Genomic DNA, 576,716 nt, shown 5'->3' on the forward strand with positions numbered 1-576,716 from the left:
GGTCACACCAGGTACTGCATTATTATCCCTGTGATCGAGAGCGGATGATTGCGAGTTGCTGAGACACGCCACTTGGTGTTTGGCAGCCCCTCACTGTATGGGTTGTCACTTTGGACTCAATGAACCAGCATGCCCCTGTTCTCGAAAACAACACGGGAGGCATCACAGCCAATAGCAGAGGCGGGGAGTAACAACTTGAAAGGGAGTGACCTGAGATCGCCACAAGACCTTGAAATAATCCCCAGGTGTGAGGCTCTTTTGGGAAATGAGAACCGGCACTGAAGAAAGCACAAAGACTCGCTGAAACGCGTCTGCCTGGGTTTCCTAATACTTTGCTTTTAATTTTTGCAGAATAAATCCTGGATTGTGTGCCAGCATATGTCGGGCTCATTCTTTGGAGAGTGGGCATTGGTTTCTGATATTATGCCAGTATGCTGAGCACTGGCTAAGCGGCATGCCCTCCCGATCTGGTGTGACGCGCAAAAATCAGCACTTTTGGATTTTTGTATAGAACTACAGCGCGTCACCCCCCCAAGTGGTTGTAACAGCACGGACTGAGATGTACTACACGGGGAGAGAGGCCGCAGCATTTACAGCGGGGGTCACACCAGGTACTGCATTATTATCCCTGTGATCGAGAGCGGATGATTGCGAGTTGCTGAGACACGCCACTTGGTGTTTGGCAGCCCCTCACTGTATGGGTTGTCACTTTGGACTCAATGAACCAGCATGCCCCTGTTCTCGAAAACAACACGGGAGGCATCACAGCCAATAGCAGAGGCGGGGAGTAACAACTTGAAAGGGAGTGACCTGAGATCGCCACAAGACCTTTAAATAATCCCCAGGTGTGAGGCTCTTTTGGGAAACGAGAACCGGCACTGAAGAAAGCACAAAGACTCGCTGAGACGCGTCTGCCTGGGTTTCCTAATACTTTGCTTTTCATTTTTGCAGAATAAATCCTGGATTGTGTGCCAGCATATGTCGGGCTCATTCTTTGGAGAGTGGGCATTGGTTTCTGATATATATATATATATATATATATAAAAAAATTAAAGAGTGGCAGTATCCACTCTGTAGTTATAGGTAAGTTTTTTTTTTTACTCTTAGTAACTTTTTTTTTTAAAACAGACTGTTATTGAACTTTGGGCATACAGTCGTACATTTTTTAACAGCTGTTGACATTGTTACAATACACATACACATAAATATAGGTTTTCATGTTCAGCAGGAATTGCAGTTACAAATCCTAATGAAGTCTCTCTCCGTGCTTAAGCTTGGGGGATGAAGTCCACTTTACTCCTGAGGGACTTTGGGGGCCAAGAAGCCCTCCTGGTACCTCCTGTAAGTCCTACGCAGCGGAATTCCTGAGCACTGGGTGGAGGCCCAGCCCCCTTTCTCCACCACTCTGCAAACGTGACTACCAGTTGAAGAAGTATTTGCAATGTAATAAGTTTCGCTTTTGCGAGAGTTAGAGCTACTGGCGTTGTAACAAAAGTGTTTTATTAATGGTTCTTGGAGTGGAGTGGATGTAGGTTGTGTGTAGTTGAATTATGTGGTATGTTGTGCAGCGAAATTATGTGGATAGAAAGTATGTGGTATTTAGTGTATAGGAATTATGTAGAGTGGGATTATGTGTTATGGAGAGTAATTGTTTGGGATGATAGTCTGTGTTGTGGAGTTGTAACCTCAGGTTTAGTCTTCCTCGTTTCCATAGAAGCTAAACTATAAACTCAATGAGACCAAAAAAAGAAGGAACCCCTGAGGAGCACTTCTGAACCTAGTCAGAGGTATGAGCAGGGTCACTGGAATTATGCGACTGTTTGGATGCACCGACTTTTGCACAATTATACATTTTCCGCATTTGCCACATAATCCATCATCTGCTGCATAATCTGCAGATTTGAACAAAAAACATCTTGTTTCTAGCTCAAACGGCTCAAACATGACCAAAAATGCAGCGACAAGTGTTACAGCATGGTGGAAGGCTCTTTGCAAACCTAGAATGGTCACCTGTTACTTATTGCTAAATGTGGGTATTAAATTGGTACTAATGGTGTTTAAACCACATTTGCTTCTTTATGCGCCTCTCTTGCCTCTTTCTGCATTTCTGTTGCTTCTTTCTGCACCTTTCTTTCTTTTTCTGCACTTCTTTTGCCTCGTTCTGCTCATCTCTTGCACTTTCTGCACCACTGTTGCTTCTTTCTGCACTTCTGTTGCCTCTTTCTGCACCCCTCTTGCCTTTTTCTGCACCTGTTGCTTCTTTCTGTACTTCTCTTGCATCTTTCTGCACCTGTTACTTCTTTGTGCACCCCTCTTGCCTCTTTCTGCACCCTTCTTCCCTCTGTGTGCAACTCTCTTGCCCCTTTCTACACCTCTCTTCCCTCTTTCTGTACCCCTCTTGCTTCTTGGTGCACCTCTGTTCCTTCTTTCTGCACGTCTCTTGCCTGTTTCTGCAATTCTGTTGGTTCTTTTGCACTGCTCTTCCTTCTTTCTGCACCTCTCTTGTAAATTTCTGCAACCCCTTGCGTTTTTTTGCACCCCTCTTTCCACTTTCTTCACCTCTCTTGCCTCTTTCTGCACCCCTCTTGCCTCTTTCTGCACCTGTTGCTTCTTTCTGTACTTCTCTTGCATCTTTCTGCACCTGTTACTTCTTTGTGCACCCCTCTTGCCTCTTTCTGCACCCTTCTTCCCTCTGTGTGCAACTCTCTTGCCCCTTTCCACACCTCTCTTCCCTCTTTCTGCACCCCTCTTGCCTCTTGGTGCACCTCTGTTCCTTCTTTCTGCACGTCTCTTGCCTGTTTCTGCAATTCTGTTGGTTCTTTTGCACTGCTCTTCCTTCTTTCTGCACCTCTCTTGTAAATTTCTGCACCCCCTTGTGTTTTTTGCACCCCTCTTTCCACTTTCTGCACCTCTCTTGCCTCTGTCCGCACCCGTTACCTCTTTCTGCACCTCATTTGCCTGTTTCTGCAACTTTCTTGCCTCTTTCTGCAGTTCTCTTGCCTCCTTCTGCACCGCTGTTTGTTTCTGCACTTCTTTTGCATCTTTCTGCTACTCTCTTGATCCTTTCTGCACTTCTCTTGCCTCTATCTGCACCCCTCTTCCGTCTTTCTGCACCTCTGTTGGTTCTTTCTGTACTTCTGTTGCTTCTTTCTGCACCTCTTTTGCTTCTTTCTGCACCTCTCTTGCCTCTTTCTGCACCTCTCTTGCCTATTTCTGAACCTCTCTTGCCTATTTCTGAACCTCTCTTGCCTCTTTCTGCACATACAGGGATACTTTTAGCTGACCTCAAGCTCAGCAGTGCACACATGCAAGTGCAGAAAAGGGCGTCTGGCCTCTAAACTGCCATGCCCTATTATATGCTAGGGACGTAGAGGTAGTTTTAATCCCCCTGCCCTATTATGTACTAGGGCCTTACAGGGGAGGTCATGCCGTTCACAGGGGTACCCCAACCCATAGTGTACCCTAGTGTATGTAGGTGTTTTCACTGTATTTTAAGTGTCTTTCAGCATAGCACTGGCTCCGGGCCAGGTTAGGCAGAGCCCAGGGTCAGTCAGAGTCAGTTACCACCAGTAGCAATCAGCAAAAAGTTGGGGGATGCCCAGGGCACAGTATGACTTTGCAACAAGGCCTCTTTCTGCACCTCTGTTGGTTCTTTCTGCATATCTGTTGGTTCTTTCTGCATATCTCTTGCTTCTTTCTGCACCTTTCTTCCTCTTTCTGGACTTCTGTTGCCTCTTTCTGCATTACTTTTGCTTCTTTCTGTGCCTTTCGTCCTCTTTCTGCACATGTGCTACCTCTGTAGGCAAAGTTAGAAATTAGCATTTAAAAAACCTTAGAAATTCCCTGAAAACAACATAGCTTTTAGGGATGTTATAGTTAGAAATTAGCATATAAAAAACCTTAGAAATTCACTAAAAAAAACATAGATTTCAGGGACGTTATAGTTAGAAATTAACATTTAAAAAAACGTCAAAATTCCCTGAAAAAAACACAGGTTTCAGGGATGTTATAGTTAGTTGGATATTTCACTCGTACAAAACCAGAGAAATTCGGCTGTTATAGTTAGTTGAGCGAACTATAACAAGGAGGATGTGACCTTCTTCGCAGTAGATATAGACAAGGCCTTTGACAGTCTTGAATGGTCTTATCTCTTCCGAATGATGAGAAAGTTTGGATTGGGTCCTAAATTTGTGGGGTTGACGGTTCGATTGTATCCGTAATCTACGGCTAGAGTTAAAACCGGCAAGCTCATCTCTGATGTCTGTCGAGTGGAGCAAGGGACATGACAGGGGTGCCCCTTATTGCCCCTGCTGTTTGCTTTAGCCATGGAACCGCTAGCAGCCAGAGCTAGGAAAGGGTGTTACCAAGGGGTAGAAGCAACTGGGCAAATACATCATATTGCATTATACGCAGATGATCTATTGTTGTTCTTGGCCAATGCGGGAGAGGAACTCCAGGGAACTTCTAACAAGGCTAGTGAGGGGAGAGGGTGGCAGGCCGCTGGGTGAACTGGTCAAAATCATGCCTCTTTCCTGCCAAGGAGGGCAGAGAGAGACCCCAGGAGACCGAGGGAGTTCAGTGGGAGAACCTGTTTAACGTACTTAGGAACTCAGATATAGGAAGGTGGGAAGAAGACCTAGGGGGACCAATAGCTGAGAAAGCATGGGGAGAACTAGCGGAAAGAGCATAGAAGAGTACCAGAAATGCCAGATTTCAACTTGTGCATTTCTATGTTCTGCATTAGGCATACCTTATCCTGGGTTAAATTAATACATATTTTAACACACAAACAGCGGTGTGCCCACGTCGCAATAAGGAGGAAGTGGAATTCCTTCACATGTTTTGGAATTGCCCGGAATTGGGAGACTTCTGGGGGGGGGGAAGTGACTACAAACCTAGTGGAAGTGATAGAAAAAGCAGTGTCAACAACACCAGGTTACTGTCTGCTGCACTGGGTCCCCCATACGGCTAAAAATAAGGTAACATGTAAGTTCCAGGACCTAGGCCTGGGGCTGGCAAAGTGAGATATCACTAGCCACTGGAAATCACGGAGAGGCCCTAATACAGTCAGATGGAAAAAGGAATTCATAAAATGGGCAGAATGTGAGGGGGCAGTAAGGCTACCTATAGCTAAGAAAATGGATAGCGAACATATTCTGGAGGCAGCTAGAGCATGGGCAGCTATGGTAGAATCATTGAAGAACACAACCAAGAACACAACCAAAGAGGCAGAAGGGGATCTATTAGAGGAAGCCCAAGCAAGTGAAAGCTGAGGCCCCTAGCCTACGCATCAAAAGACAAGAAGCTGAGGAGAAGATGCACATTGATGGAAACCCTCCTGACTGGATAGACACAAGGCCTGAGTCCATAGAGGTAGATAGAGGAGAAATCGGACATGCATCTCCCCATTAGTAGAATAAGATGATACCCATACACGACACACCTGGGGGGAGGCAATTGAATGGTTTTGTTGTGATGGGATTCTTAGTTGTTTGGTCTAACTAGAACGGGCTCCCCTCCCATGGCCGATTTTGGCCTTGGGGACCCCATCCCCTGGGGCATTGCCACATATTTTTTTTAAACGTATTCTTAAGGAGGGAGGCTGCGCGGTCCCCCTCCTGAGGCCATTATTGGCCCCGGGAACCCCATTTCCTGGGGCTTTACCTCGTTCTTTTAAAAAATATATATATATTTAGGGAGGGGGCCGCATGGCCTTCCTTCCCTGGGTCACTATTTGCCCCGGGGACCCCATCCCCAGAGCCTGGCCACACATTGGGGACAGCGTGGGAGCCCCAATGCCCCACCGGTCCCAGCTGGCTCCCCGCCTCCTGCGCGAGCCAGCATAGCTTTTGGGCTAGGGGAGCTGCTAAAATGCAGTTCCCGGGGCATAGTAGGGGGGAGGAGCCCCTTCCACACATTATTTTCACAAATAAGCCCCGGGGAAGTGGCGGTCCCCCGGGCTGCGGGGGCCCCCGCAAATTTATTGGACATTGCCCCTGGGATCGACCGGCTTTGCGCACTTAGCACGAATTCAGCCGATTTATTTTAAAAAATATATATATATTTTATTGGCCCTGGGGGTCCTTGTGGGACCCCCTGAGCAGGCCTAGGAGGTGAGGGTGTTTCTGCATGGAGAACATGGCCACCCCATTAGCCCCTGGCTGGGGGGCGTCCCGACCAACCACAACAGTGCTTGCAGCATTGTGATTGGCTTAGGGGAGGGGGCCTGGCTGCCTGCTTCCTATCGGAGAAGATGCGGGACCCAGCGTGGCGGAAAGGTACATTTAATTTAAAACATTTCCCCACAACACCCCCGCCAATCCCCCTCCTGATCGCCCCCCCACCTGCCAGCACTGTCAGCCTCTACTGCAAGAGGGAGAAGAAAAATAAGAGTGGTGTAGGCCTAACCGCAGCTGGTGGAGGACTAAAAGACTTGCACTGGTACTGCAGCACTGCATGGTACCTACCCCTTCTGCTATCTTCACCACCAAGTGGACTACAGCTGCTGCACCTCTGACTATCAAGGTAACCACAAATATTAAAGGGCACTGTGCTTGTGACAAATATGTCGCTCTGGAGGCCTCTTGCTTTTAAAATGGAGGGGACCAATCACATCATCGAGCCGGAAATAAGTGCCACCCAGCTAATTCTTATCCTTTTTTCATGCCATTTAGGTAGAGACAAGGCTGATGGCATTGACAGACATGAAGTGAAGAAAACAAATACCTTGGTATGGGGAGGTGAAGGGGTCCATGAGGAATCTGCAGGTAGAGCATCCACCCAAAAACTCATTACTGATGGTAAGGAAATTGTCTTCTGCGGGATACTTTTTCCTGCAGATTCCTCGTCTCTGTAATCACTACCACAGCAGTACTCCCAAGGATGGGGGTGTGAGGAACTGATTAAACCATGAAGTCTTTCAACACAGAATGGGCATCTCTGAATACCTCAGCACTGAGACAATAGCGTGTGAAGGTGTGAACTGAAGCCCATTTGCAGCCTCACAGATATCTGAAAGAGACTATTAGTTATAGATTCCTTACCTTAGAATTACCCCCAGGCGTCAGACTGGATCCGGAGAATTTTTTCTCTAGCAATACCCCTGTGTGTGGAAAGGTGGCGTTGTTGTGGTCACCGGGAGGATGTCGCAGTGTTTACTTAGACACCGCCCCTGCACGCTGACGTCAGTTCTTTCTTTTTCCGCGCCAGCCTAGCACAGATTCGGAGAGAGTTTACCCCTTTAGTCATTTTTTGACTAAGCCTTTTTCGACTTTTGTTGACTTCTTTTTTCGAGTCACCGACTCCTGGTGTGCGAGGGATGGTGCATCGTCAGACCGATTTCAAGCCCTGTGAGGTCTGTCACAAACTGATGACTGTAATGGACCCGCACCTCCTGTGCCTCTGGTGTCTGGAGCGCGAACGCGACCACAACCTGAAGTCGTGCTCCAACTGCCGGTCCATGAATCCGAAGTCTTTGCGGGAGTGGTCCCAAAAGCTTTTGAAGGCACGCCAGTCGGCTCGGCGTCGCTCCTGGTCTCACTCAAGGGGAAGGTCTCGAGACCTTCGCGGAGCCACCACACCTCTCCAAGCCTTCACACTCCTCAGGTAAGTCGGAGCACAAGAAGAAGGTGAAGAAGCACCGTCGCTCTTCACCTTCTCGCAGTCGGTCTGCTGATGCAACGCGGGAACCGGAGCATCGTCACTCTAAGGCTCCATCCCCCGTATGTTCTACGAAGGCCTTCACTGTATCTTTGGGCAGCCTGACTGTGCTGGCACACCTTCGGGCCCCGCAGAGTCGATCGGGGCCCTGGGCCTTCGACGGGGCAGCTCCGGCCCTGGTGCCGGAGGGTCCCCGTAGATCCAGGTCTGGATCCGGATCGATGCCAGTCAACCTTACTCGACCTTCCTTGGTGCCCATGCCCCCGGCGTCAGCCGTACCCCGGCCGACGTCGTCCCCATTATAATCTCCGAGATGGACGCAGAGCTGGACCGACGACAGAAGACGTTGAATCTGACGCCTGAGGGTACTTTTGTTCCCTTGTTCATCCCAGGTGTTCCCTACCACCCTGAAGGTGGTGATGAGGACTGGGAGGGGTCCCTGGACCCTTTGGCTGACCAGCTGGGAGAACTGGACTGGAGAAAGGACCTGGGTGATGCCAGTGGCTGGACACCTCTCCAGACCTTGGCATGCTTTCTCCCCCTACCATGGCTACAGAGGAGGGAGCGTTATACACTGTGGTGGTGCGTAGGACAGCCGAGGCCTTGGGCCTGGAGCTCCCTACAGTGGCAGTCAGGGCTAATCTCCTGACGGAGGTGCTTTAACCTGCGGCAACTTCTTCAGAACCCCTCTTGCCCTTTAACGAAGCCCTCACTGACGTCCTTCTGGGCACTTGGTCCAAGCCCAGCACAGGGGCTCCGGTGGAACAGACGATTGCCTGACTGCTGCCTCCGGGCGACCCAGTTTTCCACACCCAACACCCTTCACCCGAGAGCTTGGTGGTCCAAGCCTCTTCTTCTAAGGGTGCATTCCCTTCTGGTCCCCCAGACAGGGAATCCAAGAAGCTGGATCATCTTGGGAGGCGCATGTTCTCTTCCTCCAGCTTGGCACTGCGGTCCGTGAATACTGCATGCCTCTTGGGCCAATACTCCCATACCATCTGGGATACAGTCACGCAGGTGCTGCCTCAGTGCCTGTAGGAGGCCTGGGCCGTTCTCTACCAGGCAGTGGCGGATGAGAGAGACGCAGACAAATTCACAATACAATGTGGACTGGGTATCACCGAACCACTAGGCAGAACGATTGCCACATCGGTAGCCCTTCGGCGTTACGTCTGGTTGAGGACGTCTGGCATTCAGGCGATGTCCAGTCAACCTTGCTGGACATGCCCTTTGATGGCCGTCACCTTTTTGGCGACAAAGCAGACTTTACGCTGGAGCGCTTTAAGTATTCTCAAGCTACAGCCAGATTCCTGGGCATTGCAGTGTCGTCTTGTCCACCTCAGTCTGCTTTTCGTCCCTTTTGTGGCTACGGAAGGCACTCCCCACCATGTCCGGCCCAATCCAGCCACCGGTTCACAGAAGCTACCCAGCCTCTGCGTGGCCGCGGACGAGGGACCCAGGGACAAGGGTCTGGGAGCCAGTGGGCGGGCCAGTCCACCCTTTACCCCCTTCAGCAGCCTCCAAGCCTTCCTAGTCTGACTTTTCAGGGTCACCAACAACCAGTGAGCGGCAGGATTCACCATCACCTCCCCCACTGGAAAACCATCAAGTCGGACAGGTGGGTTTTGCAAATAGTCCAAAAGAGCTACTCCCTCCCCTTCAAGACTACCCCTCCTCCTTCCATGCCACTGTCTTTCGATCTCATGTCGGAGGATCATTTGGCGCTTCTCCGTCAGGAAGTTTTAGCTCTCTTGGCCAAGGGAGCTATCGAGAGGGTTCCTACACCAGAAGTAGGTCGTGGTTGTTATTCATGCTATTTTCTGGTGGCTAAGAAGGACAAAGGCCTGCGTCTTATCTTAGACCTCAGGGCCCTCAATCGCTTCCTCCAGAAGGAGAAGTTCAAAATGCTAACATTGGCTCAGGTCCTATCTGCCCTCGACCCTGGAGACTGGATGGTGGCGTTGGACTTGCAGGACGCCTATTTTCACATTCCTGTCCTGCCAGCCCACAGGCGCTACCTGCAGTTCACAGTAGGCCAAGAGCATTTTCAGTTCACTGTGCTCCCCTTTGGCCTTACCATTGTTCACGAAAGTGATGGCGGTGGTCGCAACTCATCTACGCAGATCAGGGGTTCCAGTCTCCCCCCTATCTCAAGAACTGGTTGTTGAAGGTGGGCTCGCCCCAGGCTGTTGTCTCCCACCTCCAGATTACGGCGGATGTCCTGCACTCGCTGGGGTTCACTATCAACGTGCCAAAGTCACACTTTATTCCCTCTCAGATGCACCCTTTTATCTGAGCTGTTCTGGACACAGTGCAGTTTCGGGCCTATCCTCACGAGCAGCGAGTTCGGGATATTCGGGCTATGCTACCTATGTTTCAGCCTCTATCCCGCATTTCGGTGAGAATGACCCCGAGGCTGCTGGGCCTCATGGCCTCCTGCATCCTGCTGGTGGATCATGCCAGTTCACCATGCTCCCTTTTGGCCTTACCAGCGCCCCTCAGGTGTTCACGAAAGTGATGGTGGTGGTCACAGCTCATCTGCGCAGATTGGGGGTTTCAGTCTTCCCCTATCTCGACGACTGGATTTTGAAGGCGGGCTCGCCCCAGGTAGTAATCTCCCACCTCCAGACTACGGCTGACCTCCTGCATTTGCTGGGGTTCTCCATCAACGTGCCGAAGTCGCACCTGATTCCCTCTCAGAAGCTCCTCCTTATCGGAGCGGTGCTGGACACGGCGCAGTTTCGGGTTTATCCTCCCAAACAGCGAGTCCGGGACATTCGGGCTTTGATTCCAAACTTTCGGCCTTGTCCTGGGTTTCGGTCAGGATGACCTTGAGGCTACTGGGCCTCAAGGCCTCCTGCATCCTGCTGATCAATCATGCCAGATGGCATATGCGGGCTCTGCAGTGGGACCTGAAGTTCCAGTGGGTGCAGCATATGGGGAATCTTTCCGACTATAACCAGATATCGTAGGGATCTGCGCAACAACTGCAGTGGCCGCTTAAGAACCATGCTTGGGCCAGAGGCAGATCCCTCTCACTTCCCCAACCCCATGTCACAGTACTCCTGGAATGGGGCGGCCACATGGGAGAGGCAGAGATCAGAGGAGTCTGGTCTACGGCGGAGTCTGGGCTCCATATCAACCTTCTGGAGCTCTGGGCGATCCGCATGGCACTAAAGGCATTCCTTGCATCTCTAAAGGGGAAGGTAGTGCAGGTGTTCATTGACAACACCACTGCCATGTGGTATTGCAACAAACAGGGCGGGGCTGGGGTCATGGACCTTATGTCAAGAGGCTCTTCGTCTCTGGACATGGCTGGAACATTAGGGCATGACCCTGGTGGTTCAACACTTGGCAGGTTCTCCGAATGCCAGGGCGGACAAACTCAGCCACAGGTACCTGGTGGATCACAAATGGCGTCTTCACTCAGAGGTGGGGCAAGGTCTCTTTCAGCAGTGGGGAGAGCCTTGGTTAGATCTGTTAGCCACCGAAGAAAATGTGCAATGTCAGCAATTCAGTGCGTTGGAATTTCCAAGGCGGCACTCGCTCTGCTATTCTTTTCGTCATGAGTGGAACTGCGGCCTTCTGTATGCCCTTCCGTCTGTACTACTTCTGTCCCGAGTGCTGAAGAAGATCAAGTGCGACCGGGCCCAAGTTATTCTTGTGGCTCCGGACTGGGCACGAAGAGTCAGGTACCCAGAGCTCCTGAGCATGGTTAATAATCCTCCACTCAGACTGCCTCTTCGGGAGGATCTTCTGTCGCAGCAGCAGGGGAGGGTTCTTCACTTGAACCTGTCTAGCCTCCACCTGATTGCGTGGAGGATGAGCAGCGGCAGTTGACCGCTTTTGATCGTCCGCCCGAAGTCTGATGTCATCTTGGCAGCCAAGCATCCTTCCATGAAAACTGTATATGCCTGTCGATAGAATAAGTCTGTGGCATGGTGCACAGCAAAGGCTGTAGATCACTTTTCTGCTCCTCTTTCAGAGGTCCTTTTGTATTTACTTTCGTTAGCCCAACTGGGCTCTGCCCTGGGCACTCTTGAAGGCTATCTTGCAGCCATCTCTGCATTCCTTCAGCTACCAGATCATCCATCTTTGTTCAAGTCACCTATTGTAAATAGGTTCTTTAAGGGCATTACTCATCTCTTTCCTCCATCTCCCTTCATAATGCCCCAGTGGGACTTGAACCTTGTCTTGACTTATCTTATGTGCGCTCCCTTTGAGCCTCTTATCAACTTTCCTCTCAGGCTCCTCACTCTGAAGACAGTTTTCGATGTTGCCATCACCTCTGCTCGCAGAGTGAGTGAGCTTCAAGCTCTTTCTTCTAAGCCCCCTTTCTTCTCTGTGCATCTGGACAAAGTGGTGCTTATGACGAGACCATTGTTTCTTCCAAATGTGGTTACACCTTTTCACATTGGACAAACCATTACTTTGCACACCTTTTTCTCACCTCCGCACCCTTCCAAGGAGGAGGAGAGACTCCACCATCTGGACCCTAAACGTGTGCTGGCCTTCTACCTTGACCGCACAAAAGAGTTCCGGGTGCATTCCGGGTGCAAGATCAACTCTTTGTTGGCTAAGTGGGTGCCAAGAATGGTCGGGCTGTCCAAAAGCGTACCATCTCAAGATGAGTTGTCCTTTGTATAAATATTTGTTACGCTTTAGCAAAAAAAGAACCTCCAGTGGGGCTGCTGACTCATTCCACTAGAGCTACGGCAGCAACTACTGCTTTGTCAAGTGGAGTCCCACTTAGTGACATCTGCCAGGCGGCCACGTGGGCATCTAAGCACACGTTCACCAGGCATTACTTTGCCCATTCTGTCTTCCAGGACTTTCTGGTGCAAACTTGGTTCACAAGCCCTCCTCCGGGGTTGGTATTGCAGGGGTATCTACTTTAAGGTAATGAATCTATAACCGTTTCTTTCAGATGAACAAGTTACTTATCTTCGGTAACTATGTATCTGTAAGAGACATAAATTAGTGATGGATACCTTACTGCCCCACCCATCCTCCTCTCTCTGTGAACTGACTTCTTGGGATAGGGACTCCCTTGCAGTGCCCTCGTTGTGGTGCACCAGTGGTCAGTGTCTTTCATGGCTCTGCGCTTCTGGCTTGGAAAGTCGTGTCAGAACGGACGTCAGCGTGCAGGGGCGGCGTCTAAGTAGACATCGCGATGTCATCCCGGCGACCCGCCGCCGGACATGGAGTCGACCGACGCCACCTGTCGACGCGCAGGGGTACTGCTAGAGAAACAATACTCCGGACCCAGTCGGACGCCTGGGGTTAATTCTAAGGTAAGGAATTTATAACTAGTATATGTCTCTTACCGAAGGTAAGTAACTTGTTCATCAGGAACATCCCTGGATAATGAAGACAAAAGTAATCTTCATCCTGGTGCAATGGTCCCCGATTCCTTTATGGGGCTCCTTGTTGGCAAGGGTGTTGCAGATCTTGATGCAGAAGGAGATCCGGCGGGAAAATGTCCACTTCGAGTGCCTTGCCTTACTCAGAAGGGGTGAATTCCCCTCAGGTGCAGTTGCTGGAAGTATTTTGCTTCGAACCTTATTTGCCGTGGCAGGGCGTTGATTTGTGCACTAATAGGTAATTTGTAGGATCTGTCAGCTTTTCTTTGATTGCTTGATCAGCTGTCTTTGTGTCATCTATGTTGTGATTCTTTTCTTGAAAGGGGTTGTCTTTGCTATGCTTCAGTGGACCTAAATCTGATGCTCATCTTTCAAGTCCATGCACCATTGCAAGACTCCACCCATTAAAGGCTGTATTTCTAAATGCTATCACCTCTGCTCATCATGTAAGAGAGTATCAGGCCTGATCTGTGCAGCCACCTTTTACTATATGCTTCCCAGATGGGATGGTACTTTGTACGAGGGCTTCCTTACTTCTGAATGTGATTTCTCTATTCCATGTTGGCCAATCTATTAACTGACCACCATTCTATCCATCTCCGCATTCTACTAAAGAGGAAGAGAGACTACACCATCTGGATCCTCTCAGTGCTGTTTCCACTTTGCCAGGACTTGAGTACATGACTTCAATTATCAGCTGTTCTTTGATTACACTGGTTCCTTGGCATGCGAAGAAATAAAACGTGACCATCAACCAGAGTCCATAGATTAGATTGAGGGACAGCTGCCACCAAGATAAAATCGATCACATCCATGAGCAAATCAATGGCACTCAGATTGCACTACTTAATCTCCAGACACGAAAATGGAGGCTCTGGAGATTTGGATGAAGTTTATAACCCTCCCTCTGTGAGAGGAGGTCCACCATAGGTGGAAGAGGAGAGGCAGAGGCTTAGCAGATCTAAAACCAACACCATAACTGTGCTGGTTCATTGCGATCAAGATAATCTGTACAGCCCTGATGCAGGTTACTGGGAACATGAGGAGATAAGAGTAATGGGCGGGAACATGTATTGAAGATGGAATTCCCACCTCAAGCAGAACATCTCCCAGAGCCCCTCACAGTGGAAAATGTAGGGTGTTGAACAGTGGGCAGCAAGTGTGTTCCTGAGAGGCAAAGAAGGAGCGAATCACCTCCTGATGATAATGCCACTCATTGTTACATTAAGGGAGCAAGCCAAATGGCTGAAGGACAATCAGTAATTGTGAGCCTGGGTGCAACAAGATAGCCTCAATGCCTCCAAAGCACAAGAGAGTCGTGCCCACATCGTCATGCTTGTTGGCATACCACATCATGGTCATGTTGTCCATGAGAACGGACTGACTGTGACAAGAGCTCGAGAATGTTCACATGGTGTCTCTGCAACACAGTTAACCACAGACTTTTGAACTTCATGGAATCATGAACGCCGCAAAAGAGGAAGAAGGCTTCGGTCACAAATCTGACCACTGCCAGATAAAGGTAAAAGGGCTTTCTGCAAATTAGATGCTCCGGCACCAGCCACCTCCATAGATCCTGAGCTGGGTCTGGGGAGATCTGAATGGCTTCAGTCATGCTAAGCCCGCTGAAAATAGAGTCATCATTGGAGAGCGGTTTTCTGCCAATGAGCACAGAGAAGCAGCAGGATAAATGAGATGAGCAGCCCCAAAAGCTGCAGGACTGTTAGGGACCAGAAGATGAGCTCCTTCCTGAAACATCTGAAACATAACCTGAATGTCTAGGGCTCTCTAAAGAAGCAGAGCAGCTTTGACAACAAAGTGTCCGTCTCAGCACCTATAAAATGCGGCAATGCCTCAGCCGTAGTTGAGAATTGAGGTGGATGATTGAGAAAAAGAAGATGAAGAGCAGAAAGATCATGCTCTGAAAATAGTCTGAAACCGGCTGAAGCAAACCAGCCTTTATCAGCTAGTCATCAAGGTATGGGAATACATGTATCTTCGACCAGCAAAGATGCAGCATCACGATGGACAGGAGCTTAGTGAAAATTTGAGGTGCTGATGCTATACCAAAAGGTAGGTCTACAGACAGCGAGTGAGTGAAGTCCACCGCAGGACAGTCTGTGCAATTGCAGAACTGGTATATAGAAAAAAATGGCGTGCAGGTTGATAGATACCATACAGCCTCAGAACTCTTGGGCGAGAGGACCTCAGCAATGGACATTATCTCAAGTTCCCTTGGCGAGTGAACAAATTTTGGACTTGAAAATCCAGAATAGGAAAATGGTCCCTATACTCTTCGGGAACCAAACAGTAACAGGAGTAACATCAATGCCCGATCTCGTACTCTGCAACAAGGTCTATCAACCCATTGCTTAGAAGGGAGAGAACCTCTTGGCAGAGAATGTAGGCATGATCCACAGAGGATGAGCTGGACCGGGGGAAAGGAGGAAGCAATTTCTAAAAATGAATGATGTTTACAGCTTCTATAATTTGAAGGACTCAACAGTCCCAATTAATGGACTGCTCGTATGTCAGAAAGTGCAACACCCTTCCTCCGATAAGATGCACCTGCTCCCTCGGGGTGAACTAAACTGACTTGAAGCGTTGCTGCCAGGGAGGAAGAAGACTGATGCTCTTGGTGTCCTTTGAAACAGCTAGGCCCTCTATAGACAGGAACAAACTGGTTAGGATGTTGGATAGGCAGAAAGGGCTTGCGCTGCCTCTAAGGCTTTACCTAGGAGTAGGCCCCAAATTTTCTCAGTTGTTGGTGGAAGTGGGGAGCAGATTAAGCCAAGCCCCATGAACGAGCAGTTGCACAGCCCTGCTCGAGTCTCACCAGAGTCAAGCTGGCCTTTTTACCAAACAGGTTGAAGCCTAAACATCCCAGGAAAGCCAGTGGAAAATATACAGGCTTGTCTGCTTATTGCCACTGTGGAGGCCAGGGACTTGGCCACCGAGACCACAATGTCAAGCGAATGGTGATGCTGACTAAGCAACCTGCCCAAAGAATGGAAAACACACTAATATATACAAAAAAAACGTGATGGATGGAATGCTTGAATTAATTTCAGCCTCTGGTAATTACTGAGGGCCACTTCCTTGTCCATCGTTGTTTTGCACACCATGCCAACACCGTTCGGGCACAACTAGTAGTAATTTACTTTATTCGGTTATTACAACCATCAAAGTTTACAGCGAAACAAACAAAACATTAAAATATCAGTACACAGAACATAAATCATATTATTGCCAAATACACCATAATCAATCGGGGTTAAAGGCTGTAACTATTTGCAAATCAGTCTTGGCCCTGCTCCAGTGGGAACAGTCTATCCCAAACTGCCAGATCAGTTCTTCCCTGAACCGGAATACAAGCAACTTAGGATCGGTTTTGCCCTGATTAGGGCTCATCAGCCGGGTATAGCTTGGTTCCAGTGACACAGTGTGTATGGGACCCACGTCTGGGCATACTCGTCCTACTTAGGGTGACACACTAAAGTATACAAAGAATGGGAATGGCAGCAAGGGAGGGAGTAAGTCCCTTGCAGTGTTTCTTGCTGATAGACTTCTGTCAGGAAAGCCTGCTTTGAAGAATTACCTGCTAGGGATGAGAATCAGGACAGAGACATGAGGAGGTAACAACCCCAAAATGTGTCATTCTTCTCAAAGGCTTTGGAGTTATTCGTGTGCCTCAGGAAAAAGAGACAGGTGTAGTGGGGGTCTGAACAGACATCTGTATGTGGCAGGTGTCATTTCATACAGCCTAACAAATTTGGAGGTGGAATAAATACTAGAGCACTGAAATGGAAATATTTACTTATCCTGTAATTAACCATTCGTGGCATGTAGTGTTGTTGATTCACATGCTGTGCAAATTCCCATCATCAAGTGTTGGGCCCGGATGGGTGCCAGTTGTTTTTCTTTGAAGACGTGTATTCGAGTTATGAGGTATAGCGACTCCGCCTACAGAGGGTAATGCGCATGGACTTCACTGTTAGATTGTTTTCCGCATGACGGTTGAGTGCGAAAATGGAACGTAGCGATAGATAGAAGACCATGCAGAAAAAAGTAAAGAATAAAGGACATCTGCAACAACGAAAGATTTCCAGGGAGTAGGGTGGGTACATGTTAATCTACAGCACTACATGCCATAAACAGATGCTTACAGGGTAATTGATATGTTCATGGCATGTGTAGCTGTAGATTCAAATGCTGTGCATTCCTCCCCCATCTAGTTTTGGATTCAGACCTGTACAACTTGTTTTTCTTCGAATTAGGTCTTTTCAAGTCACAGGACCTAGTGACTCCACCTATTAGTGGTATTGTGCATGGGCATCGGCTTATATTGTTTTTTCCGCTGTCAGGTTCAGACGTGTCGTTGTGAGCTCCGGTTTGACGAAGTGTGGTGTTTTTGCCAGACCCTCAGATCCATCCCTCATCGGTTCTACAAAACAACAACTGCTTCTTGACGGTTTTCAACCCTCGTGTTCCATTCAAGTCTGTGTTGGCTTCATACCTCATGACTTCTACCGTCCAGGACGTGAATGTGTCCATGATGGAAAGGACTCCATTTTGATTCTGCCCTACTTGCCATGCCAATTACCAAGGTCCGACTTCCACAAAGTCTGCAATCTATGTTTGTTTCCAGACCACCGAGAGGACTCCTGTTCGGTGTGTCTTGTGTTCCGTAACAAAAAGACTGTACAGAACACACATGCTTGTCACCTCATCTCGGCTGCCATGGCACACGGATGAGAGGTGGAAGACACTGCAGACATCGTTGGTCAGTGTGAGGAGTTGGATACTGAAAAGATGGATGCTCCAGGCATCCAAATGCAAACAGCCTTCTCACCAGAAAGTGTTGACTCCACGGCAGATATCGAGTAAGAACAACCTTCGCCTGCCCAGCAGTATCAAAAGACTGCGGTGAGTACTGATGTTTCCCTAACTTACCACCTTGAGGCACCAACCTCAAGATCCCTGCCCATAAGTCCTCCGGTGCACCACTGCCTTCTAGCAATGGTCAACACCGACATTCCGAGATGGACACGATGCCCGTTTCACACATGATGCTGAAGTCTTCCTCGAAGCATAGAGCCTCGTCTGCCGCCTCAGGTGGGATCCGGAAGTACACCCTTGAACACCCTCTGACTCGAAATGGGTGGTACCAAAAATTTCAGAGACGAGGCATCTTGCAACGAAACACTCAGGGCCGAAGGTAAGTTTGGCGCACCGATACCTCCGGGTCTAGCCAACGCTATATAAAACTCAATAAATAAATAAATGTGAATCTACCGCACTACATGCCACAAACAGATGCTTGCAGAGTAACCTTTTCCTTTCTGCTCGAGGCATATGAGACTGTGGATACATATGTTGTGCATTGACTGTAAAGTAGTCCTAACCTAAGCGGTGGCTAGCCAGAGGATGTTGCAGAGGTTGGGAAAAGTGTACAAAGTACAGCTTGGCCAACATTAGCCTGTTAGCGTGCTAGTACATCCACAACAACAGTGCTTGGTGAAAGTGGGTGTGGTGTTGACCAGGTAGCTGCTTTGCGGATATCAGCTTTAGGGATATTTTGTAGGAAGGCCATACAGGCCCATTTTTTTAAACTGACAGAATGGGTGCTGGGAGAGATAGGCAAAGGTCTCTTGGCTTTAGCGAATCTTCTTTGAATGCATTTAACTATCTTGCTACACACGATTTGGAAAACTCTGCTCCTTGTGTTGCTTTGCGAAGGCAATAAAGAGCTGTTGAGTCTTGCAAGAGGGTTTTGCATTTCACATATTTATTTTATTTATTTATTGAGTTTTATATAGCGCTGGCTAGACCCAGAGGTATCAGAGCGCTTTACATGAGGTTACACATTTGTAAAAAAGTTACATCAGTTATAAGTTACACATTGTTACAAACGTTACATCCGTTACAAGTTACCTCTGTTGGTTAATGGCGTATAGAATGGAAGGGGGCAATGTAAAAGGGTAACGAGGAGGGAGATATGGCGGAGAGGTGAAGGAAAGTCTGTCCAATGTCCGGCTGGGTAGGTGAGGGCCAAGGGGGAAAGCCACAGCACATCTCTATAGCTAACAAGGTAGCTCCACCGGGCATCGGTCAGAATTCTAGATCTCCACTGTAGGTGGCAAGAGTAACAGATTCAGTGTCATGATGGGTGAGCCAGATAGGGGTGGGGGAAATGCACAGGGTCTGATAAATGTCCACTCCGGGTGTTGTCGTATTCATATGCACTGTACGGCATGGCCATCGCTACCTGCAACTGGAGACTCACGACCTCTTGGGGTACGGCCTTATCAATTTGTTGGGCTTGAGTTAATACTGTACCAGGAGCCATCTTAGGGTCAGGCAGGCTAGGGCACTCCCTACAGCCTTTTCTGCAGTGAAAGTCGGCTTCCAAAGAGGTTAAACCACCCCTTGTCCCGCTGGTGTAGACTTAATGGGCCAGAACATGGAGCCTAGGGAAGTGAATAAATGGCCTTCCCTAGGGGGAACTCTGAAGGGTCCAAAAAGTTGTGGGCATTAGAAAACGTAACATGAGGCCATCCTGGGGGGGTTCGAATTCCTCACCAGCCAATTGTGGTGTTGTGCGGGAGGAATGGGAGAAAAAACACGGAATGGTCGGAGGGCGACAGAGAGAATAAACCACTCATCCAGGTCTCAATATGGGATCGCATCGTTCTCGTCGTACGCCATCTTGAAGATAGAAGACTGGCGGATCATCGCCATTTTAGGGACCCGACTGATTGTGGAAAATTGTCAGATCGAGAGACATCCTTAGGACCCGTTGCTCGGGCGTCAGCACAGCAGGAGTAGGAGGCAGCTCATTGTAAAAGTAAAGAAGCGGCAGCCAAATCACCAGAGACAACAGGACAGAGGTAACAAAGGTGGAGGGACCCGGGATTAGTCCTGCCGGTGACTGTTGAGAGGCAGGGCCCAGAACAATTCCCAGTGCTCCGGCGGCTGACACGTTGCAGAGACGAGGGAGGCACGTCTACTAGTCAGCCAGAGTATGCGGTGGGGGGCGCGGTTCTGGATCCAGAGCTCCGGAGGCTGCTCAGGAACCAGTACACATAGTACATACAGACTCGCTTAACATCTAGAGTAGAGGGAGCACGTTCTGCAACCAAATCAGGATCGGGAAAGAAAATTGGTAGATCTCTGCATTGGGTAAAGGAAAAGATAAACCACCTTAAGAAGGAACTTAGGGTTAGTACAGAAGACAAAGCTATCTCTATTAACCAGAAGAACGGTTCTTTCAAGCTTAACACCTGGAGCTCACTGACACATCTGAGAGAGGTGATGGAGACTAGGAAGGCCACTTTCAAGGGAAGGAACTGAAGGGGGCAAGAATGAAGAGGTTCAAAGGGAGGACCCAGGAGTCTAGTGAGAACCAGGTCCAGATTCTGTACAGGGGCTGGGCGCACCCGTGGAGGAATTACTCTTTAGACCTTCCATAAAAGGTTTTATAACAGGCATCCTGAAAAGGGATATGTGTTCCCTATTTTTAAGGTAGACAACAACTGCAGTTAAGTGGATCCAAATGGAAGTGTAGGTCAGGCCACAGGTCTGTAAGTGTAAAAGATGGCAGACAATGTCCTGGGCAGTTGCTGCCAAAGGGTTAATGTATGGCATAATAGGTGGTAGTAGACTGTTTCCACTTAGTTGCATAGCAGGCAAAGGTAGTGGGCCTACGTGCTTCCTTAAGAATGTCCATACATTCCAAAGGAAGGTTCAGAAAACCAAACTTTAGGACCTCAAGAGCCAAATCGTAAGAGGGAACATCTTGGTGGGGTTGTCTGATTTCTCCATGGCTCTGCATGAGAAATTCTGGGCTGCCAGGGAGCCTTCCATGCAGCACCACCAAATGTTTGAGGAGGGTGGTGAACCAGGGTTTTCTGGTCCATTTGGGAGCCACCAGGATCATGGTGAGGAACGTCTGTTGAAGCCTCTGACCCACAAACAGAAGAAGAGGGAGGGACGGAAAAGCGTAGGCAAATATCCTTGAACTGTTTATCCATAGTACGTTGCCCATGGAATCTGGATGTGGGCACATGGGGTCGAAGCTTGGGCATTTTGCATTTTTGCCAGTGGCAAAAACATCCATGTCGGAAAATCTCTATCGACGAAAGTATTAAAGAAGGACTAGTGAGTGGAGTGCCCACTTATAGACTTGTTGCTGCAACTTGCTGAGGAGGTCTGCAATATTGTTGTCCACACCCATAAGGTACTTCACCAGCAGATGGGTTATCTGGAGGAGCGCCCACCACCAAAGCTCTGGAAGAACACCGACAAGTGAAGAGTGTGTGGGCTGCCTTGCTTCTGTAGAGAGTACATAGCGGTCATGTTGTCTGTGCGAATGAGAACCACCTTGTCCACTATGTGACAATTAAGGGATTTCAGTGTTAGCTGAACAGCCAACAGCTCTAGGTAACTGATGTGGCGACCCTGGTGCTTGGGTGCCTACTGACATTGGACAGTGAGGTCCCATTAGTATGTCTCCAATTCGGTATGGGAAGCATCTGTTGTGTTGGTGATCTGCCGAAATTTGATGGGAAAGGGCCACCCCTGCAACAGATTGTTGGTGTTCTGCCACTGCAGAGAGTGATAAGAGCGGCACCCATTCAACACTAGATCTTCGCAATGACCCTCCACTTGAAACTATTGCTGTGCTAAGTACTCTTGCAATGGGTGCATGTGTAACCTGGCGTGAGGGACTATGACAATGCAGGAGGGCCATCATTCCAAGGCGGCTCTTGACTGTTCAGACTGTAACCTGGTGATCTTGCTGAAAAAGAGGGAGAAATGCCTGGAAGGCCTGCATCCTTGCAGGACTGGGATGTGGGAGGGACTGATGATGGGACTTGGTGGCGTTGATGATAAAGCCCAGGTCAGAGGTTTATGGTAGGCTGCGTGTGCAAGAGGCACTGCTGGGGAGTTGCCCTCTTGATCAGCCAGTTGTCCAGGTAAGGGAACACATGGATGCCCTTACGCCGCAGGTGTGCGGCCACCACTGCTAAACATTTTGCAAACACACTGAGGGCAGTGGTGGCCCCGAACAGCAACACCTTGAACTGATGTTTGCCATATATCACAAACCGGAAGTAGCGCTGGTGATCTGGATGAACTGGGATGTGGAACTAAGGGCCTATTAGGATGGCGGGCAGACTTTCGTCTGCCCGCCACCCTAGCGGTGCCGGGACCGGCCGCCAGTGGTACGGCGGTCGCGCACCAGCAATTAGGATACCACCGCCACCGTGGCGGTGGCATCCCCCATCCACAACATTGTGGCGGGCGGTGCACCTTGTGCAGTTGCATGCACAACGTGGCAGGCACGCGTGGTACCTGCCACGTTGTGCCTGCAAATGCAGGGGAGTACCATAAATACCCCCATGTGCACCCCCCACACCCTGGAGGCCCGCAACTGGCCCCCCCCAGTCAGGCAATGCCGCCATGGAAAGGCACTTTCCCGCCTGCATTGTAATATGGATGGACCATATACTGCCCCTTTTCCGCCCGCTTGACTCGTCGACCGGTGGAAAACCGGCAGACGGTCTTTCTGTCTGCCGGGGTCCACCCACCATCGGAATATGGCAGGGGGAAATGTGATGCGGGCGGTGGGAAATGTCGGGCGGATCGCCACCGCCATGCGGGCCGTGGCGATCCGCCCGACATACTAATAGACCCCTTAGTGTCTTTGAGATCGAAGGTAGTCACGAAGTCACCTTGTTGTAGTAGAGGTATAACTTCCTGTAGAGTGACCGTGGGGAATTGTTACTACGCGATGTACTAATTGAAGGGCCTGACTTCTAGTATAGGCCTGAGGGTCCTGTCCTTCTTGGAAATTAGAAACTAGAGGGAGTATACCCCTGTGCCTTGTAGGTGTGATGGCACTGGCTTTATGACGCCCTTATGTTGGTGAGCCTCTACTTCTTCCCGAAGCAGATGTTGGTGTTGTGGGGAGAGTATGTGTCTGCGGGACGGGATGCTGGGAGGGGTGGAAGTGAGCTCCAAACAGTAACCATGGCTTATGATCTCTAGCACCCACTAGTCTAATGTGATCTGCTGCCATGTTGGGAAGAACCCTTAGAGTAGACCCCCAACAGGTGTCCTGTTGTTGGGGAGAAGGAGAGGCAAGTCACTGTTTGGCAGGGTCAGCTACCTTGGGGAAACAACCCTTAACTCTTCCTTTGGATTTGTTACCTCTATAGGAGCCACAAAAATAACACCTTCTGGAGGGATGTTGAGGCTGCCGACGTTGGAAATAGATGGAAGTGGCCTTAAACTGCCTCGGTAGGCAGACGCCAAAGGGACCCGCGATGGGAGGGCGTTTGGAGGGTGCCCATGGCTTTGGCAGTCTCCATGATCTTCTCCAGCATTTGACTAGCCTGCAGCTCAAAGAGGTGCTCCCCGTCAGAGGGCAGGTTGAGGGGATGCTGTTGAACGCCTAGCTTGAAGCAGGCGCATAGAGCCAGGTGTGCCTACGGATGAGGACGCTGAAATTAATGCAGCGAGTCACAGTGTTCGCAGCATCTAGGGCACAGTGCAAAGTGGTATTCTGTTTTGTTTTTTTATTGGCATTTTGTTATTGTATACAGATAATAGTATTGCATGAGGTAATCAGGTAGCAGAATATTCCCAACTGTCATATGTTGAAAGGACATTCAAGTTCGTCTATTGTCAGACAACTGTGCTAGGCCTCAAGGCTTTTGAAGATGGGGTGTTTCCTGGCGTTTCTTCAGCCTTGTGTGTTACGAAATGTATATTCATTTAGAGGAGGTAGTGCAATATTCAGAGAAATGGGGCCAGGAATAACAAAGGAGTATGGAGATCCCCTGTTCCGCTCAGTGTTTAGTTGTAGTAACTAAAGTATACAAAGTCACCAATAACTTCACACATAAGAAAAAAGGCAATGGAGATAGGAGAGCTAGTATAGGAAGGAGGAGCTGTGGGCGCACTGAAGGTATGGGGGCTGTATGTTGGTATTCGAGATGAGTTTGCCTTCAGAGACAGACTCTTGGTCCACTTTGTGGCATTCATCTGGGAGCTGCTGGAGAAGCCATACCAATTAGACCTGTCATACCTGGAAAGTAATCTGATTGAATTAGCTATGCACCAGTGGCTGCCAGATTGCGCATTGATGCGTTTGCAACCAGCATCAATTTATTTTTTGTTTCCTTATCCGACGGCAGTGCATCACTTGTGCCCTATGCATTGGCCTGTTTGCACGCAGTGTGGGCTACTAAAGAGTTAGGGGGGAGTTGGCCTTTAATGCACACCGGGACTGAAGGGGGGGCCTTATATTTATAGTCCACTCTAGGGGTGAAAATATCATAAGTCGGTTTCAGCATCTCCTTGAACATAGCAAGTATTGCATGAAACGCCGGGAGGAAGAAAGGGTTCCCAATAGGAAATCCTCCTCAATGGCATCCTTATGCATTTCTACTTTCTAGAAAGAGGCTTCCCTGCCTAAGACCTCGCGATAAGAGGTGGTGTCATCGGGTGGGGAAGGACAGGCCGGATAAAGGTCGGAGTTCGTGTCCCCCAGAGGATCCACATCATGAAGATACCAGGGATCATCCTGCAGTTCATGAGGGCCCCCTGGACTATGGTCCCAAACTGTGATTGGGTTGGCCTCTGAAGAATGAAGGAAAATAGGTCAGCAGGCGGAGGTGTGGTTGAGGGAAGGTGGGAAGAGGAAAGGTAAGTGGTGGGAGAGTCAATGGCAGAGGGCTGGTTACCTTGTTATGTCTCCTCTGGCCCTTAGGAGTTGGTGGTAGGTCAAGCACTTCCTTGAAGTTGAGCTTGCACTTGGAGCCAGCCTTGGTTGATGCCAGTGGCTGGGCGAGGATGGGTCCAGTGTGAGGATGAATGAGGATATGACACTGATGGGCATAGAGTTGTCCCTGCAGCTGCTGTAGAACAGGTTTGGCGGAGCCAGCGGAACAAACGGTCCTCAACGGAGAGTGATTGTGCTTACGTGTGGGTCCTCAACACTCAGCAAGGCTTCGATGTTGAACGTTTCAGCTACGGAGGGAGCTTTAAAGCAGCTGTCGGCGCCAAGGGAGTGGTCAGCGACAAGTGTGTTGGCTTCAGGATCTTCTTCGGTACTGAGCAAAGGCTGGACCCTTCTCCTTCAGTGGCCTTACTCAAGAGGCAAGATTGAATCAGGGAGGGTGAAAGTGCATAATGCACCATGTTGCCTCTGGTGCTGGACAACATACTTAGTAAAATTCAACGGTCACGATCCAAGGAAGAGGCACCAGCCACTCAAGAGCTACAGGTTTTTGGGACTAAACGCTCTTCATCCAGTCCTGAAACTACAGAGTAGTTTTTTGGGGAACTTACATCCCCTTGTTTGAATGTAGAGGTCACATATTTCCATTGTCAAGTGTAAATGAGCCAGATTCTTCTGGGATGCAGTTAATGTTCTGAATTGAAAGGTCGAGTTAGTGTGCCTCTTGCCTGGAACCAGACTGTTTGCTCGGGTAGTACCAGAGAACAGAACCTAGTTCCTGTGGAGGGCACCCTCTGCTGCAGTCCATTTTGTGATTTTTAATCCTTTTCTGCCCTGTTGTCAAGATCAGTTGCTGATCATTGCAGAAGGTTCCTGAAAGGAAGGCGGGCATGCAGTCAATAAGCGAATGGTATATTCACATCGAAAGAGGCCTACCTCACTTTGTGCTCAGGGGCAATTTCACCAGACCTTACAGAAGTCATTTATTTAGTTAGATGCCTAAAATGTCTTGCTGAGAGATCTGAAAGGGCGATGCAACAGATCCAAAAGTATGTGACACTGTGATCCTCTCTACCAAATCTGATTCTGCAGGGTCAAAGGTTTACACCAGTTTCTGTAATTTAGTTCAAAGGCAGTCATAGCAAGGACCAAAGTTTCATCACTTCGGGGTACCCCACTGCCTGTTCCTTCTCTGTAAATGTGGCATCCGTGGGAGGCAGGATCTGCACCAAGGCAGTTTAGATCCTGGATAGCTGAACTTGGATCCAACTGCCCACCTCCTTTGCAATCAAACTTCAGTAGTTAGCAATAGCCAGTTTTCCATCATGGGTTAAGACTAAATTCTGACTAATTTGACCACCAGCATAAAGGTGAGGTTGTTTCATCTGCCTTATAAATGGCTGCTCCTCACAACTGTGGCAGTATCGGTACAGCTTCCATGCCCTTCTGTGCATCCAGAGTGTCACCAGTCCACATGCACTACTGTCTCTTAACGCACTGAATGCACCTTCCCAGTCGTCTCTTCTAGGCCTGCTCTCAGATATTGCAACAGGACCACTGGGGACAGGTGAGGATTCGGATGATCCTTCTTGAAAGGGCTACTCTCGATTGTGCAGGACATGGACTTCGATGTGTGTACCAGGGAGCACAATGAATCGCAACCATTCAAGCAATACATGTTGCTCATAAAGAGCGTAGAGGCTCTCCACCGGAAGAGGTTGTCAATGTACTGGTGGCAGCCTTGTCAAACACACACCAAACCCAACAGTATTTACCCAGTGCCAAATCCAGCAAACTCAAGAGGCATGGAACGGGCCACCTTCTACGATGACCTAATCAAACTTGCTGGACAACAAATGCCTGCACTGGCATTCCTATTATCGCCTCAAGGAACTTCCATGGTCAGTCTACTGTAGTGACAGCATCTTCCTCAAAAGTAAAGCGTCATCATCCTTCAAGAACAAGGAGGCAAGATACCTGGATTCATTGGGCAAAAAAAATATAGCATTTCAAAGGTCTCCGCTGAAGCAGGCTAACATGAACGCCAATAAGGCAAGATAAAGGATGCACCTGCGACATGAGTTTGGTACACTTCCTTATGCCCAGAATACGCCCGGCAGTTACATTGTAGAATTATATTATCACTACTGCCACAACCATGAAGAGCGGTCTTCCCATATGTAGGCAGTTGTGGCTTAATTCTTTGCTGTGTACCATGCAAGTGAGATCAACTCTTTCCTGGCCCCAAAATGCAATTTAAAAAATGTTCAACGTTGGGCCACTTCGCACAGTTACATGCTTTTTTCAGGTTTAACAATCACTCTAGCATTAATCTCAAGCAATAATCTTAGTCATTAAGTCCAAATTTTTGAATAAATATCTGGAAATGTTTGTGGAAAATTCTGAGTCTCCGAATATCCTATTTTAAAATATATTAAGTTTTATTAATTAAGTTAAATTACTAAAGAGACCCCAAACAGTCCGTTTTACACCTTGTAACCCTTACCTTAATTTTTTTATAAATATAATTTTTATTTAAGAGGATTCTACTTGTACGCTCTATTATCTGATTTTTGTTAAGCGTAATCTCTAAATTTAAGTTTTGCCCTTTCTGTTTCTTTAACCCCTAATATTTACCTTAACACTTCCAGTTGTTTTTGTTTCCAATGTTTTATTTTTCTCAGTCTCTTTTTGCATAGCCACCTCCATTTTTGATTACAGGTATTACTGATTTTGAACTATGGACACTGGGGTACTGCTGACCAGTCCCTGGTGTATGTATGCTCTGACCACTAGAACAAGGTAACATTTACTTCTCCCTAATTGGCACGTTTACCTTTCTAGTAAGGCCATAGAGTAAATGAGTACAAATATCTGTGTGTCCATTTTGAAGACAAAGCATCTTTCTTATCCGTAAGCAGGAGTTACAACGAAATGGCAGTGCCTTGAAAGTTGCTTTTCAAACTTTAATGAGAACTATGGCTGGGCCAAGCTTTGACCCACTGGTAAAAGTTGTTGCGCCTAAACTACTACCAACTCTAACATACGGCAGCAAAGCCCTTCGCGGGCGGGATGCAGCAGTTCTTGACGCACAAGTTACTTACTTGTGTAACGATATATCTGTAAGAGACATTAGTTAGTGATAGATTCCTTACCTTAGAATATCCCCAGGCGCCAGACTGGATCCGGAAAGTTTTCGTCAGCACTACCCTTGCGTGTCGGTAGAGCATCACAAAAGGAATAGGAGGGAAAAGGTGAGTAATGCCTTTGAGAAATCTATTGACAACAGGGGACTTGAAAAGAGAGGGCTGATCAGGCAGCCTGAGAAAGGCTGAAAGAGCAGAGAGGTAGCCCTTGATAGTGCCCAGAGCAGAGCCCTGCTGGGCCAAAGCGAGAAGGAACAATAGGACCTCAGAAAGAGGGGAAGCAAGAGGATCTACAGCTTTTGCTGTGCACCATGCCACAAAGTTTTTCCACCGTCAGGCGTATACAGTTTTAGTCGAGGGACACCTGGCTGCCAGAATCACATTACAGACTTCAAATGGCAAGTCCAATGGAATCAACTGTCGCCGCTCATTCTCCATGCAAGGAGGTGGAGGCTGGACAGGTTCGGGTGGAGGACCGTCCCCTGATGCTGTGACAGGAGATCCTCCTGAAGAGGCAGTCAGATTGGGGGATCCACGCTCATACAGAGTAGCTCGGGATACCAACCTCTTTGAGCCCAGTCCGGTGCCACAAGAATGACTTGGGCCCGGTCGCATCTGATCTTCTTCGGCACTCTGTGTAGAAGTGATCCAACATGCACCTACGGCTGAGTTCGTCCGCCCTGGCGTTCAGAGAACCTGCCAAGTGTTGAACTACCAAGGAAATGCCTTGACGTTCCAGCCATGTCCAGAGACGCAGAGCCTTCTTACATAGGGTCCATGACCCCACCCCGCCTGGCTTGTTGCAGTACCACATGGCGGTGGTGTTGTCCGTGAACACCTGCACTACTCTCCCCTTGACAGAGGGAAGTAATGCTTTCAGTGCAAGTAGGATCGCCCTGAGCTCCAAAAGGTTGATATGGAGCTTGGACTCTGCCGGAGACCAGAGGCCTCTGATTTACGCCTCTCCCATGTGGCCACCCCATCCCAGGAGGGACGCATCCGTCACCACTGTGTGCTCCGGTTGGGGAAGGGAGAGGGGTCCATGAGCCACCACTGCAAGTCCTGTGCAGTGCCCTCCGAGATCTGGACGTAGTCGGACAGGTTTCCCTGATGCTGTGTCCACTGGAACTTCAGGTCCCACTGCAGAGCCCGCATATGCCACCTGGCATGATTGATCAGCAGGATGCAGGAGGCCATGAGGCCCAGCAGTCTCAGGGGCTTCCTGTCCAAAACCCAGGACCAGGGCTGAAAGATAGGAATCATAGCCCGTATGTCCCGGACTCGCTGTTCGGGAGGATAAACCCGAAATTGCGCCCTACCCAGAACCGCTCTGATGAAAAGGAGCTTCTGAGAGGGATTAAATGCGACTTCAGCACGTTGATGGAAAACCCCAGTGAATTCAGGAGGTCGGCCGTAGTCTGGAGGTGGGAGACGACTGCCTGGGGCGAGCCCGCCTTCAACAGCCAGTCGTCGAGATAGGGGAAGACTGAAACCCCTAATCTGCGCAGATGAGCTGCGACCACCGCTATCACTTTCGTGAACACCCGAGGGGTGCTGGTAAGGCCGAAAGGGAGCACAGTGAACTGAAAGTGCTCGTGGCCCACCATGAACGCAGGTAATGCCGATGGACCGGCAGGATGGGGATATGAAAATAAGCATCCTACAAATCCAACGCTACCATCCAGTCTTGTGGGTCTAGGACAGACCAGATCTGAGCAAGCGTGAGCATCTTGAACTTCTCCTTCCGAAGGAAGCGATTGATGTTCCGGAGGTCTAAGATACGATGCAGGCCCTTGTCCTTCTTTGGAATCAAGAAGTAGTGGGAATAACAACCACGACCTACTTCTGACTTCGGATCGCGCTCGTTTGCCCCCTAGGCCAAGAGGGCCGCAACTTCCTGCTGGAGAAGTGCCAAGTGATCCCCCGACATGCGGTGGTACTGAGGCGGCATGGCTGGAGGGGCAGTCTTGAAGGGGAGGGAGTAGCCACGTCGGACTATCTGCAGAACCCACCTGTCCGAAGTGATGGTGCGCCAGTGGGGGAGGGGATGGCAAATCCTGCTTTCCAATGGCATCTGGTGGGCCTGAAACACCAGACTAGGAAGGTTTTGAGGCAGCGGCGGCAGGGGCGGTGGTGGACTGACCCACCCGCTAGCCCCATGACCCACCTCGGCGCGCACCCAGACCCAACCTGCGCTGAGACTGCAGCTGCGCAGGCCGGCGGCTCTGAAAGGAACGCATTTGGGTGCCTCGACCCTGACCTCGAAAGGAGCGAAAAGCAGACCCCAAGGGAGCGCACGTGGTGGCAAGACCCAAGGACTGGCCTGTAGCCCGGGAGTCCTTAAAACACTCCAAAGTGCATTCCGCATTGTCACCAAAGAGGCGTGTGCCATCAAAGGGCATGTCCAACAAAGTGTTCTCGGGAGTCGGTTGTGTCAAGACCACAACGGATAGTGAATTTCGCAGCATCTCTCCCTTCGGTAATGGCTTTGGAGAGCACCGCCCGAGCCTCCACTGGACACTGAGGCAGCACCTGTGCGACTGCGTCCCACTCAGAGTGGCAATAGCGGCCCAACAGGCACGCAGTATTCACCGCCCGTAACCCGGAACTGGCAGAGGTGAAAATCTTTTTCCCAAACTGCTCCAGTTTTTTAGATTCCTTGTCCGGAGGTGTGGAAGGGAACACGCTCGGAGAGGCAGATCCCTGGACAACCAGACTCTCAGGCGTTGGGTGTGGCGTGAGAAAACTGAGGTCGCCTGGGGCCGGGCGATGACGTCGCGCCGCACTCTTATCCACAGGAATCCCTGTGTTAGGCTTGGTCCGGGTGCTTAACAGAATGCCTGTAAGCATGTCATTAAAGGGCAGTAGCTGCTCCGCAGAGGTGGTCGCTGGCTGCAGCACCTCGGTCAGGATATTGGTCCTGATGGGCACAGATGGGAGCTCGAGGTTAAGAGCCTCAGCCGCCCTGCGCAACACCACCGAAAAAGTCCCAACCTCTTCCGTAGCTACGGAAGCAGGGGACAGTGTACCAGGGTGCGGAGAGAATCGAGATCGCCTGGACCTTCCACATCACCTTCCCACTCCGGTTCATCCTCGCATTGAGCTGCGAGAGGGTCTTCAGACCCCTCCTAGTACTCCCCTTTGTCCACCGGCCATGTAAGAGGCCGGTAAGGACGAGGTGTGAGAAAGTGGCTCTGTATATACTGTTCCCTAATAGGTACAGGGTGTACAGAGTCCACAGTCCCCCAGAGGCTGATAGAGGTCAAAGTTAGGTATGACCTTACTCTCAAAAGTGGTAGCTTGGTCGAGCAGTAAGGCAGTACCAGAGGACAGTGTAAAGCATTTATTGTACACACTCAGTCAGCAAATGGTTTCACACACTCAATAACTGAACTCTAGGCCAATGATTTGTATATATAAAATATATGCTTGTTTTATTTTTAGAACCACAAAGGGGGTAAAAATATACTTTCTCAGAATGAGAGGTTGAATATAAATACTTTTGTTTCAAGCAATAAATTTGTGTAAACAGTCACAGTTGGTTGCAATAAACAATCCTATTTCCTAAACATAACAATGCATTGAGCTCAATGGTAAATTCAGGTTATTTGTAATAAATTACTTTTCAGATTACTTTTGGAATTCCAGGTCTGGATCCTAGAACCAGCCTGGGGTCAGTATTCAGAATCAAGTGATGAAAGTCGACTTAATAACTGTAATGATTTTTAAATAATATTTAGCTATTTCAAAAGTTAGCACTTAGAAAATATTTCACAGAAAACATTCAATGGATCTCTATGGCAAGAAATTCAAATTGCAGGTAGAGTACTTTATCGTTACTTTAGTAATCCAGGACTGGGTGCCTAGACCCAGGACTGGGGTCCTTATCAAAAACAGGTAAGTAATTTCGTTTGCAGAAATGGTACGATTTTAAAAGAATATTTCAAATTTGCAAAAATAGACACTTAGAAGAAATTTCACAGAAAAGCAGACAATGGTTTCCTATGGGAGAAAAATGAGTTAGAGGTAAGTATAGTTGTGAGTACTTTTCAGGGTCAGGGCTGGGCACCAAGATCCAGCACTGGGAGCTAACCCAGGAACAGGTGAGTAAATTCGTTTTTGTCACTTGGCTGATTTTTGGTGAATTTTTACAGTTTTGAAAAGTTCACACTTAGAAGATTTTTGAAGAAAAAGCCAGTCAATGTTACCCTATGAGGAAAATGAAGTTAGCGGTTTAAGGGTAAGTACTCGACTGGCAGAGTTGAAATTCCGGGCATAGACTCAGGGGTCCCCCAGTGTCAGGTAGGTACAGTTGGTTCACCCTCAGCGGTTTCAGGACGGCCGGGTGCAGAGTGAGTTAGGCCCAATGTTATCCTATGAGGGATAGGGGGGCCTTAGTTGGTGGCTGCTGTCTGGCAAGCCACGCGTCTGTGGGAGCTGGGCTCCTGGTCACTTACTCAGGGCAAGTGGGGAAGTAAGTTAGTGTAGAGAGTGCACTGCCAGGGCCACTCGGGCGGCTGGGTGCAGGGTGCTTTTGAGCCTTCGGGCGCTCAATGGAAATCAATGGGAATGTTCCGGTTTGGAAAAAGGCTGCAGGCTCGGGGACGAGGATGTTTCCGGTGCCACCACCACTTCGAGGGGTAAGTTGGGTAGTTGTAGGTTAGGTGGGTACCCCGGGATTGGGCACAGGGGGCCGCAGGGCGCCGGGTGCAGGGGTGCCTTTTGACGTCGGGAATCTTACCCTCTGGTTGATCGCGGCTGGGGTGGCACTCGGTTCTGAGGCTGCAGGCTTCGTCCAGGATGTCGAGGGGGGTCCTTGGGTGCCGGACTCGGGGTCACAGTCGCCGTGGGGTCGTCCTCAGGGTCTTTGTCCACTCCGGCACTGGCCAGGCTTGGCTGGTGCAGAGTGTGTTGGGTCCGCGGTTCCGGGCTGCTGCCAGGAGTTAGGAATAGGTTTCTCGAGTAGAGCCTCTACTCATGGGAGTCCCAGGGAATCAGAGGTCAAAGGTAGCCAGGTCCTCCGGGGTTTTTGAGGTTGCTGGCCACAAGAGATGCCGCGCTGGAGCAGGAGCAGGTTCGAGGGTCGACAGGCCGGTAGGGCTGGGGCCAAAGCAGTTGGTGTCTTCCTCTTTTTAGCAGCTGCAGGGCAGGTCTTTTTTCTTCTTGCTCTTCTTGTAGGTTTCTATCTGGAATCTGGGGAAGGAAGGTTCAGGGGGCCCCTAAATACTAGATTTAGGGGCGTTACAGGTAGGTGAAGGCCAGGGACCAATGGGTCCTTGTCCTGGGGTGGGTACACCCCCTATCCTGCCTCTCTCCTGTGGGAGGAGGGCAGTAGCCTAATCCTGATAGGGTAGGGCCTCCCATCTTCAAGATGGCGAGAGCCCAGAGATGTGCTTCACCTCGCCTCCCCCACCTGAGGGGTGGGGTGGGCAGGCTGGCACATCCCCTGTCCTTGTATGGGGTTTCCGGCCAAGCTTCCTGCCAGAGTGGGGGGTTGCAGTGGCCTGGGGAAACTCCAACTGGCGGCATGCCTTTGAAGCTTCCCTTTGCTCATCCTGGGGGAGGAGATTTCTCACCTCACCCAGGATGTGCATTGTTGCAGGCCCGGGAGAGCAGGGGCTCTCCCACCCAGGGGTCCAGCAACGTGTCTGCTGTGTGGCAGCCTGGGCAGCCTCAGAGCAGACGTGGATTGTAGGTTAGCTGTAAGGGGGCATCTCTAAGATGCCCTCTGGGGTGCTTAGTACATTAAATCCCACACTGGCATCAGTGTGGGTTTAATGTGCTGAGAAGTTTGATACCAAACTTCCCAGTCTTCAGTGTTGCCATTATGGTGCTGTGGAGTTCGTGTTTGACGAGCTCTCAGCCCCATGTACTTGTAAAAGGCAGCACTGTACTTACAGTGCCCAGGAATGGACCTGGGTACTGTAGGGGCACAGGGCTCCTGCTCCTGTGCCCACACCATAGGCATAAGGCACCCAGCCAGAGGGGTGGCTGACATATGCCTTGGCAGTATAGGTAATGGGCATGGCACACAGAGATGTGTGCCATGTCGACTCTTTGTTTTGTCCTGCACCCAGACACTCAGCCTGCAAAGGCAGTGTGTGTGTGTAAGGGTACAGGGCCTCTAAGGGTGGCACAAGGAGTGCTGCAGCCCTTAGAGGCCTTCCCTGGTCACAAGGCCCTGGGTACCTAGGGTACCATTTACCAGGGGCTGACATGTGGCCAGGGTTTGCCAATTGGGAGTTTGTGTGTTTTAAGGAAGGAACATAGGCCCTGGGCACCTGATTGGCAGGAGCCCAGGGCACAACAAGGAAAAGTGCATCAGCTATTAGGCAAAAAAAAAAAGGGGGGGTTACTGCAACAGAAACCCACTTTCTCACACAAGCCCCCCCCAGCCCAAAGGCCAGGAGACTTCTGCCAAAGCTGGGAGAGTCTACCTAGTCTTTCAGGCGAGGAAGAGTTGGGGAAGTGGTTTGAAAGTTGCAGGGCCTACTCTGCCTTACATCCTTCTGCCTAGGTCAATCCCTTTGGGGAGCTGGCCTGTCTTATTAGTTTCAGGACCTAACTCCCAAGGCTCCTCTCCTTGTCTTTTACTGTCCTGGTCCCATCTTTCTATTTTGGGTTTAGAGGTGTATACCTCGGTAGTTTCTAACTTAGCCAGGGCTAGGCCCAGCTTACCCACAGAGGCTACCCACAGCTTGAGCAACCCCACCATGACCAATAAGGTCAGGGGGCCTGACTTGCTATTTGGCAGGGGGTTAGGCCACCATGCCAAGGATAGGGCTGCCATGAAGGCTAACACCCAGCAGAGGCTGCTGACAGCTGTCAGTGCCCAGTACCATACCTTTAGCTCCTGACTGGCAAGTGAGGGGGCTATTTTATAGTTCTCTTTGGGTCCTGGCTGTTGGTCTGTTTGAGGATAGGGGGTCCCTACTCTTGGTAGGGAACACCCCTCCTCTACCCCTTGTTCTGCCACCTGAGGAGCCACTAATTCAGGCTGGACAGTTGCCTGACTAGTCAGGTCTTGCTGTTGGCTAGGGGGGGCTTTACCAGTGCCATTGTGGGAGTTTTCCCTTACTGGGATAGCATCTCCCTGGCTCTCTGGAACTGTGGCTAACAGTTGCCCACCTTTCCTACCCTGTTTCTTCTCATTCTTTTGGGACTCAGCTGCACTGACTGCAGGTTGAGCCCCCACAGGTTCTTTGGGCGAGGCCTGGCATTGGGCCAGCACCTCTCTTTGGCTCAGTTCCACATCTAAGTGATCATTCCCCAAGAGACAATCAAGGGGGAGGTTTTTACTGACTATCACTTTCCTCCATCTAAGGGACCCAGCTGTGGCTAGGGGCACTATAGCCACAGGCCTAACAGTGACTCCCCCTGGGACAGTTCTTACCCTTCTTGTTTCCCCTGAGACATATTGGTGTGGGAATACCAACCTGTCATGTACCACAGTGTGACTGGCACAGGTATCTCTCAGGGCAGTGGCTGGGATTCCATTCACCAGTAGGTGGTGGAAGTGTCTACTTCCTTCTGGGATCTCCAGCTTGCTTCTTGGGCCCATTCCCCAGTTGAAAGCTAGGAGGACTTCCTTATCTGAGGACCCTCCCTCCCAAGCTACACTGGCAACCCCTGGGGCTACACTAGTCACCCCTGGAGCTGTACTAGGAACCTTATTTTTAGGACAGCTAGAGTCCTGGGTGTGGTGTCCAGCCTTCTGACAGTTGAAACACCATATTCTGTTGGGATCCCAATTCTTACCTTGGTACCCTGGTTTAGTTTGTGAGGTGTCTTTGGGCCCACCCTCCTGGTCAGGTTTTTGGGGGGCTACCTGGGACTCCTTTCTTTTATCCACAAGGGGTTCACTCTCTTTCTTCTGGGGAGGTTTTGGGACCCCTTGGTTCTGGTCCCTCCCAGTGAACGTCCTAGTCACCCTAGTCTTGACCCAGTGGTCTGCTCTTTTTCCCAATTCTTGGGGGGATTTTAGACCTAGGTCTACCAAATGCTGATGCAACTTTTCATTTGTGCAGTTACTCAAAATATGTTCCTTCATGAATAAATTGTACAATCCAGTAAAATCCTGCACACCATGTCCAGCTAACCAACCATCCAGTGTCTTCACTGAGAAATCTACAAAATCAATCCAGGACTGGGTCTGGGTTTTGTGAGCCCCCCTGAATCTAATTCTATACTCCTCAGTGGTGAATCCAAATCCCTCAATCAGAGCTTTCTTCATGAGGTCATAGGATCCTGCTTCTGGCCCAGAGAGAGTCAGAAGCCTGTCCCTGCAGTTACCAGAGAACAGTTCCCACAGGAGTGCCCCCCAGAGAGGTTTCTTTACTTTCCTGATATCACAAGCCCTCTCAAAGGCTGTGAACCATTTGGTGATATCATCACCTTCCTCAAATTTAGGGACAATCCCTTTGGGGATTTTAAGGTCAGAAGTTTCCTCCCTATCCTTGTTTTTATTATTGCTGCCACCATTGATGGGTGCTAAACCCATCTCTCTCCTTTCCTTTTCTAGAGCCAGGAGCCTGGACTCTAGATCTATTCTTTTGGCCAGCCTCATAAGGCTGTCCTCTTCACTGGGGGGACCCCCAGTGTTGTCTCTGGGACCAGAGCCACCTGTGTGGTCTCTAGGTGCCCAGATGCTATGTCTTGAGTTGGAGGGTATGGGTGCCATCTCCTCCCTAGGGAATAGTATGGGGAGGTTGCTGTCCTCCTCCCCTGTTTCCCTTTCCTCATCTGACTGGCCATCACCATGTTCAGATGGGTGGTCTTTAGCATACTCAGCCAGGAGCTCCTGGAGCCCTTGTTTGGTTGGATGCTGACCCATTTGTAAATTTTTGAGTTTACATAAGGACCTCAATTCCTTGAAAGACAAGTGTAAGTAAGGTGTGAGGTCGAGCTCCTCCACCAGGTCCATGTTATTATTATCACTAATAGCTGGGTTTGTTTGAGACATTCTAACCTGACAGTTCTAACCCTCTACCCTGACTATAGTGACTTTTATTTTTCTAAAATTCTAATGGGACTTAAGCAAGGCCCTAGCAAGACTTTTAGTAATTTTGGAAAAACCAATCAGAATTCTAAAGGCAATTTTTAAGAGTTCTGTCGTGTGATCAGATGGTAACCAAGTAGTCCAACAAATGCAAGTTTGTATCCCACCGCTGATCCACCAATGTGAGAAAGTGGCTCTGTATATACTGTTCCCTAATAGGTACAGGGTGTACAGAGTCCACAGTCCCCCAGAGGCTGATAGAGGTCAAAGTTAGGTATGACCTTACTCTCAAAAGTGGTAGCTTGGTCGAGCAGTAAGGCAGTACCAGAGGACAGTGTAAAGCATTTATTGTACACACTCAGTCAGCAAATGGTTTCACACACTCAATAACTGAACTCTAGGCCAATGATTTGTATATATAAAATATATGCTTGTTTTATTTTTAGAACCACAAAGGGGGTAAAAATATACTTTCTCAGAATGAGAGGTTGAATATAAATACTTTTGTTTCAAGCAATAAATTTGTGTAAACAGTCACAGTTGGTTGCAATAAACAATCCTATTTCCTAAACATAACAATGCATTGAGCTCAATGGTAAATTCAGGTTATTTGTAATAAATTACTTTTCAGATTACTTTTGGAATTCCAGGTCTGGATCCTAGAACCAGCCTGGGGTCAGTATTCAGAATCAAGTGATGAAAGTCGACTTAATAACTGTAATGATTTTTAAATAATATTTAGCTATTTCAAAAGTTAGCACTTAGAAAATATTTCACAGAAAACATTCAATGGATCTCTATGGCAAGAAATTCAAATTGCAGGTAAAGTACTTTATCGTTACTTTAGTAATCCAGGACTGGGTGCCTAGACCCAGGACTGGGGTCCTTATCAAAAACAGGTAAGTAATTTCGTTTGCAGAAATGGTACGATTTTAAAAGAATATTTCAAATTTGCAAAAATAGACACTTAGAAGAAATTTCACAGAAAAGCAGACAATGGTTTCCTATGGGAGAAAAATGAGTTAGAGGTAAGTATAGTTGTGAGTACTTTTCAGGGTCAGGGCTGGGCACCAAGATCCAGCACTGGGAGCTAACCCAGGAACAGGTGAGTAAATTCGTTTTTGTCACTTGGCTGATTTTTGGTGAATTTTTACAGTTTTGAAAAGTTCACACTTAGAAGATTTTTGAAGAAAAAGCCAGTCAATGTTACCCTATGAGGAAAATGAAGTTAGCGGTTTAAGGGTAAGTACTCGACTGGCAGAGTTGAAATTCCGGGCATAGACTCAGGGGTCCCCCAGTGTCAGGTAGGTACAGCTGGTTCACCCTCAGCGGTTTCAGGACGGCCGGGTGCAGAGTGAGTTAGGCCCAATGTTATCCTATGAGGGATAGGGGGGCCTTAGTTGGTGGCTGCTGTCTGGCAAGCCACGCGTCTGTGGGAGCTGGGCTCCTGGTCACTTACTCAGGGCAAGTGGGGAAGTAAGTTAGTGTAGAGAGTGCACTGCCAGGGCCACTCGGGCGGCTGGGTGCAGGGTGCTTTTGAGCCTTCGGGCGCTCAATGGAAATCAATGGGAATGTTCCGGTTTGGAAAAAGGCTGCAGGCTCGGGGACGAGGATGTTTCCGGTGCCACCACCACTTCGAGGGGTAAGTTGGGTAGTTGTAGGTTAGGTGGGTACCCCGGGATTGGGCACAGGGGGCCGCAGGGCGCCGGGTGCAGGGGTGCCTTTTGACGTCGGGAATCTTACCCTCTGGTTGATCGCGGCTGGGGTGGCACTCGGTTCTGAGGCTGCAGGCTTCGTCCAGGATGTCGAGGGGGGTCCTTGGGTGCCGGACTCGGGGTCACAGTCGCCGTGGGGTCGTCCTCAGGGTCTTTGTCCACTCCGGCACTGGCCAGGCTTGGCTGGTGCAGAGTGTGTTGGGTCCGCGGTTCCGGGCTGCTGCCAGGAGTTAGGAATAGGTTTCTCGAGTAGAGCCTCTACTCATGGGAGTCCCAGGGAATCAGAGGTCAAAGGTAGCCAGGTCCTCCGGGGTTTTTGAGGTTGCTGGCCACAAGAGATGCCGCGCTGGAGCAGGAGCAGGTTCGAGGGTCGACAGGCCGGTAGGGCTGGGGCCAAAGCAGTTGGTGTCTTCCTCTTTTTAGCAGCTGCAGGGCAGGTCTTTTTTCTTCTTGCTCTTCTTGTAGGTTTCTATCTGGAATCTGGGGAAGGAAGGTTCAGGGGGCCCCTAAATACTAGATTTAGGGGCGTTACAGGTAGGTGAAGGCCAGGGACCAATGGGTCCTTGTCCTGGGGTGGGTACACCCCCTATCCTGCCTCTCTCCTGTGGGAGGAGGGCAGTAGCCTAATCCTGATAGGGTAGGGCCTCCCATCTTCAAGATGGCGAGAGCCCGGAGATGTGCTTCACCTCGCCTCCCCCACCTGAGGGGTGGGGTGGGCAGGCTGGCACATCCCCTGTCCTTGTATGGGGTTTCCGGCCAAGCTTCCTGCCAGAGTGGGGGGTTGCAGTGGCCTGGGGAAACTCCAACTGGCGGCATGCCTTTGAAGCTTCCCTTTGCTCATCCTGGGGGAGGAGATTTCTCACCTCACCCAGGATGTGCATTGTTGCAGGCCCGGGAGAGCAGGGGCTCTCCCACCCAGGGGTCCAGCAACGTGTCTGCTGTGTGGCAGCCTGGGCAGCCTCAGAGCAGACGTGGATTGTAGGTTAGCTGTAAGGGGGCATCTCTAAGATGCCCTCTGGGGTGCTTAGTACATTAAATCCCACACTGGCATCAGTGTGGGTTTAATGTGCTGAGAAGTTTGATACCAAACTTCCCAGTCTTCAGTGTTGCCATTATGGTGCTGTGGAGTTCGTGTTTGACGAGCTCTCAGCCCCATGTACTTGTAAAAGGCAGCACTGTACTTACAGTGCCCAGGAATGGACCTGGGTACTGTAGGGGCACAGGGCTCCTGCTCCTGTGCCCACACCATAGGCATAAGGCACCCAGCCAGAGGGGTGGCTGACATATGCCTTGGCAGTATAGGTAATGGGCATGGCACACAGAGATGTGTGCCATGTCGACTCTTTGTTTTGTCCTGCACCCAGACACTCAGCCTGCAAAGGCAGTGTGTGTGTGTAAGGGTACAGGGCCTCTAAGGGTGGCACAAGGAGTGCTGCAGCCCTTAGAGGCCTTCCCTGGTCACAAGGCCCTGGGTACCTAGGGTACCATTTACCAGGGGCTGACATGTGGCCAGGGTTTGCCAATTGGGAGTTTGTGTGTTTTAAGGAAGGAACATAGGCCCTGGGCACCTGATTGGCAGGAGCCCAGGGCACAACAAGGAAAAGTGCATCAGCTATTAGGCAAAAAAAAAAAGGGGGGGTTACTGCAACAGAAACCCACTTTCTCACACGAGGGTCCCGGGGAAAGGGAATAAACTCACCACCTGGAATTGGAATCGGAGGATAGTAGACAAATCCAGGGTTGATGTAGTCCGGCCCCGTAGGCAACGGCGTCGTGTCCGAGGCAGCGCCACCACGTATCTTGCCAGCATAGCCAGGGCTTAAGGCGGCGGCATGGGAGCAGAACCACCCCACGGATCCACGGGGCCCAAAGGCGCTCCGGAGGGATCCAATGTAGGAAACAAACGGCGCATGGCCGACAGGAATACCTGTATTTCTTCCGAAGTCGCCTGCGGGCCCGGGAAAGGCGGGTAGGCCGCAGGCAACAAGGGAGGCTCCACCGGAGCCGCGGGGGAGTGATGACCTGCCCCCTCCACCGCGTCCCGCAACCGGTGAGGGGTAGACAAAGAGCGATGTCGCTTCTTCGACTTCTTATGGCTCCTTGACTTACCTGTCCCCGATTCCGACGAACGATGGTGTCGACCCCGTGACCTGTCCCTTGACCTCCCACGGGAGCTGGACCTTGAGCTGTGCAGAGCCGATTGCCGGGCCTCCAACAACTTTAGGGAACGCTCCCTCAAAGCCTTCGGCGCCATGGCCCGACAATCGGGGCACGCCTTGGGGTCATGGGCGTGCCCCAAGCAGAAGAGACACACGTCATGCGGGTCTGCCACCGACATGGTCCGACGGCAGTCCCTACAGGACTTAAACCCAGGCATCCCTACTGCACCAGGAGTCGAGTACTCGACAAAACAAGAGAAACAAGTCTCAAAAACCAAGTTAAAAGATTAACTATGAGTACCGCTCTCTCTCGGATCTGCGCTTGCTGGAGTGGAAAAAGAAAGAACTGACGTCAGCGTGCGTGGGCGCGTCTAAGTAACTTCGACGACGTCATCATCTCGGCGACTACGACGCCTACCGACGCGCAAGGGTACTGCTGGCGAAAACTTTCCGGATCCAGTCTGACGCCTGGGGATATTCTAAGGTAAGGAATCTATCACTAACGTGCCTCTTTCAGATACAGTCATCTCAAAAACCTACAGGTGACTTTTTAGTCTACTCAGCAATGCATCCCCCGATCAAATTCAGCTGGAGTTCGGGCTGATAAAGCAATCAATCATTAGGAAGGGGGCTCACCTCAAAACAAGACAGAAACTGAAGACGTCAGCCAACAAATCTAAAAAAAAAAAACAATTCTTTGATTAGAAATATCAAGAACCCAGAACACTCCAGCTAGGCTATATTTAGAATCTGCCATCAATACCTTGGCAGCACGGTCACTATGGGATGGGACCTTCATGTCTATCCTGCAGTCTTCAATAAGACATTTAACTGCTCAATGAGGAAGCTCTCTGCAACTGAAAACAAGGCTGCACTGGCGAAAAGATCCCACAGGTGGATGATACTAAACGACTACAAAAGTTTCAAGCCACAGCATTATTTGATTGCAGGTTGGGATCCACTCTTAAAGAGGAAATTTATGGAGATTTCCATCGGTCACTTATGCTCTTTCGCTCATATTTTGTCCTGGCTATGATTCTAAGCTCCAAATTCCTGCCGTTTATGTAGAGCGGGAGTGGAAATCAAGGTTCACTTATTGTGTATTTGCCCTGAACTCCTAAATGAAAGGAGAGCCCTCTTATTTTATTTTTTGGGGGAAGTTTTATATAGCGTGAACTAGACCCGATAAATCGGGTATCAGAGCGCTTTACATAGCACCAGTTTTGTTACACAAGGATACATTCATTTTTTTCTTAGGCACGGGGAGATTAAGTGATTTGCCCAGAATCACAGGATGTTGAGCGTCGTAGCCGAGACTCGAACCTGGTTCCCCAGCTTTGACGTCGACCGCTCTAGCCGCAAGGCTACATCCTCTCCCCTCTTAAGAGGGCTCTTCAATAATATGGGCATTCTATTGTGTAGACAGACTGTCATCGCCTGTTTTAACTCTTAGGACACGCTTTTAAACTAACAACTTACTACATTTTTAACAAAAGCGGACCAAATGCTCAAGGCATCGGATGTGCATCCTACCACTTGATCAATTTCAGTGTTCTACTGAAATCACCTTTTACATTTTGTACAATGTTTCCAACTTCAAACTGATCCTTTGTCTTGATATTTGACATCACTACTTTATTGTATTTAGCATTAATCATGGAAAAACGGTTCCCTCTTTTATGCAATGAATTTAATTAAGCATAACAATAAAATCAAGCAACCAGTAAGGCCGTAGTGCATAGTGCATGAAGTAGACCAATGGCATGGAAGTTAAATGCCACCTGTACAACAAAGCACATAATATGCTATCCACTAGGCTGACAAGGAGAACATGACTCCAGGCCTACATGTGTAGTGTGAATGCCGCAGCTTTGAAACCTGCAGGCAAACATGTCAAATTAACCCTTTTGGACAGTAAGGAACCATCTTTTAAAAACAAAACAAATCACCACTAAGTTACTGGGTTTGCAACTAGCGTAGCCTGCTTTCTAGGATTCCTTGTCGGGAGGCAGCGTGTGGAGTCTAAAGCATAATTTACCAGAACTCAGAGGTCAGCCATCACTGGAGTTGTGGCAGGTAGGACTTTGCCGGCCTGAACGGTGGAGCTGCAGTGCAGCGTTGCGCATGCACAAGCAGTGAAGTGTAGTTCTTCTGGCATCTGGGGCTGTGAATGCGCCATGTTGGATTTTAGATTTACAATTTAAATCCAAGAGGGTGCCTCCATGTGCAGTTATTTTGCTTCCTACTACCCCCCCCCCCCCCCTCCTCATGCTTCCTCTTCCTGGTCACATTTAGGTATTAAGGAGTGGCAGCCCAGCAGGAGGATGCATTGCAATGGTTCTCTCTCTTCCGGTAGACACTCCTGTTACTGCCTCAGTTGTTTCACTATTTTTCCATGTTTTTACCACCCTATTAAGTTCATTTCTGCCGGGATCCAGTCTGTCCTCATTCCAAGTCCATCTCCTTTCGGTCACCTGGAAATTTTTTGTGCCACCTGATTTTTCCTCCACCACAAGTGATTTTCTTTTGAGGACACTTGCTGACTGTAGTTCTTCCACCGCCATGTGGTACAGTGTCTACAGAAAGGAATCGCCCTTTCTTCTGGATCAAGATCCCCCGGATTAAGGTACATCAGGCAACACAGGCTAGTGACATAGGGTGCAGAGTGTTTAAGAGTGGAACATGTAAGATTTTAGAGTTAGCGTGTTCCTACAGTGACTAGCACCCAAAATCTATTTTCACTGTCTAGAGCTGTAGCTGTTCCTAAGAAAAAACTAAAGTACAATTGAAATACTATTTTTTCAACCTTGGTTTGAAATAAATACTGTTCTGGACCCAAAACCAGTTTGGTATAGTTGGACAGGAGGGGACTGCTCATCTCCCGAGACAAACCCACAGGTTGGGCCACCAGCCTCCTCTAGGAGCAGAAAGGCACTGCTAACTTGACGGTCACTGAAAATGGTGAATTGTAAGACAGTTTGCAGGATAAGTTGCAAAAGTGAGAAGGTATGCCTTTGGTTAGGGAGTGTACAGAAGTTCCCCCACCAACTGGCTAGCAATTTCTGCCAATGTGGCACCCCTCTCCTCCCCATCTCACCATCCCCAACCATCACCCCCACCCGTCTTAGAACACATCGGATGAAAAGATGAGGATTTTACCTGCTTTGTGGGGCCGGTGTGAAAACCCTCCTCCCCAGCACTGACAAGTACTGGCTGACCTCTTGGGTGACTCCAAAAACATCAGAAGCTGCAAGAGGCCTTTTCCTGGAGTGGCCTGCTGAACAATTACAACTGAACTCTGACTTGGCCCTGCTGGTTGTTTCTGCTGAAGTCCTGCCCCCAAATGCTTTTCTTGAGGTCCTATAAGATTCCCCCCCCCCCACCCCCACCCCCCCATTGACTTTGAGAGGACTTTGCCAGGCATTCTTCGACCATGCTCCACTGCAGGTTTTCAACTTCCCTAAAAAGAGAATACGTCAGAAGGTAACAACTTTAACAGAGACAACCCACTTGATGTATCCGGCCTACGCTCCATCTCGGTTGGCCAAAAATCACACATAGGTCCCAAGCAAATGCAAACAGTGACTTCTGATATGTACTTTACCTCTTCTTGAACCTTGTTTCTGTAAATCTTTAATAATCCATATCACCAGTAACTAACCCCAAATGGATTTTAATCATTTCTGTGTTATTTTTCTGGTTAAAATGCTCTTGAATTTTAGTATCTAGTAGTGGGGTTTTATTGTGTCGAGATTTTAATTTTTAATTGTTTTGGGTTGCAAAATCCTTTACACATATTTCCCAAGTGAAGCCTGTCTGTTCTGTGCCTTGGATACCAGAGGTTGCACTCGGGCTTAAATGATTGAAACTGTATGTTTAACCACCCATGATTTTGTACCTATTACTTTGGAAGGACTTCCATAATCCCCAGCTAGTTATCCACTTGCATTAGAAAGATACAAACGATGGAGAACTACAGTTATAGGTAACTAGGTAGCTTCTTCTCTAAAATTCTATCTTCCATGGATTTGGATGCTTTTGAAATAGATGAGTCAGGCAGTGTTACTTTGGGAGGTAGCGAAGTGAGGTTTCGTCCTCAATAGAACAGTGACTCAAAAAGGTCCTGCCTCATGGCCAACCAAGGTTTCACTTCCATTCATTTTCAGGTCCAACAGTATAGGTGCTTGCAATGGGGCTCAAGGCATTGCTGACAGCAATGTTCTGGTTGACAAGGAGGTCTGTATTAGTCTAGCTAACATCGAAGTGAATACGCTGATGCTAAGCTTATCTACATCGAAGGCCACATCGTGAAGGGAAAGGATTAGATGGGGGCCTCCTTTTATGTTTAACAAGAGAGCCTTGGGGAGAGAGGACCTTGAAAAAGAGACATCATATCTTTAGCCACTCTGCCTGAAGAGATAAGAGTTTCTTGCTCACAAAACAGTCTTCTAGCCCACAATGTGTGTGTCCAGCTGGACAGTGCGTGTTCATGTGGATTTCTCCCGGAAAACATACTCACCTTGCCAGGGCCTGGAAAGTTAAAGAGGCTGGGTATTTTGCCTTCATGCACACTGATTAATTGACAAAATAAGCGTCTCTCAAGCACAAGCTGAAATTCCACTAAACTCAGTTTTCAGCACATAAAGGGAATACAACTGTTCTAGTGAGCAGGTCTATCATAAACCAATTGTTTATGTGGCAGTGAAAGTAACTTCTTTTTCACCCTTTCAAAAGCACAGAGAAGGATCTACTGATGTGCAGTAAAAACTCTGGGAGGCTCCTTAGGGTCGGAGCTCACTGACAGCTCAAATAAAGAGGTGGGTGGGATTCCATATTGAATGGAAGTATTTTCAGGTGCTGAGGATTCTCAGTCTGATGATGGAATAGCACAGAAGAATGTGAAACCATAAAAGATGTATTACTTGAGAAGAGCCCCATGGCTGTCTCCAAGGTACTGGCCTCAAAATTATTAAATTAATAGCAACATGTTGAAATGGGAGCAAACCTAGAGGCTAGGGAATGCCACCAGAATTGTAATTCATCAACCATTGATTTGTCACAACTATAAAACACCACTTCCTGTGTTTACAAGTAAACAAATCAACATTCCTTTGTCAAGCAGAGGGCAAAGTAAAACACTAGTCAAGGTCTTCGGTGAAAAGCGGATGCTCTGCAATAAGGAAAATGATACTTACCCAGTATGCATCTGTTCTTGGCATGTAGAGCTGTAGAATCTCATACTTTGCATAAGATTACCATCTAGTGTTGGGTCTGGATGTTTGCACTTTGCTTTTCTGGAAGAAGTTTTCCCTAGTCATGAGGTAGGGGACTCCTCCCTTAGGTGATATTGCGCATAGTTATCGGCTCCATCTTCAGTTTATTTTCCACCGAGGGTAAGAGAATGGAGTAGTAGTAAAGAACGGAGATGTCCATGCGTAAGTATGTGTAGTAAAACAGAGAACTATAGCAGTTACAGGTACCCGGGGAGGTGGGTGGCCACATGAGATTCTACAGCTCTACATGCCAAGAACAGATGCATACTGGGTAAGTAGCATTTTCCGTTCGAGGCATGTGAGCTGTAGATCACATACTTTGCATAGACTATACAGCAGTCTCCCCGAAGCGATGACTATCCTGTTAACTGTTGGAGTTGTCCAAAATAACGTTTTAAGTACTGCTTGACCCACATTAGCTTGTTGTCTTGCTAACACATCTACACAATAGTGTTTGGTGAATGTGTGTGGTGTAGACCGTGTTGCAGCTTTGCAGATATCAGTAATAGGGATATTCCATAAGAAAGCCATAATAGCCCCAAGCTTGCGAGTGGAATGTGCTCTGGGGGTACTGTGAGAGTCCTTTTGGCTTTTTGATAACAAATCTGAATACACTTGACAATCCACCTAGCGATTCCTGATTTGGGGATAGGATTGCCTTTGTGAGGTGGCGCAAAAGCTACAAAGAGTTGTTTGGTTTCACGAAATGATTTTGTTCTTTCAGTGTAATACAAAAGAGCTCTTCTGACATCTAAGGTATGTAAAGCTCATTCTGCAACAGAGTCAGGTTGAGGGAAGAATACAGGTAATTCAACCGACTGATTGATGTGAAATGCAGATACTACCTTAGGTAGGACTTTAGGGTTGGTACGAAGAACCACTTTATCTTTATGTAACGGGAAAAAGGGTTCTTCTATGGTTAGTGCCTGTAGTTCACCCACTCTCCTTAATGAAGTGATTGCAATGAGGAAAACTGTTTTCCAAGTAAGAAACTGTAGTTCACATTTGTGCATGAGTTCAAATGGCGCACCCATTAACCTTGTGAGGACTATATTAAGATTCCATACTGGGGCAGGTGGGAGTCTTTGTGGTATTACCCTTTTTAGGCCTCCCATGAATGCTTTGATGACACATACTCGAAATAGCGTTAAGTGCTGCCTATTTTGAAGGTAAGCTGCTATGGCAGCGAGATGCAGTCTGAAGGGTGTACAGGCCAATGCTGACTGCTGCAAGTGTAATAGGTAGCACAGTATGTTCTGTATGGAAGCATCAAGGGGGTTGATCTGATTTTTATTGCAATAGAGGACATAACGCTTCCATTTGGCTGCGTAGCAGGCCCTTGTGTTAGGCTTTCTGGCCTCTCTAATAATATTCGTATAGTCTGGTGGAAGGTTGAGATAACCAAACTCCATGACTTCAGGAGCCAGATCGCAAGGTTCAACTGTTTGGGATCTGGGTGTTTGATTTCTCCATGGCTCTGTGTGAGGAGACTGGGAGTCAAATGTAAATTTTGGTGTGGTACCAGAGAGAGTTCCAACAGGGTTGTGAACCATGGTTGACGTGCCCATGTTGGCACTACTAGTATTAGGGTGAGTGATGTTTGCCCGAGTTTCCGAACCACTGATGGAATGAGTGGGAGAGGCGGAAAAGCGGAAGCAAATATCCCTGACCAGTTGATCCATAGAGCATTGCCTTTAGACAAAGGGTGTGGATACCTGGAGGCGAAGCTTTGGCATTTTGCGTTTTTGGGTGTTGCGTACAGGTCCATGTGAGGGACTCCCCAAGTATGGAAGTATGGTTGGAGAACTTGAGGGTGAAGTTCCCACTTGTGTATTTGATACCTCTGCCTGCTGCGGAGGTACGCAATCTGAATGACTCCTGGGAGGTATTCCGCTAGGAGATAAATGTTGTTGTGAATAGCCCACTTCCAGATGTCCTGGGTTAAGTGGGACAGTTGGAGAGAGTGTGTGTCCCCCCCCCCCCCTGTTTTTGTATGCAATACATTGCTGTCATGTTGTCGGTTCGGACTAACACAGCTTTGCCAGATAGGTGATCTTGAAAGGCTTTGAGAGCTAGAAAGATTGCCAAGTGATTGATGTGGAGCATATTTTGCTGGCGACCCTACAGTCCTTGCACTGTGTGTTGTTGAAGATGAGCTCCCCAGCCAGTGAGAGATGCGTCCACTGTTAACACGGTCTGTGGAACCAGGTCTATGAACGGCTGCGGTTTTGTGTGTTCCACCACTGCAGAGAGCGATGAGTACGGCCGCTTACCAACACTAGATCGGTTGATAGACCTTGAGCCTGGTTCCACTGACTGGCTAAACACCCTTGAAGTGGACGCATGTTTAGCCTGGCATGGGAAACGATCATGATGCCGGATTCCATCATTCCCGGCAGCTGCATAAACACTCGAGCCGGAAGTGACCGAGTGGGTTGAAATTTGAGAATGAGTGCCTGAATGTTTTGAATTCTGGCTGCATTGGGATACGCTAGAGCCTTCTGAGTATTTAGGTAACCCTGAACTTTGTTTGACTGTAGATGTGATTTTAACACATTGACTGAGAACCCCAGCTGTTGAAGCAGCTGAATGGTTAGTGAAGTGTGGTTAGTGAAGTGTGCTTGCAACATTGCTGATTTGTGCTGGCTTTGATAAGCCAGTTGTCCAAATAGGGAAAGACATGTATGCTTTTTCTTCTGAGATGCTCAGTTACTACCGCCATACATTTTGTGAAGACTCTGGAGGCAGTGGTGACTCCAAATGGGAGCACTTTGAATTGGTAGTGTTGACCTGCTACCACAAACCTGAGAAATTTGCGGTGAGTCTGATGGATTGGAATATGAAAGTAGGCGTTCTTAAATCTAGAGTAGAAAGAAAATCACCCTTTTGCAAAAGAGGTAGTATTTGTTGCAGTGTTACCATGTGGAAGTGATCTGACTGTATGTAAATATTGAGTTCTCAGAGTTCCAGTATGGTTCTGAGAGAGCCGTTTTTTTTTTGGAATTAGAAAGTAAAAGAAGCACACGCCCGACCCTTGGTGTTGCGGTGGTACAGGCTCTATGGCTTGTTTTAGTAGCAGGGATTGTACTTCCCGTTTGAGAAGGTCTAGGTGATCTGGTAAAAGTCTACGCGGCTTTGGGGTAATGTTTGGAGGAGTGTTGATGAACTCCAGGCAGTAACCAGAATGGATAATTTGGAGAACCCATTTGTCTGTTATTGACTGCCACTTTGGTAGAAATAGTGACAGTCATCCCCCCACAGATGTTAAGTGGTCGGGGGAACTATGGTCAAGTCACTGTTTTGTATTGGATGGCGAGGTACGGGTGTTGGAACCTCTACCTCTGCCTTTGCCGTTGTTTCCTCTGTAAGTGCCTCGGAAGAAACCCTTGGAACCTGCGGGCTGGTTATTGCCCCTGTGGGTGGACGCAGTGTCTGAGGAAGTAGTTTTGGATCCTGCTCGATATAAGTAGCGACGAAAGGAACCACGCCCTTGTGGAGACTGAAGTGCTCCCATGGATTTAGCCACTTCAATATCCTTCTTCATTTTATCCAATGAAGTGTCTGTCACCAGCCCAAAAAGGTGTTCCTTGTCAAAGGGAGTGTTTAGTATGGAAGTTTGAACTTCCGGTTTAAATCCCGATATGCGCAGCCAGGCGTGCCTTCTTAAAAGAACACTAGTGTTTACCGCTCTGACAGATGTATCAGCAGCATCTAGGGAGCATCTAGTTTGGTTATTAGAAATTAACTGCCCCTCACAAACCAGGTCTTGCGCTTTTGATTTGTGCTCTTGAGGGAGAAACTGGATGAGGTGTTCCATTTCATCCCAGTGTGCGCGGTCATAGCGTGCTAGCAACACTTGTGTATTGGAAACACACCAGAAGTTAGCAGCCTGGGAGGCTATCCTTTTTCCTAACGCATCAAGAAGTTTAGACTCTATCTGGTGGTGGTGCGTCTCCAGTAGTTTGGGAGTTTGCCCTTTTACGTGCATTAGAAACTACTAGTGAATCTAATGGTAGTTGACCTTGTATGTAAACTGGATCTGATGGGGCAGGCTTGTATTTTTTATCTACCCTCGGGGTAAGGATTCATGCTCTAACAGGATCCTTAAAAATGTTGTCTACATGTCTGGTCATGCCTTTCAACATGGACAACGTGTGTAGACTTTTGTGTGTTTTGCAGAGTCTCGAAAAGAAAGTCCTCTACAAGGGATTCTTTGTGTAATGGGACTCCATGGTAAGTAGCAGCCCTACTTAACAACTTGACAAATCCTACACTGTCATCTGGTGGAGAGGGTTAGGTAGGATATATGTCTGGGTCGTTATCAGTGGGAGAATCAGTATTATAGTCAACCCACTCGTCTCCAGGCTGATCGTCATCATTATTATCCCCATCCCCATCACCCTGATTGTCAGGTGTGTGTGGTGGTGAGTGCTCAGGTGAAGTTGGCACAGGTATAGTCTCGGGTAAAGAAGGTGAAGGAAGAGGAGGAGGAGGAGGGGAAGGATTTGTCCCGACAGTTCTCTTCTTCAATGGTATGTGGTATTCCTCTTCTGTAGTAGCACCTCTTTTTAAAGTCACTTTAGTGGTTATATGTCCAGTCTTGGGGTGTATAACCAGGATTTTTTGTTTTGGATCCGGTTTGTCGAGCGGATCACTGAAAACATGTTTTTTAGGGTGACTTTGGCATCTCCGTGTGTTTCGGCTCTGAATGTTTTGGCACCAATGGTTTCTTGGCCGGAGTGTTCGGATCCAAAGTTTGTTTTGGTGCCGACGGAGGATGTTCGGGGCCAGACTTTTTCTTCGGCTCTGAAGTCTTTGGCTTGGTGCCCGATTTGGTATGGGGCTTCTCATAGCCAGAAGGTTTTTTACTATGCTTCGGTGCCGACCCCGAAGGCAGGGCTTCGGAAGCTTGTTCTCGGCGCCTACCGGGGCCCGAGGGTGCAGGTTGGTGCGGAGCCTTTTTCTTCGATGGATGAGGAAGGTGGGGCGAGGTAGGGGCTGTTCTCACGGTACGTTGTCCCTGCGGGATGTCTTCATCCTCATCGGAGCTATCTTCAGAAACGAAGATGTCTTCCTGTTCCTCATCGGCTCCAATGAGCTTGTTGCCTTCCTCCTCGTCCGATTGAGGTCCGAAGAGGTCCGGAATGGAACCTGCTTGTTGTCTCTGCATGTCGTGTCGCCAGGCCCGACGATCGCGAAGAGTCTTTTTGGAGCGGAAAGCTTGGCACACGCCGCAGTGGTCTTCTCTGTGGGCGGGTGACAAACACAGATTGCACACCTCGTGTGAGTCGGCGTGCAGGTATTTTGCGTGGCACCAAGGACAGACCTTGAAAGGAGTTCGTTCCATCGACTGCGAGTCGAACAAGGGGCTAGGCCCGAGGGCCTACCATGAGCTCTCTGATCGAAATTTTCATTAGGAATCATGATCCGCGAAGAAAGGTGAACACGAACGGAAACAATACCGTCGAGTGTGAATGTGATACGCGCCGAGAAGGACCAAAGGATCAACGTCGAACCAGAGTGCAGCGAGGTACATCCGAACCCGATGGCGGAAAAAGCCAATCTGAAGATGGAGCCGATGACCATGCGCAAAATCACCTAAGGGAGGAGTCCCCTACCTCGTGACTAGGGAAAACTTCTTCCAGAAAAACAAATAGCAAACATACGGACCCAACACTAGATGGCGATCTTATGCAAAGCATGTGATCTACAGCTCACATGCCTTGAACTGTTATTTACACACACACACAAACAAACAAACAAGATTCAATGGGCCCCAAGTTTGGTTCAGCAAGAATTATTGCATCTGGCCCTCCGACTTCCTCCCAAGCTGATATCTACTGCAGAAGAGGTTCTCTGCCTCAAACTGCCTGTCCTGAACCAATTTTTAAAAACTGCACTACGACCACATCAACAATGAGCACTCAGTACAAGTTATATCAAAGTAATGAAATGAGTCTTAGGCGGAGGCCAGAGTTCCATAGATTTCTGATATTCGAGAATCTGTACAGTATCAGGAAGCAGCTTACAGTAGCCTCAGAATAAAAGGATTTACAAGTAAAAAGGCATCAGTTCAATACATAACATGATCAAAGAGAATAAATACAATACATCTGCCTGCAACATGGGGCAGAATGAGACAAGCTCAGGCACAAGTCGATCCCTTCCTAATTTCAGGCTGTAGTAATTCCTCAAAGGGACTCCTGGGGCATCCGGCGCCCCCTACATTAGAAACAAAGCCCATGGCCCCTATTATTCCTCCAGCCTGAAAGATAAGAACTACTAGCGCCGCTGGATTCCTGTTCTTACTTCCCTATGTGAGGCAATTTGGCTGAGCATAGAAATCATGTGCAATCCCTTTTCTGCCCATGTACAGCTCTTCTTTGATAGTGTGAGGAATAAGCCCTGAAAGCAAGGGCCAATGCTAGGTGTCATGACCACCAGAGCAGAGAGGTTGGGTAGTTGGGGCAATAATAGGGGAAGAACCACCCATAAGTAAGATAGGAACTGAAGCACAACAAGCACTTTTTCATTCAGTTTAGTGTTAAAATATACTCTTTGTTTGGTTGATATTATAAGCCCCATGTTTCTTGCTCCCAAGGAACAGGTTTTCCGATATGAAAGTAACTTGGCAATCTGGGGACTACAGTAAGGCAGCATGGGAGTGAGGCTAGGGTCTTTGGCAACAGCTTCTGCGATGAGAGTGGGAAGGACTCAGCCTTTTATAATAAGTAGGCTAGGAGCCCACCCACCTAAAGCTTGGGGTTTTAGTCTTGACAAACAGTATCACATTTGGCACTTGAGAGTACCCCTGGCATGGAACCAGAGATGAAGAGAATAGAGAAGAGATGCAAATTCAAGAGACCCCACCACAGGCAGTCATATTAGGCATATATCCTTCTAAACCTAAAAGGAGGTACTCCCTGCGTCTATGTCTTTTTCCAGAATTCCCAGTCCCCAACACCGCACTCCCTCACATAAAACAATTGGTCCCAAGAACACAAGATACAATTTACAATATCTTCTCGGTAGCTGGGTCTACAGCTCTCAAACATTTACATTACATGTATAAAATCACTTACTTACACAAAATACATTAAAAACCTTCAATGTTGGTCTGAACAACCTCCTTCTGTTTAAGGGCAATTAGGGTCCAGGTAAAGCGTTCCTGAACCTTTGTGCAAAATTGTCATCTTTGGTCACAGCACAGAAAGTCCTAAGGCAAAAGAAAAGAAGGGTGTGGAAACCTTTCTCTACAGCAATAAAATTAAAAAAAATGTGAAAATGTTAAAAATAAAAGTGGCAAGGATGAGCCTTGAAAGGTATGGAACTTTGGCCCCAAAAACTGGTCTGCATCCACAGAAGAGACATGTAATGTAGTGGTGTGTGGGGCGCTGGTGGCATACGACTGATGCTATTATGAGTTGCACACTCTCTGCCCATGGTCAGTTGCCCCAGCCCAAAAAAAAAAAAAACTTTATTCCAGATGCTTTCCTGAGACCAGCTAGTAGATGGTAAAATAACGCAAACCTGTGAATCTGGAATAAGATCAGGCTGCAAAAAGAAGTAGCTTGAAGTCTCCAAACAGTGGTAAGTGGTAAATAGTGAATTCCATAGTCCATCCACAGGTGGCCAGTAACTGCTAGTCTTGACAGAGTCATATGATCATAGCAGCTAATACCGACCCAACACAGGAAATTAGTGACTACAAATCTCAATTGAAAGGTGTGTGGACTACTGCCAGCACACATCCCTGTTCCCTTACGGTGGCTTTGTTGGCGGGAGGGACAACTGTGCGTGTTCAAATGGAAACATCCTTCCGATTTCTCCTGGATGCAGAGAGATGTCAGGTCAGATTTTAAGTCATAAGTAAAAAGGTGAATTGCGATGCAGTCCGTTAAAGTACAGTTCTCACTGGGCAGGGGCTGGTAGCACCGCTTCTTCCCAACTGCCGGGAGCGTCTACATATTAACAAATACTTACACGTTTACAGTTAAAAACAATAAAATACAGCATTCTTAAATAATAAGAGCAAGAGTTCAGTAACACTGGTTTTAAGGCACTTCTTGGGATGCTTGGCAGGAGGTCTCCGTTCCCTTTTTAAAGTTAGTCTCATATGCAGACGCGTCCACTCTGGAAGGTCCATAATACTGTGGGATTGGGTGTGGGGGCATGGCAGTGTTCCCTAGAACAGGGCAAATGTTCCCAGATAGGAGACCTTCCCTTCCCGGTCAGAGCCGCCTCCAGGCGTTCCTGATCACCGCATCAGCTCGTCTGTATGGCTGGCTCCGAAGATCTGGAGAGAGAAATTGTCAGAATTACAGAGGCGCCAACTGAGGAGTAGCAGCGGAGAAGCATTCGAGTAGCACTGAAGCAGCTACAAGAATCTCTCAAGCACATACCCGTCTGATGTACAATAACTCCCTTGCATAAGGCTCGACAACAACCACACCCGCCAATGGAAGGTAGGGTCTTCCTTTGAAACGGGTATCTAGAAGAGGAGGATCATAAATTCTGCTACAACTCAACTTGTAGGCTAACAGCATCAGCTTAGACAAGAAGAAAATTCCTGCTGCAACATAAGTAACATTCATAGCATAGGTAAGCAGAGCCTGAACTCCTGAAACACAAGTTTCTGCCTAGATCAGCTGAGGAATCTGAACTCAGAAACACAGGCAACAGCCTAGACAAGCAAATCTATAAATTCCAGAAACAACACAGGTACAATCACCATTCTTAAATAGTTGGTGGAGTAATCCACTGAGGCAAATTGTACAAATAACACCAGCTCAGACAAGGCCACGGTTTGAACTCCGGAGACAACACATGTATCAATATAACCAGCATAGATAAGGCATCGGTCTGAACTCTTGCAACATCACAACAGAATAAACAAAGCATGGCTCTGAAGTTCTTGGTTAGGAGTACCAAGCACAAGCGTGTTGCACAAGTGCTCCAAACTGATATCAAGTATAAGCAACAACCACATAATTTATGCACACCCCAACTGAAAGGAAACTGGGAAAGGGGGCATGCCTACAACCGAAGAAAGAAAAGATGTATGACTTAAGTAATGGCAAGAGTGAGAAAGGATCATAAATGAAGATGTACATCCTTGAGAATGCAATCAAAGGAAGATAAAAAAAAAGCCTCAAAAGCTGTGAAGAGAGGAGAAGACTGTCATTTTGGAAAGAGGCAAGATCTAAGCATTCGGAAAGAGTGGAGTCCAGCTGGAGATATTGGAGAGTGTGTGAGCCATTTTAGAAGGAAGTGGTGGAAGGAGGAGGACCTGGAAGGTGTAAGCAGCCCAAGTAGACTACTCAACATGTTGTATCCTCTGGCATCAGACTAGATCTAGCTCTCCAGTACTGTTGGTGGGCTGACTATCTCAGCACTAGAAGTAATGCTTTAGTGATGTAACTGGAACCATAAAGAGTCCATCCTGCACACCGACATTTGTTCCCTGTCCATTTTCCATGCCCCTGGAGGCACGGATGAGGAAATTACATCCAAAGCTAGAGTGTAGTGCAACAATCTAAACTGGAACCTTTCTAATGTGGCCAATGACCATACTTCAAACTGGGTAAGTAGGCGAGATCAGCGAGGAATATACTAGTAGATAGAGCACCCACCAGAAAGATCTTTACCAAATTTAAGGCACTTTTTCTTCTGTTGGATCCTTCTACCTTCAGATTCCTCACAATTCAAATAGATTCTGAAGTAGAACCTCCCTAGATGCCAGATCTGAAGGAAGTCAAACAAGGAAATTCTGCAGCATGAAAAATGGCTGTCCCTTCTCAACTTTGGACCCAGACAGTGTTTGGCAAAGGTGTGAAAGAAAGCCCAGGAAACTGGTCGACAGATCTCAGCCATAGGAACATCCCTGGCCAAAGCAGAAGAGGAGTCTTTGGCGTTGTGGAATGGGGGTCAGATTCCCTTGGATGGTTCCTTCTTGGCAAGAGTGTCGCACATCTTGATACACAGAATTATCGATCTGGAGAATGTGCTTTTCTTTTAGACTGCTTTGGCCTGCTTGCTGCCAGTGTACCCCACAAAGAGCTGGTCATCAGACCAGGTCTACTTGGTATGGTCAATGTAGAAACTGTTCTCAATTCTGGGGTCTCCTTCTCCTTGGCGGGTTTGAGTGGAGGGTATAAAGTGGGGAGAGTAACAGATCGCCCCTTGGAAAGAAAGCTGCTTAGTTCACAGGACCAACTTGTCCAGAAAGAAACATGTATATGGCGGATGGGTGCTCAATGCCTGCAGTTAACTTGCGTGGCTCTTGGAGGAAATGGCCACAAGGAACTCGTTTTTAAATGCCAACAACCTAAAGAGAAAGCTAGGAAGGGGCTAAATGGAACACCTATCAAACAACTTGATACAAGATTCAAATTCCATTGGGGCATGATAAATTGAGTAGGATGAAATAAATGTGTCAGTCCCTGCAAAAACTTCATCATGAATTCAGGATCTGCATAGGGATGGCTGGTCTGATCGACAGAGAAAAGCCGACAGGGTTGATATATATCACTTGAAAGGGCCCATCGCACAACCCCGCAGTGCCAAAAAGAGTGAAAGCTTAAGGATCTCAGATCGGCGAGTTGTCAAGGAATTCACCTTCAGCACCGCACACCAAGCAACACATTTATTTCACCTTCCAAAGCAGACTATTTTGGTGGAGGGGCAAAAAGCAGACAGTGTCACATCACCTCAGGTGGCAGCTGGAAGGAACTCTGGTGCTCCTGCTCAATCTCCAGTCATGGTGGTTGAGGTTCTGGAGGCAATCATGCAGAACGTATTCCTCCGAATGGTGGAGAATTGAGGGCAGCTGACATTGATGTGTGCACCAAAAAGGTTCACCCAAGGAGTGTCCATAGGGCAAAAACATACTATACCACCTCTGATTGAGATGCCACTCATGGTCAGCAAGGTGACCCTCGACTCCGGCAGTAGACTTTAGTGTTCAGAAAACCAAATAGATTCCATGCTGATGAGCCATGAGCAGACCTGCAGCGCTTCTCTACGGAGAAGGTGAGACCCCACTCATGCCTACTTGCCGACATGCCACATCACTGTTGTATTGTTTGTTAAGATTTGAATCGACCGACTACAATGGGGACGGAGGGTGGCTTTGAGTGCCAGACAAAATGCCCTCATTTCGAACAGAATGATACACAGAATCTGTTCCTGTGGAAACTGGAGACCTCTGATCTCCAGCTCCTATGGATGCGCACCTCAACCAATGGTGGATACATCAGTTACCTTGGTAGCCACATCTGTTAGAGGGTAGAAGAAGATCACTTTAGACAGGTGTTCCTCTGTTGAGTACCAAGTCACATAAGCCCCAGTGTCAGAGATCACAATGGAGATGGCCAGGTCTCCCCAGAGCTGGAACCACTGCTTCTGGAGGCACCACTGGATAGCCTTCATGTGCCAGCATGCGTACTTGATCAGGAGGATGCTTAAAGCCAGCAGATCAAGCAGGCAGAGATCTACCAGGACTGGAATCAGAACTGCCTCTCAAAACATCAGAATCATATCTCAATAACTTGGAACCTTTGGGGAGGAAGGATGTTTCGAAGTAAATGTGTCCAGTACTGCTCTTGGAACAGAAGGTACTGAGAGGGCGTTAGGTGAGATTTTGACATCTTGATGAAAAAGCCCATATGGAACCACAGGGATGCTTGCTGCCTGTAGGTGATACAATACCATCTGTGGCAAACGGTCTATAATCCGCCAGTCATCCAGGTACAGAAATACAGACATTTCTGACCTCCTGAGATGGGCTGCAACCACCGTCATCACCTTTGTGAAAAGTTAAGGTGCTGGTGTTAGCTCGAACAGGCATACCACAAACTGGTAGTGAGTGGACCCTACCACAAAGAACAGGTACCTCCTGTGCAACTGCAGGATCTTATGTGAAAATACATATCCTACAAGCCAAGAGACACCACTTAGTCTTCAGCTTTCCACGTTAGAAGAACCTGAGCAAGGGACCATTTCTAGAACTTTAATTTACTAAGGAACAACTTCAAGCGCCTGAGGTCTAGGACCGGGCAAAAACCACTGACCTTTTTGTGAGCCAGGAAGTATCAAGAGAAGCACCCCTTCCCAGTTTCCTGGTCTACTAGATACTCAACATCACCTTTCTGCAGCAGGGCTGCCACCTCCTGTAGCATGATTCAAAGTAGTCTTGTGACTGAAGGTCCTTCGGGGGAGGAGAGAGGGTGAGGGGAGGGGTATATTGGAACCAATGGGTGAACCTAGTTCTACAATCTAAAGGACCCATTTATCCAATGTTATTGACTTCCTGGTCTGCAGAAAGTGGAGGATGCCAATTCTCCCACAGGCTGCAAGTGCTTTTTCAATAGAAAGCTAAAGTGGCTTTCAAGATGGCATGGGTGACGTAGATAAAGAGGGTTGCCGACTCTGATGGCCCCTGCCCTTACCTCTGTACACCTGGGGAGCTGGTTCTATTGATAGGAAGGCTGATAGAGCTGGTACTGGCAAAACTGAAGCCTTTTGAGAACTTTTGAAATGTGGGAATTTGATAGTCTTTCGCTGGGAATTGTAGGCCCAAGATTAGTCATTCGCCCGCCTGCCTTAAACCTTTCTAGCCCAGTATCTATTTTGTCCCTTAAAAGTCTTGCCCAGTCAAAGGGAATGTCTAAGGCAATATGGGCATCTCTGGGAAAGCTAGTTAACCAGAGCCAAGCATGACTTATAGGGACCACAGAGGATCCCATAGCTCTGGCTACTGGATCAACCATATCCAGACCGGTTTTAATTACCTTCTTAAAGGTACTCTGCCCATCCTGCACCACCTCTGCAAAGTGGTCTCCAAGATGGTTGGATAAGTGTGGTATTACCGTCTGTGCCATATTCCAAAAGATGTGGGTATAACTACCCAACAAACAAGCACCATTCAGAGAGAAGAGTGACAAACGAAAATATTTATTTGACTCTCTGCCCAGAGGGGCCACTGGAAAAGAGGCTGGTCTGTAGCGCCTCACGATCAAGTGATTTACTCATGGGCAGATGTGAGCTTCTCCCATGCAGCTGTCATCAGGTCCATAATCGCCTCTTTGAATGGTAGTAAGAGTTCAGAGGTGATGGCTGAAGGCTGCTGGACCTCTGTAAAGATGTTGGACTTGGCTTCCACAGAATGCTTGCGGAGTTCAGGGACATAAGGAGCCTTTCTCAGCCCTGAATAAAAGTAAGTCTCCTGAGGTGGAGCTGGCCCTGGAGCACAATTCAATTCTATCCCTGGGGAAGCATCGAATCAACTAACATGCTGCAAGACTAAGATCTGCGGCATCAGAAGTGGGTGATGAGAGCAGATTGGCTGCATCGCTACTATCATGAGTATCATGTCAGAATGGATCAGGCATTTAAATTTGGTCTGAATACAAGCCAAATATTGTGTGCATTGTGTGGCGGTAGCCCTGGCAGGAATTGTAAAGTTATTCCTCCCTGTATCTAACTTCTTCAATAATTGTTTAGCTTCCCTTCTGGATCTCTGCAGAGCTGCCTTGGTTTCACAAGCTGCTCAATAGAAGAGACCAGTGGTGTTTTCAACGCAGAGAGTAGGTTCAGAAATCTGCTCCTGCGTCCGAGGTCAGTGCTGGAGGGAGATCAGCCAGCAAAGGTTTTGGGGCCGGAAAATTCCCAGATAGCATCGGAGGCATTTCATGCGCAACAGAGGAGCAGCGAGGGTGGACCCGCCATGTGGCCCGCAGGAGCTCCAGGGAGAACCGATGCATGCTTAAACATTTCCATCATGGCATGTATAAAAAAAGCCAGTTGGCAAACCAGGAATTCAGGCTAGGCTGAGGCAGTGTTAGGAAAGGTGCTGGTTGCTGAGAAAACTGAGAGGTCTTTGGGCTTGCACCAGCAGTTCCGCTGGCAGAGGCACCACAGACTGAATTCCCTGGCTCTGAAGACACTCCATGAAGGGCGCAGAGTTGAGGTGACATAACCTATGACTAAGAATGGCACTTTGGTCAAGGATCTCCATGCCTCTTCTTTTTCATGTATTTGTGTTTTTTTTCCCAGAAGACTTAGACGAAGAAGACTATCTGGATGGAACAGATATTGACCTGGAAGGCAAATGGCGCTGAGACAGATGCTTGTTGCAGGCCATAAAATGTTTGACCTTCTCTACTTTTATTGCCTTGGAATGTATGAGACGACACCCACCACACGACCTTGAGTAGTGCCTCAACCCCAAGCACCACAGCCAAACTTCATGCGGGTCTGAAATGCACATTTATCCATTCCAGTCCAAACAGGGCTTGAACCATGACATTTTAAGAGACATCCCTAGCACTGCACCCGAATTGAAACATTTTTGAGAGAAATTTGAATAGTGCGGACTACAGAAGGAGAGAGATCATTAAATCTGCACTGAAGGGTGCAGAAGAAAAGGAACTTGTGTGAATATACCCATATGGGCACTTTATGGCTTCTGTGACATCACCATGGTGTTGTGTTTATCGCGGAGATGGACAGCCCTTTTTGGCCAAGGCATAACACAGTTTAAAGCAAAGGACAATCTTTTGGTATAAGTCTATAAGGTCTATTTCTGAACCACCCTCCCTTTCTTCGCACTGGCGAATCCAATGAATAATTTATCATCCACCTGTTACTTCTTGCTCCTACCAATGTAGGAACAAGGGGCCGCCGTGGATCCAAACAATGTAACCTCTCCTCTGACGAGGGATGCGATGGGGAGAAAAACACAGGAAAAAAAATGGACTGGTTCACATAGAAGGGTGACACCACTTTCCGAAGAAAGAATGCCCAAGTCCTAAGAACCAGCTAATCCTGTGGTCTTCAAACTGGGGGGCGCAGAGGCCTCAGAAGGGGGGTGCAAGTCCACAGACCCCCAATGTTGTGCTAGTTCTACAAGAGTGAAACTCAGGTTTTCTACTGTGGATTTTGTGTACCAAATTGTCGTTATGTGTTTTTTGGTTTATTGTTTAAGGGCAGTTGGGCTTCTATCATAGTTTGCTTGTTATCTATGTGTGCAGTGCTTATTAGAAAAACAAAACCAAGGTGGGTAGATGCACTGTGCTGAGAAAGCACTTAGCATTTCTTTTGATAAGTGCCTGCAGACGTTTTTTCATCTGATTTGCGGTAAAAATATGAAATACTGTGATATTTGTGGTATTATGCCAATGTGTGTGCAGAGAGCTGAAGTATGGATGGGGCTTGAAGGGAGGTACAGTTTTGATATGGATGGAGTTTCCACCTATTCGAAGGTAAAATACCAGCCATATGATCATATTTTAGAATACTGTGAAGGCCTGGATATGAAACTTCAAAAGAATTAAACATTTCAATCACCTGTATTTAGTTTCATAAAGGCTTTTCTTCCTTACTTTATTAATCTGTCAGGTATCATTAAGGGACTTCTATAACACACTTTGATGTGCTTTCTTTTTATATTTACTGATAAAAATAAGTACCGATAGGGACGAAATACCAGCTTTTGGGAATTTTGCTAATTTCTGTACTGGCTGGGACATTAAAATACTGTTCAGGAGGGTAAAAAAATGTCCAAGTGGCAACACTAGATGTTTCTACTGGGGTTCTGTGGAATCTTGAAGCGAAGGGAATGGACTAGCTAGGACTTAGAGCGGGAGGCGACGGTCAGAATTTCACAAATGAATTTCAGTGTTGTCGGTGATTGAACTAGAAATAGAGTAACTGTTCATTACGTAGCAGTCTTGGTTATCTCCTGTTAGTAACATTGCACCACTGTTGAGAACTGCTGGTATTTTTTCCTTGAAATTAAAGAAGTCAATCAAGTCAATTTCTGATAGTCTGAAGATAGGAGCTGGTTATGGTTCCAAAGAAGGCACATCAGTGGGGAGTTTTATTTTGAGCTTTTCGTGGGAGATGTAGATCTGGGTTTTGAAGATGGGCCTCAAACTGTATGTTGTAGAGTGGTGTCTAAATGTGCTTTGTAGAAGGCGGCTTGGGTAGGGCTTTGTATATTGAGTTTGGATAGAAATTCACTGTGTTCAGGATACAACTTTGTAGAGAAAGGTCAGGACAATGATTTTCAAAGGAGGAATAAATATGGCTTTGAGGACCCAAATATGACTTTTGGCCCAGTGGAATTCCCAATGTGCTGATGATTTAATAATTCTTGCCCACTGACTCCACCTAAAAGTTTGAGGTGGGCCCTAACCCCAAAACATTGTGTTGGCAGGGCAGTATTTAAAAGTTTGAAGATCAAAAACCTAGTCAGAGGAGAAGGTAAGGGACGGGATGGATTGACAATGCCTGCAGCTGGAGGATGTGGCACGCAAAAGTGATAGCACTGAGGAAAGTGATCTTAGTATGAAGAGGCTCGAAAGGAGCACACATCAAGAACATCATAACTAAATTGTGGTTCCACAGCAGAACAATGGAGGGGGAATTGGGAAGCATGTAAGACTCCTTGTAAGAAGCACACCACAACAGATCTCAGTATAAAGAGCTAATCAAGCATACCAAAACAAAAGGTAAAGTCTAGTAACCTTTAACAGTGCTCACAGTAAAGCTTTGCCAGGCCAGAGACAGCATACACTAAACAAAATCAGACACTCTAGTTTGCAGAGGGTCCACCTGCCTTTTCCTCTCACCAGGTGATGAACTTGGATCGAAGGCAAGTAAATGGATTCTGTGGAAGGGCAGTGAGCGCCCAAAACGATATCCACCATGTCCAGAAGGCAGATCAAAATCTCTCTGCTGGTTCCGCTCAATCGCCACACATGGAACACCATGTTGGGACACCAGATTCTCCTGAAGATAAAGTAGAAAGGGCAGGCAGATGCGGAGGGTCAGCAATTATGAGTCTCAGACCCACCTGGTCCAGTCCAGGGCCACTATACTTAGTAAAGCTGGATTGCCACAATATTCTTTAGGACCCATGGGATTATCGACAGAAGCAGAAATGCATATAGGCCAGATCCCCAAGGTGGAAGGTGTACCTCAGAGACCCTCGAGGAGGAACCCCTAGGGCGCAAAGGGCAAGATGTTCAGTGTTTTCAGAGGTAGGGTAGATCTACCAGGGGCACGCCCCACTGAGTGAAGATACCCTGCACCACCTCTGGGTGCAGACGCCACTCTCGATATGCAAGAGGGTACCTGCTAAGTGTGTTTGTTCTGATATTTAGGGACACGGCTCGGTGACTCACTGCCAAAGATCCAACTGCTGCCACCACCTCAGAGTACGGAACCCCATCCACTCGGCTTGTTGCAGTACCACATGGTGGTCATATGGGTTGTGAATATCTTGATCTACCTGCCCTTGAAGGAAGAATGAAATGCTTTGAGGGCTAGTCGAATGGTGCATAGCTCCAAAAGACTGATGTGATGGTGCTGATCCATCGGAGGTCAGATTTTTCAGTACTACCAGTGAACCTCAAAATGGACTCCCCTTTTTCTTCAAAGCCAACTGCTTACTTGCCCAGTAGTCAATATCTCACTCTTTCCTAACTGTGGTCATAAGCGTTGCCAGAAGGGTTGGAGTTTAGGTATCAAACATGTTCATCCAGAGCTTTCACAAAAATAAGGCAGCATGAATGTGAGCCAAAAACAAACATTTGGCTGAAGTGAAACACTCATGCAAGAATATAGGGGAGAGAAAAGTTAATGTTAATAGTTTCATAAAGTGCCATCTCACCCAGATGAGGGTATGCTGGTGCTAAGTGGAGGCAACTAAAAACTAGAACTGAAAAACGTGAACAGAAAGTCAGGTCTAAAAAGTCAAAGTATAAACAAGCAAAACACCTTTAGGGTCTTCCAAAAGGCCAAACGATTATAGATTAAACGTAGATAGAGATGAAGGTCATTCCAGGCTCTTGACACAAAGAAAGGAAAAACAGTGACTGCCTGAAAGACTGCAGTGAGTCTTGGTAACCATAAGAAGTTCCTTGCATTTGAGCAGTTACAGCTATAGACCCCATTTAAGAGGCAAAATGATGGTGTGTGAAAAGAAATATAGGACCAAAAATCCTGAAATGCAAAGAGGAGCTTCTTCATGGACAAAATATGAACCAAGAGGAGACTCTGAATAATCAGTGTCCTCTTGTGATCACACTGGAGAATGTTCCTTCCTCATAAAAACAGGCGCTCTGCACTCAAGAAGTTTGGACACAAAAACATGAAGCATAGGTAGCAGCTAGACCATGCACCATTCTCATCCCAAGGATGACAACACAGATATTTGTGATGTCTCTTCTAAAGTAAGGAAATAGGGCCTTTCATATCGGTCTACAAAGGGTACAATCAGAAAGGTGACAGAGGGGTTGGCAGACGGGAATATCTCTGAATAAACATCTCATTGATTTCAAGAAATAACATGAACGGCTGATGTGAGTTAGATTTCTGGTGAAATTACCCTACACAAGTGCACCCCAAGTATGCCCGGCAACCACTTAACATTAACAGATATTGTTAAATGTGAACATAATCTGACTGGCATCCTTCGGCAACAGTGTGAAATGGTGCAGGGCAAAGGGTGTCAAACATGCGTGTGTGGCAAGAAACTCAAACAGTCCTCACAATGGTACTCAAGTGCCAGTGTATATATTATAAATAAGTAAACAAACTATGTTCAGTCCTAATTTCCCGGGAAGTTTCATTTGAGAAGGTTCTCCTGCACCACAATAGAGAGGTAGGTGGCTTTTTCGGGGCAGGTAAGGAATAAGTGCATAAAGTGGGGGTGCAAGCTGTCTAACGCAGTGGATAGGCAGCGTGAGATGAAAGTGTGAATGTTGTGGATTGTATGCAAGTGGACACTGTGAGAAAGAATGGTGGGCAAGTCTGAAAAGCGAAGGATGCTAAAGTGCAAGTAGACTGTATGGGGTCAAGTCATGGTCTAGGTGCTAAAAACAAAAAATTGGCGGTGGAGGGCCCTGGGGTATGAAGAAGGTGACAAGGTTGGAAGCCCGCCATATCTGGTAGTGAGAGCACCACCGAAGGGAGCAGTCATGGCTCCTGCTACAGGGCTGGCAGACTGAGGGCAGCACAAAGTTGAGTGCTCGACAGCACTGTGAAGGTGGGGAATGCTTGGCTGCACATCCTTGCACGGTGGTAGAAATACCAAAGCATGGCACTTTTAAAGAGCTTCCAGTTTAAACTTTAGCGCGACAAACTCCCATGTGGTCACAAGTAATTCCCTAAGAAGGTCCGGCAGGTCAATCGTAATCTTACATCTTTACCAGAAATCAACAAAAAATCCTAAAACCCATTCCTAGGTTCCCTACTAAAACCTTCTCAGACTGATCAGGAGTCTTGGCCACAATAAAGCTCAATCTTACTGTTTCCACAAGGAGCGCAGCGGTGCAAGCGGTTTCCAAAGCAGACCTCTATTGCATGTTTGCATAAGCAAAAGCAGCTCCAGTGCAGCAGCAGTTAAATGTGGCTGGGCTGGGGTTAGTGGCAGTGTCTTACCCTCTGCTGAGAAGGGAAACTAGATGAATCTTCGAGCATGCTACAGGAGGATAAAATAGAACAAGACAGTGAAAAGAGAGCATGCAAAGAGCTGGCAGATGCTTTTCTAGTCCAGGAACCAGCACTTAAACTCCCCTCTGCATTAAGAACACACGCAGGAAGTCACCCATATTTGCAGTACGGCCGTAGCCAGGACACCTTCAGGAAGAGCACAGCTGTGACAAAACCTACCTCTGTATCCCACCCCCCACCAGCCAGAACATGGTCTCCACTCTGCAATAAGAGCAGTGTAAGGACATGAACTACTGGATTCTACATTAAGCGTACAAACAAGGCCAGACTCTCTGCAGAAAGGGCTCTGGGAGGGCACAAACTGCTCTCTGCCGTGGAAGTAGAAAAGCCTGGGCCGCTTTCTAAGAATCAGGCCACACAGCGCCCGGAGTAAGAGCAGAGGCGGCACCTGAACTCTCTGCAGTGACAGCACAGCTCTTCTAAACTAAGAGCACACGGAGGGCCTGGATCACCCACTACAGGGAACGCACATTCTGGGCGCCAGGAATTGAGTAGAACATGGCCTACTACTCTGTAATAAGAGCCCTGGTGAATCTACACTCCTGCTGCAGTAATGGCACTGTCAAGGTGAGAACACCATCCGCAGAAAATGCTCAGGTGAGGCATGATTTACCCCTCCAGTAAGGGCACAAGCTTGGTATGGACTCCCCCTATCCCCCCCCCCCCCCAACAGTAAAAGCACATGAAGAGTAAGATCATCCACAGGGTCTGCACTGCCCTCTTCAGTAGGAGCACAGACGTGGCCTAGGCTCCTCTCTGCAGTAAGAGCTTAGCTGGGGCCTGGAATCCCCACAGGCCGGGTCTGGATTCTCCTTCATCTGTAGTAAGAGCACAGGTGGGGTCTGGACTCCAAGGGTACTGCAGTAACAGTAAAATATCACAAATAAGTGTTGGAGGAGGTTTAAAGAACTTCAAGGGTTGACGCCACTATTTAATATGTCAAAACACAAAAAAAGAACCCTTGGCTCTATCCACGTTAACCTAACTGGGAAAGACAAATCATATTCGCGTTGTGTACAAAACCATCCTGTAATCCAATGAAACGTCAGAGGGTGAAGGATTCACTGGCAGTAGCCTGGTGTAGTCTGGTGTCACGCCTCAACTCACCTTGGCATGGGGCTTGAAAGGGGGGGCTCTGCACTGTTACCAGAGAGCTGGCAAGCCGCTCGCCAAGCCAAGGATATTGCGAATATGATTTATGTCTTTTTGATTTGAGCACTTTTGAGCAGCAGCATTTCTAGGTCCTGAAGAAAGCCTCAACACCTTCTGGGTCATAGGCTGAAACATGTCGACCTTTGTGTGACACACAAGCGGATTTAATTATTTCCCGCAGTGCCACATTGCTTTTAATTCTAGCCCAGGGTCACCCTAACAACGTTTTTTGCAAACCCTGTAGTTAGTTTAAACATCACTTTCACTTGCTCTGCTGCCCTCACCACCAAGAGCTCCACAATTGAGTATTTAGTATACCGCTCTCGGTACGAAAACATTCCTGAGCTCCTCCCTCTCAGTGAGGGGGTTGTAGCAATATCATGACTAGGCATCACAATACGAGGAGGTTCCTAATGATGAACCATGCCATCTATGGTCAATGAGGGAAACCATCCTATAAAGGGACACTCCACGATGGTTATGGTTCCAAGCTAGGAGACTACTGTGCATAGACCCAAGGGTTCTTTTTTGTGTTTTGACTTCAGTAACAGTACCCATGAGGTCTAGACTCCCCTCTGCAGTAACAGAGAGCATTCCGGTCTGTGCCAGGACAACACGTTACAGAAAAGCACAGAGGGGGCATGAATCCAACTCTACACTAAGAGCGCAAGTTGGCCTGGTCTGTACTGTGCAGCAGGAGCACATAAGGGGCTAGAGTCTCCACGCTGCAGTGAGAGCACGCACTGGAATGGACTCCGCTCTACAATCAAAGCATGGCATGATCTTGCGATAAGACCACCAACATGTGCTGTGATACCTGAAATAACAATAGATGCGAGTGCTTGAACTGACCACTGGAGAAGGACAGACAGCTAGGTTTGTGGGAACCCTAAACACCTAACTCAGAGGTTCTCCTACCTGGTAGTAGAACTACCTGACCTGGTTCACATGTACTACCCGTTCTGGCATATGCACTAAGTAGTTTGGCTCAGTACCTCACCTCTAATTAGCATGCAGACATGCAGGATTCCCATTACACAGATGAGACTATCAACCATGCACAGTTTGGCTACATGTATTCTTTTTCAGAAAGTGGGAGCCTACAAAGGTTTTATACGGTGAGAGGTGCAGATACGCAGCAATGGAGGCCTGGGCTTGACAGAGCATGGGAAATGCAGAGTACTGGGACATGCAGTGGGACATACTTGGTCATGCAGTAAAGGTGCAGTGTAGCACCACAAGACAATTCTATGGGAGCTGATGATTAGATTCAGACATGCAGAACCTCCTCATTTCCAGCAGACGGAACAATGCTGCATGACACATGCAAAGGTATAAACAGCACATATACCTCTCTGTGCATTTACAGTGCAATAGGGCTAGGAGTAAGGCTCGTCGGAGAGGGGTGCATCACAGAAGAACCGAGAGCCACGCTTGGCGGTTCGGGCTGTGAAGGGAACACTCTTCAGCACTGCAACCATTCAGGGAAAAGGTAGAGAGACAGAGACACAGATGAAAACTGGACATATAAGAATACACAATTGCTAAAAACTTGGCACTGGACTAGCATTTCACTTAGAAAGAAAAAGAATCATGAACACTAAGGCAAAAAAAAGAAAACACATTTCCAGGCCTTGAAAGTGGAGTTCCTCAATAAACACCGTTTTTATGTGCTTATAAAAAAAAAATCTTATTGACCCAGAAAGAGTGGCACTCACCTGTGATGATATCCTCAATAGTGCCATCCTTCCCTTCATAGACTGGCCGGTGGTCTTTGGCCTGTCGCCGACGCAGCTCAGCGATGAGCTCGTGTTGCTGCTGCCGCTTGTTCCTCTGTGATGGGGCCTGTAGGGGAGAGATGCACACAAGGATGTTTGTGGGGACAATGAACTATGCTCAGCTAATTTCTCACCTGTGCCTCAACTATACTCCAACTGGGTTTCCATCATCAAAGGACTGAGGGAAATGAGATTCCCCCAACAAGCTTGCTCACAAGCAGCATCACTCTAATGCATCCAGCTGCAGTGATGTATGCCCTCAGACACTCACAACTAAGGACAGTAACCTTACCACCCCACTGGGAGCCTGCTGCTTGGGGCATTTGTTTCAAGATGAGGCACCTCATCAACCAAACTCTGAAATTTCACATTTTCATCAAGCCAGGAGCCAATTCGGCCACGTAGAGAAAGGCTCGCTGTACCAGTTATTTACCCACTAGAAAAACCCATTGTTTGCATCCAGACATGATCTTGAATCACTACACTAGTACCCACAGCACAGTCCACACACAGGGGCGGCTCCTCCACTAGGGTGGAGGAGCGTCGCCCCACTGCTTTATCGCAGTGCGAGAAAGCCAAAAAATAAAATGGTAATAACTAGGAGTTATTACCATTTTAAGTTCCCTTTGCGCATTGCGGGCAGCGGAGGGGCTGCTCTGCTCTTTGAGCAGGGCAGGGGAGAAGTGGTTAGCCCATTCCTGAGTGCGCAAAGACTGTTTGGTCGTCACTCTTGGGCTGCCCTAAACAGTCATGCGCACCCTGCCATTCCCATAGCAGGCTGCGTAGCAGACTGCATGGAGAACATAGCCCCCCTATTAGCCCCTGGCTGGGCCGCGTCCCGACCAATCACAAAGCACAAGTTACTTACCTTCGGTAACGATATATCTGTAAGAGACATTAGTTAGTGATAGATTTCTTTCCTTGGAATTACCCCCAGGCGTCAGACTGGATCCGGAAAGTTTTCGTCAGCAGTACCTCTGCGTGTCGGAAGGTGGCGTCGTGTGGCTCCGTGTCCGTCATAGGTGTCATGATCGCCGGGATGACGTCGCGGCGGCTACTTAGACGCCACCCTTGTGCGCTGACGTCAGTTCTGTACACGACTTTCCGCGCCAGGAACGCAGAGCCATGTAAGATACTGACCACTGGTGCACTGAAACTAGGGCCCTGAAAGGGATGACCTTAACCCTAGAAATCAGTTTGCAGAACGGGGAGGATGGGTGGGGCGGTAAGGAATCTATCACTAATTAATGTCTCTTACAGATATATCGTTACCGAAGGTAAGTAACTTGTGCATCTGAAAGAGACACGTTAGTGATAGATTCCTTACCTTAGAATAGATACCCCAGCAATACCAACCCCGGTGGTGGGTCTGCGAACCAAGATCACACCAGAAAGTCACGGAGATCCGAACGGCCAAAGAAGCCGTCCCTCCGAACTTGACTGTCAAGGCAATAATGCTTAGTGAAAGTATGCAACGAGGCCCACATGGCTGCCTGACAGATGTCTTGAAGGGGGACACCACGTCCCAATGCAGTAGTAGCTGCTGTCGCCTTGGTAGAATGGGCACGCAACCCCACCGGAGGTTCCTTTTTAGCCAGAGAATAACCGGCTTTGATACACAAGACGACCCAGTGGGAGATAGTCCTCTTGTGTACAACCCGGCCTTTCTTGTCGCCTACGTAGCCAACAAAGGGCTGGTCATCCACCCGGAACTGTTGTGTGCGAAACAGGTAAAATGGGAGGGTACGTTTTGGGTCCAGATGGTGGAGCCTCTCTTCCTCTCTGGAAGGGTGCGGAGGCGGAAATGAAGTGGGCAAGGTGATAGTTTGTTCGATGTGGAAGGCAGTAACACCTTTGGCAAGAAGGAAGGACGAGTGCGAAGCACAACCTTGTCCGGATGAACAGACAGAAAAGGAGGTTTACAGGAAAGAGCCTGGAGCTCACTTACGCGCCTAGCAGAGGTGATGGCCACCAAGAAAGCAGTCTTTAAAGTCAGTAAACGAAGAGGACAGTTCAAAAGGAGTACACATCAAATAAGTAAGAACCAGATTTAAGTCCCACTGTGGCATCACAAACGGAATAGGAGCGAAAAGGTCAGTAATGCCTTTGAGAAATCTATTTACAACAGGGGACTTGAAAAGAGAGGGCTGATCAGGGAGCCTGAGAGAGGCTAAAATTGCAGAAAGGTAGCCCTTAATAGTGCCCAGAGCAGAGCCCTGCTGGGCAAAGAGAGAAGGAACAAAAGGACTTCTGAAAGAGGGGCAGAGAGGGGATCCACAGCCTTTGCTGTGCACCATGCCACAAATTTGTTCCACCTGCAGGCGAATACCGATTTAGTGGAGGGACGCCTGGCTGCCAGAATGATATCACAGACTTCAGGAGGCAAGTCAAATGGAATCAACGGTCACCGCTCAATCTCCACGCAAGGAGGTGGAGGCTGGACAGGTTTGAGTGGAGGACCGTCCCCTGCTGCTGCGACAGAAGATCCTCCCGAAGAGGCAGTCGGATCGGGGGATCCACACTCATACAGAGAATCTCGGGATACCAAACTCTTCGAGTCCAGTCCGGAGCCACAAGAATGACTTGGGCCCGGTCGCACCTGATCTTCTTCAGCACTCTGGACTGAAGTGGTATAGGCAGAAAGGCATACAACAGACCGCATCTCCACTCGCGACGAAAAGCGTCTCCGAGAGAGTGCCGCCTTGGAAACTCCAACACGCAGAACTGCTGACATTGCGCGTTCTCTTCGGTGGTGAATAGATCTAACCAAGGCTCTCCCCACTGTTGAAAGAAACCTTGCGCCACCTCCGAGTGAAGACGCCATTCGTGATCCATCATGCACCTGCGGCTGAGTTCTTCTGCCCTGGCGTTCAAAGAACCTGCCAAGTGTTGAACCACCAAGGAAATGCCTTGACGTTCCAGCCATGTCCAGAGACGCAGAGCTTCCTGACATAGGGTCCACGACCCCACCCCGCCTTGCTTGTTGCAGTACCACATGGCGGTGGTGTTGTCAGTGAACACCTGGACTACTCTCCCCTTGACAGAGGGAAGGAATGCCTTCAGTGTAAGTAGGATCACCCGGAGCTCCAGAAGGTTGATATGGAGTCTGGACTCCGCCGGAGACCAGAGGCCTCTGATCTCCGCCTCTCCCATGTGGCCGCCCCATCCCAGAAGAGACGCATCCATTACCACTGTGTGCTCCGGGTTGGGGAATGGAGTATGATCTGCCGCTGACCCAATGCTGGTTTGTGAGCCACCACTGCCACTGTTGTGCAGTGCCCTCAGAGATCTGGACGTACTCGGACAGGTCCCCTTGATGCTGCGCCCACTGGAACTTCAGGTCCCACTGCAGAGCATGCATATGCCATCTGGCATGATTGGTCAGCAGGATGCAGGAGGCCATGAGGCCCAGCAGCCTCAGGGTCATCCTGACCAAAACCCAGGACAAGGGCCGAAAAATCTGAATCATAGCCCGAATGTCCCGGACTCGCTGTTCGGGAGGATAAACCCGAAACTGCGCCGTGTCCAGAACCGCTCCAATAAGGATGAGCTTCTGTGAGGGAATCAGGTGCGACTTCGGCACGTTGATGGAGAACCCCAGCAAATGCAAGAGGTCAGCCGTAGTCTGGAGGTGGGAGATGACTGCCTGGGGCAAGCCCGCCTTCAACAACCAGTCGTCGAGATAGGGAAAGACTGAAACCCCCGATCTGCGCCGATGAGCTGTGACCACCGCCATCACATTCGTGAACACCTGAGGGGTGCTGGTAAGGCCAAAAGGGAGCACGGTGAACTGAAAGTGCTTGTGGCCTACCGTGAAACGCAGGTAACGCCGGTGGGCCGGCAGGACGGGGATATGAAAATAAGCGTCCTGAAAGTCCAATGCTACCATCCAGTCTTGCGGGTCTTGGGCAGACAAGACCTGAGCAAGTGTGAGCATCTTGAACTTCCCCTTCCAAAGGAAGCGATTGACGTTCCGAAGGTCTAAGATAGGACGCAGGCCCTTGTCCTTCTTTGGAACCAAGAAGCAGTGGAAGTAACAACCACGACCTACTTCTGGCATCGGAACGCGCTCGATGGCCCCCTTTGCCACGAGGGCTGCAACTTTCTGCGGAGAAGTGCCAAGTGATCCCCCGACATGCTGTGGTACTGAGGTGGCATGGCTGGAGGGGTAGACTCAGAGGGGAGGGAGTAGCCCCTTCGGACTATCTGTAAAACCCACTGGTCCGAAGTGATGTTGCACCAGTGGGGGAGGTGATGGCGAATCCTGTCATCCACTGGCGTTTGGTGGGCCTGAAACACCGGACTAGGATGGTTTGGAGGCAGTGGTGGCAGGGGAGGTGGTGGACTGACCTGCCCGCTGGCCCCGTGACCCACATCGGCGGGTCCCACGTCCGCGGCTGCGCTGAGACTGTTGCTGCGCAGGTCTGTGGCTTTGAAACAAACGTGTTTGGGTGCCCCTTCCTTGGCCACGAAAGGAGTGAAAAGCAGAAGCCGAAGGAGTGCACGTGGCCGAAAGGCTCAAGGACTTGGCCGTAGCCCGCGAGTCCTTAAAACGCTCCAACGTACTGCCTTGTCTCCAAAAAGGCGAGTGCCAACAAAAGGCATGTCCATCAGAGTATTTTGGACATCCCCAGAAAAGCCAGTTGTCCTCAGCCAGTCGTGACGGCGTAGCGCCACTGTCGTGGAAACTGTCTGCCCAGCAAGTCGGCAGTGTCAAGGCCACAACGAATCGTGAACTTGACCGTCCCTCCCCTCAGCAATAGCTTGGGAAAGCACCGTCTAGGTCTCCTCCGGACACTAAGGCAGCACTTGCGCCACCATATCCCACACAGAGTGGGAATTACGGCCCAAGAGGCATGCGGTGTTCACAGACCGCAACCCTGAACTGGCAGAAGAGAAAATCTTCTTCCCAAACTACGCCAGTTTCTTGGATTCCCTATCCGGAGGTGCAGAAAGGAATGTGCTCGGGGATGCAGAGACTTGGACAACCAAGCTCTCAGGGGTAGGGTGTTGGGAGAGGAAAACGGGGTCGCCCAGGGCCAAGCGATGGCGTCGGGCCATATTCTTATCCACAGGAGCCCCTGTGTTGGGTCTGGACCAGGTGCCCAAAAGAACACCTGAAAGTGCGTCATTGAAGGGCAGCAGCGGCTCCTCAGAGGAAGCCGTCGGCCGAAGCACTTCTGTCAGGAGGTTAGTCCTGACGGCCACTGTAGGAAGCTCGAGGTGGAGAGCCTCAGCTGCCCCAGGCAACACCACTGAATAAGTACCACCCTCCTCCGTAGCCACGGTAGAAGGAGACAGTTTGCCAGGTTCTGGAGAAAAATACAGTCCACCTGCGTCCTCCAAATCCTCTTCCCAGTCCGGGACTAACTCACATTGGGCTGCAAAAGGGTCTTCAGACCCCTCCCAGTCCTCCCCGTCCTCCGTAACCTGCTGGGCAGGCGGAAAAGAAGGAGGAGGATGGAGAAAGGGATAGATATCCCCAATCGGCGTCGATAGACACCGGTCCGGCACCGTCTCCATGTCGGGGTGGAAGCCGGGACGGCATCGGTCGGGGAGCCGGCCGACGCCAGCGGCGATGTTGTAGACGTCGGTGGAGATCGTACGAGGGCAACCGACATCGGCTGGGATCCATGCATAGATCCATGGGGGTCTCGCAACGCCGAGGCCGGAGCCGTCTGGGCCGGCTCCAGCGACGAAGAAGGGCGAAAACCTCCAGTCGGTCCTGCGGGGCCCCAAGGCGCGCCAGCAGGGCCTGACGGGCCAAAGAGGCAGGTCATGGCTGACAGAAATTCCTGCAGCTGGCCGGAGTCAACGACAGACCCGAGAAGGGCAAGTAGGCCGTCGGCAACTGCGTAGGCTCCGCCAGAGCCACGGGGGTGGCACCACCCACACCCTCAGCCGTGTCACACGACAGGCTAGGGGAAGGCGAAGAGCGATGCCGCTTCTTCGACTTCTTGTGCTTCGAGCAGCACTTACCATGGTTTTGACCATGATGCTGTCGAGGTTTCTGTAATCCTTTATTAAAAGGTACCAAATGCTCAGAAGTGAAATGGCCAGGTTGCTACATTTCTATAAGCAAATTTGCTTTGGTTTCCACAGTTGGCCATTGTAACTCCAACACCTCTAGAGCTCTACAGACCCCCACTGCAAAGGAGGAGAGGGCGTGTGTGTGTGTGTGTGGGGGTGGGGTGAGTTCCACTGGGGAATCCCATTACATCTCTGATTTGGTATCGAGGCCACTAGCATTCTGTCTATATAATGAGGGGGTAGCAAATTATCAGCTACTTTCTCATCATCCTAGTCAGGTAGAGCAATCTGAAGGCCTGAACCAAACAAGACCTCAAGGCACTGACAATTCTGATGCTGAGGAAAGGTTACTGCCGTAGAACCCTCCCACACCAAGGAAAGAGCCTTAGCAATCCCGTAACGAGACATTGGCTGAGCTCTAGCCAAACTCTTCTCCAGCGCTGCGTCAAAGTTGGATCCAGAACCAGCAACTCTGGAGCCATGGCCTGGGCAGAATGATCCACGACCTAATGGTGCTGTGGCCTGATGCCAGCAGTGACCTAGGAGGATGCCAGAAGGGATCAGTCGGTGTGGGAGGGCCCCACCAGTTGAATTCTGATCACAAACCCTGCATAGCTGCCAAGGTTTCAGATTGCTATGTGTGACATTTTCATAATTTCAGTGTAATTATGAGTGAAATTGAACGACTATGAGTGATACTTTCTCGTGAGTAAAATCAAGCAATTAAGACGAGGGAAACATATTAATATCAGAAATTACACCCATTTGAGCAACAAGAAACTCTAAGGTCTTTAAACTGCTGCAAAGCACCACAAATGGAAGGGCAATAACTTAGTGTAGCCGCCATCTAACGCAGGACTTTATCTTCACTCCCAAAAGTCATCGTATTATGCGGTAAAAGTAATGAGTATACCATATTCTGAGATATGAGGTTTGCTTAGGAAAGTAAGCACGCTTTTATTTATGTGCATTAGAAAACCTCAGGGATTTTGTGGCTTTCTACTTTCACAATGTACCCCAGCCTGAGCCAAAGTATCACTAGTTAAAATGATATCATATTTTCAACATGCACTCAGGGAAAGGAATAGTACTTTCAAGTTAAAATAATTTAATTTGCAGCACTTTGTCACCCAAAGATTTATTGGGGTGCTGCCGAACCGCACTCACCCCTACTTTCAAAACCATTACTGGGGCTTTGTAGATAGTCTCTCTGGGTTAGGGTGTGTATGATCTCCACATCTGATTAAGTCTTCAGGAGATTGGAGAGAGGCAATGTTTTAGCTATATACCGAAAAAGCTTCCATAGGGTGGAGTCGGCTAGTGAGCATTCACTGTCAGATCGCGCGGCGCGCTCAATTAGAAATGTGTTATTTACTACACACTGACACAAACTCAGTGGGTGGCTGGTAAACAACAGCTACTACTTGTTCTCATTGATCTTCAGCCAGGCAGTGCTGCATCGGCGACTCAAGGCAGCTGGCAGCTCAGGCCGCAACAAGCGAATCCAACTCACCCTGAGGCAATCCGCCCTAAACGGTCCAGGCAGTTGCCGGCTGTGTGTGTCCTCAGTGAGTCCGGGCAGCAGCTGCAACCGTAACGCCGGTCAGTCATGATTCGATCACTTGACGACGCGTTTCACTGCACTCTCGCTCGGCCAGCCATGAATAAAATTATAATTAATTCACTGTCAGGCAGCCATTAAGTCCACAGCTACAACAGGGACAGAGCAGGCGGCCCGCCGGGCTGGTGCAAGCAGCACAGCTGCAGACGAGAGCCATTTGTGGTTGGCGCGGACTGCAAACCAGTGAGCTGCCAGCCGTAGTTCCTCACACAAAAACCCCGTGCAAAGGGACATTATGTATGCCTGTGGCACCACGCAGGCCACACTTGTGTCTCACACAACCTGACTGAGCCCCTAGCTGTCTCAGTCATAGATATTGAGCACTACCTGGGCTGTGGGGTCGGTCCGGCAGGCTGCCTGACAGACTCCGCCGTGGGCCCCGCGGTAATCCTTGATGAAGAGATACATTGTAGCTACCTGGGCCTGCAGGTCTTAGCTCAACTGGGAGCGCCCCAAGCCCACTGGAGCAGCAACGCAGCACAGGCAGGCCAAAGGATGCCACACACACACTTTGCAACACTTCTGTCACAGTGACAACTGAAACACTATGCATTATGCGTGAATGCATTTCAGAGCGATGATGCAGAAGACCACACAGAAATTCGTTAGTCTTACGCTGATGCGTTGTACTTGGCAGGACTGACCTGGCAGAACTATGGGCCATGAAGGCACACAAGGAGGACCCGTAATTCTGCTGTGGAGTGGAGGAAGGCCAGGAAAAGGCAGAGCACATTGGCTCCAGCTGTGGGATAGAAGTTGTAGTCAAATGAGTCACTTTTTTCGAATGTCGACTGCATGCTCCCTCAGGAGCGATGGGGGAGAGGATTCCAATTTGGGTTTGTCACTGGACTTTGTCACAGACTTACCCAAGATAGAGGCCAGAACTGGGGCTTAAAATGGTAACAGGCCAATAAACAGGAACGTGACCTACCTTGTGTCCTGTGCTCGCACCTGGCACTGCCTGGCAGCTGTCATATGCCTAGCTGAGCCTCTGTTGCAGGACTCTGAATCATCCTTGGACCCGAGAAAATGAAGACTCCAAAGACAGACGTTATGCAGGTCCGTAACGGGCATCTGCAGCCTATCAGAGGTGCGGCACAGCTCATAGCCTGTAGTCTTCTGGGAGACATATACCTAGCACATTGTCTAGAATAAGCATTTTGGAGGTCACTGAAGAGCCAATACAAGCTTGAGGGCGGTGGCTCAATCCACACATAGAAGAGCCTCGGAAAAAGAACCTGCCATGGAGTCACGCGCCACAGGAATTGCCGAAATGTTTCCAGGTCCTGGCAGTAGCGGCTGCTCCCGTGAATTGGTAGGGGGGCAGCAAAGAGGGAGGGGGTGTGTTAATAAAAATAGGATCCCTTACCGGTCGGCCGGCTTGCTGGCCAGCCCCCTCCATCCTCTTTTGCTGGTTTATCTATTAGCAGGACGCACTCAGGCTCCCAAAGCCAATCACAATGCTGTAGTATTGTGATTGGTTTGAGCACCATGGCTTTGCGCTCAGACAGGGAATGGGAGCCTGGGCATGTTCTTCACCCAGACTGTAATGCAGCCTGGGTGGAGAACATGCAAAGTGCGCATGAATGTTTGGCCGGCCCCAGATGGCCATCAAACATTCATGCACACTTGCAAAATGTGCTCACCACTCCCCAAGCTCCTGTTGTGAGAGCAGCCTCGCCCCATGCACCCCCACAAAACTGGCTCAGCACGGAAAAATAAAATGTTAATAACCTTGCATTATTATTATTTTTGCAGTCCTTAAGGGCAGTGGGGCAACGCTCCTCCGCCTTAGCGGTGGAGCTGCCCCTCGCACCCAGGGTGGCTCTTGCGTGAATTCAAACACTGAGGATTCTGCGGTTAGAAGGATCCCCTAGAAATGGCCAGGTAGCGCATTCCGGTACACTGGTCTCCTCATAGCTGACTGAACCTGTATACAGAGGTCTTCAAACTTTTTGCTGCCGAGACCCCCTTGTCAAACATTTTTAAACGTAATTACCCCCTTCTGACAAAAATTTCTAGAACCTGGCACTCCTCATCATAGACAACTATCGACAACCATAAACGCCCCCAATTCCCACAGTAAATAATTTTTACGGTAGGGAAATAATATTAAACAGTGTTTAGCAAACCAAAGGTCATGGAGCGTGGGTAATTGGTCAAAGGTGAAGCTAAAAAAAGAGCCTCATTTATAAGGAATTGGTGTAGCGCAGCGCCGCAAGCCTTCTTGTTTCGCTGCCCTACGCCAATGTGAAAGGCAGGAATGCACAGTATTTATGAAATACTGTGCATTCATGTCGTTTTCCTTTGCGTTGCCGCATAAATTGCTGCCTAGCACCAACATAGACAGGATTGCTTTTGTACAGGAAGGAGCACCTTCCTTCAAAAAAAACAATCCAGAGATGCGTTTTCCTCTTTTGATGTGAGCTGCAGAACGTAGTCCACATGGAAACAGGAAAAGACAAGGAGAAATTAAAACATTTCTCCTCATTACGCCTCCACTGGGGAGGCGTCCGTTTTTGGAGCTGCCCCAGGTTTACGTGATTTTGTAAATATGGGGCAGCATCAAAATCCACGGGTGTTGCATGGGAACCCCACGCAAAGCCCATGGAACACCTCCTTGACGCAGAGTAAGGCAACGCAGTGACTTGCGCTGCTATGTCTTATTCCATATCTATGAGGCCATGCAAACCCATGCAGGGTGACTTTGCACCGCCTCATAGGTATGGTTGAGACGCTTGAGCTGCTTGAGCTTCAAAAAAAGTAATGCTCTAGCGATGAAAGCCTCTCATAAATAAGCCCCAAAATATTCTGTACTTTTTTTAGGTATATTTTTTTAAACAGATCATTTATCATTTTAGTACATTATAGCAATAGAAACATAAGTACTCATTTATACCACAGCATTCAACTATCTTGCGTATTGATATTGACCAAATAGTAGGCAATGTATTGAAAGTCCGGTAGTATGGAGAACATAATATAGTCAATAAATGCAGTCCCAGCGGAATGTTCAATGCCCTGTGGAAAGTAAGCATGTTGCCCCCAATACAATTCCCCGCCCTCTCATCGAGCAAAAGCAGTGATCAGCCAATGAAGTAAATCAAGACAGTCAATCTTAAGAAATGCATTTCAACATTTAAAATCAAGTTATCGTGTTGTATACGCCCCTCATCCCACCCCGGTGGGGACTATGCCAAGGTCGAGTGGCGAGGCGGCAGTATGACGAGCGGACCTGGCATAAGCCTCGAATGGTCCCCAGATGTCTTTGGGGCACGAAGAGCGTGGCAATGAGGTGGAGTAAATTTCGCTGTTGGTATTGCAGTAGGCTAGGCTGTCAAGCCAGTTTTGTAGCTTGGGAACTGTTTTGGGGCCCCAATGTAATGTGATTTCACTTTTGGCTAACAGCAAACTAAGGGAGGCAAATCTCCATATTACTTTAGGGAAGTTTACTACATAGCCTAGGAGTGCGATCTCGGATGTGGGCACTAGTGTCAATTTTGTCATATCCCCCAGTGTACCGCTTCCCAATATGATTGTATCTTAGGACACGTCCATGTGAGATACGTTGTTTAGGTATTTCATTATCCGGTATCTACATATAAAATAATGGGCAGCGTAAATGAAAAAGAAATTTTAAAAGTTGTTACTCAGTGGGAAATGCACTGTAGTACATTAAGAAACCTCTATTAGTTAATGAACTGCACAGGTCTGTGTGTAACCAGAGAGCCACAAAATGTAATCTTGATTGGTGCAGTGGAGAGTAGTGACGTTTATTTTTAGTGCTACAAGGTCACAGCCTATAACAGAAAGAACTGTAATTATGTAAGTCATTACTTTATACTTGCATTACACACAGTATAAGATAGAGTGCTGCAAAACGTGCAAATAGTTTTACAATAAAGTGGTGCTTCCAAAATGTAGATTTTAGTAAAACCAGAGCATGTAATGCAATTTTATTTTTAACGTAACTGTCCATCCAACACACCTTTAGGGGTACTAAGGGCTGTGTTGATGCAGTTAAAATTAAAGGCACTCACTGCTCAGCTCAGTTGTTAACTCTTTGCACTACCACCCAAAAAAACAAATCTTTGTCATCATGAAGCTTGGAGTGATTTGATATATTAAAGCCAGAACCAGCTCCGAGCACCAATTACACTAGCAGATTAACAGATAGGCACATTTGCATTTCACTCAGGCAAGCCAGCACCCTGGCATGAAAACTTTTCACAGCACAAGAGACTCAATTGATGGAACTTCAGATGATAACGATCTAAATAAGCCATCCATGGACTGCTGTCTTTATCCAAAACCAAAAGAAACATTTTGGATTGCAGGCACAAGTGAAGCTTGTGAATGAGCGACCCCCTTCCCAGGCCTCCGCGGTCACCCTGGGGGTCGCGCCCCACAGGTTGAATACATTTTTCGTATTAGACGGGTACGATTTTTCCCACAGGCGGCAGAGGGCAGCAGAGACTCGTAGCTGTTATTTATAGACATTTTGAGTGGAAGACAAGTGCAGTGCTCCCCAGAGGCAGCAGATGGCGGAAGACACGCACACACTGTCGCAAGAGTAGATGGGTGTGTCTGCTCCCATGCTCTCTGAACCCAAATCACTTCCATCTGTTTCTCTTCCAGCAGGCCTTTTTTTTGTTTTTTTAAGCTATTTAGGGATTGTAAGAAATTCCGATACATTTAACGTTTTCCAAACCCTCTCAGCGTGTGTAAATTATTTGAAAAAATGCTAGAGAGTCTCATAAACAGTTTCTATAAGTTAAGTCTCTCAGCTACACGCATGAACCAAAAAAAAAAACAGTCTGAAGCACACAAAGGCCGGGGTCTTAGGTTTCACGCGCATACTCACTCGCCGCGTGGCTAACTTTTGAATGGACCAAAAACCAATGTCTGCACACTGAACCATTTCGCACTTCTGTTCAGTGACTAATGGGAGGGGCGGGTGCTTTTCAAAGTGCGCGCGACTTAGGTAAGGAGTGTTTGTTGGCACCTTTTATGTTCCCTCTCTCTGCCCTTTGTGCGCCTGTGTGTCCATGTATGTTTACAGCGAGTCAGTGTCTGGGTGCAGGCCAGGAGAGGAGCTCCGGGGGTCCCTTCCAGGAGAGCAGGAGACAGTTAGAGACGGTGCCCGACTGCTCTGTTTTCACAGCCTAAGTAGGGGCTTCCGTGTAGGAAGTGTTAGACTTTTTACAGGGTATTCTATCATACGTGCAAACGCATAGAAATGAGCGTTATGCTTACGGACACGTGGTACGTTTGTAAGACATGCACGTTTGAAAGACTCCACAGACAGGTGCACACAAGGCTTCAAGGACACGTGTTTGGCCACAGAATCACGTGAACAGACCTTGCGAAAGTGCACAAGACAATGGCACGTGTATGTGTGTACATGTACACAAGGCTGAAGAGAGATGTATGTGCGGACCTCTGGTACGAGCAGGGCTTTAAGTGGGATGAAAACACTGTAGGGTCTCTCAAAGGGGCGTGGCTTAAAACACTTAAGCTAAAAATCTGTGCTTAGCACAGAGTGCCGCCCGTCTTGTATTTTGCTGCTTCTGTCATTGCATCCATATATACGATACAACAAGTAACATCATACCTACAAGTCAGGACTATTGACTTTGTCAATGGTTGTTAGTTGCATAAGATGAATAAGCAGCAAGTATGGCTTGTATATAACATTGAAAAGTTTCCACTTAAATCCCTGGTGACACCATAACAGTGTTGCTGCTCCTGAGTCTCAAAAAGAGAAGGGAAATGATTTTTTAAAGATTCCTCTTCCCCTACAACGCTCACCTGGCATGACGTCATGCCGTAACTTCTCCACTAGTGAGAAGTGAGCAGTGTGAGCACGTGCACACCGATGTGCCTGCTGTCACCGCAGTCAGGAAAAAAACGGACCGCCTGTGCCAGGGCACAAAACAGGGCCCGATTGAGACCCATTTCGAGCCCTCCTTTAAAAAATTGCCAGTAATCAGCACCGGTGAGACCCGGCCCACTTAAAGCCCAGGGTACGAGTACTACTTTAAGGCTCTATGGTACCTGTGCACAGGTATGGCTGCACGACATGTCTCAGATGGCACTAAACAGACACATGGACGGTTTTAGCTACAGGTGTGGGATTAAAGCATAATGACGAGGAGAGAGAGAGAGAGGGACCCTTACAGGTTCTATGCACCAATGCGTGTAAGCCGGTGACGTGTACGTGTGTGCAACTTTTTTGCATAGGACTATACTTTAAGGTGCAACACGGGTTCAAAGAAGGCTGTGTGTAAGGCCATCGGGGCCCATGCCTGTAAGGCCAACATGCGCCCCTCACCGGTGCTTTAAATGGGAAAAAATAAGTGCAGGTACTCATTAAAATGAACTACTGGTGTAGTGAGGGGGCGGGGCTAGGGGCGTGGTTAAGGGAAGACATGATGATACTTAACTTTTATATTAGTTGCAGCACATACCAAAACACATGAGAAGTACGAGTTACTTACCTTCGGTAACGATGTATCTGGTAGAGACTATTCTAGCCGCAGATTCCTTCACGTAGAATTACACCCAGGCGTGAGACTGGATCCGGAAACTTTTTTGCCACAGCATCCCTGTGCGCCGGGGGCGGGGCGACATCACGCGACTCCGCCCAGGCGTCTTCCGCGCACGTGACGTCAGCGAGGTCACATAAGACCCGGCGCGCCTACGTCAGTTTTCTTCGGAGAACTTTTCCGCACCACAACATGGAACCACCAGATAAAAAACTGTGGAGATATGGGAACAGTGTGCGAAGAGCAGAAAAATTGGAAAGAAACGGTGACTAACAACACCACCATAGTAGTGCCAATACCGCAGAACCCAAGGGCAGGGAAAGAAGAAAGAAGAAGAACAAGCAGAAACCTGCGCAGTCACCCTGCCAGCACATAGACAACCTCCCATCCCTGTGCCCCGGAGGCAAGAACATGCCAAAAAGTCATGGCACACATAGGAAACCAGCCCCCCATCCTGAGCAAGGAATGGAACCAGTCCCAAGACAGACAGGGACAACAAACCTCCAAGCCACCCCAACCTAGAGGGCAACCACCCACAAGGGACAAGGGCAAGACAATGCCAGATGACCCTTAAGCAGAGGATAGCAATGGAAGGAAGGGAGGGGAGGGAGGACAGGGATAGAAAGTAATCCCCCCCAAACCTGGAGTAGCCAGAGCAGCAGGGCACTGGAGCACTGGAACCCCATCCTCCAAAGGAGGAATGAACCGCCCCCAGACGGAGCCACCCGTCAAGAACAAGGAAGGCACTCACAGGAGACACAGCCCCCCACCGGGAGGCGAGTACCGAAGACCAACTCAAGGGTCCTCGCAGAATAGGGGAGGAAGGGCGGGCCATGAAGGAATCTGCGGCTAGAATCGTCTCTACCAGATACACCGTTACCAAAGGTAAGTAACTTGTACATCTGATAGAGACTACTAGCTGCACATTCCTTCACGTAGAATGGATACCCTAGCAGTACCCCCTGGGAAGGAAGGTCTGCGAAAGGACCCCACCAGCCAAAGCAGAACAGAGGGCCCCACAGGGGACCAGAACTGTGGACCACAAGCAGAACCCCACCGACCCCAAGGGGATGTAGGAGGGAAAGAAGGCTGAAGAGGGCCGTACACTCACAGCAGAGGAAACAAGGGCAAGGACTGAGAGGCCGAAGCACCCCACTCCCCCACAAGGCAACATAGCTTCCGCCCAATGCCAAGACAGGAAGGCAGAAGAAGAAGCCTAGAGGGCCCAAGGAAATTAGGGAAAAGAAGGCGAACCCACTCCAGATGGAGAGCAGCCTGCCAGCCAGAACAACGCCGGCCGTCAAACCCAGAAGCAAGAAGTACAGCCCGAGGCCCCAGGAAGGCAGAGTAGGCGACGCACGGCAAGGGAGACACAGGATCATCCCAGACCGCAGGACAGGAGCAGGGAGAGGAGATCCCCGGGACACCACTACGAGTGGCCACGCACACGACCACAGGAAGCAAAAGCAACCTACTGAAACGCCATGGAGAACAGGCACCCGAAGGCGACCCGAACCCTCTAGCAGAGCGCAAGCCATATGACAGCTACCACTACCCCACATAGGGTACGTTAAGTCCCAAGATAAGGGAACCCTCTTTGGAAGAACTTCCGCAGCAAATGAAAAAACAAAAGAGCAACGGGGAAAAAAACTCCCCCGCGGAAGGCTTGACAAGCAGCCCAAGCAAAGCAGAAGGCCCAATCTCAAGGCCAAGCCTGCGCAACAACTCCTGCAGAACCACACACAATCAACACAAGGGCCGTCCAGCAGCCAACAATGCCAAAGTCCCAAGGAAGGACGTAAACGGCCAGAAAACACACTGCACAGCCAGAACAGCCATCTTAAGAAGGCCCAGAATCAACCCAACTCAGAAGTCACTGAGGAGAGGACGGAGGAGGAGGAGGTTAAAGCGGACGAGGAGGAGGCGGAGGACAGAGCCCTGCCAAGAGCCTTTGGATGGCGGTGTCAGCCGGGGCATGGAACATCATGCTGCCATCAAACGGAAGGTCGATGAGTCGCTCCCGAATATTCTCAGGGAATACTCCATCCCGAAGCTAAGCATGGCGACGGAGAGCGACTGAGGAAGCCATGGCCCGGCCCAGAACCTCTGAGATGTCCAGAGCGGAGCGGAGAATAAACGCTGCAAGCTCCCGGCCATCCAATGCATGATGCCGTAAGTCCACCAGGCCAGACTCCTGGGACGTTGCAGATCCCAGAGACTCAGCCGAGTCCCACAAACAGGAGGAGGCCCTAGCCAGCGCACACAAGGTGTTAAAGGCTCGCAGGGCCTCACTGGTTGAGGCGAACATGTTGCGTCCCCAAGAGTCCAGCCAGCAGGTCTCTCGGGACGGCGGAGTCAACAGTGGCGACGGGGAGGAAAAAGCGGTCCGCAAAAGGGGACTGGCAGCTGAGGGGTGAAGGGAAAGGCACGCCGGGTCATGCGGTGCCAGGAGGTGCCGGCGCAGAAGATGCTGAGGCACCGGGTCCCCTGAGGCAGGACGCCTCCCAGCCCCCATCAAGGAAGAAAGGAGCAAACCTTCAAAGGGAAATAAGATTTCCCTCCCACCAGAGCCCTGGTGGAGGACCTCCAATAGATGGTCCGCCGGAAAGTGAGCCACCGGGTCACCCATGCGCAGAATGCCCACAGGGAGTTTGCGGCGAGGCAGAGACGCCGTGGCCTGAAGGAGGTGCCCCGGAGGAGCCGCACCCCAACTGTACCACATCCTCCAAGCCTGGATCCGAACCAGTCGGCGCCGGGGCCGGAGCCACCTGCGGCGCCGCAGAGGGCCCTGCGCAGAGCGAGGGATCCGCCGACGCCCCAGGAAAGGGAAGGGAAGGAGGAGGAGACGCCAGCGAGGCCTGCAAAGCTGCTGCGTATGTCTCCATTTGGACTCTCGACGCCTCATCACTGGGAAACAGTGGATAGGACGACACGCGGGGCCGCATCACCCGCGGAAAGTCCACGCCCCCGGTAGGCCGGAAACCAGCCCCCGGGGACAAACTGCGACACTTACCCACCGGGGAGTGACGCTCACGTGACTTCGGAGAAACCGGCAGTATCTGAAGCCGTCCGTCAAAGCAGACCGAGGTGAGGACGTTGACCTGCAGAGACGCGCCAAGAGAAGTATCATCCGGTGCTCCCGCCGCAACTTTGGCTTCAACTGTTGGCACTGCGTACAATCTGTGGTGCCATGATCCTCCCCCAAACACCACATACAAATGAGGTGAGGGTCCGTCGCCGACATATGATGCCCACAAGACGTGCAAGTCTTAAAGCCCGAAGGCATTCGCACACTGTTCCACTAAGAAAATGGAAGAAAAAGGGGGGCCCTAACAGGCCCGTAGCAAGGATCGGATCCGCGTTGCACGCGGAAAAGGAAAAAACTGACGTAGGCGCGCCAGGGCGGGTCTTATGTGACCTCGCTGACGTCACGTGCGCGGACTACGCCTGGGCAGAGTCGTGTGATATCGCCCCGCCCCCGGCGCGCAGGGATGCTGTGGCAAAAAAGTTTCCGGATCCAGTCTCACGCCTGGGGATAATTCTACGTGTGCAATCTGCGGCTAGTAGTCTCTATCAGATGTGTTTATATAAACAAAGCAGGTTAACTCATTACACAAAATGAAAAAGAGAAATGCGATATGTTAACATTTCCTTTTTTTTGCAATAGTTGCACCTACTTAATGCCATACTGTTAATTGCTGTTTGACAGAATACTATATATTTTTGAGCACGTCAGACGCAGGCGTGACGTCAGCGAGGTCACATAAGCCCCACCGCAGGTCCTCGCAGAACGGGGAGGAAGGGCAGATCTTGAAGGAATCTGCGGCTAGAATCATCTCTACCAGATACATCGTTAACGAAGGTAAGTAACTTGTACATCTGATAGAGACTACTAGCCGCAGATTCCTTAACGTAGAATAGATATCCTAGCCATACCCAGACGGGATGAGGGCCTGCGAGAGAGCCTCCCCACCAGAAGAGACCAGGGCCCCAGTAGGGGACATGGCACAAGAACAAGAAGGAAAAGGCCAGGATATCCTAAGCCCAACCAAGGGAGAGCACCCAACACCCCGCAGGGGCAGACAGAGCTCTAAAAACCTCAAGGAACACAAGGGCCACCTCGAACCCAGTGAGAAGAGGTAGACCAGAGGCAGGGCCCACCTTAAGAAACACATGCACAGAGAGAGAGAAGGGCTGAATACACCTTGGCCACAAGCAGCGGGAACAGCTCCACCGCCAACAGCACAGGTGGAAGAAGAAAGCACCAGCGCACAAAGCCCCAGCGGAACCAGAGGCAGGGGCGCAAGGCAACACATCAAGATTACAACGGTGGAGTAGAACAAGAAGCCCTGCACGGGCATGCGCTGCCAGCAACAGGCAACACTACGGAACCGCGCACCCAGGACAAGGCAGACGCCTGCCGAAGGCAGAGGCCAGGGAGGGCCAGGTCACACCCCAAGGGAGGGGCCGGGCCAGGAACACACACACACATTGACCCACGAAGAAGTGGAGGAACCAGCAGAGGTGAAAGAGACGAGGACGGGCCCAAGCCGGCCACCAAAACACAGAGGCCAAGAAAACGAAACCCTCTGGAGCAGCAAACAGAGGACCAGGCCAAAACACAGGACAAAAGTGAAGAACCGCCACAACACAATGCCGCAGACAGCAGGCCAGACCGGCCGAGCGACATAGCGGCAAGGAGAAGATCGGATCCAGCACATGCTGCTCCAAGACAATTGGCAAGAAGATCATACCTGCGACATACCGTGATGCCACGGAGAGCAAGGAGTCCAAAACGGGTGACCACACCTCCCCAGCACATGACAGAGCTATGCAATAGCTACAAGTACCCCACATAGGGTAGGTTACGTCCCAAGAACCAGGGGAACACCTCTTAGGAAACAATTTCCACAGCAGAGGACAAAACAGAAAGACCTGCAGAAAAATCCGCAGACGGCTTACCAAGCAGCCAAGAAAGGAGACACGGAAGGCCTAATCTCAGGCCCTACCGGGCTTACCAACAGCCAAAACCACAAGTCAAAAAAGGGCCGGACCAGCAGCCAACAGCACCAAGGTCCCAACAAAAGGACCCTAAGACACATCAACCACACAGAACAATTAACCGGGGATACTCGTTACAAGGCCCCGGGAAAACAACGGTAGAACACCTCCCAAAACACGGACCGACATACAGGTCACTGAGGGGGAGGGGGAGGAGGAGGAGGAGGAGGAGGAGGAGGAGGAGGAGGAGGAGGAGGGCAAAGCCCCGCAAGAAAACTCTGAATAGCAGAATCCGCAGGGGCGTGGAACAAAAGAGCGCAATCAAAGAAAAGGTAAACCAGCCGTTCTCTAACGTTCTCAGGGAATACACTACCCCGTAGCCAGCCATGGTAACGAAAGGCCACCGAAGAAGCATGGTACGATCAAGCACCTCTGAAACATCCAGAGCCGAGCAAAGAATAAACGCCGCCAGCTCCCACCATCCAACACATGGTGCCGCAGATCAACACAAGCACCCTACTGAGAAGCGGAAGACATAAGGGACTCCGCCGAATCCCATAAGCAAGAAGTGGCTCTAGCCAATACACAGGGCCCGCAAAGCAGCACTGGAGGAGGCGAAGATATTGCGCCCCCAGAAATCTAACCAGCGGGCCTCCCGTAACGGTGGAGACAACACCGATGGCAGGGAGGGAAAGGCAGTCTGTAAAAGAGGGCCCCTGGTAGAGGGGTGGAGGGAAAGACAGACAGGATCATACGGGGCAGGACGGTGCCGGTGCAGAAGTGACTGGGGCACCAGTTCCCCCGTGGCAGGACGTCCCCAAGTCCCCAAAAGTGAACTGTGGAGCGAAGCCTCGAAGGGAAGAAGCAGCTCCCGACCACCAGAGCCCTGATGGAGAACCTCCAGCAGATGATCTGTGGGGAAATGGGCAGCTGGAACGCCCATGTGCAAGATTCCCGCAGCCGTGGAAACAGCCAGAGCGAAGGCAGCATTCGCCTCTGTAGGGCCCCGCAGCGGGGAAAGCAGTTCCTCCGTGGGCGACGGCTGCAAGCTAAGGCAGCCGTCCCCCAGCCCAACCGGAGGAAGTAAAGGCCAAGCCCGGAAAGGGGGAGGGTGGACCGATGAATGGGGAAACTGAGGTGCCTCCGGCGAAGACTGCGGGCGCGGTGAGGGCGAAGAGCCGTCCTTGGAAGATGCCGGGGAAAAAGCCACGACGCAGCGACCCGTCCCCGGAGAAGATGAAACAAACAGCTGCCGAACCTCTGGAGAAGAGGGGCGACAGAAGACAATTCAACGACCAGACGCCAGCACGGCGCCGTCGAGTCCGCCACCGGCATCAGGTCAACGTCGACCGGCGCCGAAGGGGACGCCGGAACGACCTCCGCCACAAAGCGCGGTGCGGGAGACCAGGGCTGGGTCGGAGCCGGGACGGCTAAGGAACGGCGGCGAAAAGGCGTCGACTCAACCTCCAATGAGGCAGCCGCCTGCGTGGAGGGACGAGGGGGGCCTGGGGACACGCCCCGACCCCTAGCCGGCCCCCTCGACACCGTCAGAACCAGCTCCCGCCGGCGCCTGAGCGGCATCATCTCGGCCTCGGACAAGGCCGCCGTCTGCCCACGGGACCGAGGAGGACACACCCCGAGCCCCGGCAACCCCCCGCGACACCACATGGACCCCCGCGGAGGTTTGCAGCATGGCAGAGGTGCCGTGGTCCAAAGGAGGGAACCCCGAAGGGCCGCACCCCGACGGCACCACATCTTCAGAACCTGGAGCCGAACCTGTCGGCACCGCAGCCACCAGCAAGGGATGCGCAGATGTCCCAGGAAGAGAAGGAGAAGAGGGCAGAGCCAAAGAGGCCTGCAAGGCCGTCGCATAGGCCTCCATCTGGGCTCTGGTCAGCCCTGCGCCGGGGGAACGGCAGATAGGGTGGCGATGAGCGGGGCCGCACCACCCACGGAGAACCCGCACCCCCAACAGGCCAGGGACCGGGCCTCGGGGACAAACTGCGACACTTACCAACAGGTGAGTGACGCCCTTGCGGCCTGGGAGAGGGACGATGTCGGAGACGGAAGCGGCGGTTCTTGAAACCTTCCGCGGGGGACGGGCACAGCGCCGACGCCGACCTGGACATGCGTGCGGAAAGGAGTTTCATCCGGCCCTCCCGCCATTACTTCAGCTTCATTTGCTGACACGCCTCGCAGTCCGTGGAGTCATGATGCTCCCCCAAACACCACATACAGATGGGGTGAGGATCCATCGCCGACATCTGGCGCGTGCAAGACGAGCACGTCTTGAAACCCGAAGGCATTCGCACACTGTTCTCAAGAAAACGCTTAAAGCGGAAAAAGAAGGCCTGAAACAGGCTAGGAACATGATCCAGATCCACGTTGCAAGCGGAAAAGAAGAAAACTGACGTCAGCGCGCCGGGGTGGGGCTTATGTGACCTCGCTGATGTCACGCCCACGGAGGACGTCGGGACGGAGTCGCGAGGTGCCGCCCCCGGCACGCAGAGATGCTGGGCAAGAAAGCTTTCCAGGTCCAGTCTCACGCCTGGGGATAATTCTACGTTAAGCAATCTGTGGCTAGTAGTCTCTATCAGATGTCCACCATTTAACCTTTGCACTCTATCCTCTATTCAGTCTTTTATCATTTATTCAGTTTTTCACCATTCCGTCTATCCACCCTTAATATTCAAACCTATCCATCCATCCTTTCACTCATCCATCTCTTTATCCACCCGTTCCCTCATCCAATCGTTTCGCTCATCCATCAACCCTTGCACTCCTTTATTCAATCCACCCTTTCACTCAATCCCTCCTTTCACTCATCCATCATTCACCCTTTCATCCATCCTCCCTACCTTTCATTCATCCATCAATCTTTCACTTATCCACCCATCATCTGCCCTTTTATCCAATCATCCACCCTCCTTCAATCGTGCAGGCTTTCACTCATTCATCCATCTATACATCCACCCTTGCTCACTCATCCATCCACTCACTCACTCACTCACCCACCCACCCTCCCTTTTACGTTATTTATGAATCTTTGTCGCCGAGCAGAGATGTACAAAGTAACACCCATTTTCTTTAAAATACCTCCTGAGAGTGTCTGGATTCTCTCTCTCTTTCTCTCACTTTTTTCTTACTAAAAACAGGCATACACAAAAACATAGCAGACACACAAAAGACTAAGGTACGATAAAAGCCATCTTTTCTCTTCACCTACCATGGCTTTTTTAATTGCCACCAGGGGCGGACTGGCCGTAGCCTGGTAGTGCCAGGGCACTGACATGATTCCTGTGCTTGCAGGAATGCACAGGATAGTGTAAATGTGATTGACAGCACAGGGCCAGAATGGACCCTGCTCTGTCAAGCACAGCGTGATGGGGAGCACACAGACATTATTGAAATGAGCACACGGACATTATTCAAATGAGCCCTGCTGAATAGCTCAGCTGGGACTCAAATCTGGCGATGCAGAAGCGGCGCCTTGGCTGCCAGAGACAGGTTCCACTCCTGCTCACTAGCACAGCTAATGAGCCTACCTTTTCATGAGTACCGGTACCCTCCACGGCAGTAGAGCAGTGCTGGTACTCAGAGTGATAAATCGAAGAAGTGCCGGTACTCAGTACCGGTGAGCACCGGCACATTTAAATCACTGCCCCTCACTGAGGTCACCGGTGCATTTATGTTCACGCACATACCTGTGAGTGAGTGAGTGTGTCTTTGCACATACATTCATGGGTGATTGTGTGCCTTAGCTCGTATTCTGACCTTGGGGTCCAGTTTCTTGGCCTCCTGCGCGAGCATCTTTTCCCTCAGTGCCTCCTCCTGCCGCTTCCGCATCTCGTTTTCCTCTTCGGCTTCCTGCGGGTGGAAAGAGAGAAGAGAACAGATCAGAGAGCAGTGACCGGACATGCGCAACCGGAACTAGACTAGGAGGGGGAGGACATCGGTCCAAGCTGGGCAGAGGCTGAGCTCGAGCCCAGGTCTGAGGATAGATAGACTGGGCAAACAAGGATTGTGACAGGAGGGGTCAGAAATGCCTCCCCTCCCGCAAGTCAGGCCTCGAAACACACCATAGCAAACACGCCCTCCCTTAAACTCATCTGGTCAAGGAATGCCCTCACTGTGGATACAAGACTTGCTCCCACGCTCCCAATCTTTAAATCAAAACGTTAACGACCTTCACGTGATCTGGCCTCCTCATTATTATATACATTTCTTTATACTGACGCACCTATGCACACATTTGCAGATGACCTGTTTTCTTGACCAGTTTCACCCTACTAAGTAGATGTCGTTTTCTCGTGTCCTCGATTCCACTAAGCGAATCACGGACTACTCCGCACCCTGCTGCGACGCTCGCAGGGCCGAGCAGAGCTATCAAAAGCAGTACAAACAGATGTTAATAACGACAGCAGGGGTCTGGAGGGCAGGTTTGAATTGTAAATCCCACACTTAGAACAAGCACTGGAAAAGCCAAAAGGTCTCAGCTTTGGGACCAAATGTAAGCATGCGGCACAACATCCCCGATGCTGCAGATGATGGCTAAAGATTTAGGGGAAAAAACAAGTTCTGACAACCTCTTGAGGGCCTGGAGGCTATTAACCAGGAGAGTAACTGGGCAGGATGGTCCTAGAGTTCAAATTCAGAAAAGAAAGGATCTAGCCAGCAGAGGACTCCGGCAATAGGGGTCTAGAGGAAAAGGGTCAGATAGCAGAGGATCCAGGCAGGAGAGGACTGGGCTAGCTAAATCATAGAGAGCAGGGGTCTGGTAGAAAGGTTCACACTGAAGAGAGTTTGGTTGAAAGGTTCAGATAAAAGTAGTGTGAAGTGGACTGAACAGAGGAAAGCCCTCATGGGAGAAGGCCATAAGAGGGGCTCCCATGAAGGAGGGCTCGGGCCGCAAAGTGGTCACGAAACTGAGGTATGGAAGACAACTTTGGACGGGAGAGAATTTGGATAAAACAGTGTGAGAAAGTGGCTCTGTATATACTGTTCCCAAATAGGTACAGGGTGTACAGAGTCCACAGTCCCCAGAGGTTTGGCAGAGGCTAAAGTTAGATAGAACCTTACTCTCTAAAGTGGTAGCTTGGTCGAGCAGTAAGGCAGTATCAGAGGACAGTGTAAAGCATTTTGATGTACACACTCAGTCAGCAAATGGTTTCACACACTCAATAACTGAACTCTAGGCCAATGGTTTATATATAAAAAAGATATGCTTGTTTTATTTTAGAGCCAACAATAGGTATGTATTTTTATATACTTTCTCAGAATGAGATGCTGTAGGTAATTACTTTTGCAATATGCAATTGACTTTTGTAAATAGTTACAAGTTGTTGCAATGGGCAACACAATTGTAAACACAATAATGCATTGAGTTCAATGGAAGTTTCAAGTTATTGGCAGTAGATTACTTTTTGGATTACTTTTGGGAATTCCAGGACTGGATCCTAGACTCAGTCCTGGGGCAGTACTTAGAAATAAGTGATAAAAGTCGACTTAATCACCGTGATGATTTTTAGACAATATTTTGCTATTTTAAAACTTGACACTTAGAAAATATTTCATAAAAAACAGTCAATCATTCCCTATGGCAGAAAATTCAAGTTGCAGGTATAGTATATTCTCGTTACTTTTGTAATCCAGTACTGGGTGCCTAGACTCAGTACGGGGACCTTTATCCAAAACAGGTATGTAATTACGTTTTCAGAAATTATACGATTTTTAAAGAATATTTAAAGTTTGCAGAAATTGATAGAAGAAATTTCACAGAAAAACAGTCAATGATTTCCTATGGGAGAAAATTGGGTTACTGGTAAGTACAGTTGTAAGTATTTTTCAGAGTCAGTGCTGGGCACCAAGATCCAGCACTGGAAGCTCACCTAATGGCAGGTGAGTATTTTCGTTTTCGTTACTCGGCTGATTTTTGGTGAATATTTTAAGTTTTGAAAAGTCCACACTTAGAAGAAATTTCCGGAAAAGCCAGTCAATGTTACCCTATGGAGAAAATAGAGTTATCGGTTTAAAGGTAAGTACTCGACTGGCAGAGTTAATGATCTGGGCATAGACTCAGGGGTCTCCCAGGGTCAGGTAGGTACAGTTGGTTCACCCTCACCGGCGCAAGGGCGGCCGGGTGCAGAGAGAGTTAGGCCCAATGTTATCCTATGAGAGGTAGGGGGGCCTTGGTTGGTGGCTGCTGACTAGCAGGCCACGCGGCTGTGGGAGCTGGGCTCCTGGTCACTTACTCAGGGCAAGTGGGGAAGTAGATAGGTGCAGAGGTTACACTGCCAGGGCCACTCGGGCGGCTGGGTGCAGGGTGCTTTTGAGCCTTCGGGCGCTCAATTGATTTCAGTGGGAAATCTCCGGTTTAGAAAAAGACTGCAAGCTCGGGGACGAAGATTCTTCAGGTGCCACCACCACTTCGAGAGGTAAGTTGGGTAGTTGGAGCATAGGTAGGTACCCCGGGATTGGGCACAGGGGGCCGTGGGGCGCCGGGTGCAGGGGTGCCTTTTGGTGTCGGAAAATCTTACCCTCTGTTGATCGCGGTTGGGAAGGGGCACCTGGTTCTGAGGCTGCAGGCTTCTTACGGAGTGTCGAGGGAGGTCCTTTGGTGCGGGACTCGGGGTCACAGTCGCCGTGGGGTCGTCCTCGTGGTCTTTGTTCACTCCGGCACAGGCCAGGCTTGGCGGGTGCAGAGTGTGCTGGGTTCGCGGTTCAGGGCTGCTGCCAGGGATTAGAAGTAGATTTTGAGTAGAGCCTCTACTCATGGGAGTCCCAGTGGGCTTAGAGTCAAAAGGTAGCCAGGTCCTCCGGGGTTTGTGAGGTTGCTGGCCACAAGAGATGCCGGGTTGGAGCAGGAGTAGGTTCGAGGGTCGACAGGCCGGTAGGGCTGGGGCCAAAGCAGTTGATGTCTTCCTCTTCTTAGCAGCTACAGGGCAGGTCTTCTTTCTTCTAGCTCTTCTTTGGATTTTGGAATCTGGAATCTGGGGAAGGAAGGTTCAGGGTGCCCCTAAATACTAGATTTAGGGGTGTTACAGGTAGGTGAAGGGCAGGGACCAATGGGTCCCTGTCCTGGGGTGGGTACACCCCCTATCCTGCCTCTCTCCTGTGGGAGGGGGGCAGTAGCCTAATCCTGATTGGGCAGGGCTTCCCATCTTCGAGATGGCGAGAGCCCAGAGATGTGCTTCACCTTGCCTCCCCCACCTGAGGGGTGGGGTTGGCAGGCTGGCACATACCCTTGTGCTTATTTGGGGTTTCCGGACAAGCTTCCCGCCAGAGTAGGGGGTTGCAGTGGCCTGGGGAAGCTCACAGAGGCGGCATGCCTTTGAAGCTTCCCCCTGCCCATCCTGGGGGAGGAGGTTTAGCACCTCGCCCAGGATGTGCATTGTTGCAGGCCCAGGAGAGCAGGGGCTCTCCTACCCAGTGGTCCAGCAACATGTCTGCTGTGTGGCAGCCTAGGCAGTCTCAGAACAGACGTGGATTGAAGGTTAGGTTTTAGGGGGCATCTCTAAGATGCCCTCTGGGGTGCTTGGTATATTAAATCCCACACTGGCATCAGTGCGGGTTTAATGTGCTGAGAAGTTTGATACCAAACTTCTCAGTCTTCAGTGTTGCCATTATGGTGCTGTGGAGTTCGTGTTTGACGAGCTCTCAGCACCATGTGCTGTTAAATGGCAGCACTGCACTTACAGTGCCCAGGAATGGACCTGGGTACTGTAGGGGCACAGGGCTCCTGCTCCTGTGCCCACACCACTAGCATAGGGCACCCAGCTAGAGGGGTTGCTGACGTATGCCATGGCAGTGTAGGTGGTGGGCATGGCACACAGGGATGTGTGCCATGTCGACTCTTTGTTTTGTCTTGTACCCAGACACCCAGCCTGCAAGGGCAGTGTGTGTGTGTGTAAGGGTACAGGGCCTCTAAGGGTGGCACAATGTGTGCTGCAGCCCTTAGTGGCCTTCCCTGGTTACAAGGCCCTGGGTACCTAGGGTACCATTTACCAGGGGCTGACATGTGGCCAGGGTTTGCCAATTTGTGTTTTAGGGAAGGAACTTAGGCCCTGGGCACCCGATTGGCAGGAGTCCAGGGCAAACTTAGTCAAAGTACATTCAGCAAAAAGTGGGGGCATACCATGCAAGAAAGATGGCACTTTCTCACAAACAGGGTCTGGACAATTAAGGGCCCAGCCACAAGAGGACATGGGCAGCGGAACACCAGCTAGGGGGTCAGTCAAGGAGAATGGTGTGACCTAGAGAGGGCCTGCCAGCAAAGTTCACTCGGCGAGAGTGTTGTGGGAAACAGGCTAGATTCAGATAGAAGAACAGAGGTCAAGAAATGGAGTCCAAGCAGATCAACACAGGAGAAAGCTTTGGGCCCTGGCAGAAGCGGTGTCACTGAGCGCTGGCCCACACACGCAGCTTCGGTTATGTCTCCTCCACATGCAGGTGGCCCCACCAGCGAGTGAGCAGCACTTCCTGCTTGAACAATTCCAGGAAGGGCTGCTTCTCGGGACACTGAGAATGGGAGCTGGGAGGACACAGGGACGGCGGACAGACAGGCAGCATCAACCCCGCCACAGAAACAAGGGGCTGCAGCAGGCAGCACACAAGAGCAAGACCAACCATCTGCCTGTCAGAGACAACATGAGAGCGCTGCTTCAGATCAACAGCCCCAAGGTATAGGAGAGAAAACTAATCCGCACTGGCAGTGTAAAGAGAAAGATGTGAATGCCAAAGATACAAACAGAGAGATGAAAACATTATTTCCAAAGTTTGGAAAAAAGGCGAGAATTCCAAAGAGAAAAACAAAAAGCAAGGAAGTAATGTGAAAAAAGGAAAGTAAGTATATAAGAGTGAAAAGGGGATTAGTGAAACAGAAAAACTAGGGTTATGGCATGGTTTAGTGTGCAGGGTAGGATCAGAACTAAGGTTAGAGTTAGTATTATGGTCTGCTTGAGAAAGAGTCAGATAGGTTTATGGTTAGGGTTTAGGCAGGGTTACCTATAGGAATACCACTAGTTTACAGCATGCATGGGATCAGATTGGGGTATTGATTTGGTTAGGGCTAGAGTTTGGAAAGAGGGTAAACAAACCCCTTTAAACTGGAGGTTCCTGGGTAAAAAATAGGTGTAGGCTTATGCCTAGGGCCAGGACTTGGAATTCTCCATTTATAAATCAATGGAAAGACATGTAGTAACAGTACATATTAGAGGTTAGATTTTACAATTTAATTGAAAAACGATAGGCATGCTTACATGATTAATAAATTGCCACCAAATGTTTTATCACTCACCATAATTCTCATTTAAATTAGTGAATGAGAGCAGAAGAAATAAAAATAGAATGGAGAGATGAGGAACGGAAAAAAAAGAAGTAGGGAGAAAATGATGGAAGAGAAATGTTGAACTGAAAAAATAGCGCGAGATCAAAAGAGCAAGATAGAAAACTAAGAAAAAATAACAGGAAAAAGAGAAAAAGAAAAAACGAGAAAAACAGAAAAACGAAGAAATAAGAAAGTAAAATAGAGATAGTAACAGAAGCAAAGAGGAGAAGATTTGCTACATACTGATAGTACACCAAGATAGCTTAGCAGAGAGAGAAAAAGAAAGAAGAAAAGAGAAAGGAAGAAACAAACAAAGGTAAAGTGAGAAAAGAAAGCAAGAGAGAAAATGTTGGAGAAACAAAAATGGACAGAGGAAAAGAGGCAGAAAAAGCTGGAAACAAAGATAAATATAAAACACACAAACGAAAAGAAAGAGATGGAGAGTTGCTAGACAGGCTGCAGACTGAGACAGCATCGTTGTTTTGCTAGAATCCCTGCAAACGCTGACAGGCTTGGAGAACAAGAGCAGTTCATGTGTAGAGATGCCGAGAGAAAAAAGACATAAGATACAGAGGGAGACAGAGGGAGACAAAGAGGGAGAGAGAGCGGCAGAGAGCAGATGCAGAGGGAGACTGCGTCCAAGTAGGTAAAGCGTGGCATGGCCTGTGGCTAATGTAGATGAATGACCCCACAGAGGCAATGTGGCAAGTAGAGAGCAGCAGCGTGTGGGGTAGTAATCCAAGCGGGTGCAGTGCCACTTTGGAGGGACCATGCACTGACATCCATTGAATCATAAAAAGCATTCCTAATAATGAGCAGAAAAAAAACACAAAAAACTATGAGATCTCCCAAGAAAACATCTACCATGTGCATCTCTCTCTGTATTTAAAGTATGGACATTGGGGAAAACAAAGTGTTTTCTGTACAAATGGAAACGCTTTTAGTAAAAGGCCTCTTCCCAGGAAGAGCACTGACGGTGATTGGCAATACTTCCTGTCCATGCCACAGCATCAAGGTCTCAAGCAACGCAAGGAAAGGAGGCTGGCACATGTACCACCCCTGGGCAGGCGCGGGCACACACCATCTGCAAAAACAGGGCAGGGGAAGCAAGTGCAAGCCTGAAGCAGGTCGGCAGCTTACCTTGTACGATTTGATGAAGCGTGCAAACACAGGAAAAAAGACAGAGGGCGGCGTGGTCTTGGGACTCTCCCCAAAGTACAGCACTACAGTATTATACGTTTCCTGGGAAAGGGAGCACAAGAACGAGAAAGGCATTTAGGCTCGGTGCACCCATATGACCCCCCCCCCCTTTCATCGTTCCTCAACACGTCACCCCAGTAATGAACACCCCCAGTTCCGCTCACCACAGACCAGTGCTTTGGGCAGGCTGGTATTGTCAGGTTCTCACAAAGGGGCACTTGTGTCTCCACACGAGTGCCCACTCCTGGGATCCTTTCTATCCTCTTCCTCACTGCTCTCGGTGCAAGAGACACTTCTTCAGGGCGCTAGCCCAGGCCACATTCCAGCCTGCTCACTACCATGGTCCCCCTAAAGACTAGTGCCCTCGCCTGCTCCCTCCCTGCGGCCATGCCTCAGGCCATTCCACACATGTCCTCGCTGCTGCTCGTCGCTCTGCGTCGTCACTTCCGCCCGTCTCCAGGGCGCTATCCTGTCTGCGGACAGCGGTCAGTCCCCAGGCAGGGTACATTCCGGCCTTCTCTGGGCGAGCCCTTCCACGCACACTTGGGACCACATTCCTACACCCTGACTACTGCCAGCCTGAGACACTTCCACAGAGAGCATGCAGTCAGTCCCAGGGCACCTCAGCACCCTGAGATCCTGCCCCCGTGCCCACTCTTCGTGGCTCGGCCCCTTCTCCCCTCGGTCTGCGCACTGCAGTGCTGTGGCTACTCACTTCCGAAGTCCTGGAGTCCTTCTGAAGCTTGTCCAGCTTCCCCTCGCTGGCGCTCAGGAAGCCGCGCAGGGTGCTGTTGTCGTGCAGGCTGCACTCCCGCCGGATGAGGTCCATGCTCCGGCCCAGCTCCTTGATGTCCAGCAGCACGTTCTCCAGGGAGACTGAGGAGGCAGGAAGTGCGAGTCAGTGTCAGCTATGGATGTTGTGATACAACAGGGGAAGGGAGGGTGAGAGGGGGGAATCCGGGCCCAGAGCCTGGCACACACTGCACACAGCTCAGCACTAAGACAAGGTTAAAGAACATGAGACGGCGTCCAGGGGGTCACATCGGATCATCTTGCAGGGTCTAACAAGGCACTCACAGAGACCGCTCACTAAGAGCTGTTGAAGCATTCTCAAGGCCCCTCCTATATTGCCATTGTACAAATGGACTTTGCTGAAAGCTAGGTACTGGCAACTGTGAGCCCTGGGACATTCGGATATTGCCTTTGGCACTCCACGCTTTTCTTCTGGCTCTAAATGGCCAAATTTGACATTCTTGCCATCCACCAGAAATGCTGCTTGGGAATGGTTATTAATCTTGACTGCTTGTTTTTATAATGTGCTTTTACATTTGAATCCCTGTTTTATTTAAGTATCAATGCGATGTTTGTATGTTACGGTTTTAATGAACTGTATAATAAAGAAGAAGAACAGCCTGGTACAGCGCTTGGGACCTCCACAGGCAGCCATCCACTGAAACATCCTTTGTCCGCCGGCCTCCAGAATAGGCCAAATATAAAATCAATTTACTTTCACTGGGACACAGATTACTGCGCCATGGATACAGTGACGACCCCCCACTTAAGCTGCCAAATCGGGGGGTTCCCTACGCCACTACTCCAGGTTACCCCAAAACTTTTAATTACTCTTGCAAACTTTTTTCGGATACCTTAGTACAAAAGCCACGCCCTTCAACACACACTTCACAAACGTGAAAAACGTTTCTTACCAGTCACCAACGTTTTCCTGCATTGATATCTTTCATTGAGTCACACGGTTTTCAAATATTTTTGTCATGCTGGGAATTCTCAGTGCATCAATACAACATTCATAAACAGACTTCAATGGCCGGTCAACCTCATTATTTGGGCGGCTTAGCTCTAAGCACTGACACTAGCAAAGGTTTCAAAAGTTCTCCCCCAGGGTACCTCCTTAAATGGACAAAAGGTGGGCAGCCCAGATCTCGGACAGCCGCAAGGCGTGGAGGCTGTGAATCTTTGAACCAGGTCTACTGTGGTCAACTTTAGTGAAATGGAAGTAACAGATCTTTCATTGATTCACAAGGGTAGAAAATGGGATACCAACTGGGAATATGGAACAGTGCGGCTGGAGACATGCCTCAAAACTCCCCGGCACTCCTGCATAGTCACCATGGTGTCCATATTCACACAGGTGTTCTACACACCGGGATCTTGCACGTTTCATAAAGCAGTGCACTGGCTCAAAGTCATCACACTTCTAGTGAAGCGAGTGGTTATTCGGACAAGCAGAGGACTGTTCACTTCTAGATCACACTTCAGCGCACATCACTATCCGCCGTGTGATTCATTGATCCGACACGGACTGTTCTTCTCACCTGACTGCAGCCTTATCACTGTTAGATTTTATAGGCGGCCCCCATCCATAGTTTCTGAGGGGTGAAAAGCATCTCTCCAGCCTGTTGCTGTATCTTCTGATTACTTGTCCAGAGGTCCTTGCAAAGCAACTTTTTTTTTTTTATTGTGAGTGCAGGATAAATCACTCACGGCGGGAGGCCAAAGCGAAAGCTCCCAAAGAGGGAATCGTCTGACCACAGTGGTCTCGGTCTTGTGAGTTCAGTTTTAAAAAACTACTCTCCATCCATGAATTCATTAATATACAGCATCAAAGCCGCGGTTACGGTGGGAGGGCATATCTGGTGAAGTGTTTTTCTTGGTGAAGGATAAGTTAGATATCACCTGTCTCGGACAGGATTTGGACTGAAAAGACCGATGACAGTCCCGAAGAGCTGCAAGTAAGAGTTAAATAGAGGGAGAATCCCTGGGGAACGGCCCAGGTGACGCAACGTCAAGTACACTGAAAAGGAGAATGAATTCAGCCAAATAGAAATGAGAAAAACAACTAAAGAGCTATTCATCCGCAAATTCCCACCACAGCTAATCAATCCATCAGGATGATGTGATGGTGCCCAATGCCGCAGAGAGAGAGTGCATGGCAAGCGTGGCAGTGCCGCCATAGTCTTGAATAATCATAAGGGCATGAGGCAAACCAGCCTGAGAGGGGCCAAGAAACAGAATATTTCAAAAAAGGTCCGAGAGACATCTGGCCAGGCGCTTCTCAGCGACTTTCACAAGGCAGGACGGACACTATTCAGGGGGGTGACTTGTGGAGTTTTAAGAATTTTTTTTTTTTTTAGTGTATTGTTACACCTTCCACCTTTACAGCATGAGGAACTACGGCTAAAACAAACGAAAAGTTGAAGATAATGGGGATAGTGGTGAACCAATAATGGTGCAAGAGCTAGAGGAATGGACACAAGCACTGGTCACACTACAATAGGTGAAAGAATTTTTAATAGTCATATGATGTTTGAGTGGACTGAATCAAGGCCTTCACAAAGGCGGTGGAAGAGAAGTTCTTGCGATTGACACTCGTTTTCGACACCAGTTCTTTGCTGACAAAAGTTTGGAAACCATAAACTCATACTTTGCTAACAGAAGGCAGACTTTCTATCTATTAAACAGACTCTCTAATCAGTTTTGTAATCAGTATTTAAAATATAGGGGGGCCCAATATTAGCGGTGGAATCTGGGCTAATGAGCGGCCGTAGCATCAACAGAAGATGTGCACCATATGTGAAGATTCTCCATAATCAGGGTTTTGGTAAACTGTCGGTTTTAGCACATTGATTCCCCAACAGAGTATGCAGAAAACAGGGCCTATAACTTCAATATTGAAGACAGGTAGACGGTCAGAGCCAAGCAGATATGAGAAACATCCTCCACACACCGCCTCCGTGCACCCATGTACAAATATCCTGTCCAAGCACACACAATTCTGAAATAGTCATGTACGACATAGAGATGCCCATTTATATGAATCCTTCTGGAGATCACAGAGAGACAAAATTGAATTAACTATGCTCTCAGCTCACATGCACAAAGCTGCAGTCAACAAGAATTTCTGTGGTAGTGCTTTTCAAGACAAAAGCCTTTTCTAAAGCATAGGCCCCCCCTTTCCCGACGCCCCAGAAATGATGCGCAAACCCACCTTTTCAGAACACTGTACAGTACTAATGTGCACAGCCCCTGGGAAAGGTTTTGCACCAGGGTCCCATATGGCCCCACCAAACCGGTCACACTGCGGAAAACCTCTGATCTGAGGCACATACTACCAGGTTAAAAGCAAACACACTCAGCAGAGATCTTGCTCATCACCTGAGCTTCCTGTGCCTATTGCAGCTGCTCAAACGAAAAGGGCGGGAAAGAGTTTGTTCTGTCAAGGAACCTTTGTTGGACATTCTGACGTTAGGTCACAGCATAGGAAATCATTTGACAGATATAGAACAGATACTTTCTCCTCACAAACTCCACATTAAGAGTGCACAGTTCAGACAAAAAACACAATTTCTGATTTGCAGGATGAAATCAGTGGCATCAGAAGAAATTAGCAGTATGGCATCACGGGTGCTACTCGCCTGCAGCTGCTTTTTCAACATAATGAAGCTCCGTCCAGAAGGTGGAAAGCTCTGGGTACTTCTCCTTCACGACCAGCGCAATATAGTGCAACAGTGTCAGCTTCCTGTCCGTCGACTTGGTGTCCGCAAGCTTAAAAATCCAACGAAGCAGAGTGAATCTATGATCGCACAAGATGCATCAGGCAGCAATCACAGATGAACACACACCTGAGCACGGGCACACCAACAAGCGCACTGGTATGCAAGCGGCTTATCCTGTACTCAGAAATGCACAGGCAAATCCCTGATTGATTGATTGACTGATTCAGGCTATCCTATTTGTCAATTTATGCTGAGCCAGAACCAATACTTAATGCGTGCATCAACTTTGACCACATACCAAGACACACTTGTAGGTTGTGTTAACACAAACATTGGCCTCAATCTCATTGGAAGATTCACTTTGCTCGCTTAAGGCTTAATTCAAACACGATCCAAGGACACATCTCCATACTTCAGAGACGGATCCCTCAGAGATGTGGGTCTCTTCTCTACGATGGCGGGGTCCTCCCAGATAGAGCACCCACACCATCTGAACTTATTCAGATCCGAGACAGAGCTGGGAACAAGGCATGTGCTTTCTAAGGAAACACCCACACATTCAGAGGACATTCTCAAAGAAGATGTTCATGCTCATTTAGGTCACACAAGGCCTCACCAGGTCCAGGCTTTGAAGTTTGAAGCCGTACACAGATCCCCGTCTGCTGCTGTTCATGTAATTCCCTAGAGCTAAAATAATCTGGGACGAAAATCATTAAACAGGAGTTAGGCTCAAGGGTCTGACTATAAACACACAATAGTTGATAATCATGTCCCGCCCAGCCTTGTGACAACAGATCTCCTTAGATCTTTCACCCAGTGTGCAACAGTTTGGCTCTTTGTTATCCTGCTCCCTTAATGCCACTCTTAGCCCTCAGTGGCTCTGTCTGCCCCCCACCCAGCCTATCAGGGCTGGTCTCCAACCCTTAGCGCCTCTTTCTATCCCACCAGCCTCAGTGTTAACTCCTTAGTGCACTCACCTCCAGCATTCGCTTCAGTTTCGGAGAGGACTTGATGGACGCCGAGGCTGCAATCACTGCATTGACTTGCTGCAAAACAAAGGTACTGAATTACACAAATATGATGCCACCAAATGAACATGTCCGTCTTTCCTCTGTGGTGGTGAAGGGTAGGAAGGCAGAGCTGGAAGAGGTCAATTTACCCCTCACCACTGAAATACTATTCAACATTATTTTAAACTTTTAACATTGCTCAGTGCCGGGTGAGAAGGGGTATTTGCTGTTCAACAAAAAATGGAACTGAGAGGTCTGAAATTAGAAAGAAGGAAATAAGGACAGGCCAAGGACTTGCTCTGCAGATTGACCAGATCAAACGGGCATGCTAGTTCAAGCGGTGTGAGGACCAGAAGACCAGGGAAAAGAGAGAGAGAACCTCACTGAATGACTTGAACCATTGCAAGCACTCGTGCTTTTTGGAAAGGAGCTCCGAGAGGATTTTTCAGGTCTGACCTTCAGAGTTTAGCAACTGAAGTAGATTAAAACACCAGTGTTCTAGACACGAGTGGAACGGCAAAAAAATCAGCCCAGTGTTCGAAGTCTTAAACAGAGCCCTTCACATGTCACTCCAACGTACTCTCAAATGTTCTTTGCAAAAATACAATTACCAAAATATCTTTAGCCTGGCTTTAGCAATCTTTGCATGTAACAATTAGGTGGTCCAATTAGCAAACCTTTGGCTGAGCATCCTTGGCTACTTTTACACACCCCAGAGATGTATTTCTTCAACTACAACTTGGGCTGTGATGAGAAGGTTTCTTACCTTCGGTAACTATATTTCTGGTTGATACTCTATCTAACTGCGGATTAATCACCTTGTTAATAATCTTAAATCATTAGGCGGGATCCAGAAGCTTTTAGAGCAGTTCTGCATGCCGATAGGAGGCGTTGTGCAGCTTCGCGCAAACGTTGTTCCGGTCCAGAAGTGAGGGCATCTGACACTACTGTGTGATCTGGTTGGGGAAGGGAGAGGGGTCTGCCTCTGATTCAATCGCAATTGGCCAGCCACCACTGCAGATCCTGTGCAGTTCTCGCCGATATCTGTACCATGTTGGAGAGATTTCCCAGATGCTGCACCCACTAGAATTTCAGACCCACTGCAGAGCCTGCATATGCCATCTGGCATGTGTCACTAGCAGGATGCAGGAGGCCAAGCAGACTACAAGTCAGTCTCACAGAAATCCAGGATAGCCGCTGAAACATCGGTACCATGGCCTGAATATCCTGGACTCGCCTCTTGGGAGGATAGGCCCAAAACCGCTCTGTGTCCAGTACAGCTCAGATGAAAGGGAGTGTCTGAGAGGGAGTCAGGTGTGACTTCGGCATGTTGATAGTGAACCCCAGAGAAAGCAGGAGATTCGCCATCATCTGGAGATGGGAGAGGACAGTCTGGGGTGAGCTCGCCTTCAAGAGCCAGTCAGTGATAAGGGAAGACCGGCACCCCTGATCTGCGCAGATGAGCTACGACCACTGCCACCACCTTAGTGAACACCTGAGGGGCACTAGTAAGGTCAAAGGGGAGCACTGTGAACTGAAAGTTCTCATGGCCTACCATGAGCCACAGGTAGCGCAAATGGGCAGGCAGCATGGGAATCTGAAAAAAGGCATCCTGCAAGCCCAATGCTACTATCCAGTCTACGGGGTCTAGGGCAGACAAGATCTGAGCCAGAGTGAGCACTTTGAACTTTTCCTTTTTGACAAAGTAGTTGAGGGCTCGCAGATCTAGAATGGGACGAAGGCCCTTGTCCTTTTTTGGGACCAGAAAGTAGCAGGAATAGTAAACAAAGCCTACTTCTGGCGCCGGAACTCTCTCTATGACTCTCTTGGCCAAGAGAGTCCTGACTTCCTCCTGAAGCAAGTTCAGGTGGTCCTCCATCAGCTGGTCCTAAGTTAGAGGCACGGAGGGAGGGGTAACCTCGAAGTGGAGGGAGTAGCCCTTTCAGACTATCCGAAGAACCCACTTGCCCGATGTGATGTTTTGCAATTGGTGGAGGTGATGGCTGATCCTGCCACCAACCGGCCGCCCATTAACTTGCAGGGCCGGCCTGACTAAGGTTTAGAGGCTGCAGTAGGAGTGGACTGATAGGACCTCTGGCCGTCTGACCCACAGGGTTGAAAGGAGCCGCGCCCACGGTCATGCAGAGGTTGCTGAACTTGCGCAGTCTTGTAGATTGGATATGGCTGGCGCGGCTGAAAGCCCCTTCCGTGACCACAAAAGGGGCGGAAAGCAGATGGGGGATAGGTGGTCGCCGAAAGGCCCAAGGACTTGGCCGTAGCCCGCGAGTCCTTAAAGCGCTCCAGGTCCATGTCTGCATGGTCTCCTGAAGAGACGGTGCTATCAAAGGGCATGTCCATAAATGAAGCCTGGACATCACCGGAAAAGCAAGAAGTTCTCAGCCAGGAATGCGTCAAACAGTTAGCATCAATGACAGTGCTCTTCCCAGCGAGTTGGTGGTGTCAAACCTACAACGAATGGCAAACCTTGCTGCATCTCTCCTGTCTTATACCACTTGGGAGAATAGCCTGGGCCTCCTCTAGGACCTGTGGCAGAACTTGCGCAACCGTTTCCCACAAGGAGTGGGCGCAACGGCCCAATAGGCATGCAGCATTTACTGACTGCAAAGCACGGCAAGAAGATTGTGTACCAACTAAGATGGCTGACCGAGAAGGAGCAGCCTTGGGTGCTCCTGGGGCAAGGGATCGCTTCTGGTATGGGTCCCTGTGATGCCCTGCCACCATGCCTCTGCTCGAGCTTGCGGAAGCTTGGGATGGAGGGTACTGGACGGAGGGTGTTACAGAGTGTGCTCCCCACAGGACTGGGAACTACAGCTGAGCCTTGCAACCTGAGGCCCCGTCTCGACAACGACTGCAGCAGCAGGGGGCGACCAAGGTCCTCAAGGGGATTGCTGTGACCGAGGAGGTATCGAGCTCTCTCCAAGTCCACTGTGCTCATGAGATGGCACAGACGTTTCCAGTGGTGGGTGCGCCACCCCACTCTTCTCCTGCCTGGGTGACGCCACCGATCTCCTCCCTCGCTCTGACCTCTGCCCCGAGTACAGAACCAACCAACCTTCAGGGAAGGCTCTGCACACCGCTTCATTGCCCCTAGCGTGTCCAGGAACTCTGCATTGCTACTCTGAGAGGGCTTCCTGGATTGAGTCACGGCAGTATCGCCATGCTGGGATCCTCTTGATCAGGAGTTGATCCCCCGCCCAGCTGCACTGAGCTGGGGCTAAATCGGCGAATCCCCCTGCCTTCATTTAGCTCCAGGAGGCGGTGGAATGCTGGTCCAGACTGCAGTGGTATTCAAGGCCCCCGGTCAGACCCTTGGCTGACATGGAGCTCAGTGACACCGGACACCTCTGCCTCTGTGTTGATGCTGATGGCTCTAGGGGTCAGCCAGAGACGCCCCTGCACAAAGGTACCTTCGCCACTCTGGCGCCACTAGGGTGGGGGGGGAGGGGGGCTTCGGCCCCCTACACCGTTTACCGGAGATCTTGCTACAGCTGACAACAAAAACAGACTGCAACACTGGATGGCATAGGCCATCTTTGTCCACACAGTCTTTCCCTCTCCCTGGCCACTCCAGCTTGAACATACCCCAACTAGGAGCAACTGGGGTAGGACTACGCACCATCTATCAAACAACAGACAGCCCTTTTGGAGGCTCTCCCTTCCAGTAAGGGCACAAAAACTGATGAAGGTCTACTCTTTCTCGAGGATCTATCGTAATGTGTGTCTGACGTAACCCAAATTATGTAGGTGTGCGAGGTACAGTCTCCGATGGTTGTAGACAAAAGGACTGCTATGTATGTAGGTCCACAGTCTGTTTGATAATGGTTCATCGTATACTTCCATCGCATATCATATGATATACTTTCCATAGTCTACTCTCTGTATATACTGTTATCTTTTCATATGATAATACTATGCTATATAATATCATTAAGCTATTTCTATATTCTTTGCGTTCACTCCCTGCCACTACTCTTGTGCTCACTTCCAGCCAATATGACAGATAATATCTATTTTTTTTGTGTTTAGACACATGTATCTGTTTTGCATTTTGTATGTAATTCCTGTACTCTGATGTCCTTATGTAATGTAACTGGTTCTCTTGTAAAGCACTCTGACACCTTCCGGTTAAGTACACGCTATATAAAAATGCATAAATAAGGTTAGCCAAAGAGAAACTCTTCTTGCCCCAACTATCCAGTCTCTTGGATGCCCTGTCCGGGGGTGTGGAAGGGAATGCACCTTGTGAAGTAGAGGCCTGGACCACCAAGCTCTTGGGAGTAGGGTGGTTAGCGAGGAATTTTGGGTCACCTGGTGCAGGGCAATGGAGGCAGGCAGCTGCCCTAGTCACAGGAGCCTCTGTGTTGGGTTTGGATCAGGTACCCAGAAGGACATCAGTCAAGGGCTCGTTGAAAGGCAGGAGGGGTTTCCAGGAGGAGAAACCCGGCTACAGGAACTCCATCAAGATGTTTGCCTTGACCTCCACTGAAGGGAGCTGAAGGTCCAGGACCTCGGCTGGCCTTCTCACCACCATAGCATGTGAAGCTCCCTCCTCCGTAGTCCACTGGCCTCACCCAATTCCTAATACCAGTCCATTTCATGCTCAGGCTCGTCTTGTAAAGGGTCCAGAGACCCCTCCCAAACTTCCTACATTCCTAGCCCCTCAAAATAAGGCTGAGGAACCGACCTAAGACCCAAGGGTGCCGTCAGCATCGGCATCAATCCGACTGAGTAGTTGGGGATAAGAATGGGGCTGGTGCAGGCAGCGTCAGGAGTCTCTGTGCGGGGAAGGTCGCAGAGGCATGACCGGCACCGGTTTTGATCCACCACCAGATCCATATGTGGGCATCAGTGCCAGGGCCAGAGCTGCCGGTGTGGAACCCCTATGGAGCCCCCTCTGAGTCTCCAGGGCCTGAAGGCATGCCTGGGAGGGTCAGGTCCCCCAAATAAGGGGCACATGGCATCACAGAATTCTTTAAGCTGGGCGGGGGTCTCTTCGCCTCCTGGAAAGGCAGGGAAACGCGAAGCAGACCAAGATGCAGGTGCAGTAGAACGAGGTCTAGAGCTTTGATACTCCTCCGCCACGTCGAAGGATGGATGGGGATAAGTTAAAGCGCACTTTGACTCTTTGTGTTTCTCATTCCTATTACCTGACCAACCCGATGACTGAGTGGGAGGATGAGGACTTAGGACCGCCAGAGCGGGGCCCAGATCTTCCTCATGACCAGGAATGAGACCTCCAGTGGGAGCGGCGTCGAGTCGAACACTGGGCCACAAGGAGCTTTAGGGACTGCTTCCTTAAAGCCTTCTGAGGCATGGCCCGGCAGTCGGAGTACGACTTCAAGTCGTAGTCACGTTCCAGGCACCAGAGATAAATTAAGTGTGGATCTGTCACCGACATGGTGCGACAGCAGGCGCCACACAATTTGAACCCAGAAGTCTTCTTCGACATTGAGGAAAATCCCTGAACACCAAAAAGTAGAAAAAGGCCTGCCAAAAAGTGACAGAGGGTAGCTTTTTTCACGGATCAGCGTTAGCTGACGTGGAAAGAAAAGAACTGACATCAGCATGCCAAGTGGTGCCTATATAGGTGACGCGGACGTTCCTCCTGGCACGGATGATGCCAACGGACACCACCTACTGGCACGCAAGGATACTGCGTTAGCAAAAGTCTTCCAGATCCAGCCCGACGCCTGGGATATTCTAAGGTAAGGATCTGTGGCTAGATGTTTCTATTAGATCTGTACCGTATCCTGAATGGCTCAGATGAAAGGAAGAATCTGTGAAGGAGTCAAGGTGTGACTGTCACTGTGATAGTGAATCCCAATGATGTGAAGAGGTTTGTTGTCTTCTGAAGGTAGTTGACGACTACTTGGGGTGAACCTGCCTTCATCTACCAGTCGTCAAGGTAGAGAAAAACTGGTAGCCACAACCTCCAAATTCGTGCAGCAACCACTACCATAACTTTTGCTAACACCTGAAGGGCCCTAGTAAAGCCAAAGGGGAACCACAGGTAGTGCCTGCAGGACAAGGGTGTGAAAACAAGTGCCCTGCAGGTCCAATAGCACCATCCAGCCTCCAGTGTCTAGGGCAGACAGGGTCTGGGCTAGTGTGAGCATCTTGAATATCTCTGTCCACAGGAAGGCATTGAGAGTGCAAAGATCTAAAATAGGATCAAGGCCTCCATCCTTCTTTGGCACAAGTAAATAGTGAGAGTAAAACTCCAGTCCTACTTTCGAGGCCAGAACCCGCTCTATGGCCTCTTTGTCCAGAAAACCCTGCACTTCATGCCATAAGATGGACAGATGGTCCTCCGGCAGCTACCCTGAAGGTGGTGGAAGGTGTAGCGATGTAGAAAGTAATGAAGGGCAAAGTCCTGGTGGATAATTTGGCAAACCCACTTGTTTGTTGTGATGGCCTGCCACCCATGATGGAAATAATCAGATCCTGCCTTGAACTAGGTGGAGGCAAGGGCATGCTAAAGAGGTCTTGCTGTTGCTGCACCTAAAGGGGCATGGGAATGACCTGTGCCTTGGCCTTGTCCCTACACTTCTCACTGTCTCCGAGAGCTGCGGCCTCTGCCAAAGAAGCGCTGAAGAGCCAGTAGAGCTGGATGAAGAATCTGGCGTTGACAGCTGAGAATAACTGTAGCGTAACCACAGAGGGGCTAAAAATGTTGGTGGAGCAGAAAGACCCAAATAATCTGCTGTGACTGTGCTCTCCTTGAAAGTTTCAAAGTCAGACTTCGCTTTGTTACCAAAAAGGCAAGAACCACCAAAAGGTATATCCATTAAGGATGCCTATATATCCCCGGAAAAGCCCGTAGACCTCATTAAGTCATGCCCAGTTTTGATCTTGTCACAAATTTAGTCGTCGCATCACAGCATTAATGAATAACCTGAATAAGGGACACCAGAAGGTCGTCCGGAAAAGCCAAAAACGTAGACACCGATCCCAAAGGACATGGGAGTAACAGCCGAGGAGACAGCTGGCATTTACAAATATCAGAGCAAGGCTTGTGGAGGAGAAAATTCTCTTGCCATATGCCTCTATTCTTTTAGACTCACGATCAGGGAGGGCATTGGGATGACCATACATCGGAACCTTGCACCATTAGACTTTCCTGGGTTGGGAGATATGTTAGGAATGCAGGATTGCCAGGTGTAGGGCAACGGTCAGTAAATGCCTCACTGAATGGGAACATTAGCTCTGCGGAAGCCTGGCCATGTTGCAAAACATTTGTCAATATGTTAGTTTTCACTTTCATGGTTAGCTATTGTGAATCTAACACTTCAGCTGCCCTCTGCATCACAATAGTGAAATAGGTGTTTTCCTCTGTAGCACAAACTGGAGGAGACACAAGGGCAGTGTCACATGAAGTGTCAAGCTCACTGGCATTCTGAAACGTTTCACACTAGCTGTTCTCACTATATTGGGGAACATAACCATCCCCTTTATCATAGTTGTCGTTATCTGAAACCGTGACAATAAAGATTGTGCAAAGTCTGGCCCCTGCTATGTGATAAAGTGAAGGTATCAGAGTAAGCAGGATTACCATCAGGTTGTGTGTTTAACAAGAGTTTGGTCAAGGCCGTGGCAGATTCAGCTGGGAGTCAGAAAGAACTATTATGTGGACAAGTTTATCTAGCATCAACAGCATCTATGTGAACAGGACCGGTGAAGGGGATGGCGCCAGAGCAGGCACCGGAGTTTGGTGCTAAACCAGATATGGGTCCAAGAGGCATAGAAGAAGTCCAGTTGGACAGCCCTGCTGATCCTTGGGGCAGTAAGGCGTTCCAGGAGGAGCTGGTAAAGTGCCACAAATACGTAGCATGGCAACCCTGAAGGTTTCTACTAGCTGTGATGTCACTGATGTACCTGGAAACTAAGTGGGCGCTAGAAAAAGACTTTGAATCGGCACAGCTGGAGAGCAGGAGCGAGACCAGAAGGCACGGTGGTGCCCTTGCATCCTCTCTGGAGTTCGAGGATGGTGGGATAAACTGTTTCTGGCTTGGAATTTGTGTTTTTTCTGTGATCCACCCAAAGATTTTGACCGCGACAACAATCTGCTGAGGGAACTGGACCTTCCTTTTGACTTTGATCAGTCATGGCGCAGAATCTTCTTGCTATTGGGAATGGAGAGTTTTACTTCACGGTCACGTATATCCTTGAGTTCATCAGCAAACAGTCACCGCAGGCCTTGGAATTGTGGACCAAAAAGCAGGTCCCACAAACACACTGTTAGGGTCCGTTATATACACCTGTTTGCGACAGTCCCTGCATGGTTCACACGCTATGGCTTTAGGGTGACACATTTTCCTTGCGCACAGAGGAGACATTTCTGCAAAACGTCTTGTTAAAGACTAGGGAAAATTCCGGATTCATTTCTGAAGGTGCAGAAAGAAAAAAAACTGACATCAGCAGGCAAGGGTGGCGCTTATATGCGGCTCCACTTGTCACTTTCAGAGCAGAAGAATGTTGCCACAGAGTAGTAACATGCCACCTACTGCCACACAGGAGAACTGCTCGAAAAGTTTCCAAATCCAGTTTGATACCTGGGAATTATTCCCAAAGTGAGAAATCTTAGGTTAGAAATATCCATCAGAAATAATCAGAAAATGTGCTTTCCTAAAGAAGTTTCTTTCGAACAAGATTGTTCCTGAAACACAGCTCTATATCTTTGCAGATACAAGACTGTTTCTGTGCTTTTCTAAAACTGGCAATTCTGAGATGTGTGGACCTGTGCATCCATACAACTAGCAAATCCAAGGTTTCCTGAGCAGTTTGGGTGGCTAGAAACTCCTCAATTCCTGTGCCATGCTGAACACTTTTTTTTGCCTCTTTCATACGCAAGCAAGGCAATTTCTGATTCTGCACATGTGCTACGCCAGCTGGGAGCAGCCTGTGTACACTGCCAGCTGGGCATTTCTCTCTAGCCTCTTCCCTTAATCTTGATCTATTTCCAGCTCTATGTTTGGACTACATTAGTAACAAAAAACTTCTGTATCCTCTCAGGCAGCTCTTGGATTCTGTTACCCTGAGACACAGTCCCATCCTTTCTTCACCTTTAAAGCCGCAATAGCACCCTCCTATTTTCGTTGTGTTTTATTTTGATTGCACCAATTCATTTGCTTGTCTATCCTTCTCCAAACTTTTTGCATGCACTCCAGATTTTGGACTGTTAATGTGGCACTGCAGCAAACACTTGCATCAGTTTCTGATATTTCTGTGGGCAACATTTCTGGGTTTCTTTTTTAGAAATATTGCTACTTGTTTTGTGTTTGTGTAAGATATCACTGTCACGAGATCCACTTTACTCTTTTTCCCTAAAGTACAATTTGGGTTCTATTTGTAATGTCAGCAACCATCAATAACAATACACTTTACTTTCAGGATGATTATTTTCTACTCTAGATGCCACAGTACTTCCATGTATGTCACAAGAGTTATCTAATACTGTTGTAAGTCTTTCTTCTGTTTCTGACAGTAGGAGTGTGATACTGCCCTCCATCTTCTGTCACTTACAGTCCTTAAACCAAATTTCCCTGCCACACTATCATTCCACTCTCTGTGTCTATCACTTCTGAGGAGAGTTCCTGTGGTAATAGACAATAAATGTGCCTTTTGGTATTCCTCACAAAATGTACATTTTTAACCTGGCTTTCCAGTAGGAATGCGAGCAGGCTACTACCATGGGGTGTGTACGAATAATGACAAAAATTAGACTTTTCTGGTTAAACCATAGTAATAGTAGCAACTGCCAGCTCTGCAAGGTGTACAGGTGGAATAGAGGAGAACTTAGACTTGGGTGTACCAGTGCGAGCATCCTTAAAAGTGAGTAAAGAGGAGGCTATAATCTCTGCAGAGGGGGATAAGAAGGGATAGGCTCTACTGGTGAGATCTTGTCTAAAGGACACAGAAGAAGAAAATGAAGAAGCTGGCCATACCGGAGTGAGCATCTGCAGGTTCTCGTTGAAGTTCCCCAGGAACGTCATGATAGACATCCTCTGCGCGAGACGCTCCACCTTGCTGAAGTGCATCATGAAGCGATCTTCATCAGACAGGTCTTCTAGTGGTTTGCGCTCCCGCTCGTACTGCCGGAGAAGCTTCACCTCTGCCTCCGTGGGCTGGAATCTCACAAGGCACTCCACAAAGTCTACCGGCAGCGTCTTAAGGTCAAACCTGCAACAGGTATTGAGAAAAGATAGAAAGGTCATATATGGAGATGCTGACGCGCAGCTACAACATCAAACAAGAGCTTTGTGCTGCTCTTGCAATGCAGCTAAAGTGGATAATGGACTATACCAACTTGCAAATCTTTATTTCAGGCTTAACAGTACAGTACTCACCCATTGAAGTTGAGCAAAGGGGCTCAAGGGGATTGAGCAAAGAGCTTCCCATTACTGTGCCTGAATATTACACATATCATAAAAAAGAATGGTACAGCACCCCCTACATGCAAGTCCTAAATTCCAAACAACCCTCCCCAATGAGTGAGCATATTACATTCTTGCATTTAGTACTTATATAGACCTCAGTGGATAGTGCTCCTTCATCATAATAGTTATTTACTAATCTGTGCAACAGCTTCAGAGTTTCTGTGTTGTTCCCAGGATTACACTGCTCTTGTAATTCAGTGTTTTGGAAGTTATTATCTTGTGCAATTTTTTTTTATTGTGTCACAGAGAGGGTGAAGCTATGTGCATTCTATTAGAGCAATGGGAGTTGCAAGATCAATGGAGTTCCTTGGAGCACAAGGAGCCAGTCTCACATACACATCACACTGTGCTGGACGTTGGGTTGTTACTCTGCTCTTTACTTTAAGACCCCATTTGAGGTTTTTGCACTCGAGTCATGAGGGCGAGCAGTTACAGGTTTTTAGAGAGGTAGCAGTGGAGGGACAAGATCAGAATTTCTGAACTTCTGCACCAAAGCGCAAGACTACGGACCGCAGTCTGCGCCTTCAGGACCACAGGTGTGAAGCAATACACTCGGGAGGTTGTCTCCCTGCTGTTATGCTGCTGTTCATGTTGATGCACATTAATGTATTTTGATTACATGGCACTATTACCAACTTCCAAAGGATAACTGCACATCACCGTCCTTAAAACAGGTGCTGTGGCTACACTCAAACTAACCGGTTTGCTTCTCATTTTCATATTAGTAATGTTTCCACAGAGAGTATAGACAAGCTATCTAAAAATCATATCATGTCCGGTATTTTGGTTCCTGTAGTCTCCAATACACATGTATGCAGTTCAAAGGGCAGTGCCAAAGCTACCACTACAAGGGCGCACATTCTCCACTGCAAACCAGCAAGGCCCTAGACAGGCATTACATTTATACAGAAAGGGTTGTCTGACTACGACAAAATCATCTTGTTTCCCCTTATTAATGGTCCTCTTGCACAGTGGTAACGATTGTACTTGCCATCCGAGCACTAAGTGACTTAGTATCAAAATGTCAAATGTGACAGAAATCAAATACGGCAACACCTGCCTAGCCACACTAGGACACCAAACTAAAACCAGAAGCTCATTTATAAAATTTCTCCAACACCTCTTTTTTTAGCTGCATCTACCGGTCACCTGATGCATATTGTGAGTTTCATCACCATTCATCGCTTTAGCGTTCAAGTCTGTGAAACGATGGGCAGGACATGTTTTAGGCAATAGTTTTTCAAGGTTGTGATGAACTAATATTCATCTTTTGCTCAGACACTGATTAGGCCTTACGTATAGATGGCTTTGCAGATCTCCTCAGTGCTGCGGGCAGCCTTGCGCAGGGTTATGGCCAGATTCTTCGCACGGTTGGCCTCCAACAGCATCACTTTGCTGGCTGCCTTCTGAGAGGATCGATTCTTGGGGCCACTCAGGTCCATGACAGCTCCTTGAGCTTTTGTCTTAAAGAGTTCTTCAAACTTGTCCAAATCCAAATCCTAAATGGAAGGAAATAGTTAGTCTTGTAAGTTCCATGCGGTCCCTTCTCCACACAACCCAGTGTGATACTGAATCACACCCTGCACACAGCCCTGTGGCATTTAGTACTAAACCCACCAGACAATCTTGTGGCACACACAATTGTATCGTCCATGAAACCCTGTGCCGTACAGTAAAGTTGCAAACAGAAATCCTTGCCACTCAATACAGAAACCTCCATGAAAACAAAGGATAAACAATACACCGTCATGCAAGAACTCGTTGTCGCACACTGTAGTATTCTCAAGTACAAACCTGTGCAACAGAGGCACATCTATGGAACCAAGTGTCACAGTGCAGCCCCTAAGCACAATCCCAAGACACTCAAATAGCCTCCACACAATTCCATGCCATATAGTAAAGCACCCTCTCAAAGCAACGTAGTTTCAAACAGTAAGGCACACTGCAAGTAACCAATGTAACTCAGTATAGTTCATTCAATTAAATTCAGTGTACTATTCACCATGTAAAATGGAGTAACAATGTTACACCCTCCATGCAACAGACAAAATCCTGTGCAATTCAGTGGAGAACACTCCTTGTAACGGTGTCACCGAGTAACACCCTTTACACAACAGCCAATCAGCTCATACAGCCACATACATGCAATCCAGCGTCACTTGGCCCAGCACCTCCCTACATAAACTTGTACCAATAAGTATAGAGCTTGCCACACAACTTTCTGTCGTTAAGGCACACTCCACACCACCCACAGTTCTTTAGGCAAGCACCTTCAACACAATCTTGTAAAGCAGCCATACACCTTGCACACAAAGTATATCTCTTAGTGCAGTGCCCACCACATGGCCCAGTGTTACTAAGGGCAAACCCACTCAGTACAGGCTAGCCCACGCAAATCCATCCATCAGCCAAGCAACATCCCCATTACTCTGTGGACAGATACCACTTGCCATAAGCTTCTCCAAGCAAAGCCATCAAACTTGTGAGCCTGCGTCAGTTAGTACATCCCTCCATGAGGGAAGAGGTGTGGCGCAGCAGCCAGGGCGATTGACGCCGGACGCTGGGGATCACTGTTCGATCCCCGGCACCAGGTCAGCCCAGCACCATGTGACTCTGGACAATAGCTCGCTTAATCTTCCCGACGGCCCCCAGCGCCGGGATGCCTACGGGTAGCTGTGCGCTTTACAAATACTGGATTTTTTTTCTTTTTACAACTCTGTCACTTAATACTTAATCTTCCTAACTATTCTGTCTTTCAATACAGCCCCATCCACATATCTGTGAAACTGAGGATAAACACATCCACTACTGTCCACTCCAGGTCAGAAAGGGCTCCTCTACTCTCTACAGTTCAACTCTGAACAATGGTCCAGGCGAAACCCAGAGAAGAGGTTTCCACTCCACAGGGTCCCCTCAGTGCTGTAGGCTACCACTAGGGTATGCCTCCCCTGTCAGCTATCTTTCAGTGGTATAGGACCCCTTCCTGATCAATGTTCACAGGATCTTGCCAGTGCTGCAGGGCCCCGAGAGTTGGATATCACTTGCAGTAAATATTTGTGTGCTATTCAGCCTTTCTCTGTTGGCGTTACAGGAAATCAGCAGAGATAACTACCTCCGCCAGTGCACTGGCAGAGGTACAGGACCCAAGCAATGTGAGCTCCCTTCAAAAGCATCACATAAGCTTCAAAGGACTTCACCAGTGTGTGTTTCAAGCAGCAACCTGTGAGTGATGTCAGCCTACCCAGCACAGCTTTGTCGACACTCTGATATCCCAGCTCTGTGAGCATCCTCCTGCGGTGTACAACTAGTGCTCTAGCACAATAACTTTGCATTGTCCCTGATGTTTGCCACTTGTGCCCTCAGATATCAGAAATGCAAGCTTCCTCTGGCAATTCCTTGTGAATGGTACTTTGCCTAAGCGATGCAAGCTTCCTCCAGCACACACTCGTCAATTCTGCAGGAACCAAACAGTGACAGCTTCCCCGCCCTGGAAGAATAGGATTAGTAATATAGGCGATTTAGGATCTTCGACACTAATGTTCCTACTCAAAGTGGTAGCAGCACCCTCCAACACAGACCCAGATCTGACACACTGCACGTGGAGCCTCACCCCCAGGATCCGCTCATCATCGAGCTCGCTGAAAACGGTTCCGCTGATTTGATTTGGTTTCAGTGCAGTCCAGTTAAATACAGGCAAGCGGAACTTGGTTTTAATCGGCTTTTTGATACGGATGGCTAGGAAGGGAAAAAAAAAATTCAATGTGAAATTCAATAAAAACAGTTTACATTCCAATTGCAGCATGCTCCTTTGCTCACCACGCTTACTTCACTCTGTAAAGGCCAAAGGGGAGCACAAACTGGCTGTCCCTTTCCCGAATTATCATTAAGGGCCAATGTTACCACCTATAGAGCCGCTTACCCGAGAGTCCAAAGGTGAGGATCATAGACGGTGATGTTCCTGGGAGGGGGGGTGGAGGAGGGCACCGATCTATAGGAGAAAATGGAAAGCTAAAACCTCATTTTGGAACAGCCTTATGTGTAGCAGTTTGTACCGGCGATTGATATTGAGAATACAGAGTTCTATGTTTTCGCAGGCATGAACAAAGCCCAGGGAATATACCAATACATCACAGCAGGAATTCAAACAGTGACAGTACAAGATATATCAGGTCAGGTAGTGGATCAACAGAGTGGGAGACAGATGAACTAAACATCTGAAAGGGAAAGCTTAAGGGATGTGTTCATGGGTAGCATCAGGTGGACCACTTTTGAATGCAAATGCTTTTAGATGCTGAATTTAGTGCACACGAGAAAAGGTAACGATAAAGGATGAGAACTCAGGAGAAAAAAAGAGATTAAGAAAAAAAGCAGAGACATGAAGACTGCTCTGTAGAGTGTTCTGATCGCTTCAAGAGCGCAACGCAAGGATTTGCTAGCACACAACATGAATGTGAACACGATTCATGGCATTTGCATGGCTTGTGGTAGAGAAAGAGTCAAAATCTAGTTGCAGCTTCAGATTCCTCTACACTATGCTCCTATGTTTCCCTCAAAGCAATGCTTCATTTGCAAAAGGAATATGCTACTTACCAGTATGCATCTGTTCTTGGCATGTAGAGCTGCAGAGTCACACACTGAGGATAAGATCGCCATCTGGTGTTGGGCTCGGATGATTGCAGGTTGTTGTTGTCTTCGGAAGAAGCCTTTGGTCACGAGGTTGGTGACTCCTCCCCTGGACAACAGTGCGCATGGGCATCCACTCCATCGTCAGATTGTTTTTCGCCATGATGGGAAAAGATGGAGTGTATAGAAATGAAAGAAAGGATGTCCATGTGCAATGTCTAAGTAAGACGGATGCTGGAACAGATACAGGTCCCGGGGAGGCGGGCGGGCGTGTGTGACTCTGCAGCTCTACATGCCAAGAACAGATGCATACTGGTAAGTAGCATATTCCGTTCGAGGCATATGAGCTGCAGATCACACACTGAGGATAGATTATACAGCAGTGCTTCCCCTTAGCGGTGGTCGCCTGTATCCGTTGCAGCAGCTTGAAATAAAGTTTTTAGGACAGCCTGGCCCACGGAGGCCTGTTGTTTGGCCTGCACATCAACACAATAGTGTTTAGTGAAGGTATGCGTGGTAGACCATGTGGCTGCCTTGCAAATGTCTTCTAAGGGAATGTTACCTAAGAAGGCCATAGAAGCCCCTATTTTACGCGTGGAGTGCGCCCTAGGGGGAACTGTAAGTGTACGTTTAGCCTTGAGGTAGCATATTTGGATGCATTTAACTATCCACCGGGCTATACCTGATTTGGAGATTGGGTTGCCTTTATGTGGTGGTGCGAAAGCAACAAAGAGTTGTTTTGTCTTTCGAAAGGGTTTTGTCCTGTCGATGTAATAAAGCAAGGCTCTTTTGACATCTAAGGTATGTAGGGCCCTTTCAGCTACGGAGTCTGGGTTTGGGAAAAAGACCGGTAGCTCTACTGATTGGTTAAGGTGGAAAGGGGAAATCACTTTTGGAAGAAATTTAGGGTTTGTCCTAAGAACCACTTTGTTACGGTGTAGTTGTAAGAAAGGTTCCTCTAGTGTAAGGGCTTGTATTTCACTTACTCTGCGTAGGGAAGTGATTGCGATAAGGAAAGCTACCTTCCATGTTAGGAATTGTAATTCACATTTGTGCATAGGTTCAAATGGGGGACCCATGAGTCTTGTTAGAACCACATTGAGATTCCACACTGGTGCAGGTGGCAATCTTGGGGGAAGGATTCTTTTGAGACCTTCCATAAACGCTTTGATGGCTGGTACCTTAAAAAGGGACAGGTGTTGCCTATTTTGCAAGTAGGCTGCCAAGGCTGCTAGGTGTAAACGTATAGAGGAATACGCTAGATTGCATCTTTGCAAGTGTAGTAGATAGCAAATGATGTTTTGGATGGAAGCGTCCAATGGATGTATGTAATTATTAGCGCAGTAGATGGCAAATCGTTTCCATTTAGCGGCATAACACGCTCTAGTAGTAGGGCGTCTGGCTTCCTTTATGATATTCATACAGTCTCAGGAGCCAGATCGCTAGGTTCAGTGTTTGAGGATCTGGGTGTCTGATTTCTCCATGGTTCTGGGTTAATAGATCCGGGGAGAGGCGTAGCCTTTGATGTGGAACTAAGGATAGTTCTAGAAGCGTGGTGAACCACGGTTGACGTGCCCAAGTGGGAGCCACTAGTATTAGTGTTAGTGACTGTTGTTTCAGTTTGCGTACCACAAATAGAAACTAGTGGGAGAGGCGGAAAGGCGTACGCAAATCTGCCTGACCAGTTCATCCATAGGGCATTGCCCTTGGACTGTGGGTGTGGAAACCTGGCGGCGAAGGTTGGGCATTTTGTGTTTTCGGGAGTGGCGAACAGGTCTATGTCTGGTTGTCCCCACTTTTGGAAGAAGGGGAGTAGAACCTTGGGGTGTAGTTCCCATTCGTGGATCTGCTGTGTGTGGCGACTTAGGAGGTCGGCCACTTGATTGTGGATCCCTGGGAGATGTTCTGCTAACAGATAGATGTTTTGGGGAATTGCCCATCTCCAGATTTGCTGTGCCAGTTGGGACAGTTGGGGAGAGTGTGTTCCTCCCTGTTTCTGTATATAATACATTGTCGTCATGTTGTCTGTGCGTATGAGGACAGTTTTGTTCTTTAGGTGAACTTGAAAGGATTTTAGTGCTAGGAACACTGCTAAGAGTTCCAGGTGGTTGATGTGGAGCAGTTTTTGTTGACTGGTCCATCTGCCCTGAGTGGTATGGTGAAGGAGGTGGGCTCCCCACCCCGTGAGAGATGCGTCGGTAGTTAGCACAACTTGTGGAAGAGGCTCTAAGAACGGTCGCCCTTTGGACAGGTTGATGGTGTTCCACCATTTCAGTGAGCGAAGTGAGCGACTGTCCACCAACACCAGATCGGTAAGTTGTCCGTGAGCTTGGTTCCACTGTTGTGCTAGACATTCCTGTAAGGGACGCATTTGAAGTCGTGCGTGTGGGACTATGGAGATGCATGACGCCATCATGCCTAGGAGCTGCATGAACACTCTTGCTGGAAGAGATGGATGAGTTTGAAATTGAGAGATGAGATTTTGTATACTGGCTATCCTGGCAGTGCTGGGATAAGCAATGGCCTTGGATGTATCTATGGTTGCTCCTAGATACTGATGTAAGTGGGAAGGTTGTAGGTGGGATTTGGGGTAGTTGATAGTGAATCCCAAATCGTGGAGAGTTTGAATCGTGCGGTGAGTGTGGAGAACGCATTTTTGGTATGTATTGGCTTTTATGAGCCAATCGTCCAGATAGGGGAAGACATGGATCTGTTGTCTTCTGAGGTGCGCTGCCACGACTGCTAAGCACTTGGTGAACACTCTGGGTGCTGTTGTTACTCCGAATGGGAGAACTGTAAATTGATAGTGTTGCCCATCTACCACAAATCGTAGATATTTTCTGTGAGCGGGATGCATAGGGATGTGAAAGTATGCGTCCTTGAGGTCTAATGTGGCAAGGAAGTCTACCTGTTGTAAAAGTGGGAGGACTTGTTGGAGAGTGGTCATATGAAAATGATCCGAATGTATATACTGGTTTAGTAGTCTGAGATCCAGTATGGGCCTTAGTGTTTTGTCCTTTTTGGGAATGAGGAAGTATAGAGAATATACCCCTTTTCCCTGATGTTGAAGGGGGACTGGTTCTATCGCATGTTTTTGTAACAGGGATTGAACTTCTTGTTTGAGGAGAGAGAGATGATGTGAGGACATTGGGCGTTGTTTGGGCGGTATGTTTGGGGGGGATTGTATGAGTTCGAGGCAGTAGCCAGACTGGATAATTTGTCTTACCCATCTGTCTGTGGTGATGGAAGTCCAGACAGGTAGGAATTGTTGGAGTCGCCCCCCGACCGGAGTGGAATGGTCTGGGGGGGAGTGGTGGCAAGTCACTGTTTGGTGGCTGGGGAGGTGCGGGTGTTGTTGTTGTTGCCCCGCCCTCGGCCTTTGTTATTGTTTCCCCTATAACCTCCCCGGAAATAACCTCTGTTAGGGGATGTTTGTCCAGAATTTTTAAAGGTGGACGTGGTCTCAGTTGATGTGTTTTTGGAGCCTCCTCTATAAAAGGAGCGACGAAAGGAACCCCGGTTTTGAGGAGACTGCAGTGCTCCCATAGACTTGGCAGTTTCATTATCTTTCTTCATTTTTTCTAGTGCAGTATCCACTGCAGGGCCAAATAACTGCTCTTGGTTGAAAGGTTGAGCCAGAATTGCGGTTTGAACCTCCGGTTTAAAACCGGAAATACGGAGCCAGGCATGTCGTCTGAGTAAGACGCTAGTATTGACCGCCCTAGAAGCAGTGTCTGCCGCATCTAAGGCGCATTTAATGGAGGCATTAGATATTAATTTGCCTTCTTGAATGAGGTCAGTGGCCTGGGACTTAAAGGGTTCAGGCAGATGTTGCATAAGGTCCTCAAGTTGGTCATAATGTGCCCTGTCATACCGAGCTAACAGGGCCTGGGTATTGGCAATACGCCAGTGGTTCGCCGCCTGTGCGGCGACTCGTTTGCCTGAGGCCTCTAAAAGCTTAGACTCCTTGTCTGGGGGGGGCGTTTCTCCAGTTGTCTGTGAGTTAACGCGCTTCCTGGCATTTGATACGACCAAGGAGTCTAAAGGGAGCTGGGCTTTAATGTATGCAGGGTCCTGCGGGGCTGGTCGGTACTTTTTTTCGATGCGGGGGTTGAGAACCCTCGCTCGAACAGGGTCTTTAAAGACGTCAGTGGCATGCTTTATAACCCCTTTAATCATGGGAAGTATATGAACAGTTTTTTGTGACTGCTCAAAGGTATCGAGGAGAAAATCCTCCTCAAGGGGGTCCGTGTGCATAGTGACACCATGGAACGTTGCTGCCCTATTTATTAGTTGGCCAAACCCTAGGTGGTCATCAGGAGGGGAGGGCTTGGAGGGGTAGGTAGTGGGGTCAGGCATGTCAGGCATTGGATAAGACCAGTCATCTACCGGTGCTGTGTCTGGAAAAGTAAACGGGTCGGTTGGATCAACAGGATCATTAAATAAATCAGGGTCCGCCCCTCCCCCTAAGTCATCATTATCATCCTGTGGAGGAGGTGAATGATAGGGAGGTGGTAAAGGTAAAGGTAAAGGAGAAACAGGAGGAGGAGGGGGGGACGGGTTAGAAGGTAAAACAGGAGAGGAAGGACGAAGTGGTGAAGTGGCACAGTCCTTTTTCCGTATGGGAGCTGGGGGAGGTGTAGTGTCCAGCTTCCGTTTTTTATATGGGATGGCAGTCACATGTCCAGTGTTAGGATTGATGTAGATCCGCTTTTGAGTAGGATCTAGTCGAAAAAGTTCATCTGGCTCCGAAGGTGGTGGCGGCGACGTCCGCTTCGGGTCTTTATGAGCTGTTTTCGGTGTGGACGTAGTTTTCGGTGCCGATGATGTTTTCGGTGCCGAAGGATGTTTCAGGTCCAATGGATTTTTCGGAGCCGATGGAGTTTTCGGTGCCGATGTATGTTTCGGTGCCGATGTATGTTTCGGTGCCGAGGGACTTTTAGGCATCGATGTCGAAGAACGTTTCGGCGCCGGTGGAGACTTCGGTGCCAAGGAACGTTTCGGTGCCGATGGAGATTTCGGTCTTGAAGCCTGTTTCGGTGCCGATAGTGGTTTTTTCGGTGCTGAGGGTGTTAAAGGCACAATCAGATGAGGTTTGCTCGAGCCCGAGCCACCTACAGGCTTAGATGTCTTCGGAGCCGGGCCCGAGGGCGGGGCTTCTGAAGAGGATTTCCGGTCGCGACTGGGCCCAGCTGGCGGAGTCTTGACCAATGCTTTTTTGGATGGGGCAGGGGCAGGGGGGGTGGTACTCACACGCTGCCCTGGAGTGATGAGGTCATCGGAATCGTCGGCCTCGGACACGATCTCGAGATCTTCGGTGTCGTCTTCGGGAACATCTTGAGCAAAGATGTCCTCCGGTTCTGGAGCTGGTTTGGCCATAATATGGCGTCGAGCTCTTCGGTCCCGGAGGGTCTTCTTCGAACGGAAAGCGGCACAAGCTGGACAGGTGGACTCGTTGTGTTCCGGCGACAGGCAGAGGTTACAAACCTCGTGGTGGTCACTGTGGGGGAACTTCGCTCCACACTGGGGGCATTTTTTGAAGGGTGTCCTGTCCATCAGCCGCTTCCGGAACCGGTCCGAGTTGATTTCGAAGTCGATGGAATGAAGATTAAGGAGTTAAATTGATTGCTAGAAGTTTTCTGCTGGAGCGGAAAAAAGTTCATCCGAACCCAATGGCGGAAAAAAACAATCTGACGATGGAGTGGATGCCCATGCGCACTGTTGTCCAGGGGAGGAGTCACCAACCTCGTGACCAAAGGCTTCTTCCGAAGACAACAACAACCTGCAATCATCCGAGCCCAACACCAGATGGCGATCTTATCCTCAGTGTGTGATCTGCAGCTCATATGCCTCGAACATATAAGTGCCAGGGCCCAAGGTATTGCACTGCAGCCAGCACCACCTGCAGCTTCTGTCACAGATGCTAAATTTAAAAAGCGCCAGAATTACTTACTAGCCATCATGCTTAAACAAGTGTGACATTTTAGACTACTGCAGGTCACCCAAAAATGTAGCGATAGCCTGGAATTGCGAGCTGTACCATTTTTTAATACTTTGCATTGCAGAAGACCTGAGCTGTTCTCAGAAATAGCCTGAGAGCGCCACCATGTGGTGTACTCTCAAAGAAGTGATGGTGTTTAAAAGGTGAAATGCTGAGCGCTGCCAAACCCCGCTACAAATTAAGTACTATCCTAAGGGCGATAGTACCTGGTAGAGGGGGTGGCGGTGGGGGCGGTGGTGGTGGTGGTGGAGGTGGAGGCGGAGAAGGCTCCCTAGGTGGTATCGCTGCTGGAAGGATGTGTGACTCAGTTGAAACTAGTCCTTGTAGGCCAGGAATGCCCAATGGTGGCTGAGCTTTGTCCCCCGTGCTCTGCTTGTTTGGCTGGATGCTGCCAGCCTGCTCCAGTTGACATAGGTGCTGGAAGGCAGCCTCCTTCTCACGGATGATCTTACGCAAGGTGTGCACCTGGTTGCTGGCGCTTTCGTATGTTTCCTAATGTGCAAGAAACAGACAGGAGTTTGTAAACGGTAACCATATTTAACTTTTCACCAACAAGTTCTTTGTTCTCAAACTTCACCCCCACATTTGCTCATACTTGAAGTATTCCCTACACTCAACTTACCTTTGACCTCCTTAACAATCATGTCTCTCTCTTCCTGATGCATCCATTGAACCTATCAACAAAAAGTGAATCCTCCCCCCTTCTTCACAACTCCCTCAATTTGTTACTCAATAAGTCTTTTTCCACCCTTCCCCACATGTGATTTAGTCACTTCCCTGACAGGTCTGTCCACACCTCACCCAACATTGACTTTGACCTTCTCCTCCCCACAATATTTCCCTCTATCTTCACCCCCACCCTCCTTCCCCCAGACCTTCATAATTTCCAGCTCCTTCTCTCGCTGTAACAAGGTCTTCTCCAGCTCTGCCACCCGCATCATGTTCTCATTCTCCAGATCCATCAGCTTCTCCGTCACCTGAAAGAAGAAACATCGTAAAGCAGGCCACCCAAGTACAGTCGCACCCCAAAATACTGCTCGAGTGTTCCCATCCTCACAGTACTTTCCACCGTTTATGACTCCGTTCCAAGATCAAAGCCACCCTTAAAACAGACGCCCATCTACTCCACTGCCAACAGGAATCCCTACGACTGCACGACATGCTGTAACTCCTTAGGCCTCTCACTAAATTCCCAAGTAGATGTAAAATGTAAACCTTAAAATTCTGTGCACATCTTTCCTAATGCAGTACAGACCCCCTCCAAAACTGCAGGATTCCTGTGCAAACTTTCACAGACTGTACTACTGACACTCAGGACTCACTCCGTGCTTGTATATATGGACAATAATACTGCACACATAAACCTTCAGATGGACTGCGCCCCATGTCAGCATGCTTCTAGAATGATTATGTCACACTTTTCATGACTCTCATGATCACACGAACATGAGTTCCTCCCTCCTTCCTCCCACCTTACATCTGAATGAGATGAGAAAGTCATACGTGTGATAAGTGATCTTCCAGCTCCTCCACCTTCTCCAGCGCAACATTCTTGGTCTCAGCATCTTCCAGTAGGCCACCTACGTCAAACACATTGTCCAGGTAGGCCTGGATCTGCACCAGGAGCTTCTCACTTTCTGTACGCTTGGATTTCTGTCAACAACAACAGGGTCTTAAAAAAAGGATTGGGTAGTGTTTGACTCCCACCAAAGTCAGCCAAAGGAAAACCACCCTTAACTTCGAAAATGCAGCAATGGTTCTCGACGCATGTATAAACAACACAGTGTGCTCGAGGAGCACAGGAGCCTTGGGACCCCAGAGATCTGATATTTATACGTTGCTCACTTCCTGCACAAGAGTCTCGCTCAGTGTGAACGAGCCCTGCAATGTAAAGAACTATTTCAATGCCACTGGAAATCTCAACAGAGGGAGGTGCCTCGCCATCAAAGTTGGAGTTGTCTGAGCCGAGAAACTGGGTTTCAAGCTAAATATCTCCTTTAAAATCTCATATAAAAACATAAATGGTCACCATACTGTGGTGACATCAATGGATAACTGTTTGGATTGTGGTAAAAATACCCAGATCTCAAACCTCTGGATCCAGAAGATGAAATGTGTGGTGAAATTCCCCCCCCCCCCCCCCCCCCAGCCTCAAATTTCATTCAAGGCATCCCTACTGGTGGCTTGACTCATTTTAAGATATTAAGCAGCGTGGAAGCAAACCCTCAGCAATGGACTCTGGTAATAACATTTTTCCTTCATGACAGCATTGTCGCTAAAGAACTAGACAGTATCATCACATCATGGTAGTTCTCTCAAGTTAATCTTCTATCTTCAATCTTGCAAAGTACAGAAAACACGGGGCACCCGATTCAAACCCCATTTTTGTCTGTTTAACTCCCATCGAATCCTTAATGGTAGAAGCAAGGTACTTCAGGATTATGTAGTTGAAGGGCCACCCATGACAACAAAAACAAATAGATGCAACTCTTCAACTGGCATGCGCGTACTTCTGGAGATGGACTTGCTACACAGTTGCTGCTACAGCTTTATTAGACATTTGTAGACTTTAGTAGAAGCTGTGCATGGACACAAACTATTTACGAAGGCTGCAAATGTAGTCATTCTTGCAATGAGAGAGGTGTTCAATGGCGCTTGAGCGAGGCGTCATGTATGGCTTCCACTTTTGAGCTTGAACCCTGGTGCTTAGAGAAGGATTCTGAATTCAGCTTTAAGTGAATAACTATTTTTTGCTCTGACACGAACAGGGTTGAAATAGATAGAGGCAGTGCTGGAGCAGGTAGATGAGGTATAATCTTGGTCAAGGTGCAGAGCATACATTGACTACCATCCTTATCAAAGGATTCCTAGCCTAGGATCTGCAATGCGAGTGCATTCTAGCAGCATCCGACACAGCAGAAGAAACATTTCCATAGTCTGGAAAATCTGGCGACATCGGAGCCCATCAGAAGCCCCTTGTTCACAATCAATAACTCCTTAACAAACACCCTATCAAACTCTAGCGGAGCGGAAATTGAGAGCCCTTTCCAAAAGCGAACAAAATATATGTAAAAAGTGTTGTCCAACAACCCCTACTGGGCATTAGGTACATCTTCTGAAAAGTACTACAGATATCCAACTGATCAGGTGCTTTATATCTCTAGCAGATGTGCTTGTTGGGACACTTCACCAACCTTTTACGCAGAAGGTAAAAGGTCTGGTACGGAAATCCATCATGGGTCTGAGAAAGGATCAATTTAAGAGCACAAGTAGCTCTCCAGGATGGAGATTTTGGGATCAAGGTAAACGGTTAATATGCACACTTTGACATCTGTGTAATGACACAACATGCCTCTGGGGTCTCATTACAGGGCTTAACATTACAAATAATAAAATCTCTTGTTGGGGTTCCTATCTGCCTCACCAAATGCCTTTATGAAGAGTGCTGACAGACTCTAGAACTACACGTCTACAGCATCTAGCGTCTGCAGCTATATTGATACGGGAGGCATTGCAGATCACAGAAGCCCTATACCAACATTCATATTTTTCAGTTCATTCAAAGAAAGTCAACATCCCCCTTCAACACAAACTTTTCTAATTTGGGACAGTAGAAGACATGAGCGTGTTTTCTTCAGAGTGAATGTACCTGGTGAGGAGTAAGATTCAAGCCACTCCTAATATCAGTGAGTGTGATGATCTTCTATTAAATAATGCTTAAGTGTTGGGGTCTCAAGTGTGAATGGAAACCACATGAGGAGGAAATAAAACACAGAAATATATTGTCTGCACTCCACGGGAAAGAGACCATTTTCTTAAGACTAGTGGACAAAGGACACCCTACTAGGAATTGCACACTGATTATGGGTCTTGATTGAAGAGAGAACTTTACCACATATACGTCCTAGAATTCAGCACACCAAAACAGTGGTTAAATGTTTTCTTTCTATCAACCAAACCCCATTCTCATCAAAGTAGACTAAGTAAGCCTTTACGTGGCTTTTTAGTAAGAAGGGCTATATTTGTTCTCTGAACTCAAGTGAAGCCCAGCGACCGGAGAGATGGGCTCTTTCTTACAAGATGCACATCACGGTTAGTCTTAATGCATGGGCAGAGCAGGCTAAAGAAATGCACATCAGACAAGCACAAATGGGAAATTCATCTTGAGACCTATGAACATTTATGTGCTACTTTAACGTTAGCTCAACATAGATCTGTTTGCCGCAATGGAAAAATAAAAGCTACTTGTCCTCGGACCTTTGCGTTTTGGCTGCCACAACAGGTGTCTCTAGTGAATACAGAATGTGGGTCATTCAAGACTCAAAGATTGCGAGTTTAATAGGAAAACATTGTTTTTAAACACCCCTACATCGGTCTTCTGCGAATTACGATTAAGTTACAGAAAAGGCCAGAGCGTCTGGCAATGACAAGAGAACATATCAGTTACCACATAAGTATATCATAAAGCTTTGGAGTCTGATTCTGGAGATATTAAATTCTCGCTTAGCTGAACTGCATGCAAGTGAACCTGGAGCTTTATTTAAATCAAGATAGCAACCTAACTTACAAATCTTTTGTCTCGAGTAGAGCAAGCATCACATTTGATGCTGTCAAGAATCCTTTTATTAACTTTCCTCGGTCAGATTTATGCCAGGTGGTCAAATGGAAATCTACTCCTACCTTTTTGCAAACACTGCTGACTGGATGAAAACATTGCTGTTTGGATAGTGTACAACGACACGAAAACAGCTGAAACAAACACACTGATCTAATAAATGAGAGAAAGCAGTGAAATAGCTAGCAGCTGGAAATGCAGCTAGACCAGGATTTTATGAGTTTTAGACAAACTAAAAACACTTCACTTCGCGGAGCCTGTCCAGTAATATGATCCTTGACTTTTTTCATAGGCTGAACATTTGGATATCTAAAGACTCTAGTGCTATACAACTAGGAACGCAAACTAATTTCGAAGCCAGTTTTGTTTTCTTTTTTAGGATGAACTGTTTGGGAATACAATGAAGCGAGAAGTCTGGGATGAGGAAACTGGGAGACCAAAAGCGCAATGGGAAACAGTGATATGGAGAAAGGTGAAATTGTGTTATCCACAAACAAAAGCAAAGCAAGCAACACAAACTGGATATGGACATGGAAAGTATGTGTGGGTGTCTCATGTGCAAATGGAAACAACGCGATGACGAAATAATAAAAAAGAAAATCAACAAAAAAGACCAAATAAAGAAGAGAAACAAGAGGAATGTCGTTTATGGATTTAATGCCTTCCAATCACAATGCTAACATAGAGCTATTTGGATCTTGATGCAAAAACGAATTCCAAGGTGGAATAAGTGTTGTTGAAAAACTCCAGCTGAACAAGTGATAGTTCTCTTTCTTCGAGGTGCGGGATACTGTCAGCTAGTCTAGTGAAAGCCTATAAATCAGGGTTGGATCTGCTGCTGCAACAGAAAAAGTTACTTACCTGTAACAGTAGATCCCCAGCAAGAGTTATTGTCCACTCTAAGAGTAATAATTTCATTGTGGCCGCTGCAAATAAAGGTAGAAGGCTGCCTGGATGTCTGGCATATTGAATTCACCTCACAATTGTGCGGAACACACATAGAGAAGAGTAAATTTTTTAATTGTTTGTCTCTGGGATGTTTAAGAAAAAGAAAAAAAAATATATATATATATATATATATATATATATATATATATATTATCTACTGGCGGTCGCCAGTAGATAGTTATAGTTAGGACCCTGTTTCCATAGGAAATCTGAAAATTCTATTTTGAATAACTTTGGCGCCGGTTGACGAATCCTCGCGAAATGTTCAAAACTAATGGGGCGCTCCGCTCAGCTCCTACCCTGAAAGTCTCTGGGTGATTCGTCAAGCGGGGGCTGAGAAAAAAGGGGGGTCCCAAAACGCGTTTTCCCCTTGCATTTTCCCATAGGACCTTTAGTCGAAAGTACAGCCCAAACGGCTGAACAGAATTACTTGAAATTTGGCAAAGAGGTAGTCCTCAGGTCAGGCATGTGCCTTTTGCATATATAGTGTCAATCTGTTCAGTAGTTCCTGAGAAAATTGCATTTAAAAGCACATAAATATCTATAAGCGCGCACGGTGCGCGCACCATAACGTGCACGAGCGTAATTCTGATTGGTGGTTACATGTCAGTCAACATTCGAATCGGTCGAAATCAGGAAGTGTCGGCCACCATTTTGTGTGTTTTGTGTGTGACAGTGAAAAAGAAAGGTGGAGAACTTGAAAAGGGGGCAGGGTAGAGAGTTCTTGACCCCCTAGCCTTTGTCAGGGGGTCCGTGAAGGACCCAGAAGGGTGAAAAAAACATTTTATTTTTTTTTCAAAAAATTGCGGGGTGCACGCACGATGAAAAACCTTTAAAAAAAAAAACATTTTAAACGAGCCATTCCATATTACAGGATACAGTCAATCTATAACTATATACATAGGTAGCTTATTGTAAAATAAATATATAAAAAATATAATAAAACATACATAACTTAGCATTTAAAAAACCTTACAAATTCACTTAAAAAACCATAGGTTTCACACACGTTATAGTTAGGAATTAGCATTTAAAAAAACCTTGCAAATACACTTAAAAAACCATAGGTTTCACACATGTTATAGTTAGCTGGACATTTCACTCGTAAAAAACCATTGAAATTCCCCCGTTATAGTTAGTTCAGATAACTATAACTCGCGCGACCGCCACTCTATCACAAGGATTATGTCATCAGTGATGTCATGAGTGATGCCACTGACCATGTCATGAGTGATGTAATATGTGACGTCATCAGCAGTGGATTGCGGGCGCGCGAGTTATAGTTATCTGTATAACGGGGGAATTTCAATGGTTTTTTACGAGTGAAATGTCCAGCTAACTACATCATGTGTGAAACCTATGGTTTTTTAAGTGAATTTGCAAGGTTTTTAAAATGCTAATTCCTAACTATAACGTGTGTGAAACCTATGTTTTTTTTAAGTGAATATATATATATATATATATATATATATATATATATATATATATATATATATATATATATATATATATATATATATATATATATATATAGATACACACATACACACACATATATATGTTTATATGTTGCTGTTTTTTTTTTTTTAAAGGGAGGTCTTCCTGGGTTTTGGCTGGCGCTGTAGAAGAACTTCAAAGACCATGAATCTAAAGAAGATACAGTAGCTGGCAGAACTTCTGTTGCAGCCAACCATTCATTTGTGATTCTCAAATCTTGAGAGGCAGGGCATGAGGCATTTGTACTCTCCACATATTCTAATGACTGTGTGTGAATGGCACATATTCTTTGATACTTTGAATATCCTTAAACATTCTTTATAGCCTTCACATAAATGCAATGAACCCCAGCAGGTAGCAGTCACTTCTTGTACCCCACCTGAAATACCTCATCTAGAAGGCAAGCACACTTGATTGATCTGAGATTCTTTTGAGCCTTCAGAAAACGTACCAAAAGGGAATATTTTTGATCTTTTGATAATGAACGTGGACTACTGATGATATTTTCAGCAGATTCTTATTTCAATACAACCAACCTGAATGCCTAAGGCAAGGCTTGATCATCCGCCTCTACAGTCTCCCACAAAAGGTTTTCCGATCTCAAAGCCTGGGATTGGAAAGGGCCAGACGACTCTTCTATATATTTTGCTTTCATGTTCATAGGAGCTTCCGTTATCTCTGGATTAAACACCCGGGTGAAGCACCTGGTGGTGCCATGACATTATGCTGGCCACTCTGTCTAAAACTGGAGAATCCAAGAGCTTTGTCTAATCAGAGAGGCCCAGGATGATGGGTTGATTTGAACTGTAAACTCTGTACTGTGAAGGTTTGCTTGGAGACCATACTTTAGGTTCGCTACTCAGCATGAAGCCTCAAACGTATCTTTTTTATGAATGCGGCGCCATCCACCCATCCCTCCCTGCGCTGAATGGCTGATGAGTAACAGGACTATGGTTTACAGATGCATTTCTGCTCAAGGCACAGAAGAAAAAGCTTCCAGACTCCTGCTGTCAGTTGGGCTTACCTCCAGGAATTCTTCCAGTCCTAACTTGGTGAACTCGTACTGCAGGTGGACTCGGAAATTCATATCCTCGACAGAGTGGACCACGATGTTTATAAACTGCATACACGCCACCTAGGTAGGGAGGAAAAATCACGACAGTCGTGTGAGAAAGAAGAGTGGAATCAGCAATCAGAACACACAAGCACAAATATCAAGATTGAACCAGAGAAGCTGGGAAATAAGACAAATATAAAAAGAGGGAGTAACGAGGCAGGTTTGTACAATCAAATAAGTTACTTACCTTCGGTAACGCCTGATCTGGTAAAGACCAGATCTAGTCGCAGATTCCTTACCTTTGAATTAGCCCCAGGCGCCAGACTGGATCCGAAAAGTTTTCTACAGCAGTACCTCTGTGCGTCGGTAGAGGGCGCCTGGCGACTCCGTAAAGATGTCGTCCACCGGATGTGTTATCAATAGAGTCCATATAAGCCCTCCCCTGATGCGCTGACGTCAGTTCGTTCTGCGACTACTTGCTGCGCTAAAACACGGAGCCACGTATAGAAACGGCTATGGAAACAGTGTGCCCAAAATGAATCTTCTTTTTGAAAATCTTTATATATATATTTTTTATTTATTGCAATTAATATGTTTTGAAACCAATGAAAGGCAAGAGAGTGCATGTAAAGGATTTGGAAAGAAAGGCAGAATCAGTTCACAGAGCAGGGAGGATGGGTGGGTCAGTAAGGAATCTGTGGCTAGAGCTTGTCTCTACCAGATTAGGCATTACTGAAGCTTAGTAACTTGTTCATCTGATAGAGACGTCTGGCCACAGATTCCTTACCTTTGAATGAGATACCAAAGCAATACCATCCCCCCCGAGAAGGGTTTGCAAACCGATCCCACAAAATAGCCCTGACTAGGCTATCCGGTCTCTTATAAGAAAAAGAGAGAGAGACCAGCTTCCAGGAAGGAAGGTGAGGAAGAAGACATCCCACCAGAAACATCGTGGAGAACCCCATATGGAACTGAAATCCACAATTTCTGCAAAACATGGGAAAAGACACCATGGTGGAAGAATAAAGACGAGTTGGAAAGAACACTCTATATAAACATAATACTACATTGCTCCCCTAATGTCAACTGGGCCAAGAGAACGGGGCGGAAGGCGAATGACAATAGCTAAAACTACTGAGCCGGAGCTCATAGCCATAGAAGCCAGTAATGCAGCGAGCACTATGATGATGATGATGATGATGATGATGATGATGCAGCGAGCACCGACCAATATTTTAAGATAAGCATTGCGAGCAATAACAACAATTATAGCCAAAGACCACATGTGGTCAGAGGAAACACTGTGAGAGGGAAGGGAGCTCCTTGGGACTATCCAACGTAGAACCCTCAGGGGGATGGGGGGCATAGCGGATGCATGGCTTGTGCAAGCAACAAACATGCGGAGGTCTCCCTAGGACATGAGGAATGGCGCAAAGATGTACGCAAGAACACACTTCTCCCTAAGAGAGGCAGGAGAACATGACTTACTTTAGAGAAGTTGGGATATGGGCCCATATAAAAAGAATAGAGGTGATGGAAATCACACACCACAAAAAACAAAGTAAGCAGACAGAAAACAACACTACCGACTGAACGGTTACAATCAGACGGCCAAGAGACAGTTGAAAAGAAAGCAGCAGGGGAGAAACAACCCCGCTAGTATAGAAAAATAAAGACTTCTATGGAGACTGTAAAAAGTGGTTGAGTTGAACAAGGCCAACACAGGGGAGACCTATTCAGATAACTAGTCTCCATCTTAAAAGAAAGAATAGAAGATGGAGAAGGAACCTGGCTGAAACCGCAGACAAAAACAGAGGAAATAGTATGGAAAGACCAACGCTACAAGGAAAGGTCCAACCCAAAGAACCAGTGTAAAGAACTGATGTAACAGATAGAGAGGCAGTGCCAGAAGCAAAAAGAAAGTTCCAGTTTGCACTGGATGACCTGTGCCCAGACAACAAGCCATGTAACCTCATATGAGAGGATCCTGGCGTCACCCAGGATCGTATGTGGAATGCTCACTAATTTAAAGGAGAACAAACCCCCCCATGGGGTGGGAACTGTATCCGTGCTTGCGAGAAGTGGAAGAAATTCGCAGGAAAAGGGATCACTAACCTCTGTACGAACCAACCCAAAATGGGTGGGCAAGGAACCCATGTTCGAGGAGAAACGGAAGATGAAAAATAACCATAAACCCCAAAAAGGGGTAGTAGGCACATCTGAAGAACAGCCAGGTCAGTAGCAAAACATTGGGGTTGGTATCAGACGTGTCATGGGAATGTCTCCAAAAAACACAAAACATTGTAAAAAATGAAAAGATACAGCAGCTTCACACAGGGCAGAAGCAGTTTTAAGAGGGCCATGCAAAGGCATAGAAGAGAAAGGGTTGGCAGGGGAGGCCACCCATGCCAAGATACAAACAAGTATGTCCGCAAGGAACTTAAAGAGAGAAAGAGGGGGGGCGTGGCTAGCCGAGCAGCGAGATGGCCGCTCTCTGAGCGAGCTCCGCCGGCTGCACACTAATTAATCCTACATAATCCTACGCGACGCTGCTGAGGGGCCTGGATTCTGCCGGAGACTGAGGCGGCAACCCGGAGGCACGACCGAGTAAATCCTGGCCGCTCGCGGACGGCTGCGCGCGGTGACCTGGCGACCGCGACTGAGGCCGGCCCGCCGGCTGGAGCCCGCCTGACGCTACGGAGCCCGAGGCGGCTGTGTAACCTGACCTGACCCCGGGGATTCCTCGGCCCGCGGAGATCGGAGGTGAGGAGACCGCGCTGCCGCCCTTGCTGCGGAGCTGGGGACCACCGGCTAACACTGGGGGGTGCTGCCTGTGCGTGGAGTGTGGAGCGGAGAGGTCGTCCACCGGGGATAGCTGATCGGGAAGGATCGGGGCTGCAGCTGAGGAGCGACGCCGCCATTTTGTACTGTGGCTGGGGCGACCGGGCAGAAGCTGTGCTCCCGCTGCGCTGCATGGCCCACACTGTATTTGCCCCTCGATTGCTGCACCCTGATCGCCGCTGGATGCACGGGTGCTGAACGCGCCCTGACACCAGGACTCTGCTCCCGGGCATAGATCGACGTGCTGGCGGCTTGGGCCTGCTCCCGCCGGAACCTCCCGCGCTCTGTATCCTCACCCAGGAGACCGCAGACCACACTTGGAGGGGTCGCCATCTGACACTGGGCAGCCCATTGGTCCTGGGGCTCCTGTCCCCCTGCTCCCCCTTACAGCGCCTCGGGCTGAGTCGGCTGGTGCTGTGGGCCCACGCGGCGCGCCGGTGAGCGCTCCCTGCCGCGGACTGCGCTTCGCGCCCAGCGCGGGTCGAAGATGGGGGGCACAAAGGACGCAAAGCAGACCAAATTGACTTTCGACCAGAAACAGAGGGCCCGGCAGCAGGCGGTGGACACGGGGGCCACGTCGTCACCCCCGAAGAGCCCCGCAGCCGAAGTTGATTTTGGCGCTTTGATGTTGGAGGTCCGCTCAAGCCTAAAGAGCATAGACGCAAAGCTGGATGCCATGGCTGTACAACTGGAGGCGGTAAAATCCAAAGTGGACGTGCACGAAACGCGGCTAGACTGCCTAGAAAGCAAACATACCGAATGCGCCGAGTTTCAGCAGCAGGCGAAAAACCACATCACAAATATTGAGCGAGAACTGGAGGCCATGCGGGCTAAGGCGGACGACCTGGAGGCGCGTTCCCGGAGGTCCAATATCCGGATTACGGGCATTCCGGAGACGGACAACACCGGTAAGACGGAGGTCTTTGTGTCTGATTTGCTACACGAGCTGTTCGATCCGGACCTGTCCCAGGTATTCACGGTGGAGAGGGCTCACAGAACACTGGGCAAGAGACCGCCACCAGGCGCCACCCCGCGTCCTATCTTGGCCAAGCTGCTCAACTTCCAGGATAGGGACCGCATCCTGCAGTTGGCCCGGGAAAAAGGCAAGATCATCCATAAAGGGAACCACATCTCGTTTTACCCTGATTTCACCCCTCTTGTCCAAGCAGCCAGAAAGGAGTTCATACCTGCGAAGAAACTCCTGATGCAGGCCGGAGTCCAATACTCCTTGCTCTACCCAGCAAAACTGAAAATCTTTCATGAGCGAACTGCCCACTTCTTCACCGACGCCAAGGAGGCCTTGAAGTTCGCTAAACACGTCGGAGGCCCTGGTGCCAGACGCAAATCGCCGAGGCTGGAGGAGGACGTGGCCCGCATGAGCGACAACGACTGAGGTACAGGGAGTGCAGTCATTTGGGTCTGTCCCTTCCACTACAGTTGGCACTTGCTGAACTGTTTGGTCCCCACTGGATGTGCACTGGGGCCGCTGCAGGACCTGTTGGAGCTGGCCCGCTCGTGCCGGGTGGGTCTTGGTTACTGATTGAGTTGCAGGTCTAGGGCGCACTGGACGGCAGACTACTCCGGTGCTGTGTGTTCCATACCGCTGGGCGCCCCTCGGGGGTCGCGTGGGTTCATCAGTGTGCGGCCACCCTGTGCATTCAGGGGTGTCAGCTCGGAGCTCCTCGCCCCATGGGGAATCTCCTGTTGTTTTTGTTCTTGGTTGACTTAAGTGCGTTTCAGCGCACGTATGGGATTCTAGCGCAACCTGTTTGGGGGGTTGGCGTGGGTGGGGGTTGGGAGGGTCTTTTGTTTGTTTGTTTGTCGGTGCTGGTGCAATGCAATGCAATTTATTATTACATGACCGAGCTGCTCGGGGGCAAGAGGTGGTCCGGGCCTGTTGGGGCGGGGTGGGGGGGCGGGGAGGCGGCCTGGTCGCCTTGGCTGTGCCGTCAACATGGGGGGAGTTAAACTGTGGACTTGGAACATTCGTGGCCTTGGGGACTATAAAAAAGCTAGGTTGATGCATACTATGTTGACTAGACACAATGTTGACATTTGCTTGTTACAGGAAACTCACATCAATTCTGCCCCATCGCCCAGGCTAAAACACCACAGGTGGTCGAATGTATATTCCGCTATATACTCTAACTATGCCCGGGGGGTGGCTGTCCTCGTGCGGAGGGGGCTGGACTGGAGAGAGCATCATTGTGTACTGGATAAGGAGGGTCGATATGTACTGGTTCACGGCTCATTGCAGGGTAGGCAACTGGTTTTAGCCGCTGTATATGGCCCCAATGTGGATGACCCTGAATTTTTCCGCAATGTCTGGGCGCAAATTGTGCTGCTTGACTGTGACCTGATAGTGGTGGGGGGTGATTTTAATGTGGTGTTGGATGATGAACTGGACAGAAGGGGCGCTAGCAGGCCTACACACACGAAGGCGAGACAGGCGTTGCTGGATGTGATTGAGGAGGGGAGACTGACTGATGTGTGGAGACTCCGACACCCCGGAGAGAAAATGGGGACCTGCATCACGTGCCACCACGATGCTTGGTCCCGGCTAGACTTTTGGCTGTTGTCCCCTGAGGTGGCTACCTGGGTGGGGGAGGTGGAGATTCAGGCTAGGTCGCTTTCGGACCACGCTCCCTGCATGCTAGAACTGCGTATACCCAACGTGGCCCCTAGGGCGTTTTCGTGGAGACTGCCGCCCCACGCTCTTACGGATCAGGTGTTCACGGAAGAAATTAGGGAGGACATTGTTAAGTACTTCGAGGACAATGAGGGTTCAGCGTCCTCTGAGGCGGTGGTGTGGGACGCCTTTAAGGCGGTCATACGGGGCCAGTGCATAGCTCGGCGAGCGGGGGTGCTACACTCCATACGCCGGACACTGGCTAAGTTAGAGCAAGAACTTAGAGAGCTGGACTCGGCCTTCTGCCGGGATCCGACGTTGGCCAATGCAGGTAGTTTCAAAACAAAACTATTGGAATACAATGAGGAGGCGCAGAGGGAGGTGAAGTTCTTGGGGAAGCAGGCGGAGGCTCGTAGATACGGGGAGGGTGATAGACCGAGCAGAACACTGGCTAGGCTGATTGCTCCCCAGGCTCAGGCGTACTATATACACACCGTCATGTCCAGCGAGGGGACGCAGGTCACGGGCCCGGAGGCGGTGCTGAAGGCCTTCGCTGACTTTTATGCCTCTCTCTACACGTCCAAACACTCGTCTGCCCCGACTTCCCTGGACGATTTCCTTGACTCTATAGCCCTTGTTTGGTTCAATGACAATCATAGGCAATACATGGACCTGCCTGTCTCTGCTCAGGATATAGCTCAGGTCATTAAAAGCATGCCGGCTAATAAGGCTCCCGGCCCGGATGGTCTTACCACACTTTTTTATAAGACATATGCTGAAGAACTAGCTCCAAAATTGCACTCTGTCTTCGTGGAGGCGCTAGAGCTGAATGCCCTCCCAGACTCCATGCGCGAGGCACTCATTGTCACTCTCCTAAAGCCCGACAAAGACGAGTTGCACCTGGACTCCTATCGTCCCCTCTCTCTCATAAATGTAGACGCCAAAATCTTTGCCAAGGTCATAGCGGACAAACTACAGCCGCTGCTGCCGATCATTGCTCTCCCAGACCAGTCGGGGTTTATCCCTGGCCGTGCTACCTCGCACAACCTCAGAACACTATTCTCCGTCCTACATTATCTTCACCCCTCCGTCCAGGCCGCGGTCGTGTTCTTAGACGCGACTAAGGCCTTTGATTCGTTAGAATGGCCGTACCTCTTTCGTATCTTGAGCAAGATGGGATTCAGTCGTAACTTTATTAATCTCATACAATTGCTATATGACAGACCCCGTGCGCGGGTGCGTGTAAATGGCCTGGTGTCCGAACCCTTTCCCATCTCCAGGGGGACTAGACAGGGGTGCCCTTTGTCGCCCCTCCTCTTCGCTATTGCGATGGAACCATTGGCGGCAAGAATGCGCCAGCACCACACGGCGAGAGGGATAGGCTTCAGTTCTCGCAGCCTGCTGATTTCGCTTTATGCGGACGACGTTACTCTGTATGTCTCCAACCCCGCAGAGAATTTGAATCCCCTGCTACGAGAATTTGTACGTTTCGAGGGGCTGGCGGGCGTGTCTATAAACTGGTCCAAGTCAGTTGCATTCCCTCTCACTGACGAGACAGCTCCACCTCCCTCAGACTACCCCCTCCGTTGGGAGGCTGATGCGGTCAAATACTTGGGTATTTGGATTAGTTGGGACACGCAGGAACTATGGTCTCTAAACTTAGGCAGAGCGGTCGACTGGCTGGAGCGGAGGGTGGAGGCCTGGAACAAACTTCCCCTGTCCCTGGTGGCGAGGGTGGCGCTGGCGAAGATGGTAGTTCTCCCGAAATTCCTTTATCTGTTCGTTAATCTCCCGTTGCCCATGACTGCATGCTTTCACGCTCGAGTCCGCTCCCTACTTGTGTCTCTGGTGTGGGCTGGGCGGCAGGCGCGGACCTCTTGGGCTTTGCTCACGCTCCCGCTGAGGCAGGGGGGCCTTGGAGCGCCTGACCTTAAGCTTTACTCGCTGTGCGCTCAGGCTCAGTTTCTGCACTTCTGGGCGTTCCCCACCCCCTACCAACCGCACGTGGCGGTGGAATTGGCTGCGGTTGCCCCGCTGCCGCTCCGGGTGGCGTTGTATGGCAGGGTTTCCCGCCCCTCGAAGGAGGTGGACACCGTTGAGATGATCCGCTGGTCCTGGAGGGAGCTGCGCCGGAGGGCGGGCCTTCCCTTGCTCTATGCGCCGGCCATACCGCTGCGAAGCAATCCGATGCTGCCTTGCCTCGGCGCTAGGGGAGATACTCTTACTCTCCAGGGGAGACGGGTGGCCACTTTCGCTGACCTTTACCCTGATGGGACGTTTGGTGAGTTGGGTGCCCGCTCGGACGGTCAGCCAACCTCGTTCTCAGACGAGCTCCTGTATCACTCTCTCCGGGAGTCCTGCAAAAAGATGTGGCCTCAATTCCCTGAGGAACCCCCGCAACTGGATGCCCTCCAAAACTTACTGTCACGACCCTCCCCCGCGAAGCTGGTGTCCAGACTTTACAACTGCATGCAGGAGCAGGCACCGCTCACCGTGCCTAGAGCCAAACAGGCTTGGGCCACAGATCTGGACGACGCCCTGTCTGATGCCATATGGGAATATTGCTGTGCGCAACTGACGGAGCTGTCGCCGAACTATAGACTCCGACTGGTCCATTTTAAATTCTTGCACCGGTACTACCGCACACCGGTGCTGCTGCATCGCATGGGGATCCGCACGGACGCTTCCTGTTGGAAGTGTTGCGGAGCTGACGCGTCCTTCATTCATGTGGCGTGGAGCTGCCCTAAGCTAGTTGGTTACTGGTCGAGCATCTTTGAGGCCATCAACCACATTTTAAACAGGACTGATGAGCCCTCTCCGCTTTTGGGGCTCATGGGATATGTTAAGGACACCGTACCCGCTGACAGGAAACTGCACGCGCTGCTGCTACTTTACGCTAAACGTCAGGTGGCGATACACTGGGGCCGTGGAGCCTTGCCTACGTTCGCCGCATGGGTCCGTGACGTTGCGTATGGTCAGACGCAGCTCACGACCTACTGGGAGTCGATGCCCACCGCATCTAGGCCCAATGACATCTGGGAACCCTTCCTGCAGTGGACAAGAGAGCGGGCGAGTTCGGTTGCATCTGTGGATTCCCCCGGGACGGGCGTTTCGGATGACATGGGGTAGACCTTTCAGCCCTGCCCACATCGTGATGTGTGGATGGATGCCTGCTTGGTGGGAGCGCCTGGGGGTAGCGGAGTGCGTCGCATTTGCCGGTCCCCGTGCCTGTTGCATGCCTGTTGGATTTGTCGTGTTGCCTCCCCTCCCCGATCGGGAGACCTGCTGCTTTGTCCCGCTGCGTCCCCCCCCCCCCTGCCCTATGGCTGCTGTCCTGGGCTCCTCCTGCAGCCCCCGATGATACTCGTGGCCGTCCCTCCAGGACGGACGGGTTCTAGTACGTTAGCCCCCGTATGAGCAAGCTGCCACGTTTGTTGGTTTAATGCATTAGTTCAGCACCGTAAGTTTTCTGTTTCCCTCCGATTGTTGCGGGGGGGTTGGGAGAAAAGGTGGCTGTGGATGATCTTTCTATACATTGCCTTTTACATGGGCAGTGGTCCCAGAACTCGCTGGAGCGATTGGACGGGACTGGGCGCCTAGGATTTGTTTTTAGTCCACGTAGCCCACAAATGCAAGACCTTCTACTCTTCACTGACTACGTCATGATACCGCTCATTAATGGCATTGGTGTGTATATCCCTGTATGTAACGATGTTGATATTTCTTATGACTTCTGCCATGGTGCGCCTTCACTGGATAAACTTGCTGATATAGCGGCCTGCCTCCGGGTTGTTGGCGAGACGCAGTGTAACGGTTACTTTGCTCAATAAAGGTCTTTCAAAAAAAAAAAAAAAAAAAAAAAAGAGAGAAAGAGAAAGGGCAGGAGCCATCTTCCCCATGTATAGCAAGAACTAGCACAAGAAGCCCTAACGCCTGAAGAGAGTAAAGAAGGAACACCGCCTGGGTCAGGACCAGACAATGGATCCTAGGCCATGAACCATGCACCTTCCCATGCATCTGCTAGGAAAGAAGAGCACCAGAGAGAGAGTGGAAGGAAAGAACCCCCTGGTTAGTGTGGAAAAACACTCAACAAAACAGAGGGGGGGGCAGGAGCAAGAAGAGCCCCCGACATGACTGTCACACCAAAGAAAGACATGTGGAGCACCCTATAAGGGGGTACCATTGTGCCAGACACATATGGAGGAATAGCTGTAAGGCATACAGACAAACAGGGAACAAGGCAACAGTGCATCAGTGCAACATCAGTGCATCCGCACAATACCACGAAAATACCCTAATCAGGACTTGGGTAAAAAACACAAGAACACCATGCAGCCAAAGGCGTAGAAACTAAACAGGGTCAAAAAATAAGATGTGGCCCAAAAAACAACCAGGGACCACGACCTGTCATCGACAGGATAAGAATGCAAGAGAAGAAAATACCTACTGGGGTGGCAGCGCAACACAGGATGCCACTCGAAGGAGACGAATGAAAAGAAGAAGCCAACAGGCACAGCTCTAGAACGGCTCACACAGAAAATAAATTAAGGAGATCATCCCCGGATAGACTGAGTACGGGATGATAGAAGAAGACAGTATAGCAAACAGGGCTCAATATCCCGCTCCACCCAGACTGTCCTGAAAACTGTGTAAAGTGGAATCAGCGTGAGCGCCAAACAGATGGTGACTATCAAAATGCATGTCCATCAAGTTGGAATGAACAGCTTTTGAGAAACCAGAGGTGTGTAGCCAGGCACACCAGCGAAGTGCTACGGACAGAGCCATGGCACAACCAACAGAATCCACATTGAATCAGCAATTTAGCTGCCTGTCGGCCATCCTGGAGTAACTGGGTAAGGGCGGCCCTGGCCTCATCCGGGAGCAAGGGGAGAAGGCACAAGACCGTGAGAAAAATGGCCCAGGGCACAAGCGGTATTAAGTGAGCGCAAAACAGAACTGGTGGCAGAAAACATATACCGACTATGGAGACTACTCAAGTCCCTGTCTGGAGGGAAGTCTGCCCATGCCAGGGGAGGCTGTAGCAGCCTGAGCCAGGTAGCTGTGCAGAGTAGGCTGCCTAAAGAGGCAGACCGGGCTCCAGGGGCTGGACGGTGCCTATGAGCTATAGACCGGTCCACTGGTGCCCCCGAAACTGACTTAGCCACAGAGCCCAGCAAAAAATCAAATAGGGACTCAGTAAAGAGAAGCATAGGCACTGCCTCCACCTGGCCCTGATGAAGCACCCCAACTAAGGGACCAATGGCAAGCTCCACAGAAGGGAGCTGCAGCTCCAGAACCACATTTCTCCTCGAAAGCAGAGCAAGTCTCAGTAGCTAGGGTAGGAGCAGAAAACAATCTCGGGGGGCAGGAGGGGAGGAAGACTCAAGGACACTAGCCACACCAAGTTCAGACACCCAATGAAATACCAAAGGAAGCTGAGCAACGTCGCTTATGTCATCATTGACTCCACCAAAACACTGTTCTCCCTAAGTGAAAACAGCTGGGGGCTCCTCTGAAGAAAGTAGCCCAGGGTGACCCGCTCTGTCAACGCCGTTCCGGACATCGTCCAGCGTTGATGTGGTGACACATTGAAGTCAGGTAAGAGAGCTACAGTAGCGGTGAATCACGCTGGCGACTTCGACTTCCGAGCAGACTGAACAGACACTGGCATCACAGGTGGGAACCCAAAGGGGCTGTGCACCGGAGCCAAGACTGATATGACTACGGATCCAGAAGGCCTCACTGAAGGCAGGGGAGACCCCGCTGGCGTGAATTCAGTCTAGCTCCTCTGGCCTCTCTGGGGCGGAGACGCACACCAGAAGGAGACAGATAACCAAATATAGCATGAAGAGAGAGATAACATTTTCTCAACTGATCAGAGTGGTCCAATCACTGGGTAGTACCGGAAGGCGTGGGGTAGACTCTCGCTCCGATTCCTGAACCCGAGGACATCGAGGGGTGTCAGATGCCACGTGTATGCGGCAAAGGCTGCGACTTTGACTGCTTATGGCGTGACTTACCAGTCGACATCGAGGATGAAGAATGCTCACGAAAAGGATTCCTGGAGCAGGGCCTTGAGCAGTCCTTGGAACAAGAAGTAGACCGCAACCGACATGGGGCCTGCGACCACCTCGTCGCCAGGAGAGTCATGCAGTTCTCCTGCAATGCTAATGGCCAAAGCTGAAGACAGGAGCTACACTCTTTGGAGTCATGGGGAAAACCCAGGCACCAAATACAAATACTGCGAGGGTCTAGGCTGACATGGTCATCCACAGGACCCTGAGGACACCAGAAAAAAGCACACTGTGTCGTTGACAAAACATCGAGAGAGTCCAAGAATGGCCAGAGGAACCGCTCTCCGGATTTGTGTAGAAATGCAGAAAGGAAGAAACTGACGTCATCGCATGAAGGGAGGGCTTATATGGACTCTGCCGACGTCACATCCAGTGGACAACGTTGATACAGAGTCGCTCAACACCCTCTACCAACGCGCAGACGTACTGCTGTAGAAAACATTCTGGATCTAGTCTGTTGACTGGGAATAATTCAAAGGTAACAAATATGCAGCTAGACGTCTCAATCAGATACAACTGTAAAGAATTACCAGAATGACAGTCCCTTTTGGGCATTGCAGAAGCTCCACACCTCATGCTTACCCCACACCATGTTCCCCGGAGGGACTGCATGCCCAGATTGGCAATCTTAGGGCATGGTTCCACAGGCCAAAAGTACATACCAGAAAATCAATATTGCTGTCTTCATTTCGAAAATACTCCATGAGCTTCTCAAACCGATGCTTCTCCTTGCACACCTAAAATTTCAAAAACAGGTTAATGGCAGCGTCTAAGGTCCAAATCATCATGAAAATAAGTCTAGAGTTTATAGTCCACATTGAATAACGACCTCCAGGAAATTCACGAATGCTATTTATTAAGAAATCAAAGCAAACACAATAAGATGATGGCCGGAGCGCTGAAAGTTTTCTGACACTCACCCCCAGTCACTATTAGATCTGGGTTGAATCCATCATCATTCTTTTGCTCATTTCGACATCCCAGTTCAGACCCAGCCATATGCAAATGAGTCTTGACCCTGTTCCTCATGACAACAGTCCAGCCCAAACTGCCAAGCCAGATCTTACCTGGACTGGAAATAAGCATCCTGGGACCGGTTTCAGGGCATCACCCCTCATCAGCCAGGTTAGCTTGAATCCAGTAGCAAAGTGAGCAAGGGACCGAAGTCAGGGCATACCCTGCCAACTTATGGCAAACAAAGCAAACACAGTAAGATGATGGACGGAGCGCTGAAGGTTTTCAGACACTCACCCTCAATCACTATTTGACCTGGGTTAAATCCATCTTCGTTCTTTAGCTCACTTCGCCAACCCCAGTTCAGACCCAGCCATATGCAAAGCAGTCTCGTCTTATTGTGTTTGCTATTTATTAAGAAAAAACATAGGCCACTCCCAATACACGCAAACTTTAATTTTAAAGAGTGCTGTCACTCCTAAAAAGTAAAACTTTCAAGCCCAAAACAGTTACCCCAAAAGGCTTCCATGACTACACCAGAGAACTAGCACCCCAAACCACAGCTCTGTTACAATACAAATAAAGTGTTAACCCAAAACAGAGCTGCGCCGGAACGCAAAACCAAACAGACCTGTTAAATCACCAAATCACTTGCTAATGCAGAGCTATGTTAGTGAAGAAGAGTACTGTCCGTCCAAAAACAAGACTCAGTAAGGATAAAAGAACAAGGACCTCCCAAAACAGAGCTGAGTTAGAAGACAAGAGCACCATAAACCACAAACAGTCCTTTTTGTAGGACACAAGACTCCTCTCTAGCCCCTAAACAGAACTCAGTTAGTGTACAAATACACAGTTATCAACAAAGGAATGCTTTGGAAGGATACAAGATGAGCCACTCCCATAACAAAACCAAAGATCACACTCAAAACAGAGCTGACAACCTAAAATAGCACAGTTGCCTATAAACGAAGTACTAGCAGGACAGAAGAGAGCAGGCTCACTAAGGATACAAGATTATTCATCTGAAAAGAAGGCTCTGTAACCATACACGAACACCTTCACCCCCAAAACAGGGCTCAGCAAGGCTACATTAACATTATTACTTTGACCACAGGCTCTGTAAGGATACAAGAGCACTGTTACCTCGAAGAAAACACTCTATACGGATACAGCAGAGTTCCACCAAGAAGAGTGTCAACTCTCAAAACATAAAAGAGCACGGTCACCTCAATGCAGGGTTGTCTAAAGGCACAAGGGCAGTCACCCAATGAAAAGTTTCAGCAAAGTTACAAGAACACTACTACACCAGGAACAGGTCTCTAAAGTGTGTGGCTTGTACAACCTAGTCAAAAGGCAGCAGGGCGCGCTACAGGATCAGTGGGGTTATCCCATAGAAACAAAAACCAAGGAAGAATTACTGGTTAAAGATTACTACTAAAACCAAACACCAGGAGACAGCAATACTGTGCTCCAAGCTGTAACTATAACCAGCTGGATAAAAGCATGCTGATCCCTGCACAACGTAACTCAGTTAAGTCACCAGTGCACTCAACCCAAAATAGAACTCTGCCATGATACAAGTGTACAGTCCCTCACAAAAGAAAATTATGTTAGGATGTAAGAGAACATTAAGTCATAATACAACCCAGTATGATTTAAATGTTAAAACTCAATAAACCAATTAAACAAAAAATACAACCCAATAAGAACACAGAAAGGTTAAACTCTAAAAATAGCTGTGTCGAGATAAGAATAAGATCTGTTAGGACACAAATGCAGTTAAAAAGAGAGCATTATTAGGTCACAAGGACATGTGCGCAGCAAACTCAGAGCTTCTCTAGGATGCATTAACATCATTACCCCAAAACAAACTGTTATAACACAACAGTACTCACTTAGAACCGGAGTGATGCCCAGCCGAAAGAGGCCCACTTAAGAATAAAAAGAACAGTAACTGAAATAGGAACCAAACCATTTCGGACAAAACCACCAGAAAACAAACACCTTGTTAATACTTAAGAATATGGTCATCCTCCCTAGAGAGTAAGGGGAATCATCGGTAGATGCTCGAGGGTAGGACTTGTAACAGGGCTAAATCTCTCCACAAACATGTGTGCTCCTTGCACTGCCCGTCCACACGACATAAGCCTGTCTCCTTCTTAGCACCTAAGTGGTATGAGGGCCTAAGAAGGCTACACAATGTGACACCTGAGGAGAAGAAAGGAGCATCAGTGATCCCTTCCCTGCTTCTCTCTCAAAAACGGACAAATGAATCCACCTCCCCTTCGCTCAACCACATACCAACAATTATTATTCTCCCTCAGACAACCTAATTTCACCTCTTTTTACTCAACTACACACCAACAATTCTTAACACTCCCTCAAATAACACAATTCTCCTTCCTTTCACCCTACTACAAGCTAACAGTTAACTCCCTGGCAATCAGGAACACCAACTACATCTCTTCCCTCACTCTATCACACATCAACACTTATTAATTCCCCCCTCATTCACTGACACATTACCCTTGCCTTTCAGTCCCTCTATCACACCAGCTCGTCTCTCCGCAGTTACTTTCTGACCAATCCCATTTTATCATTTAAGGCCTGTACAATGTTAATGTGTTACCTCTTTAAAGTGATCAAAGGCTGCTAAGATGATTTCATGTCCTCCCCTCACCAGGCAGACTGCAGCCAGCAGCTCCAGCACCAGGGCCTTTGTCCTGTGGAGAAACAAATGCAACAAAACTGCTGGGTTATAAACCAATGCTTAACGAAGATGTTAGGCAAAGAGCAGCACCCATGCAGCAACTGATCCAGGCATCTTTACAGGATAGAGAGACCGAGAATAAAGGTGAAGACCCTCAAAACTTGGATAACAAACAAGTAAGACCAGGTAGGACAAAGAGGAAAAGCTGGTGGGGAAGGAATGGCAGATAAATCAAGTAGTGCTCATTGAAAAGCCAGAAGGGCAGCAGGACAGGTGGGTTCACCTGGAAACTCAGGGAAGAAATCAGGAAAGAAATTATATAAACACAAAAATAGGGAACAAAAGTGGGAAAATGGAACCAACAGGCTGGGGTGGGGGAGGAGGGGAAAAAGAGAACATTAGGACGAACAGTTGGGGAAATGAAGTGGTATGAGTTGCAAAACGGAAAGGGTAAGTGTGAAAACCAACAGGCAACCTGATAAACCAGGTAGAGACGTGGCAAAACCAATGGGAAACAAGACAGGACAGATGGAAAACAAGGAAGGAGATCTGACAAACCAGAAATGACAGGTAGAAAAACATAATGACAGGTGGGGAAACGAAGGGCAACTGGGGAAACCAGGAAGGTCAGATAGGAAAACAAGGATGTACAAGGGGATGAAAAAGGAAGCAAATGTGTTAAAATCAGGAAGGAAATGATGAACACCATTCAGTAAAGCTGTAAAAAAAAAACGGATTTGATGAGGGTTTTGTTCAACTGTTTTGAAAGAAATAACACGGACAGTAGAAGCAAGAAATGTTCAACCTACACTCAGGTGCACGGAGCTACCGACCAGGCGAGTAACTGTCCTAACTTTATTGAGTGAGGGACCCAAAAGGTGAGAAAGGTTGATGATTTCATATGTCCTGAACCATTCAAAAGCTGAGGAGGGCTCACCCTGGTAGTGACAGTGAGTCATGCACATGGAGAGCAACTTCCAGTACCAAGAGATGGTTCGCACTCATGAGGTGAGGCACTATCCTCCAGTCAGTGATGCTATGGCACCTATCAGTTGAGGAAGGGTCCTTGTCTCACTGATACTTAGGCACTCCAGGAAAAAGTAGGCTCCTGTTTTCAGCAGTGCTGAAGCACCCCATAAAGTAAGGACATTTCCTCTCCTCAGTAATCCTGGGGTATGGAGAAGTTAAGAAAGACCCTTCTCTTCTATGGTGGTCTTCAAACCACAAGGAGAGGGCCATGAGGTGAGGCAGCCACCTTACCTTGACAAAGGTGAAGCACCACAAGGCGAGGAAAGCGCCTCTTCTCAGCAATAGAGAAGAACCCTTGACTTCAGGAATACTCTTCTCCTTGGTGAATGTGAGGCACATATAACAGGAGGTGAAGCACCCACATGGGGTAGACTCCCCTCAGCGATGAGGGAGAACCCTGAAGATGAAAGAATGAGCTTATCCTCGAAGACTGCGCGGCACCCGTGACTTGAGGACGGTACCTCTGCTCAGTAACAGATGAGTTGTGGAAGGTTCTTCCCCCTCAGCAGCTCTGAGGCACCAGAAGTTGAAGAAGGCACCTCCTCTTTGTGATGCTGTGGCACCCACAATTAAAATTCAATCTTTTTATTGTCAACATCCCCAGTACATAAGTCTGGGTAAGTAACATCCACAAATATCTATGAATCCTCACCAGGACGGACAATGAATCTCTAGTGGGTCTTCATGAACCCATTCTTCGAGGTAGAGCTGATCTACGAACTCATCATGGTATGCAATTAAATGAATGTATGCTTGTGACCAAGGAAAACAATGGGCCTATGAAAATGTTTAATATTGCACCAGTCCCGTAAGAGAGACAAAATCAGCTGCCCTTACAGAAGGTTCTCAGTGGATGATGGACACAAGGCTACTTATCCTTCAATTGTTTCAAAATTATTCTTTCATTACAACATTATACTTTAGGGCACAGTGGTGACACCAATAGACTGTTCCCAGGTGAATGCCACCCTTTCTCCTATAGTCTGGAACACACCATAGAAGTAAAGATGATCTCAGCGCCTCCAAGTAGAAGAACTTTGAGTGCATAATAGACTCCCCTTCGAAGGAGTAGTCAGGAAAAGAGAACCGATGTTTTGCATGTTGGGATAATACCCGATCTTGATAATCCTAGGACCTCATACACTGAATCACATGAAGAGAAGCATAGATACGAAGATATCGTCTGGGGCTCATACATATGATTTTACACAGTTTAGTATGACATACGGGGATAGATTATTCAAATTAAGATGGAATGACTGCTGAATTTCTCAGGAACCATTCCGTACCAACTGTGACCCCTCTCCTTTATCTGACGAGTCTACGACTGCAAAACAAAAATCTTTTAAACATTATTATTTTGTGATTGTTACTTTTGTGCAGGACTTGTGGATCGTATGGATTGGCACAGTTCCAGCTTGTAAGAACATTCAATTTCCATAGATTTTTATTTTGATATGTTATCCAGTATTGGGGTATCTTTCATAGATTCACATGCTTGAATCATTCCCCGTCGCCGAGGCGGGAGTCCCCGGTAAATAAAAAAGCCGTGCCAAAATGTTAGTAGTAGTAGTAGGCCCAAGAAAAGGCCCCAAGCCTATATCTTAGTAGCCTATCCACCTCATTATGCAAAAGAAACCAAGAATTTGGTAACAACCAATGAGACACCAGCACCCTTCTAGAACCCTCTCAGCAGAGCCAGTTCTCCTCAGATTTTCACCGCACGTCGTGTGGAAGGGAGTCTCCCTGAGTGCCTCTCAGTTTTTCAACTTGCTACAGCATGTCTGACAAGAAGGCTTTGTTTAAATCCTGCAGGACCTGCGCCAAGAAGAGGGTCCATGTTGATGACCAACATTTGGACTGCATCTACTGCCTCTACCCTAAACATGAGGCAAGAGATTGCAAGATTTGCTGCACCTTCCCTACCAAAACTCTTAGGGATAGGGAGGCGAGAGTGCTTTTGTGGCTGAAATCCTCTTCGGCTGAGGAGGATGACGGAGCCTCTACTTCTAGCAAGAGAGCTAGATCACAGGACAGCTCTTCCACTGAGGGGAAGAAGCGCCAGAAAACTCACCATTCTATTTCTGGTTCTGTTCAGAGGAATCCCAAAATTTCCTCTGAATCAGCGCACTCTCCTCAGGATTCTACGGTCAAGGCTAGGACACAAACTGTGAGTAAAAGCCTTTCAAAATCTCTGGCTTTCTCTCCATCTACGATTTCGGACACCTCGTCTGCTCCTTCATTGACGGATACCATCTCGACGACGGCCATTACTTCTCCTATTCTGTCAACGAGGATTACTATCCTCTCAAAAAATCCCGTCGTCGAGGTGTCGTCGACGAAGTCCTCGTCGACGAAGCCAGCATCAACGATACCATCGAAAAGAGACGCGTCGACGAAGATCTCGTCGTTGAAAGTCCTGTCAACGACGATCCCGTCTACGAAGACCTTGTCGACGACGATCCCGTCGACGAAGAGCTCGTCGACGAAGACCCCGTCGACGTCGAGCTCGTCGACGAAGACCCCGTCGACGTCGAGCTCGTCGACGTCGAGCCCGTCGACGACGACAATCCCGTCGACGACGACAATCCCGTCGACGACGACAATCCCGTCGACGACGACAATCCCGTCGACGACGACAATCCCGTCGACGACGACAATCCCGTCGACGACGACAAGTCCGTCGACGACAAGTCCGTCGACGATAGCCCCGTCGACGACGACCTCGTCGACGATGGACAAGAAAAACCTATTAACAACAACTACAACTCCGACACTTGCTATGGCGCCCGCTCATTCCACTCCTATTTCCACCAGGAGTTTCCAGCTAAAGACTTTTCAAAGACAGGAATGTAGCGACATATCACCGCTTATTCCCTCACATCTCTTAGAAACATATGTGCAGGGTGAGGATGATGATTAGGAGGATGACGAGGACGAAGGGCCCTTTGGGATTGCTCGCCATCCTTCTGAACTGCACATCAAATGTCAAGATGACGATGATGAGGAGGAGGAGGACAATTATCAAGGACATTACTATCAGGAAGACATAGTCGTTCCGCATCATAGACCTTGCTACAGACAACCTCGTCAGAGCGAGATGTCACATCTGCCTCCGACTTTAATTCAAGACCTGCAAGCCATGCTTGCAGATTATAAGCAGCGTTTTCCACCGCAGCCAGTCATTCCACAGGTTCCGCGGACTGCGCCGCAGCCGGACCCATTGCCTTTGCCTGAAGATCCAGCCCCAGCGCCTCAACTGCCTGATCCTCCACCGGACCCGCGTCAAGGTCAAGATTCAACCTCGGAGGAGGAATTCGAAGAGGGTGAGCTACCAGACCCAGCAGACCCTTGGGATTCTTATATAATCCCTATGCCTTCACCACCCACCCCTCTTTCATCTGCTTCGCCCCCAGAAGATATAGGGGGGTTCCATAACCTTATGCAGCGCGCTGCAACCAGGTTCCACTTGCCGGTTACCATTGAGCAGTCTGACTGTTTTCTTCATGACTTTAAAGAGGAGTCAAGAAAGGTTACAAGAGCTATCCCTATCATTGACTACATTTGGAAGGAAGGGATTAAAATTATGAAAAACCCAGCATCAGTGCCAGCGGTGCTTCCACGGATTGACAAAAAATACTGTGCTCCTGCCAACAGTCCTTCCTGTCTCATCGGCCAACGTCGGCCAGACTCGGTTATCTCTCAGGCAGCCCAACAAAAATCTAAGAATCCGGCAGCACCTGTCACTACACCACCGGATAGGGAAGGACGACGCCTGGATTTAATTGGGAAAAAAATTTCAACAATGGCAGCTGCATCCATCAGGGCAGCCAACTCGCTGGCGATAATAGGGCGTTATGACCGCCAAATGTGGTCAGAAATGGCAAGCTTTATCGACAAGACGCTCGGAAGATTTTGTTGGAGGGTGAGCGTGCAGCATCGGAGACTATCGACTGTGCTCTGGATATTGTAAATACTAATTTTTGCCAGTTGGCTGGGGCAGCGGTTCTCAGGCGCCAGGGCTGGCTTAAGGCCACCACGTTCAGACCAGAAGTCCAGACAAAAATATTGGACATGGCCTATGATGGCGAATCATTGTTTGGAAAGCATATAGATGACGCACTCCAAGCAATATAGACCGATACAGATACCGCAAGATCATTGGGCTCCTTGCAGTACAAGCGAGGTACCTTCAGAGGAGCAAGAGGCCGTGGATTTTCATCCAGAGGGGGTTATCACACCCAACAGAATAGGTACCAGCCTCAGTATTGACAATCATATCAATTCTCCTACAGACAAACCAACTGTAGGAAGGTGGATATCTGACTATGGTTACCCCCAACTTTTTGCCTAGTGTCTAGCTGGTTTTTCGACTTAGTTGGCCTGAGATCCTGCCATTCAGGGTCTCAGGCTGTCTGCTCTCTCTTTAAAATGGATTCCATGTACCCTAGGTACATTCCCAATTGGTAAGGATCACCTTATTGGACCCTGTACAGTGTACCCTAGGTACCCAGGGCATAGGTGTACCCTAGGCCTCCCAGGGGCTGCAGCATGTATTATGCCACCCCTGGTCTGGCCTTCCAATCAGACACAACTGGCTGATCACTCAGCTGGGGCAAGGTCGTGTAATCACCCCTTGCTTAGGTGTAGTATTCCTATACCTACCTTATATATAGACACATGTGTACCTATCAGTCACTCCTATGGCAGGCCTTAACAATCCTGGAGGCAGAGTGCTTGGTAACATGTGAGATGGTGCTCTAGCATGAGCTGAGCCTGTCTGCAGCTTTCGGAACCATGTCCTTATAGCTGTTCTATGATATAGCCTACCATATACTCTTAAAGTGCCTTATAATCTTAAACGGTTATGGTAACTATGGTTGGGCTGTATCAAAACATGTCGTGTAAGGTGTCTAACACTTTGGAATAATACCCCCATACCATTTCTGGTGATGAGGATATTATTCCTCCCTTCTAGAGGGAGAGACATGTTAAAATCATACTTTGCTGTGTAACCTCTGACCAAGGCCTCAGCATCACAAAATGGATGCTGCTGCCACGACACAAGTCTGACCTCCTGCAGCTGGGAGTGATCCCAGCCAGGGAGGCCTGGACAATAGGTTTCCTGCTTGGGGAGGTGCTAGCACCTCCCCAGACAGCCTTTAGTGTATTGGGGCAGGGTGGGCTGAAAGGAATGAGACATGCCTGGGGCACACAAGGTGTTCCTTGCATAGTCCAGTTCAAACCGGCGCTGGGGCACTCCAGCCCCAGCTCTGGCGCGAAACTGGACAAAGGGAAGTGGGTGTAACCACCCCCTCCCAGGTCCCACCCATAAGGCGTGACCTAGCAGGTATCCCAGCCCCCCAGATTAGTATAAGAGTGGGAGTTGGGCCTCAAGACTTTAGATTATCCTGAACCTGCAAAACTGAACAGAAACTCTGGACCTTCGACATTCGACGAAAGAAGAAGACTGAAGAATCTCCCTTGTAGCCAAGGAGTGGCTACCCTGTGCAAACAGGCACCATCAAGTGACTACCCTTTGCTTTGTGAAACGTTCGACGAGGAACCGACTGCAGAGCCCGACCAGAGCCTTGATTTCCAGACTTCTCCGACCCTCATCCACATCTGCAGCAGAGCTGAGATCCGTGGAGGCGACGAGCGACGTGGGACCGGCTACCTGGGAAAAGTGGCTAGTAACTTACAGCGCAGCTTCTGAGGTACCCTCGAAGTTGTGCACCGGGGATTGAGAAGCCCCAACCCCAAGCACCATCTGCACCGAAGACCAGCCCCCCACACTCCACGAGTCCTGCGTGGGGCCCTTCAGCATTTTCCTGCTTGCCGCGTCTGTCCGGTTGCTTGCCCGCTGGCTAGTGGCCTTTGTGACGACGCTCCCTAAAATCTTCTGCGCTGGTTTGGCTCCTCCAGACTGGCTCCCGCTTCTCTGCAAAGAAGAAGCACCCCAGACCTTCCTGGTCTGCACCAGAAGCAAGTCCCTTGTTCTTCGTGGGTTCCGCTTGCCAAGGCTTGGTGAGTCCTAGTCCAACTTCGACGCCGCCGACAGCAAGAGCCTTCGTGGGACAGCTCGCCTCCTGGTCCTGGTCGTCCTCGACGCTTCCTGGTCCTCCTGGCTCCAGCGACAAGCTTCACCTTCCCCTGCAACTCTTCACGACATCGCCTGGTTCCTTCCTGGTTCCACGTGGTCACTGGCTAGTGACCTTGACTCTGTCCCCTCTGCTTGCAGGTTTCTTCTCTTCTTGATCCCAGGCTTGGGATCCACCGGACACTCTCCCCTGACTGCCTGTCAGCATCTTTCTTCAGGCATCCATAGGAGTCGACGACGAAAACGACGCATCTTCACCCCTATGCACCCGCAGCCTGTGGGCTAGGTAACTTGGGTACTCCGGTGCTCATCAGGATAGTGACTATCCTAGTGTCTAGTTTTCAAGTCTCAACTTCCTAGCTACTCCGGAAGTGTCCTAAATCTATCTATTTCTAAACTGTAACATTGCTATCGACTGTTACGCATTACGCGTGAGTGTTTCCACTCTGCACACGAATCCCGTGGGCCTCCCACTCCCTAACTAACGCTAGTGTAGTGTAGCCCCAGCGATTCCCTAGGCCTAGGCCTATTCTATTTCCGTGACAGTGGTTCTTATACCACTTATTTAGTATATGGTTTGCGTGGCCCCTAGGGCCTAACTGTATTACTTACCTGTGTGACTTACTGTATGCATTAATAAGACTGTGTTGTACTTACCTCTAAACTCATAAAGAGTGCTGAGGGTTTGTTTAGAATAAATACACTTTATTTTATACATATATCTGTTGTGGTGTCCTTTCATTTGGTATTCAAGGGATTATATATGGTATCACAGCTGGCTTCACATGCCATTCAGAGTTTAGCCTAAGACTGCTCTTGTCCATGCTACCACTAGGATAGCTGGTCTATAAGGTTGACTTTACAACCAATCACCATAAGGGTATTTGGACTGATATAAGGTGTACACTATAACTAGTGACATCATACATCAGGCCAACTTCTCACATTGGTGAGCAGCGGTTGGGATCTGAGCTTGCTGTTGTAATACCATTGTAATCTTGAGATACTAAATTGAAAGATCACACAGATATTGTCTAGGTACATATAACATAGATTATTATACTTAAGTCCTACTGGACTTTGTAGTTGTAGGTTGAAGGGAATAACACACCCTGACTACAACTACTAGAAAGGTTTAGTAGATACAACTAGTGTAGGTAGGTGCACACACCACACCCTCACTAGAATCATGCCCCTGGATGGAGATCACACTGATGCTCCCTCAGGAGAGGAGAATCCTAGACAGGTTCCCTCTAGGTATGATGCATTCACATTCCAGGAGATGAGACAATTGTGTACCTCCAGAGGAATAAAACAGGGTGCAAACCCTACCCTTAGACAGCTAGTGGAGCTTCTGGAGGCCTATGATGCTGAAAGAGCTGCCAGGGATGGTGCCATAGCTGTAGATAAGGGTCTACCCACCACAGATGAGTCAGATGGGACTTCAGAGGAAGAGGTAGACAGCCAGGGCCAAGTAGGAAGACTTAGCCAGGCTAACTTAAGTTTACATGGGAGTTTGCATGGGGTCCCCCCATACAGACCCACAAGTAGGCATTCACAGAGAAGCAGGAGGGACAGATCCCCTTCAAGGGAATCCATCCACTCCCATGTTTCTAGCATCTCTAATGCTTCCTCTCACAGAGGAATGACTTCACCTGAGAGAAAGGAGCATAAAGCCAGAATGAGGGAAGCTAATCTGAGGATTCAGAGGGAAGAAATTGCCCTTGCCAAAGAGAAGCTTGCTCTGGCTAGAGAGCAAAAATTGTGTGGGTCAGAACCCACTGGTGGCAGCAACATTCCTAGAGATAGGGATAGGTCTTATGACCATAGAAACCTAAGCAAGATAGTCCCCCCATATCAGAATGGGGATGACATCCACAAATGGATGACTGCTTTGGAGAGGGCCTGCAAAGTACAGCAGGTACCCCAAAGTCAGTGGGCAGCTATCTTGTGGCTCTCCTTTTCTGACAAAGGTAGAGACAAGCTCCTCACAGTCAGTGATGAGGATGCAAACAATTACAAAGTCCTGAAGAGTGCTCTGATAGATGGGTTTGGCTTAACCACTGAGCAATATAGGTTGTTGTTCAGAGACACCCAGAAGACACAGACACAGGACTGGTCTGATTTTGTGGATTGTGCCACTAAGGCTTTGGAAGGTTGGTTAAATGGCAGCAAGGTGCAGGACTATACAGGATTGTACAACTTGATTATGAGGGAGCAGATCCTTAGTAATTGTCAGAACCAGCTTCTCCATCAACACCTGGTAGACTCAGATTTGACCTCTCCCCAAGAATTGGGAAAGAGGGCAGATAAATGGGTCAGGACCAGGATTAGGCCTAAAAATCAGGGTGGTGACCAAAAGAAAGATACCACCAAGCCTCAAGAGAAGGGTGGGGATAAAGCAAAAGAGAAATCTTCCTCAGGGCCCCAAAACTCCACACAGGGTGGTGGGTCCCAAGCTCCCTCCTCTACCACAGTTAAAAAGCCTTACTGCCATGTGTGTAAAACACCTGGGCATTGGAAAACTGACAGCAGTTGTCCACAGGCTAAAAACAAAACTGTTCCTCCAACTACTCCTGTCACACCACCTATTACTGTCAGCAGTAATCCCCCAGGTGGTGGGAGTGCCCCCAAAAATTTGGTTGGGTTTTCTTGGGGAACACAGGGGGATCCTGGCTTAGCCAATTCCCCTACAGCAGCTACTCTTGTCTGTGATGGTGGCATGGGGTTTGCCAACTTCACTGCCTGTCCCAACACTTTGGGTAGGTACAGACAGGAACCCTACATCAATGGTAGAAAAGCTGAGGCCTACAGAGACACTGGAGCTAGCATCACTATGGTGGCCCATAGGCTAGTTCCCTCTGAGCAGCTTTTGCCTGGTTTCTCATACCAGGTAACTAACATTGATGGCAAGCAGAACAGTCATCCCATGGCAGAGGTATGTCTCAGCTGGGGAGGTGTCACTGGCCCTAAAAGGGTGGCAGTGTCTCCAACCTTGCCTGTGGACTGCTTACTGGGGAATGACTTAGAACTCTCAGCTTGGGCTGGAGTTGAACAAGACACCCATTCTAAAATGGTAGGCCTTCCCAAAAAGGGTAGTGGGGTTGTGCCAGTCACAACCCCTGTCCAAGTAGCTTTCCTCCCTGAAAAGGTTGGAAGGGCAGTGGTAGCCACAGCCCAGGCACAGACAGACTCCCCTGTAGCAATTGGCAGAGCTGTGACAGTCACAGCTCAAACACAAACTGAGTGCCTTCCTGAAAAGGTTGGCAAGGCTGTAATGGTCTCAGCCCATACTCAGACTGATATAGGTGTAGTGAAGCCTGAAACTATGGATCACTCCACACAAACAGAGAGTAGTGGGGAGGAAGAAAAGTCTCCCTCTCCCCAGACATTAGGAAAAGGTCAGCCTCCTCAGGGATCTGACCTCACCCCTTGTGAAGGAACTGCCCCAGAGGTAGCCAGGCCTGGCCTGGCAGAGCCTCTGATGTCAGTGGCCCCTTCCAAGGTGGGACCCAGTCTGGTGCAGGTAGCCTGCCTCTCTCTACCCTGCCTCAGTCAGCCCAGGGCTGCAGAGGTCAGGGAGGCCAGTGGACCCCAAGAGGGCCCCTGTCCACAAGAACCCCCCCTTCAAAAGAATGAGGATTGCCTGGTTAGTTGCCCTAGCCAGTTGATGGGTGAAAACATTCCTGAGGGATCCCCTTCACAGGTAGTTAGGGACCTCCCCCAGAGGGATTCTGTTGGGCACAGGCAAACCTGGGACCTTAGGGCCCCAAACCTGACCTGTCCCTCCAGTAAGCCCACAAAAGGGACCCAGCCTCCAGCTTTAGGTAGCCAGAGGCTGACCCTGAGAGCACAGTGCAACTCAGTTAGAGAAAGAAAGGCATCCATGGTGGAGGATGATTGGAGGAAGCTGAGGCCTCACTTTGAGGACACTCACTTCAGTACTCCATCTCAACACCAGCCTTTTTCTTTGCAAAGACACACCAAAGGTAGAGATTCCCTATGGTGGAGACCCTATGATATCTTTAGGATGAGGGATTGCTTAGTGGACCATGAGACAGGGGGTAACCATGCCAGTGCTGGTTCTTCCTTATATGGCCACTCAGGCAATAGAGGCTTACCTTGTAAAGGCCAGCCTTATCTCCTTTCGTTTGGGGGGGGGTTGTGTAGGAAGGTGGATATCTGACTATGGTTACCCCCAACTTTTTGCCTAGTGTCTAGCTGGTTTTTCGACTTAGTTGGCCTGAGATCCTGCCATTCAGGGTCTCAGGCTGTCTGCTCTCTCTTTAAAATGGATTCCATGTACCCTAGGTACATTCCCAATTGGTAAGGATCACCTTATTGGACCCTGTACAGTGTACCCTAGGTACCCAGGGCATAGGTGTACCCTAGGCCTCCCAGGGGCTGCAGCATGTATTATGCCACCCCTGGTCTGGCCTTCCAATCAGACACAACTGGCTGATCACTCAGCTGGGGCAAGGTCGTGTAATCACCCCTTGCTTAGGTGTAGTATTCCTATACCTACCTTATATATAGACACATGTGTACCTATCAGTCACTCCTATGGCAGGCCTTAACAATCCTGGAGGCAGAGTGCTTGGTAACATGTGAGATGGTGCTCTAGCATGAGCTGAGCCTGTCTGCAGCTTTCGGAACCATGTCCTTATAGCTGTTCTATGATATAGCCTACCATATACTCTTAAAGTGCCTTATAATCTTAAACGGTTATGGTAACTATGGTTGGGCTGTATCAAAACATGTCGTGTAAGGTGTCTAACACTTTGGAATAATACCCCCATACCATTTCTGGTGATGAGGATATTATTCCTCCCTTCTAGAGGGAGAGACATGTTAAAATCATACTTTGCTGTGTAACCTCTGACCAAGGCCTCAGCATCACAAAATGGATGCTGCTGCCACGACACAAGTCTGACCTCCTGCAGCTGGGAGTGATCCCAGCCAGGGAGGCCTGGACAATAGGTTTCCTGCTTGGGGAGGTGCTAGCACCTCCCCAGACAGCCTTTAGTGTATTGGGGCAGGGTGGGCTGAAAGGAATGAGACATGCCTGGGGCACACAAGGTGTTCCTTGCATAGTCCAGTTCAAACCGGCGCTGGGGCACTCCAGCCCCAGCTCTGGCGCGAAACTGGACAAAGGGAAGTGGGTGTAACCACCCCCTCCCAGGTCCCACCCATAAGGCGTGACCTAGCAGGTATCCCAGCCCCCCAGATTAGTATAAGAGTGGGAGTTGGGCCTCAAGACTTTAGATTATCCTGAACCTGCAAAACTGAACAGAAACTCTGGACCTTCGACATTCGACGAAAGAAGAAGACTGAAGAATCTCCCTTGTAGCCAAGGAGTGGCTACCCTGTGCAAACAGGCACCATCAAGTGACTACCCTTTGCTTTGTGAAACGTTCGACGAGGAACCGACTGCAGAGCCCGACCAGAGCCTTGATTTCCAGACTTCTCCGACCCTCATCCACATCTGCAGCAGAGCTGAGATCCGTGGAGGCGACGAGCGACGTGGGACCGGCTACCTGGGAAAAGTGGCTAGTAACTTACAGCGCAGCTTCTGAGGTACCCTCGAAGTTGTGCACCGGGGATTGAGAAGCCCCAACCCCAAGCACCATCTGCACCGAAGACCAGCCCCCCACACTCCACGAGTCCTGCGTGGGGCCCTTCAGCATTTTCCTGCTTGCCGCGTCTGTCCGGTTGCTTGCCCGCTGGCTAGTGGCCTTTGTGACGACGCTCCCTAAAATCTTCTGCGCTGGTTTGGCTCCTCCAGACTGGCTCCCGCTTCTCTGCAAAGAAGAAGCACCCCAGACCTTCCTGGTCTGCACCAGAAGCAAGTCCCTTGTTCTTCGTGGGTTCCGCTTGCCAAGGCTTGGTGAGTCCTAGTCCAACTTCGACGCCGCCGACAGCAAGAGCCTTCGTGGGACAGCTCGCCTCCTGGTCCTGGTCGTCCTCGACGCTTCCTGGTCCTCCTGGCTCCAGCGACAAGCTTCACCTTCCCCTGCAACTCTTCACGACATCGCCTGGTTCCTTCCTGGTTCCACGTGGTCACTGGCTAGTGACCTTGACTCTGTCCCCTCTGCTTGCAGGTTTCTTCTCTTCTTGATCCCAGGCTTGGGATCCACCGGACACTCTCCCCTGACTGCCTGTCAGCATCTTTCTTCAGGCATCCATAGGAGTCGACGACGAAAACGACGCATCTTCACCCCTATGCACCCGCAGCCTGTGGGCTAGGTAACTTGGGTACTCCGGTGCTCATCAGGATAGTGACTATCCTAGTGTCTAGTTTTCAAGTCTCAACTTCCTAGCTACTCCGGAAGTGTCCTAAATCTATCTATTTCTAAACTGTAACATTGCTATCGACTGTTACGCATTACGCGTGAGTGTTTCCACTCTGCACACGAATCCCGTGGGCCTCCCACTCCCTAACTAACGCTAGTGTAGTGTAGCCCCAGCGATTCCCTAGGCCTAGGCCTATTCTATTTCCGTGACAGTGGTTCTTATACCACTTATTTAGTATATGGTTTGCGTGGCCCCTAGGGCCTAACTGTATTACTTACCTGTGTGACTTACTGTATGCATTAATAAGACTGTGTTGTACTTACCTCTAAACTCATAAAGAGTGCTGAGGGTTTGTTTAGAATAAATACACTTTATTTTATACATATATCTGTTGTGGTGTCCTTTCATTTGGTATTCAAGGGATTATATATGGTATCACAGCTGGCTTCACATGCCATTCAGAGTTTAGCCTAAGACTGCTCTTGTCCATGCTACCACTAGGATAGCTGGTCTATAAGGTTGACTTTACAACCAATCACCATAAGGGTATTTGGACTGATATAAGGTGTACACTATAACTAGTGACATCATACATCAGGCCAACTTCTCACACCAACACGTCTGGTTTCTCTCGTCAGGGCAGACGAAAAAGATCGCAGAATCAGGGAAGAGACACCACAAGGAAGCAATGATTTCTGCAGGGCGCCTTCCACTCTTTCCCCCCTCCCCCCCCCCCCCCCCTGTGGGTGCGAAGATTTCAACTTTTGTGAGCAAGTGGCAAGAAATTACGTCGGACCAGTGGGTTCTGGACCTGGTTCTCAACGGTCATACCTTAGAGTTTGTCACCAAGCCACCCAATACACCACCCACGAGACCCCCTCCCCCTCGTCTTCACTTATTATTCAAAGAAGCTTTAACAATGCTCCTCAAGAACGCAATCGGGAAGGTTCCTGCACTTCAAAAGGGGACGGGTTTCTATTCCCGCTTTTTTCTCATCAAGAAGAAATCAGGGGAGTGGCGTCCAATCTTAGACCTTCGCAATCTGAACAGATTCCTCAAGAAGCAGGGATTTCGCATGGTCACTCTGGCAGAAATTCTAAGTTGCCTCAACGAGGGAGATTTTCTAGCTTCTTTAGATATGGAAGACGCTTACTTTCACATCCCAATACATCTGAAGCATCGCAAGTATCTTCGCTTCACAGTGGCTGGCGCCCATTACCAGTTCAAAGTGCTCCCGTTTGGGTTAAAATCTTACCCACGGATATTTACGAAGTGTCTAGCTCCAGTGACAGCAGCGTTACGATCCCAAGGAATCTAAGTCTTCCCGTATTTAGACGACTGGTTGATAAAAGGTCCTTCGGAAAGCTCAGTCAAGACTGCCGTGACAACATCTCTTCGTCTGTTCCACTCTTTGGGGCTTACGATCAACAGGAGCAAATCTCAATTACACCCAAGGCAGATCCTTCCTTTTCTGGGAGCTCTGCTAGATACCGTCCGCTGCAAGGCATTCTTATCTCACGAACGGCAGGTTCGTCTTCAAAAGTTAGCAATCCTGATTTCCGAAAGAAAGTCCGTTTCTGTCCGGATGTTCACGTCGCTCCTAGGGATGTGCTCCTCTGCAATACACCTCGTCCCTCTGGCACGGCTCCGGATGCGACCCTTGCAGGAGGAGTTACACCTCCAGTGGCAGCAGGCGATGGGTTCTTTCGACGACATCCTCAGAGTCACTTCAGGCATAAAGAGCGCTCTATGTTGGTGGTCCCACATACCCAACTTAGCAGAAGGGCTCACTTTCATACAAAAGATTCCAGACTTTGTCCTCACTACGGATGCTTCCATGGAAGGATGGGGAGGTAATCTCCAAGACTTACAGATACAGGGGAAGTGGTCTCCAGAGTACAAGAACAAACACATCAACAGTCTGGAATTGCGAGCAATTTTCCTGTCTCTGCAAGCTTTCCTTCCAAGGATTGCAGGTTCTTCGGTTCTGGTTCGGACAGACAATACCACCAGCATGTTTTACGTGAACAAGCAAGGAGGGAAAAGATCAGCAACTCTGTCCACAGACGCTCAGGAGTTGTGGGAATGGGTCACACTCCACACCATAACCCTTAGAGCAGAACATGTCAGAGGTCTCTGCAATACATTAGCGGACACGCTCAGCAGATCCTAATCAGATTGCCACGAATGGGAGCTAGAGCAAGCTCAAGTGCTCAGAGTATTCAGAGCTTAGGGGACACCGCCACTAGATTTGTTCACCACAAAGGAGAACAAGAAATGCCGCTTTTATGCCAGCAGATACCCTCAACAGGGGTCAAGGGGGAATGCCCTGTCCATGCGATGGTCAGGGATTTGTGCTTACGCTTTTCCCCCGATACCTCTAATACCGAGGGTCATACGCAAGATGAAGTTGGAGGGCTGTCGTCTCATCTTGATTGCACCCATATGGCCACGCCAATACTGGTTTCAGGAGCTCCTATTACTATCACAGGACCAGCCGATCCGTCTTCACCCGACGCCCACAATGCTGTCAAGGAACAGAGGTCAGGTTCTCCACCCAGACCCTCAGTCCCTACATTTACACGCATGGCTCCTGACTTCTTAGAGTTTAAGGACCTGGATATCCCTCAAGACTGTAGGGATATATTAACGAAATCACGAGCCCACAGCATGATAAAACTTACCGTCTGAAATGGAAAAGGTTTTGCTGTTGGTGTGAAGCAAACCAGGTGCACCCGGTGGACGCTCCTGTAGAACAGATCCTCCCTTATTTGTTACACCTGGCAAGATCTGGACTTTCTTTCCCTGCAGTCAAAGTCCACTTAGCTGCACTTTCCAGATTCAGAAAGGGTGCTCATGGCCCTTCCCTTTGTTCATCCTCTTTAATTAAGCAGTTTATGAAAGGACTTTTCCGGGAGTTTCCTCCGGTCAGACTTCCACCACCGGAATGGGAACTCAACACAGTCTTAATGCAATTAATGAAGCATCCATTCGAACCTATCCACAAGGCTGACCTCAAATTCCTTACCTGGAAGGTTGCTTTACTTCTGGCTTTAACATCAGCTCGACGAGTGAGTGAAATTCAGGCATTTACTATAAAGGAACCTTTTCTACACTTCACTCAAGACTTCGTGCACCTCCGAACTAATCCAACATTTATCCCAAAGGTGCCGTCACAATTTCATCTTAATGAACTAGTGACGTTAAAAACTTTCTTTCCTAACCCAGCTACTCCAGTGGAACGAGCCTTACATTCTCTCGATATCAAGAGATGTCTTAAATTCTATCTTCAAAAAACAAAGAACCTTAGAAAGTCCGACCAATTGTTCGTGGCTTATGGCCAGACTACCCAGGGAAGGGCGGTGACAAAATCCACCATTGCCAGATGGATAGCATCTACAATCCTTTTCTGCCATGACAAAGCTCACAGGCCATTGTTACGGAAACCCAAGGCCCATTCCACGAGAACAGTAGCAGCGTCTACAGCATTGTTTGCTGGTGTGACTCTAGAAAATATCTGCCGTGCTGCGACATGGAAAAATGTCCACACTTTTACGAGACATTACTGCCTCCAATCTACGCATCGAGATGATGCAGCAGTTGGACAAGCTGTCCTGCGACATCTGTTTCTTTGAGATATTTCAGGTACCTTTTTTCATGCTTTTAACATGTAATATGTGGATATCTTTTGGTATGACAATGCAATGTTTTACTATAATGATTTGCTTTCATTTTAATGTCATTGCTTTACATGCTGTTTTCTCTTTATAGATTGCATGTTTCTAATTTTAAGTTTTTTTTCTTATACCTCTTGTTAACAAGCTGTGGATGCAACTAGGGAGTATCAGCACTAGTCTCCCGCCATCCGCAAACGACTGTATACTTGGTATACTGCTCGCTATTCTGATTCAGGCATGCGAATCTATGAAAGATACCCCAATACTGGATAAGAAAACAAGTTACTTACCTGTAACTACAGTTATCCAGTATTGGTATCTTTCATAGATTCACATGCACCCACCCGCCTCCCCGTAGAGTCAGTTCTATATATTTTGGGACGTTTACTTCCTACTTGTGCTACGAAAATCTGAGGAGAACTGGCTCTGCTGAGAGGGTTCTAGAAGGGTGCTGGTGTCTGATTGGTTGTTAGCAAATTCTTGGTTTCTTTTGCATAATGAGGTGGATAGGCTACTAAGATATAGGCTTTGGGCCTTTTCTTGGGCCTACTACTACTACTAACATTTTGGCACTGGTTTTTTATTTACCGGGGACTCCCGCCTCGGCGACGGGGAATGATTCAGGCATGTGAATCTATGAAAGATACCAATACTGGATAACTGTAGTTACAGGTAAGTAACTTGTTTTCTTATCTAGCATTTGTACATGACACACCTACTAGTAATGTGGCATTGCAGCTTTCAGAGATCACATTGGTCATGTTAATTTTGCTACTAGATCAATGTATGTGGTTGAAAATCCAAATAATATTTGGGGTTTCAAAAAAGGGGGTTTCTGTCCGTGAGCCATTAAAAAAACACCCAACAGCCAATGATGGTTATGCACCAAATGTAAGAAATGCCCGGTGAATTCTCCAAGTTGAGCAAAGACGTTTCTGCATCACAATTGGCACAATGTAGCTTGGGTACACAAACACAAGACTCCAAGAGTAGAAGCCTGGAAAAACAAAGTGAATATGACTCTTTCAAAGGAGGAGTAAGTAAGGACAGAGCAGGACAGAAAGATAAGTATTTGTCCGAAGGGACATCCAAAAAGTTGAAGAGGACAGCTCTTCAAGGAAGAGGTAGAGTCGAGCTCACCTCAAATTCTTATTGTTTAGGCTGAGCGCTATTTCGTTGACAGCATGAGGATGAGACATGACCAAGTTGAATCCATACTGAAGGAGTGAGAAAACCAGAAAGTGAAAATTATGACCTATGTTTTTCGTTTAGATTTTTCTAAAAATTCACTACTACAGCCAATCAACTAAACCTCATTTAAAAGATACCCAAAACCAACCGTTTAACAGTGAAGTACAATCAACAAGTACTTTTAATATTATGATGTCAAACCATGATTTAACATTGACATTCCATCAATAATTTAACAATGAAATCCAATCAACCAACATTTCACCAACACCAAGTCAACCAGATTTTAACATGCGCCTCCAAACAAGCATTTACATTTAAAACAAGCACTGGTAAAGCCAAGAGGTCTCGCCTTTTAATAGAGTTCCCTGACCTTTTGGTTTTGCCAATGCTTTTTGCCTATTCTGTTACGGATCTGCAAAAGGAAAATAATGAGTGTTGGCCAAACCAGAGAAGCATCAGCAATATAAATACAAAAGAAAAAGCTCCAGCAATGTGTTACCTCGTTCGCACTTGCTCTTTTTTGAGTGCATTTTATTTACTGTTCCAAGGTGTTGGACGCCAATGTTAGAGCTGTACATTTTAAGAAAACATGCTAGAAAGTGCATAAAGCAAGATAAGCACATCTGTAGAAAAATACATCTGGCAGCAGCTTCAAAAAATTAATGACATTTAAAAAAACACAACAGAATGGGATAGGGAGTAACAGGGGAACTGGTTAAGAAGAAGTCACTGCCACCAAGCGGCAGAAGCAACAGGGGTCAGCCTGGACAGCAACAGAGGAGCTGGGGGTGAGGAGGAGGTTAAATAATTTTAAAAAAATTAAAAAGCTAGCAAAAGAAAGCCGGGAGGGGTGGAGGAAGCAACAGAAACGCTAGAGGGTGCAAGGGAGGAAACACAGAAAGCAGGGAGTAGAGTAGAGATTTGAGGCAGTTAAGTGACACATTAGGAAGACAGAAAGAAAGCATATACATTCTCATGGAGTCCTAATAGAAAAAGGGCATATGTGGTGATATGAACAGAGGCAGTGGAAGGACACAAGTCATCTAATCGTAGGGATGGTAAAGGAATTAGGCCACAGACATGGACTACTGCAGGGAGTGAAAGGAAAGCCATTGAATAAGAAGCATGCAATTGAGTTTGACAAAAAAGCCAACCAATGGTAAGCAATGGGCTAACCCAAAGCCACTGTAAGTATTAATATTGTCCATAATTGGTCTATGACAACATACACGTGTCTTTAGGCAAGGAATTCAAATGTGCACTCAGCCATCAGTTAAAATCCACCCAACCACTACTTGGTATTTTCATCCAATAAACCACTATTTGACACTGACATCCAATCAATAAGATTTTATAGTGCAACAAAACAAAATTTAAAATGTACACCCAACGAAAGAGCATTTACAACAAGCCAACCACCAATAAGAAACCACCTAAGTAGAATTTAACAATTTCCAAACAATCAATGACAAACCCCAACTAATATTTATCAATGTGATTCAACTTGCATTGAAGACATCGAACCATCAAGAATATAAAGACAATGCCAAACCAACAAGCATCTAACACTGTCAACCAACCAGCATTTAATACTAACATTCAATCAACAAGATTTTAAAATTTAGGAAGCCACTATTTCTGATTGATATCCAACCAAACATGCGTCAAACATCACCATTCAATATCCAAGCATTTAACACACAATCAATCTGTATTTAATATCTACATTCAACCAGACAGCATTTAATACTGGCAGCCAACCAACCAGAATTTAATATCCATACCCACTCAACAGGATTTTAAAAAGGACTCAAACCAACCAGCATTTAAATCTAGCAATCAAGTATTTCACATTGGTGCCTAACCCAACCGCACTGATCACCAACTTTCAACAAACCATAATTTAAAGCAGCACCAACCTGCATTTAATATCTACATTCAACCAGCATTTTAAATATAACTGAATAGCATTTTTTATCGAGATCCAGCCAACCAACCAACATAACCCCATCACAGAGAGCAGACAGCCATAAAAGTACTGATGCCCTTCCATATTATCTTGCTATACTCATTTAGCAGGGCACAATGTGGCATCTGTGGCAGTCTTGGCTATGAGCTGTGTACAATCCACATCTGATACAGTAACATTGGGACCCCACCACCACATACACGCATAATCTAAACACCAAAACGTACCTGATAGTTCATGATGGCTCTTAAGCACATGATGCAGACATGCACATCATCCTTCTGGCTCACCAATCGCGAATTCTTCAGTGCCTTCCTGTCCGGCAGCGTGTTGTAGCTGCTGTGCGGGTAAGAAAGAACATAGTGTAGTTAGTTACTGCTGGATAAAGAGTAAGGGAGAGTGATCATTCTGTGTGCTTCTTGCTAAATGAGGACTATGAAAGACCCAGAGAAAAAGAGAACAATACATTAAAAAGCCAAAGAACAGACAACACAAACGTTGGTCCCAGTTATTGTCTTTTTACTGTAAAGTAGCGCCCAGCAAGAACAAGGCACTACTTGGCAGTAAAAATACAATAACTGGGACCAAAACCCTATTCCCTGCAGGAATAACGGAAAGAAACACGGATTTTAAAAATAGTTAACTTTTAACTTCACTGCACCCATTAATGCAACTGAACTTGTGAAGGTAGGTGATGTCAAATGAACAGGCAGTTTCCTCTGCAGCGGAGAACAAGAATTCATATTATAAGTGACTGCCCATCAGAGACCCGAATCCTGAAAAGATTTTCATGTTACCGACTTTAACACAGGGCAAGAAAATACTCCGATTTCAAGAAATGGTGATAACCAAACATTCTGCAAGAATTAACGGATCTTTTTTCGGCCGACAAAAACTTTGTATTAATGTGCTTCTCCCAAGGCCCACCTAAAACCTGGAGTTCCTCAAAGAGCCGTGCTGATAGATTTCCCGAACGAAGCACTTCAAGAACAGGCATTATGTGAAAATGAAGAAACAATAACAAAGAAATATGAAACAAAAATGAATACATGCCAGAATGAAGAAGGGTAAAAAAAAAAAAAAAAATAAGACCAAAGGAACTCAAAAACAATTTTTTTTTCTAAGTGGAAGAAAAATGTACACTTAATAAGAAAGGGTTGATCTGATATTAAGATTAGGGATGGCTAAGGGAAAGAACAAATTTCAGATAAGGGTGATGGTAGTGGTAAAGATTTGTACTAGGGTTACCTTTGATATGTTATTTGCATATGTGTAGCGCTCACCTCCATTGTTTTAGCATCATAGTGCATTCTTGAGCAAGGCACCTTCTTGTGTGGATCCTGGAATGTCATCAATTGGATTGAAACATGCTTGCTTCATTGTGACTATTGTTTTGTTGTTGTTTGATTGCAGGTGGTTAGGAGAGAGTCTGTAAAGTGTTTGAAATGATTTACCTTGAGTTATGCTGACTGCTGTGTGCAGATGTGTGTACCAAAGGACTCTGTTTTCTTCTGATTGGATAGGGGATCAATTGCCCATTGCTCAGTCCATTCTTATACATGTATCACAACTCAGGTCAGTATCTTATGAAGCAATATTGTGTGTGGGTGTTAGGATTATGCAAACATCTGTGGGATTTTAGGGTGTATGTCTGTGTGAAGTGCGAAAGTGCAGCTGATTTAGCAAAGATGTACACAGGATGCTGACAGGACTCTGCCTAGTGTGTGCTGTTGAATATATTCCCATTTCTAGATGGCAATGGAACAGTGGTGGCTGGTGTTAGTGGTAAGTGTGAAATGCTGTTGGATATAAGATCTAAGTCCCAATGCAGACCATTGGAAGTGTGCTGGTTGAGTTCGATACCGCTTGCCTGTAATGCATTGATTGCGGGTTGTGTCAGTTTTGGGTTTGGACTTAGATAGTAGTAGGAGAAAACCTAGTCATTCTTATAAAGAAGTTGTTCTTACACATTAATGAAGCTAAGTGAAAGGGTCAACGGCAAGCTTGCAGTAAGGATAGGGCTTACTTGGGGTCCACATTTCTCCATAGACTAATTCTGGATTATGAATTTTTTATTACAGTCAACCATTAACAATGAAATATGTATCAATATGGATTAATGATCCTGTGGTATTCTTCAGTATGGCACGATTCTTTTTCACATAGTTCCCAGGAACAAACTTGAAACACTCCACTTCAGGAAATATCCAGCAAATAAAACCAGGCTGCACAGTGAACGTACTACTGGTCGTATCCATGAGACCAGCGATCTTCAATGCAAGCACTGGCATAGACTTTGCTGTGGCAGCGTTGTTTTCTAAGAACACGTAGGCTTACCAAGGCTTCATGGCACGGCGCGGCAGACGTAAAACAGCTGCTATCCCATGCTAAATTCAGACAGTACTGTCTGAATAACCTCAATACCATCTCATGGAAAGATGGTATTACCTCAACACTTCTAAAAAGCATCACACTACTCGGTTACACTTAAAAAAAGGAACAGATCTCAAAGGGTTTGTTTCCAATATATAGGGTTAATGGTTTGGCATATAGGATTGTGGGATTAGCTTTAGGAGAACAGCTTATGGGGGCCAAAGTACACAATTAGAGTGAAGTGGTTAAGATAAAAAGTTTAAGGGTTGGGTATAGGATTAGAGATTTGGGGTATAGTAGGGTTAAGGATTAAATGTTTGGGGTTTAAAGGTAAGGACATGGGGTTAGGGACTGGGGTAGGATAAGGTTAAAAGTACTGGGTTAAGTAACACTGGGTTAACTAAAAAGGGTTAATAGTTTGGGCGTAGAATTGAGCTACAGGTTTAGGGTATAGGAGCTGAGGGGTTATGGGTTAAGCATTATGCGTGTGAGGCAGGGCCACTGGAGGGAGGTATGCGTCTCAGTGGCATTTTCTGCGTGGTTATGGATTTACGCATCTGCCAAATAACCCATCATCTAATGCAAAATTCGCAGATTTTAACCCCAAAAAAGTTTCTAGACCAAAAGTTCCAAAAAGACTGCAAAAACGTGTGCTGCTGCACAGTGTTAGGCCCTTCCCAAGGGTTGACTGGTCTTCTTTCAGTTGCTTATTTCTGTATTTTGCTGCAACTCTGATACTAATGACGTGAAACCTTTGCCCAGATAGTGTTGACGTGGAAAAAAGTGAAATAATGAAGAAACACTATCACAAAATGTACTACATTATTCCACACAATCTGACTTTTCTTGCCGCATAATTTACTCAATCCTGACACATAATTAGGTCCTCCCAGTAGAATAGTTTCAGCGACCATGCTGTAAGGTTAAGGATTTTGGGCACAGCAGCTAAGACTATTGGGTCATGGGATAGAAGTTAAAGGTACAGTATATAAGGTATAGGACAAGGACTTGAGGTATAAGGTTATGGGTTTGCAAATAGGTTTAAGAGTTTTTGTTGGGGTAGAGGGTTTATGGATATTAGAAATTGCCTATGGTTTCACATGAATAGTGTCACTTTCGGAAATATGTTTAATTTAGGGTGCGTCAATAAGTGTTTCAGATCTTTTAGTCCAACTGCACTAGTAAAAGCAAAACAAGTATTGCTTCTCAGAGTAACAGTGAACTTTATTAAAACGAAAAACTTCGATCACGAAATGATCGAATTATAAGTGTGATGAACTGATATTATTTCTCAGTAAAATATTCTATTTAACAAGGTGCAAACCAAAAGATAAGGAAATACTCCATTTCTGAAGAGGAAAAATAAAGATTCAAAGCCAGCAGTGTGAACGGCAGGGGCTGTCTTCAGCTGAAAACACGGCTGCTGGGAGGAACACATATTGTTTGAAGCTCAGCCAAGAAAGGTGATGTGAATTCCATAAAAAATGTATACACCATGCTAATACATTCAACTTTAAGCCGGTACAAGCTGGAAGGCACTGAACGTGGGCCTGCTCCAGCTGGCACCCACACATTGCTGCATTTTACAGCCACTGAAAAGGATTTAAGATATATTGATGTGGTGGGAGGCCCGGTGTCGACCACTAAAATAACCAGGACTGTGAGAGAAAATTGATACAATATCATACTCTCACATTTGAGTATTCTGAGTTGATGTCAGCAGGATTTTTCAGCTTCTCCAATCAGAGTTCTTAGTGGTAAAATTCATAATTTACGGGATTGGCCCTGATTCTGACCAAAGAGATAGGGTCATGGTGCCGGCATAAAACATCCGGACAGAAATCAGGCTCCAGGGTTTCTTGTCACCGCTCCTCCAGTTTGCTACTATTTCAGCTGCTGAGTAAGATGGGATTTACAACTGTGACAAATGCTGCCGACAGATCTAAAAGAATATAATTATGGACAACGTTGTCTTCTGCCATGGATGCAGTTCACCCATTTGTGCCAAAATGGACGATTCTGTTCCCTTCCTGGTCTGCATCTTCCATGGATGGGGGCTGAGCAGACCATTGTCCTCAAGATAGCTATGAGGTTGCAGGCAATCAATTCTATGAGTTTGGCTGGATTAAGGAAATTGGACATTGGACAAAAGCTGTTGGAAGCTGTTGACTGGCTGATTTGGTTTCAGCCTTGAAGCACAGAGGAAAAAGAAGAGTGATGGGTCAATTCAGCCAGAGGCGGACGTACCAACCGGCAGCAAAAGTGGAGACTGTATAACGTTTAAGACAGTGAAAACCTGGATGGCATGTAAACCATCATTAGGCAAGTCAATGAGGTCCAAATTTTCAGGGCCTCTTTAAGAAATGAATGAAGATGGCAAAAACCTGCACTATACAATCTTCTTCTGAGTTCCAGAAACGGAGCCAAAAGCACCTCCTGAGTGTCTGACTTCTGAATATAACAGAGTATGGGTAAGCAAAAGTACTAATGCCTTCCTGATCAATATACTTTAAAACGGGAGCTATGAGCGTATCAGTATCAATTTGTTTCACAGAAGGGTGGAATGCATCGACCCTTTGAAGAATATGGAAGTTGTCCTCATTGGCCAAGATCAACTTATGTATCAGGAGGCGAGTCAGATGCGATAATTTGTTTCTCCTACCAGGACAGAATGAGCAAGAAGGTCAAAAGGCCTTGTACACCTGAGCAACTCGACACTGATAATTTCTGAGCCTTTCTAAATAAAGGGCAGCAAACAAATAGAGGGCTTCTTACTTTAAAAATAGATGTCAAACACAACTCAACTATTTAACATTCATAGATTCTTAGAACTTGGGAGTGAAGGGGGGGAAGGTATATATGACTTCTGGTTCACCATGCAGCAAACTGAATTTAATCCCACTTTAGAATGCTTGTAATTAACCACACTCTACCTGCACGAACACCTTGAGGTGCTACCCCTCCCATACTACAAAGTCCTGTTATCTTTAAACCACTGTGTGATGCAGTAACAGGTCAGTGTAAGCGAGTCCACTTACGGTTAAACTGCTGGTATGCAAAGAAGGAATAGTGTGGCCTTGAAGAACAAGTTACTTACTTCTAGAATGCCTTTTCCGCTACAGACACTATCAAATGCCAGATGCCTCACCTAGTGAATAGCCTCAAGCACCAGACTAGATAGGGAGAATGTTTTTAAACAATTCCTTTGCTCTTCGGTAGGTGGCATGCGACTCTGCATCATATCCATCCCCGATGTGATCTCAAGGCCACTATTTATGTGCCACATTCGCACACAAATGTTAGTTTCTTTTTGGTTTCTGTCCATGCAGTCCAACGCAGAGTTCCGTAGAAACCAGAATATGCCTATGTGCAGCTCTCTTGATTGGAATGTTCCTAAGGGACTGTATGACACCGTTCCACAGAACAGGGAGGATCGTCGGTCGGTGAGGAATCTCCAGTTAGACAGGGTCTCTAGCAGAAAGGGCATTACCAAAGGAAAGTAAGTTATTCTTCTGAAAGAGACTTCTAATCACAGATTCCTCACCCTGTGAATAGATAACAAAGCAGTACTTCCCTAGGTGGTGAGTCTATGGAATGTCTCAGACCAGGAAATCTTGCAGGACAAATCGGGCATTATGCATGCTACGCCGGTTCTGGCCATCCAAGCAGTAGTGCTTGATGAACATGTGGAAGGACGCCCATGTTGCAGCTTTGCAGACGTCAAGGACTGGAACACTGCAAACAAATGTATCAGTAGCAGACTCTGCTGTGGTAGAACGTGCAAGCCTTTTGGTAGCCGGTTCCTGGATAGCCAATGGCAGGTTTTATTGCATAAAACAATCTATCTGGAAACGTTTCTTTTCTGCACCGCTTAGCCATTTTTTTGCTGCAAAAAAGCCTACAAAAAGTTGATCATCCAATCGATGTAAAAGCTGAGGGCCCTTCAGGGTCAAGGCAGTGGAGCCTTTCCTCCTCTCTAGAGGGGTGAGGTGGAGCATAAAAAGCTGGCAAGGTGATGGAATGCCCTATGTGAAAGGGTATGATTACCTTCCACAGTAATACAGCTTTTGTTTGAAAGACTAACTTGTCCTAGAAGAAGGATGTGTATGGTGGTTGCAAGGACAAATCCTGGAGTCTGTGGACTCACCAGGCAAAAGATATGGCGATGAGAAACACAGGTTTTATGGTCTGCAGGTGGAGAGAGCAGCTGCGCATTGTTTCAAAGGGTGTGCACAGCAAGTATCTGAGAACCAATTGAGCGCCCACTGCTCAGTCACAAAGTGTATTGGCGGGAACATGGGGGGCAATCCTTTCAAGAAAGCATCACAAAAGGTAATTTGGGCAAGGATGGCTGAACTGGCAACTGTATGAAGCCAAAATGGTCAAACATTAACCCTTAACTGTTGCCACAGCAAGACCTAGTTTAGCTAAAGAAAGACAAAACATTAGGATTTCAGAAATCTTGGCTTGTAAGAGTTGAATTTTACGCAAGCGATACCAGACAACAAACCTCTCTCAGCGTCCTGCATATACCGCTTTGGTGGAGTGATGCCTGGCTACCAAAATTACACCAACCACTACGGGAGGAACATTGAAATCCATCAACTGTCCCTGTTCAATCTGCATGCATGGCATTGTAGGTGGGGCAGGCTCTGGTGTAGAACTTGGTGCTGCGACAGGAGGTCCTCCCGAAGGAGCACCCGGATTGGAGGGCAAATGCACATGGGCAGAAATTTCGGGTACTACACACCCCTCACTCAGTCCAGCACCACTTGGGGGATCCCACACCGGGCTTGTTTCTTGCAAGTACCACATGGCAGTCATGTTTTCTGTAGGAGCTTGCACCCACTCCTCCCTGGTAGACAGAAGGAAAGCCTTCAATGCCAAAAGAATAGCTTGCAACTCTGGCGAATTGATGTGGAAGCTAGTCTCCGCTAGAGACTAGTCGCATGATCTACACCTCTCCAAGATATCCTTCCCAAACTAGAAATGATGCATCCATCATGACCGTTAGTTCTAGGTAGGTTATGGAAAGGGGTCTGCCTCCACAGATTTTGCAGTCTCCTTCGACACCTGGATGACGTCTGCCAGGTTCCACTGTGGCTTAACCCACTGAGACTTCAGACCCACTGCTGAACTTGTATGTGCCACCTGAAGTGGTCCACAAGCAAGACACAGGAGACCAAAGAGCCTCTGAACCACTCTTACTGAGACCCAGGTCAAGGGATAAAGCAAAGTAATTATAGCCTGAATGTCCCAGACTCGTGAGGTGGGGGAAAGGCTTGAAAGACCACTGTAGCCAGGATGGTTCAGAAGAAGTTGTGAAGGAGTCAGGTGTGACTTCAGCACCTTCATGGAAAAGCCAAACAATGATAACAAGTCGCCCATTGTCTAAAGGTGGCTCACGACTGTTGGAGGAGAGCCTGCCTTTATCAACCAGTCGTCGAGGTATGGGAAAACTAGAATTTCCAACCTCTGAAGACGGGCTGCAACCATCATCTTTGTCAACACCAGAGGTGTACTGGTAGATCGAAAGGGGAGCACCTAGAACTGAAAATGCTCTTGACTTAACTGAAACTGCAGGTAACGTCTGTGAGATTGCAGGACGGGGATATGAAAATGATAATTCTGCAGGCAGAATTTGAGCTATTGTAAGCATTTTTAACTTGTCTTTCCAGAGGAATAAGCTCAGAGGGCTCGGATTGAGAGTAGGACGGAAGCCTTGGTCTTTTTTCAGCAACAGGAAATACCAGAAGTAACAACCCTGTCCCGATATCTGATGTTGGCACCCTCTCTTTGGCTCCCTTATGCAAGAGAGCCTTGTACTTCCCCTTGGGGCATGGACAAGTGGTCATCCGAAAGGTGCTGCTGTGTGGATGGCATACGCATTGATGTGACAGGAAAGGCAGAGAGTAACCGCGTTCCACAATCTGGAGCACATATTGGTCAGATGTGATGCTGCGCCACCCAAGGAGGCACAAAGGGATGCGGCCTTCTACAGGATGATTGTGAGCTGCTGAGGGTGGAATGAAGTGGCTTTGCGGGAGCTGCAACAGGAGGGCTGGGCTTTGGGTAGTAAGTTGGGGCCTGGACGATGTTGGCCTGGTTCTGTCCGTCCCTTGAAAGGACTGAGAGACTGTTGTTTTTGAGGTACGTTCTGATGTTGCCTCCAATGGTCTCCCCGGCCAAAGCCTCAAAAGGAGCAAAAATGCTGGAGGAACTTCTGAACAGGCAGAACTAGGCCTAGAAAGCGTGCAGTGGCTTTGCTGCTATTAAATCTTTCCAAGGCAGAGTCTGCTTTTGCTCCAAATCGCCTAGAGCAATCAAATGGCCTGTCCCTCAAAGCTTGCTGAACATCGTTTGAGAATCCTTTAGAGGAAATGCAGATGTGGTGCTGAAGCACCACACTGGTGCCAACTGCCCGGACCAAAGAGTTGGTTGTGTCCAGACCCGAGCGCATGCAGCACTTTGCTGCAGCCTGGCTGTCTTTAATGAGGTGTTGTAGCTGCTAAGATGTTTGCGATCCTTTCACATATTGCATGCAAGTACTTCTCCAGGAGGCATCTGGTGTTGACAGATCTGAGGGCAAGACTGGCAGAAGAAAACATACGCTTGGCGAATGTCTCCATGTGCTTCAATTACCTGTCTGGCCGTGTGGCTTGGAATGCATTGGGATTGAGCCTATTCGTTGATGGATGTAGCACCAGGCTCTCCAGGGTAGGATATTAGGTCATAAAATCCAGGTCCCCAGGTGCAGGTCTATGCTGCCTTGAGATCCATCTGCTGACAGAAGGGCGAGGTTCCAGGTGCCCACAAGTACATCAGAAAGTATCTCATTAAAAGAAAGAAGAGGATTCTGGTTAGTCTGTCCCGGGTGCAGAACCTCTGTTGAAACACTAGTCTAGTCCACAGTAGTAGGCAGAGTGAGGCCCAACACTTCTGCTCTCCTGATTACCATGGCAAAGGAGGCAGAGTCTTCAGTTGCTGTGGCAGGATTGAGCTAGGAAAGGCCAATGTCCAGAGAAGTGTCCAGACCACTGGCATCTTACAAATCCTAAGGTAAGTTTTCATCATCATAAGGGATCACATCGCCAGCATTGTCATCATCATGGTGTTTGGTTTATGGGTCCAAATAATAAAATGATGGCCAGTTGGGGGAGGTTTGCTAATATGTTTTGGAAATCGATAAAACTATTGGCTCCACTTCTGATGTCGGTGAAGACGTTGGGACTGGCTAATGGCAATGGCCGTGGCACCGAATGCTGCACCAGAGCCGATGGAGTCAAGTTCAAACAAAGAGACAGTATTGTATTGCTATTAAGGGGCACAGGCTGGGATGAACTGGGATCCTTGGAGCCAGAAGGAGTGCCAGAGGGGGGAGTACTAAATTTTTTGTCAAGGGACATTTTCAGTTCTATAAGCAGTTGCAGCATTGCCTATGACTCAGGGAAGTCGGGGCACATTGGGAGAGGTGTGGGAATCGGTTCCAAAAATCGGGAAATTACACCATGACCTGGAGGTATTCGCATCACACGACTCCAAATGGTGAGAGTGGCAGTATTAAGGGGAGTCATGCTTTGACTTCTTATGGTTTGGGGACTTTTATTTCTACATGCCCAAGCTTTGCGACTTCGATGATGATCTGCCACGAAATCGGCCTCAAGAGCAGGCATGCGTCCACACCCTTCACTTCGACTGAGACTGGATGTTTTTTAATGTCTTCCAAGTTACACGACTGAGTTGGGATTTGCGGTCGCAGATGGCCTTGTGGTTCATCTTTGAACAGCAGTCACACCACACCAAGTCTTGTTTGGAGCAGATACATCGGAGATAGACATCAGGGTTATCTGTAACTGACATCTGGTGGTAGCTGTCTCAACCTGGATTAATCCTGCAGTTTTTGGAGGGGACATGTCAATTGCACACTGGTAAAATGTAGTTGGTTCAACAAATCTTGCTGAACCCTTTTGGGGAGAAGGGGCATCTGGAAGAGACACGCTTTGGCCTTCTTTGTGTGTTGTGATCATAGTGATGTACCCATCTCACTAGATGGACTTTCAGACTCCACAATTTCAACAGAATACAGGTAGGAATGCTGAGGAGCCATGTTGATATTCTCCAGACTTCAACCCAACACTGCAATATTATTGAATTGCTGTGCCAATGATGCAGAGCTATATTTTAGAGTATCATAGGGTAAAAGCTTACTCTCAAAGATTATTTTGTGCCATAACCCAGGGATTTTGTATAATAACAAACAGGAAACTATTCAGGAATAGGTCCAGAATTTTTAGAATCCCCAGCGACAAAGCTCTGTAGCCTACGCTGGACGAGACAGCAGGAAAAAATGATAACGATTGAATCCACGAAGCCCTGCAACACCAAGTGATTATATTTAGTAAACATCACCTCATCCCTGTGTTAACATTAGGAGTGGGAAGAGGAAGGAGGAGCTTGCAGCCCACACAGCAACTTTATATAGACAAACTGGGTCAGTGTGTCTGACTGAATCACTGAGGGCAAATGTGAAGGATCAGACTGCATGGAAATAACACACAGCACATACATAATAGTAAAACTGGAAATTGAAAACCTTTCAAGAAGAGATTTACCCTCGGGACATGCATTGAAGAACCAACATAGCATGCAAATATATACAAAAAACTCCAACTTAACCTATATTTCTTTTGAGTAGGCTGACAGCAGATCTACTGGGCTATCCATGTACACACTTACAACATCTTTATCTTTCGAATTTTTTTCCATATAAATTTATTTTTGGTTATTCAGAATCATTTTTTCACTTATTTGTATCAAAATAGAACAGGCAGCGAGAGCAGCTACGTGTTTTCAGAGTTTTACATAACGCAAACTTGAGCCGAAGGTATCGGGTATCAGAGCGCTTTATACGAGCAGCGGTTGCGTTACATGAGGACACATTCATTTTTGTTTGGCACAGGGAGATTAAGTGATTTGCCCAGAATTGCAGGATGTCCAGTGTCATTGCCAAGACTCGAACCCGGTTCCCCAGATTTGAGGTCGACAGCCCTAGCCGTTAGGCCAACTCCTCTCCATGTCGCTGTCTGTGGGACCTTTACACTAAGTGAAGCCCTCTCATATCTGACAATTTTTGGATGTGTTTTAAACAGATCTGAACATGCCAATGAAGTCTCGGACTTTATGATTACAACGAACCTCAAAGTCTCGGTTTGTTGCAGAATGAAAAGAATATGGGCTAAATACTCTTGATTTGAGTATTATACCGGGAACACATGAATCTGGGTCTTCAGTCGGGCAAGCCCTTGAAGAGTCTAGCAACTAATTCCATATCTTTACATTATTACCCCCACTACTTGCCTTGATATTCTTCTATACCATTGGTCCTGAAGAAGGTGGTCTGAAAGTGATTATGACCATCGAAATGTGCGTTGACCTGGATGATTTATACCCAGCCCACAACACTGTCAAAGAGACTGCTATGTTATCTGTCTTCTCTATGACATTTGTAGTTTATGTGATCTTGGGAGAGTACAGAATGTTTGGATGAGAAAGTGGGAATGGGAGTTGGTGTGATAGTTAGCATGTACGTGTGGGGATGTGTTAGTACAATGAAATGCTTTTGTTCATTACAAAAAATCATATCCATGTGGACTTTGTACAATAGATGAAAATGTTGGAGTTGATTACAAAAAAAATTTTTTTTTCGCTTTTAACTGAAAAAAAATGTGTAAATTCTAAAAAAACTTTTTTATAAATTGTTGATTTTTTCTATTTTGATACGAATAAGTAAAAAAAATGATTCTGAATAACCCAAAATGTATTTATATGGAAAAGAATTCGAAAGATAAAGATGTAAGTGTGTTATGATGTTATCATGGCTAGCCCAGTAGAGCTGTTGTCAGCCTACACAAAAGAAAAATAGGTTAAGTGGGAGTTTTTTGTATATATTTGTTATTGTTCCCCTCTTTCTCCCAGACCTAAAAGCAACTTATAGGGGGCACTCTGTTTTGATGTTGTCCCACATAGCATGCATACAACACCAACAAACCCATTTAACAACAGGTAGATGACATCATATCCAGAAAATAGTACATGGGGCCTAATCACACAGTAAATAATAAAGCATAGGTGCATATCTACCACCCCACAGTTCCTATGTACCAAGGAGTTACATTTCAATGCAAGTAAAGTCCATAACATGGAGCTGACAGACCAGGCACCAACAGGAAGATGAGCAGGTTACCAGCAGCCAAGCGCTTACATACCGTAACACAGATTGCCGAGCAGAGCGAGCGAGGCTGATGCTGAGAGAAGCTGGCAGGACACTGGGGTTCTGCAGATCCTCGATGGATCTGCTCCAGAGTTTCGATTTGTCTACTGTTCCTTCCTCCATGTTTTCCAGGCCCTCAAAATCAAACCTGAATCACAAGAGGACACACAACAAGCTTCATCTGCAAGCAGCCTGGAGCAGAGTCATCCTCCCCCACATGAGGGTCGATGCTACATGCAACGCCATAAACAGAGCTAGTGAGGCATGCAATGGAGCACAGACAGCACAGGAGAGCAGGTGAAATGTGTTTGACCATGGCCTACACAAGAGAGTATACAGACATGCTAGCGGCAAAGACGGATCAAGGTAGCACACGCAACTTACAATGGACCAGGAAAGCAAACGTCACAGTTGACAGAAAACCTTACAGGAGCAGAGAGAGTAGTGAACTTGCTAAACAAAAACATGCATTATAAGGCAGAAAGCATATCACATTGCAAGGCACGTGAAAGCAGAAAATAAGAAATTGTGTATATAAAGCAATAAAAGGCCTTACAAGATATTGCGACAGTCAACCATGGAAATCCTGCAAAAGAAGCACACGTGCAACAAAGCAATAAGGGGGGAAAAAAATCACATGATTGCAAACATTCTAGAGCATGCATCAGAAGACGGGAGCAATCGCACCATGCAAAGGAGTGCACTACACCTCCTCCCCCAATTGAAAAGCCTGTGTGCAACATGCAAAGACGCACATCTTTTCTAAGGGGAGAGTAGGTGTGCAACATACAGAGAAAACATGCGAAGGAGCACAAGCCACCCAAGAAAAAAAGTCATGCGGCCAATAAAAGAGTCATTGAAATTTGAAGAGAGGTGTGAGATGTGTGCTCTGCGTGGATCCCGAACACCGGGTGAAAATCCGTGTTCCCACTGGTTAAGACACATTTGAATGGAAATAAAAATGAAAAGCTTGCCGCAGCTGCTTACATGACCGCACACTGCGCGAACGACAGGTACTCCACCAGGACATCCAGACCTTTGTTGTCATTGTTTAGGAATTCACGGACCCACCTGAAATAGAAGAGAGTATGGATATTGTTTCCTGGGCGGTCCCTGTTGAGAGCCCCCTCCCACCCCCAATTCAATGTTACAAAGAACAATCTGACCAGGAGACCAAGCCAGTCTAGATAAACGGTCACATCAATAAGAACCAATGCCCATCTTCCAAACATCAACCTCACCATGAGCCAGTATCTGTTCATCCACCATCAACCTCACCAGGAGGCAATGCCTGTCCAGATAAAGGGTGACATCAATAAGAACCAATGCCCATCCTCCAAATATCAACCTCACCAGGAGTCAATACCTGTCCATTCAAACACGGACCTCACCAAGAAGCAACATCTGTCCAGTCAAACAATGGATTGGTCTTACCTGTAGATGTCAGACCAGGCAGCCATCAACCTCAACCTTGAAAATGCTACCCAATGAAGGGACCAATGTCTGCCTCATGCGCACCAAGAAACAATATGCAGCCATTTCAAACATTAACTTCAGCAGGAGGAAGTTTTCAGCCAGCCGAACATCAGCCTCACCATGAGACAATGCGTAGCCATTTTGGATCACAATCTTGGCAGGAGATAACATCCAGGTGGGATGCACATCATCAAATTAATTGTTCTATGGTTATAATTTTCCACAGGAACACAAGGGCACCACTTTCCGATCCCCATCAAGCTGCACAGCCAATCACCAACGAATCCAATGAATTAAATTCATTATTGTTACTCCTCAATTTTGTCCAAAAATATATTCATCCTTCTTTCTCTTTGTTATTCAATTCATTTTACTCATTTTCGTTTTCGTTCATTCACTGTTCAAATAAACGCAGGAGAAAAGATGTTTCCACATGCCACGCTTTATTCAAAATAACCCAATGCATTTCGGGAAAAAATCCCTTCTTCCGGGGTTTCTAAAATACAAACATAATCATCATCAGTTCCATCATGATGTTTATAGTGCAATAAATAAGCCAAACGCAACCAAATTTCCAAAATATTTCAGCTTTGCAATTATACTGTTTTCAATCCTTATATGTCATTGAGTTCTGCTGTCATGACTCTAAACACTAATCCATCTAAACTGTCCATGGCCACACACCTCAAAAGTATGAGAATCTAAGCGTGCACAATGCTTAAATGTTAATGACCTTCTATTCACCCCTGGCGCCTGCTTTTAATCTTATTTACCACTAGTGCTCTACTGCGCGCTTACCGTGACAAGTGAAGAATAAACCTCAAAATACGAAGCTTTACTGAATGTCCTCTCATTTTCTGCTTTCATTCATTTCAAAACGCGGGAAATCCTGCGCACTGCTCCAACACGTCTTTACACCAAACACTGTGTTCAACTGCTGAAAGTTCGCGCTTCCCTTAATCACCCCAGCTGCCCTGGGCTACACTGTCACGTGCCATGGAGCACGCACTAAACTGCGTACTGGATTACAGGATGACTAAAACTCATTCTAATTAAAACTCAAATACCCATTATGCATGAATTTTCCGTCCTACCTCGTGAGATAGCACCCATGGGAGAGATGAACAGTTTAATATGTTTAAGGACTGGACATGATTACAGTGTCAGGAACATCGACAACGCAGGAGTTATGTTTCCTTATGAACATGCACAAATGGTTTTCATCATGACAGTGAATTCAAAATGAAATTTGCACTAAACAATGTTAAAAATATGTCACAAATGTAACCTTTGATGAATGGTTTAACTTCGTTTTTATAAAGATAAAGTTTGCATACTGTTGGGTCCAGAGTATTAGCAGGATACAGCCGCTTAGATTCTCATACTTTTGAGGTGTGTGGCCATGGACAGTTTAGATGGATTAGTGTTTAGAGTCATGACAGCAGAACTCAATGACATATAAGGATTGAAAACAGTATAATTGCAAAGCTGAAATATTTTGGAAATTTGGTTGCGTTTGGCTTATTTATTGCACTATAAACATCATGATGGAACTGATGATGATTATGTTTGTATTTTAGAAACCCCGGAAGAAGGGATTTTTTCCCGAAATGCATTGGGTTATTTTGAATAAAGCGTGGCATGTGGAAACATCTTTTCTCCTGCGTTTATTTGAACAGTGAATGAACGAAAACGAAAATGAGTAAAATGAATTGAATAACAAAGAGAAAGAAGGATGAATATATTTTTGGACAAAATTGAGGAGTAACAATAATGAATTTAATTCATTGGATTCGTTGGTGATTGGCTGTGCAGCTTGATGGGGATCGGAAAGTGGTGCCCTTGTGTTCCTATTATGTTGCAGCGCACGTGGACGGAGCGCAGAGCAAGCGAGCACGCCTACATGGTTGAAATTGGAGAGTACATCACAAGGAATATTTGAAATAATTGAAGTAAAGAGGTGTGCATCTCACTACCAATCATTTTTCATAGTATAATTTTCCACAACCATATATGCCACTGAGTTAATGACCAGGTAGTGCGGGTGGTGGGTCAGTGTTCTTCCACAAAACAAAAATTATTTTGCAGTTTGGCTGCCAAAGCTCAAGCAGCGTCCTCCAGGTTCACATGAGATGTGGGTAACTTGAGACTTCTCTCCAGGAGGAGTATTATTTAGGAAAATCCCACCATGTACAATCGGGGGTTCCCTTTACACAACATGCTCTTCAACACTCCAAGGAGGCACTGGAGTACATTTGGTCTATTTGAGGGGTTTGTAATACCAATCACACTGCAGTGTTTCATATACACATCGAGCATTTATTCACATCACCCCTCCTCAGGACTAATTGTTCTTTTTAAATATTTATCCCAACGGTTCATATTCATCCGGCATGGGTTGGAGCATGACGTCATCAGTATGTTAAACACCTTAGAGATTATGTACTTGGATTCTCTAATTGTGGACAACACTTTCTCAAAGGTGTTTTTTTCTGGTGGCTGCTTCCTTTAGAAGAGGCCCGATATTTCACCTGTGCGCATCTTAAGCATTCAGTTTCATTTAAACATAATCTAATCATAGTTGCTATGCCTGTACTAACTAGCCTGTTGACTGAAGCCTGGTAGTTGTGAAGCCTAATTGGGTCTCTCGATGACTTATCTACCACTGCATGGTCTATATTTGCCCAAACCTTCTTAGTCTCCAATTTAGACCATTTAAGCTCCATTCTTAATTGCGGTATCTGATAAAGTCCAGCGCACCAGTCCCCGGTAAGAGCTGCTTTTCTTCAGTTGTCTCACTAGAATCCGGAGTCGTGCATTCTGCCATAAAAAATGGGACACAATTCGCTGCAGTGCAGATATATTGGCATCTTTTTTATTTGGGGGGACTTGGAACAGATATAATCCAGTTGGTAATAGGGTAATTCTGATAGCCTCAATCCAACCCACATAGGAGACATACAAGGGCATTCAACAGATCAAATCCCTAAATAGGTTTGTGAGCAATGGCGGATAATTAGCTCTACAAAGAGCTGAAAGTTTATGGACAATTTTAACCCCCAAATACATGATGGGAGCAGGCGCCGACTTAAATGAGAATATTTCTCTCATTTGTGTTGCTTTGCTGGGGACTAGCGTTAGGTTTAATATTTCTGATATGCACATATTAATTTGCTACCCAGTACGGATCTGAAGATGATGCATCAGGTTGGGGAGTGAGGTTTCTGGGTCTCACAATGACAGGATTATATCGCCAAAAGCAATTTTATGTTCATTTAGATCAAACCTTCCGCCTTTATGTCACCTGCCTGACTAATGTGGCAGACCAGTGGCTGAATACCCTAACCTCTCTGATGCTAAAATGGACAGCATCTATATCTGTTTAGGTGTGTCATATTTGTATGGTTCTGTAAATTATGGTAATTAACCATTACCAGAGTTTGATACAGTCAGCCTAATCCTATCTTTTGATGAACTTTTCTCTAAGAAGGCCAATCATTAGGTCAAACACCTTCGCCATATCCAACAAAGCCAAAACTGCCGGGACACCTTTTTTCTTAACATTCTCGGCTGAATGGACTTGCCGTCTTATATGATCATGAGTCTGCCTTTCTTTGATATACCTCACCTGGACTGGGTAGATTAGGCTCTGAAGAACATCTTCTAATCGGCAAGAACGTTGAAATTATCCTAACAGTTCCGGCCAGACAATGTAATTCGCCCCACCTCTGCAAAGTGATTGTAGAGTTTCAGACGTTTAGGGGAAAGAAGAGGCATGTGGGCTTTATAAAAATCCTTCGTAAAGCCATCAGGTCCTGGTGCTCTATTAGACTACGGCGCCTGGATGGCTAACCCTACTTCGTCTCCTAATAAGGGCAGACTTTATAGTCTCTATTTGCACTCTTGTTAATTTGAACAGAGTAGCTCCCGATATATAATCAGTCTATTCTCCTTAAGGAGAGGACACAAACAAGAGGCTTTACAATCTCCTAAATTATTCTTTTCTGAATCTCTGACTCTTCAACTGGAGGGCATATCTTCTTTACATGTGCTTTTCCCTCTTATCTCTCAAATGGTGAACGGTGTATCCACTTTATTAATAAACTAATAGGATAATCTGTTAAACAAAAGCATGAATATCGCTGCTCTGTTAGTAAGTACTGTTTTCAATTGGCATTTGATTATCACTGATTTCCTTAAAAGCTTATGTGTGGGTGTTCACCTGAATTCTTTTTCAATTTCTCTCAGTTCTTTTTCTAATTTCTGGGTTTCTAGAGTTCCCAACCTTTGGAGTTTTTTCACCAGTACTATACGTTTACTTCATATAAGCACTTTCAAAATGTCCCATACTATTGATGAGACATCTCCCTCTTTGATCATATCAAAATAGTATTTCACTTGTTTTATGAAGTGAAAACAACAAGTATAAGGTTTCCTCTGTTTGCACCCGAGGTCTAACTACATATATGGTGGTGTGATTGAAGGCTGCTATCAAGCCTATCCCTATGTCTCATACTACAGGTGCTACTCCAGCCCTCAGGAGAATGAACTATGAGCATGGAAAAAGTAGGTACAATCTTGTACATCCAAGTTCCTCTTTCACTATGTCTCTATGGTCTGCGTCTGTCCTCGTGTTTTAGCTTCCTAGAAAATGCGTTTGAGAATTCCTTCCATTACCAGATCTATCTAGTATTTCTTCCCACTCCACACTGAATCCCCCAGAAAAGATAACATTGTCTTTAGCAAACTGTGTCAGGGTTGCCACTAAATGAAGAGATTTTAGGCAGAGTTAAGTGAATATATGAGAATACAGTTATCGTCCTACCCTCAAGAATTCCTGCTGATAACAAATATCTTCGTGCCCTATCTAGTTTACCGTCTTCAACATGGAACTGGAGTCACCTTGCATGAATATTGCCACCATATTTTTAGTGACAGATAAGGACTAAAACCCATTTGGGTATAATTTATGTCAAAGAGTGGGGAGTCTCACTCCCCATCTTGAAGTACCTCAAAGAAACACAGCACAAAGGGTTTCCAGGTCTCCCAATGCACCAAATTGTTCACCTTGGGCAGCCCCTGGCAGAGGGAGCAGTGCCTCTACATACAGATCTTGCCAGCACATTTCCAAATCCCCTGGTCTCCATTCACGTGGCCTTACGGTCAGCAGGAAATGGGTCTAAGGGCCTTGTCGTCACTGGACTCAAACAGGGCACAGATAGAGGGCGTCCACTCAGTTTGGCACCAAGCCACAGCCTACTTGCTCAGAGTTGCTTTCTTGATTGCTAAACAGAAGGATGACTCCTCCCCGTAGTCACAGTGCTACGTGTCACAGAATAGTATGTGTGTAAGGTGACACGTGTCTTCTTTAGAAGGTGTCAGCGAACGAAAAAAGACAACACAAAGGGTAAAGAATCTCCCTTAGCAATACTTATAGTCCTTGATCCAAGGTGAAGATTAATACTAAAGTGATTAACAATGGCTCAAAACTAATATGCAAAAGTAAACCCCCTTCCTGAGGTTCTGGCTTAAAATGGTGCCATTTAAAGAAGTGGCAAACTAATGTGAGACTATAACAAAGTGGATTATTTAGAGTGGGTGGTTGCCCACCGCAAGGAATAACAACACTAACTAGTCAGGATGAACCCCAAAGTAACTAAATTAAGCTGAGCTGAACCCCCTATTGACTATGGGACAGATCAGATAAGCTTAATTTCGAGAAATATGTAGTACCAAAAGCGTAATAAAATAAAAACACCAAACAATAAAAATCTCAAAATGTATTAGAAAATCAAAATAAAATTGAATAAACAAAATGACACAAATGACAAAAATCCATTAAAAAGAAATAGCAATATATATTTTTTTTAAGTTTTAAGTAGAAACGGATTGTCTATTGAAGTGGTAGACTGGGACATAGGCACAATTTCAGACAGAATATGATGAAACACAGGTGAAGGATATCCTGTCTGCCGAAATATAAATCCCATAGGATATATTAGGATTTATATTTCAGCGGACGGGATATCCGTCACCGTTGTGACGTAGTAACCCATCTGCAAAGATCTAAATCAGCCCTTGGTCTTTTTAAGGAGCTCAAAATCCTCCAGTGGGGCAAGTTTGAAGCTGTATCTGAGAAAGGTGCATCGGAATTTGACACCTTTACCCTAAAGTCTCCCTAATGGCTAGGCAGGTCTTGGAAGTAAAATAATTTTGGAAGTACCAACTTTTTAGGGTTTCTGGATCAGCACTACTGGGCCATTTGTAAGGCTTCCAGGACCTCCAGGACTGCACTGAGGAGCTAGGACTCACTTCAGTAGACCACCAAGGTCCAATCCAGGTTCAGTTGGTACTGATCAACTGGTCACTTCAAGAAAAAGGCCTCTTGCAGCTTGTGGTGTCTCATTAGCCACACAAGTCAGCCAACTGACCCATGGAGTTCACTTCTTTGCCCTATGTACAAGAGGGAGCAGGTCTAGTCCTCAGGGCCCCTCTCAGTTTACAGAAAGCAGTGCACAATTCTCTTCTGATCTTCCATAGGTCCAGGAAGTGATCTAAGGAGGGTGCCTTGGGTTGCCAAACTTTTGGCTAGCATTAGCTAGAGAGTGTTGGTGACTTGAGGCTCCTCCTTAACCTATGGGGTAAATGCTCCCAGGGGTGACGGTACCCACCTTTTCAGCTGTTCGTTACCCTAAAGCAAACAAATCCCACAGTGCTACTTACGCCCAAAATCCAAGATGAGGAAAGCTTGTTCTCCCCTTGTACAGAGCCTGTGTGAACCACCCCCCTCCCCCGAGATGTGCCCAGTGAAATGAGTAGCCACCTCCTTTGTGGTCACTAAGAACTGGTTCTGGGAAAAGCTTCCCTTCGACTGGGTTCGGAGACAGCCTGGCTGAGGGGAACATGGATTTCCGTCCCCAAGTCTCATCTTACATTCAGTACTGAAAGGGCAGACCCTTTACAATTAAATGATCCTGGGCCCATTCTAGTTGGTCTTCTTGCAAGGGGAAGAAAAATGTCTCACCACACCAATTGTGGGGTCATTGTTTCTACTCTAGAAGCAGTTTTCATACCGCATTAAGTTCAAGCAATGGGAGACGAGTTGTAAGTAGACTAATGCTAATTAACCTACTGTAGGTACACGTAGGTAAAAGGTAACTTTCTCTTAATATCTATTAAAATATGACTTTATCATTTAATAGGATTCCTTTGACTGGCAGCGTTTGCCGCTAGTCAAAATAGTTATTTTGACAGGCTGGACAGCAGATTTGTAGACTGCTGTAGTCAAGCTACACATAGTAGGCCTGAAGTCATGGCTTACAGAATTACCCTGTGAATGGCACAATAGGTGCTGCAGTCTAAGTGTGGCATTTATCTGCCAGGTCAAGGGTGCATGTACACCATATGCTATGAACATGTAGGCAAGTTAAATAATTTAATTTGGGTAAATCAAATTTAATCATGTTTAAAGGGGGGCACAGGCTCTTTACTTCTTTCGCAAAAATAGGTTCCAGAAAAAGGCTAAAACTATGACGTGACCTTGCAGAAAAGGTAGATTTACTACAGGAAGCTTGAACTAAAGAAAAATATTTTCAACATTCCACACTAGAAGGATAATCATTCCAGTGACTCAAAATTGAATCTGACCTCCAAAAATCTGAGAATCACAAATGTCTTACACCTCATATTCTGATCATTCTTTCCCGTAACTGTCAGAGATTCTGACGGAAGCCAATGATAAAGATAGAGAGCATTAATGTCTTTGCTGGATGAATGAAAAACAGACTGAATCTTCAAAGTACGAGAGAATTTCAATCGAAATGCCACAGGATTGATATGATAAGTTATCACAAATGAAACAGAGTAAAAACAATTGTAAAAATTAATCTGGTAGTATAGATAGAAAGAAACAAGAAGACAATCCGACTTGGTCATAAGGAGCCCCAGAAGCAGAAATTTAACTTGATTTGTCAGTATATTGCTTCATTTTGACTATAGAATTGTTTAGCTGTGTGAAGCAAGTTCTCTGTGCTTCTCTAACTGATTCAAATAATCAGTAGCTGCGGGAACTAAAAAAAGTAATACAAGAAAACATGGAAAACCTCTTAGATGAAATCCTGCCAAATACAAGAAAGCGGAAACTTTGCTGGACTTCTTGGCTGCATTATTATAACAACATTTTGCAACTGGCTAACAGGAAGCCAAATTGTCTTAAGCTATCTTGAGTGTAGTTTCTGGTAAGCTCTGGTTCCTGCTTGCGGCACAAATGGAATATGAGAAAACAGAGTCTAAACCAGACAAACACTGGCCTTTCCAAGGAAGAATACAGGGTCAGACAGTCATCAAAAGCAGCTAAAGAAGACACACATCACCTCAAAAAAGCCTCCTCAGAATGAGGCAATGTCTGTCCATCCAAAATGTAGCACCATTGATTTTGCTCGAAACTTTGATTAGTTCACTCCGTTTGCCCATTGGGCTGGGGATGATATCCAGAAGAAAGAACTTGTTCGACTACCAACGCTTTATGGACAGCTCTCCAAAAAACATGAAAGGTTTTGAGTATCTCTATCAGAAATGATAATATGAGGCAGTCCACGAAGATGAAAAATAAAAGAGAAAAAACCTTGAGCCATTTTTTTCAACTGTTGGTAACGCCTCTATGAACATACTGGTTGAGTTATGACGCATTTTTATAATGACCAATCAAGTCAGTTCACTAAACTAGAGACTTCTTTAGATGAAGATCATTATTACTTTGGATCCATCTGTTTTTGAGCCCACTTTGCCATGCCAAAAAAAAAAAAGATAGAACTATTCCTGTCACACGCTGTCAGGAATGATTGGCTAACCAGAAGTAGGCAATGGCTCGTGATAACTGCAGCACAGGGCATCTGCCATTGCATTCTTTGAACCAGGAATGCAAGCGATGGAAAGAGGGATAATAAAATCCTACTACACAAAGAAAAATGCCTGTGAAGATTAGCAGCAAGCTGGCCCGGACATAAGGAAGGAGAAACAAACCAAGTAAGATATCCGGACCTATGATCCAGTAGAACTTCCAATTGCTATAAGTTAAAATCAGGGAAAACAATAGTACCAAGGCAGAGAAGAATGCAATGATAAATCGGGGAATAAATGTGTTGCGATGCATCCAACACTTTGAATCATATAAAACAAGACCTTTCCAACAGGAACTGACATCACAAGAACAGACTTTACTTTCTCTTGGAATAAGAACCTCAGATAACATCCTATGGACATATCACCATCTTAGAAAAGGCAGTTTAATATGGTTTGTCGAAGCACCTTTCCAGTAACTCATGGGATTCATTTGGCAAACAAAGAAGAAACCCAGGAGTGACATTCTACCCCCAGTGTTGAATTTCGCAGTTCCACTGCCCTTTATGTCTGAGGCTCCAGGTGGCTGACAGAACACCCTGCCTCCCCTGTGCTCTCGTCCAGTTGAGCACAAATTCAGAGATCAAAACAATCCAGACATGAAGGTTCGCAGCCATGCACCAAGAAGAGTATCTGACAACATGATGTTGGTAAGTGTGTGGCTTGTTCTTTTATCCTCTGAATGCATGCCATTGCTGATAAGCTCTAGTAACTGCTCTGGGTACTGCTCTTGCCTTAAAGGCTTCACCATTATGCACAGGGTAAACATCAGATCATGCAACTAGCAACCTCAGCAAAAGACAATATCCAGCCACTAAATAAGATACCCCCTGAGGAGACACTGGCCATCCATACACCATACATAAACCATACAAGCATATGAAGATCATTAATTTAAACATCCATTTCAATGTTCAGCAAAATAAACATCAAACACCCGGAGACTCTGCCGCTCTATCCAACCTGAAACTCAGCAACAGAAAATATATATCCATTTCAAACATCAACCTCATTAGTAGACAATATCCAGGCTGTCGAACATAAAATTCACTAAAAGAAATGGCAGTCCACTCTAATCAATACATTTAGCATGAGACAAGCCATACTAGCCAAACCTCAACGCTACCAAGGAGACAATATCTAGCCAGCCAATCATCAAACGTACCCAGAGGCAATGAATATTGATCCAAATTCAACATCTCCAAGAGACAATGTCTAAAGACCTAAAACATTGCCCCTCGCAAGGGAGCAATGTTAAGCAACGTAAACATTGCCTTAACCCAGAGGGCATGCACAACCCTCCAAACATAAATGCATAATAGCATTTAGACTACATGTTTCTCTCTGTTTAATCTTTTATAAAAAATACTTAGCAGAACTTATCTTTAGGGTGTGTTATTTGAAAAGCAGGTGGATCTCAGCTATGATTCTTGTAACTATGTATATAAACAATATAGGTCGCACCCAGAAATAAAATGCACTCCAGTTCACATGTCAAGCACATGCCATATTTTCATTATACTTTTCCCTTCATACACAAGCCAACAAGGCTTTCAGATTTGTGTGAAACTTTAAGGCTGTTAAAATTAAGAATAGTACAACATTTTCTGAGGTAATAATTTTATATAGATCTTATCATTGGTAGTCAAAGTAGGGCTGTTTCAAAGGATTTATTTTTGAATGATTTAAAACATAGTGCAGCAAATTAAAACAACTTTTGATCCATTATTTAGTTTATACATACTTCCGATTTCAAATAGGAACCTCAGCAGGGGGCATTGTCAGTCTATTTAAATAGCAGCCACACCATGAGACATTACACCTAGCCAAATATCGGCTTTGCTAGAAGACAACTGCCCATAAAAACACAAACCTCGGCAGCAGACCACATGCAGGCAGTTAAACAAAAGCCTCTGCAGTAAATGATGAGTAGATGTTGGAACAGGTATGTCCCCTGTATAGCAAACCTGTGTCTACCTCTGCTCTGAGTGCCCAACAGCATGCAAATTTGCTATCCTGACTTTTTGTTTGGCCCCAGCATATAAATCTAGCATGTGTGCAGAGGCCCTATCCTGTCCCACGTAATGCAAGTTTCAGAACCTGTTCTGTGACTTGGAAAAAGGCGCGAAAAGTGCCCTCATAACTAGCACAGGAATACTTTCCACACATAAAGCGTTTGTGGCAGCATTTAGAGTTTTTTTTTTTTAATAATTAGTGTAACCATATCTTTTTCTATGTGTCAAGGAAAGTGTGGTCTACTGAGCCCTCATGTAAAGTTCTGCTATTAGGTGAACCCCATATGCATGTGCTGTTATTCAGTATGTGTGCCGAGTGCATGTTTGTGCACTGAGTGTGTAACACATGTATGTTAGTACAACTGTGCGTGGTGAGTGTCTGAGTACTGCGGCTAGTAGAATTCATTTTGGATAGCCTGCACTTTAGCATGGCACAAGATGGGGGGGGGGGGGCGGGTACAGAACCCTCAAGCAGAGGAGTATATTGACTGCATTCCTGTGACTGGAGAGTGGAGACCTAGACACTGAAGTGAAGGAGGATGGAGAAAGGGCTACCCTTAGATATTCAATGAGGTCATTGCCCTCTACGGGATGGTGAACACTGCTAGTTGGTAGAACATAGGGATGAAGGGTAGGACTGAAGTTTCTGTTGTACAAGGTGAGGACGTTTCTAGACAAGACCAGCTGCTTTATCTGTCCCAGTTTGCCTTTTCGAAAAGGTGGATGGCAAGATGGTGCAGAAATCGCACTTTTTTGTGCCCTTGTTTTGGATACTTCTGCCTGGAATCAGCACCATTGTCACCGGTTGCGAGAGCCATCATCTTGCACAAGGTAACATCTGAGGAACAGCCAGAAATTGGAAACTGAGACCAAACCATATCTGGTTCTGAAACCTTAGACAGTGGATCCACATCCTTTGTCTTGCAAATATAAATAAAAGTGGACCTTAAACCACCCCGGTTCATTATAGTCTCAAGTCCTTCATAACCAAGGAAGGAGCACTCTGCCATGTAGTAGCGGGACTACTGTGTAACCAAGGAGGGGGTCTCCATGCCAGCTAGCCAACAAGAAGTGAGCGGCCAGAACCTGAAAGTCTGCTGTTTCTGCTGGAGAAGCTGAAGGTCAGCATAGAGCCTAGAAGCCTGCCTACACACTGAAAGAGGGAAGGGTGAGCCTGAACCTGAGGGGAAGGATACTGTACAGAAGGAGAAGTACACCATGTTTCCAGCAAGGGAGCAACCAGAGAAAGCGAGTGACTATGAGGGAGATAAGCCAGGAGCAACAAATGTATGGAGAGCTTCCCTGGTCTTTCCGAGCGGTTCTTACTGTGAACCTGGTCAAGACTTTTGAAATGATCATTCAATTTGAGTGAGTGCTGTACGCTGTGTGACCAAGAGACTTGTGCTGCTGCTGCCAATGTCTGATTTAGAATTTGCCAACGCTGCAGAGTAGGGAGCTTGATCAGCCTGGAGGCCACAAATGCTGAAGTCATGCATCTGATTAGGATTGGCCTCGGGCCTGTACCTTCCATGCGAGCACCCAGTTTGCACCAGGCCTATGGAAGCTGCTACTGACCAAGATAGGTGCAGCCCTGTGGGCCACCACGCAGATCTCTCACAACCAAGTTGAGAGTGAGGCCATAGCTAGCCAAGGCCCCTGCACTCTATGAGCCACAGCTGTGGAAGTGGGACTGCAACACCCGCCCATCCATCCATCACCACTCGAACAGCAAAAAAATAATGCATGCATTGGCAGGGCCTAAACTAGTCTAATGGAACAAAAGATTAATGAATCAGACAGTTCTGCTATACAAACCTAGGACTTTTATTGTCTGAACTTAAAGTGGTAAAAACCAACTGAACTGCTATGCTCATCTACCTTTGTACGTAGTTTGAGTGAACGTCACCTGTGACTAATCAGTGACTTGACCTGTGTTAAACACTAGGAACTGTAGATGATGGGGGAACTCCATTAACCAATGCAGGGAGTGGATTACTGAAAGGGTATGGCGCCGTACCTAAAATCGCGCTGAGGATTACAACACTGCGCCTGAATTCCCTAATTGCACTGCAAAGTATTCTGATATGCTAGGTGATTAAAGTACTTTCGTCTTACCAACAAAGAAAGCACTTGGCTGAACACTATATTATTTTATCTGTTAGTGGACTGTTGAATCCTGAGCTGTTGATGTCGCACTATCTCCCTGAAAAGCCTCTGACTGGTCGTGCTCACTAACTTGATTGTCAAATAGAGAAAGGGTCTACTTGGCCCACTTTAAATGAGCCATAGTAGGACAGACTCAAGCACACCAGTAGCGCAATGGTTGGGCCACAACAGTCCGTCTGCCGTCTCCTACTGAACAGGTATGCCACCAGCCATCACAACACCAATCAATATCAAAGGACAAGATTCTTCAATCAAAACACTTAAATAGTAAGTCTTCCACATGATTACTGACCAACAGGATCAGAGTCAGCAGTTCACAACAACTACCACTATTAGAGGACAGTGTTGAGCCACATGGAACATGAAGGTAAGAATAGTTTGCCAAAGAAAGGTCGTTAAAACTAAGCACAGACAGTCTTCCCCACTTATTTGTGGTAGCAGTTGAAAACAACTTCAGAAGACAAAAAAAGCCACTGAATTGCCATTAAGTTTGGTTTACTACTCAAAGTGCCTCTTCAGTCACGGATGAGTTTAAGCACTCAATATCACAGCATACGTGCACTCTGTCACTCGTCCTTGCACTCCTACATCCATTCATCCACCCACTGACACATTTTTGCATTCCCCTACTCACCCATATACAATAAAACACACATACAACAAACAAAAGCATGATAATTAAAAGAATATAAGTAGGAAAAAGAAAGAAAACTAAATGAAAGTTATGGGTATGAATTTGCAATGAAAAATAAGTAAAAAACATTAAACATAGCAGAGAGTTTCCAACGTGAAATGGTATTGAAGATCACTGCTGTACTGATCTAAAATGAATGAATGAAAAGAAATGTGTAACGCGCGGACAATCGCTGGTACATAGAGAACATGGAGGATACACAGACTTTTTGAAGTACGTACGGGGCGTTCCTATTGGAGAGTTGGGGTGATGCGAGAGGACTGCACCGTCCAAATACAATGACAAATTCAAGCCGCCATCTTGGATGCTGCAGCAAAATTGATGACATCTCATCTCCGCTGAGTATGACCTATTCAACCAGCAATGGGTAATCACAAACGTAGTCAATAATTCAAATAGCATTCAGCTCCAAGAGCGGTATGGATCCTTAAGTCTCCTCTCACAAACAACCATGCTCTTGTCTCCATTGAAATCTGTTGTTGCCCCCACCATTTGTTTTAATAGGGCATAGACACTCATTCCTGCCTGCCCAATCCAGCTATTTACATGTTCCCGCGGCATAATTCATCATAACGAGATTGGCCCTAATCTCAGACGCAAATACATCCTAGTCAATACATAGTTTCCATGTGTCCCCCTCTGAATGCGGAGGCTCTGGCAGGCTGCCAAACTCATTCTACAAATCCGAGTTGCACCTCACGGACCCTTTGGATAACTTCTCAAAGTGTGGTGGTTCTGGCAGTAATCCCAATACTTGTGTTCCTCATAGTCCATCAAATGCTGCTGAACTACCTGGACGGTCAGTCCTCTCATATCGCCCCAACTCTCCAAAAGGAACACCCCGTGGGTACTTTCAAAGGTCTGTGTATCCTCCATGATCTCTGTGTACCAGCGATTGATAAAGGCATCAAGCCACATCTAATTGCTCTAAAGCAAGAGGGGTATGATGGTAAAGACACTGCTTGTTGCCCGTTTGTTAAAAATGATTTTATCCACTGCCAGGATTTTTCCACAATGCCCCCTTTCTCTGTTGAAAATCCAGTCCTGTTCGTTTGAATGGGACAAGAAAGTGGTTCGATCAAATTAACAGACAAGGGTCAATGTATTTCTAAATAAAGGGACCATCTTGGATTATTAAAATAATTCTACACTGTGGACAATGGAACTCCTAGTTTGTTGTCCGGTTTAGAAGCTGCGTATGATGCGATGCACTGCAGATAATATGTGCTTGAGCGAATGGCACGTGTTCACAAATTTTATTTCTTTCAGTAATCTTTTTATTTACTCTTCCAAGACTGAGAACATTCCTCAAAGAGAAGAATGGAAAAAAAGATCATTTAAATGTGCACAAAAGTGTGTTTTTAAAATGAGCTTGAGGCAGAGAGGAGTAAAAAGGAACACAAAAAAAAAGCAAACAGGGACAGGGTGGGGAAGCTATGGATGGGGAAGGAGCAAAACGGAGCGCACACTTGGGGGGGCAACACAGGAGGGCAAGAGCAAGAAAACACACTCTGTGACTGCGGACAGAAAAAAATATTGTTCCCTGAATGTGAGCAGTGGAAGCATACAAGCCATCCAATGACATGGATGGTAAAGAAGCTACGCTTCAAAGGAGGGGTGAACACAAGAAGAGGAAGAAAAGTAATTGAAAAAGTAGTAGGCAAAGAGGATGGTACTTCCGAGACTCTTACATGCCTTGCACAACACTCCCAATCCAGTCCCTGACACTTATTTTGTCAAGATAGAAGCGGAAATCTGCAGGTTAAGAAGCCCCCACGAATAGCCTCTCGCAAACTGGTCAGGGGGTGGTATGATGGCGGATATCCGCATATATTACTGAGGCAGTCAACCTGCAGTAATCAATCAATGGATCCACGGCTCTCAATATAACTCCGCCTATCACATGGATAGAATGCTGAAGGGCCCTAGAGGTCATAATCAGGCATTGTATATGAACCCACTGAAGCAAAGACTCACCGGCCCTACATACCAAACGGTGGTATTATGGCACAAAGTAACTAGGAAATTGGGGTGGCTAAATAAGATAACTCACGCCACACCGCTGTGGGATGCGGAGTGTCTCAGGGGTTTAACCCGTTACCCCGGGTTTGATAAATGGGACATGATCGGCGTCTCAAGGGTTGGGGACCTGTGGTTAAAGAGCAATGTGAAACCTTTTGCCAAATTACAAGAGGACTTCAAGATGGCGGACTCAGAGACATTCAGATACCTCCGAATCAGTCATGCTCTAAAATCAGCCATCCCACAGGGTACGGTCCTACCAGAGGCAACACCATTGGAAGATAGGCTGCTAAAGCACAAGTTACTACTTGTGTAACGATATATCTGTAAGAGACATTAGTTAGTGATAGATTCCTTACCTTAGAATATCCCTAGGCGTCAGACTGGATCAGGGCGACCGGGCCAAAGTCATTCTTGTGGCTCCGGATTGGGCACGAAGATACTGGTATCCCGAGCTACTCAGCATGGCGATCGATCCCCCTATCCGACTGCCTCTTCGGGAGGATCTTCTGTCGCAGCAGCAGGGGACGGTCCTCCACCCGAACCTGTCCAGCCTCCACCTCCATGCGTGGAGATTGAGCGGCGACAGTTGACAGCTTTTGATCTTCCTCCCGACGTCTGTGATGTCATTCTGCCAGCGAGGTGTTCCTCCATTAAAACGTATACGCCTGCAGGTGGAACAAGTTTGTGGCATGGTGCACAGCTAAGGCTGTGGATCCCCTCTCTGCCCCTCTTTCTGAAGCCCTTCTGTTCCTTCTTTCTTTGGTCCAGCAGGGCTTTGCTCTGGGCAAAGGTTATTTTTCGGCCAGCTCCACCTTTTTACAGCTTCCAGATTAAGCCCACGGTTGTAAGCCATTTCCTAAAAGGCATTACGCACACATTCCTTCCCGTGCCATTCATAATGCCTCAATGGGACTTAAACCTTGTCTTGACATATCTGATGTGCGCTCCCTTCGAGCCCCTTCATACCTGTCCTTTGCGTCTTCTCCCTCTCAAGACGGCTTTCCTGGTAGCTATCACCTCTGCCAGAAGAGTGAGTGAGCTCCAGGCTCTTTCTTCCAAACCTCCTTTCCTTTCTGTTCATCCGGACAAGTTGGTTTTAAGGACCCGTCCTTCTTTTTTGCCAAAGGTTGTCACGCCCTTCCACATCGGGCAGACCATCACTTTGCCCACCTTGTTTCCGCCTCCGCATCCTTCGAAAGAGGAAGAGAGGCTCCACCGTCTGGACCCAAAACGTGCGCTCTCGTTCTATCTGAAGCGCCCAAAGCAGTTCCAGGTGGATACCAGCTCTTTGTTGGCTACGTGGGCACCAAAAGAGGTCTTGCTGTGCACAAGCGGGCCATCTGTCGGTGGGTTGTTCTGTGCATCAAAGCATATTACTCGTTGGATAAGAAGGAGCCTCCTGTGGGGCTGCGTGCCCATTCTACCAGGGTGACGGCAGCAACAAATATGTACATGGTAACAATTATCAAAATCATGTACATCCCCTTCTAAATAGTCTTCAACAGATTCTCACAGTTCAAATTCCATCCAGAGGGTTTGCCAGGGGGGAATAACAGTCATCAGTACACTTGCCTTCTGTGGTAAGCTTGAGATTCCATTCAAGAAAACCCCTATCAACAGGTTTTATCAAAGTGTTATAACAACCCACCTGTAAGAAGGACTATTAGAGCTCAAATATACTTTTCACAAGAAAAAAACTCAGGCCTACTGCTTTGTCATAATATTTCAAAATAAACGAGTCAGACACATGGCATTGTACATAACATTTCCCAATGGATGGGCCACATTACAAATCGTCTGCTCCCAGGGTTTGTCAGGGGGTAACCAACAGCAAAATCCTTGCCTTCTACGGTAATCTGAGATTCCATGTAACAATGCCTCTGTGTACAGTAGTGAAATAATCAACCTTTGAAACCCTATTCACTTTAACATATGCTTTTCCCAATAAATATGTACAGTACACTGCATTTTTCATAACTTTTCATAATAAAGGGATTAAGCCTAACATGGCACGCAGAAGTAATTGCAATAGGAAAGGCCATCTTGATAATTAGTAAACTGCGGATGGGGTGAAATGGAATGCACACTAAGAACAGAAGGACCAAACTAAGGTCCCATTGAGGTATAATGAAGAGCAGAGGAGAAAATAAGCATGTGAGACCCTTTAAAAAAAACATCAACGACTTGCAACTTGAATAACAAAGGTTGATAAGCGCGTGCCGCATGATGTTGTAAAGCCTACTGTTTTTTAAACTTCTGCTTTTATATATGCTATAACTTGCACTTTGCACATTGTTGATTTTACTGGCCTGCCTTCACGATCCCCGGTCCGTCACGGCTTTGTTGTGCCGATTGCACGGAGGGACGTGACTCCTCCCCCAACTACCCCACTTCCTGCCTTAGGCTTATTTAAATGTGGATGGGGGCCCGGCCCGCACAAAGACAAGCCCGTCTGCGCCCGTATGCGACCCGAACGCGGCCAGCGCCAGCCATTGTGCCGGCCGCTACAGGGAGGAGAAGGTTATATGTTGGTTTCGAGACGAACTGCTGTCCCGCAGAAACGAAGCTTGCCCCGAGCTACACCTGATCGATCTTACCGTGACTCCTCTGCCAGCCAGTTGTCATTCCTGTAGTCAAGTGCTAAACCATAAGGCAGGGATGCAAAAAGAGATCTATTCTGGGGTAACTAGCTCACAGGGCACATTGCCGAAGCACACTGATACAATTAGGGCGTGTCTAGTCAACTGTAGATCCCTCCCAAAACATGCTGAAGATATTTGGCTGGCCCTAACTGAGTCCTCTTGGGACGCCATGTTCTTAACAGAACCCTGGCTTAATGCGGACACAGTGGCAGCTATCACCCTTGCCATCCCGCCTGGTTTCAAAATGTGCTATGCTAACAGAGAGGGCAACAAAAGAGGGGGTGGGGTGGCTATTATTTTTAATGAGTCATGGGAATTGGTCTCCTATGGCCCACTCGATCTACAAGGCATTGAAGGCCTCAACTTCTGCTTCCAGATTAATCCATCTTCATCCTTAGCGGGCACCCGTATTTATAGACCACCTGACTGTGTAGCAAACATTTGTCATGATCTTTGCAACCATATTGCCCAAAAATCACTAGCGTATACCAACTACATGGCCCTTGGTGATTTTAATTTCCATGTGAACGACCCCAACTGCTCTCAAGCAGTCCAGTTGATCTCTTCCTTGGCAGTCGCCAATCTATTGCAAATGGTATCTGCTCCCACGCACAAAGCAGGCCATACTTTAGATCTAGTCTTCTCGAACATCTCTTCAATGGTTATGGAGACACCCTGCCCTCTGGTTTGATCGGATCACTATCGGATTCCTTTTTCAGTTAAGCTGACTAATTCCGGCCAGGTCAGGGGCAAGCGACCCACCATAAAAAGAAACTGGAAAAATCTGACTGCAGCAACGTTAGGTCCTATTTTACAGAACAACCTCCGCTCTCTTTCCTCAGACCCCAATGTAGATGCCCTTATAATTAATCAGTGTATCTCCTCGGCTGTGGAGGCAGCTGCCCCAGCCAGAATGATGATATCTCGTGGACTATCCCCATTGGCTCCATCGTTCATTGATTTACTCAAAGAAGAAAAAAGGAGATGCAAAAGACTAGAACGCCTGTGGAGAATAAACTACTGTGACCTGGCTAAAGCAATTGATAAAAACGCTCTGAAAAATGTACATAAGTCGTTAAAAACTGCCAGGAGAAATTACATTGTCTCCTGTATCCACAAGGCAGATCACTCCAGTAAAGAAGTGTTTAAGGTAGTTCAGACCTTCTTCAAGCCAAAAGCAATAGGGACTGAAGTGCTACCTTCTCCAGCTCTGTGTGAAGACATTTCTAGCATTTTTGATAATAAAATCCTAAAGGTCTATGACTCCTTTTCAGTATCCAAGGCAACAGAGAAACCACACTCATCTTTGAGAGATGTGGAGGCTCCTCAGTTTACAAATTTCCTACCAATTTCGCATCAGGACGCAATGGCGGAAATTCAAAAATGTAGATCAGGTACTCCAGATGACCCATGCCCCCCTAAACTCTGGAATATACTATCCCATTCACTTACCGATACGCTAACTCTTGTCTGGAATACATCCCTTGATACTGGCGTCTTTCCCGACAAGTGGAAGCATGCCACTCTCCTCCCTTTGAGAAAGAAACCTACCGGTGACCCAGGAGACCTCAACAATCTTAGGCCAATCTCTCTACTGCCCGCTCCAGGTAAAATGCTTGAGAAGTTGGTCCAGCGTCAACTGACCAACTTCACTGAGTGTAATGCTGCTCTGCATGAGGCTCAGTCTGGCTTCCGGGCGGGCTTCAGCACGGAGACAGCCCTCCTGGAAGTAGTAGAATAAGTGAGATGGGCGCTAGATTCAGGGGCATCAACATTGCTGGTGCTCCTGGATATTTCTGCAGCTTTCGACACTGTTGACCATGCTCGGCTGGTTCAGAGATTGAAGGATACAGGCTTTGGGGGGGAAGGTGCTGACCTGGTTGGAATCTTACCTCAGTGGTCGTACTCAAAGAGTTGCCCTACGCCCATTTGCATCAAAACCCAAACCGCTCTGGTGTGGCGTCCCTCCGGGCTCTGCGCTGAGCCCCTTACTTTTTAATGTGTATTTAGCTCCACTCTTCTCTTTGATTGCCAACTGGGGTGTGAAGGCGGTTTCTTACGCTGACGACACCCAGCTGGTTTTCTCTAATCAAGAGCAGACGGCTGAGACTTTTGAGAATTTTAAAGGGTGTTTGCGCGACATAGCCCTGTGGATGAACATAAATAAACTAAAACTTATTGCTGGAAAAACAGAGGTGCTGTTTTTTGGAAAGGGACCAGTGCCTGCTCCAGATCTGTGGTGGCCTTCAGAAATGGGCCCTCTGCCCTCTCCCAGCTCTAGTATCAAAATCTGGGGGTGAGATGGGAGACCGACCTCTCCTTCTCGGCCCAAATTCAACAAGTTTCCGCAGGGTGCTTTAGCAAATTGAAAAACCTCAGCAGATTCTTACATTTGTTGCCAGAAGACTGCCGGAAATCCGTAGTCCACGCCACTGTAACATCCAGGCTGGACTACACGAACGGCTTATATCTCGGCCTGCCTAAATATTCGATTAGACGTCTGCAGATGGTGCAGAATGCGGCTGCGAGGCTGATCAGACTTATTCCCTTTCAGCATCATGTCTCTCTGCACCTACAGGAGCTACACTGGCTCCCAGTAGCTAAAAGAATAGAATTTAAGGCCCTGACTCTGGGTCATTTTCCCTTGAGTGCACGATAACCCAACTATCTCAAACTAAGACTCTGCGGCTATAAGCAGAATCGTTCGCTGCGATCTAACTCTCGGAATCTGCTCTGTGTTCCCCGCTTTGCGAAAGCCCATCTGGGAGGTAGGGCATTCTCCGCAAGAACAGCTAAAATGCGGAATGCCTTGCCTGGGTACCTCCGCCATGCAAACACAGAGACCTGTTTCAGGAAAGCACTGGAGACATGGCTTTTTAGCAATAACGAGGTCTGCCCCTAGCTCCCGATATTGCCCTGCATGCGTTACTTGCTACTAGAGCGCTGGGACACCTCTGTCTTTGAGGTAGCTGTTGCGCTATATAAACTTCAGTATTATTATTTATTATTATAAAGAAAATGTAGAAAGGGCAGACAAATAACCTTTAACAGTATCCACTGCAAAGCCTTTCTGGGCCAGAGACAGAATAATAGAAAGAAGAAAAAAAAAACTGCTGACATTTTGTCCTACAGAGGGTGAACTTGAAAGCCTCTGCAGCAAGCCACAAACTTTGTCCAACAACCAGAATCAAAAGATTTAGTAGATGGATACCTAGCCATAGTACTTCAGGTAAATCAAATCAGCTCAGTTAGTGACGCCCAATCTCCACGCATGGAGGTGTACGTTGTGAGATTTGGGTTAAGGACCCTACCCGGTTGCTGACAGGGGAAATCCTCCGGAAGTAGCTTGAAAAGGTTTAGAGGAGGGGTTGCAAATGCTCAGACTCAATGGATCGGGGTACCACACTCTCCTAGCCCAATCCGTAGATATTGGGATGACCCAAACCCAGTCCCTTTTGATCTTCTTCAGAATGTGACACAGCAGAAGCCGAAGTGGGAAGGCATACAGGAGGCCTGCATGCCACTGGACGCAGAATGTGTTCCATTGGAACCGCTTGGCGGAAACTCCAGTGCAAGATAAGTCACAGAGAACGTTCTCAGGGGAGGTGAAAAGACCCAACCAAGGAACGCACCACTGGTTGAAGATGCATTGTACTATCTGTGGATGAAAATGCAATTTGTGGTTTGCAAGCTGATATCAGCTGCGCTCACAAACCCTGACATTCGGAGAGCCTGTGAAATGATTTTATGTTACAGAGATCCTTTAAAGGTCCAGCCATTTCCAGAGACAAAGTGCCTCTTGGCAATGGATCCATGACCTCCCACAGCCCTGCTTGTTGCAGTACCACACGGTAGTCATGGTTTCTGTTAAGACCTGAACCGGTTTCCCATGATGGATGGAGGAAGGCCTTTAGAGCCAACTGAGTGGTACAAAGCTCCAGCAGGGTAATGTGGTGCCTCTGCTCCATCTGGGATGAAGGCCCCTGATCTCCACAGTCCCCGAACCTGAAACTATGCATTGGTCACTACAGTAGGGTCTGGGTGGGATCGAGACAGTGGTCTGAAGTAGGGCAGATTGGCGTCCAACATCTTGCACTGAAGGTCCTGGGCTGCCTTCTCCAAATATGGATGCTGTCCAAAAAGCTATCCCAGTGCTAACCCAACTGCAGGTGGACGTTTCACAGCATGGTCTGCAAGTGCCAAGGACCAGCAGAATGTATGCACCCAAGTGGCCAATCAGCCTCTGAATGGTGCACACCAGAACATGAATGAGTCTGAAATGTGTGGATTATAACCTAAACGTCCCGGACTCATTCCAGGGGGTGGAAAAGCCGTATTTGCTCCTGTGTAGAAGAAGGCTCATATAAAGGAAATTCTCTGCACATGCTGCAAGTGAGATTTCGGCTCATCGATGGAAAGCTGAAGGGATGCCAGAAGGGGGGAGTGTTGTGTCTAGATGGTTCAAGACTTACTGCAGCAAGCCCATCTTCCGCAGCTAGGCAACAAGATACAGAAATGCATGTACCCCTGACCTGCGAAGATGGGCTACGGCAACTGCCATTACCTTTGTAAACACCTGAGGGGCAGAGGTGAGGCAGAGGGGCAGAATGGCAACTTGGAAATCCTCGGATCCCACCACTTTCTGGGGAAGTATCTAGGACAATGCCATTCAGAAGATCCAAGTATAGGCCAGCATTGGTAGAATGAAGGGGGCAGGAAGGGGCACATTTTCCACTTCCTCATCATCGTGGAGTACAACATTTTGGGGCCCTTCAGAATTTGATCTGAACATGGCTTCGACATTAAAATAATGGCATCAAGGGAGAGGCTGGGGCTCATCCAAAGCAAGCTGGGGCCCACACAATGTTAATCTCATAGCAAGACATGGGTCTGGCATGGAAGTCTGATCTAATGCAGGTGTTACTGGAATCAGTCCATCACCTGCGATGTCTGAACTGACAAGGCCTCCAATAGAAATGGAGGCATGGGACGGTATTGGCAGGCATCCAGGGAGAGGCCAACATGATCAGTTAGCGCCAGACCCACAGATGTGAGACCTGAGACACTGAAGGTGCTAAAGAACGAGCCCTATGAAGATGCAGCATGGCCTCCCTACAGACCTCTATCCATTACAGAGTTGAAGATTGACCACGGAACATGGGGCACGTTGGGACCAGCCTCGGACAGGCTTGGAGTCAGACAATAGAAGTGGAATAGGCTTCTTGGGAGCGTAGACAGCTCAACTTCTCCCTAGAGCAGGAGTGATGGGACAGGGATGACTCCAGCATGAAATTCTTGTGCTTGAGGTTCGACTTGTCTCCTCAATTTTCTAGCATTTGGCAACCTTGAGTGGGATAAGAACCTAGATCAGAAGTAGCCCCACGAATTGAAGAGGGAACAGATCCACTGTTTGGGGCACGACATGCCTTGCTTTTGTGTTCAGAGGCCTGTAGCTTCACCTCCAGCTCCCTGATCACCTTTGGGTGTCCTCACAGAGCTCTGTCACTTTACTTCACGCGGTGTCCAGACCCTAGACACCACAGGTATGCAATGCATGGATCTATGACAGACATCTGCTTCCAGTCATCTTGGCAAAGCTTGAATGAAGCCTGTGGTTTTGGATGGGGGACTTACCTATCAAACTGCCTCTCTGTGAAAAAGTGCAATTTTATATAGTACCTATACTATCACTGACTTGTTATTAACTACAATTCAAGCACACTGTACTAAGCATATGTTTTCCAACATGTCATAAGGTGCAACACAAGCAATCTTTTTCTACGGAGGCGCACCTTTTCTGCACAATCAGATGCTTTCCTTGAGAAAGTCAATGTGTAGGCTGAGCCTACCCCCTCTCTCAGTAATGACTTCTAAAGCTCTATTTCTGTTGATGGCATAAGGTCTTAGACGGCTGCGTTATCAAGCCATACCCAACTAGGTCGCATCCTTAATGTGTTGGAAAAAAATAGCTGCTTAGCCAAAAGAACTTGAATGCCACTAACTTTGCATGTGGTAAAAAGGCCACCAAAAGTGCTTCTTTCTAGGACTTGTAAGCACAGTACCTATTTGGAACAGGGTCTGTGGATGAATTGAAACCAGAAAGTCTTGCAAGACCTGGCAGGCAAAATTTACCTCTTGGCAAACCTGACTATACATACAATAGTGCTTCGTGAACGTATGGAAGGACGCCCACTTAACCACTTGGCAAATGTCTCGGACAGTGACTCCGAGTGCTAATGTAGTGGAAGCAGCTTTGGCACAGGTAGAATGAGCAAGCAGTCCTTTCGTAGGCTGCTTTTTAGCCAATGTAAACCAGATCTTAATGCAGAGCACAAACCACCAGGAGATGGTTCTCTTTTGCAAGCCTTCCTTTTCTTCACTCCAGTGAACCCCCCTAAAGAGCGGATCGTCCACTCAGTGTTCTTTGGTACTATCTACATAGAAGCTCAGCGCTTTCTGGGTTCCAAGTGACGGAGACTCTCCTCCATAAAGGGATGAGGTGGAGCATAGAACGCTGGCAAGGTGATGCTCTGACCGAAGTGAAACATCGTCACAAATTTAGGCAATAGAAATGCCTGGGTCCGCAGAACCAGTTGACTGAGTAGAAGGTAGTGCACATCCGGTTGACACAAACACCTTGAAGCTCACCCACCTAGTGCTGATGTGATTACCACAAGGAACAATGTCTTGAGAGTGAGGAGCTGCAAGGAACAGTTACGAAGCGGCTCAAATGGAAGGCACATTAGAAATGAGAGGACCAAGTTAAGGTCCCACTGTAGTATGACAAAGGGAGACGGATGAAGCAAATGTTGTGGACCTTTCAAAAAGTGAACAACAACTGGAGACTTAATCAAAGATGGTTGATCCAGCAACCTAAAAACACAGAAAGAACCAAAAGATACCCTTTAATTGCACCTAGAGCAAGGACTTGCCAAGCTAAGATAAAAACAAGCAACACAACGTCAGACAACTTTGCATGGAGAGATCTATCTGTCAAGTAACACACAAAGCCTTAAATAAGTCCCAACGACAGGCGTATACAGTTTTTTTTGTGGGAGGGGGAGGGGGGGGACACTTGCCTGCCAAGATGACATCAGTTACCTCCAAGATGACATCAGTTACCTCCAGAGGAAGGTTAAAGGTGTTCATCTGTTGCCACTTAATCGCCATGCATGAAGGTGGAGATTGTGAAGGCCGGAGTGCAGAACATTGCACTTTTGCTGTAACAGCAGATCCACCCAGGCGGGCAGCCTGAACAGAGGACAGATGCTCAAGCCTAGTCGTTCCTGATGCAGTCCTCTCCGTGGCCAGTCTGGGGCCACTAGGATGACTTGCACCAGACCAGTCCTGATCTTCTTGAGAAATCAGGGCAGTAGTGGTATCAGCAGGAAAGCATACAGGAGTCCAGAGTTCCACTTGCAGCAGAACGAGTCTCTGAGCAAAGCGATGCCTTGAAAACTCCAATGCGCAGAAGTGCTGCCCTGCATGTTCTCAGTGGTGGCAAACAGATCAAGCCAAGGTTCTCCATATTCAAGGAAGAGGCATTGCACCACTATGGGTGCAACAGCACTTGTGATCCACGAAGCCCTGATGGCTAAGCTTGTGCTTCCTGGCATTCAATTATCCTGCCAGGTGGTTCACCACAAGGAAGATCCCTTGGTGGTCCAACCATTTCCAAAGATGCAAGGCGTCCTGGCACTGGGTCTGTGGCCCTACCCTGCACTGTTTGTTGCAGTACTACATGGCAGCAGCATGGTCTGTGAGAACCTGTAGCAGCCTGTACCTTAGCTTCAGAAGATTAATATGGAGCCAGGACTCTGATCTCCACTTCTCCCAGATGGTTACCTTAACCCAGAAGTGATGCATTGGTCAGCACTGTCAGTTCTGGTTGAGGAAGGGAGAGAGGTCTGCTGCTGACCCAATCATAGTCCTATAAGAACTGCAGATCTTTTGGAGTTTCCTCTGAAATCCGAAAGTGGGGAGAGAGGTCACCTTAATGTGTGGCGCACTTAGACTTCACACACACCACATGGCATGCTCGAGCAGCAGAATGTGGGAGGCCATCAGCCCCAGCAGCCTCAAGTCAACGTCACTGGAATTCAAGACAGATGCTGAAAGATCTGGTTCATAGCCTGAAAGTCCAGTCCTCTCTTTACTGGGGAAGGCACAAAACCAAACTGTGTCCAGAATAGCTCCAATGAAGAGGAGCCTCTGAGAATGAGTCAGGTGCAACTTTGGCACGTTGAACCCAAAGGATGACAGGAGGTTCGCAGTAGTCTGGAGGCGGCTGACGACTGCCTGGGGTAAGCCCACCTTCAACAGCCAGTCATTAAGGTAGGGAAAGACTGGCACTCCTGACTACTGAAGATGTGCTGCTACCTCCCCAATCAATTTCGTGGACACCTGAGAGGCATTAGTGAGACCAAAGGGGAGCACAGCAAACTGAAAATGCTCCTGTCGCACCACATACTGCAGGTACACCAATGAGCCGGCAGGACAGGTTTATGGAAACAGGCATTCTGCCGATCCAAAGACACCAACCAGTCTCCACAGTCGTGGGCAGACAAGACCTGGGCCAGTGTGAGCATTTTTTATTTCGGAGGAAGACGTTTAGAGTGCACAGGTCTAAAATACGCTGAAGGCCTCTGTCCTTCTTGGGCACCAGAAAGAAGCAGGAATAGCAACCAAGTCCTACTGGATTGGCTGACAGTATGGGGTATCTCTGCCGAAGCAACGAAAGGAACAGTGGATCTGATGCGGCTCATGTTGTGGGGCAGAAACGCCCAGGAAGCATATCATAGCCCTACTGTCCTTGAACCGCTCCCGAGCAGAGTCTGGCTTGTCCCTAAACAGGAGAGTCCCATCGAACAGCATGTCCATCAGGGACTGGACATCGCCTGAAAAACAAGTGGACCGCAGCCAATCATGGTGGCAAATGACAACACTGTTGAAAATGGCCCACTCAATGGTTTCGGTGGCGTCTAAGCCACGATGAATTGTTAACCTGGACACGTCATGACTGCCCGGAATGGCGCGAGCAAGGACCGATCGGAGATCTGGACTCCTAGGGGAGCTTGAGTCACCAAGTCCCAAAGGGCAAAAGAACAGCGCCGCAGCAGGCAGATGGCATTCACTGATCTGAGTGACAAGCTGGAGGATGAAATGACTCTTTCCAATCTTCTCCAACCATTTGACTCCCTATTGGGTAGGAGTAGTCAGAAAGGTGTTGGTATTGGTTTTGCTGGCAGAACCCTGCACCCCCAATCTTTCAGGCAAGGGGTGCTGAGATAAAAATGCAGGGTCACCTGGGGGCAAAGTGTTGGCGTCGAGCAATTTGACGGTTGACATGGGGGCCAGAGCAAGGTTTGGCCCACACCCTCAACAAGGTATCCGTAAAAGCCTCATTAAATGGAAAGTAGGGCTCAGTAGATATCTGCCCCAGCTGAAGAGTCTCTGAGAGAGGGATGCGTGAAAGAAATCGAGGAGGCCGAATGTGCTTTTCTATTTTGGAGTTTATTCTCTCCTTTTGGGTGAACAGTTAATCAGAAAAATAAATTACAGTCTTATGATGGCGCTTTGGCTTTATATTCTTCTTCTTCTTCCACTGATGATCCTCTTCATAGTATTTTTCTTTGCAGGTTTGGGCTTCCCTGGTGCGTCGTCCCCAGTATACCAAGGAAAACAAAACACAGGGAAAGGAAGGTGAGTAACAAGGGTCTGGTGTATTTGGTATTTTAGGAGGGATAGAGACCTTCATCACACCCAGGGGTGTTAGGGAAATACCTCTTCCTGACGTGGATGGCAAGTTGTCTCCCCTTCCTCTCCCTCCCTCCCTTTTTTTTTTTTTTTATCAGGCGGTCTCGTGGTTCTCAGGTCGGACCTTCTGGTTTGTATCCTGGGTCTTTGGGAAAGGGTAGTGCACAAATTGATCAGGTGAATGTGTACTCTGTCTATTGCTATTACCTTCCCTTTTTGGTTTAAATTGCAGATTGGGTTTTCCTTTGAACCCAGTTCTCATCAATATGGTCCCCTCTGCATAGTAGAAGTGAACATTACAATAAAGCAACCCAAATAAAAAAAACAATTTTTTTAAAAAGGAACCACCCAAGAGAGAAAGAAGGAAAAGAATAACCCATAAACAATTGATTCCACCGAGATACAGGCCAGGCCCGACCGCTTATCTGGGCACTGAAGTTCTCGTTTTCTTTTTATGGCAGGCTCTCCCTCTGGCTGCCTCTGGCTCCCACCTTTCTCTTTTCATTTTGACCATTCCCTACGTCTCCCACCCCCCTTCCCTTCTTACACACGTACCTGGCGAGCCGCAACTCTCCGGAGTTGCGGCAGGGGAGTCACGCGTCCCAGGGCGACCACCACTCTTCACTCCAGGATTTTGGGGGCTCGTCTTCTTCGGGAGCAGGTCTTCCTTCTTCGGTTCCGTACACGACACCTCCGACGGCTCAGATGGAACTGGTTTCGCACTCCTTTCCGCGAACGCGGATGAGCTCCGCGTTGTTCCTCTCCGCGTCTTCCGGGTTTTCCCTCTTCAATCCGCTTGTCCTCTTGACTCCCTGCCCTCCTCTCTGATTCGTCTTTGACCTCCGCAGTCCCGCCTCCTTCCATCATCATAGTTTCCTGGCTGATAACGTTAACCCTTTCTTCTTTTTTCTTCCAGGGACGGAGTTGCTGGAGCCCTTCGTCCTGCTGAGACGGAAGAAGTAAGTGAGGGGCGTTTTGGGGTATAAGGTTGGGGCCGATATGGGGTGATGGGTTATTTTCAGGGAGTAGGCCCCGTCTATCTCACAGCCTCCATATGTACATTGGTCTTGACCTCCAAGGTGTGGAGCTCGAGGTCCTAGTCTTAGGCCGCCCTACACATAACCATGGCGTAGGAACTGCTCTCCTCAATGACAGGGCCAGGGGTGAGAGGAGTCAGGACTTGCGCTTTCTCAGGAGAGTGTGTGTGGCAGGAAGGGGCCGAGTCCCACTTAGCTGTGTGTTTTTTCTTTGATTAATCCAAAGATTTAAATTGAGAGGAAGAGCGACCCTGGAATGATTCTGGTGATTTCTGGATCTCGAACGGGATTGGGACCAAACTTTTGACTTGGACAGGTCTCTGCATGGAGTCTTCCGGTACTTGGCAATGTAGAGTTTTTGCCTTGTGAGCCCGTATGGTTTTCAGGTTCCTTGACACAGTTGTGGCTTGACCCCATGCAGCACAGGTAAATTTGGTGAGGATCCGTCACAACTGATTTACATTTAGCTGGGTCCAAACTGAGGTGGCATAGTGAGGAAAAGAACCATGGATTGGAGTGCTATCCTGAGCTATTGCCAATGGTTAGACTTATTGCAAGCAGCTTCCCATCACCTTTTGTGTGTTTTATGTACCACCCTAATCGGCATGGGTATGCCCAGACATTGGGCCCATGCTTGCTGTGTCACTGGAACCAAGCTGTACTTGGATGCTGAGCCCGTAACTAGGGCGAAACTGGTGCTGGATTGCTTGTGTTCCAGGTCTGGGAGAACTTGCTTTGCAGTTTGGGTTCGAGTGTTCGTTCCCATTAGAGCAAAGTCAAGGCAGATTTGCATATAGATAGGTCTAAACTGAGGTAGCATGATGAGCAAAAGAACGATGGGTTGGAGCGCTAACCCAAGCTATTGCCAGTGGTTAGACTTATTGCAAGCAGCCTACCATCACGTTTTGTTTCGAGAATCCGTCACAGACATTAATTTGCAACAACCCTTAAAGGGCATAAACCCTGTTTGGGGAGGTGGCATGTCCCTTGAACACAATAGAACAATTTTTTGATCAAGATTCGGGTCTCAAAGAGATGAGAGGTAGCTGCAGATCCACGTCTGGTGGTGTGGAAAGAAACTGACGTCAGCGGGCAGGAGTGGCGCCTATATAGGCTTTGCATGTAATTTCCACAGCAGAACCGCGCCAGTGCGGCGCCACATGGCGCCACCTACCAGCACGCAAAGGTACTTGTGAAAAATCCTAGATGCAGTCTGACGCCTGGGGAATATTCAAAAGATGAGGAATCTACTGCTACAAGTTTCTATCAGAAGATAAGATTTCAAACCAGAGGTTTTTGTAAACTTTTCTCAGACCATAGGTCATGTTACTCAGATCTGATCAGACCTTTGACGTAGATTCAGGTCGGTTTGGAGGGGTGGGTGAGGAAAGAGGATAGACAAGGTGGCTATGTGAGCTCCTCGCTGATTATGCAATTTCAGGCTCAGGTTTCCATGAGCTGGTCACTGATGATGTTATTTTAAGTTGGGGTTTCAGTACAGTACATTGGTCAATGATCAGATTTCAGGCTAGGGTTTTTTTGAGCTGGTCAATGATGATGTGATGTCAGGCAGGGTTTTTTTTGTAATCTTTTGGTCACTGATGCGACTTCAGGCTTCCAATTTCTGTAAGCTGGTCATCAATACGATTTCAGGTTGGTAGCTGCAGCAAGATGGTCTCAGGTTTTTATGATGGGGATTTATGTAAGCTGTTCGCAGGAAAAGTAAATCCTACCAGGTGTTCTGTGAAATATTCACTGATGATAGAATTTCAGGGGGGGTGGGGGGTGGTCATGAAGGTGGTTGCTAGTCTATTTCAGGCTGAAATGAATGCAAGCAGTTTTCAGGTTAAGTCATTTCAAGCCTCTGTTTCTGTGAGCTGATTTCAGGTGAATGTTTCTGAAGCTGGTCACTGATAATTTGGTTTCATGCAGGACATTCTGTAAATTGACCTCAGATTAAGTGACTTCCGGTTGAGGGCTGGGGCGGAGGGCTGTAAAATTGTCAATGATTATGAGATTTCAGGCGGGAAGGTGGTCGCTGCTGAAGTGATTTACATCTCACACGGTGTTTCATTTGGTGAAAATAAATAAAACAACAGCAGCAAGGACCCTATGTTTTTCTTAGAAGCCCATTGCCAGTGCTGCTGAAGGTAGAGCTGCCAAATACCAATCCTGCCTATTCTCGATTCTACCTCACGCCTTTTGTTTCCACCACCCTAGTTTTCGTCGGTTTCTCAATCTTGCAGGTTCTTTTTTAATCCCTGCGTTCTCCTTTTGTCAAGGTGTTCCAATCTTTATTTTCCTCCTTTCTCCCTTTTTCTGCTTTTTTTCTCTCCTGCTCCGAGTCAAAGTCTGATTAACAAAAATAAGTCCGGGGCCAAATCACCAATTAGGCAGTGACCGCGGTGGTGGTGTCCGAGTGAGGCTACTTACTGGTCACACATGAAGTGATTTCAGTCTCAGGGAAGAGGGGTGTAAATATGGCCTCACGTGAAGCGATTTAAGGCTGAGGGTTTCAGCAAACCTGTCACTTGTGTGAGTGATTACATGCTGGGGGGTGGTGGGGGTTTTGTATCCTGGTCTCACTTGGTTTGGGGCTGTGGGTTTCTGTAAACGGGTAAATGATTATTTAAGACTCTGCGCTTCTCTGAGCTCGTCACCGGCGTGTGTGTTTGGGGCTTCTGTGAACTGATCTCACGTGAAGTGATTTGGAAGCTGGGGGTTTCTGTTAAGCTAGTCGCGAGTGTGATTGCAGACAGGGGGTTTCTGGAAGCTGGTCACGGTTGATGCGATTCCACACATGACTCAATCTCTGCAGAAACACTGGGCAGAGCTTTGTTTCCCTCTGGAGGCAGAGAGCGGCTCATTTCCTGTCTGCTCCCCGACTCCCGCCCCTCTCCCTTTCCTGTCTCAGAGCTGCTGCTATTTTTGGGGTTTCGATACATTAGGAGCTCAGATTCAGGACGGTGAAGGGGCGCCATCGCGAGGGGGTGCAGGAGGCGGCAGAGGAACCGCAGTAGCACTGTAAAGAGGCAGAGTCCGCAAAAGAGCCCGACCCCCATTTGCAACATGTTGAAGTCATACAACTGGATTATTCTTAACCAGCACACAAAGCAGCGAGTTAAGAGATTCCCTCATATAGGAGAGGGGAAGAGGATGCAGCCTAACGGCTAGAGCTGCCTACTTTGGAGCTGGGGAACAGGATTCGAGCCTCGGCGTTGGCTCAGCATCCTGTGATTCTGGGCAAATTACTCCCCGCGCCTACTAAAAACGAATGTGTCCTTGCCTAAGGTAACTGGTGCCCCAATACCTTCGGGTCGAGTTAGCGCTATATAAATCTTTAAAAAAACCAAATTATAAAGGGTGCAGAGGAGAGGACAAGGCACCCCCCAAGAAGCAGAAGAGTGGACGGGAACTCGTAAAACTGGGCCGAGACAAGAGTCACAGTGAACGTCTAATGCGGCTGCCCTGGCGCCCGCAAGGCGCCCTAGAAGGGCGGGCCTCTAGTGCCAGCTAGGCACCAGCCCACCCCCTTTCTGCTAGGGGACCCCTCGGGGAGGAGTCCCCCCACTCTTAGCAGCCAGTGGCTGCGGCACGCAGGGCGCGTCACTTCCGGGGCGCGAGGAACGAGGGCGGTATGGAATATGCTACTTACCAGTATGCATCTGTTCTTGGCATGTAGAGTTGCAGAGCCACACACTAAGGATAAGATCGCCATCTGGTGTTGGACTCGGATGATTGCAGGTTGTTGTTGTCTTCGGAAGAAGTCTTTGGTCACGAGATAGGTGACTCCTCCTCTGGACAACAGTGCGCATGGGCATCCACTACATCCTCAGATTGTTTTTCGCCATGATGGGGAATGATGGAGTGTATAAGAAATAAAGAGAAAGGATGTCCATGTGTAGTGTCTAATTAAGACAATGCTGGAACAGATACAGGTCCCAGGGAGGCGGGTGGGTGTGTGTGGCTCTGCAGCTCTACATGCCAAGAACAGATGCATACTGGTAAGTAGCATATTCCGTTTGAGGCATATGAGCTGCAGATCACACACTAAGGATAGACTATATAGCAGTGTCTCCCCTAGCGGTGGTCACCTGTATCCGTTGCAGCAGTTTGGAATAGAGTTTTTAGGACAGCTTGGCCTACTGAAGCTTGTTGTTTGGATTGCACATCGACACAGTAGTGCTTTGTGAAGGTGTGTGTAGTAGACCATGTGGCTGCTTTGCAAATATCTTCTAAGGGGATGTTCCCTAAGAATGCCATAGACGCCCCTATTTTACGCGTGGAGTGCGCCCTAGGGGGAACTGTAAGAGTACGTTTAGCTTTTTGGTAACATATTTGGATACATTTAACTATCCACCTGGCTATACCGGATTTGGAAATAGGGTTGCCTTTATGTGGATGAGCGAAAGCAACAAAGAGTTTCTTAGTTTTTTTAAAAGGTTTGGTTCTATCTATGTAATAAAGCAAGGCTCTTTTAACATCTAAGGTATGAAGTGCCCTCTCAGCTACTGAGTCTGGATTAGGGAAGAAGACTGGCAGTTCGACTGACTGGTTTAGATGGAAAGGGGAGATGACTTTAGGGAGGAATTTTGGGTTTGTCCTAAGAACCACTTTGTTACGATGTAGTCGTAGGAAGGGTTCTTCAAGAGTTAAGGCTTGTATTTCACTTACTCTTCGCAGGGATGTGATTGCGACAAGGAAAGCCACTTTCCATGTTAGGAACTGCAGTTCGCATTTGTGCATTGGTTCAAATGGGGGACCCATGAGCCTTGTTAGAACAATATTAAGGTTCCACACTGGGGAAGGTGGTAATCTTGGAGGAATAATTCTTTTAAGACCTTCCATAAATGCTTTAATGGCTGGTATCTTAAAGAGGGACAGGTGTTGTCTATTTTGCAAGTAGGCTGCTAATGCTGCTAGATGTAGACGTATAGAGGAATACGCCAAAATGCATCTTTGCAAGTGTAGTAAATAGCAAATGATGTTTTGGATGGAAGCATCCAGTGGACGTATGTCATTGTTAGTGCAGTAAATGGCAAATATTTTCCATTTTGCCGCATAACACGCCCTAGTAGTAGGTCTTCTGGCTTCTTTTATGATATTCATACAGTCTGGAGGAAGGTTGAGGTACCCGAACTCTAAGACTTCAGGAGCCAGATTGCCAAGTTCAGTGTTTGAGAATCTGGGTGTCTGATTTCTCCATGGTTCTGGGTTAATAGAGCCGGGGAGAGACGCAATTTTTTATGTGGAACTAGAGATAGTTCCAGAAGTGTGGTGAACCAGGGTTGACGTGCCCAAGTGGGAGCTACTGGGATGAGTGTTAGCGGCTGTTGTTTCAGTTTGCGTACCACAAATGGAATGAGTGGAAGAGGCGGAAAAGCGTACGCAAATCTGCCTGACCAGTTCATCCATATCACATTGCCCTTTGACTGTGGGTGTGGAAACCTGGCGGCGAAGGTTGGGCATTTTGCGTTTTCTTGTGTGGCGAACAGGTCTATGTCTGGTTGTCCCCACTTTTGGAAGAATGGGAGTAGGACTTTGGGGTGTAATTCCCATTCGTGTATTTGCTGTGTGTGGCGACTTAGGAGGTCGGCCACCTGGTTCTGAACCCCTGGGAGGTGTTCTGCTAGCAGGTAGATGTTTTGGGGAATTGCCCATCTCCAGATTTGTTGTGCAAGTTGGGACAGTTGTAGAGAATGTGTCCCCCCCTGCTTCTGTATGTAATACATTGTGGTCATGTTGTCCGTGCGGATGAGGACAGTTCTGTTTTTTAGATGCACTTGGAAGGATTTGAGTGCTAGGAACACCGCCAGAAGTTCTAGGTGATTGATGTGGAGCTGTTTTTGTTGAGTGGTCCACCTGCCCTGAGTGGTGTGTTGAAGGAGGTGGGCTCCCCACCCTGTGAGAGATGCGTCGGTGGTCAGCACAATTTGTGGAAGAGGCTCTAAGAACGGCCGCCCTTTGGACAGGTTGATGGTGTTCCACCACTTCAGTGAACGAAGTGAGCGGCTGTCCACCAACACCAGATCGGTAAGTTGTCCGTGGGCCTGGTTCCACTGTTGTGCTAGACATTCCTGTAAGGGACGCATTTGAAGGCGTGTGTGGGGTACTATGGAGATGCATGACGCCATCATGCCTAAGAGTTGCATAAACACTCTTGCTGGAAGAGAGTGTTGCGTTTGAAATTTTGAGATGAGATTTTGTATGTTGGCTATCCTGGCTGTGCTGGGATAAGCTATGGCCATGAATGTATCTATGGTGGCTCCCAGGTATTGAAGTACGTGGGAGGGTTGCAGTTGAGATTTGGGATAGTTGATGGTAAATCCCAAGTTGTGTAGGGTTTGAATAGTGCGGTGAGTGTGGAGAACGCATTTGTCGAGAGTATTGGCTTTTATGAGCCAATCGTCCAGATAGGGGAAGACATGGATTTGTTGTCTCCTGAGATATGCTGCCACAACTGCCAAGCATTTGGTGAATACCCTGGGTGCGGTTGTTACTCCGAATGGGAGAACTGTAAACTGATAGTGCTGACCGTCTACCACGAATCGTAGATACTTCCTGTGCGCGGGATGCATAGGGATGTGAAAATATGCGTCCTTGAGGTCTAATGTGGCAAGGAAGTCGCCTTGTTGAAGTAATGGAAGGACCTGCTGGAGAGTGATCATGTGGAAGTGATCTGATTGTATATACTGGTTTAGTAGTCTGAGGTCTAGTGTGGGTCTTAAGGTCTTGTCCTTTTTGGGAATGAGGAAGTATAGAGAATATACTCCTGTGCCCTGATGTTGAAGTGGAACTGGTTCTATTGCGTATTTTTGAAGCAAAGACTGAATTTCCTGTTTGAGGAGCGTGAGGTGGTGAGACGACATGGGACGGTGTTTGGGTGGTATGTTTGGGGGGGTGTTTATGAGTTCGAGGCAGTAGCCAGACTGTATAATTTGTCTTACCCACCTGTCTGTTGTGATGGAATTCCAGACAGGTAGGAACTGTTGAAGTCTTCCCCCGACCGGAGTGGAATGGTCTGGGGGGAGTGGTGGCAAGTCACTGTTTAGTGGCTGGAGAGGTGCGGGTGTTGGTGTTGCCCCGCCCTCGGCCCTTGGTATTGTTTTCTCTGTAACCTCCTCTAAAATATCCTCTGTTAGGGGATGTTTGACCTGATGTTTTGAAGGTGGAAGAGGTGTCTGTTCCCACATTTTTGGAGGCCCCTCTATAAAAGGAGCGACGAAAGGAGCCTCTGGCTTGAGGAGACTGTAATGCTCCCATTGATTTGGCAATTTCATTATCCTTCTTCATTTTTTCTAATGCAGGGTCTACTGCGGGTCCGAATAGTTGCTCTTGATTAAAGGGTTGAGCAAGAATGGTTGTTTGTACTTCCGGCTTAAAGCCGGAAATTCGGAGCCATGCGTGGCGTCTAAGTAATACTCTTGTGTTGACTGCCCTAGAGGCGGTGGCCGCTGCGTCTAATGCACATTTGATTGAGGCATTTGATATTAGTTTGCCCTCTTGGATGAGGTCATGGCCTGGGATTTGTATTGATCAGGCAGGTGTTGCAAAAGGTCCTCTAGTTGATCATAATGAGCCCTATCATAGCGAGCCAATAGGGCTTGTGTATTGGCAATACGCCAGTGGTTAGCAGCTTGTGCGGCAACCCTTTTGCCGGAAGCCTCCAAGAGCTTAGACTCTTTGTCTGGGGGCGGTGTGTCTCCAGTTGTTTGGGAGTTCGCCCGCTTTCTGGCATTTGACACGACTAAAGAGTCTAAGGGGAGTTGCGCTTTGATGTACGCAGGATCCTGTGGGGCCGGTCTGTATTTTTTTTTTCGATCCGGAGGTTAAGAACCCTGGCCCTAACAGGGTCTTTAAAAACCTCAGTTGCGTGCTTTATCACTCCTTTAATCATGGGCAGTATGTGAACGGTTTTTTGCGACTGCTCAAAGGTGTCGAGGAGAAAGTCTTCTTCAGGTGTGTCTGTGTGCATGGTGACGCCATGGAACAGTGCCGCCCTGTTTATGAGCTGACCAAACCCTAAATGGTCATCAGGAGGGGAGGGCTTTGAGGGGTATGGAGTGGGATCAGGCATGTCAGGCATAGGGTAAGCCCAGTCATCTATGGGTGCCGTGTCCGGGAGTGTAAAGGGATCATTAGGATCAGTAGGATCATTAAGGAAATCCGGGTCTCCCCCTCCCCCTAAATCATCATCATCCTGTGGAGGTGGTGTGTGAGAAGGAGATGGTAGAGGAGAAGGAGGTGGGGGTGGGGGGGATGGGATAGGAGGTAATATAGGAGAGGAAGGACGTATGGGTGAAGTGGCACAGTCCTTCTTCTTTAGAGGAGCTGGAGGAGGTGTTGTGTCCAGCTTCCTTTTCTTGTATGGCACAGCTGTGACATGTCCGGTTTTAGGATTGATGTAAATTCGTTTTTGCGTTGGATCTGGGCGAAAAAGTTCCTCAGTGTCCGAAGGTGGCTTTGGCGCCGACTTTTTGGGTTCCGATCTGGATTTTGTGAGATCGGCAGATTCTTTGTGGACTTTTTTCGGCACCAAGAATGTTTTTGGTGCCGAAGAACTTTTCGGTGCCGGTGGAGACTTCGGTGCCGAAGAACGTTTCGGTGCCGGTGGAGACTGCGGTGCCGAGTGACGTTTCGGTGCCGATGGAGATTTCGGCCTCGGAGCCTGCTTCGGTGCCGAAGGTATTGTAGGCACAATAATATGAGGTTTGCTCGAGCCCGAGCCACCTGCAGGCTTATTTTTCTTCGGAGCCGGGCCCGGGGGCGGGGCTTCTGAAGATGATTTTGGGTCGCGACTGGGCCCAGCTGGCAGAGTCTTGACCAATGTCTTTTTTGGTGGGGTTGGGGGTAGGGGAGCTGGTACTCACACGCTGCCCCGGATCAGAATCGTCGGCCTCGGACACGATCTGGAGGTCTTCGGAATCGTCGTCAGGGACATCCTGGGCAAAGATGTCGTCTGGTTCTGGAGCCGGTTTGGCCATGATATGGCGTCGAGCTCTTCAGTCCCGGATGGTTTTCTTCTAACGGAATGCGGCGCAGGCTGGACAGCTGGATTCGTTGTGGTCCGGCGAGAGGCACAGATTACAGACCTCGTGGTGATCACTGTGGGGGAACTTTGCTCCACATTGGGGGCATTTTTTAAAGGGTGTCCTTACATCAGCCGCGTCCGGAGCCGGTCCGATGGGATTTCGACGTCGAGTTGTACATTTTAGAGAGTTGTTGTGATTGCTAGAAGTTTTCTGCTGGAGCGGAGAAAGGTTCATCCGAACCCAATGGTGGAAAAAAACAGTCTGAGGATGGAGTGGATGCCCATGCGCACTGTTGTCCAGAGGAGGAGTCACCTATCTTGTGACCAAAGACTTCTTCCGAAGACAACAACAACCTGCAATCATCCGAGCCCAACACCAGATGGCGATCTTATCCTTAGTGTGTGATCTGCAGCTCATATGCCTCGAATATAGGCCTCCCCCACCATCTGACCTTCCTCTTTTCGCGCCCTGGACACGCCGACATAGGTGCCTCGCGGGACACGGCATCTTGCTGCCAGGTGTTCCCCTGTCCTCCAGGAGCGGTACCCGGTGAGTGCTTTACCCCTTCATCCCCCCCCCCCAATTCCTTAGGCAGGGCTGCTTAGCCCGGCCATTGCCTAGGCGGCGGCCCGCCATGGGGGGGCGTCGGCCAGCTCCTGGGGGGCACAGGTAGTCAGGAGGCGCTGTGGCTTAGTTGGAAAGTGCCTGTTTAGTAAACAGGAGATCGGCAGTTCGTCGGGTCCAGTGGCTTAGTGCACTGATGCGTCAAGTGTAGGGGCCCCTGTTTCACACAGGTTCACATCCCGGCGGTGGTTCTGAAGTCGGTACTTAGGTAAATACTTTCAAACGCATTCATGATTGCAAGCATTTTCATCCTGGCCAGATCCCTGCCACGCCGCTCGGCGCTGGCCGGCCCCGGTGTGTGCCTGAAGGGGAGCCAGCGAGGGCAGCGAGGCGCCCCTCAGCTCGGTGATGCGGGGACATGGGGGGGGATGAGCAGTGAGGGCCCCCACCCTTCCCCCCTTCAGCTGTTTAATAGGATGCGGTCCGTCAGCCAGAATGCGTTTCCAGCGGGATTGTAGCTCCATGGGAGAGCGCATGCGTCGCTTGGTTGAGGCCCCGGTTTCAACCCTCGGGATCGCGTCCACATCCTGGGGCTAATCGCAATCTCCCCACATCCGGCCTATGCAGCCCACCCTTCCCCCCTCCCCAGGGGAGCGCTATCCCCCCTGCCCATCACCGGGCCGTTTTCGGGTGAAGTCGGAGCAGCAGCTCAGTGGGATACTCCACTGCTGGAATCCAGAATTCCACCCAGGGGCAGCTCAGCTTTTCTAGAAATGATGCCGGTTTCAGGCGACATCGCCAGGGTTGCGGGTTTGACCCGGGCAGGCCTCAAAGTGTTGCGGTGAGGCAATGTGACGGCAGATGGGTGTTAATTTTCGGAAAAACAGGGCCTGCAATAGGCTGGCACAGCAACGGAGTGCATGATGCGCAGTTGCAGGGTAACTCCGGTAGAGCTCCTTCCCACGTTACTGCGGCCCGGGTTCGCCCCGGGTAACACTGTTTGGCGGCTGCTAGTGGTGCTCGAGGCTAAAGTGCCAAGGGCCCCATTGCCTGATTGTCAGGTACGGCAAGGAAGTCCATTTAGGCAATAGAGGAGTCAACGCGTGGGCACAACTATATTGGTTTGAGTGGTTGGACTTCGCACCTCAGCAGGGGTTAGGACCCGATTTTCTGGTGGCCGATGTCTGTCCTGCCAGGCACCGCATGCGCCACGACAGATTGGATGTGAGGAGGGTGGGGCACGCATTGAGGTAGAGTGCCAAGGGGGGTTGCAGGCTCTGCCCCCATGGGATGGCCGCTGCCGGGAAGATTAGCTGTTCATTTCCACGAGGCTGTGGTATAGGGTCTTGGGCCATACATTTAGACACGTTTTGTGTGGGGCACCATGTCACGCACATAGCAGATGCACTTTTGGGAGGGCGGGCAGACACTGTCGCATCAGTGGCTCGCCCTGCTCTCCTTTGCGGTATTCCGGGTGAGTCGGACCTGGGCCTCCCCGGGACCTGGGCTCCTACCTCTTGGTGCGGTCCGCATTGGGAAAGGGCTTCCCCTGTCTCCAGGAAGCCTTGCATCGGCATGGAGTGGAGGCGGCCTCGGGAGGTGTTCCTCTTACGGGGGGGACTAGACAGCAAAGGGTGTGCGCCCTGTGGAATGTCTGACGTTGGGAGGAGTCATGGGAGGGGGGGGTGAGTATCAGGGTCAGTCTCAGCTGCGGTGGTACAGACTGTTCTTATCAGGAAAAGAATCACACACAGGGCATGGTGTGAACAAAGGTTTTGGCACAAGCGACGACACATGATTATTTATCTCACGGAACTAATGACCATTGACAAAGCCAACGGTCCTGACTTGTTGTAGGTATGATGTTACTTGTGATATCATATAGCGGGACGCAGTGTACGAAACAGCCATAGACAAGTCGGGCGGCACACCACAGCTAAGCCAGATTCTTATCTTACATGTTTTATGTCACGCCCTCAAGTACATTGGCCACGCCCCCTTACGAACACCCCCCGTGTTTTCATCCCACTTAAACCCGGGGCTGCACACAATATATACATCGACATCGAGAGAGAGCATTTTATCTGGTGTCCCACAGCAGGGAGGGATCTATCCTCCCCCCCCCCCCGCAGAGGAACCTTCCATAGTCAATGTAAGGCCGGTCTGTGGATTCCCCTCTCTGTTTGAAACTCAGGAGCAGCAACATTGTCATGGTGAAAGCATTTCAACATTATATACAAAGTATTGTGCTGCCTATTTACCTTAGGCTAACAACCTGTACAAAGCCAAGAACCCTGACATGTTGCTGGTATGATGTTCTGACAGTATCATATACCTGGAAGGCAGGTGCAGAAACAGCAACTTACCAGCCGGGCGACTCACCATGCTACGCAAAGAACTTTGCTGGCACAGGTTAGCCACCCCCACATCCCTCAGACAGAGGAGTGTAGGCCTTGCGGTTACTGCCATCCGAGGGGCTTTTGACGTTTAGATATCGTACCCCAGCACTGTGCAGGGGTGTTTTTAGACACACTTTTTCTGCTACCAGCGTATTTCAGGGTAGTAGTGCATTGCTGCCTACCAGCAACCTTGGCCCATGTAGAGTGCTCCAACATATGCGGCTTGGCTATATACGGGTCCCTCGCTGTCCGGTGTATGAGCAGTGTCGGTGTTTCTGCGGTGAGCCTGGGAAAATTTGCACAGTGCAGGTATCCCCGAGTAACTGGTGAATAGGGCTGCCCATTGTCATAAAGCTGTAACATGACCGGAAGCCAATATTTGTTGGTGGGAAGTTAATTACCGCTGCTTTGTGCAGCGCTCTACCAGACACTCACCGCCTGTGCTGCCGGCAAGATGTCTGTATCGGGCGTATGGCGGCGTCCACAGCGTATTTCATCCGTAGGTGTATATATGTTATAAACAATGTGCCAGTGCCTATAGTAGTGCTATTTTGTAAACTCCCGTTATGTCTAGGTCTGCACGCATCCAATAGAAGGGGGGCCCCTATAGGTAAAATGGGTAGGCAGAGGGACTGACAACTAGAACCAAATGTAAAGAAGAAAGCCGACTGCCTACACAAAAGTGATATGTGTTAGCCCAAATGAGGGTCTAGGATGCAAAGAAAACCACAGGCCAAAGCTGACTCAGGGAGGCAAAGGAACGAAGGAGAGAAAGTTATCAACACATAATTTATTTAAATAACAAAGGTTAGGATCATAATCTTTACACAGAAGATACACAAAAGATGATGGGTTCCAAAATACAAATATATGGACGTCCCACACTCTACAGTCATACATACAATCATTCACACAACATACGCATTTATTCAACAAAAGGCATACTAACACAAAGCCACATTATTTTACAATTGGATTAAAAATAATTAACATCAAAAGAATATACAATTTGGCACAATAAAGATTGCACAGGACTCGTGCACTCCCAGATTTTAAGGACAGGCGGAGTCTTCAGGTAGGCACGAAAAAGTGAGAGCCAACGCACGTTTCGGTGTTTGCCTACACAGGGCTACACCTTCATCAGGGCAACGACGATGGTAAACGTGTGGGACACACAAAGGAAACCTTTAAGCCAGGTATATATTTAGAGACAGCTCTTCTTAGTAATGTTCAAAAAACGCAGTCCGTGAATCTTAAAGACTTCCGCGCATTTTTGGGGTTGCGATGCTAGACGGGGGGATGGGTTCTTGTAAGACATCGTCCTGTTAGGCCCACCCCACTTGCCAGTTCCTCCTGGCTTGCTTTACTTTCGACCACGCAGAGGATTACCAGCGATAGGGCAACAAGGGGCTCGAGTAGGTGCACCCTAGTGCCTGCATGAAGCCAAGCCAGGAGTTCGATTAAGTGGGTGTTACACACAGCAAGGGACAGGGGTCTCATAGTCTTCTGATTATTACACTGTGACACAGACCCTTTCACCTTGACGCCTACCCTCTTGGCCCAAGCAGCGCATAGTGAAGCTTTGCAGATAGGCATTCCGGGATCGTTAATCGGAGCGCTGAGGGTCGGTAGTGTGACCGCTATATTAGTTTTGCTCCCACAGGTTGGGAAGAAGAAAAAGAAACTAGTTCTTGGTTGGCGCCAATTTGATAAGGGACTGTGTTCCTTGCAAGCACTCAGAGTTGGCTAACCTGTGGGTGGATAACAGATAATCAAGGGACCATTCAGAAATGTGGCCAATTCAAAAGGTGGTCAAAGCATCCTTATGCATCATAGGTTTAAAGCATTCAAGAAGGCTATTAAGGGATCATTTACAACATGCTCTGGTACCCCTAAAGGTGGCGATTGTCTCATGTCTTCAGCTTTGCAAGTATAAACTCCTCGAGGAGACACAGGTTTAGGGTACGCGATTGAAGCGAACACTGTGTAATTTGACCAAGTGGGTACTGGTGCACTGCACGTGACGCAATTGGTCACTGGTGCTTGGGACAGTCGGCCATGAGTTGGCGATGTCTGTCTATTGTAGAGATGACCCTATAGGCATGGTTTAACGCAATTGGCATTAAATCACTGTTGCCAGCTTCCCAAGCCATCCTTTTAGTTGTGAGGGCATGTAATAGGCGGGATGTTCACGTTTGCACGAGTTCCTAGGTTAGTAGTTGTGGTGTTACTATGATTGGCAGCACGGCAGGAACATGGTGTGGTGCAAAAGGAAGTCGCCGCCTGACAGGAGTCCTAGCTTATATTGGCACAATTGTTAGGTGTTCCTTAGAACTGCCTTGGGTTATGTAGCGCGCGCACGTATGCAGATTCTAGTTTTGCGCAACACTGGGGGTCACCATGTATGGGTCTCCACGAGCAGCCCAAGGTCAGAAAATGTGTTTTGCTCTGCCTTCAGTGGCATTGCAGTACGTCTGCCTTGGTGGTTACCGGACAGGGTGCCCTAGGTGGGGAAAATTAGTATATCAGTTTGGGGTTAATTAGTGGTGCTCTACACCTATTTGTACTGCCAGGGTGCCACTAAGGGGGACGACTACTGGGGGGGCAGTCTCCCACAATTTGGCTGTCCATGAATGAATAATGTCTTCATTCACCAATTCCGATAGCTGGCATCGCCCCTTCCTTCCCAGCAAGGTAGACCTAAGCGGGTAGTTATGTAGTTATGTCCTTTGACTTTGAGGAGCGATCCTTTCGATGCTTTTCTCCATAGAAGTATTATCGCCAACTTTGTTTCAGTTTTGGACGGTGCCTTTGTCCCAAATCCATCAATACTTAACTGACTATCAGGTGACTCGCGGTCCACTGCTCCTTGTTCAAGACCGGCTCATGGCACACAAGCTATTCGTCGACCATGTAGATTTCAATTGTTTCAATATCAGTTTTGTCTGAGCAATCGACCCAATCGGTGTACCGAGTGTCCACCCAGCTGGTCATTGTTTCCCTGCCCTATACTAGCTCTCGTGCAGGTCAGTGGGGACAGGGTGGGGCGCTCCAGTGATGTCCACCTTCTCTTTAGTTTGGTTGGTTTTGAAGTAGGCAGGAACTGTACTTCTCCCCTCAAGGGGCTTAGCACCATAGCGGGCTCTTCTTGGATGTTGCACGGCTGTGTCCGGCTATCAGTTTTTTGGTATTATACCAAGGTGGTGTTCTAATGTAGTATTATGCCCGGGTGACAAGGATGGAATTTGCACATTATTTCACCTTTAAAGAGTCGCCTGTTTGCCGCCCCCGGGGTATGTCAGGATTGCGGTATCATGGGGGTCACTGGTTTGTGGCCGATTTTTGGGGAAGTGGCCTTTGGGCCAGTCCATGCATGATGCAGACTTCACGGGGCTCTGGTCACACCAAAGTGGGCCAAGATCACACAAAGCTCAGGCTGAGAGTGCGGTGTCAGCCATACATGGCGAGTTATGAGAAATATGCCAGAGTTAGCGAAGAGAACATCTCAGACTTGGTCAGTGATAATATCATGGTTCATCTTTTGTCCCTATTTAGGCGACAGATTCGGACAGGCTCTGTTTTGCTAAGAATAGTTATTTTGTCTCCGCATGTGCCCCTCTTGCAGTACAACAAGGCAAATTTTGTCTCCAACCCTAGCATTGTGCGTCGCTTTTCCGTTTCCATAGAGCTCCCGCTTTCGGTACCTGGCTCACGGGCTGGTGACCTGCCTGGCTGTTGCGGAAGTTGATTAGTGGAATGGCCCCAATTGCAGGTAAGCTCACTACTCATCGTAGGGAGACATTTCATACTTGTTCAACACGTTTAGGTGACAGTCCCACCAGTTCTGAATGGAGGTATGTTCAATATGCTACGCAGCGATGCCGGAATTGTGGCTTCAGTTACCTCATGCAACTAACAAGCATTGTTAAAGCCAATGGTACTGGCGTGTTGTAGGTGTACTGTGGTTCTGTAGTAGTTACACAGCGGCAATGCCAGAAACCACAATATAACAGTCTGCTTTTGCCTCCGGTTCCCTGCCCAATGGTGGGAAATTATAATTTCCACTTATTCAGTAAATTTCAACGCATAGAGAGGCACTTACAAAATAATGACTGCATTGTGCAATTGGCTATGAGGGGGCCTTCATGGGGCACACCTGCGAGTACCATATAGAACCAGATACCAAGTACACTGGGTGGGCAGTCCCCTGCAAGCCAAGGGCCGGTATCTGGCAGCTCCAGTAGGCATATTCGCCCGCGCGTCAACAAGGGAAGCGGCTGGTGGTAGTTATCAGCTAACAAGTGTGCTGTGGCGCGGAAAGGTTTGGTAAACTCTGCGTTCGTGCCAATTGGCGACAGGGTATTTTCGAACTTTTGGCGTCCCAAAACTCAGGAAAGGGCAGGTAATTGCACTCACCTCTCCCCCCTGGTTCCGCAGACTTGTCTGCCCCCCCTCCGGGTTAGCCTTCTGCGAGCTAGAACCAGCCAATAGAAGGGGCATCTCTTGGGTTTGGAGTCCCTATCACAGTGCGAGTCGAGCGCTGGGGTAGATGTACCATGTAAGACCGGGTCACCGCTGGGGTTGTCCCCAAGTTCGGGGCTGTTTTGAAGTTCGGGGGGTCAAAGTGGGTTGGAGCATTAGTCTTCAGTCCAGGGGTAGCATCAAGCATCTCTTCAACCCAAGTAAGGCCAGTTAGGATAGATAAGTATCAGCGAGTGGGTACATACACTGGCTAGCAGCATCATCGTGCCCTGTGAGCATGCGCGCTTTACTATTACACTAAGCTGCAACAAGAAGAACAGGACCGGACTGGCCGTAGCGGGCACCGGGCAATCCCCTGGTGCGCCACACGGGTGTGGGCCGGTTTTGGGCCCCTGGGGGCCGATTTTGTTACAGGGCCGTTTTTGAAGCATAGCAGCAAAATCGGCCCTGTAACAAAATTGGCAGAAAACCGGCCCTGGCAAAGAGCTCGGTGGCACCCCCAACCCCCGGGGAAGGGGCGGGCTGCCGAGCACTTTGCCAGGGCCGGTTTTGGTTCCCAGTCCGGCCCTGAAGAAGGGTGCCAAGTGCATAACGAGTTAAGAGGTTTAAGAGGTGTGTCTCTGACGTTACAGCTGAGTGGAGCCAGTCCCACTTTAAAGGTACGCCCGGGGGTTATGGTGTGCTCCTTTAGATCCCCATGACCTAGGCGGTGGGTGGCATCTACCTCAGCTAAGGTTAGGCACTGGATCACAGACAGTGCACTCAGTATCGAAGCAGCAGATTCTCTAAGCGGGTATGCCTAGGGGACCTCCCAGTGGGAACTAGCTGTCGAATTTCCTATAAAGAATAGGGGATGCAGGGCTGCGCTGGGGTGCAGCCGTGTGCAGTGTTCATACGCCGTTAGGGACCTCCATGTGCGCATTGATTTAGCGAGTAAAGGGACGGTGCCTAGGTTAAATATAATCCTTCCCGCCCTAATAGCCTAGCTGGCTACTGCGGTAGGAACGGTCCCTTAACAAGTGAGTGCTGTCCCAGAGATCGGAGACACGTGTGTCCAGCCACACACGGTGCCAGAAGGGCGGCATCCAGTGTGATCAGCAAATAGGTGGGCATCATGAGCCAGGGTGCCTGAAACTGTCCTGCCCTGTGTTGGACGGGGCTGAGGCAGGTGATGCAGTCGAACTTTGCGGCGTGGGGTGATTAGTGCTTGGCACAACTTCACAGGCATAGGGCGTTTGTTGCATCAGACGCTAGCTGACCCAAGCGAACGGCTAGGGCTATTGGGAGATAGATGGGGCATCGATATCCTGGAGGGAGGTCCTTTCATCTAGATTTGCAGGAGGCCCTAGACAGACGATCTAGCGGGCAAGACTATAGCTAATTTGGTGGGGGGCCCTGGCGGCGACGGTGGCCGCCTCCAGAGCTGTGGCAGAGTTACAGGGCGATCTGGAAGCAAATGGGTACCGAAGGGTACCTCTGCGCGGCACCATAGGGGGTGCCAGAGCCCAGGAGCCTCATCGGAGGTTCCTGGAAAACTGTGTCGGCGCCCCGTCCGTCCTTCGGGCGGTTGTGGGCCTGAACAACCGGGGGCTTGCCTTGCTACACTCCGCCCTGAAAGGGGCGTGAGTAATAAGGGACCGTGATCCGGGAAGAGGATCACCGAATGGGCAGCACAGACGGGGTTCGCCCCAGTGCTGCTTGGCTCATCAGGCGGACAGGCGGCCCAGTTGGTTGCCTGCCCTTGGATCGCCCGTAAGATAACCCACCATATTACATAACGGTGTATGTAATAAACCTGCAGCAGTTTCTTACCCAAACAAAAATTTGTGTGGTGTTTTATTTATGTGTAAGAACATGCATGCTATTGTGGGGGGTGGGGACTGTTGCCTCCTGCTGGCGCTATGCAGCTGCCCTGGTGCCCGCAGGGCGCCCTAGAAGGGCGGGCCTCTAGTGCCAGCTAGGCACCAGCCCACCCCCCTTCTGCTAGGGGACCCCTCGGGGAGGAGTCGCCCCACTCTTAGCAGCCAGTGGCTGCGGCGCGCATGGCGTGTCACTTCCGGGGCGCGAGGAACGAGGGGGGGTATATAGGCCTCCCCCCACCCTCTGACCTTCCTCTTTTCGCACCCTGGACACACCGTCTCCCACCCTACCGCTTACCCGGCGTGGAAGCAGTGGGGGAGGCATAGAATGTTGTAATGTTGTTCTTTTTTCGTTGCAAGCAGAGTTACAGGGCGATCTGGAAGCAAATGGGTACCGAAGGGTACCTCTGCGCGGCACCATAGGGGGTGCCAGACCCCAGGAGCCTCATGGGAGGTTCCTGGAAAACCATGTCGACGCCCCGTCAGTCCTTCGGGTGGTTGTGGGCCTGAACAACTGGGGGCTTGGCTTGCTACGCTCCACCCTGAAAGGGGCATGAGTAATAAGGGACCGTGATCCGGGAAGAGGATCACCGAATGGGCAGCACAGACGGGGTTCTCTCCAGTGCTGCTTGGCTCATCAGGCGGGCAGGCGGCCCAGTTGGTTGCCTGCCCTTGGATCGCCCGTAAGATAACCCACCATATTACATAACGGTGTATGTAATAAACCTGTAGCAGTTTCTTACCCAAACAAAAATTTGTGTGGTGTTTAATTTATGTGTAAGAACATGCATGCTATTGTGGGGGGGTGGAGACTGTTGCCTCCTGCTGGCGCTATACGGGGCAGAGAGGCACCCAATGCAGGGCAGAGAGGCACCCCTGTACACACACGTAGGGCGGTGTGTGCGCGACACGCATAACATTACTCTCCACACACAAGGTTCAGTTATCATTGGAGGTCTCAACTTCCCTTAAATACAAGCAAAGTATCACCCACAGAGCTCGGTGAGATCACCCGCCGTGAAAATTGTTCTCGCCCTCTAACAAATATTAATCTCTGCTGAATCCAAAGAGAACACCCTGCGCTCAATTTCACCCTCCTTGCAGACCCAAAAGGATGAAAGGTAGGATCACTGGGCACCCCAGATACAGGGCGGACTGGCACCTGTAACCCGAATTAGGACCGAAGAGAGCCCATAACACAGAGAGGAGGGTCTCTGAGTAACTGCTTGAGGGCTGGGGCACCACACCACAGTCCCAGACTACACTGACCCAGGCGGGGATTACTGTCACAGAAACAGTCTCCTAGGCCGTGGGGCCTGTCAAGAGCTCAGGTTAGCAGGCAGGCTGCGAAGCACTCTCTTTAAACAGGACGCAGAAAGTGCAGCCAGGGCCGGACGCAGCGAGAAAGGAAGCGTCGCAGTTCCTGTTGCCGCCATTTCCTGGTCCCAGGGCAGGTGCACACCGTGGGAGTCTAAGACGCCCTCGAATACAGCACTGGCGCACAACTCCCAGCCGCCTTTCCGTCCCTTCCTAAAGCCATGCGCATTGCTCAGCAGACACCCTCACTTCACATGAGCCCCCTAAAGTCAGCAGAAAAGCACCGGGTGCTTCCAGTATGCAACCGGTGGGGCTGGCTGATGGCCACCAAGCATGTATGCCAACTCTAGACCAATCACTGGCTCAGATGTACAGTTTCTGATTCTAACTCGGAGAAAAGAAAGCAGAAGAGATGTGGTCTCACAAAAGCTTAAACTACCCACACCTTCCCAATTTCACCCCTATAGACAGAATGGGCCAAATTTGTTGAAAGGTGCCAGCTCGGCAAAAAAATAAAACATTTATGCATTTACCAAATAAAATTGCTAGTAACTTTGAGATGAAGTTGCATACCTCAGAAGATAAAATAAAAAGAATCCAGAACTCAATCTGGAAATTGATTCAAGATTCACAGGCTGAGTCGCTGCTAGAAGTTTGATGACATTGCAACCAGCTAGTGTTTGAAGCTTTTCACAACCCAGGGTCCAGTATCATTCCTGAATCCCCTATCTGTTGCGTGTCATTGTGGGAGGGGATTGCTTCACTAGCAGCTGCTGGAGACAAGTAAATTGTGTACATGTATGAACTCTCTCAAACGATATAAGCGAAAAGGAAGTGAACGAAAGAAGAGATACACAAACACCACCCAACACTCCAGTCAGACCAGTTTTCCCAATACGGCTGCAGAAATTGATTCGTTTAAAGGCAGAGCAAAGAAAAAAGGATCACTTGACATATTAGGCATATTTACAGAAAGTGGTCCTTGCTCCATTACATTTATCTAGCATGGACTGATGGGCAAATGGAATCCGCAAGAGCAATGCCTTACAGGCGGCTAATCCTGGAAATCAAGCCAGAGGGCCGAGTCATGGATCGGACGAGCACTGCAAGGCATTAAAGCTGCAGTCAGCACGAGGCAGAAAATAGGATTTTCAAAGAGCGAGGCACCAGAAAGGGTCACTTCCCCGTTATGCTCTGCCTACATTGGTGACACCAAGCAATTGCCTTCCTAAATCAGAAATCTACACACACCACATTCCAAGGAATCACTCGCCTCCCACAATCTTCATAGGAAAGTAACACCAAGAGATCAAGCCACTGTCTATCATTTGTGTACATCCAATTCATAAACATTCAAAAACCTATGTATGCTTCAAGCGCACTAAAGATGAAACAACCTTGTTTACTACATGAACAACAATCATCACAAAGAAAAGCTTCAATTTCTACAATATGCATACATCAGACACCGCCTGAGATCATTCCCCCTTTTGTAATGTACTTACACCAGACACCCCAAAGCATCACCCCTTATTTCTACAACTGACTCACATTATCATCCCAGAATCTATTGTGTCATATAAAGTGCTTAGCATGTGGAAGGACATGTTTCAAAGTGCTTTATAGTAGCTGGAGCTAAAGGGAACAGTGTGTGGGGTGGAGGGAAGAATGGAATATATAGAAGAGGGGAGAGACAGAGTTGAAGGGTTCAGAGACAGGAGGATGGGCTCTGAAGGAGAGAGAAAGAGGGAGCGCAAACTGAGCAGAGTGAAAAATGCAAGAGGAAGATATAGAACTAAAAAGAATGAGGAAAAGAGGGTGACATAGAAAGAGACAGCGAATAACAGTCTGGATGCAAAGACAGGAGAAACTGAGCACATGAGCTAAAAGTTGCAATTGATTAAGAGAAAGCTGGATAGAGAACAAGCAAAAGAGAAAGAGCAGGCTTATCGGTTGGAAAAACAGATCAAGGGTGGTTTGCTCAGTAAATCACAGGTTGGTCATTACAAGGTGTAAACTGAGCGACAAGGAAGGCAAAGACAGGAACGGGTAGGCACTCACCCAATGTGATTGGTCCGCAATGAGATTTCCAATTCCCTGAGCACTTTTGTAGATTCCTGTACTCTTCGCCGAAATTTCTGTTAACAATTAAAAGATTCTATCAGGATCCTGACCAGATTTCTGTGATCAGTTAAAGGAAGACTTCAGCTTAAAGACTTTGGTAGTTAATCGAAACCATCCCATCAACCCCAACACAGTGCTATACAGAAATGCTGCCCTAGGAATCAATGCAAAGTCAAATTAAAGTGACCTTGGGAACTGCTTAAAGGTTATCGCTTCCACAGGCAAACATTTGTTTTTGCCTGCGGTGTTCTCCTCATTAACAAAACTTTATTTACGGCTCTCAACTCTAAAATGGCACTTTTTGCTTCTCACTTCTGGGGGCAACAGAAGACCTAACCTCACCTGATGGAGACATCGGCCCCCAAGGACTTTGCCAGACCCTCTCTGACAGACACTCAATTCTGGGTACTCTCATCTTCACTGTACACTTTTCTTCATCTTTAATAAAGCAATAAATAGAAGACTTAACTCAGACAAGCCTTACACAGGTCTGTGCAGGTCCATCTGCCGCATGATTTATTTTCCTAAGCACAAGTTAAAGTCAATGAATTCTTAGCAGTATACCATCTCTCAAAATAACCTAGCGTCATAGCAGCTCCAATTGCTCTATGGAAGTCTGAAAATCCTCCATGAATACAGTGCCAAGTTCTAGTACACTTTGCCCAAGTACAGATGGTCTTGCAGGCACAATGTTTTATAGAATTCGACCATGGGACTCCAGCTGGCAGATCCAGCACCCCAATTCAGCTCCCGGTTCTCGCAGACTCACCGTTCTCGCTGCCTTAAACCATGGGTCTGTACTCTGCCGGGACAGGACACACATTCTGCTATCACAAATCACAGACTCACTGTGCTCTTGACCTTCAGCTCGAGACTCCTAAGAGGTACAGGGCAGATTATCTGACTCCTTCGTAGAGCGTGTCATTTCTCTGGCTCTACCCTGAAGTTCTACCATGCACTTGTGCATAACTGAGATATTGCACACAAGAGCCACTAATCCCATGGGTCACTAATGGAAGGCCAGAGATTGCAACTACTTTGAAGAATACAACAAAGTTTTATTTTGGGGTCTGTCTAAACCACTTATAATGGAACACCACTAATTTCTTTGAAACTCAAACTTCTACGAACTGGTGTGAAAAAGTTCTTCACAAAATAATGAGGGTTTGGAAGAGCTGCAGGAACAAGTCATCAAGGAGATTATTTTTTGGCCAGGAGCAGAAATCCACCTACTGATCATATTCCCAGCAGGAGTGATAATCTGAAGATCGTCAAAATGCCTTTCAGAGAGCGGGGCACCACTGTGGTAATGTTTCTACCTATACTTCTTGTTTTCATTGTGGGCAGCTTCATCAGTAATGGACATTAGAGTATTCCTGTGAGTTCAGTAAACTGTCAACATTTTGGAAATAATATTTTAAACCAAAATAGGATTTAAATTAAAAAGCATTTTTTTTATTAACAAGAACCTTCAAGCAAAGGCAACAGAGGTAATTTGGAGGTGACCCTTAAGGCCATCAAGTTACCTGCAATAACAACCACATGAACCAGCCCAGCTACTCACTTTTAAGTCAAGCTCCCTCCTTGACAGACCATTATATCTCAGATACAGGGCAACTGGGCTGATCGCTTATGGTTGATGAAGATACCCATGATGGAGAGCTTCAACTACAGTGAAGAAACTGTACTTTCTCCATATTGGGAAAATCACGAAAATCATGACAATAAGAAGGAGTAACAAGCAGTACCCTTTAGGGAAAAAGCCGCGGCCAATGTAAAAGAGCGAATGGTCTAACTGAACTCATTCCTGGGTGCGGCCTACCATACCTGACAATATGCTTTGGCATCAGAGTCTATGCAGCAGTGTAAAAGGAAATTGTAAACTGATCTACGAGCAATACAACAGATTTTCAAACAGAACTTTCTAGGACAGAGACGGAGTTGCCGTTTGCCCGTGGAATGAGAGTTTTAGGTTTTGCCTGGAGGTGGAAGTTAGTATTCTAATTTTTAAAAAAATCAAATCCAAAACTATCCATTTGGCTATGATCTCTTTAAACACAGGAGCCCCAAAGTGGCTTAAGACTCGGAGTTGTTTTAAAGGCATTGCATCTATGGTTTTGTTAAAATAACATCTTAACATCTTCATAACATCCACAGTAAGCAAGGGTGGTTCTGGTGGGCCTGTCAGATTAGCAACAGCTAAAGGTGAAGGAGCAGCATTTTTGAACAGATATCTAAAATGACTTTAGGGAGGTAAGAGAGAAGAGAGCCCTATGAATAACTAACTCAAAGGGTCCTCAATATAGAAAAGCTGAATTTTGCTAACCCTCCATACTAAGGTTAAAGCTACATAAATGGCTACTTTCCACAACATGTGTTAGAAGTCTGAAATGTGTTTGAATTTTAAGGCACGCACGTTAATTTTGCAACAACAACATTAAAGGGCCTATTCACCAATAAAGCTGTAAAAAGTAGGGGCAGAGATCTGCACCTGTATGCTTTTTCTGACTTTATGGATTCACTGATCTTTCCAAGCATACACCCGGAAAGCTGCACTAGGTACAGGTTTCCAAGAGTACACTTGAAAATGTCAGGAATAGGGTTTCCCCAGTGCAAAAGCACTTTTAAAAAAATATTTATCTGCATGGACAATATTTTTTGCCATGGGGAAACCCCCTTCTCCTAAACCCCCCGGAAATATGGGAATTATTCACTTCCGTTTTTAAACTGAAAAGGGGTTTAGATGGACCAAATATCCTACATTTCCATGGTAGAAAGGAGAATAGGAGGTGTTTGTGAATGCACTTAGACGTACATGCCTGTGTGCACTAACAAACTTCCAAGGCTAGCCATGCTTTGAAACTCTAGTTTTCCCACCCCTTGAGTGGAATTTATGGGTGCGGAGACATCCATACTTGGTGTGAAGACCTGCACACACAACAAATGGGCTCAAAGTGCTGGGATGCCCTCGGGTAACCATGCACTCTACAAGTGTTTTTTCATTCATTCATTCACACCTGCCAGGAATCTCTTTGTGAAATCCTGGTAGGCTCTGTTAACATAGCCCTGAGTTGTCAAGAAGGCGCTGGTCGCCTAACTAGGTATGATATTATAAAGACTTTAAAAAAAATGGATGGGACCTTTTTTGTAGTCGTAAAAGGAAACACTAACAAAGATGAATATAGGACGTCTAATGTTGAAACACTCCACATGCAATTATTCTGGAAATCCCGATGCAAAGTCGAAACTGTGGAGAACAAATTGATTTAAAAAAACATTTCTTGTAGATAGCATTGGCAGGGTGCAAATTAAAAAAATACAAGGATTCTTCCTGAAACCAACCTACTAAGCATCTCCTGTGGTGTTCCGTTCTTACGGGAGGTAAATAAGAGAAGACAGCAATGCACGATTTAGAGCCTAGCACCTTCGTATCTGTACTTTACAAGAAGGGGGGAAGCAATCTTGACCCCATTGTGTTATGATGCAACACATCATACCTCCTTTAGTACATATTTGATAGCCTATTTACAGGAATGATGTAAGAGTAGGATAGACTGTGGCAAGTCAAATAAACCGCGATGATATCTTCGCTGCTGGTGAGCAGCCCTCTTGTACAGTCATCTCGGGCAGAAGGGGTCCTCTCTATGTCGGGATGTAAAGGAGGTGATGGTTACACCCTCAGATACGGTCAGCTTAAGAAAGCTTCAGCTTGGGACCCAATGACTCTCACTCGCATCCAGGCACTCTGGGGACGGTAGGGATCAGAGCGCGAGCCACGGCAGGGCAGGAGCCACATGTATAACGGAAAGGGGGGGGGGCAAATGGTGGAGATATGCAGGCATATTAATACCCCCCCCCGTTCCTCCCACACCCTCCCCTCTCCATTCCTATCCCGCATAATGTTTGCAGTGTATGGTTGTTATACGTAGGAACTAAACATCAACCCTATGGAATCACATCCAATGTTGTATCGGGGTGGCGATGATCATGTGAACATAACCATTTCTGGTGTACGTACAATCCTACCTGGTCTTTATGCTTGTTTGTTTGAGCATTCAATAAAGAATTACAACACAAAAAAAGCTTCAGCTTTGTGTTAGTATAACCCTGTTCTCACAGTCCACCGAGGTTCAATTCTACTGACTGAAGAAGCCTTTATTGTGTGGCTTTCGGTAGAGTCTGGCAGGAGGTATCAGAAATATGCAGTAATCATAGCTTCCAGGTCCAGCTTAGACAGCCGTCAAGAGCACGACCCCTTCACCAAAGCAGGTTCTCTCTAGAAGGACTCCCAAGAATAACAGACTCACGGATGGGGTCAGAGAACTCGTTTTAAATTCACAGCTTTATTCAAATTCGAACAACTGTAGAGTGCTGCAAGGACAACAAAGACGTCACGTTTTCTGAAGTGAGCAGCTACTACTGCCATGCTGATGGGGAGGACGCTCGAGGTGGCTTAAGGCTCGATTGTAGGCCTTTGTACTGATAAGTCAGAGAGTCACCGGACACTTCAGGGGTTTAAAATGAGAAGGCCAGGCTGTCACATCAACATACCCATCCTGGAAGTCTAATGTTCAGAGTCTTTCATCTTTATTGATGGAGCTGAAGACCCACAATTGTACATTTTATCGCTAGTCATTTACATTTATTTCAAATCCAAGTGCACTTAGTGCATTTGCTTCCCTTCCCTTGTTATTTAGTGTCAGTGCTGCTAAAACTACTGATAAAGGTGTCTTTTTTTTACTTGCGGGAAGTTTAGTTGAAGTCTGCTTCTTCCCTGCAGCCCACAAACCAGAGGCCATCAGACTCAGTCGTCATACAAGTCATCCTTTCATACGCTTGCACTCCAATTAGTGCATTACCTGAAAAAGACGGGTCAGTGACAATCTGCTGCCCTTCTGGTTTGGATCCTGTCGAATAGTTTGGGAATCTCTCCACAATGACACCAGGCATCTCATCAGTGGCTGCAAGGTTTAGCACCGCTGACCCCTTCACACACAATTTCAGAGCTTTCATGCACCGGAGATAGTGTTTGGGGAGACCCGCGGGCTAGTTCAGAGATACATATCACACTTTTCAAAGAGGGCAGATAAACTTACTGCTCTCATGGCTTAAGCGTTGGGCAAATACATTTTTCACAATGCAGCACATCCATTTAGAATTTTTATCCAGGGCACTAATGGCGGTATTTTGGGTGTGTAAGACGGTACTCATCTTGTGATAAAAATCACATTAGTCAGCAGAATGCTGATCCCTAAACAAGAGAGGGTCTTCAGGAGCAGATTTATATTCTGTTCCTGTCTCTGCAGACACACATACAGGTAGAAAGTGGCATCATCAGAGACATAATATACTTAGGTGTTTGGTAGGTTCCACAGTATCGAGTATTACGGAGACAGAGACTGGAATTGATGAAACTGGAATATTGAGCAGCTGCACGGAATTCCTGGTCATCCCTGCTAATTAAGTGTCACTGACAGATGGAAAAGGATTTGACGGCCAGTATCCTACATCAGCGAATTTAAAAGGGAGAGACCCTCCCAATCTGATTCCAATGATAAATTGACACTTGTGCGCAAGAAATGCCCAGAATAAGTGGGCATCCTGGGGAGAGATGTTAGAGGCAGCTGGAGCACCTACATTTCAGTATGGTTCTAAGGGGCAATGGAAACGCCATACGTGAATGTCTATGATAAGAAGCCTACCTGTGGGGAGAACCTCTGTACGGAGTCCTTTGTCTCTTTCTGGAATCTTAAATATTACTGTATTTCAGGATATACTAGAGCTGGTAGAGTGAGACCAGACACTGGAGCAGGTGAAGCGAGGTTAGGCAGTGGGGCAGGCAGCATAACGTAAGGCACTGAGAAAGGTGATGATGTCAGACACTACAGCATGAGTCCCTGGTGCTTATTGACAGACTAACAGATGCATTAGTATCTATGGTCATCCCATCACTCCATTCTTTTTGGAGCTCAAGTAGCGCTTCGGGTCGGAATCGAATTTTGCATGGCCTCAGCAGTGAGTGAAATAGGGAATCCATGGATTGGTACCCTTATTCATAAGGAGATAATGCAGCCCGCTACGAAGGTAATGAGGTAGTTATTTGCCATGGACACAGATAGTGCTGTCGAAAGTGCCAAATATTACACAAAATCAATTCCTGAAAAGACTGAAAGATGCTTATATATCCTGAATGCCCTACATTACAAGCATCAACAAGATAAGAAAATTACTACTCCCTTCAGCACTCACCTTCCTTGTGACTCCTGGGTCCAAGAAGCTCTGCAGTTTCTGAATATACGTGTGTGGAGGATTCTTTGCCTGAAATCGTTCCTGACAGAGAAAACAAACAAATACTGTAAAATCTAGCAGGCATGGGACCAGGCGAGCAGAGCATTTCAGAATGCTTTTCTCCCCAAAGACCGGCCCAAACAATAACTTCCAAGGAAGGAATACCCGATGGAGAGAGAGAGGACTAATCACCAAAAACGGTACATCTCCTTCGCTGCTTTGAGCTTCATCTCTATATCAAACTCTTCCACGACTATGACTTCTTAACCCGGAGTCCACCACCCACCTGTTCCAGAATCTGTGTGATAAAGCCCAAACTTGTATCAACCACCTTTCTCAATAAGTGCACTGTATAATCTTGCTCCGTTACCAATCACATATGCCATGACCTGTGCTCTATAAACTCGGACAATTACCAACCGCCCAAGCCATAGCCTGGGCAATATAACACTGGCATTTATCAACCACACTTTCAAGAGCCTGGTTGTATACCACCACAACCTCCAACAATCACCTCTTAGTGTTCACATTCCTTCCGATTGCTGCCAATTGCTTATTCCAGTGATACTTTCTCTCTTGTCTTTATCAAGCATTAATTCCAGTTCTTTTGTACTATAACCTCTGAAATATTACAAGTGACCACCCCAGGACCTCCATCCGGCCTCTACCAAATCACCTCCACCAATCAACCCACTGTGTTTCTATAATCCCAGACCACCAACAATGGGTGGCCACAGTGTTCATGCAATCCCTAACCTCTACCAGTTCCCACTCGTAGAGTCCCTACACCTTATTATCACCATTTGACAGCCATATTGTTACTATAACCTAGACACCCTGTTCCTATGAACGTGTTCCTATAATATCTGTTCTCATCTAGTCGGTAGCCTCGGGGCTCTTGACTATGTCCTTTTCTGGTAGTCTACCCACTTGTTTCAATAACCTCCAATCTTTTCCACTTGTCTGCTCTGTCCTTTAATAGCCAATACCTCTACTACTAATAGAGTAAATGAAAAGGGATGTCGGGCTTCTACCAGGCCTTTGAGGCTCCTATCCAAAGTTTCATTAGAATGTACCTGATCGCATATCAAGTCCCACTTCTTCTCATTGTCGTATTGTCGAAGCAGCCTGGCCTTGTCAGGAGGAAGATTCATTGAACTCTAAGGAAAGAAAGAAAGAAAGAAGTAAGACTAAATGAGGTCATTGTTCCTCACTTCAAGCTCTGAATGTCCCTTACACAAGGCTCCTCCAGGACACATTACTGTAAAACTAAGTTCAACACACCACAGGCTCCCACTGATATACCGGGCTGTTTCTTAGATACCTAGACAGGGCCGGACTGGCCGTAGTGGGCACCGGGCAATCCCCCGGTGCGCCGCACGGGTGGGGGCCGTTTTTGTTACAGGGCCGTTTAAAATCGGCCCTGTAACAAAATCAGCCGAAAACCGGCCCTGGCAAAGAGCTCCCCCCCCCCCCGGGGAGCGCCGAGCACTTTGCCAGGGCCGGTTGTGGTTCCCAGTCCGGCCCTGTACCTAGATCCTCTTTTCACCCATACTGCAGGTTCACCCTTATACACACACACACTTCCTCTCCCCCACATAAATAAAGAAGAAGATAAAATTAAATCTCAAGCCCCAAGATACAGTCTGGGTCAAAGCGCTCTGGGCCCGAGGTGCTCAGATAGGCCTAGAATCCGCAAAGTAAGGAAGCAATACACCATTCTGTAATTCGGTCTTCCCTCCTGCTAGAAAAAGTATTAACGGCCCTAGAATCTCTTAAACCCCTAGGATCACAAAAACAATTGAAGATCTGTCTACAGCACTTCGACCCCTAACCTAGGGAGATGAGGCGAGAGTTAATAGTTTAACAGCTAAAATTTACTACTCATCTGTTAGCACAGGGAATCCCAAAGACGAACACAAGGCACTCCGCACACTTCACAACCTTAAGAAATTGAGACACACTCAAAAACCTGCTAACAAAAGTATTTATTAGAAGTCGAAGTACCGGAATGGGATGGATATTGAACAAAGAAGCAACTCCCAAAGACTTGCCAGGAGGTGAGGTACAGGGAGCCTGGCTTGAGGGACATCATCTTCCTTTACATGTGCCAGCAGTTTCTCCAAGAGAAAATCACTCCGAGTTCTGCTGCTTTAGAACAGATTTCTGTTTGGAAGGGGAGGGGGGCACATTTACATATTTTTGCAGGTACTTCTGAGAGTGAAGGATGTACCAGGGAAGTACCAAAGAGCTGAATCTTCTCCCGTGTGCTAGAGCCGCTTGTCTTTCAAGGTTCATCTCATGCCAGTTTTCCTCCACACACACCTGACAGATGCACGCTGCTCATCAGTTGCATCAGTGATGTGTATGCATTATGGATGAGCCCTGAGGCCCATTGAAGGAATTTGATTGTACTACAATGTACTGCATAATTCTTGATATAGCACTTTCCACACCCAGTGTAAGGCCTACAGGGCTTTTCAGGGTGCCCGGTTGAATTGTTTATTTAGTATTTCATACCTCTAGCGAGGTCACAAATAGCTCCGATTTACATCAGGGTGCTGGGCGCCCGCTGGACTAGATGAATGAAAAGAGTTGTTTAGGGAATGTCCTTGTGGGATCTGCAGAGTGCACTGCATGAGATATAACCGTGTGATAGGTGCTCAATGCATTGAACTCTTCAGTGGATAAGCATGGGCGTTGCAGAAAAGTGTGAGAATGGAGGCGGCTACGCATGCAGGTACTTATCTTATTTTGAGTGGACAGTATCCTAGTTTGAAAACCACCACTGATATTCATTAGGAGCAATAAATGAATTCTTACCCAGAATTGGCAGATGTGCAACCTAACACGGCACTGTAAGATCAGTAAGGACATTAGGGACTCTACCCGGATCGACGGTTGAGCCGTCCTTTGGTAGTAAGGATAAGCTACAAAGCCGCGTTAAACATGGAGTCTAATCAAGAGCAGGATGTAAGCAGCACACTAGCTTTACATGAGACAAAGATTTAGATAACAATCCACCCTCAGCCTTTACCCCCCATATTACTACACAACCGGCCCAAACAGGACCATCGGGGAAGAAAGGGTAGAGTAGAGAGACAACATTGGAAAAATGAAGAAATATCGTCACACAGTTAAACACATTCAACCTGCTAAACAACCCCCTAGCCCTCATCAGAGGGAATCCCCGGTCGATAGATAGGCCTCCGCCCACCCGAATTGGCAAATATAATCTCAGTAAAAGAATCTCATCAACTACAGTGTAGAACCACCCAGAATCCTCTAAGGCCAAGTAGTTAAAAGATGCCCTATGTGAGAAGTTGGCCTGGCATATGCTGTCCACTAGTTCTAGGGGACACCTTGCACCAGTCCAATTCGACTCTTAAGGTGAAAGGTTTAAGACAACCTTTAAAGAAAGCTATCCTAGTGGTAGCTGTGGAGAGCAGCCTTCAGGCTAAGTCTTGAAGGAGTGTTAAGCTTATTGTTTTACCATGGATAACCTCTTGAATGACCAAATGAAAGAGTAGCCCACACAGGTATATATATAAAATATATGTATTTATTCTAAGAACAAATCCCACTAGTCTCTTGAGAGGCTGGAGGTAAAGATACAGTTCAATAAAGCATTTCTAATCACAATAAATAGCACTGGAATCACAGGGCCCCAGGGGGGGACCAAACCATATATTAAACAAGCATTGGCATAGCCAATAGGTCTCGCCTTTGGGACCTTATAAGTGTTTAGCCATGCAACAGTTGCATAACTAAATACTTGTAAGGTCCCAAAAGCGAGACCTATTGGCTATGCAAAGCGGCCATGCGGCCGCGAAAGTGAAAGTGATCGCGATCGTGATCACAATCAAACATCAAAGCGGCTGTGCAGCCGCGAACGTGAAAGTAATCACGGTAAAGCGCGGCGCGCGCGCCCGCGCACATGCACTGTAGCTCCAGGCTGGCCTGGTAGCACTTTTTGGAGCCCTCTCAATAAGTCTCGCCAGACCAGCGCATGCGCTGGGTCAGGCGAGACCTAAAAAGTGGTACAAGAACCACGAAAGTTCTGCAGACAGTGCCTAGGGCACTTAGGATCGCTGGCCCCTTATGAAACCACCCAAGGTAGTGAGGAAGGGGACCCACGGGAAGCGTGTGCAGTGTTGAAACTACAGTCGGGATCCCTATTAAACCCTATGGGAAATGTCGCGGTTGGAAAATACAAGAATCTAGTCGCTTCTAGCAGGAGTTCAAGTTCAGGAGTTTTAAGTTAAGCTCTTGGAGGGCCCACACCCACGATAGTACCGAAGTACCACTGTTACCTGCCCCAGGGAAGCCGTGTGCATAGGTCGTTTTCGGTGTCGGGTCGATGTCTCGTTTTCAATGGAAAAACGTGAAGCACTGCTGCTGGCGAGAAGCGTCGTCGATGTCGTGCAGATTGAAGATGTAGATCTTGAAGGAAAGGACCTGAAAGCAGAGGGGCCAGAGTCTGGGTCACTAGCCAGTGACCAGGGGCCTTAGGAGAAAGAGCCCTTCAATGTCGGGTGCTACCAGGTTGAAGACGGGTAGCTTGGATCAGCAGCCACGGGGTCCAGGAGGCGTCAAGGAAGGCCAGCTGCTGGAGGGCGACTGTCCCACAAAGGATGAAGGCCGCTGTGCTGTTAGTGTCCGGATTGGATCCACTAAGCCTTGGCAACCGCAACCTACGCAAGGATCAAGAAATGGCTACGGTGCAGACCCACGAGAACTGAGCGAGGTCTCCAGCAAGGAGACTGTAGAGCAGGCCTGGAGCAACCAGGGGAGCCCTTGAAAGTGAAGATTGACATCCGCCAGGGCCCACCAGTCGAGAGACAAGGGACCGCAGGAGGCAGCAATTTGGAGTGCGTAAAGATGTGCCCACGGGTCACCGGAGTGGGCTGGGGCGTCGATCTTTGGCACAGATGATGCTGAGAGGTTGGCTCAATGATGGGCCAAAGCACAACTTCCCCACTCGTCGGGATCGTGTGCTGGGCAAGAGGTGGCCGGTGTCCTGGGGTATTGGGTATCTCGGCACCCACGGGGTCCACGGTGCTCAGCTTTGCTGTGCACACTCACTGGCCTCTGGGATGCTTGGGAACCCACCTCAGAGTAGGCAGAAGTCTTTGTTGTCCATAGGAGCAGCGGAGTTCCAACCGGGTCACTTGCAGTGTTTCAGGTGCCTTCCAAGCAGGGGGGCAACTCCTTTACCCCAAGGGAGATTTCTTAATTCAGCTGAGCGGCAGCTCATCGAAGTTTCAAGTCTTTGAAGCAAAGTTCTCGTCCAAGATTAATCTGAGGCTCTGGGGACCCTGCACCCACCTTTATCCAGGGATTAGGGGAGTGTCTAAATCAGAGCCCACCAATGGGAGTTCAGGCGGGAAAGGGTGGCTACACCCTCTCCCCTTTGTGTGTTTCCCGCCTGGGCAGGGGACAGGATGCCCCTGAACCGGTTTGAGGCGGTGTATGCAGAAGTAGGCACTGGAGAAGCCTACGTGCAAGTTTGAAAGGCATCCTATGGTGCACCCACCCAGTTCCAATCCATATAGTCTGTCTGGGGAGGTTGGGACACCTCCCTGCAAAAAGATCCCTATTGTCCAGCTGCCGTGGCTGTAGTTCTGCCCAGCAACAGACAGCCAGAGTCGTGTGGGTGGCGGGTAGCATCCATTTTGTACTACGTGTGCTCTTTTAAATTGGTGTCTAAAATCTGCCGCTTTTACCATATCACCCCTCTAGCAAGGGGGAATCATGCCCTCTCTCCCAGGATGGGATTGGGGGTATGATTCCAAGATGTTTGACACCAAACATGACATGGTTCTGTGCAGCCATTCTCAAGTTATCACCCTATCGTGATTGATTCTAATGCGCTTAAGAGTATATGGTATGGCTGCACTACAAACAACCTCGTATTCGTTTTAACGACAGTTACAGAGGGGCCCTACTCATGTAGGGGTTCCCCCTCACACATCTCAGCACCCTGCCTTGTAGGAATAGCAAGTCCTGCCTTAGGGGTGACTTATGAGGATATATGTGTTGTATTTAAGTGGGATAGAGGGTACCTATATCCCTGTAAGGGGTGCAAGCACCACCTTACCCAGGCTACAGTAGTGGCCTGGTGGTGTCAGTTTGTATGGCTGTCCCAGGGGGGGCACAATGAGTGCTTCAGCCCCTGGTAGGCCTCTGAGGGACCCATGCCCTGGGTACCATCTACAAGGGGCTCATAGGGTGCCCTCAGTATCTATTTGGTATGTACTTAGGGTACTCGCAAAAAGTTGGGGGCAACTATGCAGTCGATGCCAATCTCCTACACCCTAGCTAGGTGCAGCTGTATTAACCCATGTTTTCGCATTTATAGTCCACTCAGTTTCGCCGCAAAGCCTAATAAGACTAAAACGTTCTTCTCTAGTAGCCCTCTCCTTACTTCCATGAGGCCCTTCTTCCTCAATTGTGTCTCCGTGCTCCAATCAGAAAGAGTAGGAGTCTGTCCTCCTGCTATAACACAGTGGCTTTCTTCATAGTCAACTACAGTCACTTCTTCCTCCAGTCAGAAGTCTTCAGGGTCACCATTGTTGCCACTTCTTGATCTCTGCCGTAAGCGAAGTGCATCACATACAACTTGCCACACTTCCTGAGTATCCAGGGCCAGCAAGTTGGCCAGTATTCTTTATGTCCTCAGTAGGGATTAAGTTGGTATTTGCACCAAGATATCAAACATTGTACTATTCGCCCCTCGACGTATGTTCAAGGCGTTTGAGGTTGGTCTCCGCCAGTGTGGAGCTCTGTATCACAATGGACATAAAGGATCTCAAGTCCTGTACTTCCCAATTGGTTTCCTTAACCTGGACTTCAAACAACGGACTCATCTTCACAGACTTAACTGACTCTCTCATCATACTTGTCAATTTAGACAGTAGCGCCCTCTAGTTTTTATTCAATAGTGCGGGCTCTCTCAATTGTGAGTTTTTTTTACAGCCAAGTTAATTTTCACCTCGGATACAGAAAGTGGCAGGACTGGCTTCCCCACCATTAATGCCTCACCATGTGGAGGGTCCGTGGACGGCTCCTGTTTGTTCTTACACACTGCCCCCTCTTTGCAAAATGTTTTGGCCTTTTCTCACCCACAACTTCGGTTGTTGAATCGCTGATTTGTGGGACTGGATGGGAGCGGGGCCGGGAGCTACCTGGGGGGTCCGGGTCCTATATCCCTCACCTTAATCTGACTCTCACTTTCACCCAAACCACAAACTTAACTGTTGTCCTACTTCAAACACTGACTTACCTTTCTTCAAACCTCGTTTGCTTTTCTTTCCCTTTAGTTGTTTTTCAAACCATTTGGTCAGAACTATGTGTACTATAAAACCAAATGATTTGGACTCGTGGAGAATTACCTCTGAAAATTATAAGAACCCCTCCACTTTTACAAAATATAAAAGCAAGCAGCTACAATGCCTTAATGTTCTTCGGCTGTGCTGTGAGCTGTTAAACATGTTTTATCAAAATACAAAAACAGTTCAAAACAGGGGGGGGTCTAAGGGAATCACTATACCTCTGACATTGTACTATAACATCACAGATGAATTGTTGATTATTCTGTGGTTGTGTTTATTTTTACATTTATAGGTAATATTTCCTAGAAGAACAGACAGCTGATTTTGGTTCCTGTTCTCGTATCCTTTTTGTGTTTACATCACTTATATATTGATGCAGCAGCATTATCAGAGGTCCTGATGAAAGCTTTGCCCACGACTGGGCTGTAAGCTGAAACATGTCGACCACTTTTTCTCATTCTACTTAAGCGGTTTAAATCTATACTGCTTATGCACTGATCTTTTACGCTGGCAGAGGATGTACTAGAATAAAGCATATGATGTACATTCTATAGCCAATTTTTAAATGCACTTGTTGTTTTTTGTTTTGCGCTGCGCTTGCTCTCACATCACCATTGCTCTACATTTGTGGATTTAGTTGTTTCCACCTATATTTGAAAACATCCCTGAGCTCCTTCCTCGTAGAGAGGAAGTTGTAGCCCCCAAAGGAACTAGGTTTTTCCTTTGGGAGGAGATTCCCAAATGATGAAGCATGTCACCTCTGGTGAGTGAGGGATTTCATCCTTTAAAGGGATATGCCCACACTTTTTCTGCTGTAAGGCATAGTTATTGGTCTGGTGTGGTGCATCTTATCGAATATTATTAGTGCCAAAGCACACTTTTCTAAAAACATTTCTTTAGACCCCAAGATTTCATGCTGTTTTTCGAAACATGTTTTATCACCTTTCACAACAGCCCACAAGGATTCTAGTGTCTTTGTCATGGTTTTATGTTGGTTCTATGGCACTAAAGTCATAATAAACTAGGTTCATGTTATTAACAACGCAATACGCCATAGAAACAACACTTGTGCCATGCCCATGTTCTTCATTCATGCCTGCGCAGGCACTACACTTCTGGTAGGCTAGGTGAAAAGTGGTGACCTTCAGCAATCACATGAGGTCAAAGGAAAGGCTATAATCGGCTGCTAAAACATGTTGGTAGGCAGCACACACATGGCGTAATGCTCCTGGGTGTGCACACTTTAAGCACAAATTTAGTAACCCAACCAAACACATTAAAAAATATATATATTTTGGCGTCTAGAACATGGCCCGCAGCAGGCTTCAGATATAGGATTGATTTGGTTACGGTGTGTGGTGCAGTATACCCTAAGGCAATATACCAGTTTTTGTTCTCCACCCAACAAAAAGGAACGGAGGATTTAGATAAACTGTGTTTAGCTCTCCAATCATAATACAGGTTGACCTGGTGAGAGCAAAATCCATGACAAGGAGGGACATTTCCACAGCTTGACATGTCCACACATCATATGATTCAGGATCCCCACAGATCTACTTCAACTATTGATGTGTGTTTCCAACAGAAGTAAGACGGATTATACGGTGGACCCAATCGCAGCTTTTTGAAGTGAGGTTTCTACTCTCAAGACCGCATTACTGAAGGGCCCTCGTCACAAGCGTAACCGAGTAGTAAATTAATGTTGGCCTATTTATATCAATCCACCCGTTGCATCGAACAGTGACATTTGTCGATGATGGAATCTGGTTAATGGCGAGGGAAGACGGCTTCTGTAGTGCAGGTAAGAGCCAACTACAAGGTCATATTGTGTGAATGGAGAATTGTCTTTGCTCTGTGGACTAATTTTGAAGCGAGGGCCAACCAGAAGCATCTGCCTTCCATTATGCAGTGACCGCATATATGGAAGCAATGACGCAGATAAGTGTGGAGTGGTCACACGATACCTGCACTTGAAAATAAGAGTTCATGTTGAACTCAATCCCTCTTTTACTGGAACCAGTGCAGGAACTTCCTGACCAAGGTAATACGTCTCGGCTTATGAAGGCCCAAAAGCCATGCCGACGGCGGCCGTCTGGGCAAGTTGTAGGCGATGAGTGAGATCACTTGGCAAGCTTGCACACAATGTGCTACAGTCATCTGGCCGGGAGTCCATGCTCGCACCAGGGATCACTGAACGGACAGTCCCCATTACCATGGCTGCACACGTCTCAGTTGACGTATTTTTTTGGGGGGGGAAACGTTTTTACAACAACTCTAACTTGAGGGACAGACGACCTCCAAAATGACCTCCAAATGTTTTCTTTATTCGACGTGTAAAAATGTTGGTAGAAATCACGCACACCTGGAACGCGGCACTGTCAGTGAAGGGGACGCCTGTTGTAGAGGCCCTTTTGGTTAGTTTTTAAAGCTCTCTCGCTGCCACATTCTTGTGGCAGTGCTGTATACAACAGGTTTCCTGTTACTCAAGTCAATGGTGCTTATTATATCGACCCAGCCGCGATGAAAGACCAACTAAACTCGTGGAACTGAAGCCGGCAGCTGGCAGGCCGGGCACAGAAAAGACTTTAGAGCCCTGAGGTATATTGTGCCTTTTCCAAACTGCATAAACGCCACTGGTGAACTCCCTTCCCCCGCATTATCCTTTTTGGCCAGGGGAAGAGCACCAAAATGTCTGATCCGGATTAAGAAAAATATGATCGGGTCACACGTGTGCACGAAATACTGTTGAGCCGGCCTTTTATCCGAAATGCTGCAGCTACTGTAATCTGCAACCAGGAATGCAAAATGTCACTGCTGGATTTAACAAATTAACTCTGTCAACCGGTGCCAAGCAACTGAATGTCAGACAGCCCAGATTAAACTAAATCCACCAGAAAGACCCGGTTCCCTGACATAACACAGTACTGGGTGTCTGCACGTATTTCCAAGGAAGGAGGCAAACTAAAGTTTAGAGCCGATTGGTACAAATGTGAAAGGTCACCCGTGTTAAATAACGGCCATCATTGCACTGGTGGTTTACATGCCTCTAAGTGGACTGAATGTCTGTGGATCATACAGTCCATGCACAACAAAGCTGTTTATTGCCTCTTGAGATTATTCTGGAGCAGGTGTCTGGTGGAAACCCCTGGGCCCATGTGTTCCGATTATTATAAAATGTGCAGAGCTCTCAACTTTTGCCCTGTTTGTAAAACTCCCCTTTATACCGTGGTCTGTGGAGGGTCGGGTGGCTTCTATATAAAGCGCCTAATCCGGAATTTAAGAAAGACAATAAGAGTTGTTGAAGAATCGCCTGTTGCATCGGCATTGCATGTGGGCAATCTGGAGTATGTTATTAGAAATAAAAATCCCAGTCTTTCTAGAACGTTCCATTTTCTGCTAATCATCAGCCATTTTACATTAAAATAAACGAAGATCCAGGTTAAAGGACTGTGCGCTACTTTTTATATTTCACATATTTACAGGTTGTTGATTACCTTGGATGATTAAAATTAAAAACAAATTTAGGAACTACAATCGAGAAAGTGTAATGTTCAAACTTAGTCCTCACACAGCATATAGAAGAGCGTTGATGGCTTTATTGCTCGGTTCACAGAAGCAGTTGCTGGTAGCAGATTCCCAACAGACCACATTTTAGGGCCCTCCTAGAGTTTGTCAGGCGGGATAATCCATCACAAACATGGTGGATGTCCCATCCACCCCAATACACAAGCATTATAGCCTAGGACACTTAATTCGGCGGACAGGATATCTTTGTTTGGAATATTCCATCCACCAAACTCCAAATCAGGCCCCGGGCATGATTAAGAGCATGGCGCACAGGGTACTCCATCGCAAGGGCGGAGCATCCCGTCTCCCAAACTCCCTATCCGCCCTCCTTATTTTGAGTTAGATGGACCGTCAGCTTGACACCAACAGGGTAAAATTTACTCTGTCAGGGCACATGTTCCTTCAACTTTGACGGCCCGAAGGAGAACAGGCTGTCGGAAGTAAGCCATCCGACTGTCCGCCTTATTTAAAGTCAGTGTCAGATTTTCTTTTTTTTTTACTGTGTGACTGTGTCATAGGCAGGAATATCCTGGCAGTAAGGGACACTAAAAAATGTTTTTAAATTACCCCCAGACTAAGGGAGAAGACTCCCGTTGTATTGGGAATATTATTTTGTTCTTTTTTAACCCCTTCGCCGCGGCAGGAATTCCGCCGCGGCGCTGGGGGGGGGTTTGGGGGCAGCGCGGTGGCGCTGTGCTCGTGACGGAACCACTCCGTCACGAGCCACGGTTGAGCTGTGCTCATGACGGAGTGGTTCCGTCACGTCTCCGCCCACTGCGCTAATCGCCCGCACAGGCGGGGAATTAGCGCCGCGTGGGCGGAGCGGCCGCCAACGGCCACAGCATGACGGAACCACTCCGTCATGAGCACAGCGCAACCGTGGCTCATGACGGAGTGGTTCCGTCATGAGCGGGGAAGGGGTTAACAACAAACACCTGCTTTGAGACTTTGTTTTTGCAAAGGAAAAACGTCTACAAGTTTGGTGTAAATGTCCGCCACCAATAAAGGGTGCACGCCAAACTTTTAAATGGCTTTGTATAAACCACCTTGGCAGCAGTTCATACAAACACAAAATCCACTGCCCAAAACAATAAAAGGTTTGCTTTCTTTGTGAATCGAAAATTCTGTACCTTAAAGTCAGCATAGTGAACCCAAATGATATGCACTATTTCAATTTAGAAGAACCCCCTGGAAAGTAAATGCAATTAAGAATATGGAAGCAATTCCTCAAACTCAAATTTCATACTATGATTTAAAACTCAACAGTCTGGTTTGATGCGGCAGGTAGAGCAAAATTACATGTAAAATATCAGACAGAGTAGATTTCTAATTTTCTCCATGAGTCTGATAATTTTTTTCCCACTGGTTATGGCTTGGGCGCAAGTTCCTATTCACGACTGCTGTTAGGACTTGAACTGGTGGGAAGATAAACTTATGGAGTTGGGACACCATGGCGCCCAGTCAAGGGTGAAATGCTGCTGAAACAGGAGTTGGCAGTGCTTGCAGGCAGACATACCCACCAACCATGCTCCAGCTGATGTGCTGGAAGATGGCTGTGGACAGATCGAAGCATTCTAGCCAGCAGGAGGGAGCCGACACCGCTTGAAATAAAGGATCCTCCTTAGCAGTACCTCTGGGGGCCAGAAACTACTGGTGATAGTGGGTCCCATTTCAACAGTAATGGTGAAAGTCAGGATAAATGCCATGCCCACGCCTATAAGGCATAATACCAGCAAAGGTTTCAGCCAATCTCCAAGAGATTGTTGTTGAATCTGCAAGCATGAGATTGTGAATGCAGGACCGCCATCTTATGAGCCTCTATGTAAACAGGTCACTTTGGCATTTGTGCTTTACAATTGCTCTGGGCTGTAAGGTCTTGTTCCTGATCGTTCGGGGCCTGGAGCTTTGTTTGCAGACTCGTATAAGTGAGAGTATTGTTCTTCTCTTTTGCATAAGAGTTTTTCAGTAAACTTGAAAGAAATGACTTTTTCCTTTGGCTTTAGGAAATTTTGTAACATTTAATTACGTGTGGGGACATTTTTGCTGGTCTCAGGCTTCCTTTTGGAACTTTCGGGTCAGGTTAGTTTTGGGAATCTTGCGGTGGTGAGACTGGGCTAGATTTTTAGCAGAGCTCTACGTTTCTCAACTATGGTCAGCATTACCGTTCTGCAATATACTTGCTCTTTGTGTTCCATATTCCCATTACTTCTGGGCTTGCCTGAGGCTCTGTTAAGGCAAAATGTTCTTTTCAGTGAGCCCTGGTGGTAGGAATTCTGCAATTAGTCACCCACTTCGTTTTCTTCCTTCACAGCTTGAGGTTATGGTGGTTGACTATCTTGCTCTTTCTGCAAATCTTCCACCTCCCTTTTGGTCACTCTTTGAGGGTGCGGTCGCTGGAGAAAGTGGGACTCACATGAAGTACAACTATTACATTTTGGAAAGTCCATGTTCATTGCTCTGCCGACTAGACGTAGAGTGGCCGTAGGAGGTGCTGGCACGGCTGATGCAAGCCTCACAGTACGGAATCGAGCTGGCAGACTATGGGATAATCCATGGGGTGGTCGAAATCTTGTTGCGACTGAGCTATGCTATGGTCTGAAGAAATCCATGTCCTTGAAACCCCTTTGTTAGCATAAACTGAGCATCAATGTAAACCTTCTGAGAATTCACATTCTCAGAAGGTTTACATTGATGCTCAGATATTGTGAAAAGCAAACACAATCAAACAATAATAGTTACCAAAATAAAGTGCATGAGAGTCCAACACTGCATTGAAAATATTTAAAAAATACAACAAAAACAATATCGAAGAAAAATGCACAAAGATTAAGAAAATCAGTCCCGTTGTCCAGGAGATATTGAAGTTAAGAAAAAAAATCCCACTACGGAACTCAATCGCTTGATGTTATTTAATGGGAAAAGGTAAAATTCTCAAAGAAATGACTTCTGCAGGATACAGGTAAGCACAGATGTTTGTGCTTGGGCAGGTCCAGGGATGCACCTACAGACAGAGCTCTCTGAGGAAGAATCTGTCAAGCCAGTCAGAAAGGGAGGTGGTGTCTGATATAGCGAGCCTGAAATGTAATCTACACAATAAGGGCTTCACGGTCACCTTTGCAGGCCTCGTCAAGAAGAAAAGAACCAGCCAGGTAGAGGTGCCTTTTGAAAGCTGAGGGTTGCGACAAGACAGCATGGGTTCAAGTCTGCTCCCTGTTATTTCTCCTTTAAGGAAGAACCTGGATCTTTCATGGGTTGATCAGGCACAGCCAATGAACTTTGACACCGTTCTGGCGACATAAGGTTACAAGACTGCTGTCATAGAGGCTGATGCTGGCTATTTTTAGTGGCGATGGAAAAGCTCCGACTAGGACAAGATACTCGGGCGCAATCACGTTTACTAAATAGGTCCTGCTGGGCTCTCCGGGTCTTCCAGACAAAGTCTGCACCAGACTACAATTTAACCAGAGCAGTAGATGAACAGCTCAACTTTAAAAAGGTAAATACAGAAAGACTGTTCCCGTGTTACTCTTAAGAACTGGTCCTTTCAAACCCAGGTAAGTTAAAGAAAGCTGTAGGTGAGCCCCCACAAGCTGGGCAAGAGTGGTCTAAACCAAAATCGTAAATGCCTCTCCTGTAGAGTTAGACCTCTCCTGGACACCAATCCAACTCCATGCACGTCAAAGGGATTCCACACATCCATGAAGAAGAAGCCTCAATGACTCCGGTAATTCATGAGAAAATACTGTGTCACAGCGCCCAATGGATAAAAAAGAAAGGAAAGTGTTAGTATTGGCCCATACCTTGTCAACCGGTTTCTGATAAGTCTCAGGAATTCTCTTCCCATTGATTTTTTTTTTTTTTTACAGTACACCTTCGATGGGGAATAAGAAAGGTAAGTCAGGAGTAGCTTTCTACATAAACCACACCTTTTACACAGAAGAGGCTCAGATTAACTATTATAGTTTCATAACTTTTCCCCCAAATGAGAGCATTAATATAAGACATGAGACTAGGCAGTTTTGACCCAAAACCTATAAACAATCCGGTTTGCATATTACCAACTACCAGTAACCCAGAGATCCTACTCTACTGGGCATCATTTCACTATTGAAGAGGAGCAGCTACAGGAATGTATTTTGCATCAATTTATGTGGCACAACCGACAACATGAGACATTTTTGGCTATAGTCCGGGCCACTGGAATTATGAGGCGGGGAGGACTAAATTATACAGCAGTGTCGACTAAATTATGCAGCAAGAAAAATGATGTGGAGTAATGCGGCACAATTTGTGATCATATTTCATTATTTTATCATTTTTGCACTTGTTAGCACTGTCTGGTCCGAGACTTCACCTCGTTATTACCAGTTTAACCCTCAGACATAGCAATAAGCAATGGAACGGTGACCAGTCACCCTTTGCAAAGGGATTTCCACTTTGAAGCAATACGCGTTGTAATGTTGTTTAGTTAATGTTGAGCCCTTTCACCTAGAAACTGTTTTTTTTTCAAGTCTGCAGGATATGCAGCAGACGATGGATTATGTGGCACTTGCAACAAATCCATCCTCATGCAGCCGCAAAATTGCATAATTCCAGTGGCCCTCCCTATGGGGAAATAAACAATATTCACCATCCCCATAAGCCAAGTTACACATCTGGCCAGACCAGGACACACGGTGTACTGCAGTCAATTTAGAATGTACAAGTTGTTAAAATGTGACAATTCGTGTCAGCAGTGACCATCAACAACTGTTAACGAGGGCTGCACTGCGTTGTGTATGTAACATCAGTTTAAACAAGCGCGGGGAGGTTGTGGCTTGTTCTGTGACAAAGGTGTGAGTTACGCAGTTCCCACCACAGAGCCCAGGATAGTCGCTCAGCAGAAAATTCTGGCACCCTGTTTTGTGATTCATTTCAGGCGGTTCGAGGGGGAACAGTGGGAGGGACTGAGGCAACCAGAGGAAACGTGGGATGGAGTGATGGAACAAAACAGGGAGGGGATACTTAGGAGGGACTGACGCAGCACAAAGTAACAAGCATTGGCAACGAATATGTACAGCACAGCAAGCCAGGGATAAGGAGACAGGGGAACTGTAAATGAATTAAAGAAAGTGGAGGCAAGGATGAGGGTAAACAATAAGAGAGCAGTAAGAAGGGGGTGAACTGGAGGAAAGGGAAAGGGGTGAACAAGAGGAGAAAGAATGCAATGGCGGGAAAAAATCAGGCAGCTAAAAGAGGAGAGAAAAGAAAAAGACTGATTCGGGGAAGTACGAGCAATGGCCCTGCATGAGCCATCAGGTCAGCGCAGGCTGTTCTTGTGACTACCACGGTTCCTCTTTATGGGGAAAATAATAGTCTCTGGGGAAACCCGAGGGTTTCAGAATAATGTGCACTGAATCCGAGTTCTCAATGTGTAGGAAGGCAGCAATGAGGGTCATGGGAACTTTCCGATTCCGAGCCCGGGCTGAGCACGTGTCAGGGAGTTCCCCTCGCACAGAATCAGCGGAGGCAGCCTGGCAACCGGTGGGTACTGGGGGGAGAACGAGGCTCCTGGCACCAAAAATGAAACCAAGATCCACACGCACAAACACAGATGCGCCGCCCACCGTATCCTCATCACGGCTCCCCCCGCGCTCGACATTCACTAGACGGAGGAGGCGAATTTACAGTTTACAAATAAAATATAACGTGGACAATTGACATAGCTGACGCCAGTGACCGCCTTCCAACTTCGCTATTAGAGTTTCTCTCTCAGAGGTAGTTGATCGTGAGCAAAAAAAAGCATTTTTCACAATGTACAGTCTAAGGAAAGTGTACCCCATCGCACCAGGGCCACTGATGAGTAAGACAATACTCGGTACCTGATGGGGAGCATAAGTAGCATCTACGGGGCCAAGAGCCCACCCCGGCTCGTGAGGTGCAAGCAGCAGGAAGAATGAATCGGCTGTGCCAATGGGGGTGCAGATCCCTGGGCCTAGTAGTCCCCCCCCCCTCCCCCCCCCATCAAGTGCAATGAGGCAGCCGAGGTTTATTAAGGTATGTAGTCCCAATATGGGGTGTGGAATGCATGCCGCTACTCTAATACAGGCCTACAGTCCTTCACTAGGTAAGCACACCCCATGGTTGTCATGGGTGATGCTACTAAGGGGAAAAACTCCACCCATTATAGAAATTCATTTTCTCCTCACTGGTTCCATTAAAGAACACACGCATGGATTTCTATTTCCTAAACCTTGTTGTCCTATCCTGCAGGCGTCATTAAAATGTTTATCAGGTTCTACCACCCACCATCCAGATGACCCGATACTATAATCACCCCGCATGCCATCAATGATGTAGCTTGCATCGCCTCTGTTCTCCTTCCTGCCTAATCTGACCTGCCCGCCTACTGTGGTCCAGCTTCCTTCCCATCAATGAATACACTAGCCTAACCTTCTACTGACTTCCAGTGGTTTACTTCCACCAGTTTAATATCGCAATCCTGCTAGAGGCGGGCACCAAGGCCCATCACCCTCTTTCACCTGAAACATCGCAAACCTGTGTCAGCAGCCGGGCTTCTGAGATCCCAGCAGCCGTGGCCTTGACTGAATGCCTCCCTTCAGTCGCCGTTTCTTATTTGAAGGGGGTGGAGGGGGTGCCTATAGACCATCCTCCATTCTTATTCAACTTCTCAGCCAGTGTCGGAATACCTAGCTACGGTCTGGCCTTGCCACAACCTGTGATGTCACCTGAAGTGGCGAGCACCATGAATCACCATTTGTTAACAAACTTGGCAAATGGCAAAGCTCCAGCAGTGGAGTGTGAGAGAACACTATTATTCATGCGGAAGAGGAGGTTATGTATTATCTGGCCCACCTCACTTCCTACTGCAATTAAACAACCTGCTTCCATATTGTAGTAATGGATTGTAACTGCGATGCTCTGTACAGAACACTTCAATTGGAACACCACTTGTTCAACTGTGCTGTGTTGCACAAGTGAGCTATATACTTTCTGTAATGCTCTTTCTGGTTGATACTCTAACCAAAGATTCCTCGCTTTTATACTTGCAGGCACTAGACTGGATCTGGGGAATGTTTTTCTGCAATGCTCCTGTGTGCCATTAGGTGGTACCGTGTGTCTCCGCGGAGACTATGTACTGCCCTGGAAGTGACTGAGCTGAGACACTTAGAAGCACCCCTCCCCCACATGCATACCTCAGTTTCTTAATCTTTCTCCTCCTGTGCCATTGCCATAGACACGGAGCAATCGTGTTAGTGACAATGTGCTGATCTCTAACTTGGGACCTCATTAAGGTGTTAAGGAGTCCACTCCACAAAACGGGGAGGCGCGAAGGCAATTCAGACCTGTGGTAGCTAGTGTAGCCACCAAAAAGAGCATTACCAGATAGATCGCCTTTAGATTAAGTACCACAGCCGTACCTCTCAACAGGTGAAGGGTCTGGGTAGTGAATTCAGGCCAAAAAGTCTTACAGGACTGGACTGTCAAAAGTGGCCTTCTCGCCAGACCAGACTATCAAGGCAGTCAATACTGTTCTAACTCAGACAAAATTAGTATCCACTAATTATATGCACAAATTATTGCATTTCCAATTTTTGAACAAACTGTACTGCTCGCCCTAATTTTTTTTTAAACGAGATCGATTCTGAAAAGCCGTCCTGCTGTGAGAAGTGTACGAGTGGCTGGGCCAGGTTTTTCCATTTGGCGTTGGAGTGTTAACCGATTCATGAGTACTGGGAAGGCGTGGCACAGATTATTATGAGCATTGTAGATATGCTGGTAGTGTGTTTACCATTGTACATGCTGCTAGGCTATGTGAGTAAATTTGCAGAAGTAGCAGAGGGATTAGTTGTAGTATTGTTGCTTCTAGCCAAACATAGATTAGGTTACTGTGCTCCTGGATAGAGGCTTCACTCCGCCGAAGATAGAAGCCTGGCTGAAGGACGCTGCCGTCAGTGAAATACATGCAACAGAATATGCGGCGTTGCAGATCACACAAGCACGACCACAACACATATGGAGTCCTCTTAGGAGCTATTTGGCATTGTGTGCTCTTAGTGGTCAAGATGGGTAAAAGAGCTGTTTATACTGACGTGGAAGGATGGACTTTTTGAAAGGAACAGAGCGTTAAATTAGGACGTAGTTATCCCACTACAAACTGTAACTTATGAAAAGACACTTGTACTCCCTAAGAGTCTTGACATGGTAATGAAAGTAAATGAACCATCCTGGCTTCCTGAGTCCACACAGAATTGATATGATCGTATATGTATACCCATAATGCAAGATAAAACCAGTTAAATGTACAGCACGATGCAGAGTGAAATATTGCCTGCGTTAACCATGTTTTGTTATGTGTTAAAAGAAAAAAAACCTAAAAAAAATAAAAAAAAAAAGAATAGAAGAGTATTAAAGCAATAGTGTACATCATGTGCTTCGACGTTCATATGTCTAGAACCGGCACCCTTCTTGCAGACGCTGCGCTAGGGGCCTTGGTCCTGGTGGAATAGGCCTGCCGGTCTTCAGGGGATTGCTTCTTGGCCAATGCAGAGCAGAGTTTGACACAGAGCGCTGTCCGCCTTGGCAGGGTCCGTGTTTGCACAGCCGTCCCCTTCTTTCCTCCAGAGAATCCTACAAAGTGCTGGTCCTCCACACAATGCCTTTTGTGAGGTCAATTTGGAAGTTCAAAATCGTTTTTGTGTTTAAGTCGATATATTTTCTTCTTATAGTCTAAGGAGGAGCAAAATAAAATTAGTAGAGTCATAGACTGCCCACCATGAAAAGGTGTCACAATTTTTGGTAACTTTTTGTAAGAAGGTCACCCAAACCCTGAACAATTATTTCGCCAGGGAAAAGGTGGTGTAGGTCAACATTACCAAAATACCCTGTAGTTCAATCATACGGCTCGATGAGGTGACGGTAATTAGAAAAACTTTTTGCCCATCATAAGTCACAATGAGCAACTGTGCATTGGCTTAAAGGGAGTGAATTTGAGAAATGTCAGAACTAAAGTTAAGTCCCATTGTGGCATGACAAATGGCTTCAGGGGAAACACATTAGTCAAACTTTTTGAAAAACACATCCCAGCTGACGATTTGAATATGCAGGGTTGGTCAGGTAAGCATGGAAAGGCCAAAAGGACCAACAGATATCCCTTAACTGTGCCCACTGCAAGACCTTGCTGGCCTGACGAAAGAACAAAAAATAACACATCCAAAGGTTTGGCCTGCAGAAGGCCAGCATGTTGAGCACCACATTTCTTACAGTGCACCACATATATGGACTTGATCAAAGGGCATCTGGTCGCAAACATGACACTCAATACCTCAACCGGCACTATGAACACATTTATCTGCCGCTGCTTAATCTCCCCGCATGGGAGTGTAGGCTGTGGAGACTTCAGTGCAAGGAACCTACCCAGTTGCTGAGATAGGAGGTCCTAATGAAGTGGTAGCCGGATTGGAAGGTAAATGCTCAGGAGCTATGGGCACCATTCTCTCCTGGCCAAGTCCAGGGAAATTAAGATAACTTGAGCCAGATCTGTACTGATTTCCCACAGAACGGAGGCAGGAGAGGTACTATTGCAAAGGAGTACAGGAGCCCTTTGTCCCACCGCAGACAGAAATTGTCTCCTAGTACGGACCATGAAGGAAATACCAACATGCAATAGTTTTGACACTGCACATTCTCAATGGTGGGGAACCGATCAGGCCGGGAAGTAACTCACTGATTAAAAATAGTCTTCACCAGCGGGACAGAGAAGCCACCTGTGGTCCACTAGCTGACTTCTGCTCAGCTCATCGGCTCTGACATTCAACGAGTCACCAGATGGTGGGCAACCAGAAACATATTCTGCTTCTCCCGCAACCTGCACAGATGTAGGGCCTCCTAGCACAGGATTAAGGTCCCCACTCCACCCGCTTGTTCCAGTTCCACATGTCGGATGAGTTTTCTGGGAGGACCCACACTAGCCTCTCGTTGATGTATGGGAGAAAGACTTTTAGAGCCAGGCAGATCGCTCAAAGCTCCAAAAGATGATGTGGAGCTGGTTCTCCACTATAGACCAGAGGCATCTGATCGCCACATCTTCCAGCTGACCCTCCTCCTCTAACCCTAAACCCAGCAGTGACACATCTGTCACAACTGTAAACACAGGGTGCGGGAAGGAAGCGTGGCCTGCCGCAGGTCAGGTTGAAGCTTGTCAGGCATCAAGAAGTTTCTGAGCAATCTCTTGAGAGATCAGAACGAGTTGGGAAAGGGAGAACTGATGCTGGGCCCAATGGAATCTGAGATTCCAGGCAGAGCCTACATATGCCACTTTGCATTTTGGGAGAGGCGGATGCACAAAGCCAGTAGTAAGCTTTACAGTCATCTTCACTGTGATCCAGGACAGAGCCTGAAACAATGGAATCACTTTTGGTGGACGAAAGGCCTTTAACGCCAAAGTGTCCAGGAGAGCACCAATAAAGGGAATCCTGTACATGGAGCTCAGGTACAACTGCGGTTCATTGATGGAAATCCCCAAAGAATAAAGGAGTTTGGATGTCATCCAGAGGTGGTCTAGGAATGGCTGGTGTGGGCTTCCCTTCAGCAAGCAGTCGAAGAGTTATGAGGAAACCGGTATAGTTTGGGCCACCGAGGTGCTATGGTCTTTCAGGACACCAAGATCTTGCTAGCTATGTCCCATAAACTATGGCTATACATACCCCAAACGGACAGTGCGTTTAGAGATCTGAGGGCCAACATGCGAGATGAAAACCTTTTTTCCATCTGAATGCGTCAATCAGTTTTGGCTCTCGCAGGAGGGGCTGGTCGTAAAAAAAACCAAAAAATGCAGTTTAACCTTCTTTGTTGATGCCTCCACTACCAGGCTTTTAGGAATATGATGATTAGTCGAAAAATCTTGATCACCAGAGACTGGTCTAAGATGTCTGGCCACAGGTCCCCTTATAGGAGGGCCCGAACAAGGCATCAGTAAGGGCATCATTCAGTGACCACAGCAGTTCAGATGAAGCTGTGCCTGGTTGGAGAATTTCAGATACTAAATTTGCTTTGGTTTCAACAGTGGGCATTTGGAATTTCAAGATATCAGCTGCCCTTCACATCACTACAGAGAAAGATGCAATTTCTCCTATTGGTGGCCCAGGTGCTGAGTCTAGCGCTGCCTCAGGGATGCGTCTAGGCCACTGGCATTTTGTTAAGTCCAAATATAAGCCATCGTCATTGTAACGAGGTGAGAATAAATTATCCACTTCCTCGGCAATGTCAGTATAATGAGGACATTAGCATTATTTATGTCCTGAACGGTGTCAGAACTGAATCCATTGAGGGTTTCTGTTAGTACCGTCATTGCGCACAGGGCAAGGTTTGGTGTTGGGTAGCATTATGACCGATTGCGCCTTTATTATTTCGTAGTGTGACATAGGCCTAGAGCTGGTTCACACTGATTCGGGGATCGGAGACTGTCTTCAGAATTGATCATGGACTAGTAATAGCACAGCTGTAAGGGGATGGCAGGGACTACGGTAGTGGTATGGAAATCTGGACAGGTGTCGGTACCTGCCCAGTACGTGTCTCGAGGGGTCAGTGGGAGGTGGACTTACCAGGTGAAGTTAGAACAAGGCCCCTGCAACTCCATGGGGCCTGAAGGTACCCCAGAGACAGCCAGGAGCACTTTAAAAATGTTCTTTGAAAGCTGTTATTTGCTGTCGAATCGACAACGGCCCAAGAAATTCAGGGCACACTAGAACCATTTGCAGGTTTGGGTCGGTACCAGATATTTCGGAAGAGGTAAGATCTTTGGCCTGAAGTCCTAGCGCATTCTCACCATACTTTGAGTGGTGGCATGGGATCAGGTATGGCAAAGCCTGCTTGGCTTTCCTGAGCTTCTAGCGCATCTCTGACTTCGAGTTATCAGAGAACTTTGAAAGGGATCTGGACTTTTTGTGGTAACGTCCTTAAGGCTGCAAGCAGCCTGGCAACTTGGAACAGGAGGAGGACTTGTGCTTTGACCAGGTCTTCTTCTTATGTTCAGCAACATATACCTTGGCCTCCCGTTCCTGGATCACTTTTGGGTGCATTTTTCATACAACTTCGAGTTGTGAGGGGAGGCCAAGCCCCAAAAAAACACATCATGCGGATCAGTGACCGACATCTGCTTTCTGCAGTCTTGGCAAGGTTAAATACTGTTGCCTTTGGAAGATACATTTTCTCCTAAGCACACTGTCAACGTGTAGAAATGCTGTCTGGGAAGACAGTAAGTTTAGAGCGGAGCTCCAGATCCGCACAGAAAGAAAAGAACTAACCTCAGCGACCAGGGATGGCATTTATTTGTGGCTCCGCTGTCACTTCTGGGGCAGTATGGAGCCACAGTAAGCTTCCTACTTGTGCAGCATTATTAGGAAAAGTTCTCCATATCCAGTCTGGTGCCTGGAAATAGTCTAAACTGGAGTAATCTGCGGTTAGAAATATCCATAAGAAATTGAATATGGTAGGACATCACCGAGCACACAAAAATTCCTCTCGCTCACTATGGTAAGCCCATTTTTATCTGAACGAGGACTTTCTGGGGCATACCACCCGAATAGATAGGAGCACTGCCCAATGCTACGAGATTTTCTAATTAGCAGCGCAGCCTGCCCACTTCAGGAAAACATAAAAGGAATTACCTTTTAAGCTGTTGGCTGTGACGGAGTCACACAGTGTTGCTTTTCTTTGTGGACTGCGTCTATGGCCTGGCCATCTGCTTTGAGGCTGCCAAAGTGGCGCAGTCCCGCTGGCTTCGCCTTGGGAGTTGGACTGAACTTTCGGTAATAGGTAATTCTAGTTTCGCCTGTATTTCCCAGCTCTTGCAGGACCTGAAGCCCAATCTTTTCAGCTCACTTACGCCTTGTTATCTGAAACCCTTCTAGTGGTAATTGCATGCCCACCAGTCAATAAATCATGTCAAGACAGGGAATCTCAGAGCCATCTGCACCCAAGTTAGGTCGGTCTCCCCTCTCTCTCTCCCTCTCTCTCCCCTCTCTCAACCCCTCTCTCTCCTCTCTCTCATCTCTCTCTCTCCTCCTCTCTTCTCCTCTCTCCTCTCTCTCCTCTCTCTCCTCTCTCCTCTCTCCTCTCTCCTCTCTCTCCCTCTCTCTCCCCTCTCTCTCTCCTCCTCTCTCCTCCTCTCTTCTCCTCTCTTCTCTTCTCTTCTCTTCTCTCTTCTCTTCTCTCTCCTCTCTCTTCTCCTCTCTCCTCTCCTCTCTCCTCTCTCTCATCTCTCTCCTCTCTCTCTCCTCTCTCTCTCCTCTCTCTCTCTTCTCCTCTCCTCTCTCTCTCCTCTCTCTTCTCCTCTCTCTTCTCCTCTCTCTTCTCCTCTCTCCCCTCTCTCTCTCCTCCTCTCTCCTCTCTCTCTCCTCCTCTCTCCTCTCTCTCTCCTCCTCTCTTCTCTCTCTTCTCCTCTCTCCTCTCTCCTCTCTCTCCTCTCTCTCTCCTCTCTCTCCTCTCTCTCCTCTCTCTTCTCTCTCTCTCCTCTCTCCTCTCTCTTCTCCTCTCTCTTCTCCTCTCTCTTCTCCTCTCTCTTCTCCTCTCTCTTCTCCTCTCTCCTCTCTCTCTCCTCCGCTCTCCTCTCTCTCTCCTCCTCTCTCCTCTCTCTCTCCTCCTCTCTTCTCTCTCTTCTCCTCTCTCCTCTCTCTCCTCTCTCTCTCCTCTCTCTCCTCTCTCTCTCCTCTCTCTTCTCTCTCTCTCCTCTCTCCTCTCTCTTCTCCTCTCTCTTCTCCTCTCTCTTCTCCTCTCTTCTCCTCTCTTCTCCTCTCTTCTCCTCTCTCCCCTCTCCTCTCTCTCTTCTCTCTCTTCTCTCTCTTCTCTCTCTTCTCTCTCTTCTCTCTCTTCTCTCTCTTCTCTCTCTTCTCTCTCTTCTCTCTTCTCTCTCTCCTCTCTTCTCCTCTCTTCTCCTCTCTTCTCCTCTCTTCTCTTCTCCTCTCTTCTCTTCTCCTCTCTTCTCCTCTCCTCTCTCCTCCTCTCTCCTCTCTCCTCCTCTCTCCTCCTCTCTCCTCCTCTCTCCTCCTCTCTCCTCCTCTCTCTCCTCTCTCTCCTCTCTCTCCTCTCTCCTCTCCCCTCTCCTCTCCTCTCTCTCCCCTCTCCTCTCCTCTCTCTCCCCTCTCTCTCTCTCTCTCTCTCATTGTCTCTCTCTCTCATTCTCTTTCTCTCTCTCTCTCATTCTCTCTCTCTCTCATTCTCTCTCTCTCTCATTCTCTCTCTCTCTCATTCTCTCTCTCTCTCATTCTCTCTCTCTCTCATTCTCTCTCTCTCTCTCATTCTCAAGCAGGGTCAGGGATGGGTCCTAACGATTTAAAAGGTATGAGCAAATGAGCAGTGCAACATCCAAGCTGTTTCCAGTGTGAGCTGTGCAAAGAAGCTGCACAGGCATGTGAAGAAGGTAAAAGTGTGTGTACATGTGTGCGCGCTGTAAGGTTGGAGCCTGGCTCAGGCCAAATTTCCTGCTCTTCCCTTCCATTGCATCTCAACTCTTTCTTTAGAACAGAAAACGCCAGTAATTTTAGCATTTCACTTACTGTAGTTACCGCTTTGCTCTCCCTTACACTTAAAAAGAAAATAAGAGACTAAATATACCAGATTCATTTAACACAAGGGTATCTTAACATAGCTCATGGAAGCCAGGATACAGTTTCCTGAAAATCTGCCATAGATTCATCAGCCCTTTTGGATCTACGTTATACACCACTGATCGAACATGTGATCACTGTATTTATTTAACACGAGCTACTATTTATTTCCTGATCAAATTAACCAAATGCAGAGGTGTTAAACAGAATTCAAAGGAAGATATCAATCCAGTGGCTACCCTGTTTCAATCCCAGCTTCCCCACTTGTGTAATCTTAGTCAAACTACTTTACTTCACTTTTCCTCAATTATCGTGATCACATTGACAGCACTTTCAGGACATTCACAGGGAGTGCCCTGTTCAAAAATCTTTCTTGCTTATGGTATAATAGACTATAATGTTGTTTCATCAAAATACACAATATTTGCCATATTTAAAGGGGGCATACTTTCTCAGTTCACTCTCGCCATCCTGGTCAGGGGGGGCTTTATGAACGTTTAGAAAGTTTTACTGAATGGCACTCAAGTTAGCACAGTATATTCCTGCATTGAAACACTTCCAAATGTTAAAGATGTTAAACTGTTCTGGAATTTTAAGGATCATATTTTCGTATGTTTGTTGACGTCATTTACATACAAAATTATGGCTCGGCTTGGGCTTCTGTAAAGAAACATAAGAGGGCCCTGAAAGAGATTAATAGGGAGAGCAGGGGAAATACAATAGCGAACAACAAGAACAGCCTCCCTATGTGTAACTTTCAAAAGGGTAGTATATCCTTAGATTCACATGTCCCAAAGACAAGTCGTTTTTTTTTCAATATATAAAGTTTATTACATTTTCTAATACATATGAGACATTAATTTAAGTAACACGTAAGGATCACATAAAGAGTGGAAATTATCAAAAGCCACAATGGTGGACATCAATAGTTATGGAGCCCCATAATCATGATCAGTAGACCAATGGACAATGTGCAATTACAAACTTCAAAACAGTACACAAACGTAACACAACAAGTCGGGTACATACAAAAACCACAAAGCAAAAATAATATCATACACAAAATATACAATACAAGTGTTTACAAGAACACTGGAAATGCGCCGACGCACGTTTCGGAGGTGAGAATATTTTTTTAGCCAATTCCTTCATCAGTGCGCTGAGAAACCAAGTAGGGTGGTGGCCAACAGCCATCCTGGATTCAAGCACTATTCCTCAATGAGCCATAAGAGGGGCTTAATAAAAATACATACTACATATGTCTGTAGGGACAACAAGAGATAAGATAGTTATGCTAAAACAACATCACTAGGATATAATATAACGGAGCATGCTAGAGAAAACTGTAGAGGTAAAGATAAGAAAAAGTACACCTAAGTGTATGGTGAGGAGCAACAGCCATGATTTAAATTCAGCCCCATACCTGTGTAGAACAAACTAAGAATAGTGCTAGTATAGAGTAGCCAGAATAAATAATTAAGTTCCCAAAAACAATAAAAAAACAAGCATTGGCATAGCCAATGGTGCTCGCCTTTGGGACCTTTTAAGTGTTTAGTTATCCAGCACAATATCCTTGGTGCAACAACATCAAGTGTTGCATGACTAAACACTTATAAGGTCCCAAAGGCGAGACCTATTGGCTATGCCAATGCTTGTTTTGAGTGAATGGCTCATGCAGGTATGCCACTGTGAGGTAGAGATGCTGCAAGTGCTTTTACAGGAGCCCCTGTGACATTGCGCCTCTTCAAAATGTATCTTGGATCTGGTGAAATACTTCTAGCCCCTATTCCCATCTTCTCGCACCCAATGCATCCTTAAATGTCCCATGTGCAGCCGGGGTTGACACTCCTATTACCCCTGCCCTCCAGTGACACTTTACCGGTCACGGGTGGTGGTGGTGGTGGGCGTGGTGGTGGTGGTGGGCGTGGTGGTGGTGGACGTGGTTTTGGACGTGGTGGTGGACGTGGACGTGGTGGTGGTGGTGGTGGATGTGGTGGTGGACTTGGTGGTGGAGGTGATGGACGTGGTGGTGGTGGACGTGGTGGTGGTGGACGTGATGGTGGTGACGTGATGGTGGTGGACGTGATGGTGGTGGTGGACGTGATGGTGGTGGTGGACGTGATGGTGGTGGTGGACGTGATGGTGGTGGTGGACGTGATGGTGGACGTGATGGTGGACGTGATGGTGGTGGAGGACGTGGTGGAGGACGTGGTGGTGGACGTGGTGGAGGACGTGGTGGTGGACGTGGTGGACGTGGTGGTGGTGGACGTGGTGGTGGTGGACGTGGTGGTGGTGGACGTGGTGGTGGTGGACGTGGTGGATGTGGTGGTGGATGTGGTGGTGGTGGACCTGGTGGTGGTGGGCATGGTGGTGGGCATGGTGGTGGATGTGGTGGTGACCGTGGTGGTGGTGGACGTGGTGGTGGTGGTGGACGTGGTGGTGGTGGGCATGGTGGTGGACGTGGTGGTGGTGGTGTACGTGGACGTCGTGGTGGTGGTGGACATGCTGGTGGTGGACGTCGTGGTGGTGGTGGCAGTGGACATGGTGGTGGTGGACGATGTCGTGGTGGTGGTGGTGGACGTGGTGGTGGTGAACGTCGACGAGCCCTGGTAATTTCTCAGTGGTTGGCTCTATTGTATCTTTCCTCCATAAATGGAAGCAATTGTTGATTGTTATTTTGAAATCATAGCAGATAAAGTACTGCCACTACTTGAGTTATTCAAGCATTTTAGGCCCCGCAGCCGGTAGTAGGAAAGTGACATGCAAACATAATGCTATGCAGTAAAATGGAATGTGATGGGATACTTTGGAGAGAGAGTCGTGCACGAGTAAAAACTTATAATGTGATATTTTATAGCTCAGTAGTGTCTGCCTTATATTGAGGCTATTGTTAATTGTCGTTACAAAGAACATTGTAAGACGAATTGCTGTCTCTGTGCGACATGCGACCTGCAAAAATAAAGTGAGAGAGCGAAAGAGACAGTGCGAGAGAAAGAGAAAGAGAGTGAGGGGAGAATGAAGAAGAAAAAAAAAAGCACGGCCCGCGCTGTGTTTAATCACTGTGAATTACTAATGCTGGAACGCAAACAAGCAGCAGCTGTTTTAAAGCACACTCGTGCTTGTGCTGGCTTCCGTCTTGCGGGAGCGAGCAGCAGCGGCGCCAAAGCCATAGGTTTTCAATTAGAACGCGTGCCGCTTCTCACTCCCGCAAGGTGGATGCCAGCATAAGCACGAGTGTGCTTGAAAAGGAGCAGACCGATGGCTAAAGACCCTCCTAGAGCAGCGCAAGCGCTGCCTAGGCGAGACCAAAAGAGGGTGGAAAAGATAATGATTGAACCACACACTTAATGATAGTGATGTCAGCTGCTAACAGAAAATGATGAAACTGTTACAGCTCGGTGACGATGGAACCTCTCCCCACGTAACGGAGTACTTAGATTAGCTATGCTGGTAAACCCCCAAAATGCACAGGAATTGCCATGAATGAAGCAGCAAAGTAAGAGAGGACCTGTCCTTTATAAAGAGATCGATAACTATGGCAGCAACGTGACTAATAAAAGGTTCCCTCTCCAAGTAGGACGATGTTCCAAACGTAGCACATCATATGTATAAAGGAATATCAACATATTGCCCAATGACTAAGGGAACGCTTGCCTTTAGAAAAGAAGAAGTGGACCACTTGGATAGGGATCCACGGCTAGAGGTACCGATAATGAAAGCCAGAATAGCAAAAATCTAAAGAGGCAGAATAAAAAAAAGCGATGGTAAAAAACAGAGCAGGTACCGTGTAACCTACTAAAAATAAATGATTTCCCAAAGCTGACTTACTAGAATGGCGCAGTGCGAGCTACACCACGGGGAGGGCTGGGTGCCAATAGAAAGTAAGGCAACTCGTCTGTCCAGGAATAACGAGCTGATCAACATATAATGGGGAGTTCTCGAATTAATACAAATATACAGCAAGTATTAAAGAGCTGCCAGCTCTGACGAGAACGGAGCACATGGGGGGACAGGACTCAAAAGTGCTACTCCTACGCTTACCAGTGAAGTCTGCTCCTCCTCCCAACGGATAGAACTGGGCAGTGAGCGATGCTGTTCTCACGGCAAAGTGTGACCAAACAGGTTCCCAGGGTCAAATATATGCAATGCCACCAACCACGCATTAACGGTTGCGTCAGGAATGAGCAGCAATTGGCCTCCTAAGCCAAGAGCGTTCAAGGGCCACCGCGTGGAGAAGAACGGGCACCATGTTGTATTAGAACATCGGTCAACTACAGCTGCCATATTAGAGTCAGTCTTGGCACAGCAACAAAGGGAAATTTAAGAGCATGATGACGAAACCAGATCTATTTAACCAATACTCTAAACTAGGTGATAAAACTGGTAAAGCAGGAGCAAAGGAGAAAGAACTCCAGAATAAAAATATAATAAAGAAAGACTGAATACTCTGTTGAAAAGGGAGAGCGCCATGATGAATTAGAAGAACGGTCGACTACGGGCGCCATATTAGAGTCAGTATCGGCCCGCAGTAGTGGAGAAAACTCCAATGCACGGTAAAGAGCATGAAAGGACCAGATATATAAGGCTGATACCCTAACTATGTGATAATACTGGTGAACAAAGGGCAAGGGAGTAAGAACTCCTGTAACAAAAATATCAAAAAGGAATAAATAAATAAATACACTGTAGAAATGGGAGACACTGGGAATAGCGCACATATCTGTAAGAGTATTAATAAGTACTCACTAAAAGAGCAGGAATGGCAAGGGTCGGTAGAAAAAACAGGGTGGGTTGAAAAAAGCCCATAGCAGAAGAGGGAGGGATTTACAGTAAAGCATTCTCCCATGGTAAGTGTTCGTTAAGGCCTTTGACTGCCGTCTGAAGTGTATAAATCCAGAACACTTCTCTTTTACGTCTGAGGCCATTAGAGTTGCCATCCTTGGGATGATGGATCTTCTCCAAGATCATCCATTTAAGATCCTTTTCAGAGTGATCAGATTCGTACCAATGCGCAACCAGAGGAGCACCTGTCCGTTTGTTTTTGATAGCGGATTTGTGCTCACTGAACCTGGTTCTGAATTCTCTGCTTGTTTCACCGACATATCCCTGCTTGCAGGGACACAGAATGAGGAATGTGACATTAGAGGATCTACAGTTGGTCATTTCTTTGAATTGGAACTTTTGCTTCCCCCATTCCAGTTCTGCCGTAACTATAGCAAAGTTGCACGCATGGCAGTTGCCACATTTATGTGTACCACAAATAGGGTTCTTACCAGTGATGGACCTTTGCACAAATTGTCTTTTTTCACAAAATGTAGATTTCACTAGAGAGTTTCTTAGGTTCTTATTTCTGCAAAATTCAAAAGTGGGTTTCGTTAGGGGATTCTCCTGCTTGTTGGAGTTCAAGATATGCCACTGGGAGTTAATGATTTGGCGAATCCTATTGTCACAATTGGAGTGTCACGTGACACAAACCAATTTGGCATCATCAGATTTATGTTCATTTTGGAAGAGAGCCTCCCTGTTATATTTAGCCCTCTTATAGGCATCCCTGATAACTCTATGTGGATGACCTCGATTGAGGAGTTTGTTTTTGAGTTGTTCAGCATGCAGATCAAAATTACTGATGTTGGTACAATTTCTGCATAACTGCAGGAACTGACTGAAGGGTATGCTATCTTTATAATTGAGAGGATGATAACTTTCATATTGGGGAAGAGTATTTCTCGCCGTAGGCTTGGTATATAATGAGACCTCTATAGTGTGGCCAATGGCCTGACTCCAGATGTCCAGAAATTCAATCTTTTCTTTGCTGATGTTGGGGTTCAATTTGAGATGGGGGTCGCACAGATTAATCCATAGGATTAAGTCAGTGAGTTGTTCTTCTGGACCACTCCATATAAAGAAAATGTTGTCAATAAAACGGTGCCAGTGTTGGATGTTTTCATGAAATGGGGCGATTTCATTAAAGATAAACCGATCTTCGAACATTCCCATGTATAAATTGGCTACATTAGGGATGCAGGTCGCGCCCATACGGACGCCCTGAATTTGTTTGTAGATCGTGTTGTTGAATTCAAAGAAATTCTCCTGCAATATAATGGCCAGACATTGTAAGATAAACAAGTTATCATTATGACCATCACTTTTTTCAAGGGCACTTTTGGCTGCTTCTAACGCTCCTATTTGGGGGACATTAGTATATAGCGCCTCGATGTCTATGGAAACTAGTATATCGGTATTGGGGTTAAAGTTGATCCCTTCTATTTTACCAATAAGGTGGTCCGTGTCTCTGATGTAACCCGGAAGGCCAGCTACCAGGGGTTTTAGAAAAACATCCACATATTTTGACAGTGGTTCGGAAAGGGACCCAATAGTAGATACAATGGGTCTGTAAGGAGGACTGGCTGTGTTTTTATGAGTTTTGGGAACTCCATAAAGAACCAGAATTCTATTGAAGGGTTTAATGAGGTATTCAAATTCTTGAATGCAAATAGAGCCACTGTCAAGAGCTCTCCGAGTGATCTGAAGTATCTCAGTTTGAATTCTCTGCTCAGGATATGTGTTAACTTCAACATAATGTTCAGGAACATTCAACATCGTCTGGATCTGTTTTTATATTCAGTACTATCCAAGACTACAATGCCACCACCCTTATCACTAGGTTTAATGGTGACCTCCCAATTAGATGACAAACTTTTGAGGGCATTATATTCCTCAAAGTTCAAGTTGTAAGGGGGTTTGGCAACGTGTTGCATCATGGTTTGGATTTTGGCATACACAATATTCTCAAAACTGCCCACCTCGGGTCCTACCTCCTCAAGGGTGGGTGTGAACGTGGAGTTAGGGCGGAGACCCGTCTTGTTGACGTCTCCCATAGGATTTCTATGTGTAAAGAATGTATTGAGTCTGATCTTCCTAAAGAATGACTGAATATCTCGGGTCAATTCAAATTTATTAAGAAACGTGCTGGGGACAAAAGATAACCCCCGTGAGAGAAGTTTAAGGGAGTGTTCATCTAATGCAGTTTTGGACAAATTAAAGATGGGAATGGGATCAATATGAGAGGGTTAAATATTGATTCCGTCTTGGGATTTTGTTCTTGGGGCCATTCCAGACCCCTGGCTTGCCTACCTCTGAAGATAGGGTAAGTCTGCTCTCGAATAACCTATGCAGGATAGGAGCCGAGCAACCCTAGCAACAGACAAAAGCTATACACTATCAGCTGGGGGAATGGCATGCAGTGAAGGAGGAGAAGCCGTGCACAAGTGAGCTGTGCAGAATATGAGCAAGGTGTGCGGTTTGGATGAGTTGTACATGACAGGAGTTTGAGCTTTGCATTCCTGCAATGGGCTGTTCGAGCAGAAACACTTGTGCCAAGAGCGAGTAGTACAAGAATCTGAGCTGTGCAAGGGGTTGGAGACGATAACAGCGTGCTGCAGGGGCTGTGCAGGGCAGGCACTGGCTATGAGTTGTGTATCAATCAGAGATATGACCTGCTGATCAGATGCATGGCTGGTGTGTAAGCAAAGTAATATTCAGCAGCGAATGAGGAGGGTCACTGGGGAAGCATTCAGTCAAGCAGATGAGATTGGTTGTCCGAGTCATCTTACGATTCCACATGAAAATGTAGCACTTGCACCATTTCTGCTGTGCTCACTGCTCAGTTGTGAGCATTGGAACCGTTGAGGCGGTTAAGCGCTCTGTGAACCTCATGTTGGCCTTCAATGAGTTTAATTGTCAATGATGAGAACATGCAGTAATTGAAAGATACTCAAATCCAAGGATAGCCACTCAACATCCATCCTTCCAAAAACCGCAGTAAATCACGCTCGGCATTGGTTAACAATAACACCTGCTTACAGAGCGCCTTGAAAGCAGCAGATCCAACAGGGAGCCAGGTACCTGCAGAGGCGTAGCTAGAGCTTGTGGCGCCCGGGGCTATCCCTCAGATTGCCGCCCCGGGGGGGGGGGGGGGGGGGGAGTTGCTGGGGAAAAAGGACGGCAAGCACTTGAAAGAGGACCAAGAGACACGTAGTATCGCCGCTAATAGTTACCTCGATCATGCAAGTTACATGCACATACATGACACGGTCCAAGGCTACACAGTTGAATACACCAGTGACTAGCAGTACAAAAGAGAACACACAGACTGCATGATCTATCTGGGGACTCAGAAAAACCGCATGTGACATCCATCAGAGAGCTGCGTGAATAATTACCTGGTAATCCCCTCAGCACAATGCAAACATGCACATACATGACACTGTTCAGGGATCCATCATCTACAGCTGACATTAAATGACCATTCATCATGGTCCCCCCATTAAAGCAGTGCACTTTGTGATCTGCATGGTACCTGCTCTTTGCAGCAGGCACATTAACCCTCTGTGCTACCTTTCCAGGAGTCAACCTTTCCACTAGACAAAACTGGGATCTCTCTCTAGGAAGAACATTAATCACCGAAGTTATCATGACATTTTTATTGTTTCTGAAAATTGCTGGAGGCCAGGAAGGAGGCAGCAAGTTTTTTTAAACCATAATATTCTTGCAAACACTACGCACCCACCCGAAATAGGTACCCAGTGCGGTCATACCGTTCGCACCGCCCTAACCTGCTCAAGGTTCATGTGACCTCAGTGACAGAGTCACAGTGACTGGATCACTGTTGCTCTAGGGTGTGCTGCTTCGTAGGCCTGCCCGCAAGACTGGAGATGAACTTCAGTACGGATTGTGGTGGACAGGCCTTCAAGGTTAACTCACAATTGACACCACTAGGGTACACCTGCTTGTGCTAAGACATCAAGCCTTCTAAGGTCTAGCATGGGACTATGCTCCCTCAGTAGAGTGGTCTGGTGGACTGGTCATGCAGGCTGATCCCAGTTCCCCAGTTCCAAATTCGACAGCTCTGGCCATAGTGCCACATACTCTCCCCCACTGAACACCATACTTGCCCACTGAGAGAAACTCTCATTGCCTTCAGCTACAACCTAATTGTGCCCGCTATAAACACTTGGATGTGGCTCAATTCAAATTATGCACTTGATAAGAGTAATATGCTGCCTAAAAAATAAAAGTAAAAGCAAACACTCACAGGGAATGCAAGATTAAGTAACGCATGTGAAATGTAAGCAGAAACTACATGGTTACCTTAACGATCTCTCACTCACTATTCAGAAATCAGCGAGTGGTTTTTACCTGAAAAGTTAAGGACATGACTAGAGGGCCCTGAAGGGAACCGTTTCAATGTCCATTGCTTATATCCTTAATAAACGTAAGCAGTATCGTTTAAAATGACCACATCCATAAACAGAGCCATGGTACGCATTTTGTTTTTCAATCCACCCATCAACCAGGTATTGCAGTACCTCCAGGAATGGTGCACTTCCCCACCTGGGGACAACAATGCTGTTCAAAGAAAGACGAGAAAACAAAAGTAGCGCTTCACTGCAAACTCTGTAAAGTGAGGCTGATGTGTTTGGATGTGAATAAAACCAATTTGGCCACTTTGCAGCCACTCTGTCTTGCTTTATTTAGTTATGTATTTATTTTTCATATTTAAAACCTTCTATTTGTCTCCACCCCGCTGCACTTTGGAATAGAAAAATGGCAGAAAAAGGGCATTTCCCGCAAGAGTGTTTTTCTTTTTTGGATCCATTTCACAGGGAAGCAACTAAATGAAAGAAGGAAAGAGAGGTTGTGAACCATTTCTTCAAGTCACGGTTTTCAGTAAGTGAGAAGCAAGACAGAAAGAGAGGGAATAATAGGAAGAGAGGGGGGACAGCTGCCACCACAAAAAAGAAGAGGACATTGCCCGAGTCCTATTCCTTCTCTGCCCGTCCCCGAACGTCCACGAAAGCAAGCCGAGCCGTATCTGAATGCCTTTGTCCGCCACCAAAATAGTGCCGCCTGGGGCGGACCGCCCCCACCGCCCCACCCTAGCTACGCCACTGGGTACCTGAATCTTTGCCCTGAGGTGTTATTTCACAGCCCATGTTTGAGGTTTGTGCTGCTGGTGTCCTATCAAGTCTTCATCACACCTGACACACACGGGTCATTTCTCACGGCGGTACACTAGTGACCAATTCAGGTTTTCTGCTTGGTAGCGCCATGGTGCCCACAGATTTTAGGGCTGGCTACCTAATGTAACAACAAAACTGTGACCATATCGTGGGTCGAGAGTAGTATAGAGAGGTCGAGGAAATCATTCGCGTCACTAGACCTGCGGGTCTACCAACCTGTTCAACATTTTTCAAGGCCCGAACTTCAGGTGCAACACAAAAACATCACTGTAGATACATCACACACAAACACACACTTTCAACACAGCAGGGAGGCCAGACAGTTGAGTATCGCCGTGCTCACAACAGCATGAGCCACCAAGACACACCACGAATTACTCTACAATAAATATACAACTGGGTTAATTCTAAAATTAATACAGAACTCTGAACCAGGGTCGGACTGGCCGTAGCGGGCACCGGGCAATCCCCCGGTGCGCCGCAAGGATGGGGGCCGGTTTGTTACAGGGCCGATATGCTTCAAAATCGGCCCTGTAACAAAATCGGCCGGAAACCGGCCCTTGCAAAGAGCTCGGCCACACCCCCAACCCCAGCAGGAAGGAGGGGGGGGTGGGGGGGGATGCAGCCGAGAACTTTGCCAGGGCCGGTTTTGGTTCCCAGTCCGGCCCTGCTCTGAACATACATCCAACACTGCCAGAATAGTTATTACTAACTATTAAAGCCCTGAACTGCACCTGCATTCACCAGTCAACTACCACACATTCACATCTGGTGAGCCACGGGCTGGCGTACCGACCAGGGAGATTCATAGACTATTTTGGCACTGCCCAATGGCCTCACCCATTAAACAACAATATCAGCAATGGCTGCGAGGCCATAGTAATGGGCATTTGGCAATACACAAATGGTAAATAACCATAAGAGGACATGGTAAGCTATATATTAGTAAGATATGGTGTACCAGGTTTTAAGTTAACGATATGGCTTGGCATACAATGTTAGGGCATGGTATGCTACGAAAATGTATGGCGTGGTGTAGCATACTGTTATAGAATAGTATGGTAAGCCATATTATACTGTTACAACATGGCATGATGTTACAGGAGAGCATGTTCAGGTATGTTTAACTATGGTAAAGAAAGGGGTGTTATATGGTACAGTGTTGCATGCCATGTCACAACATGGACTAACATGGTATGTTATACTATGGTGAGGTATGCTGCATGGAATTTCGTGGTGTGTAGTATTATACCATGTTGAAGGGTAGGTTAGGCAATACAGTAAAATAAACCATATTATATTATGGCATGGTTAGGGTGGGGAGGTGCACAGTTACATCCGGTGTGATAGGCTGGTATATTCTATGTTATGTACTACACATCTGTGATATTCCATGATTTAACTCTGTGGCATTCCATGATTTAATTTAGGATATGGAAAACTCTGTCAATAGTCGGATAGGTTATGCTATGGCATGCTATGCTAGGTTGTTATAGTGCACTATTTTATGATATGGGTTGCATATCTCATTATACCAAGTTGTTGTACGATGCAATAGGCTTTGGAATATGAAGATGTTTTATGCTATTTCATAATATGGTACACGGTCTGGTACTTCTGCCCAGTCATTTCATGTTACCGTGTGGTGTGGGAATCAGCACAGCATGGTGTGATGTATTATTCCACATTATTTTATATGACAGCACTACATGGCGGTGTGTGCTTCTTATGGTATAGTGTATGGTATAGTGCAGTATGCCGCGGTGGTGGGGTACGCTAGGTCACAGTGTGGTGCAACACACTGTTATGCCTTCTTGAGGCAGCACTAAAGGAGAGACTAGAAGAGAGGAAAGAAGAGAAAGAGAGTGAGAGAGAGGGAGAGAGAGAGAATGAGTGTTGAACACTAGTATTTCACAGGGCGTGGCGAGGACCTGACCCTGGGCGTCTGAACGCCAGGTAGAGGAGGGTGGAGGGAAGGTGAAGGAAAAGGGTGCAAAGGAGTAAGGTGAAGGGAAATAGAACTCCTGGAGCGTGGAGGAGATAAGAGGTGACTGTGAAAGAAACCAGATCCTGGGAATTCAGAAATTCATGGCTGCTTGTTAAAGAGGCACTGGTGCAAGCCAGGGAGAGCTCCTAAGTAGGAGGCTGCCCCCTCAGCTTCTTTTCTCCCCGCCCCACTTTTAACACTCATGCCAATACCTGTATGCGGAGGCCCATAGCAGGAGATGGAGGTCGAAGGAAGCCGAGGCTACCTTTCTAGGTGCACAGACTTCCCGGAGGACAGAGGCATCAGAGTTCAAGGGGGCATTGGACCTGGGAGGGAGCACAACATTTGAGCGACTGGGTATGGGGTCAGCAGAGAGTGCACGAGGGGAGGCAGTGGGAGGTAACACGGCGTGTGAGCCTACGGGTCTGGCTTGGGGGGGTCAGCAAAGAGTGCACGAAAAGCAGGAGATGGAAAACAGTCAGCGTCGGATTGGTAACGCAGGCAATAACCGAGGGGCCGGTGCCAAGTTCCAACTGTGGGCTGCTTTTTGGAGCAGTCTGGGGGCAGATTTGGGCGGTGTCGCTGTTGTTCGGCTACAGCCAGCGGCCCAGTGGGTGTCCGAGTGGCCTTTCTGGAGGCAGATGGGCGCTCATTACCTCACGTTCAGCAACAGGCAGAGGTGTCACTTTCTTTCTCTCGCAGGGCCGGCCCATCAATGTATGCATAACTAGCGGGGCTGGGGGCCTGAGCAGAAGTGGCCTCACTTGTTTTCAGTCACCAGTGTAAACAAATCCATGCATTTATTGTGTATCCCCCCCCCCCCCCCTTTTTTAGTGTGCCTGGGCCGATTTAGAATCCCAATCCTACCCTGAAAACAGCCAACAGGGTAATGGTAGATGTGGAGGCCTGCAGAGAATGTGACAGGGAGGAGATGGACGGTGGCTGGGGGTGCGTGGCTGGTATGGTGGTTATGCAAAGAGTGGAAGGGCGATTAGTGGTAACTCGAAGAACATGAGCGGATGGAATGGGGCCTTCCTGGGCAGTGGGAACAGGAAGGAGGACAAGCCTGAACAGAGACAAGGCACAGGAGTTGTTGGTGGTGGCCATGAACGGCGTTACTGCGATTGGGGTAATGAGAGGGGACCTGAGCGATGGCTGCATAAGAGAGTGCAAAGTTGCAAACATTTTATATGTTTTCTTATTCGCAAAGGTTGCCGTTTCTCTTTTTCACTGCCACGTGCAATGTATGATGTTGCTGCACTTTATTTTGCACATTTCCATTTGAACGGTCACAAAATGGTTCTCCATAAGATGAACTCTGGAGGTATATACATTGCCCTGTCACTAAGCACAAAAAGCGCGCAGCTAAAGTTAAACTTTCCGGAAAAAATCCTGCATGGGGGAGTGGGTGATGCGATCGCCCTATATTGAATATTGAAATGCCCATAGGCAGGTGTATTTCGCTTCCCGAGACGTAATGTGATGGAGCGGTTGTATGTTGCTTGGCCTGACAAGGCCTCAAGGCGCTCTCTTTTTCATCCTTCGTTGGAAATATTTTATTCGCACATTGTGAGTGGTGTTTGCGGTGCATAAGGTTCAAAGACCTGCTCCAAAAATGGTGCAATATGTGGCAGGTCGCTTGTTATTGAAGTGCTGCAGAGACTGTGAGAGAACAGGAGGAGTCACTTTTACCCGTTTACCCACTATACTCCTCACAGCCAGCGCCTTGTGTTTACAGTGAGAAGGTGAGCCATGCGTTTAGTGCCTTCAGGAATTGGAGGTGGTTGTCAATTCTCCTTAATTGTGCTGGGATTTAATTTCACATTTTGGCGGCACCGAGGCATATCCACTGTTTCTGGTGTTTTTGAATGGCAGGTAAATAGTGGGGCACATCTTTAGTGCAGAGCTCTTAACTGTTGATCGGTCTGGAGTTTTTGTTGAAGGAAGAGCTGTGTAGTTTCATGGATTGATCGGTGAGTTATACACGTCGTTTTCAAGGTGATCCTTATGACCATAGGCGGCCAGTGTAGAGCCAAGATGTTTTATCTAGCTATCGTTCGAGCAGTTGTCTGACTGGCACATCTTTGGATTCTTTGTAGCTTCCACAGTAATGACATGGGTGTTCCAAGAAAGAGTCTGTTGACATGTTCGAGGTTGAAGAGTACTATTGTGAGTGTAGCTTGGATCGTGGGAACCAGAGGTAGGGGAACATCAATAAAGACTTCACATCATGTAGAAGCTTTGTTGGTTTAGGAGTAATTTCAATACCATTAGCACCCTTAAATTCAGGTTTCAGGAGAATATAAATGTGGGGGTCCTAGTTATGTGGCCAAAGCAACTGTGATAAAGACACGACAGCGAAATATCTGGTCCCTCACTAACCACACTAGCGACGAAGCTGAAGGAAAAATAAAGTCAATATAAGGAAAAGAACACCCTTAAGCTAATGAGAAAGGTGAGAGGCTTGAATAGTGATATGGACCCTGTGGAACAGGAAGGTCCCATGCTTGGAGACGCACCTGCACCACTGTCCTGAGTGCCTCCTTGGCATGGATATCTGGAACCCGTGCGAATAAGATTATACATGTGCACCATGACCTAAGCCTATGGCATATTAATGAGGTCTTGTTAGACAGGTGGAAGCGCACCAAGCGTTACTCTCATGACAGTGGAGGGCCACTGCCCTTAAGAGGAATGAAGTGACATGAATACAGTTGTGGCAGCATAGTAGTTTTGTGTTCAGTAGTGTGAACCTTTTTACCTGTGTCACTGGAGTAGGGACTATTGGCCCAGTCTAAAGTTCTGCGTACTTAACTCACCCGTGGCCTGCATGGATTGTCTGTATCACCGGAGAGTGCATGATACTTGCATATGTGTGCTGGGATTCATGTGTGTGCCTGTGGATGGTACATGACAGAGGCCTGTGAGTTCCATTTTGGAAACAGAGGAAACATGGCCTGGAGAGACAAGTGGAGGTGAGGACTGCAATCCCAGACAGGCGATGTGGATTATTGGCATTCCTAGGGTTGGGAGCACACGCACACTGAAGGAAGAGGAGCAGAGCATTCTCTGTGCACACCAGGGGTCTCTGATGCCAGGAATTGTTACTGGTTGGTGGGGCTTGGTCTCAGTGTCAGGGTGATGGTGAGGATGAGGCGGATGGCACTGTGGGCCAGGGCATCTTGATAGAGAGAAAGGCTTAGGCCTTTGTCAGTCTTCACAGAAATATACCTCAATGTTTCAATCAGGTGTGATCCCCGGTTATTCCTTTACCTGTGTTGTGGGTCAATCAGAACTGGAGGCACTCCTGCTGTAGCAGACTGCGCCTTTGACATATAGCAGAGTAGAAAATAGATCACTTCAAAGGAGTGGACACACATAACCCGAATTTCAAGGGATCAGACATTAAATCACAATTATATCTGGACTATAAAGGTGGGAGCATGAGTCTAACACTTTGTTCAACAGCACTGTTCATTCAGAGGAGAAGATCACCAAGACTTCTAGTTGCTGGAACCAGGACCACGGTCTGCTAGTCTCCCTGCTGGTGAACGGCCGTCATCTGGAAGTCACGACCACTTGCCTGACCCTGGAGCACCAGCCCTCTGCCAGCCTGCCAAGACCAATGGATCCCGTGATAAGGAAGAGAGCGACTTGAGGGAGCACAGCCCTGTGGGGATCCTGCAGAGTGGACCCCAGTGAGAAAAGTGTGAGATGCCAGGTCAGGACCGTTGCTTCAAAGCCAGTCAGAGACCCCCCCATATGTCAGGTAGAAGCCACCATGAAGTAAGGGCTGCCGCCCTTGTGAAGCACCAGTTAGCGACCTCAGTAAGTCACTGTGAAGTGAGGGCCTTCGCCGGTATGCAGAGCCCACCAGCAACTCCTATGCACAAGCAGGGGGCCGCCTTGGAAGCAGGAATATTGCCCAAGCCGCTCTGAGGAACACATACCGACAGCGAGGAGCCATGGAGGAGGAGGCGCGACACAGACACAGGCCATCCGGAGACTGAAGGAGGCCAGACGCGTCATCAGTAAAAGACTGTAAAAGGTTGTAAAAGGTTGCAGACCATCAGCGCCAGGAGACGTGCCCCGGCCCACCCACACTTGCCTACAGAGGACTTTCTCAAACTTAGCATGTGTGATGTTAAAGTTCACTTTTAAGGCCAAACTGAGGTGGTGTAGTGTAGGGACTACACTGGGCCGCATCGGGGAGTCGCCTCCAGTATTGAATGGCTAAATACCCAGCCTCCTTAGACAGGGATGGAGGGACTCAGGAATACAGTCCAAGACCACGCTAGTGTGTCGACCTTAAGAGACTGTGGATATTATTTAGTGTGTTGCCTCCGAGTTCTGTGAGCTCGCATTAGAATACTTGTTTTTTCATAAAAGCAAGTATTTTGGCTGGACATTCATCTTATTATTGCTACTGTGTATACTTCAATTTTTTCGCCTGTTTATGCCTCACAGCTACCTCTCCCTCAAACTCTTGGACTACACGGCACGAGCTACCACTGAGAGTCAAGTGCTGAAAGGGGTAATACTAGACTCTGTTATTCAGGAACTATAGTAGTTTGGGCAAAGGGTCATCAGCAGTAAAAGACCTCAGCCCTCACGGTTAGACCCAGTAACCTCTGCTTGTCTACTGGCAGTCTGAAACAAACTCTGGTAGACCGGTTTTGACTGAATGCTCACAGAGGACAATACTGCAACCAAAACAACGTACTAGCACAAAAGTGCTCCATGTCCAGGACGAAAGAAGAAAAAAATATATATTTCAAGCATTTTACAGAGATCAGTATAGCAATCAGAGCCCTGATGAAGAGACCATCTTAGAATTCCTAGAATCTATACGCCTCCACATTCTCTCAAAACTGTAAAAGACAAGCTGGAGAAAGAGATCCCTATATATCTAGAGAGATGAGCTAAAAATCAGTCATTAAAAAATCTCCGGCCCAATAAAGCACCAGGCCCAGATGGATTCACAAATGCGTTCTACAAGTGATCAGACCTCTATTGGCTGCCCAGTTAGGGATCTTCTTTAATTCTTTCTGCGAGCAGACTTACAGATACAATGGGGGCAGCAGATATAACATTAAGACATAAGACAGGGAAAAATAAGTAGAGATGCTTGTCCGACAGACCTATACCATGGCTTCTTTAAAATCTTTATCAATGTACTAACCAACAGATTAGAGGGATGTATACCCTATCTTGTGGACCTTGATCAGTCCGGTTTTATCCAGAATTGGCAGACGTTCAATAATATCTGCTGTATTATGCACCCAACTAAAAAGTCTCACAGAAGGTCCTTGCCAATACCCATCCTGGTGATTGGCACAAAAAAAGCGTTTGACTGTGCTGATTTGGCATTTCTGCAACAGGTCCTTGGGAGGGTCAGAGCAGGCCACTACATCCATAAGTATATCCAGTCATGTTATGCAACCCTTCGGCATGAGTATTAGTGAACGGTGAGAGATCGATAGCTTCCACCTCACCGAGTCACTTGTCAAGGGTGCCCACACTCACCATTCCAAGGTGATCTTTCATGCAAACTCCTAGGTCAACTAATAAAGACACACTCCAGAGGTTAGGGACACTGATTTTGGCGGGGCAGCATGTAAGATCATCTATTAGTGGATGACATCCTCTTAACACTGACGAATCCTGGGACTTCAACCCCTGCTGTCATACACGCCATTCAACGTTTTGAGGGGGTGTCAGACTTCCTTGTTAACTTTACTAAAACTGAAATGATGGGCATCCACACCATCCAAGCAATCAAGACCAGTAGTGGCTCTCTCTCCCAATTTAAATTGGGCTAAGGGAATTAATAAATATTTGGGAACATGAATGATACCCATATTACAAGAGCTTTAGAAAGCCAACTTTCTGAATATCTCCCAAGAGACATTAAAAGTGACCTACGTAAATGGGGCTCCTTTTTTATCTCGTGGATGGGTAGAGTAGTAGCTCTAAAAATAGACGTTGTCCGGTGATTATTTTATTTTTTCAGGCACTTCCAGGGGTCATCACCACGCATGTCCTAACAAGTTCAAGTCACCTGTAACAAATGTATCTATGGAAAAATTGCAAAAAAACACATTTCTTGGAGGGTAATTCAGAGAAGGTCAAAGTCAGAAGACATGGGTCTTCTGGACATCGAGAAGTATTACATGGCAGAACAGCTATGAGTAGCCTTCCAGTGTTCTTTGATGAAGACGGTGAAGCACTGGGCTTGCATGGAATGGAGAGTCTTGCGGAGGCACCCATGAGAGGTATTGTGGCTACCAGTCGGCTGAGACCACCGGTCGCATACATTTCAAATGTGATTAGGCAGACTAACTAGGTGTGGGACACTGATGCGAAAAAGGAAACTCACCACTTTTACTTCCCCATTCACTTGGCTACATAGTAACTCAGATTTTTCTCTGCTCTTATATAAAAAACAATTTGCTAATTGCCGTAGAGGGGACTGGACTGCACGATGTTGAAGACATGTTCCACCAAGAAAAAGTCAGACCATTCACACAGTGTTAGAAGAGGAAAGGCAGAGGAACTTCCAGCTTCGACAGCGAGTACTGGCCACCCAGAATGAGTCAGCAGGTACCATAGATCCCACAGCCTTTAAGAAACGTTATGCACTATGAATCCCCTTAGGGCTTGTTGTCATCCACATATTCTACCCTCACCACCACATCCACTGACTATAAATGACCATACATGCACCAATGGGAGAGAGCGGGGAAAACCTACCATAAGAGGAATGGGAGATGGCTCATAGTGTCACAGGCTGAAAAACGTGGTATAAAATCATGTTCAATAGGAACCGCGCCCCAGTAAACTCAAACGAATGTTCTCAAACACAGATGGGGTGTGCTAGAGGGTATGGGGTATGGAAGGGACATGAATACATGCGTGTAGATCATGTCCTTAGATTAAAACATATTGGAAAGAAGTGTTGAGCCAAAGCTCCTGATCACGATCCGCGGCCTTCGTCCTCAAATTGGAAGGACCTTCCATTACACATGTGTACACAGGTATCGCACAGATGCTTCTTGCAGCTAAACCAGCTCTTGTCTCTTCTGGCTATGGAGATGATTACACATGACCTATGAGGCATGAGGAAAAGATATAAAAATAAGGGTAAGACCCCAAAGGATAATTTCCAGTCAGACTTTCTGGCTATGTCTTACCCACGCATCTAAAGAGCACGGAGACAGAACTGGAGTTCAGAAACAGCCTAGGAGATGGGGAGGGTGGAGAGGAGAGGTAGGGTCTACCAGCAAGACTTACAATATTCTAGTATTGAGCAGCATTATTACAGACGGTACGACAGAAGTGTGATATGTTATGTTATGTTACTGTGACTTGTAGAGCGCTACAGCTGCCCCAGCAAAGGGGCGTCCAGGCGCTAAAACCAAAAAAGAATATCACTAGAATTTAGAGGGAGATGGTCGGGAAAACCATGTTTGATTATAGAAAATGCAATAAAAATATATATTTTTAAATCCTGTAATTTCCATTTGGCATAAGAAAGCTTTGCTAAACCTGCAGAGCAAAATTCTGAATCTATTTTCTAGGTTTGCTGGGTCTGATTAGAGTTTAGTGTTCCTGCAGTCCGTCGCAAATTCGTATCAACTCACAGAAAAGCATGCAGGAACACTAAACGGGCCCTTATCAAGGGGGCCCACGCAACGGACGCAGTCCAAAGATCGACACACTTAGTCTTCATTTCAGACCACGGTCCGAACCAGATTCAGCCCCAAGAACCACTTTGAAACGAGCGCAATACTCGCCATTACTCGCTAATTATTACGCTTGCCCTGACGAAGTTCAACCATTGAACGAAACGCGTTGGCTGATGCTTTGCGCAAATCCCATAGATTGTTTGAAATAAAGACCTATATTTTTGCAACGAAGACACTGATCAAGCTTCTTTATTGACATAATACTCACTTGGGAGTGCACCGCTCCAGTGATGTCAAAGTACTGTATATCTGCTTGGCAGTTGGCATCCCACAACGGCGGGTGAAGGAGCTGATTGTGCACACCCACTCTTATCATATAACTAAGCTACTACTTGGGGAACTCACCGAGGAGGTGCGGCCACTGGAGTCCGCCGTTGGTTCTCTATTTTTCACTAGTGTAGAATTAGTTAGCAGCCCTTAGCAGAAAGCAGCGTCGGATGGGTAACGCGGGGACTCGGGCAATTCCTGAGGGGCCGGTATCTGAATCCGAGCTGTGGGCTGCTTTTTTTTTTTTTAGCAGCCTGGGGGCCCCGATTTGGGCGGTTTTTGCGTTGTTCGATGCCGCCAGCGGCCCAGTGGGTGCCCGAGTGGTCTTTCTGGAGGTAGATGGGTGTCCGTTATTTCCCTTTTATCAACGGCAGAGGTGTCACTCCCTTTCTCTCGCTGGGCCGGCCCTTTAATACAAAAGTGGCCTCACTTGTTTTCAGGTGTTTCACCAATGTAAACTAATCTGTGCATTTTTTTTTAAACCTCCCCCCCCCCCCCCCTTTTTTTTAAATAAAATTTCGCCGAAGCAGTGTTTTGCGGAAGGCAGTATAGTATGCAAATGTGGGCCACTTTTGTTTTAGCGTGCCCGGGCCGATTTTGAATCCCAATCCAACCCTGGCAGAAAGCAATTTGGTTAACACGGTCACTGAAGTTACTTAAGGGTTGTAAAAGTCGTAATTATCTCATTGTTTAAGTTTTCTATATTGGTGAGCGCTGCCTGCCACTTTAGTAATTCTGTGCCTCTCTGTCGATGGAAAAGTGCAGTACTACTTTTAAGTTTGTGGAATGTAACGGTTTTTGTTTTTCAAAGTCTGGACAGTGTAAGGCAGAAAAGCGCTGCTAAAGTAAATATGTAGAAATATTAACTATCAGTCTGTCGAGCAAGAGGATTTCAGTTTCTAGGCTATTCTGAAGACCACGTTTTAGGTACTGTGGGTATTGACGTATTTTGCTGTCTGGACCCTTGGGTTTCTGGCAATTCTAGTATGATGGACGCTTTTCTTCAGTTTTACTAGCTAAGACTTCCTTTTTCTTGGCAAATATGTGGAGTGGCGTCCCGAATGCGTCTTAGCTTAGAAATGTAAGGAAAAGTGTCCCAGTCTGTACTTCTGCAAGTCACACTGCACATTCTATCCTCACTCCCGGAGCCCCCTCCTGCCGCCCACCCTCACCTCTCCCTCCCCACCCCCAGCCCTTGCTCCTGGTCTCAGATTGCAGATTCCTGCCTTCACCTCCAGCCCCCCAGTACCCGTCTGCAGTAGCAGCTCCAGACAATGGGTGTTATTGCAGTCAGAGCTTAACGGGAGCCAGCTGGCCGGCCCGGGCGGGAGCTATTCTAGGGCGAGCCATCGGAAGCAGGCAGGCCCTCGCTGTCTGTGCGGCCGCCTTCCTCCCCATCAAAACTCGGGCTTTTTCCCTCGCTGAAGACACGCGCCCTATGCAGTCCAGGCGAGGGGCCGCCTGCGCACCCAGCGCTCGGTGAGACCCAGGCAAGGAGCCTGGCAGACACTGGTCCTGTGCCGGCCAGGCGTGGGAGGCATAGGCCCCGGCGCAGGTCAGGCGTGGGAGAACCTACAGACCAAGCGCCTCGGAGGGGCGGAGAGAGACCCAGGGCCAAGAGGCGGCCGCGTGGGGCACCTGGAGGCACGGCGCCCGATGGTAGCCGAGTGTGGAAGAACCTAGACCCCTCGTAGGCGCTCTTTGGAGGCCCGATAGGGGGTATCCTGGAGACCCAGTACTGTCTACAGGCCGGGCATTGGTCTGTTGCACAAACAGTAGCGTCAAGGGGCAGGGCTGCTGCAGACCTAGCGCCAGTCATGCCTGGGGGGTGGGGGGCACCCTGCAGATAGTACGCCATGTGAATGCCCGTCTGTGCGCCATCACTGCAGACTCTGCAAGAGGCACACGGACACCCCTCCAGCCACCTACCCGGTGGGATGCCCAGGCCTAGAGTAACCTGAAGATGCAGGCATGGGATACCATGGCAAGCCAGACCTAGGGCATCTTGCAGACGCCTAGCGTGCCAGGCATGGGGCCTCCTGCAGACCCAGCGCTGCCCAGCCGTGGGGCTTTGCAGCCATGTACCGACCAGGAGTGGAGCGGGACATTCTGCTGTGAAAGACCCTCCGGTGCAGGCCAGGGACAGGGCATTCTTCACATGAAGCAGGGCACTCTGCTGTCCCATTTCCTGATTGAAGCCAGGCAGCGCCTGGTGCATGGCAGGCATCGAACACCCCCCATGCCCCGAACACCCCCCATGCCCAGTGCCGGGTGTGGGAGACCATGTAGGGCGCCCTGGAGATCAAGCTTGGGCCCGTGTCAATCTGGCACCGTTGCTGACCATGGCTTGAATTCCCCTGTGCAGACCAAGCAAGGGGCATCAGAAGACACAGCATCCTGAGAAGGCCAAGCGATGTGGAAAGAAGGGACAAAACCCTGCTGGCACAGCGTCCTGTGCATGATAAGTGTGGGACACCCTGCCAGACCAAGAACAGGCCAGAGAAGGAAAACCCTGCAGACCAGGTGTGATACATTCTCCAGTGTTAGCATCCGGAGTGGGAAAGCTTGGTGCCCTATGCAGACCAGACAAGGGACCCCTTATGGGGGTAGCCATGATGGAGGGAGGTGTAGGACATGGTTAGGGGGCAGCAACGATGGGGTGTGGAACACATTCGGCTGTGACAGTGATGGAGGGAGACCTAGACACACTGGGATTGGGAGCCAGCAGCAGTGAAGGAGAGGGGCATATGACACATTAAACACATTCAAGCTGTCAACCCTAATGAACTTCTTTAAAAACTAACTGACTGGATGAGCTCCTTCTTCCTCAAGAAGAATCCATCTAAGAAAGAACTCCACCTTCGCTACTTCAACGATTATTCTCCTTCCAGTACCAACATAGCTTGAAATACTACCCTAAATCCAAATAGCTCCTTCAGTGATCCAAACGCCAAACGGCTAGGGTTCATCACCGATCGGAAACTATGATTTCCAGACATTTCAAACTGAAAACTATGTCCTTACAACTACGTTTGCAAAATAAATTTAAATCATCAATCCCTGGCACTTCCAAGCAGCAATACAAGCATTAGCGCTTGTGCAAAGTATCTCTAGCCAGCCTTTAATAAATCTATGGTGGCTCGCCACAAGGTCTTCCGATGGTGAACAGCTCACCTTGCGACAACAGCCCAAGAAATCACACTACATAACCACCCCTCGATTCGAAAAAAAACTTAATTGGCGAAGTGGAAGCAGGGATTAGCTTTAAAGAGGCCTGTATCACGCACACAGCACCGCACATCTAACAATCCATATCACTCAAGGAGAAACTTCGAATTATATTGAAATGAAATACGAGAGGAAGATACCGACTTCCCTAAAAAATATTGCAAACCAGAAGAGCTTACCAAAACAAGATGACACTACCCCAAGCTGCAACCCTTTTGAAAAGAGCATCATAAGCACCTCTTCAGTCTCCCCCTTAAATGATGTTTCTCCGTTCTTCAGCTCTAGGAATTGTGATTCTTGTTACTAGCGTTCACGTCTACGTGCTACACAAATACCTTTAATTTAAACAGATACAAATTCACGGAAAAGCACCAACAGAGCGATTTGAGACCTTAACAGGGAAGCAGTGCTGGGGAGGTGAACAACATAGTCTGGGTAACACAATACGGGTGAATGACACATTCCAGGGATAGCAGTGCTTGGGGGGCAGTAGTGAGCGATGAGTATGACACATTTGTGAAGCAGCATTGAGCAGTAATGTAGGCGGTTGTGGGCCATGTAGGTAACTAATTCTTTGTATAGTATACCAAAAATAGGTTGGCTGTCTAAGGAGCCCAGGTATCCATTATAAGTGGACAGGGGCTTGCTTTAACAATACCAAGGTGCTCTATTTGTGGTAGTGTGGTCAAGCAGCCTTAGGCTTATCAAAGGGGAGTGTTAGGCATTTGTTGCATACAGAGTTAATAAATGATACACACACTCAAGGAGGAGATCCACATGAATGTATAAAACTAGCACATATTTTTATACATTAAAACACAGAGAACTTTGGAACCGGGTAAGTACTTTTCAAGTTATCACTTTTACAGTTTTTAGAATGTTAGCAAACAGTGCGTTTTTATGCGGCAATGCTTTCCTATGGAGAGAACATTTATTGTATACAGGTATTTGCAATAAGGTTTTTAGGGTCCCTTTTAGATGGTGAGGTGTTAGGGGGCCAAGGTCCTAAGTTCTACCAGCAGTTCGGTTTTACCTGCCCTGGTGTGTCTGAGTGCAGAGTTGCTGGACAGGTTGATAGCCTTGCACGCTACACTGTAGGCAATGAGGGGCGCTACCTAGAAAAAGGCTGCAAAGGGGGACTTGGGGACAACTCCCAACGAGGTGCTCAGTTTGTGAGGGTCCTGGGAGCAAAGGGGAGCAGTCTCTGTTTGTGGACACGGGCCTTGGAGCTTGGGTGCAGAGGGTATTGGTCGACTGGCTCTCGTGCGTTGTAGGAAGTCACAGTTCTAGGTCTGGACCTGCAAAGGGGGACCAAACAGGACAGCAGGCTACTCTCAAAGCTGACCTTGGCAGAGCAGGTGTCCCTCGTTGGCTGGCCGGTCTTCAGATTGTTTGAGTCCAGAATGGACTCTAAACAAGCATTGGACACTGAAAGGGGTTTACCCCAGGTATTGGTGCAGGTAGGCTCATAGGGGTCCTGGCATCTCCAGACTTGGTAAGGAGATGGATCCGACCTCTTTAAATATGCTGACCACCTCCTGGGCATCTACTGCATCGGTGGACCCAGTGGTCAGCAGCTTCTTGGAACCAGAAGATGCGTTCAGTGGCTGTAGGATGCAGAGAAGTAGCCCCTCCACTCTAAGGGAGATGCTGGCTGGTTTTTGAAGTACTGGAAACCCTCCAAGGCTTTAGGAGGGTGCACAGCTGCAGGATGAGTCGGGTCTTTGCAATTGTCGAGTCTGGAGCAGGCAAGGTTTGGCATCAAAAGTCCACAGCAGCCTTCAGTGCTCGTGTTGTTCGGCTCTTTAGTGTTCTTTTCTTCTGTAGTCCAGTGAATCTGATATTCTGGTGTAAGGTGGCCACTTAAATACTCAAATTAGGGGTGTTTGCGAAGTGTAAAGTAGTAGCCAAAAGGCTACTTACCCTTGGGGTCCCTATGCCCCCTAAAATGCTCACTTCCTGTGGGAAGTGGGCAGAACCCTGTCCCAGTGTTTCTAATTCTGCCATCACCAAGATGACGGAATTTTCCTTGAGTGGAGCACATCAGGCAGCTCAACCTAGGGGTGTGTCGGACCTGGTTGTGCTCCGCACCTCCTCGCATAACTAATAAGGGGTGGCATCTCTCAGGTCTTGGGGATGCCAGGGTCACATATTAAAGATAGCAGAGGCTTTGAAGCCTCTGGTCTTGGTATGCTGATTTACTAATCATCCTGCTGGAGGAGGTGTACACCACTTCTGCCAGAGCAGGCATTGTTCCCGAGCATTGACTTTCACCTCCTAGGGGGGCCAGAAGCGCATCTGTGGTGGCAAGCTGGACTGTACCAGTCAGCCAGCACACTAGTGAACTAGTAAGGTTCAGGGGGTACCTCTAAGGTACCCTCTGGGTGCAAGTATTAATATATCCATCACTAGAATCACTGTGGGTTTATTAATATGAGGTGTTTGATACCAAACACCTTTGGTTTCAGTGAAGCCATCATGTAGCTGGGGAACTCTTAATCACCAGTGCACAAGCACATATACTCAAGATGGCTTCCCTGGTCACTTGCAATGTCCAAGAATCAACTTAGACATCACAGGGGCATATCTGCTCATGCAGCTATGTCCACACATGAAATACAATGCTCCCTGTCTTACGGCTGGAAGGCCTGGGTACGGGTGATTTACATATATTGCAAGCAGTGTTTGCTGGCATGAAACACAGGAGGTGTGCCTTGTCATATTTTCACTTTTGTCTGCATTATTTCACGCAGTCTGCAATGGCAGTCTGCATGACTGTCATGAGGGGTCCCTCAGGCTGGCACAATACATGCTGCAGCCCTTAGAGACCCTCTTTAATACCCATGTCCTAGGGGTACTGTTTACTAGGGACTTACAGGGGTGCTTAAGGTCTTGCCAATTGGGGAACAATTGTAGAGTTTTAGGGGAAAAGGGCACTGGGGAACTTTTTAGCTGCAACTCAGTGCACCTCTGTCAAAATTGCATCAGATGCCAGGCAAAACATGGAGGTGACCATGTAAAAATAAAAAAAGGCCCCTTTCCTACAGGCCACCCTGAGTAATAATGGTGGGGTGAGACAGAAATATTAAACGGGCAGTGCTGAAAAGCAATGGCGTGGGTGAGACACACCCAGATGCAGTACCTAACAGTGATGGAGGAATGTCTGAGGCACATTTGGGTGTAACAGTAAGTTTTAAGGGTGGGGGGGTTAGAATAGTCTAGGAGGGTGCAAGGACGGAGCAGAGTGGATATGTAATGGCTGGTGGAGGACGTACTCCTAGTATTTCAGTGATCGGGAGGGTGTGAGACATGACGTACTCATGGAGGTTGGTTCAGTTAAAGGAGAGAGTGAGGCACTCGCAGCATATTTCAGTGATAGAGGAGGGTGTGACGCGCATTCATGACGTACTCATGGAGGATAGTTCAGCGATAGAGGAAGACGGTCTGGGAGCCCCACAAACAGCTGGCAGGCTGGAAGCAGGGAGCCGGAGGCCTTTCATCTCCTCTTTCACAGCCCAGTCTTTGCAAAGCATGGATTCACATTTCATAAACCGCACACCCCACCCCGAGTCCTCCTCCTCTCCTCAGCGCCCTGCCCGCTCCCTGTGAAGCGCGGCTGATCTGAGGGCGGGGAGGGGCACCGGGAGTGGACATGCCCCGGGCTCCATCAGAGGGGCCTGGCTAAGCACAAACACAGACCGCGTTGCTGAAGAGGGGGCTCAAGCTTCCGAAACTGGTGCAGTGGTCCCGGAAAGATGATTTGTTCCCTGGCTCCAGCAGCCCTCACCGGCCCCTGAAGTGCAGGCACTGCAATCTGCGACAGGACTGGCCTGGGCGCAGGCCCCACAAAACTGAAGTACAAGAGGCACGCGTGGCAACGAGTGGTAGCCACCGTCTACCTGAACTCGTGGCAGCGTCTTCCATACCAATCTGGGAGCCCCGCTGCAGGGACAGAGGCCGAGCACCCTGCAGTCCGAGCTTTGAAAACGTCAATAGGCCTGGCTTGCACTTAGAGTTCTGACTAAATAGTTCAAAGTAAGCCTGCTGCAACGATAAGAAACCAAACCAAGTATTTTCAGTAAAAAATGCACCCATCAAAAAAAGCATGTAATGTGTCACGGATCAGTGTATACGTGAAATAGCCCTTCATGCATTTCAATGCAAGCCTTCCAAGGAAGGTTTGAAGATGCACCAAAGAACCAAATACAAGAGGTGAGAGAATGACATCTCTGGGCGAGGTCAAAGCCCACGCGGTGTAGATTTTAAAGACTTGATCATGCAGACAGATGCGCTGAGCGACCAGCACAAAATCCCCACAGAAGACTTTTAGAGTAGTCTCATGATAAACTTAAAGGATGGCTTAAGAATCGGAACAAGATAGCATATCAAATAACCAATTCTTCGCAAAGCTTTTCGAAAATACACCAGTCTCAACTTACCAAGCAATGATGACAAAACTCAACAACAAGTCAGGAAGCTTTGCTTCCCAAACCTCGTTCAAGAATCGAAGGAGAATACCACAGGAACTTCCATTATGTGACTCGCTCTGGACATGCATGGGTCTCAACCTACCAAGAACTGAGGACAAATGTCAAAACACGGTTGAGGTCTACTCACCAGCCCTTGCTTGTGAATATCGATGAGAATCAAAAGGCCCTCCATCAAACAATACTTCTACTGGCTCTCAACGCGCCTCAACTAGGATACTCAACCAACAATCTACTGTCAGAGTGCAGCCTAAACTCCACATGGACTCAGCAGAAAATTACAAAAGTATCATCTGTTGTTCAAGCATTTGATTTCTAAAAAACCCCCGAAAAAACTAGAAAAGTTCCACTGGAGAAACTGACATTTCATGCAACAATTAAAAAAGGAACTGGGAAGTGAGCAGAGGCATTTCCAGTTTCAACTGGACTGTTTGAATCGTCGCACGTTGTGTGTGGTTTTTCCACACAACTATTTGGAAATACGCAGCTTTGACTGCAGAGCTGGCGATGGAACACTCACGGTGGCATGTGAGCATGAGGAGCAATGGCTCATTCGGCCTCGAGGGGTGAATTCCCATTTATGACTGGAAGACTTGAAAACAGTCACAAGGGTGTCCCCCAATCAGTGTTCGAAGTGTGTGTGTGTGTGGGGGGGGGGGGGTGTTTGGGCGTCTGAGAGGCAAAACGTGCTAATACTTTTTTCATTTTAGAGAAAACAGTTCCCCTACTTTTTTTGCAAAAAGATGACCGTCCCAGGACGGTTAGTTCAGACACTTGAAATGATTTAGCTGGAGTTTAAAGTGGGAGTCTCTTGTGCTGTGAAACCAAGGGCGGGGCAGACGGGTAAACAAGCCTTCTTGTCAGGGTGCCTACTTGCCAGAAAGAAATGTAAATGTGTGCAACCAGTCAAACTCCAAATGTAAAACGTGCTTGGAAGCCAGTATTGGCTTTAATTGATGTAATCACTTGAAGCTTCCTGAGGACAAACACTTTTATTCTTTTTGAAATGTACTGTAAGGGAAGTACCAGCTAACCTGTAAAGTGTATACTTTTTAATGACAGTTGTAAAAAAAAAAAATGCACTATGTACAGTCTGGGTATTACTAGAATCGATATTTTGTAAGCACCTATCTTTAAACTTTTCAAATTTTGTATTAGCCTATCTTATACTGTGAGTAATGAAAGTTTAAATGAATTACTTACACGTTCAAAGTGCTTTTTGTCGCAAACTGGGCCCTCGTAGCATTGAATACATACATGTGATAATTCTCCACTGCACCAACCAGGATTCAGCTCTGTGGCTCACTAGTGCAATGCATTACACAATAGAGGTTTCATAATGTATGATAGTGCATATCCCACTGATTAACATAACTTGATTTCATTTAAGCTGTGCTTTCTTTTATATGTAAAAGACACACAATTGATGGACGGGATGCAGAACAAATCAAAACATTCACCCCTAGTCAAGAGATCTGGGTTTAATCCATAATTCTTTTGCTCCCCATGCTACTCCAGTTTAGACCTGACCATATGCAAATCAGTCTTGACCCTGTGCCTCATGGGAACAGTCCAGCCCGAACTGCCAAGCCTGGTCCTAAGTGCACCGGGTATGCCCAAATGTGGATCCCGGGCTCACTGTGCCACTGGATTCAAGCTATACTGGCTGATGAGGGTGAAACCTCAAAACCAGTCCTAGGATGCTAGTTTCCAGGACAGGTAATGCAGTCTTTACAGTCGTAAGTTAGACTTGGACATAGGTTGGTACATGCCGTATGATTTGATTTACTGCCCGTGGCCGGTGATGTGACCTGAGTAGCTGTTCTCGGCAGCGACTGCCCCATGTGTGCACCACATTGTGAAATGTTGTCCTCTTTAAGGTTTGGGATGGGAAGGTTCTAGAAATGCTGTGTTTGCTGGGGGTATGCACAGCGTGAGAAGTACGAGGGGTGCAATCACAGTTCTTATCCTTGTGTGTTTGGGTGGGGTTACTCTCATATGCCAGGGCATGACCGGTTATAGTACTATTACAGCAAAAAACTAAGATGTTGCGATAGGAGAGTGTGAGATTGAAAATCATGAGGAGGGCGGGACAGAGTTGCATTGTCTCACATGGAATGCGTAAGGATTGAACGACCACAAGAAACTGCAAAAGGTAATTGCGTAAGACACAAAGTAGATGTGGCTATACTATGAGACACACTTGACGCCGGGCAGCAGAATGCTCACAAATTGGCGCTTGCAGGGGGCCTTCTGCGTCTCTGGTTTTACCTCACAAGCCCGGTGAGTGCTTTAATGGGTGCGTGTGGGCTCGGGTGTTCCGATGCAAGAGTTGTGTGCCGATTCGGGCAGCAGATAAGTGATAGCACAATGCACTAAGGATGATCTTACGGTACTGCTGGTGTGGGTGTGCGGGCCCAATCATGATGACCCAGAATTTTAAAGATAGCTACACTCCAGGGTGACGCAATGGGGCGATATACCAAAACTCCGGGGTGGAGACTTCAACTGTGTGGATTATTGGCTGCAGTCACGGCAACTATTACCCCGCATCATGGCATGTGAGCCCCTCCCTGGCACTTATTCCGATCATTCCTTAGTGCTGCTGGGTTTGAAATTGCACCCAACTAGGCCACCGGCGTTCTGATGGCGCTTTCCGCTGTATTAGCTCCAGGATGCGGTCTTTCGGGAAGAACTAATACAGGCTATAGGAGAGTTCTTCACTGCCAATGTAGGATCAGCAGCTAAGTTTGCAACAGTGTGGGAGGAATTTAAGGTGTACATTAGAGGTGTTGCTATGTCCAAACATTACAGCATGTTGAGATTTATCCGGGGTCACCTAGCTCTGGAGAGAGAGCTGACAGATTTAACACACCTTTATGGTGTTTCTGGGGACCAAAAATATCTGGGTATGCTAAGGGCTAAACTTGACGAATATCAGGAGATGGCGCAGAGTGAGCCGATTCACCACGGGAAATATGCAGATCCAAACTTTTCACTCCTGAGAACCCCCATAGGGTCACTATTGGAAGCCGGGGACCCCCAAGCAATTTGTATAATTTAAATGTCAAACATTAAAACTGTAATTCGAAAGAATAAACACACACGTGTGTACATCAAACAAAGACTAGACTTGAATTCCTAACGTTTTTTTTTTTATATTTAAACTATTTGCAAAAATCGAAAAACCTTAATGGGAAGGTTGGTGCTGCATCTTGCGACTAACTTATGATTGTTTGGTTTTATTTCGCTGCCCGAGGCTCCTGCTCCTGCCAATGGCTGGACTGGAAACCTAAAGCTGCTCTGGCAAATGTTGTCACACCAGTCACTGCACAGAGCACACCAAGTGCAGCGAGTGAGCCTGACCACTACAAACTGGGCTTTGGTGGGCTCTCCCCCAAGAAAATTTGGGAGAAAATGGTGCATTTTACAACACATTTGTCACTATATATTGAATTGTATTAGCTTTTAAAGAATAGTAAATAATGAGCTGAGTATGCACCAGAATACAACAATCTTTTGACACTACTCGATGATTCCCTCACTACTACCCTCCAACAGTGCCTCTCATCTTCTCACCGTCTGAGCTATGCATACTGCTTTTTTAAAATGCATTGTAGACGTTCTTCACAACAGGCATATTAACCATCTGCGCTTCTTTAGATTAGTCAAAGCTGCCACTGGACAAAATCCCCATCTCTCTCCAGCAGGTACATTAATCACCGGAGTTATCTTGACACTTTTATTGCTGCCCAAAAACTGATGATTATACAAGGAACTTTGCAGTGCTTTTAAAACTGCTGCCTGCAGACCCCCTGGGACTGTGTCACGGACCCCTGGGGGTCCACGGACCCCAGTGCGGGAACCACTGGGCTAGATCAAATTGTGAGGGGGAGCCCCCAGGTGTAATCTTGGCAGCGTTGTTGCGACCCCGGCAGGCCGATGATGAAATACTGGAGGTATTAGATGAACACGATCATGCCCTCCGTCCTACCGCGGCACTTTAGGATCGCTTCTGTAGATACTACACAACACTGTATGAACACCGGCGGGGAGAAGATGCGGATGCAATAGCGGACTATCCAACTCACATAGAGATACAACGGCTTACCAATGAGAACAGGGAACGCACCCTTGACCCCTCGAGACATCAGAGCGGCACTTGGAGATGTCCTCTGGCAAGCCGCCGGGCACCGACGGTGTGACTGTGACCTTTTATTAGTCATTTTAGGATCAACTCATACCGCATTTGATCACTCTTTATGAGGAAATGGTGACAGATGGGATCATGCCCCCGGCTATGCATGAGGCCCTTTTGGTGACGCTGTTCAAACCGAATAAGCCGGTGACCCAATGTTCCTCCTACCGACCCCTATCGCTTTTAAATGTCAACACCAAAATGTATGCAAACACATCGGCTAATAGGCTCCTTCCCACCGTAGTAGCCCCGGAGCAGGCAGGCTTCATTCCGGGCGGTGGTCTAGCACTTCATGTAAGAGCTCTCTTCGGTGCAGTGCAGCGGGTAGACCCTGATGTACATGCTACTGCGAGTTTTCTTGATGCCGAGAAAGTGTACAATTCGGTCAAATGGGATTTCTTGATGGCAGTGCTCCAATTTCTCAAATTAGTCCACGTACCTGTAAAATAAGCCCTCAGCCTGTATCAGAGTCAATGGGTTTTTGCTCTGCCCCTATTGCTATTTCGCGCAGCACCAGTCAGGGTCGCCCTCTTGTCTCCTCTACAGTATGCCCTAGTGGCGGAGCCACTGGCGTGTGCTCTGAGGGAATACTGCGCTTTTCATAGCCTACAATTCCCAAACTACAAATGAATTATTTCAACTCATGCCGATGAGACACTTTTACACATAAGGGATCCAGATCGTAATTCGCCCCTGTATTGCATGTAGCAGTACAGTCCCGGAAGATTTTGGGGCTGCCCATAAACTGGGATGAATCTATTATATTCCCCAAAACCCCCACCACGATACAAATGCAATCTCCGTACCCACTATAATGGGTCACGGATTCTGTTCACTTCCTCAGGTGCAGGTACACCCAGACCCAACATATAGTGATGAGGGACAATTACGGTAAAGCTATACAAACATTGACAGAAGCTATTTACTTGTGGATCAAGATGCCATTATCGCTGACGGGACGCATCACCATTATGAAAAAGGTGGTGCTGCCCAGATTTTTGTTCATTTTCACAAATCTACTGATGTTACTCCCACAAGCATTTTTTGTGCAACTGCAAACGTTTTTAATCTGTTTTGCCTGTGTGGGTAAACAACCCCAAGTGCAGTGGGAGACCCTCACACTACTGTACAACCGGGGTGGCTTGGACGCTCCGGAATCAGCAAATTACCGTGCATCCCAGTGTGCATTTGCCCATTACTGGATCCATGGCCCCTCAAACCTCCCACACCATTGAAGGAAAATAGATGCTGGTGCCCGGCTGACCTTACCGCAAGTGTTGTTTCACAAACCAACTCAACGTCACAGCGTGTTTGACTCCCTAAATACAATGGTTTGTGCATGGAGGAGACTCCTGGAGTAGCAAGCGAGGTCACAGTTCTAATCCCCTCTAATACCACTCCCACAGTGCATGTGTTTGCCACTTGGGAAGGAAAAAGGCATGATCCACGCTCTGGATGCGCTGAACATATGAGTGATGGGGGAATTTTTTAGTGTGGGTTTCATGCTCACTTGGGTGGGTGACAGGGTGAGGTTTAACGAGCCCATTGCTTTGAAACAATTTCAGTACTACAGAGCGCATTGTACACTGCGGGACTTGTTGGGCGACGACATTCAGGAACCTCCAGAGATGCCTGCCATAGCAGCTCTTTCGCAACCCACTACATCCTTTCGTTTAGTATCCTGATTATATGTGTGTGCCCTGGATGCCCGCATATCAGGGATGCATTGGGGCAGGCAGGGCTGGCAGAGGGAACTCGGACTCGCTTTTAGTGACTAACAATGTAAATATTGCTGCCTAATGACAAAAAAGATCTCATTGAATAGTAGACATAGACTAATACATTTTAAATACCTAAAAAGAGTACATTACACTCCGGAGCACCTTCGTCGCTATGGCCTACGTGATCGCAGTCTTTGCTGAACTCATGACGATTACTGGAGAGGCATTGATGCTTGGCCCGCTGCCGGCACTATTGGGATTAATCAGCGAAGTGTCAAAGACGGTGTAGCGACTGGTTTTATTGGGTTTATTGCTGGCAAAGCGTTGGATAGCCATGAGGTGGGCAGTGGCCCCCTCCCTACGCTAGCTGACTGGAACAGGAACATGTTATATTGTCACATACAGTCAGACACATACCGTGAATTAGTGCCACTATGCAGCCGCCCTAAAGATATTTGGCGACCTTACCAAGCATACTTGTCATCTGCAAGTGTCCTACTGATGGCGATGTCTCAGATACGTAGTTGCATTAAGTGTAATAATACCCTTTCCAGTTGGTTTGCATTGGGGCACATTCTAGTATTTTTAAGAGAAATCTCGGGCTCATGGGGTAATCAATGTACTGCTCAAGGGTCGTGAAAATGTTGCATGTAGGGATGTGTTTTAACCAGCAGCAGGGGACTATGGTCATGAACCTGTATGCATCTCCATAGGATAATACGGCCTGTGATTATTATGGCTCCCACCGCTCCAGTTCATCAGTGTATGCTATTATACGACAAGTTTAGCTCATGTCTCTGTATCGTACCGATGACATACATGCCTGTAAAAGTGTTACTGAAATGTAAAAGGAAATAAAGATTGTAAAAAAGATACTTTTCACCTACACCAACTCTGTTTCTAATTTTTATTTATAAAAACATATAAATTGTGGGGTCTCCTCGATTGGCATGGACGAAGTGGCAGCTTCCCTCCTCTTCTGGGCAGTGGTATTCAGCTTCACGGATGCCAGGGTGGAAGTGCTCCCCCACTAGTGTTATTGGGGCTTCCTGGGAAACACAGGCGAGCAGTAGCCAGGGTAGCCGATTGTGTCCAGACATGCCCTGCAGTTTCAATATGGCAGGTCACTGTACACCACCCAACCAATTTGAGATCAGTTTCTACCTTACCTAATAATACCAATCCAAGATGGCTGCACTTATCATTATGATTTAAGGCATTAAACCAAGCCATGATGGCTGTTTAATTCATGTACTCTCTGTCCGTTCCTATTCCACAGGATAAAAGGTGCTCAGAACACACGATCACAGCTTCACAATGCTGTTGAGGTATGTTTCAGGGTGTCCACCATTCCTTCTGTTGCCTTTTTGACCTTTTGTACCGCACAATTTTTTTTCTAGCTTAAGTGCACTTGGGCATCTTTCAGCTCAATTTCTTCAGAGATGCTGCACCGGATCTATCTCCGGGGCCAACATTCTTCTTCCTTAGATTCCATCTTTCTCTGGAGTTTATCTGCCTGGCTGACGTTTTCTCCCGGTTTTGTGGCCTTTCTCTGCAGACACCTGTCCTATACTAACGTGTAGATTACTTTCTGTAAAGGTACAGCGGTCATCGAAAGGCGTAACCCTTGTATGAGGCAAGTGAAACCGAAGGTAACGTGTCCGTGGTGCGTCCAATTATTAGCACCTGTACCAACTGCGGAGGTCTTCTTGGCAGCGCATCCCAAAGATCTGCCCAGAGCCCCTATACAAGCACACCACCGTGCCCTTCTAAGATTTGCGCCCTTGAACCAGTTTCTTCGAAATTTGGTTAGTTTTGCTCTGACACACATTTACTCGTCTACAAAAATTACATGTGGCATTCTGGAAAATGGCTTACTGTCCCTCCATCCTTGAAAAATGGTTTCTTCTCATACAGAGATGCAATGGTTGGCGAAGGACTTCATTCAAAAGAACTTGTTAAAGGCTGACCGGTCCAGGAAGGCACAGATGGTGGCAGTTAAATCTGCAGCTGTGCATCATTTTTTATTTTAAGTCTTAAGATGCAAGGTTTGTATATTCCCTAATATTTATTGGTCATAGCAATTTTACAGATGCAGAACTGAAGTACAGGGAGCAAAAAGTAATTTTTCCAGGAGCACACAATGTGGAAAAGCTAGTGTTAAAACCGGGGCCTTTGTTTTACATCAGAACCCCTCACCATTAGGTCGCCACCCCTTACACTGGATATTAACAGTCCGTGGGAATTCAGGATATGCCTTGCCCAGGATCACACAATGCAGTCAAGTTTGAAATCTCAGAATAGGTTTTTGCATTCACATTACATGCCTTACTCTATGGGCCACCATTCCTCCCAATAGACAGTAAAGCGAGTCACATCCGGCAGTGCTACCTCGGGGATAGGTGAAACTTGGGCTAGAATTGGTGACTTATGTAAGGTAACGCAGGGAGTTTATTTAAAAAATAGCCATGGGCCAGAATCCCATCTCATGAGCTATCATGTCAGTTTCAGGGCCTGGGTTCAGAGAGTTCCAGAGCTGGAGTGCAGGGGCTCTGGCAACCTGTTTACTAAATCTATTCAAAAGACAACACTTGGAATTTCCTCCAGCAGAAAAAAATGCCTTTAAAATTAGAGAAAGAGCCGAGCCCGATGAAGAGGAAACAGGAAATCCATTATATTCTGGCAGCGGGGCTCCGAGCTGGGTGTTGGCCGGCGGCCGCCTCCTTCCTAGACCGAGATACCAAGAGCCACTGCAATCACAGCAGACTGAGCGGAGGGATGGGGTCCCGGGGGACGAGGAGGCCTGAGAGGACCTCTCGGCAGCGGAGCAGAGCGGGATGTGCAGCGACAGAGCCAGGGCGGGCGACAGCAGGAGCGACCAGGAGCTTGGAGCGGAACGAAGACCTCCAGGCTTGGTCAGACCTTTCCTTGGCCGGTGCTGAGGCTAGAAGCAGTTCTGAGATCCCTACACCACAGGGCCACCAACTTCCTACTGGCTCAGGCTCTGGGGATAGCATAGCAGAGGTTATGAGGGTACTGCTGAGACTTGGGCTCGGGAGATCCAGAGGTTACATATAGTCATTTGAGGCCACCAGTCCTGGCCAGACCCGGCACCAGCTCCGAGGGCTTTACGGAGGCTGGCGAGAACCTGAGGCACCCAGTCACACCAAGACCTGCCTTAGAACGGCTGGGTAAGATGGCAGCATGCAAGCTTCGAGTGCAGTTCTGGATTACCAAATAGGCAAAGTTGGCACCTGCCTAAGGGCCCCATTCCTTTTAGGGGCCGGCAAAAACAATAAAAAATACAACTTAAAGTACATAAACCAGAGACATGAGCTTCACATAACCGTTTGTCTCTTAAAAACGCATCTTCTGGCAGCGGTCAGTTTGTAAATAAAAATCCGGGGCATTGGATATTAGGAGATAATTTGCGAGGGGGCCTCCGAAATGTCGACTGCTTATGGCCCTCCACAGGGTTTAATACGGCACTGTCTGAGTGTTCATGAGGCTGGTGGGCACACATGGGATCTCCATGGCACTGGCTAACGTGGCAGCTCTGAGTGTTTGTGAGGTCTCTAGGTATGCCTTAGAAAACCTAGCAGGGTCAAGACTGATTTGCATATGGCTGGGTTCAAACTGGAATAACATGGGGAGCAAGAAAACGATGGATTTAGGCCCAGGTCTCTGTACTGGGGTGAATGTTTGACATTGTTCAACATTCTGTCCATCAATTGTTCTTGATGCATTAGAAATCCTGGCACACGCCCAGCGGAAAGCGTGGAGGTTATGAACAGCAATAAGGCCCTTATGTATGCTATGGTACAGAATATGAGAAAGCGCTACGAGGTTCTTCTTGACAGAATACTGGACTTGTCTACAGGGAAGCCTCATCGCCTTCGATACAGAGGTCAGTCAAATGTAAGGTTCGATATAAAAACAGAGGAGCAAAGAACTCCCAGCAGGAGGCGGGCAGCAACAGCAAGTGCCCAGATGGCATAGGAACTGCTATGGAGCAACTGCACTTCGGAATATCACTTGTCTTCAAGAGAATTCTTAGGAAAAGCCATTAACAGTTACAAGGAAAGGCTCTGGAGGAGTAGCACTGTTCTGAAAGAAAAAATAAATGAAGCTGGGGGAAACAAGTCCAGTGAGAACTCAGTGGCCGAATCAACAAGGTGTATACATGTCAGAGCTTAATGATGCATTGCCACGTTTGTTATGAGGGAAAAAAACTATTTTGAATTGTATTTATTTTTTTATATACCGTATACAATAATCAATACTGTTGCAAAGTTCACCCCAGCTAGCATAAATCGTTAGTACAATGCTGTATACATGGTTCCCTTCTTGCCCGTTAGATTTTGATATAGAAGGAGATGTAAGGAGGAAAGGACAGAAAAGTTAGAGATGAAAGAGAGAAAGGGGATAGGACAGGCAAATAGAGAGGTATACATTCTTGGCTTAGCATTAGCGACCAATAAATCAACTTCATTTCGTTTATCTCAACTAGAGGATCTTGAGTTCATCTTCGAGTTTCCCCAGTTACAAACTTGTGCTGTGTCTTGTGCCGTGGGTCGTTACAGTAGACGTTAGGATCAGTTGGCTATGTAGCTTGTATATTTGCGAGACTTGGTGTCCTAGTTTGTTGATGTTTGCTACGGAAGATCGAGGGTTGGGTGCTGGCTAGTTTTGTCTTTGACAAGGCTGCTTCTATCTTTAGGAATCTGTATAGGTCTATGTCTTCTAGCAGGTGGGTTGCTTTCAGGGCGGAGAATGCAATGGGGGCTACCCCCTTCTCGAGTTGGTGTGGGTAGCATATACCTTTTTCTATCAAGGTCTCGTAGGTGAGACTTTTCCCCTTATATTTGATCCTGCTGTTTGCCCACAATGATTCTGAATTGGACCTTTTGATGCTAACCTTCATTTTCCTGTCGACTTTTAGCAGTGCTATTTTAGTGTTTTTACAGATCAGTTTAGATGTGTGTGGGTATGTGTTTGCCGTTAGTAGGGCTAGTGGGCTCAGGTTGTGCAGAATGGCTTTCTCTACCTGTACCCATACCGGTGAATAATATTGTAATGTATCATTGTTATAGGGCTCCATATCCCGTTCTGGGACGCCAAAGTGGATTTTCAAACTGGTAGCGCACTACTCTGTGATGGGGTACGAGGATCGCAGATGGTTGTATTTGGTGTATCATATTTGAGAAGCGTTTTGGTGTTTTGGGTGATTTCCTGGAGAGGTATTCTTATCCTGTCTTGGAGCTCAGCTCCTATTGGTCTAATACAGGAGAAGGTGTGAGAGATCGGCGCACGACACAACTGTAATTTGCCGGAGGTTATAATCTACAGGTCCTGTGTTAGGTTTCATGGTTTCTAGTATGATAGAGCCAGGGATCTACCTCAATGATCTGTGTTGTTGGCAGTCGAGTTGGGGGGCATGACGACAATAAACATAGCAGCTGCACACCTCCAACCTAACCAGAGCAACAGTGTGTGTACGCCAAACTAAGAGGGTACTTAGAGAAGGCCTACTAACCCTTTTGGAAAAATGTGCAAGGCAGAGATGCTGTCAAATTAATAAAATGACGCCAAATGGGCGAAAATAGGAGTTGGCGACATTAGCAGTAACCATGCACTTTTGTAAAAGACAGGAATATTGCATACTGCCTTACAAACACACTTCACAAGAGAGGAACGAAGTGGAAAAGCAATCAAAGTAACCTAAGAAACTGCTCGATCCTTAAGCAGGGGTTCACACCCAAAGACTCTCTCCTGCTCCAGAAGGCTCCCAAAGGCAAGCAAGCCCCAGTCGATTCATGGCTCACACCACAGCCAGACCGGCAACCTGCAAAGTGCTTGGAAACTGCTGCACTGACAGGGTATAAATCAACCTTCCCGTGTTACCCTTCTGTCACCATCACTTCATTTGAGCCCAAAACTTTTTTAGGTCTGGGTTTTGACAGCACATCTATCAAACAGATTTACTACTAACAATATGGGCTTTAGACCCACCCCTTTTTAACCACTGGCTTTTATCCACTAGTCTGTTCCACCTGTTGGTCTGAGACTTTGTCAATCACATCTTAGCTCAGCCCAGTAATGATTTCTTCTACCAAGCATGCTATTGGCTGGTTGGCAGTATCCTTCCATCTCCCACGAGTGCTTGCATTTAACTTCAGATGGGACTATTTTAAAATTGAAACTCTCCGTCTTCTGTTGGCTTCCTCCAGTGTAGTGGTCTATAGTGCTAAAGCTTCATGTGTTAAACATTAAACCCAGACCTATGGGCTTTGCCAATGCATGCCTTAGATCCCAGAGACTCTTACTCGTTTTAGAATTTTCTCTCAGGCAGCTTTCACTTTCAATAGCAGCAGGAAAGGCCATTTCAGGCTAAAAAAGATAATGTAGTAAAAGGAGACTTATGGTGCTGGGTGGAGGAGCAGGATAGGAGGAGTAGTAGAGGTGGAGCGAGAGGAAAGGTGGGGTGGAATCAGCAGTATAGATGGGAAAAGATCACACCTGACAAAGGAAACCAACACACACAGAGGAAACGAGCACTGACCAGATCTGGCCAACCAATCTGGCACTGGCTACCAACCGTTTGGCTTTGTCAATATTTGTTTTGTCATAGTTTTGTAAAACATAGTTGTTAAGGGAGCTGCTGGTCCCTTATCAATACAAATACAAAAATTGCTAAAAACAAAAATGTTTTTGGGTCCGTCTAAAAAAAAACATATACACTGCCATAGTAATCCCTGCACTGAAAGGAACTACTTTGTGTGCAGATGTGCCCTTTGTGAAGGAGAGAAGAATGCCATCACTCACAGTGAAGTTAGCCAAAGTGGTCTAACCTCTTGCCCAACGGTGTAGTGAGCAAAACAATGACAACAGACCAATGGATGAAGAGGGCTGACTGAAAGTCCCTTTAAGTATATGTTTGTATGTGTGTGTGTGTGTATATATATATATATATACATATACATACACATACAAACACATATATATATATATATATATACACACACATATATACACACACTCATACATATATGTACACACATACGTACACACATACAAATATACACACTCATACATATATACACACTCATACATATATACACACTCATACATATATATATATATATATATATATGACATACACGCACACATATACACACATTTACACACACACACACATATATATTTACACACACTCATACATACATATTTTTTGTAAACTCAAAAGGTCATGCCCAATGCCAGACATAATGGCAAACAAATTGAGCGGCAGTCCCTTACAGTGGTCTTCTAGCAGCTTAAGCAAAAGAGTACTTTGAGTGGTCGCCTTTATACAGTGTTTCGCATCTCACGGTAGGTCGCCAGAGCTCATTTTCTGACAGGTAGCACGCTACCCTGTGGGGAGGGGATAGGTTTTGTACCCGCTGTGTTGCTTTGTGGAAAGCATTTTGGTTTTGTGCATGAGTGGCCAGAGAGGTGCCCTGATCTCGTCTCGGGGCACAGCACCTGTCGGTGTAATGGAGAAGGAGTTGCGAGAGACAGACACGTACAATACTATAGGAATTACCTGGTGGTTATAATGTAATCTGCAGATCTTGCTTTGGATTTCAAGGTTTGTATTGAGCTACAGGGAGATATCACAGGAGACCTCTCGGTAAGAGGCAGAGACCGGCATCAGTTCAGATTTGTAGTGTTTGTTGCTCAGCCGATCATGCGGCGCTCAAACCTTTTCCCCCCAAAATGGCTGCCGCAACCACTGCCAAGGGAGTCTAGCTTTCTCGGAACGAGGAAGAAATACACCACAGACCTGCAGGAAAACCCATTCTAAAAATGGTAGTTTAGGAGATCAAAGCTCTTCCAGGCCACAGTGACGGGAAACTGAAGGTTTAGAATAAAAACGCCCTTTGCACTACTGAATATAGCCCGTCACTGATGCACAGGAGGCTTTAATTATCCTGCTTATGTCCTGCTTGCAAACCATAATGGTGGTGAGAAAGCGTGTGTGGGCCGCAGGCACTGGGAAGGTATTGTGTGTAAGGGCAAAGATGAAGATAAAAACACTCTTTGGAGCTCGAAATAAGAAAATGAGCCTAGAAGCCTTTACCCGCTAGACGCATTCACGGTTCTCTGCAGCTGTGGCACCCTGGTATCACCAGCACCTTTCCTGAAATATCTATCCCATGTGAAAAAGAAAACGGAAGGAAACTCGATGCCTGGAGAAAGTGATGCAAGGTGCAGTGAGAAGGACAACAGGATATCTATTTAAGTTTGGAGCAGGCAAGAGGCTCTGGCAAAAAATAAAGGTAGGGGGGGAAAGACAAGAAAGTAAACTGGATAAACAACTATGTGGGCAGGCCTTCTGTCAAAGCAAATAATTGAGGCTAGATTTCCAAACCATCCATTACTATTTAAAATTACAAGACAGAAAAATGACAGAGCAGGGGAACCTGTGGCTTTACGCATGATGGGATTCCAAGCGTAAGTAGCCATCAGCTAGTTACTTAAGGCACAGCCACCGTTGTGCAAGTAAGATACTAAGGAAAGGTACTTTTATTTTGCAACAATCCCACACCACACACAATCAGACCCTTCTGGTTCAATTCAAGGAAAATAAACCTGATTTCTAGAGGTTCTATATTGATTTGTTTAGCTTATTTACTGGTAAAAGTTTTTGGGGGAAAAACATAAAATAAAAACACCAGTAACAGTCTACGACTACAAACATAATTGTCAGAGGGTCTCAACAAGGCATCAGAAGTCAAATGCGCGAGAATGTCCACAAAGATGGGGAGTTATTCCCTATTTGAGGGTGCCCACTGGCTTTCAGAGTTCAGAAGCCTCACCATAGTGCCACGGTTTTTCTTTTCCCAGAGTTACCTGCAAGGGTGGACAATGCCATATCCTCTCCCGCGGTGCCATTGAGGGCATTGTGCTTTTCCTATGCCAGATCTTTGGCCCCAGGCACCACACAACCTCTCGGAAATGTGCCTAAGAACCTGCTAACCGTGTTCATGGCAAAGCTGCACTGCGTGCCATGCCATGTCATCAGGTGAAGGATTCTACCCCCACCTCTATGCCTGGCACCCAAAAACTGCTTCCAGGCTGCTTCTACTTCCGCCGAGTAAGCTTCTTCTCAAACATCTTAAGAGCAAGGATTGCATTATCAGAAGACCAGGCTGAAAATTGGATGGCAATAGTAACAGGGAGCTGTTCTGACTGTACAGCAAGGATTCGATGAGAAAGAAGTGCCGAGCTAAACACCAGGAAAGTGAAAGAAAAGGTGGAAAGAGCCTGGTTTAGCATGAATACACAAAACTCATCATAACAAAGATTCCTAAAGAGAGTTAAAAACAACAATATACAATTTCATAAAAGGTTGTTAAAAAGCTACGAATCATCCTTGTGTGTTAAAAAAAATGGAAGAGGAAGCATTAAAACATTGTTAAAAGGTTAGATACCACATAACATCGGTGCACAGTCAGCTACCGTATAAAGAGCATTTAGTAAGCAGGGAGCCGCGTCCCCATTCCGTACCCTTCCATCGATTTCCTGCACCGTAGAGACATCTTGAGGAAGCCACACAGGCGGAAACATATTTCAATTCTATTTAACAGCTGAAGGTACGTTAAGTCCTCTTTGCATTTCTTAAATGTAAACTACTTTAAAATATGCTTGCTACACAATTGCAAGAAGAAACGGTAACATTTACAAAAAAACAAAATGTAACATCGACTGCTCAGCCAGCCCATCACAAGGACATGCAGAGAGATCACTGTCCAACACCGAAGCCCCCATAGTAAACCACAAAAGTCGCCACACAGTACCAGACCCGAATCTAAATAAAAGGGACCTCTCCCACCGTGATAGCTCCACAGTTGGGTAAAAAGCCAGATCTCCCATAGCTAATGTAATAAAATAAATACGAACAGAGTGCTTACTGAGAGCCTCCTCCGTCCTTTGGGAGAAAGTACACTCTACATGGTGAGACTTTACCAACCTTTTATCCAGTTCGCATAATGTATCATGGATGGTAAACATTTCGGGGAGACCAATAACGCTAAAGGATTTGCTAACAAACTTCAACCAGGGAATAGCATGCGTCGAAGACCATCAAGAATGACATCTCTGTTAAAACTTTCCACGGGATGCGACCACAAACTCACCCAAAGCAAGAGAGGTGCCAATTTGATTCTATACGAAACATAGTCAAGGTTAAGTTCAGAGTGTAAGATCAAATGGCGGCTGACTGGTGGGAGACTCAGGATTAGTCTACAGAACCTATTTACTTCCACTTGTAAAGAGGAGACATTATGATACCCCCAAATCCCAGCTCCGTATGTGGCTGTCGGAGTACACTGCAAATTGAAAATCTTAATAGAATCTTAATAGGGGAGAGGAGTTGGCCTAACGGCTAGGGCGGTCGTCCTCGGATCTGGGGAACTGGGTTTGAGTCTTGGCAATGACGCTGAACATCCTGTGATTCGGGGCATATCACTTAAATCTCCCTGTGCCTAACAAAAATGAATGTGTCCTCATGTAATGCAACTGGTGCTATGTAAAGCGCTCTAATACCCAAGTCCGTGCTATATGCAACGCTGTAAAAAAATAAAAAATAAATAGGAGAAATGGTACCTCTGCCTTCCCTCCAAATCAGAGTAAGAAGAGAGCCGGTCGCCCTTCCTAATTTCATGCAAGCTGAATTCACATGAGATTCAAAAGAGTTGGCGGGGTCAAAGGTAATGCGCAAGTAGCAAAAGTTATGTACAGAACTCAAGGACTGGCCTTGCTACTTCAAAGAAGATAAAGGACTCGGACCTGGCCCACACGCTATTATGTGCGATTTTCCATAGTTCATTAACATATCCAAGTTACTCATATAGGAAACAAAGATTTCTACCAAGGTATGCAAAACTCTAGGCGTCCGAGCCATTAAAATGGCATCATTGGCGTATAATAATGCCAGGACAAATGTGTTGGCAATTTTCGGTACGTTGTTGGTAGAACGACAGATGCATGCATAATTCATTAATATAAATATTGAAAGGCAGAGGTGCCAACATGCAACTCTGTCGCAACCCACTGGCCAAGGGGAATATATTGGAAAGTTCTCCATCACGGCGAAATAGAACTCTGGCCCCTACATTTTCATGGAGAGAGTACAAGAAATTTACCAGAGGAACTTCTACACCCAAATTAATAAGGATTAACCAGAGCTTGGCCCTATTCACGCAGTCAAAGGTGGAGGATAGATCCATAAAGGTCAGGTACAACGGACTGCGCCTGTAGATGGTATATTTACTCACAATCAAGTGTAGATTCAGGCACTGCTCCACTGTGCCATGCCATTGAGGAAAAAACATATTGCCACGGGGACACAATGTTATTGTCACTGACCCAAGACAGCAAGCAAATGAAGAATACCCTCCCAGTGATTTTCACCAAACTATCAATAGGGGATATTGCCGATAACATTTAGGGGATCTTCGACCTTCCTGCTTGAAAATGAGGACTATTGTAGAGAGGGACCTTATCGCACAAAGAATTGTTAAACAAGTTAGTAAGGAGAGGTCCCCCCGGAGATTTAAATTACATTTAATTAGGTCCATTGGAGTCCCATCAGGGCCCGGAGCCTTACCAATTCGGCTCTGAGCAATGGCTTCCTCCACTTCCACAGTGAGAACTGAAGGGGGGACAAATAATTATCAAAGTGCCACAGCAACCTATCAACACCTACCTTATCTGTAGACAGCTGGTAAATGGATGTAAAATGCTTAACCCATTCCTCGCCAGAGATGTTGCAGACCAACAAAAGGTTAAGAGGGGTATCTCGCTGACGAAACCTGCTAACCACCTTCCAGAATACTTTATTACTGTTGTGGCCTGCTGCAAATTACAACGCTTCCCACCCCTTCTGCTTAAAAAAAAAAAAGCTTCCTATTCCTGAGCGACTGCTTATAATACCACCTAGCCCCTCGAACCTCCCTAAGAACTCTTGGGCACACCGCCAAAGCCACCCTCAAACGGCGGTTAGCCGCACAGAAGCTGGCATCAAACCAGTGAGTGTGCTCTGGGGCAGAGTGATCTGATTTCGGCAGATGATTAGTAATTCGGTAGTAAAGGTGTTGATAACAAGCAGAGAAGGCTTCCTCTGTATCCTTTGCTAAACACCCCCAAAACACCTCCAAGTCTTTAAGAAGTCGACCAAGAACAGTGCTAGGATCTTTGAGTTGCCAGACTAATTTGCGCCCATCACTGAAATGTTGGTAATTTTCAGCGCCCACTGTCAGTGTCTTATCTCTACCCAGGGAATGGACCCCTTGAATTGAAAAAGCCCCATACAGTTTCAATGACACAACTATTAACGCACCACTGCAGAAAATGCCTAGAAACAAATATATAATCAATAACCGATAAACACCCACCCACCCCCCCCCCCCCTCCCCAATTAGGTGGGTATGCTATGGCCCTTGCCCTGGAAATGACTGATCACTTCCACAAGATCGTAGGAGGCAACATAGTTCATCAACTCCTTCCCTCTAAAGTCCAATGGGGCAAATTCAGCTACTCTGCCTAAATCTGCAGGTGGGCCCCCAAGTTTGGCATTGAAATCGCCACACAACAGAAATCAGGGTTGAGGCGTGGCACAGCTCCCCAGTGACTTCAGACTCATAATGAAACAGAAAAGAAGACAAAAGGAATTGGCAAAATGATTATTAAAAAAATGTATCAAGTAGAAACAAGACGAATCACGGTTATCTTGGAAGAAGAACCAGAAAAGCAGAGTTAGCTGTATTAATGACTGAGACTACTGTCCTAAGATTAAGTTTCAGCCATATGGCGAGCTCTCCCATGAGATGAGGCTATGGCAGGACAAGAGTTAACAGGCAAAACCCCTGCATGAGAACAGTGAAATAGCTTAGGTCTCCTGCATAACAACAAATTCAAATTTGTCAATTAAGGCCAGCCAATCCAGGATTTACGATTTTGTCTTTTAATCCTGCCACATTCCAACTCATGAGAGAGATGGAATGTCCAGGCCTCGCCAGCTTTACACCAGGCCCCTTTACCAAGGTTTCCGCACCCCTAGCAGTATAGGTTAATAGACTGCCCAGAAAGAGAGAAAGGGTAGTCAGTCCACTACTGATAATACATCATATCGGTTCCCAACTGGTACAATAAAACAAACAATAGAACGGGCACTTGGAGCTGCAGTGAAACTGGACGGTGCGGTGACTAGACCCAATCCTGAAGGGGCATCATTCGGACCTCCACCTATAACCAGAGGCTGTAAATGCTGGGGATACACAGAAGCAGCATGTGGTTTATAGAAAAACCTTGCTGAAACAGTACTACTTATTTTCCAGCCCAAAATAGTCCGGGCCACGAACGGGGGATCTAAAATTAATGAAGAAACATTACCCTGGGATAGTAATAGGGCCTGAGCCTATCTAGCCAATCCTCCTGGCAATAAGGATTTCGCTAGAAAGAGCTACAGGAAAATCCCTGTGCCAAACTAGCCAATCCAAACCCTTGTTACGCAGACCCCCATAAGTCTCCACACAATGCTTACGTAAAGTGGGTATGCCATTTAAAACCATCACATAGTGACATATAGCGGGGGGGGGAGGGGGGGGGAGATCTAAAATGGTCTAGTTGGGGGACAAGTCAGAATTCACTCCATTGCGCTTAAAAGTCCCAACCTTCGGATTATACGCCAAAATGAAGCCTGGGTGACACAGGAAGAGGGAGGGGCAAAGGGTGAGCAGAGTGGCCAGCACCACTTGATGAATGGGGGCCCCAGCCGACATTGCCGACTGCTTGTTATAAAGGTTTTGCTGCGGAGCTGAATCAATACTGCTGGGCACAATTTCATTAGAGGAGAAATACGGATGCGATGCTTGTTGAGTCAAAAAGGATGAGAGTAGAGTTTCAAGAGCACCCAAGCGTGGAATAATAGGGGAAAGCTCAGTCTGTAACAACGCCTTAATTTTAGCAAACCAAATGTCAAGGAATAGCTCTTTCTGTCCAGGATCCAATAAAGGGATGGGTACACCAATCCCTGAAAGCTCCGCTGACTCTGCTACAGAATCCCCTTGTATCATCACTAAAGTGTCCCCTAACTGAAAATCTGTTTGGGTGGCTGCTTTCCTTTTCACCATAGTGGAGGATAACAACACAGTAACAGCAGGAAACCAGCACACTTTAAATCCCCAATAATTAATGGAGGGTAGCAGGAACAAGCAAGTGAGCAAAAACTGTACAATGTCAGGCAAAAGAAGACTATCTCCTTTTAGTGTTTCTCATGTAGGTCATTGAGCCAAGGAGCCGGCACAATTTCAAACGGCCCGGTTTTAGAGTCCCATGTTGGGATAGATATCCATTCCAGAAGTCAGTGCAAACGCCACCCACACTGGGCTCTAATGGAGCTGGAGCAACCAAACAAGGTACCCAGATGCAATAAAAGGAAACCAAGAGATCCAAGAAACGCCTCGCCGCAGGGCCAAGGGGGGGTGGCCCTGCCTCTTCCTGGTGCTGTCGGGCACAGGATGGGTACACGCTTAGCCCAGCTTTACCTGGGCGCATTCTGCGCTGCAGGAGTTCTCAACACCCTACAAGTGCTGGGGGTAAAGGAGCTCCTCACTCCTGCTGGTAACAATTGCCTCTGGACAGCAAATCATCCTAGGACTTCAAGTCCCTCCAGAAATAATTCCGCGCTGCAGGAGTTCTCAACACGCTATAAGTGCTGAGGGGTAAAGGTGCTCCTCCTCCCTGCTGGTAACAAGCGCCTCCAGGCAGTAAAGCGTCCTGGGACTTCAAGTCCCTCCAGAAATCATCCCTATGGAGAGAAATGCAATGCTGCAGTCATGTGGAGCGGGTTGAAATGTGGGAATGGTGCTTATATCATTTTCACAGAGCACAATCACGTACAGAAGGTGATGATCAGGGAGAAAGGGGTGTGCACGTGGGAAGAAAACCAAAGAGCTTGAAGCAGAGGCTGGTGAAAACGTATACGTTTTTTGGGTCACTCTTAAGCGCAGTTTGAGAAGGGCAAACTGAAGGCTTTCCCCAGGACACCAAAAAATTAATAGGACCTACTCAGAAGAACAGTTAATAGATTTTTCCAGACTTTTATATGGAATTTAAAATTCAACAATAAATCTTATCAGTACCAATATCTTCTGAGCATATTTTCCCACAACATCCAATGACTGGGACCAGGCTCTTCTTTGAACTTGGATTACAAGTTTCTGTACATATTGATATAGAGTCCTCAAGAAAGAGGCTACCATGCTTTTAGTTAATGAATATAGTAAACACACCCATCCAGTAGGACTCAGCATTATGTATATAATCACGGATTATACCCAATGCTTCAGCCCCAAAGTTATATGCATTGTGCCAATTACGATGAATATCATGATTATGAAAACAACAAAACGAAAGGCCACTCTATTTCAGTGCAAATTCAGTATATTATACATAAAATCAATAAACAGAATCTAGACGCAGTGCTCTTTGTGGTGTGGTGTTTATTGGGTTATTATACGGCACCATATAAACATCTAGTGTTCCTTTACTATCAGGTTGAGACAAGTGAAATACATTGGCAGTAGTCAGTGATACATTCCTATGAATGAATCCTACTGGACATATGTGTTTAACTTAATCTATTTATCCTAGTCCAGTTGGGTACACAAGGTTGTCCATGTTTACTTATACTTTCTTTAATGAAGAGCTGCATGAAAGCCTTGCAGGGCTCTGCACTGAAGGTTTCAACAAACGTTTTTGACTGACCTCTTAATGTAGACCATTATACACACTACTTGAGTTGGTCTCCAAATGTTCCTTATGCTTTATTTTCTTGAAGGACTTGAGCAGGATGGCCTCCTCAGATTGAAAAGGCCCCTCAGTCATTCAGATACAGTCTCTTCCCAGTTCCCAATCTCTGCTGTCTAGTCACTTTTAAGTTAACGGCATCACAGGAAGCATGACCCAACTAACCATTATACCAGTTAGTATAATGCCGCTAGTACTCCGTGGCATGAAAATAAATCGTGGTTTATTAAGCAGCGCTCACAAGATGTTGAAACACCCCAGGCACCTCACCAAGTTATATTTCACGCGGAGCAGCAGCCATTAACATGCAGTCTATTAACCCCCCCCCCCACCTTTTTTAGACACACTAGGTGACCCACCCATCATTTGGAGACAGTGGTCTGATGAGTTTGAAACATATTTGGGTGCCATTGGCGCGTCAAGGTTTAGACTAGAAAAGAAAAAAATGTCTTCTTCATTCTCTTGGGTTCGAAGGAATGTCTGCATTCAATAACTTATCAGAAAATCAGGTGGATGAGGAACTGGACAACTTTCAGGAGGCTATTAAAAAAACCTCATCATCAGATTTGATGTTCCACTAAGCTGGTAGTTTCAAGGCACCAATTTTTCAAGAGCGAGCAAATAACAAGTGAAGATGTTGACACGTACATATCAGTATTGCGCAAGCTAGTGGCAGAATGTTAATTTGATAGCTTTAGTGAGCAAATAATTTGTGATCAATTCATTTGTCACTGCATAGATAGGGCAATAAATTAGAAACTGCTTTCTATGGGCAATCCTTCTTTGTCCAAATCTATCCTTTTAGCAAAAGTCATAGAAACATCTAACAAAGCTGCAAAGGAACTTGATGCCAAAACCCAGGAAAACATAAACCCGGTTTGATGCAAGGAAGAGAAAGGGAAAGGATTTTTTTTGTCAACATACTATTTATCGCCACACCATTCTGGTCACAATAATGTGCTTTTAAACAGCCCAATATATGTTTCAGATGTGGTAATTCTCACACGAAAGGGAAGAAACAATGCCCAGCAAAAAATGTCCTAAGTAGATTGTGTAGCAAAATTGGCCATTTTGCTGAAGTGTACCAGATTAAAACGCAAGAGTTATAATATTGCAGTGATGTGCAATGAACATGAGAGTGAGATGGATGATTTGCTTGGTGAAGTCGAGGACATGGTACTAGTTGTAAGTGAAGGTGAAGTGCGACATGGTGATCTAGAGTACTGTGTAGATCCCTATACCAGTATTCAGGTAGGGGGCAAAGTGGTAAGGTTATTGGTAGACATTGGGGGCAAGAATCACCATGACCACACAAGAACTATTTCAACATACCTGGGTCAATCGACAATTGATTCAATCGAACAAATTCTCAGTTTCTTATGAAGGATGGAAAATTGAACTGCAAGGATACTTAGAAGATTTCCTGGTATTTAGAGGAAAGAGCATTCATGGGAAAATGTATATTGCAGTGAAAGGGTGAAACATATTGAGGTGGTTTCACCACGGACTGTTCAGCATGATGTTACGTCCTGGAACAAGGGAACAAATAGCTGTGGTACATAGTAGCAGTGTGGTTGCAGAAATACAAAATCAGTTTACAACAGTGTTCTCAGGAGAACTGGAAAGAGTAAAGGGGTTCAAACATAAAATAAAAATGAAAGAAAATGCCATACCCATTCAACACAAATCGAGTGGGGTACCTTTCAGTGTCAGGGATGACTTGGAAAGGAAACCGGAAGGGTTGTGTAAGAAAGGCACCATTGAGCCAGTGGAGTGCTCCTTTTGGCTTTCTCCTTTAGTGGTGGCTCAGAAAAAAAAACATGGCACTGAGAGTGTGTGTTTATCTTCTGTGAAACAATAAAAAGATTTGGATTGATTCACACCCTCCAACTAAATGTTATCTTCAATATCTGGTGCAAAATATTTCACAAAATGGACCTAGCATCTGCATACTACCAGGTAGAATTAGAACCAGAATCACATTATTTGACAGCGATTGTCTCCCCATGGGAAACCTATCAGTACTGCCGAATGCCATTTGGCCTCGCGTCAGCGGTTTCAGTGTTTCAAAGAACTATGGCTACCATGCTTAAAGGTATAACCAATGTGTCAATTTTTCAAGACTATATACTGGATACATGCGTCATGAACATACCAAGCAACATTCTATTCTCAGACAAGTACGCACACTCTTCAATGATTGTGGAGTGATTTTGAAGATGGACAAATGTGATTTCTTAAAAGATTCAGTATAATATTTAGGGCATGTGATTTCCTATGAAGGTGTTTGAACCAAACCAGGTTTGATCAATGCTATAATTGACGCACCACCTCCTGTGGACAAGTTTGGGTTCAAGTCATTCCAGAGTCTGTGTCAATTTTATTACAGATTTTTCAGAGTCAGACCCACTTCTAATTAACTTAAGGCCATGGTAGATTTGAATTGGGGGTTGGACTGTGCTACAGCATTTAATGATATCAACCATCAATTGTCATGTGCGGATGTTTTCCTAAACCGTAAGATCCTAACCTCAAATGTTTGATGGTCAATGACAGCAATTAAGGTTTGTGAACTGTATTATTGCAGAAGTCAGAGGATGAAGAGTTCACCATTGGTTTTGCCTCTAGGGATCTCCAGGATGCCAAAATCCATTAGTAAGTAACAGAAAAGGAGCTATTAGCTTGCTGGTGGGCCATTGAAAAATGTAAATGTCATCTGTGGGGAATGCATTGTGTACTTCAGACAGATCGCAAGACATCGGTGTCCATTCTCAGTGGTACAAATGCAAAAAGCAGTACTCCAAAATTAGCCCGTTTTGGGGCACGGTTGCTCCAATTCCATTTTGACATGGTCCACATATCAGGGGGAAGGAATATGAGAGCAGGTTTTCTATCAAGATTTCCTATCAAAGAGAATGAACAGGAATGAGTTAAGAATGAGGATTAATGTTGTTTAATTGCTGCAGTGAAAGTTGAAAAAGTTGGTCTTTTCTCTGACGTGGAATGGAAAAGTGCCACCGATGATGATCAAGCATTTAAATCTCTATCCAAGTACATCATAGAGTCCTGGAGTAGAGAAAAATCTTTGAATCTCAGTTTCCAACCTTACTGCAAGGTATCGGAGGAGCTGTCCATAGAAAATAGGTTAATCATGAGATCTGATGAATTAGTACCTCCAAAGAAATTTAGAGGGCTGATGTTAGGAAAAGCTCATGAAGAGCATTTAGGAGCCACACTACCTAAACGCAGAGTACAAGCTTCGTATTGGAAGACACATATGGATAGTGAAATTGATTGGTTGGTGAAAGATTGTGTGGTGTGTGCCACGAGCGCGAAGTCTTTGAAAATGGCTATTCTTCCTCTGTTGCCATTAGAGTGTCCTTCTGGTCCTCGGCTAAAACTGGGAAAAGATTTAGTGGGCCGTTCAATGCACTTCCTCCTCACTCACAATATGTTTCATGCTCATGGATTATTATTCCAAGTTGCCTGATGTCAAGTTTATGGGTAAGTCCAATTTCAAAGCAGTGGTGACTTTTCTAAAATATATTTTCATGAATGAGGGGATCTCAGAGGTAGAAGTCTCAGATAATGGGGTGCAATTTCTATTGGCTGATAAAGAAGACTTTCTAAAAGCTAGTAGCATCAAACATTTGAAAAGTTTTAATATCTCACACAAGCGAACGGCCTCGCAGAGCGCTTCAATCGAGTTCTGGTAGTGTGTGTGTGCCATGGATTTCTCTAATAAATGTGTGATTAGTACAGCGGTTCAGACAATGTTGTGGTTTTACATGACCACACCACATTCATCTACAGGAGTATCACCATTTGAGTCACTTAAAGTAGGAAACCAGCGACTCAATTTATACAGAATTGGATGGCGAGGAGGTTGAAATACCAAGGTTCTGTTGTAGGAAAGAGCTCTTTTTGCATGGTTACCCCCCACTTTTTGCCTGACACATGATGCACTGTGATTTGGTGTGCCCTGGGTCCCTGCCAATCAGGTTCCCAGGGCCTGTGTTCTTTCCCAAAGCTGTACCCGTGTACCCACAACTGGCACATCTCTGGCCACAAGTAAAACCCTTGTAAAAGGTACCATGGATACCAAGGGCACTGTGACCAGGGAAGACCTCCAAGGGTTGCAGCACCTACTTTGCCACACTTAGAGGCCTTGTACTTGTGTTGTGGTGCAGAGAAACGAGGAGAGTCGATATGTCACACATCCCTGTGTGCCATGCTTGCAACCCACAGATTGGGGCCTAGGTAAGTCTCCCCTTTAGCAGGGTACACTAGCCCTCAGGTGAAGATACAGTGGCACGAGACTGGTATCCCTACAGTGTCTAAGTCCGTTCTTAGACATTGTAAGTGTAGTAAAGCCATAAAGAGTATACGGTCTTGGAGTTGGGCATTACAAACTCCACAGCTCCATATTGGTTTTATGAAAACCTGGTTTGGCAGGAAACTTCTCAGCACATTAAACCCACACTGATGCTAGTGTGGGATTTAATGTAAAATGCACTCAGAGGGCGTCTTAGAGATGACCCCTAAAAAACAACCAGCCCTGGTGTGGTTCCTGAATGGCTGCCCACCATTTGCCACCACGAGACAGGTTTCTGGACCCCTGCGTAGAGGGCCTCTGCTCTTTGGGTCCAGAAACAAAGCCCATCCTGGGCAGAGGTGTCATGCCTCCTCCCCCAGGATGGGATGGGTCCATGAAGGGGAAGCTTCAAAGGCCTGCCACCTTTGCAAGCTGTCCCTTTCTTTTTCTGCCCCCAGCAACTGGCTCCCACTGGTTCTGGCCCCCAATTTCGGCAGGAGAATCAGTCGGAAAACCGAATTTCCCACCTTTGCCAACCCCACCCCTCAGGTGGGGGAGAGGAGGCGAGGTGAAGCACATATCTCAGTCCCCACCATCTAGAAGATGAGGGGTTCCAGCCAATTAAGAAGAGGCTCATGTCCCCCTCCCACTGTCGGGTGGCATAATAGGGGGTGTCTTCATCTCATGGAAGGTATCTATTGGTCCCGACCTGCACACCCCTTTAACGCCCCTAAATTTAGTATGGGGCAACCCTGAACCTTGGCTCCTCAGATTAGAGGAAGAAAAGACCTCAGAGCCAAGCTGACCCAGTAAGAGGAGGACACCAACTACTTCGGCCCCAGCCCTACTGGCCTGTCCCGACTCCGACCTGACAACAGCAGACACCCCGGGGTGTCCAGCAGCCCCACAGAGCCAGGAGGACCTGTCCTGCATCCATTTTAAAGACTGTCTCCTGTGAGCACCGGATTTTCTCAACAAGGACTCCCCCAAAGAATCCAGATCCAGGCAGCTCTGCGATTTTGCACCACTCTGCACCCAATGTCCACGGCCCGAGTTCGAGTGGGACAACACCACGAGGTCGTCTCTTCAGTGATCCTGACCTGGGATCTGGTGACCCCTGACCTCCCTCAAGCTCCAAGCCGATGCTTGCAGCCTCAACCTGAAGGGTCCCCCCACTTTCCCGACCGCAAAGGGGGCTGGTAAGAAAATTGAATGCCAAAAGACACCCCTGTACCCAATGCCCCATGGCCATGGGATGCCCAACCGACTGTGTCCAGGCATCCCCCCAAGAACCCAACTTACTTCAGGAATCCTCACTGACCGAGCCTGCAGCATCTTTTCCGAACCAGAGATTTTCATTGAAATCCACAGCGTCCCTGATGCCTCCATGGCACTCTGCACCCAGTCGCCCCTGTGACGCTGGTGGTGCAGCTCCTGTGCGGATTGTTGGGCCCTGCCGTGCTGATCCTAAAACCATGAGCTTTGCTCCCACAGCCAAGTGGCCTGCTCACAAGCAGCCCATGACCGAAGCCCCCTAAGCACCATTAGCTAACATTGGGCCCCTACACTATGCACCTGGCAGCCCTAGTGCCGCTGGTGGTGCAAATTGAGAGCCCGACTGGACCTTGGGCACCTCGGTCCTAATCACCAAAACTCCTACTCGTAAGTTGTTTACTTACCTGAGAACCGATTACAATATCTTTCCGTTAGGAATCAATGTTACAAGTTTTGTACCTAAAAAACACATCTGTTGACTTACTGTTTTTGTATGAAAAGAAAGTAACTATGTCTTAACTTAAGAACTGTTGTACTTACCTGCAAGTGAAAACATCCAGTGTGTGATATCACTTCAAGTCCTAAAAGTAACTGAAAAATAATCCAAGAGTGAGCAAAAGTAGCCCGACTATTTTAAACTGTTTTTAAAAGTAATATAAACCTGTAAATGATTCAAATACATTCCACAATTACATTTCTATGTACAGCTTTGCATTTGAAAGTATTCTTACTTACCTGTGCCAGGTCCTGCTTGGTCCTACAAAATCAAATCTAAGAATATATATTTTTATACTTACCTAATTGGTCTGGATTCAGTTTCTGAGTGTGTACCATCAGCCTTGAGTGAGTGAAAACAATTAATTCTAAACACACCCTCTGGATAAGCCTAACTGCTTGCCCACTCTACCACAAAGAGAGCCGTTAGTACTTGTCTAATTTAGCCTCTGCTATACCACTGGGGACTGCCTGGACTCTGTGCACACTACGACTCACTTTGGTATGGTATATACAGAGCAAACTTCCTACATCCGTTGATAAGTTCGATTCTGTTCTACGATCCAACATTAATGCAGCTTATCATAAACAAAAAATGTACTATGATTTCAAGAAAAGTGTGTGTGAAACCTATTGTGGGAGATCCGGTACATATAAAGAAAGCAGAATTTGTCAAGATAGGTGACCCAAAATGTTGAGAACCTGTTGAAGTTGGCAAAGTTTGTGGCAATGCTCTAAGTGTTAATGGGCGCCATTGGTGAAATGTAGCAAAAGCAATTAAAGTTAATGTAAATCAACAGGGTGTGCCTCCTATTGATAATCAGAGGCAAATTTAAAATCGGAGGCAAAGAAGTCACCCTTTTGAACTGCAGGATACAGTGCAAGGGTCTCAAACTGTACGCAGGAGGGATGCCTTTGTGGTATAGATAGACGGCACGCCATGTCCATATCTGTAGATGACAGTTCATGAACACTGTAGTTAGTACCTCAGTGTAAATTTTGTGTTGTATTTTTTTTATTTGTTTCTCTTTTTTGGCTTTTCTTTTTCTTACTTTTTAGGTCGAGCCTAGCACAGGGCGCATGCACTGCCTAGGAGATGACCTTTAGGAATCGGTCAGCTCTTTTCAAGCACTCGCGCTTGTGCTGGCATCCACCTTGCGGGAGTGAGCTGCGGCACGCAGGGGCCATCTGTTTTCAATTTGCATGGCCGCGCGTGCTTGTTTACATTTCCCTGCTCGCGGTCACTGTCACTTTCTAGCCGGCTCAGGCGTTTGAAATTCTATGAAAGGGTTTGAAGGCACTATTTGTGTACCATGAAACAAGCATAGGAGCATGGCTGTCGTGGTTTGCTTGGAAGAGGTCAGTGACTTGAACGTCAACACTGAAGCAGACATTTCCCGCTCATCCGAAAATATTTCTGCAGGTCTGTCATAATATGCCCTTCTTGTTTCCCCTCCCTCCCCGTTTCTGCTGCCTGTTTAGCAGAAATAATAAAAGAGACAATCACTTGTAACGCGATTCCTGCAGAATTGCTCTTCCCATGATTTATGCTGCCTTTCATGACAGTCTCTTCAATTAGAAGAAAACGTCTGATTTACCGCGGGTTTGTTTTTGTAAGCTCCAGGTCCTGAAAAACGTTATTATTTTCATAGCTTTTTTTTTGCACGCCAGCCAAACTGTCCTGATTGAAACACCCCCTTCTTCACCTTGTAAACAGTCCCCCCAAAAAACGGGTGGAGTTGTTAATTGTGTTGCATATTGATTTTTCGGAAGCAGTTTGCAGTTGTCTGACAAGCTGGGCGAGCTCACATCGACCGTTAGGATTGTTGATAGTAAGATACTGTCAGCGTTCTCTCTCAGGTGTGTTCTTTTGGGAATAGGTTTTTGCATGCTTCTTCCATTAGGCAGGCGGAATCCTTATGGTCTTGGATTCAGTCAGGAGTTACATCCATGACTTTACAGCGAGCTATAGCATAACGCTATTCAAAAACTGATGAAGTACACTTTAATTTAAAGCGGCCAACGGGCTGTCAACGCACTATGTAAGTAACTCTTTTAAAGCAAGAGGCGTAAGGCAGCGCCATACATCCCATGTGGCGCAGAGGGTCCCCCAAACTCTTCAGGGGACCACCCACCCTTCTAATGGCCTCCAATCATCCCAAGGCCAATGAACATCTGAGAGCTATGGGAGATTCAGGCGCCGCTGCGCCTGCATCATATTTTGTAAGGGTTTTTTTTTTGCGTTACTCCACTGTGTAAACCGTAGCCAGTTTACTCTTATACGGAGTCCTGTTTACATACAAACCCTTCAGGTGTTCTCTAAACTTATCAAATGTCCAAACTTGGTAGATCTATATCCCAATTCCTTTTCCTTTGATGCTCTCTCTCTTTAGTTTAGCCACTTGTACTATCTGTGTCTCCCAGCATCTGTTATTACCATGATACTTTTCCACTGAACGTCTTACCACATAATTCCACTACAAGCAAAAACGCAAAGGTCTGTCAATAGCAGGTTTGCAGTTGTGTATGAGCAGGGCCACTGGAATTATGCATTAGTAGAGGGTCATAATATGCGGCAATGTTGAGTAAATTATGTGGCAAGAAAATCAAATGATGGAGCATAATTTAGCTTATCATTTAATAGTATTCATTATTTCGCCCTTTTTTAAACTTCATAACACTGAATGGAAATTGGTTGCACCTCATTAGCACCAGTTTAACTCCCAAATATAGCAATAAAAAGAAAACAGGTGACCAGTATAGCTTTGCTTTAGCTTTTCAATCCCTGGGGGTACAGTACCCAGGATAAAGTCATGCATGGCTAAGACACTTATAAGATCCAAAAGGCGAGACCTATTGGCTATGCCAATGCTTGTTTATGTATGCTTTCTTTTCTTGCACCTTTTTTTTTTCAATTTTGTAAATAATTGTAGGTGGGGAGTAAATTTGTTTTAGAATTTTGTTAGAGTTAGTATACTCTACCTGTTTAAAAAAAAAAAGTGATTTAGTACTGCTCGTCACCACATATGATGCTAGTACTCCGGGGCATGAAGATAAATCGTGGTTTGTTAAGCATCGCTCACAAGACGTTGCTGCTCGCGGGCACCTCACCAACTGACACTTCTTCCCACACAATTCCAATCCCCACAACATTCCACAGAATGCCTTCGCAGTAAGGCTCCATCATAGAATCTTGGTCAAGAACACAATTAGTTTTGACAAGACCCTCCTGTGCAGCTAGAATTTTTAGGCAAATAAAACTGGACAGGACAGAACAGGAAGACGCAACGAAAAGGCTGACTGGGAAGTGCTTTTTTCAAAGTTGTAAGGACACTGTGAGCTGTAACGGTCACATCAATAATAGAAAGAAAATGGGAGAAACAAACACCAGGACAACTTTTGACTAAGAGCCCAAATCGATTTTCGATGGAATCCTTCACAGCGGCATCAGATAAAGACATGGGGTAGGCTACATGTGAAAGGATGGACTAAAAATACATGAATGGTAAAGCCAACATTTCTTGCCCTTTTGACCCTAGTTGATTTGCAAATGGTTTTGGGCCAAAATAGAAAAAAAAAAAAGAAATATATATCTTATATATATATATATATATATTCAAAACAACAAGGTTGCCCTTAGAGATGCCTCACACAGTGAGGGATGCAGCACACCACAATGCAGGCAGCAATTCAATCAGCAGGCTACATAAGATCCAAACAGCCAAACGCGTTTCGAGCTTCAGAGAGCTCTTGATCACTGGCAAGTAGTAAGGCCGGAAACAGGCATTTCAGAATACGCTCTTTAATATATACAGAGTCCCGCCCCAGTGGGCGTGGTGAAAATGGCATGCTGGTACACATAGTCCACAATATAGCCACTAAAGACTCATGACGCTTCTTTCAACAAGTGGCTGGCGTTCCTGCCTTCAATTCAATTAAAACATCCGTGTACGGTGAAAGTTATGCAGAGACTGCGTCTCGGTGCTAATATCTCTGCAAGCGAGGCCCCCCACTGTCCATGCCTCGCGCTGGTGTATATCAGCACGCTGGATCCGCCGAGGGCGTCGGGGCATCTCGTGGCCGGGTGAGCCACTAAATTTTCAAAACAACAAGGTTGCCCTTAGAGATGCCTCACACAGTGAGGGATGCAGCACACCACAATGTTATGTTATGTTATGTTAGTTGCATTTTAATGCGCACAGCTGCTCCAGCGAAGGAGCGTCCTGGCGCAGGGAAAGGTAAACACAACACAACACTAGGTCCGGTAACAAAAAGCAAACAATAAAAGCTAGAAACAATTAAAACAGGAAGGTTTTCAGGGCCCTGCGGAAAGACATTAGGTCATTCGAAAGGCGGATTTCCAAGGGGAGCGCATTCCAGAGGGTTGCGGCTTTCACGCGGAAGGAGCGACCCCCCATCCGACTAAGTCTGAAACGGGGGACGACCACCAAGGACTGTCCAAGGGATCGTAGTGAGCGGGTAGGGACATAGGGAGAGATCAGTGTATTGAGTATTCCGGGTGCCAACTCTCTCAGAATTTTAAAAACCAGGCAGAGAGCCTTGAATTGGATACGCTTGCATATCGGGAGCCAGTGCAAGGACCGCAGGGTGTTAGAGGTAGGGCAGGTTCGAGGCAGACCAACCACCGCCCTAGCCGCCGCATTCTGGACTCGTTGTAAGCGAAGAATCTCGGCTTGGTTCGCTCCTAGTAGGAGAGAACTGGCGTAATCCAACCGCGAGATGATCATTGCTTGAATGACCAGCTGTCTTGTAGGAGCATCGAAGAATCGCAGCAGGGGTCTTAGCCCGCGTAGTACTCCAAAACAGCAGGCCGCCACTCTCTTTGTATGAGTCACAAAGCTTAGCGTGTGGTCAAGCCATACTCCGAGATTCCTGAGTTCCAGGACAGGGGCCGGCACTGATCCCAGCTCTGGAGGCCACCATTCGTCCCCCCAGTGGTCCGCTTCCCTTCCAACGATCATCACCTCTGTTTTTGACGCGTTCAGCTGGAGACAGTTGTTATTCATCCAGCTGGCCACCTCTCTCAGTCCACTTCGGAACCTGAAGGCATCCTGCTTGGCATCCCCGCTGATCGTAACCGCCAACTGAGTGTCGTCAGCATAGGAGACCATGGTAAGGCCCCATTGCCTGACGGCCTCAGCCAGCGGCTGCACGTACAGATTAAAAAGCGTGGGACTCAGCGAGGAGCCCTGAGGGACCCCCAGGTCCAAAGGATGGTACTTGGACTAAAAAGGAGGGGTGGCAACGCAGAAGGAGCGATCACTGAGGAAGGAGCGGAACCACTGCAGAGCTGAACCACAAATGCCAATGTCCTGCAGGCGGTGTAGCAAGATGCGATGGGAGACAGTGTCAAAGGCAGCGCTCAGGTCTAGTAAAATAAGCGCTGCCGTTTGACCTGCATCGAGCACACTTCGCAAATGCTCAACCATTGCCAGAAGGGCCGTCTCAGTGCTGTGGCCAGCACGAAACCCATTCTGCGTGGGATCCAGGACATTCACAAGGGTCATATGCTCCGTGAGGGCCCGATTTACATGGGCCTCCATAACCTTGGCCGGCCAAGGGAGCAAAGATATAGGGCGGTAGTTTTCAGGCCTCGATGGATCCAAAGATGTTTTTTTTAGGATCGGGGAAACCACCGCTTGCTTCCATTTGGCAGGGACCAGGCCAGAGGTTAGGGAGAGGTTAATCAGGGAGCACACTGCTGTGCGTCCCTGAAAAGCAACGTCCCTGAAAAGAGCAGATCTTACCGGGTCTGCAGGCGATCCAGACTTGACTCGCAGGGCCCACTTTGCGAACTCCTCATTGGAGATGGTAGGAAGGGAGTGCAGCGATGGACAGCTGCTAGAGCCGCTCCAGGGAATCACAGGAGACAGTGTGCTTGGAAACGCCAGATAGATCTTCCTGACTTTATCCAAAAAGAAGGTGGCTAGGGCTTCACAGTGGGCGGTGGAACTGTCCAACTGTGGGGGAACTCTCTTTGCCATTAAGTCTTTTATGGTTTTAAAGATGGTTTTAGTCGGGTTAAGGCTATTTCGAAATTCGGCTGCGTAAAACGCCGCCCGGGCCCTGCATATAGCTCGATGGTAAAGCTTAACTAAGGCCAGGTAGATGGATTTCTTGTCGGCATCGTACGACTTACGCCACACCCTTTCCGCCCGTCTGCAAGAGGACTTCATTGCACGCAGCGCGCTGTCATACCAGGGGCTAGCCTGCCAGGGACTGGACTTGCTGGAAATGATAGGTACCAGGACGTCCAGCGCCCTGGTAATCCAGTTACAGAACCGGTCATAGCCCGAGGTGGCATTCAGCAGGGGACATAATGGCTCAGCACCCATGATGCGGTGAAGGTCCTCTAACCTAAGTTTGTTCCAGTGGCGCCGGGGTATCCGCAAAGGAGGCGGTATAGTGGGATTGGCAGGGAGGGGAAGCCAAGCAGACACCAGATAGTGGTCAGACCATATCACAGGATCAACCGCCACAATCCGAACATCAGAGAGAGTGGTAAAAAACGGATCAAGGGTGAGGCCGGCCACGTGTGTAGGCTGAGAAATAAGCTGGGTCAACTGCAAAGCCTCTAAATCGGCCAAAAAACCACTGATGGCCAGAGACTCTAACCTATCAAAGTGGAGATTTAGGTCGCCCAAGATAGAAAAGTTTGCACAGCCGCTAGCCAATAGGCTCACAGCCTCCGGAAAGGCACCTCTAAAAGCTACATCGCTGTCTGGAGGGCGATAGACAACCATCCCGGACAGCGAGAACTGAGGGCTGATGGAAACCTTAAACAGCGCACTCTCACATCCAGCAATCTGCAAGACCGTCCAGGTACATGTAAAGGCGGATCTGATAAATAAGGCGATCCCTCCACCTCTAGAATGGCGGTTAGATCTGAAGCATGAATAGCCCGGAGGACAGGCAAGATTGACTATGGCGTCATCAGTATCTTGTAGCCAAGTTTCAGTTACAGCCAACAGATCTGGTGTCTTATCCAAAATGAGATCAGCCACAGACAGATGGTGTTTCACTAGAGATCTGGTGTTCAGATTTAAAAATCGTAGACCAGATCCCAAGCTACCAGGCAACGGAGAGAGACCAGGAGGAGCTCGTGGGGCGGGAGAAGTGGCGAGCTCGCGAATACCTACAGGCTGGTCCAATGACCATCTGTTGCAAGCACACTGAAACGGGCCACACAGCGGATGGTGGGGTGTGGCAGAGCAGCGTGGGAGAGTATCTCTGATGGCAAGAAGCGAGGCACCGGAATACATAATCATCCTGACAGGGCGACAACTACGGGCACACAAATATACACAAAGTAAAGATAAAAGATAAAATCCCCCGCGTACCGCGCGTACTTAGCGCGGACGGGCGCAGACGGGCAGACTCTGGCTCGACTCCGGCGCGAGTCAGGCGCTACCGCTGCGCTAGCAGAGTGAGCTTTAAATACCAGCTCACCTGGGCTACATGAAGCGCTAGAGCGCTGCAGCAAGTGGCACAGGAGGCAGAGACCACCCCAAGATGGCGGCCAAGCGCCACGAAGAAACTACAAAACCGGTGAAATTCCGCGAAAAAACGCGGTGGGGGCACAATTTAAAATGCAGGTATGAAGCCAGAAACAGTTATACAACTAAAACGAGGCTCCAAACAAAAATAGTGAAAATGTCAGAAACGAGCTTTAAAATCAATAATAAGCGCAGCGCGCTTAAATGCGACTAGTATAGCGCATGCAGGCACCTTTCCCAAGCACAGGCATAATGATGTATGCACAGGTGTGTGAGTGCTTACAAAATGACACAGGTGCCAGGTTGTTATTTACTGTTCAAAGATGGATTGGTAAATAAACTTGTTTTTAAAATGTAACATTTGATAAGCACTAACACCCTTCCTATTGGAAAAGTGTACCAGCTGCAATTTGCTGCGTGGCCCTCCAAAAACGTATTATTATTGTTTTTTTTTTTTAAAGAACTGCGTGGGATGGAGGGGCAAAGGAGAATTGAGTGGAGGGAGTTGGCATGGGGAAGCAACACAGAATGGGCAGGAAGCACGGGAGCCATGGAGACTTCAGAATCGGCTTGGGGAGGTCCAAAAACGTATGTTTTTTAAAAGGCAGGGAGGATGTGCCTAAAGCAATGGATGAGCATGAGAAGGGGGATGAGGGAGCAACATGGCATGAGGGTGCAAGTCTTTGGGCGAGAGAACCAGCATAAGAGGGAAAGGTGCATGAAAACACATGCACTTTCAGCGAGTACAGAATGGAAAAAAAAAATAGTCCTCTAAATGAAAGCAGTAGAAAGCTACAAGTCCTCCAATTGAAAGGATGGTAAAGAGTCTCCAGAGGAGGGACAAATAAAGGACCACCAAATACAAGACAGATAAGGAAAGAAGCAAGCAAAACAAAGTGCGACATCAAAGGCAACCAATAAAACACCAACCAATGATACGCAGCAGGTTGGGTCAACGTTTTGGCATAGTCCTCAATCAATAGGCTCCTGGGTACCAGACAGCAAAAGTCTGTCTGATATGTGAGACCTGAAAGCTGGCCCTGTACTCCCATTATTTTCCCTACCCCACAAAGTCTTCTGTTCTTTCTCCACGTCCCTTTGCTCTAATACATCATTTTCCCTTCTGTATCAGCAACACTCCTTTCACCACACCGGTTTCTTCTTCCACACACAAACTTCCCTTCACTCCACTCCTGACACCACCATACCTTCCCAGGTGACCATCCATTCCCTACCACACAACACATTCCCTCAGTCTCCAAACCATTATGCCTCTGCTTCTTACACAACCCCGAGTCAACCAAAACAGGTTTCAATCTCTGGCTAAAGACTTTTCCTTTTCTCCCAACACCTCCTGTTCCCAACCCAAACGCCCCTCTCCTGCATGTAAAAAGATGTCCCCCATTCCACGCTAGCTTCTCCAGATCACTGCAGATGAATGCACTGCAGCACCCACGCACTCTGCTTCATTACTGTCAGCTGTGGTAACATTACAGCACCCTATTGACAGCTGCATACCTCAAAAAACTAGCTTCGCGCAGGAAATCTTCACAGGCCTGTCAACTGTTTTTCATTATTTAATGTGTTTTTCCCAAAATGGTTATTCCAGTGTAATTTTGGGATACAAACCAAATATTTAGAAGAATTAGACACAACTTATGCCAGTCCAATAACTGGGGGAGGGGCTTATAGGCCTGGGAGCATGAAGAAACATTTGAACAAGAATCCAATTAATGGCTCCGTTTCCTGGCTGAAGCTGAATTTCAAGGATAGTCAGAGCAAAGGATATGGAAGAAGTTTTTAATAAATAATTATAAATTCATTTCTCAACAAAGAAGGCGGTGAAGGAGCTACAAAACTAAAAGCACAAATAAGCAAGAGAAGAATGAGCAAAGGAGAGATGAAGAAAGCATAAACGGTGGGAAATATCAAAAGGAGAGAAGAACAAAGAAGAGCAGCGAAGAAGAAAAAGAGGAACTAATGCAAAGGATGGAAAAGCTCGGAGGAAGTAGAAAACAGAGTAGGGAAGCATAAAGGAGAAAAGACCAGAAAGAGAAAAGAACATGAAGGTGAGACATAGCATCCAGGAGCAAAAGAGCAAGAAAGGCGTGTATCAGAGTAGCGCATGAAAGAAGGTAGAAGAAAGCAAAAATTACGTAGAGGAAAGCACAAATCTGGTACCACCACTTTTCCCAAGGTAAGTATGGGACTATTAGGAGTGAGCATACAAGAGGAAGTACCTTACAATCCCCTGTCGCACTGCCTCCTTGGAGAGAATGGTGTTCCATGCATAGCGAATAGCGGTCTGGGCTCCTTGAGTTCCCATAAGGAGAGATCACGGGTGGGGACACTGGCGGAAAGAAGGTCTCAAATACCCTCACAAGAGCAGGGGTAGGAGTCTCTATAGTCAGCACGAAAGAGTGGGAAGCACGTCGAATGTATCCAAGGTCATGAACGTCAGCAGGTTTCCATAGAGTGGATTACAGGGGCAGTGCCCATATGCCAACGACCAAGAAGCAGATAGAGTGGATCTTCAAGAAGGGATCAACAAGGATAACTTCCCAAAACGTTAGGGCTAGACAAATGACTCGATTTGAAAAGGGGTTGTCTCGGAAGGACTGACATAAAAAGGAGGGGTTACATTCCAACTGGAGGGTGGTGGGATTGGGGACTGCCTAACCCAAGAGGGCAGGAGGATCCAGAGCAGCCCAGTTCCTGTTGGCACAGACACTTAGAAATCCCAAAGAATGTGACTGCAAGAGGAATGCATCCCTCCCAGATCGGGCCATGACAGTACCCAAGGGGGTCAGAACGTTTTGAGAGGATCTCCTCAGTAGCTGGGTTCTAGGGGGGCGGAGTCAGAGAGAATGGCATTGCAGGTGGAACAGTGGTAACAGAAGGGCTCTTCAGAAGAAAGACAGTTGAGGATGATGGGTGTTGGCCAGTCCGTGCAGGAGGGCAGTCAGAAAGGACATAGCGGTCACAGAGGTCACAGGGGCCATCAGTAGGAGGGCACAAAAAGGTGAGCTCTTCAGGTGGTGGGCATCAAGAAGAAACAGAGGGTGTCAGAGTGGGTTCTTCAGTAGTGGGCAACAGAGTAGAACAATGGTAAGAGAGTGGGGGTGCTCAGTTGGTGGTCCATCTGAGGGTGTGAAGGTCACAGAGAGACAAGTCTTCAGTAGGTGGGCATTAGAAAGGGCATGGGGTTAAAGAGGTGGGGACTTCAGCAGCGATAATCAGAATGGGCACATGGGTCAGAAAAAGGGGGTACTTTCAGTAGGTGGACATCAGAGGGTGCAAATGGGTCAGAGAGATCAGCAACAAATGAGGCAGAGGCAATAGATGAGGGCTCCTCAGTCGGGGCTATCCGAGGGAGCACAGGGATCAGCCAGAGGAAGTCTAAATTACTTGGTCTATAAGAGGTGGGTCAGAGTTTCTTCAGCAGGTGGACTGAAATGGGGAGTTTTTCAGAGGGAGGTTCTTTTTACTAGGGCTGCCATATATTCATGAATTTATTTTATTAAAAGTTTTGTAAAGTAGTATGTGTTGCTGCTCAGTTACTTCAGAATGCTGTAAAAGGGGCGTTGAGTGGTTGAGAGCGATTCTTCAGGCTGTGGACTAAGAAAGGAGACAAGCACCGGCAAAGATAATAGCTCTCACCTTTAGAACCTATAGCATGTCCCAATGGTTTTTGCAATATGCTACTGCCTTATGCATTGCATAGTTTACTTGAGTAAAGATAATGAGTTTGTTAACTTGTGTAGGCTGTTTGCTCTCGAGCAATGTTGTATTGTAATTCACTTTAAGTACTGGCAAAACGAAAAGGTCTCAATCTGAAAGGCTGAGATATTGGGTTTTCCAGTGCTTATAGGGTACATGCGAGTCTCATTTAGGTGTGCGGGCAAGTTCTGGCTGTGGAACTGTGTTCATCATGTTGCATTATTGAGAGCTCTGGAGCGGAGGCAGTGCGAGTCAGTTGGTCACAACAGTAATCAGACTACGTGCTCATCCAAACCTTGGCCTCTCTCCAATGCACACATAGTGATGGTCACATATGTATCATTTGTAATTACTAATTCTAATAAGTGACAACAAAATCATTGTTCTTGCTCATTTACATGTAGCTGCTAACAAGCACTCACAGTCAATAGGTCTGGATTGTTTTAAGCTTGTTTGTTGTTGTGTGAAATGGCTGGATTCAATAGCAATAGAGACTAACCCCCCCCCCCCCCCCCGCCCCCGGCACCTTATTCATGTCATTCAAAGCAATGTAAACCACATTAAGGATTTTGCCTGCAGACAGCTTAAATCTGTCTCAAGGGCAAGACCTAAAAATTGTGATGTAAAACCGTAGAGTCCTTAGAATCAAATCTAAAATTTGTGTTGCAGAAATAAGGAGCGACCATACGGTCAGAGTATGGCCTTCAGTAGGATAGACCAGCAGAGGGAAAGTGGTGGTGGTGGTGGGGGGGGGGGAAACTTATTTTCCTTGGTATCTTCATATCAGATATTTTTTTTTATATATACATATGAAAAACATTGAAAACAATGTATGTGAGGTGTATAGTGCATGTAAAGCTTGGTAGAAGAAAAAGAAGAATGCACAAACTCATTTCCACCACGTGAATCCACATTTTCATTTCCTTCTACTAAACGGCATGTCACTCCCATACAAAGGGGGGGGGGGGGTTGGATAAACGACCAGAAGATGTTCCTCATAAATTAAAGTGCAAACTCTGCCTAGTGGCTAAGACCTGCTAAATGGGAAAGATATTAATGTAAAAACTCCACCCTGACTCAACGCATTCCGTCCACAGCAAAGGGACTCAAAAGTCACAAGCAAGTGAAAAAATAAAAATGTTATGCAGCTGCTGCATACTCAAGCGGAGATGTTCTGAGAGAATTCTAGCACTGTAGGTGATGGTGAAATGTCCAATTGTGGCAGGAGGGATCTTTCTAAAAGTAGCTTATGTGCCTCAAGTGATGCTTTCGTACTGACTTGTGAATAAAAAACAAATACACGTGTGGCCTGCAGATGCGTGAACCAAAAAAAGCCATCCATGCATGGATCAAAATCACCAACCGCATAATGACCAAGGGAGGAACTCCATTTGGATCAAGATGTGACCCATGGAAGGCCCACCAAACATGGCCCTAGAGAGGTTCTCCAGGCATGGCCCAAGGGAGGCCCTCCAGAGTGGGGCATTCTTGATGTGGCCAAGAAGGATCAAAGAAGAGTTACAGATGTGGCATGGGCAACCCAAGAGAGGCCACAATATGTGGATTCCCTTTGTCCTTATATTTGCATTTGCTGGATTTTTCCTTTACACACTGTGTATAATGGTTCGTAAATTATCTATGTAAACAATTGTGTAATACACAATTTGATTTCAGCTGCTACGTGCTGCCAAACGCCTACTCGTGTCCCTGAGCTGTAAACCGCCTCTTTTAAAAAGCACTCTGAAGCTCATCGGCCTTCTGTGTTCTAAATAAAGTGCACAGCAATGTGATTAATCCCACAATGGCTTAGTCAACAGGGCGCTGTAATGAAAGTGCTCCGATACTAACAAACAAGTACCAAACACTGGTCAAATCCGTGCTGGCACACCTAAGTCCGTCTGGCAATGGTGCACAATTGAAACATACAGAATGCAGAGGTTAATGACGGTGTTGGTCTGCTTCTTGTTGCAACTCCTCAATCAGTCCTACATGCATCCATAGTCTGCAATACACGTTTTCTAAATCAAGTTGAGCATAACATTTTAGAACATTGGAGACTTCTAAATTTCAGTTATCGGAGACCTAGTTCTTAGAGGACTTGATATTCTGCGCACCCTTCTCACCGTCTAGGGTTCACATAAAAAGACTGCAGAGATTAGGACTTAACGAATATACATTGTCCTACTCTTAAAACAAGACATTAAAAGATCCCTGTGTCAGGAAATACCTCTATAACAAATCATGCAAGGGAGAAACACGTTAACAGCAATATAACAGCAAAATGAGAAATTACTGGGAACCTGTTAAAAGACGGCCTGGTGCAAATTCACATACAATTAAAATTAATAGAAGCTTAATTCATTTATTATAACCCCCTGTTCCAAACGATGTTTCGACTTTCAGATGAACACCAACAGCTTTAAAAATCCATTCATCAACAGCACAGAGTCAAGATGGTCTCGGATCTGGGGAGGTGACGGACTCTATGCGACTGAAATGTCATACCACCTCAAGAAAAGAAAAAAAACATTACACTTTTACCCCACTTCAAGAGAAGAGGGAAAAAAACCTTTAACAGGCTGATAACATATGCAGTCCTTGACGCAAATGGGTGTTTTTTCGGTAATCTTATTGTAGATTGGTGTTTACGTGAGGGTCTACCTTACAACTATAGCTCTACAAGTCAGCTCCTGCGGTCCCCCTCCATTCGTAACGTTAATGTCCTACCTCAACATATGTAGGTACTTAAAAAATCAAGACCGATTGCGATGATCAATGCCTGCTTTAGGAGGGAATCTAACCCTACAGCTCAGCCGATATCAAACAACCATCTCCTGAAACCATTTTGTTACAGTATATGGGGAAAAGTGGGTTCCCACACCCCACTCTTATCCCTGCAGCAGTGGAAACGTCATTTCACGCCAGGCCAAGAGATGCCTTGTCATGTTAATGTAATATTAACATTATGTTAGACAACATTAGTACGGCACTCAACTGCCATTAGTGTGGCTTTTTAACACTCCAGAGCAGTACCAGGCAGTCCTGTAACAGTGGTTAGAGAGTGCATGGCTGTAGTATGTGTGAAGAGAGGAGTGTAACGTGTAAAGCGGACCTGTATGTTTGGTTGGAAGGTTGTGTTGTTGTAGTAGGTCTGGTTTGGAAAATGCGGAGTGTAATGTGTTAAGCTGACCTGTAAGTTTAGATAGATACTGTGCAACTGTGGTGTGTCCTGTGGGAGAAGAGTAGGCAGACATATAAACCTGTTTGGCGAATGTGCAGTTGTAATATTTCCTATGTGGGAAGAGTTGGGTGTGACGTGTAAAGCGGACCGGTTTGTTTGGATGGTGTGTGTATGTGGTTGCAGCTTGTCCTTAGTGGGATATTTGTGTTGGATGTGCGAGGTTCTAACAAGTGGCGTGGCCGTAGTGCGGCAAAGGTGCCAATACTAGTATGCATGCAAATCTTTATACAGGTTCGTGAGCAAGCATCGAGTGGATTTCTTGCCACATTTATTTTCCAGATCTGGCAGACGAATCATCACATGGTGGGCATAAAATAACGACGTTACAAAGTACAATATTGCATTCTTGTTTAGTTTAGCTCCACAATGGACATTATACATCTAACCAAGGAGCGGGCAATTGACCTAAAGCGGCCACAATCACTATATGCACAAACTGACCTTGCTTTTGGTCTGCACTTGCAGTAACAGCAAGCGCAAATCTAGGAAAAAGTCCAAAGCAGGCACAAAATTAATACATATTCTTTTGCAAGCATTTTTGCACCGATAAATAATTGGGGTTCAAGACGTGGCTCCAGCACAAACATTATTTGTGCTGTGGAGTTTTTCCCCAGGCTCTATATGATCCATTGTGTCATGATACAAAGTTGTTATCCCTCAACTTCACTTAGTTTAATGCCAGGTTTTGCTTCTCTATTTTGCAGATAACTTTCTTGTTGCCATGCGAATTTATTTTATTTGAACACAATCGGATTTCGTTCATTCACAATATCATAAAATGTCCGCAATTCTAAATAATTAACCCCACCTGCCAAAACTGCATTAATTCCATACCACCGTCTTTGAATTCCTTTATTTTATCATGCTCAGTTGTCTATCCAATAATTCGCATGCTTGCAGACATCTTGTGGTACATAATAATTAAATATTTTCAAGGCTTTGTTCTGTTCTTTCTCAGCCTTCTCTACCCCAGCTCTCACCAAGAACAGAAAATTGCTCACATTAAAATTGCTATCTATTCCTAGGAACCAATTTCTCACAAAAAGGGTTGACTGGGAGACTTTTAACTAAAGTACTCAAAGCATGGTGTAGCATTTTGCCTTTTAAGGACAGCACAGCCTCATTAAGCCAAGTTTTAAAAGAACACAATAACGCTTTAGTGGCGTAAACAAAACCTACAAGCTACGGTCAAAACATGCATCTACACAGTGTTTACCCTGTATATTTCTGAGACATCGTCTGTACATTAAACCCTAAAGAAGCAAGGATATCTGGCCTTCAATGTGTAGAATCCATATGAATCGTAGAGGTTTTCTTGTGCAATTCTGGGCTTCTTTTCGGTGTCTTATATTCTATCATGCTCCTTGGTATTCAGCAGATTTGCCTTTCAAACACAGGTTAACTGAACCAGGTGTCTGTCCACAAAAGAGTTTCAGTAACCCAAGAAAAACTGGAAGTGCCCTTCTTCAGATCCCAGGACAATCACCGAGCAATTTGAAAGTCCAGGCTCTAATGAAATTACCATACACCAATCCTATTAAACTGTCGTTTATCTAAATGACGCAGAGCCAACTGAATCACTTAATCTCCCCGTGCCTATAACATTTTTTTTTTTTTAAATGAATGTCAGTTTGTAATGCAACTGGTGCTCATTCATGTAAAGCTCTCAAATACCTGCGGGTGGAATTCGCACAATATAAATCCACAAACAAAATAAAAATAAAAAAAACTTACGACGGATTAGCTGACACCCAATAAAGAAGCCATCTTCCACTTCTGCATTATATTACCTGCACTCTCTATGCAACCACGCAGAAGATTACTAGATTTTCATTAGACCTAGATGACATTTTAATAAGCTCGCAAAATTCGTGAATTTTTCACTATATAACATTTCGTAGATTTTCCAATTATGCAATTATAAGTTTTTACCACAAGACACTGATTCAAGCAGAAAATGAAGTGTCTTGCACAGGCACTTAATTTCCTCAAACAAGTCTCCTGCTGGTATCTTGTGTGACCCTTTTTTTTGTGTTTCATCTCACGCGAGTTATGCCCTCCTGTGAAGTTTTCATATGAGGTACCAGATGATTGCATTGTGAAACATAAGCAGATTTTTTGCACAATCACAGAGTTTTACCTCCCTCACGTTTTTACCTATCAAAGAGGTCTTTTCATTGGGACCGCTTAACACACTCAGTCCTTCAAACCAAAGAGACATTAAGGTACTGCACTCAGCAGGAAGTATTCGGGCACATGCCTCCACACAGAAGTCTTTTTTTTAAACCCCAAATACATTTCTGGCTACCAACGATGGTATAGCTTTAACAAAAATAACTGATTTCACTAAACACAATCCAGATGCATGTAGAAAGAAACCTATCCAGCTCATCCAAATTAGCTTATAATGTCAACAGAATATCAAGGGGTGTCAGGCACAAATGGGCTCATGTTTGATTCACCAACACTAAATATTGTTCAACTATATATATATATATATATATATATATATATATATATATATATATATATATATATATATATATATATATATATATATATCTCCATATCCATACGAAAAGAACCCAGCAATTGAGGCGCCACACACAAACGTGGTTTGTCCTTCTTTATTTGGCAGGTAGCGGGGACAAACGGCATCACCTCTACAGCAGAATTTTTTTTACCAAACATGTTTCGGGCTTCCTAGCCCTTGCTCACTGGTATCGAAGAGGCACAGCTGTTGGATCTCGCGTTGCACTCGCAGCGATGATTTGTAGTCCCGCCTGGTAGGCGTGTTCTTGCACAGCATTATGGTTGTCGTAGTAATGGAAAACAGTGGTGCCCCACAAAATGTCAATGTCCTCTAGTGGGAATGCTGAGATGTAATATCGAGTCCCTGCTAATAACACCAAGCCAAAATCGGTCACGTTGTTCCCTGCATGTTGCAATCCTGGCAACACGCTGGAGCCGCACGTCCGCGGCGGGGCACCTCACGACCCTCGGCAGGGCCGTTATATATCCATACGAAAAGAACCGAGCAATTGAGGTGCCACACACAAACGTGGTTTGTCCTTCTTTATCTGGCAGGTAGCGGGGACAAACGGCATCACCTCTACAGCAAAAAATTTTTTAACAAACATGTTTCGGGCTTCCTAGCCCTTACTCACTGGTATCGAAGAGGCACAGCTGTTGGATCTCGCGCTGCACTCGCAGCGATGATTTGTAGTCCCGCCTAGTAGGCATGTTCTTGCACAGCATTATGGTTGTCGTAGTAATGGAAAACAGTGGTGCCCCACAATATTTCAATGTCCTCTTGTGGGAATGCTGAGATGTAATATGGAGTCCCTGCTAATAACACCAAGCCAAAATCGGTCACGTTGTTCCCTGCATGTTGCAATCCTGGCAACATGCTGGAGCCGCACGTCCGCAGCGGGGCACCTCACGACCCTGGGCAGGGCAGTTATATATGCATACGAAAAGAACCCAGCAATTGAGGCGCCACACACAAACGTGGTTTGTCCTTCTTTATTTGGCAGGTAGCGGGGACAAACGGCATCACCTCTACAGCAAAATAAATTTTACCAAACATGTTTCGGGCTTCCTAGCCCTTGCTCACTGGTATCGAAGAGGCACAGCTGTTGGATCTCGCGCTGCACTCGCAGCGATGATTTGTAGTCCCGTATATATATATTCCACTCGATTCTTACTCCTTCAGTAAATCATCAACTCGAGCCCAAATCCATACAGCATGTAGTTTATTCAAACATGAAACAAGCACAACGTCCGACGCGTTTCGGTGCAGCCGCACCTTGGTCACCCGTGACAATGACAAATATCTTTCACCCTGAAGTTTGTGGAGGTCCCCGGGATATTGTGGATAGAAGACAGCTGTGTAAAAAGGGTACCCCGCGCAGAATCACTAGCAAGCCTCTCCAAGAACTGAATAATACTTACTGAATTACTGTTAGAAATCAATTCAGGAATCAATTCAGGATGAAAGTTGGATATTTCAGTCCAGACTGGGCACAGTCAAAACACTACATTGCCATTAAGGCAAGAGGGCCTCCCAGTACCTCACGCTGGGGTTACTGTTCATAACACGTTGGCAAAACCAATATTTCAGGATAAATCAGTTGTGGTCAATAGATTTTAGTACTGGTACTGTATGCTGCCAAATAGTGGAATAAAAGGGCTTTAAACCTACAAACTCTGTATCCTACGAACCATCTCTGTCATCATAAGATTTCACCTAGAATGAAGAGAGGGAAACCCAGCTGGTGCTATATTATGATTAAGGCATCATGGACTTTTGAACTGTGTAGCTCTGAACCAGTAGTTGTTGGACACATTGTAAAAAAAAACAGTCTTCAGAGGGAGACCCTCGAAGTTAGCAGAAGAGTGGACTGGCCATACACCCAAATAACAAACTAAAGACCCAGCTCCTGGCCATACACCCAGATAACAAACTAAAGACCCAGCTCCTGGCCATACACCCAGATAACAAATTAAAGACCCAGCTCCCATCAGCCAAAGACTCCCAAGCTTTGACTGCAGGACCTCGGAACAGCCTGGTAGGGTTTGTGGGTGTTGAGGGCAGGTGCTTATGTGACGCAAAGCGACACTTCCCACAACCAAGTACAAAACTGTGGGGAGAGGGGGTGCTCACGCCAATCTGGAGGGATGCTAAACAGGGTCAGAGAATTATGAGTGCGGGATGGAGGGGTGTTTAACAAAAGGTTACTCAATGGTGAAGGAAAGCGTACTTGCAGGACAGAATCAGTATTCAGAGCAGTCCGTTCATGCGCACTTTGTTGAAGTGGAGCTCTAAAAGATTGTGAACGAGTTGACTCTAGTGGGCTCCTTGTACCAGCAGCATCCTTTGGTTCTGCTGGGGTGCTCTGGAGTAAGCTTCTGATAAGACCCTACAGCTAGGAGCATCTGCAAAGAACAAATAAATACAGAATTTGTAGGGGAAATTAGAAACTACAGGCCGCTAATGCTACTCCTCATAATGGCCAAACAGGACATTACAATATCAAGTATTTTCTGCTAGATAAAGCCTATTGAGGAACAAAGCCCCCAAACCACTATTGCCAAAGCAGTTGGGTAAAGTTATTCCCGAAGTAATGTCATACAGCCCTGCCTTTCAATGCACTGGATGAAACCACGCAACGGCCTTAAAAGCTGACTGACAGACCAGCAGTGCAACCAGGAAGGTTTACCACACTCTGTCAGTCGGTCGTGAAAGCTGCGCCATCCAGTTTCAGCCATGAACAGTGGCTCAAACGTCACTCGACTAAGCATCTCGTTTTGAATGGAAAATATTGAGCTTACCCAAACCAGGCAGAAACATACAAGGACTGCATGTCCACTGCATTGCCGAAGTTTCCAAGTCTGCAGAAGGAGGGAGATAGCGAGTGGAGCTGCCTGAACAAATCTGACACATGTTCTTCTGCCCAAGTATTCTTTGCTCTACATCACATCACATTTTGGTACGCTGCGGGGACTAAATATGGTACCCAGACCTACGCGCCCCCAAAGGCTTATTAAGAGCAGTCAAACAGCGCACGGCTACTACCAAGTGTGATTTGGCAGCACACCCCAACTGAAACCTGCGCTAACAATCCAGACCCCATATCTAACCGGGAAGAGGAAGTATCACCACAACACTAACGAAGAAATTGAGGACAAAATCCACTTCTGCAAGAGGACCGCAATTAACTAGAAGATCAGCAACAAAAAAACACATAGCTTTTTTGGAAAGCTGTTATTCGGGGTCTAGTTGTCTTTTCCACAGACAGTGCTTCAAACTTCTAGAGGATTTCGAAACTACAAATCTGGCTCATAGCAATATCCGATGTTTTGTCAAGTGTGTTTTTTAAAAACAACAGTTGATGGACAGAATGCAGAACAATGTCATGCATTCACCCCAGTACAGAGATCTGGGCCTAAATCGATCGTTTTTTTGCTCACCATGCCGTTCCAGTTTGATCCCAGCCATATGCAAATCAGTCTTGACCCTGTGCCTCATGGGTACAGACCAGCCCGAACTGCCAAGCCAGGTTCTCCCTGGACTGGAAACAAGCATCCTAGGACCGGTTTCGGGGTTTCACCCCTCTTCAGCCAGGATAGCTTGATCCCAGTGGCATGGAGAGCAAGGGACCCACGTCTGGGCATACCCTTCCCACTCGGGGTGACAAATGCAAAAACAACAGTTGATGGACAGAATGCAGAACAATATCATACATTCACCCCAGTAAAGAGATCTGGACCTAAATCCATCGTTTTTTTGCTCACCATGTGTGTTTTTTATACAGATCAGCGTTCACCTTTTGAAGGTTATGAGCAGACTTGCCTGCAACTGTGGGTTTGTCCAACTGAGGATTCTAGAAGGAACATCAAACGATCTTCCTATGCCCACCTAAGTGTGGGAGAATTGCACTGCAGAATGACTGTTCCTCCCAGGGCCATTCATGGAAGAAGAGACTGAATATAAAGAAGGACGGAGAAACCACCCACCGGTAAAAAGGAAGTCAGGTCTTTATAAGAATTCTTAGTGAAAACCGAAATCACACTATGTGTTAAATCACGGGGTGGTTAACAAATTGGAGCTTTGTAATATACTTTGCTGTGAGAAATATATATTTTAAAAACAGAAATAGACTTTTAATGTAGGCCCTAATAACTTTATAGTGAACATCCCCATCTAAAAGAATACGGATTTGCAACATATGAGCTCTTGCTAGTTATTCCTCCTATGCTGTGTGAAATAAAATGGCTTCTTCTTAAATAAAACTAAGTTTAAAAAAGAGTTCTGGAATGTTCCGGGCTTTACTACGTATATTTGATAAGAAGGCACTGGCGAACAGATAGAAATACGGTTTATTTTCACCACAATTAGATAATCTAGACTCAGATTTGCAGAGATCTACCACCAAGGAGGAAGTAAGGTCTGTTGGTTTGAGGAAGGGGACGAAGAGGTTTGAAAGTTTTTGGTTCAGCTCCAGTCTGCCACCATCTTCGATACGGAAGCTTACCATGCGAACGCTCACAGTGCCAAAGCCTGCTGGCTACTTGAATCGCTGCACACCATCAATCCAACAGGCACAGGCAAAAGCTCACATCCATGAATAGCACATCTGTATTTAGCCAACAATAAAAAGAGTGGAAAAGTGGGGAGCCGCTTCGTTGCTTTTTGGACCTGCTACTCTGCAATCCCTGCTGGTGTGGAATTCGTTGCCCAGGAGGCTCAGCGAGGCTGCTAATTGGCCGCAGCTGACGCGGGGCAAGGGCTTTAAAAACTCCTCGCCGCTCCTGCTGCGCGGGAGCCGCTTCGGTGCTTTTTGGACCTGCTACTCTGCAATCCCTGCTGGTGTGGACTTCGTTGCCCAGGAGGCTCAGCGAGGCTGCTAATTGGCCGCAGCTGACGCGGGGCAAGGGCTTTAAAAACTCCTCGCCTCTCCCGCAGCGCGGGAGCCGCTTCGTTGCTTTTTGGACCTGCTACTCTGCAATCCCTGCTGGTGTGGACTTCGTTGCCCAGGAGGCTCAGCGAGGCTGCTAATTGGCCGCAGCTGACGCGGGGCAAGGGCTTTAAAAACTCCTCGCCGCTCCCGCTACGCGGAACGCGCGCGGGCGTCCGCCGGGTGAAGCCCGGGCCAAGGGTGGGCCCGTTTGAGCCCGTTCGAGACAGGTAGAGTCTGGGCTGGGCCCCCCCCTCGTACATGTGCATGGTCAGAGTGCGCTTCGTTTGATCCCGCTACATTGGATTGCAAAATTGATCTGTTTACAGGTTTATCTCTTGTCCCATTTTTTGTGTTGTTTATCCAGTCTTGGCCATTCAATTTCATTTTACCATGAATTTGAGGGATGAAAATGCCATTTGGGAGGGAGTGTTACAGGAACTTTGGATAATTTTATCGTTAGGGCTGCTTCCCTATTAGAACGGGAAATTACACTAACTGAGAAGCGGCTGTCCTTGGATCCCAAGGGAATAAAAGATCGTCCCTGGGCTCCTTAGCGACCGTTATAACCCCCGATAGGGTGTCTGTTATAAATGAAGAACCAGCTTCCCATTCCCTAGGAGCTAGTGTTCCTACCTTGATGCACTCTCCTCGCCCTGGTGCGGGGGACGTGGATATTATTGCCAGCCCGAATGGAAGATTTCCAATACCTATAAATTCTGATTTATCATCTGCCCATATGTTGCCCCCGAGATCTAAGCCAATTAAAAAGCCAGTGCCACAAATTTCATGCAAGGACCCTGTTAATACCAAAAGAAAGCGAGGTGGGAAGCTACATCCAGGAAAACCCGCAAAAATGTCTAGGTCCGCAAAAATTGCTGATGTTAATACATTGCTTTCCCCTTCTCTTTTGGTAACTGATAGTCCCCCTGTGACCACTATTGACTTAGACCCTCCTTTGTTGAGCTCCAATCTGCCTAGCGGTTACGAGGAGTACCTCTTACCGAAATTAAAGGAAATGCTAACCCTCATGCTGAATCCGGTTTTGGATAAATTGGCCCAGATTGAGCAGAAATTCTTGCTTTGCTACCATTGTGCTAAGGCTAAGATAGCATCAGGGGCTGTTAAATCTGTGGGCCTTCAAACTACTTCTGAGGCTCCCCTTGCTTCTAATTCCAGTTCATCTAGTGGAATTGCCTTTGCCTAATCCTTCTGTTCCGTTCCCTTCTATTGCTTCTTCATCTTCGAGTCACTTAGCGGAGGGTTTTAATTTGTGTCCTTTGACTCATTGTACACAAGTTAAGGGCTCGGAATCTGCAAATTTGTCAGGGGAATCAGCGCTGTTTATTTCTAGCCCCCCCCCCCCCAAAATTGTAGACGAATGTTCAAGAGGGCCAATTACAGATTTTGAGACCAGGCATACCCGGATACTGGGAAACACTGCCCAAGCAAGCTTGTCTAATAATTTGGGCCAAGCTAGATCAGTTTACGGGCGTGCGCCGGGAGTTTTTGACTTGCCCCCGGCAGCAGCCCCGCTGGTCGTAATACTTAGACAAGTGCCCCCAGTGCAAGAGGGACAAAGCGAAACGACTGATCGGCTGATGCTGAAGGTGATGCATTGGCTCAACACCCAAATGAAAAAAAGAGTAAGCCCGGAGTGGGATATCAGTGGGTATCTTATAATGGCGAGGCGTTGTTCTTGGTTGGGCTCGACAGCAAAAACAGAGTGGAGACTGTGCTGTGGCTAATTTTAATAATTCTAAAGTAGTCAGTATGATTTTGGATTACTTAAGCTTAAACAATGGGGGTTGTTATCCATCCAATATCTTTGTTTGCCCCTTAAGCTCTTTTTATAATCCCCCCAGTCATCTATCGCTAAATTATAGAAGGCAGGGTGTCTCTACAAGAGATAGAGGGGTGTCACAGGTAGGATTCCAGGCGGTCCCTACCTTTAACCGGTTTGCTCCGCTATCAGGGCTTGAAGAGTGCGACTGACATTTGCAGGAGGGGCGGGGAGCTGTGAACCCCAAGCTGCCATCCATCACCCTGGAAGATTCTACTGAGTTCCCTGTGGTTGACAATGGCAACTCTAGAGTTGTTTCTGTCACCGAGAAAACTGACAATTCGGGGTCACCTAGTCTATTTGTGGCCAGTATATTTAAAATACTTTCATGGAACATAGCGGGCTTAGGATCCAAAGTTGACTCAGAGGATTGGTCTTCCTTTATAGAAGAGGCTGATATTATAATGTCACAAGAAACTTGGGCAAGGGAAATGTACTTTAGGCCAGGTTTCCTGTCCTTTGGTAAACTGGCCACCCCTGCACCTAGAAATAAGGGTAGATCTATGGGAGGTCTTCTAATTTTGGTCCGACAACGGGCAGAAATTATAGTTAAGGAGATGGAAATAGAAGATTCGGATATCCTGGCTCTCTCTATTTCGGTTGATAATGGCCTCAAGTGCACCTTAGTGAATGTCTATGCTAGAGGTCAGGTGGGTGGAAGAATATCCCCAACAGTGATTGCTCTTGACACCTTTTTGCAGTCCCATAAAAATTCTGGGAATCTAATTATTGCTGGAGATTTTAATTGTACCTTCGAACCTCTTGGTTTTGAAGATGGTAATCTCACGTGTGATGAGGATTCAGTCTGGGGCATCCCGTCTTTGACATTAGATCCTTTCAAAAATTGGTCGGCAGCCGCACTCCAGTTAAAAGCACTCACAATGGAGTATGGGCTCCGGGCAGTCAATGGTAGGTCTAAATCAGATCCTCAGGGCAAATCCACGTATAACATGGGTAGTGAACATAGCAGGATAGATTATTTCATTTTAAATGTTGAATTGTGGCCCAAATTGATCGACATGGAGGTACGATCTAGGACAGAGAGTGATCACGACCCTCTTCTAGTACAGTTGGAAGTCTTTACGAAAGAGAGTGTAGAAACTGAGAAAGCTGGTGTTCCGTCCTCTATTTTAGTTACCAACAATAGTCGTAGAGTTAAGTGGGATCAGATTATAAATGACGAAGCTAGATGCTCTATGATTAGGCAAATCTTATTAGATACCCTAGCTGTTGTCACAGCTGGGATCCCTTCTGATATATTTAAAATTGAACGCGTAAACTGGGTTAAGTATATTCACATACTGATTAATGGTATCGCAGGAGGCACCCCATTACCAGATTCATGGCTTGGGGCCGAAATCATCCCTTTTTATAAGAAGGGTAATCGGGCCCTGCCATCTAATTACAGGCCCATCAGCCTGATCGACACAACTCAGAAGCTGGTGGCCAAAATTGTACTTAATCGGGTATTAGAGTGAATAGATGAAAATGACATACTATCTCATTTCCAGCCGGATTTCCGGAGCCATGTTAGCACTATTGACCAGGTCTTTAGATTTATGATGTTGTATTGGAATACAGTAGTGCTGGGTGGTGGTGTCCTATATGCAGCTTTTGTGGATCTTAAATCCGCCTTTGACCTGGTTCCACGAAATAAGCTCTGGGAATCCCTGGAAAGGGCTGGGATGCCATTATAGATTTTATCGTTTATTGTAAGGCTCCATGGAAATAACTCTGCTTGTGTGAGATGGGGAGGGCAATGGGAGACTACTAATAGTTTTAAAGTGGCTAAAGGTGTGCGGCAGGGGTGCGTGCTAGCCCCCCACCTTATTCTCCCTTTTTATTAACAATGTTGTCCACTATTTTACTGATTACCTCACGGACGCCCCCAAACTTGATGGGTTAAGAATTCCGATTTTAATGTTTGCGGATGATACCCTTTTATTGTCCAAAATTAAATCTGGCTTCCAACGTGCTCTGGATCGCTTCCAGCTCCTTTGTAGCGATAATGAGTTGGAGGTTAACGTTGGGAAGACAAAATTTATGGTCCTACACAAGAGGAAAAAAATCAGTACTACACTTAGAATGAATAATGCCCCTATTGACCAAACTGATTTTTTTGCATACCGAGGGGTGACTCTGGGACGGAGACTTAATTGGAATCATCAGTTGGATCTCTCAGTAATTAAACATAATCAATTAGCGGGAGTCCTTCTAAAAGAACACAGATCCTCCCTAACTAAACCCATAGCTCCAGTAATGAAGTTGTATCATGGGAAGGTTAGAGCGTCAATACTTTACGGTGCGGAACTCTGGGGTTTTGAAAACTTGCGACCCCTGGTACTTGCCCAAAATAAGTTTTTGCGATCTCTTACTGGTTTACCCCATTCTACACCCCTAAAACCATTGCTGCAGGATTTGGGGTGTGTGTCTTTTGAAGAGACAGCAGGGATTAGACCATTGGCGTACTGGTGACGCTTGAGGACCACCCCAGAGTTAGCACCTTACGCTTTGGCTCTTAAATATCTTATAGGGGTGGACAAGTGCCGTAAAATCCCTTGGTTGTATAACATTAGATCCAGAAGGGACTCCCTTCCCATCGAAGAGTGAGCTTAAGAGACTGTATGTTGAGATGTTTCAATTTAAGTCTCACGCCCAGATTACCAGGGATTCATTAACTGATCTCTTTATGGACCATAAGGTTGATTATTCATTGGAACCCTATTGGGACATTATTATTGGAAACAGTGATAGGAAGTTGTACCATCAATTCAAGGTTGGAAGTTTACCCTTAAAAATGTTTACTAAAAATTGGGGCAAAAATCAGGGTTTAAACACGGATACTTCCGGTCACTGTTGCCCAGGGATCCCTGAGACTATTCTACATGTGTTATTTGTCTGCCCAGCATACAGAGCACCCCGTATGAAGTGGATCAAGCCCCTGTGCAAACAGTTAGGCATAAGTTCAGCGCAAACAGCTCTGCGTATCCTCAAGTGTGACACTAAGGAGGTCATTGTTGTTGCTGTGGCAAAGTTCTGGTCCACGTGTTGGGCTACAAGAAGGAAATATCTGCAAATCTAAAGCTATTATTGGGTTTTTCGTGTGAATACTGTTTTATTGATTGTTATTATACTAGTCTTGGTGTATTTAATACTTGTTTTATGTAATTTATTGATGTGGCTTATACATTTGTTGATGCTGTGTCTTTTATGATTTTAGTCGAATAAAGACTAAATGATGATGATGATGTGTGGAAAAGTGGCCAATGATATAAAGCAGAGGAAAGTAGAAATCTCCAAAATAAACCTCCAAATTGTACCACTTTAAATGCAAGGTCGTATTTAAAAAAGGCAGAGAGAACAGCTCGAAGAATAACTTGAATTATTAAGTGAAGACAAGCATTCTTCTTACTCCAATGTCATCAGAAAAGTACCACTTTCAGAGTAGGCAATACCAGAAGTCTCCTAAGAATAAACGAACAAGGCTGTGGTAAATCTTGCGTGAGAAGCGTGCGCCAAGGAGTAGGATGCCAGGGACACTGTACAGTAGAAACTTTTGAGAAGGGTCAGTGTTTTCGTTAGTAGAGAGGTGTGGCTCACCGGTTAGAGGCGGCAGACCCGTAAGCAGAGAATCGCCCAGGGACCAGGGTTCAATTCCCGACGCGGCAGGGTCGTGGACCAGGTCAAAAACAGACTCGACAATTCTCGCCTCGGTACCTACTCTAACCAGGAACACACTCGGCAACTCTGGGCATTAAGCTTGCCTCATCTCTACAACGGCCCCCCACAGACGCCGGGGAAGCCTGGTTTCACCTTGGAGATACCCAGAAAGGGACCTTCTCACAGGGAAAACCAGGACGGGTTCCCCAGCGGTCTTCAGCGCCAGGATACTCCATGGAGTCACAGTGCGCTTTACAAGTACACCCACATTTACATTTACATTTACATTACATCTTTGAGAAAGTCGTGTCTCGCCTCTACTTTCTGAACAAAAAAAGGAAAACTGTAAATCCAACAACATATTATTGTGGAAACTGAAACAACTGAAAGAGAAAATGGGTTTAGTAGCTAGACCTGTGCCTTTATGTAGCTCAGCAAAGAAAACGTCATTAATCCCCCACGGCCTCCCAAAATGCCAATAAGTCTGGCTTATGATTGAAATGCCTCTTCAGCCACTCACAATAGTTTAGACACTCGACAAATCGTCATGCATGCACTCATCCTCGCACTGACAAGAAAAGCAATAAAAACAGACATTCAGAAAAGAACATAGGCAAAACATTATTAGAATAAAATTAGAAAACAGAAAACATGCTTCAATATAAACTTGACGGGCATATATCTACAATACAGTAATAACATTAAATATAGTCGAAGGCAGCAGTCCTGCAATGATTTTGTATACAATGTAACAGCTGCCACGTTTAGAAACAATGTATTGGCCTTCTTTGAGCAGTTAAAACAATGATACAATATGCACAAATGTATTCCAAAGTGCTCCGTAAACACGACACCGGGAAGCCATCTTTGAATGCTAAAATGCATAGTGTATCACTTTTGTTCTAAACCAGCTTGGCAAACATAATGCTTCTAAACATGGTGGCCATTTTGGAACCGTAAGACAATGATACACTATAAACAATACCACTCCAAGACGGCCATTAAGAAAGTGACATCACAGGATGCAGCAGGTTGCAGATGCGACGAGGAGCAAGTGAGCAGTCTGGTAGGACTGCCTAGGGAGCTTTCGGATATTCAAAAAACAGAAGAATTGAAATGAAAGGAGACCTGCAAAAAGAATAACATGGAAAAGTAAAGAACTGGCCACCAGCCCTGGCAGTGACACTCATTTCCACAGGGAGATGCTCATGCAATCAAACCAACAGCTGTTCTTCAGAGGGCAATAGAGCTAAGAGCAGAAACGGTCTAACCCACTTTCCCCATGAAGTTTGTTGTGACTGGGAGAAGGCGAATGAGGAAGAAACTGGAATAGTTAATAGACCAACAGCCCAAAGACTTTATGTAGTAATATTTATTTAAGCATGTAAAGTTGTTTTTATGTTTTCTGTTTTTTTAACAAGGGTCTGACACACACTAGATGAAGCAGGCCCTCTTAAGAGAGTCTTGGCAGGGACTGCTATAGTACACATCTGTACTCCCTGCTAGTTTATCAAAGAAATTAACCAACACCAACATTTTTGACTACTAGAGTAATCCGCGAGATACAATTTAACAAAATACCTGTCTCGCGGCTTTAACACAATATAATAATAATGAACCCTTAAAGACCTACTGGCTTTACTAAATGCATTTTAAAATTAGTAAATTAGGCCTACCACCCTTATAAGATTTTATAATACCAGATCAGATCTATGGCATCTGACATGAACCAGTCGAGCCTATAGTCTTTATCAATGACTTGTCACGATTAAAAAACCAAGGCCTTCAGTATTGCACATAAGCTGGCGACCATCAGGCACAGGGAAGTAAATACAAAACTATGGTTGGCAAAACAAGGTACAAATGTGAAACGAGCCTAACTAGGATTATCACACAGCAAATCTTCAACTCCCAAGTGTTTGTCAAAGGAGGTAACTAACACCAAAAACATTTGTTATTGAGGTAATCTGTGAGATTCCATGCCACAAAATATCAGTCTATACACTATAGTCTTCAAAATGTTGTAATTACAATCCCCCTTAAAAGACAAGCATCATTAAAGTTTGTCACAATACAATTAGGCTTACTTCATTTGTCGTAACTTTCCTCATGGACATATCAGCCTATGGCATCCGACATGAATGTTTCCGAAGAACAATCAGGTCTAAAGTCGATCACTGGATAGCCAACATAACCAACTCAAGCCTAACGAATTCTGCATAAGCTTTCCCAAAAGGCAACATACAGGAATGCAGTAAGAAAATGTGTGTATAATATTCCTTACCACTGTGACCAGCTGGGGGGAACTACATAAGGATGCAGAGTTGGTAGCCTAATGCTGGCCACAAAAGTTGAAGAGCACTCCTTGGAGCTATTAAGATTATTTTATTGCCACCACGATAACGCACTGGACAGGCGCGTTTCGGCGTGGTCGCCTTTCACAATGTCACTGTGAGCAAGATTTCCACAGCATTTTAAATCAAACAAGACAGGTCATTGGTTCTTTGTTATTAACAAGACTAACGGTTTCCACCTCGTAAATACCACACATTGTGCTTTCATGGCGGTCATCTTACAATGTTCAATAACAGATAATATTTTATTACCAGTTTCAGCAACGTATTAATGTCACATTTCATCTTGAGACAAATCAGCAATAAATATAAGAGAGATTTATATTAGAAGTTATACTAAATCATATTCAATCTTACTGCCATATTAACAACCGTTAGCGTCGTCAATAACAAAGAACCAACTGGCAACTGACTTCCAGTTTGCTGGATCTTATGCACGAACACTGCATACACAATACTGCAACTCGCCACGGCCTCCAGAGAGCCCAGAACTAGTATGAAGGGATTTTGAGTAGGGGCCGCGGTGGCCCTAAAAAGCGGACCCGAGGAGGACAAGGAAAGGTCAGCTGCGGAAGCGGTTCTGTGCTCATGCAGCGGCTGAGAGGGTGGCCCTGCCTCGATCTGCCTGGCTGCGCATCCAGCCTGCTCACTTGCCTGCTCACTCCCGGTTACTACCGGGAACAAATGCTGATGGCGAGTGCCTCAAAGGATGCTGGGGCAATGGTTGTTGGTGCAGCATATGCTGGCGGGTGATGCAGTAGTCAAAATGTAGCACTTTCTTTTCGTGGAGATTCACCAAACGGCGCCAAAGTTATTAGCAACACAAAAAAGCATTTCCTATGGAAACATGATCCTGGGGCATGTTGGAGGCCAATGGCTGAAGGTTCTATGGTAAAAGAAGCAAGTGGTTGAAGGAGCACTGGCGTAACGAAAATTGAGGGGGCCTCCCTGCACGGTACGAAGAGGCGCCCCCTCCAGCCTCAATCAGGAGCTCTCTGGCCAGAGTGCAGTGCCGAGGGGGCCCCCTGGAGCTTGGGACCCACCCCCGCACCGCGGGGGCCTGTGTTACGCCCCTGTGAAGGAGGCTAAGCCAAAGGCTTTTAATGTAGATCTTCCCCATGAACTGCACAAGCGCTATGCATATCAAACTTAAAAACACATATCTGTAGCTGAACAAACTAAAACAGGGCACGTGGGGGAATGTGCATCATCCAAACACAAATGGGAAGGGGGTTGTCAGAAGAATTCAGAAAATAAATGCTCAATTTAAAAAGATCGCAAATATTTTAAGCTAGGACTAGTATGCAAGTTAGTGAACATAGCAATAAAATGCAAACAACCCTACGGGCCTGCGGCGGTGGTGGCAACCAAAGTTGTACAACTCTCAGAGGAACACATAAAACGCTGCACTAATGTGTTCACTGACTGGAGGCAGATTCGTTTTATGAATTCTGCTACTGTAATCTGAAGCTTACATGTAATCAAAGAAGGATGACGTGGTGAAACAAGTAGATCTCAATCCTCTCAAGGTGCTTCCACAAAAAGACCCATTTGCCTTGGGCAAAAAATGTTTTTTATTCATATAGAGGCCACATCAGAGCGTCCTCCTCACTTTTTGAGTTCCACAAGAAGCGGACGCCCTGGCTCTTTACATAAAGAATTTGGGGACCACACACCTGCCCAAGCACCTGGATACCCTCTCGGGTGATTAGTACGCTATACAAATTAACATAACAAACTTCGACTTAACACGTTATGTTTATAGTTTTAAAAAACACATGCAGTCACAATCCAGGATAGTGCTCAAGAAGGAGTATAGAGAAAGGGCACTGCCAGAATAGAGGTAGAAAGTGACTGAGCTCAAAGGAGGCGTCAAGGGAAGGGGACCGAGAAGGATATTTTAATATTCAATTGCAAAGCCAGGAGGACTGTCTTTGATGTGCACGTATTCTTTGTTGTAATAGCCTTATGTTGTTGGGCCCAGCTATGTGGTGTACACATTTTTTCTAAAATGTACAAGTTTCCTCAGACAAATCACGTAAAAAAAATACAACATTTTGTTGCATGGATTTAGGCTTGACCCTCATTGTAGATATACTAACAAGGAAAACTTGAATGTGAGAGACTGTCATCTAAAAGGCAAGCACGGCTGAAGAGAGTCACACACGATGTGAGGCTACTTAACAGTTGCACTCCATCAGTCAAAGCTTTGAAAAGTCGTCAGGTCTATGAAAGCATGGAGGTCAAACCTTAGCCCTGTGCCCTTTCAATGTGAACCATTGTTGGACATGCAGCGCCTCCCTCTCCACCCCTGCGGGCGCACTTGAGCAATAATAGAGGGCCTTTGCCTGTCCAGGGCATCTGCAAGGTCAATGCGCGGTGTACAGGATGCTACAGGAAACCTTAATGGCCCAAGGGGGACTCAAAATACATTTGCATCCTAGGAAAACTAATTTTGGGATCAAGACCAATGCAAACTTTAAAAATGCAAACATACACAAAATACTATAGCAGGATCCCAAAACATGACTGACACCCCAATAAGTCAATCCTTCCAGGTGGCTCAACCGAACAAGTCAATGTCTGACTGGGGTGGACCCATGGCCCCCGGGTTTAGGTACTTTACGTTACATGCTGGGTAGACCAAAGTTCCAACAAAAAGCTAAAGCTGCCTACAGCCAAACCTTTTAAAGTTTCAATTGCCCAAAAGTAGTACCGTGTTATGCATACTCATTCACCGCCCTACTTGGAGACCCCTACAAATACTTAAAACAATACATACACGCAGCACGCTCACCTACCCAACTTAGAGACACTTCTATTCTTGCATCGGCACACCATTATAAACATCAGACACACAGCTTCTAACACATCCACTACACACTATTATTTACACTTACACCACAAAGACTGCCAAAGTCTCCCGCTCATATGACACAAACGCACCCAACATACACTCATTTATATACACACACACACACACAACCATACGCACAGCTATAAACACATCTACTTACACAATACACATACTCTCATTCCTGCACACCTTCACCATACATACTTTAAAATCAGACTTACAAAATGCACTCTCACCGACACAAACACTGCTTAACACACCCACAAATACCTCTAAATACAAATAAGACACATATTGCTCCGAGAATAAACCACACACCCGGTAATAATAAGACGCCCACCCACCGGGGCTCGGATGAGGTTTGTTGCAGCTGAGAGGTTTGGAAGCGGTTACTCTCCACCAGGCTGTGCACTCCACGCCCCCTCAGAGCACTGCAGACATTCTTCAATTCCCCACTGAGGAAGGACAGGGGAGTGGAGGGGGAGTTCGTAAAAACCTCAGTCCCCTTCTGTTTTTTAAAACCTCAAGAGTTACAGTCATTTACTGAGTTCTGCCCCCACCATAGCCATCGGCACCGCCTCCAGAACAAACACTCAAGGAGGAGACCTGCCCCCAAAATATAGAGCCACCACAAACAAAAGGAGCAGACAAAGGAGCGCTGCCTCAAAGGCAGGCTGGACTGCAGGGTGAGGCAGCTAGAAATACGACACTCTACAGCCTGCCCCCCACACAGTGGCAACAATCCACGCATGAAGCTACGACACTGCGCAGCCTGCCCCCACACAGTGGCAACAATCCACACATGGAGCTACGACACTGCGCAGCCTGCCCCCACACAGTGGCAACAATCCACACATGGAGCTACGACATTCCCCAGCCTGCCCCCACACAGTGGCTACAATTCACACATGGAGCTACGACACTGCGCAGCCTGCCCCCACACAGTGGCAACAATCCACACATGGAGCATCGACACCTCGCACCCCACACAGTGGCAACAATCCACACATGGAGCTACGACACTGCGCAGCCTGCCCCCACACAGTGGCAACAATCCACACATGGAGCTACGACACCTCGCAGCCTGCACCCCACACAGTGGCAACAATCCACACATGGAGCTACGACATTCCCCAGCCTGCACCTCACACAGTGGCTACAATCCACACATGGCGCTACGACATTCCCCAGCCTGCACCCCACACAGTAGCAATAATCCACACATGGAGCTAGGAAACTCCGCAGCCTGCACCCCACACAGAACTACGACACTCCACAGCCTGCACCCCACACAGTGGCAGCAGTCCACACATGGAGCTACGACACCTCACAGCCTGCCCCCACACAGTGGCAACAATCCACGCATGGAGCTACGACACTCAGCAGCCTGCACCCCACACAGTGGCAATAATCCACACATGGAGCTACGACACTCAGCAGCCTGCACCCCACACAGTGGCAACAGCCAACGCATGGAGATACGACACTTAGCAGCCTGCACCCCACACAGTGGCAATAAGCCGCACATGGAGCTACGACACTCCGCAGCCTGCACCCCACACAGTAGCAACAATCCACACAGAGCTACGATACTCCGCAGCCTGCACCCCACACAGTGGCAAACATCCGCACATGGAGCTACGACACCTCGCAGCCTGCACCCCACACAGTGGCAGCAGTCCACGCAGGGAGCTAAGACACTCCGCAGCCTGCACCCCACACAGTGGCAACAATCCACACATGGAGCTACGACACCTCGCAGCCTGCACCCCACACAGTGGCAACAATCCACACATGGAGCTACAATTCTCCGCAGCCTGCACCCCACACGGTGGCAATAATCCACGCATGGAGCTACTATGACACCTCGCAGCCTGCACCCCACACAGTGGCAATAATCCGCACATGGAGCTACGACACTCCCCAGCCTGCACCCCACACGGTGGCAATAATCCACGCATGGAGCTACTACGACACCTCGCAGCCTGCACCCCACACAGTGGCAATAATCCGCACATGGAGCTACGACACTCCCCAGCCTGCACCCCACACAGTGACAACAATCCGCACATGGAGCTACAACACTCCCCAGCCTGCACCCCACACAGTGACAACAATCCGCACATGGAGCTACAACACTCCCCAGCCTGCACCCCACACAGTGAAAACAATCCGCACATGGAGCTACGACACTCCCCAGCCTGCACCCCACACAGTGGCAACAATCCACACATGGAGCTACGACACCTCGCAGCCTGCACCCCACACAGTGGCAATAATCCGCACATGGAGCTATGACACTCCCCAGCCTGCACCCCACACAGTGGCAACAATCCGCACATGGAGCTTGAACCTCAAACAGGCAGACAGAGTGCCTGAGACGGCGAGAGCTCTCTATAAAACAAAATATCTTCCACTCCAAACAGCGGAGCGAGTGTTCAGCACCCCAACCCTAAGCAGCATTGCATACAGGAACGCGGACCTCAAAAACGAGCAACAACGAAGTTAGGGACCTGGATCCAAAACACCATAGAGTGGGAGCTGTACCCCAAACGCTGGAGTGAGTCACATTCATCTAACACGCCACTGAGACGGACCTGAACAGCAAATACAGGCAGCACTGCAGAAGGACATGCACCCCTAACACAAGCAGCTCCACGGAGCAAGCCCTGCATGGCAAGCAGCACCATAAAGGTGAAGCTACACAACACACCCAGGCAGCACTAGACAGGAAGTGCACCCAAAACAGAAGGAGCATTAAATGGGCTCTGCACCCCAAGCACAAGCAGAATGCGGTGAATGACCTGCAAGCAAATACCTGTCAGAAGGACATGCTTCCAAATACCGGAGAGAGGGATCGGCACCTTAGCACAAGAATGACAGCAAAGGCATAGTTGCACTTCAAACACAAGCAACAATGCAGAGCGGGTCCTGCAACCCAAACAAAAGCCGCTCTGCAGAGAAGAGTTTCACCCCAAACATTTGAGAGAGAAACCTGCCCCAAACTCAAGCTGCACAGCAGAGTGGGACCTCCAATGCAAGCAGCTCTCTAGAGAGCGAAACTGGAACGACAAGCAGCAAAGTGGGAGCTGCATCCCAAACGCAGGTAGCACTACACTGTAAACAATATCTTCAACGCAAGCAGTGTCACAGAGGAATCACCCAAATACAAACATCAGGACGGAGAGGGCCAACCACTTGCGGCCCTCACAGGGCAGCACCTGCGAATGGGCTGCATTGGTTGAAGGTAGATCCCATTTCAGGAGCTCCAAAGTAACACCAACCTCTAAGCTGCAGAGAGGCTCAGAAAGAAGGGTGTCAGCACGCCATTTAGGTCGGGCCTAAGCAGCACATGCGCGGTCTTTTCTAGACATGCTGTATCTACTCTGTGGGCTTAGAGCATCCCTATCGCTTTTCATTGGTTCCTTTGTGTGCACTTCAAAAATCCTCGCTTTTCTGTGGTCAACACCTTACATTTGTCCCTCCTCTTGGTGTTTTGTTACCGCCCATGGCTACTGGCCCTATTACATGTAGGCTATCACTTCCGACCGTTTATGCTCATTCAGGTGTACTATTTTTTTTGTTTGCATCAGCTTGCGCTCAGATGATGGCTTAAGTTAACAAACACACACAGCATTTCTTTGCTTTCAGTTCGTGCTCTTATCTTAACATTACTGGAGCAGAGTTTTTTTATCGTTGTTTGTGCGTTTCCTATGTTCAACGCGCTCCATTTCACAGGCGCCGCTTCTTTTTATTGTTGTCTCGTGCTCCTAAGTCAACACATTACTGGCTCAGGTTTGTCATACATGCATTTCTTTTGTTCAGTGTGCGCTGCTAGTTTGTTAAGTGAATGCCACTTCATGCGGCTAGGCGTGTTTGGTAGTTACGTGAATGCCCGTTACGTGAATGCGACAATGTTGATTATAGTTAAGGGGATGTAGCGCCCCGAGTGTGCGTCACTACTTATTGGGAAGGAGTGTTTATGCTCCGGGCTTGCGTATTTCATCGAGTCGCAGTTATTAACATTTGAAACGCTTTAAACTTCAATTATTGTTTTTTGACTTTATTACTGCAATTGAGCATGGGATGATTAATTTTAAATGTAAATACCTGCGCAGACTACACCAGGGGTTAGTCCTTCTTTCCTCCTTATTGCGATCATGGCATAACCTACCCTGTGACGTCGCTCTTTTAAGCAAACCATCCAATGATTCGAAGTAGCGCCCTTAATCATAAGAAACAAGGCACACTTACCTACGCCTAACATGGCTGTCTAAAGACGGGTCCACAAGTTACCGGGTCTAGCGAGGACTGTGGCGTTGGATGTAGTTATCACAGCCTTACAGGAGTTGGTTTTGAGATTAAAGTAGGACCACTGTGACAGGCCTTTCAACAACACAATAAAAGTTGTCCGTTTCTTTGACTATGATGATGTCTTAGTCTCCTCCTATACGGAATGCGCAGGACCGATGTGACCAGTTCCCGCCACTGAACATTGAAGAGTCTGGACTGGAGTTCTTCTGAGCTGAAGAGTGGAGAAGTGACTTCAACAATGGGTGACATCCACGGTGAACCGAAAATGCGCATCAACGCTAGCATGTTGGCCCAGTATATTGGCAAGCAAGTTTGCTTCATGGGGCGAGTGTAGAAGATGAGCGGGCGACAGTCTGTGCAGGATCTATAGAGAGCCACGAATATTCTGGAGGCATATATTTCTTTTATATAAAAACACTGGTTCATCTGTCTCCTCTGTTTTCTTTAACACTAAAAGTGATTCCCATTGCTTGCTGTTTCCACTGCTCGAATCTATAGTACTGATCGGTTTTCAGTACTTCCAGAACTGCATGAAATGTTGACTATCCGCTCAGAGGAGTTTCTAGCGGGTGGAGAGAGGAAGCAGATGTGGCCCGTGCCCTAACTCGGTTTGTCCAGCCCCCCCGCCTCTTAGTGCCCCCACAACTGCTGAATGTTTTCTGGGACAACACAGAAACAACAAACTTACATTGCACACATACATGTTTACAGCTGACTTTCAGTGCAAAGCAGTGGTGTTTTGTTTTTCTAAATATGACTATATATTTTTGTGTTCTATCTATAGACACATACACACTCACACACTAAGTCACATTTAAATATTTTAGGCAAATTTGTGTATGTATACATATCTTTGTGGGTGGCCCCACAACTTTTATTTGTGACAGAATGTGTGCCCCCCCCAAACAAATAATATCCACTTTTACAGATCTCACTTCTCTCACAACGGTAAGTATGGGCATTGCCATGTCTCATCTTCTCAGGGCCTTACGTTTCAAGTTATCTTAAACTGGAAGTCAAATCATGCTTAGCATTGCGCTAGTCTTCCATTGTGGATTGTTCCTGGTGTAAAACGTTCTAGAGCAACCGTAAACTCATCGCTTTTCCACTACTGCTCTTTTCAAGGATGTTTTTGGTTGCTCTATCCCAACACTTACCATGGTGTGACGGGTGTCCTGCACAGTTGCACACTTATAAGGTCCAAAAGACAGACAGGTTATTTTTTCCTGCCTGGACGCCCAGTATTAGTGTCCCTTCCTTCCCATCAACCTCTCTTCTGTAACTTTGTTTTACAATCGATAATTCTCGCCTCGGTACCTACTCTAACCAGGAACACACTCGGCAACTCTGGGCATTAGCTTGCCTCATCTCCACAACGGCCCCCCACATTCGCCGGGGATGCCTGGTTTCACCTTGGAGATACCCAGGAGGGACCATCTCACAGGGATAGCCAGGACGGGTTCCCCAGCGGTCTACAGCGCCACGACGCCCCAGGGCAGCAGTGCGCTTTACAAGACACATACATTTACATACATTTACATTTACATTTACTGTTTGCAAAGCTACCTTGTTCACTCACTGGTGGTGCAACATACATTGATGTTTATCTTTTTCTAAAGCACACCTTTCCTTTAAGATTGTGCGTATTATGCTGTTGCTTTAGCAAACAGTTTGGGCCCTCTTTCGAGGATGGCAAAATACTGCTGCCTCGCGCCGGCAGACACTATGTTCTGAACGTACCTTGTATGAATAGAGATGTTTAGGCCAACTCGTTCCTTGTATCATCCATACTCATGCCTGCGCGAGAAGCGGCCCTTTGAAAAATTAATGAAGTATTTTTTTTAAATAAATAAACAGTTTGGGTCCTCTTAACACGTGACTATGGCCTGCTTACAGCGGCAGGCACACCACCTTTCAGCTATCTCACTCAGTGGTGGCACAATCCATAAGACTTCATAGCTTACAAACCTCCAATTAATATTTATCTGTACAACATGTATGGTGCGCCTTGGAGTTGCACGTGGGATATTTATTTCATTGATCGCACTCTCTCAGCAGCAGACGCTCCACACACTGAGTTACCTCGATCACTGGTAGTGCAATGGGCCCCGATTGCACTCCCACTGGCCCCTCTGATCCTTCCCTCACACTCCCTCTCTCCTCTGTGTACTGCCTACTCAGACTTTACCTTTCCTGCACCTCCTCACACTGTGCACTAATCCACCTCTCACCCCCGTGCCCCTCTCACTTGTCTCAGTGCTGCTCTCACATACTCGCAAACTGAAAATGTGCACAGCCCATCTCTTTCCTTGCTCTCACTGTCGGCTCACACATCCCTCTCGGTCCGGTGCACATCCTCGGTGCCCTGCCGTCAGCTGGCGAGTGGTCATAGCCTCTCTGCACACCGGCCTTACTTTGAGGTTGATACGTTTTCTTTGGTAAGAGTAACCTGTCCCTCTCTTGTACTCTCCCCCACCACTGTCTCTCTCACACACTCTTCCTGCCTCTCTCTCGTGGTTGACTTTAGGTCTTCAAGCAGTTTCTTTCCCGTGCCTTTTCAAGGTTTCAGCCCTCAATCCCACGCTCTCCTCCTCTTCTTGGGGTGCCGACTACGTACAAAGGCACTTCGTCTTTATGTGTCTGTCGCCTGCTCTCCCCTTCTTTCTTACACTCTCTTTCTGCTCCTCTCATTCAGCACTTTGTGCACAAACTACATATCCCTCTCAGTCTTCCGGTCTATCTATTCTATGCAGCTCTCACCCTTATCTATCCACAATGCCACATAATTCCACCACACCACACAATTTCCACCCTACACAATTCCAACCCAACCCACATAATTCCACTCCACACAACAAACATCCACTCCAAACCAAAACACCTCGGTAAAGACATTGTCATTTACAACGTCAATAGCTCTAACTCTCGTTAATGCGAGACTTATTGGCATTGCCAATGCTTGTTTTCTTTTCGGAGTGTCTCTCCAGACCCTTTAGCTACTGCTGCTCCATTGCTCTTGTAATTATCTTTTCAGCACGCCCATTTGTTTAGCCCAGATTGTTAATGTTAGCCCATTAGCAGGGAGATGCTCACATCTGCATTTGAAAGGCTGCATCTGCCTGCTCATGCACTGGGGTTGTTTATCCCTTGACTGCCTACAAGAAACAAAAGGCATAAAGTCAGGAACTAAATTTTATTTTGCATTTTACAAGTCTGCCAATTGGCACCGTGACATATTATCAGAGCCATTGGAATTGTGCGTTCCTGCGGCCACAGCTTTTTCCATATAGTCACGAATTTTCCTCTTTTACTTCATAATGCACCATTTGAGAATTTATCCAGAAAATAAATTTGGTTTCTAGCTCAAACAAAACATTATCCAAAATGCGCTACATGTAATTTTGAGCACTGGCAGATCCCCTGCATAGATTAACCATGAACGTTCAGTTGCTGATGGATGAATTTAAGTGTTAAACTAATACGATACAACTTTGCCCACTTTAAATAGTTGTTAAAAATGACAAAATAAATAAATAAGACTGCTACAGATTGTGGCGCATTATGCCACAATTTCCCTTCTCTAGCTGCATAATTTTAACAACCACTGCTGCCTAATTCCAATAAAAGTACATATAATACCATCTGCCCCTCTTAGCTGTTGATCTAACAGCATGTTGTGTTGTGGGCATGTAGTTTTGCATTTAATGCTGCCATTATGGGTTCAAAATCCAAGCATGCAAAGTGCTGTTTGCTACAATGTCAGAATTAGCCTTAGTTAATATGCATGACATTAGGCTAATTGTCAAGTAGGTTTCAAGTTTACAAATTCATCTTGTCCACTTGAAAAACTGCTTGCTTCAAACCTAACACCAAACCTAAATTCTGCTCACATAATTTGCAAGGGTTTCCTCGTTAACAGCATGCATTAAGCAAGCACTGGCAATAAAAACGTTTGTCTTTTCCGTAGTGAAAAGCTAAATATAGAGGTTTACAACACTAAACAAGCATTTGCACTGCAATAGGTCTCGCATTTACGAAAGTTTAAGCTATTGGCATTTTAAATTACAATAGCTTAAATTCTCGCAAATGCGTGACCTATTGCACTGCAAATATTTTTTGTTTACAAGCGCCCCATGCTGCGCTTTCAGACTACTAGAGGCCACGCCCCTTTCTTTAGACGAGCCGTGTCTAAAGAAAGGTCTGTGGCCGCCATTAAAGGGAACCCGCGGTATGGGGCGCTTTTACCAAAAAACGCATTTGTTTGTAAAGTTGACAATCAAATGCTTTCTTTGGTAAAAGCGCCCCAATCCGCGGTTTCACTTTAATAGCGGCAACAGACCTTTCTTTAGACAAGGCTCATCTAAAGAAAGGGGCGTGGCCTCTATTAATGTGAAAGCGCAGCATGGGGCGCTTGAAAACAACCAAAAAGTGAAATAGTTAAAAAAAAAATGCGGGCGCCTGTGCAGTGGGGGGGAAGAGGGCAAGGAACTGAGCATATTTCAAACATATAGCGCTGAGTTACTAAAAAACAGTTTTGGTAAATTAACAGCGCCTGATTCGCACAGCATCTGTGCAGGGGGGGGATATTTATAGCCGAAGCCCATTAAGTGAAAGCGAGCATAGCATGTAGCAAATACACCCCCCCCCCCAAAAAAAATAAAGCCATTGCCAAAGCTGCCGTTCCTTTCGTGCTCTTTACATTAAGTACCATTAAGGAGAATAGCGCTCACCGACTAGATAAAGCAGACTGTGTAAGACCTCAAGTAAAAAGTCCAGTCGTTATGGAAGGTTACAAATGCAAACAAGGTGGTACCAAGGAGACTAATAAGCCTATTCATGAATGAAAAGCAACGATTTTGGAAGGACTGTAACAGGAGCCAATTGAAAAGATGGGTGGGAAATGAGCTGAGATTTTATTCCATTCCTCGATACAGCATGCCTCGCAGATGAGCGCAAGCACTGCCCAGGCTCGACCTAAATAAGTACAACAAGGTCAGTAGCAGCAAAACCATAAATAACACACAGAATAAGTAAAACACAAATTGCAGAAGTAGGGGGGACAACACACTGTTCTCACACATATGGAACAGGTACCATACAGCTGGCTAGCACACTTAAGTGGGCATGAGAGTAGTTAAAAGTCTGCTGAATGCGCTCCGTAAAGAAACATACAAGTACCACCACAGTCCAGGAAGAAACAGCCAAACCCCTTATGGAACCACCATACATTCATGTGATCAGATAGGAGAACGAACCCTCGCCCACCTAGTGTACTAAGCTTCACCAAAAGGTTCCACATCTAGAATTTGGAAGCATCCTAGAGCGCTATTGTTCATTGGTTGTGCAGTTTCCTAGTTAGGGGGTCCCTAGTTTGGGACCGGTTAAGTACCTGAAGCTAACATTTATGTTCTCCCTTTGTTACACTCATACCTATATTAAAATAGCGTGGGTGACTATTTTTTAATGGTGTCTCCCTGCTACAATATTCACAACAGAAGGGGTGATCAATGGACGCAGACTTTCCTTTCTGTCACCATGCTTCAGCGTCCGAATATTGCCCCACGGTGTCAGGCATCTTCCTCACGACTACGCCTGATCTCACACATCAAATATTGTGGAGCAGTCCCTGAATCATAGGGCATGTTATGCAAGTGCACACAATATACAATTTCTTTTTTTCTTAAGACGGGCAACAATAGTGGATACAACACTTGCTCATAGAACAGGCCGACACAGTGTGAGCTGTAGTGCTTGAGCGGACAGGTACATCGAAGAGCAGCAGCACGAGCTTTCCCCATCACAGGACATGTACAAATCAGGTGAGCGCATTGCAAGTGTTGCTTCCTCATAGGACAGGAACAGTACAGCAGAAGCAAAGTAAATTTCACTCCCACTCAGATGATATTCCGGGTCAGCATCCTGAAGATCCTACTGCTGTCACTCATAGACCTGCTGTGTCTCCTGACGTCATATCCCAGTCTTGCTGCTGTCAATGTCTATACATCCAAGTGCTGCTATTCACACGCACCTTTGTCAATGAACCTTAGATCTTAAAGGCTAGGCACTTACTGCACCAAAACTGAGACTTCCCCTACTTGCTGTATGAAAGGGGATGGAGAAATCAACATGTACTGGTTCTGTATGGTCACTTTGATGTCCAAAATTTCAAAAACAAAAAGAGAAAATCCTATGCAGATTGTAGACGTAAATCAACAGTGATGCCTCCAAAAGGAAATATGGATATTTTAGTTGGTAAACTACAGAAAAAATGAAATGTATAAGGCCATTTACAAAACACTGGAGTTTGTCTTGCTATTTTGTTTTTCAACATATTGAGCAGTAGCCATGATCTAGTAGGTGGCCGTTACTTAGAGCAGCCCTGTCTAGCTATTTTCTAGACCATGGGTACTCACAAAAATTTTCCCAGGGGCCAAAAAGTTTGGTCTGTGATGTGCCGAAGGGCTGTATCGATGCCAGTAGAGTGGCAGTCGGGAGTTTGGGGGGCGTGTTGGTGATAAACTGGGTGTAGGGGAAGCGAAGCATATACTTATAATGGCTGTGAATGTGAAACCAGCAGACCTTGGATTAATCCCGGCTTTCCCACTTTGAGTGACCCTAGGCAATTGTTTTATTTTACTTTCCCTCCTCTTTCTTTATTATCACATACAAAAGAACCTCAAAATACAGGACTTCAGAATGTGCACCATACAAAACTTTCCTGTGTTCGATTTAATGAACTATTATACTGTTCATGTTTAATAGGAACCCAGGCCACCCAAAGAGTGCGCATAACTGGCTTTCCTCTTAGTTCACTCTTGGCATTGTTGTCAGGGTAGGAGGAAGAATTAATGTTTCTAAATTCATGCTATCACTTTAAAAAAAAGACTTCTGAATGCACGGATATAATCGGATGTACTAAGGTGAAACAGTCCTGCATTTGTTTATGAAATGTGCATTATGAATTTTTCATATTTTTACATTTTTTCTCCAAAAGGTCTGCAAAAATAAAGGTTTCTTAAAGTTAAGCAGTGCTGGACACACTAGTTGCTTCCCTTCAATTAACCTTTAAATAAATACTTGTCTGATTATTGATTTTTAAAAAAATATTAGTGCTGAGTTGAGTAAACAGCAGCCCAGTGCTGCTGTTGACAAGGGTGCTGCATGCAAAAGTCAGGAGGGCTGTGTGCAGCCTTCTGGCCGTACTTTGAGTAGCGCTGTTGTAGACAGACACACAGATGCCAACCTCTTCAAACATGGTTTGAACATGTGTGTGCAGCAGGTGGTGTGCAATCCTAGCTTCAGTGCTGCACCACTTAAAAAATGCTGAGGCCTGCCAGTGACGCCAATCCTAAACAGCTCTGAAGCACAAGACTTGCTCCCCAAACAACGGAGTAGGATTTTCACTCCAAACACAAGCAACAGAGGGGACCTACACAACAGTGAAGAGGGAGCATTGTAGGTGGGTGCACCCCAAACACAAGCAGAACTGCAGAGGGGCCAGCGACCCATACAAGAAGAGAAAAGAATGTCCACCCAAGCAACACCATAGAGGGGACCTTAACCCCCCCATCAACGGCTAAAAAGGTAGTGGCGTGGCAGGCTCCTGCAGCCCCTAAGGCGCGGGGCGCAACCTTTCAGGGCCCCCCCCCCCCACTCCATCCAACCCTAGGACAATCAATATCTGTAAGGCACGAGAGCTTCAGGGGGCATTCTTCACACTTTGCATGGACGCCTGTCATTTCACCTCATGCCACTGACAGAAGGCTCTACAGCCAAGCACAAACAGCAGCACCAGTGGGACCCTTGGCCCCAAACAACAGAGAAACCCTGTATTTCAAATACAAGGGGCACCCCAAGGAACCGTCATCCCAAACAAAAGCAGCATCGTAGGGGACTGCACTCTGATCTCAAACAGGCACTGCAGAGAGTGACACTCATGCCAAATGAAGGAGAGAGGGGCATGCACCAAAACAAACTATGAGAGGGGACCTGGGTCGCAAACAAATGCAACATAACAGAGAGGCCTTGACCCCAAACATATCAGTCACATGCACCCCAAACAAATGAAAGGGAGACTTTATCTTAGCCACCAGCAGCATCGCCGAGGGAGTCTAGAATCCAAAAATGAACACCACTACAGAGGAGGGCTATCGTGCTCAGAGTTTCCACTGACAACACAAAGCCGTTTTATTGAAATGTACTGCACTGAAGCAATACATAATCTGACACATATGGAAAATTGTAATTTGTGGTACAGACATTAGGGCTGAATGATGGTCAGATGCTTTTACACAGGGCCACCAGAGTCGTTCTGACAGGCGCAACAAATCAATGCCCACCACGTCTAAACCAGTACCCCAAGCTCCTCTCTCCCCCTCAGCTCACCAGCACAAGTCCGAAGCGTTCCTCCAGCTCCCCGGGATCCGGCATGGGCACCTTCAGCGGAAGCAGAGGCGGGGCCCCGGGGGCTTCCAGGCTCTCTGCGTTCCCCATTCTGCAAGTAGGGTCCCCGCACAACCAGCAGCAAACCGGATCCTCCCGTCACTGAGTCGCTTTTCCTCAGACGCTCCTCCAGTAATGGATCCCAAATTTACAACAGCAAATCTCCGAGACCCCGCGCAACCTGCAGCCAATTAACAGCTGCTCCGACGCTCGCTCACCCAGAAGCCAATCAGCTGCTTTGGACCCGCGTACTGGGCCACTCGCTTCTGCTGTCAGTAGGGCCCAAGTTCCCCTTAGCCAATTAAATCCACAGCTCAGGGGTCCAGGCCAGGGTCTCCAGCACACAATCCAGCTGTACGCGGTCCTTTGGGCCAATCAGCATTCCGGCTGGCCAGAGACCCTGCGCCCAAAAGCCAATTAATGTTAAGTTTCTGGGGCCCCGCGTGCCGCTGAAGCCGCGCTACAAGCTACCCGCAGTCCCTCAGGGCACTTCAGAGTTGCGGTAGTCCGTCACTGGCTTCTCTCCGCGCGCCCCTCGCTGTCGCCTGCTGCCTCCATCCTCGCTCTGCCATCGCCTGCCTCGCGCATGATACTTCTGCTCCGCTATACCATTCATCGCATCAGCGAAGTTACCAGGACACGCCCAGTCCGACCAAGCCTCGCACGCCCCTTAGTCTACACTGGCTGGCAGTTTCCGCTGGACCGCCTAACCCTGGTTAATCCAATGCATGATTCATTGCAGGCTGCCGCGCCCCCTGGTGGCTTAGGCGAGTATGAAGTTCCATCTTAAGTGGGCAGCACTTTTGGTTTTAAGCATACCGTGTGAAATACACTAAAAGTGTCCAATGTCAAGCAACTATAGCGCACCAAGTATTGTTTTTCTTTGTATTGTAGGACTTTTCGCCCTACGTCTGCAACAGAAAAAGAAAAAATATGAGTACAAGCAGTGATCGAAGTGGGGAGATCTGAGGGGCACTACGATTTTTAATTTTAGGAAAACCGTTCCCCTACTCTTTGTGAAAAGATAACCGTCCCGCGACGGTTAATTCCGACGTTTGAAATGGTTCAGCTGAAGTGTAAGGCAGGGTGTGTCCTGTGCTGTACAATAACCCTGGGCGGCCAACTACGTTACGTTCTTTTTCCTCGTTCGCGATCAGCAACATCAAGTTGGCGATCGCGAGCGTGGAAAAAAAACCTCCTGGCGAGATTCTCAACGCGGGGAGGTCAGGTTTCTCATTGCGAGTGGTCGCATATGCTTGCGACCGCTCGCGATGAGAAACTACTAGTCCGCGTTGAGAAAGCTGCTGCTCGAGTAAAAATCTACTCAAGCGGCAGAAAACGACAGCTCGCACTGTGCGAGATGCCGTTTTCATTGATTGCAAAGTGCGGACAAGCATCCGGCACTGTGCAATCATCCCGAACAGCGCACTACGCAGTTCGTGTAGCGCTACGTGTATCTTGCGTAGTGCGAAGTGCACTTCGCGTAGCTACGCGTAGCGCTACTACGCAAACTACGCCCAGGGTTACTGTACAACCGTGGAGGGGCAGACTGCTAAACAAGCCTTCTTGCCAAGGTGCCTGCTTCACTCAAAGAAATGTAAATGAGCGCAACTGGGTTGTCGGCAAATGTAAAGCTGCTCAGAAGTCGATATTCGCTTTAATTGATGGCATCCATTGAAGCTTCCCGATGACACACATTTTTTCTTTTTGAGTAGTATTGTAAGGGAACTACCAACTGAGCTGTGAAGTGTGTGCTTTTAAAAGACAGTTGTAAACACAAATTTGCTTCCTGATGACACAGATTTATTCTTTTTGAGAGGTATTGTAAGGGAGCGCCCAACTACGCTGTAAAGTGTGTGCTATTAAAACAGTTATAAAACAATTTTTTAACGATATGTACAGTCTGGGCTTTAATAAAATCTATATTTTGGAAGCATTTTGTATCAGCCTATCTTATACTGTGTGTAATGCAAGTTAAAAATAACGATTTACATGTCCACAGTGCTTTCTGTCACAGACTGGGACCTTGTAGCACAAACCATACACAAGTCAGTATTCTCAACTACACCAACCAGGCTTCAATTCTGTGGCTCTCTGGTGCAGTGCATTAACTAATAGAGGCTTCATAATGAATGATCATTAATTTCCCACTGATTATTATAACTTGCATTTAATTTTAATGTAAGCTCTACGTTATTTTATATGTAGTTACATGAAGTTGAGACACCGAAAAAAGTTACAGAATATAATGGTGCTGATTAGGATCCTGGAAAAACCGGGTACGAACCGTCGGTCGGAGCGTTTTCTCCGTCCGACTCGTACCCGGGACAAAAACATTACAAACATGGAAGTACGATTCGCACGGAAACACCATTTCCGTACGAGTCGTACAAAACACCGACCGACGAAAATATACATACGAATGTGATCCGGGAATGCTCAGACGTGACGTCGGGACGCTCTCAGGCAGCGTTTCACGACGCAGGAAGTACGAATCGAACCGACAGCAGTCCGGACGGCAATATTTTTACGGCACCCAAAAAGTGCCGGAAAAGCGAAGTACGCCGCGAAACGACCAGATTAGGGGGCCCGGGACGCGCCGTACCCCCCCCCTAGCCCCCGTGAGTACGCGCCGAACCCCCCGTGTATGTACACCCGTGTACGTACGAGTCGAACCTCCACCCGTGTATGTACACCTGTGTACGTACGAGTCGTACCCCCACCCGTGTATGTACACCCGTGTACGTACGAGTCGAACCCCCACCCGTGTATGTACACCTGTGCACGTAGGAGTCGTACCCCCACCCGTGTATGTACACCCGTGTACGTACGAGTCGTACCCCCACCCGTGTATGTATGGTGCGTACCCCCAGCGTAGCGCTGGGGGTACGCACCGTACATACACGGGTGGGGGTATGACTCGTACGTACACGGGTGTACATACACAGGTGGGGGTTCGACTCGTACGTACACGGGTGTACATACACGGGTAGGGGTTCGACTCGTACGTACACAGGTGTACATACACGGGTGGGGGTTCGACTCGTACGTACACGGGTGTACATACACGGGTGGGGGTATGGTGCATACCTACACTGGTGTACATACACGGGTGGGGGTACGGTGCGTACGTACACGGGTGGGGGTTCAACTCGTACGTACACAGGTGTACATAAACGGGTGGGGATACGGTGCATACCTACACTGGTGTACATACACGGGTGGGGGTACGGTGCGTACCTACACTGGTGTACATACACGGGTGGGGGTTCGACTCGTACGTACACGGGTGTACATACACGGGTGGGGGTTCGGCGCGTACATACGGGGGCTGGGGGGGTGTTCGGCGCGTATGCGGGCACATGTCTCCATGGTTGCTATGGGAGTTCGGTGCGGACTGTGTTTTTTCCATACGGTTGTAACATCGGACGCACGGGATGGATCGTACTTGCGCGGTCGGACTTCACTTTTCACATTTGTATGGTAAATCGTCCGGGGACGTGTCGGACACATTTTCCGACCCGAGGACGTGTGGGGAATTATTCCCAATGCGATTCGTATGGACTTTTTCCCATGCGAATCGTACTTGGCAGTTTGTACGGCACTTGTACGATTCGTACGGTAAAAAGACCGGATACGAGTCGTACGGGGAAATTTTTTCCAGGATCCTAATCGGCACCTTAGTTTTTGAGCCACGCCTCCATTCTCACTAACCCCACCCCCATTAGGCATAGCATCACAGTTCCGATACTTTTTTCATGCACTTCGACCACTGAGTACAATTGAAAAAGGGATGCAGTACCCTAATTAATAGCGAGACGATGCATAGGCCAAGGAAGACCAAGTGTGTCTCTGATCTTCTTGGATGGAAAATTTAGGTAGCCTTATAGATGTGATCACGATGAGCAACATCATGCAACTCTTAAATCCATGTTTTTCGAGAAAGTGATGTGACATGAAACGTATTATAGGAAGCGACTTCAAAAGGGGAAATCAACAGTGGAAGTGAAATGCATTAAAATATATACAAAGAAAATATAAGGTACTTCCCACCCAAGTCCTTACCATATCAACCAGTTTATTGTGCAGTAATCCTTCATTTTACAGTCACACCACACTCCACCTAGCCTTTAGCTCAGAAGCAGGCTCTGCCTTCCTCCTCTTGAAACAGTATTAACACGATGTGCGAAACAATTCCGAAATTCTGCTTATTTTTTCTACACTTTCATCCAGTTCTTCTTCATGAACAATCTCTTTCCTCCACCGCTGCTCATTTTCTTTTCTGCCCTACAACTCTCCTCATCTCCCCTTCGGCCCTGTTTCAATCTCTACCAGCCCTTCCTGACTCATCCTTCTTCCCTTTGAACATTGCCTATGAATATATCTCTCCTTCACTTCTGCTCTGCTATTCATCCTTATCATCTATCTTCATTCAGCCTGTGTCCTCCTTCCCTCCCTGGCAGTATTTACAGTACCCTCATCCTTCTGCCTGCAGCCCACTCCCTCCCTTTCACTTCCCTTAAGCCATTCCACCTGACGTCTGACACAGAGGTCTTACTTGCAAATCTTAGCAGTCATACTGTAAGTACTTCCTCCCTTCCACTTCACAGGCTTTGTTCTACCCTTGGATGCCTTTCAGCTGTCAGCCAATCTAATTTCTTTAGTTTCCTTAGTCCGCCCATCATTTTATCTTCATTCTAACTTCTTCACTTCAGCTTTTCTTCTTCCTTTTGCTGCTGCAAATTTTATTAGCTGTGAAAATACACTTATTAATAATGTGCACAAGCTTACGTTTAAACAAAACATATGTTAAATGCAAATTTTGTAATAGCTAATCATACCTAAATATTGTAGTCCTGCAAATGAATAAAGTGCTGAATTAAGTTAGCCTAACTGTCGATGCTTTGTTAAGTGAAAAATAATGCATTAACACTGAAAGGCCTGTTTTTCTGATTAATAGTTGTTTGTGCAAGATGTTTTTCTTCTCATTACAGAAGATATTGCAACTTCTGAAGCCTCCTGTTTGCAAGTGAATCGACACTTGTTTTGTATTAAACAACTGATAGACAGTAAGGTTCTCACATGGGGGAGATGAAGCGACCGGAAGGAAGATTCATGGGAAGAAGTGTTAGGACTGCAAGAATACAATGTTGTAGCTTTTCAAGGACTAATGTCTGCAAGCCTATAATGCTCTCCCAGGAGTTTGCTGATATTCTATCGGAGGATGAAGAGGAGACAGGACAATAATGTTCCAACATAGAGTTTGTGTGTTTATCTTAGTGCCTATTCCTAGAGTAGTAAGCTCAGACCTCTGAATCCCAGATGCCACGATTCCTTTACCCGACTCTCTGACTAGAGATTTACTTTTGTGTTTAGGATGTTTTCTTTTCATGAAAAGCTGCCTTACTTAGATTTTACTGAGCTATCTGCTGATATCTAATAATGCAAAAGCTTTATGCTTGCGCATAGATTTCTCTTTCATCAGAGCTCTTCATCGGGATTCTGAACTGACACCTTTTGTTCTTGCCTTACCCCAGATTAATTTAGATTTGCGGATTTCCTTTCTGGAACACACCCGTTGTATTGTTACTATTCTGACTGTGATTTTAATAAACACTTTGTTCTATTTTATAATTAAACATGCTGCTTTCTTGATCTTTTAGTAGAAAATATCATATGGTACACTGCTTTCCTTGATTTATTAGGAATGTGTCATAAACTAATGCCTGCGTTTTGTTTGTGAAAGCAATCATTTTAGCTGTTGGTTTGGCTAATTCCTTGATCAGTGTTCAGTATTTTACTTCTGAATATTTCGTCTCCAAGTTGATGTGTATGATGTCTTTCATGTTTCAGAGTGGATGGGTATTTTTGCTCTTCTGTATCTGTTTGTGTTGTGTATTCTGCAGGTAAGGTGTGACATGGGTCGCCTCGTACCAAGATTCATTTACGGTTCACAGGTCTGATCACACCTGTAATCATTGTACAGTTGAAGTGTTTTGCTTGTTCATGTGTTGGACTTGTTTGTGTTTGGGTCATGTGAGTGAAAACTGTATACACCTTTACTTCACTCCGTTTTGTTAGAGTTTTCATACCTGTTGTGCTATTTTATTTTCACAGTGTTGCTAAACATTTCATCCCTGTCCTGTTCAGGAACACTTCATCTCCTCCCTTGGTGGGGAAAGAATGTTTTCAGGGGTTTTGCACCCTAAATTTGGTTGTATCATATGGTTCACTGTGATTTCCCTCATTAGCAAAATGTACGTAGGGCAATGTCCCTTCTTAGGGTGCACAGTGTTTCACTCTCTGTCAGGTCATCATTTGGGTTGTGATCCTATTTTTAGCCGTGAGCTCTCATTTGCTGCCTAGCATTTACCTCAGTGGTTATAAAGGTTAGAGTTTTATTGCACTCTATGTTTTAAGATGATCTTGCTTGGTGGTTGAGATGCACCTGGTCGGTTTCATTCTTCCTTAAAGGTGAAGCAATATTGCTAAGGTCATGTTGTGTTGCACCTTAAACTTGCACAAGTCCTTCTTCAGTGGTTAAGGAGATGTGCTATTGCAGGCTGTGGTTTACGAAAATCTCCCTCGGTGGTCGAGATGCATCTAGCCTGTATCATCTTCTCCTAGGGATTGAGGAGATGTTATTAGGACCATGGTGTGTTGCACCCTTGGCGTGCAAAAGTATTTCCTCAGTTGTTAAGGATATGCTTTTCATGGTTTATTGTCACGCATCAAAGGTTCATCCCTCAGTGGTTTAGGTAAAGTTGCCAGGGTCAAGTGTGTTGAACTCTGTGTTTTAGGAATCCTACCACAGCGGTTGAAGAAATGTTCTTCCATGTGGAATATTTTTGTGGCTATTTTTTAGCCCATATCCACATTTTGGTGAGTGAGTTTTGATCTGTATGTAGGGGTGTTTGTTTAGGCATGTTCATTTTGCATTTGCCTTGGTTTTTTGAGTGGCATTATCACGCTTGGTTCTCCATTAGATGAGTCTGGTAACTCACCTTGGTGTGAGTTGAAGGTGTTGAGTGATTTTGTTCTTGGTTGTTTTGTTTGTCGAAATGGGTGTGTGTTGTGGTTTGGAACGATTTTCTTATGTATGTGGCTTGGGAGTGTGTTGGTTTGAATAACGAGTCTCATTGTCTTTGTCTTCATAACTCTTTAGGGTTATGTAGTTTACCATGGGGGCTCATCTTGGTGTGTGTCCTATTGGTTGCTTGTTTGTTTTGTGAAGAAGGTAGATGTGTAGTATCCCTCCTTACATGTTTTCTGTAGGAGAGTGGAATCTGACTAATGGTTGCCCCCAACTTTTTGCCTGGTATTTAAGTGGTTTTTGACTAGTCTGGCTGGGATCCTGCTATCCAGGACCCCAGCCTATCTGCTTTCTCCCTAAAACTGATGTAAAGTACTCTAGGTACAAACCTAATTGGATGCTGGGCATGTCCTACCAGTCCCTTGTAGATGGTACCCTAGGTACCCAGGGCATGGGTCCCCCAGTAGGCCTACCAGGGCTGCAGCACTTATTGTGCCACCCTGGGACAGCCACCCAAACTGACACCACCAGACCACTACTGTAGTCTGGGTAAGGTGGTGCTAGCACCCCTTACAGGGATGTAGGTACCCTATATCCCATACCATTACAACACATATGCTCTCATAGGTCACCCCTATGGCAGGCCCTGGTAATCCTACAGGGCTGGGTGCTGAGGTATGTGTGAGGGGGGACCCCTACGTGAGTAGGACCTCTCTGCAACCTTCGTAAAACCGTTACTGGGTTGTTTGTAGTGTAGCCATACCATATACTCTTAACCGCATTATAAGTGAATCGCGTCATCGTGATAACTTGAGAATGGCTACACAGAACCATATCGTGTTTGGTGTCAAACATGAAGGAATCATACCCCCAGTCCAGCCATGGGCATGGGGGCACGATTCCCCCTTGCTAGGAGGGTGATATGGGAAAAGTGGTAGAATTTAGACACCAATTTAAAAGTGCACATGTACCACCAAATGGCTACTGTCCGCCACCTACACGACTCTGGCTGGCTGTTGCTGGGGAAAACCCCAGCCTCGCCATCTGGACAATAGGGCTCCTGTGGCAGGGAGGTGCCAGCACCTCCCCAGACAGGATATGTGGATTGGAACAGGGTGGGTGCACCAAATGTCCTTTCAGAGTTGCACGTAGGCAGCTGCAGAGCCCTAATTCTGCATACACCGCCTGGAACCGGTTCAGGGGCATCCTGGCCCTCGCCCAGGCGGGAAACACACAAAGGGGAGTGGGTGTAGCCACCCTTTCCCGCCTCTACTCTGATTGGTAGGCTCTATTTTGGACCATCCCCTAATCTTGGGGATATATGGGAATAACTTTGCCCTAGAGCCTTAGATTCGTACAGGACTTCACAGAACTGACCTTCGACGAGCTGCTGCCCAGCTGACTGAAGAAATCTCCTTTGGGATAAAGGAGTTATCCCCCTGCTTGGCAGGCACCTAAAAGACTGCAAGATACCCGGTTGGAACTTCGCTGCTCTCACGAACTTCGACGCCTTCCATCAACCTTGAGGTGGGTCTCTGGTGCATCCCAGAGTCCTGTGAGTGTGCCCAGCAAGTCTGAGCACCATGGACCACGTGGGTTCCGAGATCCCTGCATACCCCAAGACCCCAGCCACCTCTTGCATAGCACACGACCCCAACCAGTGGGGAAGTTGTGCTTTGGCCCATTTCTGAGCCAACCTTCAAGCAGCATCCGTGCCAAAGCTCAGCCTCCTAGTCCACTCCGGTGGCCCGTGGGAGCCCTTTCACGCACTCCATTTTGCTGCCTTCCGCAGTCCCTTGTCTCTCAACTTGTGGGCCCTGACGGAGGACAATCTACTTTTCCAAGAGTTCCCCTGGTTGCTCCACGCCTGCTCTACGCTCCCTGCAAAGGAGAGCACCCTCAGACCTTGTGGGTCTGCACCAGCAGCTGCTTTGTACATCTCGCGTGGGTTGCGGTTGCCAATGCTTAGTGGATCCAATCGGGACACTAACACCGCAGCGACCCTCATCCAACGTGGGACAGTTGCCCTCCAGAAGCTGGCCTTCCTTGAAGCCTCCCGGAGCCCGTGACTGCAGAGCCCAGCTGTACCTTCCACACCTGAAGCGCCCGACATCCACGAGTTCCTTCCTGTGAGCTCCCTGGTCACTGTGCTGTGACCCAGACTCTGTCCCCTCTGCTTTCAGGTTCATCTTTATCTTCTCTTCAACTTTAATCTTCACGACTTCAACGACGCTTGCAGCTAGCAGCAGTTTGGACTACTTTTCCATAGAAAATCAGCCCGCGACCCGACACCAGAATCGACCTATGCACCCGGCTTCCCTGGGGCAGGTAACAGTGGTACTTCGGTACTCCCGTGGGGGTGGGCTCTCCAAAGCCTTAAGTCTCAAGCCTTAACTTTGTACTGTTGCTAGAAGTGTCCTTAACCTTTAATTATTCAACCGCGACATTCTCCATAGGCTAACATTGCGATCCCGATAGCAGCTTCTTGCACTGCACACGCCTCCCATGGGTCCCCTTCCTCTTAACTGTGGGTGGATTCTGAAGGGGCAAGCGATCCTGAATGCCCTAGGCATTGCTTGTAGAATTGTCGTGGTTCTTATACCACTATTTTAGTATATGGTTTGGTCCCCCCCGGGGGCCCATTGATTTCTGTGCTATTTATTGTGTTTAGAAATGCTTGTTTGAATTGTAACTTTGCCACTAGCCACATAAAGTGACTGTGGGATTCTGTCTAGAATAAATACATATATTTTATATATATACCTGTGTGGGCTACTCTTTCATTTGGTTATTCAAGAGGTTATTATGGTAAAACAATAAGCTTAACACTCCTTCAAGACTTAGCCTGAAGGCTGCTCTCCACAGCTACCACTAGGATAGCTTTCTTTAAAGGTTGTCTTAAACCTATCATCAATAGGAGTCGAATTGGACTGGTGCAAGGTGTCCCTATAACTAGGAACAGCATATGCCAGGCCAACTTCTCACATTGGTGTGCAGCGGTTGGATTCAAGCTTGCCATTGTTTTACCAGATAACAAATTGAATTTCTAAAGTGAAAGCCACAAGGTACCAAAGGTACATATAAATTCAAGCTAGAATACAATAAGTTCTACTGAACTTAGAGTTGTGTGTAGAGGGTTTAGCACACCTTGACTACAACTCAAGAAAGGGTTCAGTAGGCCACACTTAGTGTAGGTAGATACACCACTATCACTACACTAAACATGTCTTCAGGTAAAGGTGCCACTAAGGCTATGGAAGGACCCCAAAGGGTCCCAGTTGATAAGTATGATCATCTCTCCTTTGCAGAGCTCAGGGAGATGTGCACCCTCAGAAAACTGAAGACAAACAAGGGTGCTAACACCCAACGCCTTAGGGAAATCCTGCTCATAGCAGACTTTATGGAAAGCATAGGGTCAAGAGGGACAGACAGAGTGGGTGGGCATCCATCAGAAGAGGACACTCCCAGAGTGGACTCTGATGAGGACCAGGAAGAGGATGAAAGTCCTGACCTGGAAGAAACAAACCACTCACAAACTGGAGGTGATGGCCCAAGAGGCACTCCCTCCATCCTTAAAAGGAGAGTGGTGGATCCCAGAAGGAACAGACCCCCCTCAGTGGGATCCAACCATTCTGAGAGATCCAAAGGGTCCTCTGCCTCTTCTCAGAGAAGAGAATCCTCTCATGAGAGGAAATGCAGACTGATCAAATTTGAGCAGGCTAAGCTTCAGCTTAAAAGAGAACAGTTAGCTTTGGACAGGGAAGCCCTGGAGCTTCAGAAAGCTTCAAAGAAGTGGGGTCTAGAGACCCCTGGTGGCAGTGATGAAACCCCTAGAGTTAGAGAGAAAGTCCCTGACAATAGGAACCTCCATAAGATTGTGCCCCCCTATCAGAATGGGGATGATATCCACAAATGGATATCTGCTCTTGAAAGGGCCTGTAGAGTACAGAGGGTCCCAGTAGAGCAGTGGGCAGCAATCCTGTGGCTCTCCTTTTCAGATAAAGGTAGAGACAAGCTCCTCTCTGTAAGAGAAGAGGATGCTGATGATTATTATATCTTGAAAGCTGCTTGAATAGATGGGTTTGGCTTAACCACTGATCAATACAGACTTAAGTTCAGAGACACCCAGAAAGCACAGAATCAAGATTGGGTAGACTTTGTGGATTGTGCAACCAAGGCACTGGAAGGTTGGTTAAATGGCAGTAAAGTTAATGATTATCAAGGATTGTATAATCTCATAATGAGGGAGCAGATTCTTAATAATTGTCAGAACCAACTTTTACACCAGCACCTGGTGGACTCTGATCTGACCTCTCCCCAAGAATTGGGAAAGAAGGCAGACAAATGGGTCAGAACCAGGATTAGGCCTAAGAACCAAGTTGGTGACCAGAAGAAGGATTCCACTAAGCCCAAAGAGAAAGGTGGGAATGATAAACAAGAAAAGTCCTCTGAAGTGCCCCAAAAACCCAGTGCTGGGGGTGGGTCCCAAAATACTTCCTCTAATAACAAGAAACCATATTGCCATGTGTGTAAGCAACCTGGCCACTGGAAAACTGACTCCAGCTGTCCAAAGAATGGCAATAAAGAAAATGTTCCTCCAAAAGCAGCTCCAACACCTCCTGTTGCTACTAGTAGTAATCCCCCAGGTGGTGGGAGTGCACCCAAAAATTTAGTTGGGATTTCTTGGGGAACTCAGGGGGACTCTGGCCTATCCAGGTCCCCTACTCAAGCAACTATGGTCTGTGATGGTGGCATGGGGTTTGCCAACTTTACCATGAGCCCCAATATTTTGGGCAGGTACAGACAAGAACCAATAATCAATGGTCAGAAGGCTGTGGCCTATAAGGACACAGGGGCCAGTGTCACCATGGTGACCAAGAGGCTAGTGCCCCTAGATCAGCTTTTACCTGGGTTTAGCTACCAGGTGACCAACATAGATGGAATCAGGACAGACCATCCCAAGGCAGTAGTAAATCTCAGCTGGGGAGGGGTCACTGGCCCAAAGAGAGTGGCAGTGTCCCCAAACTTGCCTGTAGATTGTCTACTGGGGAATGATCTGGAAATCTCAGCCTGGGCTGAGGTTGACCACAAGGCCCATTTGAAAATGGTAGGAATCCCTGAGAGAGTGGATGAGACCCTGAGGGCCTCACCTCCACCCCAGGAGAAAATAGAAAGAGTGAAGTATGAAACTATGTGTTGGACAGGCCACATGAAGGGCTTGCTCCCTCCCCGCATGACAGGGCCCAAGCCCCGGCCCTCCAGGTGTTACCCACAAGAACAACCCGCACCCCGTCTCCCGATGGAACTCCTGCCCCCGGACATCCATGTATCATGGGGCCAAACCACTACCGGCTCCCCCGGCCGGACCAGCCGCCATCTTGGACACTGCACCACGAGGCCGCGTGGCCTCAGCTCGACCCTAACCCTGGGCCTGGCCAGGCCCCGACATCCCGGCACCACCATCCACCCAGGAGGTGAACGGACAACTTGGCAGGTCAATGGGAGAAAGAAGTGTCGATGGCTCTCCCCCGCCAGGTGCCGATCGCCCTCCAGCTCCCCCGGGCGCTGGCTCCACCCCCCTGCTGGGTGTCTGGACTCCCTCATCCCGGACCTTCCGACCTCCAAGTGCGAGGGTCCGGACATCAAAGGGCGCCAGACCTATAACTAGGTGACTTCACTGAAATACTGAATAAACGTGAGTATAGATGGATCCATTCTCTTGACACGGTCACCAGGGGCCTGAACGAACTGGAAGAAACTAACAAACAAGTTTCCACCATGAATCAAAGATAGAGTGTATCTCCTCCCCAACTCATTCTGTGATTAAAGGGATCTTTAATCAGTATAACGTATTGAGTGGGAATAGACTGTTAAGTATCACCTGGATACCAGTCCATTGTAGGATGACATTAATGTATATATTGTGTTTTATAATTGTCAATATGTGTGTATACAATGTTTGTGAATTTATTATTATTTTGTACCATTGTTTCTGTTAACAATTGTCAATATAGGGTTTCTGAACAGCATCTGTTGCCCTAGGCAGTGCCTGTGAGGTATTGCAGCATCCAAACTGTGATTACAAGTTGTTCTCATAAGCTGATTGTCTTCACTATGTTTCTTAATTGAATTCTTTTGAGTGATACATGTTATTTCCCCCGACACACACCGGTTGTTCCACGCTGCCTATTCAATTGTTTGGGTTTACCAATGGTAATAACACGGGAACCAACGGTGCCCTTGCACAAATAGGGAGATTTACGATCCAATATCCGGTAGCATAGGTGGACTGTGCCGCGATCTACCCTGTATCCTGTAAACTCGATCGGGACCTTCAGTATCTTCGCAGTCCCCTCACTAATTCCGAACTCACGCATGGTTACCTTGGCAACCTCACGGAGCCTCGGACAAGTTCGCTCCCACCATGCAGCACTCCCATTAATCCAATCGAGACGCGAAGTTGCAGTCCGTCTACTATTTCTCAGCCTTCTGACATAAACTCACTCACGGTTACCTTGGTAACCGCACGGAGCCTCGGACGAGCTCACACTGCGCCGGGCCCTCAACGGAGACAGACGCTCCGGTTTTTCGAACACATTTGATGTGAATCGCATGGTAAGCTCTACCAGTACCACCGCTCATAGTTTATAGATCAATCACTAACCAGGGTGGATTTTTAAGTAACCATGCCCCCTCCTTGTTTTTAGCCCTGATTGAATCTCTGCATTGGGTATCCAGGAACAGACATTGGATACATCGTTATTAGCTTCGACTGATCCTTTGAAGCGGTAAGATGCCCGGGTCTCCACTTTTCACGAAGAGCTTGATAGATAGCCATCACCTTGTCAGTTTCGTTTTTTGGCTAAATCCAATATGTTTTACATTGGTTGTCTGGCATACCTACCCTTATGGATTCTAATTATTTTTCCATTAGACACGAATTAAAAGACCCTTCCAAACCAAGCCCTCTAACCCGGCAAATCTCTCAGTGGAACCATACCACTAGGTAGGCGAACAATTCCCTACAAACCGCAACTTTTAAATGTTTTTAATTAGGACAACTTCTTCACACCCCATTGTTTTGATATTTCAGGTGGTTCAATTAAAGTACCCTCCAGTCAGGTTGCCCCTTATTGGTCCTGATGAAAACCCGCAAGGCCAAGGTTTAAAATCCCCATAGGCCATCAAGACGGGTCGAAACGTCGACGCCCACCCTTTGCTACCTGGGACACAATTCCAGTCCTTCGTGCAAGACCACCAATGGGGTCTTTTTCTGAAATATATTAATTGTGTACTCAATAAATGTGACCAGGTTTTTGGCTTGTGGACGGTGAATTACAACCGATTCACATTGCCTGTAATTGTAATTTATTGATCACTCCTACTACTATGCATCTTTCATTCCTTGTCCTATCCACGCACTTTTCAATCACTTTCCTCTGATGCACGTTTTCTCTTGGAGCAACCTTGTTCTGTTCTATGAATATTGTAGAAAATTGCCAAAACTATAAAATAAATGTATATATAACGGCCTTCAGTGTTTTGGTTGTTGTCCTTCGTTGATTTGAAATTACCTATTGAATATTACGAGCCTCTGTTTAAGAAAAATCGTGTTTAGGCTCATGACTAGTTAACTAACTGACTAAGTAAAACATATCTCAGATTTATTAATCATTGGATAAGGACCATTGTTTTTGATATTATTAGACCTATAACTAGGGCAGCTCCAGAGCAGGAAGGCAGTTGTATCCTGGAGTCGAGAGACACCGAGAAGAACTCAGCCTTGACGGACTACCGGCGCTGCCGTAGCCCTGCCTTGTGAACTATCGTCCTGCCTGCTGGCGCTGCCGCGGCCTTCGGCATCATCCATCCTTGTCGGGACCTGCTGGCGCTGCCGCGGACCGTTGTAACGACCACCTTCATCGGGACCTGCTGGCGCTGCCGCGGACCGTGTAACGACCACCTTCATCGGGACCTGCTGGCGCTGCCGCAGACCGTGTAACGACCACCTTCACCGGGACCTGCTGGCGCTGCCGCGGCCCGTCCAAAGCTAGAACATCGAGCTCGAGGATTGTGAGCTATCCATCATACCATCTCAGCTACCTGATTGGTAACCAGACTGTCCCGCTACCCCCTTTCCCAAACCAAGAGACTAGAATCGAGGGGACCCCTGAGTCCAGACCTCCTTGTACCATTCCATCGTACCTTAAGAAATCGCTTATAAAGAACGTTAAATCCTATCCTTGTGTGGTGTATATCTGTGTGGGGGAAGTTACTCATCTGTACGATCGCTGGAGACGGCTCTCCCCGGAGACCTCTCCCCTTGTCCTCGGCCGACCCTCCCGGTCCGTCTAACATTGGTGGCCAGCGGCGCGATCCGAATCAACGCGTAATCGTACAGAGAGTAGCTCACCCCACGACAAAACCACAATGTCAACCAAAGAGAGCGGATCCACCGAGAAATTCCAGATGGATAAATTGGAAGAGTACAGCCATCGTGAATTGAAACAATTCTGCATGGAACTAGGCATTGCTACCACCGGCCTGAGTACCAAAGACGATTTTAAGCACGCCATTGAGTCGTGGGCAGAAACCGGGGTCGCCAGATCCCCAGACCGAAACGGTGCAGCATCAGAGAGGAACGCCACGGCTCCCGAGGAGCGAGGAACGGGCCTCTCGCAGGAAGAGATCCAAGAAAGAGAAAAAAACAGACTACATGAGTTAGAAATGGCACGACTCAAAATGGACGGTGAACTAAAATTAGCCGAGCAAAAACTGAACCTAGAACATCTGCGGCTCCGAGAAGAACGGGAAGAAAAATAGAGGCAGAGAGAGCTCGAAGAAAAAAGATTAGCATACGAACACGAGCGCAAACTGGCAGAAATAGAACTACGGAAGCAGAACAAAGAACCGGAGGTGCCCGAGCGACCGCGCACCCCGGGAGCGACAGAAAAGAAAGTCCACATCCCCAAGGATGTCGTCCGAGAGTATGTCCGAGAGGACGACATACAACAGTGGTTCAAGGCCTACGAGATCGCCATGACCTCCCACCGGATCGATCGAAGTGACTGGGGAGCCGGCCTATGGGGGAGGTTCGTCAACGAAGGCCGCGATGCCCTGCTACAGCTCCCAGACCATCAGATGTCATCCTATGACCACATGAAGGCTGCCCTCCTCACCCGATATGGGCTCACACCCGAAATGTACCGCCAGAAGTTTCGGGACTGCACCCGGATCCCGGGTACAACTTGGGTGGAATATGTCAACTATTTCAGCCGAGCCTTCGAGGGTTGGATCAAGGGAAGCCACGTAACGACCTACGAGCAACTTTTTAATCTCATGGTGTGGGAGCACCTATCTAACAACTGCTTCGTCGAGCTCAGGCAGCACCTCCTCGACAGTAAATTGACTGACCCACGGCAACTCGCCGCCGAAGCTGACCGGTGGGAAAGCACCCGAGTGGGCCGGAGAGGGCCACACGAGCAGAACCGGAACAACCAAGGTCAGCACCGTCCCCGAGGAGGAGGAGGAGGCCAGGGGCGGGGGAGAGATAGCGTCCCGGCCGCTCCCACTGCCAGCACCCCGCCCCCGGCCAGCCGGGGGAACCCCCCGATGCGCCCGGGGTTCCGAGCCAACGTCACGTGTCACCGATGCCAGCGAGTCGGCCACTACGCCAATGACCCGAACTGTCCACAGAACCAAACTCCAAAACCCCGCCAGGTAGCTGCCGCCGCCCTGGGGGGAGAACAAATCTCCGAAGAACAAGAAGAATACGAGCAGGCACAACAAGAGTGGGAACCGGCCGCCATGGTTCTAGCGTGCCTAGGGGGAAAAGACATGGTCCCGCGGGCCCTCCTACCCGCCAACACCAGAAAATATAGCCAGTGGGTGAACATTAATGGGCGCGGGGCCGAAGCCCTACGTGACACAGGGTCCAGTGTGACGGCCGTCCGCTGTCACCTGGTAAAACCAGAGCAGATCCTGCCGAACATTCTCTGCCCCGTCCGCTCAGCCAACAATTCAGAGAGTCTATGTCGGATGGCCTGCGTCCCCTTCGAATGGGGAGGGGTCTCCGGCATGTTGAAGGTGACGGTCCGGGATGATGCCCCCGTGGACTGTCTCCTGGGGAATGATCTTGAGAGTTCCCCGTGGGCCGCCGTCGAAAGAAGAGAGCACCTGGGGATGCTGGGCCTCCCGGACTGGGCGTGCGTAACCACCCGGTCCATGGCCGCCCGTGCCATCCCCCGACCAGAAGAACCAGAATGGCCTGCACCTCCTCCCCCGATCGCTCCAGTAGAGGACACCGACTATACCGACCCCCCAGAGCAAACCCCCGAAGGGGTCGCCCAGCCCCAGGACCTTCCCGACCTGGCTCAGTGGCGTCAAGAAGGGGGGCCCACCCAGGAACAGTTCCGCCAAGAGCAGAAGACCTGTCCCTCCCTCGAGGGACTCCGCCAGCAAGCCATCGCCCAGAGCGCAGGGCACACCACCGGAGCCCATTGGGTCTATTGGGATAACGACCTGTTATACAGTGAACAGAGAATCGCGGAGTTAGGGGCCAGTCGAGTGCTGGTGGTGCCCCTCCGTTTCAGAGACTTCCTGTTAAATTTGGCCCACGATGTCCCTCTGGCTGGACACCTGGGCCAGGACAAAACCTACAGTCGCCTGGTGACCCACTTTTTCTGGCCGAGGATGCGAAACGACGTCCTCAACCACTGCCGGTCCTGCCCCACGTGCCAGGCCAGCGGGAAGAGCGGCCGCAAACTCAAAGCACCTCTGCAACCCTTCCCAGTTGTCACCACCCTGTTCGAGAGGGTGGGAATAGACATTGTGGGGCCCCTGGACCCCCGCACAGCACAAGGACATCGGTTCATCCTGGTACTGGTGGACCACGCCACCCGCTACCCCGAGGCTGTGCCCCTGCGAACTGTAACAGCTCCGGTGGTCGGCCGGGCCTTAATGGGGATCTTCTCCCGGGTGGGCTTCCCCCGAGAAGTCGTCAGCGACCGAGGCACAAACTTTATTTCGAAATATATGAAGTCCCTCTGGCAACAGTGCGGGGTCACCTACCGATTCACGACCCCCTATCATCCTCAAGGAAACGGACTAGTTGAGCGATTCAACCGCACGCTCAAGGGAATGATTGGGGGATTGGAAGAGCCCCTCCGTCGCCAGTGGGATGTACTACTTCCGTGCCTCCTCTTCGCCTATCGAGAAGTTCCCCAGAAGTCCCTCGGTTTTAGCCCTTTCGAACTCTTGTACGGGCACCCTGTGCGAGGGCCCCTCAGCCTAGTCAAAGAAGGTTGGGAGATGGCCCCCCTAAAGACCCCTCCAGACGTCTTCAAGTACCTCCTGACACTACGCAATCAGACCCGGCGATTCAGGGAAATGGCAAAAGCGAATCTTGAGGCCAGTCAGGAGGACATGAAAAAATGGTACGATCAAAATGCCTCCTCCGTCGAATTCGAACCTGGTCAACAAGTGTGGGTGATGTCCCCCACCGAACCATGTGCCTTGCAGGACAAGTGGACGGGGCCCTTCAAAGTGGTCGAACGCAAGAGCCCAGTCACCTATCTCATCGATATGGAGTCTCCCCGGAACCCCCTCCGGGTCCTCCACACCAACAGACTCAAACCCCACTTTGTGCGCTCGAAACTCAGCCTCCTGATGGCTACCGACAGTGGGGCGGAAGAAGACTCCGAGCCTCTCCCTGATCTCCTGAAGACTCAGGAGAAAGATGGTTCCGTGGACGGGGTCCGGCTCTCCGAGGCCCTCACCCCAGAGCAGCGCCAAGGCTGCCGGGACCTCCTGCTGCAGTTTGCTACTTTGTTTTCCCTCACCCCAGGGGTCACCCCCTGGTGCTTGTACGACGTGGACACTGGGGACAGTCCCCCTATCAGACACCGGGCATACCGCGTACCAGATCGGGTGCGGGCCTGCATCCAAGAGGAAGTATCCAAAATGCTCACGCTCGGGGTCATCGAGCCCTCGGACAGCCCCTGGGCCAGCCCGGTCGTGCTGGTCCCCAAAGCTGCTGCCCCCGGCACCACTCCTGAACTCCGATTCTGCGTCGACTATCGGGGCTTGAATGCTGTCACCAGGACCGACGCTCATCCCATCCCCCGAGCGGATGAATTGATCGACCGCATGGGGGCTGCACGCTACCTCAGCATCTTCGACCTGACAGCGGGCTACTGCCAGATCGGTCTCACACCCCGGGCCCAAGAACGGTCCGCCTTTTCTACCCCCGATGGCCACTACCACTTCAAGGTCATGCCCTTCGGCATGAAGAATGCCCCAGCTACTTTTCAGCGACTAGTGAACCAGGTCTTGGCGGGGCTCGAGGAGTTCAGCGCCGCCTACCTGGACGATATCGCTGTGTACAGCCGCCACTGGTCCGACCACCTCCACCACCTCCGAGAGGTCCTGCAGGCCCTCCAGCGGGCCGGCCTCACAATCAAGGCCGGCAAGTGCCAAATTGGTCAGGGATCCGTGACCTACCTCAGACACCAGGTGGGAAGCGGTCTGGTGGCCCCTCTGCAACTCAAAATCGCTGCCATCCAGTCCTGGCAGCCCCCAGTCACGCAGACCGAGGTCCGAGCCTTCTTGGGGCTCACCGGCTACTACCGGCGGTTCGTGAGGGACTATGGCAGCATTGTGGGGCCCCTCACGGGTCTCACGTCCAAAAACCCCCCGAAGAAGATTAACTGGACCCCCGACTGTCAAGCGGCCTTCGAGAAGCTGAAAGTCGCCCTGTGCACTGCCCCTGTGCTCCAGGCCCCCGATTACAGTCGGGAATTCATTGTGCAAACGGACGCCTCCGACCACGGCATCGGGGCGGTTCTCTCCCAGCTGAACCCCGAGGGTCTTGACCAGCCGGTGGCCTTCATCAGCAGACGCCTCCTGGCCCGAGAACAGCGCTGGAGCACAATCGAGAGGGAGGCCTTCGCAGTGGTGTGGGCACTCAAAAAGCTCCGGCCCTATCTCTTCGGTACCCACTTCCGGGTGCAAACCGATCATCGACCCCTGCAGTGGCTAATGCAGATGCGGGGGGAAAACCCCAAACTATTGCGCTGGTCCATCTCCCTCCAGGGGATGGACTTCACTGTGCAACATCGACCGGGCCAAGACCACGCCAACGCAGATGGCCTGTCACGCTTTTTCCGCCTCGACGAGGAGAGTCCCCAAGAGGATGGGTGACTCTCCCCGCCTTCAGCTGGGGGGGATGCATGTTGGACAGGCCACATGAAGGGCTTGCTCCCTCCCCGCATGACAGGGCCCAAGCCCCGGCCCTCCAGGTGTTACCCACAAGAACAACCCGCACCCCGTCTCCCGACGGAACTCCTGCCCCCGGACATCCATGTATCATGGGGCCAAACCACTACCGGCTCCCCCGGCCGGACCAGCCGCCATCTTGGACACTGCACCACGAGGCCGCGTGGCCTCAGCTCGACCCTAACCCTGGGCCTGGCCAGGCCCCGACATCCCGGCACCACCATTCACCCAGGAGGTGAACGGACCACTTGGCAGGTCAATGGGAGAAAGAAGTGTCGATGGCTCTCCCCCGCCAGGTGCCGATCGCCCTCCAGCTCCCCCGGGCGCTGGCTCCACCCCCCTGCTGGGTGTCTGGACTCCCTCATCCCGGACCTTCCGACCTCCAAGTGCGAGGGTCCGGACATCAAAGGGCGCCAGACCTATAACTAGGGCAGCTCCAGAGCAGGAAGGCAGTTGTATCCTGGAGTCGAGAGACACCGAGAAGAACTGAGCCTTGACGGACTACCGGCGCTGCCGTAGCCCTGCCTTGTGAACTATCGTCCTGCCTGCTGGCGCTGCCGCGGCCTTCGGCATCATCCATCCTCGTCGGGACCTGCTGGCTCTGCCGCGGACTGTTGTAACGACCACCTTCATCGGGACCTGCTGGCGCTGCCGCGGACCGTGTAACGACCACCTTCATCGGGACCTGCTGGCGCTGCCGCAGACCGTGTAACGACCACCTTCACCGGGACCTGCTGGCGCTGCCGCGGCCCGTCCAAAGCTAGAACATCGAGCTCGAGGATTGTGAGCAATCCATCATACCATCTCAGCTACCAGATTGGTAACCAGACTGTCCCGCTACCCCCTTTCCCAAACCAAGAGACTAGAATCGAGGGGACCCCTGAGTCCAGACCTCCTTGTACCATTCCATCGTACCTTAAGAAATCGCTTATAAAGAACGTTAAATCCTATCCTTGTGTGGTGTATATCTGTGGGGGGGAAGTTACTCATCTGTACGATCGCTGGAGACGGCTCTCCCCGGAGACCTCTCCCCTTGTCCTCGGCCGACCCTCCCGGTCCGTCTAACACTATGGATCACTCTACCCAAACAGAGAGCATAGGGGAAGAGGAACAGTCCTCCCCCCACCAGACTACAGGTAAGGGTCAAGTTTCTCAGGGAACTGATCCTGCCCCTTGTGAGGTAACTGCCCCAGAAGTGGACAGGCCTGGCCTGCCCACCTCTCTGATGGCAGGGGACCCTTCCAAGGTGGTACCCAGTCTGGAGCAGGTATCCTGCCCCTCTCTACCCTGCCTCAGTCAGCCCAGGGCTGCAGAGGTCAGGGAGGTCAGTGGACCCTTACTGGGCCCCTGTCCAGAGGAACCCCCTCATCAACAGATTAGGGACACCCAGCAGAGTAGTTTCAGCCAGGTGAACATTCCTCTACAAACTGAGGGATCCCCCTTACCCTTAGGTATAGGCACCCCTCAAATGGATGTTGTTGGGAACAGGGAAACCTGGGGCCTAGTTGCCCCAAACATTCCAGGACCCTCCACTATTCCAGCCAAAGGGATCCAACCCCCAGCTGTAGGCAGCCAGAGGTTGACCCTTAGGGCCAGATATGACCCAGTCATGGGCAGAAAGGCTTCCATAGTGGCCAGTGATCTGAGGAGGTTGAGACCAACCCAAGTAGGGCCTCACTTCCAGACTCAGACACCCCACCAGCCCACCTCTGACCCAAAAACCAATACAGGTAATTTCCCTAGACTTTGGAGAAACTCTAGAACCCCTTGGGGTAGGATTTCCCAAGTGGACCATGACACAGGGAGCAACCATGTTAGTATAGGTTCTTCCTTATATGGCCACTCAGGAAATAAAGGCTTATCTGGACAAGGTTAGCCTTATCTCCTTTCGTTTGGGGGGGGGGGGGGTTATGTAGGAGAGTGGAATCTGACTAATGGTTGCCCCCAACTTTTTGCCTGGTATTTAAGTGGTTTTTGACTAGTCTGGCTGGGATCCTGCTATCCAGGACCCCAGCCTATCTGCTTTCTCCCTAAAACTGATGTAAAGTACTCTAGGTACAAACCTAATTGGATGCTGGGCATGCCCTACCAGTCCCTTGTAGATGGTACCCTAGGTACCCAGGGCATGGGTCCCCCAGTAGGCCTACCAGGGCTGCAGCACTTATTGTGCCACCCTGGGACAGCCACCCAAACTGACACCACCAGACCACTACTGTAGTCTGGGTAAGGTGGTGCTAGCACCCCTTACAGGGATGTAGGTACCCTATATCCCATACCATTACAACACATATGCTCTCATAGGTCACCCCTATGGCAGGCCCTGGTAATCCTACAGGGCTGGGTGCTGAGGTATGTGTGAGGGGGGACCCCTACGTGAGTAGGACCTCTCTGCAACCTTCGTAAAACCGTTACTGGGATGTTTGTAGTGTAGCCATACCATATACTCTTAACCGCATTATAAGTGAATCGCGTCATCGTGATAACTTGAGAATGGCTACACAGAACCATATTGTGTTTGGTGTCAAACATGAAGGAATCATACCCCCAGTCCAGCCATGGGCATGGGGGCACGATTCCCCCTTGCTAGGAGGGTGATATGGGAAAAGCGGTAGAATTTAGACACCAATTTAAAAGTGCACATTGTACTGCTCGATTTTCCCGGCCCTATTGTGTTGACGGGTGATTAGGGTGACTTCAGTCTCTTACCATTCAAGCCTAAGGGTTAGAGTAGTGAATGAAGTCTATTTACTAGGCACTTCGACATGATCCTGTGTTCTTCCCCATAGATTAGGGCTTGCACACATATCCTAGGGGATAGATTCGTTAGTATTAGGGATAACCTGCCCTGTAGTGAGGGTATTTCATGGAGCCGTGCTGAATTCAGGCCTGGTAGGCCTCAAACGGGAGAGACTCCATCTTTCTTTCTGCTCCGGCAGCTTGAGATGCTTCTAGGTTAAAGGGGATGTTTTAGTTATGAGGTGTTATTCGCTTGGAGAGAACCGGTTAAGACCGGCCCTTATCGAAGGATTGTATTTTTCTTCATGCCGAAGACACTACATCAGGCCGGCCGGCTGGGAAAGTGTCCTTGGTACGGGGAGGTACAAGAATTTGGTGGGCGGCAGGTTACGGGCCGGAATTTTCCATGAGGAAATGCACCTCTATATTAGTGAAAGTCTGAGGCAGTTACGTGGCACTTACTTCAGTCCGTAGGCGGCATCTAGCCGTTAGCAGTAAAACTACTACTTATTCCAGGGAAGACAGATGACAAACTTGAAGGCGGAGAAAAACCGAGAGACAGATACTCTTCTAGCAGAATTGCCAGAGAGGAGAGAGTAGCCGATGAGGAAGAGGTCCCAGTGACTCGGAGAAGGGAGACTACGGAGGTGTGACCTCCAGGCGAGCCGAGGCACAGACGAGAAGGGAACCTAGATGACCATTGAGTGCAGGCTACACACGACTAAGGTGATGTCGACCCCTTTCCTATTAGAGTGTACAACCTAATCTTTCACTTTTCTTTGCAGGTTATGTGTTACACAGTAATGTTATGTGATTGCGTATATAATGAATAATAAAGTATTCAGTTTGTAGTGAATCAACATGTGCTGCGTGTTCTTGTATAAGAGGGTAGCCTATTCTTCTAGTCAGCTGTGACTTGACATGAACAGATGTTAACCCTGATCAGGTAAGTGGTAACTGAATAAGGGAGAGAGGAGCCCCTCGAACCAGAGAACAGGTTGTGCTCAAACTGGCAGTTCTTGTGTGATCTGATAAATAGTAAAACTGATTCCCCTGTTGTATGTTATGGTAATCATAGGATGAACTTGTACTGAGGCTGCCGTCTGGGTAGGAAGTCCTGGGTCCGTCTGGGACCGCGAGGCTAAGGCTGCCGTCTGGGTAGGAAGTCCTGGGTCCGTCTGGGACCGCGAGGCTAAGGCTGCCGCCTGGGTAGGAAGTCCTGGGTCCGTCTGGGACCGCGAGGCTGAGGCTGCCGTCTGGGTAGGAAGTCCTGGGTCCGTCTGGGACCGCGAGGCTAAGGCTGCCGTCTGGGTAGGAAGTCCTGGGTCCGTCTGGGACCGCGAGGCTGAGGCTGCCGTCTGGGTAGGAAGTCCTGGGTCCGTCTGGGACCGCGAGGCTAAGGCTGCCGTCTGGGTAGGAAGTCCTGGGTCCGTCTGGGACCGCGAGGCTGAGGCTGCCGTCTGGGTAGGAAGTCCTGGGTCCGTCTGGGACCGCGAGGCTAAGGCTGCCGTCTGGGTAGGAAGTCCTGGGTCCGTCTGGGATCGCGAGGCTGCCACTTGTACTATAAGAGGTCTAGATACATATATATATATATATATATATAAATATATATATATATATATATATATATATATAGTAGGAATTCCCTGTCCTTAGGTGGTATATATATATATCGGTGGTTACTTGTTGTGAATAGGCCCTAGGGAGAGGGTAACGTTCTGGCTGGGTTAGAGAGGCTCTGATGAGCGGGTTCTATCTGATCCGAAAACCCAAGCAGAACATTTGGCGTCACGAACCGTTTTCGAAACCTGTGTGCGTCGTGTTGTCTCGTGTTTGCTTTCGGCGTGTGCGTGGTTTTGTTTGTATATTATTTGTGGTATACTTGTGTGTATAGTTTTTCTTCTCCTTTCTTTTCTTTTTCTTTCTTTTCTTCTTTCTTTTTCACGATGTTTTCTAGAAAGTCAAAATCTACTTTTAAGTTGCCCGTTGATATTCCCGGATGGGATTCAACGCCTTATGAAGCCTTAGCCCGTGAGTGGGCTGATTCTACTGGTTTGAGTGAGAATTGGAATTCTTCTTTGGAGCTGGCGGAGCCGGCTAATGTGATTACTTGTTTACAGAAGGCACCCATCTCGAAGGGTGAAGAGATTCCCATTTTGGGGCGCAGAGGTTGGATTGTTCTGTCTGCGTACAGGATTCTGCATGAGAGGTTGTTGAAGCTACAGATATCTCTTAAGGATGTGGAAGCGCACTTTGTTGAGATTCAGAATTCTCATACTTTGTTGCGGTGTCAAAATAAGTTGCTTGCTGACAAACTTGAGACTTACCAGACTATTGCCGAGAGGGCGGCTGTGCGAATTGCTCGTTATAAATACAAGAATCGGCGCGGTCGGGTTTCGACGCGAAAGGTGCGTCTGGTCGTGGCGAAAGCCGGACTGGATTGGAATCCTGATGAATGGGATGGTAATATCTGGAATTCGAGTGATTCTTATTCCTCGGGTGAGGAATCTGTCAAGCGCGAGTCCTCTCGCTCCGGCCGTACTTGTCCATCTGCTTCTTGCGCCTCTGATGGTGCACCCCGTGATTGCGCTCGTCCTTCGAGCGGGGTTGATGCTTCTTCCACTGATTGTTCCTCTACGTGTACTGGTCGAGCTCCTTGTGATGCTCATCCCGCGGTCTCGGCGCATCCAGTTTTTCGTCGGAAGTTGCAGCAGTCTCCCGCTGCTCCGCAGGGTGTTTCTTTAGACTCTTTAGAGGACTTTACTCAACAGGAAATTAGTGATATTTTGCAGCGATTTCGGCAGCGAGCTGGTGAGACCTTGCTCACATGGATGGTGCGCCTTTATGAACTGGGCGCTGCTGGCATTATGTTAGATAATGGCGATTGTTTGAAGTTTTGTTCCTTGAGTTCGGATTCTACTGTACAGGATCATTTTCGTAACTATAATGGTGGTGGTCAAATTTCTTTACTTCAATTGGCGACTGAGGGTTGTAATATAAAGTATCCTACTGAGTCTGATTGGCCTGTGAATGACAAACCGTGGTATACTTTGCGTGCCGCTGCACAACGTCTCAAAGAGGAGGTGATGAAAACGGCAATTTTTCTGGGTACTGCTGACAGGTTGCTTGATGGTTCGTTGACATCTTCTGTGCGGAATCGTATTATTCGTTCTTCCCCTGTTGCTTATAAGCAGGTCATGATGACTTTATTGATTAATCAGACTGGTAACGTGTTATCTACGGTACTGGAATCGGTACGCCAACTCGGTGAGTTGGGTGAGTGGTTTAAACCTGAACGTCAGTCCCGGCCTGACACTCGTACTCCTGGTGACAATAAACTTACTAGACGTGATATCTTTTCTGGTCTTCTGGCCGATGGTGTGCGGAGGGAGGACATTGACGGTGAGACTACTGCTCGTTTGTGGGAGTTGTTTCGCAAACGTGGCTTGGATCGGAAGAAGGGTGCCCGGCGTGTTCGGATGACTGAGTGTGATCGTGGTGGTTCTGACGGTAGCGGTGATGACGACCGCCGTGGGCGCTCTGTTCGTCGTGATGATCGACGTTATGTACGTGATATGTCCCCCCGTCGTGAGAGAGACAGAGAGAGAGAAGAGGAAAGAGAGAGGGGAAAAAATGATTATGTTTACAGCAGACGTAGAGATGATAGGGATCAATCCCCTGAGCTGAGGAGGAGAGAGGATCGTCATAGTTTGGCCGATCGAAACCAGCAGTGCAATGCAGATGACACGAATCCATTTCGTACTGGGAATGGATATGAACAGGAGGTACCGATACCTAAGAAACGTGAGAGTCTTTATCCTGATTTATCCTGGTACACAGAATGCAGTAAGCATGACTAGGAAATAGGTCAAGCTCCAGTACACAGATGGGCTCACAGAGATATTAGACCCTATGTAGATATTGAAATTTATTGGAGACATCGTAATATCCAAAGGGCCCGAGCATTGGTGGATACAGGAGCGGAGGCCACTCTTATTCATGGAAAATCAAAGAAGTTTACAGGTCAGTCTTTTACAATTACTGGATTAGGTGGAGAGGAAACTCCTGCCGTTCAAACTTTACTTGAAATGAGAATAGGTAGAATCCCTAGAAAAGAATACTCTGTACTAGTGGTGCCACTCTTGGAATTCATAATTGGAATTGATATTTTGAGAGGAATGACTTTGCATTTAGATGATGGATGTTACCAATTTGGAACTACGCATTATATATCGTCCAGGCCTATACGGGTTGGTCGTTTACGAATGCCCCCCATAAAAGTTCCTCAGGCGACAAAAGTGGTTTGTCAAAAGCAGTATCGTATTCCAGGTGGTCATGAAGAGATTAGTACCACTATTCAGGAGTTGGTGGATGCAGGTGTTATAGCCCCAGTTACTTCTGCTTGGAATAATCCTGTTTGGCCTGTACGTAAGAGTGATAATTCTTGGCGTATGACTGTTGATTATCGAGAATTGAACAAACACACACCCTCCTTGACCGTTGCGGTACCGGATGTCATTACTCTAATTGAAAGAATCCAAAAACATCCAGGTACATGGTATGCGTCCATTGATATTGCTAATGCTTTCTTTTCGATTCCGATTGCCCCTGAGTGTCAGGAACAGTTCAGTTTTACGTGGAATGGGCGTCAGATGACGTTTAGAAGTCTTCCTCAGGGCTATGTGCATAGTCCTACGATATGTCACCGGCTGGTGGCAGAGCATTTGGCTGAGGTACCGGTTCATCCACAAATTCAGATGTGTCATTATATTGATGATGTTTTGATCCAAGGCGAAACACAAGAGGAAGTTCAGACCCAATTGGACAGAGTCATTGAGTGCCTGCGTGAGAAAGGTTGGGAAATCAATCCGGATAAATTACAAGGCCCGTCCCAGGCTGTAAATTTTTTGGGTATTAATTGGCATAAAGGACACCGTGAAGTGATCCCTCAGGTTAAACAGAAAATTCTTGATTTTGCAGTTCCGAGGAATAGGAAAGAAGCCCAAAGCTTCATTGGTTTATTTGGTTTTTGGCGTCAGCATATTCCTCATTTGAGTCAAATATTGGCCCCCTTGTACCGTGTCACTCGTAAAAAGAATGCTTTTGAATGGGATAAACCACAGCAAGATGCGTTCAACCTAGCAAAAGAGGCAATTCAGCATGCTTTGGATTTATGGCCCGTACGTGATGGTGTGGTAAATAAAATTCCTTTACCTGGACTGAATTTGATACAGAAACATAATAAAATAGCTCAGTAAAATGAGAGGCAGAATCCGTGGTATTAGAGGTTCGGAATGGGCTTTATTCCAATAATCGATTATAATCGGTTGCTCCAAGTTCCATCACCATGGGGGTTCAGGAAGTGAAGTACATACATTATTGACATGAAATGACTTTTATAGATCATACATTACAATGAAGTGAATACAGTAGGCGTAACAATTGATAAGGAAAAATGACGATTTGTCTGCGTAACCAAAAATGGGTGGAACAAGGAGTAAAAAGGAACGTAATTGGTTATGATGTCACATGTAGGTGGATCTATAAGATAATACTTGGCATAGATGCGCGCGCAGCAGCATGACGTGTAATTGACGTGTAACTAGGGGGTGAAGGGGACTTGACATTTAGCTCTACATGTGGAGACAAGAAGTCTGGGGGGTCAAGTCAACCTAATCCCAAATCATATCTAACATCCTATGTTTAAAGAACTATGTTATCCATAAAAGGAGGACTCTCGGACAGAATCTGTTCTATACTGACTGTGTGTGCGTGTACAAGCGTCTAAATGTCTACACTAAATGCGAGGGGGTAGAAATATTCCATGGTAACAGGACTATGAATTACTTGCATGAGGACAGAGAAGCCGGGCCTTTTGCTTGGTAACTGGAAGAATGTTTACTTAAACTACTAGGCAGGAATGCATCGGCTGAGGGGGGAAGCAGATAATTCGAAGGTGAAATACAGTTCTTGGCAGAGAATAGGCTGATGTCAGGCTTCGTGAGCCGCGCAGAGAATGAGACAAAGTTCATGGTCACAGATGCAGGCTCGAACTGGAGTTTTCAGAGGCAGAGAGCAAGAGGAGTTTGATGACAGAATCAGGGCCTACTTGCCTGGACTGTAAAAATGGCATAAGTGAACCATATAAAGCCGGTGGCCTTTCGTACTTAGGAATGGAATATCCGGCCTATTCATGGCGGATCTGACAGAGGACATGTTGACGGTGGACGCACATGTATTTGCGTCTTCATAACTGGAACTGGAGGGAACATACATGTACTTGTGACATGCACATAGAACCGTTGGGGTCCAAGATAGGGGACATAACTGACCAGAAAAATCCATATTTCCACATTCCCTCCTTGTCCCCTACTTGCCCGTTAAGAGATATCAATCTTCATTAATCCATTGATCTGTTCATATAACATCATTTGTTCTTCTTTCTTCTTCCGTGACGAATGAAATCTTGGTGGTGGAATACACGATGTGGCACACAGACCACAGATCGCTGGTCCACATTGTAGACATAGACAGCAACTGAATAGTATGAGAAGGCCAATACCTAGGAAGGATAGAACTCTCCATCCCCAGGCTGATATCACACTCCAAAACCAACTGGACCAAGTCCAAGTGCCTGGGTTCTGGTGTATCTGGTTTACAATCTTATGAAGGCGAGTTATGGCTTTATATACTGATGGCGAATTTTCTGGTATGAATACGCAGCAGCTTGATCCGATGACCCTACAAGCTCCGCCCCTATCAGCCAGGATGACGTCGAGGACAAGACGATTTTGAAGCACAACAATCCGCATAGCAGACTGCTCTTCTGTTAAATTGCCTAGGGCGGAAATAGTTTCATTCACTACTGCTTCAAGGGTTCTAGTTAATCTACGTATCAGTTTACTATTAGTAACAGTACCTATATAGGGAAAGATGCCTTTATTGAAATCTGTGTATTTTTCCCATGCTGTTTCAGTGTAATCGACAATTGGGAGATCTCTCCGCTCTCTGTTGTGTACTAAATGAATATTTCTGTAATAATCAGGAGGAGCTAGAAAAACAGGTGGCAAAAGGAATGCAATGTAGCAGGTACCATCCCAATCTAGAGGTAGACGCATATATGCAGTCTGACCACATATAAAGTAGGAGTGGTGATAAGCTCTAAATGAAGATTTGCCTTGATCACTGAATTCTACTATAGTAGTGCATTTACTATGGCCCATATGTATGGAACCAACCTTTCTTACACATAATTCCCCTTTTGCTGGGAATACTGACATGGTGGGTAAGACTAGTTCAACTTCGGATATGACATTTAGAATCATGGGATTAGGTGTAAAATTACCTAATCCATATACTTCATTTTCTAGATTAGTTCCTGTTCTTTTGGGGCGACCCTCCTTGTTAGGGTAGCAGACCTTGAGTAAAACTAGGTTCAGATTTCCCCATACCCACTGACCTTGGTAAACAGCTGTGTCTGAGTCTATGGAATTGATTAAACTAAACCATGCTCCACAGGAGCCGTTATGTGTAAATGGGTGTGGAAAGAATGGCAGGACTCCTTCATAATTCTGATAGGGAGGGAGCCGACCACACACCCAACAATTAGTGGCATTACTAGTCTGATGGGAATGATGTAACATACTAATGAAAGTGTTATTGCGCAGCGCAAGTCTATAAGACAATTCATGCGGAGGTAAGTCACTAAAAGAATGTTCAGCAGTAACATTATAAACATGTCTAGAAATAGGGTAATATATGTGCAACAATATGCTTGCAGTAATTATTAAAAGACTCAAGAAAAACAAGATTATTAATGTCACTATGCAATGGCTACGCAGTGATTTACAATACGCCTGTCGTTTCATCATTTTTCGCGACTGTCCATGATTCAGGTCTAGAGGATACATGTCAGAGACAGATTCAACCGCTTCACCTAGGAGAGGACTTAAACAATCAAATCGTCTGACGTTCTAGGCCTCAATTTAACTTTATAGAGTTCGGTTTCAGTCCTTTCAACCAAAGGAAGTTTTGAATCAGTCTGTGAGGGAGTGCAGGGCACAATGTCTATATCCGAGGATAGTCCATGAAATTTCTTGATATGACTTGAATGAATCCAGCCCTTGCGGCCCTCAATCTTCACGGCTGTTCTTGTGGTCAGCAGAACCAACTTGGGTGTCTTCCACCTGGGCTCCAGCTGAGTCTTTCGGTCGAAATTTCTCACAAATACGATATCACCCGGAACTACGTCATGGGGTTTCACCTCAGTGTTGTCGGGAAATGCTGCAGCAACCTGTGAACGACAAGATTGTAGTGCAGACATCAAGGAAGCCAAGTAATCTGTCAGCATATTACAGTCAATATCAGTTATTTTGCGTGGTATGGGCGTCCCCCACATATTTGGTGGTCTGCCGAAGATCACCTCATACGGGGATAGCCCTGTTCGAGAGTGTGCTACCATTCTCATGTAAAAGAGTGCAACTGGTAATGCTACTACCCAGTCGACACCTTTCTCTCTGCATATTTTGGACAATCTGATTTTCAGTATCTGGTTATGTCTTTCTACGAGACCTGCTGCCTCGGGGTGTCGGACACAGTGGAATTTCCACTGATATCCTAACAGAAGTGAAACATGTTTCATTAATTCGGATGAGAACGGCTGGCCGTTATCTGAGTAGACAACACGTGGTAAACCGTATCGTGGGAAGAATTCTCGAACCAACTGTTTGGCAGTAGTCGGGGCAGTGTAATCTGAAACCGGGTATGCCTCCGTCCAACGGGACAGAGCGCAGACGACTACGAGAACGTATTTGAATCCTCGACATCGTTCCATCTGGATATAATCCATCTGGAGCACTTCAAAAGGGTGATCAGGAGGATGAAATCCACCCTGTTCTACGGGAACGCTTTTTCCTGGGTTAAACTGACAACAGATCATACAGGTACGGACTTTTTGCTTTGCTGCTGCTCGTAAATGTTTATTGAACCAAATGTGTTGAATGCTGTCTAGCATAGCTTTTTCTCCGAGATGTGCTGGACTATGTGTAGTGTTAATTATAACTTGGACCATTGAATCAGGAAGGAACCATACAGACTTTTCCTTCATCATCCATCCTTGGTCCGTTTGGATCCCTCCTAATTCAGTCCATTTCTTTATTTCGTCTTGTGTAGCATGTGTCTGTATGTCAATTACGTCAAGAGTAGGATCTTTAACTGTCATACAATGTGTCGGCATCGGGACTATTGTCTTTGTCATGTCGGGGGTTTGAGTTTGAGCAGTCTGTTTAGCTGTTCTGTCGGCTAGATCATTGCCTTGGGAAATGATATCAGTAACCTTCGTATGAGCCTTACATTTCATAATTGATATTGCAGTGGGTCGATGTATTGCATCTAATAAAGCATGAATGAGGGGTCCGTGCTGAATGTGGGCACCGTGGGAAGTTAAATAACCTCTCTCTCGCCACAGCACGCCGAAGTCATGTACAACTCCGAATGCATAACGTGAATCAGTGTATATGTTGACTTTTTTATTCGTGGCTTGAATACAGGCTTGTGTCAGAGCGATGAGCTCTGCGGCTTGAGCTGACAAAGTATTTATACGATTAGTTTCAATGACTTCAGTATCTGTTGTGACTGCGTAAGCAGCCACTAACTCTCCTGTACTTGTTCTCATACATGAACCATCTACATACAATGTCAGGTCTGGATCTGACAATGGGACATCGGTTAAGTCTTGTCTGGGTTTTGTCGTTATAGTAATAACTTCAATACAGTCATGAGCTAGTGGGTCTGTTCCGGTTACTGGCAAAAGTGTGGCAGGATTCAATGTGTTACAGCGTCTGATTTCTATGTGTGGCTGAAACAATGTAAGTTCATACCCTGTAAGTCGCGCTATAGTCAAGTGTTGTGTTTGCGTTCTATTTACAAGGACCTCTACTGCGTGTGGTACTTGAACTGTCAATGGATGTCCTAACACTATGGCATCGCTTTGTCTGATTGCTAAAGCTGTCGCTGCCACTGATTTTAGACATGCAGGCAAAGCCTGAGCTACGGGATCTAATGTACTAGAAAAATAAGCACATGGTTTGTGTGCTCCTGCTTGTTCCTGTGTGAGTACTGACAAGGCAGTACCTTCGCGTTCTGTAACAAAAAGTGTAAACTGTTTTCTGTAACATGGTGTTGCTAAAACAGGTGCTTGACATAAAGCTTTCTTTAAGCTTTCAAAAGCTTGTGTATGTTCCTGAGTCCAAGGGAGAACAGTTGATGTGGCTGCCTCCTGTGTTGTCAACTGAATGAGTGGTTTTGCTAGAAATGCATACTGAGGGATCCACTGTCTACAGTATGAAGTGAGGCCTATGAAAGCCCGTACTTCCTTTTGTGTCTTGGGCATTGGCATGTTAGCTATTAACTGAATGCGGTCGGGTGTAAGCTGCCTTCCCTCCTTGGACAGCGAGTGTCCAAGATAAACAACTCGCTGGACACAGAATTGCAGCTTAGAAGGGGACACCTTGTGCCCCTTTTCGGCTAGAAATTTTAAAACTGTCAGTGATGCTTTTTCACATTCTGGTTCGCTTCTTGCGGTGATCAGCAAATCAGCGACGTATTGGAGCAGAGCAGTGTTAACTGGCATGTGGATACCATCTAGTTCTCGTTTCAGTGCTTGGCTATAGATGCTGGGGCTTTCTGTAAATCCTTGAGGTGCGCGTGAGAATTTAAAGCTACGTCCATTTAAACTAAATCCGAACAAATATTGGCTTTCCGGATCTATTGGGACGCTGAAAAAAGCATTCTTGAGATCAATTACAGTAAAGAATGTTGCTTCGGAATCAATGGCTGTCAGTAATGACGAGATATCTGGGACCACAGGGAATTGTGGCACAATGCATTTGTTTAACTCGCGCAGATCAATAACCAATCGATAGACTGGCGGGGCCTTTGGATCTGTTCGTTTAAGAATCGGAATTATCGGTGAATTACATACATTGGAGTCGGTTTCCACAACCACTCCTTGGGCAATGAGCTCGTCAATGATTTGTAGTAAAGCCACTACAGCATCTGGTGGTAACTTGTATTGTCGCATTCGTGGTAGCACCACTCCTGCCTTTAATGTGACTCGATATGGTGTAATATTCATGCGTCCAACATCAGTAGGGCCTTGTGCCCATAGACGTGTAGGTAATGTCTGTAGTCGGGGATCCATGTCTCTAGACACATAATGGCCTTTAAAATCACGTAAAAACAACCTTACTCCTTCCGGAGAACAACATATTATGGCTCCTAGAGCTTTCAATGTTTTTATTCCTAGCAAGTTTTCTGGACATGATTTAGTAAGCAATAAATCTGTAGTTCGGGTCAGAGGTCCTATCGTAAGTGGCAGAGGTTGTGACACTTCATTAACAATAGGTTTTCCTGAAAAACCAAGGGAAATATTCTGTGAGCCTGAGAGGGGTGCCCCTGGAACTTCACTACGTTTTATGGTCGTTCGACTTGCCCCTGTATCGAGTAGAAATTTTCTATCTTGGCCTAATAATTTACTATGTACATAAGGTCCTTCTTGATCTACAGGAATCTCGATAAGGGGTAAATCAACTTCCCTCTCTAGGCTAGTTCATGCGTAACGCTGATACTCAGGATATTCATACTGTGCGGTCTGATACATTTGTCGTGTTGTTGTCGGTGTGGCAGCGACAGGCAACGGTGGTGCAGCTGGCACAAACTGTACTGGCTGTTGTACGGCTGGCATGGCCTGGGCATGCTGCGGAGCTCCTTGTTCATTCTGCTCTTGTCTAAATGGCCGTGATCTTTCTTGTGTTTTACCTATGGCGATATTATGTTTTAAAACTGGACAATCGTGTACGTAATGACCTGGCTTTTTACAATAATTGCATGTCCCTTTTACAGGTCCTGCTGAATCGGAATGTGTCATACCCTTTTTATGTCCTTCAGCTGGAACTGTCTGGGAAACTAGCATTTTCATTTTCGTGTCTTTCATGCGTCTGTGTTCATGTTCTTGTTCCTCTCTAATTCTATTGTGATGGTACTGTAACATTTGTAACATTTGTGATGGAGTGTTACCTTGCCAGGTACTCTCGAATTTTAATACTCTATTCTTTACTGGGGGCAGGGCATTTTCTACTAATTTTGTTACAAACAGATGTGGGTATGATTCGCTACTTGCTTTTATGCCACTATTTATACCAAAACATTTTTCAAATCGGGCATAGTAATCACTAGTGTCTTCATCTTGCTTCTGTTTACAGGCTGAAATTGTACCCCAATCTTCCTTTTTCGTAGTTAATAAACGTGGCAGTACCTGTACTAATAAACCTGGTAATGCCTTAGTTTTATCCCCAAGTCCTGCTCCTGCAGTTCGGGCCTTTTCTTCTGCTTCTAACACTGACCATTCTATCTTTTGGTCTCCTACCTCCCACTCTTTTTCCTTGAGTTTCTCATAAATACCAGCAGGCATTAATACCTTTAATATTGTCATAATGTCGGGATAGGTATACTCTCCCATGAGTAACATGTCCTTAATTTCTCGGTGAAAACCCACTGGATCTTTGTCATGACTGGGTACCACTTTTTTCATTTGTAACAATTCTATTTTTGATATGGGCGTATATACAAATACGCGCTTAAACTCGTTGTCCTCGCCTTTTATTGGGTGCACTTCTCGTAAGGGATTCTGTCTATCCATGTGATACGTGGTTCTTTCCTTGACGGGCAATGAGACACGGTCTGAACATACAAAAAGAATATACTGCTTTCTTGATTCTAGAATTTCTTTAATTAATTTAGTACCTGAACCTCTCCATTTATTCATAAGCAATTCGGTCAATATGTCAGGTAAGGGACCAGGGTCCGAATGCTGACTCCGATATAGTATAATGAGTTGTTGAATCATATAAATCCCAGCTAACCTCTGTTCGTCTGGGGTGAGATTCAAAAATGTGCGTGCTACTGTATCATCACTATATTTTCCGGGACTGTCCACCCAATGGACAGCTGCCCTGGCTAAATCTTGTTCATCCATAGAATCGAGAAAATGATAACCCCTTCGTTCTTGGAGTAGTTTGTCGGCGGTTTGGAACGAATGCTCGTTAGACCTTATATTAATTATAGGTATTTGGAAATTCCTGTTATTATCTGGACATATCGGACGTATCGAGTCAGTAAGACATCTATTACTATTACAAGATCTTCCTCTACCTACATAGGCTATGGTGTCCGACTGTCCTGTGGGCAGTCCTGACCCTTCTTCCTCGCTTTGTTCGAACTCGTCTACCTCTAATCTCTCTTCGTGTAGGCGTTCTATTTCTTTACGGATCTTTCGGCACATGGCTATTATACAATTTTGTTTATCATGTCTCCCTTCTGATATATTCTGGCTCCATCTGGTAAGAATTTGCATTGCTTCCGGGTCTACCCCCGGTCGGTCTTGATTTCTGATCACACAGTTTATGAGGAAACGTAACAGTTCCCCCTGTATCTCTACTTTCTGGTATTCCATAGCTCTGTTAATACATTCTGGATCTCGCCCTGTTTGGACAAAATGATATATTTTATCTAGATGCGCAGTCATTCCTGGTAACTTTCCTAAATACACTGCGGCTCGTCTGATACGCAATGATGCTAGGGTCATTTCGTCCTCTTTACCGGGCACAGGGTCATATCTGCAATCTATAAGAAGTTCCTTCAGCGTACGGGCACTTATGAGTTTGGGTGTACGTGAATGTGCTGACTCTTGAAAAGTAAGTTTATTTATTCTGGGTGGCGTAGAAAAAATGTTGCTAGCACCTCCCGTAGCCCCATCTGGGGTGTCGGGCGTGAAAGGATTCGTCGAACGTGACACAGCAACTACAGGTGTGGACACAGCTATAGAAGTAGCTGTAGGAGCGGATGCAGAAACAGATGTGCTTGCCGGAACTTGTGACTCGATTTGTTGCTGTAGGGATACGGGCACTGGATCTTGGCGTTGAACCTCCCTGATATGCGGTCTATGCGGGGCGGAATTAGCATACTCGGGAGCTGCGTCATCTAAATATGAGGAAAGAAAAACATCTTCTGCGGTTCTAGGATGCCCCTTAGGATGTACCTTTATTGGGAACAATGGGGGTGGCAAGTCTTTCGGTATTTCTGGAGTAGCCTTAGGTAATCCTTCGGCCAGAAGGGGATACATACCATTCATAAGGGCATTTCTTTGCCTATCTACTTGTTCTGATTTCACTCGGATACCTTCCTCAATTAATAGATTTTCTCGAACTTTATTTGAACTCTCTTTATTCTTTTCTTCCTGCCTACGTGCTTTTTCTGTGCGTCTATGAGATTCTTTACGCCATAACTCAACGGCGTCTTTCTGTGACTGTCTGACCTTCCTTTTCCATAACTCTTCCTCAACTTTCATGATGCATTCTGCATCCCAGGTTCCCGCTGTGGGCCACCTCTGACTTTCTGGTAATCCCTTGGTGTAGTCTACCCATAAATCAAGAAATAATATAGCGTCTAAGCCATGTTTGTGATACATAAAGTGCCCTGGAGTGTCCCTAGGAGGAATAGGAACGGCTTCTTCGAGAACCCCTTTTCTAGTAGTGATCTGTCTTAATTTCGAAAAGAGCGGCATATTGAGAACTGACCTTATACTTGATTTTGACCAACTGACCTGATACTTGAATTTGAACAGACTTAATACAATAAACACGATAATGAACAGTCATTCATACCACAATATGCAGGACGTTTTTTTTAAACACATTTAAACATTAAACATTAAACCTTTAACTGAAACAACAATGATGATCGTCTGCATAACTAATCACCAAGCTTAATTCTTGACAATAACTAGATACTTCGGAATACTTGATATACTGCTAAACAGTACAGATACACTGCTAAAACAGTGCAGACCGGATTTGTGTACCCAAACCCGTCTTGACCGGCACAACCTATGTGCACGTCAGAAATGCCTCCCCAGCAATGGTACTCACCGGGTAGCTTCGGAAACGGAAGGCCTCGGTAACTTGAACTTGAACCGGACTGGACTCGACTCGACTCGTCGGACACTGGACTTGACTTCGAACTGGTGGGTCTCTGTATACCTCGGATCTTGCTCTCTCAGCTAGGCTCTGGTCGGGATACTTCGCACTTCTCACCGCCTCGTCTGGGTGTTGATCGCAGCCTCAGTCGCCCCCGCTTGACCGGAGGGAGATACAGGAAATCCTGCTGGTACGCGTTATTGTCCGTCCAGCTGTGGCAGGAGACCGGGCCTGCAACTCACCGCCGGCGCGTGAGATGAGAAAGTGTCCCTGTTCGGGCGCCATTCATGTGGTAAATAAAATTCCTTTACCTGGACTGAATTTGATACAGAAACATAATAAAATAGCTCAGTAAAATGAGAGGCAGAATCCGTGGTATTAGAGGTTCGGAATGGGCTTTATTCCAATAATCGATTATAATCGGTTGCTCCAAGTTCCATCACCACGGGGGTTCAGGAAGTGAAGTACATACATTATTGACATGAAATGACTTTTATAGATCATACATTACAATGAAGTGAATACAGTAGGCGTAACAATTGATAAGGAAAAATGACGATTTGTCTGCGTAACCAAAAATGGGTGGAACAAGGAGTAAAAAGGAACGTAATTGGTTATGATGTCACATGTAGGTGGATCTATAAGATAATACTTGGCATAGATGCGCGCGCAGCAGCATGACGTGTAATTGACGTGTAACTAGGGGGTGAAGGGGACTTGACATTTAGCTCTACATGTGGAGACAAGAAGTCTGGGGGGTCAAGTCAACCTAATCCCAAATCATATCTAACATCCTATGTTTAAAGAACTATGTTATCCATAAAAGGAGGACTCTCGGACAGAATCTGTTCTATACTGACTGTGTGTGCGTGTACAAGCGTCTAAATGTCTACACTAAATGCGAGGGGGTAGAAATATTCCATGGTAACAGGACTATGAATTACTTGCATGAGGACAGAGAAGCCGGGCCTTTTGCTTGGTAACTGGAAGAATGTTTACTTAAACTACTAGGCAGGAATGCATCGGCTGAGGGGGGAAGCAGATAATTCGAAGGTGAAATACAGTTCTTGGCAGAGAATAGGCTGATGTCAGGCTTCGTGAGCCGCGCAGAGAATGAGACAAAGTTCATGGTCACAGATGCAGGCTCGAACTGGAGTTTTCAGAGGCAGAGAGCAAGAGGAGTTTGATGACAGAATCAGGGCCTACTTGCCTGGACTGTAAAAATGGCATAAGTGAACCATATAAAGCCGGTGGCCTTTCGTACTTAGGAATGGAATATCCGGCCTATTCATGGCGGATCTGACAGAGGACATGTTGACGGTGGACGCACATGTATTTGCGTCTTCATAACTGGAACTGGAGGGAACATACATGTACTTGTGACATGCACATAGAACCGTTGGGGTCCAAGATAGGGGACATAACTGACCAGAAAAATCCATATTTCCACAATGGTGAGGTGGATTTGAATGTGTCTGTACAGGGCCTTTATGCGAATTGGAGTTTGTGGCAGAAGCAAGGCAGGAGTAGAGTGCCGTTGGGTTTCTGGACCAAAAAGTTACCTGATGCTGGTGAGCGTTATACACCTTTTGAGAAACAGTTACTTGCATGTTATTGGGCTCTGGTGGATACCGAGCAACTGACTTTGGGTCATGATATAGTTTTGCGACCTGAAATTCCTATCATGCAGTGGGTTATGAGTTCGCCGAAAACTCACCGAATTGGACATGCTCAAGAGGCGAGTGTGATTAAATGGAAATGGTATATACAAGACAGGGCACGTGTGGGACAGAAAGGAGTTGCATCCTTACATGAGCAGGTGGCGCGAGCGCCATCGACTGAGACTGAGAGTGAATGTTCCGTACCTTTAGTACAGGAGTCTCCTGTCAAGTGGGGTAGACCTTTTGATGATTTGTCCGCAGAGGACAGAAACCATGTCTGGTTTACGGATGGTTCAGCAAGGTTCATAGGGACGAAACGGCACTGGAAAGCGGTGTCCTATAATCCGATAACACAAAAACTGCTGAGCACAACTGGTGAAGGTAAGAGCAGTCAATTTGCTGAACTTTATGCTGTTTATCAAGTTCTGAAACAAGAGTTACCTGGCACATGTCATATTTTCACCAATTCTTGGTCTACTGCCAATGGACTGGCAGTTTGGTTACCGACTTGGCATTCCCATAATTGGGAATTGCATTCAAAACAATTGTGGGGAAAAGAATTATGGCAGGAGATTTGGGAGATGCTCCCACAGAGTACTGTTACAATCTTCCATGTGGATGCTCACACCCCGATAGATTCTCTTGACAAATTTTTTCATAACATTGCAGATGAGAAATCTAAAATTGCTGAGGCAGTGGTGGACAGGCAAGATTCTGATATTGCGGGATTGGCGAAATGGGCCCACCAGAAGGCAGGACATTTTGGAGAGAAAGCCACTAGCAGGTGGGCTGCTGATCGAGGAATTTATATTCCCCTAGATTTGATCAAGAATGTTATTTTACATTGTCCCATTTGTCAGCATATCAGACAGCGCAAAGTGCCCCAAATTGTTAAAGGTCATTTACATCGCGGGAAACTGCCCGCTCAAATTTGGCAGATTGATTACATCGGTCCACTTCCCATGAGTAGGAATTGACAATATGTTTGCACTATTGTTGATACATACAGTGGCCTGTTGGTAGCCCTTCCCTGTAAGCAAGCTACCCAATTGAATACCATTAAAACATTGGAATTGATTATGATGTATTATGGTGTGCCATTCCAAATTCAATCTGATAATGCATCCCATTTTCGTGGAAGATTGGTACAGGAATTCTGTGTGGAGAACAATATTGACTGGGTATTTCATATCCCATACTATCCGCAGGCCTCGGGTCTTGTGGAGAGATTGAATGGTCTGCTGAAGGAGCAGCTGCGTAAATTGACAGATGACAAATATAAGAATTGGCGAGACTTTTTGCCCCAAGCGCTATTAATTTTGAATAATCGTCCTTTTCTAAATGCTGAATCTCCACTTATGCGTTTGTTCCCTCCGAATGTTAATGCTCAGCCAAATGAAATCAGAGAGACTGTGATGTACTGGGAAATTACTCCCGGAGCTTTGGCTCCATGTAGAGCGACCCCAGGGTCGGCAGGTTTAGACTTGCATGCCATGGATGACACCGTTATAAAAGGTAAAGATCGGGTCATCATCGCGACCGGTGTTGGTGTTCATATACCACCCGGGAATTTTGGATTAATCGCCCCTAGATCGGGGCTGGCTGTAAAAGGCATTCAGGTACTTGGAGGGGTCATTGACAGTGATTATCAGGGAGAGATTAAGGTGCTCCTGCTGAATAGCAGTGAGGCTGACTTGCTGATCCATCGAACTGACCGAGTGGCTCAATTACTCATAATGCCTGTCTTCAGTGGTGGGATGGTAAAAGGCACTGCCCCAACTTTGCTAACTGTACGAGGCCAGAAAGGTTTTGGCTCCACAGATAACCCTGGGGCCAGGGTTTGGGTGCAGTCGCCTAAGAATCCCCCTGAACAAGCAGAGGTCATCGCCACCGGTCATGACAACACCATTTTAGTTATGAGACCAGGGAAAGATAGCTGGGAAGCGGTCCCGGCTGACAAATGTTACTTACGAGAATGAATAATGCCTGTATTTGACTCTCTTTCAGATCATTCTTTGGACTGTTGCTGCAGGATGTGTCGTCGTTGGACTATTTTCGGGTTGGTTCGACGAGAGAGGAGGAATCCCGTCAACCCGGGATGAGCTACGCACCCGAGTGTCGCGTTCCCTCGCTGCGTGGGATTCGTCATCGAACTTTTGGACCTTACTGGCGAAAAGGGTGACCGATGCCCCTCACTTTTGTTTGACGCCGATGAGATCTGTACACAACATCTTAGCGACCTGTCTGGTTGCTGTCCCTGCTTCGCTGGAAACTTTGACTAGTATTTTCAACATTTCAAAGGCTCGCCCCAATGTTCTTCTGGGCGATTTTGCCACCCATGCGTATTGCCCCTTATGTACTGAACTACCAGACCAGATACCCCCCGTCCAGTCCCAAATAGTTACCTATAATATCACACAAGGAGATATGTGTTTTTTCCTTACGTGTAATCCTAGTGCAATTTCTGAATGTCTGCGTCTAAAATTGAAAGGTGCTACTTCCTTCACCCTTCATGAGCGAACTTTGTGCTTTCAAAGGACACCGAAAACATGTGCTTCGGTCCAGAACAATATGACTTGCAAGAGTTTGGTAGTTACCCCTAGTCATTATCGCACGATGTTACTACCTGCCGGATGGCTTTTCTCATGTGGTAATACTTCCTGGCAATATGTCCCCGCAAATATTTCTGGTGGCCCTTGTGCCATTACGAGACTCAGTTTACTGATGTTCTCGTCACATCCGAATGCCAATTCTCGTGTGATTCGAGATACAGTGATGTTACAGGAGGATTGTGACTCATCTTTGCATTTATATTCCAAGTCTGAATACCTTAGCCTGGCTATTTCAATTATTGGTGTTCCTGCTTTGGCGGTTTATAATGCTAAATCTATTGAGAAAATGGCCTGCTGGATGGTAAAATCCATTAATCATACTTCTACAGTCCTGTCTGACATGCTGTTAGACGCCCAGGGTGAACGGAGAGCCATCTTGCAAAATCGAGCGGCCATTGATTATCTTTTGCTTAAACATGGACACGATTGTTCTGATTTTGAGGGTCTTTGTTGTTTTAACTTGTCTGATCATACACAATCCATTCGCGCTCACATTGACAAGCTACATGACTTGACGGAGGAAGTTAGAAAACACATTGACCAGGGCTGGTTTGACTGGCTCTTTAATTGGTTACCTGATTTGTATCTGTTACGTCAAATATTAGGAGGTATTCTGATTACCATCGCTGTTTTGATTTCTATCTGTTGCTTTATTCAGTGTATTCCTTCACTACTTCAATTTTGCACATTTGGTACTAGACATAGATCAGTTAGCTTTGTTTCATATTATTCTTCCACAGATGTTAGTTCTGTTTAATGAATGTATAATAGACTGAAGTCAAGGGTGAAATGTACTGCTCGATTTTCCCGGCCCTATTGTGTTGACGGGTGATTAGGGTGACTTCAGTCTCTTACCATTCAAGCCTAAGGGTTAGAGTAGTGAATGAAGTCTATTTACTAGGCACTTCGACATGATCCTGTGTTCTTCCCCATAGATTAGGGCTTGCACACATATCCTAGGGGATAGATTCGTTAGTATTAGGGATAACCTGCCCTGTAGTGAGGGTATTTCATGGAGCCGTGCTGAATTCAGGCCTGGTAGGCCTCAAACGGGAGAGACTCCATCTTTCTTTCTGCTCCGGCAGCTTGAGATGCTTCTAGGTTAAAGGGGATGTTTTAGTTATGAGGTGTTATTCGCTTGGAGAGAACCGGTTCAGACCGGCCCTTATCGAAGGATTGTATTTTTCTTCATGCCGAAGACACTACATCAGGCCGGCCGGCTGGGAAAGTGTCCTTGGTACGGGGAGGTACAAGAATTTGGTGGGCGGCAGGTTACGGGCCGGAATTTTCCATGAGGAAATGCACCTCTATATTAGTGAAAGTCTGAGGCAGTTACGTGGCACTTACTTCAGTCCGTAGGCGGCATCTAGCCGTTAGCAGTAAAACTACTACTTATTCCAGGGAAGACAGATGACAAACTTGAAGGCGGAGAAAAACCGAGAGACAGATACTCTTCTAGCAGAATTGCCAGAGAGGAGAGAGTAGCCAATGAGGAAGAGGTCCCAGTGACTCGGAGAAGGGAGACTACGGAGGTGTGACCTCCAGGCGAGCCGAGGCACAGACGAGAAGGGAACCTAGATGACCATTGAGTGCAGGCTACACACGACTAAGGTGATGTCGACCCCTTTCCTATTAGAGTGTACAACCTAATCTTTCACTTTTCTTTGCAGGTTATGTGTTACACAGTAATGTTATGTGATTGCGTATATAATGAATAATAAAGTATTCAGTTTGTAGTGAATCAACATGTGCTGCGTGTTCTTGTATAAGAGGGTAGCCTATTCTTCTAGTCAGCTGTGACTTGACATGAACAGATGTTAACCCTGATCAGGTAAGTGGTAACTGAATAAGGCAGAGAGGAGCCCCTCGAACCAGAGAACAGGTTGTGCTCAAACTGGCAGTTCTTGTGTGATCTGATAAATAGTAAAACTGATTCCCCTGTTGTATGTTATGGTAATCATAGGATGAACTTGTACTGAGGCTGCCGTCTGGGTAGGAAGTCCTGGGTCCGTCTGGGACCGCGAGGCTAAGGCTGCCGTCTGGGTAGGAAGTCCTGGGTCCGTCTGGGACCGCGAGGCTAAGGCTGCCGCCTGGGTAGGAAGTCCTGGGTCCGTCTGGGACCGCGAGGCTGAGGCTGCCGTCTGGGTAGGAAGTCCTGGGTCCGTCTGGGACCGCGAGGCTAAGGCTGCCGTCTGGGTAGGAAGTCCTGGGTCCGTCTGGGACCGCGAGGCTGAGGCTGCCGTCTGGGTAGGAAGTCCTGGGTCCGTCTGGGAACGCGAGGCTAAGGCTGCCGTCTGGGTAGGAAGTCCTGGGTCCGTCTGGGACCGCGAGGCTGAGGCTGCCGTCTGGGTAGGAAGTCCTGGGTCCGTCTGGGACCGCGAGGCTAAGGCTGCCGTCTGGGTAGGAAGTCCTGGGTCCGTCTGGGATCGCGAGGCCGCCACTTGTACTATAAGAGGTCTAGATACATATATATATATATATATATATTCATTGAAAAAACCATAGGTTTCACACATGTTATAGTTAGCGGAAATTTTACTGATAAAAAACCAATGAAATTGCCCCGTTATAGTTAGTGCTGGCAACTATAACTCACGCGACCGCAATCCTCTGCTGATGCTAATACTGTATTTAGACACTTATTTGCCCATGTCTTCTTCCATACATTTTTAGCTATACATATATTACAAATATTTTTTTTTATAAAGACACATATGTCATCAGCAGAAGATTGCGGTCGCGTGAGTTATAGTTGCCAGCACTAACTATAACGGGGCAATTTCATTGGTTTTTTATCAGTAAAATTTCCGCTAACTATAACATGTGTGAAACCTATGGTTTTTTCAGTGAATTTGCAAGGTTTTTTAAATGCTAATTCCTAACTATAACGTGTGTGAAACCTATGGTTTTTTCAGTGAATTTGTACGGTTTTTTAAATGCTAAGTTACTTTACGCCATTCGAGGCGTGCGCGCCCACTTAACGCAGTTCGTTCCGTGCACGGTTTTTATCAACTTTAATAAGCCCTGTACATTTGGTGGCCTTCGGCCACCAAAAGCACAGGGGGTGGGGTCAATGTGGATAGTGTTTTTTTTATTTCTATTTTATAATTTCATGTTGCCAAAATCTCGTTTTTTTTCAAAAATAATAAGCCCTGCACATTTGGTAGCCTGCGGCCACCAAAAGCACAGGGGGTGGGGTAAGTGTGGATAGTGTTTTTTTTTTTTATATTTTTTTACCGTACGCGTACGGTAAGCGTACGGTAAGCGTACACGGCGAAATTGCCGAAAAAAAAATAAAACCGTTTTTGCTCTTGGGGGATGTTTGGGGACACCCTCAACATGACTATGTGGGAGGGAGTTGTCAAAACAGCCCCGTAACATGTTTTTGGGCATCATGTTTGATAAAAAACACTCAGTGCGAGAGACAAAATGGCGGACGCCGCTTCCTGGTTTCGGCCGATTCGAATGTTTACTAAGATCTAAGAGCCAATCAGAATCGCGCTCGCGCACGCCACCGTACGCGTACGGTAAGCGTACGGTAAGCGTACCGTAAGCGGGCTCAGATATATATATTGATTTAAAGGCTATTTTCTCAGAATCTACTGAACAGATTTACACCAAACCTACAAAAGGCACTTCCTTGACCTAGGGACTACCTCTCTGCCAAATTTCTAGTAATTCTGTTCAGCCGTTCGGGCTGTAGCTCGTTCTAAAGGTCCTATGGAAAAATGCATGGGAAAAACGCGTTTTGGGACCCCCCTTTTATCTCAGCCCCCGCTTGACGAATCCCCCCGAGACTTTCAGGGTAGGAGCGGAGCGTAGGGCCCCACCTATTTTGAGAAATTCGCGAGGATTCATCGACCGGTGCCAAAGTTATTCAAAATAGAATGTTGCGGATTTCCTATGGAAAAGGGGTCCTAACTATAACTACCTACTGGCGACCGCCAGTAGGTAATATATATATATATATATATATATATATATATATATATATATAGTAGGAATTCCCTGTCCTTAGGTGGTATATATATATATCGGTGGTTACTTGTTGTGAATAGGCCCTAGGGAGAGGGTAACGTTCTGGCTGGGTTAGAGAGGCTCTGATGAGCGGGTTCTATCTGATCCGAAAACCCAAGCAGAACACACATGTACCACAAAATGGCTACTGTCCGCCACCTACACGACTCTGGCTGGCTGTTGCTGGGGAAAACCCCAGCCTCGCCATCTGGACAATAGGGCTCCTGTGGCAGGGAGGTGCCAGCACCTCCCCAGACAGGATATGTGGATTGGAACAGGGTGGGTGCACCAAATGTCCTTTCAGAGTTGCACGTAGGCAGCTGCAGAGCCCCAATTCTGCATACACCGCCTGGAACCGGTTCAGGGGCATCCTGGCCCTCGCCCAGGCGGGAAACACACAAAGGGGAGTGGGTGTAGCCACCCTTTCCCACCTCTACTCTGATTGGTAGGCTCTATTTTGGACCATCCCCTAATCTTGGGGATATATGGGAATAACTTTGCCCTAGAGCCTTAGATTCGTACAGGACTTCACAGAACTGACCTTCGACGAGCTGCTGCCCAGCTGACTGAAGAAATCTCCCTTGGGATAAAGGAGTTATCCCCCTGCTTGGCAGGCACCTAAAAGACTGCAAGATACCCGGTTGGAACTTCGCTGCTCTCACGAACTTCGACGCCTTCCATCACCCTTGAGGTGGGTCTCCGGTGTATCCCAGAGTCCTGTGAGCGTGCCCAGCAAGTCTGAGCACCGTGGACCATGTGGGTGCCGAGATCCCTGCATACCCCGAGACCCCCGCCACCTCTTGCATAGCACACGACCCCGACCAGTGGGGAAGTTGTGCTTTGGCCCATTTCTGAGCCAACCTTCAAGCAGAATCCGTGCCAAAGCTCAGCCTCCTAGTCCACTCCGGTGGCCCGTGGGAGCCCTTTTACGCACTCCATTTTGCTGCCTTCTGCGGTCCCTTGTCTCTCGACTTGTGGGCCCTGACGGAGGACAATCAAGTTTTCCAAGAGTTCCCCTGGTTGCTCCAGGCCTGCTCTACGCTCCCTGCAAAGGAGAGCACCCTCAGACCTTGTGGGTCTGCACCAGCAGCTGCTTTGTACATCTTGCGTGGGTTGCGGTTGCCAATGCTTAGTGGATCCAATTGGGACACTAACACCGCAGCGACCCTCATCCGACGTGGAACAGTCGCCCTCCAGAAGTTGGCCTTCCTTGAAGCCTCCCGGAGCCCGTGACTGCAGAGCCCAGCTGTACCTTCCACACCTGAAGCGCCCGACATCCACAAGCTCCTTCCTGTGAGCTCCCTGGTCACTGTGCTGTGACCCAGACTCTGTCCCCTCTGCTTTCAGGTTCATCTTTATCTTCTCTTCAACTTTAATCTTCACGACTTCAACGACGCTTGCAGCTAGCAGCAGTTTGGACTACTTTTCCATAGAAAATCAGCCCGCGACCCGACACCAGAATCGACCTATGCACCCGGCTTCCCTGGGGCAGGTAACAGTGGTACTTCGGTACTCCTGTGGGGGTGGGCTCTCCAAAGCCTTAAGTCTCAAGCCTTAACTTTGTACTGTTGCTAGAAGTGTCCTTAACCTTTAATTATTCAACCGCGACATTCTCCGTAGGCTAACATTGCGATCCCGATAGCAGCTTCTTGCACTGCACACGCCTCCCGTGGGTCCCCTTCCTCTTAACTGTGGGTGGATTCTGAAGGGGCAAGCGATCCTGAAGGCCCTAGGCATTGCCTGTAGAATTGTCGTGGTTCTTATACCACTATTTTAGTATATGGTTTGGTCCCCCCCCGGGGGCCCATTGATTTCTGTGCTATTTATTGTGTTTAGAAATGCTTGTTTGAATATTAACTTTGCCACTAGCCACATAAAGTGACTGTGGGATTCTGTCTAGAATAAATACATATATTTTATATATATACCTGTGTGGGCTACTCTTTCATTTGGTTATTCAAGAGGTTATTATGGTAAAACAATAAGCTTAACACTCCTTCAAGACTTAGCCTGAAGGCTGCTCTCCACAGCTACCACTAGGATAGCTTTCTTTAAAGGTTGTCTTAAACCTATCATCAATAGGAGTCGAATTGGACTGGTGCAAGGTGTCCCTATAACTAGGAACAGCATATGCCAGGCCAACTTCTCACATTTTCCTTGTGGGCTATCTTGCCTTCTCTGATCTCCATGCTATCCTAGACTATGATGAGCTGAAGGTTCTGTGCTAGTGTGCCCTGGGGAATTAGACCTGGGCTGAGCTGTGTCTAACACCTGCTCCGGGTGTGGTATAGGTCTTTCCTGAACTCCTACTTGTGCCAGCTTGACAAATAAAATCTACACGTAACTTCCAAGCACCTGTGAGTTCCTGTGCTTTCCTGGCTAGCTTCCATATGTCATTACAATTGCTGTAATGCAAGAAGCATGGAAGTAGTATGCAGGAATTGAGCTCTGTTAGTGGAGGGCTTATTCCATCTTTGAAAGATACCTGAATTGTCCCACCAAGAGCAGATGTATCTTCCAACTCAGCTCTGATGGCACTGGCAAACTGCCTGCCAAGCAACCCCATCACATTGGCATTCAATGACATCACTAGGTATCTTGACAGGCAGGAAATTACATTCCTTGATCCTTATGAAACAAAAATGAGGCACACATAAATTAACTGAACAGCCGAAATAAGCCACTCAAAAATATACATAACTCAAAGCCTGCATTAAACGAAACCTTTGCAAAAAAAAATAACCACAAAAACCACTGCAGACACTTAAACTACCAAAAAGATCAACAATAGAAATAAACACTGTGACAGGGTGCCCTCGGAGGAAGACTACGGGTGCCCCAGGGGTACCCAGAGGCATGCCTGGCGTCAACGGAAGGGCGGAGTCCTGATGCGCAGTTGAACCTGGAAGAGACCTCGAGTGGATGCGCGACGAAGAGACAGAGGGGAGCGAAACGAGAGACGGAGCAGGAAGAGGTGTTCGTCAACGAGAGCCAGCGGAAGCAACGTCGGAAGGCAGCAGCCAGTTAAACAACCAGGACGGAGAGATGGAGGACATAGCACGGTCGGAGGGTGAGGAAGTGAATGGCCATCCAAAGGCAGAGGCGTCCCCGGAGCAAGACACTGAGGACGAGGTAGCCGTGACTCTGTCAGAGGGTCATGGCTACAGGCAAGTGGTTCGCACAACCGGGCTTGTGTTGGGATGGTGGGTTTTCACCCACGCTTATTGCACAGGCCTGTAAAGAAGGGCCGGAGGGTATCGAATGAAGGGAGAGGAATTCCTCTTTTTGTTTTGTTTCGGCACAGATACTTAGGGGTCTAGCCAGGACCAGTAATCTAGTCCAGGAGGGGTGAAACTAGAAACCCAGGGCTTGGTTTATCTAATGGCACAGGGGTCACCTGAAGGATAAGGGTCCCCACATTATCCACGCCCAGCTATTCCTCCTAGTCACCCCTTTATCGACTGTAGGAAGGTGGATATCTGACTATGGTTACCCCCAAATTTTTGCCTAGTGTCTAGCTGGTTTTTCGACTTAGTTGGCCTGAGATCCTGCCATTCAGGATCTCAGCCCATCTGCTCTCTCTTTAAAATGGACTCCATGTACCCTAGGTGCATAACCCATTGGAACTAGATCACCCTGTGAGCCCCTGTACCAGTGTACACTAGGTACCCAGGGCATTGGTGTATCTAAGGCCACCAGGGGCTGAAGCATGTATTGTGCCACCCCTGGCCTGGCCTAACAAATTTGACACAACTGGCTGATCACTCAGCTGGGGTAAGTTGGTGTAACCACCTCTTACTTAGGTGTAGTATACCTATACCTAACCTTAAATGGGACACATGTTAACCTATAAGTCACTCCTATGGCAGGCCTTAACAATCCTGAAGGCAGAGTGCTTGGTTCCATGTGAGATGGTGCTCTGGCATGAGCTGAGCGTGTCTGCAGTGGTCGGAACAACTTCCTTCTACTGTTTCCAGATATCGTCATACCATATACTCTTAAGTGCATTATGAACCTCGCGGTTAAATGCTATCTTTGGTTTGGCTTTATCAAAACATGTCGAGTAAGGTGTCATACGAATTGGAATACTAACCCCTCGCCAATTCTGGCGACGGGGTTAGCATTCCACCCTTCTAGAGGGACACGACATGTACAGTACCTGAAACCCGGGTAAAATCAGACATAGCCTCAGCTCTACAAAATGGATGCTGCCACCACAGACACAAGTCTGCCCTCCTGCTGCTGGGAGTCCTTCCAGCTTGGGAGACGTGGACAAAGGGTTTCCTGCCAGGGGAGGTGCGAGCACCACCCCAGACAGGATTTTGTGTATTGGTCAGGTAGGGCTTGAAAGAAACCAGACATGCCTGAGGCTCACAAGGAGCCTCGGTGCATATGCCAGTTCAATCCGGTCCTGGGGCACACCAGCCCCGGACCTGGGGCAAGCTGGACAAAGGATTGAGGGTGTAACCACCCCCCTTCCTGGTCCCACCCTTAGGGAGGGACCTAGCAGGTAGTCCGGCCCCTAGAATCCGCTTAAAGGTAGGAGCTGTGTCCTAAGACTTCAGACATCCTGGAATCAACTTAACTACAAGAAGAAGACGGGAACTTCGACGCTCTGCCGCACAGAGGACTGAAGGAAATCTCCCCTGTGGTCAGGGAGTGACCACCTTGCTAACGCAAGCACCATCCAGCGAATCAACATCTGCTTTGCCGCCGCCTCCCGCCGGAGCCCGAGCCCATAGACTGACAAGACCTGGACCTCCAGACCTCTCACCGCCCGATCCACAGTCCCTGAAAAGAAGGAACCCGTGGAGGCACCGAGACACGTGGAGCCAGCCATCTTGAAAAGACCACGACAAGCTGCAAGCGCGACAACCGATGCTCCCTCCAAGTTGTGCTTTGGGTCCTGAGAAGCCCAACACCCGAGCAGCACCTGCACCAAAGGTTAGCCCTCCAGCATCTCCACGATCTGCGTGGGGCCCCTCTGCATTTTGCCACTCAATGCGCCTAACCGGTTGCTGGCCCGCTGGCTAGTGGCTATCTTGGCGACGAACTTCAAGAACTACACCGCTGGTCTGGTTGCTCCAGACTGGCCCTTGCTCCCCTCCAAAGGAGCAGTCCCTCTGACCTTGCTGGTCAGAGCCATCAGCCTATTTCGTTTTCCACAACAATTGCTTTTGCCAAGGCTTGTTTGCTTCAATAAAGTCGCCGACACCGCCGACAGCGAGAGCCTGCGTGGGACAGCTTGTGACCCAACTCCTGGACGTCGTCGACCTTCAGGGACCACGTGGCTGCAGAGACAAGCTGTACCTTTCCTCCTGTTTGCACCCGACATCGCCTGGTACCCACCTGGTGCCACGCTGGTCACTGGCTAGTGACTGTGAACACTGTCCCCTCTGCTTACAGGTCTTCTACAAATCCGATCCACCCTTGGATCCACCGCATCTCTTCCGGGCCGACCGCCTGCAGCACCCTTGTCTTCAGGCTCCATTGAACATATAGAAGAAACCCGACGCACTTCGAGACCTATGCACCCGCTTCCTGTGGGTGAGGTAAAGCTGGCACTCCGGTGCCCAAGTGTAGAGTATCATCTCTAGTGTCTGTGTTTCCAATCTTGAGTTCATAGTCCATCCGGAAGATCCTTTTTGCAGTAACTTTGTAACTTTTACGCACCCATTGAAAACCTATGGGAGCTCGCGTGTGACTATTTGCTCTGCACACGCAACCCGTGGACCTCCTGGTCACTAACTAAAGTTAGCTCCTTGTAGGCCCAGCGATTCTAGAGGCCCTAGGCCTTTTCCCTTTTCTGTTCGTGGTACTTATACCACTATTTTAGTATATGGTTCAAGCGGCCACCAGGGCCTATCCATATAAAGTGCAACTTCTGTGTATTCTAACGTATTCTTGTTTAACGATTTGTGCTCCTGTGCTCATAAAGAGTCTAGGGGTTACTTTGAGAAATAAATACATATATATTTTGAATATATATCTGTGTGGTGTCCTTTCATTGGTATAAAAGGGGGTTACATTTGGTAAAACAGCCTGCTTAACACGCTTTAACGAGTTTAGCCTCAAAGACTGCTTAGCCTACGCTACCACTAGGGCAGCTAGTCCGAAAAGGTTGACTTACAACCACACCATAAGGGTTGCTTGGCATGGTACAAGGTGGTCACTTTAACTAGTGAACATCATATACCAGGCCAACTTCTCACATTGGTGAGCAGCGGTTGGATATGAGCTTGCTGTGTTTTACCATTGTAATCTCTCGGTTACCAATTGAAAGATCACATAGGTACCTGTAGGTACATATAAAACAAGATAGATATACTTAAGTTCTACTGAACTTAGTTGTTGTAGAGAAAAGGGAGTAGCACACCCTGACTACAACTACTAGATAGGTTTAGTAGGTAAACCCAAGTGTAGGTAGATTGCAACACATCCACCCACACTTAAGAGCAATGGAGGGGGCAGAGGGGTCCAAAGTACCCATCTCTGTCGAGAGTGACCCCCAGAGGGCACCAACTCTCTTTGCTACCCTAAATCAAAATGAGCTCAGGCAGTTGGCAAATATCAGGGGCCTTAAACAGCCCAAGAACCCTACTTCTGCTGAACTCAGGGAGCTTTTACAAGCTGATGAAGATCAGAGAGCTCTCAAGAAAACCTCCCAGTTAGGCCCCTTAGGGACTGGAACAGGAGGCCCCCCTTCTGAAGATGCTACTGAGGTACCTCTTTCCAATAGTCACCCCTTAGATGAGGTTCATACCACAGAGGATGAAAGTGAGAAGGGTACTGATACAGAAGGTAGCGAGGATGAAGGGAGAACTAGCCCAGTGCCAAGTGTTATACGTGGCCCAGCTAACCTAAGGCTATTTGGGACTGACAATGGGATCATCCCATTGGATCTCCCCAGTGGACTTAACCAGGGGCTTGGGAGGCAAAGGAATCACTCAGGTGAATCTAATGCTTCTCATGCCTCTAGAGGCTCTCAAGGTCACTCCAGGAGAAGGATGACCACCCCTCAGAGGAGGGAACATGAGGCCAGAATGCAGGAAGCCCAGCTGAGGATCAGGAAACAGGAGCTAGAAGTAGCCCTGATGGAGGAGAAACTGAACAAGGCTAGGCAACCTAGAGAGAGTGGGTCTATACCCACTGGTGGCAGCACTGTCCCTAGGGACAAAGATAGGGTCTTTGACAATAGGAACCTGTCCAAGGTTGTGCCCCCCTACAAAAGTGGGGATGATATCCACAAGTGGATGACTGCTCTTGAGAGAGCCTGCAAAGTACAGCAGGTTCCTGAAGACCAGTGGGCAGCAATCTTATGGCTCTCCTTTGAAGGTAGAGGCAGAGATAGACTCCTCACTATTAGGGAGGAGGATGTCAGAAACTACAGAGCCCTGAAGAGTGTCCTGGTTGATGGGATAGGCTTAACCACTGAACAGTACAGGTTAATGTTCAGAGATACCCAGAAGACACAGACTCAGGACTGGTCTGAATATGTGGAATGTGCCACTAAGGCTTTGGAGGGTTGGTTACTGGGAAGTAAGGTGTCTGATTATACAGGATTGTACAATTTGATGATGAGAGAGCAGATTTTAAGTAATTGTCAAAACCAGCTTCTCCATCAACACCTGGTAGACTCAGATTTGACCTCTCCCCAAGAATTGGGAAAGAGGGCAGATAAATGGGTCAGGACCAGGATCAGGCCTAAAAACCAGGGTGGTGACCAAAAGAAAGATACCACCAAGCCTCAAGAGAAGGGTGGGGATAAAGCAAAAGAGAAATCTTCCTCAGGGCCCCAAAACTCCACACAGGGTGGTGGGTCCCAAGCTCCCTCCTCTACCACAGCTAAAAAGCCTTACTGCCATGAATGTAAAATTCCTGGGCATTGGAAAACTGACAGCAGTTGCCCAAAGGCTAAAAACAAAACTGTTCCTCCAATTACTCCTGTCACACCACCTATTACTGTCAGCAGTAATCCCCCAGGTGGTGGAAGTGCCCCCAGAAATTTGGGTGGGTTTACTTGGGGAACACAGGGGGACCCTGGCTTAGCCAATTCCCCTACAGCAACTACTCTTGTCTGTGATGGTGGCATGGGGTTTGCCAACTTCACTGCCTGTCCCAACACTTTGGGTAGGTACAGACAGGAGCCCTACATCAATGGTACAAAAGCTGAGGCCTACAGAGACACTGGAGCTAGCATCACAATGGTGGCCCATTGGCTAGTTCCCTCTGAGCAGCTTTTGCCTGGTTTCTCCTACCAGGTAACTAACATTGATGGCAAACAGAACAGACATCCCATGGCAGAGGTATGTCTCAGCTGGGGAGGGGTCACTGGCCCTAAAAGGGTGGCAGTGTCCCCAACCTTGCCTGTAGACTGCTTACTGGGGAATGACTTAGAACTCTCAGCTTGGGCTGGAGTTGAACAAGACACCCATTCTAAAATGGTAGGCCTTTCACAAAAGGGTAGTGGGGTTGTGCCATTCACCACCCCTGTCCAAATAGATTTCCTCCCTGGAAAGGTTGGAAGGGCAGTGGTAACCACAGCCCAGGCACAGACAGACTTCCCTGTAGAGACTGGCAGAGCTGTGACAGTCACAGCTCAAACACAAACTGAGTACCCCCCTGAAGGGGTTGGCAAGGCTGTAATGGTCTCAGCCTATACTCAGACTGACATAGGTGTAGTGAAGCCTGAAACTATGGATCACTCCACACAAACAGAGAGTAGGGGGGAGGAAGAAAAGTCTCCCTCTCCCCAGACATTAGAAAAAGGTCAGCCTCCTCAGGGATCTGACCTCACCCCTTGTGAAGGAACTGCCCCAGAGGTAGCCAGGCCTGGCCTGGCAGAGCCTCTGATGTCAGTGGCCCCTTCCAAGGTGGGACCGAGTCTGGTGCAGGTAGACTGCCTCTCTCTACCCTGCCTCAGTCAGCCCAGGGCTGCAGAGGTCAGGGAGGCCAGTGGACCCCAAGAGGGGCCCTGTCCACAAGAACCCCCCCATCAAAAGAATGAGGATTGCCTGGCTAGTAGCCCTAGCCAGGTGATGGGTAAAAACATTCCTGAGGGATCTCCTTTACAGGTAGTTAGGGACCTCCCCCAGAGGGATTCTGTTGGGCACAGGCAAACATGGGACCTTAGGGCCCCAAACCTGACCTGTCCCTCCAGTAAGCCCACAAAAGGGACCCAGCCTCCAGCTTTAGGTAGCCAGAGGCTGACCCTGAGAGCACAGTGCAACTCAGTGAAAGAAAGAAAGGCATCCATGGTGGAGGATGATTGGAGGAAGCTGAAACCTCACTTTGAGGACACTCACTTCAGTACTCCATCTCCACACCAGCCTTTTACTTTGCAAAGACACACCAAAGGTAGAGATTCCCTATGGTGGAGACCCTCTGATACCCTTAGGGTGAGGGATTGCTTAGTGGACCATGAGACAGGGGGTAACCATGCCAGTGCTGGTTCCTCCTTATATGGCCACTTGGGCAATATAGGCTTACCTGGTCAAGGTCAGCCTTATCTCCCTTCGTTTGGGGGGGGGGGTTGTGTAGGAAGGTGGATATCTGACTATGGTTACCCCCAAATTTTTGCCTAGTGTCTAGCTGGTTTTTCGACTTAGTTGGCCTGAGATCCTGCCATTCAGGATCTCAGCCCATCTGCTCTCTCTTTAAAATGGACTCCATGTACCCTAGGTGCATAACCCATTGGAACTAGATCACCCTGTGAGCCCCTGTACCAGTGTACACTAGGTACCCAGGGCATTGGTGTATCTAAGGCCACCAGGGGCTGAAGCATGTATTGTGCCACCCCTGGCCTGGCCTAACACATTTGACACAACTGGCTGATCACTCAGCTGGGGTAAGTTGGTGTAACCACCTCTTACTTAGGTGTAGTATACCTATACCTAACCTTAAATGGGACACATGTTAACCTATAAGTCACTCCTGTGGCAGGCCTTAACAATCCTGAAGGCAGAGTGCTTGGTTCCATGTGAGATGGTGCTCTGGCATGAGCTGAGCCTGTCTGCAGTGGTCGGAACAACTTCCTTCTACTGTTTCCAGATATTGTCATACCATATACTCTTAAGTGCATTATGAACCTCGCGGTTAAATGCTATCTTTGGTTTGGCTTTATCAAAACATGTCGAGTAAGGTGTCATACGAATTGGAATACTAACCCCTCGCCAATTCTGGCGACGGGGTTAGCATTCCACCCTTCTAGAGGGACACGACATGTACAGTACCTGAAACCCGGGTAAAATCAGACATAGCCTCAGCTCCACAAAATGGATGCTGCCACCACAGACACAAGTCTGCCCTCCTGCTGCTGGGAGTCCTTCCAGCTTGGGAGACGTGGACAAAGGGTTTCCTGCCAGGGGAGGTGCGAGCACCACCCCAGACAGGATTTTGTGTATTGGTCAGGTAGGGCTTGAAAGAAACCAGACATGCCTGAGGCTCACAAGGAGCCTCGGTGCATATGCCAGTTTAATCCGGTCCTGGGGCACACCAGCCCCGGACCTGGGGCGAGCTGGACAAAGGATTGGGGGTGTAACCACCCCCCTTCCTGGTCCCACCCTTAGGGAGGGACCTAGCAGGTAGTCCGGCCCCTAGAATCCGCTTAAAGGTAGGAGCTGTGTCCTAAGACTTCATACATCCTGGAATCAACTTAACTACAAGAAGAAGACGGGAACTTCGACGCTCTGCCGCACAGAGGACTGAAGGAAATCTCCCCTGTGGTCAGGGAGTGACCACCTTGCTAACGCAAGCACCATCCAGCGAATCAACGTCTGCTTTGCCGCCGCCTCCCGCCGGAGCCCGAGCCCAGAGACTGACAAGACCTGGACCTCCAGACCTCTCACCACCCGATCCACAGTCCCTGAAAAGAAGGAACCCGTGGAGGCACCGAGACACGTGGAGCCAGCCATCTTGAAAAGACCACGACAAGCTGCAAGCGCGACAACCGAGGCTCCCTCCAAGTTGTGCTTTGGGTCCTGAGAAGCCCAACACCCGAGCAGCACCTGCACCAAAGGTGAGCCCTCCAGCATCTCCACGATCTGCGTGGGGCCCCTCTGCATTTTGCCACTCGACGCGCCTAACCGGTTGCTGGCCCGCTGGCTAGTGGCCATCTTGGCGATGAACTTCAAGAACTACACCGCTGGTCTGGTTGCTCCAGACTGGCCCTTGCTCCCCTCCAAAGGAGCAGTCCCTCTGACCTTGCTGGTCAGAGCCATCAGCCTATTTCGTTTTCCACAACAATTGCTTTTGCCAAGGCTTGTTTGCTTCAATCAAGTCGCCGACAGCAAGAGCCTGCGTGGGACAGCTCGTGACCCGACTCCTGGACGTCGTCGACCTTCAGGGACCACGTGGCTGCAGAGACAAGCTGTACCTTTCCTCCTGTTTGCACCCGACATCGCCTGGTACCCACTTGGTGCCACGCTGGTCACTGGCTAGTGACTGTGAACACTGTCCCCTCTGCTTACAGGTCTTCTACAAATCCGATCCACCCTTGGATCCACCGCATCTCTTCCGGGCCGACCGCCTGCAGCACCCTTGTCTTCAGGCTCCATTGAACATATAGAAGAAACCCGAAACACTTCGAGACCTATGCACCCGCTTCCTGTGGGTGAGGTAAAGCTGGCACTCCGGTGCCCAAGTGTAGAGTATCATCTCTAGTGTCTGTGTTTCCAATCTTGAGTTCATAGTCCATCCGGAAGATCCTTTTTGCAGTAACTTTGTAACTTTTACGCACCCATTGAAAACCTATGGGAGCTCGCGTGTGACTATTTGCTCTGCACACGCAACCCGTGGACCTCCTGGTCACTAACTAAAGTTAGCTCCTTGTAGGCCCAGCGATTCTAGAGGCCCTAGGCCTTTTCCCTTTTCTGTTCGTGGTACTTTTACCACTATTTTAGTATATGGTTCAAGCAGCCACCAGGGCCTATCCATATAAAGTGCAACTTCTGTGTATTCTAACGTATTCTTGTTTAACGATTTGTGCTCCTGTGCTCATAAAGAGTCTAGGGGTTACTTTGAGAAATAAATACATATATATTTTGAATATATATCTGTGTGGTGTCCTTTCATTGGTATAAAAGGGGGTTACATTTGGTAAAACAGCCTGCTTAACACGCTTTAACGAGTTTAGCCTCAAAGACTGCTTAGCCTACGCTACCACTAGGGCAGCTAGTCCGAAAAGGTTGACTTACAACCACACCATAAGGGTTGCTTGGCATGGTACAAGGTGGTCACTTTAACTAGTGAACATCATATACCAGGCCAACTTCTCACATCGACCACCTCACAACCCCTACGATTCTCACGCAGTGTGAAGGAACACTGAGAGCCCATCTCCAGCTAGCACACTGTCTTCCGGGGAGGGAACGTTATAGAGCTGGTCAAACACAGGGACGCAATAAGGGAACTGATCGCCTCTCCTTTTTCCCGAGGTGAAGACGAACGTCAGGAAAGGGCCCGAAGAGGAAGCGAGCGACTGACGAGAGAACCGAAGGAAGCGAGAAAGAAGAGGATACTACCCGAGACGGGGTTCGGAACCCCCGACTGTTTTATAGATCGTAGCATCAGATCTAAAGCAATAAAAAGCACTTGCATCTACATCCCAGTCTTCCATGGTGCATTGATTGGTGGGAACTGGTGTCAGAAGTGGGATCTTGCCAAAACCCACCCATACACAGCACAGGATACCACCATGACACAAACAATCAGCCTAGACAACATGGTAAAGCAGCTGGCCGAAGGACAACGTCACCTCCAGCTGATGGTGGAGAAACAAACCACTGAGGCACAAAAGGACCGGGAACATCTGCAGGAGGCCCTACAAGTGCAAGTTGGTCTCATCGCCCAAAACCAGGTGGTTCAGGACTCTGCCATCCAGTGCTTGACGGACACAATCACAAGCAGCAAGGTGCACCCCAATGTACCAAGCTCGGTACTACAAAATTGTCAGCCAGGGGAAGACCCTGACTTCTTTTTTACGAACTTTGAGCGGGTAGCCAGCACAGCCCAGTGGCCACTCGAGTGTTGGGGTCAATACATAGCACCCCTATTGTCAGGTGAGCTACAGACTGCCTACCAGACTGCCAACCAGGCAGAAACCACCCCCTTGGGGCAATAAATAATGCCATGTTGGAAAAGCTGGGCTATGACCAGGAACACTACAGTATCAAGTTCAGGAAAGAGAAGTGGCTGCTCCAGGACAACCCTGTGCTCTATTTTATCATATTTCGGACCTGGGTACCCGCTGGCTACAACCCCATACCTCGACAATGGATGAGGTGATGGATAGAGTTCTGCTCGAACAGTTCTTGGAGGGGATCCTGAGTGCCACCAGAGCATGGGTAAAACAACACCCGAACATCACAGTCACCAGGGCCATAGAATTGGCTTGTGCCCACCAGAGAGCACCAGAGGTACGGGGTTTTACACCTCCGATGCCAACCCCAGTTGCACTGAAATGGAGGCTCTCTGCTCACAGCCCCTCTACACCGCCTCATCGGCCCCTCTTGGATCCAAGACTGCCTCCACATCCCGGTGTGCGGGAGGGTGGCCAAGGACCCTAATGCTATCAGTGTGCCTAGTGGGGTCATATTGCTCGCAGCTGCCCCCAGAGAATCAGCCCTGCTGAGCCTATAGAGGTGGGGTATACGAGGAGCCGTGTACTCTGGGCTGGAGATGGGAAGGAGGCTCAGGGTACCAGGTTGATAGTGCTTAGCGCCAGGACACCCTTGGGTAGCAGTGTGCTTTATAAGCCTATATAAAATAACATAACTTAACATCATCTATACCTCCCTGTGAACGGAGTCGTAACAAAAGTCCTCATTGACTCGGAATGCCATCATTCCATACTCACCCAAGAGCGGATACAAGGACATCAGTGGCAAGAGGGAGAGAAGGTAGCGATAACCTGTGAGCATGGGAACCAGAAAACCTATTCCGTAGCCTTGGTAAACAGAGGGGAAAAGGGTGAGGAAAGACCAATCCGAGTCAGAGGAATCCCGCAGCTGGTGGAGGAGATGATAATTGGCACCGACTACATAGAGTTCCCATCACTGTTATACAGGACTATCAAGGCGAAGGAAGAACACACATGGCTGAAGGGGGTTCCCTTTTACTTAGAGGACATAAAAGGAGGTAGGTATAAGGCCAAAATGACCCGTAAAGAAAAGAGAGAACACAACCATGCAATGGTATTGAACGGGCTGACTAACAACCCTTCTACTTCCTTGGTTGCAGACGGAGAGCAGGGAACACCGCATAGTTTCAGGATAGGGCAGAAGGAGCATTCCACTTTGGGAAACGCCTGGGCCCAGACGGTGACCGAGGACAACGACCAGGTAGGCCCTTGTTTTTTTTGTTCCAAGGGGTTTGTTATATAGGAGGGAAAAGAAGCTCACCGAAACAATAAAGCATCTCCTGGTTCCCCTTCCCTTCCGTGACCAGGTCCTCTACCTAGCACATAACCAGGCGGGCGGAGGCCATTATGGTCGTGAAAAGACGAGGAATACCTCTTACGCTGCTTTTATTGCCCGGGCATCTTCTCAGACATCAGGCGTTTTTTTGCGGCCTGTCCCCTGTGTCAACACTTCAACCCCTCCCACGTCCCTAGGGCGCCCTTGTGTCCCCTTCCAATAACCAAATACCCTTTTCTAGAGTGTGTATGGACCTTGTGGGTCCTCTGGTTACCTCTGCCAGGGGGTACCTGTATATTCTAGTGCTGGTCGACTACGCAACGAGGTCTCCTGGGGCTATACCACTCCCCAGCATGACAACCTGCAGCGTTGCACAGACCATGATAGGTTTCTTCAGTCGGGTGAGGTTCCCTCGGGAACTGCTGACAGACCAAGGTATACCCTTTATGTCTAGGCTTATGACCCAGATATGCAAAATATTGGGAGTACGACAGATACGTACCTCAGTTTACCACCCCCAGATGGACGGTCTGGTAGAGCGATATAACCACACCATTAAGAACATCCGAAGAAAAACAGTGCCAGTGACAGGGAGGGATTGGGACAAACAGCTGCCCTTAACCCTTTTTGCGATACGGACACATACACAGTCCTTAACCGGTTACTGCCCTTTTGAGCGAGTGTTTGGGAGGAAGCCCCGGACCCTGTTAGACATGGCAGCAGAGAGGTGGGAGGAAGAAGAAGATGAAGGGAAGGGTCTCCTCGACCATGCAGCCTTTCTCAAGGACAGACTGTCCACCCTGTGGGAGGAGGGCCGTCAGAACCTAGAAACCTCCCAGGAGAGACAAAAGAAGGGGTATGACCACCGAACGGCATTGAGAAACTTTCTGGTCGGGGATAAGGTTCTTCTCCTTTTTCCCTCCTCCGACAATAAACTCTTGGCTAAGAAGCAGGGCCCCTTCGGAGTACTAGCCCAGATTACACCGGTCACCTATAGGGTGGCAGTCCTACACAAAGGGAGGGCGGGCCAGATATACCATGTTAACCTGCTGAAGAACGGGTGGACAACCCAGATGCGGTGGATGGACCCTACACCAACCTACTGATAACAGACAGCCAACCTTTGCCTATTCCTTTTCCTCATGAGGACAAGGGCACCAGTCCACAGATGGTCCCAGTTACTGCCGGAACAGACAAAGAACCTCCTTTCAGTCGTGGATAGCTTCCAGGACGTCTTCTCACCCAGACCAGGTAAAACCCCCCTTGTACGCCACAACATCAGAACTGACGGGGCCAGGCCTGCCAGCTAAGACCATACAGAATACCGGAGGCCAGACAGAGGGTGGTGGAAGGGGAAGTTGAGGAAATGCTATGTAACAACATCATAGAACCATTTCACAGTCCGTGGTGTTCCACGATTGTACTGGTACCCAAACCCAACCGATCAATGAGATTCTGTGTGGATTTCAGACAGTTGAATGCGGTCTCCTGAATTGATTCATATCTCATGCCACGCATAGATGAGATGATAGACAAACTGGGCACAGCCAGGTATCTGACCACACTAGACTTGACAAAGGGCTACTGGCAGATATTCTTGACAACATCAGCCCGGGAGAAGACCGCTTTTTCCACCCCCTCGGGCTTGTATCACTTCAAGGTCCTACCCTTTGGCCTGCATGGAGCCCCTGCAACCTTCCAACGACGGATGGATGTGGTGCTGAGGGCACACCATGCCTACGCAGCCACCTAATGGGATGAAATCATGATCTTCAGCTAAACATGGGAACAACATGTCACCCACATAAACGCGGTGTGAACAGTCTTAGGCGAGCAGGACTTACGGCAAACCCAGAAAAATGCATGCTGGCCACAAACGCCATACGTTACTTGGATACCATATACAAGAGGGACAGATACGTCCTAAAGTGGGCAAAGTCGAAGCCATCAGGTCCCTGGAACCGCCCTCCACAAAGAAGGGTAAAAGGGCCTTCCTAGGTCTGGTAGGCTACTACCGGCGGTTCATACCCCAGTTTTCGGAGGTGGCAGCTCCGCTAACAGACATGTTTACGAAAAAATGCCGGAATACCATCAAAGAATGTTCGCCCTGTCAGCTATAGAGTTTTGAGAGAACTATTGTGTCATAACCCGGTCCTCATCTGTTCAGACTTCACCCTACAGACTGATGCCTCGGACAGAGGACTGGGAGCGTTTTGTCCCAGCCCAATGGGTCCAGAGTACTACACCCTGTGGTTTACCTGAGCCGTAAGCTGCCGCCCCTGGAGACCCGGTACTCTACGGCGGAGAAAGAGTATTTGGCGATTGAATGGGCTGTGCAATCACTCCAGTAGTATTTGCTGGGTCGCCCTTTTATCTCTTCATGGCCCTCTGGTGTGGTTGGCTCAGAACAAGGACTCTAATGCCCATGTCCTTCGCTGTTTTTGGCACTGCAACCTTTCTCATTTCAGGTATCCCATCTCACAGCAGGCCAACGTGGACTTCCTCTCCCGTTCTGCAGCTGTCTCATGGCCTGATCGGCCATGCCTGGTGAGGAGGCACTGTGACAGGGCGTCCTCGGAGGATGACTACGGGGGCCCCGGGGGTACCACAGAAGCATGCCTGGCGTCAACGGAAGGGCGCAGTCCTGACACGCAGTAAAACCCAGAAGAGACCTCGAGTGGAAGCGCAACAGAAGAGTTGGAGCAAGCGGAGCGGAGCGAAGCGAGAGACGGAGCAGGAAGAGGTGTTCAACAACGAGAGCCAGCGGAAGCGATGTCGGAAGGCAGCGGCCAGAGGAAAAATAAGGCCGGAGAGACAGAGGACATAGCACGGTTGGAGGGCGAGGACGTGAACGCTCAACCAAAGGCGGAGGCATCCCCAGAGGAAGGCACTGAGGACGAAGCAGCCGTGACTCTGTCAGAGGGTCACGGCTACAAGCAAGTGGTTCGCATGACCGGGCGTGTGTTGGGATGTTGGGTTTTCACCCACGCTTATTTCACGGGCCTGTAAAGAAGGGCCGCAGGGCATCAAAGGAAGGGAGCGGAATCCCTGTTTTTTGTTTTGTTTCGGCACGGATACTTAAGGGTCTAGCCAGGACCAGTACACTAGTCCAGGAGGGGTGAAACTAGAAACCCAAGGCTTGGTTTATCTAATGGGACAGGGGTCACCTGAAGGATAAGGGTGCCCACAGTATCCACGCCCAGCTATTCCTCAGAGTCACCCCTATGATTCTCACGCAGTGTGAAGCAACACTGAGAGCCTATCTCCAGCTAACACACTGTCTTCCGGGGAGATAAAGTTATAGGGCTGGCCAAACACAGGGACGCAATAAGGGAACTGATCGCCTCTCCTTTTTCCAGGGGGGAAGACCAATGCCAGGAAAGGGCCTGAAGAAGAAGCAAACGACCGACAATAGAACCGAAGGAAACGGGAAAGAAGAGAATACTACCCGAGACAGGGTTCAGAACCAACCCCCTACTGTTTTATATATCATAGCAACAGATCTAAAGCAATAAAAATCACTTGCATATACATCCCAGTCTTCCGTGGTGCATTGATCGGTGACATACACATATTCTAACTAAGAGACATACAAAACTCATTCCCCTTTCTCAACCCCAAAACACTACATGGAACCATCATACACAGAAAATGCATAAAGAAAAAAACATTACTACCAGACTGCCCCAGTTGACCAGGTTAACATGTTCTTATGACAATGCCACAAAAAGTACATCTGTATAGGTATCTTTCAATCCTACAAAAGGCAACATAACACTTGGGAGAGAAGGGTGTCTCTCAGCCATACTACTATATTCATTTTGGAATAGGCAAAAATGTGTCTTTCAGCCTAAATAACAGCATACGTAATGTGAAAATATGTATTCTCTTAACCCACACATACTTAGAATTAACAGAAATGTAACAGAACACATATCACAATGACTTGTAATCCACACATCTAAAATTGTATATGGTATATGGTTCCCTTCAGACCAGTTACCAACCCAGGACAATTTACAAATATTTCAATAAATGTCACTCATGCTCACCCATTCAGGGTATCTTATACACTTCACAATAAACGTTATTGGAGAGTTGCGAAACCCGTGCTCACCCACTTGGGGTACCTTGCACTCGTCAAAGTAAATATCAAAGGGTGTCTTTCAATCCATGGTGACCCACTTAGGGTATCCTGCACGCTTCACAGAAAATGTTACAGGCTGGGTTTCAGCCCTGCTCAACCACTCAGGGTATATTGTAAATATAGCAAAAATTGTACATACTCAATCACACCTGATATCTTGCAAACTAAAGATTACTAAAGTAATAAAATATACAGGTTTTCTTACAGAATACACTAACTGGGATGCTTCACAATAGACACTAGCATTCAAACAAGAGACTGACTACAACCTGTAAAGGTTCCATTCTATACTACTGTTCTCTCTTCAACTTCCAAGGAATGCATATCACTCAGAGAAAATCAATCCCTGCAAAAGTCTGAGCATGTATAACTCAGTAATGCCCGGTTACTTACCGGTAATATTCATTACCCTGAGTTGTAGACCTCCCCGTCACAGCCCTTATGTAAGTGAGCGATATCTCCTCCCTGCAGGCACTTCCAAGCTGAAACTCCCCTGCTCCCATCCCTACCCTCCAGGCCATACCCACATCCTGTGGAACATAAGCCCTGACCTTACCTCCGGACAGTTTGTAAAACCAAGCACAAGAAGCTGAACACAGGGAGGCAGGGATGAGAACCAGGACTGTGACGGGGAGGTCTACAGCTCGGAGTAAGGGCATTACCTCCTCATCAGACCTCCGTGTCACAGTCCTTGCTTAAGTGAGCAGATGCCCAAGCAAGAATGGGCTTTACTATCAGAGCTGCAGAACATAATTTATTAAATACAAGAAGCAGCAAAGTTACACCCCACGCAAAGAACGCAACACAATGTCCCCAAAACTGGCAGATACACCACCATCCACCACCAAGCAATAATGTGACATAAAGGTGGAAGGAGAATTCCAAGTGGCGGCCCTGCAAATTTCCGCCATAGATGCCCCCTGCAAACAAGCCCAGGAATCAGCCATCCCCCGAGTAGAGCAGCCCTGCAAAGACCCAGGCACCGGCACCCCCGGGACTCATAAGCCACCAAAATAGCCCACTTCAACCACCTACTGAGAGTAGCAACAGAAGGCTTCAGACCCTGACCCGCCAAACCAAAAGTCACAAAAAGGAAATCCACTTTATGAAATGGGCAGGTACGATCCAGATACATTCCAAGGGCCTGCTTGACAACCAAATGGTGTAGCAGAACCCCCTCCCCAGACTGAGGATCCGCACACAACACTTGCAACACCAGCTCCTCCGAACAATGGAAAGAAGAGGGAATCTTTGGAACAAATGCAGGATCAGGCCTGACAACCACCCGAGCTGGAAAGCACCTCAAAAAGGCTCAGAACACAGCAATGAGCCCAACTCCCCCACACGTCTGGCCAAGGTAATAGCCACCAGGAAAACCACCTTGATAGAAACCCCAGGGAAACCTCTTCCAGTGGCTCAAATGGGGCAGATTGCAAAGCCAGCAAGACCATTGGCTGATCCCACCCAGGAGTCAAGGACTTACCCACAGGCTTTTTGAGAAAACAACTCCGCAAGAGCCTGGCCACCAAACGCACAACCGCCTCACATTCATGACCCTAAAAAGCAAGCACAGTCACCCACTGAGCCCTCAAAGAGGAGACAGCCAAACATAACTCAAAACCATCCTTCAGAAATTCCAAAATCTTCAGAGGATCCACAGTCAAGGCAGACCACCCCCTGTCAGAACACCAGCCCGAAACGAAACACAATGCCTCCATAGGATTTCAGGGTAGACAGTTTACGAGATTGCTAAAGAAAGAGAGCCACCTCAGGAGAACAACCCAGTGCCACCAGTTTCATCCTTTAAAATGCCAGCCCACCAGCTGCAACCTGACCAGACACTCCTGAGACAGCCCCGGAAACCTCAGTGGACAGGGGTCTAAGGGAAGCCTTCAGCACAGCAACACCGACAACTGCAATAATAGCGGGAACAAAGGTCTCCTGCTCCAGACAGACACACCAAGGATCACAGAGGCCCAGTCTAGCTTGATTTTCAGGAGCATCCTCTGAATAAAAGCAATTGAAGGAAATGCATACATGAACCCGGTCCACCAAGGAAACAATAGAGCATCTACCCTTTAAACAGCCTCCGACGGCACAGAGAGCAAAACCTCTCCCTCAATGTGTGCTTCTGGGTTGCAAACAGGTCCACCTACGGCACCCCAAACTTCTGCATGAGAACCCCAAACACCCACGTGTCTAAACACATTTTGGACAGGAAGGGAGACAACAATGCTCAACCGATTGGCTTCTGAGGTCAACACCTCAGGAAGATAAATCTCCCTCAGTGACAACAAATTCATCTCTGCCCACTGGCAAATCTGCTGAGCTAACAAATTCTGCCTTGCTGTGGAAGCTGTAGAGGCAAAAACCGCTGACAGTTCTTTCACAAGAGTCACCCTGCGAGGTTCAGAAAGGAACATCTTCCCCATCCTTGTGTTGAAGACCCCCGGAAACCTCAGTGGACAGGGGTCTAAGGGAAGCCTTCAGCACAGCAACACCGACAACTGCAATAATAGAGGGAACAAAGGTCTCCTGCTCCAGACAGACACAACAAGGATCACAGAGGCCCAGTCCAGCTTGATTTTCAGGAGCATCCTCTGAATAAAAGCAATTGGAGGAAATGCATACATGAACCCGGTCCACCAAGGAAACAATAGAGCATCTACCTTTTAAACAGCCTCCGATGGCACAGAGAGCAAAACCTCTCCCTCAATGTGTGCTCCTGGGTTGCAAACAGGTCCACCTATGGCACCCCAAACTTCTGCATGAGAACCCCAAACACCCACATGTCCAAACACATTTTGGACAGGGAGAGAGACAACAATGCTCAACCGATTGGCTTCTGAGGTCAACACCTCAGGAAGATGAATCGCCCTCAGTGACAACAAATTCATCTCTGCCCACTGGCAAATCTGCTGAGCTAACAAATTCTGCCTTGCTGTGGAAGCTGTAGAGGCGAAAACAACTGACAGTTCTTTCACAAGAGTCACCCTGCAAGGTTCAGAAAGGAACATCTTCCCCATCCTTGTGATGAAGACCCCTCCAATAAACAACAGTTCCTGAGTGGGAATCAAATGGAACTTCTCCAGGTTCAGGATCCACCCGAACGGCTATAGGAGACTGCAGATATCCTGAGTTCGAGATTGAGCCCTAGGGAAAGAAGAGGAAGAAATCAACCATCATCTAAGTATGGAAACACCTGGATCCCCTGTGGATGTAAAAACCCCACCAAAGGATCCAACTCCTTGGTAAACACCCTAGGTGAAGAAGAGCTCAAAGTGCAATACCTGAAACTAGAAAGGCTCTCCGCCCACACAAAACCTCAGAAACTTCTGCGAGTCCCTGTGCACCGGCACATGAAAATACATGTCCCTCAGATACAGAGATGTGAGAAAGTCGCCCACTGACAGGAAGGGAAGAATCAACTGGAGCGTCACTATCTTGAAGGACCGTCAAGAAATGAACAAATTCATGGCTTTACAATCCAACACAGAACGGTAATTGCCTTTGGGCTTTCGGATTGGAAAAAGGATAGAGTAAGCCCCCTTTCCCTGTTGCTCCACAGGGACCTTCACAATGACCACCTTGCTCAACAGGTCCTGAACCCCAGCCAACAGAGCCTGACTCTTCACCGGCGAACGTGGAACAGGGGTAGCACGGTAAACTTCAAAGGGAGGTGAAGGAAGTAGCCTGTTTAGGGTCACCCGGGTCACTTATGACCACCTCCCAGCCTACCGTACCAAATGGAGAGTCAGTCAGACAGTAGAGGATACAAACCAATAACTGTTTATTAATATACACTCAGAGCGAAGCCCGGTCTGCCCAGTCGCTAAGAGTGCTGCAGAGAGGACTGAAATCAAAAAGCATAGAGATACATTATGTACATTTCGTAACTGGGCTAAAACACGCTCACAGTTGAATTTTCCAGGCAAGTGCAGCTAAACACAAAACAATGGTTTCAGCGCTTCTATCGCTCACAAAGTATCTAAATTCCAAGGTCGTGGCATTCGGGCTGGCCAGTAGACATGTGTGAGAGGGCCTCTATCTAGTGAGAAAGATATGTGCTAATAAGAACAGTGTACTCATTATGGGAACAAGTCTAATATGGCAGAAACAAAACTTATAGTGGAGCATTCCTCGGAATTGAACTAGATCAGTTTCGAACAGCCTAAAATGGCGCCTATAAAGAAAATGGCGCAGCAAATGCTAACTTACAGAAGGCAGTGTGCAAGCATGAACATTTCTATTCTAACAGACCTTCCTTTTAGCATGAGCTAAAACATTTTCTAACAGCAACAAGAAAACAAGAAACCATAAACAGTAATACAAATTCTCAACAACAAACCCTTATGAGCACTCCATATTATCAACATCAGGAAAGGAAACTGTGAGGAGGGAAGAATTCTCAAAAATGCCCTCGTCTATATTCATGAGATCCTCAATTTGTTTCTGTACCATAATTGCAGCATTGGTATCATGCATTGATATTTTCCTTTTAGGGGTGAGAACAGTAGTATAATAGGAGCAACAGAAGGGAAGGCACTGAATAAGATCACAGCAAAGCACCATTATCACAATCAGATAAATCACGTTTTCAAGAATCCAGCCCCAGCTACTAAAAGGGACCAACTCCAATTTCCACTTTCCATTCCCTTGATATTTTCGAGGATGTCTAGAATGTGCTTGGTAATATTCTTTTCCATATTCTTGATCCCGACTACACACTGATCTCCCACTACCATGCATACACCACCACTCTTGGCCAAGATGAAATCGACAGAATATCTGGTCTGTTCTGAATATATTCACATACTCTCCAACTGAGTGGTGATGTTGCGGAAAGCTGCCACTGTGATGTTAGACAAAATTTGCAGCTTGCAGCCAAAGTATTCTCTAGCTTTCTCACCCTGGGCCATAGAGGTACCACCCAAAGTGAAAATAGAAGAAAGGATGTAGCCAAAAGTGATCCTATTACTATAATTATTGACCTCCATATCAGTCACTCACTCGCAGAATTCCTTTGTGAGAGTCCTTTTAACCCAGCATACATTAGGCTTAGCATATTTGCAGGGCACACCTTAGGGCAACAGCATCCCAAGAGTCACGTCGTCTGTACCATTATGGACGTTGGAATATGTACCATTAGACAAAAAGTAAAACTCCGGGTGTGCATAAATTGGTCCTTCATAATCAACTGCAGGGCATCCAATGTTCATTCCAAGAGTACTCGGATCTTTGTCATTCACTAAAGTGATCACATTTAAGTACAGCACTATTTCAGAACAATTGATGTACAAAGAAGTGTCTGTACTATCCACAATGGGGAAACAAGCAGGATAATAACCAGCCTCCCGGGTAACTGTCAAGTCCCTGTGATGACATCCCACCAAAGTAACATTCTGTTCTTCCATATAAAAATTGTCGCAAAATGTATTGTTATCACAACCTGGATAACAGATCCTCAGTGACTTTAAAATAGACAAGGTCCTGGATGACCAAAACCAAAAACTTCCTTCACTTCTGCAAATTGCGGTGGGGTGAGTAAATGGATAGTTTACAAGTGACAATGGATATGCAGTCCGTAAACTAGTGACCGATTAAGTGGGGTAACAAGCTGTCCCTTCTCCAAAGAATCTCTTGTGTGTGTCTAGAAATATGTTACTCTGGACTGTTCTCATGTTTCTTTTCAGGGAGATAACCTTACCCTTACCACACAAAGGTACACTTTGATCATTTTTCAAAACCCATGATACCTCACACAATATTATTAGCAACAAAACCACAAGAGCAACACATGTTATTTTCCGTTTTCGTGTCCACATCATATCATGCTGGGCAACAAGAACCATTAGCTGCTCTTCCTCAGCAACCTTTCTACCAAAGGGATGCATAACCTCTAATAAGAGGGGGCAAAAATGCAAAAAGTCTCCGTCAGAGCCTCACTGGTACAGGCTCCTATTGTCCATCAATTAGGCCTGGGCGGTAAATTCCATTCCGCTTGCGGAATTTGTGGAATTTGGGTAATTTTGCGTTCCGCGGAGAACGCGGAATTGCCAGAAATTCTGTGATCCGCTGCTTCGCGTAATTGTTTGCTTGCTCGCTCTTTCAAAATGCGTGTTCGTGAGACATTTCTCCCTGAGCACGCAAACAGAGTTCGCGAACAAGAAAAAAGCATTGCGAACGGGCGGAACAAGCAATTCCGCATGTTCGCTGAACTTTTGCGTGGTCGCGGAGATTTTTTACTGTTTCACAAAGCTTTGCGTAGCGCGACTATGCAAATTTCGTCCACCCCTACCATCAATAAGTTGGTGCTCATGAGCACAGGGGGTGGAGCTTGCTCTTTCCTAATCTCTTTTAATGTATCCCACGTCGATCCAGATGGTATACCTTTGAGGTATACTTCAGTCTTCCCTAACTAATGTTTAAATAACTAAGATAAAATAAACAGAAAATTCTCCACTTGTTTCTGTTAATTCCGTTGATGCTGTAACTCAGTACTAGCTACCTTACGCAGTCCATCCCTAATCTTTTTTCATCTTAGACTCAGTATCCCTCAGCCGAGGGTGCAAATTGAACCTGATTACCCCAGGCACCGTGTGATTTGTGAACAAAGGCTCTTGGATAGCTCGTATTTCTGGGGCAACAGCCTCGTTTAAAGCGTCCTCATTCTCCTTGTCCATTTGGGTCCATGTGAACTGGGCGTCGCTGAAAGGAACAAACCTGGGCACCTGTTCACACCACATATCCCCTATGCCGTCTTTGACCCACAGGTCATATGGTAACGGCAAGGGAATCCTCCAACAATGGGTAGCATGTACCCAGTTCTTTCGACCAGCAACTTTTACAGCTGTCTGTGTCACCAACAAAACCTGCTCAGGACCTTTCCAGCGTGGCTCCAAACTTTTCTTCCTCTGAGAATTTCAAAGCAAGACATAATCACCAGGCTGGATCCCTCTGGTACGAAGGTAGGGATTCCTGCACCTGTTGGTGAATAGAATGCAAACTTTCTGTTAACTGGCCGAGGTAATCAAGCAACACAAGGTACTCAATATCGGTGTACTTAAGAGGATGTGGGACGCCCCAGACATTTGCCGGGCACCCAAACACGAGTTCGTAAGGAGGCAATCCTGTCCTAGAATGAGCAGTTGTTCTTGTTGACAAAAGAGCTAATGGTAAAGCATCTGGCCACTTTAACCCTGTCGTCTCCTGAATTTTTGCCAGTTTCAGTTTGAGAGTACCATTGTACTTCTCAACCAAACCCGCTGACTGTGGATGATTGGCAGCATGACATTTCTGTTTTAGATGGAGACATTCACAAATCAATTTAATCACTTTCCCATTAAAATAACTTCCGTTGTCACTCCAGATAATTCGGGGCACGCCGATACGAGGGAAGAACTCCTTAAGAAGTACCTTTTCAGTCATAATAGCTGTACCTTCTTTAGTGGGGTAAGACTCAACCCATTTACTGAATGCATATACAACCACCAAAACATACTTAAGATTATTGCATCTCTCTAGTTGAATATAGTCCATTTGAAGGACTTCAAAAGGAAAACTGGGTGGTGCAAAATTACCAGGTGGCATCGGGGTACCCTTCCCTGGATTATGCATCATGCAGACCATGCAATATTTCACTAAATGCGCAGCCATCCTAGAGATATTGTCATTCTGCCATACAGGGGATAACAATTTAGGTTTTGCACTAAAATGAGCTGGACCATGTGTCATAGTAACACAGGAAAAACATATGCATCTGGCAACATCCATCTTTGTTTCCCGGATTTATCAATCCAACATCCTTCCTCATTCAACTGTGCTGTACTCTCCTGCCATTGTGCTAATTCTTCTATTGTGGCTTCACTTTGTATCTCCTTTACACTCTCAGACGTATTCTCAAACATAACAACCTCAGGAACCCACCTAGCTGGACTTGCTACAAACATGCGTTTCATCTTTGTTTTGGGCCGTCTCCTTAGCTGTCTGATCTGCAAAAGCATTTCCTCTACCCACATCATCAGTAACCTTCCTGGTTTTACTTATGGCCAATTTCTTGGGGAGCGGTAAAGAAGACAAAAGCCTCAACATGAGGTGCCTATGCTGAATCTTGGTACCATTAGAAGTAAGGAACCCTCTCTCTGCCCAAAGCCGACCAAAATTAGGGGCAACCCCAAATGTGTACTGACTATCAGTATAAATATTGACAACTAGCCCTTCACTCAATTCGCAAGCTCGAATAAGGGCAGCAAGCTCAACAGCTTGAGGGTCTAATATGGGAACATCAGTCAGGTCTACCCGTCCCTTCGTCACTTCTTCCGTTCGGAAGATACAATCATGTTTATCGACTGCATCATTCTCAGAAGGGAGGGGTAGTAACGTGGCTTGGTTCAGAGTGTCATATCTTTTAATTGTAATATGCTTAGCTAACAATGTCACTTCATAGCCAGTAAGACATGCACTGATGAGGTGTTGTGTCTTTGTCTTATTCAAAAGTGTATCCACAGCATGGGGTACCATAACTGTGAGGTCAGGATCAAGTACGAGTCCAGCCGATTGTCTGATTGAAGTGGCCACAGCTGCAACCGCTCTCAGACAACTCAGGAGAGCCCTTGCAACAGGATCAAGCACAGCAGAAAAATAAGCACAAGGCCTCTGCTTATCCCCAAACGTTTGTGTTAAGACAGAAAGTGGCAACCAGCCATCTCATGGACATAGAGCACAAACGGTTTGCCATAGTTAGGTATGCCAAGCACTGGAGCCGAACAAAGCGCAGTTTCAATTGCTCAAAAGACTGCTGGCATTCAGGCGTCCAAGGAAAAGGCTCATGCACTGCTTTCATTGTTAATGCAAGCAAAGGTTTGATTAGTAACGAATAGTTCGGGATCCACTGGTGACAGTAGGAAGTAATACCTATAAAAGCACATACATCTTTTTGAGTTAGTGGAATGGGCATTTTAACAATGGTACTAATAAGCTCAGGGGTCAGTCTCCTACCCTCCTTCAACAGTAGGTGACCTAAATAGGTGCCCTCCTGTCGACAATACTGAAATTTAGAAAGGTAAACCTTATGTCCATGATGGGCCAAATGCAACAACAATTTGACTGTACTATCTTTGCAGCCTTGTTCCGTATCAGAAGCTATAAGTAGGTCATCCTATACTGCACCAATACATTACCTGAGGAAAGCAATAAGGAATCCAAGTGACCTTTTAATGCTTGACTATAAGTACTAGGACTTTCTGAATAGCCCTGAGGAGCGCAAAATAATCTAAAACTCCTACCAGCCAGTGTGAACCCAAACAAATATCTACTGTCTGGATGGATAGGAATACTAAAGAAAGCATTTTTCAAATCAATACCAGAAAATAATTTAACAGTATAAGGAATCATCATCAAAAGCGTAGTAATATCAGGAACCACTGGTAACTGTGGAACCGCTATTTTATTAACCTCGTGCAAATCAATCACAAAATGGTTAAAATTATCATTGTCGTCAGAGGAGCCTGAGGGTGTCTTTTTAAGAATCTGAAGAATAGGACTATTACGAATATTGGCAGAGGTTTCTTCAACCACTCCCTTTTGTATCAAATCCTGAATAATCTGAAGAAGAGCCGTTATCCTGTCTCTGGTATTTTATACTGAGGAATATGGGGTAAAGTAGCATTTTCTTTGACTTGTATAGAAACTGGTGGTATATACAACAGCCCTACATCCGTGTCACCTGTTGCCCATAGAGTGGGTGGGATTGCAGCAAATTCCATTGGGAGGGGTGCATCCTGAGACAAACACTGTTTAGTACTCACATCCGGACCCATAGTAATATAGTCACCTGCAGGGGAGAAATAGATAGTAGCATGCAACTTCTTTAACAAATCCAAACCCATAACATTTTCACCACAATTGGATGTCAACAAAAATGAAGATTCCACAATGAAAGGACCAACAGTCAATGCAAGAAGGCGTGACATAGGGCTTACAACCGGCACACCCAAAAAACCTACTGAAACATTATTATGGCCAGACAGAGCTGCCCCAGGGACTATATGTCGAGAAATAGAACTCTGTGTCGCACCTGTGTCCACCAAAAATTCCTTATTCGAGCCTTGCAAATTCGCTGTGACATAAAGACCACGCTGATCTACAGGTATCTGAACTGGTCCCTCACCCTGTCCCTGGCTCTCCTAGCTATAAGACATACCTATCATCTCATTCACATCGTAATCATCATGATAATACTGTCCATCACGAGGGTCATCAAAGTAATTAGTATCAGAGTGACTGTCACGGTTCCGCTGAGAACTAGCGAGGTGTGGTTTCCGGTCCGGATGTATGCGTGTGCGCAGCAGAGCAGGGCAAGTCAGCGTTCTAGCTGTCCCGCTCGTCTGCCCGCTTGTCCGCCTGACCCGGAAGTGCCTCGATCAGCAGGGAAGCGCTGCCGGTTGAGACTGCATTTAACCGCGGTGTTCAACCGAAGCGGCGCTTCCAATACTGACTCGGAGAGCAAGCTTGCCGCTTGCAGCCTGACAGACGCCCCGCTCCAGCCCTGTAACCTGAGACCTGGTCCTCACAGACGCGTCTTGCGTCACCTTCGCCTGGCACCCTTCCTGTGACTCTTGCCTCCACTTGCTACTGCCTTCACTTGCCACTGCCTTCCCCTGTCTCTGCCTTACCGGCGCAGGAGCGCCTCAGGCCATAGAAACATACTGCGACACACACAGGGAAGTGTGTTCGCAGTTGCACCCTCGAGTACGCCGCGCCGGAGCGCCTAGAAACCACCCGTGACACGCACAGGGAAGCGTGCTCACGGCATCTTGTGTCTTCTCAGCGCAGGAGCCCCTTATGTTATAGAGACATACTGCGACACGCACAGGGAAGCGTGCTCGCAGCTATACTTTTGATTTCGCTGCGCCGGAGCGCCTAGAAACCACCCGTGACACGCACAGGGAAGCGTGTTCACGGCATCTTGTGTCTTACCGGTGCAGGCGCGCCTCACGTTCCAGGGAATTACTGCGACACGCACAAGGAAGCGTACTAGCAGCTGTACATTTGATTTCGCCACGCAGGAGCGCCTCCTCCTTGCAACTTCCGCAACGCACTCCTTGCTGGCATTGGAAGACCTGGACCCACTTACCTTTCCAGGTGACTATGGTCATGGAACCTTGTGCTGGTACGAATGCGATGTATGTGCAAATAGGTTAGAGAGGTGATCACAATTACTAATCTATGGGTCCCTTTCTTTTATAGTTGGCGATCCACAATCACAACCCTCCGTCAGCACAGCTCCTTCCGGACGGCATCCTTTTCACTGTCCTTTGTCTCCTTCCTCTGGTCCCATCCTCGCCTCGGTCAGTGTATCCACCTGCCGAGGCAGGGAGGGGAACGGTGGAGGTTGTTCGTGTCGTCTCTGCGAGATAACCTCACGAGTATACCAGGTTAGCCTCGTGGGGTCCTGACAGAACTGGAAGCCCACGTTCTATATCTCGCCTGGGCGACATGGACAACCCCGACGTGACCCTGCAGGCTATCGCAACCATGCTATCCTGCATTCAGGCAGATAACCAGAGCATGTGTCAGGACATCACGGCACTACAGAACCAGATAGTGGTAGGGAAGAACCAAAACTGGGGGTGTGTTGCGCCCTCCCATATTCAATCCGTGGGGCTCCACACCCGATACCCACAGTCCTATCCCACCCATACAGGTGCTGGCTCCTCACCCAGTACAGCTAGCACCACCAGAACGATTTTATGGTGATAGCTCCAAGTACAGCATATTTCTAAACCAATGCCAACTGCACTTCATGGCCCGTGCCTCCGCCTTCCCGGATGACGCCTCCAAAGTCACGTTTGTCCTGTCTTATCTTGGAGGAGATGCGGCCCAGTGGTCTATTGTGCTGGTAGAAAACGACGATCCTATGCTCTATAGGTTTCCTGTGTTCAAAGAAACCTTACGACGGATGTTCGCCAGCCACACGTTTGTGCAGGCCGCAGACAATGAACTCCTTAACCTAAAACAAGGCTCTTCCGACCTTCTGCATTACATCACCACCTTCAACAGGCTCATTATCGAAGCCAGATGGCCAGACTCCAAACAAGTTTCTGTCTTTTAACGGGGCCTACGAGACGAACTCAAAGATCTCCTCTCACAACACTCCGATCCCCCAGAGGACATCGGATCCTGCATAAACTTGGTGCTCAGGATAAACTTCAGACTGCAGGAACGAAAGAATGAAAAAACCAAAGGCACCGACACCCGATTCCTTCCGTTCCGAGAGAAGATCAAGAACGGACCCATAAAGAACAACGATACACCTGAACCCATGCAAATAGGAGCAATTTGTGGCCCTTTAACCCGAGAAGAAAAAGAAAAAAGAAGAAACCAGAACCTTTGCTTATACTGTGGCAAAAGTGGCCATTTCATCAGAGAGTGTCCAGTAAAACCGGCCAAAACACAAACCCTTAAACCGTACGCCTGGGTATAGCAGTAACGTTACAGTCCCTGGCCGGTCAGACTTGGACAGTCACCGCGCTCATTGACTCCGGCGCCACAGGGAATTTCATTGACACCCGGTATATGGAAGGACTGGGTATTCCCATGGTAACCAAGGACAAACCAGAATGCGTAAAGGCTGTCGACGGTACCGACTTGACGTCTGGGCTGATACGTTTCCAGACCGAAGCCATGAAAATGACGTGTGTGAATGGACACCAAGAGACCGTTGCCTTTGCCGTGATCGACGCACCCCAATTCAAGCTCATTTTGGGCCTCCCTTGGCTAGTGACGCATAATCCTCGCATCGATTGGGTAACCCGGGTCATGGTTTTGGATTCCACCCATTGCACCGCCACCTGCTATCCACAGGCTATAGCACCCAGTGATCAGGGAATACAAGCCTGCCAAGTGTCCTTAATCGGAATGGGCACAGTCACACAAGAAGAAGTGCCGGAGGCATATGCTGACCTAGCCTCAGTATTTGACAAAAAAGGGGCCAATTCCCTGTCACCGCACCGTCCTTTCGACTGCAGGATCGACCTGATCCCTGGTTCTACTTTACCATGTAGCCGTGTTTACTCTCTCATTGAGAAGGAAAACCTCCACTTACGCACGTATCTGGACAAGTACCTGCGTAACGGGTTCATACGCCACTCCAAATCCCCCGTCTCTTCCTCCCTCTTTTTCGTGGCTAAAAAGGAGGGCGATCTAAGAACATGCATCGATTACAGAGCCATAAACACCATAACCATCAAGAATCGGTATCCCTTACCGCTCATACCCAACCTCTTAGATCAAGTAAAGGATGCCACGATTTACACCAAACTGGACCTCCGGGGCGCCTACCATCTTGTCAGAGTCCGAGAGGGCGATGAGTGGAAGACCGCGTTCCGAACCAAGTACGGCCTTTTCGAACACCAGGTCATGCCCTTCGGTCTCTGCAATGCCCCAGTGGCTTTCCAGTATTTCATTGATGAGGTACTACGAGAATTCCTCGACCGTTTCTGTGTCGTGTACATAGACGACATCCTGATTTTTTCCAACAGTATCACCGAACACGTCTCTCACGTTCGTGCTGTCCTGCAACAACTACAGCTCCACGGCCTCTATGTCAAACTGGAGAAAAGCGTGTTCCATACCACCATGGTTGAGTTTCTAGGGCACATCCTAACCCCTGAAGGGGTCAGAATGGACATCAGAAAGGTGGAGGCGATATTACGATGGCCTTCGCCCTGCTCTGTTAAACAGGTCCAAAGATTCCTAGGGTTCGCCAACTACTATAGGCGCTTCATCTCTGACTTTTCCTACATTGTTACACCCATCACCAGCCTACTGCGAAAAGGGGTGCGGTTTGGTTGGAACCCCGAAGCCGAGGAGGCGTTTCAGACCCTAAAGAAACGGTTTTCCAGCGCTCCCGTCTTAGGACACCCCAACCCGGAACAACCCTTCATAGTGGAAGCTGACGCATCACAGAACGCCTTGGGAGAGGTAGTATTGGTTGTGGTTTTGTTGGTGGTGGTTTTGGTGGTGGTGGTATTGGAATTGGTGGTGGTAGTACTGGTGGTGGTGGCAGTATTGGTGGTGGTGGTATTGGTATTATTGGTGGTATTGGTATTGGCGGAGGTATTGTTATTGGCGGAGGTATTGTTATTGGTGGTGGTGGTGGTATTGGTGGTAGTGGTATTGGTGGTGATATTGGTGATGGTGGTGGTATTGGTGGTGGTGTTGGTGGTGATAGTATTGGTGGTAGTATTGGTATTCGTGGTGGTATTGGTGGTGGCATTGGTGGTGGCGGTATTGGTATTGTTGGTGGTGGTATTGCTGGTGGTGGTATTGGTGGTGGTATTGGTGGTGTTGGTATTGGTGATGGGATTGGTGGTGGTGGTATTGGTGGTGGTATTGGGGGTGGTGATATTGGTGGTGGTATTGATGGAGGTATTGGTGGTGGTGGTGGTATTGGTTTTGGTGGTGGTGGTGGTGGTACTGGTGGTGGTGGTATTGGTGATGGTATTGGTGGTGGTGGTATTGGTGGTATGGTGGTGATATTGGTGGTATTGGTGGTGGTGGTATTGGTGGTGGTGGTATTGGTGGTGGTATTTATGGTGGTATTGGTGGTGATGGTATTGGTGGTGGTGGTAGTGGTGGTGGTGGTAGTGGTGGTATTGGTGGTGGTATTGGTGGTGGTGATATTGATGGTGGTGGTGGTATTGGTGGTGGTGGTATTAGTGGTGGTATTGCTGGTGGTGGTGGTATTGGTATTGGTGTTGGTGGTATTGGTGGTGGTGGTGGTGATGGAGGTGATGATGATGAATGATTTATAAAGCGCGACAAATACCCTGAGGTGTCTAAGCGCTGCCTTCAGTAAAGGTTGTTCAGGGCACACACTGAGGTACAGTTAAGCTGAGAACAGACACGTTTTAAGGCCCTTCCTAAATTTGAGAAGACTGGGCTCTTTTCTCAGAACTACGGGTAGAGAGTTCCATAGGCAGGCAGTTGTAACCGTAAAGCTCTTACCGCCCCATCTGGCCCTGCAGACTCTAGGAGCAAGTACATTTCCCAGGTTGGTGGACCTGAGGGCTCTGGCAGGTGTGTTGGGTTTTAAACATTTTGACAGATGGGTTGGCCCCCTGTTATTGAAGGATTTATGTACAATGCAAAGAGATTTAAATTGAATCCTCTTAGCTACAGGTAGCCAGTGGAGTTGGGCCAGGGACGGGGAGATTGAATCATATTTGGGGATGCCCAGCAGTAACGTGGCTGCCGCATTCTGTACTTTCTGTAGTTCATTAATGCTACACTTAGGGGTGCTAGATAAGAAGGAATTACAGTAGTCCAGTCTTGAGGCTATAAGCACTGTTACCACCGTCTTTCTTAATTCTAAAGGTAACGCAGGAAGTTTTTTCTTCAGCATTTTCAGGATGTTATGTTATGTTATGTTATTTTAATTTATTGAGCGCACAGCTACTCGGAAGTGTCCCGGCGCTAACAACAAACAAGGCGGCCAAACTACAGATATCCATCAAAATAGCAATGTCTTCAGGGATTTTCGAAACAAGTGCGGATCACAAATAGCCCTCAAAGACAAGGGAAGAGAGTTCCAGGCGAGGCAGGCTCTGCGAGCAAACGAATTGCCCCCCATACGTACATGCTTAAATGTAGAGGTCTCCATAAGCAGCAAAGAGGATGACCTCAACTGTCTCCTAGGAATATAAAAGGAGAATCTGTCCTGCAGATACTTGGGGCCCAGACCATAAAGGGCCTGTTGAACAATGGAAAGCATTTTGAATTTAAGACGAGATTCAACTGGGAGCCAATGAAGTGTCCGAAGTTGAGCCCGAGCGCTTTGCCAGGGGGACAGGCCGCCCAGAAGTCTGGCTGCCGAATTTTGGACCACCTGCAGTTTCATTACAAGGTAGCCCGAGCATCCTACCAGGAGGGCATTAGCATAATCGAGGCGGGAGAGAAGCAAAGCACGCACCACCGTCTCTCTGTCCCTAACTGGGAGCAAGGGTAGAAACTTCTTAAGACTCCTCAGAAGCCCAAAACAAGTGCCAGCAAGTTTTGTTATGTGAGAGGCAAAGTTCAGGTTTTCGTCGAACCAGACGCCAAGATTTTTAACAGCTCCATTGATCGCCGGAGGACAAGGAAAGCCGGAGGGCCAGAGTCTTGATCTAAACTCAGAGGAAAAAGAGCCGAATAGCAAGACTTCTGACTTTGCCTCATTACATTTCAGCTGTGCATTGGCCAGCCACTGAAAGACGGAAGATAGACATTGATGAGGTCTAACCACCGAGTCGTCCACCCTCTTCCAAGTAAACAACAATTGGGTATCATCCGCGTAGGCCATCACTTTAGCCCCCAGAGACTCTGCCAGAGAGACCAGCGGAGTCATATAGATGTTAAAAAGCAGAGGGCTAAGTGATGACCCCTGCGGTACCCCTGTAGTAACCCTCAAAGGAACCGCTGCACATGGGGGAAGCCAAACCTGCTGCATCTTACCCTCCAAAAAAGAGCTGATCCAAAGCAGAGCTTTCCCAGATACTCCGATGTCAGAGAGGCGGTCGAGGAGCATGGCGTGAGGCACCGTGTCGAAAGCCGCCGAGAGATCAAGCGGTATTAATGCTGCTTTCCCGCTGGCGTCCAGACACTCTCGAATGGATTCCGAAACCTCCAACAGAGCGTATTCGGTACTGTAGGTGGCACGGAAGCCAGACTGCGCCGGATGAAGAACACCAGCCGCCTCGACAAAATTAGTCAGTTGGAACGTGACCGCCTTCTCACAAACTTTGGCCAAACTAGGCAAAAGCGAGATAGGTCGATAGTTTTCTGGGCGCAGCGGATCAAGGGATGGCTTTTTAAGAAGTGGCAAAATTAAAGCATGTTTCCATGCCCTGGGTACATGTGCTTCCTTAAGTGATTGGTTGACCAAGAAATTAACCTCAGTGTTGGCGGTATCTGCCACGTCCGAGAGTAATCTGGCAGCGCACGGATCGTTCGGCGAGCCAGACTTGAGGGCTTTAAGAATTTTGAGGGAGCTGGACAAATCAATCGGACAGAACTCTGAGAAGCTACTGATCGAAAAAGCCCTAGGCAGGATGGGGACTTGCTCAGGACTAGCCGACTTCATTGAAGGTCGAAATGTCTCCTGAATGCTAATAATTTTGTCCTTGAAAAAATATGCCAAAGTGTTACACCAGGCATCCGAAACCGGGGCCACAGCTACCTGGGCACTAGGGGCTAGGAAACTCTGCACTATGGAAAAGATCTCCTTAGCGTTATTATTAGCCCGTTCAATACGGGCAGCATAGTACAGGCCCTTGGCCTCCCTAATCGCTCTATAATAGAGTTTTTGTTTAGATCTGAGAAGCACTTTATCAAGGTATAGGTATCCACCGGTATGCCAAGACCTCTCTGCCACTTTGCAGGTATGCTTAAGACTCCTCAGCGAGGGAGTAAACCATGGCTTGGAAGGAGCCTCTCTTCTCAGCTTAACCGGCCCAGCTGTCGACACCGACGCCACAGCACCAGAGATCCACTCATCGAATTGAGTGACATTAACTTCCAAATCTGTGCCAAAGGAGGGCCGAGAAGCATCAAGTGCGAGGCTGAGCTGAGTAGAAACCACCTTCTTTGAGAGGGGCGGGCGTTTACTGTTAGCCGGTTTCCAAGAGTCTTGTAAAGCCCAGGTAAAAAAGATAGGGAAATGATCCGACCATGCCACAGGACGCGGCTTCATGACCGAGGTAGGGAAATTAGTGCCAATCATATCAAGAGTGTGACCACCCTGATGAGTTTGGAACAGGACCATTTGGGAAAGGTTTACAAGGTGTAGCGCGTCAAGAAATGAGACAGAATCTGCCTCTTCGCTACCGTCAAGGTGGATGTTAACATCCCCAAGGAGAACTTTGAAAACCTCAAAGCGCGCTCTGCCAAAGCCTCGCCAAAAGATGCTAAAAAGTTCGCAGCAGAACCAGGGGGGCGATATATCAGAGAGCCACCAAGAGTGAAATGGGCCGATAGTTGGAGATTGAAATGCAAGGCCTCACAATTGCCCCAGAGAGTAGAAATTTCACTCCGAAAAGTCCAATTGTCTCTATAAAAGATGGCCAGGCCACCCCCTCTACCAGAGCAGCGATCCACCCGGTGGACTTTAAATCCCAAGGGAGTAGCCATATGGACTAAGGGATTAGAAGAAGCATCCAGCCAAGTCTCGGTCACAAACAAGATGTCCAGTTTGTTATCTATGATTAAGTCAAAAACATCCAAGTAGTGTCTTTTCACGGATCTCGCATTAATGAGGCAGGCGCAGATGGTGATGGCACTTAAAGTACTATCCGCAGAGCCGGGTGGAGTAAGCTCAAGCGAAAAATGAAAAGCGCAACTACCACAGACATAGCCTGGGGAGGGGAGGACGGAGCAGACCTTATCGATAGGGCACCGAGGTGGCTGTAAAGATTCGAGCCACTCAGACGACAGGATAACTGGGCTGAAAGACTCGGAGGTAGGACGGGCATAGTGACATGCCCTATGCCCTGACAGTGCGCTGACGGGCGCAGACGGGCTTGCCTTAAGCGCGCCTTCGCCGCGCTGTCAGCGCGCCCACTGCGCTCGTCCGCTGCGCTTCCTAACAGTCATCCTACTTAACTGGCGTGGCTGGGCCCAGGGGAACAGCGTGTATCAACTAGAGTGCTGACCGCGCAAAATGCGCGTCGCACTCAAGATGGCCACTAGAATGCACACAAAGCGTCCCCCTGTCGATCTCGCTGTAAGCAGTTTGTTTCCCAGCAATTCACACAGTGCAAATTCCCACATTAAAATTTCAACCCCCCTTGAATTCCCTCAATTAGAAAACGACCAATACACAAAAATCGGAACAATACAATTTTAAAAAGATAATCGGTAGAGCGCAGCCTTACTGAAGCATGAAGAAACATGCTGAGATGGTTGCATTGATTAGTGCCTCAAAAGACAACTTGGGGGGCGTGGTCTCGCCGGGCAATGGCGTGAGACGTGCGCTGCTTCAGCTCCGGGCCGCCGCTGGGGTCATCTGCATTTTTAAAGCGGTTCTACTGCAGCGATCGGGCCCGGATCGACGCCCGAGTGAGGCTGAAGGCGAGGGGCAACTGACGAGGGGCTCAGAGGAGATCCGGGACGGCGGAGGGCTCGGGGCTCTGCGACGGCGGGGAGCCGGAGATCGCTGTCCCGCCCGCCATTTTGCATTTTGCCTGCTGCCCGCTCACGGCAACCAGCGCCTGACATCTGAGGCGGGGGCGAGAGCGGAGGCCCGGTGGATCAGGCGGAGTACGTCGGAGCTGACCCCCCGTTGCCTCGGAGCTGCCCTGTGGTGCCACGGGCCCCGGACTGCCTGGGGCACCGGTCCTGGGGTCCCTGCGGACGGAGTTGCGGAGTGGTGGCCGCCATCTTCCCCCGGCCTGGCCTTCCCACCTGACGGACTGCTGAGGGCGCGGATCGGAGAGGCGACGAGCAGTGGCGCGACAGCTGGGCCCGCGGTGACGGCGACTGCAGAGGTGAGGCGGGGCCCGAGGCCCGTGAGGAGACCCGGGCTGTGGGACACGGACGGCGCTGCTTCGCCGGAGCAGCTGGGCGCTGCGGAGGAGAGCCTGGCCGCCATTTGCTGCGACAGAAGCGGCTGAGGTTGGGCGGCAAGGTTGGCCCCTGAAGAGAACCCGGCGGAGTGGCGGGCCCGGATCGTTGGGGGCCCCTGCTGGACTGCCGGTGACTGTTGGGGCCCCTAGGGCCTTGCCTAGAGATCAGTTGCCTTGCTTGCTTTGCCCCCGGTGGTCGGCGGTTCGGGGCAGGACTGGGTGGAGAGCCGGGAGAGGTGCGGCGCCCCTGACCCCCTGAGACAGCCTGGTTCCGGCGGTGTGGCGGCCCTGGGAGCCCCTCGGGGGTGTGAATAGTGGCCCTGAGGTTGGCGGCTGGAGCCTGGGGGCTGGCTGAGAGCCTACATCGGACCCCGAGTTGGTGGAGAACAGTGCCCTGGAACTCCGGCCTGCGGCTCCTGCGGCTGAACGAGGGGCTGCCCCAGGGATCACTGGAGGCCTGCTACGCTCTTGTTGGGACCGTTGGTCAGCGCTGGGGATCGGAAGAGCGACCTGCGGCTGACTACTCTACCACGCTGGCCCTCGTGGGCAGTTCCACTGGGGCAGGAGCCCAAGGAGACCCGGCGACGGAGCCCCGCAGAGACACCAGCTTGTGCGCAGTGAGTTGTTCCCGGGGGTGGATTACGGGCCCTTGACCTGTTGATCACCTTGCTTGAGCTGGGGGTTCTGCGCAGGGGCATTGCGCCCACGGGCGAGAAGACTGGAGACTGTCTTGTGGCTGATCGGACGCGAGGCACTGCGGTGACCCCGCCGACTCAAGAGCGCGCGGTGGTGGCTCGTGGAGGGGTCCCTGAGGGAGAGAAGTTGCCGGACCGGTGTGTCTGGACCCCTGTTCGTCTCAGCGCGCTCAGCGGCCATAGCCTGCCCGGGGACCTGGCCTCACCGGAAACGATTGGCACGGGCAGACTTGCAGCATGACCCGCACGAAATCCGGGAAGGAGCCCCCGGCGACCTCCAAGGATACCTCGGTTGTCGACCTATGGGGAAAGTCGGGAGCGGCCTCGTCGGGAGGGGGTGCCGCCGCGGAGCCGGTCACCCAGTCTTTCATGGCGCTTTTCATGCAGGAACTCAAGACGGAGATTGGGTCCCTTCGCACTGAAGTCCAGGCCTGCGTCAAGGACCTCCGGAAGAAGGTGGGAGACCTGGGAGATTGCGTAGACGACATGGAGAAGACCCTGGACACCCGCATGGAGGACCAGGAACACCTCTGGCAGCGACTGGCGACCCTGGAGGAACAGCACGTTGAGCTCCAGATCAAACAGGAGGATTTGGAAAATAGAGGGCGCCGCAACAACATTCGCATCAGGGGTGTTCCGATTGGGGCTGAAGGGGACGATATAATGGCATTTGTGGCGGATCTGCTCCAGGAGATTCGCGGGGATGATGACGCTTCACCGCCAGCCTTGGATCGGGCGCACAGGGTCTCGGGGCCGCCTGGGAGACCTGGACTCATCCCTGACATCCTGACGAGGGTCCACTTCTTTGTGGAGAAGGAAGCGATCCTCAAAGCTGCCAGAGACAAACCTGACATCCTATATAAAGGCATGCATGTTCAGCTGTTCCAAGACCTGGCCTCCACGACCCTCCGGCGCCGCAGGGACTTTCGGCCCGTTACGGACAAACTGCGGGAGCTCCACATCCGCTACCAGTGGGGCCACCCCATCGCTCTCATATTCCAGTGGGAGTCCAAGCGCCGAGTGCTCCGCTCCTACCGGGAGGCGGCCCAGCTACTCCAGATCCCGGATTCCCCGTCAGCCAGCCCGACGCGGCGCTCTGCGACGGCTCGTGGGGCCCTCTGAAGCCGCAGTGGTCCATGGTGCGCCATTCCCGGCGCCCTTCTTCTCCGGATGGCAGCAGATCGTCAAGAGATAAGCAAGACATTATCAAACATATCAAATCCCTAGAGGGCGGCTCACCGCTGATGGGCTCGTAGGTCTCGCCCCCCAAATGAGACCCTCTGGGGTAGTCAACTCCCCGGGCTGTAGGCGTTCTCTCTGTGAGTGCTCCCGATCTTCTGGGCCGGTGGCTGCTTTGGTGGCTCCACTTTTCCTGCTTCTGGCGCCCCGCCGGGGCGATGCGATTGGACCTGCCTCTTGCTATGCCTCGCGTACCTACAGGAGAGGCGGTGGCCCGGAGCAGGCTCTTGGTGCTGTGATTTCTTGGCCGAGCGATGACAAACCCCCACGCCTATCCATGGGAGAGTGACATCTCTGGGACAGCTTGTGCCGCGCGGCCTGGCTACTCCTTAGACTGGAATAGGACATGTTGGCCATGTTGGCCGGTTCAGGACTCATGTGGTTTTCCTTTGTTTTTCCCTTTCCTTCTTCTTCCCCATCTTTGGTGCCCTTCTTACGGGGGGGGGGTGTGCTGGCGTGTGAAGGTATGAGAGAGTCAATGCATGCCGGGGGGATCTGGGACTATGGCTAGTGAGCCGTGCTGGAAGGTCCTTTCCCTTAATGTGAAGGGGCTCAACTCGCCCAACAAGCGTCGCCAAGTGTGGCGGTACCTCCTGCTTCAGAACCCTGACATAATTCTCCGCCAGGAGACTCACCTCCTTAAGGCTGATGTGGCCCGCATGGCGCACCCTCGCTATCCTAGGCAGTTCTGGGCCTCGGCGACCACTAAAACGGCGGGGGTGGCTATTCTCTGCCGGGCGGGAATTGAACCAGGGGCGTCTAAGGTGCTTCGAGACAGCGAGGGTAGGTTCTTGAAGGTTGGGGTCAAGAGGGGTCATCGCATACTCACCATATGTAACCTCTACGCTCCCAATCAGGGTCAGGATCTTTTCTTACGCAGGCTGATCAGGGACCATTTAGACCAGGTCACTACGGACCTCATAGTTGGGGGCGACTTCAACTTGGTGTGGGATGCGGAGCTGAATCGTTGTGGGGGGGCCTTCCACGGGGTGGGGGCCATGTCTGCGGCAGTGAAGAGCTCCCTCAGTGCCCTCAACTTAGTAGACGTCTGGCGCTACCACTCCCCAGGCTTGCGCGACTACACTTACTATTCACATGCGCACCGCTCTTACTCCCGGATAGACCTGATACTTGTCTCTCACTCCCTGCTCAAGGACACTATTTCGGCGACGCACTCCAACATATCCATCTCGGATCACGCCCACGTGGAGCTGAGTTTCCACAAGTGTAGCACTGGCCCCCCGCGTTCGTGTCGCTGGAGGTTCCCGGAACACGTCCTCAGAGACCCGGTGGACAAGGAGGAAATACAGGCAGCTATTTTAGCCTACTTTGCGTCAAATGATCTCCCGGGGACCCCCCTCCCCCTCTTGTGGGACGCCTTCAAGGCTACTATCCGGGGTACCCTCACTGCTATCGTGGCCGCGAGAGCACGGGAGGCTCGCCTCTACGAGCACAAACTCGAACGGGAGGTCAAATTGCTTGAGAGAATGGACCACGAACGCCCGTTGATGGCACACAAACGCAGGTTGGCTATCCTTCGAGGCCAGCTTCGAGCCCACAGAAGGAACAAGGCGGAGCGGGCCTTACTGGCGCTTAAGCAGCGGTACTATACAGGGGGCAACAAGGTGGGTGCCGTGCTTGCGCGACGCCTGCGCGCACGGGCGGCCAAGGCCCACATCGCGAAGCTGCAACGGGCGGATGGATCCTGGGCCACCTCGGAGTCGACTAAGCTCCAGTTGTTCCACGACTTCTACGCAACTCTCTATGCCGCTGACCCCCCCGCGCCGGAATTGATAGCCTCTACCATGGAGGCCTGTGCCTGGGAACCATTAAGTGAGCGCCAGTCGGGACTTCTTGAGGTCCCCATCACTTCAGAGGAAATAGCGGGCGCTCTGCGTGATCTTCCGCTGGGGAAAGCGAGTTGACTGGCCTGTCGACTGATATGGCAATGGCGGAAATAGCTCTCATCCCGAAACCCGGGAAGGATCATACCCTTTGCTCCTCTTATCGGCCCATCGCGTTGCTAAACACAGATCTTAAGTTGTATACTAAACTCTTGGCTAAACGGCTTAGTGTCCACATGCTCAATCTTGTCGAGCCGGTCCAGGTGAGGTTCATCCAGCACCGTCAAGGGGCGGATAACGTACACCGAATAGCGCACATCATCGGGAAAGCCAAACATTGGGGGATACCGGCGTGCCTGCTCTCGCTTGACGCAGAGAAAACGTTCGACCGGGTGGACTGGCTGTTCCTCCGCGCGGTGCTCCAGAGGGTGGGTCTGGGCCCGAAGATGGTGGCGCGCATTATGGCTCCCTATCTTTCACCGGTAGCTAGGGTGCGCGTAAACGGTCAGCTCACGCAGGCCTTCTCCATCTGTAGAGGTACCCGACACGGCTGCCCCCTGTCCCCCCTACTGTTCGCTCTTGTGGTGGAGCCCCTCGCCATCATGGTACGCCGGTCCCCCGACGTTCGGGGTATCTCCCTCCAGGGGGTGGAGCATAAGATCGCCCTCTTCGCGGACGACCTCCTTCTTACCCTATCGGACCCGCTGCGCTCCCTGCCGGCGATCCACTTGCTGCTCCAGGACTTTGAACAGGCGTCCGGGCTCAAAATCAACCATGCGAAATCATGGGCCCTCAATATCACAATCCCGGATGGGGATCTGCTGGCGCTTCGGACCTCCACCCCCTATCAGTGGGTGACCCACTCGGTGCGCTACCTCGGCCTCAACCTGACTCCGGACCTGGCCACCTGGACGCAGGCCAATTGGCAAGAGTATAAGTGTTCAGTTCAGACGGACCTGCGCGCGTGGAGAGCCTTGCCACTCTCTTGGCTCGGCAGACTCAACACGGTGAAAATGTCTATCTTGCCAAAGATCCTGTACCTCTTCCAAACGCTGCCGACACCGATTCCGGAACACCAGATCCAGGGGCTCCAACGGGAGCTAGTGGCGTTTATCTGGGGTGGGAAGAAACCGCGCTTTTCCAACACAATCTTGATGCTCCCCCGGGACAGGGGTGGCCTAGCGTGCCCGAATCTCCTTGATTACTATTGGGCGTCCCATCTCCGATTTGTCTTGGAATGGGGGGCGTGGGAGAGTGAAAAGGTGTGGTTCCACATGGATCGGGCTGTCACCTGCCGCCCTCTGTGGGATCATGCCTGGCTGCCTCGAGGGGCGCGACATCGCAGCGCATATATGGCTGTCCCCACCAGAACAGTCCTGGAGATCTGGGACAAGGTGGCGGTTCGTAGGGGACTCACTTCCTTTCCGTCCCCTCACACCCCCATCGCGCACAATCCGCAGTTTCCACCAGCCTGTCGTCCACCCTTTTTTGCCAATTGGACGGAGACTGGCTGCAGAACGATAGGGAACCTCTTAATGGTTGAATTTAAAGCTCCCTCGAGCGATTGGCTGACGAGTCAGGATCCCGCACCCGCGCGCCGTGAAAGGTATTTAACCTTGTATATTTGGCAGTCTACCGGCACCCCACATACAGACCTGCTCCCTGCTGACGGGAGGCAACTACCTCGAAACACGTGTCCAGGGATGGCATTTATTTAACACTCGTAGCATAGGTGTACTCGCCGCTGCTACTTCATTGTCCAGAATCCTATGGGGCTACTTGCTAGTAAGACGAGCGGTGTGCGACCCACTTAATGGTTGAATTTAAAGCTCCCTCGAGCGATTGGCTGACGAGTCAGGATCCCGCACCCGCGCGCCGTGAAAGGTATTTAACCTTGTATATTTGGCAGTCTACCGGCACCCCACATACAGACCTGCTCCCTGCTGACGAGAGGCAACTACCTCGAAACACGTGTCCAGGGATGGCATTTATTTAACACTCGTAGCATAGGTGTACTCGCCGCTGCTACTTCATTGTCCATAATCCTATTGGGCTACTTGCTAGTAAGACGAGCGGTGTGCGACCCACTTAATGGTTGAATTTAAAGCTCCCTCGAGCGATTGGCTGACGAGTCAGGATCCCGCACCCGCGCGCCGTGAAAGGTATTAACCTTGTATATTTGGCAGTCTACCGGCACCCCACATACAGACCTGCTCCCTGCTGACGAGAGGCAACTACCTCGAAACACGTGTCCGGGGATGGCATTTATTTAACACTCGTAGCATAGGTGTACTCGCCGCTGCTACTTCATTGTCCAGAATCCTATGGGGCTACTTGCTAGTAAGACGAGCGGTGTGCGACCCACTTAATGGTTGAATTTAAAGCTCCCTCGAGCGATTGGCTGACGAGTCAGGATCCCGCACCCACGCGCCGTGAAAGGTATTTAACCTTGTATATTTGGCAGTCTACCGGCACCCCACATACAGACCTGCTCCCTGCTGACGAGAGGCAACTACCTCGAAACACGTGTCCAGGGATGGCATTTATTTAACACTCGTAGCATAGGTGTACTCGCCGCTGCTACTTCATTGTCCAGAATCCTATGGGGCTACTTGCTAGTAAGACGAGCGGTGTGCGACCCACTTAATGGTTGAATTTAAAGCTCCCTCGAGCGATTGGCTGACGAGTCAGGATCCCGCACCCGCGCGCCGTGAAAGGTATTTAACCTTGTATATTTGGCAGTCTACCGGCACCCCACATACAGACCTGCTCCCTGCTGACGAGAGGCAACGACCTCGAAACACGTGTCCAGGGATGGCATTTATTTAACACTCGTAGCATAGGTGTACTCGCCGCTGCTACTTCATTGTCCAGAATCCTATGGGGCTACTTGCTAGTAAGACGAGCGGTGTGCGACCCACTTAATGGTTGAATTTAAAGCTCCCTCGAGCGATTGGCTGACGAGTCAGGATCCCGCACCCGCGCACCGTGAAAGGTATTTAACCTTGTATATTTGGCAGTCTACTGGCACCCCACATACAGACCTGCTCCCTGCTGACGAGAGGCAACTACCTCGAAACACGTGTCCAGGGATGGCATTTATTTAACACTCGTAGCATAGGTGTACTCACCGCTGTTACTTCATTGTCCAGAATCCTATGGGGCTACTTGCTAATAAGACGAGCGGTGTGCGACCCACTTAATGGTTGAATTTAAAGCTCCCTCGAGCGATTGGCTGACGAGTCAAGATCCCGCACCCGTGCGCCGTGAAAGGTATTTAACCTTGTATATTTGGCAGTCTACCGGCACCCCACATACAGACCTGCTCCCTGCTGACGAGAGGCAACTACCTCGAAACACGTGTCCAGGGATGGCATTTATTTAACACTCGTAGCATAGGTGTACTCGCCGCTGCTACTTCATTGTCCAGAATCCTATGGGGCTACTTGCTAGTAAGATGAGCGGTGTGCGACCCACTTAATGGTTGAATTTAAAGCTCCCTCGAGCGATTGGCTGACGAGTCAGGATCCCGCACCCACGCGCCGTGAAAGGTATTTAACCTTGTATATTTGGCAGTCTACCGGCACCCCACATACAGACCTGCTCCCTGCTGACGAGAGGCAACTACCTCGAAACACGTGTCCAGGGATGGCATTTATTTAACACTCGTAGCATAGGTGTACTCGCCGCTGCTACTTCATTGTCCAGAATCCTATGGGGCTACTTGCTAGTAAGACGAGCGGTGTGCGACCCACTTAATGGTTGAATTTTAAGCTCCCTCGAGCGATTGGCTGACAAGTCAGGATCCCGCACCCGCGCGCCGTGAAAGGTATTTAACCTTGTATATTTGGCAGTCTACCGGCACCCCACATACAGACCTGCTCCCTGCTGACGAGAGGCAACTACCTCGAAACACGTGTCCAGGGATGGCATTTATTTAACACTCGTAGCATAGGTGTACTCGCCGCTGCTACTTCATTGTCCAGAATCCTATGGGGCTACTTGCTAGTAAGACGAGCGGTGTGCGACCCACTTAATGGTTGAATTTAAAGCTCCCTCGAGCGATTGGCTGACGAGTCAGGATCCCGCACCCGCGCGCCGTGAAAGGTATTTAACCTTGTATATTTGGCAGTCTACCGGCACCCCACATACAGACCTGCTCCCTGCTGACGAGAGGCAACTACCTCGAAACACGTGTCCAGGGATGGCATTTATTTAACACTCGTAGCATAGGTGTACTCGCCGCTGCTACTTCATTGTCCAGAATCCTACGGGGCTACTTGCTAGTAAGACGAGCGGTGTGCGACCCACTTAATGGTTGAATTTAAAGCTCCCTCGAGCGATTGGCTGACGAGTCAGGATCCCGCACCCGCGCGCCGTGAAAGGTATTTAACCTTGTATATTTGGCAGTCTACCGGCACCCCACATACAGACCTGCTCCCTGCTGACGAGAGGCAACTACCTCGAAACACGTGTCCAGGGATGGCATTTATTTAACACTCGTAGCATAGGTGTACTCGCCGCTGCTACTTCATTGTCCAGAATCCTATGGGGCTACTTGCTAGTAAGACGAGCGGTGTGCGACCCACTTAATGGTTGAATTTAAAGCTCCCTCGAGCGATTGGCTGACGAGTCAGGATCCCGCACCCGCGCGCCATGAAAGGTATTTAACCTTGTATATTTGGCAGTCTACTGGCACCCCACATACAGACCTGCTCCCTGCTGACGAGAGGCAACTACCTCGAAACACGTGTCCAGGGATGGCATTTATTTAACACTCGTAGCATAGGTGTACTCGCCGCTGCTACTTCATTGTCCAGAATCCTATGGGGCTACTTGCTAGTAAGACGAGCGGTGTGCGACCCACTTAATGGTTGAATTTAAAGCTCCCTCGAGCGATTGACTTACGAGTCAGGATCCTGCACCCGCGCGCCGTGAAAGGTATTTAACCTTGTACATTTGGCAGTCTACCGGCACCCCACATACAGACCTGCTCCCTGCTGACGAGAGGCAACTACCTCGAAACACGTGTCCAGGGATGGCATTTATTTAACACTCGTAGCATAGGTGTACTCGCCGCTGCTACTTCATTGTCCAGAATCCTATGGGGCTACTTGCTAGTAAGACGAGCGGTGTGCGACCCACTTAATGGTTGCTCCAGAGGGTGGGTCTGGGCCCGAAGATGGTGGCGCGCATTATGGCTCCCTATCTTTCGCCGGTAGCTAGGGTGCGCGTAAACGGTCAGCTCACGCAGGCCTTCTCCATCTGTAGAGGTACCCGACAGGGCTGCCCCCTGTCCCCCCTACTGTTCGCTCTTGTGGTGGAGCCCCTCGCCATCATGGTACGCTGTTCCCCCGACGTACGGGGTATCTCCCTCCGGGGGGTGGAGCATAAGATCGCCCTCTTCGCGGACGACCTCCTTCTTACCCTATCGGACCCGCTGCGCTCCCTGCCGGCGATCCACTTGCTGCTCCAGGACTTTGAACAGGCGTCCGGGCTCAAAATCAACCATGCGAAATCATGGGCCCTCAATATCACAATCCCGGATGGGGATCTGCTGGCGCTTCGGACCTCCACCCCCTATCAGTGGGTGACCCACTCGGTGCGCTACCTCGGCCTCAACCTGACTCCGGACCTGGCCACCTGGACGCAGGCCAATTGGCAAAAGTATAAGTGTTCAGTTCAGACGGACCTGCACGCGTGGAGAGCCTTGCCACTCTCTTGGCTCGGCAGACTCAACGCGGTGAAAATGTCTATCTTGCCAAAGATGCTGTACCTCTTCCAAACGCTGCCGACACCGATTCCGGAACACCAGATCCAGGGGCTCCAACGGGAGCTAGTGGCGTTTATCTGGGGTGGGAAGAAACCGCGCTTTTCCAACACAATCTTGATGCTCCCCCGGGACAGGGGTGGCCTAGCGTGCCCGAATCTCCTTGATTACTATTGGGCGTCCCATCTCCGATTTGTCTTGAAATGGGGGGCGTGGGAGAGTGAAAAGGTGTGGTTCCACATGGATCGGGCTGTCACCTGCCGCCCTCTGTGGGATCATGCCTGGCTGCCTCGAGGGGCGCGACATCGCAGCGCATATATGGCTGTCCCCACCAGAACAGTCCTGGAGATCTGGGACAAGGTGGCGGTTCGTAGGGGACTCACTTCCTTTCCGTCCCCTCACACCCCCATCGCGCACAATCCGCAGTTTCCACCAGCCTGTCGTCCACCCTTTTTTGCCAATTGGACGGAGACTGGCTGCAGAACGATAGGGAACCTCTTAATGGTTGAATTTAAAGCTCCCTCGAGCGATTGGCTGACGAGTCAGGATCCCGCACCCGCGCGCCGTGAAAGGTATTTAACCTTGTATATTTGGCAGTCTACCGGCACCCCACATACAGACCTGCTCCCTGCTGACGAGAGGCAACTACCTCGAAACACGTGTCCAGGGATGGCATTTATTTAACACTCGTAGCATAGGTGTACTCGCCGCTGCTACTTCATTGTCCAGAATCCTATGGGGCTACTTGCTAGTAAGACGAGCGGTGTGCGACCCACTTAATGGTTGAATTTAAATCCTTTGCGCAATGCAAGCATGAATTTGGGATCTCGGAGAATGACAAATTTCAATACATCCAGCTTCGCCACTGGATCCAGGGCTCCTCCCTGACACAGGCAGCCGTACGTCCTTTCACACCGTTCGAACAGCTAGCGCGCACTTTCGGCACATACAAGGGACTGATCTCATGTATCTACAGGGTATTGCAACACGCGCAGCGGCCAGCTCCGCATCTATACCAATCGAAATGGCAGTCCGTCTCTGGCTCGGGTGTCGCCCCTTCTCAATGGGCGAGGCTGTGGAGAGACATCCCTAAAATTCTGCGCAGCATTCCGCAGCAGGAGTCGGCCTATAAGGTGATGACTCAATGGTATTACACCCCGGTTCGGCTTCAGAAGATGTTCCCTACAACGTCTTCCCTTTGCTGGCGCTGTGCTCAGGCGCCGGGAGATTTTATTCACATGTGGTGGACCTGCCCCCTTATAGCTACTTTCTGGAAAGAGATCCTCAGCCATATCAAATGGGTCTTGGGGTACCCCCTGCCTGCGGATCCGCTGGTTGCGGTCCTGGGCCTCCGGCCAGAGACTGCGAGAGCCATGACGGGGCGTGACCGGCACCTTAGCCTCCACATGCTATGCGCCGCCAAACAGACGGTGGCACTATATTGGAAAAAGGCGGAGAAGCCCTCCATAAACGTATGGTTTACTCGCTTGTGGCATGTGGTGGCGATGGAGCTGCTCACGGCCCGTCTCCAGTTCCGAGATACTCAATTTAGGAAACTCTGGACGCCCCTGGTGGACCATCTGGGGCGGTTGGAACATGCCCGAATGCAGCCGCCACGGCTACGGGCCCTGAGGTTCTTTGACGATGTGGTATGCCCGGCGGATCCGGGAGGTCATTGGGGGTTGTCGGGTGGTGGGCAGGGAGAGCCGGCCACTGCCCCTCAGCCCACTGGCGAGGAGACTCCGCCTCTACTGCGCCAGGATGCCGCGGTACCCACCGTTTAGTGGTAATGTAGCGGACGCTTTGCGCTTTCCCCATGCCTGGGATGCCCCCCCCCCCCTGGTATCCTCCCTATTTCCCCATTTTGTCTCAGTTTTCCTCCGGTTAGTTGACTGTATTGTGGGCACTCCTGGTCTCAGGGATGGCCCCGGGGGCTTCGCGCACCACTCTATCGCTGTCAAATCTGAAATGCCTTATGGCCAGCTTCTTACAGGCGTGACTCGCCTAATAGCGGTTAAGCCACCCCTTACCGGATAGGCCCCTGGTGAGAGACACTGCGCTCCCATCGCCCTAGGCCCCCCGCCACTGCATGCTGGAGGTGTGACCATGAGCGGCTGGAAGAGAAGTGGGAAGGGTGGGACTCCCGCCCGGAGATGGCTTGTTTGGATGTTGCTTCTCTTCAGGGGGCGGGGGTGGCGGCGCAACTACAGTAACTATATGTCAGGCATAGGAGGCACAAAGGGGTCTCCACTCCCGGTATCCTGCAACAAGCCGGTCCTACAACGGGGGATGTAGCCATTCTTTGAGCCTGCTGCTGGCCTATGGCAACCCTGCGATTGTCCGTCTCCGCTGGTATACCCTGGAGATGTCACTGGGTGGGGAGATTTGGGGCCGAGGCACCTTGAGCATGATAGACCTGTAATTACAGCTATACCTGGGTCGTGGCATATCTTCTTGATCGGTTGGGCCTTCGCCCTTTGTTAATTGAATGTGGTAGCTGCCGGCCCCTGCGGTTGTAGGCGAACCAGCTGTGTACTTCTACAGGAGTGCTCCTTTAAACTCAATAAAACGTTGTATATAAAAAAAATTTAAAAAAAGACAACTTGGTGTCAAATATTACTCCAAGGATTTTGGCCTTAAGCACTGGTTTAGGTAGGACGCCAAGTTGGACTGGCCACCAACTATCTGTCCAAAAAGTTGGATTATTCCCTAGCAGTAGAACCTCAGTCTTAGCTGAGTTCAACTTTAGGCAATTATCTGACATCCAGTTGGCAATGCGGCTCATACAATCATGGAACCTAATGGCAGTCTGACTGGCTGGACTGCTAACCGAGACGACAATCTGAGGGTCGTCTGCATATGATACCAGGGTGAATCCATAGCTTCTTACCAGTCTGGCCAAAGGGGCGACATACATATTAAAAAGGGTAGGTCTCAAAGAAGAGCCCTGCGGGACTCCACAGGGCAACGTAAATGGAGCTGATTCAACGTTACCCAGGGCCACCCCCTGGGAACGTTCCGACAGGAAAGAGCCCAAAAGAGACCGTGCTTTTCCCCTGATCCCAATGGAAGTGAGACGCTCCTGTAGCAGCCCATGATTAACCGTATCAAAGGCTGCTGACAGGTCCAGGAGGATCGCAGGACTGGTGGACGTCCAGGCTCGGCTCGTGTCCTCCCCATAAGAACGTGGTCCGAAATCTAGGATTTTACATGGACAACTGTCTATCCATGAGGGGGCATGTTAACCCTGTTATTGGTACCTGTTTTGGTGCTATACGGAGCCTCCATAAGGTTTTTAAATGGCTTCCCTTAGAGGCACGTAGACCCCTAATACAAGGACTAATCATTAACAGAGTGGATTATGGCAATGCCTTACTGCTGTCAATAAATGTAGACCTCATAAACAAACTTCAGACTCTTCAGAACACAGCAGCTAGATTAGTCCTGGACCGCCCATACAGATTCCCGTCTGCAATATGTTTAAACACTCTTCACTGGCTTCCGGTGAAAAAACGAACCCTCTCTAAATCTCTATGTTTAACTCATAAACATATGTACGGAATCGGCCCAAAATATTGGCAGTCAAAATTACGATGGTATCAACGACCCAGGACGCTGCGCTCTAGTGATTCGGCTCTACTTAGCCCCCTTAGAATTCATACTGCAAGACAAGGGGGCCGTGCGTTTTCCTCCTTGGCCCCTACATCTTGGAACAAAATGCCTTACTATCTTCGCAGTATGTCAGACCACAGCAGTTTCCGCAAAAAGCTGAAGACCTGGCTTTTCGGAAATTAAGTTTCAAGTCCGTTTCCTTTCAGAGCTGTCTGCAAGCGCCATGAGACTTGTAAGAGTGATTTGTGCACGATACAAATGCCCCTGACTTGACTTGACTTGATCAAGTATCATCCTGAGTTCCTCCATGGCAGTGATAAGGGCCAGCTCGGTACTATGCTGGGCCCGAAAGCCGAACTGGGAGGAATCAAGAATGGTGTTATTGTTGATAAACACCGAGAGTTAGGTGTACATCGCCCTTTTAATCACCTTTGCCGGAAATGGGAGTCTAGATATTGGCCTGTAATTAAGGGTCTCCTTAGCATCCAGGTTAGATTTCTTTAGACGAGGAAGAATAGAGGACTTCTTCCATTCCATGGGAAATTTGCCAGTTAAGAACATTGAGATCAACAAGCTTACCATTGCACACTCCTTGAGGGCTTGCAATGGCAGACTCTGCCCGGACGTGCCGGGGTCTTTTACTTATAATAGACCCGGGAGCTGTTCGACTATCGACTACCTTCTGGTGAACGTGGAATTTTGGGGCCATTTAGCAGCCTTCTCTGTTATTCCGCGGGTCGATAGTGATCACAACCTACTGTCACTGGAACTGGTAAATAACATTGGTGGCAGTGGAATCCATAAGCACCTATTACCATTAAATAGCGAGAATCTGGTGCTAGCTGCAGGTGGTAGACGGATTAGGTGGGCAAGGGTTGTGACCAATGAACTAAAGCTTGCATCTTTATATAGCAGTGTGACCCGCTCTCTGGAGGCAGTCTCCTACCTTCTGAGCCCCAATGGGGACATTTCCCAGAACCGTCTCCTAGATTTCCAGAACATCCATAAGGATCTCCTTGGCAGCCTGGCTGGCTTCTTTTATAGTCCTACTGCCTCAAAACCAAGGCCTCTAAGGCCTGAGCACTGGTTTAATGGTTCTTGTAGGCGGGCTAAGACTGCCCTGATAAAAGAGGTAAAAGAGGGCACACAGTCTAGTATCCGGGCGGCGAGGGCCTCTTACAAAAATCTGATTAAGGAGGCAAAATCCGAGTGGGAGGATCAAAGGTGGCAAAATTTAATGCAAGCAATAGCAGACCGTGACTCGAGGGCGTTTTGGAACATTGTTCGAACTGGTACGGTAGCCAGCAGCCCCGCAACTATTCCTAATCTCAGCGAGGAGGTCTGGCTTGCCCACTTTAAACCCCTCTTTTCTGTCAGTAAATACAAGGGAGGTCCCGATCCGGGCACCCCGCCGAATGATATTGTAACGGACCAGCTGGGCCAGGAAGAACTAGAGAGCCGATTCTTCTCCCTCTCAGAAATAGAATTGGCCCTCAACACCCTATCAGTAGGGAAAGCCCCGGGGCTCGACAGGATCCCTGGTGACCTGTACAGAAGTGATCCAAAAATCTGGGCCCCTTATATTTGTGTATATTTTAACGCCATTTTGCAGGGCCTTAGAATCCCGGATACCTGGTTGGGTGCAGAAATTATACCCATTTATAAAAAATCTTCCCCTTTGGATCCAGCCAATTACCGCCCCATAAGTTTGATTGATGTCTTACAGAAGCTGTTTGCCTGAGTCCTTTTAACCAGACTGCAGACCTGGATGGAGGATCACCAAATTCTAACCTCCCTCCAGGCGGGGTTCCGTGCAAAGGTTTCTACCATTGACCAATTATTTAGATTACAGTTGATTTACTGGAAGTCAGTCAGCATGGGTGCTGGCAATCTTTATTTGATTTTTGTGGACCTTCGGTCCGCATTTGATATGGTTCAAAGGGAAAAATTATGGGCCCTTTTGTTAGAGATGGGTGTTCCCCCCTACCTTTGCCACCTATTCAAACGTCTCCATTCAGGCACTTATGCAAGGGTGAGATATGGGAGATGTGGGGAAATTTCTGGGCCATTTCCGGTTGAAAAGGGTGTGAGGCAGGGCTGTGTCCTGGCCCCCACTCTCTTCTCCCTTTTTATCAATGGGTTGATTGAGTATCTCCTGTGCACCGCTAATCTGGACTCCCCTATCCTGGCGGGGCGTAAGGTACCGGCCCTAATGTTCGCGGATGACACGCTTTTGCTGTCTAAATCTTACATGGGCATCCAGCGTACATTAGAGGCCTTCTGCTCTTTCTGTAAAAACAGGGATTTGGAACTGAATCTATCCAAAACAAAATTTATGGTTTTCGGCTCCAATTCATTTAACTGCCCCCACCCTAAGATGGGAGATGTAGAGCTGGATAGGGTCGACACTTTTGATTATTTGGGGGTGACCCTTAATGACAAAATGAAATGGGGGTCCCATTTGGCGAAGGCTAATTTGAAACTAGCTCAATCAGTGGGGGGTATCCTGAAGGTGTATAATAACACTTCTTTTAAACCTCTGGGCCCCCCATGGAAATCTACAAATCCCAAGCTAGAGGGGGGGCGCTTTATGGCGCTGAACTCTGGGGATATTCCATTCCCGCTTCCCTTTCTTCAATTGAGAATTCTTTCATTAGGAGACTGCTGAAACTACCTGTTAGCACTCCTTTAACTCCCTTGAGATGGGATCTGGGTCTGGTTCCCATAGAAGAGATTGCCCTGAATCGCCCTCTCCAGTTCTGGAGACGACTTTGGTCAACGCCCGAGCTGGCAAGCTATAGGTATGATCTTGGTGATATATTGGCAAGGGGAAAATTGGATAAAATCCCTTGGCTTACCTATGTAAAGAACCTCTGCTACTCCATAGGGATGGGGAACCTATGGTCTGCCCCGGAAGAGACATGCTGTGCACTTTCGAAGAAATCATTGCGGGAGGTTTTGAAATCATATCGGAAGGAAATGCTATTCCACTCCTCTTTGGGTAGGCTTACTGACACCTTCCTGGACATTAAGATTAGTCCCCAGTTCGAAGTTTTTCTGGACGTCATCCAACCACCTTTGGCAAAGAAACTTTACATCCAGTTCAGACACGGCTCGCTACCGCTGAGGGATTTTACTCATAGATGGTCTAATGTTTCGGATCCCTTAAGCACGTGTCCTGTATGTACTGACACCTGTGAAACAGAGTTGCATGTTGTCCTTTTCTGCCCTTTATATATCAACGCAAGAAAAAAGTGGATCGTCCAGTTATGCAAGTCTAGGGGTCTTAGGGACTACAAGGAGGTGTTCAGAATTTTGAAATACGATACTACCCCATTGATAGTGGTTGCAATGGCCAAATTTCTTCTTTCCATGTGGTTTACAAGGTCCAAAACTATGATTTCTGTCACACAATCCTCCTGATTCTAGTATTGTCACCATTGCTACCATAGAACTCTGTGGTGTAGTGAGTACATTTTTGGCCTCGGATACAGTTTTAATAACTTGTTTTTGTGGAATAACTCTGTTCCTTCGTTGTGTAATTTCTTTCATGTAACAATTTTAATGCTTCAATGGATTACACTCTATACAATGTCTATTTAATCATGTTTTAATGTATATTACTATTTATGTCTTTTTATGGTATTTTACCGAAATAAAAGCTTTGACTGACTGACTGACATTGAATTAAAAATCGCTAGTGGGATGGCATTAATTTCCAGAGATACGTGCATGATTTTAGGAGGGCATGGGTCCAGTGGGGAACCCGATTTGGTCATCGCGATGAGTTTAGCGGTGTGTTCCACAGTTAACGTAGAAAAGGAATGAAAAGTTGGGATGACTGATTCAAGGGAGTCTTGAGTTAAGTTTTGATGGACTGCTTGCATTTTGTTACGCTGGGCCGATGTCTGGGCCGGCTGGTTATCCTGTTGTGCAAACAGGTTGAAAACGGACTTAACTTTATGCTGAAAAGATCCAGCTAGTGAATTACAGAATTCTTGACTGATGTTGATGTCTGGCGCATTCGACAACTTTGAAAGTTTTTTTACAGTGCTGAACAGCGCTTTTGGGCAGTTATTAGCCGCTGTGATTTCCTCAACGAAGTGCGTGGCCTTTTCCCTAAGAATGAGTTTCTTATAGTTTTGAATGGCGGTCTTATAGTCCAATCTGGTCTTTGTGTTATCTTCAAGTCTCCACTTCCTCTCTGATTTACAATCAATCAATCAAAACATTTATAGAGAGCGCTACTCACCCATGAGGGTCTCAGGGCGCTGAAGGGAGGGGGGGTGCTGCTACTGCTCGAAAAGCCAGGTCTTAAGGTGTTTCCTGAAGGTGAGATGGTCCTGGGTCATTCGTAGGTGTGCGGGGAGGGAGTTCCATGTTTTGGCTGCCAGGTAGGAGAACGATCTTCCTCCGGTGATGGATCTGCGAATCCGTGGGACGGTGGCGAGGGCGAGGCTGGCGGAGCGGAGTTGGCGAGTGGGAGTGTAGAATGAGAGGCGGTTGTTGAGGTATTCTGGGCCCATGTCGTGGAGCGCTTTGTGTGCGTGGGTGAGGAGCCTGAACGTGATCCTCTTGCTGACAGGGAGCCAGTGCAGGTTTTCCAGGTGGGCAGATATGTGGCTGTGGCTGTGGCGAGGGATGTCGAGGATGAGACGTGCGGAGGCGTCCTGTATGCGTTGTAGTCGTTTCTGAAGTTTGGCGGTGGTTCCTGCGTATAGGGCGTTTCCGTAGTCCAGTCGGCTGGTGACGAGGGCCTGGGTGACGGTGTTTCTGGTTTCGGAGGGGATCCACCTGAAGATTTTCCGGAGTATGCGCAGGGTGTTGAAGCAAGAGGACGAGACGGCGTTGACTTGCTTGGTCATCGTGAGTCCAGGATGAATCCCAGGTTGCGTGCGTGGTCCGAGGGTGTCGGCGCGGAGCCCAGCGCTGTGGACCACCAGGAGTCGTCCCAGGTGGATGGGGTTTGTCCGAGGATGAGGACCTCCGTCTTGTCTGAGTTTAGCTTCAGGGGACTAAGCTTCATCCATTCTGCGACATCTTTCATTCCTTCCTGGAGGTTGGTTTTGGCGGTGGCTGGGTCTTTGGTGAGGGAGGGTATCAGTTGGGTGTCGTCGGCGTAGGAGATGATGTTGATGTTGTGTTTGCGTGCGATGGCGGCGAGGGGGCTCATGTAGATATTGAAGAGGATTGGGCTGAGCGAGGAGCCTTGGGGTACGCCGCAGATGATCTTGGTGGCCGCTGAGCGGAAGGGAGGGAGGCGGACTCTCTGGGTTCTGTCGGAGAGGAACGAGGTGATCCAGTCCAGGGCCTTTCCTTGGATCCCGGTGTTGAAGAGGCGGGATATTAGGGTGCGATGGCATACGGTATCAAAGGCTGCCGAGAGGTCCAGGAGGATGAGGGCGGTCGTTTCTCCGTTGTCCATCTCGGTCCCGATGTCGTCGGTGGCTGCGATGAGGGCAGTCTCGGTGCTGTGGTTGGCTCGAAATCCAGACTGGGATGGGTCGAGCGAGTTGTTTGCCTCGAGGAAAGCAGTCAGCTGTTTATTGACTGTCTTCTCGATGACTTTAGCCGGGAAGGGGAGAAAAGAGATGGGGCGGAAATTCTTGAGGTCTTTTGGGTCCGCTGTGGGTTTCTGCCGAAGGGCGTTGATTTCTGCTTGCTTCCAGCTCTCAGGGAAGGCGGCTGACGCGAAGGAGATGTTTATGACATTCCGGAGATGGGGCGCGATGATGGTGTCGGCTTTGTTGAAGATGTGATGGGGCAAGGGTCAGAGGGGGAGCCGGAGTGGATGGAGTTCATGACGTTGGTGGTGTCTTCAGTGCTGATGGGGGTCCAGGCGCTGAGGGTGGTGGTGGGGGTCGCTGGTTCGGTGACTGGAGGCGGAGTCTGGGGTCCGAAGCTGTCGTGTATATCTGCGATCTTTCGGTGGAATAACGTGGCGAGGGAGTTGCAGAGTTCTTGTGATGGTGTGATGTCATTGTTGCTGGCGCTGGGGTTGGAGAGCTCTTTGACGATGTTGAAGAGTTCCTTGCTGTTGTGGGTGTTGTTGTCTAGTCGCTCTTTGAAAGATGTTCTTTTAGTGCTGCGGATCAGCTGGTGGTGTTCGCGGGTGACGTTCTTGAGGGCTGTCATGTTTTCTGTAGTTTGTTCGTGGCGCCAGGTTTTTTCGAGGGTTCGGCAGGATTTCTTTGAGTCTTTGAGGGCGTCTGTGAACCACGGGGTTTTCCTGTTGCCGGTCTTGCCTGGGTGATTCTTCAGTGGAGCGAGGTCGTTGGCGCAGTTGGTGATCCACTGTGCGAGGTTGTGGGCTGCGTCGTTGGTGTCAGTGGTGTCGGTTGGCGGGTTCTGGCTTAGTGATGAGAGGAGTTGGTCTGTGGTGATTTTGCTCCAGCATCTTCGGGGGATTGGTTGCGTTCAGTGGTGGGATGTAGTCTTTTTGAAGGTGAAGTGGATGCATCTGTGGTCGGTCCAGTGTAGTTCGGTGGAGTGGCTGAAGGAGACGTGGTTGCTGGCGGAGAAGATGGGGTCGAGCGTGTGGCCAGCGAGGTGGGTGGGGGTGTTCACCAGTTGTTTGAGTCCGAGGTTGGCAAGGTTATCGAGCAGGGTAATGGTGTTGTTGTCGTTGTTTTTCTCCAGGTGGAAGTTCAGGTCCCCTAGGAGGGTGTATTCTGGTGAGGCTAGGGCGTGCGGGCTGATGAAGTCGGCGATGGTTTCGCTGAATTGTGTGCGCGGGCCCGGGGGTCTGTAGATGAGCATTCCTCTAAGTCTTGGGGTCGGTGTGAATCTGGAAGTGTAGGTGTTCGGCGGCGGAGAGTGTGTCTTCGGCGTTAGTCGTGATGTTGATGGTGTTCCTGTAGATGATGGCGATTCCTCCTCCGTATTGGTTGACGCGGTCCTTCCGGGTGATCTTGTAGCCGTCCGGGATGGCTATGGTGATGTCGGGAGCCGAGGAAACGTTCATCCAGGTTTCCGTGAGGAAGGCGACGTCTGGTGCTGTTGTGTCGAGGAGGTCCCAGAGTTCGATGGCGTGCTTGTGGACGGAGCGTGTTTTGAGGAGGATGCACTTGAGGTGGTTGTTGTTGATGTTGGTTCCGGTGGGCGGTCTGCAGGTTCGGAGGCATGTGAATTTGCAGGCTAGGCAGGTGAAGGGTCCGTGGGTGCGCTTCAGGGTGGCTTGGTGGCCGTCGGGTGGTCATCCGGTGTTGAGTGCGTTGAGGGTGCCGGAGTCGTATCTCAGTTGAGTTCCTTGGTTCCGTCGGGGGTCAGGGGTACTGGTGCTGGGCGCGGTCTAGGCGCGGACGGGCGCATACCGGCTTGCCTTTGGCGCGCCTTCGGCGCGGCCGCTGCACGGCCTCCATATGAAGGGCTGTGGGAGGGAGGAGCAGCTGGGAGGCGGGAGCGGGTGGCGAATGGGGACAGCGGGGGGCGGGGCCGCATGGACGTAGTGGCGGGAGAGAGGGAAGTGGCACAGAAGAAAAAACGGGCGAGGGGACACAAAATGCAAACGGGGTGAAAGGGACAAAAGGTGAAAACGTGGGGGAGGGGGCACAAAGGTCCCAACAGTGGGGTGAGAAGAATAAAAAACGGGCAGCAAAGGTCACAAAGGTCACGACAGTGGGGTGAGATGCATACAAAGCGGGCAACAAAGTTCACAACAGTGGGGGAGAGGAATACAAAAACCGGGCAACAAAAGGCACAGCAGTGGGGGGGATCAAAACAGAACGGGCAGCAGGAGATACAGGCCAGAGGAGGAAAATGGACTTACACAGCAGACACAAGTGGCGGCAGGAGCGAGGCGGTACTGCTCAGCTGGGCAGCGTCACCGGAGGACCGTGTGGCGGCTGGGGGGGTGACCTGCCTGAGGACAGGTGGTACAGGTGGTACAGCAAAGTTGTTTGTGGGCTTTCAAAGTGTCATTGAACCAGGGTTCTGATGGTAACCTTCTGGATCGGAGGTGGTGTTGGTGGTGGTGGTATTGGTGATGGTGGTGGTATTGGTGGTGATATTGGTGGTGGTGGTACTGGTGGTGATGGCATTGGTGGTGGTGGTATTGGTGGTGGTGGTATTTGTGGTGGTATTGGTGGTGGTATTGGTGGTGGTGGTGGTATTGGTGGTGGTGGTATTGGTGGTGGTATTGGTGTTGGTATTAGTGGTGGTATTGGTGGTGGTGGTACTGGTGGTGATGGCATTGGTGGTGGCGGTGGTGGTGGTGGTGATATTTGTGGTGGTGGAATTGGTGGTGGTGATGGTATTGATGGTGGTTGTATTGGTGGTGGTATTGGTGGTGGTATTCATGGTGGTATTGGTGGTGGTATTGGTGGTGGTATTAGTGGTGGTATTGGTGGTGGTGGCAATGGTGGTGGTGGTGGTTTTGGTATTAGTGGTGGTGGTATTGGTATTGGTGGTGGTATTGGTATTGGAGGTGATGGTGGTGGTATTGGATTGGTGGTGGTGGTATTGGTGGTGGTGTTATTGGTGGTATTGGTGGTGTATTGGTGGTGGTGGTGTTATTGGTGGTGATGGTATTGGTGGTGTTAGCCCACTGACTTTGCCACTGGATCCAAGGTAGCCTGGCTGATGAGGGCTGTTAGCCCGAAACCGGTCCCAAGAAGCTTGTTTCCGGTCCAGTGAAGACATGGCCTGGCAGTTCGGGCTGGACTGTTCCCATGAGGCCAGGGTCAAGACTGATTTGTATATGGCTGTGACTGAACTGGGGTGATGAAGTGATCTAAAGAACGATGATAGATTCAACCCTGATCTGTGACTGGGAGTGAGTGTCTGAAAAGTTTCAGCGCTCCGTCCATCATCTCCTTGTGTTTGGTATTGGTGGTGGTGGTATTGGTGGTGGTGTTGTGGTGGTGGTATTGGTGGTATTGGTGGTGGTGGTATTTGTGATGGGGTGGTATTAGTGATATTAATGGTGGTATTGGTGGTGGTATTGATGGTGATATTAGTTATGGTATTTGTGGTGGTGGTATTTGTGGTGGTGGTATTGGTGGTGGTATTGGTAGTATTGATATTGGTGGTATTTGTGGTGTATTGGTGGTGGTGGTGTTATTGGTGGTGATGGTATTGGCGGTGTTAGCCCACTGACTTTGCCACTGGATCCAAGGTAGCCTGGCTGATGAGGGCTGTTAGCCCGAAACCGGTCCCAGGAAGCTTGTTTCCAGTCCAGTGAAGACATGGCCTGGCAGTTCGGCTGGACTGTTCCCATGAGGCGAGGGTCAAGACTGATTTGTATATGGCTGTGACTGAACTGGGGTGACGAAGTGAGCTAAAGAACGATGATGGATTCAACCCTGATCTGTGACTGGGAGTGAGTGTCTAAAAAAGTTTCAGCACTCCGTCTATCATCTCCTTGTGTTTGGTATTGGTGGTGGTGGTATTGGTGGTGGTGTTGTGGTGGTGGTATTGGTGGTATTGGTGGTGGTGGTATTTGTGATGGGGTGGTATTAGTGATTTTAATGGTGGTATTGGTGGTGGTATTGATGGTGATATTAGTCATGGTATTTGTGGTGGTGGTATTTGTGGTGGTGGTATTGGTATTGATGGTGGTGGTATTGGTGGTGGTGGTATTGGTGGTGGTGTTGGTAGTATTGATATTGGTGGTATTGGTGGTGTATTGGTGGTGGTGGTGTTATTGGTGGTGATGGTATTGGTGGTGTTAGCCCACTGACTTTGCCACTGGATCCAAGGTAGCCTGGCTGATGAGGGCTGTTAGCCCGAAACCGGTCCCAGGAAGCTTGTTTCCGGTCCAGTGAAGACATGGCCTGGCAGTTCAGGCTGGACTGTTCCCATGAGGCCAGGGTCAAGACTGATTTGCATATGGCTGTGACTGAACTGGGGTGATGAAGTGATCTAAAGAACGATGATGGATTCAACCCTGATCTGTGACTGGGAGTGAGTGTCTGAAAAGTTTCAGCGCTCCGTCCATCATCTCCTTGTGTTTGGTATTGGTGGTGGTGGTATTGTGGTGGTGGTATTGGTGGTATTGGTGGTGGTGGTATTTGTGATGGGGTGGTATTAGTGATATTAATGGTGGTATTGGTGGTGGTATTGATGGTGATATTAGTCATGGTATTTGTGGTGGTGGTATTTGTGGTGGTGGTATTGGTATTGATGGTGGTGGTATTGGTGGTGGTGGTATTGGTGGTGGTGTTGGTAGTATTGATATTGGTAGTGTATTGGTGGTGGTGGTGTTATTGGTGGTGATGGTATTGGTGGTGTTAGCCCACTGACTTTGCCACTGGATCAAAGGTAGCCTGGCTGATGAGGGCTGTTAGCCCGAAACCGGTCCCAGGAAGCTTGTTTCCGGTCCAGTGAAGACATGGCCTGGCAGTTCGGGCTGGACTGTTCCCATGAGGCCAGGGTCAAGACTGATTTGTATATGGCTGTGACTGAACTGGGGTGACGAAGTGAGCTAAAGAACGATGATGGATTCAACCCTGATCTGTGACTGGGAGTGAGTGTCTGAAAAGTTTCAGCACTCCATCTATCATCTCCTTGTGTTTGGTATTGGTGGTGGTGTTGTGGTGGTGGTATTGGTGGTATTGGTGGTGGTGGTATTTGTGATGGGGTGGTATTAGTGATATTAATTGTGGTATTGGTGGTGGTATTGATGGTGATATTAGTCATGGTATTTGTGGTGGTGGTATTGGTATTGATGGTGGTGGTATTGGTGGTGGTGGTATTGGTGGTGGTGTTGGTAGTATTGATATTGGTGGTATTGGTGGGGGTGGTGGTATTGGTATTGGTAGTATAGGTGGTGGTATTGGTGGTGGTGGTAGTGGTAATGGTGGTATTGGTGGTGGTGGTATTGGTGGTAGTGGTGGTATTGATGGTGATATTGGTGGTGGTGGTATTGGTGGTGGTAGTGGTGATGGTATTGGTGGTATTGGTAGTGGTAGTATTGGTGGTGGTAGTATTGGTGGTGGTGGTATTGGTGGTGGTATTGGTGGTGGTGTTGTGGTGGTGGTATTGGTGGTGGTGGTATTTGTGATGGGGTGGTATTAGTGATATTAATGGTGGTATTGGTGGTGGTATTGGTGGTGGTATTGATGGTGATATTAGTCATGGTATTTGTGGTGGTGGTATGTGTGGTGGTGGTATTGGTGTTGATGGTGGTGGTATTGGTGGTGGTGGTATTGGTGGTGGTGTTGGTAGTATTGATATTGGTAGTATTGGTGGTGTATTGGTGGTGGTGGTGTTATTGGTGGTGATGGTATTGGTGGTGTTAGCCCACTGACTTTGCCACTGGATCCAAGGTAGCCTGGCTGATGAGGGCTGTTAGCTTGAAACCGGTCCCAGGAAGCTTGTTTCCGGTCCAGTGAAGACATGGCCTGGCAGTTCGGGCTGGACTGTTCCCATGAGGCCAGGGTCAAGACTGATTTGTATATGGACGTGACTGAACTGGGGTGACAAAGTCAGCACTCCGTCTATCATCTCCTTGTGTTTGGTATTGGTGGTGGTGGTATTGGTGGTGGTATTGGTGGTAGTGGTGGTATTGATGGTGATATTGGTGGTGGTGGTGGTGGTATTGGTGGTGGTAGTGGTGGTGGTATTGGTGGTATTGGTGGTGGTGGTAGTATTGGTGGTGGTGGTATTGGTGGTGGTATTGGTGGAGGTGGTGGTATTGGTGGTGGTGATATTGGTGGTATTGGTGGTGGGGGTACTGGTATTGGCAGTGGTATTGGTATTGGTATCGGTGGTGGTGGTATTGGATTGGCGGTGGTGGTATTGGTGGCATTGGAGGTGGTATTGGTGTTGGTGGTATTGCTGGTATTGGTGGTGGTGGTGGTATTGGTGGAGGTGGTGGTATTGGTGGTGGTAGTATCGGTGGTGGTGGTGGTATTGATGGTGTTTTATTGGTGGTATTGGTGGTGGTGGTGGTGGAGGTGGTATTGGTGGTGGTATTGGTGGTGGCATTGGTGGTTGTATTGGTGGTGGTGTTGTTTTTGTTAATAAAACAAGCTTTTGAAAACAACCCTGACAGGTGGCTTTAGTGCAGATTACATGTAACACAGATGTGCAGTTGTCAGCTTCAGCCCATTAGCACACGATTATGTGCTACCTGGAATTTTCATGACTTAATTCACTAATCATTTCCTAATCCGTTTTACTTTTGGAATTGAAACAGACACAACATAATGAAGGGTTAAAATAATTTAAAGCAGGCGCCCGTTTTACAGCCATGCAGCTTAAAAAAATACAAGCGGAAGCAGCGAATGTCCGGCCTGCAGTAAGAGAAACTCAATAAAGTAATTAGTGCTTACAGACTAAATAACAGGTCCTGTGTAACAACCGAAGTAAAGGGGCCAGTAGCCATGGGATGTTACAAATGAAGACAAGGCCTTCCTAAGGAGGGACTAACAAGCCTATTAACGAATCCGAAGGCAGCATTTATGAAAGACAATGACACAAGTCAATGAAAAATATGGGCGATGAGTGGGCGCTGGCTTCTCTCCCATACTCTACTACAGCAGTCTCGCAGCGCGATCAGAGCATGCACGTTGCCGCTAGGCTTGACCTAAAAAGCAGTGGCTGGTCCACTGACCCAATAGGTCAGCCGAGGCTATTGTCTCTGCTTCTTTGGCAAAGGCCTGTCTGCCAGATTAGGAAATCCCTGCTTGACAATCTTTTGCTTTGAAGGCTGTAGAGTTTGCAGAGTGGGTGCCATGTTGATCGCACCCACAGAGCAAACTTATTTTCAAATAAACTTCCAGTGGTGGGAATGTGTTCTTGAAGAACAAAACATCAATGGCCAGTGCCAGCCAGTGAGTGATTCCCCTGCCCTAAATATGCTGGGTGACTGTCACTATTACCTGGCAGCCCAGTGGTGGCCGAACTACCAGGTTAAAGGTTTCCAATGGTGGAGCCAGCTGAGGCCCGGTAAATGGGGTGTGGGAAAATCAGCTTTAGCAGATGGGGCAATTGCTATTTCCGCCAGATGCCACACATCTTCTAATCTCTAAATGAGGGATGATGCCTCCCTGAAATTCATGGAGTCTGTCCAGCTAGTCAGCATTGTCCCTGATGCTGATTTGACGGTAAATGTGCCTAAATATCTGTAGTAACATCACAGCTCTGCAAAAAATTAGGCAATCACCCTCAAATGTCCTTGTTGTAAAAAATGATGCGTGTGATGATTAAAACAGCCCTCTGGAATACGTTTATCATTAGCTATAGGCATTTAAATGCTTGATTGTCTGCTATTAGATATCCAAGCAGAAGCCATAAACTAACTATGTCATTTTATTTAGTCAAATTTTTTAGAAGTGTCATTTAATTGAAACTTTTTAAATGAAAACCATTTAAATCAAAAAGCAGGTTGTGGTGTACCATAATTAATTGGACATTTCATTGAAACTTCTTTGGTCGACATACAAGAAGTTTTAATTTTTAATGACATGTACCCATAAAGTAACACAGTTCCTCATGTTATGTTATGTTAGCAATATTTGTTGAGACAAACAGTGATGACAAGTGACATGTTTCATCAGTGAAATCACATTTAATGCAGAAAAGAGACATAACAGAAAGGGTAGTTAAGGGGGCGTAGCCAGCAGCCTAAGATGGCGGACGCACCTTGAGTCTGCTCTGCATTCTACCCTGGTTATCCTGCGACAACGGTGAATGCTGCAGCCTTCTGTGCCTGGATTACCATCTTGGGCTCTGTTCCTCCATCACCGACCCCGACGATAGACATCTTGGAGCTACCTCCTTGCTACAGCTGTCAAGGCTGGGAGTGCGGCCTACTGCTGGGTGGGACTTGTGACCTCCCTCAGCCTCTCCTTTCTGACTCACCACCTCCGCTGCGGTCCGCGGCCTGTGGGCTCTGCAGCCTGGGTCCTGGCACGCCCAGTAGGCTTCTGCCGCTTGGAGGCAGCCGCGCCTCTCTGGATCGGGGCTGACTCTGGGGCGCACACTGTGGCGCTGGGGCACCCGGTGAAGGACTTCAGCACGGTGGCTGGCCCCGGGCCCTCCGGCCTCCAAGCGGCTCTCCTCGGCCTATGGGCAGATGCCTGCCCCCTTCAATCCTCTGGACCTTGGCAACCATTACACATGTAGGGGTGAATTCCAACCTGCACCACTGAAGCTGGGCTTCCGTGGTGCTGGGGTAGGGGCCTGGGGGTCGATCAGACCTAGGCCCCCCTCATCCTACGCAACTGCTGTAGGCCCTAGAGGCGCACCCCTGGCGGGTCGGGGGGCAGAGGGTAGCACAACACTCCATTATTTTCTGCCCCTTCATCTTGAGGGACAGGGGCCTGGCGCCACATTGATTTGGCGGCACGCCTGAGGTTCTGGGGTGGGGGCCCGGAGGTCAGTCGGGCCTAGGCCCCTCCCCACCTTTGCATCTCCTGCCGGCCTTTGCGGTATCCCCCTTGTGTTAGTGATGGAGCAGGGTTTTTACTCCAAAACGGAATACCTGTTTCATTTTCGCATGTTATAACTAAAAGTATTAATGATTAATTATTAAATGATTAAAAGGTCTGTCGAATGATGACTAATCAATCTTATTAACAAGAGAATTACACATGGGAATGCTATTGCATGGCTAAATAACAAGTGAACTAAGTTGGTGAGCAAACTGATAGAAAACGATGTTGCTTATGTGATGTTATGGTGTTTTGCGCTTATAATTAATATGCATTAATAGCTTCTGATGTCGCAAATGGCTAGATAAATACACACACATAAGGGTATTAGCTGGGGAATAACACTGTTTAATCATTTCTATGCAGTAATTATGTTTTGTGTTTCTTTACTCTTAAGGTGACAATTGTGACCTACTGAAAGATGGCCACCTCCTGCAGCCTGCAGTCGAGTAGATGACTTAATGGAAAATTTTGCAAGAAGGCTTCCTGTTGCCTGTGACCTTGCCCTCTTGTCGAACTAAAAGAGCCATGAACATGACGACAAATCCAGGCTGACAGCCAAAAAACCCCTGGATGAGAAAATTGTAGCAACTGAATAAATCTGACTACATGAACTTTCGGTGGTCTCATAAGATGATACATTTATCTGGGAAAAACATCCATAGAAGTAACGGATAAAATTATGGACATTACATTTTCTATTCATCATTGAAGACAGACAATATTTGGGAACTTTTGCTCATGTTGCAAGATGACATTATTTCCGCCATTCATCCGTTCTGAATAAAGAAATGATACTTTTTAGAATGTAATTTACAGTATAAAAGAACATAGACTAGAGAGGTCTAGCGCCACTTCTTCCCGAGCTGATGATGCGAGGTCTCTATGCTGACGGAGAGGACGGAGATTCTACATGACTGCAGGAAACTCTGTTTCTCCAGAGGACCGGTTCTGACTTAGGATCTGACATTTAGACAGAATAGGTAATTATGAGAAAATCGAATTTGCATTTAATTGGCTTTCTTGAAATATTAGATAAACAAACAATCTGTTTGAATTCCTGTCTCGGGTGGTTATTTTTGGTCATTTTTATTTGATTTTATTGTGTATTCTTTGAAATGTATTCCTCTAGATCCTCTGCAACTAGCAGGTCGCATTGACCTCAAAGTATAGGCAGATCAGATAGAGCACATGTGTAAGGTGGTTTTCTCCTTTACAGGGCACGGATAGTGTGAGTTAGGGTGAATGTTGGTGTAATGGGCCCCACCAGCGTATGATGTGTGTATGCGTGTGTGACTGTGAAATCATTCCGTCCGTGGAAGTAGAGGGGATTCGGAAGCTCTGATCTGCACCAGTTTCTTGGTAGTAGATTGATGGTTAGCTATTGTTATGATCTAGCGGAATTGCGTGTATATAGGCTTGTTGATTATTAATTGATATTTGTACTAACACTATATGTTGAAGTCGTGTTGAGTTCTATGTATTGTGAAACGGCTTCTGGGATGTAGGAAGTCGATGACAGTTCCGTAGTAGAGCAGAGGGAGTGTTGCTCTCGGAAAGAGGCGGGATTGTTGGCCCTGTATGCAGACAGGGGAAAACGTGTGACAATTGAAGTTGCGCGTCGCATTGTCTGGGTTCGACAAGGTAGCATCGCCGTGTGTTGCCATTAGAAATGTTTTCTGTGTGAGAGAAGTGTATATGATAGCGAAGGTTATCTGTGAAACTCTGGTCTTAAGTCCCAGGGATCCGTAAGGTTTGCCGTTAAAGCTTACCACTGGAGAAGTAATAGGTATTCTCGGAGCTTGTTAGAAGGACAGGGCAAAGGTAAGCGCTGCTTTGTTAACGTATGATATAATTCTGTAGTAGGACAGAGTGTTCGCTGTTCTCGGGAAAGACAGAATTCTGTGTGAATATACTACATTTTCTGGTGTGTAAGTGTGTGAATGAGGAGGCATTCTGGTTAATTGTAAAACTCTTAGGAGCATTCCGAAGGGAAACAGTTAATTGATGCTTGTTAGAAGGGTAAAGTAGAGGGATGTGCTACTTTATCAACGGAAGTAACGATTCTGTAGTAGGGCAGAGGTAAGCGCTGTTCTCGGGAAAGGCAGAATTCTCGTTGGAAAGGTCTTTTGCTGTTCTGTAGCTAGCGAAGCAGACAATGGAGATGTTTGTATGTTGTAACTAACAGACTCGTAGAAGTTGAAACAAAGTCTACCAAGTAGTCTTGTAAAGGAGGGGTAGACGCGAGAGGAAGAGACAGGAGCAGAAGCGACTGCAGCGGCTGCTGACGTCAGGAAGACCGCGCTGTGATTGGACAGTGGGTTAGAACGGAGGAAGCGCAGAGATTGGTGTGCTAGTGTACGCCGCGCTAGGATTGGGAGACATACAGGGTGACGTAGATGCTCCAGGATTGGTGCGTTAGTGTGAGTCGCGCTGGGATTTGCGGACTGAGTCAGTGACGTAGACGCTCCAGGATTGGTGCGTTGGTGTGAGTTGCGCTGCCATTGGACAAAAGATCGTACAGCTGTAGTAAGAGTAAACAGCTAGTGGAAAATAAGAAAGATGTATTACCATGCTGAGGAAAAGAAGAAAAAGTCCTTGCTCAGTAAGGTTAAAACCTGGTTTGACAAGGATAAAGACATAGTGACAAGGGAAGGACAGTTATTGCCCCCGATAAGAACCCCGGCATCCTTCATGGTTGCGAAGTATGGGTACCATACCTGCATTTGGTTGGACAATTGGGTGAAATATACTAAAGATGATGGAGTGTTAGCGTTCCCGGAACATGGTTCATTTAATCTGGCCATACTGAGGAATTTACGAGAGCAGATGATGAACTTAGAGCCTCGGCCTAGGCCGACGCAATTTGAGGCATTAACTGAATGGGAAGACGAAATGCATGAACGAGAAAAGCAGAGCTACAGGTACATGTTTGGGCGAAAATATGATCGCGAAACCCATCATGACAGAATGAGAAGGTGGCGAGATGCTAGTATGACTGAGGGATTATATCCTGTAAGAACAGCAGAGGAATCAGGAGGGAGAAAATGTACAGAGAAAGCACATAATATAGAGACCAGAAGATATGGGGCAAATGAGTCTGATGATGATATCTTAGAGGACATGCTCTACAAAAGACCACCCCCGTATAGAAGAGAACCAGAGGTAGGAACAGCAGTTAGCCCAATGAGAAACACCCTGCGGATTATAAAGACGGAGGCTACAGCCCCTGAGCTGAAAAGCGGTTGTTCTCTGATCGATAGAGAAAGAGAGAGAGAAAGAGAGAGAGAAAGAGAAAGAGAAATAGAGAGAGAAAGAGAGAAAGAGAGAAAGAGAGAGAGGGATAGGAAAAGAGAGAGAGAGAGAGAAAGAGAAAGAGAGAGAGAGAGAGAGAAAGAAAGAGAGTTAGAGAGAGAGAGAGAGAGAGAGAGAGAGAGAGAGAGAGAAAGAGAGATAGAGAGAGAGAGAGAATGAGCTTGAGAATGAAAAGACCAGAGAACTAGCAAGAACTACATCGGAACTAACAGAGAAAATCAGGGAGCTGACTAAGAATCTTGAAGCTGTTACAGTGCCTGTGACAATAGGTCCGGTTATGCCGATTTTTGACAAGCAGAGGACGGGTGAAAATGGTTTGACGGTGCCATATGTGGGCAATAGGTTGATTGTACCTCCGGAACAGGCAGAAATGAGAGCGGGAGAAACACAATGGAGAACAGGAGAAAATCAGTGGAGACATACTGTATGTGGAGGGGAAATGAGTGTGCAGACTAACTCAAGTTTGAATTCTGGATGTATGGAAGGGAACAGAGGATCAATGCTGGAACCGCAGAGGGTGGCAGAACCAGGGGGTGCGGAAAAATCTGTGATAACTGCTGAAGATTTGAATGACTGGCTGAAAACATTACAGAAAAAGGAGAAAGAGTCACAGGGAATGGATGTAGCTAGGCTACGTATGGAAATGGAAGAGTTGATAGTAGGAACGATACCTACAGAAACACTGAAGAATTATGAGGAAGGGGAAATTCTCTTTTTGTGTAAGAGTATTACATGGAGAGCAAAGAACATACATGACAGGTTGAAAGGAATAGCCAGTGAAGTGGGAATTGATATGGATAAGGTGAAAGCTTTACAGAAAACATACCGAGTGGATTTTTCAGATAAAGATATTGAGAATCTTAACCATGCAGGCCGAACAGGACAGATTAAGGAAATGATTACCTTATTAAGGAAATGGGGAGATGTAGAAAGATGGAAAGACAGATGGTATCGAAAGCGAGAGGATGGAGTGGATAGAACCTACTCAGCATTTCCCCTGACAGAAAAAGAGAAAGCAGTGACAGCTTACCCTATGAGAAAGATTCCAGGAGGAGGGTACGTACATGTCCCATGGACCAGACAGGATATTTTATCATTTACAAATGATTTCCCTCGACTAAGGGAAAAGCCAGTGGAGTGGTACAGACAAGTCGACAGATTCGTAAAGCTGTCAAAAGTACTATGGATTGACCTGAATAGTCTGTTTGATATAATTGTACCAGCAGACTGGTGGGCTGAATGTAAAATAGTCATAGATTGGCCTACAAAGGAATACCCGAGAGATCCAAAAACAGGAGCTCCAGACCCGGAGGTCATGAAAAAGTATGAGCAGGTTATGGCCTTCTTGAAAAATAAAGTACCCCCTAAGGAGACAGACTGGGTTAAAATAGATCGAACACATCAGGAATCAAAAGAATCAGTTAATGCTTACTATGAAAGACTGATACTAGCTTTTAAGCAGTTCAGTGGGGATGAACACCTGGGTGACAAAGATCTGAGTCACTTTGTGTACAGATTTGTGTACGTTTGCGGCCTGAAATCAGTGAAATGATACGGCAGCACACCGTGGACTGGCAGAGTAAGAAGATTGATGAGATTTTGAGACATGCTAAATACTTCAGTGATGAGATTGAGGCAAAGCAGAGAAAGCTGAAAGAAAAGGCAATGTGGGCACAGGTGAAAGTTGCAGAAAGACAGGAAGCTCAGCTGGTTGAACAGGCAAATAACCCAGGAAATAAACCCAAGTATGGTCCAGGAAAAGGGAAAGGGAACATTGAAGAGGCCAAAAAGAAGTTCCCGTGTCACAACTGTGGAAAATTGGGGCACTGGAAGTCCGAGTGTAAGAATCCACCGTCCACTAATGAGGATAATTCATCATTGAATTCGCAGGTGCAGAACGAGGGGTGTGGTCAGCATCGGCAACAGCAGAAGGCTGATAAGCAGCAGAATCAGGTGCCAAAACCACCCTTGCCACAGAGAAAAGGATCCCAGAAGTACAGCCAAGAATCGGGGTTCTACGATGAAGAACAGGTAATCAGACCAAAACGCGCAAGCGCTGTATATTAGTACTGGCTGAAAAATGAAGGAAGTGACTCTGAGGGAGACTTCTGACGGGGCCGAAGAGAGGAGGAGGAGTGCGTACTTGGCGCTACTCTGGAAATAGACCAGGCAGGACCTTTTGTAGACGGGAAAATTAATGGTGAAAGCATCACTTTCCTAGTCGATACTGGGGCTACGAGATCAACTGTCAGGTCAGCTGATATAAAGAATCTTCCTCTCTCGGACGAAGCGATCCAAGTGGTTGGTGTGTCCAACACACAGATCAAAACACTACTTACTGAACCAGTAAAGGTTAGAATAGGGAAATTTTCAGACATGCACCAATTTGTGGTGTGTGACACCAGTCCAGTGAACTTGCTAGGCAGGGATCTGCTGTGCAAAATGAATTGCACTATTTTCTGTACTCCAGATGGAATAACCTTTGAGACACCTGATGAGGATGTGCTATACAGAATGACCATGGATAACAGAGAATGTGAGGCTTTGGGGACATATGCAATATTTAATCCTGATGCATTACACACAGAGTTGAAACAGACAGTAAAAGCAGCAGTTTGGGATTTTACTGGAGAAGATGTGGGCCTGATGAGAAATGTAGATCCAGTAAAGATTACTGTAAAAGAGGGAGTGGTTTACCCAAACATACCGCAATACAGATTGACACCTGAGATAATTGAAGGGATAACACCCTTAATTGAGAAAATGATCCAGCAAGGGGTGTTAAGAGAAATATTGAGCAGCCCATGTAATTCACCGATAATGGGACTGAAGAAACCTAATGGAAAGTTCAGAATAGTACAAGATTTGAGAAAGATTAACAAGATTGTTGTGCCATGTTGTCCAATTGTGCCAAATCCATCAGTGATTTTGTATCAGATTCCTCATGATGCAGAATGGTACACGGTAATTGATTTGTGTCATGCTTTCTTTTCAATCCCGTTCCATCATGACAGCCAGCCAATATTTTCATTTAGATTTGGAGAGCAGATTTTGGCATGGTGCCGAATCCCACAGGTGTCAACAGAGAGCCCCTCAATATTTAATCAGTTGCTAAAGAAATCTCTAGAAAGTCTGACAATGCCTGAAAATTCAGTCTTGGTCCAGTATATTGATGACCTACTTGTGGCATCAAAAACACGTTGTAAGCGGGTTGCAATGAGGACGCTGCAGACGAGGTGTAGGTACAGGAGGTTTATTGAGCTTTCACTGAAATGGCCCCTGTCTGTAATCCGCTGTTGGGTGGTTAGCGATACTAGGTGCTTCTTCACGGCGGACTGTAGTCCTTCTTGCTTCTAGGCGTCTGACTGGCGGGACGAGGGCTCTCTCCGGACCATGTCAAACAAAGAGAGAGGCGTGCGTTAGGACACAAGTCTTCCATATCACGTTGTTTGGGGGACGGGGAGTGAGGAAACCACACAGGTGCTGAGGTGCTCTCGACGGGCGTTTGTGAAAGGAGTGAGTGAAAAGGAGGGGGAGCGGTGGCGTTTAGTGGCGCGCTCCCTTCTCCCGCCTCCCGACCCAACCCGAGAAGCGATCCTGTACCTGGGATAGCCACGCACCTCCTCCTGGGGCGTGGCTCGGCGGAGCGTGACTGCGGAGGTCTCCTGCCTCCGGCCTCCAGTCCTCCTCTCGGTATCTGCTTTTCCTCCGCTGTTTCTCTCGCTCGGTCCCGTCTTCTTCCTCACGTTCACCGTCGGGCTCCTTCTCCGTTCTCCCTCCGGTGTCGTCACACATCCTGGTTCTCTCCTCCCGGCTTCTTATTGGTGGCTGTCCATCCACGTTGGAATAGAGGGCGGGACTGTCACGGAAGTCGTCCCAGTTAAAGGCACAGAGTCCCTTTTCCGAGTCCGATGCCGCTGCAGTCCACGGATCGTCCTGAGGGACACAAAGCACAGGACTGGTCAGATCTTGAGGAGACCACCAGTCGCCCCCTTCGAGTCCGCAGTCCCTGCTGTCCCCGTGACACACGTGAAGCTTGTGAAGTAGATACAATTGCATTGTTGAATCACCTGGCAGATGGAGGATTAAAGGTATCTCCAGCCAAATTGCAGTTCTGTAAGAAAGAAGTCCAGTATCTGGGACACAACATTGAGAAAGGCCTGAGAAAAGTGACTATTGACAGAATCAAAATCATTAGGGGAATGAGAGCCCCAATGACCCAAAGGGAAGTAAGAATGTTCCTGGGAATGGTAGGTTACTGTCGTCAGTGGATAAGTAATTTTTCCCTGATTGCCAAACCATTGATTAAATTGACCAAAAGTGAGGTGAAAGACCCATTAGAACTAAACCCAGAAGAAATGGCTGCATTCAGAGAGCTGAAAGACAGACTTTGTGAAGCTCCCGCCCTAGGGATGCCTGATTATGAAAAGGAATTTGAATTGTACTGTAGTGAGAGAAATGGATGTGCACTTTCAGTGTTAATCCAGAAACATGGACGTCTAAGAAGGCCAATTGCCTACTTCTCAGCAACTCTTGACCCAGTAGCTGTGGGTTTGCCAGGTTGCCTGAAAGCAGTAGCTGCTACCTGCAAAAGTCTGGAACAAAGTGAGGGGATCATAATGGGATACCCTGTACGGGTATTCATACATCATGATGTGGCTATCCTTTTAACAAGGAGCCGGACACAGTTCATGTCCCATAGTCGGCTGACTAAATATGAGAAAGTCATTCTTGGTGCAACCAATGTAAGTCTGGAGAGATGTGTGAATGTGAATCCAGCGACACTGTTACCTGATGCTGAATGTGTGGGAGTGAGAAATGATGTTGATCATGACTGCCTGGATGTACTTGATTACTGCACAAAACCGAGACCAGACATAAGAGATCTGCCACTGCCTGAAAGTGATCATGTGTTGTTTGTGGATGGGTCTTGTCTGAGAACAGATGAAGGAGTGTTGAGTGCTGCATATGCTGTGTGCAAAGTCTCGGAAGTCGTGGAAGCATCACCCTTGAAAAGAGTTAAATCCGCTCAGGTGGCAGAATTGGTGGCACTGACAAAGGCATGTAAGATTAGGAGGAGTGTGAGAGTGACTGTGATGACTGACAGCCAGTATGGCTTCGGAGTTGTCCATGATTTTGACCAACTATGGCTACAAAGAGGTTTCCTGACCTCAAGTGGAACTCCCATAAAGAATGCTGAAGTGGTTGGAAAACTGCTGGAGGCGATACAGCTGCCTAAAGAACTAGTAGTTGTAAAATGTGCTGCTCATGGTAATGGTGACGATTTTGTAACTGTTGGCAATAAGTTTGCTAATGACATTGCACAATATTGTGCAAGAAACAATCACTCAATTAACAGGAGTAAGGAACGGGAAATGTCTTCTTGTTCATTAATGTTTACTAATGAAGTGGGGACATGGGAGGAAGTAAAATAGCTGCAGGATGAGGCAGAAGATGATGAAATGAGAGATTGGGTGAAGGCAGGTTGTGCACCCAGAGAAAAGAATCATGTGTGGGTCTACAGGGATGGAAGACCAGTCATGCCTAACAGCATGTTGTCAACAATGGCAAGGATGTATCATGGCCAGGGACACCTGGGGAGGGATGCTATAAGAGCCTTTAAACAAACCTGGTACAGTCCAAAATTTAGACTGATAGCAGAAAGTCTCTGTCAGAGATGTCTGATATGTCAGCAATTCAATCCTGGAAAGAAAACAGTGGTGAGCCTAGGAACAATAGGCAGAGAGGGAGGACCCTTCACAAGAATGCAAATAGATTTCATTTAAATGCCCTCAGTAAATAGGTTGAGATATGTCCTGGTGGTGGTCTGTTTTTTCTCAAGGTGGGTGGAGGCGTACCCGACAAGAAGAAATGATGGGATAACAGTGGCCAAATTACTGTTAAGAGAGTTCATCCCAAGATATGGGTTCCCAGTAACCATTGAATCAGACAGAGGAGGACATTTTTATAATGAAATCATGAGTCTAATTTGTGAAGCATTGAGTGTACAGCAGAAGTTGCATTGTGCTTACAGACCAGAGGCTTCTGGAGTTGTTGAGCAGATGAATGGCACTATTAAAAACAGAATTGGCAAAATGTGCTTAGCCACAGGAATGAAATGGCCCGATGTCTTGCCTCTAGTCCTGATGACCTTAAGGTCTACTCCAGACAGAACCACAGGTTTGAGTCCACATGAAATTATCATGGGACGTGCTATGAGGCATGCATATGTACCAGTGAACAAACTGATGACTATAACTGATGACATGATTTTGGATTACAGCAAAGGCCTGGCTGACGCAGTTCATTCTGTGTTTCACCAGGTTGGAGAAGACGCCACCACACTTGAAAAGAAACCAGCCCATGATCTGAGCCAAGGGGACTGGGTAAGGATAAAAGTCCACAGAAGAAGGAATTGCCTGGTTCCAAGGTGGGGAAGGCCAAGACAAGTTATCTTGACCACAACGACTGCTGTGAAGTGCGCTGGTGTGAAGAATTGGATACATGCAAGCCACACACTGAGAGTTCCAAATCCAAGAGATGGTACTGGAAAAGAATACTTTGAAGAATCAGACTCCAGTGATGATGCAGAAAGTGAGGCAGTAAGAAGGAAGAAGAATCCTGAAAGTGGGGAAAGTGAGTCAAGAGAAGCTTTCATCCCACCAGAAGAGGTTCTGAAGAAAGCAGTGCAAACTGCAGAAGCAAGCTCAGACTCAGAAGAATTGCCTGAGGTTCCAATTGACAGTGTGCAACACAAAAAGAAAGAAAGAAAAGAAAAGAACATTCCAACAGAAGAGACACCTGAGTCACATGAAGGAATTGGACAAGTTCCACCTGAGATAAATATTGAAGAAAAAGGGACAGACAAAGACAGAGAGGGACAGATTGCAGAAAAACCCCGAGGAGGTGTAGGGAACATCAACAACAAGCTAGGTGAAGGGACAAGTAGACAGCAAGAAGATTGCGTGTCGGAGACCCGAGGAGGGACAGAAGTAGGGAAATCTCAAGTGGTGGAAAAAGAGACTGTTGGAGAAAAGAAAATTGTTGGAGAAAATAAAGCTGTTAACGAACAAGAAGCAACTGAAACTGAGTCTGATGAAAGTGACAATGAGATACATGGAAGACGAGTTCTGAGAAAGAGAACTTGGCTTGGGGAAAGAAACAATAAAGAAGGAAAGCAAAAGAGAAATGCTAAAGGAGATATTTGGCCAAACAAGATAAAGAGACTAAGGTACAGACTGACACGAGTCAACTCTTCAAGAGCTGAGCAGGTGAACGAAGTGTCAAGTCAAAACCCAACCAAAGAAGAAGAAACAAAGATACCTGAAAGAGAAAAAAGAATAAGAAAACCAAACCAGAGGTACAAGTCACCGGAATGGACGTATGTGGCACTGCCTGAAGAAGGAGAAGAGGCGGACAGCCAAGGAAGTCCAGAGGAGGCTTTACTGAAGGAGGTTGCTGAAGAAGAAGCTGTGGGAATCCTGAGAGTTATCTTGACCGACATTGGAGAAGAGACGGATGTTCAGGACCTGATACAGTTTGATGATGATGAAGAGACAGTGAAAAGTGATGAAAATCCAAATTGAGTGAATCCAAGAAAACACTTGGAGAAGAGAAGAAGAAGTAGTATTAATATTAGTAGAGTTTTAATAATCTGGTGGGTACTTGCTGCCCTTAAAAAGTTCAATAAAGGAGTAGAAGAGGCTAAGTCAAAAGACACGGTCAAATTAACAAAATGGCTAACACTGAGAATAAAAGTAGATGTACCTTTCTGAAAAGATGGTGCAAAATGTGCTGCTGCTGTACAGGTTTATTAATGCTGCTTTGGAGCGTGCTTGCTCTACTGATTTCATTTAGAGTCACTATAGACACTTTAGAAGGTCATACTGAGAACAAGACTAATATAGGGAAGAGTCCATTAAAGGTAGTTCCAACTAGACCTAGTAATATGCATATACATAAAGATAGGTCAATTAACGATTTTTCTAGCAATGTTTTTTCTAAATTGTTGTATGAGTACGTAAAGACAATGGAAGTAAGGGATTGCTACGTTTGCATGCAATTACCTGCCTCTGTTTCGGAAGGAGTGACTTATCATCATTTTCCGGCTACGTATGGAATTTCCTGTAGTGTGTTGATTAGTATTTTTTATCAATTAGGGAAATTAGATTACAATATGTCTAATGTAGATAATATTGTTGGGCAGTTGCCTATGAATAAAGAATTGAATCCTGCAAAAGATGCTAACACTTTAGGTGAGAGTTTTCTAGAGACCAAAGAATTAACCTTAGATTATGTTTTTAGAAACAATTTAATTGTAAATTGAAAGGAGAAGAGAAGAATTTTCTAGACATGGTTGAGAGAAGAAGGGTGAACATGCACAAGAAAGCAGAAGGGCATAAAATGAGTGACACAATGTGGGATATTGAGAAAGAAAAGGAGTTGAAAAATGGAGCCAGTCCAACTATGGCTATAGATGCCCCACAGAAAGGGAAACTGTGCATTACTAGGAAGAGATCCCAATATGATTATTATTTCATAGGGACTAGTGAGTGCCATGATACATACTTTATTGCAACCGGATGGGGATTTAGAGGAGGAGAAGATCCAGTTTTCCCGGGAGTGTATTATATTTGTGGGAACAAGGCTTATTACCGTTTGCCTGACCATTGGTTTGGTACATGTTATGTTGGCCTGGTCTTTCCAAAGATTTTTCACATGGATAGAGTAGATGATGCTGAACATTCTAACACATTAACACGCTATAGAAGAGAAACATGGACAGAAATTGTGGGAGATATTTTTGGAGCTTTAATTCCAGCAGTGGGAATTTCTTTAAATGCCTATGGCATTCGAAAGCTGTCAACAGTGGTAGATCGCTTGTCAACAAGCACCGCTGGAGGCTTTCTTTTGGTTAATACAGAAATGGTTCCTTTGCGCGCTATGGCGATGCAAAATCGACTTGCCCTTGACATTCTTTTGGCAAAAGAGGATGGAGTCTGTGGAATGCTGAAAGTTCAACATTGTTGCACTTACATTCCTGACGAAAGTAAAGATCTAAAAGTTTACATCAAAAATATTACTGATTTGCATGAAGAATTAGTACCACTGGAAGCTGAAAGTATCTGGACTAAAATGGCTAACAAGATGATTGCTATAAAGAATTTTGTAGCTAAAATAGGTAGTACCATTTTTGGTAAAATATTATTTCCATTAACTTGTGTAATAGTTGCATTATTGATACTTAGATTAGGATGTATGTGTTGTAGATATAGAAGAAATAAAAAGAAAATAATAAAAGAAAATGTTAAAAAGAGACAAAAGAAATCAGAAAGAGATCCACGAGACATAGAACTTGAAGAGCTAAGAGAAAGCATGTATATAGAAACTAAGAAAGAAGACGAGATGGAAACTAGGGTCTGAAACAAGAACAAGAAGACATTTCAAATTCTTCTAAAAAGGGGAAACTAAATTGATTTTTGGGGTTTTGATTTTTGTGGTGGTTATATATCACCAAAGGGGGGATTGATGGAGCAGGGTTTTTACTCCAAAACGGAATACCTGTTTCATTTTCGCATGTTATAACTAAAAGTATTAATGATTAATTATTAAATGATTAAAAGGTCTGTCGAATGATGACTAATCAATCTTATTAACAAGAGAATTACACATGGGAATGCTATTGCATGGCTAAATAACAAGTGAACTAAGTTGGTGAGCAAACTGATAGAAAACGATGTTGCTTATGTGATGTTATGGTGTTTTGCACTTATAATTAGTATGCATTAATAGCTTCTGATGTCGCAAATGGCTAGATAAATACACACACATAAGGGTATTAGCTGGGAAATAACACTGTTTAATCATTTCTATGCAGTAATTATGTTTTGTGTTTCTTTACTCTTAAGTTGACAATTATGGCCTACTGAAAGATGGCCACCTCCTGCAGCCTGCAGTCGAGTAGATGACTTAATGGAAAATTTTGCAAGAAGGCTTCGTGTTGCCTGTGACCTTGCCCTCTTGTCGAACTAAAAGAGCCATGAACATGACGACAAATCCAGGCTGAAAGCCAAAAAACCCCTGGATGAGAAAATTGTAGCAACTGAATAAATCTGACTACATGAACTTTCGGTGGTCTCATAAGATGATACATTTATCTGGGAAAAACATCCGTAGAAGTAACGGATAAAATTATGGACATTACATTTTCTATTCATCATTGAAGACAGACAATATTTGGGAACTTTTGCTCATGTTGCAAGATGACATTATTTCCGCCATTCATCCGTTCTGAATAAAGAAATGATACTTTTTAGAATGTAATTTACAGTATAAAAGAACTTAGACTAGAGAGGTCTAGCGCCACTTCTTCCCGAGCTGATGATGCGAGGTCCCTATGCTGACGGAGAGGACGGAGACTCTACATGACTGCAGGAAACTCTGTTTCTCCAGAGGACCGGTTCTGACTTAGGATCTGACATTTAGACAGAATAGGTAATTATGAGAAAATCGAATTTGCATTTAATTGGCTTTCTTGAAATATTAGATAAACAAACAATCTGTTTGAATTCCTGTCTCGGGTGGTTATTTTTGGTCATGTTTATTTGATTTTATTGTGTATTCTTTGAAATGTATTCCTCTAGATCCTCTGCAACTAGCAGGTCGCATTGACCTCAAAGTATAGGCAGATCAGATAGAGGACATGTGTAAGGTGGTTTTCTCCTTTACAGGGCACGGATAGTGTGATTTAGGGTGAATGTTGGTGTAATGGGCCCCACCAGCGTATGATGTGTGTATGTGTGTGTGACTGTGAAATCATTCCGTCCGTGGAAGTAGTAGAGAGGATTCGGAAGCTCTGATCTGCACCATTAGCGTATAGAGGGGGCCGGGGGAGGCGCAGCTCCTTGTCAGTGACAGCCTGTCTCTTCACAGGAGGTGGGCCCTGCATTATGCTGGTTGGGCAGTGCGTTGGTGGCGCTGGGTGTGGGGTCCAGAGGTTGGCCAGGCCTAGCCCCCCCCCATTGACATTCCTGGTGCAGTTGACCCTGTGGGGCTGGATTGGGGGGGATTGGGAGAGACACAGCCAGCACCTTTGTTTTGCACGTTGCTCACAGTTGCGCTCACAAGAGGGGGTTGGCACAAGGGTTGGGCCTGGCCTGGGCTGCCCCTTCCCCGCTGCACACTGTAGTTGAGCTGTGAGACTACCTTACATATCAGTGGTCTGATCATCTGGGGCGCCCGGAGATCAGGCTGGGTCTACCCCCCTTAACTAGGATTCTGCGGGGTACGAGGGTCGGTCGGGCCTAGACCCCCAACTGTTCATTAAACTGGGACCTAGTCACTACCAAGTGCGCTGTCATTACCGTCGGTGCGCTCTCTTGCAGGAACAGTGCGCAGGCAGGTGGTCACTAGACGCCTCAGCTTTGATTGTGCGGTGGGAGTTTACCTCAATTGGAGGGCAGTGCAGTTCCAGTCCTACCAGTTACTCCGGCTACGACCGTCTGAGCACTCATCATGTGGTTCACAGTGGCCCTATGGTGCAACGCTGCAGGGCCTAACATTGGGGCCTGTGATCACTGGCAGAGCCTCGTTCCATGCACCACTGGCTAGGTTCTACTCTACATTTCCACTAGCAGCACCCTAATGGCTACCTTTTCCCCTGCTGCGCAGATAGAAGATTGTACTCCGAGACCTCCTGTATGCCCACTGCTCAGAAATTAGTCATGGGCCACCTCCGCTCTTCAGCCCTGCAGGCAGTGGTGCCTCAGAATGCAGGTGATGGGCCATCACCAAGGGCAGAGAGTTCTCCGGAAGAACAACAAACTGCCCTCTTGGCCAAAGTTGACTTGGTCCTAGCAGCTGTGGGAAAAATCAGAACGGCACTGGATCAGACGAGCACTTCCCTCGAGTCCAAGATTGATAAGGTAGCTTCCGATTTCACGCTCCTGAAGGCCGATCACCAGAAGCTGGCAGGCCGAGTCTGGGACACTGAACTTTCTCTCTCTGACCTGCAACCCAAGTCACGCAATAACATCACCACGCTATATGTACCCTCGAGGACAAACTGAACGATGCAGATGACTGCTTGCGCCATAACAATGTACAAGTGGTTGGCCTTCCTGAAGGCGTAGAGGGGCAGGACCCTGTCGGCTACATGGAAAATTGGCTGCAGGACCTGCTCCTGACAGGGGTCCTGTCCCCCCTAGTTTGTTGTGGAATTGGTACATAGGGTTCTGGCCCTCTGACCCCCTCCTGGTGCCAGCCCTCGACTCTTTCTATTCCGATTATTGAACTTCAGGGAAAGAGACACCGTACTTAAAGAGATCAGGAAGTTACCAGGGCCAGTCGTCCAAAACGCCTCAGTCATGTTTTTCCCAGATTATACAGCCCAGGTGCAGAAACGCGGGGCTCTTTTGGAACTGTGAAACACAAACTCCGTGACCTTGATCTGCATTATTTCTTGCTGTTCTCTGCCCGTCTGCGAGTGGTTAAGGATGGAACCACTTGCTTCTTCGACTCACCCTCTGCTCTTGGGACTGTCTGGAGGGGGCAGGCTTGGCGACATCATCCAGGCACCCTGATGGCCCTTCGATGCCCAGACGCGGCAAGCGCAACCGATGTAGGGGGAGGGGCGCACGCAATCATACCTCTCCAAGCAATGCTCCGAACCCTAAGCAAATCTTATCTGAGCAACAAGAAGCTCTCCATGTGGCGGCGTCTCTGCACAGTGCAAGGTCTCCCTCGACCACAACAGCGTCCCCATCTAGTTCAGGGGGGCGCAGACTCTCACCTGGCGTGGTCAGCTGTCCCGGACTCGCCTCGCCACCCTGTCGTCACTCACCAGACCTCGGACATCAAAATCTGATCGCTAAGGAAAATGACTTGCAACTCTTGTCAGTCCAGCTTGTGCTCTATCACGCCATAGGCCATTCCATTACATAACAAGCTCCTTCCTTTTTTGTGTACAATTGAGTACTATAAGGGCCGAGAATGACTTCTCTGATAGGGGCGGCCCCGGACACTGTGCTAACCTGCTGGCTGGGGACGCGGGGCAGAGAACCCACAATGCATCACGCACAATGTATTCTTTTTTTTTTTTAAATAATTTTATTGAATAATTAGGAAACTACCAAGGTTACAATCGGCATAACGAAGAGAAATAGCATGGTAAAAAACATTCAAGAAAAACAAAAGATATAACCACGAGAAGATATGGTACTGTACATGGTGGAGAAAGACTGTAAAATACAACCTTATACTATAGACTAAAAGAAAAGAGATTAGGGTACCCATTAAATATTAGTTATTTATATATTTTCTAAGATAAAAAAGGGGAAAAAAAGAAAAGGAAAAGAAAAAGGGGAAAGGAATAGAGAAGGAAAAGGAAAGGGAAAGGGGTAATCAAATAGTGTGAAGATAAGAAAGTAGAAAAAAGTAACCAAAGTAAATCAGACTTGTTTTTTTGAGATAACAATGAAGTTGAAACAGTAGAAATTCTGTGTTCATCACAAATAAAATTCCACCATGTTAGCATACATATTTTATAATTATCTTTCCAGCAAATAAGAATAACTTTAAATGCAAGAGCAATAAAAAGGTCAAATAATTTCAACTTTGACGATGTGTCATGAAAACCAACAGACCTGCAACTAAGAAGGTCATTTTGAATTGATAATGGAATACAACAGTGAAATATCTTAGAACATTTAGACCAAATGGATTTCCAAAATGTAAAAACATTAGGGCAGTAATATATTAAATGAAGCAATGTGCCATTAGACATGACCAGCAAAGAGGAGAAGTAGCGGGGTTGATTTTTTTTGGCTAAAGACGGGTGTCCGAACTACTCAATTATAGAAGAAGTAGCGATTGAGCGATATTGGCAGTAGTAAACATTCTGTGCCATAATTGGTCCCATTTTAGAGTTGAGAGAGCCATCGAGAGGTCTTCTTCCCAAGCCAATTTAATTGGGGATTTTGGTCTTTCAGAAATAGGAGCAGATAAACATTTATATATAAAAGAAGCTTTAGGGTTAGAATCAGAAGAAATATTGTACAAAGGAGTCAAGGGAGTAAGTGGAATAGCGTTGGAAGGAACATTTTTGGTTAATAAAAATGATTGAAGTTCTTGTGATAATTGGGAATATTGGGGTAAGCAAGAAGACGGTAAATCATAATGTTCTTGTAGTGTATTAGAGGGTATAACGGAGTTATGGGATACAAGTTGGTGAACATATAGAATATTCTTCTCTTTCCAATGTTTGAAATGGAATGATTTATGGTAAAACCTAATACATTTATTATACCAAATAAAGGAGGCAAGAAAAGCTTGATTAACATTAGAGTTGTCTGTGAACAGTGAATATGTCAGATGTTTGGAAATAAAAGTGCAACTGGACATAAAACAAATGTCATAAAAAGAAAATTCATGTAATAAAAAGAGCGTTCAAAATTGATCCAGCTATGTATCGGTGCATCTTGTTATTGTCTGTTCAATACATAAACTTGTCTAATTAAAAAAGCAGTATGGTATAATTTAAAAATCAGGGACTCGTACAACCCCCTCGTGTTTTTGGTTTGATAAATTTAGATAAAGAAATACGGGCAGGTTTGTTATTTCAGAGAAATTAAGTACAGAGAGAATGAATTTGGTTAAAATAGTAATTAGGGATTTTAAACGGTAACATAGAAAGCAAGAATAGAATGAGCGGTACAATCATCATTTTAATGGTATCCAGTCTGCCTCACCAGGATAAATGGAGGGGAGCCCAAGAAGAAAGTGAGTTTTGAATCTTAAGTTATAATGCACTAAAATTGTGGCCAAGAGTTCGAGGAATGATAGTAGAGAACCAGACACCTAAATATTTAATTTTAGATGGACACCATTCAAAGTTGGTATCAGAAAACATGAATTGGTAGCATAAGGAATTTAAGGGCAAAATCTCAGTTTTAGGGAAATTCAATTTATAGCCAGATATTTTAGAATATAAATCAATCTCCTGTAAGAAGGGAGGCAGTGGGGTTGATGGTTTTGAAAGGAAGATTAGAATATCGTCTGCATAAGCAGATAGTTTAGTTTCATGAGAGTTATGTTGGAAACCAGTTATCAGAGGTTTGCGGTGAATGCATTCGAGAAAGGGTCCGAGACATAGAAGAATTAAAGGAGGAGAGAGGGGGCCACCTTGCCTGGTGCCTCTGTGCAAATGAAAGTATGGGGATAAAAAACTGTTAACAGAGACACAAGCACGTGGTTCTGAGTACAGTAACTTGACGAACAAAATCAATTTGGGTCTGAAACCAAACCAATAAAGGGTTTGAACATGAATTGTTAATTTATACGATCAAATGCTTTTTCAGCGTCAAGGGATAATGCAGCCAGAGGATCAGCATATCCTCTCCCCAGTGCAAGAATATTAGTTAACATCCTAGCATTATCTGAAGTGAGCCAACCTTTAATGAAACCAGATTGATCAGATTTACTAATTAGAAGTATGACATCATCTAGCCTAGAGGCAAGGATCTTTGTGAACATTTTGTAATCATAATTAATTAGTAAGATTTGGGTGGTAATTTTGACATAGGGAATAATCGTTATCAGGATTGGGAATAATTACAATGAGAGCATCAAGGAAGGAGCCTTCAGGTTTAGATTTCTGCAGAAAAGAGGTGAAAAGCTCAAGTAAGTGGGGTGCAAAAATAAATGAAAAAGAAGAGATAAGTTCAATGGAAAAACCATGAAGAGCTTTAGCTCTCTTCAGAGATTTAATAGCATCCAAAATCTCCTGAAGAGTTACATCTTATTCAGGGAGAACCATAGCATCTGGTATGAAGAGAGGAGAGGGGAGACCATCAAAGAATGACTGAATGTCATTTTAAGGAGGATGGGTATCTTCCATATATAATGAGTTATAGTAGGACTGGAAAGCATTAACAATGTCTGAGTCAGAGTGTAGTAAATTGTTAGTAAGGACATAACGAATAGGTCCAATAGCTTTCCTTTCCGATTTGACTTTTAGATAATTGGCCAACATACTACCCGCTTTGTTCTGACCCCCATGATATTTGGATTTTATTTTAAGTAGGATGTTATAAGCATCAGTTGTAGCCAGTTTGTTTAAATCGTATTTAGCCTTGATAAGGTCCCGGAGATGGACAGGGGATTTAGAAGTATAGTAAGAGTGTTCAAGAGTCTTAATATGTTGAAGGGTGGAAAGGTATTGGGAATTTAATAACTTTTTGTTTCTGGCAGTGTGGGCAATGGTAAAGGCTCTAAAAGATGCTTTAAAGGCATCCAAATTATTGTGAACAGAGGTATCACTTGATTTGTTAAGATGAAAAAATATCTCTTATAAAGGAAGTAACTTCTAAAATATACGTTTGATCAGATAGTAATGAGTTGTTAAATCTCCATCTAGCATGTTTGGGGTAGAAAGGGATAAATCAAAAGAGACTGACACAGGGGCATGATAAGAAATAAAAATTGAGCCAATCTCAAAAGATTGGAGAGAAGGGAGTAAAGGTTTTGAGACCAAAATGTAATCAATGCGAGACATGGTGTGATGAACAGTTGAAAAGAATGTAAACTCATGTTTATCAGGGTTACTAGTTTTCCATGCGTCATAGAGTGGACGAGAGGTAATATCAGATTGAAATGCTTTATGTGATTTATCTGGTTTAAATTTACAGTTTGATTTTCTGTCAGAAAAGGGATCTAACCAATTTTTGAAATCCCCAGCAACAATGATATTAGGGTTAGTAATGAAAGATAATTTTAGTTTAATAATGTCCCAAAAATCGGGATCAGACTTAATCGGCCCATAAATATTTAAGAAGGTGACCAGTTCATTATAGACCATGGCATTAAGTATTACCAATCGTCCACTTGTATCACATACTGTTGATAAAATGTGTATTTTTAGAGATTTATGACATAGGATGGCAACACCACCCTTACGGTTGACAGGCGGAGAGAAAACAACCTGACCCACCCACTGACGTTTGAGTTTGGGTGATTCAACATCATTACAGTGGGTTTCTTGCAAAAAAGCAATCTGACAATTAAGTTTCGATAAATGAGAAAGTACCTTTTGACGCTTAACAGTCTGACCCAGACCACGGACGTTCCACGATACAACATTAAACATGTTGATGTTTAAAAACAAGGGTACAGGCACAATGATGACGAACTGCAAAGACAACAATGGAAACAAAAAGACACTGGTTGTCAAAAATCGGGTGATATGACGGAATTAATAAAAACATAAAGAAGTGAAACAGACAAGCACTCGTAAAATTATAGAGAAAGGAAAAGGAAAATAGAAAAAGAGGAGGGTGATAAGGAGGGTATAGAGATAGAGGGAATGAGAGAAGAATAAAGGAGATAGAGAAAAAAGGGAAAGATCAAGGACATAAATCCAGATCTGGAGTAAAAAGAGGAAGAAACATGAACCGGGCATGTTGGCACCCAGAAACAAGAACAGCAATGGAGAGAAAATAAAATGAGAGAGGTAAAAAAAATTATAGAGCTTCACATCGCATATCCCATATTTGAAAAGCAAAAATTAGAGATTACAACCAGAAACAATGACCTTGAAGCATTAACAATTTAATAGTTGAAGTACATTGAGCATTTGTGTCCATAAGTATCTTGGTGATGGTTTGCAAAAACAGTCTTAGTTTAGACAGGTCTTCGAAGGAGCGAGAGACATCTTCATAGGTAATTTTGCATAGACAAAGATGTAATATGCCATAACGGATGTTCATGGATCTTAGTTGAGAACGAAGTGCTAGGAATCCTTTACGTCTGGCATTGGTTGCATTAAAAAGATCCTGTGAGATAATGATGTTATGACCAGACAAGACAACATTTTCTCTGGCAGCTTTTAATACGCGCATCGGGTCGATGAATTCTAAGAACATAATAGTACCACGTGGTATGTTAGATTGAGGTTGAGGGAGACCAAGACGATGTGTCTGCTGGATATTAAAAGGAGTAGAAGACTGAAAGTTTGAGAAGGTCAGACAAAAATTTCTTTAAGAAGGAAAGAAGATCAGGACCTTCAACATTTTCAGGTAACCCATAAAGTCGAAGGTTGTTCCTTCTGTTGCAATTTTCGAGGTCTTCGGTGTGTAGCTTAAGCTTATGAATTTCTTGTTCCAGCAAGGGTATTTTAGTAGCCATGTCCTGAAGGTGGCCAACCGTTGTTCCATTTCGAACAGTTTACCTTCCAAGTTGATCCATTGGTCTTCAATCTGTTGTAGTTTTTCATTGGTGGTATTCAGGAACGGTTTTAGTGCACGTAGTTCATCTAAAATTGAGTCCAAGACTGGGTTAGAAGATGACTGGACCGAAGATGGAGGATCATTTTTGGCTATTTTAGGTTTAGTGCCAAATGAAGATACTTTCATGAGGTTAAGGGAGTCCCTAACCATCTTGATGATATGTACCTGTCATTGAGGTAGTTCTTTAATAGTAGAGAGCCTGCCCATAAAATAGGTGGTCAATGAGAGAAAGTTCGATGTAGTTATGCGATGGTTCACACACTATAGTAATGAAAGCCACAACCAATTATCTGTGACAGGCATGTAAAAACATAACAAGCTATGAAGCCTAAAATTATTGAGGGTCCCACTGGCTTGCAAACATGCAAGGAAACAGGGTGTGAAATGACTCCTGAGATATCGCTTCACAACGTGTGTGATCTCATTCATATCCCCTCAGGCTCAAACTCATGAAGGAGTAAGTGGGACCAAATCAATAAAGCTGTTATGACACACAGTAATAATATATATTTATATATATATTAGGGTCATTAGGCATGAAGGTTTGGAGTAAACTGGAAGTGATGTTTCATTTGCCAAGCGTTGTTTGCCACATTAGATACCAGAGGAGAAGCAATATGAGTGGTGTGCTAACAAAATGGTGCCTCTTTCCGTAAGGATCTATGACAATTTTATGAACCATCCTCAGCAAATGAAGGTTGGGAACAATGTCTTCCCTTGTTCTCCTACAACAGACAGTCGCTTCTTCCATCAACAAAAACCGCCTCCTAGAAAATGTGCTGAATTGTGCTCATATTTCTTATCTCCTGTGTGCTGATGATACATGGCACGGATTAAAATAACATTCTGAAGAAGTCAACCTGCCTGTTTTGACTCGTGTGGACATCCAGTTCTGGATATTTTTTAAATTTCATAGCTACTACCATCACGCAAAGTTCTGGTTAAGTAAATATGAAGGTTGAAAAGAAGCTCACCCAAGTGTTATTTGCCGCATTAGAAGCCAGAGGAGAAATATTGCTAGCGGCGTGCTAACAAAATGGCGGCAGCCTGCATGTGTGAAAAAGCGTTGTCACAGCGAAGTCAGGTAAGCTCACCCGCTAGCTCACAGATGTGCAGCCACATTACGAGGCACAGGACCAGCTTAGGGAGTGCTGTACGATGCTTAGTGCGGCTGAAAATTACTTTGTAAGTTCCGTGAAGAGACGGAGCTTAGCAGTCCGCCGCCAACTTGTTCAGGCGCATAAGCCACACCCCTATGCACGATATATTCTGTTCGGCTTTTTCTCTTGCTTATAGTCCGAGGATAGGTATTATGTCACAGCTACAGCCTTACACACCACCCCCTTGATCAAGAACATGATAATGCTTTAGTTGCCATGGTTTGGAGTATCTGTTTGGGTCAACTCCCGTTGCGAGTTCGCTCCTATAAAGTTCCACATTTGTACTGCATTCGCCATTTTACACGTGCTAAACTGCATGTTGACCTCGATTCCATGTGATGCTCTGATCTTCCATTTTGTTGCACTGCATTTCCAGTTTGTACTGCTTTGCCCTGTAGTTACACTTCAGCAGTAACATGAACATGTTTTTCACGCAAACCAGTACAGGCTGGTGCGAGACATATCTCGTGAGGTTATTTTGTACCTTGAGCTTGTTTTTGTGCATTCTATGCTTATCTCTAGGACAGAGGGAGGATGCGCTGTGCAAGGCTCTCCAAGGCCGGAGATAGGGAAAGGAATGTCTTTTGCCTCGGCGCACCCAAACAGAATATGGCCAGGTCTGTATGGGTGGATCTGACGCAGAGATGCGTCCAGCACCTAGGATGGATAGATGGGCGAGAACGCCTACTAGAGGGTTCTCGAACGTGTTGATTTAACTATAAAAAGCGGTGTCTGTGGGGTGGCGCTCAAGAACTCAGTCTTGGAGTGGGCGCACTTGCGGAAAGATTACTTCCTGTGCCCCAGTCTCTACAGGGTTACCGATTTGGTGTTTTCGGTGCTTGGCCAGGGATGTTGAAGACTCCGATGCAGACGCATCTGGTGAGGTGCTTTGTACATTAACTGTTTATATATCTGTATTCAAGATCTCATATTTGTATATATTACAATATATATGTATAGTGTAGTGTATTCATTGTTTATTTCCTTTCACTTGGTGCCTAAGAACTTACTAGCTTCAGTGACTTATTGCCCTTGTCTACGATACTAATAAAGCTCATTTTACCTCCAGAGGAGTGTTGGAGTTTCTGCGTAAGTAAGTGGTGTGCGGAAGTTTAGATTATGCAAGTGGGCAAGGCAATACACACGTTATAGTGGTACATTTTTTGGTTCACCCCAAGAGATTCCTTTTGTTCCTGCTGGCGTGTCACCCGACCGCGGTCTCTTCCCCCCTATGCATGCACTGCTAACTAAACGTTATCACTACTGTCACCTCTCATGGCACGCATTAATATCATCACCTGGAAAGTTAGGGGGCTACAGTCCCCTTCATGTAGATACTCCATCTACTCCTATCTTCAGCGTAGATCCACAGGCATTGACCTGCCCCAGTAAACATTTGACTAGTCTTGAGGCTGACTGGCTAGCGGCGTGGTCAGGTATACAGTACTATCTTTTCCTCCTTTGCGAGGGGTGCCTTGATATGGATAAAGGCAGGGGTCAGAGACTGAGGTCGACAAGGGGGGCAGGTATGTGTTCATCAGAGGTAAACCCAATGGTCAGCCCCTGTTAATTGGCTTGATTTACACCCCCAATGTTAAACAGGGATCCTTCCTGTGTGGCCTCTCCAGAGTACTGGCCCGTTGGAGTGATAGCCCCTGGCTCATAGGAGGTGATTTTAACTGGGTCCTAGATGTCTAGCTGGACCGCTCTTTCCCTCCCCTCACACGCACCACTGCGTCATCTAATGCGCTAGCTTAAATAACTGGATTAACCACTGGTCCCTATTAGATGTATGGGGCTCATGTAACCCAGACACCCGCATATAGTCCTTCTATTCACCTATACATAACGGCTAGACTGCATATTGTTCTTCTCTCGATTACCTCCCCTAATACATGGTACTGAGTATCTTAACTACGTTATCCTTAGACCAACAGCTGGCGTTAGACTCTCCCATAACAGTCGGCAAAGTGCGTGAGGCATAAACGACTCTGGCGGCGGGAAAGACAACAGGACCGGACGGTCTCCCGAATGGGTTCTACAAAACATACACCTATGTACTTGTCCCGCATCTACATGCTCTCTATACCTCCGCGATAGAAACCTCTTCACTCCCGCCCTCCTTATCCACAGCCAGTGTGGTCTTATTGACACCGGGAAAGGACCCCACGGCCCTGGGTTCTTAAAGGCCCCTAACGATCTTAAACACTGATTACAAAATATTTACGTAGGTTCTACCTAATCGACTTGCACCCCACATTCCTGCCCTGGTCCACTCGGAACAGAATGGATTTGTCCCTTATCGCATCACCTCCCTCAATATCCTTCGTTTCTTTAAAGTCGCAGAGTACGAGCCTCTCCATTGGCCTTGCTCAGGGTGCCTGGTCCTGGATCTCGATAGGGCCTTGGACTCCCTCGAATAGGACTACTATTTGCAGTTCTATCCGAATTCGGATTCGGGGGCGCATTCATTGGTATGGTCGGGTCGGGCTACTTTACAAACGTCCAACTATCCGTGTTAAAACAGGTCCTTACATATCCGATCCTATTATTGTAGGCCGTGACACACGACAGGGTTGCCCCTAGTCACCTCTCCTCTTCTCCTTAGCTATGGAGCCTCTGGCTGAATGTACCGCACTCCGGTTGACACAGGTATACCCTTGGGGGATGCAACGCACATAATTTCGCTGTACGCGAATGATATTCTTCTGTACGTGAGAGATCTTCTCACTGACTTCTACTCTGTCATCGTTTGCCAATGTGTTGGGATTGCGTGCCAATGCATTCAAATCCTCCCTCTCCCCCTTCACTGAGGCCACACCAGACCTAGGTACTCGCTTAACGGGGATCTAGTATTTTGGTGTGCCGATTCCTTCCGCTATTTATGCATTCGCATTTATCGAAGGAAAACTGATCTCTTCGATGGTTACATCCGTAGGGCTGTAACTTCCATCCAGCTATCTTTTTGGGGGACTCTTCCGTTGTCGGTCACAGGCAGGATTGCTCTCACCAAAAAGGTGATCCTCCCACACTTACTATATTATTTCACAAACTTACTTCTCTACATTTCTTCTTCTTTCTTTAGTAAATTCGAGAGAACGATCAGGGACTTCATCTGAGGAAACTTCCAGACACTGAGTTTCCATCAGAAAATTACACCTTCCCATAGGGCAAGGCGGCCTTGCCGCTCCCAACTTTTAGCACTATGACCTGGCTGCGCAATTGCAATGGATTGTCAGATGGCTAGTCTCTCACCTGCTGGCTGACACAGCCACTTTGCACCCTCCCCTGTCACACCCTTCCCTCTTACATCTGTTCCCCCCTGCACGAGATTCACTACGGTGGACTCTCTACTTCTCGAGGTGGCACGTAAATGCTACCGTAGAATCATATACATTACCAACTCCACTAAACCATATGCCCATGCTATTTCTCTATTGAGGACACCCAGAGGTTTGAGGTTTGAGGGTTATCACGGTGGCCAAACTACGCAATTGGGGGACCACAGGCATACACGACACTGGGGTTCTTTTCCAAGACGGCTCCCTCATCTTATACTCTGAGCTTATCTCGGAGGAGGGCCTCCATCCTTGTCGCTTCCTGCTGCATCGTTCCCTTGTTGCGACCCTAGCGGCCCATTGAAGTAGTTTATCCACAGAGTCTCCTACACATCCCCTCTCTCACAAGGTACTGGACTGTGATAGCTGACATCCTAATCCATTGTACAGAACGCAACATCCCGTTCCAATGGGAGGTCTATCTCCTGCATGTGTTTAGCAGAGGTAAAAAGCATAGGGTCACCTCTCTCTTTTTAGATTTGGCAATTTCAACCACTGAGTGTCTTATAATAAGAGATGGAAATCCCCTGTAGCCTCCCATGCTAAATCCTGAACTGGGGAAAGCAGAGAGCATCGCCCTACATAGAGAAGTCTTGTTGGGCCTTCGCAATTTCCCACTGGCCACCAACTGGGATGCTATCCTAGCCGATTTACAGAATATAGACGTACATCCGGCAGATGCTCCTGAAGCTGGGGACTAGGCTGATGCGGTGCCCAACAAGAGGCTCTGCAAGAGTTAAAAGAGGATCAATCTATAACAATAAAGCAAGCCGACAAAGGCGGATCAATTGTTGTTTGGGGGACCGATCGGTACATTTCAGAAGCCAACAGACAACTAAACAACGCTTGTTGCTATAGAAAAATAACATCTGACCCTACAGTAGAACTTAAAGGCAAATTGTTCAACATCCTACAAATAGGCTTCGATCAAGGATTTTTGGGCAAAAAGGAATATGAGTTTTTAAAAAATAAACATCCCCGCATCCCGATTTTCTATGTACTTCCCAAAGTACACAAAGACCAATCCAAACCTCCGGGAAGACCAATTGTCTCTGGTTGTGAATCTCTGTTGGAACCGATTTCCAAGTTTGTCGATTTCTTTCTAAAACCATTTATTCAGGAGGTGAAATCTTTCTTACAAGATACTACAGATTTCCTAAACAAATTAGAACAAATGGACTTTGACAAAGACAACGACCTCCTAGTGACATTAGACGTCATGTCACTCTACACAGAGATACCACAAGATGAAGGCTTAGCAGTGTTGGAAAGCCTCCTCAACAAAAGACCAAAACCAGAAAGGGTGCCCACACAATTCATCATGGACCTAGCGACTTTTGCCTTGAAAAACAATTTTTTCAGTTTCAATAATGAATTTTTTCTTCAAATAAAGGGCGTGGCTATGGGGTGTCCCTTTGCCCCAGAATTGGCAATACTTTTTATGTCGAAATATGAGGAGACCTTCATTTATGACAACAATCCTTTTGCAGATAAGATCAATACATGGGTTCGTTATATCGACGACGTTTTTATGATTTGGCATGGCGAAGAAGACCAACTACAGTCTTTTGTTAACTGGCTTAACAACAGAACAGCAGATATTAAATTCTCTATGAATTACTCCAGAACAAAAATGCCATTTCTTGACGTCGAAGTATATGTTGCGGATGATAAACTAGCTACCACACTTTTCAGGAAAAAGACAGACAGGAACAAAGCTTTACATTTTTCAAGTAGTCATCCGAGAAGTCTTAAAGACAATTTACCCTACGGGCAATTCCTGCGTATTAGAAGAAATTGTACATATAAGGATGAATATTTTGCAAACGCAGAGGTACTTAAGAACAATCTAGTAGCCAGAGGTTATCCCAAAAAGCTTCTAAAAAGAGCGATCAAACGAGCATGGTGGACCCCACGGGACACGTTACTTCAAAGAAAAGACAAAAGAATAACAGACAGAATTGTCTGTGTGTCCACGTATTGTCCGACTTCAAACTGGCTCAAAAAGACTATAAATCAAAATTGGCATCTAGTAAAAAATCTTGATCCAACTCTCAAAGAGGTTCCCCTCTTTGCGTTTAAAAAGGACAAAAGTATCGCCAACCATATAGTCAGAGCAGCCCTTCCGAAAACCCAAAATATGACGATGAGAGGTTTTCTAAATTTGCCACCTATACAGGGCCACCACAAATGTGGCTCATGCGTGTGCTGTGAATCAACTATCGAAGGATCACTCTTCACACACAAAGAAATACATTGGAAACACGATAAATTCACCAATTGTAAATCCAAGTATATTGTGTATGGAATATTGTGTCCATGTGACAAATTATATATCGGAAAAACAAATCAAGAGATCCGATTAAGGATTCAACAGCACAAATCGAGAGTACGGAAAAAAGTGCAGAATGCACCATTGGTAAACCATTGGGTGGCTCTCGCCCACACAGAAAAAGATCTGAGATGGACCATGATCTCCAAAGTTGAACAGGACATGAGAGGTGGAGATCTTGACTCTAAACTACTAAAACGCGAGGCAATGCTCATTATCAAATTTAATACATCCACAGATGGCCTTAATGAACTATCTGAAATTTACAACCTGTAATGTTCATTCTACAGAACAAAAGGAACAGCGCCCATGTAAAAAGTTTTTCAACACCACACCGTCCCATTAAACCAGTGCTTCTCTGAAGATGGCAACTTGGGAAATATCCGTAATAGAACAGCTGGACTCATAAAGACGTTTTATGCTCCAAATCGGCACCAGTGAGTATGCCCCGATCTACTTTCTACCACATTGAGCCAATATATATTTGTTCCAAATACTTGTGATTATAAGTGTATATCCGAGGATAGTGTTGCAAACTTAGGATTTAAATAAAGTTTGTTGATTCGTATGCGTACACGGAACTATGGGAAAGAAACTACCACTCCCAGCGGCAATAAAGATCGCGAGAACACGCGACTCTTACAGGCAATTCAATTTGGAGAAGGCGCCAACGCGAGAAAGAGATCATACAGGACACTGTTTCACTCAGAGGTAAAGACAACGAACTATGCCTTTCTATCACTCTTCAATCGACCGGCATAACTGCTGTTACATAGTATTTCAATTTGTTCGTTCCTGTTTATTTTAGATTAACAATTGTTGGACAATATACAAAAGTCTTCGCTAGTCCTGCACTCGCCCCAACCGGAAAACGCTACGATCAAAGGTACCATTCTCAAATCTAGCAGCGCGTGTAAACTTTTTTCCACTTCTGTAAGCCCTGCTCTCATAGCTGTTCGCTAATTCATTTCCAGCACACAGTTTTTTCTCCATCGCCGCCCGCAGCTGGGTCCACACAACATCAAGATATCACAAGTAAGAATCCAATTGTCACACATAAAACATTGACGGATTTGGTTGTTTTGGTTGACGGACGCTGACTTGCAACTTAGTATGACTATATCTAGAGTCTTTTGTTCCACCCCTCCCTAGGTCCACTGATCTTGTTGCTGCATTGTTGCAGGTAAGAATTGAATCAAAAGAGTCGGCAGCCTGTGACTTACAATATATAGGGTCATTAAGTAAATGAGGTTTTTTTGTTTCTTTTGTGTTTCAGTTACGCATAGGTCCTGATGAGGATCTCCACATGAAAGGGGATCTGAAACGCGTCGACCTGTAGTCTAAGGCCAATCTTCTAGTTTAATTCAAATAGAGTGTACTGAGTTCTATTGCACTGATGGCCTTTTTCAATGTTTGTGGTATATTGTAATTTGTACATGATATGAGTGGTATGAATGGGTATGACTGATGTATTTAATGTTTTTTTGTACAAATATGTTTGTTGCGTCTTCTTTCTCAAAACAAAAAATGAATTTTGTATATATCAATTAATGTTTATCACTGTAAATTTAGCTTTTTAGTTTGGGGCACAATATATGGTTATGTGTTGTTTTTTATAAATCTAAATGCTTGTGGATTAAATCCGACAGAAAAAGAAGTCATTAGTGTGGTGTTTCATTGACCACATTTGGAATGTAAATTGGTGCTAAAAAATGGGCAGCACTGGCATCTCTTTTTGTTTTGTTTATTAGGCTAAGCCTTGCTGCTAATTAGCCAAGACCCTGATAGTTTTTTAGGCTCCCAACTTTTAGCACTATGACCTGGCTGCGCAATTGCAATGGATTGTCAGATGGCTAGTCTCTCACCTGCTGGCTGACACAGCCACTTTGCACCCTCCCCTGTCACACCCTTCCCTCTTACATCTGTTCCCCCCTGCACGAAATTCACTACGGTGGACTCTCTACTTCTCGAGGTGGCACGTAAATGCTACCGTAGAATCATATACATTACCAACTCCACTAAACCATATGCCCATGCTATTTCTCTATTGAGGACACCCAGAGGTTTGAGGGTTATCACGGTGGCCAAACTACGCAATTGGGGGACCACAGGCATACACGACACTGGGGATCTTTTCCAAGACGGCTCCCTCATCTTATACTCTGAGCTTAACTCGGAGGAGGGCCTCCATCCTTGTCGCTTCCTGCTGCATCGTTCCCTTGTTGCGACCCTAGCGGCCCATTGAAGTAGTTTATCCACAGAGTCTCCTACACATCATACAATCCAGTACCTACACGTGCTGGTGGATGGCGGCCACCTGACTCAGTGGTTCGCTGTCCCTCTTCAGCAACACACTGCGGTTGCGCTCGATTCTTTAAGGCTCCATTGGGAAGGAAACTTGGAGTGCTCTTTCTCCGACCCAGAATTGGCTGCCGCCCTACTGAGCCCCTCCCGTATACATCGCAACCAGTCCTTCTGCCCGGTCCAGTACCTTATTTTACACCGAGCATACCTTACCCCAGCAAAATGTAACAAGTATTACCATCGTACGGACTCTACCTGTGCCAGATGTCGCATAGCTGAGGCTGATCTTCTACACATGCTGTGGCTCTTCCCCTCTCTCACAAGGTACTGGACTGTGATAGCTGACATCCTAATCCATTGTACAGAACGCAACATCCCGTTCCAATGGGAGGTCTATCTCCTGCATGTGTTTAGCAGAGGTAAAAAGCATAGGGTCACCTCTCGCTTTTTAGATTTGGCAATTTCAACCACTGAGTGTCTTATAATAAGAGATGGAAATCCCCTGTAGCCTCCCATGTTACAGCGTGGCATTGCTAAATCCTGAACTGGGGAAAGCAGAGAGCATCGCCCTACATAGAGAAGTCTTGTTGGGCCTTCGCAATTTCCCACTGGCCACCAACTGGGATGCTATCCTAGCCGATTTACAGAATATAGACGTACATCCGGCAGATGCTCCTGAAGCTGGGGACTAGGCTGATGCGGTGTCCAGAATGGGAGCATCTCTTTAAACCTGCATAGATGGGGTGAACTTTGATGGGCCTTTTCCCTTGCCCGGTCAGTGAGCTTTTACTTGTGCATGCAGCACTTACTTGCTTTACATTCGTGTGTGAAGGTGCACAGTCGAGGTGGCATTGTACTGGGAGCTTCACGGCAACACACCACTAGTAGTTATTCCCCTCCCTTTGTTTAATTATTTTGTCTTCCTTTTGTTGGGCCCGAGTCTCCTGTTTGGCATCTGTTTTTCAGTACTCTTGCAGTACATGCTTTTTCATGGGTTCCGCTGTGGCAGCTCTACCATAGTTGGTGTCAACCTTGAGTTCACATATATGGTTCCGCTGTTTACTCTACATGCTGCACTATATAGATTTGTAAATCTAGACCACCTCCTTCTACGGAAGCCTCTCAGGTGGTTCCATCAGACACACAGAGGCATGAACCCTGCTTTCCTTGGTGTAACCTAATGCACAACTTCTCGTAGATTGACACAACCCTTGCAACTGATTTCACTGGTCTTGATATGTTTTGTGCCGCTCAATGGAGCATTACTACATGTTGTTCTTCACGTTGAGCCTATGCGATACACCCTGCAAATATCATCCTTCTCTGTCTATTTGTTCCTGCTTTCCGTGATGATTTTCATGCTGGCTAATACCTTAGGCACTTAATTACTACTATTGCGTTGTCACTGTAATGATGTCATGTACACTATGTTTAACAAAATGTTGATAAACAAATTTAAACAAAAAAACAGGAAGGGTAGATAAAAAGCGAATGTCTACCCCACAGCGAAGAGATGCAGATGATACTAGATGAAAATATGGAGATAGGGCTGCTAGTATGGTGCAATAGCCAGTATCCCAAGAAAGAGATAGGACTGAAGGTAGTCTACCACCTTGGCAGAAGGGAAACCTAATAGTTTCACCAGAGAGTGTCCAGGAACGGTTGTCGCACAGCAAGGGTAGGAGAGATGCCAGAAAAGTAAGGAGAGAAGGTTATTATGATAACCTTTCAAGACAGATACAGGGAAGTTTTGGGAGCATGGTAAATAGAATAGAGTCTATAGATAGGCGTGTAGATAACATGGGTGAAATACTTAGATCCCCAAAGGCTAGACACTCTACTTATTATATGAGCAACAGAGCTGGATTGGTTACGGTTTCAGGGAGCACATGGCCAGCTAGACCCCAGGATGGGATCTTGTGAGGCTATGGGAGGATTGACACTACATGATAAACCAATGCAGCAGATGAGTGTTCAATCAGTTTTGCCCAGCACAGATCCCGCCCCTAGTGAGAAAGTTGCTGAAGGAGAAAATTGCAGGTACAGTGTTGAACCTTATGTGGATAATTTGGCAGAATGGACTGAAGGTTTAGCTCCACAGATGATTCCATGGCCACGAGAAGGGTCCTTTGATCCACATGATATGGCAAATGCTGAGGATTGTATTCTTTATGGTGAGGGAGATCCAGAGTGGGATTATCCCTACATATGGAAATGTTTGAGATGGTGTAAGAGACGTTTCCTTAAATCAGACAGATGTCCTATTATGCATAGGAATTTCCTAGAGGCTTTAATAGAGGCACTTGAGTCACCACAGGTACTTGTGTTACCACAGGCAGTGGCAGGTGTGAAAAGTGCAACACATACAAATGGACAGGATTTTGTGTCTCAGAGTACTGCACTAGCAGATTGGGCAGCTAAAGATGCAGCTAGGCGCACATCCCTGCCTGTGCCATCAGAATCACATGTCTCTGTTTTGGTGGCTCAGACTGCCTTGCCATCTGAATCTGAATCTAACCCTACCACAGACAATATCACTCTGCATTATGCTGAGACAGCACATTAACATCTCCGAAAATTTCAGGAAGCTGCTCCACCTCATGCTAAACAGTTATAGGAGGCTAGAGGATATTCCCAGTCAGGGGATGACATAATATATAGACAACTATCTACAGGTAAACCAGTGATGCCTCAGGCTTTACTTATAATAGCTCTTGATTAGTTGCCTTTACCAGCCCTAATTTAAGAGATCACTTGTCTATGCAAATACAGCAAGAATGGTTCATTCCCACTTTGCGTGATATGCGTACTATGGATCTTCATAACTATATTGTCTGCCAACAATTCTCTCCCAATCCAACATTGAAAGTGATAAATTCTACCATTTCACTACCACAGGGTAATTTTAAAGCTCTCCATATGGACATGTTAGACAGGTGTAGCAACTATGGGTATATTAAAGTTGTAGTTTGTCCTTTTTCTCAATGGATTGCAACAATACCATGTGTCCATTGGGATGGTAAGTCAGCTGCTACCTTTCTGATTCGTGAGGTGATTCCACGCTGAGGATTTCCAGAAGGGGTAAGATCTGACAACGGCACACACTTTGTTAATACAATTTTCACACGTCTTATGACAATATTTGGGATAAAACATAAACTATCCTCTGTTTATCATCCCCAAAGCCATGGCATTGTTAAGCACCTAAACAGCCTGCTGAAGAATAAGATTAGCAAGCTATGCGCCACCTTGCATAAGAAGTGTTGTATTGCCTACCATTGGCATTCTTTTGTCTTAGGAACACGCCTAGTTCTGATCATCACCTGACATTTCATCAGATAGTGACAGGGAGGCCCATGAACGTTCAAATACCTGCCACTAAAAGTAATGTACAGGGAGAAAGCACAGCAGAAATCTTAAATGATGAAATGCATGTTTACCTCTTTGAATTAATCAATGTTGCTAAGTTCATTTCTAAACAGGTAACCAAAGGGAAGGAGAAGTGTGCCACAGCTGAGGTCGACATCCCTGTTGTGCATATAGACCGTTTTTGTCTGCAATTTTATCTGGAAATGGAGACAGCCTAGGTTTGACATGCCGTTTACAGTGACAATGTTAACTTCCACTGCCTCAAGGTAGATGGCGGGAAACCCTGGATATGCCTCTCTGATATTTGTCTGAATCCAGCCTCACACCAAGCATTGCCAACAATTTTTTAGATTAACAGAACAAAAGTTATGTTTTTTTGTTTTCTTTCTCCTTTTTTGTCTCTTAATACTATCTTTTCTGTTGTTGCTCTTCCACAGCAACATATCTTTTAGCTCTAACATCACACATTTGCAAAGAGACCTCTCTATTCATACTAATGTGTCCCATAGTGTTCATACCAGACTATCAGATAATATGTGATATTAGCATATGTCAGACATAGGTTCGGAAAGCACCAATGGATCATATTATGTCTGCTCTCTAATTCCTCATGCCACTGGATCTGATAGGCTACATTCAATTCAAGAAGTATCCCCAAGCACAGCTCTGTATTTTGCATCTCTACTTGTGTAGAATTAAGGCCCAAATGCAACTAACACATGTTAGAGTAGCAAGATTCTTAGTCAGTGCCACAATATACGACTCTTTAGCAGACGTTTTATATATTCTTACTACTAGAAAGGACATTAAGGATGAGATAGCTCAAATGAAGAAAACAGGTCATCCTACTACTGCAGAATGGATACAAATGGTTTTAGATTTAGGTAAATAGTTATTTAAGAAATCCTTTACCCCCAGATTGTGTTTGTAGGCCAGGGTTTGAGTTACTGGATCAGTCTATGCCCAGGATCAATGGCATTCTGATATCAAATTTTCCTGTAGGGTTATGTCTTTATGCAATGGTACTGATGTTAGTCAGGATGCAGTCAAAATGTTTGTGCATATATGGAATAATAATATTGCACGTTACACTTGGATAGATAGTACAATAAGTCCTCAGGCAGTTATGAGAATAACTTCTGTTTTTTATGCTGCAGAGGAAATGGCATTGTTAATGTGGTATACAATATTTACTGTAGTGCCACAACAGATAACACTGACATGCAGGGGGGCACCTCCAGCTTCATGGACTATTTTTGGCAGTGTGGAGAACTACTGTATGCTCGGTTACCACCGAACTGGGAAGACCTCAGTACATTTGTCACCTTGCACGCCCCTGTTTTGGTTATTCATGGAGTCAATATATAAATGTTACATGAACACACCATGAGCCGTCCAATGACTTTGTTACATCATCATCGAAGGAGAAAAACTGCAGACTATTATTACACTACTACTTGGCATGATTTTCCTCAAGAGTATTGGTTGTTTAATGATGCACAGTTGTTCTTTGGAAGCATTCTGGCGTTTGTTCAGGTTAAGGCAACAACTTGATGGCTACAGATAACTCTATGGGAAATCCTCAAGTGGATCAATACTACAAAGGATGGATTTAATGCCATTAAGGAAGAGCTGCGTGCTATGAGAATGATGATAATGCAGCACCGTTATGTAATTGACCTTATGACGGCCATGGAAGGAGGGGTATGTGCCAAGATAGGAACTGCTTGTTGAAATTATGTCCCAGCAAATGATGCGGACAATGGGACTTTGTAAGAGGTTATACAAACATTACATAATCTACAAAAGAAAATGACAGAGGAAGGAGGTGCCCCAGATAATTGGTTAAACTTGTTTTTCCTTTCTACCATCCTGCATGGCGGGACTGTTGGTAGCCTTGTTGCCAGCTGTTGTGGCCCTATTAGTGATGTATTGTAGTATCTAATTAATTCTAGCACGTTGTAGAAGGAATGGTACAAAGGCGGGAGGGATGTTTCCAGTTAGGACACCAACACAAGTAATAGATGCTCAGGGCAATACCTATTGTATTGTATTGTATTGTAATTGCATTAATATAGCGCTTACTACCCCTGACGAGGTGCCAAAGCACTTTTTCGGCGAGTAGAACGCTACTCCGGGACCCATAGAGGATTAGTGTTGAATTAGTATAGTGAAACATGCAAGTAAATTTTAAATGGTGGATAGGTTAGTCTGTTATTTGGATTCGGAAGGATAGCAGAAGGATTGAAGAGAAAAAAAAAAGGTTTGTATTTATATAGCGCTTCTTACCCCAGATGGGGTGTTACCTATCACCTAGTGCCAAGTGTAGACCAAGGTTTAGAACCAGTAGTTGAAGTATCAACTAGAGGGGGGAATGTTATGGAAGAATTGAAATATGAAGAAGTCACAAAACAGCAGACAACAGTAGAGAGCGTCATGAGGGGTGGCTGGTCTTAAGGGGCGAAGTGGGCATTGCCCCCCTAACAATAAACAAAAAAACATGGAGTTCTAATGAAAGGCTTCAAAGTGCTTTGTTTCAGGCAGTAAGGAGCCTGAAATCGTTGTTTTTAACCTACTGGATAAGTGAACACAGCTGTGCATGTGCCGGCTGCCGGGCGAGAGAATACTCGCCCTGGAGGCACAAAGCAGTGTTGTGTCATCAGGGTGGTGGGCGCGGCATTTTTGAATGCCATTGCATTTGCTTGATTCTGGGCATTAATGCCTGCGACCTTGGGTGGGATCCACGTAAAGCCAGAGACAAAGGAGGCAGGGCTGATTAGGTGTCAGCAAACATGCAAGCCCCTCCCCAACCCCATATGTTGGTATGCTTTTGTTTCAGAGGGCGTGCTGAAGGAGGAGGGACCAGCAGTGTATTTGGCAGTTGATACACCGGAGGGAAGAAGACGTAACGGGCGAAGCAAGATACGATTAATTTTTTGCTCGGTTCTACTATGGCTTTGAAGTTTGGGAACCTTTTCCTGTGTGATTTGAAGTTCCGAGTCCCACCCTGAGGACTACAGACGCTTTTCAGCTGCTGTCCTTGTTATAGTAATGTTGTGGGGTCCAGGAGTCGAGACCCACCCCACAACAACCTCCGAGTCCTAACCAGGAGTCGAGACCCACCCCACAACAACCTCCGAGTCCTAAATAAATAATTATAGGGGGGGCCACGCATGTGCAGGAACATACACCGCCAGCACCAAAGGGCCGAGAAAATAGCCTGTGTAGTTTCTCACACTCGTTAACATAGTCAAAACCGAGTAAATCTATTTGACTGAGACGTGTGACTGGGCAGAGGTGAGACAGGGCGTCAACGTGCCGGCAGGATTCACACACACCCTGGTCTTCATCTCCACCCTTGAAACGGATAGGCCACAAAAGCTGAGAAGCCAGACGTCACCAGAGGATACATTCTGGAAGTCCTCTTGTTGGACACCGCTGCACGGACTAGGCGAGAAGAACTTGCATTTTAATTTATGCCGGGTGCCCCTTTAAGGTCATATGCCATCTGCAAAAATTTGAATGAGTTTTGAGTACTCTACTGTCTAAATAGTTCTTATTAATTTTCTGTTCACCAGCCTGCTTTTCTGCAATACATCTGTTAAGGAAATGTGGTGCATATATTTTTTAAATGACAGTACAATTGAACAACCTTTGATATGTACAAGAGTACTTGGTAAGTGCTCGATTCATCATATCGTTGGCGCACGCTGCATCACATACAGACGGAAACAACATCTACCTGCCACGCCCTCGTCATGCCCCCACGTGCCCGAGGGCTGTTCATACACTGCTAGGCAACTAGGAACGCACATCCTAGTGATGTATAGTTTCTGAAACTCACTCATTCAGGTGATGTTCGCATTAAATACATGAGATATATACATGTTACAAAGGCAGGCAACAGGTTCCTTGAAGGGCGTTTATAAAAAATATCGCATTTATACCTCTTCTGACAAGGAATGCATTCTTACTACGCGCTGATGTTACTTATAGCACGCTTACGTGCATTGAAATACCTGCACAGATAGGGTTAACTATGCAGTGGGATACAATCTCAATGTACACACGCGACCATATGTACATTAAAATAGGCCATGCAAGTGTTTTTCTGTGACTTGCTTAATGCCTCATGTATATTCGATTTGAGCTTCAGTGGCGTGCAGATGAATGCACGCACTCGGTTTTAAGTCCACACATGTAAGGACAGACTCTGTGGCAAGGCCACATATCTCGCTCCGAAGGCAGCATTTCACAAAGGGGCTCTAATATGACTGTGAAATCTCTTTCCGGGTCCGTCAAGCGGTTGAGCACCCCACAGCCCCCTTCAAATGTCTGCGCTCATCTCCGAGAGGTCTTGCAGTCCGCCTTCAATCGCAGTCGATCTTTCTCTTGCAGACAACGTTTAACATATTCGGCGTATAAGAAGAGAAACCAATTTAATATGCCCCTTGTTAACCAATGTGCTGTGTATGTTAAGGACCTGCTTTTGCAACTGGTATGAGAACATAATGTTTACTTTGGCTGCACTTATTTACAATTTTGTTTTTTTAACGCTCCCTTGATTTACAACAGCCATCACAGTATTTTAAGTACTCTTTTAGAATTATTCCATACGAATAGCTTGCATACAGGGGGATTTGTGAACCAATAATGAATGGTCTCACTATCTGTCTGCACCTCATAAAAGGGGTTGTTTTCAATTAGTGCTCTTCAAACTGCAAAGTTCTTGTGACCTCATAAAAAATAAGCTGCTGTATGGCAAGACAATTTGAAGCATCTATCATTTCGATATAGTAGGCTGAGTAGATGGTTTGATGGGGAGCATGTGTAGATGAGTTGAGGCTACTTTGGTGTGGAAAGATAGATGAATGGACGGACGGATCCATGGATGGATGGATGAATGAGAGATCTGCTGGGGATGGCCAGAAGCTCTTGTGATTCACCAGTGGTGAAAGGACACATAGATGGATGGGAGGCCGGAAGAGTTACAGGAGAGTGTGTCCAGAAGGATGAGTGGATATATACATTGATGAATGGATGAATGCTCCATATGATGGACGAATGAATGGATGATTTTCTAGTGAATGGATACATGGATGGATGGGTGGGTGGGTGAGTGAGTGAATGGGGGAGTCTCTAGAAGAATGGATGTATGTATGCATGAACAGATGAATGCAGTGTATGATGGAAACATGGATGAATTCATGGGGGGGATGATTGGGTAAATGATGCAAGGGCTGAACGCTCTTATGTCGGCCGTACTTGCTCGCTACGTAAAATGCATCCCCAGGTTTTACGCCCCACCACTTTGAAATTTCACCAGCCGCGCCCACCACTTTGAAATCTCACCAGCCGCACCCCACCACTTTGAAATTTCACCAGCCACCCCTGAGCGTCACACAGCTATACATGGTGAAAGAGCAGTGCAGGCCTAAAATCCCATGCTGATAAGAGACAGGAGAAGAGTTCATAGAGTGCATGACCTGCAAAGTCTTAGTTAAAGGAAAGCCCGTGTTTGCAAGCTTGAAGGAATTTATGGCCTCAGCACACAGGCACATATTCTGTTGTCCCAGTAAATTAAGAACATGATTATTCACTAGGAGCAGGAGATTGAACTAACAAAGAGCACACAGTTTGTGATAAGTGGTATTGGGAGCAGAATAATAAAGCACACACACAAATACACATGCATTCAAGAGTATAAAATAGTTAGTTTGTTACTCATTGTTAGTACTGCAATAAAAGATGGGTAGAGCCATGTGAAAACCGAGCTGGTAATGCCATTTGATGTACTCTGTCAAAATCTTAATAAGAATATGTTTGACAAAAAAAAAAAAGATGGGTAGAGAATTTGGTTACATTTTAGGATGACATGTGACTTGGTGTTTTTCCACAACCAATATGCAACTACTAAGTAGGTCATTATTTAATCTTTTGAAACAATAATTGTCTGCCTGTGTAAAAGTAGCTGCCTGTGAAGCAGCAAATTGAGACCGGCTGTTTACTTGTGTGAAGATTGTCACTCTCCCTGCTGTGACAGTAAAGAGCTGTTTTTAACTTGCCAAGAGGAGTCTGTCTTTTTCTGTATTTGTAAGTTACCTTGCAACATTTCCCTAAAATATTTCTTTAGAAATACTTATCCTAGGATTACCTGAGCCCCAAACCTGCCACATACCTTTTTCTTTCACTCATATCTTAAACGTCATCTATGCTGATCTTGTTACCCTAACCTAACGCTGACCATAACATCTTACCCTGATGCCAATCAAAGGCTAATACAGACTCTAACCTTGATCCTTAATTTACCTTTACCCTAACCCTTGTCCAGCCATAACCCTGACACAACCCTCCCTTTAATCCTAATATTTACCCTGACCCTATACTAGAAGCTAGCAATCGTTTTTCTGTGATAAAATCATAAAATGGCTGAATACCATTAACATTTAAAGAAGCTTTGGAAATTGTTCACTCCAATAGCAAAAGACAGACATCCCTTGATATCTCTATGTTCATCAGTTGCATGTATCACTGCACTTCAGAGTATAGGAATCATTTAACGTAAGACCTTAATAATGACAGGATACATGTCCATTTAATGTGTGGATAGCAATGTACAATGATGTAAAATGCAAGAAATGCAGTCAAACCAAATGTATCCTAACACAATCTGTTTTTGTAAACTAAAAATGCCAATAAAAACATGTAAAAAAAATCACTGCACCTCAGAGCACAAAATTCCTCCACAATGGAAAAAAGCACTAACATTAGAAATCAATATCTGAAGAGACTTAAAGCCACAGATTCCTTACCTAAGAATAATCCCCAGGCATCAGACTGGATTTAGAATTTTTTTTAGCAGTATCTCTGCATGCTGGTAGGTGGTGGTGTTTGGCTCTGTGTTGGGTGTCGTCTGTGCTGGAAGTGATGTGCATAGTTCCTGTATAGGCGCCCCCCTGATGCGCTGACATCAGTTCTTTCCTTTCTGCATCAGATAGCGCTGATCTGGTTTGAGCTACCCTCAATCATTTTTGACTGACTTTTTTGTTGTCTTTTGTCTACTCTTTTTGTGAGATTTCTCTCCTGGTGCTAGGATGTCACCCAAGAAACAGAGTGGTTTCAAGTCATGTGGTGCCTGTCACAGACAGATGTGTCGACAGACCCCCACTTGGTGTGTTTGTTGTGCTCGGAGAGTGGCTAATGACTCCAAAACCTGTGAGGACTGCCTCACAATGCATCCGAAGGTGCTGAGGGAGTGATCCTTCAAGCTCCTTACCACCCAATGTCGGTCAACCCCATGAAGCTCAAGATCTTGGTCACGCAGAAGATCCTGGGATCATTCCCAGAGCTTCACTTGGCAATCTTCATCGCACGGCAAGTTTTTGGGGAAGTTGGGTACGTCCCACAAACATAAAAAGTCCAAGTCTACTTCACCGCGCCTGTCGAAGTCATCTGACGAAGCACTGGAGCGTTGGTACTCTAGGCCTCCACACTTCCCTGACTTGCTGGGAGCCGGAGAAACCCCCCCAACACAAAGAACTTTATGAGGCCATGCACCTCATATTTGGGTGGGTCGGCACCTCTGGATCGCCTTTAGGCCCCATGGTTTGGGAGGGGTCCCCACGGGATCCCCATCTGTGAGTTTGCCCTTGGCACCATTCGGGCCACATGGATCTCTTGCTGTATCTAGAGCAGAGCCGCCAGCGAGACTAGACGTTCCAAGGCACCACTCCAGTGCCGATGCTCCCGGTGCCACCATCCCCATCCTCATTCATGACTCCAACACGGTCAAGAGGACCATGGTCTCCAGATCACACCCAGTGCCCTTTACTCTTGATAGTCCTGGAGAGGGAAAAGAATTGGAGGAGTCTGAGGACCCTTATGGTTACTAGCATCCCTTAGATGAGGAGGACATCTGGTTTGAGAAACTGGTGAAGGTCAGTGAGCTAGACACCTCGCATGACACTTTCTTTGTCTCTCCTCCTACCGTGGCTACAGAGGAGGGAGCCTCTTTTGCTCTGTTGGTGCGTAGGGCAGCTAAAGTCTTGGATCGCCTTTAGGTCCCATGGTTTGGGAGGGGTCCCCACAGGATCCCCATCAGTGAGTTTGCCCTTGGCACCATTCGGGCCACATGGATCTCTTGCTGTATCTAGAGCAGAGCCGCCAGCGAGACTAGACCTTCCAAGGCACCACTCCAGTGCCGATGCTCCCGGCGCCTCCATCCCCATCCTCATTCATGACTCCAACACGGATAAGGGACCATGCTCCCCAGATCAGACCCAGTTCCCTTTACTCTTGATAGTCCTGGAGAGGGAAAAGAAATGGAGGAGTCTGAGGACCCTTATGGTTACCAGCATCCCTTAGATGAGGAGGACATCTGGTTTGAGAAACTGGTGAAGGGCAGTGTGCTAGACACCTCGCATGACACTGGCTTTGTCTCTCCTCCTACCCTGGCTACAGAGGAGGGAGTCTCTTTTACTCTGTTGGTGCGTAGGGCAGCTAAAGTCTTGGACCTTCAGCTACCCACAGTGGCAGTCAAGACAAACGTCTTGACAGAGGTGATTCAGCCGGGAGTAGCCCACTCCGAACCCTTACTCCCATTTTATGATGAAGCCCTTACTGATGTCCTACTTGGGGCCTAGTCGAAGCCCTGGACAGGGGCTTCTGTGCATAGGACAATTCTCCACCACCATTGCCCACTCCTGTGCACCCCATTCTCCTGACCCAGCACCCCACCCCGGAGAGCTTGGTGGTCCAAGCCTCCACTTCTAGGACCAATCCCGGTGCATTCCCTACCACTTCACTGGATTGGGAATACAAAAGGCTTGGATACCTTTGGAAAGAGAATGTTCTCTTCCACCAGTCTTGCACTGAAGTTGGTGAACAATGCGTGCCTTTTGGGCCGATATTCCGATACGATCTGTGCTGCCCATGATCTCAGAGGAGGTCCGAGCCAGGCTCTTCCAAGCTATTAATGATGGGAGAGATGCAGCAAAGTTCATCATAAGATGTGAACTCCACTCATCGGTGGCCCAGTGGTGCCATGCCTGGCTCGCTTATGGACATGTCCTTTGATGGCTCTCTTCTTTTTGGAGAGAAGGAGGACCCAGCGCTGGAGCTCTTTGAGGACAGCAGAGCTACGGCCACGTCCCTCAATCAAGTGACTTGTAAAGCACAACTACTCACCCATGGGGATTTCAAGGAGCAGAGGGAGGGGTTAGGGGGGCTGCTGATCTGCTGAAGGCACTGTAGCTCAGTTGAAGAGCGAGGTCTTGCAGTCCTTTCTGAATTGAGGCAGTGATGGTGATTGCCTGAGGTGGAGAGGCAGTGTGTTCCAGGACTTTGCTGAAAGGTAGGAGTAGGATCTTCCTCCAGCCATGGTCTTGTGGATGGATGGATGACGTTACAACGCATACTTTTACAACGCATGCACTTACAACGCAATTTTTACAACGCAACATCCACTACAACGCATTCCATTACATCGCATGACACTACAACGCATTTTTAAAAACTACCTTTACAACGCATTCCATTACATCGCATACTACCTTTACAACGCATACCATTACAACGCATAATGTTACATTGCATTTAAGGTAAGTATTGGATAGTATAGGGGTAAAAATTACTATTCTTACTCCAGGGGGTGCAACAGTAGGGTAAGTGTTGGATAGTATAGGGGTAAAAATTACTATTCTAACTCCAGGGGGTGCAACAATAGGGTAAGTGTTGGATAGTATAGGGATAAAAATTACTATTCTAACTCCAGGGGGTGCAACAGTAGGATAAGTGTTGGATAGTATAGGGGTAAAAATTACTATTCTAACTCCAGGGGGTGCAACAGTAGGGTAAGTGTTGGATAGTGTAGGGGTTAAAAATTACTATTCTAACTCCAGGGAGTGCAACAGTAGGGTAAGTGTTGGATAGTGTAGGGGTTAAAAATTACTATTCTAACTCCAGGGGGTGCAACAGTAGGGTAAGTGTTGGATAGTGTAGGGGTTAAAAATTACTATTCTAACTCCAGGGGGTGCAACAGTAGGGTAAGTGTTGGATAGTGGAGGGGTTAAAAATTAATATTCTATCTCCAATGGTATGCATTGTAATGGTATGCGTTGTAATGGTATGCGTTGTAATGCCTGCGTTGTAGTGACATGCGATGTAGTGTCTGCGTTGTAATGGTATGCGTTGTAATGGTATGCGTTGTAGTGTCATGCGTTGTAAAGGATGTTGTGTTGTAATGCCTGCGTTGTAAGTGTAGTGTGTTGTAATAGTTGCGTTGTAAAGGTTGTTTCCCCTTGTGGATACGTGGGATGGTGGCCAAGGCCAGTTGGGTGAAGCTGAGGTCTGTGGTGGGTGTGTGGAGTATGAGGCTGTGGTTGAGGTACGTAGCATGTGAAAGCAGGATGATGAGATGACGGTGATCTGGCGGTTCATGGTGAGCAAGGAGTCCAGGATGATGCCAAGGTTTTGTGCATGGTCTGTGGGTGTGGAGGGGTATCTAAGATCTGCATGCCACCAGGAGGCATCCCAGGTGGAGTGGGTGGGGCCCAGGATGAGGACTTCAGTATTCTCTGAGATTAGCTTGATGCAGCTGTCCTTCATCCAGGTAGCAACCGCCTTCATTCCGTCGTGGAAGTAGTTCTTGGCGACTGTGGGTTCATTGGTGAGGGAGAGGATCAGCTGGGTGTTGTCAGCATAGGTGACGATGTTGAGTCTGGGGTTTGTGACATTGGCTCTGAGCAGGCCATGTTGACGAGAGTGGGGCTGAGGGAGTAGCCCTGAGGCACTCCGCAGCTGATCTCTGTGGGTTCAGAGTGGAATGGAGGTAGTCTAATTCTTTGTGTTTGGTTGGTTAGGAAGGAGCGGATCCATTCCAGGGCTTTGCTGAGGATGCCGACGTCGTGGAGTCTTGTGCAAAAGGTATGGTGCGAGAAGGTGCCGAAGGTGGCCAAGAAGTCCAGGAGGAACAGGGCTGCAGTTTTGCCTCTGTCGAGGAGGGTGCAGACATCATCTCTGGCGGGAAGGAGGGTGGTCTTGGTCCAGGATGTGGTTCGCTTCGATGAACTCTGAAAGTTGGGCACTGATGGCCTTCTCGATGACCTTGGCTGGGAAGTGGAGCAAAGAGATTGGTCTGAAGTTCTTGAGGTCTATTGGGTCGGCAGAGGGTTTCTTCAGCAAAGGGTTGATCTCTGCGTATTTCCAGTCTTCTGGGAAGGTGGTGGAGTTGATGGAGTAGTTGATGGCATGGCAGAGTTTGGGGGGGATGGAGGAGCCAGCTCTGTTGAAGATAGGTATATACAACAGGGGAGTCATTCAGTTACGGAATACTGAGGCTGGAATCATAAAATGAATTATCAACAAAAAAGATGCCTCAGAAACCACAGATTCGATTTTTACTTAGTACCACAGAAGTTTTTTTATTTACCTCTGGGTTACCTTATTTGGTAGAATTTTTATAAAGTTATTTTATAATTAAGGTTCCTATTGTAAACATACGTTTTGAGCGAACCCTTATCGTTTGTTTTATAATATAACAACAACATATACCATATTTACAATACCAACATATACAGTGACATAAAACAACACAATCAATAATAATAGCATAAAACAACGTATGTCTATGCGAACAAAATGTATTACAAATCCAAACACTTTGCAACACAGTGGTTTTCCTTTGGGAAATAGTCCTACTTTTTAGATCTGGTAAGGGGACATTTCTTTCTTTGTCCTCAATAGTCACTTGTCCATAGGTCCTATAGTGGTCAGAGACTATTTTAGGTTATTTTTAGTTCGAGCTTATACTTTCAGCTCAAATATACATCGGTTATTTGATAGGAATTTTAGTCCTTATTAGCTCTTGCCCGCATATGAATATAATCGCCAACGCGTTTCGACCTTTACAAAAGGTGGACCGAAGGTTTTTTATGGAAGGTCTTCATCAGGGCACGGACTATTTTTCATGTAGGACATCTACTTCCTGTGTTAAATAAAAACATGGTTGTAAAAAGCATGTATTTTCTACAGGTATTTTTTAAGACAAACTTTGGTTGAGCCCGTTTACTCACGTACTTAATATTCAATCTTTCCTTGAATACGGAGAGTCACAGCCTATATGAATAGAAACAAATGGTGTGATAACTAATGGTTCTACATTTGTTATTAAGGGACTTTGTTCAAAAATTTATTGCTCAGCCACCTACCGAGGTACACAGCGTTCTGTACTTCTCATATCCATGACCATCTTATTTCTTTTCTCTTTTGTCTCCACAATCTAAGAATGAATGAGTAGTGTAAGGAGCCTTATACTCTTACATGTTGCGCTGTCTTTATATTAGGATGAGCATGCATTATTGTGAATAATCGTGAAGGGCGGACATATTGCTTTGGCAAACCTAGCCTTGTTCGAGGTATCTTTGTCTTTAACAGATAGCCAGTGGATTAAATAATTAGACTGTGCTCACTTGACAGGGACAAAAAGTCTCAACTCTACTTATAAGGCTCCTTACACTACTCATTCATTCTTAGATTGTGGAGACAAAAGAGAAAAAAAAATTTGCAGGACGCATATTTCCAAATCCCCGTCTTGCCTGCCGACAGACAATACATGCGGTTCACGGTGGGCCAAGAGCACTTTCAGTTTGCCGTGCTCCTGTTCGACCTTACCAGCGCCCCTCTGGTGTTCACAAAAGTGCTGGTGGTGGTTGCAGCTCATCTGAGGAGGTCAGGGGTTTCAGTCTTCCCCCACCTCCATTGGCTGTTGAAAGCGGCCTCGTCCCATGCAGCCATTTCCTACCTCCAGACAACAGGGAACATTCTGCACTTGCTGGGGGTTCACTATTAATGTGCTAAAGTCACTAACCCTGGGCGGTGAACTACGCTCCGCTCGTGGAGTTTGCGGAGTTTTGGTAACTTTGCGGTTTGCGTAGAACGCATAGTTACCGAATACTACGCAGTCTGCAACGTAGCGTAGCTGTTTTTCTTCTTTGCGCGCTCAATATGCGTTCTCGCGCGCACGGTAACGACTTACCGTGATTCTACGTTCGCCGACTCGATTCGTTCACGTGCGCCACGAGATTTGGAATCCGGACGCACGGTCCCACGAGAGTGTGCGAACGCGAACACGTCATTCAGACGCGCGATCTGACTTCTAGCGGCAGTCTTGGTAAGATCGCGATCCCGACCAAGCAGAAACTACAATCTGGCGAAGAATATCTCTCGAGCATCATAAAACCTTCTCGAAAATGATCATTTTGCTCAAAAAAACTCCTCAGATTGTGATTTGGCTGTAGTTTTTTGTCCAAGGAGCCCTTTTTCTTTTTTTACTTTTTTTTCAAGAGGAAGGAAGTGCCCCTGAGTCTCCAACTTCCTGTTCCTGTCCAGCAGGCTCCTCCCAGTGCTTTGTCCATGTGCTGTTCACTTTCATTTGGATTTGGAGCTGGAAGGATCACTTTTTGTGTCTGTCTTGCGCATCATATCATTGGATTGGATTTGAGGTCTTTTTGGATTTGAGATTTTACAAGTAAGTTGGAGAATTGGTGTACTTGTTTGTTTAAATGGGGCTTGTTTGTACCTACATATTTGGGGGATTTTCATTGTTTTTAAAATGTATTGTTGTGGGTGGCCTGTAGTTCCAGTAGGGGCCTAGTTGTTTTTCTTTGAAGTTTCAGCCAGTAGGCCCAGAGGTACCCATGGGTGCATGTTTCTGTGGTGTCTGTTGAATTTTATTTTAAACATCATGTAGGGCATGGTTGGCATTGGATTGAATAGCTAAATGTGGTTGGGGTGTATTTCACTTTTTGGGTGTGTGTGTTAATAAATAAATACCTTTGTTGGATGTGTGTGTCCTTGCTGTGTAATTTTCCAACCTTTCGTAGCCCTGTTGATTTTCGTTTTTGCATTTTTGTATTAAAGCTGTGTTGTTTAGCAGGCCTCCTTTGTCTGGCCATATAAGCCTGCTTGAGTTCATTGTTTTCCATGGTCTGTTGTGACTGTGAGTGACCATGTGGCTTGAGGCCATTTTGTGGTGGTAGTTTAGTAGTGTGCTGCTTTTTCCATATAGGCCTGCATGTCTTTTCTTTGTTCCCCTTGGCTTATGCTTGTTGTTGTTGTGGCCTGGCCATGTGGGTGGCAGCCATTTTGTGAAGGCAGGCAGTGTGCTTTTGCCATAGGCTTGCATTGTCTGTCTTCCATTTCTTTTTGTTGTGGGTGGCTACTGGCTAGCGGCCATTTTGTGGAGCCATCCAGGCTGTGTGCACTGCTTTTGCCATAGGCCTGCTTTCATTGTCTGTCTTCACTTTCTTGTTATTGTGTGCGGCCTGGCAATGTGAGTGGCGGACATTTTGTGGAGTTGGCATTGTGCTTGCTTTTGCCATAGGCTTCAGTCCCAAGCTTGAGGCCTAGTCTGCCAGTAGGCCCAGAGGTAGTCATCATGGGTGCATAAAAACTGTTTCTGTGTTGTCTGTTGAATTTTAACATCATTTATGGCATGGATGGCATTTGAATTGCAAAATGTGTTTTTTTGGGGTGGAATTTCAATTTTTTGGTGTGTGTTAAATAAATAGGCCTTTTCAGCCAGTAGGTAACCCTAGGCGTTCAGCTCGCGCAGTTTTGGCAACTCCGCACTGCGCGAAAACGCGGACTTACACTTTTTGTCATCATCGTGCGCTCAATATGCATGTTCGCGCACGCGATAACGACTTTCTGTAAAGATCGCGATGCCGAACATGCAGAATTTGCAATCTGGCAAAGAATATCTCTCGAGCAGCATAAAACCTTCTAGAAAATTATGATTTTGTTCATTTTGCTAAAAAAACTCCTCAGCTTGGCTGTAGTTTTTTGAGCAAGGAGTCATTTTTCTTTTTTTACAATTTTTTAAAAGAGGAAGGAAGAGGAAGGAAGTTCCCCAGAGTCTCCAACTTCCTGGTCCTGTCTTTTGTCTTCACTTTCTTGTTAATGTTGGTGGCGGCCATTTTGTGATGCCAGGCATTGTGCTTTTGCCATTGGCCTGCATTGTCTGTCTTGTCTTCCTTTTCTTGTTGTTGTGGGTGGCCTGGCCATGTGGTGGCAGCCATTTTGTGGGACCAGCCACTGTGCTTTTGCCATAGGCCTCCAAGCTTGTGACCTAGTCTGCCAGTAGGCCCAGAGGTACTCATCAATCATCATGGGTGCATGAAACAACTGTTTTTGTGTTGTCTGTTGAATTTAAACATCATTTAGGGCAAGGATGGCATTGGATTGAATTGTAAAATGTGTTTTTTTTAGGGGGGGTTCACTTTTTGGGTGTGTGTTAGGCCTTTTCAGCCAGTAGGCCCAGAGGTACTCATGGGTGCATGAAACAACGGTTTCTGTGGAGTCTGTTGAATTTCATTTAGGGCATGGATGGCATTGGATTGAATTGCAAAATGTGGGTTTTTTGGGGGGTATATTTCACTTTTTGGGTGTGTTAAATAAATGCCTTTTTTGCATATGTATGTGTTCTTGTTGTGGTTGTTGTGTAACTTTCCAACCTGTTTTTAGCCATGTGGATTTTCGTTTTTGCATTAAAGCTGTGTTGTTTATCAGGCATCCTTTGTCTGGCCATATGTTCATTGTTTGCCGTGCCTTGTGCCTGTGAGTGTGGCCATGTGGCTGGGAGCCATTTTGTGGTGGTAGTTAGTAGTGTGCTGTTTTTGCCACATAGGCCTGCGTGTCTTTCCATTGTTCCTCTTGACTTACTGCTTCCAAATCCATCCCCATTGCCAGCTGCTGCTCCCTGATGCTGCATCCATCCCACATGATGCACAAATTTAGGCCAAAGAGGCTCCACTACATTTTTGTTTTTGTTCTTTGCTATTCTTATTCTTCCTGAGTGTACACAGTACACCAGGAAAGCACTGGCCTTGTTGTCAAAGTCTCATAAATGGCTACACTGTTGTTGTTCACTGAGTTACTACAATTTAATAATTGTGTCCACCACACACTAAGAACTTATATATTATATTAGTTTGATTGTACTATCTTTTTACTGATGTTCTTCTGGCTTTTTTGCTTTGAGGTGCACAAAAGACTGAGGAGGAGGTGTGTCATCATCGCCCGTTGTGCCAGACAGACGTCCTGCTGCTGTACAGGACGTGACATGTGAGTGACCTGGCCAGACATCTCTGCAACTTGTGCAACTGAGTGCTGTTAACATCTGAAGAAGATGGCCCCAAATAAAACAGGTACCAGGTCCTCCAGTACCAAGAAAGTTGCTATTGAGAAGAAGGAACAGAAGAAGGAAGTGACACTTAAGTCTGGTGTGCCGCCCAAAACCTTTTTTGGGAAACCAAAAATGATGTCTGCAGCAGCGGTGTCCAGGGGGCAAGCTGGGGGCAGCATCTCCGCATCAGTGGACCCAACCCACCAACCCAGGCCCAAGCACATGAGTGTGGAAGAGGTAGCCATCCTAATGGTGGAAACCAGTGATGCTGAGCCTGAGCTAAACTTATTGCTATCTCAAAGTAGTACCCAATCAACGCAGGAGGAAACACAGCAGATAAGTGGTCAACAACAACAGCCGCAACCACCGCCCGCAATAGTAGTTGTTGTTCCTCCCAAAGTAGGGGCAGTTCAGGAAATTGAGCCTCATGCAGAGGAAGAAGAAGAGGAAGCCACTCATTCAGAAGATCCATTGTCTTCCAAATCCCTAGCAAGGAAAAGGAGGGTTAGTCCATCAAGTTCTTCGCCAAGCCCCCCTTCTGATGATCTAGAGGCCACTTGGAAGCCACAAACTGAGTCTGAGAGGGAGACACGTCCCAAGACCAGGCTAGGGAAAAGGAAGGTTCCAGAAAGCCTTAGACTTATGGAGGTTGATGTAGAACAGCAGGATGATGATGATGAGCCAGTCATCACGAACATCACTCCCGGCCCCGAGGAGATGGAGACCAACATTATTACCCTATCCAAAATCGCTGCGAGGGATGTAGCACGCATACCTCCAACACAGGTAACACCAACACGACCTACAGCTTCCATATTTGCATTCGCAAAGGCCCGGCCGCGACCTACATCCAGCACAACCACCACCTCAGTAGAAGTAGGTAGTGGTACAGCACAGAGTCAAATTCAACGCACACCCTCCAGTTCATCCGGCATTGGAAGTGTCACCTCCAGCAGGAGGCAAAAGTTAAGCTCCCCAGTTTGGGACTTCTTTACGGTTAGCAAAAAGGAGGAGAACATTGCTATATACTCCATTTGTAATATTTCTGTTAGTTGGGGTAAGCTTGGTACAAACTATGGTACCGGAGGGCAAATAACCAATCTGAAAAAACACCACTTGATCAACTGGTAGGACCACCTCCGCAGCATAAAAACTGCAACCATTGGTGTTGGTGGGGATAAACGAGTAGAAGAAGAAGATCCGATCACGGTGGGAGAGGAAGGACAGGGAGACATTCTCTCTGGTAGTGGTACACAAAGTAGCCCTGTCCCCAGCAATGCAGTGTTATCGTCTGCCACATTTTCAGCAACATCTCAGTGGCACAAGAGTAAGAGTCAGCCTGAGACAGCAAGGAGTACCGCAATGAAAAAAAGTGTGTCCTTGAGCCTAAGAGAAAGGAAAACCATGCAGCCTACCATTATCAGCATGTTTAGGGGGGAGGGGCAATACAAACGCAACCACCCAATAGCACGTTTCTACAATGCGAAGCTGGCTAAAATGTTAGCACTGGACCTTCTCCCTTTCTCTTTTGTTGAAGGGGTGGGTTTTCTGGAGTTTGTGACAGCCATCTGCCCAAAATGGCAGGTTCCCAGCCGCTACTATTTTGCCAGAGTTGCTGTCCCAGCACTACATCACAACGTGCTGGAATTGCTTGGAAAAGCCTTGAAGCAGAGTGCTGTTCACAGTATCCACCTGACAACAGACATGTGGACCAGTTGCCAAGCCACTGATTAAATGTGCATCACTGCACACTGTATCTCTTTTGTGGGGGGTTAGAGAACAGATATCTTCTGGGGTAGATGCTGCTGAGATTTTTCATGCCACTCGCAAACATGCAACTGTAGCCATGTTTGCCATGGAGAAATCTCATACTGCTGCAAACATTTTGGATGAGTTTAACAGCAAGGTCTTTGAGTGGCTGCGCCCAAGAGGGCTTAACACTAATTTTGTTGCCACGGACATGGCAGTAATGTAGTTAGGGCCATTAAAGATGGTGGCTATTTCAGGGTCCCGTGTTTGGCACACTGCATTAACATTGTTGTTCAAGACTTTCTGGAAAATTAATACAAAGTCAGCAACTTTGGCCACCTGCAGAAGAATATGCACACATTTCAGCCATTCTTTTAAAGCCCAGAAGCAGCGGAGGGTCATTCAACGTGAGCATAAAATGCCAGTCAAAGCACTCATCCAGGAGGTGCCAACACGTTGGAACTCAACTTATTACATGCTTGATCGTCTGTTTGAGCAGTACATACCACTCAATGCTTATGTCATGCAAAGATTAGGGGATCCTACTGTGAGAGGCATGACCGTTGAGATGGGCCAATGGGACCTCGTTAAATGCCTGACAGAGATGCTACTTCCTTTTGAGGTCTTCACACGTGAAGTCAGCAGGGAGGACTGTACTATGGGCCAAACTATCCCATTGTTGCACATGCTAGAGCAACAGCTGAAGGATGTGTCTGAAACATACGCAGGTGTGTATGACAAACAAGACGCACATTATTTGGCGAACTCCTTAGCCGTTCGCTTATCTGAAAATACAAGGATTCAAAATAACATTGTGTCACATCCACATTACATTACTGCCACAATTTTGGATCCACGGTACAAAGTATTTCTGAACAGTAAGGCAGTACTTCCTTTTTCAGAAGTGGATGTTGCCAAGAACAAAACTTTGATAGATGAGCAAGCCATTGACTTTGATAACGAACGGCTGGTAATTAGAGGCCCCAGGCCAGAACAAGTACTACAGGGCAGACTCCAGAGTCAAGTTCTACTTCGGAGCCTGAGGGCAGTGTGTTTGCCTCCCAGCAGTCACCAACACCAACACTACCAATAACATCAACAACAGCAAGAACAGGATCATCCACACTACAATCGGCAACTGATTGGTTTCTACGGCAGGGGTATGGTAAGTCCAGTGCTGATGCAAAGCCAAAAGAGGCCGAGCACATCGGAGCACCCCTTAGCATTGAGCGGACGGTCCAGGTCTATCTGGATGACCCAACAGAGGTCTTCATGGATCGAAACCCATTGGTGTATTGGTATGGGAAAAGAAGCCAATGGACAGTGCTCAGCAGGCTGGCAATAAAGTATCTGGCTTCCCCTGTCTCAAGTGTCTCTTCTGAGCGTGTTTTCAGTGCTGCTGGTGCCATTGTAACTTTGAAAAGGACCAGTCTCTCGCCCACAAGCGTGGAGAGGTTAACCATGATCACTTTATACCACCGGAGTACAAAATATGTGAATCACAGCAGGAAGAGGAGAGCGACTTCGATGACGTAAGTAGTGGGTTACATTACCTACTTCTGTCTGACCCTCCAGAGTTTGAGGATGAGCTCCTCTTCCCTAACAACTAAGCTTCAAATTGTTACTCTCCACCTTCCTTTATTTGTGTGTGTATCTGTCTTTTTCTGGTTCAAATCAAATCACAACAAATCCATCACCACAGTCTTCTCTTTTTATTTCCCTATTGGAGTTGCAAGTCTGTGCATTTAACTGTCCACTCCTCAGAGTCCTGCTCCATCTTCCTGACTCGCCCTAAATACATTTCCATCTAGCCAGACTTCAGATGGAGAATAGTACAAGAAATGTTGCTTCTAACAGTCCCTCCATAAGAAGTGAAACGTGACTATAGCTATCCTCCATTTTGTTTCCGAGCTGAAACTCATCACTGTCCGAAGGCTACCGCCTCTGCAGGCATCCACAACTCTTCACTGTCAGAACTTGGGCAGGCATCCAAAAGTAAACTCATCACTGTCAGAAGGCTACAGCCTCGGCAGGCATCCAAAGCTCATCACTGTCAGGACAGAAGGTACTTGGCAGAGAAAGACAAGACTCTTCGAAGAAACTTGCTGACATTTCTGCAAACTCAATTGACCAATGACCGCTACCCAGGCCGTGGCCCATCTCAGCGCTGACCATGTGAACCAACTTCAACTGCGACAAAGTGCCACAGATAAATAAGAAAAAAACCGAAACAGCAACTAACAACACTCAAAATAAATGTGGAATAATGAGGCGACTGACTCGGTAAAAAAAACACACACACACCTTTCAGAACTAGGCATCTGATCTGACAGCCAAAGAGAAGAGCAAGACAGGTAACGATGGCATGCATTGGACGCTTGCTGACTCAGAGCAATTGCTGTTGTTTGTTGTGTTGATGTTGTGCATGAAGTCAAACTCTACTAATGAATCTACAAAGTAAAAGTGACAGAAATGACAGTCAATGTTTCCCTTCTTGTTGTTTAATAACCAAATTGTACTCCTACTACTACTGCAGGTGCAGGCCAATATCCGTTGCAATTTTTTAATATAGAATGCAGATTGAGTTGGAGTTGGACAACACAACACGTACCACACCATGATGATGACCATACTATCTTTGCACGCAGTCAGTCAGTTGGATCGGACATGATTGATGGAATAACTGCGTTTCATGAAGTGGCATAAAAGGTAAACACAACAATTCAACAAGAACCACAGCAGACCTAGGCTACATGTCCGTGTAGTGGTGGAGTCCAGTGCAGTGGTATGACTGACAGCGGCACATTGATTTAGTCACTTAATTTGGAAAATGCTAGCTTGCTGTATATGCCTTTTGTCTGGCTCTGTCAAAATTTAAGGTAAATGGAGGTTGGGTCACGGCCCGGTGCATGTGGGCCTGTTCTGTCCTGACTCATGTCCTGTTGTTGTTGTAGCTTAATGCTGTAAACAGAGTAGACACGATGTATCCAAGCCGCCTCAGTCTGAAAGTGTTCTCTCTTGTCTTCTTGCACTCCACCGTAATTGATGCTTTTTTTAAATTCATTTATTTTTCAATACCCCTTTTGTTTTTCCATCTACACTTACAGGCCGGCCTTTACCCTATGCTATACTGGGAGAAACAACTCACACTTACCTTACCAACCCGCATCAGGCAGGCAGGGGCACCCAAGATTGATGTGCGGAGCGTCCATGGAAGGGAGGACCAAGAGGAATGACGAGATGCAACTCCACAATTGGACCAGGATAATACAGTAACTTTAGTATCATTCATCATTCGTCTTTTAATTAATTTGATTTCTTTTTTCTCTTCAATCATTACGACTGTGTTGTTTATTTGCTATTTGATCCCTACAACTATTTTTTAATTTTCTTTGCTAGTTTTAAAAGTAAGCCCGGTACAACATGTAATTTGGGTCTCTCTAAGGGCATACAGGGCAGCAAGGCAAATTGCATATTAATATACTGCTGCCCTGTACTGTCTAATTGTGTAGTAGTAGTTAGTAAGTACTACTCATCATTAACCATCAAGTTATCTTCATCATCATGCATGCATTTCCTTTTTCTCCCTTTATAGATTTATTGGATAAGATCATGGTCATCTTCCAAGATTGTGTTTTGCTTTTGTTGTGTCCATGCGTACTGTTTTTCTTTGTCAAACCTTTCCCCAAACCCCCCTTCCCATCCATTCATCAAACCCTAACCCTCTTCCCCCGGGCTCTGTGATTTATATTGAGGTGTGATGTGACTACATTAAATGTACACCAACAATTGATCACACGCTTGCTGGAGCAGATGTGGTGAAAGCAACACTAATTCAATTTCAAGGCAGGGAGAGGATCTTCTTCTGCTTGCCCACCCATGCTCAGTCTATGTGCAAGCCAATTTTTTTTCCAAAGGGACCCACCTAATACATCATAATTAATTGCCGGGATTGATTGGATTCATCATCAACATCCTACCACACAGCAGTAAAGGTTACGAATTACAATTGCCTTAAGTGACTCACTCGACACAACTGCAGTTTGTAACTTCTTGTTCGAGGCTGTCCCCACCACCATTATGTTTTTTTTTACTTTAGCAGTTGCAATATTGTTTGTTTGGCAGTCTTCTTCTGTACTGTACTTTACTTCGTTCTACTACTCCTCCCACAGTCTCTCTCAGGCAAGTGACTGTCTCTTTTTTTTGTTTGCAAAAGCTACTGCCAGTGTCTACTACTACAACCACAACCATGGCATCTTCTCCATTCTCTTGGGAAACCATACAGCCATCGCTGTGCCGAACTTAATCATCATCAATCACAGGTAAGTTAAGTTTGGTGGGAGGTATAATGGACTAGGAGGAGAGACTGACAGTACTAGTAGGACAAATAACTCAGTGAGGGGAACCGCATCTATCTGTTTGTGTGTTACAAAATCGGAAGATATTTTAAATCAAACATTGGCTGCGGGCCTGAAGCAGCAAGGAAACCATGTGACGTAAATTCGTAAAACAGTAACACCCCCACAAAACATTAACATAGTATGTTTAAGTATAAATATAATTTATTACTCTAACAAAAATAAACTATCCCACTGTGACCTAACCCACCCCTCTGCCTAACCCCAACCAATGTCCAAAACGAAAAAGTCCAAACAATGTCCATAAACCCCAACGCCAAATTCCTACCCATCAACAAAAGTAATTAAAAAGGGGCAATCCTAAATTCGGCGGGCTTTGAGGTGTTTATCCACGAGGATCTTGACCCGCTCCTCTAGGTGTTCCTCTAAGCGTGCCATCCGGAGGAGCATCTGGCGGCGAAATGCCCTGCAGTTGCATCCAGGGTGGGGGGCAGCAGTGCTAGATGTTATAGAAGAGCGGCGGGAGGCTGCCTGACCGCGGCGCCGTACCACTGGAGGCAGGGCCTGGCTGGGGCCCGGGGCATTGGAGGATGCTGCAGCTGCAGATGCCTCCTCCTCCGCCTGAGCCAGCAGTCGCCGGTACTCTTCGCAGATGGCCTCCAGTTTCCGGCGCCGGGCCCTGGCTGCCAACTCCTTCCGTGTTGGTCTTTCTTGGGAAGGAGGATCTATATCAAGAAAGAAAAAGAAGTAACACAAAATTAATTCAACACATAGTGGCACAGTAGCACTAGCAAGCACAGTACATAACATTTTTGGTAAGTATCTATCCTCCCACTTCCTCGGCCTCTAACATTTGTGGAAGTTTCAGGCATTATACTAGCACTATGGACTCCAGTACACTCCAGTCGTCTTCTTCTTATCTCTAGTTTAGCAAAATTACATAATAACCTTGATGTAGCCGGCATGCCAGCTCAGTCAGCTAAGCTTGCACCCAAGACAAACATGATGCGAGTCATGACGCAGACTAACGTTAGTTTTATTTACTACTACTGTCTGCAGGTGGGGAAGCTCATATTTTTCTATTACAGGTGGCACTGGCCATACTCTCTCAATTTCACTTTCACCCTGCCCTGGGTACTACAAAAAGGCAGATTAGATATCTGATCCAATGATCATTGCTTATATATGGGATGACGACATAAGGTCAGTAGCGGTCGGTGGTGGGAGTGCTGCAGGGCGGTGACGTGGGGAGGGGGAGGGGCAGGGTGGAGGGTAGTAAACTATGGATTACGGCCAATTACAGGTAAGTAAACATATAAATAAATAAAACTAATTTTGTTGCGCGCACTGCATCGCATTTGGCGGTACAGTGCGCACAATGAAATTCATTTTATTTATTTTTATATTTACTTACCTGTAGTTGGCCGTAATCCATAGTTTACTACCCCCACCCAGCCCCTTCCCCTCCCCACATCACCGCCCGGCAACACTCCCACCACCGACTGCTACTGCATAAGGTACTTTGTTTTGATTGATTGTGTAACCAACAGATAGGCCACCCTTTGCAGGCTGTCTGACACAGTCAAAAAACAATTAACATAGGTAGGGAGTGGTCTTCGGAGTCGGAGGAAGGCGCTTGATAACTAAACTATACACAATATATATAATGTGCTTGCAAACTACTGTGAGTCAACTGTATTCTGAAAATACAAGTTCTTATATTCCTCTCGGCTTTGCTACCCTGGCACGGTTTCATTTACGTTCTCTTCAAACTAAGACTCTGCATCCAGTGACAGTCTCCACTTATGCTGTCTATGATGAATACATCCAGGCATCCATCCATCCATTCAAAGTAAATGTCTATCATTCTTCTTAATATCTCAACAGACCTTAGTTTGTTTCAACAACAACCACCCATGCGTCCACTCCTTCCTTGCTTGCCTTGGCTTTGAGTTTGACCCAAACACCGCTGATGATTTTTGCTATCCAGTATCCACCCATACTGTGTCGTCCACCCAGGCATGCATCTTCTTTCACCCTCCACCCATCCTTCAACAACCCATGCATCTTATTCCTATTAGCCACCTATGCATGCTGCTTCCAATGTATCCTTCTCTGCCAGTCGTATTACATCTCGCCCATCCTTCCTCCTTCCACCCTTCTTTCCCTTTTTGTTCAACACATCCATCAAGGTCATCTGATCTGACTTTTAGTCTTCTCCATAAAACTTTCACAGCTGAGTTGGAGTCAGATAGAAGAGGCATTTGTTACTCAACTCACGCTGCTAATGCCATTGCTAAGTATAGGGTGTCGTCTTCAACCGTTGTCTAATGTTCACTACAACTTCATACTTACTAAGTCTCAACAGTACAGTGAGTGTACAGTACACCCTTCCCGCTAGTGTAATGTCAATAAGTAAGGAATATAACTTACCACCGCCCGCCGCTGCTCCTGTAGTAGCTCCTGCAGGTGCCGCTGCCGCATCTCCTGCCCTCTCCGGAATGGCCGCATCGCCATCGCCGCTGGCCCTGCCGGCACTGGTGGTCGGTAGTACGCCTAGAAAAAACATTACACATTTTTAGATGTCTCCCAGAATTCGCACAGATTTTTTGTCTTCTAGTTCTTCTATCATGCACTTGTAACAATGTTTATTGTTTTAATCTATTTTATGCATTTTCCTGTTGGAGCTGGCTGTAGTACACTGAATTTTATAGAACAACGTAGAGAGCTTGTTAGTTGAAAATAAACCTTTTGAACATACACATAGGCTCTGTGGTATTTGGTGTGGTGGTGGACTTACACGAGTGAGTGAGCAAAAGGGTGTTGTGTTCTGGGTTGTGTAATCATTGGGTATCTTCGGGCGGGGGTTCGGGGACCTAATGAGACACTATAGCTAGTCGGTCAGGGGATTGTGGGTTCTGACTGAGGTGTGAGGAAGGTCCAACCTCCCATCACTACCATCCTATTTTCTTGTACATAGTTCTGTTTCTGGCAGCGGCTGTGCAGAATCCCCACAACAGTAGTAGTATGTACTATATCCTATCAAAAATAGTCAAATATCTGGTTGGGCATTTTGTTGGTGGGAATTGTCAAAGCCTCAAGATTAAGAAGACTAGAAGAGGACAACCCAAAGGACTGGACTCAGTGGCTAGAGCTATTAGTCAATCTGAGTTTTATTCAAAACCTTAAATAAAGAGTGGCCAACTGGGCAAGTTTAGCTACAGACAGACTGATAGTAGTAGTACAGAGAGTCATAGCAGAGGCAGTTAGAACTTAGGCAGGGATAACCAGGATTTAGAAACAGATAGTCAGGCAGTCAATAAACTTTATTCGGTTTTGTTATTAAAACCATGAAAGTTACACAGATACAATACAAACAATAAATTATGACATATTCTAAAAACAGGCTCCATTGCCACACAAGGATTCATCTGAAAACAAGTCTGGATAAAAGACTCTACATGTCCATAAAGTGCCTAGATTTCATAATTGCCTTTAAAAACCCTACAATAAAAATAATACAATCATCCTTCAACAGTTGAAGATGCATTAATGCAGGTCTAACCTGTTTAAAATTCAATTTCTTTAAAATAGGAACTACAAAATGCCTCCTGGGGACTTCATACAATTTGCAAAAGAACATAAAGTGCAGCAAATCCTGAGGAGACTTTCTGTCGCAGCCACAGGGAGCTAGCACTTGACCTCTAGAAGCCCCCTTGGGTCTTGCTAACAGGAGATGGAAAAGATTCATCCGGAACCTGGTTAAAAGAAATTTTTCATGTGACGTCAAGGACCCCATAAGGTATGGTTCAGACAGTGGCGTCGATTTAAGCAATAAATATGCCCGAACACTTGGTTTCCGTACCTCTTCTGCATCCCGATCTGCTTGCCTCCTGCTCAAGAAGGCTGTCTTGGTTAATTCCACATCCTCTTATACAATAACATCTGGTTTAAAAAATAAAACTCCCCGCCCAATCAATTCAAATCCTCTTTTAATATAGTTAAACCAGGGGATACGAGCCATATTATCTAAAGACAAACACTCTCTTAGGATCAATTGAGTGAGGAATAGCTCTTCATTTAACCAACACGTTAGCGAAAAAATCAAGGGACGCAGAGCAAGTGTATCACTTAGGTAGGAGACCCCCAATTCCTCATGTACCGCCATGTTTGCAGTTCCTCTTGGACACATAATAACCTTTTTAAAAACCCATTTTCCACTACCTGGAGGGGTCCGTTGTCGTATAGCCCCAGATCTCACTGCCATAAGTTGCTATAGCTAAGCTTTTTGCTTGATAGACTTGAAGCATAGCTCCTGTCGGTTTCTTTCCCACTTTAGAGGCAAAATTAAAAATTGCACCATTGACCCGCACCAGTTCCCCTTTTTTCCTTTTGATTAAGGCATCCCACCCAAGTTGATCATCAAATAAGACCCCTAAATAAGAAAAACCCTTTGTGCGGGGAATCTTGTCCTGGCCAGATCTAAACTGGAAACTCTTTTTCGTATCTTTCCCTACTGTCATAACATAGGACTTTGAATTATTAATGGCTAAATCCCGATCTGTCATGAATCCAGAAAATGCAGTTAAAAGGGTTTGTAAGCCCAGTTCGGTTCTGGATATTAGAACGGCGTCATCTGCGTAAAGCAGAACTGGGATGTCCCGCTGTCCTACATAGGGGAAATCAGCGCCAGTTGCCCTCAACACACTGTCCAATTCATTAATATAAAAATTAAATAAAAATGGCGCCAAGATGGAACCTTGCCGGACACCCTTCTTAATCTCAAAGTCCCTGGATACCTGCAGGTTCTGCGCGAACCTGACGTTCGCTTTGGTCAATAAGTGCAGGTCCTCAAGAAAATTAACAATACTGTTATCCACCCCCCTAGCCCTCATGGACTGCCATAGCTTTGCCCTATTTACACAGTCAAAAGCAGATGACAGATCCATGAAGGCAAGGTTGATGGTTCCAGGGTGTGCAACAGTGTATTTATTCAATATCATAAATAAATTAAGACACTGCGCAATGGTAGAGTGCCCCGGCCGGAAGCCATACTGGACTTCTGACAAAATCCTATTCTCATCTGCCCAAGTTGTTAATCTCTGTAAAAGGACACGGCCCACCACTTTGACCACTGAATCAATAAGCGAGATTGGTCTATAGCAGTGAGTACTATTCCTATTGCCCTTTTTAAAAACTGGTTGACGCGGCCCAGGACTGAGGACACCCCTTTTTGGCCGCCGCATTAAATAGGGACTCTAGAATCAGGGCCCAGAACACGGGGTCTGACTTAAATAGGTCTGGGGGGATCCCATCTGGGCCCGGAGCTCTGTTGATAGTTAACCCTAGAATCCCTGCCAAGATCTCACTCCTGTCAAAACATATCACAGCTTCCTTCCTGTTCAGCGGTTCACAACGAGTAGGCTCAAGCGGGCAGTCAAACATGGTTTTAAAATGAGTCACCCACTCTTCCTCTGTGATATGAGCCTCAAGGCCCTCCCCCCCTTCCATGAGAAACAAGGGCCCATTTACAACACTCCAAAACCGCGAGCTGTTCCTCAGAGTACTAGAGTCAATCAGCTCCTTCCAGGCGTCTTCTTTCAGGGCTCCCTTACGTTTGGCCAGGGCTATCTTATATTCCCTACGACAAACACAGACCTCAGATTGGATTCTTGGTTTGGCTGCCAGAGCTTCCCTCAGCCGCTTAGCCGATTTGGAGCAATCTGAGTCAAACCATCTGGGGCCATGAGAGGCAGTGCCTCCGACCCGATCACTTAGCAGTTCACTCACAGTTTGCGCTATTACCTCATAGGCACCAAGGATCTCGTTAGAAGTGGACCTCTCAGATGTACATAATGACAGTTCCTGGGCACAAGATGTTTTCACCTTGTTATAAAAACTGTCCGGAGACACCTGAGACCATTTTAATCTTCTCTTTCCGTCCATCGGTTTTATAGTGCCCCTATTGGTAGCCTCCCCAATTTTTACCAGTAGTGGGCCAGACATATGAACTGTTAAGGGATTGTGATCACTAAATTCACTTGCTGCAATATTAAAACCATTAAAAAAGGATAACAATGATGAAGAAATTAAGATAAAATCGATATATGAGCCTCTTCCATTTCCTTTAAACGTTGGTACAGGGAACTTAGTGTGAGGGTCAGATAAAGACATCAAGACTACCAGATCTAATTCGTTTAACATGTTATTCAACAATTCTCCTTGGGGATGGTGATCAAAATGAAAGCCCCTCATACGTGGGCAGCCCAACTCCGAGATGCAGGATGTTGAAGGATTACCACAAGGGCGTATATTAAAATCGCCAGACACCAAGAACTTATAAAAACCGCGACCTATGAGTTGTTTTAAGAGCACTCCCAAATTGGAGATGTTACCCCCCTCTTGCGGACAAGCCACCGAGTTATAGAAGTTAAAAATTCCCCATCTTGTATCCCCCCTAGATACTGAGAGTGCCAGAATTCCAGAATTTGTATTTGGAATCACCTGCAACTTGCAATCAACGGCCACAGAGAAGTAACTAGGCCACCCCTTGGTCTTTCACTCACCGATGGAATGGCCGGGACAAGAAATGCCTTATAGCCTTCTAGGAAAAGGTCACAATTCACCGACCATGTTTCTTGAAGACTAATTACAGTATGTTGCTTCATATAACGTAACCACCAAGGATCTTGGAACTTATTGGCCAACCCTGCAATGTTCCAGGATAAAAAGTTATTAGGCCTCACAGTGGTATGCCTCACAGCTAACACCCCTGGGGTCTGAGGAGGTATAACTGATTGTAGTCCAGGAGGTGCAGAGGTCTTTAGTCAATCGCAGTTATCCAATCCGGATAAAACTGCGAATCTGCTATCTAACGCCAATGTGTTGGTACTACAAGACTGCCCGTCTAGCTCGGAGGGTAAATGGGCTAGGGGGGAAAATTGTTGCCTGGGGGCTGGTTTGGTTGACCAGCCTCCTTGATGACGTACCCTATGACCGAATTCAGGCAATTCCCTATTGGGGGCTGGTTTATAAAAATAGCCCAGGGGTAAAGCCATAACATCGGATTCCCTTGTCGAGAAGAGGCTATTATCCATAGATAAGATACACCCAGCAGTAAAGGGGTTATCAAAGTTGACAATGACACAATCTCCAGTGGCCAGTTTACGTGAGCTCCCTATCCAACTTACCCTGCGTGCCATGAGGATATTTTTATAGACACGGTGGCCCAGGGTGGTATTATGTGTAAACCAATGATTTAGTTTATTTTTCAGCTGCCCAAAATTTTCCTCCGCCCCGTTGGGGAGAGGAGGTTCTTTTCCCAGCACCACTACATATGGGGTAGATTCAGGTGGAAGATCTATAATCGGGAGATTTGGTGAATGATGGTTCTTAACCTCAGACCCCCTTTCCGTACAGATTCCTGCTCGACTAGGGTGCTGACGAGTAGTGGCCAGGCTATCTGGACTCCTGGGCCTGAAACTGGTGGGACTATTATTGTCTTGTGCCTCGCTGTTCACTGCAGTCCTTGCAGTAGGCTCCCCCCTTGTTCCTCCCCCCCCTGCTCTTTTGCCCCTCATAGCTGTGACATCTATGTTTGTAGGTAGGCTCACTGTCGGCAAAGCTGGAGGGTTACAGACAATAGATCCCTCCAGTTTAGCCAACCTAGCTTCTATCCCACTTATTTTTTGGAACATTGGCTCTAATAGGGTAGATAGCATAATTTCTAGCCTACTCCAAAAATTACCCTCCGCCATGCTAGCAAGCAGTTGCCCTGGCATAGTCTGATTCATAAAGGAAGAATTGCCCTCTTTATCACCACTTGTTGAGGGAGCAACTGATACTGACCCTCTCGGAAATCCCTGTACAGTTATTTTTTATTTTGTACACCCATGGCCCTTTCTTTTTGTAGAGGAAGATTCATTGTTGCAATCTGATTTAAGTTTTCTGCCCTCTGGTAGTCACCTTGGATTTCAAGGGAGTAGGTTCTTGCTCCTTAAAGGGGCAGGAACCAGAGTTTATCAATATAACTGGGGGGACAGATAGCAGCGAACTCGGCCTAACTGGTGAAGCATCTTGGTTCAGTACAGGCAAGGAATCAGAAAGTGCAGGGGTTAGGGAGAGTCTACTTAGCGGGGAATGTGTGTCAAGGGATAATCTACGCTCTGTTAGTTGTATTTCATGAATGAGGGCAGATTCAGCCCTCAAAATGAAGGCATCTAAAGTGCCGACCACATTTTTCCCTGTGTTCCCGTGCCGCTTGCTAATTTTCGACAGCCTATGAACACGTTTAAGGTGAATACACCCTGCCCGAATTGGATACGAATGTGAAGGTAATGGTTGGTTACGTAAAGCAATGTGCAAAATACAAAGTGCAAAGCCTTAATCAAAAGTTCCTCCAACCATTAGTTGAGATCCACAAAAATCCAGAAAAAAGTGCAATGTGCGTTAAATACTAATTAGCATCATCAGTGAAAACAGTTCAACAGTAAAATAGCGCCAAGGTACAAAGTGCAGTATAAAGTCCAGGCACGTAGGACAGAGTCTTTAGGTCCAATGTCTCTTGCAAAAACGCGTTTAATGTGTGAATGATAGTTCATGCATTGTCCATCAGGATAAAATGCAATAAGAACTAATATATTTCCAAACAGCACCTTACTGCTGGGCAAATACAGTTACAATAACTCGGGAGAGGGACAGCAACAGTACCTGTATCAACAACCTTACTCGCAGATGAAAGGTGAAAGGTGATGACGTCCTTCACCGGCGCCAAGCGGGGCCTTCTGGGAATTGTAGTTTCCGCCTGCCGCCTAGCCGTTTCTCTCAGGGCGGTGTAGCGGTACAGAGACGGGGCTCAAAAAGCCTGTTCCTTTACGGCGGCAAAACAAAGCGGGAGAGATGAATAACAGGCTGTCCCCCTCACGGCAGCTGGCCAAAGAGTAGCGCAGGCAGTCCACAGCCCAGTTCCCCTCCCCGGCCAGCAATCAAGCCGCGTGTCCCTCACCAGTCACCAGGAGGCCTCTAATGCTGCCCCTATTCTGAGGGGATGTCCTGTGTTTAGCCCTCTCATCCAGTCCCTGTGCAGACGTGAGGGTGTGGCGAATGAAGAGTTCACCTGAAAATAAATTATGTAGTATTCAAAGAATTCATATCATACTTGGCAGGTATTCAGCAGGTTTTGCTTACTATCGGCTTTTGAGCAGATCTGTGCCTGGACGCGGCTCCTGTCAGCCGGCTCCGGATTCCGATACAGCCCAGTCCCGGCCAAGTAGAGCCCAGCCCGTGGCGCGCTGCTCTGGACGCCCGTGGCTCTTCGAGCCCACACCACTCCTCTCGTGCCTCCGCTCCAAGAGCAGTGGCTCTCTGACAATTCCTCAAGAGTTTCTCAAGGTTATTTCGGTTCCTCGGATACTCCGTAACGAAGCGTCGGAGGGCAGATATTGCGAATCATCGAGGAGCCTGGTTTCTGAGGTGCTGGGGTGTCACGCGGTAAGTTATTGCCAGGGTAAACCAAGGGGGCCCCACACTTCGTGAGGTACAAGCAGGGGGGGTTGACGGAACCGGTCGGGACCCTCTGAGGCGCGGAAGTTCAAACCGCGCGCCCGTGAGTTGAGGACAAAGGGCGGGGTCTTAGGAGGAACAGATAGTCAAGAAGATCAAAGAAGCTTTTGTAAAAAATAGAATTAGGAAGTGGAACCAGAATGAATAGTTCGGAAAAAATAAGGTGCAGTAAAAGTAAGGGAAATATCATTGTTAATATTAACCACTGGAGGACTTACTGGGGCCCGCAGCAGGGCCCTCGGTAGAGGAGCGGTCCTCTGGTTGTCCCTCCGACTCGGACTCCTTCTTCTTGCCCCTGGGTGCTGCTCATGTAAGATAGAATAAAGAAAGAGACAAACATTAATGATTGCTGTGATTGTAAAACAAATAAATTATTTTAAAAACCGCTCAAAAAACATTTTAGGAAACAACAATTGCAATTAAATTGACCTATCTAATTAGATCGACTACTGGCTTGCGGGATTCACGGACCGTCTACTTATTTATGAACACTAATCCAGTGTTCCATTCTGATTCCAGAATACTAACTAAGCCTAAGTAACACCTGACCTAGCCCACCTATTCCAGACGGGCCAATTGTTCACTAAGTCTGCATTTCCATTTTTTTTAGCCCTCAAAAATACATACATGAGATGGAGGACACATGCACATGCATAAATTTGTGCATACACCAAATTGTTGGTTGGTTGCGTCTGATGTTCTGCTACTAACTGACACTGCTAAGCCTACCACTCACTAAACAAACTACAAAAGGTTCTACTAAGGACTGGGGTAAGCAGCACTCAGTGACAGAGGATGTGTCACGCAGACCGCTAACAAATGATCAACTAATACTAACTAAACCTAGTATCAATACATCCACCACTATTTGACAGGAGGGCAAAGGAAGGACTAGAGAGTCTCTCTAGCAATAGCATTACCTAACTTAAGTTCTCTAAAGTAAACTCTTACATAATAATCAGCCCAAACGAGCGCAAAGTTGCAAACAAGTAAGAGTAGCGCCGAGCACCTGTGTCCTACAATCACAGAAGATTTTGAAACGTGATTTACCTGCAATGTAAGCAGCAGTATTCTTGTTATTCGTAAACAAATTATACACAATACTTATACTACTATATATTAGCTACTCACCAAGCCCCACGACCTCGACACCTAGAAGGTCCAACAGGTCCTGCTCCCGGTCCAGGATGTCTGACCACCGGTGGGCCAGCTGGTTATGGGTGCGCTGGACCCCTGAGCAGCGAAACACTGCCCGGCGCACCTTCGCGCACCGGCGGTGACGCTCCTGGGTAGGGTACCCGGAGCCTGGCCTGCCGCCTGCTGCCAAGGTCAAGGGGATGTGGCGCTGCTAAAAAAAACAAGGGCGGCCACCTCCGCCTCACAAAAAAGCTGTCGGGCCTGCACCCCTGCCGGGCGCAGTCTGCCGCAAGGCAGGCAGCTCTTGGGCGCAGGCACCTTGCCCTTAGAGCCGCTAGTGCTGCTGCTACCCTTCGTTATGGTTCTGGGGTGTGTGGGAGGCGGAAAAGAAAAGTTAGAAGGAAAAAACTAAAGTTAGGGGAAGAAGTAGAAGCGTAAAGAAAGAAGCAATATAAAACAGTAGAAAAGTAAAAAGACACAGTAAAAGTAGAAATAAAATGCAAAATATAGACTTAGGGACAGAGAGAGATAGATAATAAATTAAAAAAAAATCAGAAAAACAGTGTAAAAAACTAAGGATTGCAAAGATTGAGGGAGGATAGAAAGGCAGGCCCAGAACCATAGCATAAAGTGAAAAACAAGATGGCCGCACCCATCGTCACCGCGTGGGTAAGTTCGCGCGATATTTTCCCCTGAGCGCGTAAACAGCGTCGCGAACAAGTAAAACGCGTTCCCGAACATGAAATGCACATCGCGAACATGCTATACGCGACCTGGAACTGGAAATAAGGCATCGCGAACGGGCAGGACTATTGAAAAAAAAGATGGCCGCGCCCATAGGCGACCGCATGGGCAAGTTCGCGAGGTACTATCCCCCGAGCACGCAAACAGCGTCCCGAACGCGCACAACGCGTTCCCGAACAAGAAAACTCATCACGAACGGGCGCGACAAGCAACTACGCATGCTCGCATACCTACGCGTAGAGCGGCAACAACTTCGCGTAGCGCGACTACGCGAACTACGCCCAGGGTTAAAAGTCACACCTGACTACCTCTCAGACCCTCCCTTCCATTGGAGCCGTTTGAGACCCAGTGCAGTTTCAGGCCTATCCTACCGAGCGGTGAGGATATTCAGGCTATGATACCGATGTTTCAGCCTCCATGCTATATTTCGGTGAGTGTGACCCTGGGGTTGTTGGGCCTCATGGCCTCCTGCTTATGACTCATGCCTGTTGGCATATGCAGGCTCTGGAGTAGCACCTGAAGCCTCAGTGGGCCCAGCATCAGGTAAATCTCTCTGACCTGGTCCAGATTTTGGTCAGAGCTGCAAAAGATCTGCAGTGGTGGCTGATGAACCGCAATTGGGTCAGTGGCAGACCCCTCTCCCTTTCCCAGGCAGAGTTGACTGGGGTGACAGATGTGTCACTTCAGGGATGGGGTGGCCATCTGGGAGAGGTGGAGATCAGAGGACTCTCCAGTGGAGTCTGAGCACCACATCAACTTGTTGGAGCTTTGGGCAATTTCCTTGGCATTGAAAGCCTTTCTTCCTTTGATCAGGTAAAGGTTGGTGCAAGTTTTCACAGACAACACCACTGCCATGTGGTACTGCAACAACCAGAATGGGGTGGGGTCGTGGATCCTTTGTCAAGAAGATGTACATCATTCCAACATTCTTCCTCTACTTCCAGGCTTCTCTCACGTACACTGCCATCGGATTTGTAATAAGTAAATTAATGTTTGCTAAAAGAAATCAGGGCATTTGTTGTGTCCCCCATAGCACCTGTCAATGGGATTTTGGCTGGAATAAATGTCCTTATAGTTTTATCAACAGAAAATAAGAGAACAAAATGTCTGTTGTTTTTAACACAGATTTTGCACTCAACACAACAATCAGCTTGCAAAGACTTCCTTCTTGTCAATTTTTCTTAAGACGGAGACTGTTTGCTCTTGCTGTAGCAAACAATATCCTTTCTTGCAGGCTTTTGAGAGAGCTATGGTATTTCTAAGGTATGTACAAGATTGATGTCTAACTTCAAAATATTGGTCATTTTAATGTGTCTCAGCCTGATGCATCCATTTATTTTCCTTTTATATCTTCTAGAAGGAGATTGATGTTTGTGGGCATCCAGAGCAGATCAGATCAAAAGTTTCTGTGGGTCAAAGGACCTCTGCAATGTGTTTCACATAACGGTTCATTGACATGTAGCTTTACCAGGCTTAATTAATGACATCTGCATATTCATAACACAATGTCACAAGGTCCTTCCAGCCTTGGGTTGTATGAGAGAAAATAAAGACTACAATATTGATATACCAGAATATCATGTCCGAAGGATCAGCTACAGAAATATCGACATTACATATGTTGAATGTAAACCACCAAAAAACTGAGTAAAAAATATCATGCAATAGACTGTCGACAAAAATAAGGTAATAATATTGAAAAATATATATTCATATATATTAATAACATTTACCTATTTTATTTAACATAGCACAATACTAAAAACAAGTATAGTTTTAATAATGAGAAATATATATATATATATATATATATATATATATATATATATATATATATATATATATATATTCTTAGAAATATATAAAAACAAGATTTAAACAATTAAAAAACATTAGGTTTAGAATATTAAGTATAATTTAAAAGTAGAAATCAACAAACATGTAAATAACCAAAATATATATATAATCTAAATTAAGTACTCAAATTGATTTGAAAAATGTTTTAATTGTTACTTTGAACTTTATAAATCACACACCAATATAATGTGTGCCTTCTACATGTACTGCTTATACCCTTTTTATATGACATCCTGTTCTGCTCGATTTTCCCGGCCTTCTTGTGTTAAAAAGTGATTGAATGTGACTTCAGTCTCTTACCATTCAAGTCTAAGGGTTAGAGTAGTGAATGGAGCCTATTTACTAGGCACTTCGACATGATTCTGTGCTCTTCCCCATAGATCAGGGCTTGCACACATAGCCTAGGGGATAGATTCGTTAGTATTAGGGATAACCTGTCCTGTAGTGAGGGTATTTCATGGAGCCGTGCTGAATTCAGGCCTGGTAGGCCTCAAACGGGAGAGACTCCATCTTTCTTTCTGCTCCGGCAGCTTGGGATGCTTCTAGGTCAAATGTAATGTTTTAGTTATGAGGTGTTATTCGCTTGGAGAGAACCGGTTCAGGCCGGCCCTTATCGAAGGATTGTATTTTTTCTTCATGCCGAAGACACTACATCAGGCCGGCCGGCTGGGAACGTGTCCTTGGTACGGGGAGGTACAAGAATTTGGTGGGCGGCAGGTTACGGGCCGGAATTTTCCATGAGGAAACGCACCTCTATATTAGTGAAAGTCTGAGGCAGTTACATGTTCAGTCCGTAGGCGGCATCTAGCCGTTAGCAGTAAAGCTACTACTTATTCCAGGGAAGACAGACGCCATCTTGAAGGCGGAGAAGAACCGAGAGACAGATACTCTCCTAGCAGAATAGCCAGAGAGGAGAGAGTAGCCGAGAAGGAAGAGGTCCCAGTGACTCGGAGAAGGGTGAAGAGAACAGCGCATAGTGGTGCAGACATGTATCCGTGACTGCGGAGGTGTGACTTCCAGGCGAGCCGAGGCACAGACGAGAAGGGAACCTAGATGACCACTGAGTGCAGGCTACATACTACTAAGGTGATGTCGACCCTTTCTTATTAGAGTGTACAACTTAATCTTTCACTTTTCTTTGCAGGTTATGTGTTATATTGTAATGTTATGTGATTGCGTATGTAATGAGTAATAAAGTATCCAGTTTGTAGTGAACCAACATGTGCTGCGTGTTCTTGTATGAGAGGGTAGCCTATTCTTCTAGTCAGCTGCGGCTACATGAACAGATGTTAACCCTGATCAGGTAAGTGGTAACTGAATAAGGGAAAGAGGAGCCCCTCGAACCGGAGAACAGGCTATGCTCGAACTGGCAGTCCTTGTGTGATCTGATGAATAGTGAGACTGATTCCCTTTTTGTATGTCATGGTGATCATAGGATGAACTGTCGTATGAGACTGCCGTCTGGGTAGAGAGGTCTGGATTCGTATGGGATCGCGAGGCCGCCACTTGTGATACTGCCGTCTGGGTAGAGAGGTCTGGATTCGTATGGGATCGCGAGGCCGCCACTTGTGATACTGTCGTATGGGCAGAGAGGTCTGGATTCGTATGGGATCGCGAGGCCGCCACTTGTGATACTGTCGTATGGGCAGAGAGGTCTGGATTCGTATGGGATCGCGAGGCCGCCGATTGTGCTGAGACTGCCGTCTGGGTAGAGAGGTCTGGATTCGTATGGGATCGCGAGGCCGCCACTTGTGATACTGTCGTATGGGCAGAGAGGTCTGGATTCGTATGGGATCGCGAGGCCGCCGATTGTGCTGAGACTGCCGTCTGGGTAGAGAGGTCTGGATTCGTATGGGATCGCGAGGCCGCCACTTGTGATACTGTCGTATGGGCAGAGAGGTCTGGATTCGTATGGGATCGCGAGGCCGCCACTTGTGATACTGTCGTATGGGCAGAGAGGTCTGGATTCGTATGGGATCGCGAGGCCGCCACCTGTGATACTGTCGTATGGGCAGAGAGGTCTGGATTCGTATGGGATCGCGAGGCCGCCGATTGTGCTGAGACTGCCGTCTGGGTAGAGAGGTCTGGATTCGTATGGGATCGCGAGGCCGCCACTTGTGATACTGTCGTATGGGCAGAGAGGTCTGGATTCGTATGGGATCGCGAGGCCGCCGATTGTGCTGAGACTGCCGTCTGGGTAGAGAGGTCTGGATTCGTATGGGATCGCGAGGCCGCCACTTGTGATACTGTCGTATGGGCAGAGAGGTCTGGATCCGTATGGGATCGCGAGGCCGCCGATTGTGCTGAGACTGCCGTCTGGGTAGAGAGGTCTGGATTCGTATGGGATCGCGAGGCCGCCACTTGTGATACTGTCGTATGGGCAGAGAGGTCTGGATTCGTATGGGATCGCGAGGCCGCCACTTGTGATACTGTCGTATGGGCAGAGAGGTCTGGATTCGTATGGGATCGCGAGGCCGCCACTTGTGATACTGTCGTATGGGCAGAGAGGTCTGGATTCGTATGGGATCGTGAGGCCGCCGATTGTGCTGAGACTGCCGTCTGGGTAGAGAGGTCTGGATTCGTATGGGATCGCGAGGCCGCCGATTATAAGAGGTCCTGGTATGTATAGTAGGAATTCCCTGTCCTTAGGTGGTAAGATATATGTGGTTACCTATTGTAGATAGGCCCTAGGGAGAGGGAGGGGGTAACGTTCTGGCTGGGTTAGTGAGGCTCTGATGAGCGGGTTCTATCTGATCCGAAAACCCAAGCAGAACATTTGGCGTCACGAACCGTTTACGAAACCTGTGTGCGTTGTGGTTGTATCGTGTTTGCTTTCGGCGCGTGCGTGGTTTCGTTTGTATATTATTTGTGTATAATTGTGTGTGTAGTTTTTTTTTTTCTCTTCTCTTCTTCTCTTTCTTCTTTCTCTTTTTCTCTTTTTCTTTCTTTTCCGAGATGTTTTCTAGAAAGTCGAAATCTACTTTTAAGTTGCCCGTTGATATTCCCGGCTGGGATTCAACGCCTTATGAAGCCTTAGCCCGTGAGTGGGCTGATTCTACTGGTTTGAGTGAGAATTGGAATTCTTTTTTGGAGCTGGCGGAGCCGGCTAATGTGATTACTTGTTTACAGAAGGCGCCGGTATCTAAGGGTGATGAGCTTCCCGTTTTGGGGCGCAGAGGTTGGCTTGTTCTGTCTGCGTACAGGATTCTGCATGAGAGGTTGTTGAAGTTGCAGAAATTGCATAAGGATGTGGAAGCGAACTTTGTTGAGATTCAGAATGCTCATACTTTGTTGCGGTGTCAAAATAAGTTGCTTGCTGACAAACTTGAGACTTACCAAACTATTGCCGAGAGGGCGGCTGTGCGAATTGCTCGTTATAAATACAAGAATCGGCGTGGTCGGGTTTTGACGCGAAAGGTGCGTCTGGTCGTGGCGAAAGCCGGACTGGATTGGAATCCTGATGAATGGGATGGTAATATCTGGAACTCGAGTGATTCTCCTTCCTCGGGTGAGGAGTCTGCCAAGCGCGAGCCCTCTCGCTCCGGCCGTGATTGTAAGTCTGCTTCTTGCGCCTCTGATGGTGCACCCCATGATTGCGCTCGTCCTTCGAGTGGGGTCGATGCTTCTTACACTGATTGTTCCTCTATGTGTACTGGTCGAGCTCCTTGTGTTGCTCGTCCCGCGGTCTCGGTGCATCCAGTTTTTCGGCGGAAGTTGCAGCAGGCTCCCGGTGCTCCGAATGGTATTGCTTTAGACTCTTTGGAGGATTTTACTCAACAAGAAATTAGTGATATTTTGCAGCGATTTCGGCAGCGAGCTGGTGAGATCTTACTCACATGGATGGTGCGCCTTTATGAACTGGGCGCTGCTGGCATTATGTTGGATGCTGGCGATTGTTTGAAGTTTTGTTCCTTGAGTTCGGATTGTACTGTACAGGATAATTTTCGTAACTTTAATGTTGGTGGTCAAATTTCTTTGCTTCAATTGGCGACTGAGGGATGTAATCAAAAATATCCTACTGAGTCTGACTGGCCTGTGAATGACAAACCGTGGTATACTTTGCGCGATGCTGCACAACGTCTCAAAGAGGAGGTGATGAAAACGGCAATTTTTTTTAATACTGCTGACAGGTTGCTTGATGGTTTGTTGACATCTTCTGTGCGGAATCGTATTATTCGTTCTTCCCCTGTTGCTTATAAGCAGGTCATGATGACTTTATTGATTAATCAGACTGGTAACATATTGTCTATGGTGCTGGAATCGGTACGCCAACTCGGTGAGTTGGGTGAGTGGTTTAAACCTGAACGGCAATCCCGGCCTGACACTCGTACTCCTGGTGACAATAAACTTACTAGACGTGATATGTTTTTTGGTCTTATGGCCGATGGTGTGCGGAAGGAGGACATTGACGGTGAGACTACTTCTCGTTTGTGGGAAATGTTTCGCAAGCGTGGCTTGGATCGAAAGGAGGGTGCCCGGCGTGTTCGGACGACTGAGTGTGATCGTGGTTTTTCTGACGGTAGCGGTGATGACGACCGCCGTGGGCGCTCTGTTCGTCGTGATGATCGACGTTATGTACGTGATTTGTCCCCCCGTCGTGAGAGAGACAGAGAGAGAGAGGGGGAAAGAGAAAGGGGGAGCGATGATTATGTTAACAGCAGACGTAGAGATGATAGGGATCAATCCCCTGAGTTGAGAAGGAGAGAGGATCGACGCAGATTGGCCGATCGAAACCAGCAGTACAATGCAGAGGACAGGAATCCATTTCGTAATGGAGATGGATATGAACAGGAGGTATCGATACCTGGGAAACGTGAGAGTCTTTATCCCGATTTATCCTGGTACACAGAACGCAGTAAAAATGACTAGGAAATAGGTCAAGCTCCAGTACACAGATGGGCTCACAGAGATAATAGACCCTATGTAGATATTTATATTTATTGGAGACATCGTAATGTCCAAAGGGCCCGAGCATTGGTAGATACAGGAGCGGAGGCCACTCTTATTCATGGAAAATCAAAGAAGTTTAAGGGTCAGCCTTTTACAATTACCGGATTAGGTGGAAAGGAAACTCCCGCAGTTCAAACTTTACTTGAAATGAGAATAGGTAGAATTCCTAGAAAAGAATACTCTGTATTAGTGGTACCACTCTTAGAATTCATAATTGGAATTGATATTTTGAAAGGAATGACTTTGCACTTAGATGATGGATGTTACCAATTTGGAACTAAACATTATATATCGTCCAGGCCTGTACGGGTTGGTCGTTTAAGAATGCCCCCCATAAAAGTTCCCCAGGCGACAAAAGTGGTTCGTCAGAAGCAGTATCGTATTCCAGGTGGTCATGAAGAGATTAGTACCACTATTCAGGAGTTGGTGGATGCAGGAGTTATAACCCCAGTTACTTCTGCTTGGAATAATCCTGTTTGGCCTGTACGTAAGAGTGATAATTCTTGGCGCATGACTGTTGATTATCGAGAATTGAATAGACACACACCCTCTTTGACTGTTGCAGTACCGGATGTTATTACCCTAATTGAAAGAATCCAAAAACATCCAGGTACATGGTATGCGTCCATTGATATTGCTAATGCTTTCTTTTCGATTCCGATTGCCCCTGAGTGTCAGGAGCAATTCAGTTTTACGTGGAACGGGCGTCAGATGACGTTTAGAAGTCTTCCCCAGGGCTATGTGCATAGTCCTACGATATGTCACCGGCTGGTGGCAGAGCATTTGGCTGAGGTACCGGTTCATCCGCAAATTCAGATATGTCACTATATTGATGATATTTTGATCCAAGGCGATACACAAGAGGAAGTTCAGACCCAATTGGATAGAGTCATTGAGTGCTTGCGTGAGAAAGGTTGGGAAATCAACCCGGATAAATTACAAGGTCCGTCCCAGGCTGTGACATTTTTGGGCATTAATTGGCATGAGGGGCACCGAGAAGTGATCCCTCAGGTTAAACAGAAAATTCTTGATTTTGCAGTTCCGAGGAATAGGAAAGAAGCCCAAAGCTTCATTGGTTTGTTTGGTTTTTGGCGCCAGCATATTCCTCATTTGAGTCAAATATTGGCCCCTTTGTACCATGTCACTCGTAAAAAGAATGCATTTGAATGGGATAAACCACAGCAAGATGCGTTCAGTCTGGCAAAAGAAGCAATTCAGCATGCTCTGGATTTATGGCCTGTATGTGATGGTGATGTGGATTTGAATGTGTCTGTACAGGGCCTTTATGCGAATTGGAGTTTGTGGCAGAAACAAGGCAAGAGTAGAGTACCGTTAGGTTTCTGGACCAAAAAGTTACCTGATGCTGGTGAGCGTTATACACCTTTTGAGAAACAGTTACTTGCATGTTATTGGGCTCTGGTGGATACCGAGCAATTGACTTTGGGACATGATATAGTCTTGCGACCTGAAATTCCTATCATGCAGTGGGTTATGAGTTCGCCGAAAACTCACCGAATTGGACACGCTCAAGAGGCGAGTGTGATTAAATGGAAATGGTATATACAAGATAGGGCACGTGTGGGACAAAAAGGAGTTGCATCTTTGCATGAGCAGGTGGCACGGGCGCCATCGACTGAGACTGAGAGTGAATGTTCCGTACCTTTAGTACAGGAGTCTCCTGTTAAGTGGGGTAGACCTTTTGATGATTTGTCGGCGGAGGACAGAAACCATGTCTGGTTTACGGATGGTTCAGCAAGGTTCATAGGGACGAAACGGCATTGGAAGGCGGTGTCCTATAATCCGATCACACAAAAATTGCTGAGTACAACTGGTGAGGGTAAGAGCAGTCAATTTGCTGAACTCTATGCTGTTTATCAAGTTCTGAAACAAGAGTTACCTGGCACATGTCATATTTTCACCGATTCTTGGTCTACTGCCAATGGACTGGCAGTTTGGTTACCGACTTGGCATTCCCATAGTTGGAAAATCCATTCAAAAGAACTGTGGGGAAAAGAATTATGGCAGGAGATTTGGGAAATGCTCCCACAGAGTACTGTTACAATCTTCCATGTGGATGCTCATACCCCGATAGACACTCTTGACAAATTCTTTCATAACATTGCAGATGAGAAATCTAAAATTGCTGAGGCAGTGGTGGACAGGCAAGATTCTGATATTGCGGGATTGGCGAAATGGGCCCACCAGAAAGCAGGACACTTTGGAGAGAAAGCCACTAGCAGGTGGGCTGCTGATCGAGGAATTTATATTCCCCTAGATTTAATCAAAAATGTTATTCTACATTGTCCCATTTGTCAGCATATCAGGCAGCGCAAAGTGCCCCAAATTGTTAAAGGTCATTTACATCGCGGGAAATTGCCCGCTCAAATTTGGCAGATTGATTACATCGGTCCACTTCCTATGAGTAGGAATTGTCAATATGTTTGCACTATTGTTGATACATACAGTGGCCTGTTGGTGGCCCATCCCTGTAAGCAAGCTACCCAATTGAATACTATTAAAACATTGGAATTGATTATGATGTATTATGGTGTGCCATTCCAAATTCAATCTGATAATGCATCCCATTTTCGTGGAAGATTGGTACAGGAATTCTGTGTGGAAAACAATATTGAATGGGTGTTTCATATACCATATTATCCACAGGCCTCGGGTCTTGTGGAGAGGTTGAATGGCCTGCTGAAAGATCAGTTACGTAAATTAACAGATGATAAGTATAAGAATTGGCGAGACTTTTTGCCTCAAGCGATATTGATTTTGAATAACCGTCCTTTTCTAAATGCTGAATCCCCACTTATGCGTTTGTTTCCTCCGAATGTTGATGCTAAGCCCAATGAAATCAGAGAGACTGTGATGTACTGGGAAATTACTCCCGGAGCTTTGGCTCCATGTAGAGCGACCCCAGGGTCGGCAGGTTTAGACTTGCATGCCATGGATGACACCGTTATAAAAAGTAAGGATCGAGTCATCATTGAAACTGGTGTTGGTGTTCATATACCACCTGGGAATTTCGGATTAATCGCCCCTAGATCGGGGCTGGCTGTAAAAGGCGTTCAGGTGCTTGGAGGAATCATTGATAGTGATTATCAGGGAGAGATTAAGGTGCTCCTGCTGAATAGCAGTGAGGTTGACTTACTGATACATCAAACTGACCGAGTGGCTCAATTGCTAATAATGCCTGTTTTCAGTGGTGAGATCACAAAAGGCACTGCCCCAACGTTGCTAACTGTACGAGGCCAGAAAGGTTTTGGCTCCACAGATAATCCTGGGGCCAGAGTTTGGGTGCAGTCGCCTAAGAATCCCCCTGAACAAGCAGAAGTCATTGCAACCGGTCAAGACAACACCATTTTAGTTATGAGACCAGGGAAAGATAGCTGGGAAGCAGTCCCGGCTGACAAATGTTACTTACGAGAATGAATAATGCCTGTATTTGATTCTCTTTCAGATCATTCTTTGGACTGTTGCTGCAGGATGTGTCGGCGTTGGACTCCTTTTGGGCTGGTACGACGAGAGAGGAGGGATCCCATCAACCCGGGCTGAGTTGAGAACCCGAGTGTCGCGTTCCTTCGCTGCGTGGGATTCGTCGTCGAACTTTTGGACTACGTTAGCAATACGAGTGACTAAAGCCCCTCATTTCTGCTTGACACCGATGAGATCGGTGACTGACATTCTAGCGACTTGTTTAGTTGCTGTTCCTGCTTCATTGGAGACTTTGACTCATATTTTTAATATATCGAATGCTCGCCCCAATGTTCTTCTGGGCGATTTTGCTACCCATGAGTATTGCCCCTTGTGTACTGTACTGTCAGACCCGATACCCCCCATCCAGTCCCAAATAGTTACCTATAATATCACACAGGGTGATTTGTGTTTTTTTTCCTTACTTGTGATCCTAGTGCGATTTCTGAATGTATGCGTTTAAGATTGAAAGGTGCCACTTCATTCACCGCTCATGAACGAACTTTGTGCCTTCAAAGGACACCGAAAACATGTACTTCTGTTCAGAATGACATGACTTGCAAGAGTATGGTAGTTACCCCCAGTCATTATCGCACGATGTTACTACCTGCCGGATGGCTTTTCTCATGTGGTAATACTTCCTGGCCATATATCCCCGCAAATATTTCTGGAGGCCCTTGTGCCATTACTAGACTGAGCTTGTTAATGTTTTCATCACATCCGAATGCCAACTCTCGTGTGATTCGAGATACAGTGAGGTTACAGGAGGATTGTGACTCATCTTTGCATTTATATTCCAAGTCTGAATACCTTAGCCTGGCTGTTTCAATTGTTGGTGTTCCTGCTTTGGCAGTTTATAATGCCAAATCTATTGGGAAAATGGCCTGCTGGATGGTAAAATCCATTGATCATACTTCCACAGTCCTGTCTGACATGCTATTAGACGCCCAGGGTGAACGTAGAGCTATCTTGCAAAATAGAGCGGCCATCGATTATCTTTTGCTTAAACATGGACACGATTGTTCTGATTTTGAGGGTCTTTGTTGTTTTAACTTGTCTGATCATACAAAATCCATTCAAGCTCACATTGATAAACTACATGACTTGACAGAAGAAGTTAGAAAACACATTGACCAGGGCTGGTTTGACTGGCTCTTTAATTGGTTACCTGATTTCCATATGTTGCGTCAGATATTAGGAGGTATTCTGATTACTATCGGCATTTTGATTTCTATCTGTTGCTTTATTCAGTGTATTCCTTCACTACTTCAATTCTGCACACCTGGTACTAGACATAGATCAGTTAGTCTTGTTTCATATTATTCTTCCACAGATATTAGTTCTGTTTAATGAATGTATAATAGACTGAAGTCAAGGGTGAAATGTTCTGCTCGATTTTCCCGGCCTTCTTGTGTTAAAAAGTGATTGAATGTGACTTCAGTCTCTTACCATTCAAGTCTAAGGGTTAGAGTAGTGAATGGAGCCTATTTACTAGGCACTTCGACATGATTCTGTGCTCTTCCCCATAGATCAGGGCTTGCACACATAGCCTAGGGGATAGATTCGTTAGTATTAGGGATAACCTGTCCTGTAGTGAGGGTATTTCATGGAGCCGTGCTGAATTCAGGCCTGGTAGGCCTCAAACGGGAGAGACTCCATCTTTCTTTCTGCTCCGGCAGCTTGGGATGCTTCTAGGTCAAATGTAATGTTTTAGTTATGAGGTGTTATTCGCTTGGAGAGAACCGGTTCAGGCCGGCCCTTATCGAAGGATTGTATTTTTTCTTCATGCCGAAGACACTACATCAGGCCGGCCGGCTGGGAACGTGTCCTTGGTACGGGGAGGTACAAGAATTTGGTGGGCGGCAGGTTACGGGCCGGAATTTTCCATGAGGAAACGCACCTCTATATTAGTGAAAGTCTGAGGCAGTTACATGTTCAGTCCGTAGGCGGCATCTAGCCGTTAGCAGTAAAGCTACTACTTATTCCAGGGAAGACAGACGCCATCTTGAAGGCGGAGAAGAACCGAGAGACAGATACTCTCCTAGCAGAATAGCCAGAGAGGAGAGAGTAGCCGAGAAGGAAGAGGTCCCAGTGACTCGGAGAAGGGTGAAGAGAACAGCGCATAGTGGTGCAGACATGTATCCGTGACTGCGGAGGTGTGACTTCCAGGCGGGCCGAGGCACAGACGAGAAGGGAACCTAGATGACCACTGAGTGCAGGCTACATACTACTAAGGTGATGTCGACCCTTTCTTATTAGAGTGTACAACTTAATCTTTCACTTTTCTTTGCAGGTTATGTGTTATATTGTAATGTTATGTGATTGCGTATGTAATGAGTAATAAAGTATCCAGTTTGTAGTGAACCAACATGTGCTGCGTGTTCTTGTATGAGAGGGTAGCCTATTCTTCTAGTCGCTGCGGCTACATGAACAGATGTTAACCCTGATCAGGTAAGTGGTAACTGAATAAGGGAAAGAGGAGCCCCTCGAACCGGAGAACAGGCTATGCTCGAACTGGCAGTCCTTGTGTGATCTGATGAATAGTGAGACTGATTCCCTTTTTGTATGTTATGGTGATCATAGGATGAACTGTCGTATGAGACTGCCGTCTGGGTAGAGAGGTCTGGATTCGTATGGGATCGCGAGGCCGCCACTTGTGATACTGCCGTCTGGGTAGAGAGGTCTGGATTCGTATGGGATCGCGAGGCCGCCACTTGTGATACTGTCGTATGGGCAGAGAGGTCTGGATTCGTATGGGATCGCGAGGCCGCCACTTGTGATACTGTCGTATGGGCAGAGAGGTCTGGATTCGTATGGGATCGCGAGGCCGCCGATTGTGCTGAGACTGCCGTCTGGGTAGAGAGGTCTGGATTCGTATGGGATCGCGAGGCCGCCACTTGTGATACTGTCGTATGGGCAGAGAGGTCTGGATTCGTATGGGATCGCGAGGCCGCCGATTGTGCTGAGACTGCCGTCTGGGTAGAGAGGTCTGGATTCGTATGGGATCGCGAGGCCGCCACTTGTGATACTGTCGTATGGGCAGAGAGGTCTGGATTCGTATGGGATCGCGAGGCCGCCACTTGTGATACTGTCGTATGGGCAGAGAGGTCTGGATTCGTATGGGATCGCGAGGCCGCCACCTGTGATACTGTCGTATGGGCAGAGAGGTCTGGATTCGTATGGGATCGCGAGGCCGCCGATTGTGCTGAGACTGCCGTCTGGGTAGAGAGGTCTGGATTCGTATGGGATCGCGAGGCCGCCACTTGTGATACTGTCGTATGGGCAGAGAGGTCTGGATTCGTATGGGATCGCGAGGCCGCCGATTGTGCTGAGACTGCCGTCTGGGTAGAGAGGTCTGGATTCGTATGGGATCGCGAGGCCGCCACTTGTGATACTGTCGTATGGGCAGAGAGGTCTGGATTCGTATGGGATCGCGAGGCCGCCGATTGTGCTGAGACTGCCGTCTGGGTAGAGAGGTCTGGATTCGTATGGGATCGCGAGGCCGCCACTTGTGATACTGTCGTATGGGCAGAGAGGTCTGGATTCGTATGGGATCGCGAGGCCGCCACTTGTGATACTGTCGTATGGGCAGAGAGGTCTGGATTCGTATGGGATCGCGAGGCCGCCACTTGTGATACTGTCGTATGGGCAGAGAGGTCTGGATTCGTATGGGATCGCGAGGCCGCCGATTGTGCTGAGACTGCCGTCTGGGTAGAGAGGTCTGGATTCGTATGGGATCGCGAGGCCGCCGATTATAAGAGGTCCTGGTATGTATAGTAGGAATTCCCTGTCCTTAGGTGGTAAGATATATGTGGTTACCTATTGTAGATAGGCCCTAGGGAGAGGGAGGGGGTAACGTTCTGGCTGGGTTAGTGAGGCTCTGATGAGCGGGTTCTATCTGATCCGAAAACCCAAGCAGAACACATCCCTAATACCATTTGAAATCCTAGAATTTAGAACATTACTTATGAAATTGCAAATCACATCATTTGTGAGAACACAGTGAATGGTAGAGTGGAGAGTTAAAGTTAATGTAGTGTGGCTACCGAATTCAATACACTGTGTATGGAGGTGCATGAGTCAGAATAATTTTAAGGTGGTACATAAACTTTAAATCTAAGGTATAAGTATTACCAGGGCCACTTAAGTTATGCAGCAGGAGAGAGGCAAATTATGTGGCAGGGTTGAGTAAATTATACAACAAAAAAAGGCAAATTATGCTGCATAATGTGACACATTTTGTACTAGTATTACTTCATTATTTCATAATTTTTAAACTTGTGAACAATGAGGGGCCGATTCCGATCCGGGTCGGAAAGCACTCCGGCCGAGTCAGATCCGGAGTGTTTTCCGACCGAGCCGGAGTCCTGCAGTCCGACCGAGCGAGTACGAAGCGGCCGTATGCGGTCGGACTCCCATAGAAGTCAATGGGAGCCGGTCGTACGACGCGTACATGGGCTCCCATTGACTGAATGGGTACGTCACGGACAAGTGCGCCCCCTACAGTGAGTACGCGTCGGTGCCATCCGCACCGTACATGCCTGTGTTGGGGAGACCCATGGGACTCCCCCTGTGTACGAGTCGTAGAGCTGCGTGTGACAGGGGGTCCGACGCGGACCCCCTAAGGCAACCACCCGGACGATTTGCGAGCCGGACACTCCGGCTCACACAGGCTGTCCGACGTGTGCATCGTACTGGCTCGGTCGTAAATCGCATCCATTGCACGCCACGGTTAGGTTACGACTGAGACGTACGGAGCGGTTCGGATCCGTAAACGAGTCGGTCGGTGAATTTCATGTAGCTCGCATCGTACTTGCTCGCTCGTACAGCTGTACGAGTCGGGCGGAAAACACGCGTACGGCGCATAGTTTTTCCGGCCGGATCACGTTCAGTGCCCTTCCGACCCGGATCAGAATCGGCCCCTGAGTATTAGTTTCACAAGTTTACCACCAAAATATATCAATTAGCAACAGAAAAGTGACCAGTCCAGCTCTGCAGAGGGCCTTCCACTGTGCCGGCAACACGTGTTGCTGCATTTTGAGTAAATTTTGAACCGTTAGAGCTAGAAAAAAAATGTATTGTTAAAATCTGTGGATTTTATGGCAAGACGGGAGGCTAGCATTATGGATTAACCTTTATATACCACTTCCACACAGCACCTTCACATTAACTCAAATAAAACTCTAACAACCAAACAATAGAATAGAACACTACAGTATTATAAAAAAAACTCCAGTCAGCTTTCAACCTCGTCTTTTGTTTGCTTCTTCTGAGCAGATATGTATATGTTTCTGATTGAGTTTATTTAACGAAGGAATATGGTTTTTTAGTTCTAAGTTGTTTGTGCTGTATAACGTTATAGGTTGTTGATCCACTTTATGGATTGTTATTAAATGTAGATTTTGTTCATATGCTAGTTAAGGGATATGACGTTTCTGTTGTTTTTGAAGTTAAAGATGGCTAAGTTTAAAATGGATTGCTATGCACCATATTTGAAGTAATCATGTTTTTTCAGGTGGCAAGGTAGGTATTGCAGGTTGTAAATAGTTTTTTCACATACCGTTTAATTAAGTGGTGGTTGGGGAACGTGCCGCGCTCTTCAGCTTGCGCTGCATCATCAAAGTAAGGACATTTGGCACTGTGCGGCTCAGTTTCAACCTTAATGCTGATTTCAGTATATGATGACTCAGGAATCAAAGGAAATGATACAGGATTCAGTGAGACAAGAGTTAAGGAAAGGAAAAGAGATGTCATTGAGGAGCAAGAATATTTTTTGGTTTCGAAAGATGAAGACAGGGTGATAAGCGGTCCTGTGGGTAAATGCTCTTGGAAGAGAAAGCATGGATGAAAAGTGGAGTCCCAACCAGCTCACAGAGAGCTGGTGCCTGAGGCTGCATATTTGAAGTGCAGGTTAATCCTGCATTGGGAAAGATGTTGACGAGTACATCCTGGATTTAGATTACAAGGATTCCTTTTGATGAGGAATTTGATAGGTCAGAAATGATTTGATCCAAAGGAAATAAGGCATCCTAGGGGGTCAAATTGGTGGCCACTCACATAAGTTGCTGGTAACATTCGAAAGTGGATCAGGAAACCTTTGGAAAAGGATGAGTGCCGTCTTATGAGGACTGAATGTGCTCACCCTGTTGTTGGGGAGATGGAGACCTTAACTCCTAATTTGGACATTGAACTGATAACAAATCTGTACAAGTTGCGAAGGGACCCTTGCCAAGGTTTGGAATGCTCACTGAAACAATGTGAGGACAAATTATTGGATGTTTTAGGAACTCTGGGGAGGATTCTTTATATGGTGGAGAAAGCATATGTTAAGGGGACAGATGTGGATATACAGTTGCTCAGAGGTGGCTGCCAGTGAGCTACATGCATTTTAGGCATTGCCGATACAGGATTGATTGCTGAGCGCCAGAAGGCAGTGCTCTTTAAGATAAGTCCCAAATTGGGTGAATTGGCCAGCAAGGCGTCCAGTGAAGAAGCAAAGGGGCTTCTTTTTGGCAGAGGAATGATAAAAGCTCTAGGAAAATATATGCAACCCTTCACAGCCCTGGATAAGGTGCATTATTCAATGCGCAAGTCTTTCAGGTTAAGTTATATGCTAGGCTGAGAGGAGAGGGCAACCTCTCAGCTGAGGTTGTTACAAGTCTCAGAATACAGGAAGATGATCATACAGAATTCAAGGTTCAATTGTGGGGGTTTTTACCCACAATGAGTGAGGAGGCACCAGAGCGAGATCAAATAGAGGTAGAGAGCAGTCTAGTACCTCAGGGACAAGTGAGTATGAACAATATTTCTGATTCTATACTCATAAAGGTGGGAGGAAGGTTGAGATTCCACATAGAAGAGTGGAGAAAGATTACGAACAATGCTTGGGTGTTAGCCACGGTTGTAGGTTATCTATTACAGTTCAGTTTAAACCCACAGCAGCCTTGGGAGCCAAAAGAGTTTTGTTTTAGCGAGTAATTACAGGATGTGGTGAGTTGCCAGATACATTCTTTGTTGGAGAAGGGAGCAAACAAGGAAGTGACCGACGAGGATGTAGGTTTTGTAAGCACACTTTATGTGGAGAGAAGAAGGACAAGGGATGGTGTCTGGTAATAAACATACGATTTGTCGTGAATTACAGACATTTCAAATTGGAGGGGATTAAACTTCTCAGGGATGTTTTGTTAGAAAAGGATTGGATGGTAAAGATGGTTCTGAAAGATGCCTATTTTACCATTGCGATAGCAGAAGACAGTCATAGGTTTTTACAATTCAGTTGGAAAAGTCAGTTATTTCCATTTCTATGCCACCCATTTGATTTGTCTTCAGCCCCTTGGTGTTCTATGAAGGTTATGAGGGCCGTTGTGGGGTATTTGGGAGAGAGGAGAGTTTGTCTGATAATCTATTTAGACTAGTTTTTGATTTGAATCGGAGTTGGTTTGTTTTGGCAGAACAGATGTGCATGGTAAAAGAGCTTTAGGAGTCCCTAGGGTTTGTGGTAAATCAGGGGAAGTCGGTTTCGGAGCCCACTCAGAGTCTAGAGTTTCTGGGTTTTGTGGTGGAGGCTGTTGCCAGAGAAGAAGATCTTAAAGATAAGAAAAAAGGTGAGAATGGTCTTAGAAAGAGATTTAGTAAATTTGAGAGACATAGCAAGGGTGATAGGTCTCTTGTCATCTTCTATTCAGGAAGTGTTTCCAAGTCTGCTTCAGTTGTGTTAAAGATGGACAATATTACTACAGTAACATACATAAACAAGTTAGGGGTTAATGAAGGAAATGTGGGAGTTATGCCTGAACCACAAGATTGATTTGAGAGCACAGTATCTTCCAGGAAAGAAAGATTGGATTGCGGGTTGGAATGCCAGGAATCTCGTGGATTTCAGAGATTGGAAGTTGAAGGAGAGTTATTTCATGAGAATTCAAGAGTGTTTAGGACCAATGCAGGTAGATTTGTTTGCGTCCAGGTTGACTCATCAGTTGCAGAGTTATTACAGTTGGAGACCGGATCCTGGAGCACTAAGAGTGGGTGAGTTTACCCAGGATTGGGTAGTGAGGAACGGTTATGTCTTTCCTCTTTTTTCTATGATGAGTGTTGCTTCAGATGAAGAGGCAGGGGTGTCAGTTGGTATTGGCGACCCCGTTTTGGACGACATAGACTTGGTTTCCGTTGGTAATGGAGATGGTGATGGAAATACCGTATTTAATAAAATGTTGCAAAGGTCTGTTCATAAGGAAGGAAGGACTAGAACATCTGTCGGTAGATGTGAATTCTCTCAACCTTCTAGTATGGAAAATATCAGGAAATCAGGAAGATTCACAGATCTTTTGGGACAGCTTCAGATTGCTTGATGAGTCCTAGGCTCCAGGGACATGCAAGCGTTTTAAAGGCGCATGGAGTGCATGGTTATGTTGGTGCGTGGCTACAGGTTTGACTCCCGTGGAGGCAAATGAAGTGAGGGTGACACATTTTTTTGCAGATTTCTTTCAGAGAGGTTTTTCTTATAGAATAGTAAATTGTTATAGGTCTGCAGTTGTAGCGAGACATTCCTTGGTGAATGGCATCTCAATTGGCAGAAGTCAATTGATTTGTAGAATTATGAAAAATATTCAGTTAAAGAGATGACCTTTGGCATGGTATGATTCAGTGTGGAATGTCAATTTCATTTTTAAGCTATTTCAGGATTTGCCAGGGAACAAATATCTTGGTTTAAGAGAGCTATCATGGAAGTTATCTACTTGGATATGTTTGATCTCTTTTAAAAGTGTTTCCAATGTCAAGACTTTAGAGGTAAGCAGATGTTTTTAGCAGCCCGAAGCGGTGCTTTTCGAGGTTTGGAAAAGAACAAAGACAATGTTGGAGACTGTTTTTTATCCGAGTTTTTCTGGAAATCCAAAATTATGTTTTGTGCATTGTCTAAGAGAGTATGAGTCTATAGTGAGTGAGAATAGAAGTCAAGGAAGGAAACAGTTGTTGATTTCTTATGTTAAACAATATTGTGGAGTAACAACAGCTACTATAGCTAGATGGTTGAAAGCAGTCATGAAAGAGGCTGGAGTGAATTTATCGCAGTTTAAACCTTATTCTGTTAGAGGTGCCATGGTAAGCAAAGCTTATTTGTTTGGAGGAAGATTGGAAGAAATTCTAAAAGTGACTGACTGGAGTAATGCAGAGGTATTCAGGGACTTAATTTTCAGACCAGTGGATCAAGTTTCAAACAAAGTCTTACAAAGCTTTGAACATTCATAATGCTAGCCTTCTGTCTTGTCATAAAATGTCAATTCTCAGTGGGTTCACTGTATAGAGAATTGTTATTTTCATTAACATTATCCCTCCCACCCGCCTAGGGGTGGGGAGAGTTTTGAATTATAAGTAGTTAAGATTATTGTTATATAATTGTTTGTTTTTATTCTGGAACATAATGTTTTATTTAAAAAACCTAGAAAAGAACGGAATGGTGAGGTATTTTTTACAGAAAATCAAAGGTCAAGAAGAAGTTTGACGAAATGCATCAGAACAAAAGAGAAGAAAGATATCTGACAACAGGCTGTTATTGGATTGTAGTGTTCTATTCCCTTGTTTGGTTGTTAGTGTTCTATTTGAGTTACTTTGAAGGTGCTACTTGGAAGTGATAAATAAAAGGTTAGTGGATAATGCTAGCCTCTTTGTATTTAATAAAATCACTATTATCTATTCAGTGAAACCTCAGAGAATCGACATTGTGCGGCAAAGGATGAATTATGTGGCAAATGCAGCAAGTCTATATGCGGAAATTGCTGCACAATCACATAATTCCAGTGGCCCTGAGTATAACTTTAGAATTTCTAATGTTTGTGTAGTTGATTTGTATAGAAAGAATAAATAAAGTTATAGTAATTTCAAGGTGGTGCATAAATAGTAAATTTAAGTTATAACTATAACTTTAGAATTTGGAATGTTTATGTAGTTTAAGTTTGGCTTCTTTAGAAAGAATAAATAATGTTTTCCTAACAATAACTAAGGTTTAACCTTTGTTTTTTATTGGAAAAAAAAAATATATATATATATATGTATATATATATGTATATCACGCTCCGGCTTGATTTCCTTTCACGAGTTGCACTCCAACGCCAACGTCGAGCCTCAAGCCGACGCTTACATCATAGGTATGGAAACGTCCATCTGCCGATTCCTTTCACAGCCCAAACATCACTTTCGCCTGACGCGTTTCGAATTCAGCATTCTTTCTCAAAGGCCAGTGATGACAGGAAACTACGTAAGTCCAAACACTGCCGCTCTGCATTTATTTATGGCGCGCCCCCTGTGGGCTGCTCTGTATGAGACAGCGCATTGTGTGCTGGGAGATGCAGTCCTGGAAGGGAAATGGTCCCCTTTAACATATACGAAAATTATTCTGCTGGTGTATTAAAGCTCACAATTGAGCCTCGGCAGGTGTAAGCTTCCTCAATCCTCTGTTAGTCGCCCCACAGGAGAGGGCTGGAGGATACCAGCCCCCGTGGCCCCCAGTGGTTGGGGTGGTGCAATCTCGACGGCAAGGACACCGCCTAAACATCACGCTCCGGCTTGATTTCCTTTCACGAGTTGCACTCCAACGCCAACATCGAGCCTCAAGCCGACACTCACATCATAGGTATAGGTATGGAAGCGTCCATCTGCCGATTCCGAGGCTCAATTGTGAGCTTTAATACACCAGCAGAATAATTTTCGTATATGTTAAAGGTGACCATTTCCCTTCCAGGATTGCATCTCCAGGACTGGCGTTGGAGTGCAACTTGTGAAAGGAAATGACGATTCTCCAATTATCATACAGAGAGAATCTTGATTTCATTAAAGACAACAGAGGCTGACATTATGCAATAACTTTTATTGCTGCCCAAGATATGCAGCCCTTCAAAGTGTAACCATTACATCATGAATAAAACATTCCAAACAGCATAACAAAGCACCATAGTAACCAAGTGTCATCCTCTAGAGCTGCGAAACGTTAAGACAACTTCATCCACGTTGAACGATGATCTGGATTTACAAGGAAGTTGAGTCTAGAAAAGAGAACATAAAATTGAAAAGCAACAAGGTCAAAAACAAACAACCACCAGGAAGTGGTGGGAGGGATAATGTCAGCCTCCGTTGTCAAGATTATCTCTGTATGATAATTGGAGAATCGTCATTTCATTACAAGACCGGAGGCTACATTATGCAAGTTTAAAGCTTTGCAATGCTATGTTGCTTACATGTTCTACAAGCTTAAGATAAAATTTAACAAAGGTTGAAGTATTTGACCAATCAGCTGCTTTAAGGATATCTGAAAGTGAACCTCCACCCCAGAAAACCTTGCTAGCCATAGCTCCTCGAGAGGAGTGAGCACCAAATTTAGCATCCATCATCACTGTTCTAACCCATCTAGAGATAGTAGCAGAAGAAACAGCTTTGTAGGGTTTGACAAAGGAAATCAGTAACTGTTTCTCATTAATAGGTCTCAAAACACTCATTTTTTCTTCATAAACTTTCATACAACTTACCACACAGAGTTTGGGGCAGTCAAAAAAGTAAGGATAGAAAATATTTTCCGACATAGTCTTAGTTCTCTTCCAGATTTCAAACAACACGCCATCAGGAGAGTAAAACCTATTAGACATCTCTAATGCTTTAACGTCTGACACGCGTCTAAAGGATATAAGGCATAATAAGGTAGCTAACTTAATAGAGAGTTGTTTTCTTGTTAGTGAAAAATTATCAGGCCAAGAAGAAAAAAGTTCAAAAACGAGGTTTACATTCCATAAAGAATCATACTTAGCCTTAGGAGGACGTTTGAGTTTAATTCCCTTCATCACCCTTCGAATTAGGGGGTCAGTACCTACTGAAAAATCATTTAATAAAGAATGTCCTGCTGAAATTGCTGACCTATAACAATTAACCGTTCTATAACAAAGACCTGACTTAAATAATTCTGCTAAGAAATTGGCAACCTCAATTACAGGTGCATCCACGGGATCCAAATCCCGTTCCAGGCACCAACTACGCCATCTTTTCCAGGAACCGGTGTATCTTCTCCTTGTTCCTGGGGCCCAAGATTCATCCAGAAGAACTTTAGCTTCTCCCGAAAGGCCAGAATATCTTCATGAACCCCTGAAATCTTCCAGGCAAGAAGGTTCATTTTTTCTTCTAAGAGAAGAGGATGAACCTCTCCATCTGGGCCCTGAAGGAGATCCAAGCTCCCTTGGACAAACCGTGGGAAATCTATTGTCAACTCCATCACGGATGGGAACTAAACTTGAGAACTCCAAAAAGGAGTGAATAGAACAATGCGGCAATGCTCCGTTCGAACTTTTAAGAGAACTCTCTGTATTAGTGCAAAGGAAGGGAACGCATAACAGTTGGGTGTGTCCCATGGTTGTAGGAGAGCGTCCACTCCAAGAGCTAGAGGGTCCAGTCTCCAACTGAAGAATTGATCTATCTGAAAGGTTAGCCTGCTCGCAAAGAGATCCAACTTGAAAGGACCCCAAAGGTTCTGCAGTTTTTGAAAGACCTAAGGACTGAGTTTCCAATCGCTTGAATCTTTCAGAAACCTTGAGTTCCAGTCAATATATCTCTGAAGCTCATTAGAGCGTTCAAGCTGGCCATCATTTCCAGACTGTTTATGTGTAAGGGAAGTTCCTTCAAGGACCACGTCCCTTCAGTTTCCATACTCCCTAATCTGGCACCCCAACCCAGACTGCTCGCATCTGATTCTAAAGTGTGTTCCGGGATATTCCCGAATACAGCTTCCTTCAGGGTATTTTTAATTTGCCTCTCAAAAAGGTTCATTAATGATGACTCTGTAAGGCTTGAGTCATTGGTTGACTGTGCGTCACCTTGAGACATAGTTAAATACCTGTTTGAGAAGGGTAAGACCGGGAGAGTTCTTTCACTTATTTTTCCCCTCTTTTTTTTTTTTTTTTTTTTAGGAGGGGTTTAACCTTTAGTAAGAGTTCTCCAAAAAAGGTTCAAACTCGTTCCAGTGCCTTAAATGATTTTTTACTTCCAAAAGTGCTTCAAAACTCGCCCAAATGCGATGTTTTGATCAGTTACGTAACTGAAGGCGAGCACAAGCAAGAAAAAACTGCTAATCTGATGTTTTGAGCAATTACGTTTCGAAAGGGAGCACACGCGAGTAAGGAACAGCTGATCCAGGCGAGAGAAAAACAAAGCCGTTGGATCTGCAGTTCGTTTCCATGGTAACGCGTGATATGGAGAGCGTCTCAATTTCGCCCCTCGGGTCACATTTAGTCATTGAATTTGGCAGTGCGGGACCCACTAAAGGTTGGGACCCGGAAGAAGACAACGGAGAGGCAATCGTTTGGCTCCGTTGTGTTTAAGTCGAAACGAGGCATTAATCAAGCCTCGCTTGTCAAGTCCCAAACGAGGACGAGCCTCCTTGCTCCGTTCGTGCTACGCTGGATCGTAGCTTGAAAGGAGCTTCCCGTAACAAATTAAAAGCAACTCCGGTCCGTGGAGAAAGGCGGACACGAACGTGAAGAGGTATCAACTCTCCTCTTGTTCCGAGTGTAAAAATCAAGGAGAGGAAGGAAAAAGAGAAAACAGGGAAAGACCCGACCATACATTGGAGGGGTAAGGACGAGAAAGAAAGGAACCTACCTCATGAAGCTCAGAACATGGAAAAAGGTAAACTATTAAATCAAACTGGCATATATAATATGATAAGCATAAAGCGATTCAAAAGTCGCTAATCATGTACAGACAATATACAAACGATGTATAGGTAAACAGTACCGCGAAACAGTAACTATAAATCAGATTAATCACTATCTTAAAGAATAAATATGTTATAAACCCATAAAAAATATAGGAGACACTGAGAAGTTGTACTTAACTTGTCCAGAGCAGCGAATAAAAGAGGATGACACTTGGTTACTATGGTGCTTTGTTCTGCTGTTTGGAATGTTTTATTCATGATGTAATGGTTACACTTTGAAGGGCTGCATATCTTGGGCAGCAATAAAAGTTATTGCATAATGTAGCCTCCGGTCTTGTAATGAAATCAAGCCGGAGCGTGATGTTTAGGCGGTGTCCTTGCCGCCGAGATTGCACCACCCCAACCACTGGGGGCCACGGGGGCTGGTATCCTCCAGCCCTCTCCTGTGGGCCGACTAACAGAGGATTGAGGAAGCTTACACCTGCCGAGGCTCAATTGTGAGCTTTAATACACCAGCAGAATAATTTTCATATATGTTAAAGGGGACCATTTCCCTTCCAGGACTGCATCTCCCAGTACACAATGCGCTGTCTCATACAGAGCAGCCCACAGGGGGCGCGCAATAAATAAATGCAGAGAGGCGGTGTTTGGACTTACATAATTTCCTGTCATCACTGGCCTTTGAGAAAGAATGCTGAATTCGAAACGCGTCAGGCGAAAGTGATGTTTGGGCTGTGAAAGGAATCGGCAGATGGACGTTTCCATACCTATGATATGAGCGTCGGCTTGAGGCTCGATGTTGGCGTTGGAGTGCAACTCGTGAAAGGAAATCAAGCCGGAGCGTGATATATATGTATATGTGTATATATATATATATATATGTATATATATATATATATACTTTAAAAAATACAAAAACAATATTCAAACTAAATACATTAATGATATTAACAACAAGAATTAAGAATTACGAAAACATATATCACACTTTATTAAAAAAAAAATATGAATATTAAAGAAATAAATATTTTAAAATTACAATAAAAAAACACTAGCAAAAGCGTTGACTGGGCCAAATGCGAATATCTAACAGAGAGTGTTTTTTTTATGAACCAAAATACTGCCTCACCGTTTGTAGTATGTGAGGCCTTTAAGGCAACATTTCAGGGCCAGGTGACCGCATTCAAAGCGAAACAGAACAAACTGCGTAGGGCTCAAATTTGCGATCTGCAAGCAACACTGGATGTTGCACAAGGAGATTTAGGTCGGGCAAGTATAGAGCAAAGGGCTAGATTTAAAGAGGAGATTGCTCAGGCTAAACAGAACTTAAGAGACTTTTTCATTCTGGAAGAAATCAATAATTCGAGAACTTTCCAGCAAAAGCATTACAAGGAAAGTTGGTTGATAGGCAGGGTACTTGCTTGGTCTATACATCTCCCGCAGGAATCACAGCGCATTTCAAAAATTGTGACACCCCAGCTCGAAGGCCATTCCAGACAGATGATCAAGAAATTGCAGAGGTTTTTTTATCAACAATATAAGAACATTTACTAAAAAGCTACTGCATTTTCTGTATCAAGTCTTGAAACGTTTTGAGTTAATTAAGCTTTCACATTTGTCTAATGATCAGAAAGAGACATTATTAAAGGACATTTCAGCACAAGAGGTCTGCAAAAGATGCCCAATGCTAAAGCCAGCAGCAGCAATGTGATACCAACTGAGGTGTACAAAGAATTCCTGAAAGAATTGCTCCCACATCTGTCAGAATTATTTAACGGAATCAAGGAAGGGCAGATATTCCACCTACCTTTAAAGGGTCAGTGGCAGTAAGTAAATGATTTAATCGCAAGGGACTCTTTTACCTTGATTTATACAGATTAGATCGGTAGCTTCGGCGAGCAATGGTTTACCCCTTTTTTGATTTCAGCACTTCATCTTTGTAGTTGAATTAAAACATTTAGTGACGCACATGTTTGTGCTTCTCTTTCCATGATTTGAAGATGTCCTACAGGTTGTTCCCTTCCCCCGATTTGAATTTGCTCTTCAGATTGCTTGACTGTGCACTTACATTAAAGGTATGTGTTTCTGGAGTTTGATTCCAGAGAGGCAGGGTTACTCCACCTTGGTTCCACGAGTAATATTGGTACCTTATTACATTTCTTTAGGGAGCCATCCCCTACAGATGATGAGCTGCCTGGCCTGTGCTGTCTTCAGAATTCACCCCTTCATTTGTTGTTGTAAAAACTCAGGTGAGGACTTACTGCATATAGGGATAGAGCCTGTAATTTACACACACTTTTAGTTATAGGATTTTAATGATCCGAATACCCTTCCCTCTGTTTTATCCATAGGTTGCTCTCAAGTCAAGTCAAGAATACTTTATTCGGTTTAAAAGACAAAAAACCATGAAAGCTACAATATCAAATAACAATAACAGATTGCACACATAATATCTAAAAGGGAGGAGGTTCACATTAAAATACATCAAACCCCAGTGTTTTCCTGGATTTAAAAACATTTTTAAAGAAGGTTAAAACTGCGGTAACAGTAAGAACAGTATCCAATCTCTGTAATTCTAAAAAAGCTTGGCGGCATCTATTAATTTTCCATTCTTTAAGGAGTGGAATAATGTATGACCTATGTGGTATGGAATAAAATTTACAAAAAAATAGGATATGTATATCTGACTGGGGTGAGGAGTCGTCACACGGACATAATGGCAGATTTGTCGACCAAGAGTTCATTACTGGGAAAGACAGAAGTCTAAAAACAGTAGTCAATCTAAAACGAATCGGGATAAAACGATCATAATTTGACATCGGCAGTGTTAAGTATGGCTGCACTTTGTTACTAGATAGCAAAGAAGAATGCAGAGCTACAGACTTTTTCTTCATTTCATCTTGCCTTCTATTTTTTATGAGATATTCCAGGGATAACCTGGACATAAGGTTCCTGGATACGCCATCCATTGAAAGTGGGTCTTCAAAATATTGTACACAGTCAATTTTACAAAAGAAAGATTTAACATAGTTTAACCATTCAAAGCGACCCACATTTTCCAATTTTAGAACGTCCTGGAGGATGGCCCGGTTCATAGTACACTCCTTAGTTGTCCAGATCCTGTGCCACAAAAGAATAGGTTGAATTCTAATTAAATCTGATATATAAGTTAGACCAAGTTCAGTGTGGCAGATATAGGTCGCAGCGCTTTGGGGGACTGTCAGAACATACCTCAAGAAGCTATTCTCGGCTTTCTGAATTGAATCAATATTAGAGTAGCCCCAGAGGCCCGAGCCATACATAGCAACCGATGTACATGTGGCGTTATAAATTGTTAAAATTTCTTTAATTGGTTTCTTTCCCAGTTTTTTAATAAAATTCTTTAAGGCCATTATAGTTTTTTGGAACAAAAGAGTTCTTGCTTTGACCGCATGAGTCCATACCCCTGTTTCGTGGAACAGTACACCGAGATAGGGGAAAGTAGAAGTAAATTCCAGGGGGACATTCTTCAGAAACATTCTTTTAATGTGCTTACCAGGTTTTTTACCACAATTCATTGAAAAGGTTTTGCTACAATTAACTTTTAAGTCTAAGCTAGACATAAAAATCTCAAAAGATTGTATCAAGCTTTGTAAAGCCACGGGGGTACGAGCCATTAAGACTGCGTCATCCGCGTATAGGAGCGCGGGGACGGCCCTCCCCCGATCCTGGGCATATCCCCGCACTCCCACAGAAGGTGACGCTCAAGGCCATTAATATACACCAGGAATAAAAAGGGGGCCAGGACGCATCCCTTGCGCACGCCCCGCCCCACCTGAAAACTCCTGGTGCATTGGCCCCCGCTACCATAGCGAACCGAGGCTGTGGCACCTGAGTAAAGGTCTCTCAAGAAGAGGACAATAGAATCTTCCACACCTATCTCTTTTAAAATTGCCCATAATTTAAGGTGAGATACACAATCAAACGCCGAGGAAAGATCGACAAAAGTGAGGTACAAACACTCACCCTTTATCCTCAAATACTTTGACTGTATAATCATCAAATTTAAGCACTGTTCCACGGTACCGATACCCTTTTGAAATCCATATTGTAGGTCACACATTATTTCATTCTCCGCTGCCCAACTTTGTAGTCTAGCCAGGATAATCCTTCCAAGGATTTTAACAGATGAGTCCAATAGGGAGATTGGTCTATAACAGGCACAGCATTGCCTGTCTCCCTTCTTGTAGATGGGTACGATGACCGAGGTGAACCAGGATGGTTTTAAGCCCCTAGCCAGCGCTGCGTTAAAAAGTTGCACCAGCATCGGGCCCCAAAGCTCAATATTACCTTTATACAGGTCAGCAGGGATCCCATCAGGCCCTGCAGCCTTACCACCCTTCATTGCATTCAAACCCATGTTAACTTCTTCCAGGGTTACCACCAATTTTTCTACCCCGTCGCCAGTGTAATCCCCAATAACAGTATTAGTAAATTGGGGATTATCTTGTGAACTGTACAGGCTAGAAAAGTGGGCCACCCATTCCTCCTCACTAATAGCAATCTCAATACGCGCTTTGGCGTTATCGTAAAGAAAAGGATTATTGACGGCCCTCCAGAATGCAGATGCATCCTTTTGTTGTGAAGCTTCGCATAGCCCTTCCAGGGCCTCCTTTTTTATGACCATTTTTCTATTTTTTAAGGCTTTATTATATTTTTTCCTGCAGTCTCTTATTTCAGTAGGGTTACGTGGCATTCTATGGATCGCTCTTTTCAAGTTAGTTAAAGATCTAGTGCAAGCGTTATCGAACCAACTTCTCTTACCCTTTGCCCTTTTAGTTATCTCCACCGACAAGTTTTCCTTAATGGTGGAGGCTATTATATTGAAGTGTTCGATAATCAAATCACTACTAGATTTATCTTCTAAACAGATGGCAAAGCTGCCAGGGCATGCGTTCAATAACTTATCTAAGAACTTTTCCGGAACAACCTTGTCCCATTTTAAATTGTATCCATTTTGTCTGCCAAGGACCACGTCCGGAACGATTTGTATAGGGGACTCAGCCTCTTGCCGTTCCAAAAAAACATTTTCGGCCTCCATACACAAATGGTCACTAACTGGCAGGTCCATAATACTGGACTTAACAAATGTATGGCTGCAGCTATAAGAAACAATAATAAAGTCAATGGTGGACAAGACACCTCTGCCAATAAATGTAGGCACGAAGATGGTGGGTTTTTGGGCGATTTCATTTACGAAACCTAGGTCATACATAAACATTATATCATTTAATACATCCCCGGTCAGAGAATGTTCAAAGTGAGTTAAATTAGATTCCTGCTCTATCGTTAGTCCGCATAAACCCTGTTTACCTTTAGAACAGGGTTTACAATTAAAATCCCCCCCTCCAAACAAACATAACTTCTCTATTGGTTTTGTCTATTTCACGATGAATGTCCTCCCTCAGCATTGTTAGGACGCTGGGGACTTCTTTCCTTGGTATATTATTATAAAAATTTATAAGGACAACATTAGGGCCCCTCTTATTCCTAAAAATTATTAATTGATAAAAACTTGAATTTGGAGAAAACCAAATCCCATCATGTTTGAGCTGATTAGAAACAAAAGTTAATAAACCACCCTTAGCTCTTCCATGGGATCCCCCCACGGCCGGTGTGAAGAAGCTTCTGTACCCATTAATATTTACAGGGTCTAAAGACCAGGTTTCCTGAAGAGCCAGGATGTCGTGGCCTTCTGTAATAGTAGCCCATGATGGGTTATTAATTTTCTCCTTTAAACCTGCCACATTCCAAAATAGGAATGTGCAGGTTTTCCTAAGAACTTTGATTCCCCCGCTACTTGGAGCACCAAAGGCCCCGTCCTCCTCAGATTGATTATGAGAGGGGCCTCCAATGGGTCCCCCAATGATTAAATTAGGAATGTGTAAGGCCTTATGGCTGCTCTTAAAATTGACCTTCTTCATATTAGCTTGAATCATACTATGGGGGATTTGAACATGCAAAATATCCGGGATATGATGTGATAGCCCCTGTTCATTAATATTCTCCTGAGATTTATCGTGATGTGCCCCTAAGCTAGTAGATGGGTTATTGCAAGCAACTATCTTGCGTCAATCCACGTAGTCTAGACCAGAGAAAACATCAAACCTATTTTGAATTGGAAGGTTATAGGCAGGCGAAGCAGTGCCTCTATTTGCCCACGAATAGTTGTTCAGGCCACTAGTCGGAGAGTAGAACTGCCTGGAATGACAGTTAATTGCACCATGAGATTGTACAAGGGATGTCCGGCTAAGGGCACGATGGTTAGGAACGGGCCTCTTAACAGTCTGCCATCTATCCTCCTGGTTTGTGTGATGTTGGACTGGTACGTATGGATAGAAGTAATTGAGATAATGAGTGGAAATAGTATCTCTGCTACTATAATCATACCAATCCCCAATGTGTCTAACAGCTCTATAATCTTTAAAATTTACAATTACTACGT

At 47.1% G+C, this 576,716-nt stretch overlaps 1 protein-coding gene across 10 annotated transcripts; it reads right to left on the reverse strand.

Moving 5' to 3' along the window:
- Positions 1-52,033: 52,033 nt before the first annotated feature.
- Positions 52,034-366,975, reverse strand: FMNL3 (formin like 3). 10 transcript variants are annotated; one of them, XM_085600367.1, is made up of 28 exons: positions 366,305-366,552; positions 240,925-241,008; positions 239,810-239,890; positions 233,498-233,574; positions 182,062-182,145; positions 181,631-181,660; positions 181,070-181,222; positions 168,659-168,770; positions 166,409-166,485; positions 148,088-148,181; positions 145,167-145,241; positions 132,928-133,038; positions 126,347-126,496; positions 125,719-125,820; positions 125,050-125,335; positions 118,139-118,207; positions 117,830-117,954; positions 115,516-115,718; positions 113,728-113,962; positions 103,730-103,798; positions 103,369-103,449; positions 102,672-102,801; positions 98,954-99,114; positions 98,179-98,280; positions 91,488-91,580; positions 68,454-68,580; positions 68,087-68,206; positions 52,034-54,358 (listed from the first exon to the last, which is right to left on the reverse strand). In XM_085600367.1, the coding sequence occupies exons 1-27, from the start codon at positions 366,410-366,412 to the stop codon at positions 68,115-68,117; spliced, it is 3,111 nt and encodes a 1,036-aa protein (XP_085456493.1). In that variant the 5' UTR covers positions 366,413-366,552; the 3' UTR covers positions 52,034-54,358; positions 68,087-68,114. The 10 variants fall into 10 exon arrangements, with proteins under 10 accessions (XP_085456493.1, XP_085456495.1, XP_085456494.1 ...); XM_085600369.1 differs by lacking the exon at positions 181,631-181,660 and having other exon boundaries at positions 366,305-366,958; XM_085600368.1 differs by lacking the exon at positions 68,087-68,206.
- Between the last annotated feature and the right edge of the window lie 209,741 nt (positions 366,976-576,716).

Source organism: Triturus cristatus, chromosome 4_2 (assembly GCF_964204655.1).
Source record: "Triturus cristatus chromosome 4_2, aTriCri1.1, whole genome shotgun sequence".
Lineage (NCBI taxonomy): Eukaryota > Metazoa > Chordata > Amphibia > Caudata > Salamandridae > Triturus > Triturus cristatus.

Coding starts and splice junctions, on each gene's coding strand:
- FMNL3 (XM_085600367.1), bottom strand. CDS start 366,412: ATGGGGAACGCAGAGAGCCTGGAAGCCCCCGGGGCCCCGCCTCTGCTT. Junction 145,242..148,087: donor CCTTTGATCACTTTAAAGAG/GTAACACATTAA, acceptor TTGAAATTTTAG/GTGTGCAAGGAGAAGCATCG. Junction 133,039..145,166: donor ACAGCAATATTGATTTTCTG/GTATGTACTTTT, acceptor CTCCCTACCTAG/GTGGCGTGTATGCAGTTTAT.